The 576,716-nt window shown below is 43.4% G+C and overlaps 3 protein-coding genes and 4 long non-coding RNA genes across 17 annotated transcripts in view; 2 read left to right on the top strand and 5 right to left on the bottom strand.

Annotated features, from left to right (window-relative positions):
* LOC127608270 (uncharacterized) overlaps nucleotides 1-60,512 on the bottom strand; it is a 147,591-nt gene extending 87,079 nt beyond the window's left edge. The window contains exons 1-2 of the long non-coding RNA XR_007964228.1: nucleotides 60,149-60,512; nucleotides 55,596-55,711 (exon numbers count right to left, since the gene is read on the bottom strand). This is a non-coding gene — a long non-coding RNA (uncharacterized LOC127608270). The remainder of the gene's footprint in view (nucleotides 1-55,595; nucleotides 55,712-60,148) is intronic.
* Nucleotides 1-128,214, top strand: part of diaph2 (diaphanous-related formin 2) — a 471,059-nt gene extending 342,845 nt beyond the window's left edge. For 6 of the 7 annotated variants that reach the window (XM_052073363.1, XM_052073392.1, XM_052073354.1 and 3 more), the window contains 5 exons: nucleotides 15,889-16,053; nucleotides 28,232-28,367; nucleotides 49,398-49,490; nucleotides 50,921-50,986; nucleotides 120,304-128,214. In XM_052073363.1, coding sequence (XP_051929323.1) covers nucleotides 15,889-16,053; nucleotides 28,232-28,367; nucleotides 49,398-49,490; nucleotides 50,921-50,986; nucleotides 120,304-120,368 — 525 coding nt within the window. In that variant the 3' untranslated portion in view covers nucleotides 120,369-128,214. The remainder of the gene's footprint in view (nucleotides 1-15,888; nucleotides 16,054-28,231; nucleotides 28,368-49,397; nucleotides 49,491-50,920; nucleotides 50,987-120,303) is intronic. The other variant, XM_052073383.1, reaches the window with a different exon arrangement.
* Nucleotides 128,215-186,538: 58,324 nt separating this feature from the next.
* LOC127607715 (uncharacterized) lies at nucleotides 186,539-443,064 on the bottom strand. The gene is made up of 2 exons (XM_052076317.1): nucleotides 442,716-443,064; nucleotides 186,539-187,068 (listed from the first exon to the last, which is right to left on the bottom strand). Exons 1-2 carry the CDS (start codon nucleotides 442,980-442,982, stop codon nucleotides 186,589-186,591), a joined length of 747 nt encoding a protein of 248 aa, XP_051932277.1. The 5' UTR covers nucleotides 442,983-443,064; the 3' UTR covers nucleotides 186,539-186,588.
* Nucleotides 355,731-428,871, bottom strand: pcdh19 (protocadherin 19). 4 transcript variants are annotated; one of them, XM_052073422.1, is made up of 5 exons: nucleotides 425,809-428,871; nucleotides 423,127-423,259; nucleotides 393,201-393,259; nucleotides 388,283-388,455; nucleotides 355,731-358,285 (listed from the first exon to the last, which is right to left on the bottom strand). In XM_052073422.1, the coding sequence occupies exons 1-5, from the start codon at nucleotides 427,938-427,940 to the stop codon at nucleotides 357,720-357,722; spliced, it is 3,063 nt and encodes a 1,020-aa protein (XP_051929382.1). In that variant the 5' UTR covers nucleotides 427,941-428,871; the 3' UTR covers nucleotides 355,731-357,719. The 4 variants fall into 4 exon arrangements, with proteins under 4 accessions (XP_051929382.1, XP_051929391.1, XP_051929366.1 ...); XM_052073431.1 differs by having other exon boundaries at nucleotides 423,127-423,241; nucleotides 425,809-428,870; XM_052073406.1 differs by having other exon boundaries at nucleotides 422,914-423,259; nucleotides 425,809-428,869.
* LOC127608363 (uncharacterized) lies at nucleotides 404,007-411,444 on the bottom strand. The gene is made up of 2 exons (XR_007964255.1): nucleotides 409,694-411,444; nucleotides 404,007-408,477 (listed from the first exon to the last, which is right to left on the bottom strand). It is a non-coding gene; the product is annotated as an uncharacterized LOC127608363 (long non-coding RNA).
* A 91,454-nt stretch (nucleotides 443,065-534,518) lies between the features above and the next one.
* Nucleotides 534,519-537,723, bottom strand: LOC127608336 (uncharacterized). Of its 2 annotated transcripts, XR_007964252.1 has the most exons (3): nucleotides 537,446-537,723; nucleotides 535,760-537,131; nucleotides 534,519-535,658 (listed from the first exon to the last, which is right to left on the bottom strand). It is a non-coding gene; the product is annotated as an uncharacterized LOC127608336 (long non-coding RNA). The 2 variants fall into 2 exon arrangements; XR_007964253.1 differs by having other exon boundaries at nucleotides 534,519-537,131.
* A 25,610-nt stretch (nucleotides 537,724-563,333) lies between these two features.
* On the top strand, nucleotides 563,334-564,305 carry LOC127608225 (uncharacterized). Its single transcript, XR_007964212.1, has 3 exons — nucleotides 563,334-563,584; nucleotides 564,019-564,075; nucleotides 564,153-564,305. It is a non-coding gene; the product is annotated as an uncharacterized LOC127608225 (long non-coding RNA).
* Nucleotides 564,306-576,716: the final 12,411 nt, after the last annotated feature.

The raw sequence follows: 576,716 nt of genomic DNA, 5'->3' as shown, positions 1-576,716 counted from the left end.
CGTAATGTTATTTTGCAGACACCAAGTGACCTGACTGAACCCTCTGGAGACCATGAATGGAATGATAGATACACTTCATCCTTACAACAGGTTACTACTTCTTGTCATGATATACTAGGTTTGAGTTTTCAGCTTTCTTTGACAAACACAGCAGAAGTTATAAATCAGAAACATGGACTCTCCATGATTTCAGTCGTCATGTCCTCATATTTCTTTAGACCTGAAAAACCTGAGTGTGTTTCAGGTGTCATGACTTTTGTCTTAACCTAACTCTGGAGAGCCTGTGTTCGAATGTCCCCATATTGCTGTTACTCAGAGCTGAACAGTGTTAACTTACTATAGTGTTGTACATTATTCCCAAACTCTCCTGTGAGCAATGTTCAATGAGAAATAATGTTTATTCATTTCTTAACTGGTCAGAATGATGAATGCTGAAACTTTTGACACCGTAATGTTGTTATGTTGCAGACATCAAGTGACAGGTACCTGACTGAACCCTCTGGAAACCAAGAATGGAGTGAGAGATCCACTTCATCCTTACAACAGGTTACTACTTCTTATCATGATATACTAGGTTTGAGTTTTCAGCTTTCTTTGACAAACAGAGGAGAAGTTATAAGTCAGAAACATAGACTCTCCATGATTTCAGTCGTCATGTCCTCATATTTCTTCAGACCTGAAAAACCTGAGTGTGTTTCAGGTGACATGACTTTTGTCTTAAGCTAACTCTGGAGAGCCTGTGTTCGAATGTCCCCATATTGCTGTTCCACAGAACTGAACAGTGTTAACTTTCTATAGTGTGGTATATTCATCCCAAACTCTCCCGTGAGCAATGTTCAATGATAATTAATATTTATTCATTTCTTAACTGGTCAGAATGAAGAATGCTGAATATGTTGACACCGTAATGTTATGTTGCAAACACCAAGTGACCTGACTGAACCCTCTGGAGACCATGAATGGAGTGAGAGATCCACTTCATTCTTACAACAGGTTACTACTTCTTATCATGATATACTAGGTTTGAGTTTTCAGCTTTCTTTGACAAACACAGGAGAAGTTATACGTCAGAAACATAGACTCTCCATAATTTCAGTCGTCATGTCCTCATATTTCTTCAGACCTGAAAAACCTGAGTGTGTTTCAGGTGACATGACTTTTGTCTTAACCTAACTCTGGAGAGCCTGTGTTCGAATGTCCCCATATTGCTGTTCCACAGAACTGAACAGTGTTAACTTTCTATAGTGTGGTATATTCATCCCAAACTCTCCCGTGAGCAATGTTCAATGATAATTAATATTTATTCATTTCTTAACTGGTCAGAATGAAGAATGCTGAATATTTTGACACCGTGATGTTATGTTGCAGACACCAAGTGACCTGACTGAACCCTCTGGAGACCATGAATGGAGTGAGAGATCCACTTCATTCTTACAACAGGTTACTACTTCTTATCATGATATACTAGGTTTGAGTTTTCAGCTTTCTTTGACAAACACAGGAGAAGTTATAAGTCAGAAACATAGACTCTCCATGATTTCAGTCGTCATGTCCTCATATTTCTTCAGACCTGAAAAACCTGAGTGTGTTTCAGGTGACATGACTTTTGTCTTAAGCTAACTCTGGAGAGCCTGTGTTCGAATGTCCCCATATTGCTGTTCCACAGAACTGAACAGTGTTAACTTTCTATAGTGTGGTATATTCATCCCAAACTCTCCCGTGAGCAATGTTCAATGATAATTAATATTTATTCATTTCTTAACTGGTCAGAATGAAGAATGCTGAATATTTTGACACCGTGATGTTATGTTGCAGACACCAAGTGACCTGACTGAACCCTCTGGAGACCATGAATGGAGTGAGAGATCCACTTCATTCTTACAACAGGTTACTACTTCTTATCATGATATACTAGGTTTGAGTTTTCAGCTTTCTTTGACAAACACAGAAGAAGTTATAAATCAGAAACATGGACTCTCCATGATTTCAGTCGTCATGTCCTCATATTTCTTTAGACCTGAAAAACCGGAGTGTGTTTCAGGTGATATGATTTTTGTCTGGACTTAATTCTGGAGAGCCTGTGTTCGAATGTCCCCATATTGCTGTTACACAGAGCTGAACAGTGTTAACTTTCTATAGTGTCTTATATTAATCCCAAATCCTCCTGTGAGCGATGTTCAATGAATAACAATGTTTATTCATTTATTAACTAATCAGGATGAATAAATTTGAATATTTCTGACACTGCACTGTTGCTATGTTGCAGACACCAAGTGTTCCGATCCTGATGAAACCTTTTGAAGATCAAGAAAGGAGTGGAAGATCCACTTCTTCCTTACAACAGGTTACTACATCTTATCATTATATACTAGGTTTGAGTTTTCAGCTTTCTTTGACAAACACAGGAGAAGTTATAAATCAGAAACATGGACTCTCCATGATTTCAGTCGTCATGTCCTCATATTTCTTCAGACCTGAAAAACCTGAGTGTGTTTCAGGTGACATGACTTTTGTCTTAACCTAACTCTGGAGAGCCTGTGTTCGAATGTCCCCATATTGCTGTTCCACAGAACTGAACAGTGTTAACTTTCTATAGTGTGGTATATTCATCCCAAACTCTCCCGTGAGCAATGTTCAATGATAATTAATGTTTATTCATTTCTTAACTGGTCAGAATGAAGAATGCTGAATATTTTGACACCGTAATGTTATGTTCCAGACACCAAGTGACCTGACTGAACCCTCTGGAGACCATGAATGGAATGAGAGATAAATTCTCAAAATTCTCAAATTTTCAAAATTCTCATTATTTCCTGGAATATCTTATTTTGATTATTTTATTTTTCCATTTTTAATAAATAATGCCTTCTTTTACAGGTGGGAATAAGAGACGCACGTGGACAGTTTATGAAGTGAAGGCTGTTGAGCGACATGTTTGATTTCATAACAAGCCATAAAGTTTCAGGTAAAACGAGCTGTGAGTCCTGTCTCCACGCAGAGCCAGCAGCTCTGAACGACAGAGGCTGGGTGTCCATCAAAAACTACATCCACAACAGGATATAACTGCATTAAAAAGGGAAATGAATGGCTAGTCCATTGAAATGCGAGCACGTCTGGGTACATTTCAGTTCAAGTTAACTAAAGCAATAGCAATGGTGCATTTAGGGTGGGATGGTCAATTATGGATTTCATATTTGTTGTTGGATACTGTGTTTCACGTTTGTTGTTTCATGATCTTCAAGAGCAATTTGGAAAATCCTTGAAGATGTATGAACATGTAAATTATACTGTATATCAGGCATGTCCCGATCTGGGCCTGGAGGGCCACTGTCGTGCCTGTTTTCCAGCTCTCCCGGCTGCATCACACCTGTTTCAGATGATCAGTTCATCAGTCAGCTCTGATGCAGCATTAGAACATCCTGGGAGAGCTGGAAAACAAAAAGACAGCGGCCCTTGAGGACCGACCTTGGACACTCCTGCTGTATATAAACGTACGTACGATATACAAACTTCTCACAAAAGATAGGCTTATTAGGTTTGAGGTGATATTTCGGAAAAACCCTAAAACATTTGAATTCATCCTATTTCAAGAATGTCAATACTTTTTGAAAAGTTGCTTTTGTCTAACGGTAGCTAAAGAAGTTGCTACACACATGGCACAATATATGGCCAGATTCATTAAAAATTCTTCATCGCAGTATTCACATTTTGACATAATCTTCTTCAGTTCAAACAACCCTCATCTATTGCAGTGCTTTGTGTCATGGAGAGGAGGTGGCATGTTTTCTGTGTTCATAATTTCATATTGTCAGCAATTAAAAAATAAGAAAGTGGACTGACCACATATTTAACCGTCTCTTCTTCTTCACAGCTTATTTTACTATCTTGTATTATTAATGTGAATATTTGAGGGATGACGGGTATAACGACTGTTTGGCACATTCGCCTCACAGTTCAGCAATTGATATTTGAATGTTTGAATCTGGGCATCCTTCCTTTGTAGAGTTCTCCCCATGCCCGAGCAGGACAATTGGACACATGTGCCTAACATATACTGTTGGTATGTAACATGAGTCAATTTAAAAATGCACACTTTACTCTTAGCTGGTCTTCATAAGTCATATATACTTGAAAATGATGTGTATCCAGGGGGCTCAAAATTCACAAAAACATGAAATGGTAGTGTGTTTGAGGTGACTGTCTCCATAATACACAAAAACCTGTCAATGTCCTCATATGTAGTAGTTTTGTCATAAATCAAAAAAAAATTACGTCCTAGCCAAAATCTGAGTAGATGGCTGTCTTCCTGATTTTTTTTCATGGTTACCATATTTTTTTGGAGCCTGTAGGACCACGGGAAAGGCATGTACCCATATGTCGGGTGAACAAACGGACGTCCTGAAAATGCACCAAAACACGTATGTGTGTGTGTGTGTGTGTGTGTGTGTGTGAGACAATGATATCTTTGGTGTGGAAATGCAAGAAGCTCAGTCCACTTGGACCCCCACGGGACGAATAATGTACCACCGTGTACGGATGTGTGTGGATGGTGTGAGGCTGGAATATGGAGTCAACATTCTGAGAACTAGAAGAAACACAAAGAGTTAGAGGCCATAAACAGCAAAATATGAAGCACTGCTTCTATTGAAGTCAAGATGGCGCCCGAGTAGGCAGCTGTCAACAAGTGCTCTCATGAGCCTTCCTTTTTTTATTGTTTTTTGGTTTGTTTTGTCACGTTGTGTTTGTTGTTATGTCGTGTGGACCTGATGTGTACTTTTTCAGCATTTTCTGGCCACCACATTCATCAAGGAGGAAACTGTGTGCTTGGTGGGCGCGCCTTCTCTGCAGCATGTGTATACCGGCACTGTTTTTGCCTGGGAGGAATGTCGGCACCATTTGACTGGCGTTGCTGGACAGTCCGGGGCGCTTGTGTCTTGCGCCTGTTATGGGCAGTATTTTTCACAGCCCCACTTTTTCAGCGGAGAGATTGGTGCTGTTGAACGGTCTGCGGCTGGATGGATGTAAGGCTTGAGGAGCGTAAGGCTTGAGAAGAAAGGAGCGTTAGCGCGGAGCGCCGATGAGGATGTGGAATTGGGAGTCGCGGCTTGGAATTGAAGTGGATGTACATGGGACAGGAGATGTGAGCCAATCTCTTTTTCGTCAATGGATGCTACAGCTTCGTGTTTGCTTTCAAAGCTTGTAGCAGACGTATTCACATTTTCAGCATGATGTCTCTGATCCACGGGTGAAAGGACACTTTGATCCTCTCCTCTTTCATCTATAACTGCTTCAGACAACAAAGTGTATGCAGAAAAGTGATGAAGATTGCACGACTGTCTGTGTCCTATATGTTGTGTTGTGTTAATTTTGTTATTTTGACTTCAAAATGGGGCCGCGTGAGTGGCTGCCTTTCCAGCAGCTCCTATATTTTGTTGCTCTACTTCTTCCTTTCATAACTTTGCTGCTGTGAATCGGGAATTTCCCCATTGCGAGACTAATAAATGTGTTCTTATCTTATTTTATTGATGATGTGTTTGTGACCTGAACACGTAGCCTTAGTCAGGGATTCGCAACTGGCGGCTCACACTCTTAGTGGCCCTTGCTGAAAGTAAATGAATAAATATACAAACATTGATTTATTTATTTTTTTACAAATCCCCCATAATTCTTCCAATAACACTGCTAAGGTTTTATTACAGAAAATATTCTCTAGTACGGACTCGTGTTTGCGCTGTCCAATTTGTCCTGATAAAAGAAATTCCTCATCTGGGAAATGAGCATGGTACATGTCCTTTATGAACCTGCAAATGTCACGTTCTGCCCGAAGCGATTACGATCGCTCCGAGCAGAACAAGGAACTAAAGGGTTGGATCCCCGGAAAAACAGACAACGAAAGAATCTTGTCAAAAAAAAGAGTGTCTTTAATGACAAAAACAGAAAGAGCCCGACAGGGAAAAAACGGTAACACAAAACGCTGGTCAAATAAGGACCAGGAATAACAAAGAAGGAAACTACAACTGAAAACGCTCGCGGAAAACAAGACGACGCGAGGGGGGCCTGAATTGGCGGAAATACAATGAATACAAAATCTAGAAGCGAAACGCGAATAACAAGAGTAATCGGCCGTAAGGCAAAAAGGCAACAGGTCGAACGACAAATAGCGAAATCGAGCGCGAGAGCAATATGGCACGGCGTGGAATTCTCCGGCAGTGAGATGACTGCCGGAGTCTCTAAATAAAGGGGGGTAATCAGCCCGAAATTACGGGCAGGTGTGCCGATGGCGGAGGAGAAAACCCGCCACCTGCTGGCGGACACGCGACGTGACAGTACCCCCCCCTCAATGGACGCCTCCCGGCGGACTACCCGGTTTGGATGGATGTGCAGTGTGGAAGTCGCGCAAAAGGGACGGATCAAGGATCCAGGAGCGAGGCACCCACTGCCGCTCCTCAGGCCCGTAGCCCTCCCAGTCGACCAGATACTGGAACCCCTTTCCCCTGCGCCGAGAGTCCAGGATGGCACGAACCGTGTACACCGGGTCACCGTCGACGACCCGCGGAGGGGGCGGCGGCGTGGGAGGAGGAGCCAAGTCACTGGAAGACACGGGTTTGAGTAGGGAGACGTGGAAGACGGGGTGAACCTTCATGGTGGGTGGCAGCCGGAGCCTGACTGCAGCTGGACTGATGACGGCCTCGACCTCGAATGGTCCAGTAAATCGGGGTCCCAGTTTCGCAGACGTGCCGGCCAGGCGAAGATCCCTCGTTGCCAGCCACACCTTCTGTCCCACCACGTATGAAGGAGCCGGTCGCCGGCGACGATCCGCGATCCGCTGGTTCCTGGTCGCCGTGCGGGACAACGCAGCCCGGGCCTCCTTCCACACGCGATGGGCCCGCTTGAGGTGGTGCTGCACAGAGGGGACCTCCACCTGCCCCTCCTGGGACGGGAACAGCGGCGGCTGGTACCCGTAGGCGGCCATGAAGGGGGACCTACCAGTGGCAGAAGAGACGAGGGTGTTGTGCGCGTACTCCACCCAGGGTAAGTGGTCGACCCAGGATGAGGGACGGTGAAGGCACACACAGCGGAGGGCCGCCCCCAGATCCTGGTTGGCACGCTCGGCTTGTCCATTGGACTGGGGGTGGTACCCCGAGGTCAGACTGGCCGTGGCCCCGAGGGACCGGCAGAACCGCTTCCAGACGCGGGATACGAACTGGGGCCCCCGGTCCGAGACAATGTCCAGTGGAATGCCGTGGAGACGGAAGACGTGTTCGACGAGGAGGTCGGCGGTCTCCAGCGCCGACGGCAACCTGGACAAAGGCACAAAATGAGCCGCCTTGGAGAAGCGGTCCACGATCGTGAGCACGACAGTTCGACCCCGGGAAGGCGGGAGACCCGTGACGAAGTCCAGGGCGATGTGGGACCACGGGCGAGGAGGAATGGGCAACGGCTGGAGCAGTCCCGCCGGAGGTTGATGGGACGACTTGCCGCAGGCGCAGGAGGTGCAGGCCTTGATGAACTCCGTCACGTCGCTGCGGAGCTACGGCCACCAGAAACGCTGGGCGACGAGTTGCACAGTCCGGTTCACCCCGGGATGACACGCCACCTTGGACCCATGTCCCCACTGCAGAACTTCAGATCGTAGGGAAGGAGGTACGAATAGCCTCCCTGCTGGGCACTCCGTCGGCACCTGAACCCCCTCCAGGGCTGCCTGGATCCGCTGCTCAACCTCCCACTGGACGGCCCCCACGATGCACCGGGTCGGGAGGATGGTCTCCGGGGATCGATCCCTCCCCGCAGGCTCGTGGAGACGGGAAAGGGCGTCGGGCTTAGTGTTCTTAGACCCGGGAGAGTAGGTGAGGATAAAGTCGAACCTGGTGAGGAAGAGGGCCCACCGGGCCTGACGGGCGTTTAGTCTTTTGGCGGAGCGGAGGTAGGCGAGGTTCTTATGATCTGTGTAGACCGTAAAAGGTTCCTTTGCCCCCTCGAGCCAGTGCCGCCACTCCTGCAAGGCGGTCACAACTGCCAACAGTTCACGGTTGCCCACGTCGTAATTGGACTCGGCGGCACTGAGTCGACGGGAGAAGAAGGCGCAGGGGTGCAGCTTCTGGTCGACCGGAGAGCGCTGGGACAGCACAGCCCCCACCCCCGAATCCGAGGCGTCCACCTCCACGATAAAGGGGAGATCAGGATCAGGGTGCTGTAGTACGGGGGGACTGGTGAACGCCGCCTTCAGGTTTGCGAACGCCGCATCCGCGGTCGGATCCCACTTAAATGGGGTTTTAATGGACGTAAGGCGGGTTAAGGGGAGCGCCTTCTGACTGTAACCGCGGATGAAGCGTCGGTAGAAGTTGGCGAACCCCAGAAAGCGCTGCAGTTCCTTGCGATTGGTAGGAACCGGCCAGTTAGTGACTGCACGCGTCTTAATGGGGTCCGCCCTTAACCTGCCCTGTTCAATAATGAACCCTAGGAAGGAGATGACGGGGACATGGAATTCACACTTTTCTGCCTTGACGAAGAGCCGGTTCTCCAGTAGACGTTGTAGCACCAGCCTAACGTGTTGCTGGTGCTCGTGTAATGACCGGGAAAAAATTAAAATATCGTCAAGATAAACGAAACAAAAGATGTTAATCATGTCCCTTAACACGTCATTGATTAGGTTTTGGAGAACGGCAGGAGCGTTGGTCAGCCCAAAAGGCATAACCAAGTATTCAAAATGACCCAGAGGGGTCTTAAAAGCCGTCTTCCACTCGTCACCCTCCCGGATGCGAACCAAGTGGTAAGCGCTGCGTAAGTCTAATTTTGAGAAAATGGTGGCTGACTGTAATGGGGCGAAGGCGGAGTCCAGCAAGGGTAGCGGGTATCTATTCTTAATAGTAATCTCGTTTAATCCCCGATAGTCTACGCAGGGTCGCAGGGTCTTGTCTTTTTTCCCTACGAAGAAAAAACCCGCCCCTAACGGTGAACGCGATGGTCTAATAAGACCTGCAGCGAGCGAGCTGTTGATGTACTCCGTCAATGCCTCGCGCTCGGGTTGGGACACCTGATACAGCCGCGAGGTCGGCAATGGAGCCCCCGCCTGCAGGTCTATAGCGCAATCGTAGGGGCGGTGTGGAGGCAAAGAGCGGGCACGATCCTCGCTGAACACCTCCTTAAGATCCCGATAGCAATCCGGCACTCCGTCAAGGCAGATCTCCTCGGGGGGTGTGACACGTTCATGCTTCCCGACGGCCGATTGTAGACAGTGCTGGTAACAATACTGGATCCAGCTGTCTATCGCTGGGCGCGCCCAGGAAATCACGGGATTGTGTGTCTTAAGCCAGGGTAATCCGAGAACGATCGGGGCGTTGCGAGACCGCATCAAGTAAAAACGGCGATGTTCGACATGGTTGCCGGACAGTAGAAGTTTCAACGGCTCCGTCCTATGCGTAACTACCGCCAGGAGGCGCCCATCAAGATCACAAACCCGCTTCCTATCTATCAACTTCTCCACGGGACAACCCAGCTCGGATGCGAGATCGGTGTCCATTATACTGTCATCTGCCCCCGAGTCTACCAGAGCCCGAACCCGTCACGACCGGGACCCCCCAAATATCTCCCCCTCGAGCTCAAGTCTGTTGGGGTGTCCAGGCCGCGAGTCGACTCGCCTAGACTCGAAGGGGGGCGCGCGAGGTCGTGACTCACAGTACTCATGGTGGGCAGGGGGTGACGACCCCGGATGGCTGGTTGCGGCGTGAGGAGATGGTGGAACGCCGTCAGTCGTCGCTCGATCGCTGAAACGACGCTTTCTTTCCTCCGCACCAACGTCCTTGCCTCCCAGCTGCATCTGTTCCTCCGTGGGTGTTCGTCGGAACTGGGACCGATCACCTCCACGCTCCCGGCTTCGCTCCCTCAGGCGGTTGTCCAAGAGGAGGGAGAGGTCGATTAACTCCTCCAGGTCGGTGCTGTGGTCGCGGGTCGCCAGCTCGTCTTTGAGTTGAGGGTTTAGTCCGCGGCGAAACAGACCACACAACGCCCGATCACCATATCCACTCTGGGCGGCCAGGATCCGGAACTCGATGGAGTAGTCTGCTACCGATCGCTCTCCCTGGTGGAGGGCGAGTAACCGGCCCTCTGCCTCTCTGCCCCGCACGGGATGGTGGAACACCCGGCGGAACGCTGCCACGAAATCGGGGAACGAAGTACGGAGATTCGGCTTAGCGTCACTGGTCGCAATCGCCCACGACGCCGCCGGACCTGTCAACAGACTCATGACAAATGCCACCTTGGCGGCGTCATTAGCATAGGCAGACGGCTGTTGGTCAAATATGAGAGAGCACTGGTGGAGGAAGTGTCCACACTGCCCGTGCTCGCCCCCGTAGCGAGGGGGGTGTGGAAGCGATGGCTCCCTCGTCATAATGGGATATGAGGAGGGCGCTTCAGGAATGATAGAACGAACCCCGGGGGGAGATGGTCCCCGCTCCTCCACCCGGACCAACCGAGGTTCTAAATCATAGTACCGATGAGCCAGCATGGAGACCGTGCCGCGGAGTTCCTTAATGGCTTGGCCCTGCTGACTCATCTGTTGCTCTTGTCGGGAAAGAGCGGACAAAATTTTTTCGAAGTCTGCGGGATCCATGGTGGCCGGAGAATTCTGTCACGTTCTGCCCGAAGCGATTACGATCGCTCCGAGCAGAACAAGGAACTAAAGGGTTGGATCCCCGGAAAAACAGACAACGAAAGAATCTTGTCAAAAAAAAGAGTGTCTTTAATGACAAAAACAGAAAGAGCCCGACAGGGAAAAAACGGTAACACAAAACGCTGGTCAAATAAGGACCAGGAATAACAAAGAAGGAAACTACAACTGAAAACGCTCGCGGAAAACAAGATGACGCGAGGGGGGCCTGAATTGGCGGAAATACAATGAATACAAAATCTAGAAGCGAAACGCGAATAACAAGAGTAATCGGCCGTAAGGCAAAAAGGCAACAGGTCGAACGACAAATAGCGAAATCGAGCGCGAGAGCAATATGGCACGGCGTGGAATTCTCCGGCAGTGAGATGACTGCCGGAGTCTCTAAATAAAGGGGGGTAATCAGCCCGAAATTACGGGCAGGTGTGCCGATGGCGGAGGAGAAAACCCGCCACCTGCTGGCGGACACGCGACGTGACAGCAAGTATGTTGACAAAATGCATGTGTAACAATACAATCAATAAAATACAAAAATATACTGTCCAAAACCGTTTATATAACAAAAACTGCAATTCAGGTGTATGTTTATGTCTTGTGACCCGTTGTAACTGTCATATGCTTGTGCAGGAGTTTTTTGCCTCACTCAAATTATCCTCAAAATGAGGGTAATTCGAGCGTGGGTTTTTTTTCTCCCCCTCTCCCTCCCTTGTGGTTTCTTTCTGACATTCGGATTGAGTGAACGCTGCCGCGTTTTGGCTGCCCACTGCTAAACCTGTATTGTTTAGTGTTTTTTGTTATTGTAAAGTGTCCGTGGGCGTCTTGACAGGCTCTTATAAATCAAATGTATTATTATTATTATTATTATTCCAAAAAAAATCACAACATTAAATACATACAGTATTTTTCTGTCTTGGGTAAAAATGTGTATTTTGGATTGTTTTGTCGGATGCATTCTTTGGTTTATGACAATGTTTGCCTGCGTGTCAAAGAGTTTTCTTGCTAGTTGCAAGTAACTGTCCCGTTGATCACAGATGTCTGGTAATTCTTGTGCATACTGAAGGATTTTTGTTGCCATTTGCATTGCTTCCTTGTTGGATGGTGGCTTTTTATCAGGAGTTCAATCGATGCCTTGTTTTTTAAAGTTTCGTAGATTTGCGTCTTTCCGACCGTCATGTTGCATGGTGGTGGTGGACCCCAAAAAGCGGGCAGGAGGGAGGAACAGGGTGGATTTGAAGAATTGTATTTAAAACAAAGAACACTAAATTCAAAACACACAAAGTCCAAAGTATCAAACAAAAACCATGGCTAAAGCTAAAACATAACGAACTAAACATGACAGAAAACAAGAGCAAACAGCAACACACATGACAGTAACAAGACGCAACAAAGACCCGACACTGAGTGTTCGGGCTGGGAGTCCTTTTAAAGGGCTGATTACCTATGACCAACAGGTGTGCAGCTGCCAGGGGAGACCTACAGTGCCACCTGTTGGTCCCTAAACCGAATCATGACACCGACTCCAAGTGTCTGCTGGATCTTTTTAACTTTGTGTCCAGCCTCGCTCAAACGGATGCATTTCACTGGCGCTCCGCTCCAGTCGTTAGAGTTCTTCTACGTTTCGATGCGATGATCTACACGACGTAAGTGAATAAAGTTCAAATCTTTTGCAATTACAGTAAAACGCACGCAAATAAAAAGTCGCTTACACGTCTTCGTTGAACGGTGAAGCGAACACGTTTCTTCGGTCATGTCGAGTGGGTGCTGCTTTTAAGCTAGTGCTCCAGGACGTAAGTGAATAAAGTTTAAATCTTTCACAATTACAGTAAAACGCATGGCAATAAAAACTCACTTACACGTCGTTTAGAATCTGAGGATCGAAAAACACGAAGTGAAAACTTGTTTCAGCGTTGTGTCTTTTCTGTCGCATCGGGTGGGCGTTGCGTGTATTTAAGCTCCTGCGGCATTACACCTCCATCCGGGTTACGGGTATGGAATTTCCGCTTACGCAAGTTCCGGTAACACGTAATATCGTAGTCAAAATGTTAATGCATAGGTTTTTATTCCAGGTGAAGGATATTCCTTTCCATAGAATTCCGGGAATGGGAATATTTACTGTATATGTTTCCACAAAAATGGGGAAATTGGGGAAGACAATTGGAATGGAAAAAAAAGTTAATACCCAAAATATTTTAAAATGCTGAAAGAAAATATGTGAATCTGCGGGTGATGTGCAATTGTGCAGGGGTAGTCAAGTTGTAATGTCACCATTAACCACTAGATGGCAGACATAGCTCAGTTGTACCTACACCAGGTCTATTACTGCTCTATCTACAGTATGAACAGGCCTAATAACTTTGGGTGGATTTAGAATGATGCAATAATGTAAATTATTGCGTGAGATGATGTTTGTAGAAAAAAAAATGTACAATGCATGTTGGTTTGCTGTTTTGCAGTTTTGTGCCACCATCCTTGATTGGTCTTTTTTTTCTTTTTTTTTTTTTGCAAGAGAGCAAATTGCACTGGGAAAAAAAGTCCTTTTTGTGGTTATTTTGTTGTTTTCTTCAAAACCTTAATTTTTGGGTTAGGATAGCAGATCTTTTATATCTGCATTGAGAGGAGTATTTTCAAAAATTAAATATATCAAGAGCACATATTTCCCACATATGCACATACTTTTGGACATATTTAAAAAAGCATTTCTCTCTGGTTAGGAATTGTGTGGTCCTATATTGCCACGAGTAGCACCGAGCACCAGCTTGTAAGTTGCCCATTCATTCCTGGTCTAAGTCAGTGGCACTCAATAATACATATATTAATAATAAAATACATAAAAATGATACCCATATAGAACTAAATAATTCCTGTTATATACTGGATTAAAATGTGTTTAGTTCTCACAAATTCACAAATTACTGTTTTTTCTTTTTTTTTTTCTCAAGGGAAGTGTACCTAGAAAGAAATAAAAGTGCCTGATAGAAGCAAGGATGATAAATCATGTCCGAAGAAGCAGCTGTGCTTTTCACTCACCTGGAATTTACCATCCTGTGCTTGGGTGGTTCGCAAGATCTAACCCAGCCAGCCCGCACTCCCCTTTTATGCATGAAAACAAAGGTAACATACAGTACAAGTCTCGTTTAAGTCCACAGATATAACACAGGCACATTCGTGAATAATTGACGTCAGTTATTTAAAAATACATGGGACTCAATTCCTGAGCATTTACTTCATCAAATGATAAATGATCAAAATCACTTCAGCTCCACCTTTCTGGCCAAAAGTCAACAAACCACATGCTGATAATTAACATAATTCATATTGCGTAGACCCATGTTTCTATGCATATGACGCAAGGTCAGCTACTATGTGATGATGTAACATTCTGCCTGAACACAGACGGACACAAAGGATCGGAGTGGAAAGCGTTCTCCAAGTGTCCACTTAACATCTGTGACCTGAGGAGCTCAGCTTGCAGTTGCTTGTAATGAATGAATTTCTGCTTCTGCAATGCCACAGACTGTGTATGCCGTGACTGCACTGAATTTCAAGGTAATGCGGGAGGCTCCTTCCACTTGCTGCGAATCAAGCTGGCTGTATTCACTCCCACAATGTCGCAAATACCCCTTTGTACCATCCCCTATCAATTAAAATACCAAAAGTGAAAAAGCTCCTCCGGTGCACGCAGTTGGCACTTGCCGCACTTGCACTGTGCACAACAAATAGTGTTTTCAGACTCACACCATCACCAGGTGCAAATCGAACAACATGCTGCTTGAAAGTCAGGCAAGTACACCACTACACCATCAGTGACATACAGTGCTCAAGATAATAGCAGTCAAGTGTAGCGCAATGGTCCCGGGCTGCAGTAGCACTTGTCAAGTTGCCATGCAATACAGATGCGAAGCACATCTCAGAAAGAGTGGATTGGATACACGGATGATCAGAATCTTCCATTTTGTGTAATGGAATAATGAATGCGCAGCAGGGTGGCATTGTTGTTAGCAATTGTGCTTCACACTTCTGAGGTTTTGGCTCAGCTCTGGCCCTTCCAGTGCTCACGGAGACCAGATGTGTTTTAACACATTGCTGTTACTTTGAACACCAAGTATCGCAAGTACATTTCTTTTGCATCCGTAGGTTGCATGAAGTGAATAATTACATTTGCCCTGATCCTTTCATCAGATCTCCAGCAGTTGCTGATCATACCGATGATCTTTGAGCCTTCCCTGTACTGTTCGCGGCCGTTCCCTTTGAGGCTTCCAAGTGTCCAAGCGCGAGTCTCGCCGAGGTCAGGTGGCTGCTGGGATAATGCTTAACTGATGTTGGCTGTCAATAGCCATTCACCGGGAGAAAAGTGGTGCGCCTGTTCAGTAAATTACACAGTGCGGCATGAGCAGCCAGGTTCAAAACAACCTGACCCCGCTGTTGTTGGGAGAAACAATAGAACAATGACTCCAATCAGCTCCTGCTGCAGCCGTGTGTTTCGTGCCGCTGACTGCAACACACCCTTTCCAATGGTGCACTGCTGCGGCTATTCGCTCGCTCTGCCATTGACTCCAAAGTATGATGGAGGGGTGATTGTTATGACGTTCGAGTGTCTCTGTTTTTGATATGCCCCAGTCTCTTGACCTTGACACAGGTGCCACTTCACATTGATGGGAACGATGTCATACAATGGTACCGTAATGCTGGAATATCTTGCAATTTAGAATTCAAGAAACATTTTGGTGAGAAACATGCCACGATGGTTTCACACAGTACTCTCAGTGGCATTCATCTTAGTCAGCCATTTTGAGGCTTTGAGCAGCTGAATTTACCCTGAAGCAGATGCATTCAGAGTAGAAGCGACTCCAGTTTTGTCTCAGGGCTTTTGTCTCGCAAATGTCTTGATTGTTGCAGATGAGTGCCAACAGCTCTGTAAATGACTGAGAAGTGTTACTTTTTTGCTAATGCCGTCTAATGACATTTGCTTCTCATGCTAGTTGCTTAGCCGCTGACTGGTTAGCTGATAAGTGCTGTGTTGTGATGGTAAGTGTTTCATGTGTGATTTGAGGATGTATGTAAAAAAATAATGGTTTATTTATTTAATTATGTATTTATTTGTCTTCTACAGCATTTAATATTCAACTATCGTCATACTCACTTTGTTTACTTACCAGTGCATTTATTTTAGTGAGTGTGGGAGTGTCCACATTGTTCCCCTTTTTCCTTAACCGTGTCCCTCTCACGGCTTCTGCAAGCATGCACGGGAGCAGTACGAGAAGCTGTCCATCATGCACAAGAACATGCAGAAGCTCTACGAGAACACGGGTAGTTATTTTGCCTTCGACCCGCAAGTCCTCAGCGTGGAAGATTTCTTCGGGGACCTGTCCAACTTCCGCATCCTCTTTTTGGTGAGTTAACAATGTATCAAAAAGTTTGACACCTTCCCCTCCTGAGTACATTGCAAAGGTGTATCACGATGCAGTTTGATGAAAACACTATTTGAAAGAAGGCATTACTTAGTCAATCAATTGTACTTATTGTAAGCTGCTTGCATATGGACTTGATGTCTTCTTTTGGGACTTTAGTTGCTAAATAATCTTCCAATTGTACTTGGCAATACCTGCTCAAGCTTTGTGTGCATGTGCAAACTCACAAATTCCAAACAACACTCCAAAACTTTACCAAATGTTGCCATAAAATCAAAGCAGTAGAGCGAGTACGGAGTGGGAAAAAAAGGTACCGGTAATTCTCATAATAGATCTACCGTAGCACATAAGAGTGTGAGCACTATGTTCTTTGAAAATGGCACATTTTAGAACAATTATTCCACATCACACCTTTGTCTTTTTGTTGTTCTTGCCTTTCACTTGACATTAAGCATAATGCATGGCATCTAATATTCTTCCATAAGTGTCCCATTCTATCTGTATGAGTCACCAAACACCGATTGGCCACTCTTTGTAGGGAAATAGTAAGCTTTTTTTCTCCCCACAATGGAGGAAATTCAGGTTATTGCAGCAGTGACACCAGAGAGTAATAATAATAAATATGAAAACAAATACCTGTGTTCTCAATGCACAACACGGGACACTGGGATTCACATAAATAATAGGCAGTGAAGAAGGAAAATATTTTGTTGTCGTAAGGTAAATAGTACTTCATTGCAGAACAACAACAACAGCAAAAAACACAATAATTACTCCCTTGGTTGATGAGTAGATTAAACATATATTTGATCTCCATTGGCAGCCTCCCAAAATTGTCAGGAAGGAAGCAACGGTGTCCACAAGGCATTCTCCCATGCTGTATTTACTCCCCATTAGAAACACCAAGGTCGTCTTGTCTGAATCCTTCTCCTCTCTTCACTCTGATCCCCATCTGAGACCAACTTTTCATCTTCCCGCCCTCCTCCAATCCCCCTCCCCACAATCAAAGTGTAACTGCACACAACACTCCGCTCCCTCAAGGCTCCCCGTGTTGCAGGTCTCTAAAAGAGGCATCCACCCAAGAAAATAAATTATTCTCTCAAGCAAATAGCTGCATATGAATATTTTATTACCTATTTCAACTTCCCTGCTATGAATAAGGGGAGGATATTGTGAGCGGGCCACGGGGATACTGTGTGACTAAAATGTCTGAAAATAGGGGCAACGTGTTGCTTATAAGGTAATGTAAATTTATGTTAAAAGAAGTTACTAGCTGTGATCAGCTTCCCCTCTCTCAGAGTCATATAAACATTACTGATTGTGTAAATTTTAAAACAAGAAAATAAATTAGTGTTAAAAAAATGTTTCTGTGAAAATGTTGTAGGTCAAAGACAAAAATGGGCATCATTTATTATGGGAAAGGAAAACTAAAAAATGTGTTTTCTTCTGATAATTAGTTATGGCACGCGACATGCTGCAGCCATTTAGCATAAACAATATCAGGGGGTGCCACATAATGGTGACTGCCCTGGAGCAGTCGCTGTTTGCCCAATTTTACTCAGGCTTTGCTATGGAAATGACTAAAAGCCCCAGCAATTGATCTCTGCTTTCATCCTTCTGGGTTCCGAAAAGACATTTTATGTTTTTTGGTGCATAGCTGTTTTTCAAATCATCTCGTACCATCGTCGAGCCAAATCCTGATTGACAGACGGCCGACCAAGTGGCTCACCCTACCAGAATGTTTTTCAAATCTGAATATGTTTTTCTTCAGCAAAGGGGAATATCAAAACTGTGAATGCTAAAAATGGACTCCTAGGATAAAACGTGGCCAATGCAGTCTGAGAGTCCTTCAAAATTGCTCTTTATGGACATTAGTCTTTACAGCATTGACACTGTAGTCCTCACTTCATTTTCCTTCTGTTTCATGTTCCTGTCATCCTTCACTGTGCGGCCAGAGAAATATTTATTTCGGCGTGCGCACACACACAAGTATGAATTTGTTAATTTAATGTGGCTGCCATATTCAGGAGGCGAGCGAATTGCTGTGGCTGGGTCTGCATGCGTAATCCTGACCAGGAGCATTGGGGATGAGGATTTTTCCCGTTAATGAGTTATCAAAGCACAGCAGATGGGCTGGGATGAGCGAACAGTCTTTCTTGTTAATTGAGTGACTTTCAAATAAGTCCAAAAGAACCAGAGTGGGTTTGCAAAGTAGCACATTAGAGCATCTCGCACAGATTAGAATGATGATTTCTATGTTTCGTGTATTGAATTCATACCCCATTCCGTGCTGAGCCGCTCATTTAAAAGCTGGCATATTCTTTCCCAATATAACACATTATCATGATAAAACTCATTGAAGATGATTCTGTCTCACACACTGTCAGGTTTGTCCAATTTGACACTCAGGAATAAACAAAAGGAAGAGACAGGAGACTAGATTCTGGTACCAGGAGGGAACGAGGAGAAGCGTTCGGTTTCAGTTCTCGGCACCTAACCCGTCGATCTCCCCGTTCACCTCCTCATTTATTGGGAAAGCTACTACATAGGTGCGTCCAACCTAAAGGGTGAGGGCTGTTGAACACACACTGAACTTGTTTTACTATGTGTGTTTATGTGAGTGCAAATTACGTATGTGTGCAATTGTCACAAAAACATCACGCCGCAGCTGGTGTTGATGGCTCCATTCACTGTCCAACCTTGCTCACTGTTTAGTCTCAACATTTATCTCTTCCCAACCACGTCCTCGGAGAGGTGGCTGCGTCCCTAAACTTCCACACAGTGCACCAAACACTCTTGATTATAAAAGTGAGTATATAATGGATAAAATGTGAGTACATAATAAAGAATGTATCTTTATGAAAAGCAGAAGCGTTCTTCATTGCAGGCATAGTCAATTCATGATTGCAAGCATAAGCGTTCTTCTTTGCAAGCATAATCAATTTATCATGTCTGTATGTATGATGACTAAAAATAATAAATCCAACACGCACACACACACACACACACACACACACACAGCGCACGCACGCACGCACGCACACACGCACGCACACACACACATACATACAACACATACAACATATTTCAACCCGAAGAAGTCATTTATTGAGCTGGAATCAAACTTTGCAGCGCTACACTGTGAAGCCGACGCGCGAACCAGTCAACCACCGGGCTAAGTGAATACATTCCCCAAAAAACGTTTTCAAAGGTTAAAACAATTACTGTCACAGTTTGTATATTTCAACATATATTTGGATATACCTTATCAACTTAACAATCTGTGAACCAGTATATCACTTATTTTCCACACACACACATCAACAGAAACACAACATATATTGGCTCACAGTGTAAAAAACAGATGGCTAATAAACACATTTTCTGCTGAAAGACCAGGCGGCTTCTAGTTTGTAATATCAGTAATATCAGTCCAGCAGTTGGAATATATATATACCTACACGGTATGTACCACCGGACCATAACTGAAGTGGCCGATCACAAGAAGTCCTATCAGTGGCTAGAGAGGGCTGGCCTGAAGGACAGCACAGAGGCACTCATCCTGGCTGCTCAGGAGCAGGCCCTGAGCACCAGAGCCATTGAGGCCCAGATATACCACACCAGACAAGACCCAAGGTGTTGGTTGTGCAAAGAGGCACCTGAGACGATCCAACACATAACTGCAGGGTGTAAGATGCTGGCAGGGAAAGCCTACATGGAACGCCATAACCAGGTGGCTGGCATAGTCTACCGAAACATCTGTGCAGAGTATGGACTGGAAACACCAAGGTCAAAATGGGAAACACCTCCGAAGGTGGTGGAGAATGACCAAGCAAAGATCCTGTGGGACTTCCAGATCCAGACTGACAAGATAGTAAAGGCGAACCAACCAGATATCGTGATCATAGATAAAGGGCAAAGGAAAGCTGTTGTAGTGGATGTAGCAGTCCCAAATGATGGAAACATCAGAAAGAAGGAACACGAGAAACTCGAGAAATACCAAGGGCTCAGAGATATATAGCTCAGTTGGTAAGGCATCGGTTTGGCATAAGGGAGACTGGTTCGAATCCCGCTTGGGGCATAAAAATTAGCACATAACAACATCCAGTGTGGGTCCTTGGGCAAGATCCTTCACGCCAATGCCTACCTCATACAATGATGAGAGACAATAAAATGAATGACGGCTCAGACGTCGCCCGGCCAAACAAGGTCTGCGTCAGGTGCTGGGGAACCAGAGCGCCTGGAATGGGCTACTGGAACAAAGCGGAGATGGGCGAGATTCAATAACATGGCTCTGTTGGAATGCTACTACTCAAGCAATCCTAGTCAGAGGGGTTACATGCAGAGAATGTGGGCTAAATGGTTACTTCGAAACCCACAGTCACGGTTGACAACGGAACAACTAGTAGCTCAGTGTTCCAACATCCACAAACGGCAACTGCTGTCACAACTTGAGATTGATGAGGTACAACGCAGGTTCCATGGTGAAGGGCCCCAGGCTTTCAGATCAGAGGAGGAGGTCAGACCATAGATGGGAGGCAAGCCCCAATGACTGCAAATGATGAGATTGGGAGGACAGTCCCAATGAAGGAAATGCTTAGCGAGGCAGCAACTGACCTGAAAGCTAAGATCATGGCGAGAATGAAAGCTGGGCAACCTAGAAACCGATTACAACGACTATGTGAAGTACCACCTGAAAGTCTCATGGAAAGTGTGAATGCAGCACTGAGGGCGATACCTACAGTAACGATCACGGAAACCAATGAGTTGATATACGCTTCAGCATCAGTGATCCTAGAGACTCTTGGCTATAAGAGCAACCATGAGATACATTACCCACCATGGAAAAGACGGCTGAAGGCTCAGATCAAGGCGGCCGGGAAAGATGTGAGTCAATTGACGGAGGCCCAGAGAGGTGTGATGAAAAGGCCGATACCCGAGAGGTACATCCAGATGACCATACCTGAAGCACTCAAAACTGCCAAACAAAGGCTCCAAGCCTTGTCCAGCCGCCTAAAGCGGTACACGAAAAAGAATGAGGCCAGACGAATAAACAGGCTGTTCGCAACACAACCTGCGAACGTGTACACTCAGTGGCAGGGTCCTAAAAACAGAGCTGACCCACCAAGACTGGAAACTGAAAGGTACTGGAAAGGCATATGGGAGAAGGAGGTTTCACATAACAGCAGTTCACAATGGCTGGAGACCCTGAGAGAGGAGCACAGCAACCTCCCTGAACAGAACCCAGTTACCATAACAGTTGCAGACATACAGGAAAGAGTCTCAGATATGAAGAACTGGACAGCACCAGCCCTGGACATGGTCCACACCTACTGGCTAAAGAAACTCACAGCACTCCATGTGAGCGCCTAGCAGCACAAATGAACCAGCTGCTGAGGGATGGGACTCACCCAGGATGGCTAACCGAAGGGCGAACGATCCTGATCATGAAGGATCCCTCAAAGGGTGCAGTCCCATCCAACTATGGGCCAATAACCTGTCTCTCCACAACATGGAAGCTCATGTCAGGCATCATTGCGGCTAAGATAAGTGGACACATGGATCAATACATGAGCGAAGCACAGAAGGGCATTGGTAGAGATACCAGAGGAGCCAAACATCAGCTCCTGGTTGACAGAACAGTCGCACAAGACTGCAGGTCCCGACATATCAACCTGTGTACACCCTGGATTGATTACAAGAAAGCCTATGACTCGATGCCACATACATGGATCACTGAATGCTTGGAGTAGTATAAGGTGAACATGACCCTCAGAGCCTTTGTTGCGAACTTGATGAGGATGTGGAAAACCACACTTGAAGCCAATGGCAAGCCACTTACCCAAGTGTCCATCAAACAAGTAGCGCTTAGAATCTCCGTCAGAGGCCACAAGTGCATGTGTTGTTGACCAGTCGAAGTTGCATGTAGGTGCTCCTTTACGGACTTCTCAGTTTGCATGTGCAAGCTGTGTGTGCAATTGGGACTGCAGCCGACATAGCACCTTTTCCCGCTTCTTTCCACAGGAGGTGAACCGGGGCACAGAACTTGTCATAAAACACTGCCTGCCTATTGGAAATTTGTGGCCACAAATCACTTTGGCAGCTTTAGGAGGTTACATTTTAACCACACATCTGACCTTTCTTCAATCCCTCATATTTACCTCGATTTTTTTTTCTCAACCGTAAGTGTGTTTGTTTGAGCAGGATTATACAAGCGCTACAGAGCTCATTTTTCCATTATGTTCCGGAGAAGCTATATTTAACTTTGTTCCAGTCCCCGCAACCCCCCGTCCCCAAAATGCTTTCGTTGTACTTTTACATTAGCAAATGTATAATTGAGGTCCTGGCTGTCAGCAGATTCACCAGAAACATTCGGTGGAACACCAATTGATGATTTACTGTGGATGTTGAGCCCTTTCCAGGTCTTCCAAATGTTCCCCAAAAATGCGGATAGTTTACTGGAGTTTACAGTTCCGTGACTGATGCACCTATCTGCCTCTTACTAAATTTACCATGCAGTCCTGCGTACTAATTCAGCAGTATGCGCTGATTCTCTTTAAAATCCCAAGGAATATATCATGTGAAAGTTGACCAATATCAAAGATAGAATGACAACAGTTAAAGCTATGGACATGTTACATTTAGTAGGCCTTCTTAGTATCGGATTTATAGTGCCGTGAAAAAGTATTTGCCCCCTTAGTGATTTCTCTATTCTGTGCATATTTACGCACACATTTTCAGTCAAACCGATTTTAATATGACACAGAGACAACCCTGGGAAATACAAAATGCAGTTTCTAAATGCCAATTTGAATCATTTCCACACACACACACACACACACACACACACACACACACACACACACACACAAATCCAAACCTACCTGTCCCTAATTGAAAAAGTAATTGTCCCCTGAACCAACTAATGGGTTGTGCCACCATTGGCATCAACTCAAGCATTTGTGATAATTGGTGATGAGTCTTACAAATCGCTGTGGAAGGAATTTTGCCCCACTCTTCATCGCAGAATTGCTTCAAATCCTCCATTTGGGGGGGTTTTCAAGTATGAACTGCCAAGGTCACACCATATAATCACAATAGGATTCAAATCTGGACTTTGACTTTGGTGTAATGTTTTTTTTGTTTGTTTGTTTATTTTTTTCTGTTTTATGTGCACGCAAAGTTGATATACATGATGCACAAATCATGTACGAAATAAGTCTTTTTTGAATTGGTTCACAGTTAATGAGATGAAACGGGCCACCTTCATCTTCAGTTTACAACAGTGCCCACCCAAGTTTACAGGATGAATACAGCTATTATTAGTTTTGGGGAATTTGCCAAACTCTTTTCTGGGTTTAAAAATTACTCTGTCAGTCCACACAGTCTACCAAAACAAGACTGTAAACATTTGTGTGAGCTTTTAAAAACCTCTAATCGTTAAAATAAATTTGTTAAAGGTATACAAAAACGGTCACTGTTGCACCCTATCAATAAATCAATTTTGGATCATTAAATGTAAACGTGTCATGCTCAGGAGTGAAGCCACTTTATCAGAAGTCAGTCCTATCAACACACCGTGTGTTTGGCACTTTAACTAATCCAATTTATTGATGTCATATTCATGACATTGAACGTCTTCTCACTGCAGATGACTGCAACTATCGTGATCATCCCCATTTAGGGACCAACAGCATTGAGTTATTTTCCAAGGTCAACTGATGTCATTCTGTAAATATGTTACTTTCATAATCTCAACATACAGTACATCTCAAGAGATAAAAACAATCCATGTACTGTACATGTTTTTGATTTTGAAATCAAATCAGTGCACCCCAACTCAAGCATGTGTGACATTACTACATTTCAGTGAGGTATGAAATATAGCCACTGGTCTAATTATTGAGGTACATGCAGTATCTTACCCCATACAACATACTGTATAGTGTTGCCAAGATCCCTAACATAAAATAAATACCATCAAAGGGACCATTACAGGGGAAAATATCATTCCAAATGGTAAGTGCTGCTATGGTAATTACGGGTTCCACTTGATTAGAGTAGTGTCGCTCTGTTGCATAATCGTGTTTACAGTCACAATTAGTTGTTTGCTTTAGATCACTTTTGCTGGCAGTATTTTTTTCCCGTTTCTAATCTGCATAATTTATGAATTGGTTTCTGTTGTAGATTTTCTTTCAAGCAATGTGGTGTTGCAGACACATCACAATGGTTTCTAGATGACGTAAATCTAGGAGACCCAAAATTAGCGATACACTAAATCAGTGTATACATCATGACTACCATATTTTCTCAAACAGTGGTGTCAGTCGAACAGAATCCATGCTCACATCAATCACCAGATGATGATGTGAATGACTTACCCAAATAGAAACCTTCTCTTTCCCATCAGGGGAAAAAAACTGGGTAGTAAACTGCAGTTACCTTATTTCACAGACACTTTAATTCACTCATTATTTAAAAAGAAAACAAAAAAAGTTTACTGCTGAGCCAATTTGAACTCTGCACACACATTTATTCACTGATATACCACAGTGTCACCATAAACCACACTCAGTTGATTGTATGTGTGTGCGTGTGTGCGCGTGTGCGCGTGCGTGGATGCCTGCCTGCCTGTGTGTGTCTATGTGCATGCGTGCCTGCATGTGTGTTTGTGCTGTTGACTAGCATGATGAACCACTTATTTCACACTTTTTTTTCCATTGCAATCCCTGTAATCCTCACCTTTTAGATACTAACACACACACACACACATTCATCAGGACCATGCTGGGTGTGAGAAGCAGAAGCAGTTGGGCAAAGGTTTTCACACATAATGTCAGTGTAAAGATTGGGCTAAGTGTGTTCTCATTGAAATCTACAGGAAATTGTACCCAAAAAAGTTGGATTGGATTGGATTGGATAAAACTTTATTGTCAAATTTACTGTATGTGTAACATAAACGTCTGAAGAAATATAAAAAGAAACACACTTTCCAACTTTACTTTCAGTTGCATTCAGACTAGATAGTGCCATTTTTGTAATGAAATATTACCGAGCCCTTTCTGAGAGATTGGCAGACCGCAGTAATATTCCTTTAAAATGAATGGAAATTGGCGGCCCGGTAGTCCAGTGGTTAGCACGTCGGCTTCACAGTGCAGAGGTTCCGGGTTCGATTCCAGCTCCGGCCTCCCTGTGTGGAGTTTGCATGTTCTCCCCGGGCCTGCGTGGGTTTTCTCCGGGTGCTCCGGTTTCCTCCCACATTCCAAAAACATGCGTGGCAGACTGATTGAACACTAAATTGTCCCTAGGTGTGAGTGTGAGCGTGGATGGTTGTTCGTCTCTGTGTGCCCTGCGATTGTCTGGCAACCGATTCAGTGTGTCCCCCGCCTACTGCCCGAAGACAGCTGGGATAGGCTCCAGCACCCCCCGCGACCCTAGTGAGGATCAAGCGGTTAGGAAGATGAATGAATGAATGAATGAAATTAAATTAATCAATTCCAGCAACAGCAGTAAACAATGTTTGACCTATATTTTTTTACAGGTGTGTGGTTCAAAAATAAATATAGCACAATATAAAGAAGGGCTGGCTGGAAACACACTGTGTGATAAAATAATAGCATGGTGTGTTGAGACGTGGTGGCAATTTTGGGTGCCCACGGTGAACTTAACTTCAACAATGCTGTTTAGTCATGCAAGCCAAAGACAGCATGTTAAAATGCAAGAGAGGAAAGGGGACTTTTTGGGAAACATTAGCCTACAAAACCTCACAAACGCTTTCACTGCGGCTGCCATTGTTAGCTAGTAAGCTACATAGAGCTCTCTATTCATTGCAAACGACAACCACAATACTAAGAGTACTGTAATATAAAAGTCATTTTGACCGTGTCCATCAAGTTTGAGCATTGCTATCTTTGTGAAGGCAGATTTATGCATCTGATCTCATGAGATTGCATCCAATGAAAAAGCTGTCACAACTAAATCCACATAGGCCTCTGGTATCTGCGATGGGTGCGGTCTCAGTCTGCGCCAGCTCAGCTCCGTGATGAGAAGCAAACACATCTTGTTTGTCTCCAAAGGTCACATAGTTGCATCTTGCTCGGTGTTGGCACAAGAACAAACTGACACATTTGTAAAGGCTGAATTGCTCCTGTTGATTATCTAGCTGCCTCTGACTCCTTCCTGACATTTGGGCCGGTCACGAAGGAGCAGCGGGAAGATATCTCCTCCTCACTCCACGAGACGGCTTGACGCTCTGCAACGGCTGCTCCACTTTCTTTTCTTTTCACACATCGTGGCATGATGTGCTGCATTATGACACATGTAGCTATCATTTTTAAAATAGTTTAGTTAATACCTCACAGCCTCATGCCATCTCCTGCTTGAAGTAATTTTTTTACATTGTCATAAGTATTAAGACGTGAAAGCACTAACGCTAGGTCTTAACTTTAAATTAATTACTAATTAAACATGATACCAGCAGCATGCAGGGACAATTTTTGTTGCAGGTTATTCATTTTTTTTAAAGAAAATTATCTTTTACAAAGCCCTCGATTGTCAGACTCCTACATGGATGGTGGATTTCGTCACTTTGTTTTCCTGTGACATCCATTTACTGACTGCCTTTTAATGCTCTCAAATGTAAATAAAATCAAAAAGTGATTGTGAAATTGAGATTTATTATGATTACTTTTTTTTACTACCTTTAAAATTTCAACATTGTTTTGTAAATGTATGACTATACTTCAATAATGTCTGGGACCTGACGATTTTCTTCCAACCAAAGCATTTTTTCCTGTGTATGCAGGCAAGGTTTTTTTTTTATTTTTTTTTTATGTTTCAATAAAATCCAGAACCTTTTTGGCTATAGAAGGTTTGTTTGGTGCAAGCAAAACATCGCTCATTACCAAAAGAACACCATACCTGAAGTGAAGCATGCTTTTGGCATCATCATGTTTTAGGGTTGTTTTTCTTCAGTTGCACTCGGGGCCTTATACGAGGTGGAGAGGATCATAAACAGTTGGAAGTAGCAGTCAATGTTATCCAGAACGCGTTGAGACTTCTGCTAGAAAGAAAACTAAACCATGAAAAGCCTACAAGAGCAAATTGAAGTGGGGCCAATGAGAGGCACTTTAAATGGTGGCAGGTGTGCGGTGACTCCAATTTCAAATGAGTGCAAAAGTGCTTGGTTGATTCTGAAAACAGCCACATGCCTGTTGGAGTGTACACACGTATGCAACGTGTTTTCATTTGTCCCTCTTGGAAATGATTCCAAATACAATGCAATTATGTTGGACAGGGTGGCATTACTATTGTATAACATCTTGAAACAATTCATGTTGGTCTTAGGTTTTAGTGATGTAATAAACTGACATTGAACAGGGTTGTGAAGAATTTATTTTATTTTCATTGACATACCTTTCTGTGCAAAAATCTTTTCAAGCCAAATAAAGTGGAGCATATTCATATTAAAATCTGAATTTAACAACATCCACTAAAATTTGTAGAAATTAAAAAAGATATGTGGCTTGCCTGAACGTTTGTGGGTTTATTAATCGATATGATGACAAAAATATGCCATCAAAACTGCCATATTTTTCATTCATTGTTGCCACTGTATGAGCTCTCCTCCAGCTATGTCAGTCATGTCAAAGTCATTTTTGTCACGGGCCACTTCCCTCCGAGGGTCGTTATGATAACCACAAAAATGTTTAATCACATCATTACTTTTATGGGTAAAAAAAATATTGCAAAATCGTTACATTTTTTTAGCAAGGATTATGCGAGTTGACACGTGATTTTTTTTTGGGGGGGGGCACACAAAATGATGTGGTGGGCCACATCTGGCCCCGGGCCTTGAGTTTGACACCAGTGATCTATTTAAATATTTAAAGTAAAGAAGATGCCACATCGATTATATAACCTTATATCCCCCCCCCTCACCCTTCCCAAAAAAGTGCTCATACACTTGAAATGATTTGTTGTTGATTCCGGCATCAATCCATCTCGGAATACACATTTTCCGCTGATGGCAAGTTGCAGTTTTCTGAAAACGACACTCAAAGAGTGGTGGCAGAAGTCACAATTCATCTGTGCGTGTGTGTGTGTGTGTGTGTGTGTGTTTGTGTGTGCGTGCGCGCGTGCGCGTGCGTTTCCTCATCAGGAAGCCGTGAAAGAGAACCACAAAAAGAGAGAGATGGAGGAGAAGATCAAGAGAGCCAGGCTTGCGAAGGAAAAAGCAGAGCGTGAGAAGCAGGAGCGCCAGCAAAAGAAGAAGAAGCTGATTGACATGAACAAAGGTGCGTCACTTCTCTACAAAGATGCCGGCAAGGCGCGCTGGGAGTTTGGGAGCAGAGCGAAAGAGTTGCGGATGAGGGCTTGTGTGGAGTCTTGCTTTATAAGTGATGTAGGTCATGAGATGAGATTACGCCTATGATTTCATAATTGACAGATGGACACTTATTCTTATTCTGAGATAGTTGGTAAATTCTATTTCTGTTCAACCAATGAATGCAGGAAGGCAAAAAAAATTTTTAAAAAACCTTATGTAGTGTCCTATTACTTGATGTCTCAAACTGTCCAAGCCTGCTCACCAATACATTTGACCAGCTTGAAAGTTCTTACAAAAGTCCCACTCGGTATGTTGTACAAGAAAGTCTGCCATGAGTCAGCAATTTTCGGGTTTACACTCAGCGTTGTTCGGGCTTATGTTCTGTCGATTTTATTATTATTATTATTTTTTTTTTTTTACTGGATAAAAAAATACATTGTTTTCAGCGTACAACAACAGTTCATTAAAAAAAGCAGATGTTTCTTTTTACAGCGATATCAACAAAGATATCAATCTAAATGAGAAGCATAATAATAAAATGTCTGGCATTTTCAGTTATAAAATAAAAACCGCAGAAAATGACTTTTCAAAGTGCACACTTTCAAGTTTCGGATAGCTGTAGCTTCGTAGTGCAGCCAGAGCAGAAGATCATCAATACCAAACAGCATTGTGCAAAAGTGGCAGTGCTCTGAAAACAAACGCAAACGTTCTGTTCTACGTTTGTGAAATCTGGATGCTTGTAGTGTAGCCAGAGCAGTAGTTGAAGGGTACACAATCTTACAGTGCAAACATTGCAATGATATCAAAATAAAAACAAACATCGACATTCTGTTTCAAGTTCCAGAAATCTACATCCTCCTCGTGTAAACAAAACTTGCAATCTGAATGAGTCAAATTAAGTATCAATCATACAGAGTGACTCTCCCAAAATATTTATATATTCCTAGATGACTTTGATTTTTCTTTTCACATTTTACCCCAACTGGTTCATTGATATCTTTGTTGACTCTCATTTTTACAATTTTGAGTACAGTACATACATACTCTTGTCATTTTTTTATGATGGGATGAGCAAGTGAGCTAATGAACTATACAATGGGAGAGATTGGTTGTGTTTGCATCAGGGCAGGGGACCTTTGTGTGACATACAGTAGTATTTTACGTACGCCCATTTGGTGCTCCGCATTGGACTTCCTGAACCCAAAATGTAAGCAAGCCAAAGATGGACCAGTGCCTCTCGGCTTGCATGGGACTGACTGATAAAGATGCAACCTCTATTTCAGGCACCACAATTTTGCCTCCCTTGTTCTCCATATTCGAACCTGCGTGTGTTAAATAAAAGAAAAGTAAAAGCAGCGCCATATCACAAATTCCGGCTAGCTGCCGTGAAGCAAACTAGAACTAGAAGACACAAATGTTGTGGCATTACTTCTTATGCAAAAACAGTTTCTCATTGTTTTATTGTCCTTTATGTTAGTGCGAAGGACAGACATTGGCCGAATCCGTTCTATGTTGTCCGAATATCATTCCTGATTTGTGTCCAGATGCTCTTTGTAAAGCTAAAGCACAATTACCCGAGGAACAAAACATCACTTAAATGTGATGCCTAGATATGCTGAGATATTCTTTGACGCCACAACTATTTGACTTAAGTGTCCATTCAGTCCATTAGCAATGGGGGGCATCAGATGCTTATTTTTATTACTTAGTGGTTCAGTTGTGTCATGCAATGCGATCACGCCACCTCTGTCGCCCAGTGGTGATGCAAAATAATACTGAAAGAGCATTCCTGTCCAAATTTGGATGAGTGGGCTATGTAAGGTGACTTATTGCAATTACAGTACCACTATTTCCACACACACCCGCATCCAGCCATATACCCCACCCCGAAGCAATACCAGTAAACTGTGTGTTGATCAGCATGAGTTGCACTGGCATGAAAAATAAGAGCAGCAGAGCGGGATGCTTGTGTTGAGCTCTGCCAATGACATTGAGAAGGAATTTCAAGCCTGAAGGCCCTTTGCAAGCAGTCAGTCTGCTCTTTTGTCCTTTTTTTGGGATTTCCACATTTCACTTGCTACTAAATGTCAGCTTCCAGCCAATGACCTCACAGCCGTATGGGGAAGTGTGACAAGTGTCTTCAGTATGCCACAAATCCTCCAAGATAATTGATGCATGCAACACTGGATCTTTTTTTTTTTTTTTTTTTTTACTGAGCAGTGACCCTTTTGAAAGCTTCACTTTTAATAATCCAACACGGATGTGAGTGAAGGAGTCTGTCGAGCACACCAGATGGAGAAGGATAAAGAAGCAGCTATAATATTAAATATTTCTGCCATAGCAGATTTTGATCTTACTTTGTGAATGCCATAATATGGCTCACATGAATTAAACATAAGGATGACATGGGCAACGTCGCCTGCAGGAGATAGCGATGCGAGGGTTGTCCTCCACTTTGCGAAGAGAAAAAAAGCTACCTTGTTGCAGTGTCCTGATCATTCTAACCTTGACACAGTACACACAGTTTTAAATTAGAGATGGCAGGCTGTCATTCTTTGTGGAACCTTGAATGGCCTGCATAACAAAGGGAATTAGAGAAAGGAAAATGTTTTTGTTCAATAGCAATGCAAAATTTGGAGGTTTAATAACAAAGACACGTTTTTTTCACCACAAAACTTTGGAAGTTGTATATGACAGATAGTGTTCTGCTCGCTTCATGTTTTTATGTCATTGTTTCGTCACTCCCCATGCTCCTTTTGAAATCGCTGTCATTACATTGTCCGCAGAATCCCCATGAGGTTAAGACTGTATGTTAACTTGTCCATGACAGTGCCATTTGTGAAGGCCGACAACTGCAAGAGACTAAATGTAAAACACCCTAATTTGGGAGTTATTCAATGATTAAAATTTTGGGGAAATCTGGTTGAGATCTTCTAAGTGCTTGAAACAAAGAATGTCGTCGTCACCGGGTTGAAATTCATCCACTTTGTGAGAATGAAACTATTTGGTGCCAATTTTCTGGTCCGTATGTGTGCCCTATTCTTTTCTTTTGGCCACTCAAATGACTGTTTGCCTGAAAGTCAACAGTGCATTGCCAGACAGCGCCGAGGCATTTCGTCGAATAACTCGACAATAGCAAAGAGCAGTTAACGGGACAGTCAACAGTGTAAATGACGTCACTCGCCGGATATTGCCAAACAAAAGCTTTTTTCATAGTTAATTAAGAGTGTTGCTATGGGTCTAACTATGAAACTGGGTGGGTTGTGTTAATAAACACAAAAATAAATAAATGAATAACGTATGCAGGAAATAGACTGAGCCCCTAAGCATTACTCCAAAAAAAATGGTTGGCCAAGTTTACGTCACGCTTGACTTTTAAAGTTCTCCTGATTTTATTAAAATGTGGAAACGATTTCATATTTTCATACTAAATGAAAAAAAAAAACTTTAAAGTAATTATGATATTTTTTCCAAATAGTATTGCATCTTAGCAATTGTATGAATCCGTCCACTGACAGTAATTAAATGGCCTCACAGTCATTTCCAAGTGATGAAAAAATCTTGTAAACATAAAAATTTATGTTGAATTTGGCGCCAAATAACTGCCTTCCAATAGATAGATAGATAGACAGATTTACTAACAGTAAATAACTGTGAACATATCCATTCACATGAACAGATGGCATAAACATATGGCCACTATATAATATTTAATACACTTTCCATTGGGTTGCTTGAAAACCATTTTACTCGATCATCCATTAGTGTTCAAAGCCAATTCAAGAAGGTGTTTTGTTTTTTTTGTTGTTTTTTTGTGAAGGGATAGATTTTGTCATTTTGCAAATTGCAAGCAAATCCTCTTCACTTGCGACTGATTAATACACTGGATAATTCATGAGGGCTTGTTTCATTTTTAATGAGGAGAAGCGTTTGTTGTGGAGAAAGGTGATGCTTTTCATAAAACTGTGTGTGTGTGTGTGTGTGTGTGTGTGTGTGTGTGTGTGTGTGTGTGTGTGTGTGTGTGTGTGTGTGTGTGTGTGTGTGTGTGTGTTATTTTAAACCAAAACCGATAAGTGAAGCAAGAGTGGTGCTAAACGGGTTTCCTCTGTAAATGTTGGAGATTGGTTATGAAGCCACTACCCAGTCATCCCATTTGTTGTAATGCTCACAAAGTGGATTTCCACATTCTCTTGAACTGACCAGATGTTCAACATTTACTTGATCACATATCTCTCCTGCAAACCCAGTAGTCACATAAGACTTATGAGGGTCCAAAGAGATGGTTGTGTTTTGTTTGTATTTTATTTTGTGCAGCGACATATGATAGAGTGTCACAAGGAGCATGTGTCAAAAGCCTGAGCGGGGTCAAGCCACTGGGCCATCTTTTCTTAAGGCCTCTTGTGAGAAGCAGCAGGCGCTTGAGGCTGCACGCTCGGCGAACATCAGCGAGGTCAGAGCCCTCGTCTGGGGCAAGTGTCTGCACACCCGCATGTCAACTTTGTACCTCAGTCGAAACCACTAAGCTTTGAACAGCGCCGCGGAGCCAGAAACACTTTTGACTGCAATGTAGCTTGGCATGAAGCACAGAGGAATAAACAAACAACTAAAGAGGGGAAAGGCAAGTTTGGGGGACTATTTTAGAAGGAATAAGCCCTCTCTCCACAGGTAGAAATAAGAATCTCATACCCAATATAAAATGAGGATTCTACATTCATGGGCAATGCTCAATTATGATGCTTTTGGGTTAAATTAAAGCTATTTCAAAATTTAATTGTGCCACATGTTGTGGACACAATTACAGGTTTAATTTTGTAACTTACAGAATGCTTTTCATATTGTCTTTCTCCATTGAACAAAATGTAAATGCCATTAATGTGATCCAGCCCCACATGGTGCCCCTTTTGGTGTGCCCATCTTGGTCGCCAGGCGTTCATACAGTACAACTATGACTGAGTCAGTAAGATACAAAATAGTAACGTTTGTTGTTTTTCACATTATTAGAATGGATGCCTGTGACCGTTGTTACATTCCGTCTACACATATTGCTACACTTTATGTCTTCAATGTACGGGTCACTTGTAACTGAAAGGACCACAGTACGCGCTTCCCAATTGTATGATCACGACAATTTCACTTTTTTTTCCCTCCAAAACAATCATTGTTTGACTATTTTAATATGAGCTCACCCCCAAAAATGGTAAGCAACAGCTTGCAGGCACCATCCGCGATTCTTTGGTGGGGATTTTATCATGCTGAAAACTTTGGGATAGAATAATATTCAACATTTTTATCTTTGATCACATGACAACTGGAGGTTGTTTTGTGTGTCACCACATAATCTATTACTGCATCCAAATGCAGATAATTCTCAAATTTCTTCAAAGAGCTTCTATATCTCATCATCAGCAACTTTTCAGTCTAAATGTATTTTTCAATATACTTCCATTCCCCAAACACAACTATACTGTTGTGTGTCCTCTTTATGCATCCAAAAGCATGTTTTTTTTGTTTTTCTCCTGGCTTTGATCGCCATATTCTAATTCAGCAAAGTCCATCGACTGAGCTCTGACTATTTCTGTGAGTCTCTGGAGAGAGCAGTTGGCATGTATACAACGATGCTCCTATTTATGCATCCTGCTTGTCAACCTTTTGCACTTTTAGGATCAACTTGTATGCATAAGTGCAATGTTCCTCGCACAAACAAAAAGCATTTTTTGAACTAGACTTGGTCTGCCTTTCTCTTAACCGCAGGTCACATGTGGCCCACATGTGGCCCACACTCTGAGTGGCCCTCTTACTAACTTTTTTATCTATATACATGTATGGATCCATCCATTTTCTGGTCCACTTATCGTCACAAGGGTCACAGGGTATGTTGCAAACTATCCCAGCTGTCTTGGGCAGAAGGCAGGGCAGCACCCTGAACTGGTCACCAGCCAATTCCAGGGCACACGTAGACGAACAACCATCTGCGATCACACTAACACCAAGCGACAATTTAGAGTGTTGATTCCACACGCTATTATCGGAGCTGTTGAGTTGAAACATGAATAACGAATTGACATGAACATATGACACTCCAAATTAATTCATTGTGGGCATGCACAGTGTGTTTCAGTGACCTTTTTAGTTTTAGAGTGTCTGTTTATCTCATGCTATTCACATGTACAGTAGATATGAAACAGTATGGCTCATTTCTGTCCTCAATGTTCTTTTCATTTTGTTGCTAACATGCCCGGAAGCATGTTTGAGAGTCAGATCTGAAACCCAGGACCAAGAATAACCTGATTTAAAGAGCTTCCAGCCCATTATAAAGAGATGCATTCACAGTGCGCGCAAGTAACACATTAATGAAAACACCCAAAATTCCTCATAGCCTTTTAGTATTTTTTATTTTGATTTTTTTTTAACACTTAAGCAAGAAAGGAGATCGTCTGGACAAGACCATTGTCGTGTGTTGCCTTTGCAAATCGTGAGTGAAATGTAAGGGGAACATTTTTGAATTTGTCAACACATCTCAAGCGGAGTCACAAACAGCAGCAAACCTCGATGCATCTACAGCGGTGGCTGCCATGCAATTTAAAAGGTGCACCAAAATTTGGGGTGTATGCATGGTTAGTTAATGAGGTCCATTGAGAGCACACAGGAAAGTGCTAGACTATTTTTTGAAAAAAAAAAAAGAAAAAAAAACAATAATGACAAAATAAGCCTTTCGCAGAATAGTTATTTGTACAATTCATTCATTACGGGTTACCGTAATTCAATGTGAATTTATTCAAATGTAATACTTGTATGTACAGTATTTGTTTTTTTTGTTCCACAAAATATCATATTTTCCAGATATATGAAGCACTTGATCAAAAGGGTTTGGTTACGTTGATGTTTAAATGCTTAAAAGGAAGCAGTTTATTCTGATAAAATAAGCTTGTGTATAAAAAGACAATTACGTGTCACATTGTGTCAAGTCGTTCCAGCCTTTTATCGATCCATACCAGTATCATATCAGTAAAAAAAAAAAAACAACAACACAAAACACTCGTTAGAGACTCCCTCGCACATCCGCTTCAGATTAAAGAGGTCAACGATTCCAATCCGGGCTATTGCCTTTCTGTGTGGAGTGTACATGTTCTCTTCATGCCTGCGTGGGTTTTTTTCAGGTCCTTCGGTTTCCTCCCACATTCCAAAAACCGGGGTGTACTCCAATTAACTGCCCGAAGTTGGATGTGATAGGCAACCCGTGTGAGGACATAAGCGGATTAGAAAATGGATGAATGGATTGATGCATGCATATAAATGTGTGTGTGTGTGTGTGTGTGTGTGTGTGGCGAAGGTAGGGGTGGTGGGGGGGATGAGATCACTTCGTTATATTTTTCCCCGACAATAATATTTTTTTAGACTCAAGATTGTGACAGGTGTCTCTCTTTTTCTATGTAGTGTTCCGGAGCACAATATTTTTTCCCCCACATTTTATTGTATATTCCATGTGCCATGCGAAGCCAAAATGCACATGCAGCTGACGGCTTCTTGTCAGTGGTGACGGCGGCGGAGGGTCTGAGATTGATGGCTTTTTGCCACACTGACAGCTGCGGGTAGGCAGGAAGAATTGTGCGCGCACCTGTGTCACAGCCCCAGCTATACTAGGTGATCATAGGCGAGCGTTGACAGGCAGTTCGTATTGTGTCTCCACGGCAACACAGACGCACCAAACGACGGTTAAGTCGCAGATATCTCGTCGAGACACGAGGTCACAGCTTGCTTTTTTTATTGTCGCTTTAGCTATGTAATGATTGACTACATCTGAGTCAAATAGATACTCTTAAACCAAATGTTTTTTTTCCCCTTATATGTCCAAGGCGTCGCCCATCTCTGCCCCAAAGTCAGCTGGGTTCGGCTCCGGCTCACCTTTAACTCATTCACTCTCAAAGACGTTTACGTCTTTTCAGACTTGGTCTGGAATTGGCTGGTACTGAATGAGTTATGACAGGGGTTCCCAAAGTTTGTGGACCCCTGAGTTAAGAGAACAAACACAATATATATTCTCTCAAAGGCTACCGTCACAATTAATTTTCAGTAATGCAGTGACCGAGCCCTGCCACAATGAAAACCATAATTGAGACCACAGATTTAGATTTTTTTCCCCCAATAATTTCCTATGTACTTGGCATAATCTATACAAAATATCCCACACACTATGATCCTAAAGCAGTAACAGTAATTGAAACTCATTTTACTTTAAAAATAAATGGCTGACGAGATTTGACTTTGCCCATGCAGCAAAGACTCACGTTTACGTCCCTAAATTACTTCAAGGCACTTCTTTGCCGCAAATTACTGTATTACCCTCCGGGGGCCTCGGTGACATCGCATGGCATCTTAGGGCCATTCGAAAAGAGCACAAAAGAGGTCCGGTGTATGATGGTTTTTTTTGGTTTTGTGCTTTGTTTTTGTGTGTTTGTTTGTTTTGGGTTTTTTTAGCATCACAGTAGTGTAGTGAAAGGGCATGCTCATGATGTTCATACTTCATCAGTTGAAGTGTCGCTGTGTAAAGGTGAATTATAAAGGGTGGCCCACTTAAAAGTAGCCCGGATTTTTTTTTAAATTACTCAAAAATGTATAGATGTCAATGGGGGACACTTCCAGCATCTCTTGTAACCTGTAAGTAATAAAAACAGGTTTTGGAAAGACTTGGGTCACTTGTAACATTCACGTAATTAAATACATGTTTTGAAAAAAATTAAAAAAATATTTTAATTTAAAAAAAAATCCGGGCTACTTTTAAGTGGGCCACCCTGTATTATAAGTTGAAAAAAAAAGAAGTTACTGCCAAACCGTAGAGCCCCCAAAATCCAAAGCCACAAAATGTATCTTTTGATGTAGCGTAGGGCGGCCCGGTGGGCCAGTGGTTGGTGCGTCGACCTCACAGTGCAGAGGTACCGGGTTCAATTCCAGCTCCGGCCTCTCTGTGTGGAGTTTGCATGTTCTCTCCGGGCCTGCGTGGGTTTTATCCGGGTACTTTGGTTTCCTCCCACATTCCAAAACCATGCATGGCAGGCTGATTGAACACTCTAAATTGTTCCGAGGTGTGAGCGTGAGCGTGGATGGTTGTTCGTCTCTGTGTGCCCTGCGACTGGCCGGCAACGGGTTCAGGGTGTCTGCCGCCTACTGCCCGATGATGGCTGGGATAGACTCCAGCTCACCCCGCAACCTTTGTGAGGATAAAGCGGATCAGAAAATGGATGGATGGCTGGATTGATGTATGATATATTGTACTTTACTATTACTATTCTAGTTGCAAAATTGCTTTCATGTGTGTGCCCAACCCGCTTACTGAAATGCGCCTCTAAATATCAGTAATTTATGGGTGGATCAAGTGTCTAATCATTTCTCCACCCACACGTGGATCCCACCAATCACTTTCCACCGTCACTTCATTACCTTCAGCAGAACTCATTGTCAAATCAGTTTAGCTTATAGGGACATCGCCGCCTTTCGCAGATCCAAACAACCCGTGTGCACTTTAGTTCAGATGTTATCTCGATCCGTATTCCAGAAGTCTGTCTTCACTATCCAAACGTGCCACTCATTCTGTATGCTGCCCCGGAGATAAGAATCAGACTTAAAAGACGTCTCATGATCTTCGATGTCTCTTTCATCTAAATAACCTGAGTGGCTCGAGTAATTCCCTCCCTGGCCTGTCCATAGCAACAACAGCATCATAAAAGGTCAGGCAAGTTTCATAAAAAACTGTGCTGCGTGTTTTCAACAGGCTTGATCAATGATGTACTGTGACACTTTTTAAGGGAATACTTTTTGCCTGTCATGTTTTCAGGAATTTTCTGAAGAGTGGGTACATTTTATCATCAGGGTGATACAGCTTGCCCCAAAGACAATAAATAAATACATAAATAAAAAGTCCTTTTAGCAACTGTGTAGAGTACAAAAACTAGAATGACACTCAAACGATAAGACAGAATGATGCAAATGTAGAATCGGCACCCAAGTGAAAAGAATCATTGAAACCTTGGACATGCTGTGTGAAAAATTGTCACATTGTCATGAGCCATCCAAACATGAATGAGTCCTTCCTCGGTCATGGCCCCACAACTTCAAGAAATGAAGTCTCTCATTTTTGTGTAATCCCCAAACAAGCAGCAAAACAAACAAGTTATTTGAATACCATATTCTCCAGATTATAAATGATTCCGGATTATAGGTCGCACCAGCCATAAAATGCAAAATAAAGAAGAAAAAAACCCATACATAAATCACACTGGAGTATCAGTCACATTTTGGGGGGAAATTGACTTTATAAAATTCAACACTAAGAACATATGTGGCATCAAGAGAGGCAATTTAAAATAAGAATAAAATAGAGAAAAACATGCTGAATAAGTGTTTGATATGCTAACGTTCCATGACACATAAATAACGATCTGAGAATGTACCTGGTATCTTCACGTAACATATTAACAGTTATTCGGATAACTATAGCACACACAGCATGCTAACAAGTTTACCAAACCATCAGTGTCACTCCAAATCACTAAATCCAGTGAAATCTTCATCCTCGGTGTCAGTTTTAAACAACTCTGCAGGCAGAAAATGCGGCACTTGTTCTTCGATGTCGCTTACGTCACTCATCGTTGATTTGTGCAAAATAGGCATAGACCTCCTTCTTGCGGTTTAACGTGAAATTAACATGTGAAATGAAATAATAATGTGTTAATAATTTCAAACATTAGCCGATCCAGAGTATAAATCGCACCCTCGGACAAACGATGAAAAAAACTACGATTTATAGTCTGGGAAATACGGTACATTCAATTTGTATGAAAGCCACTCCATTTTTTTTTCATCAAAATGAACAGAATGAACAATTACTGAGATGATTTTTTTTTTTTACTTTCAGTTAAAACCGAATAAGCAGTGCTAAAAGCCATCATCCCCAAATCCACAACAAAGAAGAAAAGCTGATAGACAAAAGTACTACTTTTATGACTAAACATGAGAAAAATGATGAGTGACTTTTGCAATCTCAGAATGAGAATCAACTCAATTTCACCTTTTGGCAAATGTGCACTTGTGGATTCGACGCAGCTGGGCGTCCTGACACGGCGACCCCAGAAAGTATGTCAAACGAACATCTGCCAGAGCCGACCCGAATGTGGCTAGTGTGTTACTGGGCAGAACTATCACGAAAGCACAGGGAAATAGGGATGAAAATAGCAGTATGGACACTCGGGCGTGAAAGTAAATAATCGTGCAGGCTGGAGAACGTGTTGGTTGCGACATTGCATCATGTCTGGTCCCACCACTTTACCGCCTTCCACCCTCCCCTACTGTTCCCCACTAGGGACCTGGCAGCATCCATCCAGATGGAGGGTTTATTTTGGTTTTTGTTTGTTTACTTATTAATGCATCCAGCTATTCGGGGCATCGCATGGGCTTTCGTTCCACCATGGAATGCAAATCGCCGCGGCGGCTAATCCACTTTCATCCCTCCCTTGTCGACATCCAACTTCTCTCTGTATTTCTCCCCAGCTTTTTTTTTTTTTTTGCCAGGGGATGGGAGTGGCATGAAGACTTTTATTTCTCTCCTCTTGGCACAAACTGACAAGTCATTCTCTCTCTTCGCCTGGTTCACGCCAAACAACATATTTCACCTTGCACCCACCTCCCACATCTCCCGGACGTTCCCGGTTTTCGGCCTCTGATCGTGGTGCTACGCCTAAGCTCATAGGGAGGACCAGAGTAGATGTGACAATACACGAACGACCCTCATATGGACAATTTAGAGTCATTAACTTAACATGGAAGGAAGCGCACGTACCTGAAAAAAACTCACGTAAGCAAGGAAGAACATAGAAACTCCACCCAGAGAGGTTGAATCCATCCTCTTGCCTGAAGTAGACACTTGTAGCACATGCGCCACTGTGCTCTCCGGATAACAAAAAATCATTATTATAATAATAATTATAATACATTTTTGGACCACACTTTTTGTTCTTTAGAGCCTCAAATAACTCTTTTGTCTAAAAACTCATGAAGCAATTTTCCTTCCTGAGTTTTACTGTATTGCTACTATATGCTTAGAAACTGAAAAGTCAGTCACCGTCCCTTCTGAAACATCAGATCTGTTCAGATTTCCAATCCCCTTGTGTCATAGGAAAAGGAGCTCTAATGATCAGGTGTTGTCATCATCAGAATCAGAATCATCAGAATCAGAATCATCTTCATTGGCCAAGTGTGTAGAATATACTGTACAAGGAATTTGTCTCCAGTATAACAGACTGCATTAGTATCATCATAAACAAGGACATGACAAATAAGTATGGAAGGACATTTTGTAATGTAAGTGAGCTGTTGTGCGCTGGTACCACCCAGTGACAACTGTGAGACAATGTGTAAACTATCAAGCTGAGCTAAAGTGATCGGTGGAACACAAAACTATGACAGTTGTACAGGTGGTGCAGAAAAATCATTGAACCATTTTAAAGTGACCAGTAGCCGTATTTGTAGGATAAGAAGTGTGCAATTGTGCAGATGACCTTGAGCGTCATCTTACTCTTTTTACACTCAGTGATTGACAGTACAGGTTCGGAGATCAGCATCACCTTAGACCTTGCACTTTGGTTTCTTTAAAACAAAAGCACCCACTTAGAACCTGCTAAATTTGTGCCACACTCGCAACTACTCTGGAGAGAAGTCCCCTATTACATCAGCGGCTGGGACAGGGGCCACTGGTCCCCGGTTCAAACATTCAACCAGCACTTTACAGAACAAAGCCAGGCAACTGGAGTCCTGTGCTGCTTTGTAAACAGAGACACATGTGATGATGTTGGGACCTTATATGGGTGACGTAATGATATTGGTTCTCCATCTGAAGCCAAACTGGTATAACCCTCCAGTCGTCCTGACTGAGCTACAATGCTCCTCTACATTATTTTGCCGCTGCTGAACTGAAACCAGGTGTACATGTATGTCAATATATACCATGTCAAAGGTAGTGGAATACTGTAGCCTAACTAAAATGGATGTTGTACTTGAAATTGGCCTCAGCCTCAGAAAGAGTGGATGAACCTGGACTGGAAATGAAGGTGCACATAAAAGACTTGTTTGAAAAAGTTTCTCAAGTCAGTTGGTCAAAGCTTTTTGTAAAGGTTTCACTGCTTTGGCTGCAGGGGAAATGATTTAGAGAGAGAGGTAAAAAAGAAGACACATCAAACAAGTGCATGACTGCTTTCCTTTGGGCACTTGTGTTGCCTGTAATGATGCGTGTGTGCATGTGTGTGTGTGTGTCTGTCACAGCCCAGGAGGCTGTTGAGAAGGACTGGGCTAAGAGGGAGACAATAAAAGAACTGGACAGCAATGCGGTAGTGGGAGGGGGAAGGCCGAGTTTAGCAGTTTCGCATTTGGGCAACCAAGCTTGAATGTTGGTGCTTTAAAGTGAGCGAGAGACGAGATTAAAAGAACGCATCATGACAGCCTCTCCACCTTGCCATAAGGAAGCACCCCTCCTTCTCCCAGAGAGTCCTTTGTTTCACGGCTAATGGTCCAGGTTAATTGCACAGGTGACTTTCTGTGGGCGAGCAGATGGCCACAAATGTGCTTAAAAACATGACACAGAAACTAACCCCCCCAAAAACTGAAGAAAAGCACAAGCCGGGTTTTCCTCTGCCCTCTTCTACTCCTATTTATTTCATCCTTCCCCTCCCTGCTCCAGGAGGTTGACTGAGGTGAAGTTAAACTCTCAGCCAGTGGTTTCAATTCATCAAGCACGCGGCCCGTAACCCCTCATTAGATCTCATTACAGAGCAAATTAAATGCGGTATGAGGCTATTTAGATGATAGTGGATCGTCGACATGTCTCCTATGCACAATGGTCCTCATGTCTGACACTCCAAATTCATTAGTCAGCGGAATGCAGTGAGTGCTTCTTTGTTCTGATGACTTAAGAATGATAGAAGAAGAATGCAGTCTGTGACAATAAAGAAACAAGGCTTCGCAGAGTCTGTGCATGGTTTTCTGTCTTTTGTGCAGCACAGAGCTTTTCCAGAGTTTGAGACACTCTGTCAAAGTGAATCGGGTATTTTAGTTTGATTCTTTGCTTCATGTTTGTGTCACCTGCAATTGAGGGACAATCGCAAAAGCCTCTAATGACGCATTGAGTTGCCCTATTTTGTGATTGTTAACTATTAGACTTCCACACTTTGTTAATGCAGACCGAAAGGAAGGAGCCTTTCAAATGCAGTGTACATCTGTTGATGTTAGTACCTATTTTGTCATTTCTGGCCATATTTTACTGAACAGCCTGGACAGAGAATCGTGTACATCTTTTGCAACAGGTTCCCAACAAGACATTCCATATACATTTGGTACATTATGGTCAGACGTGAATATCCATGTTTATGCTGCATTTATCCTCAAATGGATGCACAGCACCACTGCTCTCTGTGTTTTCATACACACAGCCTGATATCATGATGTGCTGTAAACGAACACCTACCTAACAGGAGCTTTAAAAAAATTCTGGTAATTAGTCACCTCGCTCTTCCCCAAAGAATTATTATTCTGATAGACCTATCAGAAATAGAACTCTCCGTCGAAACAACTTGTCACCCCCCGCCTCTCCCTCAAAGAACAGCATGCAGGAGGTGACAAGCAGCAAATTGAAATTATGAACAGGCTTTATTGATGCTGCTGCATAATTACAGGAAAGTCACACTTTTAGTGTTGACTCTAAGGGGACATGATCAAATACTTTGAATGAAAGTCAGTGTTATTGTTTTTTTTTTTCCCCTTTACATTTTGGCAGTTGGCAAAGTTAGAAGATTCATCATGTTACGCCTACATGCTCGAATTAGATCCTTCCAAGAGCAACCAGAACAATTATTGCCATAAACTAACAAGTAACAAAAAATGTGCAGAATACAGTGGAACTACAAGGACTCGGTCTACGCAGGGTTCAGTTAATACATTTCCAATGGTGTCAATCAAAATAATGGTTTAATTATTTATTTCCTCACTTGTGTGTGGTTTTTTTTTTAATAAATTCAACAGAATTGACTTTCGGCCTATTTTAAACATGTGTCTAGTATGTACAGTGTAATTGTAATTGCTTGGAAAAATACTGAAAATAAATTAAAATGGGGGGGGTTGTTTGATTTTTTTTGATTGAGTAAACATTTTTGAATTAGGATTGTCATGAGTGGTATAATTTGTCTCCTCTAAGTGAACTTGACATTTGTATTCATTCAGTGTTCTCACAACTTCCTTTACCTTGGTGCATATGCTGCTGTTCTTCTGTTTTGAAGTGGACTAAAACTTGCTTGTTTGTGCAAATGTGTCATTGATACAGTCAGTGCTTAGTCTTGTTTTCAAGCTAAGAAGAGGCTTGGTGTTGCCGCTCCCGCAGCATATGTATTGGAAATAATTAAATGTCAAAGAAGCTCTGGCTGTCGACGATCAAAGAAGGTGTTTTACGACCTTGTTTCTTTGCTAGCTACGCCAGTTGCTCCTCATTAAACACTCAGCCACCACCAGGGTTTCTTTGAATATGAAACGTGTGACAAACCAATTCCTTTCAGAAGGGGACAGTCTTCATTGCATCCACTGCATTTATTAAATAAAAAAAAAAATTGATATATTAGTCAAGCGGCACGGTGGTCGACTGGTTAGCATGCCGGCCTCCCGGTGCATGGTTCAATTCCGGCTCCGGCCTTCCTGTGGGGAAGGTGTCATGTTCTTCTGTTAGAATAGAAAAAGACAATGTTGTCATCTCAAGTTTCATCTTGCTACATACTTGATTGACCTCGAAATGCTTGTGTTCAGAGCATCTTGCACACAATGGAAGCATAGAGAGATTAAGGGACCCGAGCAGATGGTACCTCAGAGAGAAAGATTTAACCTTGACCGGAAGGGAGTACTTGAACACTCCATCATGAGAAAGGGTCACGAGCCAGATTACAGACACCGCTCGTTAAAATGGACACGTGTCTGTTATTTTTTGTTGCTGCTGGTACCAAGAGAATGCTTTGTCTGAGGGGCGACACAATGGGGCCGTCCAGAGGGGTGTCATGCTAATGAAGATGGGAGTGTTTTTTCTGATATATTCTTTGTAATTTACATTTACAGTCAATAAAAGGGCCGGCAGAGGTTGCAGGGTTTGGGTGACAGTGCGAAGCGCACACTGAGTGGCTTCATAAGATAAGATAAGATAAGATAAGATAAGATAAGATAAGATGAGAAAATATTTATAGTCTCGCAATGGAGAAATTCACGATTCACAGCAGCAAAGTTATGAAAGGAAGAAGTAGAACAACAAAATATAGTAGCTGCTCGAAAGGCAGCCACTCACGCGGCGCCATTTTGAAGTCAAAATAACACAACACATACGACACAGACAGTCGTGCAATCTTCACCACTTGCATGCACTTTGTTGTCTTAAGCAGTTATAGATGAAAGAGGAGAGGATCAAAGTGTCCTTTCACCATTGGATCAGAGACGTCATGCTGAAAATGTGCACACGTCTGCTACAAGCTAAGTTTTGAAAGCAAACACGAAGCTGTAGCGTCCATTGGCGAAAAAGAGATTGGCTCACATCTCCTGTCCCATGTAAATCCACTTCAATTCCAAGCCGCGACTCCCAGTTCCACATCCACGCTAACGCTCCTTTCTTCTCATCGTCGGCTCCTCAAGACTTACATCCATCCAGCCGCAGACCGTTCAGCAGCACTGATCTCTCCGCTGAACAAAGCGGGGCTGTGAAAAATGCTGCCCATAACAGGCGCAAGACACAAGCGTCCCGGGACTGTCCAGCAATGACAGTCAAATGGCGCCGGCATTCCTCCCAGGCAAAAACAGTGCTGGTATACCCATGGTGCAGAGAAGGCACAACCACCAATCACAGAGTTTCCTCCTTGATGAATGTCATAGCCAAAAAATGCTGAAAAAAGTCCACACCAGGTCCACATGACGTAAAGACAATCACAAAGTGACAAAACAAAACAAAATACAACAAAAAAAAAAGCAAGGCTCATGAGAGCACTTGCTGACGGCTGCCTACTCGGGCGCCATCTTAACTTCATGGAGAACTGCACCTCCTGCCGGCAGTGAAAGTCGATCTGTTCCTGCGTCGAGCCTTTGTCAACTGTCCGAGTGAAAATCTCTGACACCTCCCCGGTTTCCTCCTACATTCCATAAACATGCATGACAGGATAATGGAACGCTTTACATTCTCCCTGGGAGTGATTGTGAGCGCCAATGGTTGTTCGTCTACGTGTGCTCGGTGATTGGCTGGCAACCGGTTCAGGGTGTCCGCCGCCTACTGCCCAAAGACAATTGGTATAGGCTCAAGATGTAGACATTTTGTGCAAATATTGTGATCCAAAACATTATAATTTGTCCGAGGTTGACTGTCTTGAACCTCTCATTCTTCTCTAAAAGATTTAACTCTCAATTCTACTCAAAAAAAGTACCTCCTAGTCCAAGAGCAAAAATGCAGCAACTTTAATAGGCTCATTACTGCGCATTAAGGATGTCTTTTGAGGTGACCGCAAGGTGTTCCATCACTCCAAGGCTTTGTCAATGTCTTAGGTCTCAGCCCATCGCAACCCATTACGAAGACAATTTCCTGTAAGTAGGGGAAAGGTCTGTTCTCTCTTTGACGTAAAAGGCTAGTCCTTCTTTAATTCCTTTTGCAGGCAAACCATCAACATGGACAATGAGTAGTGGATAAAGATCTATCTGTTCAAAGACAACAATAGATTACTGAACAGCGATCTGATTGATTTGAAGAAAGCAATAATGACAAATTAGTTGGCACTGTGATAGTCTGTAGAGACTTGGTCTTTGGAGGCAGAGGGCACCGATTTGAGTCGCACTGCACAACAAAATGTAAAAATGACAACTAGCCGTTGGAAAGAGGCTCGTCGGCTTTCTGGATCGTGCTTATCTGTCTTATGTGTCCAGCTCAAGTGGTGTAGTGGAGTTTGCATACCTCCATGAATCTCTCCTTGCCAGCATGCATGCAACACAAAGTATACCGTGCATCAGGGTGTCGGTTGAATTCCCCATTGCCAGAATATGAGGAGTATAGTCCATTAAAAGAAAAGAAAAAACAAACAAACAAACACAAACCGAGCATGGTCCCAGTGCAACAAGACTTTTAATGGGTTCTTTTTTTTTTTGTGTGGGGGGGGTGCATTCCTTCCTTTTGTACTCTATGTTTTGTGGATGCAAGTTGAAACAATATCATCCAAATAAAGTTTGCATTTATTTGCGTTTCACATGCAAATCACAGTGTTGTCAAACTGGTCCCAGTTTACGTGCAAAAACAAAACAAAACAAAACAAAACACTGTGATACACAACCCAAGCCTGTGACAGTCTTCCTGGGCGAAACCAATGTTTATTTATTTATTTAAATGTGACATGTAACTGAGACTCATAGTAATGTAACAGTAACTTGTCCATTTCCAATTTAGCATGTTGAAGCTCCAGAAACACACTTGTCTTACACATGAAGTGCCAACATGACATGTTTTATCCAGTTCATAGTTTTGATGTCATCCTGCCAAGTCACTAATCAACAGCGATGAAAAGACAACCTCTTATTATTGTTTGGCTAAGTACCTTAGAAAGTTTGGGTTATGTCTGTTGAGTTTACATAGTTTAGTTTGACTCTGTGTGGAGTTTTTTATTAAGTTCATCATGTGAAGGTCCAATTTTCTGCTGCCTGCTTGCTTTTAATCAGCAGTCCAACAGGACCACGTTAATTGAGCACCGTTAGGTGACATGAGGGTCTGTTTCCCGTTTTAGTCATGTAGTTTGTGCGTGTCTGCAGTGCTCCTCCTGAAGCCCAGCCTACCAGGGCTCTGAAGTCCCGGCCATTACGAATGATGAATTGTGCTACAGTTAGGCCAGAAGTAGGACAAATTGATCAAAGTGTCAGGTGCCCCTGTGTGGTGTTGTGGTTTGGTCAACAACAAAAAAAGCACCAAAGAAGGAGCTGTCAAAAAGTTTCCTGTGCCAGGTGGTTATAGGTAAATGTTTACCTGCCACTGCCGGATGTGCGAATTGCTATCGCTAGCCTACATTTATGAGTATGAGCTGCAAAAGATTCTGTTGTTTGTTCTCCATATTGTTGTATAGTTGTTGTACACGCTTGCTCAGTTTGAACCAGCCGTGCTGCAATTTGAGAAAAGCACTGACTCGCCTGATAAACTTGGTGTAATTAAACTGGATTTAATCGGGATTGCCGTTAAGTACAGTGCACCGATAAACAGATACATCGGTTTCAAAGCATCCCTTGGGAAAAAGGCTTTGAGGTAGACGGAGAGAGCAAAATTAGTGCAACGAAGATTTGCAATTTAAAGAATTGCTAAAGACATGCTGTGCTTCTATTTTAGTTTTTGTCTCTCCTGCTTTGCATGAATGGTTGCAAGGCGGACAGGTCCTCCCAAGACTTTCTCTCCTAATGTAAACATATATGACATTTGCCTGAATTAAGAGTGGCTCTCAGTCTGTTTGCATTTTTTTACAATTTGTCAGACTACCGTGTCTCCCTTAAGCTGCAAAGAATTGATCGTGAAGCACCGAGCTACTTATTTTGGAAGGTGCACAAAACAAGACATAACTATTGAGCAGGAGCACTCATGTATGCTAAGGAATTAAAGTCCCCGGCACCACTATATGTCACCCTAATGATCCTATCTTAAAATAATGCCTGTTCCGGACCGGAATGATGAAAAGGTTGGCCCTGTGACTCATTAGTATCGGGGCATAAAGATAGATGACCTAGATATAGAACCAATGCAGTTTTTTTTTTTTTTTTAACTCTGTTGAGCGCCGTACTGCAAGTGGCCTAGTGCTCCAAGCCTGGCCAACCTGTCCTTTTAGCGCTCTCAAATTTCTACTCAAATCCACGCCGTGGATTTGGCTGTACTGTGGGGTGATACTTTTTGAAGGCTGGTTTTGGTGTCATTAACCTAACAGTGACAGAGGGGCAGTGCATTGAGCGGTGCCCTACTAAGTCTTTGTAAAGAGCACTTAGCTCCCCTGTGTTAGCCACGAAAAAGGAATATCTGTCAGTGACAATCTGTGGATGCTTCCGTCTCAAAGCTCCCCTGTCTGTATTAGTCGTGAAGCTTTAAATGTACTTCATCCTCCCGGTAGTTTATTGAGAAAGGACCGGCATCTCTCAGAGACACTTTTATTGTCAGGAACAGTTGCGACTCATTCTTTTCCTTAGTTTATAATTAATGAATTAGCTGAATCAGCTTCTTAAGACTGGTTATGACACGACTCTCTTCTCATTCATTCCCGCAGCTTCACTGTGCTTTAAACTGTGTGGACACTGAGTGTCTACAGCGCGGACGCTGGGCGTCTAGAGAGTAGTCCCAATGCATTGAAACGAGATGAGTCATTGGATAAATGCTGGTTTTGTGCCGCCCACCGGACGCTCAGCGTCTCTGGGAGTCTATGGACAGTGGGTGTGTATCGGCTGGCCCGGGACGCTGAGCTTTTCTGCATGATGATTGGATGCTCTGTCTGTGGCTGAATCTCTTTTTGATTGACAGCGAAATGAACCAATCACCGATCTTTTGGTGTAGGCGTCCATGGGAGCATCTTTCAATTCTCATTCTGTTCTAAGTTGAACTGGAGGCTTCTTCTAATCATCTTAGCTATACTCTCTTTGTTGAAAACGACTAGCGACAAATTAATCTTTTATTTCTGGTGGGTTTTATTGTAGTTGCTGTAGTTGTAGGACACTAGTTAAGTCCCTGGAAAAGACATCTTGTTGGTATGACAGGGTCACAGATAGTTTTCCTGAAAAGGAATGGAGTGTAGAATTCACATACAAATAAATGGACACATTTTATGATGTCGGCCAAAATTGAGCTTCCCCTCCTTGACAGATCAGCATCCGCCACTGGTACACACTCATCCTAAATACACAGTAGTATTTACACTCTTGCTTATTGTGTGTTCTCCAACAGAGGGAGATGAAACTGGAGTGATGGACAGCCTGATGGAAGCTCTGCAGTCGGGAGAAGCCTTCCGTGATCGGCGAAAACGAACGCCGCGCAACGGTAAGACAGACCAAAACTTTGGCTTTGGATTTGTAGCAACGGGAAGTTTGCTTGTTCGCACACTTTAAAATTCATCACGTAGCAAGAAAATGGCAGATAACAGAGGCTAATTTGAAAATGATCCGATTCTGAATCTGCCGATTGCTTGTACCCCCTTGGTGTTGTGAATACAGGTATTGATTCATGTATAAAGACACATCTTCAAGCAAACGTGTCGTAGAAACAAGTACACATGAGGGCTAGTGGATTTCATTAGCAATGTCTTGTCCCTTTGCAGATAATAAAACACTCATGACTGTGTTGCCAGGGTGCCTGTAGTGTTTGACAGAAGATGACTTTGTGCAGCGTGGTAACAAAATAATCCCTTCTGCCAAGATGGCCTCTTACTTTTTTAAGGGGTTTTCATCATTTGTGTTGAACTTTCTACTTATATTGACCCTCATTAATTGTGTTTGCTTTATGTTTGATGTAAATGGTGAAATTTCAGTTCCACACCTTGCAACTGGCCAGGGGAAAAAAAATCTATGATGACGCTTCAAAGATTGTTTATCTATCACCATGATATTGGCCATGGTCATTGGCCGGTGCTGATGATGACATATAGAAAACGTGTGACCATTCTGAATTATATGAACATAACCTTCCTTCAATTTGATTTTAAAGGTTTCCAATCACATGTCTATACTCACTTGATTCTTTGGACCATTCTTTTTCATAATTCGTCAATCCCTGGGTTAATATTCCTCAAGTTATTGATGTTTTGTTTATCATGCGACAGCTTTTTAGTGCAAGTGAATGTATGCATTCCCTCATTTCAATACTATGACAGTATAAAGTAAAACCAACTGTATGTTCACACATAGTGGCCTTTCAGTGTTTTTATGTACCGGTATCAAGTCATTTTTTTAGAGGGAGATCCGTATTTGTAAAATGCATTTTTAATAGAAAAATCTACTTTAATCCCTAATTGTGCTACGGTCACTGTTGAAATGGTTTGTAGTTTGCAAATAACAGTGTTGTTTTTTTTTGTTTGTTTGTTTTTTTATTTTTCATGAACCTCCAAACTTTGCAGATGTCACATCTGGATGTATTAGCCATATCTAAGAATTAACTACAGTGGTACCACCTGGGGTCAAAAAGCATGTCTATCTTGGTGGTGAATAGCCTTTCGTACTGTGGAAGCCACTATTTGAGGAAATACATTATGTTTTACTCTTACTTACACCGCTTAAATTCCATCTTTCTTTCTCTGGGTTTTGAATCAGTGTCATGACATTTGATCACTTCCGCAATTTGTTGTAGGGAGTTTCTTTCATGCTAAAACAAATCTCTAATGCCGTTTTCTCTTTTCTTACACATCCATCCCACCTTTCCTTCTTTCAATCTGATCTCTTTTCTTCCCCTCCTCTGCATCTACAACATGTTTCCAGGTGATCAAAGTCCTTCCAGTCCGGGCTCTCGGTGGCCGACTGCTAACTATGCTTACAGAACCCTAGGTGTGTGTTTTTAAGTCCCTTTTTATATGTATATATATAACCTGCTTTAATCCTGGCTGCATAACTCCAACCTTCCTTTTTGCCGAGCTGCTCTCCAACACCCAGAGGCCTCTGCTGAGCTGTTTTGTGTTACTTTGCAAAGGCTAATGTTAAAATGCTGGATTTTTGTGTTTGCCAAAGAATGACACCGAAAAGCCTCCATCACAGCATTTTTTTTCTGCTTTTTGTAGAGCAGCTCAAGTCATCGCGTCATGCTCCTAACAGCCCCAGCATCGTCACTTGTGGTGTTTTGATTTTTTTATGCCAAACTTTGAAAAACCTAATTCACAAATTAACTTTCCTTAATACCTGTGTTGGAACGGCACTTTTCTGTGTTATGTATGTAAACTTCAGCGAATGTTTGTCCCTATCGCGTATTAATGACTTTCATTTTCACTTTTATTCAGTAAACAACTTAGCCAAGTGCTGCACCTTTTTCTTTGTATCTTGAAAGGTGTCTGAAAAAGTGCATATTTGTATGAACACCTGTGCATCTAAAATTTAATGAGGTCTAAATTACATTCAGCGGCTCTGAACAAACACTTTTATAATTATTCATTCATTCATTCATTCATCTTCCGAGGCGCTTGATCCTCACTAGGGTCGCGGGGGGTGCTGGAGCCTATCCCAGCTGTCTTCGGGCAGCAGGCGGGGGACACCCCGAATTGGTTGCCAGCCAATCACAGGGCACACAGAGACGAACAACCATCCACGCTCACACTCACACCTAGGGACAATTTAGAGTGTTCAATCAGCCTGCCATGCATGTTTTTGGAGTGTGGGAGGAAACCGAAGCACCCGGAGAAAACCCACGCAGGCCCGGGGAGAGTCAAATTTATTTTTTCATGACTTGAGGGGCCTTGGGAAGTGAACGATATTGAACCTTTGCTGTGAACATACTTTATATTGCCAACTGTTGGGAGTTTGCTTCTGTGCAGAAGGCCCCAACCATGCGTTACAAGATAGAACGAAGATGTAAGTTTGTTCAATCAAACTCCACAGAACCTTGAACAGGCAATCATAACATTCATAAGAAGCCCTTATCGCCTGGGTATTCAAAACCTTCACAGGGCTGAGGCCCTTTCTCATTTACTTTATTGTATGAGTGGAATCTCATGGGACACAGAGGGTCCACTTTGATGTTTTGACTTGAATGAACGGAATCCCTAGGGCAGGCCGGCTTTCTAGTTTCTGTTTGCAAATGGCGTCGACCTCTTAGCGCCAATGGAGCGTGACAATTGGTGGTTAGAAAACAATTGTAAATTGGGTGTGATGAGCCTACATGTGGAGTGTCTTTTTGGGCTGTGAACTGTTTGCTTTTCGGTGCCGTTGTGATACTTTTCGAGTCAGTAGGATCACCCAAGATCACAGCGGCAGCATGGATCAGTGGAAGAAGGGTCGTCTCCCAGCCTGAAGGTTGCGTGTTCGGTCCTCAACGCTTGTGAACATTTTGAAGCGTCATTGAGCAGATACACAGTTGCCCCTGATGCTATGTCATCCAAAGGTAAATGAGGAATGAAGTGTGAAAGCGCTTTGAGTACCGGCAGCTAAATTAGAAAAGTGCTATACAAGTGAAAGCCCATTAAGTTCTGCTCCTGAGCTCAATTAGTTTAAATTTGCTTGGTGTTAGCAGTTAGGATGAAAATTAAGGTTAATATTTACTGAATTAGGCATAGAAACAAACACAAATATTCAAGAAGTTGCATCCTGAGATGGGTTCACGTCAGCATATGGTTGGGCATTGCAGCGTTTGAGGCAATATGTTTCACTCTGAATGGGGAAATTCAGTAGTATACTACTGAAGGAAGCAAAGCGGTTGATTCAGTCAGTGTACCAAATGTATCCCCTCCTACTTGTCACAACTATTGTCATCTGATGCTTTTAAAGCTTGATTAACTTAGTGTCCTCTTCAGCAGCCCCCTCAAACCGAGAGTCTCTCTAACTTGCGTCAACGTAAGTTGATTTCAAACCAGCGAGTGTCTCCCTGTCGTCTTTCGGGCTGAACTCTCCTCCAGCAGACTACCTCCGGTGTCAGGCTCAGTGCAATTCTTGGTGTTGCCAGTCACAATTAGGCCCAATTCTACAAGCATTTCCCATTTCCTTGTCTCCACTTTGTATGAGATGGAAAAGCTAACCCCGAAGGCTCCGTGCATGTGTTACACAATTACACCAGACAGTCCTAATTCAGCTCCGAAAAATGGGAGGACTGATGGAGTCTTGGGGAATTTCTGCAAGATAATACATTAAATACAGAGCGATATTGAATCGAGATGGCCTAAGACGAATGAGCATATGTGTATATTTGAAAAAGAAAATCAAGCTAGAGTTAGGCTGCTCATTTTCTATTTCCTTGGTTCTCTCCGTGCGAAGACAGTTACCCAGGTATCTAGCAGAAGATTGGCAGATTTAAAACACAAGCCCCTCATACATCCTGCTCCATCGATTTTCGGTCAGGGATGAAAGCCACAGACTCAGTGGGTCGTTCATAGCGAGGGGCATCCCAAAAGACACATCTATCGGTTTTCAAAGAGAGGCCTGACAATCTTATATATTTACTGTCTTTTCAACATCATTACATTCCCAAACCAGGGCTTCAGTCTACATTGCTTTCTGGTGCTGTTATCCCGCTTCACCTTCATGGGTCATTCTATCAAAAGTTCCATTGTCACTTCTGCATAGTAAGCCTCTCAATGACTTATTTGATATTGAAGAGTAGGCGGTTATAATTCAAACTCTCCTTAAAAATATACATGTAGCCATACCATGCTTACTCAAATCATGGAGCTTCAGCCCACCTCTCTAATCTTTTGAAACCCCTCCGTTTAATTCAAAGGGTCATATCAGAGAGCCCCCCCCCCCTTCACACACACACACACACACACGCCCCTCTGTATGTTTAATGAAGATGAAATTACCTCATTTATTTCATGAAATTTTAAAGAAGTAAAGTGGATGAATCTGCAAAGAGGCAAAACGAAGAGGCCCAAGGGAGGCATCTGATGGAAAAGCTGCTGGCGATGCTAAACACCCCATTGTTGTGCTTTATCCCCCAACGTCATTTTTGCCAGAAATAATATTTCACTGCATATTATTGTCGTGTTTGTTTTCCAAATGACCCTCATATTGCAAGGCATTTTGCCGCGGTCTGACTTTTTTAAAATCCTCATTCCCTAAAATACATGAAAGTAACTTATACTTTTGGGGTTCGTTTGGACGCAGCGTGTTCCTCTCTACTCTTTTGCAACTTTTCTGGCCGTTCCACTCAAAACAGTGCTTCCCACTCACATTCTCAAACACATATGACCGTTTCCGTTTGATATTTCAAAGTTGAGAGCTAAGGCCTCCTCCGGGCGTGCACTCCTGATGTTAATAGATGCTATTCATCGAAGCGGCCCTGGAGGCAATCCAGCAGGAAGTGGAGCTAACGTGATTTCAGACGAAGAGGCCCGCAGGATTCGTGCCTCATACTTTTGCTTGGATGGCTTTAGCAGATTTGAGATATTAAAATGCAAGATGAGAGTGAAGTGGTGCTGTTTGAAATCTATCACCTGTTTCCCATAGATAAGGAAAGGTAAGGCAGATATGCACACTTCTGTGCCACTACTTTCTAGAGGTGATGCCCTCGGGCGTAGAAAAGCATGTACACCATGCTTTTGACCCCCAAAAGACACTTACCTACACCTCCATTCATCCATCCATCCATCCATCCATCCATCATCTACCGCTTATCCGGGACCGGGGCGCGGTGGCAACAGCTTTAGCAGGGAAGCCCAGACTTCCCTCTCCCTAGCTACTTCTTCCAGCTCTCCCCGGGGGATCCCGAGGCATTCCCAGGCCAGCTGGGTGACAGTCTCTCCAGCGTGCCCTGGGTCTTCCTCTGGGTCTCTTTCCGGTGGGACATGCCCGGAACACCTCACCAGAGAGGCGTTCAGGAGGCATCCGAATCAGATGCCCAAGCCACCTCATCTGGCTCCTCTCGATGTGGAGGAGAAGGGGCTCGACTTTGAGCCCCTAGCGGATGACCGAGCTTCTCACCTTATCTCTAAGGGAGAGCCCAGACACCCTGCGGAGAAAAGTCATTTCGGCCGCTTGTAACCGGGATCTCGTTCTTTCGGTCACGACCCATATCTCGTGACCAAAGATGAGGGTTGGAACGTAGATCGACCGGTAAATTGAGGGCTTCACCCTTTGGCTCAGCTCCTACTTCACTACGACAGACCGATACAACGTCCGCATCACAGCAGACGCTGCACCGATCCGCCTGTTGATCTCCCGCTCCCTCCTGCCCCCACTCGTGAACAAGACCCCAAGATACTTGAACTCCTCCACTTGGGGCAAGATCTTATCCCCGACCCGGAGGGGGCACTCCACCCTTTTCCGACTGAGGACCATGGTTTCAGATTTGGAGGTGCTGATGTTCATCCCAACCGCTTCACACTCGGCTGCGAAACGCTCCAGTGAGAGTTGGAGAGCACTGTTTGAAGGAGCCAACAGCACCACATCATCTGCAAAAAGCAGGGATGCAATACTGAGGCCCCCAAAACGGACCCCCTCAACGCTTTGGCTGCACCTAGAAATTCTGTCCATAAAGGTTATGAACAGAATCGGCGAAAAAGGGCAGCCTTGGCGGAGTCCTATCCCCACTGGAAACAATTCCGACTTACTGCCGGCAATGCGAAACAAACTCTGACATCGGTGGTATAGTGACCGAACAGCCCGTATCAGGGGGTTCGGTACTCCATACCCACGAAGCACCCCCCACAGAACTCCCCGAGGGACACGGTCAAACGCCTTCTCCAAGTCCACAAAACAGATGTAAACTGGTTGGGTGAATTGCCACATACCCTCGAGCACCCTGCTAAGGGTCTACAGCTGGTCCACTGTTCTAAGAAAACCACACTGCTCCTCCTCAATCTGAGGCTTGACTTCCTGACGGACGCTCCTCTCCAGCCCCCCTGAATAGACCTTACCAGGGAGGCTGAGGAGTGTGATCCCTCTGTAGTTGGAACACCCACTCCGGTCCCCCTTTTTAAAAAGAGGGACTACCACCCCGGTCTGCCAATCCAGAGGCACTCTCGCTGCTTACCTACACCTGATCTTGTAAATTATTTTGCTTCTTTATCTTAATAGTTCGAACAATGTGTTATCCATCGATCCCTCCATTTTCAAGACCGCTTATCGTGAACATGGTTGCGGGGAGTTGCTGGAGCCTATCCCAGCTGACTTTGAGTGGAAGGCAGACGACACCCTGAACTGGTCGGCAGTCAGTCGCAGGGCACATACATAGACAAACCATTTGCACTCACATCCACACCGTAACAGAGTGGGAACCGATCCCACGCTGCCCGCTCAGAAATAAGGCGAGTGTACCACTGCACCACCAGTGACTCATGCAGTATTATTCAACATCCAATTGTAGACTATAGCATATTTGTTGTTGATTGCTGGGCATAAGTAATAAATGACTTCTAGCGAGCAAATCTTGCATTAATAATGGATCGATGCAGATGAATTATAGTCATAATTGTGATAAAAATAAAAATACCATCATCATTACCACATCAGCGACTGCAAATATGTAATAACGACCCATCCATCCATCAATTATCTCAGCCACGTATCCCCACAATGATTGCGGGTGTGCTAGAGCCTATCCCAGCCGGCTTTGAGCGGTTGGCGAGGTACACCTTGAACTACTCGCCAGCCAAGAATGGAGCACATAAACAACCATTCTCTACCACGCGTTTTTTTTGTTTTGTTTTTTACAATACTAGATAATAGAACATGAAAACTCCACACAGGAAAGCCAGCGCCCAAAATTGAACCCGCATATTCTGTCATCATTTGTAATAATTGACATGGATGTATGACTGCATAAAAATTAATTCATACATCTTCCGATCCGTTTATCCTCACAAGTGTCGCGGAGAGTGCTGGAGCCTATCCCAGCTGTCTTCGGGCAGTAGGCGGGGGAAACCCTGAACTGGTTGCCAGCCAATCGCAGGGCACACAGAGACGAACAACCATTCACGCTCACATTCACAACTAGGGACAATTTAGAGCGTCCAATCAGCCTGCCATGCATGTTTTTGAAATGTGGGAGGAAACCGTATGACCTGGAGAAAGCCCACGCAGGACCGGGGAGAACATGCAAACTTCACACAGGGAGGCCGGAACTGGAATCGAACCTGGTACCTCTGCACTGTGAGGTCAACGCGCTAACCACTGGACGGCTGGGCCACCCGACTACATAAACAGTGATTGAAAATTCAACCAATGGCATTCCAGTCAGGCTCTGCACGAAACCAGGACAAGGACTACAATTAGAAGCAGGAATGCAGACTAGAGTCATGAAATTCCACCTGGGCACTTATTTATTTATTTATTTATTAAGATTCGTACCCCAAAGCGTGGGCATTTCCTGGGAGAAGATGATTACATATGCTCAATGTTACCTTCATACTGCATATACACCTAATGGGCACAGAATGTAAACATTTTGGTCATTTTTCATGCAGAAGTTAAGAAACATGATGGAAAATGCTCAAGCAAAGTAACAAAGTAAAAAAAAATATTCTTAACTGATTATTCTCATTTCTGCCAAGCAGTGGCTCTTGGCTCTTCCTAAACCTGTACGCCAGCCCGAAATAGTACACCAAACAATCTCCTTGGCAGAGCTGAATAAACAATAATTCTGTTCGACCACCAAGCGGATCATTGATGCAAAAACTACTGCGACCCAAGTGCTTATTGAGCCGTCAATGAACTAGCCTCTACTAGCTTATGAGATCCAATAATATCCTGGAGTCTATTCAGCGGGTCTTTTTTTCTTCTTCTTCTTGCTTAGTCTCTGAACAATATTGCCTCGCGAGTGTTGGGGGCAGTTATGAAAGGTCACCCTTAGTGTAAATTGTCAATAGTGGATCAATTTCGGAGGGCAAATATGCTTTGGAGATCCCATAATGGCGGGTTTTATCTTATTTTCACCCGGGGCACATCCACACAATAGGCTTGACGTGGTTCATTCTGAGATGAATTCCTATTAGAGCTATAAATTTGCAGTGTTTAAAGCCGAGGAAATGCCCAATAAAGGGGCCGGCAGCAAGATCATCCCACTCACTGAAAAATAGCCCTCATATAACGTAATACAGCCTGAGCTATCGTACTTAGTGTTGAAGGATGAACAAGTTACTTTGGGTGAATTATACGTCATGCATTGCATTAGAAATAGAGCAGGGCCAGCTGATGATCAGATGGAGAAAAATGCAAATGTGCATCGGGGTTGGACGCCTGTTTGTTCTTCTCACAATAGGAAACACAATCAAATATGTCTTCTTCTTGCTTCAGAAGTTTGTTTTTTTGTTGTCCTCCCTGCTTTCTTTTCACCTCTCTCCAGGCGACATGACTGTTATTAATCCATTTTCGATAAAACGTCTCTGTTGACGTTTGTATTTTGAAGACTGTGACACTATCAATACAGTCTGTCGACTGCAATGAGGAGGACTTAATTTGACTTCCTGGGCTTTAGAGTCTACTAACAGCAAATCAAGAGATGAGTGATAGTGGTAATACCATTAGATGCCAATAAAGAGATCACACGTCAAAGAGTGATCAATTCAGGTTATGCATTTGAAACAGGAATGTGGGGAACAAAGATATCAAATAAATAATATTGTATGTCATGCTTTTAGCTTGGAGGTGAAGACACTAGAACACGATGACAACATACTGGTTTTGCATGATTGTCGGGGTTTACACTAAGCCTGAATAATGGTCTTTTATATGGAAGTGAATACTGTGTAATTGATAAATGTGTCCTCTTAATTGAAGCTAACATAAATATCATGAAGACTGACAAGCTCTGCTCAAAGCTTTAGAAAACATTTCAGCCGCCCAATCTTGTAAAAACACAATGACGGGAAGGTAAATGGGAAATGGCACGGTCTCAAACCATTTTTTAATACATATTTTTATATTGTTTGATGTTTCTTCAATTAGCTTCAAGTCAATAAGAAGTAAGAGAACTGTACAGGAAAACAAACCCAACCGACAAAGCATAACCTTGAGGAAAGGGTTTCTTTGGACATTCGTGAATAATAAAATGCGTATTCAGCCAAAGGGGGGGAAATAAATATCCATCCATCCATCCATCTTCTACCGCTTATCCGGGACCGGGTCGCGGGGGCAACAGCTTTAGCAGGGAAGCCCAGACGTCCCTCTCCCTAGCTACTTCTTCCAGCTCTCCCCGGGGGATCCCGAGACGTTCCCAGGCCAGCTGGGTGACATAGTCTCTCCAGCGTGTCCTGGGTCTTCCTTGGGGTCTCCTTCCGGTGGGACATGCCCGGAACACCTCACCAGGGAGGCGCTCAGGAGGCATCCGAATCAGATACCCAAGCCACCTCATCTGGCTCCTCTCGATGTGGAGGAGAAGCGGCTCGAATCTGAGCCCCTCCCGGATGACCGAGCTTCTCACCTTATCTCTAAGGGAGAGCCCGGACACCCTGTGGAGAAAACCCATTTCGGCCGCTTGTATCCGGGATCTCGTTCTTTCGGTCACGACCCATAGCTCGTGACCATAGATGAGGGTTAGAACGTAGATCGACCGGTAAATTGAGAGCTTCGCCCTTTGGCTCAGCTCCTTCTTCACCACGACAGACCGATACAACGTCCGCATCACAGCAGACGCTGCACCGATCCGCCTGTCGATCTCTCGCTCCCTCCTGCCCTCACTCGTGAACAAGACCCCAAGATACTTAAACTCCTCCACTTGGGGCAAGATCTCCCCCCCGACCCGGAGGGGGCACTCCACCCTTTTCCGACTGAGGACCATGGTTTCAGATTTGGAGGTGCTGATTTTCATCCCAACCGCTTCACACTCGGCTGCGAAACGCTCCAGTGAGAGTTGGAGAGCCCTGTTTGAAGGAGCCAACAGCACCACATCATCTGCAAAAAGCAGGGATGCAATACTGAGGCCACCAAAACGGACCCCCTCAACGCTTCGGCTGCGCCTAGAGATTCTGTCCATGAAGGTTATGAACAGAATCGGTGACAAAGGGCAGCCTTGGCGGAGTCCTACCCTCACTGGAAACGATTCCGACTTACTGCCGGCAATGCGAACCAAACTCTGACATCGGTGGTATAGTGACCGAACAGCCCGTATCAGGGGGTTCGGTACTCCATACCCACGAAGCACCCCCCACAGAACTCCCCGAGGGACACGGTCAAACGCCTTCTCCAAGTCCACAAAACACATGTAGACTGGTTGGGCGAATTCCCACATACCCTCGAGAACCCTGCTAAGGGTGTAGAGCTGGTCCACTGTTCCACGGCCGGGACGAAAACCACACTGCTCCTCCTCAATCTGAGGCTCGACTTCCTGACGGACCCTCCTCTCCAGCACCCCTGAATAGACCTTACCAGGGAGGCTGAGGAGTGTGATCCCTCTGTAGTTGGAACACACCCTCCGGTCCCCCTTTTTAAAAAGAGGGACTAGCACCCCGGTCTGCCAATCCAGAGGCACTCTCCCCGTTGACCACGCGATGTTGCAGAGGCGTGTCAACCAGGACAGCCCCACAACATCCAGAACCTTGAGGAACTCTGGGCGGATCTCATCCACCCCTGGGGCCTTGCCACCGAGGAGCTTTTTAACCACATCGGTGACTTCAACCACAGAGAAAGGAGAGCCCACCTCAGAGTCCCCAGGCTCTGCTTCCTCCAAGGAAGGCATGTTGGTGGAGTTGAGGAGGTCTTCGAAGTACTCTGCCCACCGGTTCACAACATCCCGAGTCGAAGTCAGCAGCGCCCCATCCCCACTGTACACAGTGTTAGTGGTGCACTGCTTCCCCCTCCTGAGACGTCGGATTGTGGACCAGAATTTCCTCGAAGCCGTCCGGAAGTCGGCTTCCATGGCCTCACCGAACTCTTCCCATGCTCGGGTTTTTGCCTCGGCGACCACCGAAGCTGCGTTCCGCTTGGCCAGTCGGTACCCGTCAGCTGCCTCTGGGGTCCCACAGGCCATAAAGGCTCGATAAGACTCCTTCTTCAGCTTGACGGCATCCCTTACTGCTGGTGTCCACCAGCGAGTACGAGGGTTGCCGCCACGACAGGCACCAACCACCTTACGGCCACAACTCAGATTGGCCGCCTCAACAATAGAGGCACGGAACATGGTCCACTCGGACTCAATGTCCCCCGTCTCCCCCGGAACATGGGAAAAGCTCTGTCGGAGGTGGGAGTTGAAACTCCTTCTGATAGGGGATTCCGCCAGACGCTCCCAACAAACCCTCACAATACGTTTGGGTCTGCCAGGACGGACCGGCATCTTCCCTCACCATCGGAGCCTACTCACCACCAGGTGGTGATCAGTTGACAGCTCCGCCCCTCTCTTCACCCGAGTGTCCAGAACATGCGGCCGCAAATCCGATGACACGACCACAAGGTCGATCATCGAACTACAGCCTAGGGTGTCCTGGTGCCAAGTGCACATATGGACACCCTTATGTTTGAACAAGGTGTTCGTTATGGACAATCCGTGACGAGCACAGAAGTCCAATAACAAAACACCACTCGGGTTCAGATCGGGGGGGCCGTTCCTCCCAATCACGCCCCTCCAGGTCTCACTGTCATTGCCCACGTGAGCATTGAAGTCCCCCAACAGAACAAGGGAGTCCCCAGCAGGAGTACTCTCCAGCACACCCTCCAAGGACTCCAAAAAGGGTGGGTATGCTAAGCTGCTGTTTGGTGCATATGCACAAACAACAGTCAGGACCCGTCCCCCCACCCGCAGGCGGAGGGATGCAACCCTCTCGTCCACCGATGTGAACCCCAATGTACAGGCACTGAGCCGGGGGGCAATAAGTATGCCCACACCTGCTCTGCGCCTCTCACCGTGAGCAACTCCAGAGTGGAAGAGAGTTCAACCCCTCTCGAGAGAACTGGTACCAGAACCCAGGCTGTGTGTGGAGGCAAGTCCGACTATATCCAGTCGGAACTTCTCTGCCTCACACACCAGTTCGGGCTCCTTCCCTGCCAGAGAGGTGACATTCCATGTCCCAAGAGCTAGCTTCTGCAGCCGAGGATCGGACCGCCAGGGTCCCTGCCTTTGGCTGCCGCCCAGCTCGCATTGCACCAGACCCCTTTGACCCCTCCCACGGGTGGTGAGACCATGAGAAGGGAAATAAATATATACATTTAAAAAACCCAGACAAAGTAGATTGGACCGCTGAACTCTAACACACAACTCTCACACTCTGTTTCAATCAGCTTTGAAACTATTTTAATGCAACGAGCAAAAATCTATTGCAGGGCAACTAAAATTTGTTTCACATTTTAACATTCATATATAGGTTTTAAAATATTTAACTGCAGTTTGCAATGAAAGATAAAAACAACGAAACAGCTGTCTATGACCAAAATATGTCTCGTGAAGTTGAGTTGCATTGTAGATGCACTTCAGGCATGTGATCTGAACTCTACATTTGAGAGGCATATTTGTTTTATGCAAGACATTTGGTCAAATTATTCATTTTGTCCAAAGAGCTTGTTTTCTTTGTACATTTCGCATAGTTCTAAAAAGCTCCCCTGAGTGTCTTCATTCACAGTGTTGTTATCTTTCTAAGTAACTATGACAGTCGACTTGAACTCAATAGAGATCAGACCAAGAAGACAGCGATATGACGGTGCATATCGCTAATGAATGGAGAAATGGTTGTACATGAGAATGTGAAGATGACAAAGGCACAGGCATTAGTGAGCATAAATAGGGAGAAATAAGTTCAAAATCCAGAATTGTTGATTAAAAAAAATAAAAATTAGAATACTATGGCGCCACTACACTGGTACACCCCACCCGCCCAGTTAAGCATGACAATGCATAAGATGCTCCCATCGACTAATGCCAATTTGCTATGCCCCCCCCCCCCCTCCGTTTCATTTATTTATCAGTTTATTTGAGTCAGGTATATTTATTGATGGGCCTTAAGGATATGATGGTGATCTCCATTTGCTCAAAGCATCAAAGAAACTAAAAGGGCTGAAGTTGGTTGGACATTTTACAGCAAACAAAACAAGTCAGTTGATGGACACGGTTCACCCAGAGTTGAGGGGACCCGCTCTCATTGTAATGGAAAAGTGAAATGGGCCATTTTACCTTTGGAGTACATTGGTTTACAGTTGAATGTAATTTTATATCTTTTGGTCTCTTCCCATGATTTCTTTTCTGTTGCTCGGTTTCTTACCTTTTTGAGTCTCCTCAATGCTTCAGCAGCACTCTATTACAGACAATCCCCTTTACTGTCGTAGTTGACCCCCAAATACCTGTGAGTGGTCTCCTCATGCTATCCTCCCTTGCACCCCCTTTTTCGGGGTGTGGGGGGGGGGGGGGCTTTTTTATTTGTCGGATACACTCATGCATTAATACATTGTGCTTTTGTTTGTGCCTTTTAATCACATGTCCCCTCGCTCGTGATAGTAACATAAGATGATGTAATTAGAGGCGTAGAGAGTGTAATTGTTGTTTATTCTCCCAATGACATATTTGCTGTTGTAAGCTACTGAGGGAACAAGCAAAGCTTAACTGCACCCGTGTGTGCAATTTAAGGGCATTAGCTTTGGAAGGCAATATTTCTAGCTAGAGGTCTGCCAGAGGACCTTTGGTCCACTCCTTCAGTTGTACAAAGTATGCCAGTTTGGAAACTTGGAGGCATGGTTTATTCAAGCCGCAACTTTCCAATTAATAATAATAAAGTATTTTATTTAAAAGCGCCTTTCATGCCACCCAAGGACACTGTACAGACAATAAGAAATACAATGTAAAAATTGGTAAGTAAGATATTATATAAAAAGAGGACATAAAATCATAAAAACATGGGAAATGGAAGAGCTATGTGTTGTAGGCAATCCTGAACAGGTGTGTTTTTAGACGGGACTTGAAAGTGGAAAGAGGTGTGCAGTTTTGGAGGTCCGGAGGTAGGTTGTTCCAAAGCTTTGGAGCAGCGCGACTGAAGGCTCTGGCTCCCATGGTGCTCAGGCGGGCAGGGGGCACTGACAGGCGGAGGGAGGACGAGGATCTGGGGGAGCGAGTGGGGATATGCACCTGGAGAAGGTCGGACAGGTAAGGAAGGGGCCAGGTTGTGGATGGCCATATATGTATATAGGAGCAGTTTGTAATTGATGCGATGTTGAACAGGGAGCCAGTGGAGCTGTTGAAGAACGGGGGCGATGTGCTGCTGGGAAAATGTTTTTGTGATGATACGAGCAGAGGCGTTTTGAACCTGCTGGATTTCATGGAGGGACTCGTTATTATGGAATTTGTGGAAATGTCTCCTTTTGCTAATTATCATGATTGTTAAATTTTGAGTAACCTCTTCAGGGTATATCTCTGAATTTATACTTGAGTGAAGTGTAAAATGGCTCATCTCCATGTAATAATGACTAGTGGGCTTTGGGTAAATACAAACATTTAACTGGCTGTAACTCAGTTTGTTCCTTTCCTGGTCAAGTGCACAAGAAATGGGATAAAAAGCAAATAAATAAATAAATAGATAGATAGATAAATAATAGCAACACCAGACACTGTTAATGAGGTCAATGCATGGCTCAGTTACTCCCCTGCAACTTGACAAGTATCTCAGGTTTGGAAACATATTTTTTGCCTCAGTTTGTAGTCTCTGCCTCCGTTCAATGAGTAAGCAGCTACAATGACGTAGGCTGTTTGTGCATCTATTATTATGAACATGGTCCTATTACAATTATCATATAATGTGTGGAATTTAAGCATTCGATATACCCTTGGCTACGTGTACATCAAGACTGAAGTATACTATTTGTAGCGCATGTTAACTGTCCAAGGTTTCCTCATAATGTCCATTAGGTTTGCTTCATAACACGTCCCCCTGAAGGCATTGCCAGCTAAGTAAAGGATGAGGCGGCGCACCGCATTACCTCAACGACTTTTCCCCCTCTCCTTCCTCTCCAGATTACTTCCTTCCAGTTGCTAGGGTCACTCTTGCCAGAGGGTGGATTAAGGCAGATTGGAGCCGAGATGTTCTTTTTTAGATTTCCAACCACTTGGGAAGGTAAACTTTGTTCAGGTTGGAATCATAATGAGGTTGCTATTTTCATCGATTTGTACACTTGTTGATTTGACTTATTCGTATTTTGGGAAGGTTTTTGATTGACTTGTCAGCCCAGGAGTGGACCAAATTTGTTTCGACCCATTTAGCATTTTGAACAAAAGTTGATCAAGAATTACAGCTAAATATTCACGCATCTGTGCACAAACAGACAAACCCTGTCTATTCCATATTTAAAAATAGCATTCCATCACTGTAAATATTCAAACACTATACTTTGATTAGTGGGACAGCATGTAATAATAATAATAATAATAATACAATTTTTTTATAAGCGCCTTTCAAGACACCCAAGGACACTTTACAATAACAAAAAAAAACACAAAACAATACAATACGGGTTGAGCAGCGGCAGCCGTTTATGGCTCTACATTATTAATGTTTTCAGCATGGCAGGCATGATACCACCTTAAATATGTTTACCAAGACAAGAGTGTCTAATATCTCTCAAGAGTGTCTAAAAGTATCTGTGCTTGGTGGTTGCACCTTCTCGGCAGCACGCCTGTACCAGCACAGATTTTGATTGGGAGGAATGTCGGCGCCATTGACTGTCGGTGCTGGACAGACCTGGGGCGCTTGTGTTTTTTGCGCCAGTAATGGGCAGCATTTTTCACAACCCCGATTTGTTCAGTGGCTATGTCAGCGCTGTTGGACAGTTGCCGTTGGTGCGGCTGGATGGATGGCCGCTGAAGTTGAGGATGAGGAGAGAGGAGCGTTGCGTATTTGAAACCGTGAGACGCCGCTTGGAATTGAAATGGATTTCTATGTGACAGGAGAAGTGAACCAATCTCTTTTTTCGTCAATGGATGCTACAGCTTCTTGTTGACTTTGAAACTTAGCTTGTAGCCGACGTGTGCACATTTTGAGCATGACGTCTCTGATCCACTGGTTAAAGGACACTTTGATTCTCTCCTCTTTCATCTCAAACTGCTTCAAACAACAAAGCGTGTGACGGAAAAGTGGTTAGGACTGCACGACTGTCCGTCTTTTATGTTATGTGTTGTGTTTACTATTTTACTTTATGGTAACTGTTTTGTAAAGCGCTTTGTTACAGCTGCCGCTGTTGTGAAAGCGCTATATAAATCAGCATGTATTGTGTATTGTATTGTATAATATATAGATTTGCAGTTAATGTTTAATGATCGTAAACATACCTGAAGAAGCAATCCTTTTTTTCTTATTTTACTGGAGTCTCTGTAAGCTAAATAGACGGTACTGCTTATAAAGTGAGAATAATTGAAAGAGGGTATCAGTCAGTGAGGGAGGGAGCAGCGAAAGGTCTTGATGGCTTGATGACCCAGATGACAGCTTGTGAAAGCTAGAAAGACTGATTTGACAATATGTCATATTGCTGCATTACTGTCTGAACACGTGCTCTCTCGTATCATCTTTATTCCTACTCTCACCCGTGGACTTGCTCAATACATTAATCTACTAATGTTCCCACATGTTATACTTCACAAAATAACAATTGGGAATGGTAATTCCTCAAACGGCATGTGTTTTTACCAATATTTTCAAAAGAACCCACGTTAAAATATGCGGGAATACATCCACAATTACTTGTTTTGTGCCTTAGCTGTCCATTGAGAGAAAAAAAAAAACTTTTCTTTTTCAACCAATCAATATTACATACACCAGGGGTGGCCAACCCATGGCTCGCGAGCCACATGCGGCTCTTCGGCTGGTCCAATGCGACTCTCTTTCGCTTTCACACGACACACGTCGAAAACGCCTCGGCAGCGGTGATGCCATTCAAACAAGACGCCAACTTCACAGAACGTACTCCGTCAGCCTATCATCAATCCCGTTACTTGATTGACATAGAGGGCAACCAGAGGGCAACCATAGAGGTCACCGCTCATGCGCAAACAACGGCGCTAAGTGCTAAGCTAGTCAGCGAATTACCTCTGATTTTAAGGCAGTGGTGCCCAATACATCGATCAGAATTGACCGGGAGCCAGCGAACTGGTCCCAGGTCGACCGCCTGGGGTGGTAGGAGGAAATGCATGGGGGAAAAAAGATTTCTTTGTTCATATCTTGAGCTTTCATTCATTTTCGGGCCGTTCCGACTGTTGCTCATCGTAGTGTGCGTGCATATATGCGCCAGTGCACTGGTGGGCACCCGTGTGAGTGCGTAGCTCTGCGTGTGTGTGTGCGTATGCTTGCACCTGCGCGCCATGCCCAAAGTTCTCTCGAAGATGTGCACGTGAGTGATTCTTTCATTTCCACCCCAGTTTAAAACTACAAATAGAACACCACACCATTACCATTTCCACAATCTTATGTTTTACTTCTTAGCAAGTCCGAGTGTCACTGGCGAGCTATTTTTCGAACAGACCCACAGGCTGTTTATGCTGTGCTTGGGGCTAGCTAGTACACACTGATACCATGTTTTTGTGTTGTTTTGTTTTTTTCTGAAGACAATGCACATTTGTCAAAAGGCATTTGCATAATTAACTAACTGCACCTCTTCCGTCTAGCCGCCCACTGTACCCTTGCTCGTGCATAACTCCTCACACTTCCCCTCTCTGCTCATGTGAGGGAGAAAAAAGTTAATTGAAGTCAATTAACTTCAAAGAGGCTCATGCGCCCTGTTTAGAATTCCAAGAAGAAAAGAATAGCTCCTGACCAGTATTTGTGGCTTTTGAAACCATGACTTTTTAAAACCACGGTAAACCACTAAACCGATGATCGGCCCATGCCTAGCCTGGACACTGTAGCATGATAGTACTGAGTCTGCACTTTGCAGCAACAGTCAATTTTCTTGCGGTCCTCAGTCTCCTCAACAGCCACATGCCTAGAAATATATACTGTACGTAAGACCCTCCTCCTGCTCAATTGTTGCCATTTTTACGGATGTGTCTTTCTGACAAAACAATGTGGTTCATTTTTTCAGTGGCTTTTTTTTTTTTTTTTTCAATTTACAGCTGCATTTTAACATGGAAGGGCTGAGCAATCCAAGCCGGTGCCTGTGCAGTGCAAAAGTGGTTGTTCTTTAGCGTAGGCTTCCCAACTCTTCACGATATGGATTTCGGAGAATTGTACCAAACTGGTTCTGATTACACAGGGTATTAAAAAAGGAGTTAATCTCCCATTTACCAGTTTGTTCTTTCAGAATCTTCCCAACATCCTTATTCCTTTTTGTCTTGAATGCCATTTTCCTAAAATGATGTACTTTTCCCACTCTATCTCCATCAATTTCAATGACCCTGTGTCACTCATGGCAGAATTATTACATCCGGACGGAACATTGGCTCAGTGGCGCCATGTTTGGCTCTCTCCACCCGCATTATCCAGTTACGGCGTATCCCCTTTTGTAGCGAGCTATCTTCCTACAGCCTTGTAATGATCGGAGCTGTGTTGACTTTGTGCATTTGAGCTGTAATACAAGACATTGTCATTAGCGTGAAGATGGTGTTCTTTCTTGTCCATTACATTAATTGCTACACATCACTGACTGCCATGTCCACAGTATTGCGTTACATTGCCGACATTCTACCATCACATGTGCTTTTTAGTCGTTTTGCCTTGGACGGTGAGAAAGGGTATTGGGATCTGCCATATGATGCAATGTTTATACTCCAAACATCTCAAGGAGATGCAAATGATCAGGCCAGTTTATTCATAATTATTTTAGCGGATGCTGATGTCTGAATGTTTTCATGCCAAATAAATTGAAACCGAACGCTCTCGCAGCAATGTACAATGGTTGGCTTGTCAGTCATCTCTCTTTATATTAGGCAAGCAGGCCGACAGTGTAATTGCTTTGATGGTCCAGCCTAAAAAAAAAATCACTTCTGGGCATAAAAGGAGGCCTTGGAGATGGCAGCCAGAGAGAAAAGGTGCAAATGAATTAAAGCACTTAGCATTCCTCTGGGGCATGTGGCCCAGATTTTCCCTTCAAAGAAATAATATAAGGAAAGGAGGAAGGCACATGAGGGTGGGCTGTGCCTCTTCCCTGGGAGAATAAATGGCAGCAGAGGCAATAATACACATGCAGCCTCCATTATGCCAAAAATCGAGAGTTCTTCTCTTATGACACAATGGCATTGACATAGTTGACTGGCAGGTGAAGAAATGGGGACTTCAGTGGAAGTAATCTGATTTTAAATGGGGCTCCCATCTATGGGAAAACCTCTGGTCAGGCCTTTTGTGAGGGAACAAAAGTTTGGCCCCGTGGAAGTAACGCTTTGAATGTATCAGTGGGACTTAGAGAAAGGATTCCGTGGATGTCCCAGGGCCTATGCTGCTTTTAGAACTGCAATAGACATACTGTACGTCAGTGGGGTCGGCTTTTTTCCCCTCTCCTCTTTATTGTTCCCTCACCTTCAACCAGATAAGCATTTATATTGATAGTCACACGATTAAATCTGTCTTCAAACTTAGGCTTGCGGTCATGCATTGTTTACACCAGGAGTGTAAAAACAACCTTTTACACTCACAGAGCCATTTCAAACTGGTTTCCACGGATAAGACAAGACTAGGATCCGACATCGGAAATGACAAGGTTAGAGAGAGAGAGAGAGAGAGAGAGAGAGAGAGAGAGAGAGAGAGAGAGGGAGAGAGAGCGAGTTGCTTATCAAATCCATGCAGTCCATCCATGTTTCAGAAATGTTTATTTTATTTATTAAATTATCACATTTTGAAGTCTTATAAAAAATGAATAAAATTTGCTGAGTTGAAGGTATATATATGACCTGAATTTAAAAATGCTATGAAAAAAGAGCACAATTCCACTGAACAATTAAATAAATACTTGAAAATAACTGCCTGAATATTTATTTTACCTGGTTAATGGGGCTTTTGCTCCTGAAACTCTGCGCGCAGCATCTGGAAATTAGGGCTGGACATGCAGGACCTTTAAGCTGATATGTGTGAGGCATTACCGGCGCTTGTTTTTAACATTGTTCATGGTGAGGAATAGCTGCTCATGTGAATCTGTGGACCCGACGATCGATAGGACTCCAAATACAAACTTTGTACGGCAATTTGGTGGGCTGTCAAACAGTGTATCGCATACTTTGAGTGAAGAAAAATCTTACAAAAATAAACAATTTTATCTTAATATTTGGAGATCACAATAATATTGAAATCCACAATTTCAATTCAAGAAACGATCGAACGCAACTAAAATACTTTGTTCAGTTTTAGTCTTGCTGGGCTTTCTGCACATGCAGCCTGTCATATCTGCCTACTGACGTGTCAAGTACTGTACTAACAAACTCTCTGAAGAAGTTAAATGCCAAGGTTGGCCACTGAAACTGCATAAGATCTGAACAAAGAACTTGGGGTGTCAGGAGGCAAAATCACAAGGCCAGAGTGTAGCCAAACACTGTCTTTCCTTATCAGGCTGTTAACAACACAACTTTCGGTCGTACAACTCACTATAGTCACCATTACCTCTCCTTGTTTCATTTTAACCAATAGTGTACAGTCAGAGAATGGAAAAGAAGTGATTTACATTTGTACACTTGCATCGGACATTCATAATTTATTTTTTCACGACTGTTTTAAGAATCGTAAGATAAGGAGCAGCTCCGAAAGGCGACCCCTGGTCAATACATTAAAACTGCACTTAAAGGGCCCAATGTCCATGCCCAGAGCAAGCCTAGTACAAAGCGCAGTCTAACTCGGCCCATGGGCGGAGTTTTCTTTCTTATGGTAAATTCCTCGACTTGCGCAGGTGGAACAGGGCGCTTGCACCATTGCACATCATTGTGGGATGGAACTCAGCCGACTCGAGAGTCGTTCGCTTCATTCCGTTTCAAATGAGTCTGGTCGTGGTGCACACAGTGCTTGACTTTGTAGAAGCAAAAATGGACTGTCTGTGTTTTGCTCATGAGTATGGCATGCACAAAGTGACTTTACACAGGTAAACAGCAAGATCTGCCCTTGCGGATGATGTAATGCATGTGTGGCACCTCCAACTTGCACAGCCAGATCTGTGCCGTGTGGTCATGGTATTTTTTAGATGACAATGATAATAATTTGTTCATTTAACAAATTTCGACAATTATTCTGAGGGATTGTCACAAAACTAAATATGTGGTCCTCTGTGACTAACTCCTGTATGACAGATGTGAATGAATGACTCTTTCGTGTGAAAAGGGGTATTGAATAGTTTCTGGCTTTAGCTAGCAGATGACTGCTTTCAGTAAATAAATAAATAAATAAATAAAAAACCAAGAAAAAATAGCTTAATTATGATGGCATGCTGCACAGGGTAACTTATCATTGGAACACAAAAGCAGTGGAGCTGTTTGATTGACTAATCCCCTCCTACCATTCCACAAAAACTTTAGGTGTCACAAGACACCCACCCACTAAAAAATAATCTCCAATGGTGTCTGGAACCGAATCTTTTCCCAGCCAGCCTGAGACACACCCTCTTGTTAGTTCCACTCTTATCCTTCTGCCTCTTTTTAATTAATTCCCGATGCATCTGCACCCCCTCGCCCCCACCAACATCTTGCTATTGCACCACATCTTTGACTTTCTGTTGGGGAGGGTATCGCTTTTGTTTGTGGTAAATGGACCATTACAATTTCTTGACACTCCAGGTGTGGTTCCCTCTAAACTCGAAGGACTCATTGGTCTGTGAACATGGAATAGATTGATTATAGTGCTTATAACTTAAGATGGACACCCAGTGAACATCTTAAAACAGCTTTTAGGTCATCTATTTTTTAAAGGAGTGTAAATGAAAATACTTTTTTTTGTTCATAGATGATATAGTTAGTTTTTTTAACCCCCAAATTATTCATACCCTTGCAAAAATGTGAATTAAAGAAAGAAAAGGCATGCAAGAGAGGTTATTGTCTACATTGGGTACAATGAAAAATGGTTTGACTGGTCCTCCTTCCTTTCATGGGCTTGTCAGGCTTGGGTATTTGTCCACTCTCTTGAGATGTTCAAGGAACTGTGTATCTTTTAAGAAAATCTGTTGTGCGGTTTAAAATCAATATTGCTTTATGCTGGGCTGGAGGTATGCTGCTAAGCAAAGAGTTGCACCAAACCTGTTGGGCTTTTCAACAAAGTGCATGCCTCAAAACACTGGAGATCCGCTACTCTGCTTGTATTTTGTTTGAAGAGGTTGTGGTGCAGGGGATGTGGTTCTAACAATTCTGTGGTTTGTGAAAGTCAGTGTGTGGCCTTAAAACATTTGGGAGAGGTTTTTCCTTAATATAGAGTAAGCATATGAATATGCTCATTAGGCTTTTGTTTTGGAGGACTTTGCAGGAATGGGATGAGGTCGCGGTGTGTTGAGATAGGGGTGTACGAGTCTGTTTGGGTTCTGAATGTGTGTACGGTTTAACAAAGGTTAAGGGAAAGAAAGAACAAAATAAAAGAATAAAGAAACAAACAGAAAGCTGCTTTACAACATAAAAATCAATGCAGTAAAACACTACACTGGCTTTGTTTTTGTTTGGGGGTTTTGGCGGCGAATAGGGAGGGTTGCGCTAGATGTGGTACTTGGTATAAAGGGTGTGTCAACTCTGCTGTTTGCTGAAGGGGATGTTTGTCTTAAATATTTGGGAATAGCTGCTCTATGTTGAAAGATCAGCATGGCTTTTTATGGGATCAGGTCGGTGTGAGGGGTTGTATTCCAAATATATTTGAACACTATTGGAGTGTTGAAGGAGGGTGCCGGGCTTGAACTTGGCTGCTCGCAAACATTCTAAATAACTCTATATTGTGAACATCGTCTATTTATGTATTGAGAAAGAGCATCTCGTAGACCAGTTTTTTTCAAATCCGGTGTGCCGCGAGATATTGACAGGGGTGCCGTGGGAAATTATCCAATATGTATGCCTGTGCGGTCAATTGCCTGACAATGTTATCGTGTAGCAATCTTCCATACCTGTAGGTAGCAGCAGCAGCTAGCCTATTGTCTTATGCTTCTAGACAAGCGAAGTTTCCCTTGCGAGGCAATACAACGAAAGGTATCTTTCATTTAAATTTACTTTTACTGGAGATGCAACGGCTTCAATGTTCCCTCTAAGCAGAGCAGTTGCGCACTGGTCGCACCCTCTCACTATACTTCTTTTTCTGTATCAATTTGCTGTGTATTTCAGTGAGTGACAAGTGTCCAAACAATCACACGATACAATGCAATGACGCTATTCAGCCAATCACGGCATTGACTGTACTTGTGCATGTTTCTGCTCCATAACAATAACTGTGCGGCGACGTTAAGTTACGCTAATGTTAATCTTTTATCATGGCGAAACGGCCGGGCAGTGAATGTGATACGTCGACTCCCCGAACCAAAATAAGAATGGACTGCGGTTCTTTTAAGTTGGATTGGCTGTCGCGGTGTGTGCGAATAGAAGAACAAGCAGTAAAACTGGGTGAGATCGTTTCTTTTTTGAGTGAGAAAGGTCTGCTCTGAAAATCATGAAGCAAAGCTAAAGTTGTAAGTGTATGTTCCAATGGAAAAAATGGACTACTGTATTTTCCACACTAAAAGACGCACTGGATTATGAGGTGCACCTTCAATGACTGACCTATTTTGTATTTTTTTTTTCATATATTGGAAGCACGGCATTATTAGACGCTGTCTACAATGCATACACTAGATGGAGCTACGCTCAAGGAAATGCCAACAGGACACGACACTACACTACACTACACCCTGATTTATATAGCGACGATTAGATGCCAGTAAAACATATTTTGAATAAAGCAGTGACACCGTTCACTTAACCAACAGAAAGTTATAACATTGACTCGTTAATATTGAACTCTCCTGCCGCTGCTCTAGAGAGTTTCCGTGTTCAACTGCAAAACTGGTCACCTTAAGTTTGAACTCTGCGTTGGAAGCATGTCTCTAGCAAGTAGCCATTTTGGGGTTCACATAGTACCCTAATGATGCACCAGATATTGGATTGATGTTGATTTGATTCCTATTCAATATGTTATAATATTGCGTTTTTTTCAATGTTAAAAAAATGCTAATAGTATCAATAACACTTACCGTATTTTCACGACTATTCGGCGCACCGTATTGTTGGGCGCAGTCTCAGTAACGGGTGCTATTTCTGTGTTTGACACATACACAAAACGCACTGTATTATTGGCCGCAGCCAGGCATGGTAAAACACACATACGCCAGCTTAAACATACGGCATGCATGCAGGCACGCTAAAAACACATTTTTAAAAAGGGAAACAAAGTTGTACTAAGTCGGTTGTACTTTATTTAGCCATTTTCAGTGTACTCATGTTTTTTTCTCTTCACCTCCTACATGCTCACCCTTCACTCATTGGCGACTGGTACCTGCTAGGGACGTGCCTTTCGCGTCCTCTTACACGCCCACCCTTCACTCATTGGCGGACTTCCGCATGCCTGTTGTCACTTACTTCGCCTGTTTTCTATATAAACAGCGTGTCAGCCAGAAGCGCTCTCAGTCATGCTTTTGAACTTGGCTCATACACTAGACATTCCGCATTATAAGGCGTCCTGTCCATTTTGGAGAAAATTTAAGACTTTTAATGGCGCCTTATAGTCATGAAAATACGGTAATTGTTAAAATCAGCTGTTTTCACATTTTCAGGTAGTGGTGTGCCGCGGGATTTTTTCAATGGAAGAAATGTGCCTTGGCTCGAAAAAGGTTGAAAAGCACTATAGACCATAGAATTGCACCATAAGAATCTGTATAATCGCGCTAACAAACAGCAAAGAAAACATTCCATCCTCAAGCTTCAGTGAAAATGTTGATATTTCTGTGCTTTTTTTTAACCTCAATGCATTTTTAACCTTGCTCCATGCATTATTTAGAGTTGTACCTAACACATTGTGTGATGATATGACATTATTTTTTGCTGGCTGAACAGACATTGTGTCGCCCCAAGTGCACAACGTGTTTGTTCGCCTGACACACTTTTGCGATGCAATTCCCCAGCCACAAGTGACACAAAGTAGCTGGAAACATATTTCATTTCTAAATCAAAACAAGCTTTTTTTAGAGATGTGCATTTGGACAGAAATTGCTCATTAAAGAGGAAATAAATGCATGATGCCAATGTAGAAAGGTCATGAGAGAGGAGAGGGAGGGAAAGAGAGTCGGCCTCTCAATCACCAAAGCAGCATGCACAATATTATGTCCAGTCCGGAAGGATGTGACATAGTTCCCCAAGTCTTTGTTGGATGTTGTAATCAGCTTAAGAAAATTAAATTGGTCTGCAGGAGGGGACAGATACAACACGACTACTTGACTGTGTCTATTTTATATCCACTTCAGTAGGACCTGTGGTGGTGTGTGTCTATTTCACTGGTAATGTGTGCCAATTCATAATCGCAAAAGACTGTGTTGGCAGCTCACCAGCCGATCTGGAGACAGCTATTGCAAATATTTATATGGCATTGTTGGATTAAGTGGACTAGAAGCAGATGTTTAAATACAATTGAGACGCACAGAGGAAGTAGGAGTACGTAAGGCATTCTGAGCCAAGTAAGGTCATGATTATTCACTGTTTCCCTTCTTGCGCACTTGTCCTGTCTTTTGTCCGTGGAAGTAGAGCCTGCCAAGGGAAAAGGGGCAGCTCCGAGTACAGAAAGGCTGCTGGCATTCTGCAGAAACAAATTGCGTTTTCCAAGAGTTTAGAACACGAGACCATATCATGTATTTAGCGTGCAGTCTTCTTTCTCTTTGTCAATACAATTTGGCCCCCAAAAAACAAGTGCGATGAAATTGTAAACATTTGCCTTTTTATGGTGTCCAACATAGGTGATATAAAAATAAAAATAAATCATCTTAACAATAATAAGTATAATAATGATCCATCCATCTATCCATTTTCCGAACCGCTTGATCCTCACTAGGGCAGGGGCGGTTCTAGATCAGTTCCACTGAGGGGGCCAGGCCGGGGCCAGGGGTTTTGATAGGTGGGCACATTCAACCCAGGGAAAAAAAGACTTATTCAACTTTTTATTCAATCAAACTTTGAAAACATTGCAGTCATAACATTACAGTGATGAGAAATGGAAAAACAGTATAATAATCACATTCTTAAGCTGCCCTACCCTTACAGTAACCGTATTCTACGATTTTTATGATTTTTGGCAAAACGATCAACAAATGAGTCAAGATTTAGTGCTTTTGCCCTTCTAGACTCAATGCTCAGTATCCCAAGATTAGTTAGTCTATCCACATTCATGGTGGACCTGAGGTATGTTTTCACCAGCTTTAATGTTGAAAAACTGCGTTTGCAAGCAGCAGTGCTCACTGGGATCGCAACAGCGATTTTACAGAGTCTGTAGAGCTCCAAAAAAATGTCTTTGTATGGTTCAATGAACTGTATGAGCTGCACTGTACTTGAGGGTCTCTGCATCCCAGCCTGGATTTTTCTTTCCAAAATTCTTTTGAACTGATGAAGTTCATGCCCCATGTCCTCAATATTTGAATCATACAGTTCTGCAAATGAAAACAGATCCTTCTCTTTGAGGAATGTATCTTTTTGGGGATTTAGAGCTGGAATGCTGTTCATGATTTCGCAGTTTTTACTTGAAAATCGTCTTTCAAGCTCACTAAGCATAAGATCAATGACTGGGTAGAAAAGGTTTGTACGAAACCAGTCCTTATCTCTTTCTGGCTCTCTCTGCCCAAGAGTGGTAAGTACACAGTGCTGGCTGAGTTTTGAGCTGAGTGTTTTTGGTCGTTTTTCAGCTGGTGGTGTTGGATCACACTGCCCAAAAACATTCAACACTTCATCCCACACATCATCAAAAAACGACTCTTGCCTGAAATCACTCAATGTCTTAACTAATGCTTCAACTAAATCTATACCTTCTGAAATGTCAAGTGTTGAAGACCGCATCATATCAGAGAGAAGTTTTGTTTCTCCAAACACTTTACGAAGCACAACAAGATGCACTGTGAATTCAAAATTTATCTGTTTTAGGAGACCTCGAGCCTCAACAGATCTTTCACCATGACGTTCTGCGGCAATCTCTTGCAGGAGTCGCTTCAGGGCAGGCAGTCGATCCATGATGTTACGTAGAGCTATAAATCGACATGCCCAACGAGTGTCACTTAAACGCTGGAGCTCTCTTGGTGCACCTTCATACGTATCTCTTTGTATGGCAAGCCATTTAGGATGGACAGTTGATCCAGATGTGAACACATACAGTTTTTCTAGTAAATAGAAGAACTGCTCTACCTCTGGGATAGCTTTATGTATCTACAAGAACCACATTTAGACAGTGGCTGGTGCAATGGATGTAGAAGGCATATTTTGCTCTCTCTCTGATTCTCGCCTGTACCCCGGAATGCTTCCCACTCATGACAGAAGCCCCGTCATAAGCTTGGCCTACAAGGTTCTTTTTGTACTCTAGACCAGGCATGTCCAAAGTCCGGCCCGGGGGCCAAATCCGGCCCGCGGTCGAATTTCATCCGGCCCTCGGCCGCTGTCATAAAATCAGTGCCGTCTGGCCCGCAGGTTGGGCGCAATGGAACACGTGTTGCATTGACTGAGTTCTCGTAGACTGGTGAGTGATGTTTCATAGAGTACTGCTTCCCTCTAGTGGCTAAATGAGTAATAGCATTCACTAAATGAGTAATAGCATTTAGACACTAGAGGGCAGTAGCACTCTATGAGACATCACTCACGAGTTAACAAGACATCACTCCGTGTTTATATTGACTGATATGTCATATTTCAAATGATCCTTGCAGTTGTGGATATGTGTATTGCTTGTTCATTTCCCTGTTGTTCGAGTCAAAGGTTTTGTGACTATTGAAAAGTCATGGTGATACATTTTATGTTTCAAATCAATCAATTTGCACTTAGGAGACTTCTGTTTAAGAAAAAGTCAAGTGAATAAGCAGTTGCATGTGATATACCTGTTTCAAATGAACCAAAAGAAATTCTTAAGATTGTTGAAATTAAAATAAAAATGGAAATGTGAAACAGACTGGCTTACTAATATTTTGTTGAACAATATTGTTGTTCAACGTAAAGAATGTCAGCCAAGGTCGGCCCCCGACATTTTACCACATAAAATCTGGCCCCCTTACCAGAAAGTTTGGACACCCCTGCTCTAGACCATAACTTTCCAATATGTGGATTATTTTCTCACTAAGGGCTGCTGCATCGAGCTTCTCTGTGGATTCAAAATGGAGGAAACTTTCCTGGATAGCTCCATTGTAGTAGTACCTAAGTACAATTGACATCTGTTCTTTTTTCTTTACATCTTTTGTTTCGTCTGCTATGATGCTGAAAACTTCACTGTTTTTTCCTTCTTCTGCAATTTCAGTTCGAACCATGTCTGCTAAACAATCCAGAACCTCATTCTGAATAATTTTGCTTGTGTATTTTGTATTATGAATGGATGTCAACCTTTTCTTAGCAGCTTTGTCATGGTTTGCAATTGTGTCAAGAATTGCTTTAAAATTCCCTTTGTTAACAGAGTCTGCAGACTCATCATGACCTCTTTGAGCTATGTTTTGAGTGGCAGTCAGTAATAGCACTTCCCCTTTTGTTTTTATGTATTCTCGATTTTCTTTGATGTGTCTGTTGTGCTCCTTATTTAAGGCAACGGCTAGTGTTCCATCAGCTGCTACAGCTCTCTGATAGTCCCTCCATGCAACCATGGCTTGCTTGTGGCGGTCAGATCTTGCATGCAATGCAAACCCTCCTGTTTTGTAAGATGCTTTCTTCCAGTTTTTGAAACCAACTGGTGAGTCAAAGACTGTGTCTTGGCTATTAGGTGGGCTAAAATGTCTGCAAGCGTAACAATACGCAGAGTCCATCGTTTGAGAATATTCAAGCCAGGGGTGGATATGGTACCAGCCTGCCTTGAAGCTCCTTCTCCTGTCCCCCATCAGGGTCCTGGGAAACAGTTTTAAGTCTGGCTGCTTTGGCGGGTCCTCTTTACATCTACTGATGTCTGTGGACAAAGACAAACCAAATAGATGTAAACACAAATTCTGCATGGACACAACATATACACTAACCTGCTGCACTTATATAGCTGAGGCACTCAGACATGCACAATTGTCTAAAATGAATTGAATGATGCTATTTATTAATTATATTAATTATTTTTTTAAATTGTATTCAATAAATATAAATTAATACATTCTCAAGCCTGACCGGGGACAAAAATTGCAAATACACTGAAGCTAGATGTTTTACATGCATATAATTATCAAAATTTTAAATGTCAATGTCTTATATATTGTTCCTGTTAAATAAAAATAAAAACGTAGACTAAAAATGTTACACACACACACACACACACACACACACACACACACACACACAGAACAGGATCGTGTTCTTTTTAGCATCACATACCTGATGGTCCAGTGCTTGTTGAAGCGCAAATATCTTCTGTCTGTGTCTCACACTCCACTTCTATTGTAGTGGCGTCTTCCTCATTCTCAGGATCTTCATTTGGATATCTTTCCTGCTCTGTGTCCTCGCTCTGAAAATAAATGAATCTAGTGTCCTCTGACTCTCCCTCTCTGGTGCTTTCAAGTTGCTCCTCTTCAGACCTTTCACCACCATCATCATGTGACTCTCTCTCTGTGTCGTGATCAATTTGTTTGTTTTTCATATAGAAATATGATGTAATGTCTATTTTTCTTTTCATTTTTAAAGTAAAATGTTTAAATGAAGAGGAATTAGAATAACTAATGCTACTGTTGGGAGCTTTCGTTTTGTGAGTTTATGTCGAAAATATAAATGGTGTGCCGAAAACAGCACTCGTGTCGTGGTAATTTGCTTCTCTGCAGACTGCATCTCATTTTCCCGCTTATTTTTAAGGGTGCAGCGCACTAAAGGGTCCGACGAGAATGTTAAACCACGCACTTTGGTTCCGATGGTTGGTTGGTTTGGTTTCGATTCGGCGACTCGGCGCGACTGCGTAATCTATGCTCGGAGGCCACAGGGGTGGGCCAGAATCAGTGCTGCAGGGGCACTGGCCCCCGTTGCCCCCCCCCCCCCCCCCCCCCCCCGAGCCGCCACTTCACTAGGGTCGCGGGGGGTGCTGGAGCCTATCCCAGCCATCTTCGGGCAGTAGGCGGAGGACACCCTGAACTGGTTGCCAGCCAATCGCAGGGCACACAGAGACGAACAACCATCCACGCCCACACTCACACCTAGGCACAATTTAGAGCGTCCAATCAGCCTGCCATGCATGTTTTTGGAAAGTGGGAAGAAACCGGAGCACCCGGAGAAAACCCACGCAGGCCCGGGGAGAACATGCAAACTCCACACAGGGAGGCCGGAGCTGGAATCGAACCTGGCACCTCCGCACTGTGAAGCCGACGTGCTAACCACTGGACTACCGGGCCGCCGTATAATATAAAGATAATCATGATAATAATAATAAGTATTATTATTATTATTGACATTCTGCAGAGGTATTTCTGGTGTATGAGTCACTAGACTGACGATCAGAAGGTCTCAACTCTCAGTCCAAAACCATGGATGTCATGCAGACACTACATTGTCCTTAGGCGTGGCCATAGGCATGAATTGTCTAGCGCAGTGGTCACCAACATGGTGCCCGCGGGCACCAGGTAGCCCGTGAAGACCACTTGAGTAGCCCGCCAGTGCCTGGACATTGTGATTTGCTAGTAGAAATTATGATTTAAAAATGCAAACATTGGCAGTACTGTGAGACATTTCGAAACACGGTCAAAGTCTGACAATTTAAATCATCAAGTATTAAAAATAACACATCCTCATATTATTGAAGGTATTTTGGACAAATATGTTATTTCAGACGTGTATCAATTTGGTAGCCCTTCACACAATCGGTACACATGAAGTTGCTCTCACCCTCAAAAATGTTGGTGACACCTGGTCTAGCGTATACCCCACCTTTTACCCAACGTCAGCAGTGCTTGGCTCAAGCTCAGCCACAACTTGTAATGAGGACTAGCACTTTTGAAAATGAATGGATGCATGTTTCATCATGCTGCCAAATTCCCCGCTACAAGTAAGTCACCGTAGGTAGTAGAACAAAGTAACTCCTGGTACGCAACTACAGTATTTTTAGGTCACTTCGTTTCAGGCATTCGTGATTCAGATGCAAATGGCAAATTTGTCAGCAGTGAGAACCATGTGAATAATGGGACTTGCATGAGGAAATGAAAGAGCCTCTCTTTTCTGCTCCACTGATTTCGTTATAGACGCTGCTATTGGCTTAAAATAGCAACATCTATTCTCCCCCTTCATATATATATTTTTTTCAGTTTTTTGATGCGGACCCTTGGACAGTCTTTTATGACTGTCAAACCTCATCATATGTCACTGCCCTAAATGAGCCAAAGTGAGAGTCTTCAGGCAGTGGTCACATATATTATTACGACATCTCTTGTGTATATCATTCGACATTACATTAATCCAACCATTTCGAGCAGTTGCTGCAATTGCTCTACTAATATTTTGTTGTTGCTACTCTACATTAACCCACTTCCTGCACAAGAAGCGTGTCCAGTCATTTAGATGGCACGCAGAAAATAAGAAATGTAGATTCAGTTAGATTAAAGTCAAATCATTATATATGGTTGCATCCTGCCTACTGATCTTGGATATTGAAGTGCAATATTGATGAACTTGATGATGATGAGCATAAGAACTCAGAACAATGGGCCCTACGTCACAGGATAAAAGTCCATCCATCCATCCATCCATCCATCCATCCATCCATCCATTTTCTGATCCGTTTTATCCTCACAAGTATCGCGGGGCGCAGTGGAGCCTATCCCAGCCGTCTTCAGGCAGTAGGCGGGGGACACCCTGAACCAGTTGCCAGCCAATAGCATGGCCCGCAGAGACTAACAACCATCCGCGCTCACACTCACACCTAAGGACAATTTGACATGTTCAATCAGCCTGCCATGCATGTTTTTCGATTGTGGGAGGAAACCGGGGTACCCGGAGAAAACCCACGCAGGCCCGGGGACAACATGTCAACCCCACACAGGAAGGTCGGAGCTGTTATCGAACCCGGTACCTCTGGGGATAAAAGTTATCTGACAATTTATTGGTTCGATTAAATATTGGCATTGATCGCAATCTGTTTTACATGGAAACTAGTGAAGCTTTCGTCTTTTGAAGTACACTGCTGCCGTCATTTTATTGATTCAAACACTGATGAGGCTACCAAAGCATACAATGTTCCTGTTCATATATCTGCAAAATGAAACGTTTATTGTGGTCTGCAGCAGTGCTTTGTTGTGTACATATGTCTTGAACTCTTGAGGTTCACACCTCGAAAGTCAGTTCAGTGTGGAGAACGTCCCTATGTCCTAGCAGTGTGAATCAAAGAAAGAAACCAGTTCACCACATTGACATTGCGGTGAGCCGAACTGAACCAATCGGTGGCCAAATATGTCTTTTGAAATAACATATGGTGCTTTTCCAATTGTCACAAAAGTTCAGACACTAGTTTCAGCAGTTCTCATTGGAATGGCCGCTGGTGGTGCATCAGCCACTAATGTCATCTGAAGCACTGCGTTACACGAGGTGTTCAAGGCCAGTTTGTGGTTGCCCTCAGGTAAAATGGTCAAAAATGGACATGATGAAAGAGCATGCCAGTTCTGTGGAAATGACAAAAGGGGAACATTAGTGAATTGAAAAGGAGCGCAGAATGTTAACTCCAGCGTTATCACATTGTCAGTGAGTCCTATTCATTCTTACCGTTGTTGTGTTTCTGCTGCCAGATACCACGGGCTCTTTGCTATTCTTAGATCCTCCTCTCCTAGCAGTTTACTTTTTTGTTTGTTTGTTTTTGTTTTACGCGTTATTTCTTTGATTACAAACAATCCAGATTCCATTCAGTTTGGCAGTTATGTGGCGCTTCAGGTGGATGCTTGACCGAATAGCGTGGTATTATTACATTGTTGATATTCAGCTGTCGTGAACATCCAATAAAAGATCCACTTAGTGTTCACGCTCAAACATGATGGCTTTCATTGATATACAGTATTTGGAAATATGAATTTGAAAATAATTATATCAGGATTTTTTTCAGGAAAGGCATTATAGTGGCACAAATTGTGTTGTAATTTGTAATTTCGACAAATGAAAACCACATGCACCTCAACACAACAGTATGACACTCGAGGTGTCATACTGTTGTGAGGCGAGGTTATAATTTCCGGTCTGTGGTAACACTGCAGTTGGTAACCGAAATCAATGTTCATAGAGCTTTTCTGTGGAGGTGGCATTAGACTTGTTCCAGCCTGTTTTGTCCTTTTCACTATCATCCTGCTACTTACTGGTGACCGAGTCAAAGATGTGGACTGACTCTTGCCCTAAAGTGCCTGCGATTGGATCTCGTTATTCCAGCTCCAATTAGGTTTGCGCTCCTGAACATTATAATAAAACAGACGGATGCAACTGCGACTAGCTCTGTTGTTATCTGACTCACTGCTTCTTCGAGACAGTACTTGTTTTCCACTGTTTACTATTCACGTGCAGGTATTCCAAATAACTCCCATTATGTCCTTTTGCATGTGAATGCTTCTTGCTTCCAATTCTAAAATGGATTTTCTTGGAATCTTTCAGGAACAATCTTGTCCACTTATTTTTTACATTCCAACATTCCACCCCTAAAAAAAACAAAACATATGCCTACAATACACCTGCAGCATTAGCTGACAATCGGTCAGAATCTGTCGGTAAGTTGGCGAGCTTGCCGAAGAACCAAGTGGATCACAATATCTTTGCAAAACCGTAGCACAGAGCGACATTTTTATCAGCGGGGCTCCACGTGTTGGGAAGCTAAGCAAATTGGTTCTGCTTTTCGGGAAGTGCTGTGTAGTTTAGGCATGCTATGACAGGGTTGATGTTGCACAGTAGCAATTGGGGATAAAAGAGTCTTGTCCGTATAAAAATATCTTCCTTTGGTTAGATTAGGCCAACTGTTCTTTTCCTGGGCTTGCTGGGCTTTTTCAGGAGCATCGCCATCTCAAAAAGCTTAGCCTCTATCTGAATTTGATAGAGACTAGAAAAAGCTGGTCAACATTATCACCGCCAAACATGTGGATAGCTTGTTGCAGCACAGTGAAAGGTTCTGGGTTTGAATCTAAGCTTCAATCTTTCCATGGGGACACAACACGCATATTACGTTAACGGTCTGCATTGCAGGGTGTGTCATTCTTTTCTGTAAACCTTATCTCGGAAACAATATTAGCTGCCGATTAACAGGCTTTTATTCAGAGCTTTACATGGCAAATTTTCCATTGAATTGCACATTAGCCCGAATTAGACAGGGTGATGTAAATGATCAATGGTTGTAATTCCTCACAAACAATCCATTTGTGTGTGTGCAAGGGCACTTGTCTGTTCCAGATGAATTTTAATTTGTGACACACTGTTGTGTTTGTCGCAGACATTCAATATATAAGGTTTTTCTCACTTCCTCTTCCATTTGCTGTCATCTTGGTGTAGCGTGCAGCCGCCGTGTACATTGTACATGTAGCGACGCACGCACTCAGTGACACACACGCACGGGCAAAGCAATCACCTCTCCTCGTCAGGTCCTGTTTGCAGTCCAAATGATTGGATGAATAAGTTGTGCCATCCCATATGGTGGGCTGTCCTCCTGGATCTGATCTCACTAGTGAATGGAGGCGCCCATGAGTCATTGCCGGTTTGTTCTGCTGCACTTGTCATGCTCCGCTGTCACATGCCTACCCTCTCCCCTCCAACTCTTCCACCCCCTTGTCTTCCTCCTCTTCCCCCGCCCATCATCCTACCGAGCAAGCAGATGCTACTTTTTCTGCCCACCGCCATATTCCTTCCTTTTGTCGTCCTTTCCTCGGATGAGGTCACAGTCTGCGGTCCAGCTCGCCAAGCATCTGTATGGTCCCCGGGCTCTTCGCTTCCTCGCAAACATCAATGTCATTTATAAATGTTTAATGCTAGCTCTTTGGGATAATGCTTAATTTGTCCCACCACTGGATTCTTCATTAAATCTTGATTTTCTGTCTCAGCGTAGCCCAATCCAATTAGCTTCAGCTACCTGGACAACTTTGGTTCCCTCCCGCATCTTAGTTGCTCTCTCTGATGCACGTTGTATTTTCATTAACAGTCAGTCGTTTCAACTTTTTTCGAAACGATTCATCAGAATATTAAAAAAACCTTGAAGGGAGATGATAAATAAATGAACCCCGCTTAGTGGGATGCAGTATCGACTGTTGTGCAGTAGTCAGCATACCCTTGTGAAAGTATTGTAATAATAGTCCATGATTCGGACCAAATAGTTTAATGGTCTGCAGTCACCAGCAACCGATTCTGCAATATTAGCTTTTAGCTGTTTGTCTGTGTTCTCTACCTGCGTAGTCTGGCGAGCACAGCTTAATCCGACTGTCTTGCTGAACCTCAGCACATCTCTGTCAGACCGTTGGAACCGCAGAATCAAGATGCATCCAAACTTTGGCAAAAATATGTTTATATATTTTTACAGAAAAAAAAGGCCCAAAGCCAACAAAGTACAAATCAGGACACGGGTAGGCACACCAGGAGAAGGCGAGAGAAACCAAAAGTGCTTGCAGAAGGCAAAAGGGGAAAAATACAAACGAAAATAGCTTGTCAAGAAAGGACAAGATGATCCAATGGCCAAAATACCAAAATCGAGAGTAATAAAAAACACAGGCAAACTACTTAATGGAAAACAAACAATGGAAAATGAGAATATGCAACAATATCAAGAACCTCTAGAAAACTGCACAAGAACAGAATATCCAACAGCCAGTTGTCATCCGGGACGTCCGTAAAAAGTCCGTGTTCAAATGAGAAACAGGTGCGCGGCAGAAAAGACCAGAACACCTCTGCCACCCACTGGGGACTTAACAGAACGGAATCATGACAATATCATATATAGTGGAAATTCCTTGACGATATACATTTTTGCTGGTTCCTCAGGTGTTTCATTTGCTCGCTCACAAAATTACACAGCACACCTTGATCCCTCTTCCGTGTAACATTTTCTGTATTTATTGTGTTTATTTGTGTTCCTCTCTTTTTGGATGGTTTTTTTTCCCCTCGAATAGCAAAATCAATACACGCTGCATCTTAGCCATGAGAAACAGCTCAGGAAAAAAAATGAACACCAGTCAATAAGTCTAGAGTGGTGTTTTTTTCACATTCCCACTATTTTGTCAAGTGTTTTCTTTTATATATTGTTTGACCAATTACTTGGGTTTGTGTTTCTATTCCTACAGCACCAGTAGTTGATGCATCTCAATTGGCACTAAGATGCCATCAGATTTTAACATTGACAATGAAAATGGTCTTTGTACTAATTAAGTTAGAATTTCATGCTGCTCGGTGCATGCCACAGCAACAGTTGGCATTTTAACTTCTACCTATTAGGTAGCCACAGAGAAATATGAAGAAAGACAAGGTAAATTGAGGAAAAAAAGTGTCATAAAAGTGATGGGAAGTAGCTGAGGCTGTAGGCTTACTATTGAAGATCACACTTAAATATGACAAACAAAACAGCAATACAAAAAAAAAGACACAAATTGTGTGAATTCATGTAAAGCAGTCAAGCACAAAAAAAGGAATTGGATTATTTTTTTCATACATATTTTGATTTTAAGAATGCTACCTTTTCAAAACTTTTAAATATCTGTGTTCATATGTACTGTATGTAGACATAGAGGCCCAAGTAATCAATTTATTCAGGTTGTGTTTACCCATCGATGATTGCCCGTGTATTAACTGGGTCAACTGGTGAAGGGGGCCGTGAAGGCCCAGCTGAGGGCTCGTCAAGCTGCCAGGGTCATTGAGTGTTTTGTTTCCAAGATCAGCATGACTTCAGGCTGCAGCCGTGTGGGAGATGAGGTGTGTGTCCATGCGTTTTATTTGTCACTTTATATTTGGTGACGCAGTTAGATTTACAGCCATGTCTTGATTGATGATGAGCTTCGGTTCACTTTTATTTATTTATTTATTCATTCATTTCTTCTCAGGCCAGTGGATATGACCTCAGAATTCATTTGCGATGCAAGTAGGTGTGTTCTCTGCGAATGGCAGTTAATAGTCCCAAACGTTGCCTAGAGCAACAAATACCAGCCCTCAGGGCGCTGATCAAGCACTCCAGAGAGACTGTTAGCCACTTCCTCCCCCTAACCTTCCTTTCGATGTGGTCTTTTGTTACACAACCAAACCTTGAGTTGTAATGTCGGCCTCGAACATTACTTAGTTTACAAAGTTGAAAGAGCTGCTAACTGACACAAATCCAATGCAACACCGTTTCCCTGAATCTCTTCACTGAATTTAAAGATTTTATTAGTTTGCTACCCAATGACAAGCATAAGCGTTAGATTAAATTTAAAACCTAAATGACAGCCATGAGATGCTTTTTTGCACCAAAAAAAAAACATAAGCCCAATTTGGGTTAACTATTAGAAGTTGAATTTTGTTTTGCTTGTGTAAGTTTTCACTCATTCAAGTCATTCATCGTAACTGGACTGCTCTGTTTGTCTTAGAAGACATTTCACCTCTCATTCGAGCAGGCTTCATCTATGTGTTTATGCAACAAGGCTTTTATTAGGACTCCATTAGCCTAAGCTGGTGTGGAGGGCCGGGGTTCCTGTGAGGAGTTTGCGTTTTCTCCCCATGCCGCCATGCGTATTCTCCCAGTGCTCCATTCCAAAAACATGCACGGCAGGCTAATGGAACACTCTAAATTTTCCTTACGTGTGATTGGGAGTGCAAGTGGTTGTTTGTCTGTGCGCGCCCTGCACTTGGCTGGCAACCAGTTCAGGGTGTACCCCGCATATTGCCCGAAGCAAACTGGGATAGGCTCCAGCACGCCCACGAATCACTTGAGGATAAATCGGTTCGGATAATGGATTGATGGATGGATGTTTGTCGACAAGGTGGCACTATGAGTCAAAACCATGAACACCTTTATTTGTCTCTGTACAGTATATTATTTTTCTCTGTACAGTATTTATTTCATTATTTCCATTACTTCTGTTCTAAAAATCTAGCTTTATATACATGATATCCACAAGTATTGCATTGTATTTACTGTACATTTACCTGTTCATGTATGTGCACCTGGGGTCCTGCCCCCCCCCCAAAAAAAAGTGTGTCGTTTGGAGGCCACTGAGGAGGTGCATGTTAACAAGAGGCACAGCTGGTCCACCAGATGTTCCAATTCCCACTAGGCATGTCACAAGAGTACCTTTACTTCGCTCCCTGCGGTCCACACAAACTCACACACGTACCAAAATAGTTCATGCGCAACAACACATGACTTTGATAGTTTGGTTCTCTAAATTTGTTCCGTGTTTGTGACAAACAATTCTATCAAGTTTGTAGTTGTGTAGCACCAAATACCGGTACCAAAACAGTATTGTGTATTTTACCTATCCATACACAAGAAGAAGAAAGAAAAAAAAGCAATGGATTTTACGTTAATAGCTGCAAATGTCTAAACAACATGGTCTTTCTATGAATCGATAAAAGCTGGCATGTCAAGAAGACTGATGGGGGTGGAATCATCCTGCCATTTTATTTTATTACAACCAGTGGTCATATGTTACAATTCATAATCAAATGACTAGGCTTCCATTCTCCCTTCTGCAAGTTGTGCCACGATTAGAGGTTGCGATGACAAATGTTAGATATTTAAACTTATTTTATCCCGCCAGAAGACTTCAATAATGAAGAACAAACCTTTTGGTGTCCTGATACTTTTTACAGTACTGGATATCTTAAAAATATCAGTTTAAAAAAATAAATAAATAAAATAAAAAAAGAAGCAACAAAGACAAATGTTTTGTAAAGTGTTTAAAATGTTCAAAATGGATGTTTTTTTTTTTATTGAAGTGTTCGAATTAGTATTGTTACAGTGCATTTTTGAATTAATACACATACAACAAATGCGCAGTTGTTTCACAGTCATCAATTATTTCACAGCGTTTTACTGACATTTTAAGTTTCTGCTGTTGTATTGTTTCAGCTCCAGTATCTGTATACTGTTTTACATAGGTATAGTATCAAAATCAACATTTTGGTAGTGTGACAACAATGAAGCGTACCACAAATTAGTCAACTGAAGACCAACCAAAATTTGGAGTGCCAGCTCCCGTGTCAGAGAAAATTATTTATTTACGTGGGCTATACCCCTTGAGATGCAACATATCGTTTGCAAGCGGTGTCTGGCACTTTATTAGCTCCGTGAGTTTTGGTGTAGTGGACTCATTCTTGTCATCATGTAGCATGGTTGGGTGCCCTTCATGGTGCCATGATCCTCGGTGGTGGATGTGGCTGTTTGGAAATGTCATGAGAAAGGTCGAGACCATCATTATGAACCAATTCAACAAGCAGATTTATGGGGTTCTTTGAGATGAAATATGTTAAGGGGATGGCAGAACACACGGGTCGCTTCGGGTACCCCAAAGGTCACCTAGCTTAATTTCAATTAGGCCTTAGGGATAGCCAAGTAAATATCTCATGGAAAAGACTGGAGAGGAAGGAGAGTAGCCTGTTACGCCGGTGTGTGTTGGGGATTCAGATAAGGCTAACTGGTGGCTATTTAACGATAGTATTGATTGAAGAGTTTGGGAAAGAGGTGTCAAATTATATAGTCATCGAACCCAATTTTGGCTCATGCAACAAAAACTGCTGTGCATTGCTTGTTATTTACAGCAGGAGAAAAATGCAAGGCTTCAGTACTTGCAGCACTCCCCATCAATCACAGTGAATTGCGCTGCACTCAATCCCATCAATTACTGTTTCCCGTTGACATATGCAGCAATAATTCCTGATCAGCCAACAATTCCCCAGAATAACAGCTTTGCCAGGAACAAACAGCCCGGCATTGTAAATGTGTACGTCAAAGTTCTCCACTAAATCCCACTCGCTTCATCTCAATTCCCCATGTTTCAACACAGTATGTGTCAAAAGAACTTCCCACTCAAAACGCCTGAAAATGAGTCAGAAACAGCCCGATAATGATTTTTTCCTCTCTGGGAGAATAACAGGGTCTCGATTCTGGCTGTTGCACCGCTGGAAGCCCCATTGATAGCTTTGCAGCAAGTAAAGGCTGCACTGTGTGGGTGTACAATAAAAGTTTGAGTGCTTGCATGTCAAAACTCAAAAGTCTAACAGAAGAGAGTTTTAGTTGTACACACTTCAAATTAACGTTCCCCCTATATCTTTCGATCCACTGGTGAAAAGGACACTTTGATACGCTCCTTCATCTATAACTGCTTCAAACAACAAAGTGCATGTAGAAAAATGGTTCAGATTGCACGACTGTCTGTGTCTTATGTGTTGTGTTGTATTATTTTGTCATTTTACGTTAACTGTTATTTTAATGGCGGCACGGGCACCCGCAGCGGCGCCTCTTGTTGTCTGGTTGAGAGGGAGGAAGTTTCATCAGTGTTTTCATCAGTAGTTTTCATCGGTATGTTGTACATACAGAGCATTTGATAAGAAAGTTGTACTTGACTTTACTTACTTGAAATCTTGAAAGTAGACCAATGAGGCATGTTTACATCATAGTCAGCATACAGGTGGGGTGTATTTCTGTCAGTTTTCAGCAAAACCGAGGGGTCGGTCGAGGCATGACCTGGTTCGTGACGATCACACCGATGGACGAAAATCCACTTCGTCAGTGCTTAGTCTGTCATGATTCCTGTCTTTCATTTGTCTGCAAAACGGGTGTCATTGACGGAAGTTCCACTTCTACTTAAGACTATTGAAGCCATGATTTAGCTATGTGCATTCTTATCTTAACGACGCATTACGGACTGCTGCACTTGGGCTATAATGTGACCTCGACCTGAACTTCGAGGAGTTACCTCGACTTGAACCTCGTGGTATGACCTCGACTTGAACTGCCTTTGCGGTGGTAAATAATGTTCGCAACTTTGCAGACAAAGACCCAACAACGCTGTGCATGCACCTTTTAGCGGACTTGCGGTTTCACACCCAAGTGCTGTCCAAACCTGCTAGAAACAAAATTACTACCACAGCGATTCTTGAACAGAAATGCTGAAACAGTTCTTAGGAAAACGAGAATGCTGCAAATGATCCAGAAAAAATGAAAGCGATAGACCCGTATCAGTTGGAAACAACGCCTTGGTTAGAATATATAAGACATGTCTTGAGATGTTGCTTGCACGCATTTGTGTCTTGACCACAATGATTACTTGTGTCTCACTTGTGTCCTGAACGTTCAGATAAAATCTTGAAAAAAACTTCTCCATTTCCAGCCTATAATTTTACACCTCACCTCAGCTCGAATTCAAACGAAAACGCGGAGGACCTGGAGGATGCAGAGGATGGCGAAAGGATCCCGCCGTGACCACAATATTCTCTCCCTCCCCGCCTCCAACACTAAATACTGTCAACAGGTGTGAATGTTTGCCATATGTGCCCTGAGTGATTAGCGACTTGTAGACGCGATGTCAGTTGGGATCGGTTTCAGTTACCTAAACTTTGTAGATGATGGCCAAATATTTTACAGCTAATGTTTTAGCATACTTTATTGTAATCAAAGTTAAAACACAACCCTAATTGTTCTGAATAGTAAAGCTAAAAAAAACAAATGTGTAGCATACATCACCTTTGAGTACCTCTCTTCAGCATTAGGTTTGTTTGTACTATTTTACTACACAACGTGGAATTCCACAAAAAACCCAAAGGAAAAAAAATTGGAGCCTGTCAAAGCTGAATGGGCAAGAGGCACGGTAGGCTTTGCACTGGTAGGCTGTCAGAGTGTTTTTGTAAATTGCTGAGGCTTTCGAATTTTGGGTGCCCTTATGTAGCATCCCGTACCTTTGAGGAGTACCATTGTTGGCATATTTTGGCGCTTTTTTTTCTCATCATGATCAGTGATCTGCTATCTGTTTTATTATTATTATTATTATTACTGATAGACTGCAAAATTTCATATGTATTAATCTGATTTGAATTCATTTTACTTAAGGTGATGGTTCTGCTTCTGGCTATTTCGTTCCAATTCTAGAACGACATTTGCTTGACATTTCTTATGCTTAATCCGACAATCAAACTTTTGTTTCTGTAGCCCGCATGTAGCAGACCTTACCACAATGTACCTTTTATGAAATAGTTTAAACCCCCCCCCCACAAAAAAAAAAAACAACAACAACAGACAAACGTGTCACTATATGGAGTATGTTGCTATTTTCATTCTTAGTACAGTATTTTCTTCTTTGGCCTTTTGTCATGGACACCCTGAGAACTAGCAGCTAATCAACAGTACATAATTTGCGTTATTCATCTGGGAGTTGACTGGATATATTCTGTGACCCTTTTGTTGTGAGTCCTTTTACATGCCATGGAGTTAGTTACCAGGTGTGCGTACGTGACTTTCGCCAGTGTGTCTTACTGTATTGTGTGTGGTGAGAGTGATGTGGTGTTGAGGTCACTTGCGTCAGATCCAATGTCCCGGTCTATGCTGTGATGTGAAGGGCACTGTCAAGAGACAACCGCAAGGCAGTGCGGGTACATCTACCCTCAGTGCTCTTTTTTTTTCCTCTGTGGCACCTGGACACACACATGCTTGCACACATATACACATATCACAGACACACGATCACACAAATACTTTTTTGCAACCATACTAACAATGACACACACACACACACACACACACACACACACACATGTGCAGACTTCTGGAAAGTGACACACACTGGCGGGAAATTGCCCACAGGAAGAAAGCCCCAGGATTGGGAAGTCCTTTCAAAACAAATAACCCGGCCTACTTGTTGACTATGTGTGCTGAGTACATGGAGTGGGCAGATACACATTCAGCTCACTCTACCTGTATATGGAAGATATGTGCTCACACGATAGTTGATAATGCAGCTACATTGGGAATCATTGAAAGGAAAATACCTACGTAAGATTAACAAACTAGACTTTTTGGGGTTCAGGGGTCACTCCTTAAGACGTTCTATAACTCGGTGGTGGCCTCGGCCATCCATTATGGCATTGTCTGCTGGTCAGGCAGCATCTCAGCCCGGGACAGAAAGAGACTGGAGCGACTGGTCAGGAAAGCCAGTTCTGTCCTGGGTTGCTCCCTTGACACTCTGGAGGAGGTGGGCAACAGAAGGATGCTAAATAAGCTAAAAGCTATGATGGCCAGTCCCTACCACCCCCTCCAGCCCTCCCTGACAGCACTTCAGCCAGAGACTGTTACACCCGCGCTGCAAGAAGGAGAGATACCGACAGCTGTCAGGCTGATGAATAAAAAATAACAATCATAATAATAATAATAATTAAATGATGTGAAGGAAAATTGTAAATAGTACTGCGATTTATCCATTTGTGTTCATATTGTATTTAATTGAAAGATGTTTTTTTTTTTGTCTTTCTCCTTTCTTCTTTCTACATACATTCTTGCTGCTGGAGGCTGTAAATTTCCCCAGTATGGGTCGAATAAAGGATATCTTATCTTATCTTTATAGAGCTTGCCTCTTAACATTCATAACTGCCATACAAGTTAAAAAAAAAAGTTAACTCTATGCTCTCTCTTTATGCAGACGGCACACCTGTGCCACGGTGCAAATACCAGCACATCCTGATTTTTCGTATCAACGCAAGACTTTTTGCGCATTTCCCAATTTAGTAGACCAGTCTGCCAAGCACAGCGTTACGGCGCAGCGAGGACGTGTCCTTGAAAATACTTCCTGTGACACTGTGACAGTGTGGAGGCAAAAATTCATTTCAAACCTGACGGCTACTCGGACCATGTCGAAATACTGGTGCAGCTGGTCTCACCCGATTTTGAGTAGATCCTGAGCTGCCGGACATGTGTGGTAGATGTCAGACTTCATTCATAAATATTGTATGGGAACAGCCAGCATGAAACCCTCTGAATCATTGTTTTGTTTTTTTCTTGTTTTTTTTTTTTTTTCATCTGTGCACAGCTATGGGCGGGTGCACAAACATTTGGTGATCGGGCGTCTCCAAGTACCTACTTCACAGTACAGCTATGCTTCTGCCATGTCGAGAGTCTACTGCGTCACGAGCATATCACATTTATCGGGAATGAAAGGAGACGTTTTCATTGGTCATAATTGAAGTTGACTGTGACCACTCCCGCCTATATATTACATTTAAGAAAGTAGACACAATAAGATAAATCAACTGAATGTTCATGCTTCTAAAGGTCCTTCACTGTCAAAGTCTAAAACTAATTAATCTTCCAATGAATGTAAATCACACTGATAATCTTGACATTTACTGAGGTCTGCCAGTGACATCATGCACAATTATTGTTCTTTGGTGAGGGCTCAGGATTTGACATCTGATGCAGCATTTTTGTGTAATTCTGAATTCAATGACTTCAGGATTTTCTTTTTTTAAAGGTTGCAATGTAAAACCATATTACACAGTTGTTAAAGACTTGGAAACTCTAAATGTGTGTATCATTTCAGCATGTTCTCATGAGAATGTATTGAATACACGGTATTACGTTCATAAATGGACTGCATCAGCACACAAAATGAAGCTACCATGCTTCAATAATGGTTCATTTTTTGGAATTATTTTCAAGCAGCAAAGGAATCACCACAAAAAATATGACATTAGACTAATATTTACACATAAAATCCTATTGAATCGCCTTAATTGCATGTGAACCTTGCTTTGACGGTTCTTTACTTATCCATTCCTTCATTTTGACATATTTTATGGTCCTTTTTTTGTTTTATAGTGTGACTTTTCGCTGTCGACTGAAAATGTAGTTATTCTTGGATTAATAGCACATGAGTGTTTGTGTCAGTGTGTGACTCTCCGACTTCCATGGCAACGGCATATAAACCTATTTCTCTTTCACGCCTTGCCGCTCTCTTTCCCGTAGTTCAGTCCCCATGCTATCTGCCCACCCCCCAGTGTACGCTATGTCCACACTTGAGGAGTGACAGCGTGAAACTTTAATGCTAATTGATCCCAGTGCAGTATTGTGGGCACAGGTGCGTTGCCCCAGGGTCTGGCTCTGCCATGGTCACCAAGGGATTGTGTGTAACAGAGGGGCTGATGCCATGCTACAAAGTGCCACCGGGCACGACACTAGTGACCCACTTCTTCCCAATCAGCACATGTTTGCAGTGCACAGTTGCTGGCTTGTCTTTGCATCAGTTAGAGAGCAAAGTGTCTCATGGGAATTTGCAGCCAAACAGTATCCCAGGATCTGAAACTTTTAATCTGTTCAATTTCGTACCGATGCTTTATTTCAAGTCAAGTCAAGTCAACAGTATTTATAGAGCACTTTCAAACAGCCATCGCTGCATACAAAGTGCTGTACATGGAGCGATTTAACATATACAATAAACAGTAAGACGAATCAGTAATAAGTAATAAGTAATAAGGCGGTAGAAAGCACCAAGCAGTAAAAACAATAGCAAATCTAAGTCATGCTGAGTCAAACGCCAAAGAATACAAGTGAGTTTTGAGGAGGGATTTAAAGATGGGCAGCGAGGAGGCTTGCCGAATGTTCAGTGGGAGGTCATTCCAGAGAGATGGACCAGCAACAGAAAAGGCTCGATCCCCTCTGAGCCTCAGTTTAGTTCTTGGTACGTCTAGCAAAGACTGGTCCACAGACCTGAGGCGCCGGGCAGGGGTGTAGGGGCGTATGAGCTCAGAGAGGTAAGGTGGCGCGAGATTATTCAGAGATTTGAAAACAAAGAGGAGGATCTTAAAAATAATTCTAAAATGAATGGGGAGCCAGTGAAGGGATGCCAAAGTAGGAGTTATATGCTCCCTCTTACGAGTACCAGTCAAGAGGCGAGCAGCGGCATTCTGTACCAGCTGAAGGCGCTTGATGGAGGACTGGCTGACTCCAAAGTACAGGGCGTTGCAGTAATCGAGCCGGGATGTGACAAAGGCATGAATTACTGTCTCAAAGTGTTCATGTGAGAGGAAAGGTTTTATTTTGGCCAGCTGTCTAAGGTGAAAGAAGCTGGATTTAACAACGGCACCAATTTGCCGATCGAGTTTGAAATCACTGTCCAGTTTAAGTCCCAAGTTTGAGACCGTTGATTTCAGATAAGGAGATAGGGGGCCCAAGTCTACAGGATGGAATGTACAAGGTCCACTGGGGCCAAACAATATCACCTCTGTCTTCTTTTCGTTGAACTTCAAGAAATTTTGTGCCATCCAGGTTTTGATTTCTTCCAGACAGGATAGGAGTGGCCTTAATGAGAAGGTGTCTTTCTTGCTCAGTGGGACATAGATCTGGCAGTCATCTGCATAGCAGTGGAAAGGAATACCATGTTTCCTTAAGATGGAACCCAATGGGAGCAGATACAGCGAGAACAGCAGAGGCCCCAGAATTGAGTCCTGTGGAACACCACATGACAGGGGAGCAGTGCGTGATTCAGAGCAGCCAAGGCTGACACAAAAGGTCCTGTCAGCTAGATAGGACCTAAACCAATCAAGAACACTCCCGCCAATGCCCACCAAGTGCTGCAAACGAGTCAGCAGAATACTGTGATCCACTGTATCAAATGCTGCAGTTAAGTCCAATAAAACCAGACACACGTGGTCTCCAGAGTCATTTGCCAGGAGGATGTCATTAGTAACGCGTAACAGGGCTGACTCCGTGCTATGCATCGTCTTGAAACCTGACTGGAAGACCTCCAAGATGTTATGTTCATCCAAGAAAAGTTTCAACTGCATGTGCACCACTTTTTCCAGAATTTTGGAAATGAAAGGCAGTTTGGAAATGGGTCTGTAACTTGACAGCTCATCTGGATCAAGACCAGGTTTCTTGATCAAGGGTTGGACCACAGCATGTTTAAACTGTTGGGGAACTACACCAGAAGAAAGGCTGCTGTTGATGATATCCAAGACCGATGCACCAACACTCGGGAGAACCTCCTGAAAGAAGCGTGGGGGAAGAGAGTCGCAAGGGGAGCCAGATGGCTTCGTCTGGCAAACTACATCCTCCAAAAGCGCCAAGGACACAGTATCAAAAGAATTTAGGACAGCTGAACATGGAACATGGACAGAGGGGTCAGATGCGGTATTTGGGACCGGAATCCTAGCTGTAGAGACCTTATCAATAAAGAACTGAAGGAATCTGTTGCACATCTCGGCTGAAGAATCCGCGCAAGTAGGCAGAGGGGGTTTGAGTACAGAATCTATCGTTTTAAATAGTGCACGAGGGTTGTGACGGTTGGCTAGAATAAGGTCCGACAGATATTTTCTTTTGGCCTCTTTTACTGTGAGCTGGTAGATACGCCAGCTGTCTTTCCAAATTTGATAAGAGACATGCAATTTGTCTCTTTTCCACTTGCGTTCAGCTTTGCGACACTCCTGCCTAGCTGCGCGGGTAATGTCGTTAAACCATGGCTCGGGTTTAGGCTTTGGCAGCACAATTCTTGAAGGAGCCACCAAATCCAGGATGGCCCGGCATGACGAGTCGAACCAAGAGGTGAGTTCCTCTGTGTTAGACGAGGGTACGCAAAGGTTATTAAAGGCATCAGAGAAACGACTAGCAGTGCGAGGGTTAAAAATTCGGCGTTTACAACTAGGAGCGCCAGATTTCACAGCAGCATGCGATAATACTACGTCAAATAAAACTGCCATGTGATCAGAAATTCCATTTTCAAGGACTTCCAGATTTGACACCGTTATACCATGAGCAAGGACAAGGTCTAAAATATGTCCTTGTTCGTGTGTCGGGCTGGTCACATACTGCACAAAATTAAAAGAGTCGATAAGTCTTAAGAAGTCTTTTGCTAGCGTTTTTTCCGGACAACATACATGGATATTAAAATCCCCCATTAGGAGAATACGATCATATCTCAGCCTGATTTCCGCAAGAAAGCTTGAAAAGTCGCTTAAAAAGTCTTTGTTGTATTTAGGAGGACGGTAAATGACAGCACAAAGCACCGGGAAAACACGACCAACTTCAAAGAAGGTTGCTTCAAAGCTGTTGGCAGATGTGGTGAATGTGCACCGTTTACATTTGAAATTGTTCTTAAAAATGCTTACCGTACCTCCACCACGTCCTGATGTCCTCGGGGTATCGAGGAAATCACAGTCAGGTGGTAACAATTCAATCAAAGCTTTGTACTCACCGGTACCTGCCCAAGTCTCCGTCAGACACAAAAAATCCAAGTCATTGGAAAGAAAATACTCCCTCAGAATATGGGTCTTGTTCGTCAGCGACCGGGCGTTTAACAACGCGATCCTTGTGGAAGTAGCAATGAGAGGGCTTCCCTCTGTCAAACGCCGAGCCCGGGGGAATTCCCTCAAAAGGTTTCGCTGAATTCCTCCCCGAGAAAGGCGCGCAGGCTAGAAATGCCGTGGCACGATGGGAGAGCCAACGACTGTTAGCAAGCACGAGGCGACGGGGTCGAGGGCACACCACGCCGGAGCGATCGAAGTGTGTCTCAGATCCCGTTTCAATTTCACGAGCTGACCACTGCGTTTGCCGCGGCGGCGGCGGCGCTTTCGGCGCTTTCGTGAAGGGAGCGAGCGAACGCGGAAGAGATCAGCCGGCAGGTTAGCCAAGAACGGAGGTAGCGTCTTTCCACCACCGTCTTGCCAAAACGCGGCCGAATCTCCGACGTGTTGTTGAATCAATAACAACGATCGGCGATCATAAACCAACCGAGACGCTGTTAGGGAGGTAACAAGCATTGCGAAAAGTAAAAAAACCCGAAATGGCAGGAGCGTCGCCGAACACACTGGCGCACAAGCGGCCATCTTGGATCATTTCATCTTGGATTATTTGTAACAATTCTGAACCTAAAACAAACATGGTAACTTAAATTTAATTGGTATTGTTCATTCGGTTCTCTGGTACCAAAGGCAAAAGCCCTCCCCATTTATCTTAGACCAGGACGTGTTCAGTTTTTTTCATACAAATGCTTACTGTAAAAATGACTCAACTACTTTTTTAGCGTAGGCCAATGATTGCATGTCCCGACTTTCGTACAAATTGTTCTTCTGTAACTACTGTAGGAATCAGGAACGGAATTGTCCCTTACCAGGTTCCCGACGCTGATCTTCTACTTGCAGTTTCAATCTTTCAAGTAAAAGTAAATTCTTAATTTTCATCTATCTTTCCATTAATTTTCTGATCCGCATTATCCTCACTTGGGTAGCGGGGGGTGCTGGAGCCTATCCCAGCCGTCTTCGGGCAGTAGGCGGTGGACACCCTGAACCGGTTGCCAGCCAATCGCAGGGCACACAGAGATGAACAACCATCCACGCTCATACTTACACTCACACCTAGGGAGAATTGAGAGTGCTAAATCAGCCTCCCATGCATGTTTTTGGAATGCGGGAGGAAACCGGAGTACCTGGGAAAAAAAACACACAGGCACAAGGAGAACATGCAAACTCCACACAGGGAGGCCAGAGCCGGGATTTTATCCATGACCTATGTTCTTAATTTTCAAACTAACTTAATTTATTCACAATCTTTGCTCGAACATATTTTTTTTTTGGTTCTCTTCTCTCAGTGGGAAACTGTCAAATATGTGCCATTCCGGAGTCAATACAAACCAACACATCATGTGTGAAAGCCTCCTATGATTTACGAAAGGAGTCATGGCAGTAGAAAATCAAACATTCATCAAACCGACTTTTGCTGTTCTCACTCATGTTGTCTGTGTTTTTGAAGTGTGCTAGTTCTGATCCTGTGAGCTGTGGGAAAATGTAAATCTATAAATTGATCCCCAGCTGCTGTGTCCCAGTCTGCCCAGTCTTTCTTTCATTAGTTTGGTCGTGTGTGTGTGTGTGAAAGAGTGTTGACAATTGCATCTTTTTGTCAAGGCGCAGGTGTGCGTTTTAGGTGGGATCACTTTGACAATCCTGTTGTATATCTTATTTTATTGTGATTGGGCCATGGAAATCTCATCAAAAAGGAGCTAACAATGGCATCACGTGCACAGATGTCCGAGCAACTGGCGTCTCCAAGTACAAACTGCTGGGAACATCCTGGGCCCCTGCTTGAGAGGTTTGCGTGTGTGGAAATGTTGCCCAAGTGTGAGGTAGAGAAAAAGGCCAGATTAGCATTGTAAAACATATTATAGACTAGTATAGCATCGTTCTACAAGGAAAAATGTGTAGCTTCACAATGTTATGATTTTTGTTTGAGTACGGTATTTTTGTTCTGCCTCACTGTGAGCGACTGGTGAACACGTCGGCCTCACAGTGCAGCGATGCAAGGGTTTGATTCCAGCTCTGGCCTTCCTGTATGTAGTTTGCATGTTCTCTTCGTGCCTGTGTGGGTTTTCTCTGGGTACTCCGGTTTCCCCCCACATTCCAAAAACATACATGGCAGATTTATCGAACTCTGTAAATTGTGCCTAGGTATGATTGTGAGAGTGAATGGTTGTTCGTCCAAGTGTGCCCTGCGATTGGTTGGCAACCAGTTCAGGGCCTCCCCCACCTACTGTACAAATGGGCTAGGATAGGCTCCAACATGCCTGCGACCCTCGTAAGGATGAGGTGATCATATGATGGGTGGATGTAGATTTTTTTTGTTTTGGTGAACTGAAAAATCAAATGTTAAATCCCGAAAAAACAAAGACACCTTTTTTTTTCCTCTGAAAGCCTCTATCTACATTTTTGAGCTTTTTATTTTTAGCTGAAATACAAAGAATGTTATGTTTGTTTTCGTCAATGCAAATAACTAATCACAATATTCATTGAGCAGCTATCGTTTGGGGTGCTCAGTAATGGAAAAGTGTTCAATATGCAAGATGGGTGTTGAATGTAGTAGTATCGATATTATCGCGATATTCAACATGTACCTACAGAAATGACATTCACCTCTTGGATGGCGATGCCTCTTTATGGTTGCTTCTGACTGGTCAGTTAAAAGCCTTCCAATTCCATATGAAACTTATTGCACGTCTTTGTGATATGAATATTGCACAGGCCAAGATCACAATGATTAAATTTTTGCTAAATGTTTTGCAGCTTTGGCTTTGCTGTTAATGAAAAAAATCCAATCATTTTATTTATTTATTTATTTATTTATTGGGGGGGGCAATATTTATTTATTTATTAAAAGTATCCCACAACAATAAAATTAATCACAGTATTTTGACATTTCCGGCTATGGATTTCTTTGTGTAGATTAAAAAAGATAAATACATGTTTTCCTCTGTTTAAAAAACACATTTTTGCTGTGTTGACCATTGGAACAGCAAAGTTTTTTTTTTTAATTATAATTATTTTTATGAATGATTTGATTTGATGTCCGTACGTTCAAGGAACTGCTTGGATGACTCGTCGGTGTCAAAGCAGATAAAGATTGATCCCTTGAACTGCCTCTCCATATCTCTCCTCATTTGAATGTTTTCTATGTTGCCTTTTCCATTCAACCATTCCTGGATCTCATCAAGGGAGGTTCCCAAGGGAAAACCTTTCATGTAGACAGATTTGTGTTTGACAGCATCTTTGTACTCGTCGTTCAATTCAGGTAAAGGCTTTTCTGGACACCTCCTGATTTTTGTCTTGTCTTCGCTGATTTCCAAAAGGCCGCTAGTTGATTTCTGGAGTGCGGAAACGATGACATCGCTGTCAGAGGTTAGAGATTTCAATCTGTGGAGAGGGAAAAATTCAACATGACTGGTCAAAAGCTTGTCATCCCCCATGAATGCATGCAATGGAGGTGGGGCTCGTTGGCAAGCGCCTGGTGGCCGGGCCTACACCCATGGGGCCCGGCCGGGCACAGCCCGAAGAGGCAACGTGGGTCCCCCTTCCCATGGGCTCACCACCCATGAGAGGGGCCAAAGGGGTCGGGTGCAATGTGAGCTGGGCGGCAGCCAAAGGCGGGGACCCTGGCGGTCCGAACCTCGGCTGCAGAAGCTAGCTCTTGGGACATGGAATGTCACCTCTCTGGCAGGGAAGGAGCCCGAGCTGGTGTGTGAGGCAGAGAATTTCCGACTGGATATAGTCGGACTTGCCTCCACACACAGCCTGGGTTCTGGTACCAGTTCTCTCGAGAGGGGTTGGACTCTCTTCCACTCTGGAGTTGCTCACGGTGAGAGGCGCAGAGCAGGTGTGGGCATACTCATTGCCCCCCGGCTCAGTGCCTGTACATTGGGGTTCACACCGGTAGACGAGAGGGTTGCCTCCCTCCGCCTGCGGGTGGGGGGACGGGTCCTGACTGTTGTTTGTGCATATGCACCAAACAGCAGCTCAGCATACCCACCCTTTTTGGAGTCCTTGGAGGGTGTGCTGGAGAGTACTCCTGCTGGGGACTCCCTTGTTCTGTTGGGGGACTTCAATGCTTACGTGGGCAATGACAGTGAGACCTGGAGGGGCGTGATTGGGAGGAACGGCCCCCCCGATCTGAACCCGAGTGGTGTTTTGTTATTGGACTTCTGTGCTCGTCACGGATTGTCCATAACGAACACCTTGTTCAAACATAAGGGTGTCCATATGTGCACTTGGCACCAGGACACCCTAGGTCGCAGTTCGATGATCGACTTTGTTGTTGTATCATCGGATTTGCGGCCGCATGTTCTGGACACTCGGGTGAAGAGAGGGGCGGAGCTGTCAACTGATCAACACCTGGTGGTGAGTAGGCTCCGATGGTGGGGGAAGATGCCGGTCCGTCCTGGCAGACCCAAACGTATTGTGAGGGTTTGTTGGGAGCGTCTGGCGGAATCCCCTGTCAGAAGGAGTTTCAACTCCCACCTCCGACAGAGCTTTTCCTATGTTCCGGGGGAGGCGGGGGACATTGAGCCCGAGTGGACCGTGTTCCGTGCCTCTATTGTTTAGGCGGCCAATCTGAGTTGTGGCCGTAAGGTGGTTGGTGCCTGTCGTGGCGGCAACCCCCGTACTCGCTGGTGGACACCAGCAGTAAGGGATGCCGTCAAGCTGAAGAAGGAGTCCTATCAAGCCTTTATGGCCTGTGGGACCCCAGAGGCAGCTGACGGGTATCGACTTCGGTGGTCGCCGAGGCAAAAACCCGAGCATGGGAAGAGTTCGGTGAGGCCATGGAAGCCGACTTCCGGACGGCTTCGAGGAAATTCTGGTCCACCATCCGACGTCTCAGGAGGGGGAAGCAGTGCACCACTAACACTGTGTACAGTGGGGATGGGGCGCTGCTGACTTCGACTCGGGACGTTGTGAACCGGTGGGCAGAGTACTTCGAAGACCTCCTCAACTCCACCAACACGCCTTCCTTGGAGGAAGCAGAGCCCGGGGACTCTGAGGTGGGCTCTCCTATCTCTGTGGTTGAAGTCACCGATGTGGTTAAAAAGCTCCTCGGTGGCAAGGCCCCAGGGGTGGATGAGATCCGCCCGGAGTTCCTCAAGGCTCTGGATGTTGTGGGGCTGTCCTGGTTGACACGCCTCTGCAACATCGCGTGGACAACAGGGAGAGTGCCTCTGGATTGGCAGACCGGGGTGGTAGTCCCTCTTTTTAAAAAGGGGGACCGGAGGGTGTGTTCCAACTACAGAGGGATCACACTCCTCAGCCTCCCTGGTAAGGTCTATTCAGGGGTGCTGGAGAGGAGGGTCCGTCAGGAAGTCGAGCCTCAGATTGAGGAGGAGCAGTGTGGTTTTCGTCCCGGCCGTGGAACAGTGGACCAGCTCTACACCCTTAGCAGGGTCCTCGAGGGTATGTGGGAATTCACCCAACCAGTCTACATGTGTTTTGTGGACTTGGAGAAGGCGTTTGACCGTGTCCCTCGGGGAGTTCTGTGGGGGGTGCTTCGTGGGTATGGGGTACCGAACCCCCTGATACGGGCTGTTCGGTCACTATACCACCGATGTCAGAGTTTGGTTCGCATTGCCGGCAGTAAGTCAGAATCGTTTCCGGTGGAGGTAGGACTCCGCCAAGGCTGCCCTTTGTCGCCGATTCTGTTCATAACCTTTATGGACATAATTTCTAGGCGCAGCCGAAGCGTTGAGGGGGTCCGTTTTGGGGGCCTCAGTATTTCATCCCTGCTTTTTGCAGATGATGTGGTGCTGTTGGCTCCTTCAAACGGGGCTCTCCAACTCTCACTGGAGCGTTTCGCAGCCGAGTGTGAAGCGGTTGGGATGAAAATCAGCACCTCCAAATCTGAAACCATGGTCCTCAGTCGGAAAAGGGTGGAGTGCCCCCTCCGGGTCGGGGAGGAGATCTTACCCCAAGTGGAGGAGTTCAAGTATCTTGGGGTCTTGTTCACGAGTGAGGGCAGGAGGGAGCGAGAGATCGACAGGCGGATCGGTGCAGCATCTGCTGTGATGCGGACGTTGTATCGGTCTGTCGTGGTGAAGAAGGAGCTGAGCCAAAAGGCGAAGCTCTCAATTTACCGGTCGATCTACGTCCCAACCCTCACCTATGGTCACGAGCTATGGGTCGTGACCGAAAGAACGAGATCCCGGACACAAGCGGCTGAAATGAGTTTTCTCCGCAGGGTGTCCGGGCTCTCCCTTAGAGATAAGGTGAGAAGCTCAGTCATCCGGGAGGGGCTCAGAGTCGAGCCGCTTCTCCTCCACATCGAGAGGAGCCAGATGAGGTGGCTTGGGCATCTGATTCGGATGCCTCCTGAGCGCCTCCCCGGTGAGGTGTTCCGTTCATGTCCCACCGGGAGGAGACCCAGAGGAAGACCCAGGACACGCTGGAGAGACTATGTCACCCAGCTGGCCTGGGAACGACTCGGGATCCCCCGGGGAGAGCTGGAAGAAGTAGCTAGGGAGAGGGAAGTCTGGGCTTCCCTGCTAAAGCTGTTGCCCCCGCGACCCGGCCCCGGATAAGCGGTAGATGATGGATGGATGGATGGATGGATATTTTTATGAACTAAGTCAAGTCCTGACCAACCAAAATCACAACATTTGAAGCTGCATGTATTCAGTGAGTCGTCACCTTACCGTGGTGGAGGGGTTTCTGTGTCCCAATGATCCAGTGTTGATTTGCTCCCAGAAAGAGGATCCTATTGGAAAGGCCTCATAAATCACAAAAGAAATGAAGTGTGTTAAGCAGTGTGGAGCCATGCGTATGTATGGCTCCTCCATTGACTTTGCCCATTCATGCTGCACAAAGACAGTGGAGGGCAGCGGGGGGAAATGAACACTTTGGATAGATGAGATCTAACTTTGGCCAGCATCCTTTTCTCCTCAAGCCCCTATTCCTCCATTAAAGTGTGATGAGTGACCTCACTTAGGGAGTTGGCGTACAGCACTTAATTCACCACTTATTTATTTATAACTGGTGGAGTTGTGTTGTTTGCTTGTTTTGTTGAAAGGCTTCTGGGCAGAGTAGCGGTGGCATGTGAGTGCCGTGTCCCACCCTGCAGGGCATCCCTTCTTTAAAAAAAAATAAAATAAAATCTTCCTTCTTGATGAATAAGTGAAGGCCATGGATTAATTTTTCATTCTAACAGAATCCATTGTCGCCTGAGATGTCTGGTTGTGGCGTGGTGTTGTCAAGCTGCAGGCAATTAAAAGAAACCTAAGACCCCAGCATGACCATGAGAAGCTTGCACATGCGCAGACACGCACACACACACACACACACACACACACACACACACACACACACACACACACACACACACACACACACACACACACACACAAACACACACACACAGCTATACACACGCACACATATGGACACTCTGTATTTCTGTATAATATAATGAGATCAAATCCAAGAGCCACATCATTAATTAGTATCAATCCATCCGTTTTCTTTTGTTCTATTTGATTCATATCCACATGCTCATACTGCCCTCCATCCCACCATCCATTCTCTTCCACTTAACCGAGTTTAATTTCACTTGAATAACCAATGTATTTATTTTTATTGGAGATCCCACTAGTTGCTTTGGATTAATTCTGTTCACCATCCATTGCTTTTATTTTGCTTGTCCTGTTTTTCTCCCATTATATTTATGTTCCTTTCATTCAATGTCGACCACATTTTAATTGGATCTGACTTTCCTTCCTCCTTTCCTACATTTCCTTTCATTTATCCTCTTTTCATTTCAACCAGCCATTAATATTCTTTATTTTAGCCAGGTTTTGTTTCATTTTGCTTAATCCCTTTTTTAATCATATTTTATGCACTGCTGCCTGTCACTATGACACCATGCCAACTTTCTTCAATTATCATCGGGTTATTGATACTCATCAATCAAAAGGAAGCCTTTTTAAGTCTTTGTCAAGGCAGATTTGTGTTCAAAGTGTATGCTCTGTTGAAATAGCAGACACTTATGTGGTTGGTTCAACTTTATGATCTGATGATTGCTTTCCATCCACTTTGAACATTTTATCTTTGTTTCAAAGTGGAGGTGTCTCGTTGCTCTTGCTGGGGACATAAAATCTCGTGACAGGCCACTTTTGTTTCAAAGTATTATCATCTATCCATTATCCTGACGACTTTACCCTCACTAAGGTCGCGGGTGTACTGCACCCTATCCCAGCTGACTTCACGCAGAAGGCCAATTCCACCCTGAACTGGTTGCCAGCCAATTGCAGGGTACAGATAATAACCATTGGTGCTCGGACTCACACCTAAGGACAATTTATTTCCCATTAACCTGCCATGCATATTTTTGAATGTGGGTGGAAACTGGAGTACCTGGAGAAAAACCACGCAGGCACGGGAAGAACATGCAAACTCCGCACAGGGAGGCCAGAGCCGGAATCGGCCCCTGGACCTCAGCACTGACGTGCTGACCAGTCGACCACAGAAGCTCATGTTTTAAAGTATTCAAAATTGTTTCTGTGTGTCTCAATAGTGTTGTTGTTTTCTTTCATCATATTAAAGTAAAATGTACGAGTACTCAAGAGCTAACCGACTTACTTTTAAGTGAATATTCAGACTCTCAATTCTTGAATTTGAACATCACAAGTGTTTCTTTAGCCAGAAGTCTTGCACGATTGCTTTAACTGTCATACTCCACAACAAGTGTTGACAGCCGCATAGGCGATGCACAAGCAAAAACATGAAAGTAGCAAAGTGTAGCTCATCATAGGACGCGTGCTGGTGTTTTTGTACATGTGGGAGCATCTCTGGCCATGAATGATTCAGGCAGAAAGAAGAGAAAGTGAAGAAGTCTTTCTGGAGAATGCCCCAACCCCCTCTCCGCCACTCTGAACAGAAGGGAGCGTCCTCGCACGGCCAAATGGACCTGATGGTGAGGAGCACATCTGCTCACTCGCTATGATCCCCACCACCACTCACGCTGCACACTGGGAGACATCAGAAAGCAGAATAAAAAATAAATAACACACAACATCATGTTTTATTAAGCCAAGTTGAACTTCACTCACGAGTGGTCCATCAGAATCCTGAGATGGAGTGACAAAGGAATCTTCAGTGATTGAAATGCATTGACATAACTGTTCAAGAGAACACAATGCAAATCTAATGCAATGGTCATCATTCAATGAAATCGTATTTGATTGAGACATCATTATGGTGTCTTAAAAAATGAAATCATTCATATTATTATCAAAGGTAATTTGTGCAAAGTTGTTATTTTGGAAGTGGGTATTGACCTTCACACGAATCAGTGTGCAGGAAGTAGCTCCCACTCTGAAACGGGTTGACCCCTGAACGACACCATATGGTGTCCAAAGCGCTTGAAAATCCTCACAGTATCTTATTTGTTACACTCTGTAAGAGTGTACTTTATAAAAACACAGTAAGAAGATAATTAAATGTAAATGTAAATAAATAGTTTGTGCATCATGATGTAATGCTGCAATCTAATTCCTTGTGCTACTCCTTTTGGTGTCCCTACTTGAGCAACCAGCAGGCAGTTTAATGCCAACACAAACAAAGAATAATAGACTTTTTTTCTGCTATTACTGTAAAATCGCTCTGTAAGATGTCGTAATATTAGTGATTTTGCATAAAGGATAAAGAATATATGCCTGTGAGTATCATTACCTGCCGAAATGTTTTGCTCCCTCGTTTGTGTTTATATACCACTAGCTTCTAAAACAGCGACTTGTGATTCTAAGTGTTAGCGTGTCAATCATGTTTTGTGTTGTTTGTTAGCATTAAGGTAAAGGTTTGTTGTTTTAACGACACCATTTTTAATTATCTTGTTTTAATCATTAGGATGAGAGTAAACTACAGCTGCAAGGGGCATTAAGCACCTCAAAGCCTCTTTGTTGATGACTTGTTCAATATTTGTCATTGGCTGCTTATTTTGAGTTGAGTTGAATAGAGTTCACTGCTACCATTTAGCGATAATAAAAATGGGATTAGGTGAAATGTGGTACAAATGAATGTAGACCAGGCCAGGGAATAATCTGCCTTTCGCCTGCATGAACAGGATAAGCAGTTTGGAAAATGGATAGATGGATGAACTGGATAAATGTTGGAATAAAGCCTCACATTTTTGGCATGTGAAGTATTTTCCTCAATATTTGACTTTATTTAGAAATTATTTCTGCTTGTGAAAAATGTCAAGTTGTGTGGAACACGTGCAGAGCTCCTTCCATAGGATTGACATATACGGCAAAATCTTCAAAAGCAGCACTCGTACTTCCCGATCTTATTTAAGTGGTGTGCACTTTTTGACAGCAATCCAACACTATTCGTAGAGATGCAGCCTGCGCCATATTTTTCTTCACCGTGAGCAGCTACTACGTGGCATGAACACACATTCTTGGAGGGAATGCAGCGTCTTTTTATAGCCGGCCTTATTTTATTGGTATTAACACTGTCAACACGGTGCTAAGATTCCACCTGTCGGATAACGTCTTCCGACCCCAAACGGATTAGTGTGTGTATTTATATATGTAAACACATGTATGTGTGTGTGGAGAGCGAGGCGGGTTTAACATGTTCTGGCAAACATAGTTGTTTGGGACGATCAAGTGGGTGTCGTGCGTTTGTTTGTCATCCTGGTGAAGGTGCCATTGTGCAGCCGAAGCCCTGTAAGCTGTCATATGTTGAGAGATGCCTCTCTTCCAAAAGGGTGCGCTTTCTGAGCTTTTCCTGTCTATTATCAGCACCGTTACACTCATGGGGGGGGGGGGGCTCGAACCACGTGCCCGACGCCCCCGCGTGTCCCTCAAGCAGCCGCCAAGCGAGACGCCACCTTTCCGACGACAGGAAAGGCCCCACACTTAAAACACACACTCACCCTTTTGGCTGTAAACTTCAAATACCCTTGTCCTCTTTTTCATCATGATAAACACCAAGCAGTAGTCCTGAGGCACCAGATTGTCAGGGCTTCTAGCTGGATTCCAGGGACCACTGGAAGTCCGTGATCTATAGCTTGGCAGTCAGCGAAGTGATTTTCTATTACCGGTGACTATTATTTTTAAAAATGCATACCTACATATTAGATTAGATTAGAAAGCCTTTATTAGTGCCACAGTGGGGAAATTTGCAATTCAAATTTAGCAATTTGCAATATGAGGACCTGCACACTAATGAAAGCAATATACTAAACCAATTACACCCCTCTCCCTTCGATTTGAGCCAATTGAAAGCTCTGATGTGATTATGATGTGTCAAGTGAATCGCTCATCCTGACATCGCTCACATACCTTGTAAATGTGTTGGCTTGTAGCATTTCCAGCAGACACGGACACAGGGAACAGCGTTCAACAAATGCGTACATGTTTTTAATCAGAGATGCAAGTTAACTGTTCAAGATTTTTTTTTTTTAATTGCTGAGTCTTCATCCGAAGAATAATTTCATTTCATCATAATAGTAATCTATATAGCGCAAGCTTTTACTGGTAAAACATAAAAATGTTTTGTTGATTTATTTTTTGGGGCGGGGGGACTTACTGGAAATTGCACACAAATAATTGCTCAAATGTTTATGTTACTAGTGAAGGTGACAGGGTGACATCAAAACACTCCATAGATTGAGATGTGTGAATATCTTGTCATCTGTATCACAAACAGAAACAAAGCAGCACCATCAGATTGTTGTTCCATTACATTGTCAAGCCCAAATAGGGGGAAAAAAACATAAAAAAAGAAAAACAAGGAGCAATCAATGGATCTCACCCCACCTCCAGCTGTATCATCACAATCTATCAGTGTTTAGCAGCCCATCATTTGTTGACTGAGGGCTTTTTGCTTTTCTTCTCTTTTTTATTTTCTTTCTTCCTCCTCCTGCATTTGCTTGGTGATCCATCAGCCGATTTACCTTATCACTGTGGCCAACCAGCCATTTCGGCACCCATTTGTCTGTCAAACTATATCTTGGCTTTCATTCGTCTAACTAGCACTCTGTCTCCGCCCTCACCTGTCAGTCATGCGGCTTGTCAAATTTCACTTTGCACTTCAGTAGCACTCTTACACTGTTTCAATGACTGGAACACGTCATTTGGTACCCTCGCTGAATAACTATCAGTTGAATTAGATTTAATACACTAGGTAATAAGATGTGTACTTACATTACTCATGTTTGGTGGTCGTGGTTTGCATTGCATCCTAATGACAGGTGAAGGTGATGTTTCATCTGATTTAGCTTGCCATTGTCAAAATAGTATATATAGTACAGCGGATTCATAGTAATTCATAAAACAGTGCAGTGCAGATCCAAAGCTCTGAAAAAATGCAACCACAGCAACAAGGACTATTTAGTAACCATCAGATATATATTTTTGAAAACATTCTTTCAAGATAGCTGCAAAAAAAAAAAAAATCATGGAATTGAAACTTTGGGGGAGGCCCGGTGGTTGACTGGTTAGCACGTCGGCTACACAGTGTAGATGTGCAAGGTCTCGATTCTGGCTCTGGCCTTCCTATGTGGAGTTTGTGTGTTTTCCTCATGCCTGCGTGGGTTTTCTCCGGGTACTCCGTTTTCCTCCCACATTCCAAAACATGCATGGCAGGTAAATGGAACACTCTAAATTGTGCCTCAGTGTAAGTGAGAGCGCGGATGGTTGTTCGTCTCTGTGGGCCCTGCGGCTTCAGCATGCCCGGAATTCTCGTGAGGATAGGTGGCTCAGATAATTTATGGCTGGATGGATGAAAACGTGGGGTTACATGCTTTTACTGTCAATCAAATCGAAAATATTATCACCTCGAAGAGATTGTACGCCTCTAGTATGATTGGCAAACAAAATATATGAGACATCGGAATAGATATAAAAATTTGTATTTTCCTTCTCCCTGTAATGTTTTGTGTGTGTTTTCCCTTAAGATCTTTTCACATACAGCGTGCTATCTTATCTGTGATCTAAATAGCTCCGTCACAGAATCCAAACGGAAGCAGGGCACTGCTTTGGCTCAGTGCGGCACAGTTCAAGCCCCAGTGGAGCAAGCCAGACACTGATGTCAATGTAGTCAGGGGGTCTGGCCTCCCACAGAGGCCCAATCAGTCTTAGAGGATCAGTGACGGGGCCCCCCTCAGGTTTTCCTTGGCCTGATGGATGACTCTCTCTTCCTGACTCAGAGGTCAGAGAAAAGCAGGCTTTGGCGCCTCCATCTGTGATTCCATCCTCGCTTCGTGCATGCCTTGTGGTTCGTCGGGTGGTTCGGGAAGCCGCCGAGTCTTCGAAACAAAGCAGAATGCGTACGATAGGCTCACTTATAGACAAAGACGGCTCCGTGTTATAAAATCCCGTTGCACCCGTAAGTCTATGGCCAATATTTGAGAATTCTTCAAAGCATGGAAGAAAAAAAAGTGAAGTCAAATGGCAGTTGAACGGGGATTTCCTCTTGAGGATATTTGTTTCTTTCATGTCTCTACTTAGTTTGAGGCCGGCCTTCTGAAACAGCACCGCTGAGCAGGATAGTCAGGGCTGGGAGTTTTGCCTGGGGCGCTGATGGAAGTGTTTTTGTAAAACTCTTCATTTAGGCCACGTGTGTCTCGGCTTCCTCCCAGAATGGCAAGCGAAATTGTTCAGATGATTCTACCCAGTTAAGTGGAGCAAGTTCAGGATTTTTTTTTCTCTAAAACCCAAATGGTAACATGAGGAGCGTTAAGGCTTCATAGAGAATGATTTGCCTCTCACACACTGCCTGTAAAACATTTTCCTCACTGTTTTTGTCGACCAACATTTAGAATTCCCTGCCATCAAACATAACAGCCACAAAGAGACGGGATTTTAGGCAACCCGCAATACCTTGACCAGTGTATTTTCTCAGGCTGGATATACATTGCAGGTCAAAGTGCCCCGTTCCAATGTTATTCCTATTTCCAATGAATGAATTAGGATGCCCAAATTGCATATAAATAACCATCAACACAAAGCTGCGGAAGTAAACAGTAATCCAAATATTTACCTTGAGTACGTACTCTTAGTTGGCTTTGGGCCACCAGTGCCACCCATGGATTTAAACGAGGTAACTTGCTTAATAATTGACACCCCTTCACTGTAAGATTTTGGGGCCATATTTCATTGCCTCTGCTTTTACTGTAGTTTAGATTTACGTGTGCGCCGTTGCCTTGTTTTTCTAGTCTTATATGATTCAACAAATGCTCTGGCACAATAAAATAATTGCTTCCGCCTTTCGAAAAGAAAATAATTTTAAAACATGAATAGAGGAACAAATCAAGTTTTGAGGGCTTTCAGCAGGCGAGCAAATTTTTGGAAGCACGTTGGCTTTCAGAAAATGTGTATTTTAAGCAAACGATCGACACAAAATTGGGTGGGGATGAGGCACGAACAAAAAGCTATCCATTTAGGTTTGAAGAGGAGACGTTTTGGGTGAGGGCTTGTACTTTGATGAACTCTTCGAAAATGTACCAACTGGAAGCAGAAGGGCCATGTTGAATTTCCAAGCCACTTTGCCAACACATTCTAATGCAGCATTGCTTCAAAGTTTTGATGATCATTTCAAGTATTTGACATGAAAACGGGCATGCGACAGTCTGTTTGTCACTTCTTCCAGATTTCATTTTCTACTTGCATTTACATTTCTACAAGTCACATTTCTCAGCTTTTCTCAAGCGTCTTATGACTTTTCCCTAAGATCTTTTAAAAAACTGAAATTAGACAGCATAAATAAAAGGCGGCTCCGACAAATGTTTTTGTTTTTATCCGAAACCCAAAGACAATTACCAGTAGTTCTTCTGAGTTGGGAAAAGCAACATTTGGAGTGGCTGCAACATATGAGAGTGTGCAGACGACATGTAACTTGGCTGGGTTTTACATTGGTGAACACGGTGACTTAATGCCTGCTCGATATCCTCACTCTTGTGGTTCTGCTCATGTTTAGCAGTGCTTCCACCGACTGCAACGCATGCGTTTGGATTGTACTTGTTTCTACCAGAGTTTATGTTGCTGAACTCTGAAGTGAGTGCGCAAACGGCAGAGGACGTGCGAGTGTGGGGGCTGCAATTGTTGGCGCGATGTGTTCTGGTGGCATGGCTAAGACAGGCCTACATAAACATGCTGAGGCAAGATACTGAAATTCACCCACGATGTACACACTCTGTGCTCTGTGTTTTGAGAGCCCCCCCCCCCCACCCTTGTTGCTGGCATTACCTCTCGTGTTTACTCTGAAAAGCTGGCCTTCCCTGATTTGAAAACCCTACCCGGTGGGCACAGAAAGCAATAAACATCCTAAAACAGGAATTTAACCTGGACATCGGCACGAAATATCCCGGTATTGAGACTCGGCATGCGCATTCCCACTTTAACGCTTTGTGTACACAAATGCGAGGGGCAAGCGGGGTTTAGCTGACAGTGTGTTGAGATAAACGGAGATAAGCAGAGAGCACGGTGACCATAACACATGCAATCACTTTTGACAGCGCGGGATGTGGTTAATCTCTTCATGTCTCGATCACTGCTCTATCTCAGCGGGTACCGTGATGTGCTTGCCTGGCGAAGTTGCCGACTGACCCAGTTAGTGAATGCGGCCATTATAAACCCCATCCTCCGTAGCTACGACCCCCCCACTCTCCCTCTTCCTCGACAACTGCATCTCACGACTTCCCTCCCCTGGATTCCATTCACGTTCCCGGCTGTTTTTGACAAAAAATAAAAATCAAGACTCTCGAAAATTACCACATCAGAACAAATGTTCCTTTCCTTTCCTTTTTTTTTTTTTTTTTTTTTGCGAACGGACAGATCTAATGTGCATAAATCCAGCCTATTCCTTCAACACTCAGTACACTCAGTTCAAACTCTGAAGGGAACGTCACCCGACTTTGACGTGAATGGAATCACAGCACTTGCTGGGATGCAAATGTTTATTTTATGAGTTGAGTAGGAAAAGAAACATTCAACCATCGAGAAAATTTGATAAGTTACAATTTCTCATGAAAAAAAGGAAGGTGGTATCTCTTTAAATGTCACAAAAATATACATTTATAGAAATGTAAAAACAAACAAACAAACAAATATTAAAAAATGCAAATAGTTAATAGACTGCTATAATTTTCCCCCTGAGTAATTTTAATAGATTATCAGCATGTTGAATTCCCACACTTACTACTGTGCTTGTCATCATCGTATGCCACCAAGGTACAACCTGGATAACATCTCTCTTGCCTTTTGCGTATTTATATGTATGACAAAGCGCTTTGATTAAATTAGAATTTACGAACATCCTAAAAAAGATCAAGATGTCTGGTGGGACACACAGCGGTCATCGATCGCCGTGAATTTCTTTCGAGTCTTATCTTCATTTCACATGCTTCTTAAATCACGGTGGGTCAAACAATACGCAAGAAATTAGGGCAACTTTTTCCCTTTTTCCTCCACCGTCCAGTGGCTTTTTTTCTCCATCATCGTATCATCATCGTATGCCACCAAGGTACAACCTGGATAACATCTCTCTTGCCTTTTGCGTATTTATATGTATGACAAAGCGCTTTGATTAAATTAGAATTTACGAACATCCTAAAAAAGATCAAGATGTCTGGTGGGACACACAGCGGTCATCGATTGCCGTGAATTTCTTTCGAGTCTTATCTTCATTTCACATGCTTCTTAAATCACGGTGGGACAAACAATACGCAAGGAATCAGGGCAACTTTTTTCCCTTTTTCCTCCAACGTCCAGTGGCTTTTTTTTCTCCAGTTGAGCTATTTCCTATCCCGCGGTACTTGTTGGGAGTGATTACTCTTCCTGCCGAATCAGGAGCTGTGTTTGCCGCAACTGTAGTTTTGCGATACCCGGGCCATAACTTTTGCCTCGAAGAAATAGCTCCTCTCCTCCAGCATTCCATTTATACGCCATATCTTGTCCCCGCGTAGGAAGTTCCATTACTCTGGAGCGCAGGGAGGTGGGGAGGGGCTGAGGAAAGGTGTGAGGGAGATGAAAAGAGGTGATAGAAGGTTATGGCTCTGGCTAGAGATGCTCTCCCTTTTGACAGCACGCCAAAACACAACGTGTCGGGCCTTAGATTTCATCAAATTTATGATGTTTCACCTCATCAAAGCAGGAAGTGCACAGTGAGGAAGCGAGTGTGTCAGAAATAGGAAGGAAGAGAAATCCATTTGTTCATTAGAAAAGGGGCACATTCTTTCTGCGACATTTACATACCCGTCTCAGGGTCCACTTTCAATGTCTTCTCATCGAGATTTATTCAGAAAATGGACAAAAAAATAAAATCATTTGGCTTTGACTAGAATATGTAACCAGACAAAATGGCTTGCATAATGCTATCCTGCTGTCAACACATTAAACAAAAAAGTATACCTGAATGCTCGTCTGTCACACAATCGCCACATTTTGCCATCGTTTAATTTAAGGAGTTAATGGCCAATATTTAGTTTTCATTTGTCCCATTTTCTCAGAAATCTCTACCATTGCTTAATCCACACATGTGGATGTCATTTTTACAAATTATTGACCAATCTACAGTGTTGAAAATGGCTTGCATTCATTGATAACATGAGAAAACCTTTATTTGTCTCGCATTGGAGAAATTCCCAATTTACAGCAGCAAAATTATATAAGGGAGAAAGTAGAAGACAAAAGTATATAAATAAATTCAAATATAAAATATAGGGTGGCCCAGTGGTTCACAGTGCAGAGGTACCGGGTTCAATTCCAGCTCCGGCCCCCTCCGGGTACTCTGGTTTCCTCCCACATTCCAAAAACATGCATAGAAGGCTTATTGAACACTCCAAATTGTCCCTAGGCGTGAGTGTGAGCTTGGATGGTTGTTAATCTGTGTGCTGAGATTGGCTGGCAACCGGTTCAGAGTGTCCCCTGCCTACTGCCCGAAGACGACTGGGGTAGGCTCCAGCACCCCACACGACCCTAGTGAGGATAAGCGAATCGGAAAATGGATGGATGGAGATAAAATATAAATGTAAGCATATTAAATATTTAAATTTTAGTTCAAAGTCCAGAGGCAGATGTTATCCAGATAATATTTAACGCAATGCGGCATAAACCTTTCCCCAAAGTTTTCGTGTGCATGCCGACCACTCAGGGTTAATCCCACTCGGTTTTCCATGCTCCAAGCATTTATTGGATACGTGCCAGCTCCTCTCGTGCACATGGAAGCATTTTATCATGATGTAACTCTGCGCAATTAGCTGTGGATGACAGGAACAAAAAAGTTAGCGTAATGGAAGGGCAGAATCCGACAAGGGTTCTCTGTCGTCCACCGTAACATGAAATGGCGTCTCACTGGAGGCCCTCCGAAAGAGGGCCTGAGAGGGTTGTGAGTTAACTGTGCCGGCTTAAGGCCTTTGCCTTGCCTGTTTAGTAATCTTGGCATCATCCCCTCCTACGATTACCCTTGTCTTATTCAGAGCCTCTCCCTCGTGGCAGGGATCATCATAATATACACGCAAGGATACCCTCGTGTGCTTGCAACACAATGTTTGCCGTTTCCTCAAAGCCATGCAGGGAGAGTGTGCTTCTGCTGTGTTTGCCAGAGGCGCTGTGGCTTGATTTTACACTGCCCGTTGAAGTACCCAATTCAGTTTTTGAATGCATTTACATGTACATTCCAAGGGTTCACATCACCGACATACATCTGCGTTTATACTTATTAAATAACCTGAGCTCCAAATTGCATGAGAACATATCTATCGCAAACATAGGACTGATACAAACACTGCAATTAATGACGAAAAACGAACGTCAAATACCCGATAAGACTTACAGAATGTTTTAATGGGCCCCTTGCTTACTTAGAATCTGGCATTTGTGACACATACAGTATGGCGGGAGTTGGGCTTGCCTCGTTGAACAATCCTACAATGCTATCAGCAAGGGTGACTACACTTTTCTTGCTACCAACCCGAGTGGATCCATAATGTTCATTCCACACGTCTTCAATGAAGAGCTACAATTGCGCTAAAGCATACAGAGAAGGTAGAACGCTAACATCAAAATAAGTGAGTGAGAGAAAGTGCAACTGCAGTTTGACAGGGATTTTACATAATGCACGGTAGCATTTGCTACAATAACGCAAAGCACAACAGCAAGCTGCGTACAGAAAATGCTTGCGCTTCTTTTATAATGCCGGCGAGAGAACTGGTAAAGGAGGCATCAAAAGGCATCGGAGAAGATTCAAAAACCGTGACTCTGAGATTTTGTGGTATGCAAAATGTTGATTTTTGAATAGAGCTCGCATTTTTTGTGCAACAGTGTGGTGTATGTGCTCAAGGTATCCAATTGAGTTGAAGCGAGTCGTTGCAATACAATCTGAGGAGTTCAAAAGAAAAAGAAAGTGCTTTGAGGGGCTTTCATGGAAGTTTGCATGAGTGTTTATACGCGCGTGTGTGTGTGTGTGTGTGTGTGTGTGTGTGTGTGTGTGTGTGTGTGTGTGTGTGTGTGTGTGTGTGTGTGTGTGTCGCGTGTGTGCACGCGCGTGTGCATGTTTTGTTGAAATTTTGCTTTGAGACAATTCTGTTTTCTATGTTTTCATTTGGCGAGTTCTCGACAGCAAATAAACATGACATACAGTAACTTCCTTTCTTCGCACTACATTGTCAATTTTCAGCTTCCTTTTTTTTGGGTGCATTTTGGCCTTGCTTCTTTGGAAAGCGAGTCATTCTCCACCTGTGCATATCACGGTGACTGTTGATAAGCAGCAAAGTATTTTGTCCATGCACGCCAAAATCACTGATCTGTCATCCCTCTCTCCTCCTGTGCACCATCTGCATGTTGGGAGACGGGGCACATACAGGAAGTGCTTCTGCTGTGTGTACTAGTGTGTACGTGTGTGCAGACATCACTCTCTGTTCATTACCTGACATGCTAGAAGGAATGAGTGCCATTAAACAGCACCCAGTCTGGGAGGGCTGGCGACCCTCCTTTGGGGCTCTCACCGTGGCGGTGGCTCATTTGGTAATCACAGCAAGTCATCTCCAGGAACTTCCCGCGTGTGTCCAGCCACTCCCATCTGCGGAACGGATGGGGAGCGGCTGGCATTGTTCACAGGCGGACATGCTTGGAGAGCACAGCGCCTGATGATTTTGTCAGAAGCTAGCCATTAATTGTTAAATAAATAAATACGTGTGAATTGGTGAAATCTGAGCATGAATTATAATTACTGGGGTGGATTGGAACTGCAATGGAACCTTGGAACGCCAACACAAATACAAATCTAAATTAATAACCTCACACCTTATATCTCTCCTGAAATCGGAGCACATTATCTTGATGAAACTGTTTCAACTAATCGACCCCACCGTTTTTTCTTTTCATTTTCTCACCAAATGTTTTTTTTCTAATTAGAAAAAAAAATCTTTAAATTCACATCAGGCAAAGAACAGTTGTTCTGTGTGTCCTTTTCCAACACGCTCCACTGTCACGGCAAACATACAATATGAGCACACGTTTTACCTAAAGTTAAAAGCCGTTATGCAAAATCTTATCAAATTACTTTGGACAAGGAACTGTTTGCGCTAATCAATTTTTTCCCCGTTTTTTTCTTCTTTTTTTCTTGTGAAACCTTGTTTAGTTATTTGCTGATAAAACTCACCAATTATGTTTCTGTAATGCCATAATGTGCGACAGGAAGTCTCCAAAGCTCTGACCAATAGGAAAGTAGTATTTATTGTCAAGAAAGTACGTTGAAGGGAAACCTCACAAGTAAGAATAGAACTTGGTATGTCAGGCAGAAGCTAAGTGTAGCTCAGTTGGTTTAATAAAAAAGTTAAAGGTAGTCTTTGCCACATGTGGATGTTTTGTTACCCTGCTGAATATATACATACATACACACACACACACACATACACACACACACGCACACATACACACATAGACACACACACGCGCACACACACGCGCACACACACACACACACACACACACACACACACACACACACACATTTTCCAGGGTCAAGTGGTTAGCGCGTCAACCTGACAGTGCATAGGTTCAATTCCGGCACCGGCCTCCTTGTGTGGAGTTTGCATATTCTCCCCAGGCCTGCGCGCGTTTTCTCCGGGTACTCCGGTTTCCTCCCACTTTCCAAAAACATGCAATGCCGTCCTGATTGAACACTAAATATTCCTTAACTGTGAGTGTGAGCGCAGATGATTGTTTGTCTGTGTGTGACCTGCGATAGCGGCTGGCAACCGGTTCAGAGTGTACCCCGCCTACTGCCTGGAGACAGCTGGGATAGGCTCCAGCATGCCCCACGACCCTTGTGAGGATAGAGCGGATCATAAAATGGATGGATGGAAGTGGAAATGATGGGATCATAATTTGGGGTATGGGTTCAGCTATTGAGAAGAAAGGAGAAAAAACTTTATTTGTCTCAAAATGGAGAAATTCACATTTTACAGCAGCAAAAATATGAAAAGGAGAAAGTAGAAAAAAACAAAACAAGTATTTGCACGCACAAAAGGAAAATTAGATAGTTGTAAACATTTTGGGAAGCCGGTAATTACTTGCAGTTCTACTGTGCCCCCAAACTATCCACTCATTTCTCTTCCGGTTTCAAAACAAACTTCTCAGCATTCATACATTGTCACTGTGAAGAACAGTCATCGTCATATTGTTCAAGTTCAAATTTCAAAGTTCAAGTCAGTCTTCAGCCTCCTTGATCGCCGCATCTAATTGCTTTAACAGCACGTCCTCATGTCTCCCTGACAACATCAGTGTTTAAGTTTTATTGTGCCTTGTACGAAAGATGTGGCTGGAAGGCTGACCAACGATGATTCACAGCCTTTTGTCGTAATCAAGTGAACATTCAATCATCAGTGTTTATTTGCATCAGCAACTTTGCTGTGAATGGCTTTGATTTGCTTCTGTGCCATCATTTTGCATCTGCATCTGAGCACTGGTGTTCTGTTTGTATGAAGAGGAAGCACACGTTCCACTCGTTCTGTGGTTCTGATTTTTCTTTTTGTTCTGATCAGACAACCGACGTGCAGTCCTCGAAAGATCCCGCTCACGTCACAACGCCAACCACCCTGCCCGATGATGCTCTCCGCAAGGCTGATGATGAGCGCCAAAGGCCACCCGGACGACTTCCCACCACCCTGTCGCACACTCAAGTAAAAAGTAAAATAAAACAACAAAAAATAAATAAAACAACAACAAAAAAACACAAAAAAACAAAAAAGTCATTCATGCCTTACTAATATCAATTACTCTTAAATGTTGTCCTCTTTTAAATCATTGGAAAAAAAAATGTTTCGTCTGGCTCCGCTACTTACGAAAACACCAAGGACTTTGAATTCATCATGTCAAAGAAAACATTGAGTGCTTTTACCAAAACACACTTGCTTTTTGAAAAGAAATTCAACTGCCAAGTTGGAAGAAGCCAGAGACAAACACAGACAACTGACTTTTACCTGTGAGAGTTGGCGTGAGTTATCCCACAGCGCTACCAGAGCTGGCCGCTGCCCATGCCGATACTACATAGTATGTGATTCCACGGTTTCATTTTGACTCCATACATTTTATTTTTATTTTTTACAGTGCTGTGTTTGCTTTGGCTTAACATATTGCTCACAATTCCATTTTTTCAGGTGAGTTTTATGGCAGAGTATTTATGTGAGACTATCTGGTAAGTGAGTGTGATTGCTTTGAAAAGCCCTTTTTTGTACCTGCTCGGTCGGCTCCTTCTGGTGCAAGGAAAGTGCTAGTGTGAATATAGTGAACCCTCGTTTATCACAGTAATACATTCAAACCTTGTTGCAATCCATGCAGTCCATCCATGTTTCAGAAATGTTTATTTTATTTATTAAATGATCACATTTTGCGAGAGAGCGGCTGGATAGCTCAGTTGGTAAGGCATCGGTTTGGCATACGGGAGACGGTGGTTCGAATCCCGCTTGGGGCAAAAATGAGCACATAACACCATCCTTGTGCAAGATCCTTCACGCTAATGCCTACCTCATACAATGATGAGAGATAAAACGAATGACAGGCTCAGACGTCGCCCGGCCAAACAAGGTCTGCATCAGGTGCTGGGGAACCAGAGCACCTTGATGAAAAATGGGCTACTGGAACAAAGCGGAGATGGGCGAGATGCGATAACATGGCTCTGTTGGAATGCTACTACTCAAGCAACCCTAGTCAGAGGAGTTACATGCAGAGAATGTGGGCTAAATGGTTATTTTGAAACCCACAGTCACGGTTGACAACGGAACAACTAGTAGCTCAGTGTTCCAACATGCACAAACGGCAACTGCTGTCACAACTTGAGATTGATGAGGTACAACGCAGGTTCCATGGTAAAGGGCCCCAGGCTGCCAGATCAGAGGAGGAGGTCATACAAGAGATTGGGAGGCAAGCCCCAATGAATGAAATGCTGAGCGAGGCAGAAACTGACCTGAAAGCTAAGATCATGGCGAGAATGAAAGATGGGCAACCTAGAAACCGATTACAACGGCTATGTGAAGTACCATCTGAAAGTCTCATAGAAAGTGTGAATGCAGCACTGAGGGCAATCCCTATCGTAACGATCACACAAACCAATGAGCTGATATACGCTTCAGCATCAGTGATCCTGGAGACTATAAGAGCAACCATGGAAGCCATGAGATACGTTACCCACCATGGAAAAGACGGTTGGAGGCGAAGATCAAGGCGGCTCGGAAAGATGTGAGTCAATTGACGGAGGCCCAGAGAGGTATGATGAAAAGGCCGATACCCGAGAGGTACATCCAGATGACCATACCTGAAGCACTCGAAACTGCCAAACAAAGGCTCCAAGCCTTGTCCAGTCGCCTAAAGCGGTACACGAAAGAGAATGAGGCCAGACGAATAAACAGGCTGTTCACAACAAAACCTGCGAAAGTGTATGCTCAGTGGCAGGGTCCTAACAACAGAGCTGACCCACCAAGACTGGAAACTGAAAGGTACTGGAAAGGCATATGGGAGAAGGAGGTTGCACATAACAGCAGTGCACAATGGCTGGTGACCCTGAGAGAGGAGCACAGCAACCTCCCTGAACAGAACCCAGTTACCATAACAGTGGCAGACATACACGAAAGAGTCTCAGATATGAAAAACTGGACAGCACCAGGCCCGGACATGGTCCACACCTACTGGCTAAAGAAACTCACAGCACTCCATGAGCGCCTAGCAGTACAAATGAACCAGCTGCTGAGGGAGGGGACTCACCCAGAATGGCTAACCGAAGGGTGAACGATCGTGATCATGAAGGATCCCTCGCAGGGTGCATCCCCATCCAACTATGGGCCAATAACCTGTCTCTCCACAACATGGAAGCTCATGTCAGGCATCATTGCGGCTAAGATAAGTGGACACATGGATCAATACATGAACGAAGCACAGAAGGGCATTGGTAGAGATACCAGAGGAGCCAAACATCAGCTCCTGGTTGACAGAACAGTCGCACAAGACTGCAGGTCCCGACGTACCAACCTGTGCACAGCCTGGATTGATTACAAGAAAGCCTTTGACTCGATGCCACATACATGGATCACTGAATGCTTGGAGTAAGGTGAACAGGACCCTAAGAGCCTTCGTTGCGAACTCGATGAGGATGTGGAAAACCACACTTGAAGCCAATGGCAAGCCACTAACCCAAGTGTCCATCAAATGTGGCATATACCAAGGTGATGCACTCTCCCCACTGCTGTTCTGCATAGGACTGAACCCCCTAAGCCAAGTAATCACCAAGACAGGCTATGAATACCGCCTCAGAAATGGAGCTACAATCAGTCACCTCCTCTACATGGATGACGTAAAGCTGTATGCTAAGAGCGAAAGGGACATAGATTCCCTGATCCACACAACCAGGATCTACAGCAGCGACATCGGGATGTCATTCGGGCTTGAGAAATGTAGTCGGATGATGACTAAGAGAGGAAAGGTAGTCCGCACTGAAGGGGTCTCACTCCCTGGAGGAACAATAGCAGACATTGAGGACGGCTATAGGTACCTTGGTATACCACAAGCCAATGACAACCTCGAACTGGCAACAAGGAAAGTGGCTATGGCCAAATACCTCCAGCGAGTGAGGCAAGTCCTAAGAAGCCAGCTCAATGGCAAGAATAAGACCCGGGCAATAAACAGCTATGCCCTGCCAGTGATCAGATACCCTGCAGGAATAATAAGGTGGCCAAAGGAAGAGATCCAGACCACGGACGTTAAGACCCGAAAGCTCCTAACCATGCATGGAGGGTTCCATCCCAAATCCAGCACCCTGAGACTGTACGCAAGCCGAAAGGAAGGAGGCCGGGGACGAGTGAGTGTGAGAGCTACTGTCCAGGATGAAACATCCAAGCTCCATGAATACATCAAGGAGAAGGCTCCAACGGATGACGTACTCAGAGAATGTCTCAGACAATGGGGAACAGAAGATGAGGCACTGGAAGAGGGACCATCATGGGAGGACAAGCCCCTACATGGGATGTACCACTGGACCATAACTGAAGTGGCCTATCAGTGGCTAGAGAGGGCTGGCCTGAAGGACAGCACAGAGGCACTCATCCTGGCTGCTCAGGAGCAGGCCTTGAGCACCAGAGCCATCGAGGCCCAGATATACCACAACAGACAAGACCCAAGGTGTAGGTTGTGCAAAGAGGCACCTGAGACGATCCAACACATAACTGCAGGGTGTAAAATGCTGGCAGGGAAAGCCCACAAGGAACGCCACAACCAGGTGGCTTGCATAGTCTACCGAAACATCTGTGCGGAGTATGGACTGGAAACCCCAAGGTCAAAATGGGAAACACCTCCGAATGTGGTGGAGAATAACAGAGCGAAGATCCTGTGGGACTACCAGGTCCAGACTGACAAGATGGTAATGGGGAACCAACCAGATATCGTGATCATAGATAAAGGGCAGAGAAAAGCCATTGTAGTGGATGTAGCGGTCCCAAGTGATGGAAACATCAGGAAGAAGGAACATGAGAAACTCGAGAAATACCAAGGGCTCAGAGAGGAGCTGGAGAGAGCCTGGAAGGTAAAGGTGACAGTCGTGCCTGTGGAGGTCGGAGCACTCGGGGCAGTGACCCCCAAACTAGATGAGTGGTTGCAACAGATCCCGGGAACAACATCGGACATCTCAGTCCAGAAATGTGCAGTGCTGGGAACAGCAAGGATACTGCGCAGAACCCTCAAGCTTCCTGGCCTCTGGTACAGGACCCGAGCTGAATGAGGGACGGACACCACCCGAGGGGTGAGATGAGGATTTTTTATATATATATATATATATATATATATATATATATATATATATATATATATATATATAGTAATCGAATAAATGGTCATTTCAATGACCATGTATTGAACTTGACTGGAACTTCACCCCTGTCAACATGGCCGTCAAATTATTTAGTCTGGCAGCTAGTGCACTTTGTCGAAAACTTAGCTCATTTTTATAGTTCAGTGCAAAATTTTAAACTTATACCGATTCACTGCACGCAAAATGAAATATTTAAATATTGTAATTTGATAACTTTTTAACAGTGAATGAAACCCCAATTTTCACCATATTAAGACATGAGAATACTACATAAGAAACAATTGAAATGAACTGCTGAAATAAGTTTAATTTTTCCCGTCTGAATGGGTGTAAGAAGAAATTTGTGCCACCTGGCTTTAAAAGAGGAATGGCATCATTAGTGAGCAGTGCCCTGACAACCATTCTTACTCTTGTGTTGTTGAGCACTCACTTAAACCTCTGTGTACACTAAACAAGCAGAGTTGCCCACTTGACAGGCACTTCTCCGAATCATTTTGTGGGGTTTCAAAATATCCCCTCCTTGGTTTGACATAACATGGAAGAAACAACACCCTTTTCTTTTATGGCTTTTGTGATTGTCTAGAAAATGTTATGCTCTGGTAGCAACATACATGCTAAACCATCCTAATGCTAAAGATGATTTCTTCTCTCCCGTTTGGACCGGTTTGTGGTCAAATCACTTCCTCTTTGCAAACAAACCATGCCACCGTTCGTTTGGAAGGTCTCCGAGGTTGTCTTTGGACAGTTCATTTGGGCTGCACTCATTGCAGTGATTGAGTAAAACCAAACACACCAAGGGAGAAAAACCAACAAGACTTTGTTTGTAATCGTCTAAAAGGTGTTCTTATGAAAACATCCAAAGCGACACCGTATATGATCCATGGTTGTTGTTTTGTCTAAATGCTCATTCGATATTCTATACATTTAAGGGTTTTTAGCATTTTGATAGATTTCCATCATAGGTTGTTCCCTGAAGTCCATGTTTTAGTTACTCCGGTCCTCAGTGCTCCACCGTTACATGTTTTAAACATTTTATTCTTCTATATCAAAGCAAGGACCTTATTCACTTTTGATTCGGTCCTTTCAGAGATGATTAGGATAGCGGGGTTGTTACGGTGTAACCATAATCGTTCTGTAATATTTTCATTTAAAACAGCCATTCATTCCCCCCCTTGAAACAGTACCGGTGCATTAAAACAATGCTTGGTTAATTAATCTTCTAAACAGCTTGCATCTTATAACACAGAACAAAATGAATTATGTTTTTGGGCTACAGTAAGCCACATGGCATATTTTATGCATACATTTAAAAAACAAGGCGAGGGGAAAAAATTATATAAAGTATGCAAAATCTACCGAGGAAATATGCGTCGTTGACAGCAAATTAGTGCTAGCTCTCCCTGGTGGGCTCTCCCGACGCAGTTGCTTCTCAAGAGCATCTCCCAGTTAATGAAGTTTTAAACATTCAAACAAACATGCGTCTGATGCTTGTTGGTGTTCAAAATAGTGGAGAAGTCGCCTGGAGCTTTGTGGCCACAGTTCAGGAACAGAGCCTCCATCGCATATTCATGTATTCATGCCTGGGGTGGCACGGTCCACTCGCTCGCTGCCCCCAACTGTAAGCAGATGCTGCCAAAAACAAGCAATGAGTTAAGAATCAAGATGCTGCTTGTCTTAGTCAGTAAGTAGGCCTCCAACCACCATCGCACTTCCAGTATGGCCCATAAGAAAAAAAAGGGCAAAAATAGAAATACATTTATGTGCATTTGGATATTTGGAGATTTTACATTTAAATTCAGTGGTACCTCAAAATATGCCCCCTCTTTCCAAAAAAGTGCCATTGAGTTCAATTATATTTGCCGTCTTAAAACATGTATTAATTATTCTGGCAGTTCCACATTTATTGGCATACGCTATAAGGTAGAAAATCTCAGTGATGTGCAGTTGGAATCATATTTGGAATAATTTCAAAAATATGAATGAATTTGTGCTGATTCCACACACAGCGGTAAGTTAAAGTATGACCCAAAAAAAACAGCAGTTTCTCATTGAAATGGATAATACGACCAGTGAAAACTGGATTTTTTTATTTTTTTAAATTTAATTGCATTACAAAGTGTTGGAAATTTGGACCGGTCGTAAATATCTGGACGGACTCCTCCCAAAGGCTTTACTGTGACCACCAGAAAACCTCTTGACTATGCAGGCAATGTTTTAACTAACATTTGACATCAGTGGGCCTTTACCATTTGTAACGTCTAATAGTTAACAGTGAAACATGAACCAGCTGTTACATGACATGTTACATGTTACACCCCACCCCACACCCCTCTTGTTTGAACCATCCAATAAACTAAAACAGCTCATGCCAAAGTATTAGGGCCACACTGAAAAAAAAGTACAAATTGTGAGAATGAAAGGCATAACATTTCAACAGTAAATTTGGAACGTTTGGGGAATAAAGCCTGTAAGCATAATTGTGTTCAGCAGCTCGAGCTGATGATGGTGTTGGTCTATCAGAGCATTTTTAGTGTGCTGAAAGTACCGTGTGTGTCTGTTGTTGGCTTATTTTTTTTGTTTTGTTTTGTTTCCCCCCTACCCACACTTCACTTTTGTCTTGTAAAATTTTGATTTTTTTCTCTTTTTTCAAATTGTACTTTTTTAGTGAGGCTCTCATACATGTTTGTAAAAAGAAATTGTGTGGAAATGTCTTTTTTTTTTGTTGTTGTTAAATTGATTTCATTTTAGCAATGTCATTGTGATTGGGACAAATTGTTCATATTTTAAAGGAGCAGCATGGCTTTCTTTAGAATCCAGTTTGGTGGAAAATGTACAGACATGAAAGCCTGTTTGCTATTGTCTCCATTGTGCGACAGACATGATTACATTTGTTTATCATTAATTGTAGACTTTGGGAAGTTCATGTGGTGAAAAAGTGGTATTTCTTTGTGTATGAATCTTGAAGGTATTGTGTTTAAAGAAAAATAAAAGTGATGTTGGGCCTTTGAAGAAGTTGCAAATGCTGCTGCTTCTGCTTTTGAGGGCTTCATATTAAATATTCCTTTCACCAGACAATGCCATGACGACATACTCGTTGTCCCTGTAAGTGTTTGTATTTCCTCCCTAATTGTAATAAACGACAGGTGGCAAGCACTTTAATGATACATAAAATGTTTGCCGTGTGGTCTGCAGTCATTTTGCCTCACGAGGGAAAAGATTTGCTCAATCTGAGTTCCACTTGCCATGACTAACGTATTTGCCGAAATTTTTCTTACTGGCAAATAGTCCCCAGCTGGCTCGCTTTCTTTGGTTTGCCGCACCGAGACCAAACACGTCTTTTTGCTGTTGTTTCTTTGTTGGCGACTTTGTCAGAAAGCTGCTGCACATCCTTCGGCCTACCTTTCACGTTGTCGTGACTGTTAATTGTTTTTACACCCTTTCCATTTACATCCTGCTCCATGTGTATTCTTTGACTATGTGGATGGGACATGGTAGAGAAAAATAGAAGGATGATGTGACCCTCTCTTTCCACAGACTATGTAATGGAATATGATTCGAAATAACAACCACTTTTGTTTTATAAACGGATTTCTGAAATTCACGCTTTGTCTCTGTGTTGTTGTGTTCAGTGCAGTCTACACACATTCTAAGCACAGTTTATTCCGAACACCATCTATCCCTTTTTCTACAGTATGGCGCTTGTCGTTCACAAAAAAAAAAAAACACGTCAACAACTTACAGATAAACCTAACATGCATGCAAGCACAATCCAACTTCACACATGAATCAGAATTATCTTTAATGTTTGTTTAAAAACACCCAAGAAAGTCTGTTAGTTTTAGAGCCCAAGTGAACAAGCAACTGTGACAAAAATATATGCAATTATATATACATATATACGTCGGTGCAGTGAGTCATTGAGCAGTGTAAGTATACCAGTAGTGCAATAATGCTGATAAAGATGACTGTAAAATGTTTTTAAGATGTGGGCAATTCACGAAATCATGCCGGTCTATCGCCTGTCATTGTCAATCCATTTTTTTTTCCAAGCAGAACCAAACTTCAATTGTCCAATGGTCAGTCTGTCCTGTTATTTTAACCGCGCTTGCGTCAGCAAAACGGGCGTTTTTCAGTGATGTATCGGCAGGGCTGTCGGCAGTTGAACCGGTTTGTGATGAACGAAAAACCCACTTCCGCCAGTGCTTACTCCGTCTTTTTTTTTAAGTTTCCCGTCATTCGTGTGCAAATTGGGCAACTGTCGGCGACCGACCGACATATGTCACATCAGAAATGTGAACAATTTGGCTGTTTAGGAAGTTCATGGCAAGAAGGAATAAGCTTTAGGAATGTCTGCTGGTTTGCATGTGCAGAGTTGGATAGCGCCAACCTGAGCAAAGAGCTGGAAGAGGTGGTGAAAAGGATGTGGAGGGTCCAATAGAATTTTGTCTGCCTTTTGTCATATTTCTAACGGAAGGGCAGCAGAGTACCTATAATCTTTTCGGCAGTCCTAAATGTCCCTTGCTGTCGGGATAGTCTTCCTATGCGGCATCACCAAATCAGCCTGATGGATGAAACACAGGACTGATTCAATTACTGCTGTATAGAACCACCTCAGCAAGCTTCTGTGGCAGACCATGCTTGCTTGTGAATGTTCTCATTCATCCAGGTCATCCATTCTCAGAGCATTGAATTCATTGCAAATGGACTGCTCTGGTTGTCTTGTAAGATGGTTCGCTTGACATCTGAGAAGGCTTCATCAGTTCATAAGTTTTGATTGGGATGCACCAACCTCACCTGGTATGAAAAACAAAACTACACCCCAAGTGGGCGAAACCACCCAAACCATTGGCCATCCAGGTCATGTTTCTTTAGCAGCAGAAGAAAGTCATTTGTACATCATCTGCTGGGCCTTTTTCATGATGGAGTTAATGTTGGTCTCCCACTTGCAGGACCTTGAAGTTCTTGCTAGTTAGCAATGGAACGTTGGAAAACGTGAGGGCCAGCTCTGATGAACTATGTTTCCTGGAGTAAACGATTATCTCTGCAGAGTTGAGCGTGCTCAGCTCCTGGTTGTGTTGCCCACAACGGAGCACCAGCAGCTTCCAAACAACGGCTGGGGAGGATTGGATCAATTAAATCAGTAAAAAATACATATCTATCATTGAAAACGCGTGTGTGTGTGTGTGTGTATATTGTCACGTTGCGAGGGGGTGGTGGACCCCAAAAAGCAGGCAGGAGAGAGGAGCAGGGTGTATTTGAAGAAGTGTATTGTTCAAAAGCTTGCCTCGCCAGGGAACAGGAACTAAAAGCGACAGCAATCCTTGCCTCGCTGCAAAACGGGAACAAACGCGACGGCGACCTTCGCCTCGCCGAAATGCAGGAACGATAAGCGACGGTGGCCTTCACCTCGCCAGGGAAGAGGAACAAAAGCCACGGCAATCCTTTTGGCTGGGCGTGGCCTGAGCTCGACGTAACGGGGGACAAGGAACAGCTGGACGTGAACAGGGGCTTGGCCTGACGTGGGCGTGGACGTGGCACGACTCGTCGTCGACATTAATGGGACTCAACTCCAACAAACACGTGACGAGCCTCGGCCCACCGAAGACGCGGCTTGACGAGACGAAACAGGACAGCCGCATCACCAGCGCTGCCTGAAAGGGGAAAGGGGTGTCGGCCGCAGACGCGCTCCGCCAGGCACATGGTGGAACAGGGACCAATCCGTAGTACCTGCGGGGTCCAGGTGGTCGGGTCATTCCGTCACGTTGCGAGGTGGTGGTGGACCCCAAAAAGCAAGCAGGAGAGAGGAGCAGGGTGTATTTGAAGAAGTGTTTTGATAAAACACAGAAAACTAAATCCTAAGCAAACAAAGTCCAAAGTAACAAACAAAAAATCATGACTGAAGATAAAACATAATAGCAACCAAAACATGACTGAAACAAACCTGATTGCAGCAAACAAACATAAAACAAACAAACATGACAGTAGCAAGAAGCAACAATGACCTGACACCGAGTGTTCGGGCAGGAGTCCTTTTATACAACTAATTACAAAATGACCAACAGGTGTGCAGCTACCAGGGGAGCCCTACAGTGCCACCTGTTGGTCCCTAAACCGAATCATGACATATATATGTACTGTATGTATATATTCATTCATCTTCCGAACCGCTTGATCCTCACTAGGGTCGCGGGGGGTGCTGGAGCCTATCCCAACTGTCTTCGGGCAGTAGGCGGGGGACACCCTGAATCGGTTGCCAGCCAATCGCAGGGCACACAGAAACAAACAACCATTCGCACTCACACTCACACCTAGGGACAATTTAGAGTGTTCAATCAGCCTGCCACGCATGTTTTTGGAATGTGGGAGGAAACCGGAGCACCCGGAGAAAACCCACGCAGGCCCGGGGAGAACATGCAAACTCCACACAGGGAGGCCGGAGCTGGAATCGAACCCGGCACCTCTGCACTGTGAAGCCGACGTGCTAACCACTGGGTTACCGGGCCGCCTATTGATAAGCTTGTGTTTCGAATTGTGATTGGAGCCCAAGCCTGCCCCGTCCAAGCTTTGGCCTTTCTTTCACTTTAGTAAAGGTAATTTGTCACATCAGTCCATAAATGCTCAGCTCTGTATTTTCTTTAAATTTGTAGCCCAGCCTTCCTTTCTTCTTGTTAATAGTTCACATATTCTGGCGTTGGCTCTGTATTTTTGTAGATTGTGATCTATTCACTCTTACCATCTGGAGGTTGTTGCTGATGTCACAATTATTTTAGAGTCTTATTTTCTGTTATTGTTTTTCTTATTCTGCCAGTTTGATTCACTAGTGATTTATTTTGTCTCCCGGGCATTCCAAATGGCTGGCTCCAGCCAATGTTTGTGCAATGGCTCGGATTGATTTTCCGTCTTCTCTCACATTAACAATGACTCATTTTACATTCATAAAAGGATCTCTGGTTTTCATATTGGTTATTGGCTCTTCACAGACAAAAACCAAGTCTTAGCATGGGGATTTAGCACTATTTATTGTTTGAATCATCAAAACAGTAGACACACCTGTCTGTCACATCTTCCAATCCGTTTATGTGCATGAAAAAAGTAATAGTAGTTTCAAGCCAATGGTGCGATTTTCAACGTTGTGTAAAAGATCGAGTTATAAAGAAAAGCCACTACGACAGCCTACCCATGGTCTGTCTTTTATTTATTTATTTATTGCGTTGCAGAGTGCAGAAGGGTCTGATGCATAACAGGGTCTCAGGATCGTCTCATCTGCGTTGGAAATCATTTAAAAGCGTGTCCAACGGGTGGCAGCCCGTGTTCGGAATAAGCCTCGATCATGCTGCAGAAAAAGTAGAAATAGAAATGTAAGGATGCATGGGCGGAGTTGTGGAGTAGCATAAAGTTAGTGGGGAGTGCCTTCGAACCAGTAGTGACGGAGAAATCAAAACAATTAAGGCGTGAGGATTGCTTTTGGGGAAGGAAATCCTCCTCCATGACAAGGGAGATGGAATTGCCAAAAGAAGCAGGACGCATTCGTCTGCACAGTGGCGTGCGGTAAAGTTCATGGTTGGTGAGGCACCGACTCCTTTAGTGTCAGATTTACAAATGTATCAACCAAAAACAGTAGCTTATTCAATTGGCTACTGGTTATTTCATATCCAAAATTTGACCCCATGGGTAAAAATACAATATTCTATTGTATTTTTCTTAGACTAATTTATTTTGTTATAAGATTTTGACAGTCTCTGCAGTTTGGTGTCATCAAAATGTTGTGACATCTCATTAAATTTTGTACAGTCGACCAAACCGAGGAAAGCTAGCTCACAAAATGATCAAACCTAGCTTTCATCTGAACACTGATGTTGACCATAATCTTGTCGAACATTTGTTTTCTCTCATCTCTGACCGACTGATTTCTTCCACTGTTGTTTCGGCCAAGTGTGCTGCATTTCTGCTCAAATCGCTCATACAGTGTGTTAAAGTCTCGTCTCATGCGTTCAACAACTCGGATGGTGTCGTGGGTTTGCGCACAACAATATCCAATGTCCATGACTTTGTTTTGCAGCACTCTAAAAAGTGCATCAGTTTCACTGAAAATGCCCTCATATATGCCATCATTAAAAAGCATGTCGATGCTTCTGACAGCCATCGATCATATCCAGTGACCATCATTTGAGTATCATTGTCCCAGCGATCGGGATCATAGGTTTGCGCTACTAGTTTTTTAACACAGCGGTTTTCTCCAACACTTCCAAGACATACGCAGCTACAGCAGGGGCTCGCCTATCATCACTTACATCATCAAATCCTAAAAATGCTTCCATCACCACAGTCCACTTCACTTTTGGCAACATAGCGCAAAATGACAGATCTGTGCTTTGTGATATCCGTAGTCTCGTCCAACTCTATGGAAACATATGGGGCAGCATTGATGTCCCTTTTTAGATCATTTATTATCACATCACCGAAAGCTTCAATTATATCGTTCTGTATTCTATTGGACAAGCCAGAAAGCACACTGGATGAGTCCAAATGTCTAGCTAACCTCTCATCTTTCTCATCAAAAGCATGTGATAGTTCTACATAATCGCCACGATTAGAAGAGCTTGCCCTCTCGTCGTGACCACGAAATGCCAACTCCCGTTTAGCGAAAAAGCAGGTTGCATGAATGAGGTCTTTCACAATCTCTCGGTTTTCCCTTACCTTGGCATTGCGGATGCTAACGTTGAACCTCCGCTGTTCGTTCAATGCCAAATCGATCCTTGCGCTTTTCATATCACAATATCCAGACAAATTGAGAACAAAAGGCAGGGAAAACAGTAAAGACGGGTTTTCGAAGGACAGCCACATTACCGTTCTTTTCGGCTGTACCACTCCGTTTGAAAAGTTGTCCGGGCTGTCCCGTAGTTTGAAGCAAACCTTTTCGCTCCGGCGTTGGTCTACCTGTGTTAATCACGTCCACTTTTGACTGAAAGTCCAGTTTTGAGAAGTTTTTAAGCTTCGATATATAATCCTTTTCTTCCATTTTGGCTGTCCGACGTAGCAAATTTAAAAAAGGATCGCACTTGACTCGCCTGGCGCCTCTGCACAGAAGAAGAGCGCAACGTACCTGTTTGCTCACGTACGCCCTCTTAATTGCGGCAGAGAACGATCTGCCGCAACCTATGCCTTTTCACTGCGGTTTTATTTCCCATCAGCAAATCTAAATATGTCACCAAAAAAACATTAAACTTTAATGGTTTAAAAACATTAGCAAGACTTAGGAAAAGCAGATCAAATAAATGTATCTGCAAATTTATATTGCTGATGTGCAGATGTACGGCAAGCAGGACGTGCCAGTTGCATGTATCAACCCAGTTTGTGATGATTGCGCAATGCAATGCGCGTTCAGAAGTGCGGCACTGCCTCACCTGCCTCCCCTGACCGCACGTCCCTGCGTCTGCACAAAAGTACTCGACGGCAATCAAAAGAAGGTCTGTGTGCACGAACAACGTCTACCTCACGCAAAAGCCACGCCACCAGCGAAGGTGCCTTAGTAAGGTAAAACCAGAATGCAGTGACATGATGTGGGTCCTTATATCAGGGCAATTGCTTTATTTTGTATCACACACACACACACAGACACACACATGCATTAATTGCATTAATTGCATTGTAAAGGGGAACACATGCACTCGCAAAAAATGGGAGGTTGGAGAAGATTCATATGCACATGAATGCACGCACGAGCACACATGAATGTACGGTGCACTTAGACATACAAACATAACATGGGCACACACTCACTGAACTCATTGTTTCACTTCTATTCAAAGCTCATTTAATCAGTTCAATCACATGCAGATAAATAATTTATTGAAAGCCCTTTCAAGGTGTTATGTTTTGTAAAAGGAAAGTCTTCTTTAGCTGTCTAAATTGTTACAAAAAAATAGAGCCGTACTTGAAATGATGCTTGAAATGCATGCTTTTATAAAACTTTTTCTTTTTCTCAGTTTTTTTTCCCCTCAGAAACTGGAAACCTCAATAAATTTAGCTATTTTCTAATGCTGATGGCCAAGGAACGAAAACACATTTTTTTCTTTCAGCTGAAAGAAGAGAGAAGAGAACACAATAATCTGTGGGCCTTGCAAATCAATTAAAATCCAGTAAAACGGCTGGGATTCAGGGGGTTGCTCCAGTGAAAAATGGCTGGGATTCAGTGAGCTCAATGTTCTCAGTCCCCACCACAAAAATAAAACAATTGGCCTCACCATTCCAATGCTGTTGGAAGGATCTTGAGATAGATATTCTCAAAGGAAGCAGCTATCTTGGGATATGGGAGGCTTGTCTCATCCCATAAATGTTGCTCCCGGCTAAGAGAAGGGCCTGTCCAAAGGAGACTTCAACCTGTCAAACCCAAGTGAAAATAATAATTGAAAATAAATAAATAAATAAATGAAACTTCTTGCCCTTCAAGCCTGTGTTTACTACTGTGCTCCTTTCTTGGCACCCATCACTCTTCCTCCTCTTTCTTCTCCTCGTCATTTGATTCAGATCACTGAGTTAGCCTATGTTTACGACATCTCAGGCCCCATTTTGGACAGGTCGGACAAAACGCAGACTCAGAGAGAATGATTGAGCGATGGCAGAGTTTAGAGGACAGAATAAATTGATGTTAGTTTTTTCCTTATTTTATCATTGTTTTTGAACCTGTAGGTAAAATGTCAAGCGAGTGGTGTAAGGAGACTTCGATCCATCAAACCTGCGTGAGGCAGAGTAGTTCAGGTGGCTGAAGCCCGCTATTTTGTTGTTGTTGTGAGATTCAAAATATTTGCATTTGTGCCCATTTTATGCAAAAATCTCCTCCTCAAAAAAAACAACAAAAAACAAAAACTTAATGTTATCAATATTAAAAATAGAAGCATGAGGAAGATTTAGAACCATTGCCTTTTTTTATGCTCTGTTGAGAACATGGGCCAAAATTGGACACTTGAGTCATGGCTCTACTACAACTAACATGTCTCATACACGTTGCCCACAGTACGCAAGAATAGACCACAGAAAAAATAAATGATAAGCATTGCTGGGTGCTGAAAAGGAGAAAAAAATGGGTAATTGAGTAGGTGGCCTCCTGGATTCAGATGTCTGAATTCAATTAGCTTTGTGCTCAAGAGAAGCCTTTTTGAGGATAGTTTTAACGGAAAAGTAGTTAAAAGCTCCTTGAAAGTTTCTTTGCTCTCAAGCAAGATGGTCCCTGCGGAAAAGCACAAGGAGAAAGCACTCAAACGCTCTTTCCTGACAGAGGCGGATAAAAAGGTTTTGCCCATACAAAGCCGTGTACACACCCCTGCATATACAAATACACAAACACACACAATACTCATGAAAATTTGAAGCATTCAACTCGACCAAGTTAGGCTTTTCAGCTGCTTCTTAATGTGTATGTTTGACATGGTAGGGGCAAAAAATACAACACAGGCTAGCAAGAAGAAAAGTAATGGCCATCAAAGTTAATGGCGAGAGTGAGAAGTCCGATTTCTCACTTGAGAGACCTTTATCACTCAGCCGTGCAGGAACTTCCTTTTTTTTTTTAAACTGCATTAGTCAACTGACTGGAGGCTGAAGTAAATTGGAGATGAAACTGACGTGAGACGGCAAACCGCAACAAATGTTCAATAAGATGAGAAGTTGGGATTGCCCGCAAGACTATAAATTGTCCATGGGTTGTGGAGGGGTGATTGCTTTTTTTTGTCCATGTTTGACAATATAAATGCTGTGAAATAATGCTCACTTATAACAAAAAAATGTGTTATGTTTTGCACTGGTTTCATGTTCACCTGTCCATTCGAGTGAGTCTCAACATGTCATTTTCTTAACTTTGACTCATAGGCCGAGTGACAGCTGTACGTGAGTCATGTGTCTTTTTGCACCAGCCTCGCTCATCGCCACACTTAAATATGTTCACAATCGTGACTGCGTCCTTCTGGGCCGTCACAAGGTGAATGTTGGTATTAGGATGTAGCATTTGCCACGCTAGGATGCCTCTCTCATTGGCGTTTCATGTAGAGCTCCATCGCATTCGTCACATTTCATGAACTTACTTATTATTCACTGGTGGCGAGTTATTTTGCTCTGCTGCTCGTGTTTCATGAGCTCGAGAGAGAGACAGAGAGAGAGAGAGGCAAATACATAACACACTGATTTCTCTCAAAATCTCATCTTGCTGTGTTCTTAGAACCTGAACTTGTTTTATTGAAAAGCAGGTGGTTGAGTGTCACTCCCTCTCCCTTCCCCCTACAGCCTTGAGTGCGATCTCCCTTCTGTGATTCCTTTGGGTGATCATCTGTGAATCCCCACCCAGTCACTGTGGCTCCATGGAGTGTGGCTGGATACTCAGCGGGCCATCTGGAGCTTCTCAAAAAGAGTTGTCAAAGAGGCGACACATACAATACACAGGGGTAGGGGGAGATTGGAGTAAAGAAATCCATTGGCAGAATCACATACGAAGCCTGGATGCTATTGAGATTTCAACCAACATCACAAGCATGGTTAGTTATACTCGTTGCAGTCAGATGAAACCACATCTTCCACTAAAACAAAGCAAGATTGAAAAAAACAAAGCCTTTCAGCCAGACACAGAACTACAGTCCCCACAGCCCAGCCACCCATCTCTGCCCATCCTGACATCTAGTGAAGATCATGATACCTTTGACTTGCTTACTACTGTCATATAAATGCAGTTTCTTAGATCCGCTGATACTCCACGATAGTTGATTAGTATTGAAGGAATATTTGAACAATATATTTACAATTGATCTGAACTCTAAAATTATCTGTCCTTAGTAAAAGGTGTTATTTTTTTTCTTACAATCAATTTGAATCAAAACTTTTAGACAATAGCAAGCAGCCAACATGGCCAGCAACAGTTATGGTTTCTTGAAATCAACGGCACCCGTATACCAATTTTGCCAGAGAGACTAATAGTGCACGCAGGAACAAATTAATGAGCAACATTTAGAATTGTTAAAAAAAATAGAAGAGATTAGTTTTGTCACTGTGCTTTTTGGATTTGAATGAATGAGCCTTCAATCGCAGCCATCAAAATACCGTATTTTCACGACTATAAGGCGCCATTAAAATCCTTAAATTTTCTCCAAAATGGACAGGACGCCTTATGGTGCATCCTTTGTATGCGCCGAGTTCCAAAATCTGACTGACAGCCGACACGCTGTTTATATAGAGCAAAGGCGGAAGTGACTGTGGCCAGGGATGCGGGAAAGAAGTCGGCCAATCAGGGAAGGGTGGGCGTGTATATATACATATATATATATATATATATAGAGAGAGAGAGAGAGAGAGAGAGAGAGAGAGAGAGAGAGAGAGAGAGAGAGAGAGAGAGAGAGAGAGAGAGAGAGAGAGAGAGAGGACAGGCAAGCTGGGGAGCAGTCCGCCAATGGTGAAGGGTGGGCGTGTAAGTGGACGCTAAAGGGACCCCGCAAGCAGGTACCAACACCTGTATAGAGTGTGGCAATGTGCATTGTTGCAAAGCAACTCCGGTTTTGGTTTCTAAGAACCCCTGAAAATAAATTCGACAGAGATGCGCCTACGAAGCTCAATTCAAATTTAAAACCACCGATTATGCTTTTGGCATGCGTGCCCATCTCAAAGCAGCGGTGAAAAACCAAGTCAAGCAAATGAACTCTGAGCTTGCCGTTATTCCCGGAGGCTTGACTAAAGAACTCCAACCGCTGGACATTGGCATCAACCGGGCGTTCAAAGTAAAGTTGCGAACGGCATGGGAACAATGGATGATCGATGGCAAACACAACTTTACAAAGAGTGAGAGGCAGCGCTGGGCGAGTTACGCCACAATACGCAACAACGAGAGGGAACGCGGCGTTTTTGATGGATTACGGTACTTGCACAATTGTTCAATTCTTTCTACACACACGCGCGCTGCCACCATGTTTCGCTCTGTTCTTTACTTTCAAATGTGGGAAAGCTTCACACGAGAGAAATGTTGACTTTGCTGTTGCTGCTCCTTCTTTCCGCTCGGCAATGCGTAGCAACTCACACTAGCGTGTGATGCGTTCAATGACAACTGGGATGTGCAGTCCTCTGCTTCTGATACAGAGGATGAGGACTTTGATGGATTTCTGGGTGATGATTCATCGAAAAACGTGAGAACATTGTACGATGGCTAAATAAAATACACCCAAACTCAGTTCTGCTTTCGTTGCCTTTTTAAAAATGTGTTTTTAGCTTGTATCTGTATGTCTTGGCATGCCACCGTATGCTTAAGGCTAACGTGTTAGCGTGCACCGCATGCATGCCGTATGTTTAAGCTGGCGTATGTTTTACCACTGTAAAACTGCATCCATTGGTACAGTGCGGTCTGTCTATTTGTAAAATACAGTAATGTCACCCATTAATGAGACTGCGCCCAACCGTACGGTGCGTCGAATAGTCGTGAAAATACGGTAGTGTCAGCAATCAGTGACAGTTGATCACTGTGATTGGCTGCTAGCGAACAAATTAGTGGATGAGAGAAGTAAACTATGACATCGCACACAAAAGCAAAACAATGACAAAGGACATCCCAAAAACGGACACCATTAGCAACATTAGGGAGCCCCAAAACCTCTGGGTCTGGCAGTGTAAACGAGTACCAGAAACTAAATTCTCAGGCAGTTTTGAATGTACAATCCAAATATCTCATGAACCTTTAACTATCACGGATCACTTTTTTACGGAGCCCATAAGGTGACATGGAACAAAAATAAAACCTTTGTATTCCCTCACAAAAAAAAAAAAAAAAAAGCTCTGTGATCCCCCGCAGGTTTTTTTTCAAACCCTGGACCTCTGCACTATGAGATGGACATGCTAACCGGTCGCCCACCATGCCACCATCTGATGTCTGTAAATGTGTTTCAGTGCCACTAAATTCTTTGAGTGCTGCCCCGTGTTCGAGTGGTTCGCGCGTCAAACCCACATTGCAGAGGGTTGTGGGTGTGATTCCGGCTACGGCCTCCCTCTGTGGAGTTTGCATGTTCTTTCCAGCTGTTTTGTTTTAAATACATTTTCAAGGTCAAGGTCATCTTTATTGTCAAATATGCTTAATGTACAACATGCAGAACAGATGACATTTCTTCCTCTCAATCCTCAGTGCAAACACACTGTTCATTAAACATGCACGGCTAAGATAAGATAGCAACTACCCTGTATAAAAGACACAATATGTAATCTGAACAAAATAACAACAACGACACTTGTGACTATTGTGGGTAAAGTGAGGTAGTGCATTGTGCAATACGCAGATGTCGGATGCTGAGGGGAGGGTCATAGTCTATGACAGGAGGCAGGGTAGGGCATAGGCAGAGGGCAGGTGTTGCTCACCCTTTCCACTGTGGCACCATTAATGGTCAGTGGAGCATGCTGGAAGTGTGTCTATAGAAACAAAGTTTCCTTGCCTTGCCTTACCTGTTGAGAAACAGACTTGACAAACATATTCACTGTGGCAGTAAGTGGTTGGAATCCACGTGACGGATGTAAACCTCCAAGGCAGTGAATTCATTATAGATACTTCTAGTTGAACTTCAGCAGTTCGGGTTTGATTGCCATCGTGTGCATCAGATAGTCCTCAATTGTGTTATTTGGTTCGAGGGCGTGCATTGAAAGCCTTGCGTGGCAGCGAGGGTATTCTGCGAAGCAGGTGGCCATGCTGCACCGGTCCATAAAGCACATAAAAGAGTGTGCGCCTGGCAGCTGCCCGGCCATAAAACACATTAACACCATGATGTTTGTGCCTGTCCCTTTGTGCTTGAGGCAAACGAGCAGAATCCCGACCATGAACTTGTGCCGGAAAAAAAAAGAAAAACGGATTTGTTTTGTCTGATAAGAAAACTCTGAGTGACTTTTCTCTCACCCCGCCTCTATTGACAAAAACGTTCTTTGTTCCTGGACTTGGGGGGAGGGGCCTCCATTTCTTACTGGGCTCTGTCCTAAAGTTGTCCCTGCGGTGGCGCCTGCACCGGAGCGTAAAGTGGCACAAGGTGGAGTGGCGCCATTAATGGAGTCTGGTTGGAGTGGATGACCTGTGGAGCAGCACAGCCAGCTGCAAGGTGAACATGCCACTGCTCTAAATCCAAAACAGGCATCCCCCCCCCGACACATCTCATTCTGCTACACTCCTCATGTCGCCTCCTCCTCTCTGTCACGCTTTTCAGCCACCACTTCCTGTCTGAGCTGCACTGGCCGTGCTGTTGCTAACAGAGTGTCAAGTCAAGCTTTGTCCCCGGGGGCTGACGGAGTGGTCAAAGGCTGTGGATGTTGCAGGTTAAGGTTGTTAGTGCCAATGTTCCAGACCTCCTTGGAGCTCAAACTGACAAATAAGAAATATGTTCTGGTTAGATTTATGATCTTACAAGAGGCAGGTGATTAATGTTTAAGTCCATTGGGACACTTCCATTCTTGTGGCACTGAGAGATTTTAACCTTTTGAGCTTTCTGAGTTTCCCCGCACCTTAATTTATCCAAGTTGACACTCTTTTATATATATTTTTTGGGGTCGGGGGTGATCAAAACAAAGAAGCAGATAATTTGTGAATGTAATGACCACACAAACCCCGCTTCTAAATATGCCATTCTAATTCAGTGACGACTTCTTTTTGGACGGACAGTCTCAGGTCACTTCGATACATAGCAAAGATCAGTCCCTGCGCTTGTGTTTCCACCAACCTCTCAGAATAGGCTTTCAATAATGTATAAAAGTGGGTGCACACTTTGCATGTATTGTCAGGGCAAGGACATGATCTCTGACATCTGGAGCCCACACGGGGCCCATGCTGAATGCTAATGGCCTCATCCTACTTTTGCTGAATTATTCAATTGAAATAGTTTTGTAAACAAAACACTTTGTTAACACAATTTAATCTCCTGCCAATGTCGAAGCTTTGTCAATATTTAATTTTCAACATTAACAAAAAAATTACAGCCTTTGGCTACATTCTTCTCAATTGTTTTAAAAGTGACTCATGCAAATTGGACAAGGTTTTCTCCTAAATTGGCAAAATTCCGGAAGAAAACACATTAATGCTTCATGAATGTTTGTCATGACTCTTAACATTACTATTGTTCTTTTGTTGATCTCATGCTAATCCATTTACTTTTGCTGTCTTCTGGAGTGATTGGATAACATTAAATTTGCATACTGATGGTAATAAATTACTTATGCACCCAATTCAGTGGAATTGCATGCAAGCAATGATGACAAACGTGACAATGTTGAGCATAATTCCATAACCCAAAATCTGTGGAGATCGAGAGTCGCGGGTATGATAGATCCTATCCTAGCTGTCTTTGGGAAGTAGTCGCGGTACACCCTGAACTGGTTGCCAGCCAATCACAGGGCACACATGAACAAACAGCCATTCGCACTCATAATCACACTTACGGACAATTTAAAGTGTTCACTTAACCTACCATGCATGTTTTGCAAAATTGGGAGGAAACTGGAGAACCCGAAGAAAACCCACACGTGCAGTCCAGAGCCCGGATTCGAACCTGACAGCTCTCCTATGACTCGTCATCCACTATGACATTTGGTCAGGCCACTGAACCTCTCTGTTGTCTTAAGTGGTTCAGAATAAATAAATACATGCTGAAAATGAATGGATGGATAGTTTAAGTTACACGCTGCATGTCATTGATTGTGTTATTGTCACGTTCCATAGTTGACAGCAGGGGGCAGGCGTTCTTGCTTGCCGCATGCACACCTGCCACCCATTTGTTGGTAATTGCACCTGCTATATTTAGGCGCTCCGGCAGTCGACTCACTGTCGGAGTATTCCACGCCGTGCCATTGCTATTGCCTATTTCCTTCTCGGTTAAAACATTGCCTTAAAGACTATTGACAATTGTTGCGTTCCTAGATATCCTCTCGTGAGTGATCATAGTATTTTGCCTAAACTTTCTCCTTGCCGTTTTTTTTTCTCGCAAGCGTTTTCTGTTATTTCCTGGTTCTCTTTTTGACCAGCGTTTTCTGTTGTCCGTTTTAGACTGGGATTTTGTGTTGTAATAAATATTTTTGTGTATTCTTTCTGTGTCCGCTATTTCGGTGATCCACTTATCTCCAGTTTGTTGCGCACGAAGCGATTACTCTGTCGCTTCGGGCACAACGTGACAGTTATTATAGGATTTTAAAACCCTTTATAGTACAGCTGTCATTTCATCCTAAATTTCCAGAATGTTGTACATGCAAACAGGATTATACAATGCACACTCCATAAGCAACTCATGTAAAAAACCATGATGGAAGTACGGTCTTATTTGCAGTAGGGTCGGCGGATTATCTCAACATCAGCAATGTCTGGCTGCATCTAGAGTATGGAGCTGCGATGTTCCAGATTGGACTACCCCATATTCAATGTGCTGTACCCTCATGCACATCTTGCCCCTGGTGTGTGTGGCTGGTGAGTTGGCTCTCTGAATATCAACTGGCTGATTGCTTTTGTCACCCGGTGAACTAGTCCCGCCAGATGTGCATGTCCCCTGGATCTGTCCCCAGGCCTGGCTGTGTTTGTAAGGTTGGCGAGGCAGGCCAGACCGAGTGGAGGAGGATGCAGAGCCCAGCACCGTCCCCCATTTGAAACCTGCCACTCATGTCTTTTTCCCTTCTTGTCACTGTCAAGAGAGAGTTGATGCTGGTGTCTGATGACACCCATGGCTCCTGTATGACGTTATCTCTCTTGCCATGTGTACTGCACCAAATAAAACTCCTGACCCCTCTAAAGTTGAGTTCTTAAATGTCGTTTTAACACATGATCTCTCCTGAATGTATTCAGTGCTACAATAACCAGTGCTGTATTTGGGATTTGAAGTGTGCTGCAGCACTAAATGTACCTGGTAGTGCAAAGTGATAGACTAGCAAAATGAGCTACATGGCTGTATTGATACTGGGTTTGAATCTCTGCTCAGTCCTTCCAGTTTTAAGTTAGGTTCATTAAAGACTAAGTTGTTGTGAATGTGAGTTTATATGGTTGTTTGCAATTGGTTGGCAACCACTCCAAGATGTGTCCGGCCACCTGCCAAAAGTCAGCTGATAGGCTCAAACTCATCATTAGGTCTGCAGCTGTAGAAAATGGTTGGATGCACTATTTGATCCATCGACGACAGTCTCTGTAATAACCACAAGGGTGCATTGCTGGTTAGCTCCTCAGAAGAATTAATAGTGTTCGAATTGGTCACCTGATTTGCCTGCAGGCTGCATTTATTCAATTTCCATTAAGTGACAGTGTGAATGTGAAAAGCATGTGGAAATTGCTGATGTACTTGTGTGAATAATTTTGATACGATCTCTGCCTATATCATTATAATTTAAAATTGTTTTGTGCTACATTTGGTTAAAGACCTTGGAGAGCTCATTTGAGCCTCAGTTTATAGTTTGCACCACTCAAGAGTGCCAAAGTGGTGCCTGTTGCTATGGAGAAGAACGTGAATTTGGGAACTGTGCCTCTCGTAAGAATGTGTGTCATGTCGTGGTGTGCACTCTTAGTGCATTATGTGTGTCGGCGTGTTTTGGAAGCCGTCAGCAGAGCGACATCTGCACACGGTGGCGCAGGCCTTCTGCCTTTACGCAGGGCTCCTGCCGAGCGACGCTTCACGGCCTAGCAGGCTGTGACCTCCCGCAGGCTCTCGGGGATCGCTTCCTCTTAAAAGCCAGCTGTGCCTCGTAGTCCCTACCCGCCAAATATTCCACAGTCCAGCTGTTCACCTGAAAAGCTTGGAGCACACACCACCCTTCAACACCCTCAAGCATCTACTCCTCCCCTTTCATATTTTTGGAGAGCTATTGTTGCTGGTTAAAGAAAGCATGTCACAACACCTGTTGCTGTGTTCACTTTTAAGTGATTTTTTTTTTCTTCATGAGGTCCTCATGCTTTGTAGAAGCGCATGTCCTGGTTTGATGATTATCTCCCTCAAGGTTTTCATTGCAGTTTGTTACATTTACAATACTTAACAGACCATGAAACTTTGTGTCGAGGTGGTACAAGGGCCAAGGAAGAACTCATTCAATGCTGCTGCAGACATGATGGTCATGATATGTTATATTTGTGTGTGTGTGTGTGTGTGTGTGTGTGTGTCTACTTTGGCATCCCTTCACTGGCTCCCCATTCATTTTAGAATTATTTTTAAGATCCTCCTCTTTGTTTTCAAATCTCTGAATAATCTCGCGCCACCTTACCTCTCTGAGCTCATACGCCCCTACACCCCTGCCCGGCGCCTCAGGTCTGTGGACCAGTCTTTGCTAGACGTACCAAGAACTAAACTGAGGCTCAGAGGGGATCGAGCCTTTTCTGTTGCTGGTCCATCTCTCTGGAATGACCTCCCACTGAACATTCGGCAAGCCTCCTCGCTGCCCATCTTTAAATCCCTCCTCAAAACTCACTTGTATTCTTTGGCGTTTGACTCAGCATGACTTAGATTTGCTATTGTTTTTACTGCTTGGTGCTTTCTACCGCCTTATTACTTATTACTTATTACTGATTCGTCTTACTGTTTATTGTATATGTTAAATCGCTCCATGTACAGCACTTTGTATGCAGCGATGGCTGTTTGAAAGTGCTCTATAAATACTGTTGACTTGACTTGACTTGACTTGTGTGTGTTTGTGTGATGATAACTTACGATGCTAACAAACCTTGTAATTCTTGTCTGCTTTAAAAGATCTCTCTCGAAAAGTTCTGGTTTAAAGCTGGTCAAAACAGGCTTATTTTTCAAAATCTTGAGCGAAATAGATGTGTTAGTTGACGAGGTTAATGACAAACACAACAACAATGTCAGAGTAAAATGAAAGGCCCCAAGTCATAAGTAATCGTGTCAGGAAAGTGAAAATCTGTTTCATTTAGCTGTTTAAAAAAAAAGGTGGCAACAGTAACTAAAGTTGATGGTAACTTGCGAACATGAATTTAAAACTAAGATGGATGATCACGAGAGATTTGGTGGCAACACGAGGTAAAAGTGGTTAGCATGTCGACGTCACACTTGATTAGTCCAGGTTCAAATCTTTGACCTTGTAAGATATGCTAACATGTGGATGGAAATTGAAAAAATAGGATACTGTAAGTCTGGTGGAGACCATTTTGCCTTGAAAAAACAGACTAGTCGTGATAATAACAATAATGATGATAATAATAATAATAATAATAATAATAATAATAATTAAGGGCGGCCCGTTAGTCCAGTGGTTAGCACGTCGGCTTCACAGTGCAGAGGTACCGGGTTCGATTCCAGCTCTGGCCTCCCTGTGTGAAGTTTGCATGTTCTCCCCAGGCCTGCGTGGGTTTTCTGCGGGTGTTCCGGTTTCCTCCCACATTCCAAAAACATGCGTGGCAGGCTGATTGAACACTCTAAATTGTCCCTAGGTGTGAGTGCGAATGGATATTTTAACAAGTAAGCGTTCCATTTTTTTTTCTTTCAACGTATTTTCATACCAAGTGAAGGGTGTGGCATAGCTCGGCAGTAGAGTGGTTATTTCTCCACCCAGAGGTTGCTGGTTTGATTCGAGTCCGATAACCATGTTGAAGTGACTGAGCAAGATAGTGAATTCCCAGTTTTTCCTTATTCTGTCATCAGTAGGTGAATGAGGTAAGACAGTACTGTAGTGAGAAGCACTTTGAGCTCACAAGCTCGAAAAGCTTGTGACATCCCATTAACCAAAGCTGCAGCTATTTCAAAAACACGTTATTCTGAAACTGCACCACAAGCAGTGGATCTGAGTTTTCTCACATGATGAACAAAATGCGCCTATCATTACAAGACCCACTTTACCTTCATCCCGACAACAACTCTAAACCAAATCTTTGAAGAGTTTTTTCTCAACATCATTTCACATTTCAAATTGTGTTTTTCCTTGCAGAAATTCTTCACTGCACATGGATGATTGAATATTGTGCTTCATGGTGAACTGACATTGTTTTCTATTCTGAATATTAAACATGCTTTCTCAAGGACAATTGACTGATTTTCACTCTAATGTGCTTTATTTTAAAATTTAAATGGGTCATGTTTCTGCACGCTTCATCAGGCGGATCCACGTTTCAGAGAGTGACTAAACTACTTAATGGTCTTTAAAGTGGGCTGGATGACATTTTAATAAGATTTGGAGTCACAATAACAGATTGCAGCAATATCTAGCGCTGATAATAATTGTCCATAGTAAAAGCAGAATACAAAAAAAGCTGAGATGTGATTTGTAGACAGTCCCCTTACTCACATGTTTGTGTTGGTGCCTGGTTCCAGCTAACGGAGCCAATTTGTGTCATTGATGTCATTGTTGTTATTGTTGGTGTTTTGAGCCGCAGGAGGATGGTACGGTTCAAGTCTTGAGTAGACATCTGCCGGCAACTTGTAAATAAAATAATCCATCAATGACTCCGTGTTGCCGATCTTTTTGATGATCAGATGAGGGTGGAACGTATGAGGCATATTTATTAATTACACTTATGAATGACAGCTATTGCTTGATGATTTTAAGATAAGATAAGATAAGATAAGATAAGATATCATTTATTCGTCCCACACTGGGGAAATTTACAGCCTCCAGCAGTCGCCGTCATCAGGCGCCGACAGGTATGGCAGCCTCGGTCACACGCTCCCTAGTATTATCCCTGTTTTTGTCATTTTCGTTTGTTTTTGGCGACCCTGAGCGGCTTACTTACACGAGGGAAAAGTTGCTGCGCATTGGGGAGTCTACGCTCGGTCTTTTTTCACCAGCACACGAAAATCCACAAGGTTTTTCGGAGCTAATCGCGAGCGGAGCGGCTGCGCTGTACGGAGCATGGAGACGCCGCTGGAGGAGGGGGAAGCGAGCCGGCGTGCTCGTCAAGCTCAGGCAGCGCGGATTTCGAACCCCGCTCCCATCGATCCATCTTGCTAATCTACGATATCTGCCAAACAAGATGGATGAACTTCTTCTCCTCACAAAGACCAACAAAACATTTGCACGTTCTGCTGCGCTCTGCTTCACTGAAACCTGACTCAGTGACCGCCATCCAGATCCGGCGCTACATCTACCCGGCGTCCGCCTTCTCCGAGCCGACCGCGACACGGAGCTATCGGGGAAATCGAAAGGTGGTGGGATTTGCTTCTATATCAACGAAGAATGGTGCACTGATGTCACGAAGCTCGACGCACACTGCAGCCCGGACCTGGAGTCGCTGTCTTTAAACTGCAAGCCATTCTACTCGCCACGTGAGTTCACCTCCTTTTTACTAGTCGGTGTTTACATTGCGCCACAAGCTAACGCTAACACGGCGATACAAACGCTAGCCGAACAAGTAAACAAACTCGAACTAAAATACCCAGAGTCACCCCTAATCATTTTGGCCGATTTTAATAGAGCACATCTTAACCGTGAACTTCCCAGATATATGCAGCACATAGACTGTTTCACCAGAGAAGGCAACATTCTAGATCACTGCTATACAACAATCAAAAATGCATACCGATCGGTCGCCCGCGCAGCATTGGGTCTTTCTGACCACAATTTAATCCACTTAATACCTACATACAGACAGAAACTCAAATGTGTTAAACCGGTTGTTAAGACTGTGAAAAAATGGACAGATGAAGCAGAGCTAGCTCTACAAGAATGCTTAGACTGCACTGATTGGGGCGTCTTTGAAACTTCAACGGGCACACTGGATGAATACACAGACACTGTAACATCATACATCAGTTTCTGTGAGGACATGTGTGTACCAACGAAATTGTTCTGCTCCTTCAACAATAACAAGCCATGGTTTACTCCCAAACTCAGGCAACTCAGGAAAGAGAAAGAGGCCGCATTTAGAAGTGGAGATCGGGCACTGTACAAACATGCCCGAAACCAATTGACAAAGGAAATTAACATCGCAAAGAGAAGCTATGCAGAGAGGCTGAAAAACCAGTTCTCTGCTAACGACTCTGCATCTGTGTGGAATGGCCTGAAAGCAATCACTAACTATAGAATGCCATCCCCCCAAACAGTGAACAATAAGGGTCTTGCTAATGAACTAAACATGTTTTTCTGCCGATTTGAAAAGGACACCCCCATTTCCCACACACACCCACCTCTACCAGAAACCACTCTACCTAGCCCCCCACCCTCTCTTTGTCCACTACAGATCCACGAACAGGACGTGAGACGGCTCTTCAAGCAGCAAAAGATCAAGAAAGCTCCGGGGCCCGACAAAGTGTCCCCCTCCTGCCTGAAAGTCTGCGCTGACCAGCTGGCTCCGGTCTTCACACAAATCTTCAACAGATCCCTGGAGCTGTGTGAGGTCCCATCCTGCTTCAAACAGTCTACCATCATCCCAGTTCCCAAGAAATCGGCAACATCGGAACTGAACGACTATAGGCCTGTCGCCCTGACGTCTGTGGTCATGAAGTCCTTTGAACGCCTTGTGCTGAACCACCTAAAGAACGTCACTGGACCCTCTCCAGTTTGCCTACCGGGCAAACAGGTCTGTGGAAGACGCAGTCAACATAGGTCTGCACTACATCCTCGAGGACCTCGACAGCACAGAGACCTACGCAAGGATTCTGTTTGTGGATTTCAGCTCTGCGTTCAACACCATCATCCCGGAACTCCTCACCCCCAAACTACTCCACCTCGGTGTGTCCCCTACGATCTGCCAGTGGATCCTCAGCTTCCTGACGGTACGGACACAACAGGTGAGACTGGGAGCAACGACATCATCAATACGCACTACCAGCACTGGTGCCCCACAGGGATGTGTCCTCTCGCCACTGCTCTTCTCTCTCTACACAAACGATTGCACCTCAACAGATCCAGCTGTCAAACTCATAAAGTTCGCAGACGACACCACGGTCATCGGTCTCATCAAAGACGGCGACGAGTCTGCGTACCGCCAACAAGTGGAGCAGCTGGAGCTTTGGTGCGGCCGACACAACCTCGGGCTGAACACGCTCAAAACTGTAGAGATGATCGTGCACTTCAGGAAACATTCTTCTCCTCAGTTGCCCCTCACACTATCCAACTGCCCTGTGTCAACCGTCGAGACCTTCAAGTTCCTGGGAATCACAGTCTCCCAGGACATGAAGTGGGAAGTCAACACCATCTCCATCCTGAAAAGGGCCCGGCAGCGGATGTACTTCCTGAGGCTGCTGAGGAAGCATCCTCCTGGATCCCCCGCACCCTGCCCACCACCTTTTTCAGCCACTCCCCTCAGGCAGACGCTACAGATCCATGCGCACCAAATCCAGTAGACACTTAAACAGCTTCTTCCCTCTAGCCATTAACTCCTTAAACAGTCACTGACAGTCACTCTTCTTGCACCACAAAATGGTACTTCAAAACTAGTGGTTACTCTAAAATGGTTCAATGATTTTGTTGTTTACGATGATACTAGTGCAGCGTGTTATACCGGAGACAAATTCCTTGTGTGTTCTACATACTTGGCCAATAAAGATGATTCTGATTCTGAAGAATGTATGTAGAAAGAAGAAAGGAGAAAGAGAAAAAACAACAACAAACATCTTTCAATTAAATACAATATGAACACAATGGATAAATCTCAGTACTATTTACAATTTTCCTTCACATAATTTAATTATTATTATTATTATGATTGTTATTTTTTATTCATCAGCCTGACAGCAGTCGGTAGGAACGAGCGTCGGTATCTCTCCTTCTTGCAGCGCGGGTGTAACAGTCTCTGGCTGAAGGAGCTACCAAGTGCTGTCAGGGCGGGCTGGAGGGGGTGGGAGGGACTGGCCATCATAGCTTTTAGCTTTTTTTCGGCCCCGGGATGATTATTTTCAGGTCAGGTTATTGAAATCTGGAACTTTAGGAAGCTGCACTCGAATGAATGCCTAAAATTGCAGAGAGTCAGAGAGGAATGATTGAAGAAAGCAATATCCAAGCATTACCTTGTTCAAGACGTTGTGCAAAAACATAACTTTCACAGGTTACAGGAACAAAGGGCAATCACAATCTGTTTTGACAGATGTGTTTACTTATACAACGTGGATGGTCTTTTTCCTCGTTGGCATGGAGAACACAACTTCCATGATTTCCAGAAATACATTCCAATGTGCAGGGATGGCGCTACATCCACACTGTGGATGGGGAGGGATAGGTGATAATGTTGGTGTAGGGGTGGTTATATAGCCTGTTCAGAAATTTGTATCGCCCGAGCTAAGCCCCTCCAGAACTTCTTTCCATCCATCCATCCATCCATCCATCCATCCAACCATTGTCTAATCCGCTTATCCTCACAAGGGTCGCGGGTATGTGGCAGGCTCCCGCTGTCTTCGGGCAGTTGGGCGAGGTTCGCCCTGAACTGGTTGCCAGCCAATCACAGGGCACACAGGTTTTCTCCCACATTCCAAAAACATGCATGGCAGGTAAATGGAACACTCTAAATTGTCCCTAGGTATGAGTCTGAGCATGCATGGTTGTTCGTCTTTGTGTGCACTGTGATTGACTGGCAACCACTTTAGGGTGTAGCCACTTTTGAGGATAAGTGTATTAGAAAATGGATGGATGGATGGATGGATGGCACCATCCAATGTACTTTTAAAGGTTGCTCGATGAACATCGGGATTTAGTTTACAGTTGCTGAGGGATGTTTATGATCTCAAGTGCTGTGGCAGAACTGCTCAATGCCCCTAAGCGTAAGGTTGGTCATAAGTGGCCTGCATGTGAACTTTACTTCAACATCTGTCACGCATTTCTGGGAAGATTTTTTTTTTATTTTTCGTCTGTCTCAGAACGGGGTCAAAATAGACTCGATGTGATGGAACATATGGTCCACAGTATTGACACAAATGTCACAACTGCAACAAATTGGCCACAGATGCTGAAATTGCATTAGGCTTAATGAAACGAATGGATGTAATAATTACATGACACAACTACACGCCACAGTAGCATGCATGATTGGAAATGATAGCAATGTAGCTGGCAGTTAAATTGTGCAAAAATGCTGCTTCATCAACAGAGACTCTGCTGGTGCGGATGTGGTGTTAACACAGCATGAAGTGTCTCCTCATAACGCTGGACGATTCAGAGATGTGTCAGAACCTCACGCGCAGCTTCGCCCGTGATGAACGATCACGTTAATATTCATTTAAGTGTAATTAATCAGAGTGCCGCTTTATAATGTCAGGATGTCTTCAAAGTTTTTGCAAGTTGGGCAAAGTCGATGGAACGTGTTTAGTCAATCACAGCGAAGAGGCAGTCAGCACTGTGACATCTAATCAGCCCACCATCTTGTCTGAGCTAATGGCAGAGGACCCAAACGGAAGTATAAGCTGTCAGCAGTGACGTGCGGTGAGGTTCATGGTTGGTGAGGCACCGACCCCTTTAGTGTCAGATTTACAAATATAGCAACTAAAAACAGTAGCTTATTCAATTGGCTACTGGTTATTTCATATCCAAAATTTGACGCCGTGGGTTCTCCAGGGTTCAATATTCTATTGTATTTTTCTTAGACTAATCTATTTTGTTGTAAGATTTTGACAGTTTGGTGTCATCAAAATGTTGTGACATCTCATTAAATTTTGTACAGTCGACCAAACCGAGGAAATTTAGCTCACAAAATGATCAAACCTACCTTTCATCTGAACACTGATGTTGTCCATAATCTTGTCGAGGATTTGTTTTCTCTCATCTCTGACCGACTGATTTCTTCCACTGTCGTTTCGGCCAAGTGTGCTGCATTTCTGATCAAATCGCTCATACAGTGTGTTAAAGTCCCGTCTCATGCGTTCAACAACTCCGATGGTGTTGTGTGTTTGCGCACAACAATATCCAATGTCCATGACTTTATTTTGCAGCACTCTAAAAAGTGTATCAGTTTCACTGAAAATGCCCTCATATGCCATCATTAAAAAGCATGTCGATGCTTTTGACAGCCATCGATCATATCCAGTGACCATCATTTGAGTATCATTGTCCCAGCGATCGGGATCATATGTTTGCGCTACTAGTTTTTTTAACACAGCTGTTTTCGCCAACACTTCCAAGACATATGCAGCTTCAGCAGGGGCTCGCCTATCATCACTTACGTCATCAAAACATAAAAATACTTCCATCGCCACAGTCCACTTCACTTTTGGCTACATAGCACAAAATATCAGAGATCTGTGCTTTGTTTGTGATATCTGTAGTCTCGTCCACCTCTACGGCAACAAATGGGGCAGCATCGATCTCCCTTTTTAGATCATTTACTATCGCGTCACAGAAAGCTTCAATTAAATTGTTCTGTATTCTATTTGACAAGCCAGAAAACACAGTGGATGAGTCCAAATGTCCAACTAACCTCTCGTCTTTCTCAGCAAAAGCATGTCATAGTTCTACATAATCGCCACGATTAGAAGAGCTTGCCCTCTCGTCGTGACCACGAAATGCCAACTCCCGTTTAGCGAAAAAGCAGGTTGCATGAATGAGGTCTTTCACAATCTCTCGCTTTTCATGTCACAATATCCCGTATTAGTCCAGACATGGTCACAAGTTGAGAACAAAAGGCAGGGAAATCAGTAAAGACGGGTTTTCGAAGAGAGAGAACGATCTGCCGCAACCTGTGCCTTTTCACTGAGGTTTTAATTCCCATCAGCAAATCTAAATATGACACTAAAAAACATTAAACTTTAATGCTTTAAAAACATTAGACAGACTTTGGAAAAGCAGGTCAAATAAACGTATCTGCAAACGTTATATTGGCGACGTGCAGATGTACGGCAAGCAGCACGTGCCAGTTGCATGTATCAACCCAGTTTGTGATCATTGCGCAATGCAATGCGCATTTCGAGGTGCGGCTCTGCCTCACCTGCCTCCCCTGACCTGCGCGTCCCTGGCTGTCAGAGTACAAGTGACATCAAATATAAATGCATAAAGCTTCTCTGGCAATCGCGTTTATATACTTAATTCCGTATCTGCAATGATTGGTTGTGCTGATCACAATACCTTTTTCAGAGAGCTGATGAATATACTTATTACCGCTAGCACATAAAAAAAGAATGTCATTCAAACCTTTGGGGGATATTTAGCATGGACTAATATATAGATGGGCGGCCGTCCGGTCGTCCAGTGGTTAGCGCGTCGGCTTCACAGTGCAGAGGTACCGGGTTCGATTCCAGCTCCGGCCTCCCTGTGTGGAGTTTGCATGTTCTCCCGGGCTTGCGTGGGTTTTCTCTGGGTGCTCCGGTTTCCTTCCACATTCTAAAAACATGCATGGCAGGCTGATTGGACGCTCTAAATTGTCCCTAGGTGTGAGTGTGGGCGTGGATGGTTGTTCGTCTCTGTGTGCCCTGCGATTGGCTGGCAACTGATTCAGGGTGTCCCCCACCTACTGCCCGAAGACGGCTGGGATAGGCTCCAACAACCCCCGCAACCCTAGTGAGGATCAAGCGGTTCGGAAAATGGATGAATGGATAATATATAGATCCGGAAAGGTTGAGGAAAAAATAACCACTTTTGCAAATTATAGTGGTTACAAAAAACCCATGTTGTCCAAAATGACAGTTGAAGCTCAACAACTTCAAAAAATGGGATTTAATATCATAAGTGATCATACGTAGTTGCTATGTACTCAAAAGCTTATCGCATTGACACAGTGTGCCTCAGATAATGAAATTGTGATGGGCACTTTAGTCATTAAGAATTCGCTCCATTGTGTAGAATTGTTGGGTGATTAGGCAGCTCTTGAACACTCTCTGTTACCTGATTCTCTACAGGTAGATTCTCTACCTGGTAGACTGTTATAATTGATGATTGCCACAATTTTAACAAAACATCACAAACGATTCTTCTCACCGATGTAAGTATACCTGCAGTTTTTCCTTTACAGTCTTTACAACACAGAACCTTGCCCCAAATGAAAACAAACTTGCCAAGAAAATATGGCATGTATCCATTTCGGTGTGTGTGTTATTCTGTTCTGGCTGCCAAGTGTAGTGTGCTTTAAGTTTTGACACCCCTGTTTAAAAAAACTTTTTTTATTTTATTTTTTTACCCGAGCAAAACTATATTAATTGCATCAAGTGGAGTCATTGCTTTCTGTTACTAGTAGAGCTTGTATTCGCACCAAAATCTCTATTTGCCAATTTTGTTGAACATCAGCAGAATGGAGAGTACTGTACTTACATAGCGCTTTATCTACACCATACAGTGACTTACAAAGCCTCATATTCACTGATTTGGAAGCTTATCGATTGAACCACACAATACACTGGCGCGCCAACCACTGGAAAACATTTCCTTTTAGTTTAAAATAACAATAAAAGAAGTTTAATCAGGATCAGGATCCCTCGCTGGACCGTGGCCAATGGTACACACCAGCGTGTTGTTTGCTTTAGCACTCATTTGAAATCTGTGAGTGTTCAGTCATACCAGCTTCCTCCAAGCTTGCAAGAAGCTAGATAAGACAGTTTTCCTCTCCGATTCTGCAATTAAGTTTGCAAATTCCCATTTGTTGGTATGACGGCACAAGAGACGGACAGCCAAGTAACAACAGCGATGTTGCCTTGATGGATTTTATTGACTGCCTGCTTAGCAGTTTAATGAATGCTCATTAGCTGGCTAACAGGCAGTATGTTGGTCAACTGATGAGCGCGCCGGCCTCACAGTGCAGAGGCGCATGTGACGTTTGCATGTTCTCCCCGTGCCTGTGTGGGTTTTCTCGGGGTACTTTGGTTTCCTGGAATGTTCCAAAAATAAAAACGGCAGGTTTATTGGGCACTCCACATTGTCCCTCAGTGTGAGTGTGAGCACAAATGGTTGTTTGCCTGTGTGTGCTCTTGGATTGGCTGGCAACCAGTTCAGGGTGTCACCCGTCAACTACTCAGAGACAGCTGGGATAGGCTCCAGCACGCCCACGACCAGGTTTAGAAAATGGATGGATGGATAGCTGGCTAAAGACTCGCACACACTTCCGGGATCTCAAATCAGGCAGGTTGCCTGCCTTCACATTAAACACACGCAATTCCCAAATATGCCACACAGACTGAGTTGCCATTCAGTCTGTGCAACAATGCAATATTAAATCATTTTTTGATGGAGGAACATTTAGAAACAGTTGTTTACAATATGATTTATTATGTTTAGCTCTGCATTTATATGCACGAAACATGCTCAACTCTACTTGGCTCCAAGAAGCCTATAGTTGACAGTTGACGATCAGATAAGAGGAAACCAACGGAAACGGCCCTTCTGCATTTCTCAAGATATGCTGAATTCACGTATCAAAAGTGCTTTGACGAATTGAAAATTATTATGAGGCTTATGCACTTGCAAAGGATGTGATGAAATATTAAAACATCATGTACATTGGAGTGAAAGCTCGGGTGTGGCCAGTTTGCTGATACCCCAAACTTCATCTTAGTGGCCTCACCTTCATGTAACCTAGGGACCTCAAGAGCAGATAAAAAGAGAAGTTTCGGGAGGGGCTGCTTTAGGACAGCTGAGAGAATTGTGAGCCGCCTACATTCTATTTCCTCACAAACAAAAACAACAAAGAGACTAGAAATGAACATTTGTCAATTTATATTGTAAACCTGACATTTTTCATTCAAATCAGAACATTCTGAATCAGCATACATTTTTTATTTCATGTTTGTGGTGCGTTGTATTGTTTTGTTGTGGCAAAGTCACCCAAGCCAAAATGATGGTTGTGAGATGTGACAGACAATGTGGTTTCCTGGATCACCCTAATCAAGCCACACCAAAGCTGGGTGGTGTCGCCACACTTGGAAGTTGACAAGCTCTCTCATGATAAGGCTCCTGAATAGACCCCAGTGGGGCATCATTTCTCTCCTACTCTTGATGAAGACATCCTCTCTTCCTCTGTACTGCCTCTCCTTCCCCTTTTTTCCCCTTCTGTGTTTCTTCCAGTTTTCTTCCCTTTCTCCATCTCTTCCCGACTTGATATTTTTTCTCCTGACACTCCTCAGCTCAGCCCGCAGGCATCTGAAAGGTCTATCTGACGAGATGGTCCCCTCATCCCTGTGGAAGCCATTACAGGGCCTTTTTTGAAAATGTGCTGAAAACGGTTATTTTTCAGTGTGGTGAAGTACTGTCCGTCTTTGTGATCGTCTTTCCGCATAATCATTTTACTTAGATGGAACCTACCACATTCCACCCATGAATGTAACCTTCATCTCTTTTCATCACATCCACGTGTTGCAGCGCTCCAAAACATTTGTGTTTTGCGAAATAATTGGTGCTTGAAGTGCTCTGTTTAGTGTATGATGTTTGAACATTTTGGGCCTTGGCATTCAAGAATGTGTCAATTTTTCTAGCTATTTCAACTCTGAATATCTAATTACCATATGCATTGGAATGATATATTTTCCCAGAACTTATCATAATAAACAATGTCAAGAAACAATTTAAGATATGAAGTATATTGAAGTAAATGCATTTTGAGTTAAGAGTATGTTTATAGAAAACGTTTGACTCCTATCTTAAGGCACCACACTATTTTTCATATTTCAATAGTTGTGACATTTTTGCCTTGTTAAAGTTTTGATTAAAAAAAGATGCATCTAATTAAATATATCTAAAATTACTGTAAAATTATGCCTTTCATTATTAAAGTATTTTCCTTTTTTCAATGTGGCCCTAACGTTGCTTTGTCCTATTGTAAAAAGTATTTCCATATTTGTCTGAAATCCCTTCCTCCGAAACATCCACTTGTTTGTTTGTTTGTTTGTTTTGTTTATTGAACATAAAACATATACAGTAATAATTTGACAGAAAATAAGGTAGATAAAAAAAGTAAAAGGAAAGAAATCGGTCTTCATTCAACAAAGTTATTATGTTCAAGGGAGTAGGATAAAGTAAAAAAACTTATCTAGTCCTACCCCGTTATGTGTTTGTCTACTAAATCATTTTTATATCAATCAGAAAAGAAAAAGTAAGAAGAAGTCTCCATTAAGGCTCATACTTTACCCTTAACCGTGATATTTTTGCAGCTTTTGGTTTGTATCGGGATTATATACATCCTCACCCTGGCACTCTTGTGTCAATTTTCTCTTGTAATCATAATGGATATTTCAATACCTTTCTCTATTTATCAACTTAGTTCTGATTTATCATTATATTTAATGTTTAGAATTTATCATTTTAACTCTGATTGATGTAGGCTGTTTGTACTATTTTTTTGAATTTGTTTTTGAACTCAGCAAGCGATTTACTCATTTTTAGGTCCGTTTCGAGATTATTCCACAGATTAACACCTTTGCTAGATACACTTCTTTGCTTGATGTTTGTTCTTGTTTTGAGTTTTTTGAATAAGTTGGTACCTCTTAATTCATAATTGCTTACTCGAATTTCGAAAAACTTCTGAATGTTTTGGCAGAGCAGGTTATTGTGTGCTTTGTACATTAATTGGGCGATTTTAAAGTCAACCAGGTCATAAAATTTCATCGTATTATATTTGATAAATAGAGGATTTGTGGGTTCCGTATATTTTGATCTATTAATAATTCGAATTGCTTTTTTTTGTAGTTTGAGAATAGGGAGTGTGTTTGTTTTGCAGGCATTTCCCCATATTTCCACACAGTATATATGGTATATATGGTAATAATAATGAAGTGTATAATGTGTACAAAGATCTCTTATTTAGCACTTCCTTGGTTTTGTAGAGGATCCCTACGGTCTTGGCTATTTTTCTTTTTACGCTATCGATATGTGGTTTCCAACATAGTTTTGAGTCTATTACTAATCCGAGAAACTTGGTTTCATACGCTCTTTCTATTTCAATTGAGTTTACCATAATTTTAGCTTGGTGTTTGATTGGTCTTGATCCAAAAACAATTAACTTCGATTTTTTCAGGTTAAGTGACAATTTATTTCTGTCGAACCAGTTTTTTAATTTGTTTAATTCGTTTTCTACGGTAATCAGGAGCTTTTTCAGATTTATTCCAGAACAGTAGAAAGTTGTATCATCAGCAAATAGGACACATTTAAATAGTTTCGAGACCTTGCAGATATCATTTATATATAAGATGAATAGTTTTGGACCAAGCACTGACCCCTGAGGAACTCCGTGAGTGATTTTCAGTTGATTCGTTTTTTTATTGTTGAGTTGCACGTACTGATATCTGTTTTCTAAATAACTTTTTATCCATTTATAAGATACTCCTCTAATGCCATATCTTTCTAGTTTTTTCAATAATATGCTGTGATCTATTGTATCAAAAGCTTTTTTTAGATCTAGGAAAACCCCAACAGTAAATTCTTTGTTGTCTATTAGTGGCTATTGCTTCCACAAACTCCATAACTGCCATTGAGGTAGTCCGTTTTTCCCTGAAGCGATATTGATTCTCACTTAACAGCGCATGCTTTTGTATAAAGCTATCGAGTCTGCGAGAAAATTGTTTTTCTAATATTTTTGAAAATTGTGGTTGTAGTGATATTTGTCTATAATTTGTGAACAGATGTTTTTCTCCACTTTTATAGATTGGAATAACTTAAGCAATTTTCATTTTTGATGGAAAGATACCAGCTTTGAATGACAGGTTGCATATGTGCGTGAAAGGTCGCACTACATATTCTATAATCTGCTTGATTATTGTCATATCAATATTAAAGCAATCAGTTGACTTTTTATTTTTAAAAGTTTTTATAATATTTGATACTTCTTGTTTTACAGCAGTAAGGAACATCGTGGAGGAGGTTTTTCTACGTATCTATCTATTTCAAGCAGGTTTGTTGGATCAGTAATTTGTTTTGCTAGGTTACTGCCGATGTTGACAAAATACTCATTAAATTCAGTTGCTATTTCTGCAGTTTTTTCCAAAATAGTATTTTTGCCTTTGATAAAATACTCTGGATAATCAATTTTTTTAGGACTATTTCTGATTACTTGGTTAAGTATTTTCCATATTTCTTGTGTGTTACCTTTATTCTGCTCCAATAGTGCATGATAATGATGTCTTTTACTGGTTCTTATAATATTTACTAGTTTATTTTTATAGGTCTTGTATTTTTTTCTGCTTCTTCAGTTCTGAATTTTAAAAACAATTTATATAAATTGTTTTTCTTTTTACATGCGTTTTCTATGCCTTTCGTTATCCATGGCTTACTTGGGTCTTTATACTTTTTGGAAACTTTAGTTAATGGAAAATGTTTAAAATATAAGGAGATTATGGTAGACTGAAATACTTCAAACGCTGTATTTGGGTCTTCGTTTGAGTAGACCTCTGTCCAGTTTTGTTTTTCTAGGTCTTGCTTAAAGGCATCGATGGAACGTTGGGTTCTTAGTCTTATTTCTGTTATACGAGTTGTTGATTTAGCTTTTCTATCGAAATAATTATGAAAAACTGCAAAAACAGGTAGGTGGTCACTTATGTCATTAATGAGAAGTCCACTTTCCATTTTATGATCAATCTTATTTATAAATATGTTATCTATTAATGTGGGCGTGTCAACTGTTATTCTGCTAGGTTTCAGGATTACTGGGAAAAAGCTGTTGTTGTACATAGTATTTATGAAGTCAGCTGTTTTTTGTGTCTATTTGGGTTTAATAAGTCAATGTTAAAGTCACCACATATTATTCGTGTTTTCTTATCGTTGTAGTAACTGAGCATATCTGTTAGTTTTTTATTGAATGTGTCAATACATGTTCCTGGTGTCCTATAGATGCAGCTTATGATAATATTTGATGCCTTTTTATTGTGTATTTCAATGGTTAGACATTCCATTAGGTTTTCTATTGTGTTTGTCAATCTCTCGATTTTACTGCATTTAAGTGCTTTGTCTACATATATTGCAACCCCCCCTCCTTTTTTGTTTTCTCTATTAGTTGCAAACATTTCATAACCTTCTATTTCCATTTCAGTTGTTTTATCTTCATCAAGCCAAGTTTCTGATATGGCAATTATTTTAAATTTATTGAATTTAGTCAGGTATTCTTTAATTTTTGTGAAGTTTTTATAGAGACTTCTACTGTTTAAGTGTATTACCGAAAGTGCATTTTCCAATTTTATATTAGTGTTGAATTGTTCATCCAGGTAATAGTCAGAGTTTGTTACCCTTTGTTTGTTGTTGAAGAAGTTATTGTCTGGGTCCAAATTGTTCTCGGGATCGAATGGCTTATAGTCAATATATTCAAATGGTTGGAAGTTCATGTTTTTGGGATGTGAATTTCCCGCTCCCTCGCTGTCGTCTCTCGCTCTCTCGTCGTCATCACTGGGTCCCACTTATCTTCAATTCCTGCTTTTACTGTTGACATTTTTGGGCAGAGGATCATCAACGGTGATTTGGGGGCAAGAACAAAAATGCATTCTGTCGCTAAGTGCTGCTCAACATGAATGCGCTTCCGAAGAGGCGGGTTGCTACGGGACAAACTTCTCACAGCTATTCATGCATTCTGTCCCCATAAAATAAATATAGCATCCTTTTTAAAAGCATGTATGTAAAATTGAGCCTCAATCAAATATTCAGAATGCTCTCAGCAGAGGTGGTGGTCAAATATGTACTAAGTGCACCACTTTACTTGTGGCATTCAACCCAAAATCAAATTGCCCTCAACATGTACCCTGCTGGTAAGCCTGTGGCAGTTTGTGTCTGTACATGAAGATCCCGGGAAGATCACACTCCTGGCCCTTGTTGATCTGTGGTGAGAAGAGAGAAGATTCCACACGGAGCAGCTGCGAAGCGGCGGCTGCGGCGGTTGCCCTCTGCCTTTTCAGCTCATGAATTGTGGCGAGGGGCAACCGATTGGAGTCATACCTGATGCTTGGAGCCACGGGCTCGTCCGGGTCAGAGGAGCTCTCTGGTGCTTGTGAATCACACTGCGGGGAGTGCAGCTGAGGTCCAACGGCAAGAAGCACGAAGCGCTGCCACAAAAACCTCATTCACGGAGAAGAGGCGCTTTAGAGGTGTCGCAGGCTCCTGCGATCAATCAATGCCCATTCTATCATAATTACATCTAGGGAATTGTGGCCATGTGCTGTCCCACTTAACCTGATGCGTTTTCCTGCACGCTGCAGCCCCTCCATCATTACGCACCGTCACTTTTACCTTCCCCCGCTCTAACCTCGCAATCCATCGAAATGTAATTGCGATTTTGATTTGGGGTTCTCACGATCATGAAAAGTGTGGCATGGTGGTCTATTGGTTGGTGCGTCCGCCTCACAGTGCAGAGGTGCAGGGTTCGATTCCCGAGTTTGCCTGTGTGGATTTTCTCCGGGTACTCAGGTTTCCTCCCACATTCCAAAAACATACATGGCAGGTCAACTGAACACTCTAAAGGTGTGATTGTGAGCTTGAATGGTTGTTCGTCTCTGTGTGCCATGTTATTGGTTGGCAACCACTTCAGGGTTTACAATGTCTACTGTCCGGAGACAGTTGGGATAAACTCGCACGCCCACAACCCTCACGAGGGTAAGCGGAATAGAAAATGAATGGATGGATAGATGGATGGACGATCAAGAAAGCATAAGCAAAGAAAAACGATTCATGCGCCGAATGGAGCGTTGTATTTGCCAGTTGTGAAAGCACCGTGAATGCATCGTATTGTTTGGACAGCAAAGCCTTGTGACAAATGTTATTTTGCCCTCTCTGAGCAACAAATGGTATTTTGCCCTCCCTGAGCATGATTTAAGATGTTTAATGATACCCAAGTTGGAATTTTTTGCACACACGACAATAAAATTACATATTTAAATATGTACTTTGTTTTCGCTAGTGCTAACACGAAAGCTATTGTAAAATTTAATTGACAGGTCAATAGAAAATTTTGCATTCGGGATTTATGTTCCCTGACAAGTGTCATTATCACAAATGCGGCAGTAATGTATACAGACAGGTAATATCTTAACAGTCAGAGTCAACAGCATCTTCCCGATATGGGAAAAATATATTATATTTTTATAATATAATATAATATAATATAATATAATATATTTATTTTAGTAAAATTCAAATGTGACTTTCTTCTTTTTATCTTTGTGGAAGATCAAGAAGTCCAAGAAGATGCAAAGTTGTTTTCCTTTTTATTGCTATCATTTTAATATAATATCATTATACTTTGAGGCAAATTTATTTTTTAAGTTGGTCAAATTATATTTAAAGTTCACTTTTGGCAGTTGAATGAATATTCAGTTTTGAACTCGGTGAATACTCATTTTTATTAGTCTTGATTTCAATCATAAAATAATCCTGATTAATGTTTTTTTTTCCAAAATCACCAAGCCTTAATTGACTGCATACTCTTTTGTCTGGTGCAGACTTTTCACAGGAATGCATGGGCACGCTCATTAATAATACTCACTCATCTTCTTGCAGATTCTAGACAGATAGATAGATGGGAATGTTGATCTTGTGCAGAGAAATGGCGGTACGGTATATAGGGCAGAGCGTGTGAATGAAACCTCTCCCTTACTAATTAGTACAGCCGGCCCGCTGGCTCCAGATGGACTGTGCCCAGAGAGCCTGTTTATTTGTATTGAAGGATTATCGACAAGGAATCGCTCTTCCCTCCGAGAGACTTAGGAGGGAGTGCAGCGGTTACCTGGCTGTGTAACCTTGCCATTTCATTTAATGATTGTGATTGTAATTACAGAATGGATGTCCATAACCTGCAGCCCACATCAACCCCAACTCCCAGGACAGTTTCAATGGAGAATGTTTGTTTGTGTGCCCAGGTGTCGCACACGCACACCTACACGCACATGCAAACACACGCACGCACGCACGCACACGCACACACACACACACAAGTTGTATGTTTTTTTTCCACTTTCCGAATTAGGCACCTCAACTGTTTACCCTGCACCCTTTACATTCTCAGAGCTGTCAGCACTGGAGCAACGTTATTGGCCTCGTGTCATTCAGCCAAGACTGCCAGCATTAGCACTGAAACAGGCCATATGTCCTAGAAAATGGGCACTTGAGTGCTTAACCAAAGCCTTATGCCGCAGGCCAAGCTTCAATTTTGGTGTTATCATTTTTATTTGTTAAGTAAAAACACTGGATTAGATTTTTTTTTACAAACTACAATGGAGGCGAACCGGTAGTCCAGTGGTTAGCACATCGGCTTCACAGTGCAGAGGATTCAGGGTGTCCCCCGCCTTCTGCCCGGAGACAGCTGGGATAGGCTCCAGCACCTCCCGCGACCCTAGTGAGGATCAAGCGGTTAGGAAGATGAATGAATGAATGAAACCACAATGGAATATTTTTGGTTTGAAAAGAAAGCATGCTTTTTTTTTGGTGTGGAGGAGATTGCGTAATATAATAGCTTTGTGCCCTAAGACAGCTGGGATAGGTTCCAGCCCGCTCGCAACCCTTGTTGGGGTAAGCGGCTCAGAGAGATGGATGTTTTTGGTATGTCACTGGGGTGAGTTTGACTGATTGTATCGTTGATGTCAAAGGTTTACATCCACTCAACATGCACAAATGTTACATTCATTTTGGACTTTTACTCGTTTATCTGAAAATAAGGTCAGTGATCTGAACATAGAGCTTTTGTCCGTAAGGCACGTGGACAGATGCAATTTTCAATCAACCCAAAAGACTGACACTATTTCACAGCAAGGGCTTGTTTCTCGGTGGGGACACTATCAGTTCATAGCAGGTTTGACCCGGCTTGTTCCTCCACATCCGAACCAAGTTCCTTTTGTCTGAAGGTGACAGTTTGAGTGTTCTTCCAGACAGTGATGCAAGCAAATTACATTTTAATGCTCTCTGAAATGATATTTTTTGTGCGTTTAGCAATGGCTCCAAAAAATTTATTATCTACCAATTTTTTTTTAAGTCATTGCTGAGTTCCTGACAGTTTCCCATTATTCAGTGTATTGCTAGTTTGAATATACGCGTGTGTGTGTGTGTGTGTGTGTGTGTGTGTGTGTGTGTGTGTGTGTGTGTGTGTGTGTGTGTGTGTGTGTGTGTGTGTGTGTGTGTGTGTGTGCGTGCGTGCGTGCGTGCGTGCGTGCGTGCGTGCGTGCGTGCGTGCGTGCGTGCGTGCGTGCGTGCGTGCGTGCGTGCGTGCGTGCGTGCGTGCGTGCGTGCGTGCGTGCGTGCGTGCGTGCGTGCGTGCGTGCGTGCGTGCGTGTGTGTGTGTGTGTGTGTGTGTGTGTGTGTGTGTGTGTGCGTGCGTGCGTATATTGACCCTGGAGAAAAATATTGAAAACAAAAAGAAAAACAATCTGCCAATCCGCAAATCCACAGGTATCACTCTGGGAGTATGCAGGGGTCGACAGTTGTAAGTTGTAATATCAACAATCACCACTACAGGGCAGATATGTTTATGTTGCACTTACATTGGGTCTTATACTGCCTTACTACAACATGAGTCGGCCTAACACTTTTTTGTGACGTTGAAATGATATGCAGGACAAACACAGTGCCTCAAGAATATAGGCATAATATAATATAGACAATACAGAGTTGCTGGCTCCTTCTGTTGCTTTTTTATGCTGCCCTAGAATGGTGTTTTTTCTTGTTTTAATGCAAGAGAGCCTTTTGCAGTGGAAAGAAAATATTTGGATGTGGTTATTTTGTTGTTTGCCTCAAACTCTGTTGTTGGGTTACAATCGTGGATCTTTAACCATGTGTTGAAAAATGAACTACATTTTTTAAGCACAAATTTTGTAAGTGTATTTTGTCTATATTTAAAATTGCATTTTTTTGGTCATACATCATGCATTGCTTTGCCTTTGCACTGCGAGGAATGTTTCTTCTCACACAGAAAATGCACGAAAAGGTAGAGAGGATTTTCACAGGGATGGCGCGCTACTGAGCATGTACCTAACCCTTTGTAATGCAGGAGCCAAGCTGCAGTGTAGAACCGCCCTTGTGCCACAGGAAATGGATGACACAGGCTTGCTGTAAGAGGCTTTGCCAAAGCTCCGGTTTACCAGTCTCCCAGGCGTTAATGTGTGCTCGGTCTGCCACCATGGCTGAGAAGATTGGGGTCCTCAGTCGTCTGCAGCAGCAGCATCTGGCGCTGCACCGGCGCTATCGACCCTCTAGACTAGGTTCCATGGCCTTTAAGTAATGTAAAAAAGGTAGCGATCACATGACCACCATAGCAGGAGGTGCTGGTGACAATCACGGTGACTTGATGTGTCCTTTGTTTGTTTGTTTGTTTGAGATTTGTTCATGTCCATAGTAACAGTACAATGAATGTTTCCTTAGAGATTGTCTTTGAGAGAGCAGAAATCTGCTGGACACACGATGGTCAGCCTGTAATATCTGTTCATTTAAAGCCATCCAAAATATCTCAACCATTTGAGATACGAGCCATCACTGAACAGATTTTGCTGCCTGGAATTGAGAACAAAACTTTGATTTTGGAGCACGAGTTATGACGGCAGCTCCACAACATTTCTTCCAAGATAGAGGCTGAAAGTCCTGAACATAGAACCAAGAGAATTACACTTGCATTTACACTCAGCACCTTCACTTTTCACATTTCATATTTCTAAAGTCTGCAAGCCCAGTGCAAAACGGCATCAATGTGCGAGCAGGGATGGCAAGGATGTTTCTGTATTTATAAATCATTTCACAAAAGATGTTGGACACAAGCCATAGCAACACATGCACACTGATACTCACAGGCGTCTTTATTCTCGGCAAAAGACAGCTAATATTAGTGCATCTTATTTGAGATGGTCTTCTGTGTTTTCATCAAATGTAGCATATCTTTATGTGTTAATTGCCTCCCAGCGGCCAACGCGCAAACACCAGAATGAGTGCAATGCATGTTGGATGGGTCATGCACAAGCTCTTTCATTCTTTACATTTTGTTAAATAATCTCATTACTGTTTTTTTTATAATGAATAACAATTTGGTAAAGAAGCTCTGGAATACATGGTTCGCTTCATTTACTATTGCATTCTTTCAACGGGGAAAGATGAAGCGCGATACACATGTTTTGATTGACCAGCATGGATGCAACTTTTACGTCAAGGCACCAGTACATTGATTTAACCAGCGATGTGTGGACGGAAAAAAACAAAACCAAAAAAAACCAAAAAGTGTTAATTTACTTAATTCCATATTGAACCATTTCTGCAGGTAGTGTCACTACCGTATAATGGTCATCTTCGGCTCTTCTTGAGTTGAGAGTCTTGTGAGTGGATGTCAGTAAATGACCAAGAAATCCAAATCGCGGCTTGTCTCCTCCGTGTTTTGGGTGATTAGGAGGGAAAGTTAAAGATCGCACGTGTTTAATACGGCTCATATAAAATATGTCATATTTCACAGCTAAATCTCCCTAAAACAGCTTTGCTTTTTCTAAAGCAGATGGAGAATTGTATCCCATTTGCATTTGAGGTGTGCGGAGAAGTCATCACCAGTAACTGAGGAGAAAAAAAAAACACTTGGTTGAGGGTATGCATATTTTTTTCCACATACACCATACCTTACTGTGTTTGGCAAGATGGGAAAATGGCAATTACGGGGAAAGTGTCATTCATGTAATGATTCCCGCTGAAGTGGGCAAAGTTTCTACAGTCAACATATTAAATGTTTCTTAACCATAGCAAAAAAAAAAAACACACAGGTATGTGTCATGTCTTTGAAAACATGTACATACAAGTGATGCCTCAAATTTGAAATGCTATTTGTAAGACAAGTGCAAGACATAAGAGTCAACTGTTAACAGGATTGGTATCCATGCCCTGTGAGATACCGCTCTTACGGAGCCGGATATAAAAATATGAACCCAAAATAGAAAACAAGTCTGTATCTAAAGCTTCCTTGAAATATATGGTTCAAATCAGGTCAAGATTGAATTGTTTGTGTGTGTGTGTGTGTGTGTGTGTGTGTCTGTCTGTTTCAGTTTCAAAGCTCTTAATTATGTTTCAATGAAGTCCAGATTGTTCAACAATGTGTTAGCAAGAAAAAGAAAAACATATTTTACATACAATCAAGTTCATTGTTGATGAGCTGTTGTTTAGATTTTTTTAATTATTATTATTAAAACAAGTATTTGATCTTCTCTTCAGTCATGATTATAGAATTACTTTGATGTCTGGTATCATAAATTGCATGTCTTAGGTTTCAAACAAACCAATCCAAAAGGAACTGGATGAGTGATGATGATTTTATTGAAGTCAAACAAGTGAATGGAAGAGATCACCAGGGACTCCTAGTTCAAGATGGTGGCGAAGTTTGCATGTCAGCAAATTGAAGCTTCCTCTCGTGATTATGCATGCCTATGGGTTTCTTTGACGCGTTGTGCCAATGTCGCACGGGACTGCCATATGCTGGCATATGACTCCTGCTTGTACTTGAAGACGCTTTTTGTTGGCTGTGAGAGTGACTAAATATGTAACACATCATTTAATGTACTCGACAGACCATTGAACGGTGTTTCGCACGTGAAATGCGCACAACTCTCGTCACCTGTATGCTAAAATGAAATTAACAAACTAGGGCTGATTTTATTCGTGTGACAAATTTCTATTCATGGATTTCTTCTGTTTCGGTGTATCGGTGGTTTGAATTGTATTGTTACTTATCGACATCAAGTAACTTTTTTTTTAATCTCAGGTTTTGGACAGGGGTGAGACTTCTTTGGCAGCTGTGTAAATGTCTGATGTTGCTCACTGCGGTCTAACGGATGCTGAGGGAGTTTGTACGAACGCTCACACGCATGGAAAATTAGAGGGAACGTTGCTGTTGAACGTGAGCTTGTGCAGTACGCTGTGATAAGAGCCAAACAGCAACGCCTCTTGTGGGAGTCCTCGCGCCAATTGCCTGAGTCGCCATTTAATGAATGTATGTTAACTAGAGGCATGGATTGATCGATAATTTTTGGTGTGAAAAAGAAAACCAATGTAAAGCAAGGAACTCCCTAGTTCTAACTAACAAGATACAGTACTGCCTCATTTGCTTAACCTGACCGCACATCCCTGCCAGTCGCCGCAATGCTCATCTTCACTTCAAACGTTTCCCTTTGAAATGTTTTACATTGGTTTCTTTTTTTATGTAGACTTGTGACTGTGTATATAAATAAATAAAGTTTGTATGTTATATTTTTATACCTCATGGCTTTCAAATTTTACTTAAACCCTTGTCTATTAACAAAGACGCTGTGATAGCTGCAGTGTGGACCCGTAATAGATCCATTAAATAGTTAACCAGCATTCCGGAGGGCACTGTTTCCACTCTTTAAGTTACCACTGGATTCATTACATAGTCCCATATAAATGAGATGTGCATCCACTGGGTCTAAATTAACGTGGAGTTCGTCCTCCTCCAACTCATACAGTTATTTTCATAATTTAAGATTAATCGTGTATACATGTATACAGTAGCTCTATCTATATCAGTGGTGGGCCGTGCCTTGCAGACGTAGGCCTTTTTCACCCCCCTCCCACCCAACGAAAGTACCGGTACTTAAATTGCATCTGAAATTCTCACTGGTCAAAATGCTGAGCGGTTAGTAACTCTGGGAAACCAGTGGCAACAGCGCCTGGTGACGAATACAGTTAAACTGTTCAACTTCCATTCCAACATCCATGCATCCATTCTCTACACCACTTCTCTTGTTCAAGATCACAGGTGCTGGAGTTTATCGAGACTGACTTCAGGTGAAAGGCAGACTACACCCGCGGCTTGTTGCCAGTCAGTGCACATTTTGAGACAGGCAAACATTCTCTCACTTCCATTCTGTCACTGAGTGAGAACCGAACGCACACGACCCGCAATGAACGAACTCAGGCAAAAGCACTACGCTATCAGTGACTCCAACGTTCAACTCCAAATATCTTCCCGACAGTACCACAGTGCATGACTACTATCTACTAACGTTTCATTAAAATATTAGCCTTTAAATATACTACATCGTACTCACCAGAGATGTTGAATATTTGTCAACAAACTCCATTCTCTTTTGTTAGCAATGTTGATCTGTAAGAGCTACGAACTTATGTGGCCACTGTGAAAGTGACAAATAAAGATTTTCCCGCCAAGCCAGCCAGGAACAAGTGCTGTCCGACTTTTCCTCATAATGTCAGGGTGCTGCTCTTCTGACATTAACTCTGAAATCCGATTGGTTCAGATGAAATAATAATCATAATAATGGCGTATCCTGTTGTATCAATCGTGTAGCACCTGCAGTCCTGTGTCTGAAGGCCTCTGGAAGGTTACGTCAATGTCGCAACACACAGAAGCTGCAATCTGATTGGACAAAAAAAAAGACTAATAACGAACCCAAAAACGACTTTAAATTGCGCTGCCAACCCATATGATATTAAATGAAGACAAAACACTGTTGGAAAGAAAGTTATACAAAGTTTTCATTGCAGTTCAGTGCTTTTGATATTGTTTAGGCCAGTAGAGAAGGCTTCGAAGGCTAGAAGGCACGCCTCTTATCTATGTGCATTCTACACATACATCTGAAAGATCAATGGGATGCTTATTTAAAAGCTGTTAAGACTTTCAATGCAGCCTATGGGTAGTGCTTTCTAAGTATGTGGGAGAAAAGTCTCTCCAATGCCTTTCCTGAGTGGAATTGTGGGCCCGGGCATACTGAATCGCAGCTCAAGAGAAGCTGTAATTAGTTGTAATTTATGAGGCAACGCCTCCCCAGTGATTCCCGCTGTGCAGAATTCCCCGGTCACTCGGAAAGAAAAGAAAGTTTTCCTACATGGCGCGTGGCACTCAAATGAACCACGGCACGGCTATTATAGATTGTTCCCCACTGTTTTGCCCACCTTGTGGAAGGTGGCTGAAAGTCACATTGTGCAATGCTCACCGAAGCGCGGGTGTCACTATTTCCATCCATGAAGATTAGAGTAAGTATGCCCCAAGCCGCCATAAACACAATGAAAGGTGCATGCAAAGCATCCACAGTGTTGATGGTAATGCGAAGATGTTAGTGCTTACTGCAAATGACAATGGACTTTCGGATCCCCGGGATGCATTTGCATGCCATTTTCTCAGCCAGTCGTTCGGAATTGAGTCCAGTGCAATTTGAGCACATCAATTTGGAGTCTAATGTTTCTTAAGCAACTAATGGACTCTTCAGCACAATGAGAATTGCTTCCTAATGATCAGAGGAAGTTTGATGGCTGAATCTAAGTTGATTAGCTCGCTAACATGAATATAATAAGGAATTAGCCTTTAAGTGTGATCACATTTTTTTCCCCCAATTATCTTGTATCTAAGCAACTGACTGGAAGCTATTGGTTTGTGGCATATAATATCCTTGTTTCCTTCTTGCCCTTGACTTTTTACAAAAAAAGATACTGGCAATTACAGTTTGGAAAGAATATGGTACAAATGCACCCTGTGGAAGTTAATCATGTAATTCCACATAGTTGTGTGTGAGATTGTATTTTCTCATTGTCTTGTAGATTTGGTGGAACCATTTTAATTTTGATATGATTGATTTTCATCTTGGCCAGGTTCAAAATGAGGTTCAAATCTCAATGAGTGTTTTAAATTTTTTTTTTACATGGTTAAATAAAGGGCATTGATTGATGGATTTATGAGGCCGACTTGTCAGTATTGCGCTTAGGTTTTTCGTTGTATAAAGAGAACTGATTCATGGCTCACACATAAACCGCTAAAGCAATTTCAAATCATCATACTTGGCAGGGAGGGAAATGATGTTGTGAAATTGTCATGTCAGACAGTTTTGAAAGCCTTTTGCTAAAGTTAGCCATACCACCAGAAACATGTAGGCTGATTTTAGCCCCCTTTACAAAGCTATTTGTCTGTCTTCTGACCCTCTCTCAGAGCTGTTGATGCAATGGTCCAAATATTTGATCTCTTGCCACTCCCCTACATTAAACAACCGAGGCAAGCAGTGAGTGATAAACCACAACGATGGTTAGACCTTAATGTTAAGCGAGGGTCTTGGGCTTGGCATGGATGACTGTGGCTATACACCTGCTGGGATACTATGGTGAGCTGGCAGCTGGACCGGAGAAAGACAGACACTCGCTGCCCCACCTTGTCCCACCCCACTTTTTTTTTCTCCCAACCCTCTCCAGCTACTCACCTCAGTAGAGATGAATAATTAATATGAGCAGACACTCGGGTCAGAGGTGTCTGTGAGGGAGCAAATTCCTACCTGATTAGTACATAAAAATCCAGGCCCATCTGCCTCTTCTCTGGGATTTGACAGCAGTTTGGGCAGGAATGTGAAGAGCACGGGGATGGTGGAAGGGCAGGGGGTTTTCACTCTTTCCCAAGCGGGGAAAGACCCACAGCAGGAGGACTCACTTGTATCATGGCCTCACATCATGCGGGCACTGCAGTAGTGCAAATTGCAAAGCTTGAACTTTTTGGGCGTGTTGATTTTAGTGCTTCGTAGACAAAATAGACCAAGTATGAAAGAGCAAGAACAGCACAAAGCTCTTTTTGGATGAATTTATCAAACGAGCACGTAACATCAAATGTGTTGGGTCTTGGTTGACACAGGGAGGCTCATAGAAATTGTCCCTCTGGATCCGAATGTATCTTTTGGGATAGAGTCCACCTTTTATTAAAATATTTGTTTTTTTGTGATTTGAAATGTTCGTTTTATTTCTAGTTATTCCTTTACAACTCTTACTTACGAATACAAAGCACTTCATTAGTCCCCCCCGACGCTCGCAGTGAAAAGTACTATTCAATGAGTTATCGTTGTTTGCCATACCTTCTTCCTTTCTGCATTTTTAATGAATTACGTAAGAATGGCTTGACAATTTTCAGGTCAATATGTCCGGTTTTGGTTTCAACTCTGGTATTATAATATCAGTGTATGTAAAAGTAATATCATGAAATAAAGACAATACATACAAGCATCAGAGCTTCTTAGCTTAGAAACACAATGAGAGAAAATATTTCCACAACCAAAATGACACACATTTCCTTAGATCAGGGGTGCCCAATACGTCAATCACGGTCTACCGGGAGCCAGCGCACTGGTCCCAAGTCGATCAGCAGGGGTGGGAGGAGGAAATTGGGAGTGGGGTCTGTGTGTTTTGGTTTCGTTCATGTTAGGGTCCGTTGTGGCTGTTGCTCATCATAGCGTGCGTGAGGCAGTCTGTAACAAATATACATTTATGCAAATATGCTTTTGAGGGCTAAATTGCTCAAACTGACTAGATTGCAAACATGTTGGTTTCTGCCTCACTCAGGGACTTGCAATGCCATGTCGATAAACACCAACCACAAAGAATCACTCCTGAAGCCCTTCCTAATGTAAGGTGGTATTAATCCTAATTGAGTAGCACCGAGTAACTTACTCTGAGGGAGTTGCCCACTACCGACCAATGATGATGTTCAGCACGTGGAAGTAAATTAGCACACTGTAAAACACACAATGAGGCCAGAGACAAGCAAACATATTGGAAAACATGGCTCAACTTGAGTTGAGAGGAAGAACATACCCTTCAGCAATGGCTATAATTAATACACTAAATTGAATTGCAATAATCAACTGGGGGACTGGCCTTGTGCTCTGGAAGTATGATGATTAAACCGTTCCAGGCTCCAGTGAAGGGAAGATTGGGACCCTGGTGAATTAAGCAATAGATCCGATGGCAGACAATGGCTCTCTATTTTTCATTAATTAGTCTCCGATCCATAAAACGTGTGAACGACTTCAATGGTGAATAATAGCAGGTCAGTCATTTGCAGCCATTCATTCTCTTTGAATGGCTTCCATGATCCATCAATGCGGTGCTGTGCACAAACGATGGTGGATAAAAAAAAAAAAAAAAAGACTTGAGTGTTTCATACATTTTGCGGGTTGGCAGGGTTATAAAAAAGGTTAGGATACTTTGTCAGCTGTCAAAAAGAATCAATGTTACATGGCTAGCATTTGACAAAAAAAAGCATGAAATGCCAAGTTGAAAAAAAAAATAGGGCACCATCTGCACAACACAACTTTTGACCCAACTCAACCTAAATGATGACCCACTACAAAAGGAGGCACTCTACAAGGTGTGTCAGAAAAGTTACAGGGCTGATATCAGGATAGATTTTGAATCCAAACCATGAGTTTTACCTTCTAAGTAATCCCCCTGGATTCTGATGCACTTTCACAGCCTTATCTGCCACACCTTCATTCACTCGTGAAAGGATTCTTCTGTGATTCTGCGCAGTTCCTTTGTCATAGCTATCTTGAAGTCGTCCATGTCTTGAAAATAACTCTACTCGATGACTACCTTGGGCATGGGCTTGAAAAAAATTCTCAGGGCAATCTTAGGTCGGGCAAGTACCGGTAGGAGGTTTGCTCCAGTATATCTCAAGGCGTTGTGAACAGATGCAAAGTCATGGTTAAGCACCCACTAGTGATACGATCTGTGTTTTTGTTGTGTCTGCACCATGCCAACAAGACGTCAAGTCAAGTCAAGTCAAGTCAACAGTATTTATGGAGCACTTTCAAACAGCCATCGCTGCATATAAAGTGCTGTACATGGAGCTATTTAACATACACAATAAACAGTAAGACGAATCGGTAATAAAAGCGGTAAAGGACACATGACACATAAATCTAGACAGTCAGCAAGAAACGAGGGTACCACACTGAGGAAAAAAACAAAAAAACTTTGCTGCTCAAACAGACTTCAATAGCATTTTAAGTTGGGCAATTCAACTAAATGTTTTAAGTTACGCAGTTGTGAAAATTGGCTTTCCTGCATTTCACCACAAAGAAATGAAAGAAACAGAATGATTGTTACTTTTATTGATCCCCAATTTAAAGTTTGAGTAAAAACAGCGTGCTTGCTTGGTTTGCCACCTAACATTGTTGGCATAAATGTCAGTAATTTGTATTTTAAGTACCGTTTTAAGCAACAGAGAAGGCTACACTCTTTTCTTTTCTTTCCTTTTTTTTTTTTTTAGCATATGGCTATTTTGTTTGCTTGATGGGCATCTTGCGGGTACTCCTGCTAACTTGCCTCTTTTCTCCTGAGTTTACACATTCCACAAATCCACCACAAAAACCCTCATCAGTGAAAACAAACATTACTTTTTACAGACAAACAGGTTACATTTTCTGTCTCTGTGGCAGGAACTCATGGTGGGCGATGCCCCTTACGTCGAAAAAGGTCATCAACATGACTTGGACTTTGGACTTACAGTGCCTTGCTTTCTTTGTCCTTGGCGACAGAGGAGTCTTCAACTGAAGGCGCTGGCGTTTACTCTTCGAATCATACTTAACGATCATAATCATTCTGCTCATAGTTTGATGACTTGACACAGAGGATATGTATGTATGTATGTAAAAGCTTGTGGAAAAATTGCTTCAGAGAGCTGAGGTCGAGGTAAATATTCCAAAGTGATTTGCATAGAAAAGTCTTGCAGTCTTGAAACATTTCTGATACACCGTGAATGTCTCTTTTAACCCCCCAAAGTAGTTATGAGACAGCAGAGGGCTCTATCTGTGATTAAACATGAAGCACATGCAAAAAAAAAAAAAACATATGTAAGGAGCTTTTCAATTATTAATGTGTCTAGTGCTGTTGTTGCTGTCTCCTCATAATCTGTGATTAAAACTCCATGGAAATCTTTCTTGTAGTGTCTTAAGTTCATCCTAACTCTATTGTCTTTCGGTGCCAGAAGTCACATTTACATATATTCAAGTCAAGTCAACTGTATTTATAGAGCACTTTCAAACAGCCATCGCTTCATACAGAGTGCTGTACATGGAGCAATTTAACATGCACAATAAACAGTAAAAGAAATCAGTACCCCTCCGTGAGTCGTCACCTTACCGTGGTGGAGGGGTTTGTGTGTCCCAATTATCCTAGAAGCTAAGTTGTCTGGGGCTTTATGCCCCTGGCAGGGTCACCCATGGCAAACAGGTTCTAGGTGAGGGGCCAGACAAAGCACGGCTCAAAGACCCCAATGATGATTACGATAAATGGATCTCGGTTTCCCTTGCCCGGACGCGGGTCACCGGGGCCCCCCTCTGGAGCCAGGCCTGGAGGTGAGGCTCGTTGGCAAGCGCCTGGTGGCCGGGCCTACACCCATGGGTCCCGGCCGGGCTCACCACCCATGAGAGGGGCCAAAGGGGTTGGGTGCAATGTGAGCTGGGCGGCAGCCAAAGGCGGGGACCCTGGCGGTCCGATCCTCGGCTGCAGAAGCTAGCTCTTGGGACATGGAATGTCACCTCTCTGGCAGGGAAGGAGCCCGAGCTGGTGTGTGAGGCAGAGAATTTCCGACTGGATATAGTCGGACTTGCCTCCACACACAGCCTGGGTTCTGGTACCAGTTCTCTCGAGAGGGGTTGGACTCTCTTCCACTCTGGAGTTGCTCACGGTGAGAGGCGCAGAGCAGGTGTGGGCATACTCATTGGCCCCCGGCTCAGTGCCTGTACATTGGGGTTCACACCGGTAGACGAGAGGGTTGCCTCCCTCCGCCTTCGGGTGGTTGGACGGGCCCTGACTGTTGTTTGTGCATATGCACCAAACAGCAGCTCAGCATACCCACCCTTTTTGGAGTCCCTGGAGGGTGTGCTGGAGAGTACTCCTGCTGGGGACTCCCTTGTTCTGCTGGGGGACTTCAATGCTCACGTGGGCAATGACAGTGATACCTGGAGGGGCGTGATTGGGAGGAACGGCTCCCCCGATCAGAACCCGAGTGGTGTTTTGTTATTGGACTTCTCTGCTCGTCACGGATTGTCCATAACGAACACCTTGTTCAAACATAAGAGTGTCCATATGTGCACTTGGCACCAGGACACCCTAGGCCGCAGTTCGATGATCGACTTTGTAGTTGTATCATCGGATTTGCGGCCGCATGTTCTGGACACTCGGGTGAAGAGAGGGGCGGAGCTGTCAACTGATCACCACCTGGTGGTGAGTAGGCTCCGATGGTGGGGGAAGATGCCGGTCCGTCCTGGCAGACCCAAACGTATTGTGAGGGTTTGTTGGGAGCGTCTGGCGGAATCCCCTGTCAGAAGGAGTTTCAACTCCCACCTCCGACAGAGCTTTTCCCATGTTCCGGGGGAGGCGGGGGACATTGAGCCCGAGTGGACCATGTTCCGTGCCTCTATTGTTGAGGCGGCCAATCTGAGTTGTGGCCGTAAGGTAGTTGGTGCCTGTCGTGGCGGCAACCCCCGTACTCGCTGGTGGACACCAGCAGTAAGGGATGCCGTCAAGCTGAAGAAGGAGTCCTATCGAGCCTTTATGGCCTGTGGGACCCCAGAGGCAGCTGACGGGTATCGATTGGCCAAGCGGGCCCCGGCTTCGGTGGTCGCCGAGGCAAAAACCCGAGCGTGGGAAGAGTTCGGTGAGGCCATGGAAGCCGACTTCCGGACGGCTTCGAGGAAATCCTGGTCCACCATCCGACGTCTCAGGAGGGGGAAGCAGGGCACCACTAACACTGTGTACAGTGGGGAAGGGGCGCTGCTGACTTCGACTCGGGACGTTGTGAACCGGTGGGCAGAGTACTTCGAAGACCTCCTCAACTCCACCAACACGCCTTCCTTGGAGGAAGCAGAGCCTTGGGACTCTGAGGTGGGCTCTCCTATCTCTGTGGTTGAAGTCACCGATGTGGTTAAAAAGCTCCTCGGTGGTAAGGCCCAGGGGTGGATGAGATCCGCCCGGAGTTCCTCAAGGCTCTGGATGTTGTGGGGCTGTCCTGGTTGACACGCCTCTGCAACATCGCGTGGACAACAGGGAGAGTGCCTCTGGATTGGCAGACCGGGGTGGTAGTCCCTCTTTTTAAAAAGGGGGACCGGAAGGTGTGTTCCAACTACAGAGGGATCACACTCCTCAGCCTCCCCGGTAAGGTCTATTCAGGGGTGCTGGAGAGGAGGGTCCGTCAGGAAGTCGAGCCTCAGATTGAGGAGGAGCAGTGTGGTTTTCGTCCCGGCCGTGGAACAGTGGACCAGCTCTACACCCTTAGCAGGGTCCTTGAGGGTATGTGGGAATTCGCCCAACCAGTCTACATGTGTTTTGTGGACTTGGAGAAGGCGTTTGACCGTGTCCCTCGGGGAGTTCTGTGGGGGGTGCTTCGTGGGTATGGGGTACCGAACCCCCTGATATGGGCTGTTCGGTCACTATACCACCGATGTCAGAGTTTGGTTCGCATTGCCGGCAGTAAGTCGGAATCGTTTCCAGTGGAGGTAGGACTCCGCCAAGGCTGCCCTTTGTCGCCGATTCTGTTCATAACCTTTATGGACAATTATGGACAATTATGGAGAATTATGGACAGAATAGGCGCAACCGAAGCGTTGAGGGGGTCCGTTTTGGGGGCCTCAGTATTGCATCCCTGCTTTTTGCAGATGATGTGGTGCTGTTGGCTCCTTCAAACGGGGCTCTCCAACTCTCACTGGAGCGTTTCGCAGCCGAGTGTGAAGCGGTTGGGATGAAAATCAGCACCTCCAAATCTGAAACCATGGTCCTCAGTCGGAAAAGGGTGGAGTGCCCCCTCCGGGTCGGGGAGGAGATCTTACCCCAAGTGGAGGAGTTCAAGTATCTTGGGGTCTTGTTCACAAGTGGGGGTAGGAGGGAGCTGGAGATCGACAGGCGGATCGGTGCAGCGTCTGCTGTGATGCGGACGTTGTATCGGTCTGTCGTGGTGAAGAAGGAGCTGAGCCAAAAGGCGAAGCTCTCAATTTACCGGTCGATCTACGTCCCAACCCTCACCTATGGTCACGAGCTATGGGTCGTGACCGAAAGAACGAGATCCCGGATACAAGCGGCTGAAATGAGTTTTCTCCGCAGGGTGTCCGGGCTCTCCCTTAGAGATAAGGTGAGAAGCTCAGTCATCCGGGAGGGGCTCACAGTCGAGCCGCTTCTCCTCCACATCGAGAGGAGCCAGATGAGGTGGCTTGGGCATCTGATTCGGATGCCTCCTGAGCGCCTCCCCGGTGAGGTGTTCCGGTCATGTCCCACCGGGAGGAGACCCCGAGGAAGACCCAGGACACGCTGGAGAGACTATGTCACCCAGCTTGCCTGGGAACGACTCGGGATCCCCCGGGGAGAGCTGGAAGAAGTAGCTAGGGAGAGGGAAGTCTGGGCTTCCCTGCTAAAGCTGTTGCCCCCGCGACCCGGCCCCGGATAAGCGGTAGATGATGGATGGATGGATGGATGGATGAAGAAATCAGTAACAAAGACGGTAGAAAGTACCAAACGGTAAAACCAAGAACAAATCTAAGTCATGCTGACTCGAATGCCAAAGAATACAAGTGAGTTTTGAGGAGGGTTTTGAAGATGGGCAGCGAGGAGGCTTGCCGAATGTTCAGTAGGAGGTCATTCCAGAGAGAGAGACCAGCAACAGAAAAGGCCCCTCTGAGCCTCAGTTTAGTTCTTGGTACTTCTAATAATGTCTGGTCCGCAGACCTTGTGGCGTGTAGGGGCGGTGTGTAGGGGCGGATGAGCTCAGAGAGTTAAGGTGGCGCGAGATTATTCAGAGATTTGAAAACAAATAAGAGGATCTTGAAAATAATTCTAAAATGTATTCGAACAAGAAGCTTACAAAACACGGCGTTGTACTTGAAATCCTGTTTGTAGTTACTTTTCTCTCACTTTGTGTGTGTGTGTGTACGCGTAATGCCGTGTGCATGCACAGAACTGTAGGTGACAGCGTATGTAATGAAACCCATAATTACAGGGTGAAAGATTGTTCATGTGACTGACAAGTCCCTTTCACTCACGAGTGCGGCTTTCTCTCAGGGGTCACTTGTGTTGTTTTGGGGTGACACCGCACATTGTACTGCTGTGTGAGGGCACAAACAACACAAACGCAGCTCTGTAGGAAAAGGTGTGTGTGCTGCAAGAAAGCCCGATTTGTATAACACTGATATGATGGGCTGCTTTTGTGCGAATGAATCCCTCTGGCGTGATTTACATGATGTCAGATCAGGTGCTATAAATGCTTTGTTGAGGAGCGATGGACAAGAATATGCATCAGAACATGCACAAGCACATAATTTGCAAGTTCGAGACCACCTCCAGCTTCGATCTTTGAATTACATTTTCTCCAACAGTCAATTGAAATTGTTAAGCACTGTACTTCAAAAATAGCTACACATGACAGGTTCTGGAACAAAACAAATGTTTTGGATCCTAGAGGTGCAGACACAAACAAAACACAACAACAAAAATGTTTATTATCCATCCATGTGGGAGGATACCGGAGTACCCGGAGAAAACCCACGCAGGCACAGGGAGAACATGCAAAATCCACATGGGAAGGCTGGAGCCGGAATAAAATCCTGCACCTCTGCACTGTGAGGCAGGCCGTAAAAAGGGAGTGGCCTGATGATCGCCTTATTTTTATGACTCAATAACGGTGAAAGCGCTTAGCAGGACTGACTTCTTCAAACTGGTAGTGAGGACTTAGATGAGCCTTCCTCCAGGCAACTTTGGAAAATTCCCTCCGTTGATAGCGTTAGAGCAGGTGAGGGAAAATTAAGTTATAACTCTTTGAACAAAGAGTTGGCCACATTTCCGATAACTCTATCGGTAAGTGGGACCTGACACAATAAGCAATTGCACCTCCATTACATTAGGGGGCAGTGGCGCTCTCATTGGCAGAGTGTGCAGAGGGAGCATTTGCTCAGTGTTTTGTTTGCACTGAGCATGTGCACGTGAGTAGACACGAAGTCGACAGGCGGAGACAGAATGAGATAAGAGACAAACAAAAGTCTCACAAAAGCTAAGACAAGGAAATATGACGAAGCATATGTAGCGCTTGGCTTCACTGTGACGACGGTGGGAGACGAGGAAAGACCGGTGTCTAATTACTGTGTCTAAAACTGTTGGCAGCGAACAGCATAAAGCCAAATAAATGCCATCAATCATCTTGCTTTGTGACTGTTACTCTAAGCCCTTCATCCAGACGGGGGGAGGGGGGCATGAAAATAATTGAAAACCCGTGATCTACGACAAGCTACCACTGCTAATTGGTGGCAGTAGTGGGATCGGTACGCCTTGCTGAAGAGAAAAGAGGAAGCCCAGATGAGGAATGTAGCAAGAGGAAGAAGCCGTGCAGCTGCAGCACAGCCAAACAAGACTCAACAGGAGAGTGCTGAAGAGGCTGGGGGAAGCCAGGAGCTTGAGTTACGCCGAAAAGAAGCTGTTGCCTTTTTCCCTGATGCATCAGACAGTTTCCAAGCCCAGGGTGGAGCTGAGCCACGTGACATGGAACCAGTGGTTCGGCCTAAGACTGTGACAGTGAGTACGACCAGAGATCCACCCGATGAGGGAATTGTTAAAGAAATATGAGACTTTATGCAATATTCTAAAGTATAGCTCAAGGTCGGACGGACACGTTTTTCTGATAATCTGTGTGTTTCCCTTTTTGTCCAAATTTTGCTTCACGAGCATAGCCATGTTGAGGCACTAAAACAAGTAACAGTAACACCCCTCCCTTTGCATTCGCATGGCCTCACCATATCTTGGAGATTTCTAAATTTTGGCGATTATTGGCGATTATTGGCGACACAAAAGGCAGATTAATCATTGATTGTCGAGTATTTGAATAGCGTTTTGTGTAAACTAATTCATGTGTGTTCGGCCAGGTCCGTACGACACCAGTGCAATGTTCAAACAGGTAGACAGGCAAGCTGACATACATGCTATTGACGCGAGTGTTAGGAACACATTCAAGTGGTCATGGCTTGAAGTAAAGGACTTGAATGGAGATTTATTTTTGTCCGACTATGTTAGAAAGGTAGGCAAACCTGGTAAGTCAGTTAAAATCATATATATATATATTTAATCTTGGTTTGGTTTGGTTTGTTTATTGAACATAAAACATATACAGTAATAATTTTACAGAAAATAAGGTAAATAAGAAAGAAATCAGTCTTCATTCAACACAGTTATTATGCATCTCTGAGTAAAAATCATGCCGATCAGGTGTAATACATTCATTCATTCATTCATCTTCCGAACCGCTTGATCCTCACTAGGGTCGCGGGGGGTGCTGGAGCCTATCCCAGCTGTCTCCGGGCAGTAGGCGGGGGACACCCTGAACCGGTTGCCAGCCAATCGCAGGGCACACAGAGACGAACAACCATTCGCACTCACACTCACACCTAGGGACAATTTAGAGTGTTCAATCAGCCTGCCATGCATATTTTTGGAATGTGGGAGGAAACCGGAGCACCCGGAGAAAACCCACGTAGGCCCGGGGAGAACATGCAAACTCCACACAGGGAGGCCGGAGCTGGAATCGAACTCGGTACCTCTGCACTGTGAAGCCGACGTGCTAACCACTGGACTACCGGGCCGCAGGTGTAATACATTTTTTTGTAATGTTACTGCACTCAATTTTAGTGGAATTGGCATGTCTTTGGACGAGTCATCCAGAACGCAGCCTCCAGATGTGTGAATCCAGAGCAGATCCAGGTCAGTGCACCCTGGTATGCAATTCCTTTGATATTACACATTTTTAATTCATCCCTACACGTCACTGGAGAGTAGCGGGTGTATTGACTTGCCTGTAATTGAGTGACATTACTGCTGAGGCAAGGAATCTCTAGAGCAACAGAGAAAATATGTGGAGAACACTCGTGTGAGGCAGAATCCTCTGTTATTACCTCAAGCTTTACACTGCCCGTTCTTGCATATCGGTGTATTACTGCATGTACTTTCCATTGCCCCTCTCTGCCATACTTCAGCATGCATACAGGGCATAGTAAAATGAGCCCGCTCCAGGGTCTTATCATTTCCCCAATGAGTGATCAAACGCGAGGAGCATATCAGCATTCCCAATGAGACCCCCCCAGCCAGGCAAGGGATATGCACTGATTCTGAATTGTCTCATTTGCCATCTCATCGGATGTTAGGTTTTCCAATAAATAATTGTCACATTCCTGAGATCAGAACTGAGCTTTTGACTGAATGGATTTTCACAGAACAGTATTGAATTGAATCCCACACAAAAAAATCACTTAATAATGATTTTGACTTTTTGACACAACCACAATGCTCTTCCGCCACTCCAATCTGCCACCTTCAGAAGTTCTCAGATGACTGTGCGATTGTTGGCCTCATTACAGAGGGGCACGATCGGGAGTACAAGGGACTGACGAAGGACTTTGTGGACTGGTGCCAGCAGAATCTCCTCCAGATCAACCCAAGGAAAACTAAGGAGTTGGTTGTGGATTTCTGCAGGAAACAGTCCTCACCAGCACCAATGAACATCCAGGGTATGGACATAGAGAGGGTGACCTCCTACAAATACCTAGGTGTTGTTCTGAACAACAAACTGGACTGGTCTACAAACATGGACACCCTGATTAGGAAAGGACAGAGCCAATTCTTCAGGGGTTCAGGGGTCGCTCCTTAAGAGACTCGGTGGTGGCCTCGGCCATCCATTATGGCATTCTCTGCTGGTCTGGCAGCATCTTGTCCCGGGACAGAAAGAGACTGGAGCCACTGGTCAGGAAGGCCAGTTCTGTCCTGGGCTGCTCCCTTGACACTCTGGAGGAAGTGGGCAACAGAAGGATGCTAACTAAGCTAAAAACTATGATGGCCAGTCCCTCCCACACCCTCCAGCCCACCCTGAAAGCACTCGGTAGCTCCTTCAGCCAGAGACTGTTACACCCGCGCTGCATGAAGGAGAGATACTGACGCTCGTTCGTACCGACTGCTCAGGCTGCTGAATAAAAATATTAACAATAATAATAATAATAATACTTAAATGATGTGAAACAAATGTAAAATGTGAAAAAACAATTGTAAATAGCACTGTGATTAATCAATTTTGTATTTGCACTTAATTGAACAGTGTTTGTTTGTTTTTTCTTCTTTCTTCTTTCTACCCACATTCTTGCTGCTGGAGGCTGTAAATTTCTCTAGTGTGGGACAAATAAAGGATATCCTATCTTATCTTATCTTAGCTAGGGGAGTTAGAATGAAAACAACCAATGAAAACACATTTTCACAATACCTTCATTGGTCGTCAAAATGTCTGCTTCCGCTTGAAGAACACATTGTCCCCACTCACATGCCATGAAGACAACACCAGATAGCCAGTACTTTGTTTTAATAAACAAAAGTGCCTACAACCTTCGATGATGTTTGTAAAAAGATTTTATAATAAAGTAATATTTTTGCTGAACCGAGTCGATTGCATGCACTCCCCTCCCCCGGGGAATGCACAAAATGTAGGATTGTACTGTATGTGGAAGGGCATAAAGACAAACCCTCATATTTAACTACAAATCAACTCCCATCGGTTCTCTTGGTCATTAAAAAAAACACTAGAAGACTTTAGGATAATCGACTATGGGTGGGTAATGTATTGGCAAGTCATATATTCCCAAAGGAATCACAGTTTGCCAGAGCCCTGCACAGATAAATAACCCAATAGATTACCTTGAGCACCAAGTGGATTAAATACAGTTGCCCCCAGGATCAATGGGAACAGGCTTTTTGGAAATAAAACACCTCTCAACATTCACCCACCTCATTTCCCATGGAGACCATCGAGGCGCCGACATTTAATTAGAATTCATGTTAGGCTTCTAATTCAATTTCTTTTACTCACCAACTAGCTGTCAAAAATGTTCGTGTGGTCGACAAAAGTAAAGCAATTTGTGGCTATTTACTGAATAAAATTGGTTTAAAAAATCATCAAATTCAATTAAAACAGTAAAAAAAGTTGAAGTATGGAGTTATTCATTAACTGCAGGTTACAACTGAATAGCATCTAACCTAATGAAGGAGCACCAGTGGTTGATGCATCTCGCAAGTCATTATTATCTGTAAAGTACACACAGCAAGCGGATCTTTGGAAGGGCTTTTCAAGTGTGCCACTCACTTGCTATAAACTGTTTACCTGTTATCACAGCCTTTTTAAATTTATTGCATGGTTCCACACAATGAATTATCCAATGTCTTATGGATGGTAAATTTCACTAATACAGCTCTGTGCCCTTCCTCGACACCAGCCTACCTACAGCTACAGATATGTGCACGCAAGCTTGCACTATAACCAACCACCCACATAAACAGCGTAACACCTTTAAAGTCACCCTGTGTCCCCGCGGCTCTGTTTAGTATTGCAAAAAATTGAATGCACACGTTTTTCTGCAAGGTGTAAGCGATGAACTAGTCTTCCAGAAGAAGCACTGGTGTCCTTTTGAGGCTCTTGCGAAAGCCGTAAAGCTGTCGCCAATCAATTGGCGAGAGTGCCTGGATATTGTTTACTAGCGCAGCTCATTACACAATGTAGCAGTACATGCTAACTTAATTTACTGGAAGATTTATTGCAATCCAGGTGGGAAAGAAGCATTGGCTTAACTCACCTGTATGCCAGTGTAGTTGTAGGCTGTTAAATCACAAGTAAAAAGTCCTGTTTGATGTCATTTGAAACGATGTAATTGTTCGCAGGCCGTAACTAAGTTCAAATACCTCATTACTGTGGATTAATATATTTTTCAGGTAACTGCGCTTCAGTATTCATTTTTCTGACAACTTTCTCCTCTTACTCCCTACAATTGAAAACAAATATCAGTACTTTCTACCTCTTACTTTGTTTGGGTGATGACACAAAGTAAAAAGATGTCGACAAAGAAGGGTAAAGTCAGCTGCAGTTAAGATCTTGATGACCAGTAATTGAGATCTTGGGTTGAAGCAGGGACAGCAATGTCCAGAAAAGTGAAACAGGGAGCATTCATGACAATAGCAACAGAGGTGGAGGACTGCTTTCACAGAATAGTTGGATGTTTTTTTTTTCTCAGCTCACAATATTAGCCAAGTACAAAACACATCTTTTTGGTAGCATAAAAGTACAGCCAATGCCACCTTGCTGTTTCACAACAATGTGTGACTGCTGACCAGTAATGTGTTATTTTTGCCTTCTCAGTACAAGCACTATTACAGGTAATAAAAGAAAGACATACCTTTGTGTGCATATGTTGTTTTTTGTTGTTGGATGTATATGCGTGTGTGTGTGTGTGTGTGTGTGTGTGTGTGCGCGTGTGTGTGTGTGTGTGTGTGCGTGTGCGTGTGCGTGTGTGTGTGGGTACAAAAAGGTTGGGAAACAGTTTTAGGGAAGCTTCTGCTTTTGACTTAAACCCTCTGAATCCTCCCCCCAATTTGGGGGGGGGGGTTAGTTTTTAATCCACAACTATAAAATCTTTTTGAAAAAACAGACAAAGGAAACTCTGAAAGCATTTCTTTAAGGAAATGAATCCATCTGGTCGATGGCTCACCTCCCCCCTCACACAATTTGTATAGCTGACATTGACACATTGACATGCCGCCTGCAGTGGATGCGGACACGGTGACACCCAGCGATCAGGCTTCTCACGAGAGTGCTTTGGGGTTGTGTCAGAGCTCGCAGGCCCAGTGGCATATCTCTTTCTAAGAGTGCCTCTGGAGACAAGTGACACTTTTTAAAGGACTGAAATTAAGTGGGAAACGGTCTGCTCAATCACTGATGTAATTATCTGTCCTGGATTAACATCTGTTCACAAGCCTCGCCGCCAAGTCTACTCCAGCATGTGCCAGTACCTCGCAGCAGTGTTGTGTGTGTGTGTGTGTGTGTGTGTGTATGTACGCGTGCATGCGTGTGTACCTGTGTCTTTTTATTTTTTCTGCCCAAATGCTGTGTAACTTGGCACCAGCTATGGCAAGTTTTCACTTTGACATCCTCCAGCCACTCAACAGCTGCATATTTATGTGAACATCTTGGTTGCAGTTATTGTGAACATCAATGGTGTGGTGCCACCTACTCAGTTTTTTCCAGTATTACTGGGACTCCGTTGGTCTTAGCCATGTACATAAGTGTGGAAAGTAGTTGAAAGGTGGGAAATTGTTATTATTACGGCATCATTAAAGCCAGCTTGATCATTGTTTTTATGTTGCCATATGGATGGTCTTTTGATACACATCCTCGTGAAAATGTACATTTACAATTTCTGAAAATGGCTCAATAGCCGATAATTATTTGGGGAAAAAAATCCATGCCATGCTGTCACTTGGCAATATGAAATTGAGTAGGTATGCCTCATGAGTAGACTGACAAAAAAGTTGTAAAAAAATATATATAAAATATATATATACTGTATATACAAAAAAATCCTCATCTCACCCCTCGGGTGGTGTCCGTCCCTCATTCAGCTCGGGTCCTCTACCAGAGGCCAGGAAGCTTGAGGGTTCTGCGCAGTATCCTTGCTGTTCCCAGCACTGCACATTTCTGGACTGAGATGTCCGATGTTGTTCCCGGGATCTGTTGCAACCACTCATCTAGTTTGAGGGTCACTGCCCCGAGTGCTCCAACCACCACAGGCACGACTGTCACCTTTACCTTCCAGGCTCTCTCCAGCTCCTCTCTGAGCCCTTGGTATTTCTCGAGTTTCTCATGTTCCTTCTTCCTGATGTTTCCATCACTTGGGACCGCTACATCCACTACAACGGCTTTCCTCTGCCCTTTATCTATGATCACGATATCTGGTTGATTCGCCATTACCATCTTGTCAGTCTGGATCTGGAAGTCCCACAGGGTCTTCGCTCTGTCATTCTCCACCACCTTCGGAGGTGTTTCCCATTTTGACCTTGGGGTTTCCAGTCCATACTCCGCACAGATGTTTCGGTAGACTATGCCAGCCACCTGGTTGGGGCGTTCCATATAGGCTTTCCCTGCCAGCATCTTACACCCTGCAGTTATGTGTTGGATCGTCTCAGGTGCCTCTTTGCACAACCTACACCTTGGGTCTTGTCTGGTGTGGTATACCTGGGCCTCGATGGCTCTGGTGTTCAAGGCCTGCTCCTGAGCAGCCGGGATGAGTGCCTCTGTGCTGTCCTTCAGGCCAGCCCTCTCTAGCCACTGATAGGACTTCTTGAGATCAGCCACTTCAGTTATGGTCCGGTGGTACATCCCGTGTAGGGGCTTGTCCTCCCATGATGGTCCCTCTTCCAGCGCCTCATCTTCTGTTCCCCATTGTCTGAGACATTCTCTGAGTACGTCATCCGTTGGAGCCTTCTCCTTGATGTATTCATGGAGCGTGGATGTTTCATCCTGGACAGTGGCTCTCACACTCACTAGTCCCCGGCCTCCATCCTTTCGGCTTGCGTACAGTCTCAGGGTGCTGGATTTGGGATGGAACCCTCCTTGCATGGTTAGGAGCTTTCCGGTCTTAACGTCCGTGGTCTGAATCTCTTCCTTTGGCCACATTATCATTCCTGCAGGGTATCTGATCACTGGCAGGGCATAGCTGTTTATTGCCCGGGTCTTATTCTTGCCATTGACTGGCTTCTTAGGACTTTCCTCACTCGCTGGACGTATTTGGCCGTAGCCGCTTTCCTTGTTGCCAGTTCAAGGTTGCCATTGGCTTGTGGTATACCGAGGTACTTGTAACTGTCCTCAATGTCTGCTATTGTTCCTTCAGTGCGGAGTACCTTTCCTCTCTTAGTCACCATCCGACTACATTTCTCAAGCCTGAATGACATCCCGATGTCGCTGCTGTAGATCCTGGCCGTGTGGATAAGGGAGTCTATGTCCCTTTCGCTCTTAGCATACAGCTTTATGTCATCCATGTAGAGGAGGTGACTGATCGTAGCTCCATTTCTGAGGCGGTATCCATAGCCTGTCTTGGTGATTACTTGGCTTAGTGGGTTCAGTCGTATGCAGAACAGCAGTGGGGAGAGTGCATCACCTTGGTATATGCCACATTTGATGGACACTTGGGTAAGTGGCTTGCCTTTGGCTTCAAGTGTGGTTTTCCACATCCTCATCGAGTTCGCAACAAAGGCTGTTAGGGTCCTGTTCACCTCATACAACTCCAAGCATTCAATGATCCATGTATGTGCATCGAGTCATAGGCTTTCTTGTAATCAATCCAGGCTGTGCACAGGTTGGTATTTCGGGACCTGCAGTCTTGTGCGACTGTTCTGTCAACCAGGAGCTGATGTTTGGCTCCTCTGGTATCTCTACCAATGCCCTTCTGTGCTTCGCTCATGTATTGATCCATGTGTCCACTTATCTTAGCCGCAATGATGCCTGACATGAGCTTCCATGTAGTGAAGAGACAGGTTATTGGCCGATAGTTGGATGGGACCGCACCCTTTGAGGGATCCTTCATGATCCGGATCGGTAGCCCTTCGGTTAGCCGTCCTGGGTGAGTCCCATCCTCACTCGCCTCACTCGCTGGAGGTATTTGGCCGTAGCCGCTTTCCTTGTTGCCAGTTCGAGGTTGCCATTGGCTTGTGGTATACCAAAGTACTTGTAGCTGTTCTCAATGTCTGCTATTGTTCCTTCAGGGAGTGAGACCCCTTCAGTGCGGACTACCTTTCCTCTCTTAGTCACCATCCGACTACATTTCTCAAGCCCGAATGACATCCTGTTGTCGCTGCTGTAGATCCTTGTTGTGTGGATCAGGGAATCTCTGTCCCTTTCGCTCTTAGCATACAGCTTTATGTCATCCATGTAGAGGAGGTGACTGATCGTAGCTCCATTTCTGAGGCGGTATCCATAGCCTCTGGTATCTCTACCAATGCCCCTCTGTGCTTCGTTCATGTATTGATCCATGTGTCCACTTATCTTAGCCGCAATGATGCCTGACATGAGCTTCCATGTTGTGGAGAGACAGGTTATTGGCCGATAGTTGGATGGGGCTGCACCCTTCGAGAGATCCTTCATGATCAGGATCGTCCGCCCTTTGGTTAGCCATTCTGGGTGAGTCCCATACCTCAGCAGCTGGTTCATTTGTACTGCTAGGCGCTCATGGAGTGCTGTGAGTTTCTTTAGCCAGTAGGTGTGGACCATGTCCGGGCCTGGTGCTGTCCAGTTCTTCATATCTGAGACTCTTTCCTGTATGTCTGCCATTGTTATGATAACTGGGTTCTGTTCAGGGAGGTTGCTGTGCTTTTCTCTCAGGGTCACCAGCCATTGTGCACTGCTGTTATGTGCAACCTCCTTCTCCCATATGCCTTTCCAGTACCTTTCAGTTTCCAGTCTTGGTGGGTCAGTTCTGTTGTTAGGACCCTGCCACTGAGCGTACACTTTCGCAGGTTGTGTTGCGAACAGCCTGTTTATTCGTCAGGCCTCATTCTCTTTCGTGTACCGCTTTATGCGGCTGGACAAGGCTTGGAGCCTTTGTTTGGCAGTTTCGAGTGCTTCAGGTATGGTCATCTGGATGTACTTCTCGGGTATCGGCCTTTTCATCACACCTCTCTGGGCCTCCGTCAATTGACTCACATCTTTCCGGGCCGCCTTGATCTTAGCCTCCAACCGTCTTTTCCATGGTGGTTAACGTATCTCATGGCTTCCATGGTTGCTCTTATAGCCCAGAGTCTCCAGGATCACTGATCCTGAAGCGTATATCAGCTCATTGGTTTCTGTGATCGTTACGGTAGGGATCGCCCTCAGTGCTGCATTCACACTTTCTATGAGACTTTCAGATGGTACTTCACATAGCCGTTGTAATTGGTTTCTAGGTTGCCCAGCTTTCATTCTCGCCATGATCTTAGCTTTCAGGTCAGTTGCTGCCTCGTTCAGCATTTCATTCATTGGGGCTGGCCACCCAATCTCATCATCTGCATTCATTGGGGCTTGCCTCCCAATCTCTTGTATGACCTCCTCCTCTGATCTGGCAGCCTGGGGCCCTTCACCATGGAACCTGCGTTGTACCTCATCAATCTCAAGTTGTGACAGCAGTTGCCATTTGTGGATGTTGGAACACTGAGCTACTAGTTGTTTCGTGGTCAACCGTGACTGTGGGTTTCAAAGTAACCATTTAGCCCACATTCTCTGCATGTAACCCCTCTGACTAGGGTTGCTTGAGTAGTAGCATTCCAACAGAGCCATGTTATCGCATCTCGCCCATCTCCGCTTTGTTCCAGTAGCCCATTTTTCATCAAGGTGCTCTGGTTCCCCAGCACCTGATGCAGACCTTGTTTGATCCGGCGACGTCATTCGTTTTATTGTCTCTCATCATTGTATGAGGTAGGTATTAGCGTGAAGGATCTTGCCCAAGGACCCAGACTGGATGGTGTTATGTGCTCATTTTTGCCCCAAGCGGGATTCGAACCACCGTCTCCCGTATGCCACACCGATGCCTTACCAACTGAGCTATCCAGCCAGCTCTCTCTCTCTCTCTCTCGCTATATATATATATATATATATATTTTTTTTCAGTTTGAGGTGGCTATGTTTGGGCTATTTTCTCCTTTTCGTAAAATGCTTTTGATGCTAATGGCTCATCAATTGCTACCATATTTCATCCACATATGTAAGAAGATTTTACAAAAATTTATTTTTTGTCACTTCTTTATAGTGTGTGTGTGTGTGTGTGTGTGTGTGTGTGTGTGTGTGTGTGTGTGGCGGCAGACTTAATTGCTCAGAGTATAATTGTTTGCTCTGAGTAATTGTTCATGTGTACTGTTGTGTTCTGAATTTCTCTTCCAGTGTATTTCAATACTAATTTCTTCCAGGTCTTTAAAAATTAGGTTTTTCAGTTGATGCAAGGCCTCTCGCAAGCTCATTAGTATGCTCCATTTGTACTGTGTACTGTATGCTCTGTGTCAAAATGAGCAGCTGGGTGGGCGTTACCCTGCAACTTACTCCCAACGTAACACCTCTGTTGCACAAAAGCTCAAGTAGACTGAAGTACCTGCTTGAAATTCACTGCCAGAACCCATTTTTATAACCAGTGTACACATTATAAGGACTAACTTTCCTTGGTGTCCCTCCAACTGTCAGTTAAATGAAAGATTCCATTGGAGTTGCACATATTCATTTCCAATAACCAAAGGATTACACCTGGCCTTACTGTGGAAATGTCAACCAATATGAGCAGAAGGACATCTGAATGGGCCTGGTTTATCATGGAGATGATTCCCGAGAGTGTTAACCCCGCAGGGACCAAATTATTTTTGAGGTACACAAAGGATGAAAATTTGAATTGACTCTTGTTAACCAGGGTCTAATGATCTTTACTTTTTAGTTATTGTAGCAGAGAGGGTAGACTACAATGTTATCCTTATTAGGAGGGATCTCTGGATACGTTTGAGCTATAGGTTAATGAACTGCAGAATATTAGAATGCAGCTCAGACGGTATTATAAGGTGAGATGACATTTCTCAGCTTGAGAAAGTTGGTTCTCGGGGGAAGATTGAGAGTGGCATCAACAACAATGCCGTGTTCCTTTTCTCCCCTCAAATCATCATCACCCATCACCACTGCCCGTGGCTCAGCTGGCCTTCTCTTATTACGACACATGACATGTTACATAGCGATCAGTTAGCAAAGGAATCACATCACCCTTGGCTTGCAAAAAGATTTGTTAATTGATTAGATTGGTAATGATCACTGATAACACGGGTCAGAGGGTGAACCCGTGCAATTGGACAGAGTGTGCTAATGTGAACATGTTATCAGTGATTAAATGTTTTGACCAGATTCTTCAAGTAAGAGTCACTGTCATTTTCCGAAAGAAAATTACAGCATTTACTTCATAGCCTGATATATGAATGTATGTTACAGAAACAGAATGATACATGAGACAAAAACAACCAGAAAGTCTTGTTTGTTTGTCTGTTTATGGGTGCTTCGTCACCTTATTCTCATTCGGGTCAGGGTTTGTGCTGAAGCCTATCCCAACCACCTGGCATCAGAGAGAGACTGTGTACATCCTGGACTCAACATATAAACAAACAACGTTCAAACTGACATTTACACCTATGAACGATATAGTCTTCAATAGAGCTAACATGCACATTTTGACAATGTTGGAGGAAGCCAGAGTACCTCCATCAACAATAACAGATAGAACATCATTTAAAAAAAATAGTAAAAGAGAATCTTGATCATTGACATCTTGACATTAAAATATGGTTTGGTGTATTACTTCAAAAGATTTTCCATGGTATAAAACGACATTTTGCCTGAGGTTCCATGTTATCTTAACATGCAGTGTGCTTAATTAGTCCATACTTGGCTGCTAGGTATTCGTAAAATAAAAAGAAAATTAAATAATTAAAGGGCGGCCCGGTAGTCCAGTGGTTAGCACGTCGGCTTCACAGTGCAGAGGTACCGGGTTCGATTCCAGCTCCGGCCTCCCTGTGTGGAGTTTGCATGTTCTCCCCGGGCCTGCGTGGGTTTTCTCCGGGTTCTCCGGTTTCCTCCCAAATTCCAAAAACATGCGTGGCAGGCTGATTGAACACTCTAAATTGTCCCTAGGTGTGAGTGTGAGCATGGATGGTTGTTCGTCTCTGTGTGCCCTGTGATTGGCTGGCAACCGATTCAGGGTGTCCCCCGCCTACTGCCCGGAGACAGCTGGGATAGGCTCCAGCACCCCCCGCGACCCTAGTGAGGATCAAGCGGTTCGGAAGATGAATGAATGAATGAATGAATAAATAATTAAATAACTAAACACATCAACCTCAGTATTTGTAGTCATAAGGTGAAATAAATTAAGACAGATACTGAAGTACAGTGAATGGAGCTCTTTCTACCCCATAGATGTGAATTTATTTGTTGCCTAGAATAAATAAACAAATAACAAATTAAAAAATCATTCATACAACGAAGATAGTCACAGCTGCATTAGTATTCTGATCAAGATGCTGTGGATATTCTGTGTGGCGTTCGGTCAATGACTGCTGCCTCTTTTCTTCTTATCCGAATCTCAAAGGTCTCATCCTTTGGCCGTCTAGTTGGGCCACAGGTGGCTAAGTACACTTTTCTTCTGTGTGTCTGGTCTGCCTGTCCAATAGTAGCCCTGTCCCCCATCTGCACGATGGCCTCTGGTATTGTTTTGTAATGGACCCACACAATCCAAAAGAGCAAAAAGCTTTTGGCTGGCATTTGCCACCTCTGCCCAATCCAACTTCTGATACAAGGCCAGAGCTTCCCTTTGATTTGAGCATTGATGACACTGTTGCAAATCTCCACTTGTGTTCTCCTCTTCTGATGTGTGCTTCTGCAATACCGGGAAGATAAACAGCGGGCCAACATCGTCTTCCCTGAGTCTTTCTGCACCAATACACATGGAGATTATCGGGATTGCTTATGGATTGTTACAATAACTACTTTCATGCTTGACCTGAGATCGATGTACATGTCTTTTTCTCTGTGGTACTTAAGTATTTGCCATACGTATTCATATGGTGGCCAATCCATTTCCTTTAGAAATTCCTCACTACAGTGTTGGAGCAACACCTGTAGAATTAGGCAGAGATCAATACGGATTATGTTTACGTAGCCTTGACGGATACTAACTAATGCAGTATCATCAGGACAATGGCTTGAACTCTGGCTGTCATGTCTTTGCACATGCTTGAACAAACATTTATTTGCCTTGTCCTATTTATTAAAAGTTTAAGTTCAAGTTTTGTTTTATTGTCACTGCATAAAAATATAAAACACACACAACAATGAAATAGCACATGCCCCCCTCCACATAAAAAACAAACTAACATTCAATTCAGTACAAAACAATAGACAAATAGGAGGTCGGTTTCATTTAATTTTCACACTAGACAGCCTCAAACTGACTATTTGTCTTGCCACATTTTTGGCAGTTTATATCTGTCAGCAGCTCATATCAACTCATTTTCATAATATAAATACAGTACAGTGTATGATGATGATATTATGAAATAGAAAACAGAGGGTAAAAAAAAAAGCTCTGAAATATATCTGGACTGTGAATGGCGTCTGTATAGAAAGCGTCTAACTTTACTGTCATTGGCTTTTTAGTCATCCTTGTGTTAAATATGCACAGTAAACAGTGCGGTTGATGAACTTGAGATGAGGCAACATATTGGTGGAGTCCTGCCTAACATGGTCTTGGATGGTGAGGGGTCCTCAGCAGTGCTTTGTCCAAATGGTGGCAATGGCCAACTGGGGATTTTGGCAGCTCCCAAGCTAATCTGGTGGCGGGTGATTATGTGGTGCTGCTCTATTACTTCTTCAACACCGATCTGGAAGCTCTTTATAGCTATAAAATATGGGAAGACGGTTGAAACTTAACGTCAGAAGCTATGGTTTTACAAATGCTAAAGTTCCAGTTCATACTTCCTGAATAAATTCCCTGCAATGGAAAGGGAAGGCACATAATTTGTAGCGCTGACTATGCCCAGAGCCACAACTTGACAGATGACATGTTTGATTTCCGATGGGTGCTGTTCTATTTAAATCCTTTAGGTGTCGATCATGTGTGTTTCAAAGTGCTGCTAACAATCAATCAGCTGAGGTAGACACTATCTGGACTGTGAATTTGAGTACTAAAAACAGAGTGGAAAAAATTGTACGTGCTTGATCTGTGTCGAATATTCCAATGATGAGCCACATGTGGAAATAAGCAAAGCCCTTCGGAATATCCATGTATCCTGTCCTGGCTGGAAATGTTTCAGAGTTTGGAAAATGTCCCTCTACTCTGCTTCAACCAAATTTATGACATACCACAAAATCATCTGTTAGTCGTAGAACCTGCTAACAATACGTCATCCTCCTGAGACACCACATCTGACATCCCACCCAACCCACATTGTATTTGGAGAGTTAACAAGTCATTTGATTGATGTATTCACAGGTGATGTCAACAAGCTTTTGCAACAATCACTCATAAAAGCGCCCTAAAACCTCTCAAATGACCAATGTCATATAAAGTGTCATTTAAAAGAACTATTCCCTATGTTTTATTGAAGACACTCATATATTCCTTTTGGGTCTTTTTTTTTTACCTTCACTACCAGCATATATTGGGACTCTTGCCAAAGAAAGCAGATTTGACACGTGTTTTCAAACCTGCTCTTTTTAAAGCATCCACACACCAAACTCGCCACCCGCTGTGTCAATCCATGTCTGCTCACATTAGGCAGTCGAAAGAGCTTTGGGAAACAGCAACAACTGGCCTACTTTGGGTCAAAATGACTGAAATTATTCTCTGGTGACTTCCAAGCTATATAATGGGTGCAGGTGGGTGAAAAAAGATTCATTTACATTCAATGATGCCAACATAAACATGGGGAAGATACACCCATCGTTATGGTTTCAGTCAAACTCTGAAGTGTTTAAATGGGCTGCTATTGAAGTCCCAGCGGGTCAGGGAAATTGCTTCTTCTTAGGTTACCTAAATATAGTCAAAATGCAAACAACCACATGTTCTTTTCTTTCCCCCTTTTCACAATCTTTCTCTCTTTGGCTCGGTCTGCTTGAGTGACAGGTACGGCCTGTGACAAATAGGTAAGATGCTCTCAATCTGTCAGGGCTGATTGCGTTGGCCTCATTTAGTGACATAAAAAAGAGGTTGGCGATGACATTTTAAAACACAATCCAGTATGTCTTTAAATCACTGCTATGTGGCTTTTCAGTGGACTGCTTTGGGACCAAATTCAGATCAAGACCTAAAATACAAAGTTGGTTCCCCCTGCAACCCATTGCCATAACATTGACATATTTAGCACGTGCATTAATCTGTTACAAACAATAAATACAAACAAACAAACAAACAAACCAAAAAAGCATAAATAAAACACCAATTACAGCTTTTGTCATTTGGTGAGCCAGTAAAAAATAAAAATAAAAAATACCCACAACCCATTTTAGGTCCCAAGTTTGGGACACCCTTGTTTGAAGTTGCAGCTGAAAAGATCTCCTCCAAGTTGTGTGCTTGCAGTTGTCAACCCTATCTAATCGATTGCACAGACAGCAGAGCAACTCTTTGTTCGTTAGTCAATCCACATGTTAGTGTTTAGCAAATGTAAGATGTAAGGTTGGAAAGTAATTCCATTGTGTTATCTATTTATATATTAATCTATAGCATATATGAACTGCTCAAAAAGACAAGGAAGATTACTTAAACAGCTCAATGTAACTCCAAGTGTTCCCTTTATTTCTTTGAACAGTTTACATCATCTGGGCGGCATGGTGGTTAGCACATACAGCGGTCAGGGTTCGCTAACGGACAAAGTACAGACGGAAGTGGAAATTTATCCGTCCCCGGAATTGTCACTTACCAGGTCAAGTACCGACAGACACCCATTTCACAAACGACTGACAGAAACATGCCTGACTGACAGCCTATCTTGCATGTGTAATCCGCCAATACACTACTTCTAATAGAGTGGATCTGAAACATCACATTGCGCTGCTTGTCTTGTGTATGTTCACGTGTTTGTATGCAGGAGAGAGTGACTTCACTTTGCTTCAAGTGGACAAGAGGAGGGTCACTCTTCTTCCATCCAAAAAATTTCCATATCGCCAGTCAAGGTTGGTGACAGGCGGTGGTTGTGTTGGGAGCTAAATGCCATCTTGCAAATTCCCAAACGGAACTCCAGCATTCCCATGGCAAGAAAATGCTGACTGTTTTCACACCGAGAACAGACTACTTTCTGTTACCCAATTCTCGGATGAGTCGGGGCGAGGCAACTCAGCATGCCAGATCTGGACCGCGAAAGCAAATCAATCAAGTCAACTTCATGATGCTTGCTAAAATCTGCACCAAAATTTCAAATTATAGTGTGTACTAAATTATAATGTTGAGAGCATTTTATTGTTACATTATTCCAGTAATTTGAATGACAGATTAAAAAAAAATATGATCCTTGATTTTTGATTAACTGTACTGTATACGTAATAATACGACGAGGTGACCAACATTTATATGGTTTCACAGTCACAGTGGCCCTCCAAAGGAAAATGGAACTACATGGAAATGGAAAACAATGTGGCCCTTGACCAAAAAATGAATTTGTCACCCCTGCTCTACTCTAATCCTAGTACACAATCAGACAGTGATGCCCCCCCCCCCCCCCCCCCGATCTCCCCATGCTACTTCAACCGCTGTAATGTCACATTTTGTTACCCAGATTTACAGTTTTGGTATGAAATAATTTTTGTCCCATGCTCAAACTGATCATGATGAATGAGATAGTGTCTTTCTCCATCTAACCTATTCCAAGTGTCTTAAGGGAAAATGAACAAAGCGTGATCAGGGCGACACACATGGCCCCTCCGAACAAGCTAATGTAGGGAAAAGTAGGGGCATGCATTAAAATGATTAGTCATGGTTAGTAATATATTTGGGCCCTTCTGGTCCGTGCAGACTTCTAAAAATAACGGTCCAAATGACATCTCGCGGTTTGAAGATTTATCTTGAACGATTTATTTCAGTCTGTTCTCTCCTCGCTACTCCTTCCTCGTTCTTCATCCAAACTAAAGGGTCAGTGATTATTATGTGTTACTGTCTAGAATGCATCACCATGCTACGGTAAAAAAAACACCTGCTCGTAGCCTCTCAGGCATGGCTGCATTGATGGAGAGCTCAGGTGCACGCATGCCCTCAGATGCTATTGCTATTTTTCTTATTGTCATTTATTGGATTCAAGCAATTTAAGTGTCACCGGGAAAAAAATAATAATCTTGTATGGCTTCTTAAGTTGCTGTACAGTGGTACCTCTACCTACGAAATGAATTGGTTCTGGAAGAAATTTCTTAACAGAAAAATTTTGTAAGTAGAGACACGTTCCATTTAAATGCCCTAACCCATTCCAAGGCCCCCAAAATTCAGACATAAATGTTTTATAAAGGAGGAGCATGCATCAAAACCGTAAGAAACACAGGTTACAATTAGATTATTGCACAATAAATGAGAATTGTGCATAATGTAAAAAAACAAAAGAGTAAAGAATACAAATGATGGTCATTTAACTTTTAATTGCAGTCTCATTGTTTTTTTTGGCCCTATTTAGCTCATGTTCTCTCTCAGAAGTGGTGTTTGCCTGGCGTTTTTTAAAGAACTGATCGAAGGACGTTTGCTTTTTTCGGCTTTGAAAGAAAATGTCAAAGGCAAACATCAGCACAGTGAGCGATCGCCCGACTGGTGAACACTTTTTGTGGGTGATTCATATTTACTTAAGACTGGAATCGGAAAACCTCATAGCCCGAGGGGCGAATGATGAGGAAACTGCAAAGACACATTCGGTAGAGGGCCCTCTTAGCCAATGGCATGCCAGGATAATGCTTGGTAATAGACAATGGCGGAGCAACTATAAGTATGTTGTGTTCAGGAAACTGAGCTGCGATTAGCAGCCCATACTGTATTTTTACCTTTCACATCTTTAAATTTCTTTCATAACAAGAGGCAATGTTTCCCGTTGGGGCGTTTTGTAACATGAACATTTCGTTTGAAGAAACATTCGTAAGTACAGGTACCAGTGTGTGTCATTTTTCACTTTCTTTCGCAAAAGATAGAACAAGGGAAACATTTAATTGAACTAAAATGTCTCAAACACCAGAGTGAATTATGCATCACTCTCTTTGGAAAAATGCCATCCATCCATTTTCTAATCCGCTTATGCACACGAGGGTCACGGGCGTGCTGGAGCCGACCCCAGCAGTCTTTGGGCACCAGTTCAGTACACCCTGAACTGGTGGCCAGCCAGTCTCAATGGAAAAAATTCTCTACTGTTAATCATCAGTGAGTTGTGGTTTTGTGGAGGGATAGTTACTAAATATATAAAATGTGTTTACATTCATTGTTTGGCCACATGGTTTAAACAGCACATGGGGAAAACACTGCCAATCTAATATTATGTCATAAAGTGGCCTTTTCAGATTTTCAACAGACAGTGATGATTACATGGCATGCATTACTTCCATAACAATGACAGCCTATCAATTGCAAATATGCCTCGTTCAAATTGTTTTTTATTGATTCAACATACAGCAAAATGCTCTCCAGTAGTACAATTTAATCTGCGTGGCTAGCGAGTCACTTTTCCCTTTCAAAAAATAAAAGTGAAACATAGCATCATCCGCTGGGCATGGCTATATGGGTGATGGCCATTATGGCTTTAACACTGGTGGAAAAGTAAAACTTCCTGTTACAAGGGGGGAAAGGTCTCCTAGTTCAAATTATGTCAAATGTAGTCTCCTCACATTGTGAGAAAACAAAATTGGACAGCTTTCCCCTTCAGCAAAATCAACATTTTCCGGAAGAGTTTCTGTTGCCAGTGTTTTGCTAAGTTGCATCAGTTTGTGGTCAGAATGACCTCATAGTATTCCTGTGTGTAGATTGTCTTCTAAATCACCTACTGGCCATTCTATATCTATTGAAATCTATTGGGGATATGAAGTGATATATTCATAAAGGAAATAAAATGCTCAATGAGATCAACTGTAGCTCTTCCCACCTTACTCAACATTGCCAATCAGATTCAGAGCAGTTTTGCAAGTGGTTTTGCAGGAACCAGGAGAGGAAGCAAGTTGAGAGTTAAAACCTCACCTAAGACTAATTTCTATACTCTTGCATTTAGTTGAACTGCATGTTGGTGTGTTTGACTGGCGCTTTCTCTGTTTGCCCTTCCCCCTCCTCCCTGATCTGCAGAGGGGGCTAGGTGATGATGACCCAATTGGATGTCACTGCAATTCTGCTCCAGTCGATGTGGACATGACTTGGACCATCTACTCAGAGGCGCTGCTATAAATACTTTTTTTCATCGACCAACTAGGCTGGGTTCAGAGAAGGACCATTGTATTGTACAATATTGTATCAAATGTTGCACACTCGGCCACTATTGCAGCCTGGTCATCCTGGAAGGGGGATTCTCCCATTAGCCGCCCCTTCTCAAGGTTTCTCGTTTTCCCCCAGAGGTTTTTTTCCATTGTGGGCATGTGAAGCCCTTTGAGACTTTTTTGTGTGATTAAGGGCTATATACATAAATGTGACTTGACTTGATAATGACCCTCAGAGGGCAACCGTGAATGTGATATGGATTGCAACAAAAATTAGTTTGATACCAGTTTGAATGTTTTGCTGGCAGCCTGAGTCTCCGTCAAGGGGGGCGTGTTTGGCTTGGGGAACATGCTTTTTTATTTTTTTACTGTCCTAAAATAACGTGCAGTCGCACCTCCACTACGTTAGGGGGCAGTGGCGCTCTCATTGGGAGAGCTTGCGCAGGGAGCATTCTCAAGGAGGGAATATGACAAGCGTATGTAGCGCTTGGCTTCAATGTGACTGCGGTGGCAGACGAGGAAAGATCGGTGTCTAAAAATGATGGTTGCGGACAGCTTGAAGCTAAATAAATTAAAGCGCCACTTCTGGACATTACACCGCCATCACACTCATAAGCTGCGAGTTTTTTTTCCAGCGAAAATGTGCCGAATATTGCCAACAATCCTGCCATCAAGCTTTGTGACTGCTACTTCAGTAAACTGAAATACAGGTCCCAGCTACACATTGAGCAGGAGCCGAGACTTGCTGTGTCCTGCTTCAAACCTCGCTTCAAAAGCTGTGCATTGCAAAACATGCTCATTGTAGCAATTAATCCAGACATCATCTTTGATTTAAAAAAAAAAAAAAAAAAAACACCAATCCTTTTATTGTATATGTTTTTGTTTTGCTGGTTAAAGTTTTTTTTTTAAATATTGTTCTCCTGAGATAATGTTGCTGATTAGTTTGAATGCATTATTAGTTATTTATTTTATGTAATTTTATTTTTAAGTATCGTATGGTTTGACATGGACAGTCAAAAAAATATTTATAGTTAAATTAAGGATTTAATGTAATTTTTTAATTCAGATGCACTTTAAATCTTTTCTGGTCCACTTACGAAAGCTATTCTTTGTTGTAAGTTGGTCCGTATTTCTTTCTTTTTTATTCTCTTATATGTTAATAGGTATAAATGAACCATGCATGACGTACTATCACGACAGTCACACATTGACTACGGAGCGAACTAATTGGACAAGCAATGTAATGTGATCTTCTGCAGCGAGTGATGGCCAAGCGGGCGTATCATAACTAATTGATATGTTGAGTCGGATGTGTCTTAACTTCCACGGCAGAGTCTCCGTCGAACCCCTGAGACTGATTTACCGAACTTGAGGGGTTCGGTAAATCAGGTTAAGAAGTTAAGAACCACTGCATTATACTGTATGACATTTTCTATATCTATATATATATTGCGCGTCGTCCCGCACGCGGTCTGTCCTTCCGTCTGTCCCTTTTCAAAACGTACCTACTTCACCGCGCCGCCACTGCGCCGCTCAGGCAATGGCTCATCTACGATCGCGCGGGCATCTTAGCGAAAAAATGTTGTCTACCCACAAGCATTGCAATGAAATTGTTAGTTATTTAGTAGAGCTAAACATCTCTTTATTTTCGCGATAAGCAATGAAGATGAACAAAAAGTTGAACCAAGCAACAACACTTTTGTGGGCCGAAGGCCCACCTTACCAGCCTTCCGCAGGAACTAGCTGATGAGCCGCCCGGAGGGTGGCGAACCAGCTAGTACTGTATAAATGTTCATCATGTATTATGCAACGGAGTTGGCAGCCATTGGGGGGTGGGGGGTGCTGATTGATTTATCAGTCATTTGAGTAAATAGTGTATTTTTCCTTTAATTGAAGTTTGTCCTACACTTTTTACTTCAGTTTTTATGTTCTAATTACAGCAACATAGAGGCGGCCCGGTAGTCCAGTGGTTAGCACATCGGCTTCACAGTGCAGAGGTACCGGGTTCGATTCCAGCTCCGGCCTCCCTGTGTGGAGTTTGCATGTTCTCCCCGGGCCTGCGTGGGTTTTCTCCGGGTGCTCCGGTTTCCTCCCACATTCCAAAAACATGCATGGCAGGCTGATTGAACACTCTGAATTGTCCCTAGGTGTGAATGTGAGTCCGAATGGTTGTTCGTTTCTGTGTGCCCTGCAATTGGCTGGCAACCGATTCAGGGTGTCCCCCGCCTACTGCCCGAAGACAGCTGGGATGGGCTCCAGCACCCCCCGCGACCCTCGTGAGGATCAAGCGGCTCGGAAGATGAATGAATGAATGAATACAGCAACATAGACAACACAAGTGGCAGCTTGTTGACAGCCTGACATGACATCGGGGGTCCCCCTTCCCATGACCTCAACACCTGTGGGAGGGGCCAACTGGAGCAAAGTCGAGCTAACTGAGGTACGGTACATTCATGCTTAGATTCCAAAAGCATCTGACATAATACCAGGGAATTTGGTGCACACGTGAGTGTTTTTGATGCGCAGCACTAATGTGCACTACTGATTAAAACGGATTCTTTATGCTCAAGAAATAATGGGACGTTTTCCATAAATATAGCTAGGGAGCCATTTTGTGCACCCATTTTAATTCACAGGAGTGTGTCATCACTCGTCAAATTCAGTGACACACAAAATATATATATATATATATATATATATACACACAAGTACAGCTTTCTGAAAGTTAGAATTGAAATAGAGGAGCGGTTTTAAGTACTTTATTTACTTGAGTGCCAAAAAGAATTTCACTTTGCTTGTAGGTATAATGTCCTCTCGAGCCCATGCATCCCCGTGCGTTTCCCTGACTGGCAGCACAATGGAGAAGACGCTCCCCCATTTGAGTTCTGTGTATGTCTAAGCGTGCAGCTGCCGCCGCCCTGTAAGCTCTGGATAATCCTACATTTTGGCATGAGTGCTACAGTCTCAAATAATGGACAGCACCATATTTTAGCGAACAACATATTTTTAAAGGTAATCTGGCACTAGTCTTGATGTTTTTAGGATTCATAATCAAATAGCATATGCTAAACAGCGCTTCATAAACGTATAAGGGACCACCCAAAGAGTGATCTGTGATTGATTAGCACAGTGGCACTGGTACAATAACTCGTAAGGGGTGTAATCCTTTAATAGCGGCTTTGAAGGAAGAGCGACGCAAGCCAAGAATTCTGATCAGCTACTAGACAAAAAAAAAAGTGTTCTGGATGTTGTGAAGTGCTTACCAAAAAGCCATTTACTCTACGCATAAGTTGCTATTTCTGCCAACAATGTTGGCAGCTTCAGCTTGTCCTTTTAAAGTATGAATGGATTTTAATGATGCATACTGTGCCATTAATAGACAATCACATTCTTGTCACTTTAAATATAAATTGACGGTGTCTCTGAACTTCCCATCTTGAGGATTATGCTCATTTACACAATTAATCAATACAATTTAGTTCAATACTGGTCCACGGTAAAACCATTGGCATCATAATAGCTTTCTTTTCATTTTTATTTGTCACATTTTTAAAAAATCAGTTAACCCTCCTGTTGTCCTCGGGTCAAAATTACCCAATACTGTGTTAAAAACGCTCCAAAACCACCCTAAATTATTTTTTTTAAACTAGAAATGTTATGACTTTTCCTAGATTGGCCCCAACTGCAGAAAAAAAATGTAAATGTTTTGTTCACATTTCCATGGAAGCTGTACAAAAAAAAATTACCAAGGTGGTATTTGGGTCAAAATGACCCATGAGGCAAATATAGTTGAAATCAAGGTCACAAAGTTATTTACACACCATAGAATGTTTCAATGTTTTAGTTGTGTCTCAGATCAATTAGTAGAACACATGAACAAGACAGTAGCAGAGATAAACAAGACAAGATAGGTGGCGTTCTCGTAGATGGCAGAATTATTTTTTGTGGATTTCAAGGGCTTATAAAGGTGCTCCAGATGACAGGACTCCGAATTCTCTCTGTGCTGACGCCATGAGTGTGCGTTATGACATTGAAGAGGCTCTAAAGCTAATTTTTTTCTGCTGTCCAGCAAGACAACTGATTCAGAAGAGGAAGTAGAGGATGTATCAGAAGAAGATCGGGAGGAATATAACCCAGAGTATGATGAATCATCTTCAGAACAAGAAGAAATCCCTGAAGCTGAAAGAGAGACTTTCCTTTCAAAAAATGGCAAAATAACATGGTCCTCAGCAGCATTCAACCAACAAGGCAGGGATGCAGAACAAAACGTACAGGAGCTCCTGAGAAACCTAATGATCCACCTTCCAAAGCCACTTCCCCAGCAAGGGCAAGTAAGAAGAAGAAATGCCAGTTCTGTCCTCAAAAGAAGGACTGTAAAACACATACTGTGTGCTATAGGTGAAATAAATATATCTGCAAAGGCTGTGCACTTGCATATTGCGCTACATGTGCTAATTAGTTGAATGGGTTATCTTATTTTTCATATTTTTCTCTTGTATTGTATTGTCCTAAATAGTTTACTGGAGGAAAAAAAAGAAAGAAACTTTAGTCATTGGAATGAATACAAATGCATCCATAACTCATTTTCGCACATTTTTTTTTCCTTTTCTTAAGCTATAGAAATCCAAGTGAAGAGGGAGAACTATATCACGCATGTGATGAAGGACAAGTTGTTTCTTCAAGTAATATGAAATTTGGTGTTTAAAATTCAATTTAGCTGCTTATTTGGGGGGTTTAGTGAAGATGGGTCATTTTGACCCGGAGGACACAGGGTGTGTACAGGAAATGAGGACAACAGGGGGGTTAACCAATGTTCCGAGTAATTGTAAAAATATTGAACCTTGAAATGAGAGAAATAAGAAATGAATTGCCAAACCATTGCAGTGTGTACAGTATTGCTTTTCACATTATTCTGAACCGTGTCACTGACAAAAAACACTTTAATGACCATAAAATCCAAAATATCGTGGTGATGTTTGTAATAATTTCAGATGTGGATTAATACTTAAAGTGTGTGTCTCCCACACATATCAAAATCATATCTGATGCTCTTGTGACACTTGGCACCCGGTGAATCTTCCCCAGTGATTTGTCACAATGCACGCACATTAGAACAAAGTTCAATGCAAGTGTTGCGCTCCGCTCTTTGTCCGCAAAATAAAAAGGAGCACGGCTACAAAGTTGAGTTGAGATGGTCTTTTCAAATGAAGACAATCAGACATTTTTCGATGAAGGCGCTGGAAACTAATGTTTGTTACGATAACTCTCTCTCCTCCAGTTCAAACACTGCTCTTGTAGTCACACATTCAACATCTGCTTGTTAGTACGACTAGCAAGAGCTCAACAAGTTCCCAAGCCGTGCAAGACATTTTTCAATGCAATGAGGCTTATAATCATTTAGAAAAAAACATTTAAAAAGGGGGAGTGGGCGGGGCATTTAAAAATAATAATAAATACCCAAATTCTTAGCTGATGTGTTTTCCAGGAAGTTGTGCTTATTAGCATTTCTCCATTTGAGCCCTCAGGAATAAGGTGGATATGTGGGCTGAGTGAATACTGTCTCATTTGCATAAGAAATGACAGGCCCCTCCTTCCGCAAGACCAGATGCTCTCAACCAGAGGTGCCCACTACGTGGATCGTACTTGGGACCAGTCTTTGAGCTACTGGGTGTAGAGGGGGATAAAAACAACAACAACAACAATAACGAAAACCCGCATAATTTGTGTCAGTCTGCGTGTTATTAATGTGTTATTAATGTGTTTTCGTGTTAGTGAACACTCTGGACCCTTACCATCCTATCAGTCTCTCTTTCACAACAAGTATTTTCAAAAATACAATCAAAAGCAGGTCACCTTTAACCTGCGGCGGTGCATGTCCTGCATCACCGGAAGTTGTTCAGAGTCAGCAGTGTGCAATTGCAGCTTGCGATCAGAGCTGTCTTTTATTGTTATTATTATTCTCATTCAGAGTTTGTTTGACAAAGAATGGGAATTAGGATTGCCGAGAGAATTTTAACACGGCACAGGGGAGCTACGATGGTTAACACACTGTAAAAGTGCGTCCCATGCCATCGGTTCAGGTCTCGACGAAGGTAGGCAGTGATTTCCTCTTCACAAACTTTTGAGTCGACTTTATTTTTCTTTTTGGTTCATCTTTGGGGCCCTTATTGCTTTTGCTCATCAGGGCATGCGTGTGTAAGTGCAGGAGGTTGGTTGATCGAAAAGTACTGTAGATCTTTGGTCAAAAAAGGTTGGGCACCCCTGCTCGAAACAGAGCCATTTAGGGAGAGTTTAAAGTGGGTGTACTTGTATTTATGCGAAACCATATACCAGATTTTACAAAGGCCTGCTTCAACTTAATATGTCCCATTTAAACGATTGTACAGAAAATGTCTGCTGCCATTGTTCATGGTGAAAACAGGAATAATGGCACATAATAGGAAAAGGGTGAATGCTTGTGTCTAAGTTGTGTTTATTATTTTACCTTATGTTAACTGTTTTGTAAAGCGCTTTGTTACAGCTGCCGCTGTTGTGAAAGCGCTATAGAAATCAGCATGTATTGTATTATTGTATTGTAAGTATTCACACAGTTGTCAAAACAAGTGCATAATATGAAAGTAGCAAAAAGTTACTGCATTTTTCTTCCATGGCACACAATGGGTTCACTGCAATACATTTCTCAGATAAAATGCAAGCGGACTCGCATGATTTCACAGAAAACAGTTTGGACAAGTGGAAAATCGCATCTCGTCTCACGGCCGACATCCTCCCCTCCCTTCAGTCATCCACCATTAGGTTCGCACAGTAACAAAACCTGTTGGCAGTCCGAGTCCTGCTGCTACCTGCTGAAACGTAAGTCTGACAAAGCTCCTTCATCTGCCCTGCGAGTCTGCTCCTCTGAGCACACAATTTACAAGAAGAGAGGCTCAGGTCTCTAAAATACACTGAAATGTAATTCATCTATGGACGATCAGATTTTTCATGCATTCAATTCCAGCTTTGACTCAAGTGAAGGACACAAGGCGGTGGCGGTGGTCGTTGCAGAGGTCACTGGATGTTTGTAGAAGTGACTTACTTTTTCAATTTCACACTGGACTCTCTTCTTCTGTTTTCCTTTTTTGCTCATGGACTTTCTCTCTTTTTTAAAAAAAATATGTGTTCCACCTAGATGCCACATTAGAAATTGAAGGTGAGACACATAAATCCTGAAATTACTTTGGAGGATAAATTTCACCTCAGGGTATCCCAGTACCCACCAACCTCCTTCCCTGATTACCGTTGACACAGTCTTGGAAACTCCGTCCACTGTGACACCGTCGGATTGGCTTTGCTTGAGACAGAGGACAAATCAAAGGACTGGCAAATTATGTAGTCACTCCATTTTGAAAATATCCCTGATCCTCAGATTTGCTCCTTCTAGCTCCAGTTTCTAATTCTGGTTTAGGATTTATCTAAAAAAACAGGCCCACTAAATTAATCTGAGTCATGTCCAGAGCCACTGACATTCCCAGAAGGTGTCTTTAATTTAAGTGTGTTAACCACGGTTACGTTTCCAGTCTACCATTTCACTAAACACTGTGGTTTCGCCTTTAAGAGAAACTGGAGCTTTTCCTAATGGGGGCTGCATGTCGGTGATTGACTGGTGTGATGACTGTGATTTTAAACAAACCAGTGTTTTCTTTACCCTGCAATTTAAACACTAATTACACCGTAATATTACACCGTGATCATGCGTAGGCGCCCGGCCAAAATCTCAATCAGTCAAAGGCAAACATTTGCAGAGTCCATCCTCTGCATGAAGGTCAGACAAGTTGCACACATGAGGCACACGTTTAATGGTTGACTTGAATATTGTGTCTGCTGCTTCCATTGCTGCCATGCGCATTTCCATGACATGTCGGTGAGCGCCCACACATGACAAGAACGTTAGTTTGTGTGGGCGCACTGGAGAGTGTCAGAAGGAAAATATCAAACTAGTCCCGTAACCACCCGCTAAAAAAACCCTCCCCCCAAACATTGTCTGACAGTGAACCCGCTGGAACAAAGGTTTGAAAACAGTGTTGCCAGAAGAACGTTTTTGGGTGTATTTGTACTTTTCAATCACAAATGTATACGTGAGCAAAAGAGTGAAAACTAACATTAACTGGGGTGCCCGTTTATTTGTGAGGCATACGACGACTGAGGCAGCCTAGCTGTTAACGAACGTGGCTCACGCGTACCGCTTTAAAATGCTTCTCTCGGCCCTCCAGATTCCCATTTTTTGCCCATCCCCTCGGTGAATTGTACAAAACAAACTCTGAATGAGAATAATGATAACGATAATAGATATAGCGCAACAACTCTGTTCACAAGCTGGAACTGCAGACTGCTGAGAGCTAAGAACTTCCGGTGACGCAGTCACACGCCACCGTAGGTTAAAGATGACCTGCTTTATTTTATTTTTGTTTTTAAATACTTTTTGTGAAAGTGAGGCTGAAACAATGATTAGGGTGTAGTGTGCATTAACACAAAAAATATATTACCGGTACTAACATTCACAGAGACACAAATGTTTTTTGTTTTTTTTTTTCCCCCTCTACACCCATCGGATCGACTAGGGACCAGTCCTTCCTTCATCTGCTGGTCGATCACGATCGACGTAATGGGCAACCCTGACCTAGAGAATTGTTGTATGCATTTGAATTTATTTAATGCATGTTTAAAAACAGTTTACAATGTGTTTAAAACGCTGATTTTAATAGGTTTGATTATATTCAAAGTGTATGCTAAAAAGCTAACACAGGCACGGTGCAGTTTAGGACATTAAATGTCCATCATGAAAGGGATTTAAGGTCAACTAATAGTTTGGTAGTGGAGGTTGGTTGTTGTTCATGTTTTTTTTTTCATGTGTCTTTGGTGCTGGTGTGCCCACTAGGAACATTTTATTTTCACTTCTATACTGTGGAAGACCTTCTCAGAACGCAACCATGTGGCAAAATATGGAATTGTATTCTTCTCCATTTTCAGTGGCACTTTTGATACATTATGAACGGCAGACTTTTATCATAAAGACCAACAGAATTCTGATGGCTGTATGTTACTGCAAATGAATGAATGAATGAATGAATGAATATTTGCTACTAGAAATACAGACAACACACTTTTTTTTCTCGCTTGCCATCAGAACAGTTTTGATGGTTTATTTTAAGGGAATAATTTGAGCAAGTGTAAGATGCAAACACGTTCTCATTAGTTCTGGGCCAAGTTCTTCCAACCCACACACAACACAATCATCAAAACACCCCCCACACATACGACAACTCAGCCACTCCAAAGGCATGCGCATGGTGCTTATAGGCGTGTTTTGGACACACAGAGCAATGGGGGGGAGCTGTGCGGCAACCGATGCAGCGGGGGCACAACATGTCAGGGAACTCTGCTGCCAAGCTCCAAATAACATTTGAAGGTAGCCTTGACTCCAAGTGACTTTCAAAGTTTTTTTTCGGAGGGAAGCTGATGAACTGATTATGACAGCTCATGTTGAGCGTTTTTGTGTGTGTGTGCATGCGTGCGTGTGGGCGAGGTGGGGCCAGAGTGGTAGACACAAAGAACAGGGCTGAAGAGAACAGGTGGAGATGAAAACCAAACGAGCAGATAAGGCATGCACATAGAGAACCAAGAATTCAGGTTTAACAAAACGAAAAAAATCTGAAATCATAAATCCATACAAACGGATTATGACACTAATGTGTATTATGCCAGCATGCTATTGCCATAAATGAGCTTGATTCCAGTCCTGCTACTCAAATAAGGAGTTTAATAATGCTTTCATAAAACTGGTCAATTTACTCGAGAGGTGCCCAAACTTTTTTGACTGAAGATCGAAGCAACCAACCTCCCCGATCGACCCGATCGCGAGCGTGCAAGCCCACACACATACAGACACACACACATGCGAGTGCGCAACCATGCACACACGCGCATAAGCACACACACACACACACACACACACACACACACACGCCATGATGAGCAACAACCGTAATGGCCCCGAAGGTGATTGACTTGAGACCAGTCCACAGGCTACCGGTCGATCGCGACTGGTTGGCCACCTCTGGTTTAATCAGTTCAACGCGTATATTTAGAATAGAAAAGTTTTTTTTAATAAAATAATTGAGACAAGGAAATGTGATTCGGTGGAATGGCCGATGTTCTGAAGTACAACGCAGCAATATAATGAACTTGCATGAACTATTTTAGCCGAGTGGCAGAACAGTCAAATAAGCAACACTATATTCTTAACAATGTTTGCTTTTCACCAGTAATAGTCTCACCTCTACATGCACTCCTGCAGAGTGGAGGCTTCAATATATTTCTCTAAATCATCCATGCTATCATGTTTGCATGTCAACCAGCGGTGGATAATTGAGAATTCAGTGTACAATGAATTCAGCAACGACTACATTTTCTTTCTCTGTGATCGGCAGTCATAAGACAGAGAGGTGTGGAAAGAGCAAACCACACCTATATTAATAGCAACATAATTTTTTCCCCTTCATTTTTAATTTCTCCGCGTCACATCAGAGCAAAGTAGCACACATCATTCTCTTAATTAGCTGTCACATTATGGCCGATAGGAGTTCCAGAAAAGATGCTTCCCTTGGCGCAGGACAATGGGGGAGAACGGTGGTAAAGTGTTTCTAGGATATTTCACTTGTTTTCCTCGTGTAATGTGTTTTAAGGCCACAGGTCCCCTGGGTGGAGACGTATCTGGCCTAAGTGGAAATGGAAGGAGGTGAAAAGGCGAGACTTGAGCAGACACACAATACATCACGTATGACAGATGACTGCTCTTATCTTGCTGCCAATAGTAATCAATAATCTTGCCAAATCACACGGGCAGAGATGAGTCAAGCGCTCCCACAAGAAAGTTGCATTTTTAACGCACTTTATTAGTGCATGTGTATATGTGTGTGTGTGTGAATTCCATTTAGGTTTGTACAGTTTGTTGGTGCAATGTCATTTTGACTCCAAAAAATAAAACAATCTGTGAATACAAGGGATTGTAGCAATCAGGATTATGCAGGAAATCCAAAACCAGTTTACCATGCTGATGGTTTGCAGCCATGGTTGACACCTGGATGCCCTGTGTTGAGCCTCAGGTTTCTTAGGTCATTTCTGTTTTATTTTTAACCTGTTTGGTTTTGTTTGTGTGTGTGTGTGTGTGTGTGTGTGTGTGTGTGTGTGTGTGGGTGTGTGTGTGTGTGTGTGTGTGTAGGGAGGGTCGGTTTTAATGAATGTAAAGCACTTCAAGATGTTTTTTATTTTTTTATAGAAAGTGCTCTGTAAATACAATTTGATTGATAGATCACCACTTACATGTTGATAGTTCATGTAAACAATTGGCAACAGGAGAAGTGATCGACTCCCACAGATCAGAATTGAAACAATGACAAAAACTTGGGTTTAGGGTTGAGCACCCAGATATACTGCTAGCGATTATTATGATTATTTTTTTATTTAGAGGTACTATCTATCTATCCATCTATCCATCCATCCATCAAAATGCCTTTTCCGACATGATGTGCTTGGTGATGTTTGGTGGTATGTTGTGAACAAATTTTAATGTTCGGCACAGTATGTGTCTTAGTTCAAAAATGTTGGGAAACACCAGTCGTAGGAAGAGCCCGTTCCATTTTCGAGAGGATGTGAATAAAGGTGCTATATTTCCTACTTGGCCATCTTCCAAGAACCATGAAGTTTCCAATTTAGTAAGAAACAAATCGACACCTTTGTCGACATCTCAGCCGGAGATCTGCGCTCTACTGAGTGACAATGTAATCTCACCTGGTCATGATAGTAATGCGAAACTTGCAATTCTGTCTGCAGTCTGTATAGACCAGTTTCAATATTTGCAAACATTCTCCAAGATGCACTGGGCAGAAATGACATCGCGTCATCACCCCCTCTCTGTGTGTGCTCTTTCCATTCTGACAACCCACGGCAGGAGACAATAGACCAGTTTCATGTGACGTATGCACACATTAAGTCTGACTGTGCGTGCATTTTGGAGGCAGAAGATGCGCGCACAGCCAGAATTAATGTATGCATACGTTATATGAAACTGGTCTACTCGCACGACACAATTACAGACATTCAAATATGGGTCATTGCAGCGAGAGAAATAACTGCAGATATCTGCCAATGTGACTGCACTGTATGTGAATAAGTCAGATTGTCGTGTTTGTGTGATGACTGTTAAATGGTATTATTATTATAACAGTTAATATTTGTTTCCAGGATTGTTGACTTCACTGTCACAACATGATGTTGACAAGCAGTTGTGTAAACTGATTTCAGATATGGGTTACTTGAAAAGAGGCTGGATGTAGGCACTCATTCGGGCCTGCAGGGTCAAACAGATTAATGGTGGGATGATTGTTCATGTGATTCAAAAAACAAAACAAAACAAAAAAACAACTGTAATTATTCCAGACGGCCAATTAGCAATGTAATGCTTTTGTATTTAGCAGTTTTACCTTTGTTGCGGTGTTATTTTGACAGTTTCCAGATGGAATCACCATGCTGACTATATGATACAGATGCAACAATATGTTTTTTTAACTCGCTCACTCCCAGCCCATGATTTAAAAACAAAACAAAACAAGCAACAACAAAAAATAAAAAATAAAAAAATGAACTTGTGACTTCTCTAGCCTTCAATGGCAGTGAATTCTATATAGAAAATGAATTGTCTACCTTGAAAAGGTACCTGGGAAAAGGTAACAACATACAGAAGGTCAATTAATTACTCATGGGAATCATTATGGATTCATGCACACCATTGTGAAATGTTTGGGAATGTTTACACACTTTAGAACTAACGCAGTGACTTTTTTCTCGCTGCCTCATTTATAGCCTGATTGGAGGTTGGTTGGCAGCAGAGGGCAGCGTCTAATTCTCTCCCAGTAAATTAGTGAGATAATTAGGAGGGAAATAAATCCTCTAAATGGACAAAGATAAATGTGTTTTACCACTTTTGGGGCTATTTGTTTGGTTTTGTATCAGTGTGAGGACTCAGAGTTTTGGCTGAAATTTGAGAAGATGGGTAATGCATTAAACGATGTAGTCTGTAAATCCATACTGTCATCTTTTTCTGTGGTCATTTTATTCACATACACCAAACATAAACATCATATTAATAGATGCAATATACACCTGTTGCCCAATTCTTGCTCTAAAGACAAATAAATAAGACAGAAGAGCAATTTATCTGCTCTTGAATTCAATTATGTCTGGTGAATCGCACCAATTATGCTTAAATATCATAATTGATATCATAAACAAGTGAAATAAGCAGCCTACTCAATACAGAAACAAACTTGCCTTGCTTATTTACCCAATGTTCTATTGCATATTTTATGGCATGCAATTTGCAAGCAGGAAAATGCTGCTCTAATTTAGGTTCAGGATTACATTAAAAGCAACAATTCACATTTCTCCTGTATTTGACAGAAATATGTTGGCTTTTTTGAGTTTTTGTATGAAAAAATAACCCAAATGTCAATGACCTAGAAGTACATACAGCTCAGAACATTATTACAAATGCAGGTGTTGTAATTACATTTTCTTGACATATATAATTGTCCTTCCCAATCAAGAATTAAAGAACACTTAAATTTCCCTGAAACACTGGTTGAATGGGTTAAATTCTGAGGATGTGCTTCTATGTTATGTATCATTTTCGAGGGAATAGTGTTTCTCTGTAGTTTGCCAATGGGGCTTCCAACAGAGCTGGAAGCCTACTGTAGCCGTCAAGCAGTGTGGAGAAACTCTGCATGCAGGCTGTATTATTTCAATTCACCGCTTTTTAATGTCAAAGTTTGTTGAAATTTCTGACGGCATTTGCAGGCACATATTTTAGAAATAGGAAACTATCAAATCATTGTGTACTTCCACGCTTGATTGAACCTTAGCAACTACTGCACAGACCCCACCATTTGTATCCATATACTGTAATTAAAAAGTATGTTTTCCAGAACAGATTTCCTCAGAATACAAAGGAGCTGGCAGTTTCATGTGTTGGAGGTGTGCCAATGATCCTGTGTGCATGGGATCTGACTGGGCACAGCCCGAAAAAGGAAATATGGCTCCCCCCTTCACCATTGGCTCATCGCCTGTGGGAGGGACCATAGAGGTCGGGTGCCTTGTGAGCTTGGCTAGTCTTGCTAGTGAGGACCTTAGCGGTCGGATTTCTGGCTACAGAAGCTGGGGTCTCAAACTCGAGGTTCACTATCAGGCTCCTGCAGAGTTTGCTGATGAGCTGACCATTTGAATCAGGTGTGTTGCAGCAGGAAGAGATGGAAAACATGCAGGAAAGTGGTCCTTGAAGACCAGGGTTTGAGAGCCATGCTCTTATTTGTCGTTCAAGTGAAAAATGAAACACAGGCGAGCTTGGAACACGTGGATGCCTCCTTCACATATGTTATTCTCTTGACACGCCTTGTTGAGGTCCCAAGTTAGAAAAAGCCAAACAAGTAGGGTCTCGTTTACCTACTGTTTCCCATGACCCTTTGCACAAGCATGGTTGGATCATATTCAGAATTAGACAACTTCAGGGGATTTGATGGCATTGAACTGGTAGAGGACAATTGTGCGGTCCTAATCATGCATGATAGCACAGTGATAGCCAAATCATAGCAAATGCATTTCTTGTTGTGTACTTGATTTGGAGCTTTTGAAAACCTCACAGTTTAAAGAACAAAAACAATTTGGGTGTCATGGAGAATGAATTGCTCACAATCAGAATTGAAGTTTGCCCTCCTGCCCCACGTAACGCTGTTGTGTGCCCACATAGCATTTGTATTGATCAAGCTGAGCGTTAACATTCTCTGAACTCTGAACCTCTAGCTCCTGTCAAGACATTTTTGTGCGACCCTCCTAACCAGAATAAATTGACTAGAAGTGAAGGACATGATGCTCCTCCACAGGGCAGCAGGCTTCAGTCCGCATAATAAGAGGACTTCAACAAGTCAGGAGGGCCTTGTTACCGCCGAATTGTTGAGTAGCCACAGAATCGGCAGCCAGAAAGAAAAGTGGCTCGAGCACTCGGGGCATCTCCCTGCATCCTTTCCCCTTGGAGGTGCTCCAGGCTCAGTTAATTTGAAGCTCCCTCAATAAAGTAACTTGCAAACAGCATTGCCATTGTGAAATCACATGGACGGTTCTTGGGAAAATTGTAGTCCCACCCTTTAATAATGCGAGTATGGGGACTTGAAATTAGGCGAATAAAGTCTTTCAAATCTCCAACGGCTGTTGTTGTGTACCATGTAACTGAGTTACTTAATCCGGTAAGAGGAAATCAAGGAAATATGTTGGAATGCGGTGGAGCCTCCAAGGACCACAGGCGATTCTAGCATGCTGGTTGGCCACTGCCTTTTTCATCTCCTTAGTCCCAATATGAGGCTTAGATTTCAAGTATCTGCAGATAATGAGTGTTGATCCAATTTTGGCAATGCATTTGCACATTTAGAAAACAAAACTGATCTTTTTCATCCAATACCGGATCGGTTGAAAATCACGCTATCAGCCCGGATTTCCGATCACATGATCGGATCGGGACATCCCTAGTATAAAGTATTTGCAGTTTTACTGCTTTGAAAACAAGTCTTTTTTACTGCACATGGTTTCCGGTTTATATTCTTTTTCATTAAACATGTTTTTTTCCTTGTTGAGGCCAATCTTTCTGTTGGAAGTTCAGCAAAGAACCAACAAAAGCCAGAGGAAAAGCCCAACATGCATGGCCGGATATGTAGCTCCAAGGCATTGCTTGACTTTTTGTGAAAATTCAACGTGCAGTGTGATTCAGCTCTTTTTCTGGACCCAACTGGTCCAACTGAATCCCACGTCATTAATTTGCCAATGCATTGAAGGGATGGGACTGATTTCCATTTTATGGTTACAGTTTGGGGAAGGATGACTTCTGTTCCCTTGGGCCCCAAACTATTGTTGTATTTTTTTGATTTGGTAATACGTTGAACTCTCCTGACCCAATGAACCAGAGAGTCATAAATCATTTGTGTCACATTTTGAAGACAACAGCAGAGATAGCATCAACCCAAATCATCTGTTCATGCTTATTTGCCACCTTTCATAGTATAACATGTCACTTGGACATATTGGCTATGGCTACATAGTAAGGAAAGAACAACAGCCTTCAGATATGTATGTCCTTGGATATTATCTTTCAAAGCTCGAGATCATGAAAGCAGCAGTGTTAACAGATGTTTCTCTGGAATTAGTGGATCTCATCCTCCTGGTCCTTTGGTATTAACCAGACTTCTTGATCAATTTGCTTAATTGTTTCTTTATTATACATAACAATGAACTTGGGATTGGTGTCAATTGGACCCACAAGGTAGCTTTATCTTTTTAAGTACTATCTGGGCTCGGGGGCAAACCAATACCTCAGCGTTCTCTGGACATGCATTTTTCAAACAACTCCATTTTCCAAAATAGATAGTGGTTTCAAAAATATACGGTCAAATGCTAAATTTAATGAAAACCCACCACCATTAATTGCTTCTCTTACTAAGAATAACCACATTTCCTACCTTGTCTGTCTATTTCTACAAGAAGCTGTCAATGTAAATTAACACACGCTGTCCTGTCGTAATCTCAATGCAAAAAATAAAAAAATAAAAAATCCTCCTTGTGTAATTGTTTTACGACTAATCTGCATTTCTATTGAGTTGGATATACAGATCAGAGGGAATCAAAATAGCTCTGTCGAGGCTAAAAGGGTTAGACCTGTTCCTTACATCTGGCAGACAAAAACATGCATGCCGACAGGAACGTGCAGACACGAGCCAGCCGAGCAGAGGCAATTCCCAATGTGTGTTCTTTATTGAGGTTGAGCTGCGGCAGCTGAGCTTTGTTCATAAAATTACTTAAAATAACCAATTATCCATCTTTGGCAAGTGTACAGAACCATCCTCAACCCCCAGAGGATGCCTACCGTCCTGACACTGACAGAAACAACTCATGTCACACGGTCTAAATATAACTTCTTTTTTATTCCATTTCCTTTCAGTGTTTTTTCTGATTCTCTGTATGTGCCTTAATGTCTGTCTATGTCTGCAATTGTCAGCCCGTGTTTATGTCTGATGTCTGTCAAATCAAAGGCAAACAAACAAGTTCAGTCCCAGCACTCTCATTGAGTGTGCATAAAGTATACACCCGAGTAAACTGCAAACACACACACATACATATAGGACTGTAGTACCTCAATACATAGTTGATAGATTTTGTGTTAGGTTGATTGCTTTAATTATCATAGATTTGCATAATATTTATGATGACTGATTATGCTTTCAATGAAGAGCGCTTATGTTTTTAATAAAAATATCATACTTTAAATGAACATATGCTCACATTTAAAAAATGAGAATGCTTTGTGCACTGTGTGACAGTTGAGGGACGCAACCACCTTTCCGAGACAGTGGTTGGAAAGAGATAAGTATTAAGATAGAACAAGAACAAGGTCTAACGTGGATGGATCTGTCAACACCAGCTGCAACTTGGTGTTTTTGTAATGATTGCGCACATGTACATAATTTTCACTCACATACACACACAGAAGGGGTGTTCACACAGCACACATTTGCATCGGTGCTACAAATTTTGTTGCGATATATCTTACACCGGAGCAAATTTTGTAGAGCGTTCACATGTAAAAAGCTGCTGACTAAAGTGAAGCATGTTTACCCCGGTGCAGCCCCACTTGCATTCTCACGGCAGTCTCTGCGGCCGTGTAATACGATCGAAAACAAAGAGCTTTCGTGTTGGTTCTTTTTAAAACATACACTTTATTAATTTGTTTAGCTCAAGCAACTACAGGCACGTCCTTCTCCTTCTCCTTCTCCTTCTCCTTCTCCTTCTCCTTCTCGGTCTCCGTGCCTTCTGCTCGAGAGGCGTTCAATGACCGCCCCCGAAAACGTAAATCAACAATGATTTCAATGACACAGAGAAAAGCAAACACGACGTGAACACACAACAGAGGAACAAAATACACAAACAACTCCGAGACAGTCGAGTCTTCTACAAAAGGAAAGATGGCGGAAATACAACATAGCACGAAAGCAACGCATTCTAGCCATATGTAATCAACTCTTCTCATGCGTAGCATTCACATGTACCATTTTACATCGGTGCTGCGCCGCAAACGAGCGCTTGTTCCGGAGCGAATTTTTAAACCACCTCCTTGAGCAGGGTTAAATTTGCTCTGGTTTAAGCTGTTTTCAGGGGATACACCGGTGTAACTTTGCACGTGTGAACGCTCTACAGGGGCAGCCCTGGTGCTGCACCGGAGCAAACGTTGCCGTGTGAACACCCCTAGAGTCAAACAAGTTCAGTGTGTCTTCAACAGCCCTCACCCTTTAGGTTGGACACAGCCATGTATTAGATTCCCAATAAATGAGGGTCCAAGTGGTGAGATCCTTGGGTGACGAGCAGAGAACTGAAACCTAACGCTTCTCCTCGTTCCCCCCTGGTACCAGAATTGAGTCTCCTGTCTCCTCCTTGTGTTTTATTTCTGAATGTCAAATGAATGGACCTGACATTTTGTTACAGTATTTGACAAAGTATTTTGTTCCATCGTTTAAGGTGAATTAATTAACATTCTACTGGTATGCATCGTTTTCTGTGAACACACACACACACACACACACACACATCACTGAAAAGTAAAACTTAGGCCTGAATTCAGTAAAGGATTGGGTGGGTTTTGCGTGGTGCTAACGGATAAAAATGGAGCAAACAGATTGGATCTAATTCACAAAGCATGCGCAGATGGTGAAAAGTGTGACTAACTGAGATGCCAAGCAAAATGCCCGTCGACTAAATAATTTTGGGCCATGAAGACGACTGTTCGGCCTGGGCCAGTTTGATATGCTGCAAACATGTCATCCAAATTTCTTTCCGATCCTGATTTATTTGAGTATTAGTAGAGATGTAATGTGAATTTGGGTGACAATTACTAAGCGTTTTATGACAGTCCTGTTTGTACCTCTTTGGTCAGGACTCCAAGCTCGCATTCTGAGAAATTAATATTTGCCATCATATAACTGCCATTGTTCTGCCATGTTGTTCTTGGCGCATAGCCAGCATTTAGACTTGGCCATATGTGGCAATCAGGAGCAAAACAGGTGCAAACTGCACACAGCTGTCAAACTGTGGGCGTGTTAACGCTGGATATCATTAGGGCGACATCCTTTGTGAAACTGGGTTGAAATGAAGTGGATTGTACGGTGCGAGCGGCCCGGTGGGCCAGTGGTCAGCGTGTTGGACTCACAGTGCAGAGGTACCGGGTTCAATTCCAGCTTGGGCCTCCCTGTGTGGGGTTTGCATGTTCTTGCCGGGTTTTTCTTCTTCTTCTTCGGGTACTCCGGTTTCCTCCCACATTTCAAAAACATGCATGTCAGGCTGATTGAACACTCAAAATTGTCCCTAGGTGTGAGTGTGAGTGCAGATGGTTGTTCGTCTCTGTGTGCACTGTGATTGGCTGGCAACCGATTCAGGGTGTCCCCCGCCTACTGCCCAACGACAGCTGGGATAGGCTCCAGCAACCCCCTTTGAGGACAAGCAGCTCGGAAAATGAATGAATGAATGAATGATCAGTGGATGAGCCTCATTGTTTGTGGATTTGACCCTGAGCGTTTAAACATGTACTGTCTCACTGAATGGTAAATGACAAAAGAGCCTGTTGAAACCCTGGAGAACCAACGGGGTCAAATTTGGACCCTATAAATTCTGCTGCTCAAATGTTACCCTTAAATCTCAAAGGGTCAAATTTGGCCCTTATCCTAAATTAGGATTAAGGAATTGACTATTTGAAAAGAACAATACATTTTGGTGTTCAGTGAACATATAGCAGTCATTTAATGTATAATTCATCATTTTCCAAAGAAGAAAGGGTTCTTGGGTTCTCCAAGAGTTAATAAAAATAGTTTGACAGCAATGCCTTTACTACATGTCCACGATTCCTCATACACTCACAGAGACCTCCATTATGTGTAGAACAATCAAGGAGAGACCTTTTGTGTGCAAATGCATTTTATAATCATAATAATAATAATGTTGTGTTCATTATTCCACATTATATTATGGATTCTGTCACTCCTAATAATTTTCTCCCCTCATCAAAATATGTTCACAGGTCACACGCACGTTTTATATTTGAGCTTCACAGATGCCATGTCTGTTCTGCGGGCCCCTTGTGTTGCGGTTAATGATGCCTGCCGTGATGCATCAGTCAGTAGCTGTGAAACCTACTGCCACCCCCGCCTCCACCCCACTATTTTCTACACAAGGGTAAAAATAAATAAATAAAAAGGAGGTGTCTATTTGAGATAGGCTATTTCACTATTCAAGTAGACAACTCGAACAAGCATTAATTGTGGCTTTGAGGAAATGGGGTAGATAATGTTGCTTTAGTGTCAGATCCATGCTTCCTCCATCATATGCGGCACAATTTTAGGTTCTATTGTTGCTGTAATACAAATGAGTGTCTATTCTCAAGTCAGATGCCATGAAGTAAGTACTTTAAGCACTGCCTGATTTTTGTATAACTATGGTTCAATTAGCACATTTACGTGTCTGGTGCTATATCTGTTATAAATGCTAAAAAAAAAAAAGTGATAAATGTGGTTGTCAGGATAATTGCATTGATCGTGTTAAAATCTGGAAATTATTATCCGTTTAGAGATGTGCTTGTGTGTGTGGCTCAAGTGTCCAGTGCTTCTGTTCCAGGAGTCATGTGACAAGATCTGTATTGGAATTCACTCATTTCAGCAAAATGTGGAAAAATTAACTAATTACTGTCAACATCGTATAATTGATCCCTTTCTGCCGCTGCTTGTCATTCTCTTGACAAATATGCTTTGACATTGACAGCCGCTTAGGCATAAATACACGTAGCTATGCAGAACTGTTTTAACTTGCTGTATTTTTATTTTTTATTTTTTGTTTTGCGTCACATGTGGGAGTACTGTGAAGTTCATTTGCTAAAGTTTTTGAGTACCTTATTTGCTGCTCGCATGACCAAATGTGTGATATTTATGCAGCAGATGGGTAATTAATATAACAAGGCTAAATCTGCTTTGATTCTGCTCATTTAAAAAGATCATTTAACTACAGCGATTTATGGAGGCCTCCAATAAAATGTTTTCACTGCTGCTAAGCCACCTGTTGCCATATTTTGTTTCTTAATGTAAGGTTGAGGAGGGCTGCATCCTGGGATCCCCCCCCTTTTTGGTGTTGTTGTTGCTGTCCTTTTTTGTCTTTAGTGTCCTTAAATGACCTTTATGCAACTTTTTTTGTAACATATCGTTGCATAAACATCCACATACACATCACTAAATGAGCATCGCACAACCATATGCGATGCCGTAATGTAGACAATAGTTGCTTTTTTTTGTCCTGAGTGATCGAGCCATTGCTTCATACTTGCATGACAATTTGCTGTATTTCCTCAAATAGTGGACTAAGCATTAATGTGCACACCAATATAAACTTGCAAAAATGAATGACACACTTCAAATGGGGAAGTTTTATATGGCCCCTCAGGAAAACACAACAAAACATGTAATTGGTAGATACACTGCTCGTCGCAGAAAACATGAACTCATTGTGGTGCTTTGATACAGCATAGCATAGCATAGCATACATCATATGACACTTGATACTTTCTGCAGTTGAATAGCCTGCGATTCCATGTGGTGGAAATACATCATTAAAGAAACCTATTGTTGGCTTCCAGCACAATTTCCACATTTCATACGAAACTAGGACATGAATTAGAGGTATTTTCTCTCTGAGTCATGCTGCACGGACACTAAACAACTACATTTTGAAACTAACTAACAATAGGGAATTTTTAGGGATATGACAAATGCCTCATAGTGGTACCTTTGATCACATTTCACAAGCGATAGGAGACTAGAATAAATTCACAAGCTTTGTCTCATGTGCCTTGTCGAATCGCAGGGTAGAATGACATTTTTCAGTCAACATCAACTAAATGTGATTGATGGCTGTCGAGAGAGCAAGAGAGGGGTGAGTGAAGAGAAAAAACAGGCATATGGTGTGTCTAAACTTGAGTGGGAGCTAGTACCAACATGGGCAGGCTTGACTGGACGTGGTGGTATAAGAATTCCACTGGGCAATTTTCAGATTAGCTGAGCTAGCTGTAGGCAATGCATTGCCACTGGCAGTGCAGCATGCAGAGTTCCTGGCGCTCTTCTAATGACATGATTGACCGCTATGGCATTGGTGGTGAAGACAGCTAAAATGAACATGTATTCATTTTTTCCCGGGCATTCAAATATGAGGTCAGTTGCTACGGTCCTTTCTTTTGTCACATGGTGTGACCTGGTGTCTTTCGTATTCAAGCTCTAATTGCTGAGTGACTCGTCGGTGTATCTCATTTTCTTCCTTGTGCTTCGTCAAGAGCTCGACCTAGGCCTCCGTTCTTTGCTGTTAGGTGATTTTTGGTTTGTACTTTTGTGTTTGACGACTTCCCATGAGTTGACTATATTCTGATGGGTTTGGTTTCCCAGTGACACTTTGTGAAATTCGCAACCAGTTTCAATCATGATAGCATACAAGGGGTGTGATGTGGCAGGAGGAGCAAATGGTATAAATTTGGCCTTAGCTAGCGATTTCAAATGTGAGAAAAAAAAGTGTTGTGTGACAGTGGCTTCAACAAGAGCAAATTGCTCACCCAACTAAAAGGTGCTCCACTCAAATGCCCAGCCAGTCCCCAAACACACGAGGCAAAACAAAAATAAAATGTTTGCCGTACTACCGAACCGCAGACCTCAATTGCCCAAGCTATTTTAAAGAGTGCTCCCTAACATAAAAAAAAGAGTAAGTGTTGCACTGACATTACTAAATAGCCATTACGATACAATTAGGCAAAGATTTGGTCCCTTTCCAAACTGCGGAACCCAGCAGCTTTTCAGCCAAGATTAAAGGCCTTGATTCACAAGCTGCAAGTCCTTTAATGAGACACAAATGCCCAAACTGGATGCCCAGCTAGGAGAGAAAAGTTGAAAAAGACTTTAGTGAATTAAAGTACCGGTACCGTATTTTCCGATTACTACAGGCACGTATTCCAGTTGCAGCTCAAAGCCTTATATACTGCGTTTGCATTACCGAAAACATGATGAATAAATAATATCGGTAATGTTGTTTGTACTCACTTGCACTAGTTTTCACCAATGAGTGCTGAGTTTTAATATGGAGTTGTGAGATCTGCATAAAGTTCTGCAAATGATCTCACATATTTGTTGATATGTACTTACAGTACTTGTTTGTTTGTTTATTATCCATTTAACTTTGTGAAGGGCCAACATAACCCAGTCAGAGACACTTTCATTATAGTCTTTACATTTAAATTTATGTTGCAATATTACCCTTTTGGTGAAGGGATTCTTTTTATCCTGTGATATAATTTTAGGCCATATCGCCCAGCTCTGTGGCAGCACGACCGATTGCTCATGATGTCACCTGGTGTGTTTGTACCATCATCACTTTTTTGCTTCAGACATACAGGTGTACATTCATTCATTCATTCATCTTCCGAGCCGCTTGATCCTCACTAGGGTCGCGGGGAGTGCTGGAGCCTGTCCCAGCTGTCTCTGGGCAGTAGGCGGGGGACACCCTGAATCGGATGCCAGCCAATCGCAGGGCACACAGAAACGAACAACCACTCACACTCACACCTAGGGACAATTTAGAGTGTTCAATCAGCCTGCCACGCATGTTTTTGGAATGTGGGAGGAAACCTGAGCACCCGGAGAAAACCCACGCAGGCCCGGGGAGAACATGCAAACTCCACACAGGGAGGCCGGAGCTGGAATCGAACCCGGTACCTCTGCACTGTGAAGCCGACGTGCTAACCACTGGACTACCGGGCCGCCCTACAGGTGTACATTTGGATAGAAATGCATGCTTTCCATCCACTGTCCAGTCTTCTTGCATTGTCCTGTCAGTGGGTGATTTCCATTCACTGTTCATGTAATTAATGAGTAGCCACAAATGTCAATCATGAAAGAACATCTTCACCACCCACACCTGATCTGCAACTTTAGATGGAGATCGAGAGCTTGTGACCTTGCCAATCAGCATGTACAACTTGACATCTCTCTTGGCATTTTTCCGCCAGTGAAATAGATTCCCAACGTCACAGGCACGGATAGTTGTGTAGAATGCGGTCACTTGCTTGCGTGAGCTCGTGAGCGATAATGTCCTTTCACTACTGGAAAGAAAACAGGAGCACGACTTCTTCTCTTACATCGCCTTAATTGGCCGGCAAGGGAAATCAACTACTGAAATGGTGTCACACTCAATGTATTCTGCTGCAGTAAGCTATTGATGATGTGAAGTTAGGAACACTTTCAAAAAGGGAATCTTGTTTTCGGCCATAGTGATAAAAAAATATAAATAAAATAAATAAATAAATAAATAAAATAAAACATCTAATAAAAATAACGTGAAAGACCATCATGCCAGACTAATATGGCAAATATCCTATTATGACAGTCTGTGGCACGCAGGTGTCATTTTATCAATGTAAAGGTGGAGTAGGTGGTAAAAAATAGTCCTATTGTCAACAGCGGCTTTCAAGTTGATGGTATAATCACACGTTCAGAGCAGAACATTTGTGGCAGTTGCAATTAGCGTTCTACTCATAGGTGCGGTAAATGTCAACGGTATAGGCATGTTAATTGTGAGTATTTGAATTCAGCCACAGTCAGTCCGTAGCTTCCCCTCATAGAATATGGCCTCGTTAATTCAGATTACATTCACACCTCTCAGTTGTTTTCACACATTTTTTTCTTAGTGTAATAGGCTACAACAACCTCAATCACAAATACACTGGAGTGAATGGGGAAGTACTGTATGCAGGTGTTGAATGTGAGTGTTCGTGGTGGGTCGAGCTCATAGAGCAATCCACGTGTCGGTGCGTGTGCTGTTTCGTGACGATCATGTGAGCAACACACAAACTGCATCGACTCAGTCCAGGCTGTGTCGACTCAGTCCAGGCTGCGTCGACTCAGTCCAGGGGGCGTCGATGTAGCAAAAGCCCGCCACCCACTGATAAGTAAGTGCATCTAGCGAAATGATGCCGCCTGCCGAAACAAGCCAGACCTCACCCTCGCTCGAATAAAAATATATATTTGGGCAAAAAGGAAAACACACAGATTTTCAGAAAAACATGCCCGTCTGACTTCGAGCGTCATGTCGGCTAGACTAGCTTAGCTGTTGTCGTAGTTCAAAGCTTCTTTAAAATGTGACGTGAGTTGTGTCGGCGCCGTGAGTACGTGCTCGCGCTCACACGCGCACAGCAGAGAGCAGCGGACTATTGACTGCTGAGGCGCGCTTCACTCGAGTGACGTTGCTACAGTACGTGCATATTATGGAGCAGCTTCCGGACAAACGCAAATTGTCCGCCGTGTAAAGCCATTTTGATCTCCTTTTGGAGAATAAGGTATTATTCAAATCTCCTTGTCTCACCAAGTGCCTCTCGGATTTTTTACGTCTTATTCCATTGTGTGTGTATTCTCCACAGCAGGGGAAATAGCATGCAAGAAACCAACAGACTGAAATTTAAAACACTAGAGCAGGGGTGGCCAACCCGCGGCTCGCGAGCCGCATGCGGCTTTTTGGTTCAATGCGGCTCCCGGGCTTTCACCCGACAGGCGTCGAAAAATGCCTCGGCAGTGCGATGCCATTCAAACAATCCGCTAAGTACACAGAATGTACTACGTCAGCTTATAATCAATCCCGTTACTTGATTGACATAGAGGGAAACCTATCAGATGACTGCATCACCGCTCATGTGCAAACAACGGTGCTAAGAAAATCAGCGAATTACCTCTGATTTTAAGGCAGGGGTGCCTAATACGTCGATCAGAATGGACCCATCACTACTGGTTTGCAGTTAGACAGTAAAATGTATTAACTCAACATCGCCCCCCACACCCCAAAAAATGTATGTTGCAAAAGAATCTTAAAATAATGACATTTGAGAATGTGCCTTATGTAACGTTGTGTGTCTACTAATGATCAAAATATATTTGCGCTAAGAACAATTTGGCATTGCAAACAACCTCACTTTTGATGTTATGCTGAGCTTGATTAGTTTTCATATTGCTATAATCAGAAAACAAACTAACAAACATATTTCTCCCTCTCTATCTATCTATCTATCTATCTATCTATCTATCTATCTATCTATCTATCTATCTATCTATCTATCTATCTATCTATCTATCTATCTATCTATCTATCTATCTATCTATCTATCTATCTATCTATCTATCTAAACTCACAATATAAGGTGAAGTCATGTCCCTTGGATTAAGTTGGAAGCATGGAGAGTTTATTTTGTCAAAGCCATTCATCAGCTTTGGCCACCTTCTCCAACGTTACTGCCGTTAAAAGTTAGTAAGTGACATTTAACTGGCACGCCGGGGACACTGCATTGGAAACAAATGGCAACTTCGGTGTTAGAATTATAATGGCCTTATTCTACTTTTAATGACCCAGTTCACTTTTGAAAGTCATTTCCTCAGGAACAGGTCGACCTCCTCATGGCCTGGTGAGCCTTCTTATTGGCAAGAAAAGACCAAGCCTTGTCATTTTAACTGTAGAGGGATTCCCAGTAATGGTAAGGAGAACGAGAGGCTAAAAGCTCAATCACATAAACTAACTCCTCCATGTTGCCCCAACCTCCATTTGGATATTTTCATGCTTCATTTCATACAGGGGCACATCTCCCTAATCCCCAGGCCCACCTAATGAGGAGGTAATGAAAAGTTAATCCACATAGCTCAACTTCTTTAGCCCTTAGCTAATGCTGCTTTTAACTCCAGCTCTCATTAACTTTTAAAAATCGAGCCATTAACAACAGGTCGGTACTACCCATCGGCTTGCCTCAGTAACCTCTTACCGGGTCGGAATGTTAAAGCGCAATAGTGGAGATGAAATAACTTTTCAGTATGCATTGATCCCCTGAGGACACACCTGGAGTTGGAGCTGTTAAAGTATGCACTCCTTGGTCTGGATTTACAAACTGTCACTGTGTAGTAGTTAGTAGCTGAGTTTGGGGTACTGATCTGTATCATGCAAATTAGTGTCCCAAAACCCCACTCTGTGATCTCTCCCCCCACACCATCCCCACCCCCCCCCCCCCCCCCTCATCTCACACCCACACACACAAATGCATTGCATGATTTGCCAAGGTGAGCACGCTTATATTGTGCATACCACCCTGATTGGATTTTATAGTTATTCATAAAAATAGTTCTATAAAAGCATCCATTTGTATTTGTACAGTATTTTCACTTGGGGAGACAAGACTTCCTTCACAAACTGTTGAATTTACCAGGCTCAATTTCTCTGTCATAGTTGAACCAAAGTCTGAATGGCTTACTTCTAAGCATTTTCTAATCTGAGAAGCTCGCCCAAAACACACACATTTCAAATTGGATAGGTCGGAAGCTGCTCCACAGAAATGTCAAATATCCGTATACCAATTCAACAATTTTCAATAATAAGTCCTCTTAAAAAAAATCTATTCATTAAATCATTGCAATGGAGGTTGAAAACACAAAGATGGTCACGTGGACCTAGACATTTATTTTACATTGAATTCAGCATTCAGTAAAGCATTGTAAAATGCACAGACCACAACTGCTTCAGTAGACTGACCGAGCGAGGTTTTAAGACAGGTAACCTTGGCATTACGCTACTGGCTGGCTGCCATTGGCAATTGTTTCCACTTACTGTCTCTGTGCACCTAGAACATACCCTGTTCAAAGCATCTTAGATGGTCTACACTTTTGGAATGAACAGAGCTCCCGAATAATAATGGGAATGAACCATGGAGTGCAAATCCGGAGTATGGATGGCCAGGTTGGCCATGCACTCGGGTTACGTTCTGAACAGGTATAAGTGAGTGATTGAATTTGGCCCTTTATGTCAAATTGGTTGTTGATTATTCATGAAGTGATTGCATCACAGCATGTCTGCTGTCCAAATAAGCTCTGAAGAGTACATCAGTTCCAGGAATTTGTGCTCCACCCACTCTATGGCACGAGTTAACATAATTCCGTTTGGAAACTGCCATTTATTTATACATCAAATCTATCGACCATGTTTTCCGCATAATTGAAAATTAATGAAATTTAGTCAACTAATTTATTCCAAAGAGTGATAATGTGAATGGAATTTAAAATGAATATCAGATCCAGAAGGATGAAAAATATCCTCCAGGAAGGCCCTTGATACCTCAGGGATGGTCTGCTTATAAGAAATTGAACGCCAACCCCCCTCCTTAGCCCCCCACCATGCACCAGAGTCAAGTGCTGACTTCCACTGTATCCCTGCCTCTATATGACAACACGCGGCCATAAAACATGTCTGACCAACCCCGTGATAAATAATGATTTGATTACAAATGGTTAATGCAAGGGCAAACAAGTGTGTAAATTTTGCATTCCTCTGGCTCTCTTGACAGCTCTCAACTGATTACCAATTCATCATTTGTGTGGCGTGGTGACAGATAGTTCTACAGCACTGTTGCCGTGGAGAATGAGAATGAGGTTAATGAATCTGGATCAAGCTAATTCCTCCGTCCTTGCTACGCCGCTGACCTATAAAACACCTGTACATACACACACACCTGTGTGTGGGGAAGGCTTTTAACAAAATGGAAATGCTCCCGGGGGACATCGGAATGGAATAAAAGACACATTCTGCCATCTCCCTTCACAAGTATTGAGAGCAGGCTCTTCGACATTAAAATAGAGCCGATCCATTGGGCCGTGGTCAAAGTGCACTGTCACATTAATATCTAGGGCCATTTTGTTCTACCTCCGGAGATCTTTTATAATGCTAGTTAAAACTTTACGTATATGCCATTAAACGAGGGCATGCCTTTTTCTTTATGTAACATGTTATGAGATAAAGCATGTGTGCTATGCGGCTGACGTGAGCAAGCCGAACAGGCTGAAATCGTATCGCTTTATCTGGCAGGCTTTGACGAGGCCCTTTGAAATCCATCCGACTTGGCTTTTGTCACGCCGCACATTGAATCTGCACACCTCTACAACAGATCAGCAGGCCCGGACTCTTCTTCTTGCGCACTCCACATTCTGCGCGTAATCAGGTCTGCTGATGAAGTACCGGCTTCGATTAATTACAGGAGTGAAAGTCTCGAACGGTAGCGAGACAAATCACTCAGGGAAAGTCAGATATGCTACGTTCTGTCTTCACCCTCAAGGGTCTTGAGAGCTGACTACTATTATAATACAGACAACACCGTGGATGGGGAGAGATAGTGTTTGACGTGTTCCCACATGATTGAAGACAGATTCGGCAGATAATTTATAGACTTACTTTGTAATTGCTCAGGCATGCTCGTGCATACAAAAGCAACGCCGTAAAGAGAGTTCACTGTCACCCCGCCAGTAGCAGACAGTCAATTTTACACAGCTATAAATCAATCTATGGATCTTGACTCCAACTGCGCATATTGGAGGCAGGGGGTGATTTTCGTCTCAATATATCAAGCTTCTCTAATGAGAGCAAAACACTATTTTTGGCATTTATGCATTTCGGTTTTAATGTTAATTGGCAGGGCCTTTCAGTTAAACTACACGGTGAGCTGTTCATTATAATGATTAATTGGAATGGTGAAATGAGACCGTAAATTTACAGAAAACGGATGTCTGTTTGATTTTGTTGTCGCTACAGACAGGCTTGTTCTCAGTGGCAGTCAGACCTATAATTAATTTTTCATCAACTATCCATCCAACCATTTTATATAGCACTTGTCCTCATTATGGTCACAGGTGAGCCAGAATCAAACCTAACTAACTTTGGACAAGAGGCGAAGTATGCGCTGGACTCATCACCAGGCATACATAAACAAAGTTTCACACTTGAATTCATACCTCTGGGTGATTTAAAGCATTCAATGAACTGAACGTGTTCTTTAGATGAGCTGCCCTCATCAAAACGAGTTGGATATTGCAAGGTTATTTTTGATGACAAAAACTAATGAAATAACCACTACTAAAATTCCCCTCAATAAAGGAAAAACAAAAACGAACAGAAACTACATCACACGTTTGTAGAATGCAACTAAAATTAACTATAAATGTAGAGAATATTTTCTCCCTTTTCTTCTTTATCAATTAATGAGATTTTGTGGTTAATATTCAATGTATTGTTTCCGGTAATCTTGGAAGGTCAAACAGTCGTGACATTCTTACACAATACTTACTGACTGACGTTTTTTTCCCCCTTGCACCTGACAAATACTCCATATATTGAACAAATAATAAATAAAATTGATTCTAAAACTAATGAAAACTAAATTGAAATGAAACATAAAAGTAATAAATAAATAAAATCAAACAAACCCATTCATCCACTTTCAGGACCGCTTGATCGGGAGGGGAGGTAGGCAAGGGGGCTAGCCCAACTGACTTTCGGCAAAAGGCAGACGAGAACTCAGTCGCAGGACACACACCACCACTTCCACATTGTCACCTCTTAAACTCGCTTACATTCTTTATATTATTGATTTAGTCTCACAAATTGGCATTTTCAGAGTGTTTCCAAACTAAATAACTCATGCATGTATAGTTTTATTAGAGGGCATCGACCAAACCCCGCCAAAATCTAACACGCCAATTTGACACCATTTGCCAGGTATTTTTATTTAAATTCATCAAATGTTTTTTTTTTTTAATGCAAAAATGTTTCATCAAAAATTCAATTTGCACTGTTTCAAACTCCGTGGGACAGATGAGTGCAGGTTGAGAAGAGTGTTTGCACCGTTGTTTGTTATCGTGGGAAGGAACGTAGCCGCCTCCCGGCCAATTGAACCAAGCTCTCCTTATCCCCTTGAAATTCAGTTCAGAAAGAGAGCTGTGCACATGAAACTATGCACATGCACATAATGCGACATGATTAGAGTGCGCTTGTCCCACCTCACCGATGAGCCTGCATCGATGGGTCTAAATCTGAAAGCACGTGACGGTTAGGGGCGGATGGCGTCAATGGCAAATATGTTTCATTTGACAAGGAATTGCAAGAAGATGTCCACTTTGGAGACTGCCTTCCACCACGATCGTGTGTCTGCATGTGTGTTTGAGAACATATGGATTCATGGATAATTGAGCCACCTAATTGTGATCCTGGAGCAATCCATCTTCTTTAGTCAATAATTATGCAATGTTGCTCATTTACTCTGTTCACTAAAATCTTCATCAAAATACAGTGAATGTGGAATGTGCGGTCAAGAGTACATCTGAATTAAGGGCAGCCAACGTAACAACTACATGCCGTTAATATTTAGTTAATGTACAGTAGATCATTTAAAAAACATGAACATAGAGGAACTCGTTGAGTTAAAAAATCAAAAGCGTCAGTGGAGATGCAAGATTTTCATCCAACAGTGACAATATGAAATATCGATGCCGTCTGTGTCCCATGGTTTGATTACAAAAATAAACTTCATATACTTGACATAAAAAATGCAACACACATTAATTAGTGAGACTGCAGTCTTGTCTGTCTGCTCAGATTTCATTGTCGCAGCGCAGTGAATCGAAGCCCCCATTGAGCCGATGGCAAGTCTAGCAGACCAGATGATATATTTGAAAACTTTCCATTGCCAGATTGAAATGTGTGCACGCATTCGTTCATGTGCTTCCCACTGGGGGCACTTTGGCACAGAGAAGCTATTCTTCTAACAACCTAATTTGGGTCATTTTGGAAGCCATCTAAACAAGCTCTAACAGGCCTGCTGAGATCAGTTCAGGGTTGCACATGGGTTGCACACATATAAAACCTTTCGGGTAAGTGAATATTAGATGCCTCATCCATAGACAGTGCTTAATCACTGTTGCTTTTGCAGATTTTATAATTTGCTGTCCGATCTTTTTGACAACGTTGGCCTTAAAGTTCGATTTCTGTTAAAGATTGACCAGGCCCGAGGATGGAGAAGATTCAAGTGAGAACAGTTTGCTGTTGTGTACATGTTCTGCACCGTGGCCATCCTCCATGGTTTGACTTCGACAAACATGAACTTGACATAACACAAATCAACGTCAACCATTTGCTTCCAGTGCTGAAACACATAAAACAAAGACTGCTGTGCTGCAGCAGCCACAAATATCACTTAGGATGAAGGTAATTATATATATATATATATATATATATATATATATATATATATATATATATATATATATATATATATATATATATATATATATATATATATATATATATATATATATATATATATATATATATATATATATATAAATCCTCATCTCACCCCTCGGGTGGTGTCCGTCCCTCATTCAGCTCGGGTCCTCTACCAGAGGCCAGGAAGCTTGAGGGTTCTGCGCAGTATCCTTGCTGTTCCCAGCACTGCACATTTCTGGACTGAGATGTCCGATGTTGTTCCCGGGATCTGTTGCAACCACTCATCTAGTTTGGGGGTCACTGCCCCGAGTGCTCCGACCACCACAGGCACGACTGTCACCTTTACCTTCCAGGCTCTCTCCAGCTCCTCTCTGAGCCCTTGTTATTTCTCGAGTTTCTCATGTTCCTTCTTCCTGATGTTTCCATCACTTGGGACCGCTACATCCACCACAACGGCTTTCCTCTGCCCTTTATATATGATCACGAAATCTGGTTGGTTCGCCATTACCATCTTGTCAGTCTGGATCTGGAAGTCCCACAGGATCTTCGCTCTGTTATTCTCCACCACCTTCGGAGGTGTTTCCCATTTTGACCTTGGGGTTTCCAGTCCATACTCCGCACAGATGTTTCGGTAGACTATGCCAGCCACCTGGTTATCGCGTTCCATGTCGGCTTTCCCTGCCAGCATCTTACAACCTGCAGTTATGCTCTGGTATTTCCCCCTCCAACTGTACTGCTGATGAACTTCCAATAACGGACCACTTCCTTATCTCATTCAACATTACACTCCAGCTCTCAACTGCCAAATCACCCCGGACCATTGTTTACCGTAATATTAAAGATATTAACATTGAATCTCTCACTGCATGGCTGACCACTCTGACTCCGGACATTGACTCCACTCCTGATGATTTGGTTTTCCAATACAACTCTGGTCTCACCAGCATCCTCAATACGCTCGCCCCTGTCAAGTCCCGCTCTGTCCTTTTTACTCGGTCTGCCCCTTGGTTCACCCCTCATCTATGTTCCTTGAAATCCCAAACCCGGCAGCTTGAGAGACTTTATAGGAAAACCGGCCTCACTGCTCACAAGGACATCTATGCAGCTCAGCTATCCCTCTCCAAGGATTCCATCTCTCAAGCAAAATCACATTACTACTCCGGACTCATCTGCTCCAATGCTGGAAATACTAAGACTCTCTTTTCCCTTTGGAACAGAATCACTCAACCTCCTGACTCCCTACCACCTCACTTTTACTCTCGTGACACCTGCAATGCACTTCTCCTCTTTTTCAATGAAAAAATCAACAGAATCCACCAGCATCTGGGCTCCTCTGTACCTTTCCCCTCATCTGAACCTCTCACCCCTTGCAAACTGTTCTCTTCTTTTGAACTCCCCCATCTCTCATTAATTTCAGACCTCATCATTAAATCCAAGACTTCCTCCTGTCAGCTTGATCCCCTCCCCACAGTTCTGGTCAAATCCTGCCTACCCTCTCTGCTTCCCTTCATCTCAGCCATTATCCATTCCTCTCTGTCGACTGGAATTGTTCCTGTGCTCTTCAAAACTGCAGCTGTCACACCAATCCTGAAAAAAACTGGTTCAGATCCCAATGACTTCAATAACCTACGCCCCATTTCCCATCTTCCCTTCATCTCGAAAATTCTGGAGAAAACTGTCGCCTCTCAGATCCACTCCCACCTCACCGACAATAGTCTTTATGAACAATTCCAGTCCGGCTTCCGTCCCCGTCACAGTACTGAAACAGCCCTCATAAAAATCACAAACGATCTTCTCATGGCAGCAGACTCTGGCCTTATTTCCATCCTCATCCTCCTTGACCTGAGTGCAGCCTTCGACACAATCTCTCACCCCATCCTCCTCAATCGACTCTCTACCATAGGCATCACCAACACCCCTCTACATTGGTTCCACTCATATCTCACTGGCCGCTCTCAGTTCATTCAAGTTGATTCTTTTACTTCACAATCCCTCCCCGTTTCTTCTGGTGTTCCCCAGGGTTCTGTCCTCGGTCCGCTCCTCTTCATTGTCTACCTCCTTCCACTCGGAAACATTTTCCGCAAATTTGGCTTACACTTTCACTGCTTTGCGGATGACACCCAGCTCAATCTCTCCAGCAAACCCGACGCTTCTCTCCCACCCTCGTCCCTCTCTCACTGTCTCTCAGAAATCAAATCTTGGTTCACCCACAATTTCCTCAAGCTAAACAGCAATAAAACTGAACTCCTACTCGTCGGTACCAAATCCACTCTAAACAAAGCCGACAGTTTCTCCCTCACAATTGATAATGCCACTATATCTCCTTCCCCCCAGGTGAAGAGTCTGGGTGTCATCCTTGACAGTTCACTATCCTTTCACTCCCACATCAATAACATTACCCGGTCCGCTCATTTCCACCTTTGCAATATAAACCGCCTCCGTCCCTCACTCACTCCGCACACCACCGCTATCCTTGTTCACAGTCTCGTCACTTCCCGTATTGACTACTGCAACTCACTCCTCTTCGGTGTCCATCAAAAATTCCTCCATAAACTTCAACTTGTTCAGAATTCAGCAGCCCGGATCATCACGAGAACCCCCTCCTTCCATCATATCACCCCCATCCTCCGACAGCTCCACTGGCTTCCTGTCAAACTTAGAATCAACTTCAAAATACTTCTCTATACATTCAAAGCCATCCATAACCTTGCGCCCCCCTATCTGTCAGATCTTCTTCAAATCTCCATTCCCTCTCGCTCACTCAGGTCCTCATCCTCCCTCCACCTCTTTCTACCCTCTGCCCGTCTCAGTACAATGGGGTGCAGAGCCTTCAGTCGCTCTGCCCCCAAACTCTGGAACTCACTTCCTCCCAACATTCGTAATATTGACTCTCTTTCCTTATTCAAAACCCAGCTCAAAACCCACCTATTCAGACTTGCCTACCCGCCTTAAATCTTTCTTTCTTTATTTATTATTTTATCTGTGTTTTACTATTGGTCTTGGCTGTACAGTGTCCTTGAGTGTTGTGAAAGGCGCTTACAAATGTGATGTATTATTATTGTGTTGGATCGTCTCAGGTGCCTCTTTGCACAACCTACACCTTGGGTCTTGTCTGGTGTGGTATATCTGGGCCTCGATGGCTCTGGTGCTCAAGGCCTGCTCCTGAGCAGACAGGATGAGTGCCTCTGTGCTGTCCTTCAGGCCAGCCCTCTCTAGCCACTGATAGGACTTCTTGAGAGTCATCAGGCGCCGACAGCTATGGCAGCCTCGGTCACACGCTCCCTAGTATTATCCCTGTTTTTGTCATTTTCGTTTGTTTTTGGTGACCCTGAGCGGCTTACTTACACGAGGGAAAAGTTGCTGCGCATTGGGGAATCTACGCTCGGTCTTTTTCCACCAGCACACGAAAATCCACAAGGTTTTTCTGAGCTAATCGCGAGCGGAGCGGCTGCGCTGTACGGAGCATGGAAACGCCGCCGGAGGAGGGGGAAGCGAGCCGGCGTGCTTGTCAAGCTCCGGCAGCGTGGATTACGAACCCCGCTCCCATCGATCCATCTTGCTAATCTACGATCTCTGCCAAACAAGATGGATTAACTTCTTCTCCTCACAAAGACCAACAAAACATTTGCACGTTCTGCTGCGCTCTGCTTCACTGAAACCTGGCTCAGTGACCGCCATCCAGATCCCGCGCTACATCTACCCGGCTTCCGCCTTCTCCGAGCCGACCGCGACACGGAGCTATCAGGGAAATCGAAAGGTGGTGGGATTTGCTTCTATATCAACGAAGAATGGTGCACTGATGTCACGAAGCTCGACGCACACTGCAGCCCGGACCTGGAGTCGCTGTCTTTAAACTGCAAGCCATTCTACTCGCCACGTGAGTTCACCTCCTTTTTACTAGTCGGTGTTTACATTGCGCCACAAGCTAACACTAACACGACGATACAAACGCTAGCCGAACAAGTAAACAAACTCGAACTAAAATACCCAGAGTCACCCCTGATCATTTTGGGCGATTTTAATAGAGCACATCTTAACCGTGAACTTCCCAGATATAAGCAGCACATCGACTGTTTCACCAGAGAAGGCAACATTCTAGATCACTGCTATACAACAATCAAAAATGCATACCGATCGGTCGCCCGTGCGGCATTGGGTCTTTCTGACCACAATTTAATCCACTTAATACCTACATACAGACAGAAACTCAAATGTGTTAAACCGGTTGTTAAGACTGTGAAAAAATGGACAGATGAAGCAAAGCTAGCTCTACAAGAATGCTTAGACTGCACTGATTGGGGCGTCTTTGAAACTTCAACGGGCACACTGGATGAATACACAGACACTGTAACATCATACATCAGTTTCTGTGAGGACATGTGTGTACCAACGAAGTCCTTCTGTTCCTTTAACAATAACAAGCCATGGTTTACTCCCAAACTCAGGCAACTCAGGAAAGAGAAAGTGGCCGCATTTAGAAGTGGAGATCGGGCACTGTACAAACATGCCCGAAACCAATTGACAAAGGAAATTAACATCGCAAAGAGAAGCTATGCAGAGAGGCTGAAAAACCAGTTCTCTGCTAACGACTCTGCATCTGTATGGAATGGCCTGAAAGCAATCACTAACTATAGAATGCCATTCCCCCAAACAGTGAACAATAAGGGTCTTGCTAATGAACTAAACATGTTTTTCTGCCGATTTGAAAAGGACACCCCCATTTCCCACTCACACCCACCTCTACCAGAAACCACTCTACCTACCCCCCCACCCTCTTTTTCTCCACTACAGATCCACGAACAGGACGTGAGACGGCTCTTCAAGCAGAAAAAGATCAAGAAAGCTCCGGGGCCCGACAAAGTGTCCCCCTCCTGCCTGAAAGTCTGCGCTGACCAGCTGGCTCCGGTCTTCACACAGATCTTCAACAGATCCCTGGAGCTGTGTGAGGTCCCATCCTGCTTCAAACAGTCTACCATCATCCCAGTTCCCAAGAAATCGGCAACATCGGAACTGAACGACTATAGGCCTGTCGCCCTGACATCTGTGGTCATGAAGTCCTTTGAACGCCTTGTGCTGAACCACCTAAAGAACGTCACTGGACCCCTGCTGGACCCTCTCCAGTTTGCCTACCGGGCAAACAGGTCTGTGGAAGACGCAGTACACATAGGTCTGCACTACATCCTCAAGCACCTCGACAGCACAGGGACCTACGCAAGGATTCTGTTTGTGGATTTCAGCTCTGCGTTCAACACCATCATCCCGGAACTCCTCACCCCCAAACTACTCCACCTCGGTGTGTCCCCTGCGATCTGCCAGTGGATCCTCAGCTTCCTGACGGGACGGACACAACAGGTGAGACTGGGAGCAACAACATCATCAATACGCACCACCAGCACTGGAGCCCCACAGGGATGTGTCCTCTCGCCACTGCTCTTCTCTCTCTACACAAACAATTGCACCTCAACAGATCCAGCTGTCAAACTCATAAAGTTCGCAGACGACACCACGGTCATCGGTCTCATCAAAGACGGCGACGAGTCTGTGTACCGGCAACAAGTGGAGCAGCTGGAGCTCTGGTGCGGCCGACACAACCTCGGGCTGAACACGCTCAAGACTGTAGAGATGATCGTGGACTTCAGGAAACATTCTTCTCCTCAGTTGCCCCTCACACTATCCAACTGCCCTGTGTCAACCGTCGAGACCTTCAAGTTCCTTGGAATCACAGTCTCCCAGGACATGAAGTGGGAAGTCAACACCATCTCCATCCTGAAAAGGGCCCGGCAGCGGATGTACTTCCTGAGGCTGCTGAGGAAGCATGGCCTGCCTACGACAGTTCTACACGGCAGTCATCGAATCAATCCTGTGTTCCTCTATCACGGTTTGGTTTGGGGCCGCCACAAAAAAGGACAAAATCCGATTTCAACGGACAGTTAGGACGGCAGAAAAAATCGTTGGCACTGCCCTACCCACTCTTGAGGACTTGCACACTGCAAGAATCAAGACAAGGGCACGGAAAATCCTCCTGGATCCCCCGCACCCTGCCCACCACCTTTTTCAGCCACTCCCCTCAGGCAGACGCTACAGATCCATGCGCACCAAATCCAGTAGACACTTAAACAGCTTCTTCCCTCTAGCCATTAACTCCTTAAACAGTCACTGACATAGTCACTCTTCTTGCACCACAAAATGGTACTACAAAACTACTGGTATACTCTAAAATGGTTCAATGATTTTGTTGTTTACGATGATACTAGTGCAGCGTGTTATACCGGAGACAAATTACTTGTGTGTTCTACATACTTGGCCAATACAGATGATTCTGATTCTGAGATCAGCCACTTCAGTTATGGTCCGGTGGTACATCCCGTGTAGGGGTTTGTCCTCCCATGATGGTCCCTTTTCCAGCGCCTCATCTTCTGTTCCCCATTGTCTGAGACATTCTCTGAGTACTTCATCCGTTGGAGCCTTCTCCTTGAAGTATTCACGGAGCTTGGTTGTTCCGGGAACAACATTGGACATCTCAGTCCAGAAATGTGCAGTGCTGGGAACAGCAAGGATACTGCGCAGAAACCTCAAGCTTCCTGGCCTCTGGTGGAGGACCCAAGCTGAATGAGGGACGGACACCATTCAAGGGGTGAGATGAGGATTTTATAGGATATATGAGGATATATATATATATATATACTGTATATGTATACAGTATATACACACACACACACAGTGAGGAGGCGAGGGTCATCCATTCAAGACCCACTGCATATAAGTCTGTATTGTTTGCCCATGAAACAGTTAATGGACCACACTAAATTGTCATTAGGTGCGATTGTGAGCATGAACGGTTGTTCGATTGGAATGGCCACGAGGGCCATTCCAACCGTGCATCCTGCAGGCTATCCCAGCTGTCTTCGGGCAGTAGGCGAGGTACACCCTGAACCGGTTGCCCAAAAGTCACAACACGAATGAAATTTTCAACTTTAAACACCTCATTATTTAAGACCATTAATAAATACAAACATCTTCGACAACCTTCTCACATACTGTAGGCAATACCTACCGATACACTGATGTGTGAACTTGGTTACAATGCAAAAGACATAATGAGCAAAATACGGGGGTGTTTTCTTTTGAGAGCAGCAGGTAGTTCGCTAACTGACTGCTGAATGGAAGGAAACATGATAATCGCCTGCTGACATGGCAGGGACTAGGAGGGTGTAAATGTCGTTTCGCAGGATCTGAGGCATTATAAAAAGGTAGGCATTTTGCACTGCGGCTTCAGAATTGTCATAAGAGCTTGGTACCATGCAAGTTTGCCACGTTACTCATATCATGGAAAAATCATATTTATGCAGGTGTAATGAAATGATATCGAATGACGATCGTTTGGAAGCAGATAACCAGGCGATGACAAAAATAACAAATTGTGTTTTTCTGCATTGCAGCTTGCTTTTCACTAAATCCAGCTCCAATAAATCGATAAAAGATTAAAAGTCATTATTGCTTTGTATTTACTTTTTTATTATGGCCCAAGCAGTGAATGCTGCATTGTCCCTATTGTTTCTGAGGAAAAAAAACGACTACTAATGATAATAATACCGGTAATAATGATCATCATCATCATTATCTGGATGATGTTGTTTTTTATTTTTTTTGAAGGTCCATGTAATATTTCTGCAGCTAATAATACATGTGAGTTGAGCACAAATTTCGATGATATTTTCTTCTCGGAATCAAAAATCACTCTTGGGAGTAGCATTATCATCAATATTCTACATTTTTAGAAATGAAGCTTGACGTTTAAATGCTGAGGCGCGAGATGGTGATGAGTTGAAAACGTTTTTGTGCATGAAAACTATGTCTAATTTCAATGTACCACCAATATAATTCAGCTGGCCTTTTGCGTAAATGTCTGATTTGACTCAGCAGTTAATGTGGAGGCACTCTCTCCTTTCAGGGGGTGCGAGGGGGGGCTGATTACTGTGACCAATTGGACAATCATTCAAATGTGTTGCAGACGGCCACAGAGGTATGTGAAGGAATTTGGTGGGATTTTGAGATTTCCAATCACCAACACATTATGCCATACTGTGGTGACACAGTACATTGTGAGCTGTTTTGCTACAGTATATTATTGCAATACAAGGGTCTATTGCAGAGATGTCCAAAGTCGGTCCTCAGGGGCCACTGTCCTGCCTGTTTTCCAGCTCTCCCAAGAGCAACACACCTGATTCAAATAATCAGGAACATTCTAATGCTGCCTCGGAGCTGGCTGATGAGCTGATTATCCGAATCAGGTGTGTTGCAGCCGGGAGAGCTGGAATACAGGCAGGTCAGTGGCCCTGCAGGCCCATGCCTGGTCTATTGTATTGCTGTCGGGAGGACTATGACAATATTTAACCTCATAATATAATAAAAATCTTTTATTACGTATTTATTATGAACTGCATAAATCTGATTAATCCTAGCAACATCTGAGGGACATTTTATGCCATGCAGTTTCCTAGTCATTTTGGCAGAGGATTTTTTTTTTGAAAATCATCTGTTGCTTTAATTGTTCTCAATTGGCAAAACAACACATTTGATTTAATTGAAAATGATTACCATGAAAATACCATGTTTGATCCAATTTTTTGAGAGAGAGAGACTCCCACACATACTCCACTGTCATCTGGAACCTCCTATGTTACAATTTGGTAACTTAACTATTTTTTCAGTAGTCTATATGATTGGTCAAGCCAATCATATAGACTACTACTACTACTACTACTACTACTACTGAATGATTTAACAAAGTACAAACAAATGTTGTTTTTGGGGTCTCCTGAAAAGTTATGATTTTGAAGCATGAGGATTCTCTGCCCGACACCAGCATGACATGTTTCTATGTATGCAATCTGTCTGTGTCAATTCTCAGTGATCCATGTCAGGGATCGCTTCCTATTCAAAGAATGCAGCCCCTTTACTGCTTTATTCTGTTGTCTGCACGGGTACCTCGATGCTGAAATGAGAAGTATTTCACTTCTAATGTTGGACAACAATGTGTACGTGCCTCTTTCAAATCCAAATTTACAAGTCTAATTCAATTATAAATCACCCTAATATTTCTCTTGTACACTCTTTTTCAGGATGAAAAATAGTCCTTCCCCCGGCCCCTCTTCCCATATTTTGATTATCTTTGAAATATCATTGGTACTGCTGCCGATTACAGTTTAATATTACGTCAGTTGCAATTCTCACCACTCCAACTTATATGAAAGTTTAGGCATGAGCCCAAAGCCTCCGAGAGCTGAGTGTGAAATAACTTGTCGAACCACAACAACCACGATTTGCTTGCTGTAATCATGCAGAAATGGTGTTCCCTAGCTGGGATAATGTTGTTTTGGGGGCAGGTGGTAGGTGTCCCCATCAAAGGCTGCACAATGGCTTGGAACAATGATGGACGGAGTCATTGACGATCGGGGAATGCGATGAAAAAGGGAGCGTTGCCACTGCACAAAGCCACTGGCCCATTCAGGTTTTTATGACACCTGAATGGGCGATCAGCCTTTGCTCGCTAAGACAAGCTGGAATCTGGCAAACAAGCATACATTATTTAAAAAAAAAATCATATTTTTTTTCTTATATTTTGCAGGCTATTCAAGAAACGGTGTAGCACATGGTAATATTTCAAAATATTTGTTTCCAACATAAGGTCATCTTGAGGAAGTTTTTTGTCAGTGCATGCTAATTTGCCAGTCTCTGTAAAGGTCAGCATGTTGAATGAATGAATCAATTAGTGGTTCCATTATCTCCATGCACGCTGCCTTCAAGTTAACTCTACCCCCTCAAGGTTTTCTGATTATTACGCAATCTAAAAAAGTCTGAATTGTATACAAGTATGTAAAAAGCCAGTTTTTCTTCACTACACAAGGATGTTAGTGCCAAGGCTATATAAATGGTTAAATTGGCACTGTACAAATGCTGCTGCAAGTGTCTACCAAATGGGGCTTTTTTTTCATTAACCTGAAAAACATTGTTATTGTCCCGCTTGAACAAGAACTCCCAAGATATCAACTTGGATATTTCCAATAATGACCGGTGACAGCAACAAATCAGAATCAGAATCATCTTTATTGGCCAAGTATATATAACACACAAGGAATTTGTCTCCGGTATAACACGCTGCATTAGTATCATCGTAAATAAGGACATGACAAATAAGTATGGAAGGACATTTCGTAATGCAAGTGAAATAATCATTCCACCTCTCCGTGAGCCGTCACCTTACCGTGGTGGAGGGGTTTGTGTGTCCCAATGATCCTAGGAGCTAAGTTGTCTGGGGCTTTATGCCCCTGGTAGGGTCACCCATGGCAAACAGGTCCTAGGTGAGGGACCAGACAAAGCACGGCTCACAAAGCCCCTTAATGACAAATAAAATCGATGGTATCCAGTTTCCCTTGCCCGGACGCGGGTCACCGGGGCCCCCCTCTGGAGCCAGGCCTGGAGGTGGGGCTCGTTGGCGAGCGCCTGGTGGCCGGGCCTACACCCATGGGGCCCGGCCGGGCTCAGCCCGAAGAGGCAACGTGGGTCCCCCTTCTCATGGTCTCACCACCCGTGGGAGGGGTCAAAGGGGTCGGGTGCAATGCGAGCTGGGCGACAGCCAAAGGCGGGGACCCTGACGGTCCGATCCTCGGCTACAGAAGCTAGCTCTTGGGACATGGAATGTCACCTCTCTGGCAGGGAAGGAGCCCGAACTGGTGTGTGAGGCAGAAAAGTTCAGACTGGATATAGTCGGACTTGCCTCCACACACAGCCTAGGTTCTGGTACCAGTCCTCTCGAGAGGGGTTGGACTCTCTTTCACTCTGGAGTTGCTCACGGTGAGAGGCGCAGAGCAGGTGTGGGCATACTTATTGCCCCCCGGCTCAGTGCCTGTACATTGGGGTTCACACCGGTGGACGAGAGGGTTGCATCCCTCCGCCTGCGGGTCGGGGGACGGGTCCTGACTGTTGTTTGTGCATATGCACCAAACAGCAGCTCAGCATACCCACCCTTTTTGGAGTCCTTGGAGGGTGTGCTGGAGAGTACTCCTGCTGGGGACTCCCTTGTTCTACTGGGGGACTTCAATGCTCACGTGGGCAATGACAGTGAGACCTGGAGGGGCGTGATTGGGAGGAACGGCCCCCCCGATCAGAACTCGAGTGGTGTTTTGTTATTGGACTTCTGTGCTCGTCACGGACTGTCCATAACGAACACCTTGTTCAAGCATAAGGGTGTCCATATGTGCACTTGGCACCAGGACACCCTAGGCCGCAATTTGATGATCGACTTTGTAGTTGTATCATCGGATTTGCGGCCGCATGTTCTGGACACTCGGGTGAAGAGAGGGGCGGAGCTGTCAACTGATCACCACCTGGTGGTGAGTAGGCTCCGATGGTGGGGGAAGATGCCGGTCCGTCCTGGCAGACCCAAACGTATTGTGAGGGTTTGTTGGGAGCGTCTGGCGGAATCCCCTGTCAGAAGGAGTTTCAACTCCCCCATTCCGACAGAGCTTTTCCCATGTTCCGGGGGAGACGGGGGACATTAGTACGAGTGGACCATGTTCCGTGCCTCTATTGTTGAGGCGGCCAATCTGAGTTGTGGCCGTAAGGTGGTTGGTGCCTGTCGTGGCGGCAACCCTCGTACTCGCTGGTGGACACCAGCAGTAAGGGATGCCGTCAAGCTGAAGAAGGAGTCCTATCGAGCCTTTATGGCCTGTGGGACCCCAGAGGCAGCTGACGGGTACCGACTGGCCAAGCGGAACGCAGCTTCGGTGGTCGCCGAGGCAAAAACCCGAGCATGGGAAGAGTTCGGTGAGGCCATGGAAGCCGACTTCCGGATGGCTTCGAGGAAATTCTGGTCCACCATCCGACGTCTCAGGAGGGGGAAGCAGTGCACCACGAACACTGTGTACAGTGGGGATGGGGCGCTGCTGACTTCGACTCGGGACGTTGTGAACCGGTGGGCAGAGTACTTCGAAGACCTCCTCAACTCCACCAACATGCCTTCCTTGGAGGAAGCAGAGCCTGGGGACTCTGAGGTGGGCTCTCCTATCTCTGTGGTTGAAGTCACCGATGTGGTTAAAAAGCTCCTCGGTGGCAAGGCCCCAGGGGTGGATGAGATCCGCCCAGAGTTCCTCAAGGTTCTGGATGTTGTGGGGCTGTCCTGGTTGACACGCCTCTGCAACATCGCGTGGTCAACGGGGAGAGTGCCTCTGGATTGGCAGACCGGGGTGGTAGTCCCTCTTTTTAAAAAGGGGGACCTTTGGGTGTGTTCCAACTACAGAGGGATCACACTCCTCGGCCTCCCTGGTAAGGTCTATTCAGGGGTGCTGGAGAGGAGGGTCCGTCAGGAAGTCGAGCCTCAGATTGAGGAGGAGCAGTGTGGTTTTCGTCCCGGCCGTGGAACAGTGGACCAGCTCTACACCCTTAGCAGGGTTCTCGAGGGTATGTGGGAATTCGCCCAACCAGTCTACATGTGTTTTGTGGACTTGGAGAAGGCGTTTGACCGTGTCCCTCGGGGAGTTCTGTGGGGGGGTGCTTCGTGGGTATGGAGTACCGAACCCCCTGATACGGGCTGTTCGGTTACTATACCACCGATGTCAGAGTTTGGTCCGCATTGCCGGCAGTAAGTCGGAATCGTTTCCAGTGTGGGTAGGACTCCGCCAAGGCTGCCCTTTGTCACCGATTCTGTTCATAACCTTCATGGACAGAATCTCTAGGCGCAGCCGAAGCGTTGAGGGGGTCCGTTTTGGTGGCCTCAGTATTGCATCCCTGCTTTTTGCAGATGATGTGGTGCTGTTGGCTCCTTCAAACAGGGCTCTCCAACTCTCACTGGAGCGTTTCGCAGCCGAGTGTGAAGCGGTTGGGATGAAAATCAGCACCTCCAAATCTGAAACCATGGTCCTCAGTCGGAAAAGGGTGGAGTGCCCCCTCCAGGTCGGGGGGGAGATCTTGCCCCAAGTGGAGGAGTTTAAGTATCTTGGGGTCTTGTTCACGAGTGAGGGCAGGAGGGAGCGAGAGATCGACAGGCGGATCGGTGCAGCGTCTGCTGTGATGCGGACGTTGTATCGGTCTGTCGTGGTGAAGAAGGAGCTGAGCCAAAGGGCGAAGCTCTCAATTTACCGGTCGATCTACGTTCCAACCCTCATCTATGGTCACGAGCTATGGGTCGTGACCGAAAGAACGAGATCCCGGATACAAGCGGCCGAAATGAGTTTTCTCCGCAGGGTGTCCGGGCTCTCCCTTAGAGATAAGGTGAGAAGCTCGGTCATCCGGGAGGGGCTCCGAGTCGAGCCGCTTCTCCTCCACATCGAGAGGAGCCAGATGAGGTGGCTTCGGCATCTGATTCGGATGCCTCCTGAACGCCTCCCTGGTGAGGTGTTCCGGGCATGTCCCACCGGGAGGAGACCCCGAGGAAGACCCAGGACACGCTGGAGAGACTATGTCACCCAGCTGGCCTGGGAACGCCTCGGGATCCCCCGGGGAGAGCTGGAAGAAGTAGCTAGGGAAAGGGAAGTCTGGGCTTCCCTGCTAAAGCTGTTGCCCCCGCGACCCGGCCCCGGATAAGCGGTAGAAGATGGATGGATGGATGGATAATCATTCCAAATAAACTGTGCTTTGTTTAAATTTGCTGTCATGCATTCTTGAATAGAACTTTGTGAATGCAGAATATATATATACAGTACACATAAAATGTATTTATTTTATTTTAATAATTTTTTGGGGGGGGTCAAATTTAATGTAGTGCGAATTACTGAGTGTGCACACTATTTCACAATTTACATTATGGTGAAGTCAGGCCTCCCTAGAAAATGTATACTTCATAAAATTCAATGTAGTACCTAATAATAACAGACGAGACAAAAAAAGAAGCTGTTTGTCTTATTTATCGCCTGATTTTTGATTGATTGATATTCTGTGTAACATTGAGGAAGCCCGGGGACATTTTGTGGCCACTTTGCTGCATTGTGTCCAATCTGCGCAGGGTACAATGGGACTTCAAGTCCATTCAAGGCACCTTGGATTGAAATTTGCATGTCAGAAAGCTTCCGCTGTGAGGTAGATCATGTGTCCTTTCAACAGGGTAATAAACCAAAGCACCGGAGAATGGCTATGAATAAAACGCAGGAATTCACCTAGTCTCAAGAGACCTATCCTTCAAGCCTTCAACCTGGGGGAAAAAAGGATTGCCTCATTTTCATTTATTTCCAGGCTTTTCTTTAATCATTTATTTCAGTGGCCACTGTTTCTTTTTTTTTTTTTTTTGAAACAGAAGGGGAATGAGAATTTTGTCCATGTGTTTTTTCTCATTGAATTCTCTGTAGAGCGTGAAGTAGAACTACTGCATCTTCAGGGAAAACGCTGTTTTACATCAATGCATCAGTAACTAAAATTGCAAGTGAATTGGTCATATCCCTCTTGGACCTTTCTGTAGAGGTTGAATAGGTCCAAATCATGCGAGTCACACTGGCCGAAGGAGGAATTCACTGTCAGAAATCACATATCTCATGTGCCCACCCCCGGTTTTGCCCTTTGTGGCTTTAACTTTATGGTCATCTCACTGTGTTGTCATCAAACTGTTTTGTTTGCTATCATGTCCACTGTGCCCTTTGACCTTCTTACTATTCAGCGTCACATTTCACCTGGAAGACATCGTGGTAAGAGGAGACAAACAGCAAAAATTTAGACTTAAAAAACAGGAAGTATGATTGGTTGATTGATGGGGGGGGGGGGGGTTGCGGGGGAAGAAGAAGCACTGAAGCGAAAACTGCAGTCCTGTTTTAATTTACAGGGGATCTCATTCATTGACAATCTGCATGAATTGAATACAGATTGAGCGTGGACAGCAGCAACATGCCAGTTGATGATAATTTGCCAATCAATAACTTGGATCGATCGAGCAAACACTCCAGGGATGTTCTATGATAACATCATTCATAATCTAAGGTTTCTCAGCATATACATTTGCTTTTTTTTCTGGGGTGTGGGGAGGTCATTAGGAGTTCCTCCACCTTCCGTGTGTATGGAATGTTTATCAGGGTCTTGGAGATTATTTCGGTGGTTTCATTGTTATTATTTTTTCCCTAATGCATTTCAATTGGGGGAGGGGGTTCAAATATAGGCAAATTCTGGGTGATTCAAGCTGATAGCGGGGGTCAACTGTACAGTTAAAAATAAATGTTGTGTAAATAGATTGGATAGATTGGTCTATCTTTGGCTTGGATAGGTTATATAGATTTTTATTTATTTTTACTTTGTGAGTGGCTCCCAAATGCTCACCTTGTATGTGAACCAGAAAAAACATATATATAATACACATTATAAATTATTATTAGTTTCATCAACGGTGTTAAAAAACATACTGAGTGACCCATAACCCATAATCAGTAGTGCTGGAATAAAGTGTGATACCAGTTAATCACCTCACTCCACATTTGTATTAGTTGGTTATTTATCCGAAACTAATGTTAAAAAAAGAATACAGACTGAATTTTGTTTTTCATAGAGTTTTCCAGAAAAGAGAGCAGATAGTATCTTACATAATTTTGCTCGTACTTTTGACTCGGTGTAGTCTCCTTTGCAAGTGTAAGTGAACTGACTTTTTCTGCTTTGTTTGGAGTTCTCTTTCTTGCTTGAATAATTCATTTTAGCACAGACCTGACATATTGTTAGTTTCTATATTTTATGAGCTCATTTCTCATATTCCTCCTCTAGGTCCCCAGCACGACACCCACTTTAAGTGGAGCGCTATACAAATTGGGTAGTATCTTGTATCCTGTACACTGAAGATTTACAAGGGGTATGTATGCCTGCGTATTGAAATATTTTAAGAAATTCACCCCCTGTAGGCTTAAAGTGATTAAGCCCATCCCTGCAATAGAAATAATTGTTCCTGGTACCCTCTTGTGCTTCCATGAAAGGTCGTTAGTGGTTGAAATACACCGGCACCCCTGTCCTAGGTGTAATTCATTAAATCTTACGAGGGGTGAAATTAGAAGAGTCTTAATAATTACAACCATTAGAAAGCAACATTCAACTGATGACAGAATATCCACCTGTTATTCAATGAGCCTGAATTCAAACTTTTTTTGACACCAACAAATGAAAGGCAACCGCTTGACAATATTAACAAAAGAAGTTCTTCTTGTCATTCCTGCCAGGTGTTGGCATAATTGCATTCTTTCTACAGATAATAACTTGACATCCCATTTTTCTGCAGTGACGCTGTAGTAATTGCACTAACTAAGCTTTTAATTGATATCAAAATACACAGCCATCCCCTGCTCCTCCGTGAAGTCCATGCAGTCGAGCATCCTGTCTGTTTACAATGAAGTGCTATTAATACAATGCCACTTGTTCAGTCAAGCATAAGGTCTATTTGGAATTGCCCCGATGTAGTTCGATGCACGTAACGGCATCAGCCCGAGTCTTCTGCCTTAATTGTGCAATCAAAAGAGGCACGTATTGAGAGTGCTTAGATGCTCATCAATTTCATAAATATTATTTCATGTTTGATTTGGCTCATATGAATACCATGCTGTATCTGTACAAGCTAGGATGATTTCATCTTGATGGCAAATTGATAGCTGGAAAATATCCTGTGAAAATTTGAAAAAATGGCATTTCTCGATCACTCGATGCAGTCGGTATCCTGTATGCAAGGGAAAAGTTTAGTGTCGCGGCCTTTTGTGACTAAAAACGTTTGGATGAAGAAATGCTGCTGCTTGATACCTGCACGTTGTTTCTGTTCGTTTTCATTTGTTTATGTCATTAACAAAAATGTGTGTTCAATTTTAGTTTGACTGATATAGTTAAATAGTTCATATTATTTTTGTTCGTTATAATGACCTTGCCACATGGCATATGTGTCAGTTTAATTACATCTCTCTATTTGTCATCACCCACAATGTACGTACAGTAACATGATTTTTGTACAAGTATTGTCTTTCAAAACATGAAGACTGAATCAGTTGATAAATTACCTCCAAAATGTGTACCAGCCACTATTTATTACAGAATAATTAACATTAAACTCAACTTGACACGATTCACCTTTTGAATATCTCTACGGGGAGCCGTCTGCTTTCACTGAAGGGCTGGCAGCAGCAAATGTAATTAGATAGGGAGAATTCCTCCAGGTGGTTAATGGCTGCTCACAAGGTCAGCACCGCCATGTTTAGGGTGCTGTTCATGCGTGAAGATGAGGAGCCGGGCCTGGTTGACCGGTGGCGTGAGGAGCAGCGCCATCCTCTCAGGTGACTGCCATCCGCCCACACATGCCTCTCCACTGCTGCAAAGTTTGGCAGCAAATCACTGGAGAGCTCCCACTGTCCAAGAGCGTTATAAAACTACAAATCCTGGGAGAGACTGAAAATTTCTGTTGTGATACGCAGCACTTTTTCATGAAATTAAAAATGCATCGCAGGCAAGACAAACGACCAGATACTGCCTTGAAGACTAGCTCAAAGCGGAAAGGGCATGTATGGTGTCTGGACAAATGTGTAGGAGGAGCTTAAATATCAGTGAAGGAATTTAATGTATAGCTACTTAAGTAAAGGGGCAACCAGAATTTTACATATGGTTGGAAAACAGCATAAAGGCTCGGCTGACTTCATTGAATGGAATCTTGACATTTTCGCAATCCAATTGTCACCGACATTTCTGTATATGCTTGAAATGTGAGAGCATCCATCCATCCATGTTCTATTCCACTTATCCTCATGAGGGTCGCGGGCGTGCTGGAGCCTACCCCAGCTGTCTTCGGGCAGTAGGATGGGTACGCCATGACCTGCTTGCCAGCCATTCACAGGGCACAGAGAGACACAACAACCATTCGCGCTTACAATCGCACCGATGACCAATTTAGAGTGTCCAACCTACCATGCATGTTTTTGGAATGTTGGAGGAAACTGCAGTGCCTGGAGAAACCTAACACGTACTGTAAACTCCACATAGGAAGGCTGGAGCAGGAATCGAACCCTGCACGCTCTGCACTGTGAAGCGGACGTGGTAACATCGCCTATTGAGCCGTCCATCTGATAGCAATCAGACAAAATTGATGAAGAATGATGTTTTCTTTTCATACATCCTTAGAAGTGATGAAATTGACTAAAATTACTATTTTGAACCAAAATGTCATATTACCTGTGCATCCTCAAACATTAGTGCTTGAAACCTTTGTGTCGCTTTATGATAGACGTTCCAAATTTCATGTTGCTATGTGAAACAGGCTATCGGGCAGCATTTTCAATAGTTTCGAGGGTGCTACCAAACTGAATTTTACAGGTCATTCCTTTGAACCCGACAGGTGATAGACTCTCACTGTGAACATGCTGGCAAAGATTGCTAAATTTGTAGTGCGAAGAAAATCCTCCAAATGCTAGTATATTTGGCCTAACTATTATTATGTGATGTCAGTTTCCTACATCTACTCTATGTCTAGTCGAGATAGAGCGACATAAATTTTACACAAGCTTGCAAATTTGTAACATGCCATTGAATTGTTTTTTTTTTTATTTTATTTATTTTTTTTTTAGTCTGAAGCCTGAATTTGCAGACTTCCTAGCTCTCCAGGATGCGTGATGACTAATGCACCATTTCTACTGTGACAACAATTAGGTTGGCCTTCTGCCACCCTACAATGTCAGTCCATGGACTGTCATGGACTGGCATCGAATTATTTCTGAATAAAACTAGAATGGACAATTTGATGATTTGACCCACAGTCAAAGGTCAGGTTTTATTCACGGGTTCGGCTCAAAGCCCTCAATGCTTAAATCTTGGACAATTCTCTTCTTCGAACAGTATGTGCCCCTCCGTGAGTCGTCACCTTACCGTGGTGGAGGGGTTTGTGTGTCCCAATGATCCTAGAAGCTAAGTTGTCTGGGGCTTTATGCCCCTGGCAGGGTCACCCATGGCAAACAGGTGAGGGGCCAGACAAAGCACGGCTCAAAGACCCCAATGATGAATACAATAAATGGATCTAGGTTTCCCTTGCCCGGACGGGGGTCACCGGGGCCTCCCTCTGGAGCCAGGCCTGGAGGTGGGGCTCGTTGGCAAGCGCCTGGTGGCCGGGCCTACACCCATGGGGCCCGGCCGGGCACAGCCCGAAGAGGCAACGTGGGTCCCCCTTCCCATGGGCTCACCACCCATGAGAGGGGCCAAAGGGGTCGGGTGCAATGTGAGCTGGGCGGCAGCCAAAGGCGGGGACCCTGGCGGTCCGATCCTCAGCTGCAGAAGCTAGCTCTTGGGACATGGAATGTCACCTCTCTGGCAGGGAAGGAGCCCGAGCTGGTGTGTGAGGCAGAGAATTTCCGACTGGATATAGTCGGACTTGCCTCCACACACAGCCTGGGTTCTGGTACCAGTTCTCTCGAGAGGGGTTGGACTCTCTTCCACTCTGGAGTTGCTCACGGTGAGAGGCGCGGAGCAGGTGTGGGCATACTCATTGCCCCCCGGCTCAGTGCCTGTATATTGGGGTTCACACCGGTAGACGAGAGGGTTGCCTCCCTCCGCCTTCGGGTGGGTGGACGGGTGCTGACTGTTGTTTGTGCATATGCACCAAACAGCAGCTCAGCATACCCACCCTTTTTGGAGTCCTTGGAGGGTGTGCTGGAGAGTACTCCTGCTGGGGACTCCCTTGTTCTGCTGGGGGACTTCAATGGTCACGTGGGCAATGACAGTGAGACCTGGAGGGGCGTAATTGGGAGGAACGCCCCCCCCCCCGATCAGAACCCGAGTGGTGTTTTGTTATTGGACTTCTCTGCTCATCACGGATTGTCCATAACGAACACCTTGTTCAAGCATAAGGGTGTCCATATGTGCACTTGGCACCAGGACACCCTAGGCCGCAATTTGATGATCGACTTTGTAGTTGTATCATCGGATTTGCGGCCGCATGTTCTGGACACTCGGGTGAAGGGAAGGGCGGAGCTGTCATCTGATCACCACCTGGTGGTGAGTAGGCTCCGATGGTGGGGGAAGATGCCGGTCCGTCCTGGCAGACCCAAACGTATTGTGAGGGTTTGTTGGGAACGTCTGGCGGAATCCCCTGTCAGAAGGAGTTTCAACTCCCACCTCCGACAGAGCTTTTCCCATGTTCCGGGGGAGGCGGGGGACATTGAGCCCGAGTGGACCATGTTCCGTGCCTCTATTGTTGAGGCGGCCAATCTGAGTTGTGGCCGTAAGGTGGTTGGTGCCTGTCGTGGCGGCAACCCCCGTACTCGCTGGTGGACACCAGCAGTAAGGGATGCCGTCAAGCTGAAGAAGGAGTCCTATCGAGCCTTTATGGCCTGTGGGACCCCAGAGGCAGCTGACGGGTATCGACTGGCCAAGCGGACCGCGGCTTCGGTGGTTGCCGAGGCAAAAACCCGAGCGTGGGAAGAGTTCGGTGAGGCCATGGAAGCCGACTTCCGGACGGCTTCCAGGAAATTCTGGTCCACCATACGACGTCTCAGGAGGGGGACGCAGTGCACGACTAACACTGTGTACATTGGGGTTGGGGCGCTGCTGACTTCGACTCGGGACGTTGTGAACCGGTGGGCAGAGTACTTCGAAGACCTCCTCAACTCCACCAACACGCCTTCCTTGGAGGAAGCAGAGCCTGGGGACTCTGAGGTGGGCTCTCCTATCTCTGTGGTTGAAGTCACCGATGTGGTTAAAAAGCTCCTTGGTGGCAAGGCCCCAGAGGTGGATGAGATCCGCCCGGAGTTCCTCAAGACTCTGGATCCTGGTTGACACGCCTCTGCAACATCGCGTGGTCAACAGGGCGAGTGCCTCTGGATTGGCAGACCGGGGTGGTGGTCCCTCTTTTTAAAAAGGGGGGCCAGAGGGTGTGTTCCAACTGCAGAGGGATCACACTCCTCAGCCTCCCTGGTAAGGTCTATTCAGGGGTGCTGGAGAGGACGTCCGTCGGGAAGTCGAGCCTCAGATTGAGGAGGAGCAGTGTGGTTTTCATCCCGGCCGTGGAACAGTGGACCAGCTCTACACCCTTTGCAGGGTCCTCGAGGGTATGTGGGAATTCGCCCAACCAGTCTACATGTGTTTTGTGGACTTGGAGAAGGCGTTTGACCGTGTCCCTCGGGGAGTTCTGTGCGGGGTGCTTCGTGGGTATGGGGTACCGAACCCCCTGATACGGGCTGTTCGGTCACTATACCACCGATGTCAGAGTTTGGTTCGCATTGCCGGCAGTAAGTCGGAATCGTTTCCAGTGGGGGTAGGACTCCGCCAAGTCTGCCCTTTGTCGCTGATTCTGTTCATAACTTTTATGGACAGAATTTCTAAGCGCAGCCGAAGCGTTGAGGGGGTCTGTTTTGGAGGCCTCAGTATTGCATCCCTGCTTTTTGCAGATGATGTGGTGCCGTTGGCTCCTTCAAACGGGGCTCTCCAACTCTCACTGGAGCGTTTCGCAGCCGAGTGTGAAGCGGTTGGGATGAAAATCAGCACCTCCAAATCTGACACCATGGTCCTCAGTCGGAAAAGGGTGGAGTGCCTCCTCCGGGTCGGGGAGGAGATCTTGCTCCAAGTGGAGGAGTTCAAGTATCTTGGGGTCTTGTTCACGAGTGGGGGCAGGAGGGAGCGGGAGATCGACAGGCAGATCGGTGCAGCGTCTGCTGTGATGCGGACGTTGTATCGGTCTGTCGTGGTGAAGAAGGAGCTGAGCCAAAGGGCGAAGCTCTCAATTTACCGGTCAATCTACGTCCCAACCCTCATCTATGGTCACGAGCTATGGGTCGTGACCGAAAGAACGAGATCCCGGATACAAGTGGCCGAAATGAGTTTTCTCCGCAGGGTGTCCGGGCTCTCCCTTAGAGATAAGGTGAGAAGCTCGGTCATCCGGGAGGGGCTCAGAGTCGAGCCGCTTCTCCTCCAGATCGAGAGGAGCCAGATGAGGTGGCTTGGGCATCTGATTCGGATGCCTCCTGAGCGCCTCCCTGGTGAGGTGTTCCGGGCATGTCCCACCGGGAGGAGACCCCGAGGAAGACCCAGGACACGCTGGAGAGACTATGTCACCCAGCTGGCCTGGGAACGTCTCGGGATCCCCGGGGAGAGCTGGAAGAAGTAGCTAGGGAGAGGGAAGCTAAAGCTGTTGCCCCCGCGACCCGGCCCTGGATAAGCGGTAGATGATGGATGGATGGATGGATGGAAAAGTATGTGATCAGTTTAGAGAAGGCCCTTTTACCTTCAAGCTTGCACAAATGAAGGGTCCTTGGAGCGGAAGCTACTGGGTTGTGTCTGCAAAGGGCAGACTAGTTCTATATTTTAATCCACTCTCACTTTCTGTATTTGTAAACGGCAAGAATGTTATGACTTTCAAGTATTTCAACGTGATAGGAGAAACCAACTATACAAATTCAGACTTACCGGTAAGCTATCAAAAGAAAGGATTTTCTACATTGTCTCGGTGTTGGAAAGAGTTTTACCAAAAATCAATCACATCTTTAACTCCTCCACTATATGTAATAGAATCATTTTTCATTGCTAAATTTACATAAGCTATTGGAAATGTCCTCTAGAGCTGATGACCTCCTGATGGAAAACGAATCCAACGTGAATTCAAAAGCGATTGATGTGGTTCTGCTTTGTGAAAGGACACACGGGAGAGGTGTTGCATCTGCTTTCACCTTGGCTGGGGTCGGCCAGCTTGGACTACTTGTCACATTTGAGTAGTTGCTTTGGGACTAGTCCACAAGGGCTTGTCATACCACCAAGGGCCTGTCATAGACCACAGGGAGCAAGACCTGATCCTCAATCACACGAAGAGCAACATGCGTTACAGCAGCCTCTTCCTGATGATGGCCACAGATCAAAACACCGTTATAGCACTGACTATTTATTTAGGATTTTAAATCAGAATAACATCTGGAGCATGTTCTGAGGGGAAACAAATATGATGCCAATCAAAATGTTCTAAGAAAAAATTAGCTAAAGAGCATCATCACCTATATTGAAATGCTCTATTTACAGCTCAATAACAAATGCAACCAACTTTTTCTAATGGCCCAGTAGTATTAACATTAAGAGTCCACAGAAACGCCATAAGGTTTGGAGGTATATTCAACATCTTTGAGGATGAGATTTTTAATGCTTTTAATACTGGCCATTGGTGCCTTCAGTAGTCGCATTCATGTGCAAACCATCACTCCGTCATTTCTGCCTTGACAATTATACCTCTACGAGCAAAGCCTAGACTCATCCATAACTCACGAAGGTTGGTTGTCACCGAGCGTCACAATCTTGACCCTCGTTGTCAGAAAATCAAATCAGCTAAGATGTTAAATGGAATCAACGAAGAAAGGGTCATGGGTATTTGACTGACGGACAACTTACACAAGATGCATGAGTTTTTGTGAGTGAAATGCAGAACCGTGGTTCGCATGCAAGAGTTCCCTCACAATTGCGGTCAATATGCCCCAATGGATCCGCGGGTGAGTTTAATCACGCAGTTCTGCATACCCCAGCAGGTTGCTCATAAACTGGGTTTATCCTCCAACAGGTGATTGTCTTAAAAGCCCCCTTTAATCAAGCAGGGCCAGCCTCTTGCAGATAAGTTGGCTTTAATACACCGCTTACTAGACTCAGCACACCACAAACAAGTCAAGCCTCGTACATGATGATGGGGGGGGGGAGACTTTAATCAAAGGCAAACCGATACCTTTCATGAAACGGCATTACACTCTACTTTGAAAGAGAGCATGTCTGGAGAGCATGTGGTTCTTTGCGGGACTGACTTTTGATAATATAAATAATATATCAGTAAAACTTGATATTGGTCATAGGTATGAAGGTTGCCTACGTGTGCCCTGCGAATGCCTGGTGACCAAAATCTGTTCCAAGACAATGACTTTGACTTCAACCTAGCTGCACAAGATGTTTCAAGCCAGTGTCTTGAGAGACTTAAACAGTCACTGTGGATATTCTTCACTTGACTTACATTTCTCACAATTGTGATTTAATAAAGTTTGAAATCTAGATCTACAAGCTTACTCCGAATGGACAATCTCATAAAATAGCTTTTTTTTTTCTTCAAATGAACCACAAGATCATTATTGAGATGGGAGTTTAGATAAGGGGTCACCAATCTTTTCGGAGATGAAAGCTCTTTCTCGGCTACTGATTAATGCAAATGGATACCACTTTGATACTCACGTCTTAAAGAACACATGTTCTCAAATTACCTCCATTTACTGTATGTTATTATTATATTAATGATATTCATCGATGCGAAAGCACCTATCAAAATAGAAAAAGAAAATCAACCACCAATATTCAACACTTTATTTCTATAAATTCCTACAGGTATTTAAAAATGACAACTGACAACATTCCCCTCGAAAATCACATTATCACATTATGTCAAGAGCCCCGCTGGCGGCTCACATGGTACTTGGACGTAGCTCAGTAACTGCACCACGTTGGAGATCCCTGCTCCAAATAAAAATTTGCATAGTTGTCTGGCAAAGGCAGGGCACAGAGTAATTGCACTCAATTAGTTATAGAAGTGAACATTGCCACGGGCCAAGCTTACATTAAATCCAGTCAAACGCATTTACGGTACCTGTACACAAAATAATATGCAAGATGATTAATTATAAAAAGGTTTGATATGTTGAATAACGTTTCTTCAAATAATGCTGTGTAACATAATCTGGGAACAGAAGTGGATCCCACAAATGTAGCCCGAGACAGAAATAATCTTTCAAAAAAAACTATGCAAAACTGACGAAGTACTGGAGGAACAGAGCCAGGAAAAAACGCAACATACAAAAAGCGCTTGCAGAAGGCATGCAAATCAATCATGAAAATAGCTTGTGACCAAAGGACAAGAAAAATCCAATTGCGAGAAAGAATAAGCAACACAAAATTCACAAGAACACTACTTACGACAGAAGACAAACCACGGCATGAGCAAGAATCGAATGTCTAGGCTCTAGACAATAAGCATTTGATACATGGGCTGCAAGCAAGGCGAAAAACCCAACGGTAAATTGTCGGCGTAGCAGTCCTTAAGTAGTCCACTGATGGTCATATGTGACAGATGCGGAGTCTGAGGAAACTGGCCACAACTCCCTCCAGAAACTGAAACCAAATGCAAACAAGAACATGACATGATCCTGCATATGATGGACAACCGGTTTTAATGCTGTCCTGTGTTTACACAAAGCATCATGGCGGAACAACAGCAATGAGTCCTCCCATTTCATTTGAGCAATATAAAAATTCAAATCACACTGACAAATGTACCCCGTGTGTTTTCCAAGCATTACGAGCATTCCCAAACATATGATGCATGCCTTTGTTTAATTTTTGGGAAGGTAAAAAATATTTTTGTTCTGTAGATGGTGATTATTATTAAATTGAATGAGGATTCAATTCCTTAAAAACAATTCTTTTAAATGGCAAATTAAAAAAAAATATATGAACACATCCAACCAAAAGCACTATTTGCTGAAATAGATTTTATTTGTCTTTTGTCATGCTCAGATTTCACATTTCACCAAGGGTAGCTGCATGATCTCTACTGAGTATGTTTTGCATATCCACCATTGCATTACTACCTCTGTGAGTACCACTATGAGTGAATCAGAACAACACATCTGCCCACGTTGGTGCATTTGTGAGACTTTCTCCCCAGTCACTTCCAGCTGCGATCCACAACTTCCAGCTTTTTACCGCCTGGGACAGTATCTTAAATCAGCTCCATGTGAAAACCTGACATGCTTCTATTTTGAGAGAGTTTTGGCCTGTCAGCCTGTGCTCAACAGCCCACTGATGTGTATCACGCCTCTCCTCAAATTCCTCTAAATGGGTCAGAACCCTGCTGGAGATGAGCCCGGAAGGCTTGAAACGAGAGGAGGAGAGGGAAAACCTGATAGTCCCAGGGACTATAATTACAATTGAAGATATAAAGCAAGAACATAGGAGACGGGCTTTCTATGTGTCCAAAACCAAATGGAATCAACTAACTTTTTTTGTGTTTGAATGCAGAACAGCTGTAAGCCATAACTTTATCTGGACTTTCCGAAAAGACTTTCCCACCAGCGCCCGTGTTCAGTGTTTGTACATCACATGTGCTGAGCTGTAGATGTTGCAATGTTTGCGTGTATTAAATTGACCGTGAAAAAAGAAGAACTGATAACCAGAGACAGAACATCACTCACTATCTGTAGCCAGACACAATGTGTTGTTTGGAATGTGCAATACAGACCTCTGCTTCAACTTATTGGAACAAACTTCTAGGTCCATTTTCATTCAAGATGTTGCAGATTTGGCACTTTTGCCTCACAGTTGAGAGGTTCTGGGTTTGCATCTCGGGTCAGGTCTTTCCTAGGTGGGGTTTGCATGCATACCCCTTGGCTTGCTCAGGTTTTCTCCGGGTACTCCATACAGGTTAACTAAACTCTAAATGATACAAAAGTGTGATTGTGAGTGTAAATGATTGCTTGCTGACTAGTCCAGGATGTTCCAAAATATACTGTATTATGAGTACTGTACTAGACATTTAACATTTCCATATTATTTAGAGAAGATCCCTGGCAGACACTTTTATAAGGTTCCAAAAAGCACAGAGTAAAAGAAAATGTAAAAATTTTAAAATAAAAAAAAGGTCACTGCAAGGTTAAAACATTAACTCACAATGTTAAGATTTTCATTGCATAAAATTACTTGAGTAACTGCACTTGCTTTTTAATCATAATAATAATAATGCATCTGTTTTACATACAATACAATACAATACATGCTGATTTATGTAGTGCATTCACAACAGCAGCAGCTATAAAAAAAGCGCTTAACTAAACAGTTAACATAAAGTAAAATAATAAACACAACACATAACATAAAACACGAACAGTCGTGCAGTCCTAACCACTTTTCTGTCACACACTTTGTTGTTTGAAGCAGTTTGAGATGAAAGAGGAGAGAATCAAAGTGTCCTTTAACCAGTGGATCAGAGACGTCATGCTCAAAATGTGCACACGTCTGCTACAAGCTAAGTTTCAAAGTCAACAAGAGGCTGTAGCATCCATTGACGAAAAAAAGATTGGTTCACTTCACCTGTCCCATGGAAATCCATTTCAATTCCAAGCGGCGACTCACGGTTCCAAATACGCATCGACGCACTGCGCCAACGCTCCTCTCTCCTCATCCTCAACTTCAGCAGCCATCCATCCAGCCGCACCAACGCCGACTGTCCAACAGCGCCGACATAGCCACTGAACAACACGGGGTTGTGAAAAATGATGGCCATTACAGGCGCAAAAAACACAAGCGCCCCAGGTCTGTCCAGCACCAACAGTAAATGGCGCCGACATTCTTCCCAATCAAAATCTGTGCTGGTACAGGCGTGCTGCCGAGAAGGCGCAACCACCAAGCACAGATATGATGAATGTCGTGGCCAAAAACACTGAAAACAGTCCATATCAGGTCCACACGATGAAACAACAAACAACATGTGACAAAACAAAAAGACAAAAAAAAACAAAAAAGCAAGGCTCTTGAAAAGCACTTGCCGAAGGCTGCCTACTCGGGCGCCATCTTGGAAAAAAAAAATATGTATATATATTTTATATATATATATATATATATATATATATATATATATAGCACTTTTCTGAACTTTGAAAGACGTTTCACAGTGGATACATTATTCATGCACTCACACATTGATGCGCTGGTGTTGGTAAACTACGTTCTGTAACCACAGTTGCCCAGGGGCAGGCTGACAGAAGCGTGGATGCCAGCAAACCGTGCGCCGACAAACCGTCCTATCACCACCAAACACTCACAAACAGCCATACACCAGCTTGAGTGACATTGGAGGCGAGGCGGGTGAAGTGTCTTGCCCGAGGACACGACAACATGTCTTGGACAAAGAAGGATTTGAACAAGGATGTGAACGATCATTTGCACGCGTATGGTCACCCCAGTGAAACAATTCCAGCCCGTCCCACGACCGTTGTGAGGATAAGCGGATCAGAAACTGGATGGATGGCTAAATACACATCTTGATAGTTTAGTTTCTAAAACCCGATTGTCCCTCCTGGGTTTGACATTCATCTATCATTGCAAATAACAATGAGTGAGGTTAGAGCCTTGTCCTTCTACTCGGGTACACAGCTGCTTAGCACCGTTCATATTCCTAACCCAAGGATCTGGGATTATTTCTTTCTGCGGGTCTAACTACAGAAGCCTCCGATTCAGATCAGATTAGCAGGACTATCTCTTGACCAATATGGGGTCTCAGTATCTTCCGAACCTATAATGAGAAAAGTGAGATGGAATTTGAAACTCAGTATGGAAGGATTAGCACACGCCGCCTGAGACTTCCCATACCTCAAATACGTGGGTGGGATTTGGGCAATTGGATGCTGGTTATAGTTTGACCTACATTTCTACTAAACTATTTGAATTGCAGGGACTGAGGACAGTGATGCTGCCTAATAAGTTTGCTGCCTCCAGAAATGGATGTGGCATGCATTAAACACTTAACCGATGCTGCAGCCGACAAAACCTGCAGGTCGGTTCACCTGGAGAAATGGATTTAACGACACAGCGGTTGGGCTCTCTCCTCGATGTGCACGATAACAGATTGGTAGACTGAGTGGGTGTTATATAGCAATTCGCATGATTATTTACCAAATAGGCAAACTCTGACACATCCACGCTGTGCATTGTAGATGCAGAATCACATTCGCAAGCTGAGCACTCGTCAGCACAGTGTAGCCTTGAGCTCTGTCAGCCCCGCAGCTCATCATCTCAATAGGCAGAGAAGGGCTAACTATCACATAGACTCTCGCCTCCACAGAGAGAGGGAAAGTAGCAGAAATAAAAAATGTAAATATCAACGAACACACACACAGATATGCCTCGTTTCTTTCTGTCGATCAAATATTCATGTAGTTAGTGTTTCCTGGCAACCAAATCATCAGGAGCTGCAATTTACACTGAATGATAGGCTGCTGGACTCCTGCTGCAAAACGTGGAATGTGAAGGTTCATGCTGAAGTGATCCACTCTGAAGCCTGCAGCGAACTAATTTAGTGGATATTCTGTAGATTCCACATAACCCAGTACAAATAGTTTAATGTGAGTATAATGAAGATCAAGTATTGGCCACCAGTCAGATGTTGAGGTAACGGAGCTCATTTGAATGTGCCTTGCTGGCATTGAAAGTGTCCATATTTATGATGTGTAAAAAAATCCAGATTAAGATTGATTTACATAGTAGCAGGTACTACATTTACTTAGAAGACATAATTCAGCACCAGTGTTTGGCCTTTTGTACATTAATATGAAAATATTTAAATTCAATTGATTGGCAATCTGCCCAGGTGCAATCTCACCTCTCACCCCAATGTCAGCTGGGATGCACTCCAGCTCCCTTCAGCCCTTGAAAGAAGAAATGCTAAATTAAAGCAAATGTACGCATATATTGAGAGGATCCATTCTCAGGGTGTTCACTATACGATCAAACAGCCCGACATAGAAAAATTACAAATCATTCCCCTAATAGTGCGTACGGCTGTATGGAGTGTAGTTACTTTTTGGCGCTCGCTCAAATGCATCCCATGCCCTTGAAAAAGCAAGAAAGATCTGCTCACGCCACCACTTATCTCCCAAAGTGAAGATGACGTGTAATCAACACTTGCACCCCTCTCCTTTGCGGTACGTCCAACAGTGACTTCAAACACTGCGCTAAACCTGCACGCCTCCCCGCTAAACGAGGAAAAAAATGTGGTAAAGGAGACAAGAAAAGATTTGTTATCACAGTCAGCCCAGGTTTCAATGTTATTTTTGCCATTTGAATCGGATTGTAGCTGGGATGCACGGCTGAGGCCTCTTTTGAATTGTGAGGTCGCTTGTCTTGGAGCCTGTTGTTCTACATTGTGACTGGAGAGCCTTTTATCGGTAGGAACTTTAAGTCTTGTTTGTTGTTCAACTTTTTTTTTTTTTTTTTTTACAATAATGTTATGGCCATCAAAACAACAAAGCCATTAGGTCAAACACAGACCTTTTGGGACAAAGTGAAATATCATTTGAGCACGTTTAAAAAATACCACCTAATAGGTAATTCAAATATCTTATCCTTTCGGAGCAAAGCGGTATGAGCATTTATATTCTTAAGCTCATATGCTTTTCATTTTCCATGTACAGACTATATGGGTTAATATTTATAAAGGCCAATTGGTGTTCAGCTACTACAAATTCAAGAATGTGCAGCAAAACCTAGCACGATTGGCAGCACTCATCAGCATTCACATCGCTCTTTTGAATCAAATTTGATTGGTAGTTTTATGACACAAATCAGTGACGCAGAATAGGGATTTGAAATTTGTGACCGATGCCGCCTCTGACCCAAATCCGGTTAAGATATGTTCCATGTACCCAACAGCCTACTGAAGACTAGCAGTGTAGAAAAGAGATGAATGGTTACTTCGTGTAGTTGCAATCTAAATTCGAGTCAAAAAATAAATCAATAAAAGAGAATAACTCCAAGATCTGTATGTGTCTCATCCATTAAATACAGTGGTGTTTAAGGCACAAAAGGTACTTTGGCAGAGAAAAGTCAAGTAAAGTTTACAAACATAGCCCTTAGTCACAAAACAATTTCCAAAAGCTTCACAGGCCGACGTTTGACAAAGATTAACAACACCTCCTGATTTAAGATCCCCAACTCCGCAAGGAATAACTCAAAACCCCATTTAAGGTAAAAGGAAGCAACCCACAGATAGAGGGCTTACCCTTCCAGGAGTGCATTGTATATGCAGAGCTATATGTTAGCTAGTCCATTCAATGAGATAAAACGCCCCAGCTGGATACCTTTGGAAATTGATTAGCTTGATGCAGAATCCACCAGTAAAGCCTGTGCGGAAGTGGACTCCCCCAGATCTTGGGAGGTGAAGAATTCATGCAGCAACAGCTTCAAATTTGGTCAGCGCCACCTACTGCACAGTGCAAAGATCCTCCGAATTGCATCATAACTATAAATATCTGCACAATCATAGTCCAGGTAGTGTAATTTTAAACATGACGTTTTCTTACAAAAATTCAGATTAGGGGTTGAGCACCGCTCAAGTTGTTAACCTAAGTTGGCCTCTGTCATGGAACCTATTGTCCCACAAGTGTGTCAGTTAGCAGGCTACTTGCTAGTTCATGTAAATATACGCTCCTAGTTGTATATGGGTCAGCAGGCAGTGTGGCTGTTTTTCAATTTCTTGAAAGATCAGTCTATTGTTGTATCAATGAAAGTGAATGAAAAAATGAAGTAAGTCAAGATGGCGCCCGAGTAGGCAACCGTCAGCAAGTGCTCTCATGAGCCTTGCTTTTTTTGTTGTTTTTGTGTTTCTTTTGTCACTTTGTGTTTGTTGTTACGTTGTGTGGACTTGATGTGGACCTTTTTCAGCATTTTTTGGCCACGACATTCATCAAGGAGGACTCTGTGCTTGGTGGTTGCGCCTTCTCGGCAGCATGGGTATACCAGCACTGTTTTTGACTGGAGGAATGTCGGCGCCATTTGACTGTCGTTGCTGGACAGTCCCGGGGCGCTTGTGTCTTGCGCCTGTAATGGGCAGCATTTTTCACAGCCCCGCTTTGTTCAGCGGAGAGATCGGTGCTGTTGAACGGTCTGCGGCTGGATGGATGGAGGTCTTGAGGAGCCGACGATGAGAAGAAAGGAGCGGATTTGGAGCTGGGAGTCGCGGCTTGGAGTTTGAAGCGGATTACGTGGGACAGGAGAAGTGAACTAATCTCTTTTCGTCAATGGATGCTACAGCTTTGTGTTTGCTTTCAAAACTTAGCTTGTAGGAGACGTGAGCACATTTTCAGCATGACGTCTCTGATCCACTGGAGAAAGGACACTTTGATCCTCTCCTCTTTCATCTAGAACTGCTTCAGACAACAAAGTGTATGCAGAAAATTGGTGAAGATTGAACGACTGTCTGTGTCCTATATGTTGTCTTGTGTTATTTTTGTTATTTTTGACTTCAAAATGGCGCCGCGAGAGTGGCTGCCTTTCCAGCAGCTCCTTTATTTTGTTGTTCTACTTCTTACTGTCATAACTTTGCTGCTGTGAATTGGGAATTTCTCCATTGTGAGACTAATAAAGGTTTTCTTTCTTATCTTATGAAGAAAATACCAACATAACCCGTCACAGATTCGGATTCAGAAAACTTTATTTATCCCCGTGGGGCAATTAGAGTTGTGCGAGAGCGGCTTATTATAGAGACAGTCAGAAAACATAGGATGAGAGTGGGCCTGTAAGCTTAGCCCTTACGGTCTTGAGGTAGTGGTTCAAGCAGCAAAATAGTATTGCACATCGAGCAGTATTGCATACGCATTGCATTGCATATATGACATAATGGTAACAAGGACAAACGTCTTTTCGGTCGTTGCCAGTGAAAAGAACAGCTGCCATTAAAAGATGGCCAACAGAATATGTCAGTCATTTTCTCTTTTTTGTAGCAACCACTTTCAGGTGACTCACATGACCTGGACATGTCTTGATTCGACAGCATAATGAGCGGGCTGGAATTAGCTACAGTCCACCCTGCGCTTACAACAGATTAAAGGAGCGATGATGTATTTCTTTTATATCGCCAGCAACAAACCAAAATGCACGTTTTCCATTGGTCTTAGCTCTCTCTCAGTTTGATCTCTGCCTGCCATAATTGTCGATGAGAAGCTTTTAGTGTTGCTGACCCACTAGCAACAGCATGCAGAATGTGTATCCATCAATCTGTTCACTTCCTCCTCTCAAATCCGTTTAGGGCAATTCTTTCTGAGTGGGATATAACAGAGTCTTTCTGGACCCTTCCACTCTCTAACCTACTTCCCACAACTGTGTCATTTCAATGAACCTGTTTGCACTTGCTGCATACAAGCACCGCCAAGACTAGTGATGGAAGAAACTGAGAATATACTGTATGTTAACACCAATCAAAGCAATCTTGTCAGGTGAGAGGTTGTATTTTATTTCTTTATTTATTTAGGGGTGACAAACGGCTTCCATTTTTAAATTTAGATGTCAGTTCATTTATTGACTTTCCGCTTCTCAAGATAAATGTGCTGTGAAGGGCAATGCCGAGCGCTCTTTGTCGTGAGACATTGAAATAACTGCTCTCAGTTAGTGATGCATGAATATTTGCATTACAATTATCAAGGGCTTTAATTACTGTAAATCAGTCAGGTGCCTGGCAGCAAAGAGATTTAACAGCCCAGATGATAAGGTGCTACTTGAGCACATGTAGAATGACGTTAAAAGATTCCACGGGGACTGAATGCCCGATATAGTCATTGTAAGAGCAATATTTCTCTCGAAATACCAAACATTTCCTTGTTACTGGGATGGGCAAACATTGTGTTGTCAAAATATCTCTTAGACAGAATCAATCCCTTTTTCAACACTGGATCCACCTCAGTCAATCACAGAGCACACAGACCACTATTCCCGCTTGTGATCACACCAATGGGCAATTAAAGGTCAAATGGGACAGCTGAGAAAGAAAATCACATGGCTAGAAAAGGTGAAACCCTCCAAAATATAACACATCACAATATTAGTTTCATGATAATGTGAGGGCCAGCATGACTGCAAAAGGAAGAATAAATGATGGACAAACCAGAAACAAACCCAGCTTCCTCATATTCCCGTCACTTTATTCATGAGAGATCCATATTTATTTTGCAAAGGATTAAACCTCCAAATACATATGTATTCACATCAGTCAAGATTCTTTATCTAACTAGACACGTGTTACACAAATCAACACAGGATGTCCACTGGCATTTTCATAGTGTCATGCTTGTGCATAATTCTCATTCTCCCTTTGAATCGATTGCAACTGGACTGCTCTGTTTTGCCTCTCATCTGAGTAGGCTTCATCCGTTCATGGAACAAATCTTGGCTAGGATTGCATCAGGATGATCACATCAAATGTTGCCTTTGAGGGAACCAACCACCCATTTGGGACATCCGTCCATCCATCCACGAAGACAGGAAGTGAAACATTTGAAACACAAGGACAAAAAGTCCAATAAAACGGCAAACATCACCAACATGACTCAACTTCCTGTCTCTCATTTTTCTCTTTGTTGCCCACGACCACATGTTTGTAATCAAACAGCAGATGTAATCATAATGCTGTTGCCCTACGGAAGTAATACTTTTTCTTTCATTCTGTGCATTGTTGCACCCTGACAGCCTCTTGTATTGCCAAACAGAAGAACTGCTAGTGTCTTGCAGCAGCCTGCACCACTCAATTTTTCCTCCTTTCTCTCTCTCTCCATTTTTGTGTGGTGTGTGCGTACGTATCTCTCTAACTCTTTCCAAACGCCTGTTCCACTCGTGTTTCCTCTGTGAGCGGCGGGACCCATAGTGCTTGCTTTCCTCCTCACCGCCTCTCCATTAGGTGCCTAACAGAGCGCCGGGCTGCGGCGTCTCTCTCTCCCTCAATGCGTCCGTCTCCCTGTCGCCCTTCAGGTCTCATCGCACTCGCAATGGAGGATCCATCCAATGATCCCATGGCGCATATACTGTCTTCTATTATCCTTCCTCTTCGAGCTCTCTAAACTTGGACCCCTACCTTACAGGGCCTGTGTGCCTGAAAGTGTTTGTTTTCATATGTGAACATGTGGTACGTCACTGACTGGGGAGTCCAATGTTGCTAAAAAGGACGCACAAAATCTGTGTTCTCGAGTGTGATTTGAGGTGAAGCTTTACATATGACACATCATGAGGTCACACAATAGGTAACAGATGTTATCCTGTCCTAAATTTGAAACACACACATGCTGCACCTATGCTAAAAATGTTCTCAGAGCCAGATGGTGATCACAGACTACAAACTGGGCCTTTAACAATGTTGTAGTTTTCAACAATTTTACCTATACTGCACATCCAACCACTCACACCCACGTGAAGCACAGATGTTCAGCTGTTCGGCTCAAAATTTCTTGCATGTGGCATTATCTGTTTGTTCGCAAGTGTACACAAAATCTAAATGAACCATCCATCCATATATTTTCTGTATAGCTTGGCCTTGTTACGATCGTGGGTTTGTTTGAGCCAATCCCAGCTGACAAGTTAAACTGGTCGCCAACGAATCACAGGGCAAATACATTCAAAATAAACATTCATACTCACATTCACACCTACGTATTCACTTATTCAGAGTTTTACTTTAAACTAACATGCATGTTTTTGGATCGCAGGAGGAAGCATGAATACACAGGGCTAACTGTGCAAGACTTGAGGAAAATGTATCTCTTTGTATGTATTTTATTATATTTATTTCACAAATGGATACTTTTGGACAGTCCTTGAAAGTTCGCTGACTGTCTTTAACATTGCAATGTTAATGGGTCAACAAATGTGCCATTTTTGTTAGGGACGACAATGGTAAAGGCGGCAGTGGATCCAAAAGTGGATGGGAGGGAGGATAGGTGCAGGGTCAAGTGGTCTGTGGAGGAAAACACAGCGCAAGGCTGGGCAGGGAGGCACTAGAAAAAGACAAACAATAACAATTGATCATGCACAAAATAGCAAGCGTGTGCAGTATCTATATATTACTGAGCATGCGTAAATCAGTTAGCACCCGCTAGCAGATCAGCAGAGCTCTTATACACAGGAGGTGATTTCTGATCAGCTGCAGGTGTGGGAACACCCTCCTGACTCGCTTAGTAATTAAAGGAAAGTGAAACAGAAGGTCCCCGGAAGTGGACTCGCCAAAATAAAGGTACAAAAGGATGCTTTTCGGACCTATGAGGATTCCGCCCGACGCCAGCGATATCAATGACAAAGATGAAGACCCGAGCCTAGAATAAAACCCAGTTCCTCTTTACTGATAGGCAGAGATGCAAATACATTTTCCAAAATGCAGGAAAATTGTTCTTCAATACATCAGTAAATGTTCAAGAATACAGCGGGAGGACTACTTTTCCACAACACAGTCCAGAGTCTGCTCTCTAATGAACCCATTAGAAAAAACAGGGGTAGCATTTCTAGTACTTGGCTAGCTAGAGTTCCAAGCATATCAGTTGGATGCCGAAAACCATGAGCTCTAGCAAAAGTGTCATTGCTGCAAAATTAGAAGTTGCATGCTCAAAAAGACAACTAAACCCAGATGTTAACTTGAGCTTTCCTTGTTGATGTTCTGTCGCGCATCAGTTTGTAAATTGAGATTACAGCGCGTTTTCTTGAATATATCTGTTCTATACCATGAAATAGCTGCAATGTTCTTGCTATTACACTCAATGATGCTTGGTTTTGGAGAGAGTGGAATTTTGATCAACCCAAATTGGGGTTAAAAGAGCCATGCAGATACTATGCAGTGGCAAAACAGTCGTTACAGACCCTAATTGATGGTCCTCAAAATTACATCCATTATTCAGGTTTAGACCAACAAAAACTTGGAAAATGGAATTACAACATAAAGTCAACAGCCACCAATCTGGAAATTCAACAAGTGGGTGGTTGCAGACTGAGCATATTGCTCTAATTTAAGCAGATGAGTCGAAGTCCTGTTTTTCCCAAATGTGTTACTTGGTTTATAATTTATTTTATCCAATAGCTTACTTTTTCCGTAACAGATTAATCTGTCATTTTGTGTGAATGAGGCAGCATTATAAAATGACTTTGAGTGCCTTGAAAATAGACAGACGCAATTTTTAACCTATCCCATTATAATAGCTTTCCAATTAAAAATACATTACAGATGGCTTCAGGTAGGTAGTTCATATGTGATAATCTGCAAGTAGCACATTTTTTTTCTCTGTTGCTATGCTAGATGCTCACACCTTACCTCCAGGCACACCGGTGGCTCCCAGAAGGATGAGGTGTTGCCAAGTGAGCATAATGCAATACCTTCCGGTCTCTGACATTTTATTTGTCCTGGAATTTATTCTACGATCTTAGATTGTGTTTCACCTTGAATATAAGTGAAAATAACTTTTACCAAGGAAAGAGTCTAAAAACAACAATGGCACTTGTCACGACTTGTCCGAGTCGTGACAGGCACTTTAATATCCCATAGTAGTGTCGAGAGAATTTTATCATCTCTCTTTTTTATTTTATTTTTCCTAATGATGAATCAAACACACATTTGACAAGAATCTACCTATCTTTATCTCACCCCAGCAGGAGGCCACCCTTGCTTTGATACAGCTGGAGAACCTTCATGGTGAGAATATCATATCGTCCCGTGCGCATCACTCAATGAATAAAGAGTATGTACAAATGTGACTCACGGCTATTTTGACACCAGTAAATCTCTAACAACCAAATGAAGCTGTAGAAAAAGTCTGAGTGAGCGGGAGAGAGAAAGCTTGCTAGTTGTTTGTCGTGATTTTGAGAGTGGCAGGTAGGAGGGGGGGGCAGATAGGTGGCTTCCGAGAGGAGTCATGCAACCACGATGAGTTGCATAATGAGCGGGGACGGCGAGAAAAAGACCTCAGCGGGTGGGCGGGCACGCTTCCTGCGATTTAGCGGATACATTTATGAGGCATGCTAATGATGAAGAAGAGGGAGGGAAATGTGAGGAGGGGTCAAGTGCAAGTCCTCTGGTAAGGCATAATTTCTGGAAACCGAGACCCTTTTCCATTTCAAAGCAATGGCAAAAAAAACCTCAACTACGGCTTTTGCATAGCCTTCATTGGCCTCATATGGAGCTACATTTAAAAAATGTAATAAAATATGTTGAAACTATGAGAAATTGGTTGAAATGGTCTATTGTGGATCTCAAAGCTCATTCATCCCATGCTGCCTTTCCCTGGTTCATGTGTTTCAATGCATCATGGCCAATCGGGGACATAAAACATAGAGCGAGGTTAAGGGAAATCAATAGCAGTGATGGAGACCATTTTCTTTTTTATTATTCTAGATTCATAACCTCCCACTACCACATGCTGTTGTTGCCCCTGGGCTAAAGCTCATTGTCGCTCACATTTGCTCATTAAGTGCCAATCACCTGCTACTCGCAGCCATAATTTGTCAGTACTTGGTGGCACTGCAGATGTCACATAATGACTCCCCCCCACCCCCACCCCGCCTGACACCCACCCCACCTCCTCCGCATGCCTGTACGACTTGCATTATTCAATGGAGGTCCGTTTGACACGGTTTACCCTTGACAATGAACTCCCACTTTGTGGGCACGAGCCTCTTTTTACTCCCGTCTCATGGCCACGACTTAACTGCGCTGCCACTGCATTAAATTTGTTCTCACCTGCAACAAAACAAATTCTTTATGTCACATTTCATCTTTGCCAGTGAACCGCTATGTGCTTTGAAACAACTGTGAGCGTAACCTTTGATTTACTACCTCAGTTGAGGTTTCTACTTTTCACGCTGTACCAAATACACATCACAACCAAAAGGAATGAAAGTCCATTGTGCATTTATGAAGAGCTCATTTACTTCCTTCAGGAACAAAGAATTCAGCAGTAGCTTGCTTATATGTTTCCTGTGTGGGTTTTTTTCTGAATAAATGCCAAAAAGAATGAGCGATCGCAACTGCAGTTTTTGTTTGTTTGTTTGTTTTTTACTGTACTGGTTTATTGCATCCATTCATTAAAAATGTATTTGTTCAAGAGTTCTTCACCACGTTGTCTGGTGTGTCATTATCCAGGTCATGATTCAGCCCTGAATTACCCTATTCATGGACCATAGTCCAGTCATTTGCGAGAGATCATCTTAACTTGAAAGGATATACATTCACTATAATTACTGCACAGTGAAAAGGAGTCCCATGGGCAGTTCGTTCAGTGACCATGCTACTGTCCATAGATGTTAGCAAGACAGCACTACTTTTAGCAGAAAGCAAACTGAACATGTAAACAAATTGCTCAGCACAAAATGAGAATGAGAATTTTCTTTCACAGTGTTGTTGGACGACATAACGTTCAATTGCAATGAACGAAGAGTTGACTGAGTGATACATGTCATTTATTTGTAGTGAACGATTCACTCAGGTCAGAATCAGTTGGTGTGGTCGTTCACTGAGTGATACATGCTGTTCATCCACAGGACTTTCCCTGGCTGGTTGTGTTAATAACAAAAGACCGTAGTTCCAGTCCTGGCCAGCACGTTTAAAGCTGAGCTCAACTGAAAAAAGAAAAAAAAAAGAATCAAACAGTCCACTCCCTCAAAAGATTTGCTAATTTAAAGTGAGATTCAATGGCAGAAATTCCGCTGTCATGAATTATGTACAGATAAAGCTCTAGGTCCAGGCTTGGTTGTTTAAAATGGGACGAAACAAGACAAAATAGCACACTATATTAGTAATTAATAATACAGGGTGACCCAAAAAGATGCGTACCCATATTTTATTTGATAAAAAATCAATTTTTTAACGAATGTCTTTTCTGTTGCAGGACGTGAAAGGTGAACCTATGGATGATCGTTTTTAGCTATAGTTGCCCCAAAAATGTCTTGGACAAATCAGCAGAAGATATTCTCCCTGGAGATCTATTTTGCAACAAAATCATACCAGAGTGTACAGATTCAGTTTCGAAAACGTTTCCATTGTCGCAACTTTCCACCAAAATCAACGATTGTTAGTTGGGTTACGAAGTTCAGAGAGCATGTGACTGTAGTGAACTTATGTTCTAAAGCCACAGGGGGAACTTATTCAGGCAGGAAAAAGAGTGCAAGGACAGAAGAAAACATTGCTGCAGTGAGGGACTCAATAGAACGCAGCCCTAGGAAATCAGTGCGTAGACGCAGCCAAGAACTCGGAATGACAAGGGAGTCACTGCGGTGTGTTCTTACGTCTGATCTGCACCTATACCCATACAAGATCCAAATTAAGCAAAAACTAACTGATGCTGACAAGGAAAAGCGAGTCAAAATGCGTGAATGGTTCAATGGAAACGTTTTCGAAACTGAATCTGTACACTCTGGTATGATTTTGTTGCAAAATAGATCTCCAGGGAGAATATCTTCTGCTGATTTGTCCAAGACATTTTTGGGGCAACTATAGCTAAAAACGATCATCCATAGGTTCACCTTTCACGTCCTGCAACAGAAAAGACATTCGTTAAAAAATTGATTTTTTATCAAATAAAATATGGGTACGCATCTTTTTGGGTCACCCTGCATTTCGAGGTTCCTATGGATGATTGTCAGTGAATGTGAAGGGGTGCCCCAGTATAGCAGTGACCGAAATTAGAAGTGTCAGGTGTCAGCTGCAATGATCCTGACTTTAATTGACAAGTTGTCAAAGCGTGGGCATTTTTCAGGCAAATAAATCGTTCACAGCCCAAAGAAACAGACGTTTCATACTTCCGTTCTACGTTTGAACACTCAAACAGTATTGTGATGACCAAGGCTGTCGTGCTGGAAGAACATTTATGAATGTGGACTGCAAGGAGGCTTTTGTGATAAAATGCTAGACATCACAAAAGTGAAGGGCGGCCCGGTAGTCCAGTGGTTAGCACGTCGGCTTCACAGTGCAGAGGTACCGGGTTCGATTCCAGCTCCGGCCTCCCTGTGTGGAGTTTGCATGTTCTCCCCGGGCCTGCGTGGGTTTTCTCCGGGTGCTCCGGTTTCCTCCCACATTCCAAAAACATGCGTGGCAGGCTGATTGAACACTCTAAATTGTCCCTAGGTGTGAGTGTGAGTGCGAATGGTTGTTCGTTTCTGTGTGCCCTGCGATTGGCTGGCAACCGATTCAGGGTGTCCCCCCGCCTACTGCCCGAAGACAGCTGGGATAGGCTCCAGCACCCCCCGCGACCCTAGTGAGGATCATGCGGCTCGGAAGATGATGATGATGATGATGATGATGATCACAAAAGTGGCTTCTACAGGCAATAGTTTCACAATGTTCTTCACAAATAGATCCAAGTATGCCATTGAGGCAGGTATTAGAAATGGCAATGGTATTTCATAACCTGGGATACCTGCAATACAAATACCTGCAGACGTATTTATATGAACAGTCAAGCATTCAAATGGTACACTTTAGCCCCATTTAAAGACATTGTATGTTGCACGTGAAATGAATGTTTAAGGAGAATTAACGATGCAATAACCACCCTGCTCTTGAGGGCTCTCATGGAGAAATGATTTTGTATGCCACTTCCGGGAAGACACTAATTTTTGTATTTGGTACAGTGGGTTCCGTTACACGGAGTGGTTTATTTGCCCACCACGCCCCACTGAACCTTGAAAAGATTCACTGGGTGCAAAGTGTCACAATTACATCAAATCTGATTTTGATGTGTGTGGGGGACACAAAACATTAGTGTTCGTTGACGTCTGAAGTTATTACAAGCTGCGCTGCAATATTTTCGATTTTATGGACAGTCGGCAATTTTGTCAATAAGTTGGAGTGACTACGGGGAGGAAGACCTTTTATTCACAAACTTTTAAATATTGGGGCCGATCATTCTAATACAGGGGTACCCATTAGGTCGATCCTGATCTACCGGTAGAAGTAAGACAGGTCCCAAGTAGATCCGAGGAGTGTCGAGGAGAAAACAAGCAACCAACCATTTGTGTGTCGTTGTACATGTCACTAATAGATTTTTTTGTGTTAATGTATGCTGCACCCTAATCATCCTATCAGTCTCATTTTCACCCAAAAATATTTTTAAAATAAAATAAAGCAGGTAAATCTTGAATTTACGATGGCGCGTGATTACGTCACGTCATTACTTCACAACCATCTTTCCTCCAATAACCTCTACGAACAATTTCAATCTGGCTTCCGTCCCCTCCATAGTACTGAAACTGCCCTCCTCAAAATATGCAATGACCTTCTTCTGTCTGCTGACTCCGGTTCACTCGCCATCCTCCTCCTGCTTGACCTCAGTGCAGCCTTTGACACCATCTCTCACTCCATCCTCCTCGACAGACTCTCCTCCATTGGCATCACCAGCATCCCCCTCTCCTGGTTCCGCTCCTATCTTTCTGACTGCACCCAGTTTATCCAGCTCAAACGTTTTAGATCTCACCCCTTTCCCCTCACTTCAGGTGTTCCTCAGGGTTCTGTCCTTGGCCCATTGCGATTTCTAATCTATCTTCTTCCCCTTGGTAATATCTTCAGGAAACATCACATTCACTTTCATTGCTACGCGGATGACACCCAGCTCTACATCTCTACCAAACCTAATACCATACTTCCACCATGGGCGAACTATGGTTGTTGCTCCGCGATCACACTCCAAGTCCCGTCTCCGCGAGACTTACTATTGTAACATATGCAAAATACAAGAAAAACACTGCCCCCAATATTTGCATGCCGCACCCCCGGTCGGGCCCCTCAGTAGTGATTGGTTTCCTGTTTTTCAACCTCGAACCACCAGTACGTTGGCGCCTTTTCTGGCTGGTCTACATCGAAAAAGCATGCTGTAGACTTTGCGGATGGTCAATGTCGTCTGGGCGCGACGGGTGTTCTCAACTCGTTTTTTGTTGCTCAACCGCTGTTCCCGGATTATTCATTCCCCTTTTGTGACCGAGTTTCGCCCTCTCCCCCATGATCGCCCACATGTATTGACGTGCTAATTGTGGACTTCAACAGCCCTCCGGCCAGGTGGCCGGCGCCTTTGTGTGCGGACATTGGTGTTGCTGGATATGCACCCAAACTTTTAAGATGTGTCCAGATTAAATGAAACTTTAAACATGATACAATTTTGCTCATAGATTCTTCTAACACTCTCTTAGACAGTTACCACGTAAATAAAATGCCGGTTTCGGCTCATACTGGAGTTCCTAATTGATGGAAAGTCTTGAGGCATAGGAATAAGGTGAATACAAGAAGTATGGAAAAATTATATGTAGTGATTAGTACTTGGGCATTCGTAACAATATTGATACCGGATACACAAGTGTTTTGATAGTGTTTTTCAGGTGAAAGCTGTCACGTTGTGCCCGAAGCGATAGACAGATCGCTTCGTGCACAACAAAAATAAGGAAGTGGATCCCCGAGATAGCAGACACGAAACGAGATATTGTCAAAGAACAAAAAAAGAGTCTTTAATACGAAACATAAAATACCCGACAGGAAGAAAAACAAAAAGCGCTGGTCAAATAAGGACCAGGGGAAAAATAAGGGAACAACAGAAAATGCTCGCGGAAAACAAAAGCGAGGAAGATCTGAATAGACTAATTAATAGTAATATTAATATAGTAATAGTAATAGTAATTACTATTACTATATTAATAGACTATTAACCCTATATAACCCTATTAACCCTATATTAATAGAATAGTAATATTAATATAGGGTAATATAGAGAAAATTAAAATGTCATCGAGATATACAAAACAAAAAATGTTCCAACATGTCCCTTAACACATCGTTGATAAGATTTTGGAAGACGGCGGGGGCGTTTGTCAGCCCGAAAGGCATGACTAAATATTCGAAATGACCTAACGGGGTCTTAAAAGCCGTCTTCCATTCATCACCCTCCCGGATGCGGACCAAATGATATGCACTGCGTAAATCAAGTTTGGAGAAAATAGTGGCCGTTTGTAAAGGGGCGAAGGCGGAGTCCAATAATGGGAGTGGGTACTTGTTCTTAATCGTGATCACATTAAGACCACGATAATCCACGCACGGTCGCAGGGTCTTGTCCTATTTCCCCACAAAGAAAAACCCCGCACCTAATGGTGATCGCGAGGGTCTAATGAGACCTGCAGCGAGCGAGCTGTTTATATACTCCGTCAGCGCCTCGCGCTCGGGTTGGGACACCTGATACAGCCGTGAGGTCGGCAACGGAGCGCCCGGCTGCAGGTCTATGGCGCAATCGTAGGGACGGTGCGGGGGCAAAGCGCGTGCGCGATCCTCGCTAAAAACCTCACGAAGGTCCCGATAGCAATCTGGCACTCCGTCAAGGCAGATAGCTTCGGAGGGTTCGACACTGGCCCGTTCATGTTCCCCGATGGCCGATTGTAGACAGTGTTTATAACAATATTTACTCCAACTGTCTATTGCTGGGCGCTCCCAGGAAATTACGGGGTTGTGGGTCTTGAGCCAGGGCAACCCAAGAATGACCGGAGCGTTACGGGACCACATTAAATAAAAACGGCGATGCTCGACATGGTTACCGGAGAGGCGGAGTTTCAGTGGTTCCGTTCTACACGTAACTACCGCCAGGGGGCGCCCATCGAGATCACAAACCCGCTTCTTATTAACCAACTCCTCAATACAACAACCCAACTCGGACGCGAGATCTGTGTCCATTAAACACTCATCCGCCCCCGAGTCTACCAGGGCTCTAACCCGCAGCGACCGGGATTCCCCAAATATCTCCCCCTCGAGTTCTAGTCTGTTGGGATTTCCCGGCCGGGGGTCGATACGCCTAGACTCGGGAGGTACTACGCGGGGTCGTGACTCACAGTACTTGGTGTAAGGGGAGAACGGCGACTCCGGACGGCCGGGAGCAGCGTGCGGACCTTGTTGGGCGCTGTCAGACATGGCCCGATCGCTGAGTCGACGCCTTCTCTCCTCCAAACCAACGTCTTTGCCACCCAGCTGCCCAGCTGTTCCTCCGCGGTAACCACCACCTGTGGTCGAGGGTGATCCTCGGGTCCTGCTGCTTGAAGCGCCACATGGTAATCACCGCGGTGTGCGGCATGCCGGGACGGGAACCGATCACCTCCACGTTCCCGGTCTCTCTCCCTCAGGCGGTTGTCCAATCGTAGGGAGAGATCGATCAACTCCGCCAGGTCGGAACTGTGGTCGCGGGTCGCCAGTTCATCCTTGAGCTGGGGGTTTAATCCATGACGAAACAGCCCACACAGCGCTCGGTCTCCGTAGCCACTCGGGGCGGCCAATATCTGGAACTCGATCGAGTAATCCGCCACTGATCGCCTTCCCTGGTGGAGTTCGAGTAGCCGGCCCTCCGCCTCTCTGCCCCGCACGGGATGGTGGAACACCCGGCGAAACGCCGTAACGAATTCGTGGAGCGAAGACCGGAGGCTCGGCTTCGCGTCGCTCGTCACCATCGCCCATGACGCCGCCGGACCTGTCAATAAGCTCATGATATATGCCACTTTAGCGGCGTCATTAGCATAGACGGAAGGCTGTTGATCGAACACGAGCGAGCATTGGTGGAGAAAGTGTCCACACTGCCCGTGCTCACCCCCGTAACGTGGGGGGTGTGGAAGCGAGGGCTCCCTCATCATTGTGGGGAATGATGCGGGAGCCTCAGTGGTGGTAGGACGACCACGGGGGGAGGTGTTCCCCGTGCCTCCACCTGTACCAAACGGGGTTCGAGATCATCGAACCGATGAGCCAGCATGGAAACCGCGCTGCGGAGTTCCGTAAGGGCTTGGCCCTGCGGACTCATCTGTTGCTCTTGTCGGTACAGAGCGGACAAGATCTTTTCCATGTCTGCGGGATCCATGGTGGCCGGAGAATTCTGTCACGTTGTGCCCGAAGCGATAGACAGATCGCTTCGTGCACAACAAAAATAAGGAAGTGGATCCCCGAGATAGCAGACACGAAACGAGATATTGTCAAAGAACAAAAAAAGAGTCTTTAATACGAAACATAAAATACCCGACAGGAAGAATAACAAAAAGCGTTGGTCAAATAAGGACCGGGGGAAAAATAAGGGAACAACAGAAAACAACAGCTTGCGGAAAACAAAAGCGAGGAAGATCTGAATAGACTATGGGAATAATTTACATACGATCAAAAACTTGTACGACAAGACAATTGCCAAAAGGCTAGGAAGCAACGAGGAATATTAATATAGGGTTTTTTCGCGAAAGAACAATGGCGCGGCGTGGAATTCTCCGGCAGTGAGTAAACTGCCAGAGTCTCCTAATAAAGGAAGAATAATCATCCCGAATGAATAACAGGTGTGCAGTCGGCGGGGAGAAAGCCCGCCACCTGCAGGTAGACACGGGACGTGACAAAAGCAGGACATCGAAATATCAATGTGCCTTTTGACATTTTACTGAAACCAGCACCAAAATGTTTACTTCCTTGCTGATTTGGTTGCAGAGTAAGTTAGGTTGTTTGACATTCAGAAAGTGTGCCAAATAAAAACAAGCAATGTGTTCATTTCAAGGGAAAAGCTGAAGACTCACATTTGCATAAAACTATGTGTTATTTTACGTATTACTGTATGTATCATCACCATTCCTTCAAACAAATTGTTTTGTATCCACATTGACCAGATTGTGAAAATGTTATGTATATATATATATATATATATATATATATATATATATATATATATATATATATATATATATAAATATATATGGGGGCGGCCCGGTAGTCCAGTGGTTAGCACGTCGGCTTCACAGTGCAGAGGTACCGGGCTCGATTCCAGCTCCGGCCTCCCTGTGTGGAGTTTGCATGTTCTCCCCGGGCCTGCGTGGGTTTTCCCCGGGTGCTCCGGTTTCCTCCCACGTTCCAAAAACATGCGTGGCAGGTAGGCTGATTGAACACTCTGAATTGTCCCTAGGTTTGAGTGTGAGCGCGGATGGTTGTTCGTCTCTGTGTGCCCTGCGATTGGCTGGCAACCGATTCAGGGTGTCCCCCGCCTACTGCCCGGAGACAGCTGGGATAGGCTCCAGTACCCCTCGCGACCCTGGTGAGGATCAAACGGTACGGAAGATGATTGAATGAATGAATATATATATATATATATATATATATATATATATATATATAATGATATATATATACCTAGCGGCTGGATAGCTCAGTTGGTAAGGCATCGGTTTGGGAGACGGCGGTTCGAACCCAGCTTGGGGCAAAAAAATGAGCACATAACACCATTCAGTGTGGGTCCTTGGATCCTTCACACTAATGCCTACCTCATACAATGATGAGAGACAATAAAATGAATGACATGCCGACTCAGACGTCGCCCGGCCAAACAAGGTCTGCGTCAGGTGCTGGGGAACCAGAGCACCTTGATGAAAAATGGGCTACTGGAACAAAGCGGAGATGTACGAGATGCGATAACATGGCTCTGTTGGAATGCTACTACTCAAGCAACCCTAGTTAGAGGGGTTACATGCAGAGAATGTGGGCTGAATGGTTACTTCGAAACCCACAGCCATGGTTGACCACGAAACAACTAGTAACTCAGTGTTCCAACATCCACAAACAGCAACTGCTGTCACAACTTGAGATTAATGAGGTACAACGCAGGTTCCATGGTGAAGGGCCCCAGGATGCCAATTCAGAGGAGGAGGTCATACCAGAGATTGGGAGGCAAGCCCCAATGAATGCAGATGATGAGATTGGGAGGCCAGCCCCAATGAATGAAATGCTGAGCGAGGGAGCAACTGACCTGAAAGCTAAGATCATGGCGAGAATGAAAGCTGGGCAACCTAGAAACCGATTACAACGGCGATGTGAAGTACCACCTGAAAGTCTCATGGAAAGTGTGAATGCAGCACTGAGGGCGATCCCTACCGTAACGATCACGGAAACCAATGAGCTGATATACGCTTCAGCATCAGTGATCCTTGAGATGCTTGGCTATAAGAGCAACCAAGGAAGCCATGAGATACGAAAGGCATATGGGAGAAGGAGGTTGCACATAACAGCAGTGCACAATGGCCGGTGACCCTGAGAGAGGAGCACAGCAACCTCCCTGAACAGAACCCAGTTACCATAACAGTGGCAGACATACAGGAAAGAGTCTCAGATATGAAGAACTGGACAGCACCAGGCCCGGACATGGTCCACACCTACTGGCTAAAGAAACTCACAGCACTCCATGAGCGCCTAGCAGCACAAATGAACCAGCTGCTGAGGGATGGGACTCACCCAGGATGGCTAACCGAAGGGCGAACGATCCTGATCATGAAGGATCCCTCAAAGGGTGCGGTCCCATCCAATTATCGGCCAATAACCTGTCTCTCCACAACATGGAAGCTCATGTCAGGCATCTTTGCGGCTAAGATAAGTGGACACATGGATCAATACAAGAGCGAAGCACAAAAGGGCATTGGTAGAGATACCAGAGGAGCCAAACATCAGCTCCTGGTTGACAGAACAGTCGCACAAGACTGCAGGTCCTGACGTACCAACCTGTGCACAGCCTGGATTGATTACAAGAAAGCCTATGACTCGATGCCACATACATGGATCACTGAATGCTTGGAGTTGCATAAGGTGAACAGGACCCTAAGAGCCTTCGTTGCGAACTCGATGAGGATGTGGAAAACCACACTTGAAGCCAATGGCAAGCCACGTACCCAAGTGTCCATCAAATGTGGCATATAGCAAGGTGATGCAGTCTCCCCACTGCTGTTCTGCATAGGACTGAACCCCCTAAGCCAAGTAATCACCAAGACAGGCTATGGATACCGCCTCAGAAATGGAGCTAAAATCAGTCACCTCCTCTACATGGATGACATAAAGCTGTATGCTAAGAGCGAAAGGGACATAGACTCCCTGATCCACACGACCAGGATCTAGAGCAGCGACATCGGGATGTCATTCGGGCTTGAGAAATGTAGTCGGATGGTGACTAAGAGAGGAAAGGTAATCCGCACTGAAGGGCTCTCACTCCTTGAAGGAACAATAGAAGACATTGAGGACAGTTACAAGTACCTCGGTATACCACAAGCCAATGGCAACCTCGAACTGGCAACAAGAAAAGCGGCTACGGCCAAATACCTCCAGCGAGTGAGGCAAGTCCTAAGAAGCCAGCTCAATGGCAAGAATAAGACCCGGGCAATAAACAGCTATGCCCTGCCAGTGACCAGATACCCTGCAGGAATAATAAGGTGGCCAAAGGAAGAGATTCAGACCACGGACGTTAGGACCCGAAAGCTCCTAACCATGCATGGAGGGTTCCATCCCAAATCCAGCACCCTGAGACTGTATGTAAGCCGAAAGGAAGGAGGCCGGGGACTAGTGAGTGTGAGAGCCACTGTCCAGGATGAAACATCCAAGTTCCATGAATACATCAAGGAGAAGACCCCAACGGATGACGTACTCAGAGAATGTCTCAGACAATGGGGAACAGTAGATGAGGCGCTGGAAGAGGGACCATCATGGGAGGACAAGCCCCTACACGGGATGTACCACCGGACCATAACTGAAGTGGCCGATCTCAAGAAGTCCTATCAGTGGCTAGAGAAGGCTGGCCTGAAGGACAGCACAGAGGCACTCATATCGGCTGCTCAGGAGCAGGCCTTGAGTACCAGAGCCATCGAGGCCCAGATATACCACATCAGACAAGACCCAAGGTGTAGGTTGTGTATAGAAGCACCTGAGACGATCCAACACATAACTGCAGGGTGTAAGATGCTGGCAGGGAAAGCCTACAAGGAACGCCATAACCAGGTGGCTGGCATAGTCTACCGAAACATCTGTGCGGAGTATGGACTGGAAACCCCAAGGTCAAAATGGGAAACACCTCCGAAGGTGGTGGAGAATAACAGAGCGAAGATCCTGTGGGACTTCCAGATCCAGACTCACAAGATGGTAATGGCGAACCAACCAGATATCGTGATGATAGATAAAGGGCAAAGGAAAGCCGTTGTAGTGGATGTTGCGGCCCCAAATGATGGAAACATCAGAAAGAAGGAACACGAGAAACTCGAGAAATACCAAGGGCTCAGAGAAGAGCTGGAGAGAGCCTGGAAGGTAAAGGTGACAGTCGTGCCTGTGGTGGTCGGAGCACTCGGGGCAGTGACCCCCAAACTAGATGAGTGGTTGCAACAGATCCCGGGAACAACATCGGACATCTCAGTCCAGAAATGTGCAGTGCTGGGAACAGCAAGGATACTGCGCAGAACCCTCAAGCTTCCTGGCCTCTGGTAGAGGACCCGAGCTGAGGGACGGACACCACCCGAGGGGGGTGAGACGAGGATTTATATATATATGAAGTCGGCGGCCCGGTAGTCCAGTGGTTAGCACGTCGGCTTCACAGTGCAGAGGTACCGGGTTCGATTCCAGCTCCGGCCTCCCTGTGTGGAGTTTGCACGTTCTCCCCCTGCGTGGGTTTTCTCCGGGTGCTGCGGTTTCCTCCCACATTCCAAAAACATGCATGGCAGGCTGATTGAACATTCTAAATTGTCCCTAGTAGGCTTTTTTCTTAAATTTACCTAACAACCAATCACAGCTCACCTGTTTTCTGGGTTTGGTCAGGTGACATTCGCGTGACATCCGAGACCTTTGGCTGTGGTGTCATTTTCAGTCAACAGCAAGTGACAATTCTGAGATAGATAAAAAGTGCTGTTTAATTGATATTCCACAAACGTAATGTTAATCAGAATGTTGTTGTTCGACTAGTGTGGCTGCATCAAACATGTTATTGTAAAGAAATGTTTTGACGTGACTTCCACTTTGATAAAATGTTTGTTTCAGTTCCTTGGGATCATGGACCCTGCAAAAAAGTTGCTCTCAAAATTACAATGTTGCTCCTCAACTGAAGTCACTGATTAGCAACATCGCTTCTCAAAGAAAAAAAAAGTTATTTCAAGCCTTGATTCCACCAACGTATGACCCCGAAACACTGTAACCTCTTTGTTGACAGGTAAAAATTCAATACTCCACATTCGACAAAAAATTAATCTCTCAGTTGAGATGGATCATTACGTCACAATAATTCCTTCACGTCAATGACCACATTTCAAACTTATTTTTTTTCCTATAACTGATTCATACTACAGAAATGACACATCATAACTTGTTTTGTAATAAATTCATAAACAACGAAGGAGGTATCGACCACCATTTCTGGCCATGTTAGACTGCAGTGGGATGTGTCTCCTGTCTGTTTTTAGTGATAGCCTCCTTGGTGTTTTCAGCTCAAAGGCTCTTTTATCTGCCTCCCTCCTTCCTGCCTCACAGCTCAGTACGAGAAGGGGAAGAGGGTCCCCCCCCCCCTTTGCCATGCTCCATTTCCCCAGTTTCCCTCGTTCCCCTCCTCGCCACCCCTTCCGACCCCACCCCCACTGAAGGGACGACTGTGCAGCCTGTGTACAAATGACCTTATCATCAGCTCCGCAGAAAATGAATTTACTCCACTCCCAGTCTCCCTTGATGGTCAACCAACTCCTCCTTGTCCCTTCCAGTGACACACCGCTTTCAAAGTCCTCACTTGCTGTGATGCATGCCACGGGGCCGCTGATAAAAGCAGAGACATGACTGATCGTATGCACGAAGCCTCTGTTGGATCTCAGAGGCCATGATGGGCAATTACATGTTGCACACTCCAAGGGAGATTCATTTGATGTAAATATAATGCAGTTGCAACGGGGGGAAAGGATCAACGTGTGCCGTTACAGTATGACAAACGCCAGGAAATTACACAGCAAAACAGCCTTATAATTTCATACATTGGATGCAAGGACATTGGATTTGTTCGAATACAGCAAATAATATCGATTTGATTCACTGTGAACCCCCCTCCGGGTTCAATCAATCCAAAATAAGAACTGATGTTGGATTGATTTGAACAGAATTGGATATTAAAAGAAGAATAGAAAAGAATCCTGGAGACTATATATATGGTATAGTCTCAATTTAATTGGTTCCTAATTAATAGAACTGAAATAACTTTCACCCTCTCTCCACATGTGGCTCATAGTTTCTGACAGTTAATAAACAGCTGTTACAATATCTACAAGTCCAAAATAAAGGGTTAACCACAGTTTTTTTTTCAACATCGAAGTAAATCAACAGATCGGTGACTCTAGGCAAGTAGTTAACTTTATTTGGCAGCTGACACATTTTTTTTTTGTTGTTGTTCATAAAAGGTAATCCAAATGGCTATTTAAAGAAGCAGCCAATTAGTGTTGCATTTTCACCGTCGTCATTCAGTCTCGCAAACACCTTGAGGGGAGAGATAATAAAGTGTTCTCTTTTGCCCTCCTATTTGTACCTTGTTCCAAACTCCATTGTGGTTAATTAGGCAACAGTGAGTCTTGACAAGTTGTGAGGTCACGCACCTTTTTCAGGTAGCCAAAAGACACATCAAAAGTGTCGCAATGAGCGGACACAAACAATTAAGATAAGATAAGATATCCTTTATTCGTCTCACACTGGGGAAATTTGGCCATACATCAATAAAATGAAATTTGTGTTTGATTGTTTTTGAACTTATTTTTACACTTGTGATATTAAATAAAGCTACATATTTACTGGTACGGCGGTCCGGTGGTCCTGTGGTTAGCTCGTCGACCTCACAGTGCAGAGGTTCAATCCCAGCTCCGGGCTCTCTGTGTGGAGTTTGCATGTTCTCCCGGGCCTGCGTAGGCTTTCTCCAGGTACTCCCGTTTCCTACCACATTCCAAAAACATGCATGGTAGGCTGATTGAATACTCAACATGTTCCTAGGTGTGAGTGTAAGCGCAGATTGTTGTTTGTCTTTGTGTTGCCTGCGATTGGCTGGCAATCGGTCCAGGGTGTCCCCCGCCTACTGCCCGAAGACAGCTGGGATAGGCTCCAGCACCCCTCGCAACCCTTGTGAGGACAGAGCGGATCGGCAAATGAATGAATGTATGAATTTACTGGTACAGGCGGTCCGGTCGTCGAGTGGTTAGCGCGTTGACCTCACAGTGCAGAGGTTATGCATTTGATCCCAGCTCCGATCTTCCTGTGTGGCATTTGCATGTTCTCTCTGTGCCTGCGTAGGTTTTCTCTGGGTACTCCAGTTTCCTTCCACATTCCAAAAATCCCTAGGTGTTCGTGTGAGCGTGGATGGTTGTTAATCTATGTGTGCCCTGCCATTGGCTGGCAACCTGTTGAATGTGTTCCTGCCTGGTGCCTGAAGACGGCTGGGATAGGCGCCAACACAACCCGTGACCCTTGTGAGGATAAGCGAATGCAGCACATTGCATACAACATTCATTCATTCATTCATCTTCCGAGCCGCTTGATCCTCACTAGGGTCGCGGAGGGTGTTGGAGCCTATCCCAGCTGTCTTCGGGCAGTAGGCGGGGGACACCGTGAATCGGTTGCCAGCCAATCGCAGGGCACACAGAAACGAACAACCATTCACACTCACACTCACACCTAGGGACAATTTCGAGTGTTCAATCAGCCTGCCATGCATGTTTTTGGAATGTGGGAGGAAACCGGAGCACCCGGAGAAAACCCACACAGGCCCGGGGAGAACATTCAAACTCCACACAGGGAGGCCAGAGCTGGAATCGAACCTGGTACCTCTGCACTGTGAAGCCGACGTGCTAACCACTGGACTACCGGGCCGCCCTGCATACAACATCACTTTAAAAAAAAAAAAAAGAAAAGCCAACGTTAATGCCAGCTTTACAGGTACCACATTAGCTGTTTTTTGTTTTAATGACATTTTGCAAAACAAACGGATGCCTTATGCTATGATGAGTGAATGTACGTGCTAAACAAGAGTTGATTATATCCAACTGGATACTTGCAGTGTGTCAGAACTTGTGTGCATTTTTCATCTCGGAATTCTGTGGAACGTGGGCGAATGCACCTGAAGACATGATGATTTGCTAGTGCGCGTGTGTATGTTTGCTTCGCTACACTGGAGACGATTCATCAGAACAGTGCTGTGCATGTTGATGTCAACAATCCGCCATAAACAGGAGACTAATTAATAGTTGAGAAACACACAATGTTGTACGCAGTCTGACTATGTACAAGGCAGTTCCGTACTAGATAGATCATATATGGTACTCGGGGGGTATTTATGAATCTCGCCTTATTCACCTCATTATGTAGCAAATTCTCCTTCTTAATTAGGGGAAAAAAATACTGCTACATGCAGTCATATCACCTGCCGAGTCATATATTGGATACAGATAGAGGCGGCAGGTATCCTGAATTCCACTGTGGGTAACATAGGCAGTATTCTGTATGTGCACACGCCTGCGTCGTCAGAACGTAACCTTAACGCCAGTGCCATCTTCCACTTAAGACCCCGACTGAAAGTGGGACAAGGGGGTGGGGGGTGGCAAGGGATAAATTTTTACCCACCTGGCCAATTTGAGGACAGAGAAAACTACAAAATGCAGTCTGTATTCCCAGTAACAGATGCTGTAATGCCACTCAGCAGTTGCTAGGCAACACCTTATTTTATTGCGCAAACTTGTGGGTATGCTATTATATGTATAAATCACTAGTAATCTGCAGTTAAGATAAAGCGCCACAGTTGTTTCTGGGAGAGAAAAAAATAAAATTAAATCCAACCGGATGGGTTTTGTTTATTCTTGAAGCACGCCCAAAATTGATTAGCACACACAGAGACAGATCACGTTTTGGAAACACATTTCTATTTCAAAAGCAAAAGTAGTGGAGAAATGGCACGTTTTAAGCGAGTGTCAATTTATTAACTGGTTGCTAAATATCCCTCAGCTCCATGTTTAATGCCTCAATTTTGTTTGAGAAATTCAGCTTTGTGGTTAGCTTGGGGAAAGAGATGATCTGTGCACCACTTGGCCAGGAGATGCCGTGTAAAATGAAATTACAAGTTCATTGACACTTTGGCATGCATGTCGAGAAAGGAAATATATGTGCAACGGATTTCAGATTCTCTAACCACTGTATGCATAGTATTTGTAATGAAAAATGACTTGAACATACTTCAGCAAATCTCGCCTTTTTGCTTGTGTGCAGAATTTATATACTCAACTCAACTGTCTTTAGATAGCACTATCAGACAGCCATCGCTGCATACAAAGTGCTGTAGTATATCGCTCTACAAGATTTTTCCTGTGATACATGGCGGTGAGAGATAATTATGGTCAATAAGAGGAACCAGCTTCTCTACGCACTACGGGGTCAAGTGGGCGAAAATTTAGGTCATGGTGTCTATTAAATCACCTGAAGCTGTGATTTACAATCTACTGGGTCTTTTTTTAACTCCATCATGAAGGTCAGCTTCACAGATGCCATGTCTTTCCTGTAGGTGCTGTGTGGTGTGGTCAAGATGTCTGACAGCCGGTGACACACAATCCTTTCAGCTGTCATAGTGAAGGTAATTAAGGCCAGCAGGTGAAATCAACTGTTTGGCTCATTCATAAAATGCAACAACAACAGACACAAATCCAATGAGTATTTCTATATCCATGTATTAGAATTATTTATTTAGTTAGTTAGTTATTTTAAAGGACATGAGCAGCACTAACAGCAACACACTAACAGAAAACATTTTGAGAGAAAGTCACAGGAGATGATCTCAAAACAGTCAAGCGGTGTGCGATTCTCGAACCACGAATGAGCATTCCGTTCAGTTAGGGCCCTCCATCTTGGTGAAAATTACTCATAGAAAGCGGTATTCTTATACTGAACATTGGCGTAATTAAATTATTTAATTATAATTATTGAACCAGAACAAATGCGTATAAAATGTTGATATTTGTGAAATACATGTATAACTAAACTAAAACGGAGCAGGGACCTGTACAATAGATATTCAGGACATTGAAAACATATCATGGTCACTTTGCGTTTTATCAGTTTCCTCCATTAGATCCGGAAAAGTCATTTAGAGATATTAAACAACAGGAGGGTTAACATTTCTCACCATGTAGTCTGTACATGTAAATGTTTCATCTGTAGGGCTACCGGAATGCAATATTCCCTTATTGTATACGTTGCTGTATTAGGTTTAATATGTACATAGTCATTACATGTCAGCCATAACTACTTGTGATTATGATATTATTAAACCACAGAGGCCTGTTTATTTGATTCCAACCAAGTAAATAAATATGTATTCAGAGAAAAATGTGCAAAAATCTACCGATCCTGACAAATTGTATTTATCTTTGCCGTATCCTAACTATCTAATTGTTTCATGTGAATATTCACATCTATGTAGCTATAAGTGCACACACAAAACTTTACTATGCCATTCTAATGGTGCTGACATTGCTCTCATATATAACGGGCTCTTTAAAAGCTGGATTTATGTTTGGCGTTTATTATTGCAGTCAGACTGTAAGAATGCATTACGGTGAAGGCAACTTGCCAAATTGTCTATTAGTGCATTTTCTCCGATGTGCAGCACAAATGGCGCCCTCCACTTGGCGCCCATGCATATAAAATAATCACTAAATATTATATAATCTGGTATCAGTCCTGCAGCCCATAGTGGTTCAAAGGGAGTTTGGTATCATGGCCTTCAGCCTGGATTCGAACCCACTCTCTTCTCTCGCTCTCTCTGTGGCAGTTCAGTGGTGCCAGTTTGGCCTGAGGCTGACTGATTACAGGAAGGAGTAACATTTTCAAATTCATGGGAGGAGTGAGTCACACAGGCCCGAGCATCAGTCTCTGCCCAGCTTTGTGCATTTTTTTTCGCCGACACACCACTATGATTCAAATGGAATTTTAATGGTTTTCTCTGCTAAAACCACATCGCTGTCATTCCCTGTTTGTCCTTGGATTTGTCTCCAGCCTGATAATGCTCTTTGTGTTCGTTTGGGGTATTTGCTTTGCCGATGCAAGCCAGGTATGCCGGTGGTCCTCCTCTTACAGAATTTAGTTTCATGAGACCCGGGAATCTAATGCTGCTTTTTGTCAACTAAACACGACACTAAGCTGTATCCTGTGTATATATAAGCTGCACATACAAGGATGTACTCAAAAAGACTCAAACCAAGAGGATACAGTGTTTCCTTTTTCAGGCTGCTCATTTGATTATGAGTGCACGACGCCAAAGGAAAGTAACCTTTCTGCTGAATTGACATCCAAAGGACAGGGTAGACGCATCATTACATGTGAAAAAAATATTATCATCTGGAAAATATTTCATTTTGTTCTATGAAATATTTTTGGGCATAGCACTGCCCAGCAAAAACAAACCAAAAAAAAGCGTTTCATCTGTTCTCCCAAGGTAATGGGACAGCAAATGAAAATATTCTAGTCTGATTAGAAATGATGAAGCTCAGAAATGCTGGAAAATTTGAGCAATTGCACCAACATTGACCGTAAACTAAATTAAACTATTCGATTGATCGGTCACATCCAATCCCCTCCAGCAGCAATTTAAATTGGCAGCACAGCCGTAAAAACATAGCCTCTAACTTGCTCCATTATAACCTTTCGAAAGTGTAGGAAGTGCCTATTCTTGTGTATTATGCAGGTATTGACATTCTCAACTGGCTGTCAGGCCTGGATGAGAAGTAATACCTGGAGGAGCTGGCCCATTTATATTCATAGATGTTCACATAAGGGAAAGGGGGCACTGCAGTGAACCTCTCTGACATCAGCCAGTAGAGGGGATTCCAAGAGAACAGCGGATGGATAAAGTGAAATTTAAGCCTCCCAAATTTGTGCACACGATGACCATAATTCCATGTGAATCTCACCTCAAAGTGCTTCATTTAATTCTACCCCCGAGGTGACCTTGACTTTTTTGTGGGTCACACACCCCGTACACAGCAACTTATTCACAAAGTGGGTCTCAATAAACACGAATGGATAACTGACACGGTACCAGGTCCTTCCGTTCATGACACTCTAAAAAGGCTTTGTTCACCTGCATTACAATTCAAAAGAGAGTCATGCAAAATAGCTTGACACATGTTATGCAAATTGTGCAATGGATATCCATTACAAGGCAGCATATGAAAGACAATCCCGTTTTGTTTCTACAGTGTTCCGCTTTAATATCACGCGGCTGGCAAGTGTTGTGAAATATCACAATTTCACCCGAACAACAACAGATTACACTGTAGTTATTTTTGAAAACTCAGAAGCCAACAAAACTCGAAATTGAATTGAAGACAACTTTACTGTCAAATGTGCTGTACCTATGTGTAGCATAGAGCACAGATGAAATTTCTTCCCTCTCAACATAAAACAAGAGGAGCCGCTGTGGGTGTCCGCGCCACCATCAAAAAGTTGACTGGTAAACAGTTTCAATGGATGTTTGGGTTGTACGTAGGATGTGAAAATGGACCAAACATTCTTCAAGCTGACATTATTGTAACCCAGTTATTTATTTCTGTCTTTATAGGATATATGCCAAAATCATTTTTACATTTACATTCGGTGCGCATGCTGCATTTAAGGACATTGCCCAGATTGCTTTTGGTACCATTTGGGAAGAAAATGCAAAACACTGTAATTGTAATTTCATTTAACGACATTTGTGGCTAGAAATGGTATTGATGTTGTGGCTTCATAACAAGTGCATGAATATCGTTCGTAAAAAGTTTGTAATTTGTGATCAATAATCTGATATGATGAAAACACCGGCGGTCCGGTGGTCGACTAGTTAGCGCTTTGACCTCGCAGTGTAGAGGTGCAGGGTTCGATTCCAGCTCCGGTCTCCACTGTGTGGAGTTTGCATGTTCACCCTGTGCCTGTGTGGGTTTTCTCTGGGTACTCGGTTTGCTCCCACATTCCAACATGCTTGGTCGTTGAATTGAACACTAAATTGCCCTTCGGTGTGATTGTGAGCATGGATGGATGTTCGTCTCTGTGTGCCCTGCGATTGGCTGGCACCAACCGAGTCAGCTGCCCAAAGACAGCTGGGATCCGCTCCAGCTCTAAATGTTTGCTACTGTCATTCTTTCATTGTACGTTATTCACAACTGCTCACCCTCTGTTGGCTTGAACGTGGGCACGGCCGAGCTCATTAATGCAGCCAGCAATCAAATAAGGTCAGATGGACGCAGTGATGCCTGGAGGGGCCCATTTGATAGCCAGATCCAAAATGCCTTTAAAATCAGTTAATTAGACATTATCTTAATGGTCCTATGGCTATACTATCATTTGATAGTTCCTCGATAAGGTTTCACTCCTGAAAATGGAGTGTCACAGGCTGATGCCTTATCAGTCCAGTCTAAGTAATGGGAGAGTCCTCATTAGCATTCGAACCTTCCGTTCATCTCCAAACTTCTAGAGAAAACAGTAGCTGCTCAACTTCACACCCATCTTTCCTCCAATAAGCTCTACGAACAATTTCAATCTGGCTTCCGTCCCCTCCATAGTACCGAAACTGCCCTCCTCAAAATATGCAATGACCTTCTTCTCTCTGCTGACTCCGGTTCACTCGCCATCCTCCTCCTGCTTGACCTCAGTGCAGCCTTTGACACCATCTCTCACCCCATCCTCCTCGACAGACTCTCCTCCATTGGAATCACCAGCATCCCCCTCTCCTGGTTCCGCTCCTATCTTTCTGACCGCACCCAGTTTATCCAGCTCAAACGTTTTAGATCTCACCCCTTTCCCCACACTTCAGGTGTTCCTCAGGGTTCTGTCCTTGGCCCATTGCTATTTCTAATATATCTTCTTCCCCTTGGTAATATCTTCAGGAAACATCACATTCATTTTCATTGCTACGTGGATGACACCCAGCTCTACATCTCTACCAAACCTAATACCATACTTCCACCATCCTCCCTAACCAACTGCCTGCAGGAATTAAAATCTTGGTTCACCTCAAATTTCCTCAAACTGAATAGCAATAAAACTGAATTCCTCCTTATTGGCACTAAATCCAATCTAAACAAAATAAACAATTTCTCCATTCCCTTCGAAAGCTCTTCCATCTACCCCTCCCCTCAGGTCAAGAGTCTGGGTGTCATCCTTGATAGCACCCTCTCCTTCACCTCACATATCAACCACATCACTCGTTCTGCATATTATCATCTTCGAAACATCCACCGGCTCCGCTCTTCTCTCACTCCTCAGTCCACTGCTATACTTGTACACACCCTCGTCACCTCGCGACTCGATTACTGTAATTCCCTTCTGTTTGGTCTCCCCCAAAAAACCCTCCATAAGCTTCAGCTGGTCCAAAATTCAGCCGCCCGCATTATCACACTCACGCCATACATTAACCATATTACACCTGTCCTTCAACATCTCCACTGGCTCCCCATTTTACACCGCATTCAATATAAAATCCTGCTCCTCACATTCAAATCCATTCATGACCTAGCCCCTCCATACCTATCTGACCTCATCCATATTCCTACGCCTGTCCGCTCTCTTCGTTCCTCCTCCTCTGTCCTCCTCTCTGTCCCCCCTGCTCGCCTCGTCACCATGGGAAATAGAGCCTTCAGTCGCTCTGCTCCCCAGCTATGGAACTCACTCCCCGCTGACCTTCGTAATACAGCCTCATTAACACATTTCAAATCCCGCCTCAAAACACATCTGTTTCGACAAGCCTATTCACTCAGACCATAAAGCCATTATTTTATTGATTTATTTTTGTTGTATTTTTTCTTATCTTATTTGATGTAGTTTTTAACATTGTACTCGTGATTTTAACTGCTTGTTGTAAGGTGTCCTTGAGTTTCTAGAAAGGCGCCCACAAATAAAATGTATTATTATTATTATTATTATTATTATTATTAGAAACAGCCTGTTTCCTAACTGAAGCTGCCTGTCAGGGCAGGCATCAGCATGAAACTTCCAATCCCAGCTGACTTTGATCGAGAGGTGTATACAACCTGGACTGGTTTGCAGCCAAGTCTTTTAATACATAAATGCATCTGTAGTTTTTTTTTTCCATAAGTACTAACACCTATATATATACACTAGCTGGTTCGCCGCCCTCCGGGCGGCTCATCAGCTAAGATTAAGATTAAGAAAACCTTTATTAGTCTCGCAATGGAGAAATTCCAGATTCACAGCAGCAAAGTTATGAAAGGAAGAAGTAGAACAACAAAAAAATTGGAGCTGCTGGAAAGGCAGCCACTCTCGCGGCGCCATTTTGAAGTCAAAATGACAAAAATAACACAAGACAACACATAGGACAGAGACAGTCGTGCAATCTTCACCACTTTTCTGCATACACTTTGTTGTCTGAAGCAGTTATAGATGAAAGAGGAGAGGATCAAAGTGTCCTTTCACCAGTGGATCAGAGACATAATGCTGAAAATGTGCACACGTCTGCTACAAGCCTAGTTTTGAAAGCAAACACGAAGCTGTAGCGTCCATTGACGAAAAGAGATTAGTTCACTTCTCCTGTCCCACATAATCCGCTTCAAACTCCAAGCCGCGACTCCCAGCTCCAAATCCGCATCGGCACTCCGCGCCAACGCTCCTTTCTTCTCATCGTCGGCTCCTCAAGACCTCCATCCATCCAGCCGCAGACCGTTCAACAGCACCGATCTCTCCGCTGAACAAAGCGGGGCTGTGAAAAATGCTGCCCATTACAGGCGCAAGACACAAGCGCCCCGGGACTAGTTCCTGCGGAAGGCTGGTAAGGTGGTGGTTCGCCGCCCTCCGGGCGGCTCATCAGCTAGTTCCTGCGGAAGGCTGGTAAGCGAGTGAGGCAAGTCCTAAGAAGCCAGCTCAATGGCAAGAATAAGACCCGGGCAATAAACAGCTATGCCCTGCCAGTGATCAGATACCCTGCAGGAATAATAAGGTGGCCAAAGGAAGAGATTCAGACCACGGACGTTAAGACCCGAAAGCTCCTAACCATGCATGGAGGGTTACATCCCAAATCCAGCACCCTGAGACTGTACGCAAGCCGAAAGGAAGGAAGCCAGGGACTAGTGAGTGTGAGAGCCACTGTCCAGGATGAAACATCCAAGCTCCATGAATACATCAAGGAGAAGGCTCCAACGGATGACGTACTCAGAGAATGTCTCAGAAAATGGGGAACAGAAGATGAGGCGCTGGAAGAGGGACCGTCATGGGAGGACAAGCCCCTACACGGGATGTGCCACCAGACCATAACTGAAGTGGCTGATCTCAAGAAGTCCTATCAGTGGCTAGAGAAGGCTGGCCTGAAGGACAGCACAGAGCCACTCATCCTGGCTGCTCAGGAGCAGGCCTTGAGCACCAGAGCCATCGAGGCCCAGATATACCACACCAGACAAGACCCAAGGTGTAGGTTGTGCAAAGAGGCACCTGAGACGATCCAACACATAACTGCAGGGTGTAAGATGCTGGCAGGGAAAGCCTACAAGGAACGCCATAACCAGGTGGCTGGCATAGTCTACCGAAACATCTGTGCGGAGTATGGACTGGAAACCCCAAGGTCAAAATGGGAAACACCTCCGAAGGTGGTGGAGAATGACAGAGCGAAGATCCTGTGGGACTTCCAGATCCAGACTGACAAGATGGTAATGGCGAACCAGCCAGATATCGTGATCATAGATAAAGGGCAGAAGAAAGCCGTTGTAGTGGATGTAGCGGTCCCAAGTGATGGAAACATCAGGAAGAAGGAACATGAGAAACTCGAGAAATACCAAGGGCTCAGAGAGGAGCTGGAGAGAGCCTGGAAGGTAAAGGTGACAGTCGTGCCTGTGGTGGTCGGAGCACTCGGGGCAGTGACCCCCAAACTAGATGAGTGGTTGCAACAGATCCCGGGAACAACATTGGACATCTCAGTCCAGAAGTGTGCAGTGCTGGGAACAGCAAGGATACTGCGCAGAACCCTCAAGCTTCCTGGCCTCTGGTAGAGGACCCGAGCTGAATGAGGGACGGACACCACCCGAGGGGTGAGATGAGGATTTTTTAATTTTTTTTATATATACTGTATATATGAGAGTGGGAGAGAGCTCAGCAGGGTTCACAGTCCAAAACCTCCACTCAAGTTAATTGAGTTGATCCAAACATGCTAAATTATACCAAAAACAAAATTCAGTTTTAAGTCATTGTGAGCACTGAAACATAATCCAAATCACTGATTATGCTTGCATTTAATATTCTAGCAGCCTTATGGCATTTAAGGGTAAAGATGGTGGCTATGTTAGTCTGTGTGAGCTCACAAGCTGTTCACTTTGATGTGTTTAGGTCACAATCTGACATCACGCACATTTAAGATTACCACCTGTCTTTACTTGGGATTGTTTCATACAGGAAATGATCACTTTGTTTACACATTTGTCACAGTTGTGCCGTTATATGCTTTAAATGCCAATCATTGATTTTAATAGTCATAGGTTTCCTGTAATTTTTTGCCTCATCTGAAGAAAAAACCTACACCACAGACATCTTGGGCAAGGTAGCCCAGAGGTAACATATCGCACACTCTTCTCAATTTCCTCCTCAAATTTCCAGGGATTATTTCTCCTATTGATCTTGAATGATGGGTAGGCCGAGATGCATTAAACTGGTGTCAAAGGACATTTGGTACTCTGACAATTTTCAACTGATTTTCCACACTGCTAATCCATAATCCGCTGTTGACTAATGTGGTTTTCCATTTGCTCAGAACTCTTCTTAAATCTTGAGGTCAGAAGAGCCTTAGACAGAAATACTTTTAATAGGCTAGAGTCAGTGGTCCTCAACTAGAAATGCTGTCTGTCCACTTTTTTTTTTTTTTTATAAGACCAAGGTCCGGTCCCATGCACGGTGGTCATGGGGAGCAGGGCTATATGCCCATTTAGTATGGTCAAGCCAAGCTTATACAAATCAACACTCCTCACAACCAACCAATAATGGGGTGCATGAAAATAACAATTATTCACTTTGCCAGTACACAGCAAATAATGAGAGGTATTGTGTTGAGGCAGAGGAACTCTTTTTTTTACTTTAACTTTGTTAAACAGTAGTTGTCTTTTTTCCCTTAATTTAACAAAAGCAAAACAAAACACTCATTTTCGCAAAATAAATACTAAAAATGAAAACAAAAATATTATTTTCATTTGTACAATTCCCCTTTTCACATCCCCTCTGAAATCATTGAAAAATATATCAGAAGAGGAGTTAAGAACCATTTTAATACTGACACAAGGGAGCACAGGAATGTGCAGTGCTGTTCTTCCACTAAAGGTGAATGCAATGTCTGAGGCATGCAAATATTATTTGAGGACGCCATTGGGATGTTCATTTAACATGTTGCGGTGTTCTGCTGTTAAACAGCTGCAAAGATCCCCGGGTAGACGGGAGCAAAACTGCACACAATCGAAACGTCCCGCGATTTGTCTTGTCTTATGTGGCTCTCCTGTGCTGAAGCTGTGAGCACACTGTGGCGTCGCACATGCGTCTGTTTCCTGACACAATCATCCATTTTGAATGCGTGACGCTTATGTATGGGCACACCTTAAGTTCAGAGGAGCCAATCAGTGCATTGTTATCGCCGACATGCCACCGGCTCCAGTTCGTCAAACATTATACACACACAGAGTCGCGCTGCTGCGTCCTCTGCAATACATCTGTTCGTGCACGCAAATAATACAACGGATAATTTTAACAAGCGATCGCGGTAATGCGCAGATTATAGTCCAAAAATAGAAAATGTATAACGTAAAAATCACTTTATAATTTATTATTTTATACAATTTGCCGAGGGTCCGGACAGAGGAGGTCGGCGGTCTTGACAGAGGAGGTCGGCGGTCCGCCAGTTGAGGACGAGGGGGCTAGATCCTTACTTCTTAAAGCTAGCTGCTGATTTCACATCAGAGCCACATGCACATATTTTTAACCTGAGAGTAGTCAGGAAGGAAGTTCCCTAAATTCGGAAGTCTGCTTTTGTTCTCCCAATACTGAAAGGGGGTAAACAATTGTCCACCAATAACAAATATTTCAGCACTCCACGAATCTCTCATAAGTGATCAGGTAAAGGAATTTTTATAAACCAAAGAGATTTCATCGTCTTGTCAATCAGCTTTCAATAAAGGGCATGGCACTGTCACAGCTGCACTTTAGTTGTAAATGGCCTTTCTGTAGCACTTGACTTGTGATGCTCTTTTTATTGATCTGTCCAAAGCCTTTGATACAGTCGACCATGTTGTTTTAAAACATAGATTTCTGAGCGCTGGGCTCTCAGAAAAAAAATCATGCTTGGTTTGGAAATTATTTGAGCAGTCGGTCGCAGTGCATAAGATATAATAGCGTATGCTTTGACATTATAGCTGTTGGTTGATTATATATATATATATATATATATATATATATATATATATATATATATATATATATATATATATATATATATATATATAACGGTATATATACACACCGGTAATCTATTTATCCATTTATTTATTTTTAACCAGACCCGACCACATTTTTTCTGTTTTCACAACTGTTGATGGAATGGAAACAAGACTGAAGTTGGACACTGTCCAAATACCCAGGCATATCAATTGAAAAATCTTTCAATTTTAAATCACTGTGGCATACAAAAACATATGCCGTCATGGCAGCTAACTCACTTTTCATTGCTCCACTGGAAAGTTGTCCAACATTTTAATCCGTGCAGCACACAGCGGGTCCCCAAACTCAACAACCGTTTACGGTCCAGACGGCCAGGCCCCATCCCTCATGGTTGCTGTCTCAGGGGACGGGCTCAGACAAAGTGGCGCCCGTGGAAGTACAGGACATCCAGGGGTAACAAGATAACCTTGGGGAAATAGGAGCTGATAGCCAAGTCATTGCAATGGTAATGATGTAATTGATCACACTGAAGAAACTACACTTAATGTTTTAGCCTTAATATGTTTGCTGCATTGTGCCTCATCAATATGAATGTAATTTTGTTGGCCCTTTTTCCTGGGAACTCTTACAGTAGAGTTGAAATACACAACAATGTACTTGTGATACATTTAACTGTGTTACTGTAAATAAAATTAGCTCACAGATTGATAGAATTATTCATTGAGGCAAAATATGATTACTACTTAATAACATTCTAAGGTGTCATTAAATATTAAGCAAATTAAAAATTTTAAAGTCAGACATATATATTTATAAACATTTTATTTTACAACCCCCAAAAACAACAACTTTAACTGTGACATCACTACTGGGGGGGACACAGAAGGCTGAAAATTAAGCAATAGTAAAAATTAACCATTTCTAAATGCACTATCCATCCATTTTCTAATCCGCTTATTCCCACGAGGCTCACGGGCGTGCTTCAGCCTTCACCTGTCTTTGAGCAGTAGATGGGGGACACCCTGAAACTGGTTGCCAGCCTAAATGCATTATTAGTATTGTTATGATCATTATTGTTATTTAATAATAATAATGACAACAATATTTTTACAAAAGGTTGATATCTAAAGGAAAAGAGTAAATAAATCGATTAGCTTACAAGTGTTCTAAGCTAAAAAAGATTTGAAGGAAATCAGTCAAAATGAAATAAATTAATTAATCAATAATTAGCTAAATTTAAAACAAATGAAAATTTAAAAAGGAAATTAGGTCTAAAAGTATTTATATAATACAATAAATATGGAAAAGGAAAATGTTTTGATTTAAGCTTTCCTTTAAAAAAAAGAAAAAAGAAAAAAAACGTAAAAATACACATTCCTAAAATAAATACATTACCTAAAGTGTAAAGCAGAGGTATGTGTTTTCAATTGTCTAATTTACATTTGGTTGTATTTAAGTTATAGTTTCCATCATTATTAATACATGGTTTCATTGTTTTCATGCAACAGTTGGAGTTCTTGGATATTAGATTTTTTTTTTGAACTTGTGAATCTAGATTGCTAGCGCGTTCAATCTGTTCTCCTACTTGACTGACACATTTGATTGGAATCATGATTAGCTCGTGGGCGTATGCATCCAAATGCAATTTGACATTATCCATCTTCGGTAAAAAACACAGTTTTAAAGGTCCATTTTTTCATTAGTTTTTTGCGTAAGTCAGACTAAACTAGCAGTATAAATACAAAATTATATTTTCTTGTTCACTATTATCGTGTTATTTTCCAGTATTGTCACATACTACATTGCATTTCATTCAACCAAAATGTCACCTGGCTTCATTGATTATTACCTGCTACCTCCCCTTGACAAAAAATGAAAGGAGATTCAGAACCACCTTTTCTACAGTGCCATAGCACTTATGCCAAGATGTGAGTGGAGTAGGATTTCTGGTGGATCGTTTTCACAAATAATTATTTGTAAATATTTACAGTATTTCAAATTATGCGACCTCATGGGCATTTCACTGTTAAGTGGGACAGAGAATGGATAAATGGAAAACTAGCAGAAACAAAATGATAATCACAGACAGTGTTGCATAAGTCCACATACTTTTTGTAGTGTAGGTCCACATACTGTACTTTTGCCACTTGTTTTTTTGTGTACACAAAAGTGTTCTTTTTTTGCTGACTGACAATGACCATATGTTTGGCTAACTTCCTTCTAAGGCAATTCCCAGATGTAATATAATTTAAAAAAACACAATTTCACTTCTACACGTGTTTATTTTGCTCATCTGCCGTCTATTGACCACAGGATGTACAGTCTGTTTTAATTCTGCAGTCTCTTTTGATTCTGAATCAGACAATGTCCACCTTACTTTTCACATTGCATTAACAAATGTGTTGACATCGGTTAATATCGTTCAGAAATGGACAGCTTTTCTAAAAACCTTGTGTCGCATCACGTCAGTTATGCATTTAGATTCCTCTAAGGCCCCTCTATATGGTGGCCTTGACAGTACAAATGGCATTTGGCAATGCACTCTATTATCATAGTCAGAGAATGCATATTCAATTCTCACATTTACCGGTATATGACCAGGTCAACAACAAGGTGGAATATTTAACAATAACGGCCAACTGATGACATAAACCAGGTAAACACACACCACTAACCGGGTTGATTTTTGAGCCAAAGTCAGGAAAGGCTTGTTTGTGTGATGTATTAAAGGATTGATTATGTTGATTGATTATACAATGAGGTGGGTGTTTTTCCAGTATTCCCCCCCCCCCCCCCTCCAGGATCTGCTTGGAAAATGGCATGCACCAACAATTGTAATCATTGAACCTGTTCAATATATACAGTATGATGGCAAAGCAAAATGCTCAGCCAAGTCACAATCTCAATGATTGTGGCATAAAACAAAACAGTAGTCATTTCGGGACAAATTTAGTTAAACAACCCACATTGACACTTCTTGAAAATTTCGAGAGTTCCATTAAACTGCCATGCAAGTTCTTGGAATGTAGGAGGAAATCAGAGTACCCCGAGAAAACCCAAGAAGGCAAAGGGGAAACATGCAAACTCCACACAGGAAAGCCGGACCCGAAATCGAACACTGCACTTCTGCGCTGTGAGAGAGACGTGCTAACCAGTCCTCCAACGTGCCACCGAATTACCTTTAATGTTGTGTCCTTATTAATTAATAATTAATTATATTCACCTATGCCAAGAGACTATAGTCATCTTATTGATTCCTCACAATAAATACTGAGGTTTTAACGAGATAGGAAACAGACGATTATCAATACAATCACACTTAAAATCTAAAAATTTGCTGGCTCTTATGTTTTCAAGTTGTACAACAAATCACATTCTTCCATCGCGAGGGAGCTATTTTTAGAACAGGCCAGCTAACCCCATGTTGGTGACTCTGACTTTGCGCTCAAAAGTAGGAGTGGAGATAAGTGTCATCTCCCTTGAAAAGTACTATAACATACAATAAATGTTGTAGTCGCACGAACATAAATTACAAGCACCACATTAGTAATATCAGCATTTGAAGATGTGTAATTCATTCCTGCAAGGCTAGAACACGTTTTTTTTTTTCTTGGAAGAAAATTAATCATGTATTGTTGTTTTTATTTTTTATTTTTTTCAATGCCAACTGTCACAGAGAGAGCGTAGCAACCAATGCCAATTTGGGGACCCAGCTGAACACAGCCGTGTTATTGTTTGCTATTATGCACTCAGCAGTTTCTGAGCTCAGACTGTGAGCAATCACTTAGCTGGGGCTGCAGTCAGATGGGTGATGTGAGTTCAACGCTGAATAGCATTTCGGTGTCAATAGTGCTGGCACGTCCAACGAGCCACTGCAAATCTGTGACGCGATTGTCCGTTGATGCATAGTACAATACAATACAATACAATACATGCTGATTTATATAGCGCTTTCACAACAGCGGCAGCTGTAACAAAGCGCTTTACAAAACAGTTAACATAAGGTAAAATAATAAACACAACACATAACATAAAACACAGACAGTCGTGCAATCCTAACCACTTTTCCGTCACACGCTTTGTTGTTTGAAGCGGTTTGAGATGAAAGAGGAGAGAATCAAAGTGTCCTTTAACCAGTGGATCAGAGACGTCAGATGCCTATTGCAGCAAAAGAAATATTTGACTTTTTGCTATGGAAACATGTTTTTAAATTATTTTTTTTGTGTGTAAAATACATACTCCATTTGAGACCCAAATTGCCTGGACACCTAGCGCTATGGCAGTCATCTTGCATTCTTTTACAAAAGGTTTTACAGGTTTTTTTCTTTTGTCGTTCCCCCCCGACGATGGTTGGACACTGGTGGAGCAAGCTAAATTATTATTTTTTAATTGTCTGAACAAAATAAAACCGAAAGCCTTTATACAAAGGCTAAATTCTGCTTCAGACCACACCTCTGCATTTCACCATATTGAAGACAAGCAAAAACTGAAGTCCAAATCGAAACACTGTTATTTTTTCTTAATAAATTGATAATGATTACCTTCAATATTGAATGTCTTGAAGTGTTAAAGTAAACTGATGGATGCGGAAGGTCATAATCTTGGTGGCAGGTGGTCACACATGGACAAGCGGAGGAGCGACGGCAGTCTCTATTTCTTCTGAGGAAGCCATCCTTATGTCATCCACAAATGGAGATCTTGCAGTCTCTTTTAAATGTGCGCCTTTGAGCGCCCCAGTCTCTTGCTTCTATTTGCCACGGCTCTGTCTGCCCTGTGTTTAAAGGGAATAAGGGGAGCCACTTAGATGGCAGAACGGCCCACTTCTACCGTATACTAGTATACTAGTTTACTTTTTTCAGATGAGTTTCTGATGCTGCTCCACTGTAAATGTAAAACTAGAAAGCAACTTAGCTGATGCACAATAAACAGTTGATCACATAGAAGACCCATTTTAGATCGGAGATCAGCACAGTTTGTGACTAATCACTGAATCTCAATATCCTGTGGGTCTTGAAAATTTGAACATGCTTTTACACAGTTGGCAGTGAATGGTAATGAAAAACAAAAACTGATCTACATGCCTTTAAATACAATGATGGCACCCTAGAGGAAATATTTTGGTTCTGTAACCAAGTACCAAGAACTAAACTGAGGCTCAGAGGGGATCGAGCCTTTTCTGTTGCTGGTCCATCTCTCTGGAATGACCTCCCACTGAACATTCGGCAAGCCTCCTCGCTGCCCATCTTTAAAGCCCACCTCAAAACTCACTTGTATTCTTTGGCGTTTGACTCAGCATGACTTAGATTTGTTCTTGATTTTACTGCTTGGTGCTTTCTACAGCCTTTATTACCAATTCGTCTTACTGTTTATTGTGTATGTTAAATCGCTCCATGTACAGCACTTTGTATGCAGCGATGGCTGTTTGAAAGTGCTCTATAAATACTGTTGACTTGACTTGACTTGAAACACCGAATAGTGCACCCACCATGCAGGGGCAGCCTTAAATCTTAAGTGAATTTAAAACCAACCACGTTTGAAATGCATTCAAACCACATGAAAGTAAAGCATTGCGGGTTTTTCTCCCTCATTCTTCAATAATTGTCTTTACTTGTTGTTGTTTATAATGTCATTGGGGAAATTAAATCTAATGATCAATTGAGTAAAGTAAAACATTGCCTTTCTTTGGCAATCACCCAATGTAAAAACAAGACTCTCATTAAGACCTTCATTGCAATTGTTGTGCTGGTCTTGCACTTTGATTTATTCTCCTCATTGAATAAAATACAGTTACAGATATTTGATTATCCTGAATTCATTAGTCTTGAGCGATGAGTAGAAATGCATAATTTAGTAGACACCATCAAAAAAGATGACTCTTCTTATTGTGGCGTTTCATCTGGGAAATATGGATGGCTGCTGTTTTCTTAATCACTCTCCAAAAAGTTCATCTTCGTGCAACCTCTGATGGGTACGAAAGAGCTTCATTTAAAGGGCTCGAATAGTATGCTCATGTTTGGACTTCCTGAATGGAGCGGCCATCTGTGTCAGTGATGAGTATAAGTGTATGTGTGTCAATGTATGATTCAAACTATAGTACAACAATTGAGTGTGCACCTTTCCACCACTGAAACGTGGAGAAGTGGGAATGATGTTGTGGTGTAGACTCTGCTGTTGCCCTTCTCCAAAGCATACGTGTACGAAGGACCATTGCAGATGGAACTCCTAATAGAAGAAAACATGACTGTCTACTGGCTATAAATGCCACTTCAAAGATGTGATTTGTTTTTGTCATGTTGATTTTATTGAAGTGGAACTGAATCAAAGGGGAACCATTGAGCGGGTGCATCACGGTGACTGAGGGAACAAAGTGATGTGTTTATCACACAACAGCGTATGGCTATTGTTGTCATTTATCCAGCCGTTTTGCTTTAATGGAATCAAGGTTTGTTTGCTTGGTTGTAAAATTGTTCCTCTTGGAAAGTCGCTTGGAAGCAAATTTGTGATTTGTAGGATAGGCTGTAGTGTGTACATGAAATACAACGTGACCCACGAATGCGAACATGTGAAAATAAATGACGGCCGTAATGATTAAGTGCTCACCTTGAACCTTGCTCAAGAAGTATGACCGTGCGGCACAAAAGTCCCCATGTTATTTGAAAGATGGTGCTTGTCATTAGTCTCTTGTTTTTCATGAGCAGAAAGATACTTTTTTGGGGTGTGGGCAGTGTTTCCTCTTGGGGGGCCTCCACGCTGGGAGGTATGGTCGCTGTCACTCAGCGTAGATCACCTCCCCTTGGATGTTTTCTTTTGTTTTGTTTTGTTTATTTTCCCCCACATATGATTTATATGTGCCATGCCATGCCTTTTTTGAATATCGGGGTCTGTGTATATGTTTTGTGTATGTGTGTGTGTGCGTGTGTGTGTTCATCCGTGCATGTGTGTGGGTGCAAGCACAGGCATGTTTGTGGGGATATACTGTAAATCTGTGTATGTTTTTATGTTGTAATTTTGACATGTTTTAACTGTACAGAACTTTGAGTTGCATTTTTATGTATGAAAAGTGCTATATAAATAAGATTTGATTGATTACTTTCATATCTGTTCCAAAATATCTATATTTAATCATGACCATTTTTTTATATCACTTACCCTGTTCAGGGGGCGGCCCGGTAGTCCAGTGGTTAGCACGTCGGCTTCACAGTGCAGAGGTACCGGGTTCGATTGCAGCTCCGGCCTCCCTGTGTGGAGTTTGCATGTTCTGCCCGGGCCTGCTTGGGTTTTCTCCTGGTGCTCCGGTTTCCTCCCACATTCCAAAAAAAAAACATGTGTGGCAGGCTGATTGAACGCTCTAAATTGTCCCTAGGTGTGAGTGTGAGCGTGGATGGTTGTTCGTCTCTTTGTGCCCTGCGAGTGGCTGGCAACCGATTCGGGGTGTCCCCCGCCTACTGCCCGGAGACAGCTGAGATCCAGCACCCCCCGCCACCCCTAGTGAGGATTGAGCGGTTCGGAAGATGAATGAATGAATGTTCAGGGTTCCCACAAAGCTGGATTGTCCCAGCTGACTGGAACAATCTCAGACAGACTGCACCCTGGACTGGTTACCAGTCCGGCAGAGGTTGGTTGTAATGAAGAATTACTCAATTAACTTAACTTTTGGTGTATTTGTCAAAGTAGTTTTAATGCAACATTCTGTTTGCTTTTACTTTAGTAGAAGAAATGTTACTTTTACCTTATTACTTTAAGCTACATTCCGCTTCCGACTTTTATTTATTGATTCATGTGCAAACTTTTTATTTTCAGAGAGATGTGTACTATGGGACTGATGCACAAATCCAACATTACCACTGGTGACGTTTCACTCCATTTCACCAATCAAATGGAGCAAAGTCTTTGTAACCCCACACGAGCGTGGCTGGACCCAAAGATGAAAAAGAGTTCAAATCACCATACACTTGTTTAAACAAAGCAAAACAAAAAAAGAATTAAATACATTTTACAGCATCTCTGATATCAAAACCAAAACAGTTTATTTGCTTTTTTTTTACCCCGCCACAAGTGCACACACACTGAGCTACAAGTACAAAGAAAACAAGTCTTGTTAATAACATTTCATCTCAGTCTTTGAATAGCTTGGTGAGTCATTTTACCACAAAGCCATTTCCATCCAGCTGTCATCGCAAGCAGTATAAATTGTGCCATGTATTTATTGGCCTTGTGGAGAGACAACAAAGAAAACAGGTTGAAAGTAGATGTGTTTTGTTTTTATTACAATGTAGGAGGGGGACAGTGGCTTATCAATGTTTCATTTAGGCAGTGTTGAATAATAAACAGTTAAATGTCATATCCGTTTCACACTTTGACAACTCCGGGATTACCGTCATTATTTATCCAGTTGCAAACCTGTTAAACAGACACTGGTACTGGCTTTGAGGGTTGGCATCCTCCATGTGGTGGTGGTACAAGTCTGCCAAAAAGACAATGTGCCTGCCAACAGGTAGCAATTATACATTGTATTTTGCAAACATCTTTCTTTTTTTCTGCATGAAGGGGTCGCTCCTTAAGACTTTCTATAACGCGGTGGTGGCCTCGGCCATCCATTATGGCATTGTCTGCTGGTCAGGCAGCATCTCAGCCCGGGACAGAAAGAGACTGGAGCGACTGGTCAGGAAGGCCAGTTCTGTCCTGAATAAAAATAACAACAATAATAATAATAATTAAATGATGTGAAAGACAATTGTAAATAGCACTGCGATTTATCAATTTTGTGTTTATATTGCACTTAATTGAACGGTGTTTATTGTTTTGTTTTTTTTCTTCTTTCTTCTTTCTACCTAACTTGCTGCTGGAGGCTGTAAATTTCCCCAGTGTGGGACAAATAAAGGATATCTTATCTTATGATATCTTATCTTAAAAGTGTCAGGTTCCGGGTTCAAGCTTTCTTGTGTGAAGTGTGCATGTTCCCTCCTCGTACTCCTTTCCTTTCACATTCCAAAGCCAAGCTTGTTAGGTTCAGTGAAGACTGACAGCTGTCCTTTGGTGTGAATGTGCGTGTATGTGGGTGAGTGGATGGGCTCCAGTACACCCGTGATCTGAGTGAGAATTAACGGAAGAAAAGAGATGTTTGGGTGCTATCTTGAAGTGTCCCGATATTGAAAATGGATAGATGGATTTCCTGCTGACCGCAGACGCTACCGACATCTTGTTTGGCCAACACATTGGATCTACTTATGACTGCTGGACACCATAGTCAGTTATAAATTGACCCCATTGCCTTAGAACTTGAGCCAGACAGCCTGTGCCACGTTCAGGTAAAGTGGGCAGTTGTGAATTGCCGAAAAATTACCTTTGAGTTATAACTCCTATGAAAACATACAGTGGTACTTAATTATTGAGGTATTCTGCCATGTTTTTTGTCCTTTCAAATGACACGGAACCTCAGAAGTTCCAAATTATATTTTGTGGTCCTCAGCAGTCTGGAATAGAACAGTAATTGTCGGAATCGCTCTGTAAATTTCTCTCCTAAAAATAAATTCATATAGTCAAAGTGGCGCTTTGAAAGGCATGTCACCTGTAGACATAAGTCTCCGGGAAGCTGTATGACAACCCCCTTGTCCTTTTCACCCCTGTAGCCCATGAACCGTTGAGACCCCGAATATAATGAACCACCGGCACCAGTGGAAAAAGACTAGTATCTCAGTGAAACAAAGACTGACTGATCCTGGTGGAGTTGAGTCTGACCTCCTGCCTTGTGTTTCTATCCAGTGAAAGCAGCAGCACTGAGACACTGACCTTTGAGACCTTGTCTTCAATGTCACTCTCATGTCGAAGCATTGTACATTGCTGTTTGCCGCCCTACACAAGAGACTGTATCATCCCGTCATACGGTTTCAGTATTTCATTGATTTTTCTTGGACGCCACGATCGGTGCTCCCACTTGGAACAATTGATAAGAATTACAAATGCATGATTTTCTTCTTTTGTTTGTATACAAACCAGATGAATCTGGACTGTTAGTGTTCCGTCCTTAAAAATAAACCTTCTCTTTGAAGTGCAATTTTATGCTATTTGGTAACTGCCATATTCCTCAGTTTGTCAGATGATTAAGAGACAAAAAAGCCCAAAAAAAGAGTCAATTAAAAATAGATGTGTCTGAAGTAAGCAAAATGTGCTTTATTTCTTCTGAGAAACAGTATGCAGTATGCAGTATACACACATTAGAGGGATTTGATTCTTCTTAAAAAAAAAAAAAATCCTACTTTTTGTTAATACTTTGAACAAGTAATATCGATAAATAAAATGATGATATATTTATAATAACTGACTGCATTCCAACTATATATTTTGCTGGACAATTGCACAGTTACATGATCATGTGCTGAATACAATGCATCATTATCAATGTGATATTTATATTTATTATGGTATTTATTTATACTATCGTTATATATAAGATGCTGTGTCAATGGAAGAAATTATATGAAACAATATTCACTTACAATGTATAAACAAGTTTTTTGAAGTAACTCACTCCAAAAGAAAATGATGAAGCTCAGAATTCTCTTAGATCTTAACCATACTTTAGATATGCAACCACAATTATTTCTACCATTAATTTATAACACTCCCTTTTCTGATCCACAATGCCTCGCAGATTTTTCTGTCTATTCTAGCTGTACAATAACACCGCAGAGCCTATTTGGTCACCTTTTCAATCAAACTGTCCATCATGATGTACGAAAACTAAACAATATAGTACACAAACGATGCATAATTCATGTGAAGAGTGTATTTACTTCTGCGTGAGCACTGCAAAAGTTGTCGCTGATATGTGCAAAGGAAGGATTTTGATTAATGAAATACAAACAACATTGGCAGAAAAGAAAAATCTGTTTCCTCAAAGAACACTGATGTATTTGAGGAGGCTGTGTTGGCTCATCCAGCTCAAAAGCAACTTGACAAGACACCGCCGTTTGACAGTCCAATCTCCATTTCTCAGTAGCAAACTACAGAGAACGTCTTCTTCAAAGACTACAACTTGGAACGCTTTGTGACCAACAGATGTATATATCCTCCGTTATGTGAATGCCAGCTTGAGGAAAAACCAACACAATACAAATCTCTCTTTGCAATGGGTTTAAAAGAAGAAGACAAAATACGATCCCATTCACAGTCGTTCGATCCCAATAATGTTTCTCTTGCAACCCATTCTCCTCCTGCCAGACAGCCACTATTTACCCCAAAATGTCAATAATAAATTTAAACCACTATTTTCTTTACTCTCTTAACCTACATGGTGATTGACTGTCGGAGGAAGTCAAAGTGTCTGGACTAGGAAAAGAGCTAAAGATAGCCAAAGATTGAACCTGAAACATATTATTATTATTAATAATAATAATAATAATAATAATATATTTTTAAGGGTACCATGACGCAGCAGTTCTCATCACTGGACTCGACACGCTTGCAGCAAAATAAGCTAACCAAACCATGATGATCATCTCTCAGTATTACACAGCTCAGTTCTGCACACTGCAATCTCAATAATACAGTGCACTCCGCTTAATAGAACACCATTGGGCCGAAGCGCTTCTGTTCTACTAAGCGGGGTTTCTATTAACCGGAGACACTTTATTAGGTACACCTTCAGACACGTCGACGACCAAGTTATGCACGCAGAAAAACCCCTGCTGACGAGTTAGAAGAGATACTTCGACTGTGGACGTCCATATCTTTAATCAAACAACAAAACAACAACTTTAATCAACTTCAGTCAAACATCTCAAATCACGAGAAAAATTTCGTTACTTTTGTCTGGAAACAGGAGTCCATAATTTTGCGGTTGACTTCCCTCTCAATGCGCTGGATAAGAGGGAAGTCCTGGAAACCGCGGGCGTACCTTCTGAGAATCCGGCAATGCATCGTATCGTCTGAGTATGTCCTTCTTATCCGCAGGTGATAGCCCTCGTCTCTTGAATGAAGTTGAAGCCATTGTGACGTGCGTGTGTCTACGTGTGGAGTGACGCGTGCTACCTGTTACTGTAGACGGCTAGAACTACCGCGTTTTCTCGCGATAGTGGTACAGTATCGCGATAGCTACACTTCGTCTCTCTCTCGTCTCTTGAATGAAGTTGAAGCCATTGTGACGTGCGTGTGTCTATGTGTGGAGTGACGCGTGCTACCTGTTACTGTATACGGCTAGAACTGCCGCGTTTTCTCGCGATAGTGGTACAGTATCGCGATAGCTACACTTCGAAAACCACTAGTTTACAATGTTCATTGCTTACGGCCTGTTCTATTAAGCGGAGATCTGTTCTACTAAGCGGAGTATCTTTATAGGAAATTGCATTAGGCAAATCTGTTCCAGAGCCTTTTGCTCTATTAAGCGGATTACTCTATTAACCGGTGTTCTATTAAACGGAGTGCACTGTAATTGCTTTGCTGTATACCATACGCATGAATAGTGACATGATGCTTAAAATCTCAAATAAATAAATAAATAAATAAAGTCTCACATCAATAAGATGTATACAAGACAACTACAGTATTGTAATGCTCCTCACCATCTCTCAATGAGAATCCCAATCTTCCATGGGCTCACCACCTGGAAGAGGGGCCAAAGCTGTGGGGTGCCCTGTGAGCTGGGCGGCGAGGACCTTGGTGGTCCGATCCCAGCCTACAGAAACTACCTCTAGGGACATGTAATGTCCCCTCTCTAACAGGGAAGGAGCCTAAGTTGGTGTGGGAGGCAGAGAAATTCTGACTAGATATAGTCGGGCTCGCATCCATGTAGATCTTAGTCTCTGGTTGCAGTCCCCTTGAGAGGGGTTGGACACTCTTCCATTCTGGAATTGCCCAAGGTGAGAGATGCCGAGCAGCTGCCCAGCTTGGTGCCTGTACATGGGGTTCACCTTGGCGGATGAGAGGGTAGCCTTCCTCTGCCTTTGAGTGGTGAAACGGGTCCTTTATGTTGTTTGTGCCTATACACCAAACAACAGTTCAAAGGGTGTGCTGCAGAGCGCTCCGCCTGGGGACTTCATCATTCTACTGGGGGACATCAATGCTCAATGACAGTGTGACGTGGAAGGGCGAGATTGGGAGGAACCCATTATAAGTAAAGTCTGCTTCATAAAATGAATGATGGCTTGCATCTCTGTGGCATTTGCCCAGTTTTGCAAACAGATATCGTATTTGAGTTTTCCGTATTTATTTTTTTCCATGCACAGGACTTTGCCCTGCATTCACCATTTTTTTTTCTGCCCGTACCCACAAAACCCTTCCATTACATGACAAGTTCTTACTTTTAAAATGTGCACCTAGCACTGGAGAGAGAGAGAGAGAGAGAGAGAGAGAGAGAGAGAGAGAGAGAGAGAGAGAGAGAGAGCGCTTTCCCCCGAGAGAGCGTCTTTCTCTGTATTTTTCAAAGGAATGGGTGAAAAAGCTATCATTAGCGCCTCCTTGGTATGAGCTGTGACCAAGGATACTGTGCCTGTAAAAATGCTACTTCCTGTGATATTGAGTGTTTGATTCTCTTCAGTAACCTTGACAATTTGTCTCTTTCTACTTGGCTCTCGACGAAGGCGGACGCTTTTTGCACAACTCCTGCCCCCACCCCGCACCCTCTCCGTGCTCGCCACTTAGTATTTGTGCTGTCTTTGTCTAACTTTTTCCTAGCCTCCTGTAACGTCCCGTGTTTGCCAGCACGGGGCAGGCCCTGTTTGTCACCTGCACACCTGTCATCCATTGGGGACTAATTACACGGGCTTTATTTGGGCGCTCAGGCAGTTGACTTGCTGCCGGGGTATTCCACGCCGTGCCATTACTCTCGCCGAGTCCTTCTCGTGTGAATTATTATCTCAAAGTCGATCGACTGTTATTGCGTGCAGTCTATCCGCTCGTGTGAAAGTTCTATAGCTGTCTAATCATTCTCCTTGCTATTTTTTCGCAAGCGTTTTCTGTTACCTCCCTATTTCCTTCCTGGTCCTTATTTTGACCAGCGTTTTCTGTTGTTCGCCCAGAAGGGTATTTTGTGTTTATTAAATCTCATTTTTGTCTGCCAAACATCTTTTCTGTGTCTGCTATTTCGGAGATCCACTTCCTCATTTTGTTGTGCACGAAGCAATCACTTCGCTTCGGGCACAACGTGACACCTCCTACCGTATTTTCATCCGAAGAACTAACCATGGAATTAGTTGACTGGTCTCTCGATGCAATCGACAAATTTTTTTTGACGGAAAGAGCAGGCAGTGGGGAGCCTGCTTGCCCTCCGGGGAAATTTACTGCCGGATACGCCCTGGATCCATGGAGAAAGTGGAGACCGGTGTGCCTGGCAATACTGTCTGTGGAGGATGTGGAAGACATCTACATTAATGGCCTTTTGAGAACAGGTATGCTGCTGTTTGGTGTTGGCAGCTTTCTGTTCTATCGCAAAATTCAACTGACGGGAGCGGCTTTATTGGAAGTGAAAAGGCTGCCGGTCATACTCGATGGTTTGGCGCGAATGTCCAACACTCAGACTCAAGCGGGGACTGAGCTCAACCGCAATATTGTTGCGGTTTTGGAGCGACTCCGCACGATCGACAACAACATGGAGAAGTTGGAATCCGCACTGCGGAAAGAGTTTTCGGTTTCGGGCTGATAGGCGCCAGTGAAGAGATACAGACCACGGACTCAAGGCTGTCTGAAATTGTCGGCGGCCGTCCCTCCAAAACAAACAACGCTATCTGGCCTTTTCCCTGGATTGAAGTACGCATGGAATCTAGGGCCCCCATCACCACCCCCACTCCTTCTCGGCCATGGACTGATAAGCCGGGACTGTCTTCATGAGGAGCAGACCTCGACGAAGCAGCTATGACCTGTACACACATACACAATTGGACAACCACACGCGCATACACATCCTTGTTATCACCGTCTTCATCGCTCCGATTCATTTTCCCCCGTGACGTGGTTCGATCTGCAGAGCGCACGTGTGCCCGTGCAGCTGGTCAGGACGGCTGCGTCGCGGTCAGCCCCCCCTTCCCATTCATCATCCCCCTTATTACATGTTATGTCTTGTGAATTGTTGTAACTGTCATATGCTTGTTTATGTGCTAGGGTCTTTTTTTTTATCCTGGACTTAAATTATCCTCAGAAGAGGATAGTTCGAGCTTGTTTTTTTCCCCTCTACCTACCCAGCGTTTTCCTTTCTGATTATAATTTCCCCATTGCGGGACAAATAAAGGATATCTTAATTTTTCAAGTCATACAGCAGATATTCTAGCCATGCAACTCTTGCCCTTCCCTGGAATTGTATTAGGCCCACTGCGCTGTAATACTGGCCAGATTTACCCTGAATACCAGCCAAGCTCAATGATTTCTCTGGTACCCAGACCCCTTTTGTTATCTGCTGTCTTTTCTGCCCCACCTTTCAACTCAACTCAACTCAACTGTATTTATAGAGCACTTTCAAACAGCCATCGCTGCATACAAAGTGCTGTACATGGAGCAATTAACATACACAAGAAACAGTAAAGCAAATCGGTAACAAAGACGGTAGAAAGCACTGAACAGCAAAACCAAGAACACATCTAAGTCATGCTGAGTCAAATGCCACAGAAAGTAGCCTCATCTTTTTGCATGCTTTTTGCTTTTGCACTTGACCCCCTGTTGACCACAATTTCTTCCTCTTTCATCCAGCATTATAGTCAATTGATGCAATTTTTCCTGTAGGTGTAGGATTTGTGGCATTAATCCAAAAGTTTAATTTTCTCCCTTTTTTTCAGTGATATTTACATTTTTTTAAAAACTGGGAGTGGTTCAGTCTATCCATCCATTTTCTGAATCACTCATGAGGGTCGTGTATGTGTGTGTGTTGGAACCTATCTCAGCTGTCAGGAGGCAGGGTACACAAAGACAAAAAAAAACAACAGACAGTCACACCGAAGGACATTTTTGAGCGTTCTATAAATTTAATATGCATTAATGTTTTTGTAATGTGAGAGATAACCGGAGTATGCAGAGAAACCCCACGCAAGCACGGGGAGAACATGAAAACTCCATGCAGGAAGGCGAGGGCCAGAGTCAAACCCTGGACCTCTGCACTGGGAAACAGTCGACCAGTGTCAAATCTTCTCTGAATATTTTACTCTCCAATTTGACTCTGTTTAGACTGGGACTTTTTAGAATGAATGTACATGGTCACAATTGAGGTGGAACCTATGTTAGCTGACTTTTGACGAGAGGCGAGGTACACCCTGAATTGGTTGCAAATCAACCACACGGACATACAAGACCAACAACCATTCACACCGGCATTTTGACACACACTCACCGAACAGGAATTAAAAGCTTTTTTGTCAGAGGACACTCATGAACACACTCCACTCAAAGTGTTGCTCAATAGCAGTATTTGTACCGTATGAATTCCACTTGTCCTTGGGTCCTTGTGTAATCTAAGCTTCTCGACTCGATTTAAAGTTCATTGGTAAAAGAGCAGCTGCTGACTCCCATTCTAATGAGTACAGTGATGCCGCTAAGCCTGCCTATTGAAAGAGCCGCGGCGGCTGCTATGATGCCAGGCAGGTAGTGCTCGTTTCTACTTCCTCAGCTCTGTAATGCACAATTAATGAGGCATCTCATGCGGGTTGGACGAGGCCTTTGAAATGAGCCCTCGCATTCTGACTATTTTGTCATGCCACACTGGCCACCTAAAGTCTGAAGTGTAATGTGTTTATAATTAGTGTATCATGATATCTTTATTTGAAGCAGTGAGTCAAACTCTTGACTCTTGAAATGTTGTGTTTTAGTAAACCATGATGGACCGTTTAAGTTGGCTGCAAGAAGAACTGCTTCTGGGATGATATATACCGGTACTAAATTAAATCTTGCTTGAAATCATTCGAGATCGAAGCTTGAAGGAAAATTGGCAAACACTTGTGATTGCAAATTTGGAAAAGATAATGATACCAATTTTGACTCAGTAAACTTCTTATCTTTACCAGGGAGATATCGCTAGGAGTTAGTTGAATATCAGTTTGGAGTGTAGTAAAACAACATGAATGTTTTGAGGTTTTTGCTGCCTTTTTTAACTACAGCCCTAACTGCCAGACTATTTCCAATCTGGATATAAGGGAATAAATACGGTCATGGAGTGTTGTCCCTTTAAAGCAATTGTTGCATTACCTGCAAAGCCATTCCCTCTCCTTACCCAGCGTTTTTCCTTTCTGAATTCGGATTGTAATTTCCCCATTGCGGGACAAATAAAGGATATCTTAATCTTAATCTTACTGTATTAAATAATAATAAAAAATAATGATAACCTACATTTCTTCCGCCCGTAACAGATGATGTATGTGTTGCTCATGTAAAGGCAAGGTAATTGGATAGAGAATGTGGGGGACAGAGTCTATGGTGACAGGTTGTCTTGGACCCACAACATCTGTCTGGGAGTGTCCGTAATTGGCTGAAGAGTAAATTTCTTCATTAATATGGAGCCCAGAGGAAGGAGAGATCCAACTGTCCTCTGTGTTTGCTTGTTTTACTGTATCTCCACTAATGCTAAATGACGTGCTCCCGGAGCAACGCGTGCCTGTTGCCTGCTTCGTTAAAACCAAGAAAATGAATATTAATGTCATTGAGAAGAGACACTGCAGCAGAAGAACGGGGTCATCAGTCTTGAGGGTGCTGCCACTGAGGCTTGACTAAGTTTAATAGGGTCTATTCACAAGAATATATTCCAGCAGGAATACATACACTCGGATAACATAAACTGCTCTTGACACCTTATTTACTTGTCTACATAAGATTGTGGCATGTGCACAGACCGGAAAAAAATCCAAGATTCAAGTGTAGACTCCATCTACACGCTCACACTTCACGAAGGAATGCATTTCAATAGTTATTTATGAACCCTCTTGAACCGAAGTGACAAAACAGCATGGGCAAGGGCAGGTGGAGCAGCTCTACGCATCAGACCTTGATCTCTGAAACGATTGTAAATGTTGTCTGTAACCACAAGGGTCATATTTATTACAGCTGCCAGAGCCCACTTTTAATATCCTTGACACCAGTCAAGACCAGAAGCAAAAAAATAAAAATAAAAACAAATACATTTAAAAAACCCAAAACACTTGTAGATGTTCAGAAACCTTTCTGGTTGAGTTGGCCTTTACTTGCCATGTTTCAATTTAAGCCTGGAGACACTCTACCCATCTATCCATTATCTGAATCACTTAAGCTTTGCGGGTGTGCTGGAGCAATGCATTCAATTCCCATTGTTCCTCCTGAAAATCTTAAAATTCCTAAAAGCTTCTGAATCAAGTAAAATAATTTTGTTCCGAAACAAAAAGCAAAACCTAATTATTTTTTTTTGGGTGGGGGGGGCGGGGGTATGCTTTGTTTTGCAAGACAGGCTTGGTACTGTGCTCATTTATCTCTTTTTAATATAAAATCAACAGCCACAAGGTAGTTAACATAAGATAGCTTTGTCCCGTGAGCATGCCTCTAAGGCTCACTCTTGTCCCGCTCAGCCATTCAGTGCCGAGGTGCTCTGGGCAGCGACGGTAATGCACCCAGGACACTTACAAGAACTTGTTGTCATCTGATCACTTGTCATCCGATCACTTAGACTCTTATTGGCCCCTGAATATATATTCAGGTATATATAATAAATCTCTCTCTCTCTCTATAAATATATATATATATATATATATATATATATATATATATATATATATATATATATATATATATATATATATATATATATATATATATATATGAGCTGTCATACGATTAAAATATTTAATCCAATTAAAAATGCAACTGTCATAATTAACTCAAATGAACTAAAAAATTAATCGTGATTACTCACATATTTTTTATTGTTTCTGAATTTCCTTTTACATTTTTTGTCCTATTTTTCCCCCATTTTAATGCTCTCGTCAACTTGGAATCATGAATCAGTTTGTGCCAAATGCAAATATTTACTGAAATAATTTTACTGAAAAAAATTACTGAAAAAATGTTCAATTTTACATGAACATTTTTCACTTGGAGCAGTTGTTCACACAATCTCTCACACAATATTAGTGTCCATCAACAACAGTGAAAAAAATATTTTGTCACACAACAGCTGCTTTAGGGCGGCCCGGTAGTCCAGTGGTTAGCACGTCGGCTTCACAGTGCAGAGGTACCGGGTTCGATTCCAGCTCTGGCCTCCCTGTGTGGAGTTTGCATGTTCTCCCCGGGCCTGCGTGGGTTTTCTCCGGGTGCTCCGGTTTCCTCCCACATTCCAAAAACATGCGTGGCAGGCTAATTGAACACTCTAAATTGTCCCTAGGTGTGAGTGTGAGCGTGGATGGTTGTTCGTCTCTGTGTGCCCTGTGATTGGCTGGCAACCGATTCAGGGTGTCCCCCGCCTACTGCCCGGAGACAGCTGGGATAGGCTCCAGCAACCCCCGCGACCCTAGTGAGGATCAAGCGCTTCGGAAGATGAATGAATGAATGAATGAACAGCTGCTTTAACAGCTTTTTTAATGAAATCAAAACAGAGCAATATAATATTATAAAGTGCACATCTAAAGGGCCGTTCACGCGGCACACATTTGCTCCGGTGCTGCACCGAGATATTTTGCACCGCAGCAAATTGTGTGGAGCGTTCACACGTAAAAAGCCGCTGAGCTGGGCAGCCCCGGTACAGTGTCGGGGCTGCCCCACTTGCGTTCACACGGCAGTTTCTGCAGCGGAGCAAAACGACAGAAAACAAACGAGCTGTCGTGTTAGTTCTTTTTAAAACGTACTGTATATACACAACTCAAGCGACTACTGGACCGGCACATCCTTCTTCTTGTCGGTTTCCGTGCCTTCTGCTCGAGAGTGACCACCCAAGAAAACGTAAATGAACGATGAGTTCAATGACGCTCAGAAAATCAACCACTAATGCGCCAAACAGAAAATCAAGAGAGGAAATCACAAAATAAATTCTATGGGAGGCGGGGGGTTGTGAACAAACAACAAAGGAACAAACAACTCCGAGACAGTCCAGTCTCCTACAAAAGGAAAGATGTTACTAGCCAAGTCTTGTGTCGTTATGAATCACTTTACGGAAGTCCGACAGAGCAAGAAAGCAACGCATTCTCGCCATACGTACTCTTCACAAGCATTTGCTCTGGAGCTAATTTAACCCAGTTGCGTTCACACGTGCAAATTTACACCGGTGCTGCTTCGCAAACGAGCATTTGCTGCGGAGCAAATATTTGACCCACCTCCCTGAGGTAGGTCAAATTTGGTCCCGTATAAGCTGTTTTCCGGGGCTACACCGGAGCTAATTTGCACGTGTGAACGCTCTACTTGGGCAGCCCCGGTGCAGCACCGGACCAAATCTTGCCGTGTGTACAGCCCTTATGGTAAACTAGTACTCAGCCTATAGTGTATTTAAACCATGGTTGCATACTTCGTTTTTCTCAAGTTCGCTTTCAACACACCAGTCTGTTTCTGTATGTTTGTTAGAGAATAACGAGACCCCGGACACCAGTGTTCGTTATGTGCCGCTGTATTCAAAACTGCCGGCCGTATAAACAAGCGCAAGCACTTCCCCCGTGCTGCTGGGGCAAATCATTCTGAAAGAGGGGGGTTTCACTCCCCCTAACAAAGTCAGGCTATGTTGATTATGTTGGTCCGTCTTGCGCGGAAGTCTCTCTACGGTTTTTGTGTCTACCTCATTTCGGATGACTACACTTGGTTCGATAACAACACTGGAGACGTTTTATTTTCGCTAGGTCGGTACCACTGCACCGCTGAACTTTCGTTGTCATGTCACCGCCTCTGCGCACCGTCACTGTCAGAGACGAACACAGAGAAGCTCCACCCACTCTATTTATATGGACATGGAACGCTGTAACCTCCCACACAAAATAGTTCCAAACAAGTAACAATTGCGTCAGCGGCATATGCCACGTGTATCATATATACCTGTATGATACACAGAGAGAGAACAGTTAACTTTGGTCTCGTCAGTGGAGCAATCTGGCAACTTTTTAAAAGTAAACTTTCCATTCATAAACTCTTTAAGTATCCGTTTTCGGTGTCTCGCGCTGCCATGTCTGCCAAAAACAGACATGGGCGTGGATTTCTGCAGTGCGCTTGTTGTTTTGTTTCTGGTGTATTTATAGAGCACCGTAACATCCGCTAGTGACGTGTGCCGCGTTAATCTCGCGAGAAAAAAATTAATCCCGTTAAAATTCATTTAAATTAATGCCAATAAAAACGCGCTAAACTGACATCTCTAATATATATATATATATATATATATATATATTTGACAATAAAATTGACCTGACCCGACTTGAGATTGTAGTCATGATGGTATTTACCCGACACCATACATACTCATGGTTTCATTAGAATGTTACATACTAAAAAATTGGATATGTACTGTTACAGAAGAGTAGGTATGATGAAATGACTGACACATGTTATCCAGGGATTTTTAACAGAATAGATTTTTTTGGCTCTCTTTTTTGTCTCCCCCCGCACCCCCCCCCCAAAAAGTAACATATACAGTATATACTGCATACACACACACACACACACACACACACACACACACACACATATATATATATATATATATATGATAGATATAGATATAAAAAGCTACTCATCTCATTCAGCCATATCCTCATTACGTAGTCTGCACCTGGGTAAGCAACGTGCATGCATTATCCGTAAATCACGATATATCTATTGATGACAAAAATGCTCAACATTATGCTCCTATTGCAATTCCTTGTTCGTATATACTGTATAATCAGTGGTCCTGGTACTTGCAAATTAAGCCAGGAAAACTAACAAAGGCTGCTGCTCCAGGTGGCAATGTTTGTCAAGAGAGATCAAGCCATCTTTACAGGAACGGTGTTGTTCCTGAATACCAGCATGTGATGTGTAGGTGTTGGCTTCCGCATCTTCACTGCAGCAAAAGCAAAGAGTAGAAATACAATGTGAAGTATCATGTTGATTTCGAAAGCTTGACGGACAAAGAAACAGAAACTAAGGTTCGTACGTCTTTGCAAAAGGCCAATACATCATTATTCTTTTGTCAACTTTTCCACTAATGACTTTTTTTGTGATTTCCGATTGGCTCTTGGGTGCGCTTAACATATATATACATACATACATATATATACCGTATTTTCACGACTATTCGACGCACCGTACTAATGGCCGCAGTCTCATTAATGGGTGACATTTCTGTATTTTACACATACACAGGACGCACCGTACCAATGGCCGCAGTTTTACAGTGGTAAAACATACGCCAGCTTAAACATACGGCATGCATGCGCGCACTCTAACACGTTAGCTTGAAGCATACGGTAGCATGCCAAGACATACAGATAAGCTAAAAACACGTTTTTAAAAAGGCAACGAAAGCAGAACTGAGTTCGGGTGTATTTTATTTAGCCATCGTACAATGTTCTCATGTTTTTCAATCAATCATCACCCAGAAATCCATCAAAGTCCTCATGCAGTCCTCTGTATCAGAAGCAGAGGACTGCACATCTCAGTTGTCATTGAATGCATCACATGCTAGTGTGAGTTGCTATGCATTGCCGAGCGGAAAGAAGGAGTAGCAACAGCAAAGTCAACATTTCTCTCGTGTGAAGCTTTCCCACATTTGAAAGTAAAGAACAGAGCGAAACATGGTGGCAGCGCGCGTGTGTGTAGAAAGAATTGAACAATTGTGCAAGTACCGTAATCCATCAAAAACGCCGCGTTCCCTCTCGTTGTTGCGTATTGTGGCGTAACTCGCCAAGCGCTGCCTCTCACTCTTTGTAAAGTTGTGTTTGCCACCATCATCCATTGTTCCCATGCCGTTCGCAACTTTATTTTGAACGCCCGGTTGATGCCAATGTCCAGCGGTTGGAGTTCTTTAGTCAAGGCTCCGGGAATAACGGCAAGCTCAGAGTTCATTTGCTTGACTTGTTTTTTCACCGCTGCTGTGAGATGGGCACGCATGCCAAAAGCATAACCGGTTTCCCTGAGCTTCGTAGGCGTGTCTTTTTGTCGAATTTATTTTCAGGGGTTCTTAGAAACCAAAACCGGAGTTGTTTTGCAACAATGCACATTGCCACACTCTATACAAGTGTTGGTACTGGCGAGAGGTGTCCCTTTAGCGTCCACTACACGCCCACCCTTCACCATTGGCGGACTAGCTTGCCTGTCCTCTCTCTCCCTCTCTCTCTCTCTCTCTCCTTCTCCATATATGTATATATACATGCCCACCCTTCCCTGATTGGCCGACTTCTTTCCCGCATGCCTGGCCACAGTCACTTCCGCCTTTTCTCTATATAAACAGCGTGTCGGCTGTCAGTCAGATTTTGGAACTCAGCGCATATAAAGGACGCTCCGCACCATAAGGCGTCCTGTCCATTTTGGAGAAAATTTAAGACTTTTAATGGCGCCTTATAGTCGTTAAAATACGGTACATATATATATATATACATACATACATACATATATATATATAAAAAAATCCTCATCTCACCAGGAGGCCAGGAAGCTTGAGGGTTCTGCACAGTATCCTTGCTGTTCCTAGCACTGCACATTTCTGGACTGAGATGTCCGATGTTGTTCCCGGGATCTGTTGCAACCACTCATCTAGTTTGGGGGTCACTGCCCCGAGTGCTCCGACCACCACAGGCACGACTGTCACCTTTACCTTCCAGGTTCTCTCCAGCTCCTCTCTGAGCCCTTGGTATTTCTCGAGTTTCTCATGTTCCTTCTTCCTGATGTTTCCATCACTTGGGACCGCTACATCCACTTCAACGGCTTTCCTCTGCCCTTTATCTATGATCACGATATCTGGTTGGTTCGCCATTACCATCTTGTCAGTCTGGATCTGGAAGTCCCACAGGATCTTCGCTCTGTTATTCTCCACCACCTTCGGAGGTGTTTCCCATTTTGACCTTGGGGTTTCCAGTCCATACTCCGCACAGATGTTTCGGTAGACTATGCCAGCCACCTGGTTATGGCGTTCCATGTAGGCTTTCCCTGCCAGCATCTGTTCCCCATTGTCTGAGACATTCTCTGAGTACGTCATCCGTTGGAGCCTTCTCCTTGATGTATTCATGGAGCTTGGATGTTTCATCCTGGACAGTGGCTCTCACACTCACTAGTGCTTGCGTACAGTTTCAGGGTGCTGGATTTGGGATGGAACCCTCCATGCATGGTTAGGAGATTTCGGGTCTTAACGTCCGTGGTCTGAATCTCTTCCTTTGGCCACCTTATTATTCCTGCAGGGTATCTGATCACTGGCAGTGCATAGCTGTTTATTGCCCGGGTCTTATTCTTGCCATTGACTGGCTTCTTAGCACTTGCCTCACTCGCTGGAGGTATTTGGCCATAGCCGCTTTCCTTGTTGCCAGTTCGAGGTTGCCATTGGCTTGTGGTATACCAAGGTACTTGTAGCTGTCCTCAATGTCTGCAATTGTTCCTTCAGGGAGTGAGACCCCTTCAGTGCGGACTACCTTTCCTCTCTTAGTCACCATCCGACTACATTTCTCAAGCCCGAATGACATCCCGTTGTCGCTGCTGTAGATCCTGGTTGTGTGGATTAGGGAATCTATGTCCCTTTCGCTCTTAGCATACAGCTTTATGTCATCCATGCAGAGGAGGTGACTGATCGTAGCTCCATTTCTGAGGCGGTATCCATAGCCTGTCTTGGTGATTACTTGGCTTAGGGGGTTCAGTCCTATGCAGAACAGCAGTGCGGGAGAGTGCATCACCTTGGTATATGCCACATTTATTGGACACTTGGGTAAGTGGCTTGCCATTGGCTTCAAGTGTGGTTTTCCACATCCTCATCGAGTTCGCAACAAAGGCTCTTAGGGTCATGTTCACCTTATACCACTCCAAATATTCAGTGATCCATGTATGTGGCATCAAGTCATAGGCTCTGGTATCTCTACCAATGCCACAACATCGGACATCTCAGTCCAGAAATGTGCAGTGATGGGAACAGCAAGGATACTGCGCAGAACCCTCAAGCTTCCTGGCCTCTGGTAGAGGACCCGAGCTGAATGAGGGACGGACACCACCCGTGGGGTGAGATGAGGATTTTTTTTTATACATATATATACTGTATATAGAGTGTATATTTTTTATGTGCATATGAAAAAAAGAAGCAAGCCTGTGTCCATGTGTGTGCAGTGTGGCCAGTAAAAATGAGCACATATGGCCTTTGAAAGGAGAGACGAGCATCATTTGCATTGAGTATAACAAAATGAGATATATTGACAAACACTCACTGATGACACATGAGATACTGTACATCAGGGGTGTCAAACATGCGGCCCGCAGGCCGGAACTAGCCCTAAGGAGGTTTGATCAGGCCCGCGGGATGATTTAAAAATGGAAAAAATGCATAATGCTTGGCTCTCGACGAAGGCGGACGCTTTTGCTTTCTGCACCTGTCCCCCCACCCCCACCCCACACTTCCCTGCTCGCCACTCAGTCCATGTGCTGTCTTTGTCTGACTTTTCCTAGCCTCCTGTCGTATTTTCATCCTAAAAAAAAACATGGAATTGGTTGGCTGGTCTCTCGATGCCATCGACAAAATTTTCTCGATGTGAAGAGCAGGCTGTGGGGAGCCTACTTGCCCCTCGGGGACTTTTGCTGCTGGTTACACCCTAGATCCTTGGAGGAAGCGCAGAATGGTGTGCATGTCAACACCGTCCGTTGAGGATGTGGATGACATCTACATTATCGGCCTTCCGATAACAGGTATGCTGCTGTTTGGTGTTAGCAGTTTCCTGATCGATCGCAAAATTCAACCGACGGGAGCGGCTCTATAGGAAGGGAAGAGGCTGCCGGTCTAAGGATGGCATAGCGCGGCTGTCCAACACTCAGACTCAGACTGTGCTCCACCACAAACTGTTGTGGTTTTGGAGCGTCTCTACAAGATGGTCAAGAACTTGGAGAAACTGGAATCCGTGCTCAAATATTGACTGAAATCACGGATTTGGCTGATCAACGCCACTAAAGAGACATAAGCCACGGACTCAAGGCTGTCTTAAATTCTTGGGCAGCCTGCTACCAAAACAGCATCATCTATTTCGACCTTCCCCTGATGAAAGAATGCACGGAAGCTCGTCCCCCACCACCAACCCCTCCTTCATACATGTCTTGTGACCTGTTGTAACTGTCATATGCTTGTGCAGGAGTTTTTTGCCTAACTCAAATTATCCTCAAAATGAGGGTAGTTCGAGCGTGTTATTTTTTTCTTGCTCCCTTGTGGTTTCTTTCTGACTTCCAGGTTGAGTGAACGCTGGCACGTTTTGGCTGCTGCTGCTCAACCCGTGTTGTTTTGTGTTTTTGTTATTACAAAGTGTCATTGGGTGTCTTGAAAGGCGCTTATAAACAAAATGTATTATTATTATTATCCATCCATCCATCCATTTCCGAACCGCTTGATCCTCACTAGAGTCGCGAAGGGTGCTGGAGTCTACCCCAACCGTCTTCGGGCAGTGGGCGGCGGACACCCTGAATCAGTTGCCAGCCAATCGCAGGGCACACAGAGACGAACAACCATCCACGCTCACACTCACACTTAGGGACGATTTAGAGCGTCCAATCAGCCTGCCATGCATGTCTTTTTGGAATGTGGTAGGAAACCGGAGCACCCGGAGAAAACCCATACAGGCCCGAGGACAACATGCAAACTCCACACAGGGAGGCCGGAGCTGGAATCGAACCCAGTACCTCTGCACTGTGAAGCCGACGTGCTAACCACTGAACTACCGGGCCGCCCATTATTATTATTATTGCTATTATTATAATTATAAAAGACAGAATTAATAGTTTTAATAAGGTGCAATTAATGAAGTGCCCGCTAGTGGACACAGTTTTGATCAGAGTAGAAGACAACATTGTTTTGATCATAGAAGACAACAGCAGTCTCAGTCTGTCACTTAGACAGTCCCAACATAGCAGACGCTACCAAGGACATGTGAATACTTTATTCTTTGCACATTTAATAGCACTCTTCTTACTTTGTAGGGAGGCATTACATTTACATTTTATATGCACATGTTAAATGCTTTAAAAATTCCTTTCTTTATAAATCTCATTTCACCTTAAAGTGCATTACTATATTTTTCAATACCAATTACCTGTTAAAGTTTTGTACCTTTGTACAATCAATGGGGTCAGTTGCAATGCATATATGTGAATGATAAAAGTAAATTGCAAATTTGATTCAGGCAATCTAAGGTGCTTCATGAAATGTTTTGTAAAATATATGGTCATTAAATTTGAACATTTTCCTCATTTTATTTTGCTTGTTTTGACCAAAACAAAGGAAATACATATTATTTTGGTTATTTATAGCAGAGTATAGTATAATTTTAATGGTCGGCCCACTTGACATCTACTGAGGCCGTATGTGGCCCACAATGTGAAATGAGTTTGAAACCCCTACATGCTAATGTAAGATGTCTGCCCACTACAGTACTTTCAACGAGTAAATCCTGTGTGTGATCAGATTGATTCGGATGTCTTTTTAAAAGCCTGCTGATTAACAGGACCTGCTTTGTTTGTTTCATTGTTCTTCACCATCCAACACACTTAGCAGCGTCCAGTGATAAAGTAAACAATGTACTGTATATGTGTGTTAACTGATGCCGTTGGGGAGGGCAACATGCAGGGCAGTCTGGGATCGAGCATTTAACGCCACGCCAAGCAAATCACTCACCAACAGCAAAGCAATCCATGATGAATTTGGATTATTATAGCAATTAGTATGTCAGTAGTTTTGATCGATGCAGATGCAAAATACTTTGTGAAAATGTCTTTAGGATTCTGGCGCAGTGGTCAGCAATGATCTTGATGATTGCATTGTTATCATTTAAGTAGCGATGAGTATTTAATCAATGTTGAGGAAGGAGAATGGGCCCTTACTACGTGTCAGTGCTTCTACCCGCCTACTGTCTGTTTGGCACCGGGTTGATTAATTATTAATCATAGAATACATAGACTTCTCACCAGGGAGCTACATACCCTCAATGCGAATAACTGCAAAGGGACGTTCAAGGTCAAATAAAATGGGTTGCGAGGAGAAAGACAAAGGGAAATTACCTATAATTGGTTTAAAAAGACTGCCTTTCTGAAGGTGCCGCACACTCGCCCTGCAGCCATTTTCGCTTCTTTTTCCGGTTGAATTTCAACACCAATAATCAAACTTCACTAAACCATTGGGGATCCATCTTACGCTCAATCAAAGGCTTACCTTTCTAATCTATTTTGAAGCAGCTGAAAATCAGCAGAGCCAATTTATTCCACTCCCTTCTCAGCAGTCCATGAATACCACATGGCCATCGTTCCAGCCAATGCCCTTTCATCGTCTGAAACTGAACATTTTTAAAAAGGGGATGCATGCAAGCTCGCAGTAAACACATCGTGCTGTGCTGCTCTATTTTTTTCTTTTCCATTTGTAGCATCACAAACACACATGGTAGACCCGAGGTTCTGCTGGTTAATGGGATCTGACCCCTGATGGTTAAATTATTTGAAGAAAGAAAGCTCCCCTAATTAGTGTGGCCATGCACAAACATACTGACCGCTGTGTAAAGGGTGCGCGGACCCTCACGACTGCAGCAGCAGCCTTGTAGCTTCATTGTCATACATCTCCAGGCACAGCAGAGCTTTTTAATGAGCGACCACCCTGGCTGTGGGATATTATGTGCTGCACAAGTTGTCACAGCTTGACTAACATCAGAAAACCCTTTTCAATAGAATTTACCAGTCAATTAGACAAGCTGCACTGTGATAAGTTATCTTTTTTTTCCCAAATCAGCTAAAACTAGTGTCAATGCTATAAAATGATGCTTGCTCAAGGTGACAAGTTGTATTATATCTTATATTGGTATAGCATTGCACACTCACATCAACATAACACCAAACAAAAACAATACTTTGAATCGAGAATTTATAACGTGAAAGAAAAGTGCTATTTATGATGCTGGCACTGATTAAAATAACACAAACAGAATCAGTGGCAGCCGTGCACTTCAAAATCCGCGGTCATGCTGAGCCACCACCGTGCAAAAAGCTTTTTAATACTTCACAAAAGCAAACACCTATCCTATGTCATCTTTATAAACTCCTTATGAGAGGTCTTAAGCCCTGCACAATGCAATAAATAAATCGATGAGCCAACTAACCTGTATTAAGCACATATTACTATGCAACAGAGATATACCTTCCCGGCTCATGAGCTTCCTTCTGTACGAGTCATTATAGCCATTGATTTGAATAAAATAAGCAAACTCAAAATATTTCCAACCTAACAATTTTCATTTGTCTCGTCTAAAAAAATTTCCAGACCTAAAATACAGGTAAGAATTACATCACACAGCTTTTGCAGAAAAAGGAAATCGAAGTGGTGTTTTGCATTAATTGCGTTGAAGGTGGCAGTTCATATACACTTTCAAGCTATTTTCACCACTTCAAATTGGTGAGGGGTGTGCCGTTGCTGGTCATGCTGTCAAATACCACACACTAGAAAATCCATGAAAACCTACCGCTACTTCAAGACAGGCTGTGACTAAATTGACCATGACATCCATTAAAAACAATGAGATGTGACTTTAAGACACTGTGTGACTAAATTGACAATGACATCCATTAATATATCATACATGTCATAGAAATCATCAGATTACACGCAAATATCCTCTGTAGGAGTATTATCAGGAATGACATTACAGCAAAATGATAGGACACTTAGAAAAACTTTGATGTCATGGCAATACCTATCTTTGACTTGGCCTCTGATATTCTTCCTAAAAATCCATCAGTTTGGAATGGTCGCATTTGATTTGAATTCCTGTTGAGAAATAATACAATAATAATCAAGCAAGCTCATGTGTGGAAAACAAAATGCTGCTTCATTCTGTTTTTTTAAGCAAACAGAGAAATGGATAAATTATTAATCACAGAATTCCCAACCAATCCAGTGCTCTAATCTAGAGTTTTGCTGGAGTAAATAAATGTCTAATGACCTCAGTGCATCCCACTGCCGTTTTATAAAATAGCTTGGTCTTGGAAAAGTGAAGTGCTAAAGGTGGCGATTGTTCCCACTTGAAAGCCGCATTATGTCATCAACAATAAATCAAATTAGTCTGACACAACACTGTTATTCTGTCTGATCGTTTGTCCAGATGAAACACTCAAAAACGAGCAGCGAGCTATTGTGAGCCGAATGCTCTTTGTGAACTCCTTGGTGCAGAGGTAATGACATAATAGCATAATAGCTACAATTTGGAGGTGAAGGAGTGTGTGTGTGGGGGGGGGGGGGTGAAAACACAATGTTCACATTGTCATGTTTGACTTTTGAGTGAATGCTCTAGGCATTTGAGGCCAATTTGGAGGTTTGACCTCTAAAACATAATTTAGTACTTGCATAAATCTGGGTGTATAATCTGTAAAAAGATCTGTATAACCTTGGATCAGTGTGCTGTCTCAGCTGTGCTCATTTTAATCATTTAACGTGTCAATATGAACCTCTTAATCATTTGACTTGATTGTATACTTGCAAAAGACATATAATGTGTTATGAAGCATCGTCACATTGAAGTACGTGCTACTTCCTCAGGCACCTTAATTGACTTAAAAAAAAACGAAACAAAGCAAACATCACATAATTTCTTGAAATCACTAATTACTAAGGGGCATATTCTCCCATTGGCGGGTATGTCAATTCCTTATGCGTATTTTTTGCACATCTGTCCCATATATGCTCGCCGACTGCCCAACAGCTGGACCTGTGTCGCTACATTACAATGACAGGTGAGAGTCGACATTATATCACATTATGGTGAAACTAAAGGATCATTGCATTGGCTTTTTGGCATCAGGAACTGCTCCTCACAGGTGAGGAAAACAAGTCTACTGGTGCTAATGTATGGCCATCACTGTATTGTCATGGCCAAGTAGGCTATTGACAGTCATTAGGTCGCTGTGAGATGACTTAATGACTTGCAAAATAATGTTTTGCATTCGACTGATGTTTGACCAGGGGTAACCACCGTGGTGCCTGGGAGCACCCGGTAGCCCATAAGGATAAGTACCCTGCTGGACTGTTCTAAAAATAGCTCACTAGTGAGTGGACATTGTGATTTTCAGGTAATATTTTCAAAGTTATCATTTAAAAATGTGAACACTAACAGAGATGATTATTGCGAGAAATCGTTAACATGGATAAAAAAATGGAGCAGCAATTTGGCCCTATGGCTTTCACATACAGCAATTTTGTTTTTCATAGACTCCATTTTGACTCCAACTGTCAGGAGTTCTAAAAAAAAAAAAATTGGACAAAATGTTTATTTACAATATTGCAAGACTGAAAATCTATTACACAACGCACCGGCAACAAAGAACCAGGATGAAACAAGACAAAACAAAAATGCTTGCAAAAACTACCAAAAGTTATACATTGCTTGTCAATAATGGGCAAGTGCATCCAATAAGATAATAAAACCTTTATTTTTCTCACAATGGTGAAATTCCAAATTTGTAACAGCAAAATTATGAAAGGGAGAAGTAGACAAACAAAAAGTATATGAATAACTATAAATTATAAATATAAGCAATACTTCTATAATACAAACTGAGAATCATATAACTGCTGACAAAATACTACAAAAAACGAGACGAGATAACACAGGCACATGGAAACAAGACTCGTGAGCAAGGCTGATTAATCCGCCATCAAATTGTTTCCGTCGCTAAGCTTTAAAAGGCAAATGGATAACGAAGAGATTCATGACTGTTGCGGCTCTGGAGGGAACACCCTCCAATCTTGCCAGAGACTAAAACACAAACAAGAAAGGATCATGACACCGACAATGCTCGTTGCACACACGTTTTTCTTCTTTCTTAAATAAAAGCATTTCAATGTGAAGATGTACTTTCAAGGACCAAAATAAAATCAGAGAAATAAAAATGTCACTCATCATCAGCTACCCTTCACAGAGCAGTCGCCATTTGGCATAGCTATTCCAAATTCGTATGCTGACACTGACAGTATAACAATACAGTGCAGCGTGATAGTATTTTTGTATTCTATGATGGGTAAAGTTGTTGTTAGTACACAATTGTTGTCTGAGCATTAATGGACATAGTAATTTGTCATTTGCTTAAGAGTTTTTTTCAATGCACATGCATCATTTTAAAATTCAATACGGAGACCAGCGCCAACATCATTGTTTGTATCGTCGATAGTATGTGACATCTTAATGTGGTTTTGTAGTCCAAAAACTTGACTACTTGGTTTTCAAGTCAAGTGAAGACCAAGGTGGTGGAGAATACAATCTATCATAGCTTTCGTTTGTGTGGGTTAAAAACATAAAAGCATCATGAAATCCCTGAAATGACTCCCAGGCACTTTTTTTGTTTTGTTTTTGTTTCTTTACGAAAAAGTTTTGGTCCGTCATGAGGTTAGCTGTTCAAATTCAAATGTTTCAGCTCCCTACTCTCTGTGGTTCTCTTTCCGCTGCCAACTTTTTTCCTGCAGCGTGGACACTTCCACAGTGCACTGACTCCCCACTATCAAAACAACTGTCACAAGGCAAATTTGCTTTGGTGTAGGATGATATTCATTATTCGCGAATTATTACTTCATTAAATCAGACTGAGCTATTTTATCCCTGATGAAACGAATGCAAAATAAGTATGTAAGGACTACGACCCCCCACCTCCCCAAAAAGAGGAATAAGTAAAGTGAAGCATTGCACGAAATGAAATCAGCGAGTTCAATAGAGTTAACCACTCAGAGACATTATAGCACCACATATGACAGGGCAAGTTTGGCACTCTAGCAAGGGAGACCACCTATCTCTTTTTGCAACTCAGTCCAATTATACTCCCCAAACCCCACCAGAGGTTGTACATTTTCTCTCCAAATTGCAACAATCATTAATCATGCCAAATAACCGTTTTAATGAATGTCTGCATCTTCGCATTAATGCCACCCTTTCCCCAGGCTGCCGTGTGTGGGTTCTCAAATGATAATGATTAAAACACGCTGAATCCTGTTTCATGGTGCCATGCATTGTTGCTTGGAAAGCACATTTGTACTTGGGAGAGAAATAAAGTCAGATCAGTCGCTCGTGACAACAGATCTGCACAAATAACACACTCTCTCTTCTCTGCCTCGATATAACTGCAGAAACCAGGCCTCCCGTTGCCCCTAAGCCACCTTTATGAGCAAATTGGGAATGATTCTGTCTTTGGGGTGTTCAAGCAAGCTTACTCACTATTGCACATAAAGTAGTTGCTCACTCCATTTAGTTGTTAGTTTGATTAAAACAACTGGTTTGTATTACTGAGCGTTGTCTGCTACAGCAGTCAATGCTTTTAGGAGTCCGAGCTGTTTGGAATTGATTGAAGCCTCTTGCTTCAAGTTCAACAATCTGTCAGAACCTTTTAATCAATGGCTGACTTTTGATAGACACGTGAAACACATTTCTTTTGGGCGACATCTTTAAAAAGGCACCATGAAAATTGTTCCCAGGTATGATCATAACATGTTTATCACATGATTTCATCAAAATACCCCAAGGATCAAGATATTTTTTTCCTCCAACGGGATATCCACCCGGTTGGGACAACAACAACCTCCACCCTTTGTTCCCCATCACCCCCTACCCCCGATTGACAGAAAAAAATCACTGAGCTGCAAAGTGTTTTTTTGCCAGGCAATTAACAAGACAATCATTTATTGGGGGGCATCAAGCCATATGAAAGGGCATCCATATTGGAGAGAGGAGCATTAATAAGTCCGTTATTCGAGGTATCGAACAACGAAGTGCAATACTTAATAAGTGAAATAAGATCTGCAATAGTGTGTGAATAATGCATATCAGAGATGAAAAAAATGGATATACCACAGAAACGACATTATGAATCATTCTTTTATTTTTATTGATTGCTTTTATTTTAAATGATTGTCTTCACCAGGCGGCCCGGCAGTCCAGTGGTTAGCACGTCGGCTTCACAGTGCCGCGGTACCGGGTTCGATTCCAGCTCCGGCCTTCCTATGTGGAGTTTGCATGTTCTCCCCGGGCCTGCATGGTTTTTCTCCGGGTGCTCCGGTTTCCTCCCACATTCCAAAAACATGTGTGGCAGGCTGATTGAACACTCTAAATTGTCCCTAGGTGTGAGTGTGAGTGCGAATGGTTGTTCGTTTCTGTGTGCCCTGCGATTGGCTGGCAACCGATTCAGGGTGTCCCCCGCCTACTGCCCGGAGACGGCTGAGATGGGCTCCAGCACCCCCCGCGACCCTAGTGAGGATCAAGCGGTACGGAAGATGAATGAATGAATGTCTTCACCAGTGGAGAAGGGCTCATAATTTCATTGTATGCATGGCATAGAATTATGACAAAAGACTTTAGATTGGATTTGATTTGAGTAGATGTAGTGTACATGGAATGGCAAAATGTGACTCCAAAAGTTGATGAAATAGAGTATGAAAGGATAATAATAGTGATTTGTCCAGCGACACCGATGCGTTGATGCCTGCGCCGGGCTCACAGAGCAAACCACGTGTCGGTGCATGTGCCGGTTCATTACGTCACGTGATTGACACATGAACTGCACCGGCGCAGTTTAGACTGCATCGGCTGCGTTGACACAGTCCAGGCTGCTAATTGACAAATCGGCTGCGTTGACACAGTCCAGGCTGCTAATTGACACGTGAACTGTACCGGTGCAATTTAGACTGCGTCGGCTGCTAGGCACAGTCCAAGATGCGGCACTTAGTCCAGGGGGCGTCGACTCAGTGCAGGGGGCGTTGACGCAGCAAAAGCCCGCACAGTGTATCCTAAGGACGTGCGTCTGGCGACACGATGCCGATTGCCGAAACAAGCTAGACCCCACCCTCGCTCGAATAAAAATATATGTTTGGGCAATGCGGAAAACACACTGATTATCAGAAAAAAAATGTGTCCGTCTGACTTCTAGCGTCATGCCGGCTGTCATATAATAGGCTATTATTATATGAGAAGTGTTTTATGAACGTTTGTACTGTACGTTCTACTCCAGTTGATTGAGAGGTCCCGCCTCTAAGGGGGAGCTCCAGAAAGTGACTGCGAGTGAGCACACCGCATGTTTGATGACTCTGCCGCGTTGCTATTAAAAGTCACATAAAACGTAAACCTTGTCTGCTGACCATCATTACATCGGCTAGGCTAGCTTAGCTGTTGTCGTAGTTCAAAGCTTAATATGTGGCGTGGGTTGGGTCGGCGCCGCAAGTACGTGCTTGCGCGCACAGCTGAGAGCAGCAGACTATCGACTGCTGAGTGCTGAGACGCGCTTCACTCAAGTGACGTTGCTCCAGTACGTGCATATTATGGAGCAGCTTCCGGACAAATACAAATTGTCCGCTGCGTAGAGCCATTTGATCTCCTTTTGGAGAATAAGGTATTCATTAAAATCTCCTTGTCTCACCAAGTGCCTCTCGGATTTTTGACATGTCTTATTCGGCTGCGTTGACACAGTCCAGGCTGCTCCTGGTTGTCTTCTCCACAACAGGGGAAATGGCATGCATTAAACGCAACAGACAATTTAAAACACTGCAGCATCTTATTTTTCTAAATCAAAATTTGTGAAGACAAAGCCCACAGGCATCCTCATTCACATGAATTTCACATTATTGAAACACATTGAATGATACAATATGAATGCATGGATGTGAATGATATTGTCAAGGGTCAATGTCATCTTTGTCAAATATGCTTTATGTATGACATGCAGCATAGATGAAATTTCTTCCTCTCAATCCTCAGTGCATACATGCATGTAAACATGCTGTGCATTAAACACACGCAGCTAAGAAAGGATAGCAGCTACACTGTATAAAAAAACACATGTAATCTGAACAGTATAGAAATATAAACAATATAAACAGCATAAACAACAACAAACAATGGCGCTTGTGGCTACACTGAGCTTTTAACTCATTCAGTCCCAGTCATTGGGTAGAGTGAGGTAGTGCATTGTATACACGTCATCATCAAATCAGTTTGTTCAGTCTGTCAAGTGGGTTGGCTGCAGGGATTTTGAAGGTCCCGCAGGTGGCAGTGGTCAGCGACACAGTATCAGTACAGTATCAACACAGTGCGTCATTGTGTCGACACGCCTCATGAGGCCTCATGGACCCATCACTACAGGATTGATTCGATTACAGGATTGATTCGATTATTGTTATTATAATAATAATAAGCAAGGAGGCAGGGTCGACTGAGCAAAATATATTAACAAATAATACAATACAAATACTTACAATACACTGGAAAAAAGTAACACAAGTACACAAACAAAGTCTTGAAAACCACAGGAAACCAAAGTAGCAAAAACCTATGACAGAAACAAAACACGACAGGAGCCCACAGACAAACATTGAGCCAACAAAGACTGACAGAACCCAGGGAACTAAATACAAGCAAAGTGACGGGACAACGAGAAACACCTGGACAAGACACAAAGGGTTGAGGGACCTGATTGGTTGTGTTTAACCAATCAGGTCCTTTGTATTGAGATACCTGCGTCAAGTCAATTCAGCTTTTAGTGTCAAATATGCTCTATGTGTAACATACAACACAGATGAAATTACTTTCATCTCTCAACCATAGTGCAAACATGTAGTGCATTGAACACACACAGCTAAAATGTAAGTGAAATTACATCAGACATAAATATATTCATTTCCGAACCGCTTTTATCCTCACTAGGGTCGCGTGGGTGCTGGAGCCTATCCCAGCTGTCTTCGGGCAGTAGGCGGGGGACACCCTGAACTGGTTGCCAGCCAATCGCAGGGCACACAGAGACGAACAACCATTCACGCTCACACTCACACCTCGGGACAATTTTGAGTGTTCAAACAGCCCGCCATGCATGTCTTTGGAATGTGGGAGGAAACCGGAGTGCCCGGAGAAAACCCACGCAGGCCCGGGGAGAACATGCAAACTCCACACAGGGAGGCCGGAGCCGGAATCGAACCCACGACCTCTGCACTGTGAGGTCAACGCGCTAACCACTGGAACACCGGGCCGCCCACATAAATATATAAATAGGTTAAATAAAAATACATAAATAAATAGCAACAACAGAAAAACCAAGGGCACTTGTGATTATTGCATATCATAGTGACTTATTTTAAGTGCAATAACCGGATGTCAGATGTTGGGGGAGTGAACCCGATTGTGGCAGGAGGCAAGGGTAGACGGGGGGGTTGGGGGGGGGGGGGGGGGCAAGGGCCCCGGATGACATTAACAGGTGAAGACAAAAAGGGCACAAGGGAACAAAACCACATTTTATCTAAAAAAACATTACATTAAAGAATGGGCCAGCATACAGCCAGCAGCTATACATGTTTAAAAATATTTCGGCTGCACCATGCTCATGCTTTCGCTGAGGGCATTCACTCTGCTTTTCACAACACTGATCTCATGCAAATGTGACGTGGGACACGAAAAAAACAGTGCAAACTCCAAATCACACACAGCCTTCCATAGTGGAGTAAAAGATTTTCACTTAAGTGGTCAAGTTGACTTCAAGTGGTTGAGTTTGGATGTAGATCTGTGAATGTGGTGCAAGCAGCAGACACATCATCCAACAGTGCTGACAAAGAGCAAAAGATGAAGCTCAATGAGTGCGATAGGAAAGCTCGAGACTTGTTCTAAATTTCAACAAATTGGTGTTAAAACAGCCTTGTGTTTCATCCACACGTCAGATTTTCCTGCAAGTTAAATGTGCCATGCGACCCTTGATTTTCGCGATTTAGCATTCGAAATGTGCATTTCATTATGCCTCACCCTCTTAGGACTGTTTTAGGCACATACAATAGAAAACCCTGACGGCTAACAGATATACGATAAATTTCTATTTTTATTTTTCTCCCCTGGATAATGATGTAACCGCCTTTAGCGCTGGTCCCCTTAATTTTTAATCATTGAATAAATATATTTTGATGGCAACATTATGCAGTCGTGAGGGGGGTCTTGCTCTCCATTGTTCAGCGTAATCCACAGATGTGCAGTCGGAAATAAAGTGCCCCTATTAATACTGCTTGGAAGAGAGCATTGTGGGGGGATTTTGATTTGCATCTTTTTATGTAGCAAATTGTGCCTGAGCTTTTATCTCCTGAATAATTTATTCCTTGCCCACATTCTGTGTTGTGTGACAAAAACTATGAGCTTTTTCCCCACCACCCATTTATGTTTGGAGCGTTTGTAGATTTGTTGCTTAGATTTTTTTTTCTTTAGGACAGTCAGCGATGTCATGCTGATTGATTTAATGAGGTCTGACATTTTTTAAGTGGTAATATTTGCCTGTCAGACTAACATCCTGTCTCTTAGTGCTCTGAAACAATTGTTAGATACATCATATTGTCACACAAAAACAGAAAATCTGGCTTTTTAAATGGATTGTTAGTTTGTATCGCGTGGTCTGTTTGCAGTGTTTGTGAAGTAAAGCTTCCAAGTACTTTATAATCATAGTGTTGTTGTATCTTTTTCTGGTCTATGATCAGAATATCACCCAAAAAAGAAAAACACCCAAAAAAAGATGTGTTAAGTCAAAACTGCTTTGTTTTTGTTGTTTATTTTGTGTGTGCATGTAATCCACAAGGGCTAAATTTGAAGATGACATTTGTACGCATGTAGACATGGATACATGGAACAGTTAATATATGTGATTCAGCAGCAATACTTTGCATTTTTTATGACTCAAAAGGAAGCTCCAATGCTCGCCATCCTGTTAATGAATGACGTTGGCCCAGCAATAAAGGGGGCAGAGTGAGCAGTGGTTCATTTGCATGAGTCAGGAATACCCTTGCAAAAAAATGGTATTTTCAAAGAGGCCTGAAAAATAATGTGCGAAAATTCCTGACCTCGGGTTATTTCGACAAAAAATATGCCATAGGTCATCTCATAAGTCTTAAAAGATGAGTTCATAATGCAAAGGAGATTCTGAGTGTACAAAACTAAATTTTAAAAGACTATTTTAACGTCAATTGTCAAAACGTGATTGTGTAATTGTGTAAAATGTTAACAACTGCAAAGTGTAAACAGAAAAATTGACTTCCCTAACAAGAGAAATGTATGCAGCATGTTCATTAACTCATCGGCCCCTATTTCATCGACACAGGCACATCTTCAAGTTCGTGCCTGGCCAAGTCAAGTTTAGCATGTTTTGGAATTTGGCAGACCGCATTTTGCCTCGCTGGATGTTCTGGCAGATGGATCTGGCAGCTTCAGGCACACCTGACAATTTGGTGACAGACTGCGCTCGGTGTAAAAATGGGAACGTCATTTTTGGGGCAAGTCTAGTTTAGCATTTTTATGAATTTGCTCGACCACTTGCACGTCCCTGGCGCATCTGGAAATTTGGTGACCTAAGGTAGACTCCATTTAGACTACCTAAAGGCAGGTCTAAGTTGTGGCATGGGTGATGTAACGCAATTTTGGTTGATTTGATCAGGGTTAGGCAGACCAGCTCTGAACTCTGCAGACGTGTGTGGTGGATGCCATAAAATTTCATTCATAAATGTGACAACAGCGTTGATCAATCCATCTGAATCATAGTAGAAATCAATTAATTGTCACTTGTTATCATTATCATTTTAAACATGCTCGTAATAGTAACATCATGTCTGTGCAGCACACCTACGGGTGGTGGCGGGGTGGGGTGGAGCACACATTGATACACGATCAGGGGTGGAAGACGTTTACCAAGTGCTAATTCACAGCGGCAAAGTTTTCATCATCCGCAAGTGAAGATATTATTGATGCTTCTTTTAAATGTAATTTGCCATCGCCAATTTCCTGCATCTACATCCCATGGAGACCCCTTGGCTCTCTCTGAGCTGAATTTTATGACTATGTTCCACTTTTTCACTGTGCAGTCTTGACACAGTATGCTTACCTTGTAGTTGAAACGTAATTCCTCAGAGAAAGAAGCTCTGTTGGAAATTGTGAATGATTTCATCTGAACCCTTCCTCAGCTATCCTAGACAGGAACGCTTTAAGATATGTACTTGTACTGCATTGTCGAGGAAAATATTCCTCCAAAGTTCCTTTGTAACTTGTGCCCAACAGTTCGTTGACTAAGGTCAGGGTAAAAAATAAAATAAAAACTATTCATAGCATTGCACTGCAAAAACTACAAGACCATAACCTCCTCCTCTGCCTCATGTTGGATTGCAACATGCTGCTGGTCCTCTGCTTGTGTGCCAGTTGAGGGTTGTTATGAAGTGCACCATTGAAGCTTGTGCAGCACTAAATCCCATGAGGACCTACTCGTAATGGTGGCATAAAGCTCCATAAACATGCTCCTTGGCTTTGGAAATGTTGCAAGCTGTAGCTTTATTACAAGCCATCCTGTTGAATTTGAGAGGCTCCCCAGTGTGTCGGCAAGAGCGAGGTTCACAGTGACTTACATCCTCCCCACTGTCCCCTATTGTTGGCACCATTACTAATGCCTTCTATTGTTCGAGTTTTCAGGGGCACAACGTCACACCGGGCTACTTATTCTTCATGAGGTCACGACATGTATTGGACTCCTCAAAAAATTGTATGGTGGGGCCGCAGTGAGAAAGGAAGTGAGAATGCAACTTTTCAAAAACATTGGAAAAGAGGGGGATGGGAAGGTGGTTTAACTTAATGTATTTTTTTTAACTACCCGTATTTTCCGCCCTATCGGGCGCACCAAAAAGTCTTCAATTTTGTTAAAATGTCACAGAGCCCCTTAAAATCCGGTGCTTCTTTTGTATGGTCATTACGGTAATACATTGATTCCAAGATGGCTCCTTCCTGGAGACATTCTTCCAATGTTATAACTTGCTGTTGGTTCAGTGAACTAACTGTGTTGCTGCTTGATTAATTACGTTTTTGTTCGGGTCCGAAAAAAGGAGAGCTGTGGTGTTCATTTCTTAAAACAGTCACAACAAATACAGGTACGTCTTTGTCTGTCTACGATCCTTCTTCCGTTCGACTCGAGAGGCGTTCAAGACCGCCTCCGAAAAACGTAAACTAATGGTTACTTCAATGAAAATACGAAAATTGAAAATAATACAATATGACTAAAAAGTAAACGAGGATATCACAAAATACATTTTACAGCCACCCCTACAGAATTTATATTGTGATTTCATCTTTTGTGAATACACAACAAAGGAACAAATAACTACTACTGACAACTGATTGTAGTAGTCGTGGCAGAATGATCAAAGAAATGCCAATGCGTTTTTCGGAGGCCGTCATGAACGCCTCTCGAGTTGAACGGAGTAAGAGAAGGCACGGAGATGGACAAAGACTCAACTTTATTTGTTGAAGAAAGGAGAGCTGTGGTTTTTATTATTATTTTTTAAACGCAGCCTTTATTAATGGTTTTCACAGTCTCAACAAATACAGGCACTGTACATCTTTTTCCGTCTCCGTGACTTCTTCCCTTCCACTCGAGAGGTGTTCATGGCTGCCTCAGAAAAACGTAAATTAATTATTACTTCAATGAATCCACAAAGAAAATCAAGCGAGGAAATCACAAAATAAATTCTGTAGGGGGGGATATAGAATTTATTTTGTGATTTCCTCGTTTGATTTTCTGTTTCAATGCATTATTTTACATTTTCATATTTCATTTAAGTACAGTAATAGTTAATTTACGTTTTTCAGAGGCGGTCATAAACGCCTCTCAAGTTGAGCGTAGCGCCATCTAGTGGAGGCATTGTAGATTGCGCCTTATAATGTAAAACATCCAATGTATCAAACAAATTTACAAAATACACATTCATTGAAGGTGCGCCTCATGATCCAGTGCGTCTTTTTGTGCGGAAAATACGTTAATCAATCAATGAGAAACTAGCTTTAGAATCAAGCGGGAAAAAAAGGATGGCCAACAAACATTTGGTATATTTTTGGGAGACCCGTTCCTTATGCATGGACTACGATTTTGCCGAAGATAATGGAAGGAAGGGTGGATCGATGGATAAGCATTACATGTATACCACTGCAGCATTCACAGTATTTATCACTTTAGAAAATAGAGATTTTATCTTTGGAAAAGAGGAATTCTGAGAACCATTCCTAACTTGACTTACATGCACATAACATCATAAACTGAGATATGTTCTTCCTTTGTTTTGGAAGTTTCAAGATATAAATGACATCTTCAAAACATGTTCCCATCTTGTCAGACCTATGAAAATCACACTGAAATATGCACGCTAAGCCAAAAGATGTTGATATTACTCAACAACTTGTCTTCTGAAATCTTTTCCTCTGGCCTTGTACCATAACAAACTTCCCAAACACAAGGTGAAAGGAATTCTCAACAGTTCGACATGGCTACAATGATAGCAAGAAACCTTCATGCTCCTGCTAGAAAGCCAGAAGAATGCCAGGAAAAGTTTTTACATACAATGGTATCGTGATTATATTGTACTTTCTTCGCTTGGCTTATTTCTACTAGTATTCATGCTCAATATTTGTCATGGTCAGACAAATCACATGCGCATGACTGGCAGTGCAAGTCAGAGTGAGCAATGGAGCATTGGCAGGAGCCAAGACAGCCCCAAATATTTGCTGCTCTGAACAGGGCTGTTTAGAAAGTGCGATGAGCATGCTGCAATTATTGATTATTTTGACCAAAGCATTTCGCAGACACTATATATAGACACATGTTTAAAATTGTAAAAAAAAAAAAAAGGCATAATACTGTGCGTCAGCTTTCATGCTTACCAAATGCGTTCTACATTTTGCCAGATTTGATTCAATCTTAAATAGAGTTATGTCGCATTGTAATCGGAGTGATTCGAATCCTGTCAGAATAGTTTAGTCAGAATTCAACGTTCAGCCCTACCTCACGAGCAACTTCATCGAAAATAAGTATTTTATGTCAGTCTAAAATATTTAAACAACACAATACTCAGCATGAGTTTACACTCCAGTACTGTAGCATGCCTTGTACAAAACGACATAATCTGCCTCCAAGTGAGCAAGTGAAATGTATTTGTGATGAAAAACCCATAAGCTAACGTGGAGTAGAGTTGTTCCCTTACAACACAATTCTATGATTTCCCTTTTGTGTTGTGGGAAAAAAAATCTGTCTCGTACGATTTGGACAATTTAGGCGAAACAACTTTTTTTCCCACCAGCTGCACTGAAAGCGCATGCGCACACACACGCGCACACACACACGCACGCACACACACACACACACACACACACACACACACACACACGCACGCACGCACGCACGCACACACATACACACACACACACACACTTATAGTTGAAGCAAAGCTCTGGGCAATCTATTCATTTTTGTTCAGTGATTTAAATAACATAGAGAACAATAAGTTCACACTTTCAACACACCGACTGCTCCAGTTTCTGCATAGCATAATCTCTTATTCTTCTCTGCAGGGTGAAAACCATTCAACACTCTTCTTTTTCACAGCCTCTTATAAAGACAACAATAGCAGTTATTTACAGAACTGTTGTATGGTGTGATTTTACATGTAACTGTGTTACTGTTTGAATTTAGTGTTTTTGGTTTGACTTTTAGAAATGAAGATTAAATGAGTGACAATTTGTACATTTTTCATTGTAAAATGTGTCCTGAATACGGTCTTCTCTGTCAAAATCCAACAATGATAAAATACCACTGAGCAATGCTTCGAACAACAAATATATATCGAGTATACTAGCTCCATTCATCCATTTTCTAATTTTTTATGATTTTATATGTACCGGTATATATAAATATTTTTAATATACTGGCTGAGCACTGCCGTTCGCCATGTTTTTTTGTTTACATTTGACTGACATTTGAAAGCTTTGTGTAAGATATTGCCCATTTCTCAGCAGTCAACAATGCAGCATCAGTATCACAACAGCAATTATTTTTAATGTTTTTTAAACCATTCCCTATATCCACATATGAGGTCTGTGGTGGTTGAAATCATCTTCTTCTCCTTCTACTGCTCAAATAAAGATGAATATAAATTAAGTATGTGAAGTAGATATTGGTTTCTCTGTGTAGCTTTTGTCAGGATAAGTCGTGAAGCCTACCAAATACGCAACGGATGTTTTGCTCCCAAAAAGCGCTCATGTTGTGTAACAATGGAACATCACAGGCAAAGTAATAAGCTGAAATTCATAGCAGTGACATTGGTCTTTCTTTTTTTTGTCTTCCTTTCATCTTCCAACTGTCTATATTACTTTGTTTCCTCTGTCAGACGGAAAATACAATTTGTTATTTATTAACCACCCCTATGTGTTTTTCTCTCCACTATTAGGCAAGCAAATCAGTGCCACAAAAACAAGATAGATGTGCGAAACAGAAGAACACTGTGATTTTTAATTGCACGGAACAAATGATATGGCAAGAAAACGAAAGCCTCATCTGGTAACCATGGACAGACATAACTTCATTTTTTGATCCACATCATAAATGAATCCACCACTTAACCTCTAATTTGGCATGAAATAAAAAACTTGTCTTCAATGATATGAATAAAGGATATCTTATCTTATCTCATGCCTCACCTGTTTTCTGAGTTTGTGGAATTTGCCGTGGCTGGTTATTTCAGCAGCACTGACCACAATATTAAGCAGAATGCCGTGTTAAGACTAATGTGCTGCATATTTTGGATCGACAAATATAATTAGCCAAAATATTCCATTGAATTTTCAGTGGGATGGTGTCTCAAATACTGAAATATTCAATAGCCGCAGCCTTACATTCAAAAAACCTTTGCTTCAGGTCCCTGGAATTAATCTGCAAAACGTTGCTCCGCAAAATTAGTAATTTGATCCTCAAATGAAGTTACCGATTAGCAAAATTGTTCCTCTAAGAGAAAACGTTATTTTGATCACTGGGCTTCAATTACACATGGAATTTTTCTATTCACTTATCAAGGTTAGATTTCCTAAACGTGACATATGCACGGTTTAATAGTTAAGATTATTCTTTTGGTCATCCGCCATTTTTAGCATTTGTGCAAGTGTACACTTTTAGTTAGAATCCTGTGCACGATTTGCTAAGCAAGGTTCCGAAACTTCGAAGATAATCTTCAGAGACTGTGCAGCTGAAGGGAATGTTCTGTTTGAGTACATATCTACTAGTGCTGCTTTTCTCTTCAACAAGAAGCAAAATAAGGGCGAAGTGGCCCTGAATGTGTATTCACTGATTTGCTTGGCTGAACAGCAGACTGCACAGCTCTCTCATTGACTCCCTGCGAGGAATTCAATTGAACACCTTGAATAGGCAGGACGACTGCTGATGAGGGCCAGCGACAGCCGAAGCTGTCATACAAAAAACAAAATAAAACAAAAAAAAACCTTGCCTTGTGATAACCTTGAGCTCATTATCATTCGCTGTTTTAGCGTCTGTATGTGTCATTGTACAGAGCTTTACTAGCTTTGTGGAGAAGCTTTTTTTTTTCTTTTATTACTCTGGCACAATATTTAATGGAATAATTTGAATTGCAATGAAATATATGAGTCATTTGAAATGTATTGTGCAAAAAGTCCAATTTCTATGTTTTTTTTTTAAAGTTTGGGACCATTTTACATTTAAATATTTGGCTATATACTGGCTTTGAGCTTGATTGTTTTGAGCTTTTATAGACAGTCTTTCTTTCAAATTGAAGTGCAATGTAACATTTGCTGTATGTGGGTTCACAATTGAAAGCTATAATTACTTTGTACGATGTGGCCCTGGACAAAAATGATCTTTGACACACCTGATCAAAACTTTAAGTGTTTTCTCAGCTAAAGATTTAATGTTTAAATGCCGCTGGAATTTGCTTTTGCACTGCACAACATGGTTTTCTTTACGTTGGACTCATGTTTGCAATTGTGTGATGCTGCGTCAACTGTTCACATTCACACAGTAGAGGCCAAGGCTGTTTCTTACAGGTACCGCCGCTTTATTTATTTATTTATTTGTTTATATTTATCACCCACTCCCACCCCACACAACCCTCGGCAAAAATTCCACTAGCCGCCGCTGATGAAGACTGTGCCTTAACAGACAACAATCTGATTCTTGGTAACATCAACATTTTCCAAGTGCATTGCTTCCCTGTCTTTTCTAGAGCAAAAGAAGCAAAGAGCATATACCTGCATCAGGGTGAATAAAATCAATGGTGGGTCCAATCATCACCAGTTCCATAATATACGCCCATGGTGAGATCCAGGGCTCCTGTTGACAACAAAACAGAGGATTTAAAAGGCGGCCACACTCCCTTATTTCTTCTTGCCATCAGCCCATTTATCCCCATGTGATTAGTGTGTGTGTGTGGTTGGGGGTGGGGTGGAGTGAGGGGTGGGGGTCATACGCCCCCATATCGGGCCTCCGAGGCTGAGGTCAGGCTAGTAGCCCTAGGGGGTCCCTGTGGGCTCTTCAGTCCCATCTCAGACAAAGCTGCTTTATGGTGCTGCGTTCTATCAGGGCATCACTAATGGTTATGATATGATCTGTCCAACATCACATCTAATTAAACACTGCTGAGGGAATGCTGAGGCAAAGGCTGCTGCTGCTCCACCATTCCAGTGAGGCCTTGGTGGCCCAGTGTGAATGAAGACTATTGTCTGAGTTACTCATTTCACTAGTGATCAAAGATCCTTTGTGGTCGCCACAAAAGGAAGTGGTCAGTAACCGGGACGGGCAGATATGTAGCTGTGGTTAGAAGATGGAGAGCGTAATCAGTCTTCTTGCTCATAGCTATGAGCAAGCCACTTCGCATTGTGACAAAGACTAACCTTTTCAATACAAAACAAAGGTCTGACAAAAGGCAATTCTTCTTGTGTGGAAAGTCTTTCCTCTCGCACAGCAAGAATCCATCCCCAAGAGTCTTCATAATTTCTACCAACTTTCTCCTAATAAGTCATCCTTAGTCATCCTTTCCAACACAGAGTGTAGCTACGCTGTGGGAGTACCAAAGTGTTGTAATCACTTACTGGTCCAAACTTGACTGGGACTCCGTATTGGAGATGTGCAGTTGAAGTGTGAGGAGTCACGCGTTTCTCTGGAGACAATTTGATTCCCATCCAGAAGGCATGATAATCGCTTTGCTTTCAAGGTGTGGAAATATGAAGAAAACTAAACCACGGTGTCTTTTGGGCTGTGGCGGATATTATTATCCCTGCTACAGCTTATGGAGGTTGCCGGTGAACTGGCTAGAGTAGATAGATCCAAAGTAGCTTGTTTTTGTGTTTTGTTTTGTTTTTTTACCACAAGAAAATCTGTTTTAGTGAGGTGGCTGGATAGCTTGTGTAGATAATGCAGGTTGCTGGGTAACAAGATTGATAACTAGTTTTGTATTCAATTTTCTTTGCTAGCAATACAATTGGCCGAGTTCTTTATTATTCCATTGGTCATTAGCTTCGATAGTTTGATGGATAGCTGTGTTTATGATTTTGTTCAATTTTTAGGAACTGTGTTTGGATTCCCAGAAGGATAGCTGACATTTTTGTATCTTATCACACCGGAAAATGACTTGTTTGTTTTTAAATGTGTTTATCAATCCATCCATTTATCAATTTTCTTATCTGTTTTATCCTCACAAGGGTTGCGGGGCAAACTGGAGCCTATCCCAGCTATCTCCAGGCAGTAGGCGCGGTGCACCCTGAACTGGTGTCAAGCCAATCGCAGAGCATGCAGAGACGAACAACCATTTACGCTCAAAATCACACTCAGGGACAATTTAGAATGTTTCATTATTACGTTCCATTGGATTAAAAAGGTTTCTGGCTTGCAAGCTATTTTTGATGCGCCAGTTCTTTTAAGTGTACTGTATCATCAGAATAAGTTCATTTGAAAGACATGTTCCAAAGATGCGTTCAACAAATCATTTATTTTTCTCTGAATTGTGTACTGTTCCAGTGGTAATTGAACAAATGTAAAGGACCAAATCTCAGATTTGCCTTTATTGTATTTTTAATTGGAAATCTTTTTGTGGATTTATGAGGGCTCTTAAATGATGAGCCTTTTCATATCGCAGCAAGATTGCAGTGGTATCTCCTTTCAAGTGCCGGGTGGGCTGTTATTCTGAGGTGAATCGGGTTGCTGGCTAATCGTTTAATGTGCAGTCCTGAAAGAGTCTTCAAAGAGATGGTTGATGTGCTTAAAAGTGGAAGAATCTCACATCCGCTGAAGATTTAGAGCTTGCCAGTAAATCTCCACTAATTAATACTCTTAAGTATTTTTGAGTGGTGTGTGTGTGATCGAGATATCGTATGGGCTGAAAGAACGATGAATTGGATGGATTTTGGGAAGAAAAACTTTTTACTATTCAAAACTGAGTATGGCCCCTCCATAAGCCGTCATCTTACCGTGGTGGAGGGGTTTGTGTGTCCCAGTGATTCTAGGAGCTAAGTTGTCTGGGGCTTTCTACACCCATGGAACCAGGGCAGGCTCAGCCCGAAGACGCAACGTTGGCCTACCCTCTCATGGGCTCACCACCTATGAGAGGGGCCAAAGGTCGACCGGGTGCAATGTGAGCTGGGCGGCAGTTAAAAGCAGGGACCTTGGCCGTCCGATCCTCGACTACAGAAGCTAGCTCTAGGGGCGTGGATTGTCACCTCACTTGCAGGGAAGGAGCTGGTGTGCGAGGCAGAGAAGTTCCGACTGGATACAGTCGGACTTGCCTCCACACACAGCCTGGGCTCTGGCACCAGTTCTCTTGAGTGGGGTTGGACTCCCACGGTGAGAGGCGTAGAGCAGGTGTGGGCAGACTTGTTGCCCCCTCCCCCCCCCCCCCCTCACCCGGGGCCTGTACATTGGAGTTCACACCGGTAGACAAGAGGGTTGCCTCCTTCCGCCTTCAGGTGTTGGGGCGGGCCCTGACTGTTGTTTATGCCTATGCACCCAAAAGCAACTCAGCGTACCCGCTCTTTTGTTGGATAGGAGTGTTGGAGAGTACTACTGTTGGGGTCTCCTTTGTTCTGCTGGGGGACTTCAATGCTCACATGGGCAATGAAGGGCGTGATTGGGAGGAACTGCTCCCCCGATCAGAACTCGAGTGGTGTTTTGTTTTTGGAATTCTGTGCTCAACGCGGATTGTCCATAATGAACACCTTGTTCAAACATAAGGGTGTCCATATGTGCACTTGGCACCAGGACACTCCTGGCCGCAGTTCAATGATTGACTTTGTGGATGTATCACCGGAATTGCGGCCACATGTTTTGGACACTCGGGTAAGAGTGGGGCAGAGCTGTCAACTGATCAACACCTGGTGGTGAGTTGGCTCCGATGGTGGGGGAAGTTGCCGGTCCGACCTGGCAGACCAAAACGCATTGTGAGTGTTTGTTGTGAGTATCTGGCAGAATCCCCTGTCAGAAGGAGCTTGAACTACCACCTCCGGCAGAGCTTTTCCCATGATCCCGGGGGACATGGGGAGATTGAGTCCAAGTGGACCATATTCCGCGCCTCTATTGTTGAGGTGTCCAACCTGAATTGTGACCGTAAGGTGGTTGGTGCCTATTGTGGCGGCAACCCCCGTACTCGCTGGCGGACACCAACAGTAAAGGATGCCGTCAAGCTGAAGAAGGAATCCTATCGGGCCTTTATGGCCCGTGGGACCCCAGAGGCAGCTAACGGCTACCGACTGGCTCAGCGAATGTAGCTTCAGCGGTCTCTGAGGCAAAAAGCTGGGTGTGGGAACAGTTCGGTGAGGCCTTTGAAGCCGACTTCTGGAGGAAATTCTGGTCCACCAGCCAATGTCTCAGGAGGGGGAAGCAGTGCACCATTACCACTGTGTACAGTGGGGATGGGGTGCTACGTACCTCAACTCGGGACGTTGTGAGTCGATGGGCAGAATACTTCGAAGACCTCCTCAACTCCACCAACACACCTTCCTTAAAGGAAGCAGAGTCTGGAGACTCTGAGGTTGGCTCACCTATGTCTGGGGTTACAGTCACGGATGTGGTTAAAAAGCATCTTGGTGGCAAGGCCCTTGGGGGTGGATGAGATCCGCCCGGAGTTCGACAAGGCCCTGGATGGTGTGGGGCTGTCTTGGTTGACACGCCTCTGCAACATCGCGTGGTCATCGGGGAGAGTGCCTCTGGATTCACAGGCTGGGGTGGTGGTCCATCTTTTTAAAAAGGGGAACCGGAGGTTGTGTTCCGAAGACAGAGGTATCACACTCCTCAGCCTCCCTGGTAATATTCAGGGGTGCTGGAGAGGAGAGTCCGTTGGGAAGTCGAGCCTCAGATTGAGGAGGAGCAGTGTGGGTTTCGTCCCGACCGTGGAACAGTGGACCACCCTTAGCAGGGTCCTCGAGAGTATAAGGGGAACTCGCCCAACCAGTCTTCATGTGCTTTGTGGACTTGGAGAAGGTGTTCTATCGTGTCCCTCGGGGAGTTCTGTGAAGGGTGCTTCAGGGGTATGGGGTACCAAACCCCCTGATACGGGCTGTTTGGTCCCTATACCATCGATGTCAGAGTTTGGTACGTATTGCCGGCAGTAAGTTGGAATCGTTTCCAGTGAGGGTTGGACTCCGCCAAGGCTGCTCTTTGTCGCCGATTCTGTTCATAACCTTATATTTACACATACATAATTTCTAGGCGCAGCCGAGGCGTTGAGGGGGTCCAGTTTGATGACCTCAGTATTGCATCTCTTCTTTTCGCAGATGATATGGTACTGTTGGCTCCTTCAAGCAGGACTCTCCAACTCTCACTGGAGCGTTTCACAGCCGAGTGTGAAGCGGTTGGGATAAAAATCAGCATGATTCTCAGTCGGAAAATGGTGGAGTGACCTCTGCGGGTCGGGAGGAGATCTTGCGTCAAGTGGAAGAGTTTAAGTACCGTATTTTCACGACTATAAGGCGCCATTAAAAGTCTTAAATTTTCTCCAAAATGGACAGGACGCCTTATGGTGTGGAGCGTCCTTTATATGCGCTGAGTTCCAAAATCTGACTGACAGCCGACACGCTGTTTATATAGAGAAAAGGCGGAAGTGACTGTGGCCAGGCATGCGGGAGAGAATTCGGCCAATCAGGGAAGGGTGGGCGTGTATATATACATATATGGAGAGGGAGAGAGAGAGAGAGAGGGAGAGGGAGAGAGAGAGGACAGGCAAGCTAGTCCGCCAATAGTGAAGGGTGGGCGTGTAAGTGGACGCCTCAAGCCAGTACCAACACTTGTATAGAGTGTGGCAATGTGCATTGTTGCAAAACAACTCCGGTTTTGGTTTCTAAGAACCCCTGAAAATAAATTCGACAAAAAGACACGCCTACGAAGCTCAGTTCAAACTTAAAGCCACCGGTTATGCTTTTGGCATGCGTGCCCATCTCACAGCAGCGGTGAAAAAAAACAAGTCAAGCAAATGAACTCTGAGCTTGCCGTTATTCCCGGAGGCTTGACTAAAGAACTCCAACCGCTGGACATTGGCATCAACCGGGCGTTCAAAGTAAAGATGCAAACGGCATGGGAACAATGGATGATCGGTGGCAAACACAAAGAGTGAGAGGCAGCGCTTGGCAAGTTACGCCACAATACGCAACAACGAGAGGGAACGCGGCGTTTTTGATGGATTACGGTACTTGCACAATTGTTCTATTCTTTTTACACACACACGCGCTGCCACCATGTTTCGCTCTGTTCTTTACTTTCAAATGTGGGAAAGCTTCACACGAGAGAAATGTTGACTTTGCTGTTGCTACTCCTTCTTTCCGCTCGGCAATGCGTAGCAACTCACACTAGCATGTGATGCATTCAATGACAACTGAGATGTGCAGTCCTCTGCTTCTGATACAGAGGATGAGGACTTTGATGGATTTCTGGGTGATGATTGATCGAAAAACGTGAGAACATTGTACGATGGCTAAATAAAATACACCCAAACTCAGTTCTGCTTTCGTTGCCTTTTTAAAAACGTGTTTTTATCTTATCTGTATGTCTTGGCATGCTACCGTATGCTTCAAGCTAACGTGTTAGAGTGCGCGCATGCATGCCATATGTTTAAGCTGGCGTATGTTTTACCACTGTAAAACTGCGGCCATTCGTACGATGCGTCCTGTGTATGTGTAAAATACAGAAATGTCACGCATTACTGAGACTGCGGCCATTAGTACGATGCGTCGAATAGTCATGAAAATACGGTATCTTGGGGTCTTGTTCAAGAGTAAGGGCAGGAGGGAGAAAGAGATCGACAAGGCGGATCAGTGCAGCATCTGCATTGATGCGGACTTTGTATCGGTCTGTCGTGGAGCATAGCCAAAAGGCGAAGCTCTCAATTTACCACGATAGTCGATCCACGTTCTAACCCTCACGTATGGTTACGAGCTATGGGTCGTGACTGAAAGAATGAGATCCCGGATACAAGCGGCCAAATTGAGTTTTCCCCTTCAGGTTGTCCGGTCTCTCCCTTAAGTGTCCTTTAGAAGTGGCTAGGGAGAGGAAAGTCTGGGCTTCCCTGCTAAACTGCTCCCCCCGTGACACAACAAGCGGTATAAAATGGATAGATGGAAAACAGAGTATCGCATGAATTAGAGTTTTCTTTGACTAATGGTACCAATGGTAGATAAGCAGTGCAACCTCTGTCAAGCATGCTGTTATTTAAATCTTCAGTAACCGGCCATCAGCACCAAAAACGTGTTTTCTGTCAGAAAGGAGCAGCTGTGAGGTATTTTGAAAGAATGAGGTCACCAATGAGGCAGAGATCAGTGGTTTGAGAAAGGGGAGGGTTTGGTTGAGTTTTTATTATGTGGGGTCTAATTCATAAGAACCTTCAATCTATTCTGTGTTGAAGGAATGGCTGGCTGCAGTAGGCTCCGCTTGTGCTTGTCCCGGTCATAAATAAATCACCCTAATTGTTCTCTGATTCCCCCTCTTAACACGTGATAATTGAAACATTCATAGGACGTTAATAGGATGTGTGTCCCGGTAACCTTTGATATAAATCTCACTGTAATGGGGGGAATATTCTCCATGACCATTGTGAAATAGGAGCGATTAAATGTGCAAGCACCGTTTTGCTGGGGCTCTGTAACATGAACGCTGTTACGTTCTGTCCGAAGCGATAACTATCGCTTCGTGCAGAACAATGAAATAAAGGTTGGATCCCCGGAGAACAGACAACGAAAAAATCTTGTCAACAAAAAAGTGTCTTTAATGACAAAAAAAAAACAGAAAGAGCCCGACAGGGAAAAACGGTAACACAAAACGCTGGTCAAATAAGGACCAGGAAATAACAAGAAGGGTACTATAACAGAAAACGCTCGCGGAAAACAACACGACGCGAGGAGGACCTGAATTTGGCGGAAATAAGAGCAATACAAACTCTAGGAGAAAAACGCGAATAACAAAGGTAACGGCCGCAAGGCAAAAAGGCAACTGGTCAATTGACAAAAGCGAGATCGAGCGCGGGAGCAATATGGCACGGCATGGAATTCTCCGGCAGTGAGTAAACTGCCGGAGTCTCCTAATAAAGGAAGCATCATCATCCCGAGATTAACAACAGGTGTGCAGTCGGGGAAAAGAAAGCCCGCCCCCTGCAGGCAGGCACGGAACGTGACAAACGCAGAGCTCCACCAAGGTGGAAAGACTGCAATGTGATTCAATAAATATAAAAAATACAGTACAATACATATTTTTTATATAGGGCTTTCACAACAGCTGCAGCCGTAGCAAAGTGCTTTGTAGAACATTTAACATAAAATAATAAAAATAATACAACAGAAAGCATAACTGAAAAATGCTAGAATTGCAACAACTCTTCTGTCATGCAAACACATTTTAAAGAATGTGAAATACTTTTACCAGTTTCTAAACAAATTCATAAATAGTGGAGAGCAGGTACAGAAAAAAAAGTGTCTTGATAAACGTGTCTCGGCAACAAAACAAAACAACTAAAATATTATTTAAGACACCGTGTTTAATTGTGTAAACCTTAGCCTTTTGGCCGACAGCATTTGCTTTCATAAAAGTATTTCGCATTTCATCATAATTTGTATTGGAAACAACTGAGAAGAAAAGCCCTGAGCAGTTTTCTGTTTCGATATATCAAGTGCCAACATTGGATTAGTTACGTTATGCTTTATAATTCTATTTGTTTTGGAGTGTGTCAAAGGTGTTTTTGTATTTTAACATTGTAATTTTTTTTAAAATTTCATTTTAGACCCTCCCCCCTACCTATTTTTTAATACTTAAAGGCCATGACACATGTTGACCCTAATGATTCCTAGGAACACATCCGTATTCTCCGTGTCACATGTATAAAATTGAAGAGGAGTCTCAAGGGAAGTTATGAAATTAAAAAAAGAAAAATAAATGCACAAAAGTTACCACACATGTAAGTAATTTTTTACCCGGAAGAGATGCGTGTCGAGCCAAATATCAAGTGTAATTGCTCAGTCAGACTGAACCATTTGCATATGATGCCAGGTGCAGTTTCCATTGAGAGCAAAATGGTTGAGTAATAATACACACATATTTTTGGTTTATTTCCCACCCCCTACTATAATTTCAAATCATCTTTTGCTTGACCACTCATTTGAAGTGGCCAATTGCAGATCGGCACAGATTTTCTTTTCAGTCATGTTTTACATTTAAAATGGGGTTTCAATATGTTTGCTCTGTTAAAGTTAAGTAGGTTTAAAAGGAAAAAAAAAATAATCCCAAATAAAATTTAAAAAAGCTGGCTCAAGCTATGCGATGTGAAACCGTCAAAAAAAAACAATACGGGTAGTTAGGGACCAATGGTACAACTTTATCGGCTCAAAGAAGACAAACAAACAAACAAACAAACAAACAAATAAATAAATAGATGTGGGCGGCCCGGTCCAGTAGTTAGTGCTTCAACCTCAAAGTGCAGAGGTACAATTCCAGCTCCGGCCTCCCTGTGTGGAGTTTGCATGTTCTCCCCGGGCCTGTGTGGGTTTTCTCCGTGTACTCCGGTTTCCTCCCACTTTCCATAAACATGCATGGCAGGCTGATTGAACTCTCGAGATTGTCACTAGGTGCGAGTGTGAGCGTGGATGGTTGTTTATCTCTGTGTGCCCTGCGATTGGCTGGCAACTGGTTCAGGGTGTCCCCCACCTACTGCCCGAAGACAGCTGGGATAGGCTCCAGCACCCCCTGCAACCCTTGTGAGGATAAGCAGATCGGAAAATGGATGGATGGATGGATAAATAGATGCTTTCAAAGTATTTTCAAAAATGCTTGCTTATGCTGTTGTTAGCTCATTAACAAAAATGGTCAGGTTATGCTGCTGATTTGAAGCCTTGTGACCATTTGTAGCACTAGCAACCTTCACCAGCTAAGCTAACAAGGTGAGCTACATGCTTCTGTTGCAATATTTCTTTCAGCCTACTGCCTTTGGATAACTGTAACACTACTTGAAAGATAGCGATCTTCAACAATGTTGGGCCTTCCAGGTTGTCAATCATCTGTTAGTTTACTATGTGTCAAGTTTAATCCCTTTTTTTCTGTCCATCCCTCCAATTTCTATAGCGTTAGTCCTTCTCACTTGGGAGGAAAGTGGAGTCCACATCTCCTGACTGTGAGACGAACATGCCAACTAATACCATTGGGCTACCCTCTGAAATGCCCACCCCCCCCAAAAAAACAAATAAAATTGATAACATTTCCTCCACTGGAAGCATCTTGTGTAGCTGACACACGAACAGTAACTAAAGGGGGGATAAATTCTGTGTGGCTAAGTTATTTTTCCAGCCAATGATAATGAGATTTTTTTATGCACATTTTGCCCTTTAGCAGGAGGAGCAGGCTATATATTAGTTTGTTCTCTCTACTTGGGAGTCTCAGCCCTCCACTGGTAATTCATTTGTGTGGTCAAATGTAGCCTACAACTTAGCTGGGAGAAACAAGATCCTCCTTATGGATTTAATGGCCGCGTTATGGCAAGAGGGCTTTCAGACCAGCTTTCATGTTGGCTCCACCAGAGGCTATATAGAGGCAATGGCAAATTAATTATAGAAATGAAGAGAGCCTCTTATCAGACAGGGCAGCTGCACGTTTCCTGTTGCTCATTCTCCTCCTGCGTCCACTCACTAGCACTGGAATCTGCTTCTTCGCATACACAGTACTAGCTGGTTCGCCGCCCTCTGGGCGGCTCATCAGCTAGTTCCTGCGGAAGGCTGGTAAGGTGGGCCTTCGGCCCACAAAAATGTTGTTGCTTGGTTCAACTTTTTGTTCATCTTCATTGCTTATCGCGAAAATAAAGAGATGTTTAGCTCTACTAAATAACTAACAATTTTATTGCAATGCTTGTGGGTAGACAACATTTTTTCGCTAAGATGCCCGCGCGATCGTAGTGAGCCACTGCCTGAGCGGCGCAGTGGCGGCGCAGTGGCGGCGCGCAGCGGCGCGGTGAAGTAGGTACGTTTTGAAAAGGGACAGACGGAAGGACAGACCGCGTGCGGGACGACGCGCAATATATATACATATATAGATATATACTTCATAGTTGCGCTGTGTGTGGGAGAGAGGTGAAACTTGGAGCGTTTATTGAGTGGGAGCATTATAGAAATGGTAGTAGACTCCTCCACCCTTCCACTCAAAGTCAACAAATAAATCAATAGTGTACAAGAGTCATTAATGACATCATACTGCTGGCTGAGTAGGAACATCAGACTCAACACAACACAGGCCTCATCAATTAGTTTGTTGTTTAGTCTCAGAAATGGCACCTTGTGACCTACTTTGGGAAATAAAAAGAACAATTCCCACCAGAAATAAACACACGCAAGCACTCGCCTCACTTGTTGGAACTTTCCCCCAAAGGTCCGCTAAGGAAATAATGGCAAATGGCAACAGCGAGTGCTGTGAATATTAATGGTGAATTGTGGAGTCAAGTGCCAACTCCAACTGTTAATTTCCATTTTATTATAGCAAAGAGAATGGCCTATTTTACCGCTGATTTCAAGGTGGCATAGGCGTTACACATTGTTAATAAATTGTACCAGGATGATGTTCATTTGGAAAGTAGATGCTAGAGCTTTCTTAAAATTAGTTTGATTTCAGCACTTGTTTAGAACCTGGAACCTGAATGAACAATATATGAAAACATTGATAAATAATTATTGCCTTACATTTAAGCTTTGAAAGATGAGACATTTGTTGTTCAAACTAGTTTGAACTGCTATGATGCAGGTCGTGCATACACACAACAACAAACACGCACCCACACACCCACCCACCCACACACACACACACACACACCCAGACACGAGCGTGCGGAGAGAGAGATACATACATACACCCCCCCCACACACACACACACATGCAGAGAGAGAGAGAGCGAGAGTGAGACACTGACTGGCGACCAGTTCAGTGTAGTGCGCCGTAGCTCTGACTTCAGAAAAGGGTTGCTGATGTGCTAAGCCTGTGCTGCATGTGTAAAAATACAAACAAATGGATTAGTAAAAGTATTGTGTTCGCCCTTATATTTGACCCTGTTTACCCACTTTGTCTTGGACCCAAGCTTTTAAAAAAAATAAAAAAATCAACAATGTTCTAAATTTTTGAAACTTACTCTAATTCCCCAAAAGAAGAACAGAAAGCAGACACGAACAAATGAGAGCTTTTTTTTTTTTTTTGCTTTGAGGGGCTACAAATCTGAAGAAAAGTAACATGAAAAGCGAGTTGAATATTTGTGTACATTTAGCTGTGAGTAAAGTGTAGGCCTACAGCAGAAGTGATTGCTCTAAGACTGCAAGGGAAGCTCAGCTTCCCCTAAAATGTCCAAAAATACTGTACATGTGTGTACGGACAATTATGTGGACATGTCATTGACTAAATATGCGCTACAACGCGCTCAACTTTTTTCCGAATAAGCTTGTTATTACTGGTTACGACGCGTCTGCTATCTCATTCATTCCCGCAGCTTCACTGTCCTTTAAACTGTGTGGACGCTGAGCGTCTACAGCGTGGACGCTGGGCATCTAGAGAGTAGTCCCAATGCATTGAAACGAGACGAGTCATTGGATAAATGCTGGTTTTGTCCTGCCCATCGGACGCTCAGCGTCTCTGGGAGTCTATGGAGAGTGGGCGTGTATCGGCGGGCCCGGATGCTCAGCTTTTCTGCATGATGATTGGATGATCTGTCTGAGCCTGAATCTCTTTTTGATTGACAGCGAAATGAGCCAATCACCGATCTCTTGCTTTAGGCATCATGGGAGCATTTTTCAATTCTCATTCTGTTCTGAGTTGGACTGGAGACTTCTTCTAATCACCTGAGCGACACTCGATTTGTTGAAAATGACTAGCGACAAATTAATCTTTTATTTCTGTTGGGTTTTATTGTAGTTGTTGTAGTTGTAAGACACTAGTTAAGTCTGGAAAAGACGCCTTGTTGGTATAACAGGGTCACAGAAAATTTTCTTGAAAAGGAACGGAGAATAGAATCCACTAATAAATAAACGGACACGTTTTATGATGTAGGCCAAATTTGAGCTTCCCCTCCTTGACAGACCAGCATTCACCACTGGCCTACAGTAGGTCCAGTGTTATTAAGATGCTTGAACCACAACACAAAGACACCAACATATTTCCGACTTGTCAACATAGCTTCTTGATCATCCTCACGATTTTATCACAGTTTGCTGGTGAAGCAGAATTCATGCACTGCTCTCGTAACACCACCAAATTTGACTGAAAGATTCTTCCATGATCAGCTCCCTTGATGTACACTAAATCAAAAGTGTTGCCAAGCCAAAATCCTCACTTGGTGACTTGACGCTCAGACATTGTTTCCTAATGATCAAGTGCGGTTTGGGACTTATTTGTGCAAGAAAGATCAGGCAAAGAAGCAGAGCACATTTAATAGTTTAATTATAAGCTGCTGTATACATTCAGTGATTATTCTGATGTTCATTTTGCCAGAAGCCAAGGGTGAGACCAGCAAAACATTCAGTTACAAGATCTAGATTTTTTTTTTTGTATGCAGTCTGTCCACTTTCATTCACATGATCCACATTGTACATAGTTTACTGCAAAGCAACATAAAACAACATTGCTGATGTGCCTCAGATCTTTGTCTGCTTGCTGCTTGTAGGGGCTCGGGGTCCTGTCTTATACGATTGTGATCAAAACCTAGTGTCAGATCAATAGATGTGTGACAAAGGTGCTGGGTGAGCCCAAACTCTCAGTGAAAGATTTGTGTAGCTGAAACATTTTTGGGCCAGTATAATGCCAGGTGGAACCCCGATTATCAGCTTGCCTTTGAAATTACACATCTTTAGTTCGCATTGTGATTTTTTATTTTCTTGGTTTCTTTTTCTATCTCACTCTAATGCTCATTGGACGGACACACAAATGTTGGTGTTGAAATCTTTTAGGTAATTATTTTCTTTTTCTTTTTTTTCTTTTATTTATTTTTTTTTGTTTACATTTTTTTTAGTTGTCCACACTGAAACTTGATGGCACAAGAACTGACCAATAAGAAACTCTTTACAACAAGGTAGACCGCAAGTTAACAGTTGCCAGGAGAAACACAGTCAAAGAAAAATAATAATCCAAGTTCATTTTGAAAATTAAAAACAAACAAAAAACTGTTTCGATATAAAAAGCAAAAGACAAAAAAACAAAAGCAAGTTAAGTTCAAGTATAACTTACTCATAGAATTACTACACAGCATTAAATATTCTCATTATACATTTTTAAATTATCTATAAAATATATTTTGGCATGTGATTTTTTTTTCATTTTTATGTTTGTGTTACAAACGCTACTGTAACTTCAGTTGAACACCAATGTTTATGTGTATTTGTATTTTTTTTTAATCTTTTGAAACAAAACATTAAAGGGATTGTCACATAACAACAGGTTAAGAAAAATGATAATAGTAAACTCTATACAGAGTTCCACAGAGCAAGACAAGAGTGACGATCCCTTCTATCCTAGCCCCATAGTCAAAAGTCAGAAAAAAAGGTACAAGACTCCACGGAGCACAGGATCCTAACTTGTGCTCCGCTGGCTACAATCAAGGTTGGGTGTCGCATATGCGACGTCATACAACCGTGTGTGAACGAATGGCTGTCTGCTCCAATTCCAGTTTTTTTTTTTTTTTTTTCCCCGGAGATGCTCAGGCAGACAGCCACAGTTCACTTAACTCCATCTGTGACAGACTATAAAGAGTGTAAAGAGCTCACAGTCTGGTGCCGCTCGTAGATCCAGCGAAAGATCCTCGCAGTAGTCGGGGATTGGTGCAAACGAGTCGGATAGATCAGCATTTTACATCTCACCCGAATACATTTTGAGATATATCCTGTGTATCTTGTTTATTACACGAATAGAGCTCACTGTACAAAGGAACAAAGAGCAGATTTTGGCAGCTTGAAACAAACTGCGAAAACCAGAGAAGGCAAATATCGAATGGTGATACAAAAAGTCATCGAAAAGGCAGAACTGTACTCTGGTGTCAGCACCTCGGGTGTCGGGTGTCCAATGTGTCTCGCTTTGGCATGAGAGCTGGAGTGCTCCGCTTAGCCATGTCTGTGCAGTCAACAGTAACCCGCCTGTCCTCTTGCTGCTTATAGGAAAAACAAAACAGAAAAATAAAAAAGCGAACAAGGAGAAAAGACCGCGACTACAACAAAGCCACATCCACTACCTTGGCATGAGCACACGATTAGCTGCAGCACACTCTTGAATATTGCTTACTGCAAATGGGTGTGCTTGTTCAAGTCCCACGGCTGGACTCTGTTTGTGTGTACGCGCAGCTATTGCAGGATAGACTGTATATGTATATCTGGTATGTGAGTTTCACGCTGCATGAGCTGTTTGCGTGTGGCGGAGAAGCTCGTTAAAGCACAATGTCCTTCAAGCGCTTGCTGCTGGGGGACTCTTTGTCACGGCCGTCGTGCAGAAGCGTATTGAACTCCCGCACGGAGGGCTCACTGTCTTTGCCCTCCGGTTGCCGGAGCAGACTGTGGTTGGCAATGCGCTCTGCGTCGCGGCATTTCAGTGTGTTGTAGGCGGACGAGGGCTTGGACATAGGGCTTTTCAGGTGAGCAGGGGACGTGATGGGACTGGCCGCCTCTCGCCCGTTGCCAGCTTCGCGTACAGCACCGCCGTTGGCCTTGGGGCTGCACACCTGAGACTCGTGAGTCCGCTTCCCCTTTACGTCGGACCGCTCCACGTCCTCTGGCCCATCCTTGCCGAAGGTGGCAAAAGTCCTCTTAGTGGTGCCGTCCTCATAGTGGGGTACATCCACTGTGGTGGCCTCGATTGACAAAGCGATGACGTTGCGGGAATGCTCGGGCGATTTGACGCGTGCAGGCAGGGGGACGCGAGGCATCCAACAGCGGTCGGAGTGTCCAAGGATGCGACACTCGTCTTGGCAGTGGAAGCCTTCAGCAGGCTCTCCAGCTGGAGACACACAGGAGAATTGATTGTTATAGAATGTTAACGGCTTAGGTAAATAACCAAAGGAAACAAGACTGTAATTTAGAAATGATTGTGTGTGTGTGTGTGTGTGTGTGTGTGTGTGTGTGTGTGTGTGTGTGTGTGTGTGTGTGTGTGTGTGTGTGTGTGTGTGTGTGTGTGTGCGTGTGTGTGTTTTTAATCTTGCTGTTATGTTGTACTTCCTCTAGAATGCCATTACATTTCATGAATATAACAAAAACGCGATGCAGTTTCAAAACTGATGAAGGTGTATCATTTTCATATTAAGTGATAAAACTATACTCCGCTATAATTTTTTTGGAACAAATTATGCAAAATATCTTGTTCAGTCACGCCCCCCATTTTCCCCCCTAACAACAATACCGTAGTTTAGCGCAAGGAAAATCCAAAATGCACTTTAGGAATGGGATATTCCAAGTGCTGCAATTTTCCATGCCACAGCTGTCAAATCATACAATCTTTTAATTATCAACTATGTACTTGTTCATCCAAATCATTTTCAAGTAACTGAAACCATGAGTCGTTCAATCAGGATGGTGTCGTAGTTGGCCACTGTCTGGAAGAGCTCTTCAAGAGCTCTGCTTTTTTGGGTTTTGTTTTGTCATATTAAGGTGAGAGTCGGCGCTTGGAATTGGATTTACTGTACATGGGACAGGAGAAGTGAACCAATCTCCTTTTTGTCTCAAATGGACACTATACTGTAGCTTTCTTGTTTACTTTCAAACTTAACATGTAGAAGACGTGTGCACAAAGCATGATGCTTCTGATCCACTGGAGACAGTACACTTTGATTTTCACCTTTCATCGATAACTGCTTCAAACAACAAGGTGTATGCTGGTATTTGGTTATCATTGCATGGCCGTCAATGTCTTATGTGTTTTGTTATATTACCGTTTGTTACCCACCTGATACCGGTTCTGGATCAGTACTTGCTGCTTAACCATTTCGTAGGAAATTTTTTGCCTTAAATATGCTAACACACACATAAACATAGCAGAAAGGCCCATCATTTGAAAATGCATCTTAATTTCTTGCAAATTCAAAGCTTTTTCAAATCATAAGCTACATTTCTTCTAAAGACTATCCATCCATCCATCCATTTTCTAATCTGCTATCTTCACAAGGGTCACGGGCGTGCTAGAGCCTATCAAAGCTGTTTCTGGGCGGTAGGCGGGAGGCATGCTGAAGTGGTTGCCAGCCCATTGCAGAAGACCGTGCATTATTTGTGCAAAGTTTACTACACAATGTGACAAAGAACCCATGCAAAATTGTTTCTAGTCCAGTATAATCTTTGACGACGTGATCCAAAATCTCTAACACACATCATAAAACCGGAACAAAAATACAATATTTTGCTACAAGGCACTATATTTTTTTTTTTTTTAAACGGGCACAAAGAAATAGTTGTTCATGATCCAAAACAGTGAGTTCAATAGTATGGTCACCACAAGACTATTTTCAAGAACATGGGCATTAATCTTAAAACCACGGAAGAAAAAAGATGGAGTGTAATAAATCTAAATTCTTGTCATAAAGAACTTCTTCCCACTTTAGGGCTCAATGTCAAAATCTGTTGAGGACTGCGACAACTGCTGATTAATGTCATATTTGCTTGTTTGAAGTTTAAAGGATGGGATACATCATTTTATTTTCAAGGGGTCCTCCTGTATGCTGTTAATCAACAGTCTTTCAACACTTTCGTGTAACTCTTTCTTCTTTTGCGGTGGCAACACGAGACCATCAGAGGCCGCTTGAAGCAGTGCGATCAGATATATCACAGAGACACCAGAGAGGTTCCGGTGTTGTCGCCCTGGTTCCTCCCTTTCTGTGCGCCTGTCATCTGGCACCAATTCATAAATATGTAATGATGTTTTACTCTGTAGTGAACATGAGATTTGTCTGCAGTCTGTATGGACGGACTTTCTCATCCTTTTCATCTTAAAAAAAGGGGAGGAATTTCAGAGTAGCTTTTCAGCGCAAAGGTGTCATGCTATCCCGCCGTCTACAGATTAAATGACCTCTTAGGAGTGATGACAGAATGTTGGCCGCAGCATGCCTTTTCAAAATAATTGAGCCCTATAATAGATGACAATAATCTCCAGTGGGCTGCATTTCGCCCTCGTGCCACACAGGTATGCGCTGACACATTTCCGCGCTCCAATCTGCTCATTGAGCATGAGACAACCTCCATTTCAGGAGGCCCAAGGTGACAAGGCAGGATCTTAGAGTGTGTGTGTGTGTGTGTGTGTGTGTGTGTGTGTGTGTGTGTGTGTGTGGTGGTGGTGGTGGGGGGGGGGGGTTGTTTGCAATTAACCCAAATGCATTCACTTTCATCTGACAATCACCGCCTGACAGATCATCAAATTAAATTCATTAATGATCAGTTTTTCTTCCTTTGTTCCTTGCACCTCAGCAGAGGCTCTGGGATTGATAACTGAAGATTGGAGATGTCACTGTGACAGTTTGCAGTTTCACACTTACATTACTGTCCAATCAAACTGACAACACGGGAATGTGCAAGCAAATCCTATATAAGTAGAAATGTCACTTCTGGAGTGACTGAGTTACCGATAAAACCAGACTAGCACTTAGAAAGACCATGAGTGACCATTGTCCAAAAGATGATGTATTGAGATTGTGTCACCTCCATATCCGCAATGCACCAGGAATAATGTAATACTCACCACAAGCGGGAAAAAAAGTACAGAATGAGAAAATTAAATACATTTTTCACAACTTGCACTCTTAACATTTGCATGGATGCTGATTGGGGCTGCTGCATTGGTGGCAATCAGGGTGACGAAGATGGGGTTGTTGTTTCGCGACGAGGGATCCAATCAGAACATAAAAATGTAATCACAGCCAAAAGTCTCTCCAGTGTTGCTTGAGCTACAATAGCGGTTGATTCCTAAAGCCTTGATCAGACAGTTCCTTTAATTGGCTATCTGTCTCAAAAAAGCGATCCTACTCCTTGGAGGGAGGTTTTGTTGGATGATTAGCACTTTGTCTATTGGCAAGACCAGTCAGTCAACCACGAGGCTGTTGTTAAGGTCTTAAACAAATAGTGGTGCGAGCTAAAGTAGAATTAACCCTGGTTATCTAAACTGGTTGTTGTCAGGTTGTTTGGGCAGGGGCTGGTATGCCATGTTTAGATACACTTAATGAACTGGAGAGTTGTCTTTCTTAATGCAAGGTTCTTGATCTTGTCTTAGGTTCAGGGTGACCTGAAATGCAGAGTAAACTGAAAGAAATTCTTCTCCAATGTTGCCGCTGCAGGGAAAAGGCATCTGTATGACCGTCCTGTGTCTACTGTTTTTGACCGCATTCAAATAGTAGGGGGTGGGTGGCATGAATGTGAAATGACATGCTGATATAGCCAAATTAGAGTGTCATTTGAAAAAGTCAAAAATGTTAGAAACACGTGCGGGAATATTCATTGATTCCCCCAAAACCTGTGACATTACACCCAGTTCCACTGTTTTATCCAATTCAAGGTCTACCTTTAATTATGAGAAATGTCTTTAGAAAACTAGTCTCCTGTGACATGGTTGACAAAGTAAATCTCTCAGCTGCTAAAAGATTTGCAAGCTTCTTGGTAATTAATGCTGCCTCCGCCGGCAACTTTGGCTTTTTTCAACAGCCTGAAGCATTTTCAAAAGCATGAAAAGCCTTTGGGGCACAAAGAGAAACATACAAGTTGGATGCTCCTTACTGAGCAGTGCATGCATTTACAATGAATGTTTTTTTTTTTAACCCTCACTCCCATGGTTCCTTTGGGGTCTATGGGAGAGCAACTGGGCTATAAATGGCATTGTGAAAGCCAAGTGCTATTAACGCTCACACATCCTGTCTCTGCATGGAGCTTCATAAAACACAGATGTTGTCCTAAAGAGCCGTGACAAATTTGAAGAGGCAGAATTTAAATTAAAAAAAGTGACCTCTGACAAAGCACAATCTTCACCTTCTCTCACCAATCAATGTGCTTATCAGCGATGAATTTCAAGAGTCAAAGAGCGGTGCTCAACTTTGAAAGCCAACCGGTGTAAAAGCAGAGATGGTGAAGGCAGCTCCTGCTTTTGAGAAATCAGATGCCCAATCAGCTACAAGTTCAAATTTGTTTGGAGACCACAAATCACAGCATTGGAAACTACAATAATTTCACAGAGACCTCTGATGGGAGCAAAGGGACTGTTGTCGAATGGCCACTTAATACTAAAGCACTCTTAATGCAAGTGCATATAGTAGGTCGCAGCACTCTATTTAAAGTATGGCATCAAACTTTGAAAGAACTATCACTCATTGAACCTATCACAATTCATTCTGGATGAAAGGCAAACTTCACACTGCAATGGTCATTAGCCAGTCAGGGGGCACATTAGGACAGAAGGCTTTTCACAGGCACAGTCACACCATCACTGAGAGGGAACTGAACATGTGGTGTTTTAACCAAAACCAGGTGAATGGACAACTTGCACCATCAGCAACACCAGAAGAACCAACTCAATGCAAATTGTAATTCTAGTTCTGGCCAAGCAGAAATGTTTACGTTGGCTTAGAAGAGTATCACATGAACATTCCCGAATTATTTCTTCCTCGTAGTTTGCCCCCATGCTCATTAAATTCTTAGCTTCCCTCTGTCTGATGAAGACGTCTTAACTTCCTGGCACAGAGATTTGAGGAATCCCTCAGCCCCAACAAGCTCATCGCTAAATTTGCAGTCGCCTTGTGCGGGCACATAATGATCCCCCCTTGTCATACAGCTGGAGGTGATGTTTGTGTGTGGCTAATGGAGAGAAGAGAGGGGGAAGACAAAAAAAAAAAACAAAATCAGCGAAAGACTAGAAATCCCCCCTGACGGGAACAGCATGGGGATGCGTTCACTGTCAGGAGGATCTCGTCAAACAAACTCCCAGAGCTTTTGCAAGTTATTTTACATCAACTTTGGCAAACACACTCGAAGATCTAGATCCGTGATGGCATCCTATAAAATACACCAAAGAGACGGGTGGTCATTCTGAGGGTCGAATTGAGATACTAACATTTTATTTTAAAAGAATCCACAAGGCAATTGGGTGATGCAGGAGGACACACTTTAGTCAGTCTGCTACCACAGCTTGATGAACCCAAAGGGAACCTGAAACAGCACTGCGGTGAGATAAATCATTTGATGGGGACGATGGCTGCCACATTGGGCTCCTTTTTGTCTTCCCCACTTTGCACTGACACTTTTGTTGTTGGCGCGGCGAGTGCCCGCATTGTGCTTGTCATATGAAAATACATGCTTCGCAACTGACAGGCAGACATGTTGATGCCACTGTGATGTCGGCGCTATGAAAGGGAATAATTAAGAGCAATTTACACCTCGATATCTTATACGTGGGGTGAGAACGAAGCGGCACTTTCCTTTGATACGCCACTTTTCTCTTCTGCCGTCGGGGCTTTTGAAATTAAACTCTGTCAAATCAAACTGCTTCGACAAATCTATCAGACCATTAGAAAATACAATTATTCGACAGAGGGAACAAAAAGCTCCCCTGTCAACATGTAATATCGGCTGCATTTAAATGGCACTTTTTCACAAACAACCTCTTCATCGACTGACAGCGGTCCAGGCGGCCGGTCAGGCTTTCCTGAAAGAGAAACCGAGTATCACGTAGCATTTAGCCACATTGAGAGCGAATGCATTTCTCAGCTTGCCTTCTTTAAATGTTTGAACTTTTTTGATTATGCTACGGAAAGCTTGATTTTGATTGTAAAAACAGAATCACTGAGATGAAAAATAATTTTGGTACATGTTCCTGAGCGGTCTACTGCATTGAGCTTTCAAACCACCACCCTTAAATTCCCAAGGATGATGGTGTCCATTAGTATTGAATTATAGCTGACACAAGTTGGTCAACACTTTGAAGTTAATGCTCAACTAGATATGGGATAATTACATTTACAGTTCTCAGTTTTCAAGTCAGCCTTTCAGGAATGAGCTAATACTTCAACTCAAATTGCACCCAACACAAGAAGGCCACGGTGGTGGAGTCAAGGGACAAATCTGTCCATGCCGCCCCTCTTTAATATTCTTACACATCCAAACGGTGGTGCACCTCATTTGAAGTGCACTAGGGGGCTAATACCATCATTACGTAATATAAATAGTATCAAACACATACTGAAAACTTGCCATATATTGCTAGATTGTTCACATGATTGTTAATGAGGTCTCGGAAGCCAGGTGTGTTATTGTTTTGCTGGGCGGGATGTGCAATGTATCTGGGCAGTTGTGAGAGTGAACCAGCTCTGCTTGGATTGGAAGGTTTCAGGTGGTTTAAGGTGGCTTCAAAGGTTTCAGTAAGACATATTTCATGGCACGAGTGAAGTACTTCCTAAGGTGCTTTTATTCAGTATACGTCATCAGGCGCCGACAGGTATGGCAGCCGTGGTCACACGCCCCCTCGTATTATCCCTGTTTTTGTCATTTTCGTTAGTTTTTGGCGACCCCGAGCGGCTTACTTACACGAGGGAAAAGTTGCTGCGCTGTACGGAGCATGGAAACGCCGCCGGAGGAGGGGGAAGCGAGCCGGTGTGCTCGTCAAGCTCCGGCAGCGCGGATTTCAAACCCCGCTCCCATCCATCCATCTTGCTAATCTACGATCTCTGCCAAACAAGAAGGATGAACTTCTTCTCCTCACAAAGTCCAACAAAACCTTTGGACGTTCTGCTGCGCTCTGCTTCATTGAAACCTGGCTCAGTGAACGCCACCCGAATTCCGCGCTACATCTACCCGGCTTCCGCCTTCTCCGTGCCGACCGCGACACGCAGCTATCAGGTAAATCGAAAGGTGGCGGGATTTGCTTCGATATCAACGAGGAATGGTGCACTGGTGGATGTCACGATGCTCGACGCACACTGCAGCCCTTACCTGGAGTCGCTGTCTTTAAACTGCAAGCCATTCTACTCGCCACGTGAGTTCACCTCCTTTTTACTAGTCGGTGTTTACATTGCGCCACAAGCTAACGCTAACACGGTGATACAAACGCTAGCCGAACAAGTAAACAAACTCGAACTAAAATACCCAGAGTCACCCCTGATCATTTTGGGCGATTTTAATAGAGCACATCTTAACCGTGAACTTCCCAGATATAAGCAGCACATCGACTGTTTTACCAGAGATGGCAACGTTCTAGACCACTGCTATACAACAATCAAAAATTCATACCGATCGGTCGCCTGTGCAGCATTGGGTCTTTCTGACCACAATTTAATCCACTTAATACCTATATACAGACAGAAACTCAAATGTGCTCAACTGCACAAACTAAAGCTAAACCGCTGTTGTTAAGACTGTGAAAAGATGGACAGATGAAGCAAAGCTAGCTCTACAAGAATGCTTAGACTGCACTGATTGGGGCGTCTTTGAAACTTCATTGGGCACACTGGATGAATACACAGGCAAACTCAGGCAACTCAGGACAGAGAAAGAGGACGCATTTAGAAGTGGAGATTGGACACTGTACAAACACGCCCGAAACCAATTGACAAAGGAAATTTACATCGCTCAGAGAGGCTGAAAAACCAGTTCTCTGCTAACGACTCTGCATCTGTGTGGAATGTCCTGAAAGCAATCACTAACTATAGAATGCCACCCCCCCCCCAAACAGTGAACAATAAGGGTCTTGCTAATGAACTAAACATGTTTTCTGCCGATTTGAAAAGGACACCCCCATTTCCCACAAACACCCACCTCTACCAGAAACTGCTCTATCTACCCCCACCCCCACCCTCTTTCTCCACTACAGATCCACGAACAGGACGTGAGACGGCTCTTCAAGCAGCAGAAGATCAAGAAAGCTGCGGGGCCGGACAAAGTCTCCCCCTCCTGCCTGAAAGTCTGCGCTGACCAACTGGCTCCGGTCTTCACACAAATCAGGGATCAACAGATCCCTGGAGCTGTGTGAGGTCCCATCCTGCTTCAAACAGTCTACCATCATCCCAGTTCCCAAGAAATCGTCAACATCGGAACTGAACGACTATAAGCCTGTCGCCCTGACGTCTGTGGTCATGAAGTCCTTTGAACGCCTTGTGCTGAACCACCTAAAGAACGTCACCGGACCCCTGCTGGACCCTCTTCAGTTTGCCTACCGGGCAAACAGATCTGTGGAAGACGCAGTGAACATAGGTCTGCACTACATCCTCGAGCACCTCGACAGCACAGGGACCTACGCAATAATTCTGTTTGTGGATTTCAGCTCTGCATTCAACACCATCATCGCGGAACTCCTCACTCCCAAACTTCTCCACCTCGGTGTGTCCCCTACAATCTGCCAATGGATCCTCAGCTTCCTGACGGGATGGACACAACAGGTGAGACTGGGGGCAACAACATCATCAACACGCACCACCAGCACTGAATCCCCACAGGGATGTGTGGAATCACAGTCTCCCAGGACATGAAGTGGGAAGTCAACACCATCTCCACCCGGAAAAGAGCCCAGCAGAGGATGTACTTCCTGAGGCTGCTGAGGAAGCATGGCCTGCCACAGGAGCTGCTACGCCAATTCTACACGACAGTAATCGAATCAACCCTGTGTTCTTCCATCACGGTTTGGTTTGGGGCAGCCACAAAAAAGGACAAAATCCGACTTCAACGGACAGTTAGGACGGCGGGAAAAAATCATTGGCACTGCCCTACCCACTCTTGAGGACTTGCACACTGCAAGAATCAAGACAAGGGCACGGAAAATCCTTCTGGATCCCCCGCACCCTGCCCACCACCTTTTCCAGCTACTCCCCTCAGGCAGGCGCTACAGATCCATGCGCACCAAATCCAGCAGACACTTAAACAGCTTCTTCCCTCTAGCCATTAACTCCCTAAACAGTCACTGACATAGTCACTCTTCTTGTACTACAAATATTGCTACTGGTCACTCTAAAATGGTTCAATGATTTTCTGCACCAACTTTACAAACTGCCATCGTATTGTATTCTACCACTGATCACTTTAGCTCTGCTTGATAGTTTGCACATTGTCTCACTTACATTATGAAATGTCCTTGCATACCTATTTGTCATGTCCTTGTTTACGATGATACTAATGCAGCGTTTTATACCGAAGACAAATTCCTTGTGTGTTCTGTAGAACACACAAGGAATTTACTTGGCCAATAAAGATGAGTCTGATTCTGATCCCTTGTCATTTTTCCTCCCAAATCAGTCGAAGAACTGGGACCGACTTCACTTTGTTGTATCGTTATGTGAAGCTGTGTAGAATCCCTAAATCTTTTCAAAGAGTGTGTCTTGCGGTGCTCGTGGTTCTTATGAGAACATGGCAGCCGACACTCGCTGCCATGTCTCCATGAAAGGGCTCAAATTTGCTGCTTGGCAGCATCCACTCGCTGGTTTCATCACGTCGCGGCATTGTATCTTTGACAGTGAAATGGATGTTTTGTAATTGCACTCTGTATTAATTTTCCATTCTGGCAGCCGCACGGCAAAGATTGATTAAATCCAAATTGTTACTACAGGGCCTTGATGAAGCTGTTACTGTACCACAAAAGCGGAAAGAAGAATCATATGGGAGAACAATTCAATTGGGGGGGGGGGGGGGGGGTAAAAAAATGTCAGCAGCAGCGCAGTCACCAGTTTTGGGAGTCGAGTACACGCTCGAGTCAGTCCTCACCACAGCGGTGGAACCGGTGCCAGCTTTGTCTCGGACAAACAGCCTCATCCACCACTCACCCGAGAGAGAGTCCGAGCCTTGCTGTCATCCCAGTGAGCCAATTCAGTGTGCGCGCCATAAATCAGCCCGCGGGCGCGGCTCCAGCGGGAGCGGCAAGATGGAGTGTGATGGTCTTGTTTTTACAAACAGTAGAGGGGCACCCTTACTGCACCGGGTAAGCCATCACTCTCCGCACAGCATCAAGTCCTCTTCTTCTTCCCATAGCATCTGCTTCTTTCATACGAGGCTTAACCCACCAGCACCACCAAAACACCCCCCAAGATTCATCGCTGGCAGCTCCCCCGCCAAAGCCCATCCTTTATACATCTCCTCCTCCTGTCCTCCCCTTTCATCTCATCAGCGCTTCCGTCTGACATACATTGCTGTAATTAAATCTATCCCTCATCCAAAATTCTTTTCATTTTTGCCTTGTATGACTTCAAGCCTGGCAGTCAAATATTAATTGTGAAAGAAATTGGAATCTCTGGGTGGTCTTGTTAGCACCTCGATATGAGCGGCGAAGCCAGGGGTTCATGCGCTTCTCGATTTTCACGTAAGCAACAGTCACTTGATGAAGAACAGATTCAACATCGAATCCATCGCATGGCAGAATGTCTGACAGCTTGTCACTTGCCACACGCATGGCGGTGACCTCCCCATGGCTATGAAAATATGTCACTTCAGCTTAATTCCACGACATGCATGCCATTCTATGGCACTTGCAGGATTGCTTGAAAAGAAATGGGACAAGCCGTACTTCAGGTTTTGAATTTGGCCGCCGGTGATCCCGAACCAGCGGGTTGTGGTTTGAGGAATGAATGACCCTGTGAACAAACGATGCACTCGTGTCTAAATCGGTACAAACAGCAGCTGTTTAACAGCTGTGTAACAGCGCCGGGCGGGTGAAACAAACACCCAACAATGGACGCGCTGTTAATAAATCATTATGTCATTGTTAGGTTGAAAGGCAGGACCATTGGCTATTGAACTGCTATGTGGAGTATAAATGACATGTTTTTTGCAATGATACGTAGGCGGGTGCTTTCTAATGTTCAGGCAATGATGGGATTCATTATTATACCGTGTGAAGAGCATCTTTAGTGCGGGCCCGGAGTAGCTTTTGTTCAGTAAAGAAGGTATTGCTAATAAATGGCTAATAGACAACCAGAGAATAGTGCAGGCAATGTAGCTATTTGAATTTCCAAAATTGAGATGTTAATTATCTTTTAAAAAAAAGGTAACAATTACTCTACATAGTTCAAAGGTCTAAAAAATGCAATACTGCTGCACAGTTGTGTCAAGCCAGGTAAAAAAGAGAAAAATAATTTCAATCAGCAAAAGGGTTTAGCCCCAACATATGGTATTTAGTAATTACGAATGGCGCGTAATGCACTGGTTTTGCAGAGCACCTCTACAATATCTCATTATGCGGCACACACAAGAAGTCATGCTCAGTTATGATAGTACTTTCTGTTTTTCATCTTCATTAGGGTCAGAAGGTGAGATGATGGAGCATATTCCACCTGACTTTGAGCTAGAGATGTAGTCCACTCTAGACTGGTCACCGGCCGATGGAAGAGCACATCGTCAAACAATTTAGTCTTCAAGTAAATGAGAGTGCAAGGCGAAAACAGACACAAGCGCAAGGAGAACATGCAAAATCTAAACAGGATGACCGTTCAGATTTGAACCTAGAATCTAAAAAACTGTGAGGCAGACCTGCTAACCACTAGTTCAAGGTGCTGAAAAGAATTCCCAAAAAAATCAGATTCCAAGTCCATATAAAACTAACATTTTGGGTATTTTTGACCCTGCAGTGAAATGTCATTTCACTGGGAACATTTCCCCAGTAGGATTTTTTTGTTCTCTTTATCACAATCTTGGCAACTTGTGCACGACAACCAAACTTTTGTATTGACCAATCAAGGCAACGGATGAAAATGTCCACGAGTGGAGCAAGCTGGTGTATCAAACTCTTGCCAAATCTAAGAGGTAAAAAAAAAACAACGACAAAAAACCACACAAACATTTTACCAGCTACAAATGCACCAAGTGCCTCTCGGTTTTTGGTTTGTTTGGTTCCTCTGGGTTTTGTGAACCCACAAATAGCGCAAGAATTCAGCTTTCAGGCAAAGTTACCATTTAACTTCTGCAAACAAATTCTGTTATTGGACAAGATCTGCGGTGATCAGCTGCATATGGACCTTAATGATACATTCAAACAATAACATTGAAAGTTGGACAAAAAGATCATTGTGAACATAAACGTTTTCTGTGTTTTTTAAGGGTGAGTGCACAAAATAGAGAAATCCATCAAAGTTAATGTTAGAAGCTTTCTGTATACTGTAATTCATTTCCAGCTTTTGCAATGCAATATTCAATGTGGTCTTTGTTTGCTAGTCTAACTAAACAAATGTTAGTTACCCTGGCCAAATGACAGCTTTTCCAAATTGCCCCCCGAAAGGTAAGCTTCGCAATTAACCCATGTTCTGGCTCTCCTGGTTCATGTCGAGAATACAGTACAACACCCTCCCTCAAAGCTCCCCACAGCGGGCAACTGGCATCTCAGCCGCGCACCTGCCAACCCCACCATGACAGCAGAGCAGACCGCCCGCCCCCGCAGATGTGATTGACTCATTTTAACTCCGCACAGCTTTTGGCGGAGGAAATTTTTTAAATAAAAACAAAAAGAAAGTGTTGAAGCCATCCTCGCAAGCTCCTTTGCTCCAAAACCCCTGAGTTTGAGGGAAAACATAAAGGAAGGTCAGAAGCAGAATTTAAAATCACATCAGTGGCCAGCATTGAGATGGAGATGAAAGCCAAAGGATGTGTGTAAGTGGGCTAAATCACCTGTGGAAATGTTTGACATTCAGACAACTTTGTCAAAATGGCTTGAAAATGCTGTCATATGTATGCTGGACCAGAGGTCGGCGATGTCACTTTGAAAAGAAATGGTTCCTATCCTAGACGGTGTTTTGAATCCCCTTTCCGTGTGTATGTGGGTGGCTTTAGGAATGTGCGCCGCTCCCAAACTTATGTTCATGTAGTTCCTGTGAGAGGTCAAATTGCGTGACGGTTTTGGCCAGCGTCATACAAAGGGAGGGCCGTGGTGGTGGTGCGGGGGAACTACCCTAGGGGAGGGGCAATCCCCATGCCCCCCCCCCCCCCACCTCAACCGTCAATGTCACGGAGCATCAAAAAAAAAAAGGAACATTGTGCTGTGTTCCCCTGACATCAAGGTAGGAAAAGTTGCATCCGCAGCCACCTGTCGACAATAAATTTCCAGGTCATGGTCTGCGACAACCGTATATTCACGGGCATGCTGAAGTGCCTCACCAATGTGACAGAGGGGCAATCAACCTCGGAAAATTTATTTTTCAGTACACAAAACCGAACCAAACACATGTTTATGCTTTCAAGGAGTGGTGCAAATTTAAATCTGTTAAGCCATGATCCATCACGCATATGACAGCCAGCAAGAGCAACATATCCATTTTCTTTCCTTTGTTATTAGTTCATTGCTTTGTGGAATGTGGAATAAATGCGCACAAAACCTCAGTGCCACGATAAGTGTCTGGACTTCACGCGAAGCAAAAATCTGAACCTTTCTCTTTCTCTCACTGTCTTTCTTTCTGTCTCTCTTCTTCCGACTTGCCTAAAAAAAAGCGGCCTTACATAATTAATACAATGTGCCTTCTCATTCAGTCACATTCACTTTGTGTCAGGCAGGGCTATGCGTTTAATATTCCATTTTATCTTGTCACTGAGCCCCGGTGAGGTACCCGCTCTCTCATTTCCCACTCTACCTTCCGCCTTTTCTTTCCTCCGCCTTCCCTTGAAAAGTCTCTTCGAGGTAATTTTAACAACCTCTGCAAGTAGGACATTGTAATACGGTGAGTGCCAGTATGAAGTATGAAGGGCAGCTTGAGTTCTGTGCGCAGAAAGGGACACAATGAGGTGGAGCGGTCCACTCTGGGTTAGCCATCAGGGCTCAGGAAGATACTTGGACTGTTTCCTCAAGAAATCTGAGGCAGACAAAGCACGTTTGGACGGCACTAATTGCACTGCTCCAACCTTCTGGATTTTTACATGCCGCAAAAATTGCATCCATAACTTAGACTTAATTCAGGCTAACATGTCTACAATGGATCCTCGAACATCAGAATGAATGACAGAGATGAGACAGCAAAAGATGTCCACCGGTGTCACGAGCGTGGTGGTGGAGGACCCCAAAGAGCAGGCAGGAGGGAGGAGCAGGATGAACTTGGCAAACTGTATTAACAAAACATTGATTTGTTGTCATTTTTTTGTTCGTTACTTGGCCGTGAATAGTTTTGGCCACGAGAGACCGTGGTTCGCCAAAAAAAAAAAAAAACAGAAGTGGCCTCATCACAACACGTACTATACTAAACTCTCGCAATGACAATTCAAAGAACTCCTTCATGTCTCTATGATGCAGCCGTCATTGTTCTTCTTTATCTCGCTGCTTCTCTCTCATCAAGTGCCACGCACGATTCTTAAGGATGTACTGCTGCTGTGGTGAATGGCCCAATTTTAACCCGTCAAAACGAATGCCTTAAATTTTTCATAAAACTCTTAAAAATAAAATCTGTCAATGATGGAAAATTGTCGGTTAATGTACCGTCTGCTGAAACAGAAATACATGTTTAAAGGATGTAAATAATTATACAGACTTGTTTAACTTAGATTTTGCGGAAACGACAAAGACTTTAATTTGTTATCACAAATCACCCCTCCTCCTCCCGAGTCATCACAAATGAAATAGGAAATGTCGGGTTTGCTTCGGGCTCAGGCCTGCAAATCAAGTTAACTGGTCGGGCTCGGGCCGGGCTGGATTTTTTTTGGCCCGATCTTACCTCTACATCAAATCCATGGTCTCATTTTAATCACTGTCATGACATTTATTTTCCACATGATAACGCAGTAGTACAAATAAAGCCTCATGATGCTTCGGCCCAGGAACGAACCAGTTGGATGGAAAGCCTCATTGCTTCATGAGGCTTCATTTTCCCATCACTACTGAAAACAACAAGAATCCAAAGGAACGAACAAAAACCCATGGCAGACACAAAAACAAGGTGAAAGCACGACAAACAAAAATCCATGGCAGTAAGGCACAAGCAAGCAGTGACAGCAACGTTGACCCTGACACTGAGTGGTCGGGCCAGGAGTCCTTTTAACAGAAAACCAACAAATGACATGATGACCAACAGGTGTGCCGCTGTAAGAGGAGCCCCACAGAGCCGCCTGTTGGTCCCAAACAGATCAACAATGACAATCGGAAATACCGGGCCGAGATTTAATCGGGTCAAGGCTCAAACTGTGCCAGCCTTTTTCCAAGAAATGAAAACTCTTATTTGTCATATGTGCTTATGTTGACACTTGTTTTGATTTGAATTGATTTCACATTTTTGCCATGTCCTTTTTTCATTTCCTGTCAACTCATTTTCACTCCACCTGTTTTCCTCAGCCCTCTTTTTTGTGTTAACCATCCGCTCCCTCCAGCCACTTGTGTGTTTTCCAGGTGTACTGTATGTCCGGTTCTAATGACTCGGCTGTACAGTATAATCCACTTTTCTCTAATGCCATGTACACACACCGTCTTAGCTCTGAATGAAAAAAAAAAGACGTACAGTTCACAACGTGCAATCATTTCTCATCAGAAAGGCTGTCCTTCCCCATTATGTCTGTCAAACAGCAAGAACCATGCTGAACTCGCTCTGCCTCCACATTATTCACCTCAGCGAGAGCGGCTCCACGATACCACTTAATATGAGTCAGAATGAGTAGCCATGGCATTACCACCTGCCATCTCCTGCTGCACTCTACAGTGTCCGAGTCCACAAAAAGATGGGAGCAAAAGGGGGTGGCGGCCGGAAGGAGACGGGGAACTAATCGGCACATTTTTTTTTAAATTTCAGTTACATACATAAGCATGATTGGAGGGGTCTGACATAGTGGAAGTAATTGGATTTCCCTGCATGCGCCCACTCACGACAACATGCTGAGCTGTGACACGCAAACGTCCTCATGCATGGCGATGGGTGATGGGTGGGCAAGAAGGAGGGGGTGGGGTGATGGGGAGGGATGGGTGAAGCAAGGTGCAGCAGAGTGGAAGTGGCAGGTGTCAAAGATCCAATTCCCGCCATCCGCTTCTTTCTCTCGGAAGACGAGAGAGACGAGCGGCGACCTTCCCTCACACCCCCTCCACCAACCCCCAGCGCTAAAGCCGAGCAATTTCCAAATGCAAGGTGGCTGAACCTATGTTGAGGAATGAAGAGGTCATGCCTGATTTATTTATTTCCTGATGTAAATGTAAGCCGAGTTGGTGCACACAACACACAAAAGCCCGCAGATCCTAGAGGGAGGGGTGCGGGGGGTGCATGGAGGGGGTAGCAGAGCTGTGGGCCTGTCCTCTTCATGCATTTTGGCCTTGTCTTTAACAAGCGCGGCATGAGAAGAGGCACATCATTAAAAAGCCCCCTCTGAGACTTGCCTGTCTGCCATTAAACTTAACAGCCGACCTCTCCCATTACCTTTTATCCTTCCATTTAAGAGGCAGGGGACAGAGGGCCTTTGAAAAGTCAAATTTGGCCACCATCGATTGAGTCCCCGTCTTAGTTATATGAAAGAAAGGACAATAAAGCCACTCCAGTGCACTTTTTTCCCATCACTAAGTCTAAACCCAAGACTGTAAATAACCAGCAACTGATCTGTCTGATTTTACATTAATGCGATAATTCTGCTAATGACCAGAAAGATTTGCCTAGAGGAAATATCCCTGTTTTTTTTGTACAAATGGCTCTTTGTGAATAATATTGTTAATGTTGATTAATTCACTTAATTTGCTTATGCACCACCGCTGGGCACGATGCAGAAAACATCCATGCGTCGCATTCAGCCGCTGACCTTTTTTCACGCTTAAGTGGGCGAAAAACAAGCTCAAACTAGTGTATAGCACAACACACTTCAGAGCGACTACCGCTAGTACTCATCCAGGCGGGGTTACGAGCATTCACGCTGCACTTCAGATATGTATCATTTGCATGCGGCAACGCCAACCACAACAAAGACACTTACGTTAGGATATAGCAACCCCAGTTTTCACTGGACTGAAACCAAATCAAGCAAAATGTCAATTTTTTTCAAAACAGATGTGTGATTTTTGCAAGCCCGAACACATTGCTTTCAAGACAACTGAGTTTTTCTGCTGGACGACGACAGAAAATTCTGTCATGGCTTTGCAAAAAATATCAAAGCAAAGACTGAGCATCCAATCTGATTGCACTGATATTGTCGCCGATACGACGCACAAGTGGAAGGGAGGGTTGTTTTTTTTACGTGAAGTCCAAAAAGACAAGCTTGAATAAGTATAGTGTCACACTCTACTTATTGTGTGGGACGAAGGGAATATGTTCATTCAACATTAATGTTAAAGAGAACGTGACTAACGCGGTAGTCACAAAAATCCAAAGTGAAACAAAACCCCTGCCCATTTTCATTAATTATGATGATGATTCCACGTTTGTCAAGCTCCCTAACTTAACGGCAAAGCTTGGAATTCTACATTTTCAAGACGCTTAATTTTCAATGATTGAAGTATGTGATAAAAATATGACATTTTAAATACATATTCCCATGTACAACGCAAGGCTTTTTCCGATACAAATTTCTGCGTCAACTGCAATTTGTAGTTCACCTATGACAAGATGTGAAGCGGTCCACTTCTACGTCCATCTGTGACTTGAGTAAACATTCAAGGTTTCTTGAATAATCTCGACCAAGAAAAAAAGGTCCAGGCCCATCAATAGCTGATATTGCTTGGTGCTGAGACCGAATGTTGAATTCAGGAATGGCTCGCCAAGGTCACTTGGGGGACAGCGGGAGAGTACAGACGCTGATCAATGAATGAAAGACCGTCAAGATAGACGTGCATTGTATGGCTTGCTTTTCACCTCCCATTATTGTCTTCACGGCTCTGCTGAATAGTTAAATGTGTTAGGTAATTGATGAAATCAGGTTTCTCAAATTGTAATAATTACTGAATGAACATGAAAGGAACGAATTACAGGGGACTTTGGTGACTTTTTGAGGTTTGAAACAGCGCGCGAGGAACTAGCGTAGGAATACTTTGTTACGACTGTACTTCTATATATATATATATTTTTTATTGTTTAATATGCATGTATTCTGCAAGTGTTTTTCATCCAAATATTGACTGTATTTATGACTTTCATTACGCGTTAGCTCGTTTTCAAGTTACGTTAATACTTAATTGGAAGTACATTTTCAACAGTAACATTGAAGAATTTTTAATGAAAAATTTAAGCTCGATAACACTGTCGATAGCACAAAGTATGGAACGTTTTCTTCAGCTTTTGCAAACTCAAACTGGTGACTGGATTTCCAGCTTTAAAACACAAATCTCTTTGGTTCTTGTTCATTTTATACGTGGTCAAAACTTGGACGTGACGCTTGTGTGACATCACTCTACCCGATTGTGAAGTCCCAGATGATTGACTTCAAGCTTTAAACTCCGTAGTTCCCCTTGCTTATCATTATATAGGAATGGGCTCTACTTCTGTATTTTATTTTCCATTACTTTTGTCCACATGCCTGCATGAGGGAAAGATGTGATTGAAAAATACGTGATTCCTATTTAAGTGTTGTCAGACATCTCAACTGCTGAACCCAAGAGGCTGTTAACAAGACTACAACCGTATTGTGAATAATAATACTAATTAATATAATCACTGAACAGGACTTAAAAGGAACTGTTTCAATTTACTGGTCGGATGGTGTACAAGTATGCAGTTGATACAATCGGAGTGACGCAAACTGTTGGTTGTCCAATGGTCAGGCAGATTTGTTGTTATCTTGCCCTTTTGCTGTGCCACAGCTCCACAGTTTTATACTCTATAATGTCCACTTTGCTGCAGTGCTTTCCTGTGTCTCCTCTCGGGTAACATTTTCCTCCCCATGAAGAGCAAAAGAAAAAAGAAACCCTTGTTCTCTGTTGTTTGGTTCGCTCCTCTCTGCTGAGGCATTCTTGTTCATTTTCCGTCCCGAATCGCGGCATGAATTGCGCAGGAGAAAACACGGCACTTGCTACTCCATCCGGACAGATGAAATAGTAAAAAAGTCAAATGGTTTAATAAGGATAGAGGTGTAGCTTTTTTCCCCCCACAGAAAAGGAAAGAAAGTGTGAGGGGTTAAAAATGCCTGAAGGATACCCCTGACAACCTTTCACTCAACTCCTCCTCCCTCCTTCCAGCTGCAGTGATAAGTGTCTCTTTGTATTCTGGCCAGAAATCTGCGAGCTACAATGTACTTATCTGCGGCTGATGATTCCTTTTGATTTCAAGAGAGCATTTAATTTATATTCTTAGGAGATAAAATACATGCCTTTTCTGTGCCTCTAAAGAGTGCAACTATGGGCGCGCACAGCTTCTGGCGTGTTAATTCTACATCCTTGATCATCCTTGTCTCATGACTTCACCATGAGAGCTCCTAAATGTGAGTCAGTGCTACAGGTAATGGAGCTGATTATAGCCGGCTGGGCCGCCGGCCAGCTGCCTTGAGGGAGCGCAGACCGACCGGTCAGTGTCTCATATCCTGGGATCCCTGTAATAGAAGCCTGGCTTGGCAGTCTCTCGGCGGTTATCCTGCCCACTCAAGGGTCTCCTCTGGACCATGTGTGCCTTCGTATCAGTTTGTTTTTTCCTCCAGTAACAATGATGCCACGAGTCCATTGTGACTCTGTTTACAACTCAGCTTTGACTTCAGAGTCGGACAAACTGCTATTTTCTGTCTTCACGGGAGGTGGAGGCAGCGAAGGCGCTCTCCAACCTTTTTTTTTTTTTTTTTGGCGCCATGGACCAGTCAGCCTATTTTGTTGCTGATTGACGAATGATGGGATCCAGTTAGTGACGATTACATTGACGGATAAAAATTCACTTCTGTCAGTCTTTGATCTGTTTTCAAAGATAGTCATCATTCGTCAAAAAAATCAGTGACGGACTGACATGCCTCCCATCAGTACTGCAGCCCACTGTAAAAAAAAACTAACTACAATGTGACCTGTGACAATCATTTGACACCCCTGCTCTGTTGTTGTTTGTCCTTTTTCTAATTCGGAAGAATCTCTCGGAAGTTGTGGTCTTACCTCTTGTTGACCATATCGTGTGTCGTTATCCACGTAAAACTTTTTTAAAAAAAATACTTTTGTGTTATTCTAAGAGAAAAGAAAATGGCTTAACAACACTGTTTTGTTGCTGGAACCACTACCTCAAGACCTCAAGTGCTAAGCCTATAGCCCTACTCTTATCCTTTGTATTGCCTTTGCTCTGACTGTCTCTATTATAAGCCGCTCTCGCACAACTCTAATTTCCCCACGGGGATAAAAAAAGTTTTCTGTTGAATGTAATCGTACTGTATGTGCACAAGACACGGCACATGAGGCTGGGATGGTAACTGTGAGCATCTCTAGGTTGAGGAAACATGAAACAGCAAGGTTATAGCTTCGTAGAGTCCACTTATTTGCAATACATGGCAATTTGATCTGAAAATAACTTTAAAATCATGTTGCCGCTCACGTTAGAAATTATGAAATAAATCAGTGAGAATAAGCATCTAAGTAATCAATTGGAATAGACTTGTCTCTTATTTATTGATTTATTTGTATTATTATCCCACTTTCTATCCAAAATCGACATCCTCTACAGTTCACTCACTGTCCCCACTCCCTTCCTACCAGCATCCATCACTCCTACTACTTCACCTATCTCTGAATTCACACCTGTCTCCATAGCCGAACTCACCAATATCATTTCAACAATGAATTCCTCCACCTGCACACTGGATCCCATCCCAACTTCCTTCGCCAAGCACTGCTTTCCCACCATCTCCCACCTCTTCATGAACATTGTCAACTCCTCCCTCAACTTTGCCTATGTCCCCTCCTCACTCAAACTGGCTGCCGTAACCCCATCATCAAAAAACCCGGACTCAACCCTGACATCATGAACAACTTTCGAGCCATCTCCAACCTCCCCTTTCTGTCCAAAGTCATAGAACGTGCCGTCACATCTCAAATTAAAACCTACCTAAACAACAACCAACAATTTCAATCTGTATTCCGCACACAACACAGCACTGAAACAGCCCTCCTTAAAATCACCAATGACCTCCTCCTCGCCTCTTGACCTTACAGCTGCCTTTGACACCATCAACCATTCCATCCTACTCTCTCGCCTACAATCCCTAAACATCACCGACAAAGTCCTTACCTGGCTACACTCATATCTCACAGACAGGAAACAATTCATACACATAAACAACTGCTCTTCCTATACTGCCCCACTGTCCCAAGGTGTCCCCCAGGGTTCTGTGCTTGGTCCTCTTCTCTTCATTCTCTATCTTTTACCCCTCGGCCAAATCATACGTCATCATGGTCTCCAGTTCCACTGCTACGCTGATGATGTCCAATTGTACATATCCACCAAATCATTTACCCCAACAACCCACTCCACCCTGTCAAAGTGTCTTTCAGATGTCAAATCCTGGTTGCAAACAAACTTTCTCACTCTTAACTGTACTAAATCTCAACTGCTTATAATCGGTCCTCGGTCCCTCACCCAAACAACCACCAACTTTACCCTCACTATAGATAACTTCACCCTGTCCCCCTCCTCTCACTGTCGCAACCTCGGTGTCCTTTTTGATAATCTCTCTTTCGATCAACACATCACCCAAATCACCAAAACTGCTTTCTTCCACCTCAAAAACATTTCTCGTCTCCGCCCATCACTTTTTTTCAATGCTGCTCAAACCCTCATCCACGCCTTCATCACCTCCCGCCTTGACTACTGCAATAGCATTCTCTATGGTACAACCTCCAAACTCCTCAATAAACTACAGTACATCCAGAATGCCACCGCCCGCCTACTCACCCACACCCGCACTCGTGATCACATCACCCCCGTCCTTAAAAACCTCCACTAGCTCCCCGTTCCTCAGCGTATTCAATTTAAACTGCTCCTACTCACGTATAAAGCCCTTCACAATCAGGCCCCCACAGAAGGCCTTTTTTCTGTGTTCACAAATCAAGATCCATAAAGGCATGCTTAGATGAGTGTGGTGTGGAAGAACAATGCCAAAGTTTTTACAGAGCTGTGGAAACTATCCACTGAAACGTTACATGGGATTTATGGGAATAAATAAAAGGGAGAGGTATGTGTTCAATTCACCATTTGTGTTTTTGGCCATAAACTTGATTTATGTTCAGCTTTGTAATTTTGTATCTCCTGTTGTTTCTTGGGCGAGTCCTAAACTTTGCCCGCTAACTGTAATTGTGGACTTCCTTTTCAATTTTGGGCATGGGTCGTTGAGACATTTTTTTTTTTTGTTTGATTATAGATTCACACACAAGTTAGTGTTTTCAATCTACTTTTCAACATGGTGCTACTTAAAAAATAAAACGCACTTACGAGGACACACAAAAATTGGTGAGTTTTCGGGCATCTTCAGGCCCACAAAAGGCGATTCATTTGCCGTATTTGAACTGCTACAAATCCCACTTCTCAATCATTCCTCTATCTCCTCATCTTTCTGTGATTAACCTTTAAAAACAGACTCTCCAACACTCCAGGCAGTGTTTGCGCACTGGCCGTTTTAACATTCCGCTCCCGGCTCCCGGCTTCTAATCCAATCAACTCCTTCCCATCAAACTCCAGACCCTTACCTGTTTTAATCCGCCCCCCAGTCCCCGATCAAGACTCGTTTCCATACATGCCATCCACCGAGGCCCAGCTTGACGAGGTGTTCGACAAACAAGTGTGATTCACTTTCTTTCTGTGTGGATTATTAACACACCTAGCATGCCACAGCATCATGAATAAGCAATGGAGATCCGGTAGCCTATTTTCCCTCTCTCTCGCTCCCTCCTCACACTCACACAGCGAGCTGAATACCAGGATTGTGTGGAAAATGAGCTGTCAGCACAGGGCCCTCTACAAGATACATCAGACTCATTGTGAAAATAATGAACTATTCGCATTTCTCACTCTGATATGTTTGATAGGCTATCCATGACAAGTGCATGGAGATAAGCAGTTTCTTCTTGAGCTGAGTAAAACACATGGGCTTTATTCAGGGGAGCTTTGCGTGGATCAGGTAGTTCTCTCACCGAGTTACGACATTTTGTGGCCGAGAGATAACCGACAGTCTTTGTTTGTCCCCATGTGCAAAACCCAGCAGCAAAAGACGCTTGTAAAACTTAATGCGGCATCAAAACACATCAAGTTTGTTTAAATCCATCCTCACATCCCTTGACTTATTCCCGCTTGGAATTAAGTCAAGAAATAACAGGAACAGGAGGGGGGAGATTTTAAAAACTGTTTTTTTTAAAGAATGTGTTGATTTACTTATGCAAATACAGCAAACAAACACTACTACCAAGAGACTGTGGCTATTTTTAAACATGAAAGCAGTGTACACGCTTGCTTAACATATTCAGATGCGTAAAAACAAAGAAAGTGATGGCAGCCTCTTTTCCACAGGGTAAAATAAACGCCAGTCAGCTTTTTGTTTAATAATGAGTTATACAGTTCACGATTTACATCAAGAGATGGGTAGCTCAGACACCTCCTCATGCTGTTAGCATCAGCATGACACTAGTGTTACTGTTTAGAGTTTCTTGCAATGCTGTACAAAAACATTGCTACATATGCGGGAATGGGGGTAGAAGTTGGTGAATTTGCAGAGTAGCAATGCTGCCAAACGAGAGTTTAACAAAGCAGAGTGCCTGCCAACAAACGTTTGCATTGAATGCACTTGTCACCACGAGTGCAGTTATTTGACAGCACAAGCTGCAACGGTTGTGTGAAAGCACAGCAGCGGTGTGAAAATGCACTTCGGCTATTTATTAATAAACAAAAATGCATATGCCTGAATTTGTTATAAAGCTTGTGCATTGTTTGATGGCCTATTCGAAAAGAAAAAAAAACTCACAATGCCTCAAAATGTATGTCCATTACATGATCCAAAACAAAATTCACTGGGTTTGATGCCCTCCAAGTAGATTTTGCCTAATCCTCACTCAGACGCAAACATTACCCGCTTATCTGAAGTAAGAATGGTCACATGCTGTACAAAATGTGCATTTTCAAGCCCGGTTTCCAGTCGTCTTACTCACTTTGGAATTGGGTCTGATTTCAGTTACATTTAGTGTGTTGTTAGTCATTAAAATCAGGAGTGAGTGAGCAACTCCGGAGTAATTAGTAACTGCTAGTTATCACAGATAATTTGAAATTCATTGGATGAGTCCCACATTTGGTGCCTGAATGATCAAAGGAGCATGTCACTTTGTTGTTCACGTTGTTTTGGGCGTGAAGGTTTCTACTCAATGGGTGAGAATAGACTGAAATGTTCATTACTGCCCTCCACAGGATTTAAGGGGAACAGCAACAACATGGATTTACAGCGTGAGCTCTTTGTCATTTCGGCGATTAAAGCATGCAGTGTGGAATTAAAAAAAAAAAAAACAGTTATCGCAAAATTGTGTATGCTCATCTTAATTCCACTAATGATTCTTCATCAGTTCCTCCTATGATGGAGAAAACCGGAGCCCAGATGGACACAGCTTGAAATTCCAATTTATTCCGCTTCATATTTCCTCAAGTCGGACTCGTGCTCTGTGGAGCTCTTCGTCTTCCTTAACTCGTATTGCACCTCCCCACAGTTCTTTGTCACTGTCGGCCATTTTAGCTCCATGGCTCCCACATTTGATTGAACAAATCAAAATGGATGGTACCGTTATGGAGTTTAGATTGTGGATGTGAACATAAAAATATCATCATGCATGATTTGTTGGTGTTGGCACGCTAGATCCGATGTTGTCAAAGTTTTATTTATGGGGGGAAAAAACCCCAAACCCTTACCTGTCAGATCGATTGTTTCTTCTTTTTTTTCATTTTCCCTGGCTAAGACCGCTTACTATATACCCTCTGCTCATCTCTCCATCTCTGTCTGCCTCACGTTGCCTGCTCCTCCTCCTTTTGCTCTTCCTCCCACTGCTGTCAGCACAGCCCCACCGCCTCGCACACTCTGACACCTGTCAGCATTTTTCTTCGGAGATCACAGAACTGCAAACTAGAAATGTTGAATTTAGGGCAGGTTTTGCAGCAGAAACATTTGAGCTGCTTTTACTCCCCCCCCCCCCACCCTCCATCCTGTTCAAATTCAACAGGGAAAGGGAAGTGCTTGAGTGGCACAAAGTTTAAAGGAAGGTAGAAAAAAACCGCTTGCACTGAGAGAGCAAGGGGGAGACGCTAGATTCAATTAGGAGCAGCGAGACCCAGTGGATCCCGCTGATGGAAGATGGGAATACGGATGAATCTGTGGCCAATCGAAGGGACTTCCATTCCTGGCCTCCGGGCTTCAGGCACACCCCCACAGGGAACTGGCACATAGATGAGAGATATTTTCCCGGGGGGAGGGGAGAGCGAGGAATATGTCAAAAATAAAAGAGGTCTCTGTTCTTTGCTCGAGCTAATTGAACAGTTTCACTTTTCTCGGTGTGTAAAAAAAGCCACAAGGGCTGATGTTTTTTTATTTTTTTATTCCCCCACTCTAATGAACTTGAAATAACGTCAAACTCCCCACTTTACTCCTTCATGGAGAAATTTGACAAAACATGCATGTTAATCCCTAAAAACACAGCGGCTCATCCACATTCGCCAGGAATTACGTGAGAGCGCTGACAATCAAAGGAAAAAGTCCACACACACAGAAAAAAAAAGATTTCGTTGACTGTTAGCTGGCTTCTATCACGACAGTAATGGCCCGGCACTGCTTAAGCTTCATTTAAGCAAATCCCTCCAATTCCCAGTAGAAAAATAAAGAACTTATTTCGTACGTCCCTCGAGCATAGGTTACGGTCTTAGCCATATCATCCTTTCATATTGCAGTGTTTCAGATAGTCCTTCCTTTATAGATTTTGAATAGATTTAACATAATTTGTTCTGAAAATACTTCAATTATCTAATCGGGCAGAGTGAGGGTTTCAAAAAAAGAGCTCCTCTTAACATTCTTGGCCGGGATTTGGAGCAAATGATTAAGACACATTAGAACGTTGATCCTCAGATGGTGGGGCACTGACGGCATGTCAAAAAGGAATTAAAATATATATTTTTATAAACCCCAAAAAACTGATTTAACCTGCAATTGATGTTGGACTTTTGGTTTGAAAATAATTCTACTTTGAAAGAGTGAGTGAGACAAGGAAAGGTCAAAATATTTTGAGTTTGTGGTGGCAAAGCGAAAATAATAAACACAAATGATAGAGCAGTGTGTGTTAAGAGGTGAATTGTTTTTAATTCGTGCAGTTTTTATATTGAAAGATTTGAAGACTTTTGTGGGGTTTCTCCAGGTAGTCTGACTTCCTCCCACATTCCAAAAACATGCATGGCAGGTTAATGGCGTACTATAAATTGCGTGTGTATGTATATATATATATATTTTTTTTTATTTTTCCCCCAGCCACATAAAATCATCTGGTGAGTCGGATCTGGCCCCCGGGCCTTGAGTTTGACACCAGTGGCCTAGATCAAATCAGTTTACCCTCCGAAAAGGGAAAAAGGGTGCAAACAAAAGTGATTGAGAGAGAAGGATTGTCCATTGTGATGGAGAGCAATGCGGGGAGTGGGGGGGTGGGGGGGTGACTGAGCACAAAGGGATTGCCTTGTGAAAGAAAGTTTTTATGGTGCTGCGGAGGGTCTTTGTGAGAAGGTAACTCTTGTCTCCTGGGCAAACAGCACCTTTGCATAATTTCTGAGAATGGTAAACATTTGTTCCTTTCACGGCTGGGAGTTTAACCTGCGCTCCTTCCTGCTTGCTTTGTTCACGGCCCTCATCAACCCAAGGAAACATGACAATGAAAGCATATATGAAGAGAATGAATCCTCAGCGTTGTCTGGCATTGTGTGTTGTGCTGAGGTTGCGTTTTGCAACAGACCTGGAAGATTGTTTTGGTGAATCGTCTCGCAAATATCCCCTTCCTTCACCAAATACAAACTGCTTCACACTGTCCGATTTTTTGTCAATTAAATGGATCTCAAACCTGCCCCGACTGTTGTATTTCTATATTTTCCACGACTACCTTTGTCGTTTTGATGACTTGAAATAGACTGGATCACAGATGTTCAAAGAGATTTAGACCGGGGTTCTTCAGAATTGTCCGGTGTTTTATTTTTAGCACTTTTCAAATGTTTTTTATCTGTTTCTTGAGGGTCTTTATCCTGCTGAACGACCCACCGATATTTTTGACACAGAGCAGGCCCCAGAAAGCCTATAGTCTTGAGATGTTAATTGTACGCTGCGCCTTGTGCTGGATGTCGAAAAGCAGCCTTGCAGCACAAAAACACGTTTCAAAGAGTGTTTATTGCCTTGTTTGCATTATTATGGTTTCGCATACTGTAAGATTGATGCGACTTGTCAAAAAATGCCAAGGAAAGTCTCCCTGAGGCATTGTGGCCTGTCAATAGGCATTTTAGAAAATTCCAGGTGGTCACTTGGGCTATATTAGTGACCCTTGGGTCATTTTCTTTCTTTCTTCACAGGAAGGCAACAAAGACGATAATGTAAACCTGGAGTTCCCCACTGTGGTCTATGTTTGTAGAGCCATGTTTGTTCCCTTTAATAATCCTATTCCTCACAATTCACTTGTGACTTCAACCGTGTATTGACAGAGGGAAAAAAAATTACATATTTTTGGGGGCAGTAACGTGAAACAAACAAACAAAAAAAGATGACCTGATTATGATGACAAACAGCTCCGTTGTTACTAGTATTCTATTATGCTTAAAAGGATGAACAACACTATGAAATGACACAGTTTAAGCGGGCCACGCATTCCAAATACTCTAACATGCATTTGACGTCAGGCGCGTGACTCGGCCAAGTTGTTACAAATGACGGGCGAGTGGCCAGGGAGGCGCCGGCAGAGTCCATTTACATGGCTGTCATTAAGTGTGTCTCCTAATGTTATTATTCCCCACTTACAGACCATCTTCAGCCAAAATTGCTCCGAGCTACATCAACTTTAAGGAAGCCTTATTATTCCTTGACATAAAAGCATCTTTTTGTTCAGTCGCGCTCATTAAAAATTGATTTTGTACGTGAGCAAGGGGGAGAAGAAAAGTGAGGTGCTTATTACGGTTGGAGTTAAAATAACACCACTGAGGGAAGACATAGCCATTTATAAACCCATTTTGTCAAGCTAAAAGAGAGAAACGCGGGTCACCCTAAGAGTTTTCCCCAAAGCGGACTCGTGTGCACCTGTGGTGCTTTCCTGCAAGCCCGCAAGTCTAAAATAGCTCGCAGGTGAACGGCAGCATCTGGGCTGGCTGTAGATGTCTTCATCCTCTTTTACCAGTGTGAGTGGCAGCAGTTAAGCACCGACACGACCCCTTAAACTGACTCCTGCCAGACGACGGGATGTCTTTTTAAACGCTGCAGTCAGATATGAAACATCCACATTAACTCACCGGCTAAATGATCCCTCTGAATAATGGATCAGCGCTTGTGGAGATATGTAAAAGTCCACCTTTGTGAGCGTAATTGCTGGCACGCTGGCTCATGGGGTTTCAACAAACCTTCAAACGCAAACAGAGCTGCCATCAATCAATGTGTGTTGCCTGAGGTTGCGTCAGCAGGGTACAAAGCAGTTTTTGTTTTTTTCCAGTTGTCAAAAGTTGGGAGGGTACATTGAGGGTACCAAAATAAAGTAGATGAATAAATTATGGAAATTCCTTTAACCATATCCAACAGACATATTTGCATCCACAAATGACTATTCCTCATCCAATTATTTGAGGCAACAATTATACTTTCAAGCAACCTCAAGAAATCATTTTGAAAGGACAATGACAGCACTGAAAGCAACAACAAGCAACAATTTGAACAGCTTCTGAATGACACCAAACCAATTTGTAAGATGTGAGTAGAACAGTAGCTTTCATTATCACGTCCCCGCAGCATCACTTCAAGCAGAGGAGGCCTGCCCGACGAGCATAAAAAAGACAACCCTTTCCGATCCAGTTCTGCAAACTGCCACCCAACAACTGGATGACCACACTTGCAATGTCTGCCCACAGTATTAGAGGCACCTCTAAGCTCAGGCATCGAGTTTCACACAACAGGCAAATTACAGCTCAACTGGACATTATATAGAGAGCACTTTAAAAACAAGTGCAACTGTATTCAAAGTGCTGCAATAAATTAAAAATCAGACATATAAAAACAGTTAAAACGATAAATTAATAACATAAAAACAGTCAACACAATACAACATTAAAACAATGCTGAATCTCATCCTGAGTCGAAAGCTTCGAAAGCCAAAGAATAAAAATGTGTTTTAAGACGAGTTGTAAAGCCGCACAAGGAGCGAAATTGCCTAACTTTTAGTGGAAGGTCATTCCACAGGGAGAGCACACAGCTAACAGGCTAACAATAGCAGCAAGCTGTGTCTTTAGTTGGGCAAGCCACCATTTTGCTGCAACACTTACACGGTTTGTGTTTGGTTTAAAAATTGGCAACAGCATGGCAGTATTGACACACTCTCATATACAGGAAGATTGTTTCCGGTATGCAAATGTGTTTCAGTATTTCCATTAAGAAAGGGAAATTCATAAATTAGACATGAACAGAATACATGTTTTTGTTTAAATCATCAAATATTTCATTTTTTGTCTTCATCTTTATACTATTCATGTTTGTTTTTGAATTGACCTATTGATAAATTTCTTTTTTCACCCATGACACTTCTGTCGTTGTACATCGACTGGAGGTATTTTTTTTCCAACTTCCTCATGATTGTATAAACACACATTTCCTCGACAAAAGCAACTCGATGAGCCACAGAAGAATTTCTGTTTATTCACAGTTGTGAATGCTACCAAAATAACTGTTCAGTAGACTTGAAGGTACCCCTTCTGTCATGGTACCAATCACATTGATAAAGAATGAGTTCTGTTGTCATTGTTGTTTACTGCCTTATTTCACTCCTAATTTAAACTGATCCAACTGGTGTGATTCCTCACTATTTTTCATCACACCCAACGCTAGAAACACAAGCCAGATCAGAAGTTACCATTACAAGTTAAACTGAACTAAACCATCAGGGATGCTTTGGCCGTTATGTTGTAGTACAGCAAAACGGAGGTGGTTTTACCTTGCTCAGGAAGCTGGCAAACATTGGGAGGCACGGTCATGTTGAGCATGTCATTGACAGCCGTGTCAACATAGTGTCCTCGTTGGACGTCGTGTTCACTGTCAGTCTGGTCGCTCTCCTCATGGCCGCTGTCCTTCAGACTGTTCCCCTCCAGATCTTTGAACGTCGATGTACTGCACAAGGGAGGACCGAGAGCTATGTTGATTAACTGTCACATCACCTTTACTCACATGTTCGCCTTGAAGGTGTCCATCGTTTTTTTTTAAATCATTTTTGTGCCCTTAATGTGTCTTTTTTTTAGGTAATTTCTCTGTCTATTGTGGACATATGAAAAAAAGTGCTTCAGAATAAATCTAAGCTGAATGCGCAACTTTAAATAATCCTGATATAAAGAGCTTGTATGAATCTCCCCAGGGAGAAAGACGAAGACATTTTGGATGGACTTGTTGCCTTCAAGGGCATCTTGAACAAATAGGGAGGCGCTCACTCACTTCAATCAGACAAATACTGCAGTAATCAGGAATTCCGGGAAGGAAGATGGATGTCGGAAACGCCGGAGGCATACAAACAGAGCATCTGCCTTGCACTGGAGGCTCGCAGTCAATAACGCGTGATGGGGAGGGGAATGGGGGGAACAATCAACAGCTGCACAGTAACAGTGTGATTTCCCCTCATTTGAGTATCATCCCACTGGAACAAATTCACATTTATAAACAATGCTCAAGAGCAGGGGAATAAATCAACAAGTGTTCTTGGAAGAAGTAGCAGGAAGAGGGTGGGAGGTAGGAATAAAGGACATTCCAAGGTAGCTGTATCCTTAAACAATGGCCGAATGTTCCCCATTGCAGGGCTCCGGCAGCAGCTAATGCTGACCTTCTGATGTTATCACTGTAATTACACCTGTACCAGATCAGATGGGGGATCACTGTGCTCCTGGGGGTCTTGTTTTGTGGGAATCTGCACTTCAATGCCCTTTGTTTACATAAATGCAGGAAGTCTTTGGAGGGGAAATTGTCATAATGGGACTTGAGGGAGGGAGCACAACTGGGGGCAAACAAAAGAGAGTCTCCGTTGTTGCAAGGCTGTAGGTAACAAAAGGACAATTGTGGAATCAAAAAAAGCCCCTTTGCAAAACTTTTCCACAGCCGGAGGGAATTATTTTGACCTTAGTGGCAATTTCCTAACCCTGTTTCCCATGTTTCTATCCAATTTTGGGGCAGCACTTTGGACTTGTGAATAGCACATGTGCCTCACAACTGAAAGAGGTTCGGCGTCCGAAACTCTGCTCTGTCCTTCCTGTGTGGAGGCTGCACATTGTGCCTGTGCGTGCGTGGGCTCTCTACAAATACTCCGGCTTCCTCCCACATCTATGCATAAAGACTATAGATTAGGGATGAACAAATGAAATGCTGGAGAGGGCCACAATTTTTCATCGGGGCTACTGAGGGGCAATTAGGCCACACACTTCCTAACCCGGGGGTCGGCAACACGCGGCTCCAGAGCGGCATGCGGCTCTTTAGCGCTGTTTAGTGGTTCCCTGGAGCTTTATAAAAAAAATTGAAAATGTAAAAAGAAGGTCGAGGGAAATTATTTTTTTTTGTTTTCAATATGGTTTCTGTAGGAGTAACTTAACATTCCCCAATGCTGTAAAAATGTGTAGAATAAATATTACATTTCAACGTTTCTGTCAACGAAGATTGCGTCATAGCCTCTGACACCCATTTCTGTTTTGCAGGGCGGGATGCAAGGCATGTGGCTGTTGAAAAGAAAAAAAAAATTCATGTACAATTCACCGAGGGTACTGGCAAAGAGAATCTGGAGGGCCGTGAAACACATCTTTAAAACGGTGCACGTGAGCTACGATAGTCAAAAACGCTGCAAAAGTGAGTCCGATGCCTCAGCGTCAGATCTTGACAAAGGCATGCGTCTGTAAGTGTGTTGTGCATGCGCGGGTCGATCGCAGTAGGCTGGTTGAACGAAAAGTAGATCTTCGGTCAAAAAAGGTTGGGCACCCCTGCTCTACAGAATACACTGCAAGAAAAAAAACCCCAAAACCATTTAATCATGAAGGCTCATTGTGTAATTGTAGCAAACTTAGTCATTTTGATAGTAGACTAATAGAGCTCATATAAACATAGGTACATGTTGTAGCTCCGAAAAAAGGAGTGCTGTGGTTTTGTTTTTTTTCAAACATGCACTTTATCTATGCTTTTAACAGTCTCGACAAACACAGAAACATCTGTGTCCGACTCTGTGCCTTCTCTCCTCTCTTCAACTCAAGGCGTTCAAAGACAACCTCAGAAAAACGGAAATTAATGATCACTCCAATGACACTAAGAAAAGCGAAAATAATGCACCAAAAAAGAAAATCAAGCGAGGAAATCACAAAATAAATTCTATGGGGGTGTTTGTGAACACACAAAAAGAAATGAATAACATAAACAATTCTCAGACAGTCCAGTCTCCTCCTAACATACATTTTCCTTCATTGTTAAGTTTTATAGAAGGCTTTTATTTTTTGCGGCTCCAGATATATTTGTTTTTTGTTTTTTTGTCCGATATGGCTCTTTCAACATTTTGGGTTGCCGACCCCTGTCCTAACCGGATTTGTGAAAAATGCTATTTTAAATATGGAATGCAAAATATGTGCTATTAATACATTTCATTTTTGAAAATACATTTAATGGAAAAGGCCCACTATCTCAACTCAACAACAACTCATCAAAGAGTTTGAAGCAAACGGCACACTAACTACATACTGTAAAAAAATAAAATAAAAATCACTGCAACAGGCTGTTAAAAAAATACCATTCAACGATGGCACAAAACTGCTGAATACGAAACCAATTCTAGGTCCTCATTTTGTGCAGTTTTGTTCACAAAAAACAACTCACTCAAAACTTTCAATATGACTGATGTACTATGTTCGGCATATGTAACATTCCAAATCCACCAAAAAAAAAGATTAGGCCTACTCACGTTGTAATGTTGGGAAGCATAAGACCCTGTGTAAGTGCAGTTAAGTCTGAATGGTTGCATATAAGTGCCTTGCGATTGATTAACAACAGGGCGTACCCCTCCACTTCCCCAAAGTGACCTCAATGAGGATAAGTGCTGGAGAACATAAATGGGGTATTGAGTCCACACCTGCATGACAGTTTTAAAATATCTACTCGATAGCCACATAAAAAAATAGATGGGCCTGCTGTTATTTAGCCAAGCAGAAGCCTTCCAAAAGCATTAGCAAGTGCCCGCCTGATGTATTCTGACACCTCCAATCTGTAGTATAGTGAGAGATAATATTCATATTTGCACACAAAGATGCTAAAATACTTGTGAATCAAGTCAGCACTCATGTGTCATATCAGAAATGATATGACTCAGGTACAACAAGGTCATTGAACATTCTGTTGTTAAATGTAGTAATAAACTAGTAAAAAACAGAAAACCTGAAAAAAATAACATTGACATTTTGATTTGAATATCAAATAAGAGGCCATTTTTTGCAACATTTAAAACACTCGTTTTAATCGAATGTATTTATAATAGCTATCTTTTCAAAAGCAACTATATATCTTTTTTTTTCCTTCTTTCAAGTTTAATTTCTATGATGATGGGCCATTGAAATCCAAAAAGTTGAATCGAATCTTTCTCCTTCTCTGAGGATCTTTTAATATGTTGGACTTCGATCGACACTTTTCATATTCGGTGCTGAAGCAGAATTTTAAAAAGATAATGATCAAGCAAATTATTCTATGACTTGTACTCTTCACAGCTATGGGGAGCACAAACATGCTACTTGCTAAATACCGTCATCTGAAAATAGTCCTGATTTCAAAACCCTTATGGTATGGCTTGTATTAACCCAAGAAACATTGACTTCATAACTACAGGGATAAGCCCGTGAATGAAAATATGACTTACTTCTGCTTTAAAGACTCAGGTTTAAATGAAAAGTTACTCATGTATTATGTGACATTGGATTCACATCAAATAAAAATAGATTATAATAGAGATAACAGAATCTCTTTCATTGCCATAGCAACCTCGCATGCCCTATGATCGCGGCTCTCTCGTTTGGTGGAGCTACCTGGTCGGACACCTACTATGTTTTTTTAGTACTAACATTAAATATGGGATTGCTAAAAATATTGTGATGTTTTTCAGCAGTTTATGTTAGGCTCCTGATGTTATGTCTTGTACTGTATGAGCCAAAGCGAAGAAAACTTCACAACTATAATGAAGGACATATTACTGTACTTAACCTTGTTTTAAAGTATGACAATACAGATGATTAATATGACATGTCAAGTAGATTTTAAAAAGAAAAGAAGATAAAATTTTGCAGTGTCGTGCCATCCCTGCATCTCCTAATCGGGGGGGTGGGGTCTATGATATGGCGTGATGGCCTGGATACCTGGCATGCTTTGTTAGCAGTTGCGACGCTGCTATCTTGCTGAAAAGATTACAATCATTCATTGTAGCCTATGACTTGCATTCTACTTCCGGACAAAGGGGAGAGCAAAAACATTCCTTTCAGTTACTTTTTGTTACAGCGGCAGCTGTTGTAAAAGTGCCATATAAATAATGATGCATTTTATTGTATTGTGTTAAAACTCTGCTTTACATCATGTGTTGCTTCAAATGATTCCTACCAAATAGATGTATTGTAGATTCTTATGCTTAATGTTGAATTCAAAAATCTCTATGTATATTTCTTCACCACCTTAATGAATTATCTGGAAGTTTTCCTTTTTTTTTACACATTCTATTTCAATCCCTATTATTCCCAGTCCAAAATGAGCTCCTACAAACCACCGCAAGGATTCCTGTGCTCTCATTAGATGAAACAATTACGAACAACAATGGAAACAAGGTGCTCGAAACAAACCAAAAAAAAATAAAATAATAAAAGTACCTTTTAATGAGGTGGGCTCTGCTGTTCACGTAACTGGAGTCAATTGAATAATTCTCCGTCTGTAAGACAAATCGGGTTTGGGGTGAAGTGGGGTGGGTGGGGTGAGTAGACGGTACGGGTGGGGAGGGTTGGGAGAAACAGAGAGAAAGGTGCTTTCAATAGGAGAAGAAACTATAACAATGTTTGCAGTAATTGCTTTTCGGAAGGAATGTTATGTTACACAAAGAAGAGCATCCTGTGCCTCTTTTAAAGCACGTACACACATTGAGGCTGACTGGGAGTGGAGTGGTGCGGTGAACACAAGCTTTGTCAACCCTGGGTCCCCCTTCACACACTGGTTGGTCAGCCCACCACCGTTAAAATGAAATCATTAAGGACGGACATAGAGGTGGCAGAAGGAAAACGGCTCCCTCCCATCCAAAAATGTTTCCCTCCCCTCCCCTGGTGCGAAAGGCTCACTTCTAACACATTTGAGAAGATTACGCATTAATGTGTAGAAAATGAAATAAATAACAGCGAGAGAAGGAGATGAAATTAAGAGTGTACCGGGGGGGGGGGGGGGGAATCTTAACGCCGCAATTGGAGATGAAAAGACTTTTTCAGAATATGCATGCGATAGATCTCTGACCCACATTGCAACGTAAAGTTCAAAGGCATCCCACATTCACATTTCACGCAGCATTTTTATTTGGTGAGGATCTATGAACCTCTCCCTTGCGTCTTATCAACTCCCACTAAAAAAGTTGAGGCTTCTAAAAAAAAAAAAAAAAGCATGGCAGTCCATTGAAAAGCCAGGATGTGACCCTTCCCTGCAAAGTGTGATCAGATGCAGGTGTTTTCTGGGGAGAGAAAGCAAAGGCTTTACTTCAAATTCCAAAGTGAAGATAGCAGGCGGTGATAAGACGTTGCGTGTCGACCCCTTGACTTCCGCGTGAAGGCAGCTGTGCAGAGACTGAAGCTATGTTGAAATAATAACAAAATCCAAACAATCAAGTCAATACAGGCATTCACACAATCTCAATACCTCAACCTTTAATCTAAGGAAAGGGTTGACAAATCAAGGACACGTACTACATTATGAATCAGTGCATTTGCTGTGAAGGTTATCATGATTCAAACTCTCTTTATGCTATTTAGTACTAATTAAACTCTAACAAGCCACCATGAAGAACAGATCATTCCTTGAAGAAAAAAAAGAAAGAAAAAAAAGAAATGGTGATTAAGGTTCATCTTTGCCCCTAATTTCTTTTCCTGAAGGCAAACAATTCATGATATGGACACATAATGAAATAAGCAATCAAAATGCCATTTCACAAAGTCGTACATTTGGGCAAACAACTCAAATTTGAGAGTAAAATATTAAATCCATTTCAAAAAGTCTCACAAAAACTTGGAGGTATATAATGCTCGACGTAACGCGAGACTCCAACAAATCCAGCAAGACTTCAGCGTTCCTCCCTCAAGCTAAATGTCAGATCACATCAAATAATGAATTCAGATTGTGTTAAAGGATATGAGGAACTGGATGCTGAAACTCCAAAAGGTCTAATAATTTGGCAACCACTTCACATTTTTTTCCAGGAAAGTACACCTGAAAAATTACACAAAAACTTTGCCGGCAATGCGTGAAACAGCGAGAGCAGCATTACTCTCGAGAAAGCAGTTTTGCTAGCATCAAAGATTGTGATTGGCATCTGCTTTTACGTTGGAAGCCAAAAAGACTTTGCACCCAAATATGTGCAAAACCCTGGCGATCAAGAATGTGTGACATTGCGTGAGACTTGAGCAAATCTCACTCCAGACTTTCTTTACTCGGGCTTGGTTCAGCGAGCGTCAAGGATTTACCTTGAATTTATTTGGAAATTATGAGGAAAATGTACAGTGGAACACACACACACACACACACACACACGCACACAAAACTCTTCAGCACATCTGGCAAGAGTTCACCATTCCTCACTCAAGTTTAAAAAAAATCTATTTTACTTCAATTATTTCCTATCGGATAAAATCACCTGGACAAATATTTCTCGTGGAATAGCATCACATGGCAATAAAATGTATTATATTCTCCTTAGTGTTGCAATTTACAAGCAAACACGCAAGTTAGAGACGAATATAAATGCAAATTTGCAAGCAAGCATGCCAGTGAGAGACTAATACAAAGACAAAGTGTGACTAACAAAACAAAACAATTTTAAAGACCAGACTGAACACATCTTGGCCGCAGTAGGATGGCATTTTCACTTTACACAACTTGAACAAATAAGTTATTTCTTCATCCGATTCAGTCACTCGCGAATTTCAAAACTGAAAAAAAAAAAGATTCTGTTACACAGCTCACACGTGGATTTGGCAAGCAGAAACAATCCTTCTTGCTGCAAAGTTGCAACATTGCTTGTTGAATCAAAGAATACAACAGAAAATGAGCACAGTCACCTTCGTCTCGAAACAAAAAAGGAGCAACCTTGTTGAGGCACTCATTCCGACGAAGGCGAAACACAGAAACACACCGCCTCCTCCCACGTTCGTGACCGACCTCAAATTGGAGGGCGTATCGATACGTCTTGCTGAGGGGGGTCAAGTTGCAGCCGAGTAGGAGGAAGATGAGAAGGAGGCCGCAAATGGCTCCTTAATCAGGTTGGACAATGTGTTGTTGTGATACGAGCGGCCCCGGTTTAGCGGCCAGAGCCACTCTATTCCCATAATTATTGTTCCGTTTCATCTGGAGGACTGCGGGGAGAAATGTGACTGGTCACTGTCACAAGGAGTAGGGAGGGAACTTGAGGGGGAGAGGAAATGGGAGACAGTTGACCTGCGGGACACAGGAGCATCACCCTCCACACGCTACCTCCTCCCTGTTTATTTATTAATTTATTTTTTTAGCCTTTGCATCTATTTCTAATAAAAGTGGGGTCACAGGGACAATGGACTGGCCTTTTGCCATCGAAAGAAAAAGCAATCTCCTTCGAAGATTTGATTTGCCTTCCTTGCAGCGCTGGAAGCACGGTCAGAAAAGAGTAAAGGTGGGCTGGGCGGTGCCGGATCTTCTACCAGTAATCACTCAACAAGCTCAGCAGATTTCACAAAAAGATAGCAAGGAGAAGAAAAGATAAAGACAAGATGTCATAGCTGCCTCACTCGATGATTTACCAAGGCGGCGGTGGCAAAACTGCAACGCTTAAGTTGAGGCAAACATGAGCAGATGGTGGAATAGGCACTAATAAGATGCTTAGAAAAAAATAAGGATGCATAAAAGGTGTCACCGCCAATCTGTTCAATTTATAGGTAGAGACATTTCTGCAGTGTTCTCTTTTGTCCGACCGTGACAATTTACAGTTTAAAAATAGAGCGGTGATAAAAGGGGACGTTGTGATGCTGATAAACAATCATTTGGCAGACGGCATCTCCGCATGGATGGGATGCTCGCATATAATTAACGTTATCACCATTAACCTATGTGTTGATAACACTGCAATGAAGGGTAGCTATTGGAAATGCAGATACCACTTTAGTATGAGTAAGGGTCTCTCGGTTGTTTACAAATAGACTATTAATACTTTATTAAAACCCGAAACCCTATAAAACAATAATAAACACCAATGACATGCTCACTATTAGGCACGTGTAAGTCCTTTGAAACATCAATATTATGGCTGACAAGAGTGAGTAATGACTCTACAGTTTACAAGTGTATTAATTGCAACAACAAACAACACTGAATCAGCGTATATAATGCATTTTCCAAGATTGTTCCTATTGCAGGGTAAACACAGATACCTTTGAACTGTAAGCATTAGGACACTATTTGGTAACAGTGTTGTGTATTTGAAAAAAGTAGAAAATCGCTTTCATGACTGGAAGAGCTACAAGAATTTAGTCAGCAAAAAAATATCCAAGCTCAAAGGTGCATTTAAAAAAAATCAAACAAGACCGATTCAATCAAAACACTTGAAATGTAGCTGTGGGTTTGTATGTCAGCACAAAGAGCCTGATTATTTTCTTAACAATTGGCAGGCAATATCATGGGATCTTATGGCATTTCCCAATATAGGGACTTTTAATTATTGACCTAGGATCTGTTTTTGATGCAAACGCCTCCCTGACTGCAACTAAGCTTAACTTTGAGTCTTAATGCACATTTTTGCAGAGACAGACACTCCCCCTCGTTGAGCTTTTCTTGTACAAAAATCCCCCGATTTGGCGGGAATGTGTTTCTAAAGAGGCGACCGGCTCACCCATAGGTCTGCCCCCGCCGCTGAGCCGCTGAGGCACATTGTGGTGACTCAAAGACAAAGATCCCCCCAAGTCAGTGAAGAGGGTTTAGATTCGGTTTACCCCAGACCGCTGAGCGACCATAACCCCCGGCATCCTTTGGCCACTCTTTCCCGGACACGGCAACTACCTTATTCCCGATAACAGAACTTCCCATAGATCCTTCGCCATTTGCTGGATTATAGATTCCTCTCTTCCTTGAGACAGGCCAGGACCCCAGAGGGAGGATCAGTGGCGAAAAAGTGTGGAAGAGCGCTTTAGGCCATAGCCATAGTTGCGGAAGAGATTACATTTTCTAGTTATGCTTGCAGCGGGGGGTCGGCCCTGATGAATACGCAACGTTATTACCTTTTAATATCAACAGGGCTCCCCACACGCTCAAATTATTTTCGATCAATTGTGACAGAGGGGTACACATGTGACAAACAACCTGCCACATTCGCAACATCATTTCACTCCATCACCCGCCAATTTAGTCCAAACCCAGCGGCCCCGTCGGGGAATCAATCATGCTACCAAAGTGAATTATTGTGGTAGAGAGATCGTGTTAAAAGTCAGCTCTTTTCTTTGGCTTGAAGAAGAATTGGGATCCAAAAAAACCCAAAAACAAACTAATGGTCATCACTTTGATAGAGGCGGTACATGTCGACTACTGTATTGTCTCAGCAAAGCAAATAATGGCCCCTCTCACACACAATGACACGGGTGCGAAAGCACAGCACCACTTCCCGCTCACATTTCCGTCTCTGACGTACCTGTCTGAAGGTGGACAAATCCTCACCACTACTGCCAGAGAGCCAATTGTGAAACTCGTAAAATGGACAAGAAAGGTGAAAGAAGTCAACCTTATTTTAACCTCCTATCATTGGTGATGTTTATTTGCCAGTGTTTCTCAGACAGAGGGATATTGAGGTGTCCATAGTGCGTCTTCACACATTCAGGTAATGTGTAACGATGTCAGGGGAAAGTGACAAGTGCTTTCATCACAAATGGTCACCATATTTTCCACACTAAAAGGCACACTGGATTATGAGGCGCACCTTCAATGAAAGGCCTAATTTGTCATTTTCTTCATATATTGGACACACTGGATTATAAAGCGCAATCTACAATGCATCAACTAGATGGAGTAACGCTACTTTACGTTCGACTCGAGAGGCGTTTATGACCGCCTCCGAAAAACGTAAATTAATGAAGTCGAATAGCAAGTCGAACGGAAGTTAGAGAAGGCATGGAGACGGACAAAGATGTACCTGTATTTGTTGAGACTGTGAAAACCATTAATAAAGTGTGCGTTTTAAAAATCAACACCACAGCTCTCCTTTTTTAGGAGCTGCAACAAAAACATATTTAATAAAGCAGCGACACGGTTCACTAAACCAACAGCGAGTTTTCACATTGTAAGCATGTCTCCAGCAAGGAGCCACCTTGGGGTCGACATATTACCATAATGACCATACACAAGGCACACCGGATTTTAAGGCGTGCTGTGAGCTTTTACGAAAATGGAAGACTTTTTGGTGCGGGAAATACGGTACATTGGTCATTCACCATTTAAGCCCACGGTACTGTAGGATTCCACACCACATTGGTAACTTATACTTACTTATACTCTTAGCTGGCTAGCGTGAAAGGGGTTTTTGGGACGGGCATTTAACCGAACCTCCTCAGTGAACTTTTCATGTAGCACAACTTCCCAAATTTGACATTTGTTCTTCTTTTTCAGACCAAACATTGCACCTGCATATTTTCGAGTCAAGTCGTGCACTCAGTTTTGCTGTTTCACCACTGATCAAAATTCAATTCCACATAATGGACAACATTTTTTACGATCACTTACGGTAATCGATTAATCAGTTACGACACCCATCTGTACCATCTATGGAAGGAAAAAGCCTGTGATGCCTACTTGTCCTTTTTACTGTCAGACTCAGACAATAATCCAGACTTGTCTCCATGTCACTCAGGCCTAGAGGCTCCATAGACGTCCAGTTGGAAGACATGTGATTAATTATACATACATTGATAGAAAGGGCATTCATTATTCATGTCTTTTAGAGCCATTTCCCTCCCTTTCAGAGTGATGAAAAGATCTTAAATAATAGGCCCCCCTCTGCAGACATCTGCATTCCAGTGTAGTCGAGCGACGCTTAAGCAGCTTATGTTTGTTGTCTTTCTGGGTGAGGAGGGGGTCGCCGCTCACCTCTGACATTTTTCCCCCAAAACTTTGGTGGCCATGTGACTTCCTGCGGTGGTTGTTTTGTGTTGCCTTTGTCCCGAGTGACAAGGCTGGTCGGCGTTAGTTGAATAGCGATCTTGGTACTGCGTCATCCAACTCCTGAAGCGGCGAAAGGGTTTCATTGAACACCTGTTCAGCATTCATGGATGCACGTGCCCATGGACTCAATCCATCTCAGAGTAAAAAGAAAGCATATCCTCCTGACTAGCAGTAGTTCAAATTTGTCCTCTGTAGAGGACATTTGTGAACCGAAATATCTCCCACCCAGTGCCTCCAATCACATTAACTCCCTTTGTTACTCTAAAGAGGACATTCAGTGCTTTCCAATGATACCAAATTTGTAGGGGTTAGAAAAAGTAAGAAAATGGCTTCCTTAAGTGCAAGCACTTTTTATGGGAAGAGGAAAAGTAATACTTTTTAATATTATTATTAATAAGTAATCAGTGCTGTTTCCTATGAGAAATCAGCTGAAGAATCCCCCCCCCCCCCCCCCTTCAGGACAGGTCTTTGGTGATTTCATTACATTTGGATCTCGGGCCAAAAAGTTTCAGTCATCTCATCCCTACCAGAAAAGGTGTAATTTGGCAAAGAGGAGGGAGGTTTGGAAGAAGGAAATGATGAGCTTTTCTTGAAAGGATTTGTGCTTCTGGCCCCTTGAGAATAAGCATTACTGCACACATAAAACAGTGAGCAGTCACTTTTTTTTTTTTTTGGGGTGGTGTGAGAATTATTGGATAGCGTTGAGTCCTCTCAGTTGTGCCCTACATTAGCCAGTGTTGTGGGGAGAGGAGTGCCACACTAATTTAGAGCATGACATATTCCCAAAGGTTTACACCCCTTGAGCCGGGACTTACAAACACACATTCAGAAAGAGTGTACCGGTATATTACGTAAACACTAGGAACAGAACAACAGCGTAACCTTTGCTGAGAGAAACGGTACAGAAATTATTAGTGTGTAATTAACCCAGGAAACCAGAAGGAGTTAAATTAGCCAAAAGAGAACTGATGAACCTTCCTCCTCACAACATGATGGAGAATAATTTTGTTTTCCTTTCGGCTGGATTGACTAGTTCTGCGGTCTATTTCTGTGCATTCACCCAAAAAAAAAAAAACAGAATGTGCTAACTATTCAGGTGTCAACAAGCAATATGGAATTGGAATGGCTTATGTGGATATTTAGCATGTATTTATGTGGTCGTAGTAACTACCAGAACAACACTCACGTATACGGCTGCTCCCAGTAACCTAAACTCAATAAATCTAAGCAATGAATAGCTCCTCGCACCATCATGTCCGTCCAGGAAACGACAACATTTTAGATTGCGCAAGACAGAGGATTCAATGTGATTACTGTAAACATTATTTCTTCAGAACCGGACATGAGGTCACACTTGAAAGTTGAACAGTTGAAGGAATGAGTTTTATGAGGAGTTATCATGCTCCACCCACGCGCAGTGACAATAACTTCCTTTTATTTAGCGATTTCCTCATCACCCATTTGTTTGGACATCTCATTCAGAACTGATTTTGTCCACATTTGGAAGAAGCCTGATTCTATGCCACAACCCAATTTTGCTACTTGGAGGCAAAAAAAAATGGTCAAAGGGTGCAGCGTAAATCTGGTATTAAAGGTGGGCAGCAGTCCCATCTTTCCCTGCATTGCCTTTCCCCCGTACTGTGACAAGGCATCTTTCCAGACATTGCAGTCCGATGGAGATTTTCAGCAGCTCATTACAGACAGCCAAGACTCAGCCAGCGGATGCAGTCGCTCACAGATGGATTGAGTTGGTCTGTTTATTGACATGCCTTAATCTGACACTGGGTAAAGGGAATTAGTCACCGCCTCTAGACATACTCCAGCCTCACGAACCACTACGGCAAATTGGGAGGCAGCGCCTAGGATACAAGCAGAACTTCATCAGCATTCATTAATCCCACCACCCCAGGCCATTCTCGCAAAAAAATCATGTTTACATGATGGGGCTCAGGTGAAAGGGTGACATAGCTTTTAAAGGGTCCGTGCTATAATGTCTGTATGTGCTAGCTGTTTAACCCAGTGTTTTTTTAAATGTATTTTTTTGTTTGATCCATGACCCAAAAGGGTCTCCAACCCTTTTGGGTCATGGGACGCGTTACAGGGGAGAAATGCACTGGTATTTATCATTGCTGGCCGACGAGTGCTGCTTTCATCACTCTTTTGAGTAATTTTTATGACCACTCTCATTATTGTTTTTTTTTATTAATAACCAGTGTTTAATTTCTGCGAAGAAGCAGACAACATGAATTGAAACGTTTTATTTTTATTTATTTATTACATGAAAGGGGATATGAGCCGGGTCCTTTTCTTTGAATGATGCCGAATGAAGCATGATAAAGCTAGACGTGTCATTCGATCATATCAGAGCTTCTAAATAGCCGTTAGGGTAGAAATTAGTTGCTTCAATGTGTTTATTTAAGTGATTTACTCCATTTGTATGAACCTTTCTGATTTAACATAATCATTGTGTACAAATTATTTTGCAGAGCCCCAAATAACAACCCGCAGACCCACAGTGTCCGCGGCCCCCAAGTTTGAGAACCTTGTTTTATATAACAGCAAAACAGGGCCACGGCTATCAGTGATCCGGATAAGCAGCTACCAAGCTATGATTCTGATCTTGTTTGTAAGTAAATCAATGAGGTGCACATCTGTTTAGTCATCTCCAGCGATGGTTTTACTAGGCAGCTGTCAGAGTATTAGCTGCTTTCTCACCATCGCCGCATCTGTAAATCCAGCTTCTTAACAGGATCGGGCACTTTCCTAAGGAAATAACATCCTTTGCTATGCTTTACCGAAATACAGTGGGTGAAAGAACAAATAAAGAGGGAGGGAATAAACAATGTGTATTCCCCGTGAGTCAGGAGGGGAATATCGCAACAGGAATCTGCAGTGAAACATGTGTTGACCCAAACACACACACACACACACACACACACACACACAGTCACAGAGGGAATGAAAACTGGAGCAGTTGTCTCCATCAGGGAAAGGCAACCTAGCAGCATGCAAGCAGGGGGCCGCTGAAAGAGAAAGAGAGGGGCCAGATGCAGTTGGCTTGACCCCTAGTGGGGGAAGTGATTGTCTGTTTGTTTGTGTGTGTGTGTGTGTGTGTGTGTGTGTGTGTGTGTGTGTGTGTGTGTGTGTGTGTGTGTGTGTGTGTGTGTGTGTGTGTGTGTGTGCATGGTGAGGCGGGGGGATTAACTGAATTGACTTCATTTAATTGAATTTGTATTTTGCCCGACTTTGGGGGGCTAACTGACAAGGGTTGTGCAAAACAGCAACAGACGGTGAATCTGCGCCTCTTTCCCCCTGCGGTGCATCGACGGGGGGAAGCCGAGGTGCTGCTGTCTTACCGCACACACATACACAAACACGTATCTTGTTTCCCTGTAATTATGTCTCCATTATGAAGTCTAATCTATCCCATTGAAATTCATCTTTCCACCTTTCCACAGCTTTGATTTCTTAAAATAATGTCCTTTTTAATCCTTTTGCTCCACCACCCTAAACAACATGTAGTAATTTTGGGTGCTTATCAAAAGCACCGATCCGTGTGTGCTCGTGTTTGTATGTCAGTGCGTGTACTAAGCCGTTATCTTGCAAGAACATATCTCCGTGCTGGATGTTTATCTGGGCTGATTGGAAGAGTTTGCCTTGTCCCAGCGTCAGCATAGACAATATTATCTGTTGTTTTTCATCATTTCATTTCTCTCAGGCCCCCATAGTTTGTTCATCGATGGAAGAGAAATCCCTTTAGTCACCCCCAGGTGTCTAATGTACTTTTACTTGTAATCTGTGAGTTTAATAAATCAAATGGGGGAGGAAACAATCCGTACACAATCGAATGCTTCAACTCCCTTTTGTACTGCAGCAAGGGCGAGGCATGGCTGTCACTATTAGGCAGAGGAGAAACAGCTGCAGCGAGCAAGAACACAACAAACACAACACGCCTTCCTCTTGACGGCTTTAAAAAAATAGCGCAGGGCTCGGCTATCAAGCCGCCATCCTTTGTAATGCGGGCAGTCTAAGCAGTACTGTACTTTTTATCACAAACAAATTATTCCAGTTGTTTTTGATTACATAGTACACGATCTAAGATGGTCATGAAAGTCAAGATGTAGCCACAGCCTTAGGAAAATGAAGCCGAATGGCCTAGACAAGGTGTCAGAAACCCACAGCAGCTTGAAACAAATCATTCGAAGTTTTTTGTCCACCCCCCCCCCACCCGCCCCCCCCCACCCTCCCGCACACAAGCGGGCTACTAGAGAAACAAAATGTAAAAAGAAATTAATATATTTTTGTTTGGGGCCATTTCGGACTAAAATATGGCAAAACCTTAATATGGAAAAGGAATGGAGTGCGCTTTCATATTTGAGAAAAGTTAGCATCTGAATATATCTGGATGAAACTGTGAAACTTCAGAGTCTTTTATTTTTTTTTTTTTATTTTTTTTTTTTTTTACTTTTGCAAAAGTAACAGGTTGTGCACATGAATAAATGACAATGATTACAACTCTATAGTTTTTTGGGGGGAGGGTTGGTGGGGGGTTTCACGTTTACTTGTAAATCATGCCAAACCATATTTGTTTAAAGTTGGTCAAAGTTACCCTAGATGACAAAATTAATCCATCGACATGTCGACATCAACTTCTTAATCTTTTTTGGAAAAAAATGTTTTGCTCATCCTGTATTTCTCAAAAGTAAGAAGGAGCATGATTTACTTGAATTACGTACGGGGGTTTAGCTTTAACTCTCCTGATGTTCCGTTTGGTTATTTTGTTCTTCTGTTTAAAAAGCCAGTTTGTGTGAAATGCACACTTTCATCACACAGTATAAATTAGGCTCAGTGTAAACTGAGCAAGGCCCCCCCCCCCCTGGCTTGCAAAATTAGCACATTGGTATATCCACAGTAAGCATTTTTTTATGCTCACACTTCACAAAAAGTAACAGCGAGTGTAGATTATTTAGTAAAAAACAGTTCTTAGCTCTGAGCTTTAACTGCACTGTCATTGCATGTTGTTATTATGTGCAAATATCTATATATATATTGCGCGTCGTCCCGCACGCGGTCTGTCCTTCCGTCTGTCCCTTTTCAAAACGTACCGACTTCACCGCGCCGCTGCGCGCCGCCACTGCGCCGCTCAGGCAGTGGCTCACTACGATCGCGCGGGCATCTTAGCGAAAAAATATTGTCTACCCACAAGCATTGCAATGAAATTGTTAGTTATTTAGTAGAGCTAAACATCTCTTTATTTTCGCGATAAGCAATGAAGATGAACAAAAAGTTCAACCAACCAACAACACTTTTGTGGGCCGAAGGCCCACCTTACCAGCCTTCCGCCGGAACTAGCTGATGAGCCGCCCGGAGGGCGACGAACCACCACCTTACCAGCCTTCCGCAGGAACCAGCTAGTACTGTATATATCGGGTTCTCTTGCTAATTCACTTGAAAAAACACTAAAGAATTCAGTGACAAAGTTAAACAAGTTTTTGGTGTTTGTGCATATTTCTTATTTGCTCTTCATAAAAATGTAACACGCTTCCTGAGTTCCTAAATTGGCGAGTTGACTTGACCCCAAAGAGGTTTAGCACTAAGCTCCAACTTGAGAAACTTTCTGTTTCACCAGGTGTCCTTTTAAACAAGGCAATTATCGTACCATAAATCAGTAATCACACACCACTGGGAATTGATCTTAAAATTGAACACCGCATGCCTTTTTGGGGTGAGGCGTTAATGGCCCATTCCTACAGGAGAATGCAGAAATGAAAATGTGAGTCACAACATCTTATTTTGTCTTAATGCAGAGGACAGAACTGCCTGTTCAAGACTATCTGATGCTCTCTAGAAATCATCTTTTTTTCCCTTCCCTCCCCCCAGCCCCTATCAAAAGATGTTACCGTGCCAAATGTCAGGGAGAGAGAGCGAGAAGGGAGAGGGGGGGGGGGGGGGGTCTGCAAGAGAAGTAATCTCCATCTCCTTTCTGATCACAAGTGGAATAATTGGAAACCTCTTAGGCTCATTACACAAGTTGCCCGCCAGCCAAAAGATAGCTCCAGCTGCCCCTCTCCATTCATGTCGAAGCTTTGATAAATACTGCTTTCTCCAGTAACAACTCTTCATAAGATGCAATGACAAGAGGTCCTATATTAAAGGGTGATGCCTTTTTTTTGAAAGGGGAGATATAGCTTTCAACATGCACAGTCAAACATCAGTCAAAGGAGTGAGTGAAAAGAGGCTTAAAAACAAGAGAGGTGATAAGGATGGCTTGTTAACAATGAACCCTGTGACTGATCTGCTCAGTGCTGCTATCAAAACTATGTTTGTCATGAATATGATTCTAATTACTATTACTGTGTTACCCAAATTAACCTTAGCGGCGGCTTTAAATCACCTGCTCTGAAGGCAGGCCAGTCATGCCTATGAAGAACGGCGCCAATGTCCCATCAGATAAATCCAGTCTAATTAGCCGTGTGCATTACAGGGCCTATCTGCTGCAAATAATTAGAGCTACTGTAGCAAAGGTCATGCAAAACTATTTAGAGAGGATGCGGACTGCATGGATAATATAATACAAAGGGGAGGGGGCGATAGGATGGCATTCTTCTTCTTTGCCACCTTTGAGAGCTACTTTTCAAATCGATTTAATTGCACGGTGCATCGCTGAACTCCTATTGACACAAAAACTATAGGGTGTGTGTATCTTTGGAGGTGAGATCGCTGCCCCCACTCTCACCTCGTGGTTGCGTCTGATAATTAGCGGCCGTCTAATGTGTTTGAGGTAACCCTTTAAGTCCCATTGTTAATTGTGAAGGAGCGAGGAGGTTTGTTGCGCCAACCGCAAGCACGGCTTAATGAGCTGAGACAGAAACGATGAGGCCGAGGTAACAAGTCCCTCCGCCGAGGTGCCTCCATTTCGCCGCCACCCTCACCTCCCCGTGTGGTTTTGGCAGTACCGTATTTTCACGACTATAAGGCGCCATTAAAAGTCTTAAATTTTCTCCAAAATGGACAGGACGCCTTATGGTGCGGAGCGTCCTTTATATGCGCTGAGTTCCAAAATCTGACTGACAGCCGACACGCTGTTTATATAGAGAAAAGGCGGAAGTGACTGTGGCCAGGCATGCGGGAAAGAAGTCGGCCAATCAGGGATGGGTGGGCGTTTATATATACATATATGGAGAGGGAGAGAGAGGACAGGCAAGTTAGTCCGCCAATGGTGAAGGGTGGGCGTGTAAGTGGACGCCTCAAGCCAGTACCAACACTTGTATACAGTGTGGCAATGTGCATTGTTGCAAAACAACTCCGGTTTTGGTTTCTAAGAACCCCTGAAAATAAATTCGACAAAAAGACACGCCTACGAAGCTCAGTTCAAACTTAAAGCCACCGGTTATGCTTTTGGCATGCGTGCCCATCTCACAGCAGCGGTGAAAAAAAACAAGTCAAGCAAATGAACTCTGAGCTTGCCGTTATTCCCGGAGGCTTGACTAAAGAACTCCAACCGCTGGACATCGGCATCAACCGGGCGTTCAAAGTAAAGTTGCAAACGGCATGGGAACAATGGATGATCTGTGGCAAACACAACTTTACAGAGAGTGAGAGGCAGCGCTTGGCGAGTTACGCCACAATACGCAACAACGAGAGGGAACGCGGCGTTTTTGATGGATTACGGTACTTGCACAATTGTTCAATTCTTTCTACACACACACGCGCTGCCACCATGTTTCGCTCTGTTCTTTACTTTCAAATGTGGGAAAGCTTCACACGAGAGAAATGTTGACTTTGCTGTTGCTACTCCTTCTTTCCGCTCGGCAATGCGTAGCAACTCACACTAGCATGTGATGCATTCAATGACAACTGAGATGTGCAGTCCTCTGCTTCTGATACAGAGGATGAGGACTTTGATGGATTTCTGGGTGATGATTGATCGAAAAACGTGAGAACATTGTACGATGGCTAAATAAAATACACCCGAACTCAGTTCTGCTTTCGTTGCCTTTTTAAAAACGTGTTTTTATCTTATCTGTATGTCTTGGCATGCTACCGTATGCTTCAAGCTAACGTGTTAGACTGCGCGCATGCATGCCGTATGTTTAAGCTGGCGTATGTTTTACCACTGTAAAACTGCGGCCATTGGTACGGTGCGTCCTGTGTATGTGTAAAATACAGAAATGTCACCCATTAATGAGACTGCGGCCATTAGTACGATGCGTCGAATAGTCGTGAAAATACGGTATTTTAACTCCTAGGTGCCTCCCGAGGGCTCAGGGTTTTACGGGCGGAATGCGCAAGGAATTCAGTCACCTTGTCACCATTGCACCTCCGACAAAATAGGCAACAGCCTCACACTTACACAAGTATCTCAAGCAACACATCACCTTATGTGTGCTAGATCGGTGTCTACTCACTGTTGTAAGCATAAAAATCTGAAAATCTGTACCAAACTTGCCATTTTTATTCACTTATTAAAATGATGGAAAGCATTATTTCTCACCGATACATAAAAACAGAGCACGGAGTTAATTGGGGGCATTTTAATTTTACACATTGTACAATTACGACAGTTAGGGTGTAACTGCCAACAGCACCTGTACAGTTAATAAACACATCCACTTTGAACATTTAACAAATTTCCATCCTGCAAGTTCTTGCCTGTGCAAGTCATTCACTGACAGGGACAGGGACAGTACAACAGAAACCATGTAACACAGCTCCAGAAACTCACTTCTATAGGGCTGTTCACACGGCAAGATTTGGTCCGGTGCTGCACCGGGGCTGCCCCAGTAGAGCGTTCACACGTGCAAATTAGCTCCGGGGTAGCCCCGGAAAAGAGCTTATACCGGACTAAATTTGACCTACCTCAGGGAGGTGGGTCAAATATTTGCTCCGGGGCAAATGCTCGTTTGCGAGGCAGCACCGGTGTAAATGTGCACGTGTGAACGCAACTGGGTTAAATTAGCTCCAGAGCAAATGCTTGTGAAGAGTACGTATGGCGAGAATGCGTTGCTTTCGTGCTCTGTCGGACTTCCGTAATGTGTTGATTCATAACGACACAAGACTTGGCTAGTAACATATTTCCTTTTGTAGGAGACTGGACTGTCTCGGAGTTGTTTGTTCCTTTGTTGTTTGTTCACAACCCCCCCCCCCCCATAGAATTTATTTTGTGATTTCCTCTCTTGATTTTCTGTTTGGCGCAATAGTGTTTGCTTTTCTGAGTGTCATTGAAGTCATCATTCATTTACGTTTTCTTGGGCGGTCACTCTCGAGCAGAAGGCACGGAAACCGAGAAGGAGAAGGACGTGCCGGTCCAGTCGTCGCTTGAGTTGTGTATATACATTCATTCATTCATTCATCTTCCGAGCCGCTTGATCCTCACTAGGGTCGCAGGGGGTGACGGAGCCTATCCCAGCTGTCTTTGGGCAGTAGGCGGGGGACACCCTGAATCGGTTGCCAGCCAATCGCAGGGCACACAGAAACGAACAACCATTCGCACTCACACTCACACCTAGGGACAAATTAGAGTGTTCAATCAGCCTGCCACGCATGTTTTTGGAATGTGGGAGGAAACCGGAGCACCCGGAGAAAACCCACGCAGGCCCGGGGAGAACATGCAAACTCCACACAGGGAGGCCGGAGCTGGAATCGAACCCGGTACCTCCGCACTGTGAAGCCGACATGCTAACCACTGGGCTACCGGGCCGCCTGTGTATATACAGTACATTTTAAAAAGAACCAACACGACAGCTAGTTTGTTTTCTGTTGTTTTGCTCCGATGCAGAAACTGCCGTGTGAACGTAAGTGGGGCAGCCCTGAGACTGTACCGGGGCTGCCCCGCTCATCGGCTTTGTACGTGTGAACGCTCCACACAATTTGCTGTGGTGCAAAATATCCCGCAACGAACTCTCGGTGCAGCACCGGAGCAAATGTGTTCCGTGTGAACGGCCCTTATATGTGTGTCAATCAATGTGTGCTCATAAAGCCTATACGAGCTCAAGCTGTGCTCACTGCTGGGGTCACTGCACTCAAGTTCAACTAAGATGAACTTTGAAATTAGTCTTTGGAGCACTGTAATTGCTTCAGCTGCTTTGGTGGGATGTACAATGAATCAACGCTCTTTTGGGAGGTGGAGCATTGGCCTCACTAACCTAACTAAGAAAACAACTAAGTACTGTATATCTTATTGGGAGCATTTGTAGATATTCATCCATCGGTTTTCTAAAGCGCTGGGCCCCATCCTACCTGACTTTGGGTAAGGATTAGTTGCCAGTCACTCACAGGCCACACCTATGAACAACTTCATGACTTCAATTGTCTAAAGAAACGTGTTTTGGGGATGTAGGAGGAATCCAGAGTCACAGTGAAAATGTATGAAAATAACCATAGACGTGCTGACCACTATTCTAACGAGCTGCCAATGCCCAGAAACTACCCATAAAAAGTTGATCCCCCACACCCCACCTCCCCGACAATTTCAGTGCATGTACAGAAGTAATATCATACATTCAAGAATATAGTCAATTTCTCTCAAGACAACAAAAAGTTATTTGACAGCAAAGCTAAACGTGAGCAAATTGGTTAATTTCTTTTCAATGCAGCTCTGATCAGTTTGTCGCATGCTTTGATCAATCCTGTAGTTTTTCCAGCAGACTCCACTGTGGTGTTACTAAACCAGTTAAAGGCACACACCAAGCTCAACAGGACATCACATTTTATCCTCTTCCAGTCTGTTGAAAAACAATAAATGAAATTCACTTGGATGGGTGGGAGTGGAAGCATATGCGTTTGTGTCTGTTGGTGTGTGAGGAGTGGGTGGGGTGGTTTAAAAACGGCAAATTGTGATTACCATTGATCTCGTTTGTCAGATGCCTAATCTCTGACTCATCTCCACCCCGGCCACATTGGGTGACGCCGAAGAGCCTTCCCCCGCTTCATTAAATCCCAAACAAGCGTTGAGGGAAGCAGCAATAAACAGGCCCTTATCCTTTTAAAGACACTCCCGTAATCCGACTGTAGTGGGAGGAGGGAAGGGGCTTCATCCTTGAGAGATTTTGTCTGGATTAGAGCTAGTCCCCCAAATTAAACCAAAAGTGTCTCTTTCCCCCATTCTCTAATGCAAACTGGGTGACTGGCTTCCTACCAGGATACAAGATGGATGCTTAGAATTGGAAAAATGTTCTCGTTCAGCCAACATACTTTAATTCTGACCGTTTAGCAATGCCCAGAGTGTCTTGCATACTTCATATACCTGATTCTATTTGCCAACCAGCTGAGCCTCACACAAGGTCCTCGAGCCAAGCTACCCTCTCCCCGTTAACACGACTTCCCATGGCAAAAACAAGGCCAAATCTGCAGCTTAGAGGCTCAAATAATCATCAGTGAGTAGCGTACAAATCAAAAGTCCAAACACCACAACCATGTTGTTTGTCCCCGATCGCTCTAGTTCTCCATTTTGTGTGCTTTCAAAGTAGGCGACCACGCATGAATATGGATAAGGCATGTTTTTATAATAACACATTCAGATATTGGCGACTAGACAATATGAGGATTTCTACAGTAAATTGGACACAAATGCGCGCTTGTCGTGGGGATTTCTGGCCAATACTGGTGCCAACAGTTAGAAAGCAGGCTGTGAGCAGCACAGCAGCCAGCGAGAACACATTAAATATATACTGTATGTTAAATGTTTTCGTATTTCATGTTTTTTTCCTTTTAAGGTTATCAACCCAATATATATATATATATATATATATATATATATATATATATATATATATATATATATATATATATATATATATATATATACATACACACACACAGGTATATTTTTTAAACAACACAAGGACGTGTAAGGGTGGCCCAGTGGTTAACGTGTCGATCTTGTGGGTTCAATCCGAGCTGCGGCCTCCATGTGTGGAGTTTGCATGTTCTCCCCGGGCCTTCTTGGGTTTTCTCCAGGTACTCCGGTTCCTCCCACATTCCAAAAACATGCTGGCTGATTGAACACTGTAAATTGTCCCTAGGTGAGAGTGAGAGAGTGAGAGTGTGAGCGTGGATGATTGTTCGTCTCTGTGTGCCCTGCGATTGGCTGGCAACCGGTTCAGGGTGACCCCCGCCTACTGCCCGACGATGGCTGAGACAGGCTCCAGCACGCCCCTTGTCCCTTGTGAGGATAAAGCGGTTCAGAAAATGGATGAATGGATGAACAAGGACGTGTAAATTGACTACCAGTAAACACATTCCTTATCCATACACATACCCCCGAATGGGATCAACTATATAAAAAAACCTGAATAAAATTAAAACTATGATGGTACAATATGTGTGAGAAAATGCTCTCCCAAAAAGAAAATAATTAATAATACAAGTTATGTATTTTTTCAAAAGTATTTTTCAGACAATCAGCCATTTACTGATGATAATATTAGCTTGCAGCAAACCTGTCTAATACATTTTGGTTCGCCCTGATGCGTTTTTGTTAATTAGGCAAAACAAGGATTTGTAACTTGGTCATACTCCTGATCGTGAACAGGAATATGCGGTATAGAAAAGAGATGGATCGACATGGTCGGAAAGTATGGTAGCACAACTGCTGGTTGAACATAATTGTCTGAAAATGCTTTATTTTGACGTAAATATTCAACTTTAATGTGCATTTTTGACAATGAGGGACAACTGGCATGTCAAATATTTCACAACAGTTTCTTTTTCAGCATATTAACTTCAAATGGTTACCTTGTTGTCTGTTGTGTGTTTAAGAGGGAGGAATTTGACAATAAAGTTGTGCTTGATACTTGAGCAATTTTGGGACCCTTAACAGTATCTGACAGCTAAGCCTTGCCTTTCATGAAGCATTGTTCACTTGTAAAGCCCTGATTCCGACACGTGGTACTGTTTAGTTCACAGTTGGGTAAAACCTAATTAAGCTTGCATTTCCGTCTGCCACGTGAATAGCATTCATAGCATTGCTATTGTTCATGAGTCAAGGTTCATGAATGCAGTCAAATAAATTACCATACGAAATGAATTTGTATAGCAGCTGGTACCAAAATTAAAGCATATCCAAAAGTGACACTTTTTGCCGGATATCTTGGAACCACTTCCAATGCCGAAAACATGATTCAAAATGTTACAATGCCCACACCCAACGAGAGTTAACAGAGCTCGATGATGACCTTCCTGCTTTGGTCACGAAAGGAACCTACATTGCTAAAGCCCAGGGATTATAAAAGGAGGCTTTTTTTAAAAAGGGGCACCGCCGCTCTACCTTTCTAACGGGAGCAAGGAGCAGATCTCAGGTGGAACTAAAGAAGTTAGCGTGGAAAATAGACGACACTTAAAGCCACCTTGGTGAGGCCAAGTGCTTTTCGTTCATTAAGTTGTCTGTCTGGGCTGTGCTATGTCAAACGTTGGATGTGAGGAGAGAGTCAAAATGCGGCAGCCCATTGTGCGCCACGACCTGAATATTACTTCCTAATGCCGAAAGCGAGCCGCGTGAGGAGGCGCAGTCATTATCAATTTCAAAGCAAAGCAGTCATAACTATTATCATTAGTGGTGTTTTCATCCTCTGTATCTTCCTGAGCCCAGAACGAGATGATCTCATCTATTCCTGGCACACATTCCTGTCTTCGCAACTTGACCTGGTATTACTCAAACAAAGAAATGGATTCTCATACCTCTTCAAGCTGCCATTGGGTGTAAATAATACGCCTAGGCCCTTTTCTGGAAACCTTTAATCCCAGGAACACTAGCCTGGGCCGAAAGCTGCATATCTGCGTGTGAATGCAAAAATGCAAAGCACTCTTTAATGGAAAGGTGAGACTTTCAAACAACAAATCCCTGACACCAGACATCAGCAAAATTCTCTCCCAGAGCCTTCATTGTGCTACTTAATTCTTAATGTCATCTCAGAGCTCCTCCGCTTTATGTCAGGCTCAATCACACCGACTGCTCTGAGATTTGCACACATCATGAATAAGAATAGCAGCTAAACACACAGAGGGGTGGGGCAACAACAGCTGAGGGAGAAGTGATAAAGGAAGGGGATAACAGGGGTGATGGCGTCAGGTGGGGGGGTGAAAAAAAATGGCAACCACACAGAGCAGACGGAACGTGAGGCTTCCACACTCAGTCATAGCCCATTAGGCTGGCTGGCTGCAAGTGCTGCAGCTCATTACATGCTCCACCTCTGTTGTGTGGATTCACAATGCACAATTACGCCACCCCGCTGCTCCAATGGACACGTCACCCTGCGCCTCTGAGGCAGCTGATTTCTGCCACCGCTACAGTCAAAACCTCCATATATTAGTCCCTGATGCAAATGCAGGCTCATGTCTTGAAACAAAAACACCATTTGAATGTTCTCAAATGAAATGAAGGGTCTCTGCACCAGTGGAGCGAACAAAACAACTGTTCTGTTTGCTACTTCAGTGCCACTTTTTTAATACTTTCTTCTTACTCTTAAAAAGCATGAATAACCAGCCACAATAGCAGTGCCGTGGCAAAGCGCGACAGCATATCTTCAGTTGGATTTCTTCCACTCGTTTCGGCAAATTGTTTGACAAGTCTCCGTGCTTACTATTCTACAATAATGCATGCAGAAATTGACATTTAATCTGATGGAGGGAAATGCTAACTAACATCTTCCCGTTACCTCCTTGTTTCAAGCTTCAGCAAAAAGGTCACTCTTCCCTGGTGTCAGAGCTGGTTGCTCGAGGAACTTTCCGTTCACAGCAAGTATTATATATGTGCCTGCGCCCGTACGTTGTGGAAAACAAGTCATTAGACCTTCCATCCATCCATTTTCTAATGCGTTTATCCTCATGAGGGTCGCGGGCGTGCTGTAGCCTATCCCCGCTTTTTTCGGGCAATAGGCGGGATACACCCTGAACCAGTTGCCAGCCAATCGCAGGGCACTCAGAGACGAACAGCCATCCGCGCTCACATTTACACCTTGGGACAATTTAGAGTGTGCCATGCATGTTTTTGGAATGTGGGAGGAAACCGAAGAACCCGGAGAAAACCCAGGCAGGCATAAGAGCTAACAAAGTGCTTTACTCCAGTTAACATAAAACAACAAACACAACAAACAAACACACAATGACACAACACATAACATATGACACGGACAAACATTTATAAATTCAATTCATGGATGTCATTTGTTTCTTGTTTGTCTTGACTTTTTTAAAATCTGAAATAAAGAGACCTGCTGCTTATTTGGCAATATTAGAAGAGATTAATTGGTGCAGAAATTGGAAAATAATAATTATGAAAAAACAAAAACACTGTACGGATTGCAAACACATTCCTCCCAGATCAAATCTTTGGGTTCGTGTTTTTAAATATGCAAGCTGACCTTTTCTCCCTGACACAAATGTAGGACATTCTCAGAGGCTACACCAAGGCCCATTGCTGGAATATGAGCTATTTCTTTGTCCGTAATATCCTACTTGAGTCAGAAGTTTTCTTGAAAGCTTAATAAACCTTTGTGAGAAACAATGCTGATAATTATGCGCTTGATGGTAAACATTTGCATATTCATGTGCTCTGGTGGGACTTGAGACAGTCCGGTGATTTCCTTGAAAGGAAACACAATGTGGCATATTTATGTCTGAGAGTTTAATTTGAGAAATTAAAAGCGGGAGTGGGGCGGGTGGAAAAAAACGCCACTGGATACTCATTTAAATGGATAATTACGTCCATGCAGCATCGCTTGCGGGGCTTAACAAGGTGCGTAATGATGTCCTGTTCCCCAGTGATAAACATCAACACGATGTCCATTTCCTTCACTCCATTTAGCCTTCTCCAAATTACATGTGGACCCATCAACCTCGGTCCAAAGTTCTTGTTGCCTTACTTGCGTTCGCATCCACTAAAAATCTTGAGAGGGATTCATGCTGCTGTGTCATGACTCTGCAATGAATCCCTTTTTTTATGATGTATAATACAAAATATGTCCTAATTTTCCTCCTTTTCAGTGCTTTTGAACAAAGCTGGATAAAAAGTAGATGATTATGGCAACTACCTTGTGTCTGCTGAATAAGATATATTGTCACACACAGTGTAAAATCCACTTAAGCCACTATCCGCACTTCATCTGTGAGGCACTGAAGTAATATTTATCTAAGACAAATGTACATTTGTCATGCATTTTCCCAAAAGCTAGTCATAAAAAATTACCAAAGTTGTCACCAATATAGACAACATTTTACCCGTAGTTAGTTAACAAAGGTGACAAAGCAAAGGCTATTCAACAAAACAAAATACCAAATGATTTCCAAAGTTGGTTTATATCATACACAAAACTGTTACTGACGTTTAGTTGCCAAATGCTACCAATAGTGTTACCGAAACTTATATGCCAAACTTGACCAAAGGTTACAATAACCAATAATGCTACCAAAAGGTTTCCGTAGCTTCCAAAAATATTTACAAAGAATCCATAATGTCACCTTAAGTCACTTACCAACGTCACCCAAAATGTTACCAAAATATCGCCAAAGTTTAGTTGTCTAAAGTTAGCAAAAATATTTCAAAATTTATTTACCATTGTAACCAAAAATGGTACCAAAAGTGACAAAAATGAACTTGGAGTGAACCCGGGCACTAAACAAATAAACACGAAACAGTAATCTTCTGAGCTGCGCTAAAAACATGTTTCACGTGCAAAATCATTGACTTTGTATCACACAAATTAATCTCCACTGTTCTTTGAGCCCTGAGAGCTGCATGTCAGTTGCACACCTTTTTTTCTACGCTGCACCTGACTTTCCAACCACAAGTCCTCAACATCCACATGAAGGGCTGCACCGCTGTCGGGCTCTGACTGTGGAAGCAGTGCAACAGAAGAATTAGCAGTCTGTGTGTGTGTGTGTGTGTTTCCGTTTGTGTGTATGGAACCACGGCCAAACTCATTTAGAGAGGGCACTAAGTGCATCTCTGTCACCCACTGTTCATTCATTTCTGATGGTCGGAGCTTTGTTCTGCCTTCTAAACCCTGACACTTGAAAAATAGTGTTGCCTTTCTCAAATATCAGCCTTGAAATCAACTAATATAATGAACAGGATCATTCAGCAATCAATGAAGAGGACTCACTGAAGCTTTTGTTTTCTTTTCGCGATGGGATGTTTGAGGGTGGTCGATGAAACTCTTCTTTAAGTGGGAGGAGACAGAAAAGGCTGCCTCACAAACATTTGATAACAGCGTACACGCCAGTCGGAAAAAAAGCAGTATCCCTTTGCTTGGTCAATGATTTGAGTGAACATTGGGTTTTAAAAAGATAAGATATCCTTTATTTGTTTATTTGGCTTTTTTAGGCTTGTTGAGGTAATAAGCAAAATGTACATATTTTTTTCTCAGCCCATGAATGGGACAATAAGGTTGTTTTAAAATGTCAAAGTCAGAAATATTGAGCGAATACATGTGTAGGTATTATTGCAATTTACAGTAATATAATACCTAAAGCAGTATGAAGCACACCTGAAGTAAACCACATATTCTGAATGACACTGCTCTAAAGTGCTGTGCAACACAGCATAACAGCCAACATTTATCACTAAGCGTATATTAAACCCAAAATTACAAGTACAGTAATATTAAAAGGCCACTCTAAATGTAGGATCATTATGATGCCCGATTATTGACAATGCCTCTCCTTCCCAAATCAGCCTCTACGATGTAAATGATAATGTCACAGCTCATGTTTCAAATAAAGGAGACAATCCATAGGAGATGTTTTGTGTGAGGGATTTGTGTGTGTGTGTGTGTGTGCGCGTGCGCACATGTGTTTTCATCACAAATATAGGCCACCTGCAATAATGCGAATGATGGCAACACATCTGCCTCTCGCTCATTATGACATGTTTGGCTGTAGCCATGCATCTTGGTGTAATGTTGAGAATCTGTTATAATGTAGGCACCAGATTTGTTCACATAATGAATGCCATGACATACAGTAGGAGCCAGGTAAACAGTTTTTATTTTATCACAATCAATCGGTGAGAAAACCATTGATAACAATAAAAATGTACCTAATAAATGTGCTTATAGTATACACTACTGGATTTTCATTGACAAATGTGCTATCACATTTATAAAATCTATACCTATATACTTGTGCTTATACATTAATTTGAGGTTTTGATGTTCAGTGTACATTATATTGAGTATATTAGGACTCAAAGTGTGCGCTACCTAATAACTGCATAATTCAGGGGTGCCCAAACCTTTTGGATCGAAGATCTACTTTTCGATCAACTAACCTCCCGGGATCTACCCTTACCAATACGCGCGCACACACACACACGCACACGCACACGCACGCCATGATGAGAAACAGCCTGAAACGGAGGCATGCGATGCACTTTTGCAGCCTGTTAACTATCGTAGCTCACACATACCGTTTTAAAGAGCTTCCCTGGGCCCTCCAAGATTCCTATTCTTTGCCCGTGCCCTCGGTGAATTGTACACGAAGCAAACTCTGAATGAGAATAATGACGATAAAAGATAGAGCGCAACAGTTCTGATCACAAGCTGCACTTGCAGACTGCTTAGAGCTCACAACTTCCGGTGACGTAATCACGCGCCACCGTAAATTCAATATTTACCTGCTTTATTTTATTTTTTTAATGTTTTTTTTGGTGAAAATGAGACTGATAAGATGATTAGGGTGCAGTGTACATTAACACAAATATATATATATTACTAACATGTACAAAGACACACAAATGGTTGTTTGTTTTTTTCTCCTCGACACTCCTAGGATCTATATGGGACCTGTCTTAGAGCTACCGGTAGATCGGGATCGGCCTAATTGGTACCCTTGGCATAATTCAATCCAATGTGTATCTGGAATGAAATTGTGAGGATTGCAACTATGAAATGGTGCATATTGCCCGAGACCTGCATTGATTATCAGTCAGCTAGAGACGTCCTAGTTTCTGGCTCATTTGTCACTCTCTCTCATTAATTACCAGTATGAAATGGGAGTGGAGGGGTGGGGGGGGGGGGGGGGGCTGGCTGAGATGAATCAATACAGTTAGAATAACTTATCTTCCCACTATGTGCTCATTAACTGGAATCACAGGTGTAAGAATCCTTCTAACATATTCATAAACACATTGCAGCCAAAGGCCATTCTTTTACTGTATAATTGTTTTTCTGAGAAAGTGATAAACTATAATTAAACTATGGGAAAGACAGCCCTATGTTTGTGTTGAGCATTCACATCCAACACATGCAGTTCCAGCAGCCATGTCACAGCTGACATGCTTAAAAACAATGGACGAGAGGGGATGTAGAAGTATATACTGTTTCATCTTCTCACCAGAGAGAATAAAATATACACAACTGCAGGTATTAGGCCTTGAGGGAGACCTGTCACTGTCACCCGGTGCTATCTTGATCTGGTCTGTTGTTTGAGTCCAGGATGTGTATTTGTGTGATGTGGCAATCCTTTGTCTGAAGCAGGAAAAGCTTTGTAAACAGCTGCAATGGCATGAGCAGGATGCTCACTGGCTCACATCAGCAAACAATTGAGTATTTAGTATGTGCATTCATCACAAGCAAAGACTGCGATGAATGCTTATCGCTTCCACTGGCAAAACCAGATCAGACCATATCGCCACATGGTGACTGATCAAAAGGACATGAGTGGAAAATAGCTGAACCATGAAGTGGGAACTTTGGAAATCGCAATTTGTGACCATATTTTCCCACTGGCTTAACATTCTTTTTAAAATGAGAACATATTGACTGTTGACTTTGTTCATATAATTATTTTTTGTCATTATTGACAATTTTTCAAGATTATGTTTTCTGATTGGCCAAACACCCTTCCAAGTTCATTCACCAAAAGTTGACAAATTATTACCCAAAGTAGGTACGTAAAAAAATACCAAAATGTTCTTTACTACAGTTTCCAAACTTGGTGCCAAATGTCAGCATGTTGGTAAACAAAAGAGTGACTTTTCCCCCCAAATTTCAGTTAGCAGTTTTGAAAAACTGAATAATACAGTGACAAAAGTTTGTCACGAGAAGGTATCAAAAATGTATTAAAAACTAGTTTCCAAAAATGTTCCTCAATATTAACAAGCTTTTGTAATGTTACTGAGCGAACGGTTGCCAAAACAAAAGCTCCTTTTGCACAGGGTCAGTGAATCATTATTGCAGAAAGCAGCTATCCTAATCATGGAGGAGTGTCCAAAGGGAGAGGGCTGACTCAAGCGGTTTTCAGTTTAAGATGTCTCCTTATCATTTCTGATACATTCCAACGCTCTTTGCCAGCATTACAAATGGTGCTGCAATGATACAACAGCATTTCTTATTTAAGCGCAACATTTGCTTGTGCTGCGGGATTTCTGTCGACGGCAGATGTCGCGGCGGGAAGTAGAGAAAATAACAGCAACTGTGCCATCGAGGTAAACGCAGTCGAAGGTTAAAGCGCGGTCTTGTTGGCATTTCCAGACACAGGGGCTGGCTGGCTCAAAGAGATGCTTGTCAACTTCAGGAGAAGTGGCCGGCTATGAAGCCTGCGTGCTAAGCAGGCCGGCCTCCATCAAGCCAATCAAGTGTCCAAGACAACATTGGCCCAGGCACCTGGCACTGGCACTCATTCACCAGTCTTCACTCCTTTCGCTCGTCTCTGTTTGCCCTCACACGGCTCCATCAAGGCGGCTCAGAGCTTTGCATATAAGATTATCGGAATCAATCGAACCTAATTTGTCTAACTCTTTACTTTTTCATTAGGCTGGGCAAATCAAGGCTAATCCGGTAGCAAATGTGCTTTTATGGAATGATTAAGACATAGAGGAAGGATGCTTCAGGAGCTTGTGTGAATGCCAAGCCAGGTTTATGTGTTTTTTGAGTGGGGATAAAGATTACAGTTGCAGTCAGCTGACAAACATTTATAACAGCATTTCCCAACCTTATCGAGCCAAGGCCTGTTTTCCATTTGAAAACTCTCACAGCACACCACCCAACAAAAATGTCACTTATAAGTATGTCTAATATTATATAATAATCGATTTTTCTCTGAGGCTGTTTAGTTGAAAAAAAAAACCCAGAACTATTCATCTGTTCTATGAATGGCAAAATGTAGCCACAAAGTTAATTGTACCTTCTGTCATCTAGTGTCACTGTACTTCCTGTCACTATATGTCAAAAAAATTAACATTTTCGGACTAAATTGGGTGGGTTCCTAAGGCATCTCTGTGATGTGCCATAGCACCAGAGTTAAGAATCACTGATATGACGCGCTCTGTGTTTTCCTGCAATGTATAAACAAACTGCTGAAAACATGACACTATGATTTTTAACAGTATTTCTGCTGATTGCGGATAGTATATGTATATAGTATAGTATATGTCTTTTCTATGCATGCCTTGCGATTGGCTGGCAACCTGTTCAGGGTGTCCCCCGCCTACAGCGTAAAGACAGCTGCGATAAGCTCCAGCATGCCCGCGACCCTTGTGAGAATAATCGAATTATAAAATGGGTGGATGAATGATTTCACCATGAGGTAACATTTGATAAGCATTTTTAGAATTAATGTTGCCTAAAGATGGCATTATTCATCTGTATCACATTGTGTTTAGGCACCCTTAAATGGGAAAGTGACTCGTGTTGTGCTCGTGTACAGTAGTGGTAGGATGGAGCGAGACACAATCTGTTGATTGGTTGGCCAGAGATAAAATGTTTCAAAAGACTCAAGGATTCAAAGCCATTTGTTTCTTGGCTATGAAAAACAAACTATCTTTAAATCTTTTGCAAGCTGTGTCCCACTACTCTGATGTCGCACCAGTGATGTGCGAAATGTAGGTATCTCTCAAACATACCGGTAATCTGTTTACAGAGCCGACATGGATATCTTTATAGAAATGGGGTGAACCAAACGCTTCTGTACTATTTACTGGAAATGTGGTTGTAGTGGGTGACACTGTCGCATCGCCAGGCATCATTACGTCTTCCCTATCTTATTCATGCACTGCGTAAGAACCAGCTCAGACAGGCCAAGTAAATCAGCATGCCTGTAAGTAGGTCTTGTTGACCTCTGCGGATCCATTGTTGCCGGAATATCTCTGGATCTGCTCAATATGCCAATATCCATCTGGTGTTTCTTGTTGTAAGACCCCAACACCCCATCTTCCTCTCCATGAATGTCAAAGAGCGATTGGAGCCATCAATTTCGCCGCCCGGTAGCGCATGTGGACGCAGAACCTTTCCTGGTGCTGCCTTTAGGAGTACGTGTTTCGCAACGTCCTCCGCAGACGAAGCAAAGACTTACATATGCAGTCACTCACGGCACTGTTGCCTGCTCTCGCAGGATTCAGGAGAAGTGGGTCATGACAACGGAGAGGTGTGTTGCACAAGAAATTCAATGAAGCAGTTCATACATTGGAAAGTGTATGAAATAAAGATCAGCTGGTCTGCATACGCTGTCAGTTCAAATAGTTTTTGCCGTCAGACCTTCTCTGCCCTGCTGGAGCCGTGCATAGTATGTCAGGATAATTCAATGGCTGGCTGCACAGAGCAACCATGCACTCACACTGCATGCCCGCTCCGCCAAATGGACAGTGTGCAGGCAATTTAGGCAATGATTATTCTTTCCGCTAGCACCCGAAATTATACGTGATGGAGCTGATTAGCTGGATCGATAGATCATCACTCAAAGAGGGTTCTCTTTTTGCAGCAGCGAAAGCACAAAAACAAGAACATGTAAGAAGGGCAATTCATTCCTTTCATCCAGCCTCCAGGTTGTGCTGGTAAAATACGTTCAGTGTCAGGTCAACTTCAATATCTCTTGAAATGCCTTGAACATTTCACTCAGACGGGCTGACAAAATGGTCACACATGCCATTTCAAATAGCTTGACCTTCCATCAATGACGGGCAGACATTTCACTGACAGCACCAGCTTTGCTGTGATGGCGTGCTAAATATCACCCCAACTTGAGATGTGTTGAAATGTGTCAAATAGTGCCTTGCCGTCCCAATCAGACTATCGGAACGGATATCAGATGGGTCTTTCAGACACTTTGAGTGAAGACGGAAGTCTAACGCCACTTGGGTTTTGGTGATCGTTCACCCAAAATCACTCAGCTTTGCTCCGCGACCTTGTCGCCCAACATAGTCCAGAGCTACCATACGCGGTTTCTCACCTCAGGCAGTGGCATGCCGTTGATGATGAGGTCTGGCTGCTGGTGGGCCTGCCCGGTGAACGGGTGCTGATAGCCGTGGTTGGGTGCGGCATTGCGCGAGTTCTGGTTCTCCACGTTGAGGAAGGTGCTCTCGGAGCGCCTGCAGCCCAGTGGCAGGCTCTGCTGGTGGTAGTCGAAGTAGTTGAGCGAGGAGGTGAGTGACGAGCAACTCACCACGTTCATCTTGTCCGTCTCCTCGACATTGCGAGGCACCAGGCGGATGTCGTTCTTGTTCAGCTTCTTCTTCTTGCTCGACTTCTTCTGGTTGCCATAGGAGTACTCAGCCACCCTACGCAAGTAGAAGAAACTGAACAGACTCAATAAAGCAGTGCTCTGTTTTGGCTTTCCCTTTGCACACAGTCAAATACGTGCTGCCACCATCATGCCGACTACGATGACGTTTGGCTCCATGGGTGCCAAACAAATGCTAATTGCCTGTGTGCAGCGGTGGAAAGACCCAGTTAAGGGACTCGGCACCCTGAGACAGCAAAGGAACTGACCTGTTTTTGTATGTCTGGATTTGCATGCTCAACATTGGACATGTCACAAACAGGCAAACGATATGCAAACATGCCAAAAACCACAGATACAAACGACACTGGTTCAACGCAGCACCACCGGTATGTGCAACCATATCCAAAGCTCATAAACCGCACTTTTTTTACTATCAAGCAAGCACACAAGCAATATGGAGTTGGTGGTGGGGCATGATTGGTCAACAGGATGGGGAGGAGGCGGCTGCATATTGAAATTTGTTTTGCCTCTTTCTGTGTTTTCCACAGGCTCTAAGCGACAGTTTAGACTGAAATAAGAGCAAATGAGCCACAGACTTGTGCTATGTTTCATCAAAGGCTTCTCTGGGAGTGGGAAATAGAAAATTCTTCACACAGACTTGCGGATTTCCACAGGAGAACAAATGCTATGTCCACATGTCACTCGATACAATTACTGCAAATAATTTGTTCTATTTTCATTTCTTTGCAATCATTTTAAACAAATTTTATAATCACTCTGTGGAGCAGGATTTATATTGTTCAAATGCGAGTTGGTCCTCTCCAGTCGTGTGTGGAATATCTGAGTGATACTCGCCTCCGATGTGACAATGGCCTCTGCAACTTCACTAAAACTAATCCTCCCAACACTTCTACAATAGCGCAAGCTAAGAAGAAGCATTGTTTTTCCCTCACTTTTGTTTTTCTGCATGACTGCATCTTGAAAAGAGCTACCACCACTCCCCTCCACCCCTCATCCCTTGATTTAGAGGAAATAAAATGGGCAGCCGCAAACAAAGAGCAGAATGTTCTCCACCTTGTTTTCATTTATCATTTAGCATGCTGCCTTCCGCTTTGCGTTGCTTCCAAATGCAAATCGTGGTTTTCAAGTCAGAGGGGCTGGCTGAAAACAAGCAATCAATTGGAGATAACGGCTCCTCATCGTCTGGGTGGGTGACTGAGTAAGAAGGGCACACATCCCATCACTGCTGATTATAGCACCTAGTGGGGGGGGGGGGGGGTGTCTTGTGTTTTAGAATCTATAGCTGGTAATTGTTTCTATGAACAGGCACGATTTCGACCTCCAAAACCCTTTAATCAAGCTTCTGCCACAGTTGCATCCATCTGCAGTAAATCAGGCTTGATTTTAAAACACTTTGTCTAATGTTAACCTCTTCAAAGCTGCTAGAAATAGGATTATATGCACTCAGCAGCTCCAACATTAGGTCCACCCATACCAACGAGTGATCTCCAATGCATAAGCATAGATAATAATAAACATACAGGTATATCGCACAGTGTGAATCAAAACTGAGCGTTATCAGCTTTGTCAGACAAGTGAATATGCCTCTTGTATACTAAACTCCTTTTATATTGTGTAGATGTACCTAATGTTATGTCCAGTGAAGATATTAAACTGGCCGATGCACAGCAACAAGTAAAATTAGTGAGGTACGATTTTAGAATGATGACAGGCCGAGTGCTTGAAAGAGAACGTCCAAACTTGACTTTCAATAATATTTGAAGCAAAATATGATTATGGCAGTAGGTGAAGTCTCAAATCCAATCTATATGTAAATGAATAATGTTAATGTGGCACTGGGGCTGATTGGAGATTGATGAACAAAAACACAGCATTCGATGTGGAAAAAAAAAAAAAAAAAAAACTCATGATGTGCCGCTTCCGAGTAAATTCATTAATTTTGTGACTTGTGTGCTATTTATTTGAGGTCCTCCAGACCACATTTGATATTATTGGTGATTTGTTTAGCTTGTCCAAAATGATACCAATATTAAAGGTGGACTACACCTGACCAACACTATAATATTTAATATATATATATTATATATATATATATATATATATATATATATATATATATATATATATATATTTAATTGAAAGATGTTTGTTGTTTCTTTTTCTCTTTCTCCTTTCTTCTTTCTACATAGATTCTTGCTGCTGGAGGCTGTAAATTTCCCCAGTGTGGGACGAATAAAGGATATCTTATCTTATCTTTATCTTAATCATAGAAGAACACGGCAATGAGTTTCGACCAATCAGCCATGGTTATATAAGAAATGTCTGTGACTGTCACCAAATCAGCAGGGTGTGTTACTTGTCTGGCAACAAGCCCGCAAATTGAACATGACACTCGCACTTATAAGCCAATTGGTCACAAAGGAAAGATTAAATCACTCAATCAGAAGCAACAATGCTCTTCAGATGAACTAATTTGATTTTAAAAGCAGCCTAAAACTACAACAAAGAAGAGAAATTTGCAGGCACAAGGGATTGCAACACACACACACACACACACACACACTCACTCACTCAGGCGCACACACACAAGTGGGTCAGTACCTGCAGTTGTAGGTCCGGATTTCCTTGTTGTCCCTCTTGCACTTAACCGCCACAAAGATCATGGTGACAAAGAGGATGGCAGCGATGGAGCCCAGGGCGATGATGAAGATGAGGGACAGGTTGACGGGTCCGATGGATTCCTGCGTGTTCAAGTCCGGCGACAGATAAATCACGATGTAGGCCGAGGCAGACAGCGAGGGCTTGCCGTGATCCCGGGCCACCACTGTGATCTCATAGGTGGATTTGGCGTTCTCACTGAACATGCGGGTGGAGTGCACCTCTCCGTTCACTTGGTCGATCTCGAAGAAGGCCCGGTCGCCCTCTGAGATGGTGTAGGTGAGCCGGCCGTTCTCGCCTTCATCGTAGTCATCCGCCTTGACCTGGGTCACCATGTACCCAGCGCCGGCGTTCCTGGGGATTGACACCTCGGCGGTACCGTTCACCAAAGGTGGGTTGGTCATGACGGGCGTGTTGTCGTTGACGTCCAGCACCACGATTCGCACGGTGGCGTTGCTCGACAAAGACGGATTGCCATTGTCTCGGGCGAGAACTTTAAAGTCAAATGTCCTTGTGTACTCATGGTCAAAGGACCTCATGGAGTAAATGCGGCCCGAGGGGTTTATGCTCACGTACGTGTTAACGTCCATGTGCTTAATCTCACCAGGGACTATCGAGTAGGACACGGTTCCGTTCATGCCCAGGTCAGGGTCTTCTGCGGAAACCGCCAGCAGGCAGGAGCCGGGCAGGTTATTCTCCATCACCATCTCTTGGTAGTGCGGCTTGAGGAAATGCGGCGGGTTGTCGTTCTCATCCGCCACTTTGACCACCAGCGACTTGGTGGCACGCAGGGGAGGGACGCCACTGTCCTCGGCCTGGATGGTCAGGTTATACGTGTCCTTCTGCTCGCGGTCCAGCCGACCGTCCACCAGGATGGTGGAGAAGCTCTCGTACTCCTGCAGCCGGAAGGGGACGTTGCCCTGGAGCCGGCACTGAACCTTGCCGTTGGCCCCTGCGTCCTTGTCGGAGACACGCACCAGGGCGATAACGTACCCGCGCTGCGCATTCTCACTCACCTCCACCATCTCTGTGTTGAGGGAGAGCAGGCTGATGACAGGCGGGTTGTCGTTGGTGTCCAGCAAATTGACGGTGACTTTGCAGTGTGCCGGTATGGAGTTGGGACCCAAATCTTTGGCCTGCACGTCAATCTCGTATATCTGAGCGGTCTCATAATCCAGAATGCCACTGACGGTGATGATGCCGGTCCGGGGATCAATTTTGAACGCATCCCTCGTTTTCTCGGTGACGTAGCTGTTGAAGGAGTACACTACCTCTCCGTTGGTGCCCTCATCGGGATCTGTTGCGTTTAAATCTATGACTAGTGCGTTGGTCGGCGAGTTCTCCATGACATTAACAGTGTACACAGGCTCGTCAAAAACAGGGTTGTTGTCATTGGAATCAATGACTTTGATGTTTAACTGAACCGCGCCTATTTTTGGCGGGTCTCCTCCGTCCTCCGCGCTGATCTCATAACCGTAGTGGGACTGGGTCTCTCGGTCTAATGATTTTTGCACGACGAGCTCCGCAATTTTGGAGCCGTCCCCTCGCGTTTTAATCTCCAGTCCGAAAAGCTCGTTAGGGGTGATTGAGTAGGACTGCACTCCGAAGACGCCCGAGTCTGGATCGCTTGCCCCCTCCAGGGGAAACCTGGTCCCGGGGGACGCGTTTTCCGAGATCTCAATGTCAATGTGGCTCGTTGGGAACTTGGGCGCGTTGTCGTTCAAATCCTCAATTTCGACTTTGATGACGCAAATCTCCATCGAGTTGGACATCACTTCGAGAGAAATAATGCACTTGGGGTTCTGGCGGCACACTACATCTCGGTCGATCTTCATTTGCGTGGTAAGAATCCCGGCCGGGCTGAGTTCCACCCAGCGCGGCTCCGAATTGGAGATGACGCGCAAGTAGGGCGGCTGCGGCGCGATTTGGAATCCTTGTTTGAGTGCGTCCTTTGTCACGTTCCCGATCACAGAGCCGGGCTTCATCTCCTCATTTATTCCATATTTGAGGTTAATGACAGCCTCGGCGCCGACCCAAAACAAGAGCAGCAGCGCAATTACATGGATTAATTCCATTTCTTTCCGGACCTGTTGACTTCACCTTAATGAAAATGCTTGATTACTCACTCACCTCCAAAATCATGTCAGGTATAAAATAATGTGTAGAGACAAATGTTTTTGGGTGCGTGCACATTTGACATCTATCGGAGTAGTCCTCCCTGCAGCGTAAAGCTGCGAAGGGTGACGGCGGAGCTATGGTGTCCGGGCAGGCTGCAGTGATTTAACCGTGCACGTCTTCATCCAAGTGCTGTTGTACATGTCCTTTCCGAGGAGAATTGTCTCACAGGAGCAAAGTGAATCATTGATCCAAAATGAAGGAAAAATCCAGTGAGAGGCAAGTCCCTCAAAATAAAAATAAATACATCTATCTATCTATCTATCTCTCTATATATAGAGAGAGATATGTGCGTGTTTAAAAAAATCGCCCAAGCGATGGTGCTCAAAAGTCCGTTCTTGATTCCCGCATACAGTATATTCTACTTAAATTCGAATGAAGTCCTCAAATATCTGCAAATTAAGCAACAGCTCAAGTCCTATTTTGGTCTCCTGCTGCAGGAATGTCTCGCCACATCAGCAAAGTCCAAGATCTGTTTTAATTCCAGCACTTCTTTTCCCTCTTACATTCCCTCCTCAAGTCTTGCGGATGCCACTTTCTCTTGCAAAGCACTTGGGAGAGGCGGGGGTGAACGCGCCAAATATCCACGTCATTAAAGAAATCCGTGACAAATTAAAAAGGAAAAAAACCACACATACACAAACAAACAAACGTAGCGTCTAAAATGCTCAACTGTGAAGCGAGTGCTCACTGGAAGACCCAGCATCTCCTGTCATCCGAAGTAAAAGAACTCGGAGTCGGACATGCGCTCCTCTCGCTCCACTGACGCACACTGGCAGGCGCGCAGTAGCTCTACAGTCGGGCGTTCAGAGCGTGCGGACCCGCAGTCCCCCCACAGCTCTCTCTTCCACTCCCCTCAGCCAATCAGGGGTTACACAGCCAGGGCTGGAGTCACTTGTGGGTGGGGCAAAAAAAAAAAAAAAAAAACATGCACGACGGCCAGCAGATATATACCTGCTCCACTCCGCTTTGCTATAACAACACGCAAGCTCCAACATTGCTTTCATACTACAGCTAGCTTTCCCCACTTTCTTTCAATATTTAGGTACACCTGTACGGTCCAATGACAGCCAATACAAGAGAAGAATATAAACATAACAACAATAACGTTCCTTTACTCTCATAATAACGCCATTAATTTGCAACAATATTTAATAATGCATTTCCTGTTTGAGGTTTAATGGTCCGCCGCACAAAATAATACATGTGTTGTTCAAGTTCAATACTTATTTGACAGCGTTATGTCTTGAACACAGATACTGTATTGTACACGCACTCCACTTCACATCTAAAACAGAATTGCTACTTGTTTATCTCTTCTATATTCCATTTTAAATGTGTTTATTTGTTGCACGGGAGAGAGAAGACACATTTCAATTGTTGCTGTAACTATATCCTGCATGTTGAGAAAAAGTCCAAGAATAATTGATTTTCTAAGAAGTAATGAATATAGCCGACTTCCTGTGTCAGCACATCATGACCAACAATGCTTGAAACTAAGGCCCCCAAAAGAAGTAAACGTTGGGTTTCTATTCAATAGGCTGTTACAGGAAAATACAAAGCAGTGCTGGATGATTAGGTCTCTGGTCATGCCATTGATTTTGGCGCTTTTGAGGCATGTAAAAAATGGCAAATCCAAATTCAGTGCAGGGCTCATATGCGTGAGATACCAACCCTGTGTCGTCTTAAGTCTGACTTTGAGGAGGTTAATGTCGAGTTCCCCTTCAGGCCACGCGCACACGATCGAGGCAGACCATCTTCAAAGTCACAAGGGTGACACCTAGTGTACGCAGCTGCATGCATTGCAATTTCACCCTCTGCAGAGAGAAAAGAGAGGAAGGAGAAGACGGTCTTCCAAGCCAAAGGAATAACAATAGCACAATCAATTTGCCCTTGATATTGAAATGGCATAGGACAGTTGGAGCCCAATTAATGTGCTGTTCAAGATGTGATTGAGGACTGAGCCGCAGCCAATCATTGTTCATCAATGGCGGTGGAAAAAAAATCAAACAAGGCTTTGAAATACTGTATTGTATTGTAAAAATACAAACAAGGGTGCTATCATGAATACGTCAGTGTGGTGAATTTACACGCAAAGGACATGTAATATTGGAGGGTGTGGAACCATTGATTAACAACAAATGGATTTATTAATTGATTCAATAATTACTTTGTTAATCGATGAGTTGTTTCCTTTTTTAAATGTTGTCTAAATGCTGTAAAAAGTGACCAAACCAGTGACTGATCTTAATTTATATTTCTACACGATCTCAACTGTCAATTTGAAATAATTTCATATTTTGGAATAACGAGATAGAAATTGAAACATGTATTTTTTTCATCTGCTTCATTATTCGAAGAAAAACTGATTATTTCAATAATCAGTACTACAGCCCTATTTACAATATGTCACGTTCTGCTCGAGGGGAAAAAATCGCTCCGAGCAGAACAAATGAATTAAATAAGTTGGATCCCAGGTAAAGCAGACAAGAGAGAGTATTGTCACAAAATAAGGTGTCTTTAATGACAGAACGAAAAAACAACAGAAAGAGCCCGACAGGGAAAAACGGTAACAGAAAACGCTGATCAAATAAGGATCAGGAAACAAACAGAAAACGCTCGCGGCTAGAGCAAACGCGAGGAGATAATCGCGCTGGTGGAAATAGTATAAAAATACGAAATATCGAAAGTCGAAATAAGTGGGCAATAAGTATAGGTCGTAAGGCAAGTATGCAACGAGGCAAATAGCAATAGCGCAAATAGATAGCGAGAGCGAATAATGGCTCGGCGAGGAATTCTCCGGCAGTGAGATGACTGCCGGAGTCGCCTAATAAAGGCACGTAATCAGCCCGAAATAACGGGCAGGTGTGCCGAACAGGTGGCGGGAGAACCCGCCACCTGCTGGCGAGCACGCGGCGTGACAGTACCCCCCCCTCAACGGACGCCTCCCGGCGGACTACCCGGTTTGGAAGGGTGTGCAGCGTGGAAGTCGCGCAAAAGGGACGGATCAAGGATCCAGGAGCGAGGCACCCACTGCCGCTCCTCAGGCCCGTAGCCCTCCCAGTCGACCAGATACTGGAACCCCTTTCCCCTGCGCCGAGAGTCCAGGATGGCACGGACCGTGTACACCGGGTCACCGTCGACGACCCGCGGAGGGGGCGGCGGCGTGGGAGGAGGAGCCAAGTCACTGGAAGAAACGGGTTTGAGAAGGGAGACGTGGAAGACGGGGTGCACCTTCATGGTAGGAGGTAGACGGAGCCTGACAGCAGCCGGGTTGATGACGGCCTCGACCTCGAAGGGACCAGTGAATCGAGGACCCAGTTTCGCCGAGGAGCCGGCCAGGCGAAGGTCTCGAGTAGCCAGCCACACCTTCTGCCCCACCACATAGGGGGGGGCCGGGCGCCGACGACGATCCGCGATTTGACGATTTCGGGACGCCGTGCGGGACAATGCCGCCCGGGCCTCCCTCCACACGCGATGGGCCCGCTTGAGGTGGTGTTGAACGGAAGGGACCTCCACCTGCCCCTCCTGCGACGGGAACAGCGGCGGCTGGTAACCGTACGCCGTCATGAACGGGGATCGGCCGGTTGCGGAGGAGACGAGGGTGTTGTGTGCGTACTCCACCCAAGGCAAGTGGTCGACCCATGTCGCGGGTTGGTGGAGGCACACACAGCGGAGGGCCGACCCCAGATCTTGGTTGGCGCGCTCGGCCTGTCCGTTGGACTGGGGGTGGTAGCCGGACGTCAGGCTGGCCGTGGCTCCGAGGGACCGGCAGAACCGCTTCCAGACGCGTGACACAAACTGGGGGCCCCGGTCCGACACAATATCTGTAGGGAGGCCGTGGAGACGAAAAACGTGTTTAACCAGGAGGTCGGCGGTCTCCAATGCCGACGGCAACCCGGACAATGGCACGAAGTGGGCCGCTTTGGAGAAGCGGTCCACGATAGTGAGCACGACTGTGTGACCTCGGGAGGAGGGAAGACCCGTCACGAAGTCCAGCGCGATGTGTGACCAGGGGCGAGGTGGAATGGGCAACGGCTGGAGCAATCCGGCCGGGGGTCGATGGGAGGACTTGCCGCAGGCGCAGGAGGTGCAGGCCCTGACGAACTCCGTCACGTCGTTCCGGAGTTCCGGCCACCAGAATCGCTGGGCGACAAGTTGTACCGTCCGGTTCACCCCTGGATGGCATGCCACCTTGGACCCGTGTCCCCACTGAAGAACCTCCGACCGCAGGGATGGAGGCACGAACAGTCTCCCCGCCGGACACCCCGCCGGTACCTGCACCCCCTCCAGGGCGGTCTGGATCCGCTGCTCCACCTCCCATTGAACGGCCCCCACGATGCACTGAGCCGGGAGGATGGTCTCTGGGGATAGGTCCACTTCCGGGGGGTCGTGGAGACGGGAAAGAGCGTCGGGCTTGGTGTTCTTGGAGGCTGGGGAGTATGTGAGTAAGAAGTTGAATCGGGTCAGGAACAAGGCCCACCGGGCTTGACGGGAGTTGAGCCTCTTGGCGGTACGGAGGTAAGCGAGGTTCTTGTGGTCCGTGTAAACCGTGAATTGTTCTTTTGCCCCTTCGAGCCAGTGTCTCCATTCCTGCAGAGCCGAGACAACCGCCAACAGTTCACGGTTGCCAACGTCATAATTGGCTTCGGCAGCAGAGAGTCGACGGGAGAAGAAGGCACAGGGGTGCAGCTTCTGGTCGACTGGAGAGCGTTGGGACAATACCGCCCCCACCCCTGAATCCGAGGCGTCCACTTCTACAACGAAGGGAAGATCAGGGTCAGGATGTTGAAGGACGGGGGGACTGGTAAACGCCGCCTTTAGGCTAACGAATGCGGCCTCCGCGGTAGAGTCCCACTTAAAGGGAGTCTTAGTTGACGTAAGGCGGGTCAGGGGGAGCGCCTTCTGACTATAGCCGCGGATGAATCGTCTATAGAAGTTTGCGAACCCCAAAAAGCGCTGCAGTTCCTTGCGGTTAGACGGGACTGGCCAATCCCTGACTGCCAGCGTCTTGATGGGGTCCGCTCGTATTCTACCCCGCTCGATTATAAACCCCAGAAAGGAAATGACGGGAACATGAAACTCACACTTCTCCGCCTTGACGAAGAGCCGGTTTTCTAATAAGCGCTGCAACACCCGCCTGACATGTTGCTGGTGTTCCTCTTCTGACCGGGAGAAAATCAAAATATCATCCAAGTAGACGAAACAAAAAATGTTGATCATATCCCTTAAAACGTCATTAATGAGGTTTTGAAAGACAGCGGGGGCGTTAGTGAGTCCGAAGGGCATGACCAGATACTCAAAATGGCCCAGAGGGGTCTTAAAAGCGGTCTTCCACTCATCTCCCTCTCTGATACGGACCAGGTGGTAAGCGCTGCGTAAATCCAATTTAGAGAATATAGTGGCGGATTGCAATGGGGCAAAGGCGGAGTCTAGCAATGGTAGTGGGTAGCGATTCTTTATGGTGATGTCGTTTAATCCACGGTAGTCGACGCAGGGGCGCAGAGTCTTATCTTTTTTGCTCACAAAGAAAAAACCCGCCCCTAACGGTGAACGCGACGGTCTGATGAGACCTGCGGCGAGCGAGCTGTTTATGTATTCCGTCAACGCCTCGCGCTCAGGTTGAGACACCTGGTACAGCCGCGAGGACGGTAACGGAGCGCCCGCCTGCAGGTCAATAGCGCAATCGTAGGGGCGGTGTGGAGGTAAAGAACGCGCTCGATCCTCACTAAATACCTCCCCGAGGTCCCGATAGCAATCCGGCACTCCGTCAAGGCAGACTTCCACGGAGGGGGTGACATGTTCGTACCCCCCGACGGCCGACTGTAGACAGTGTCTATAGCAGTAAGGGCTCCAGCTGTTGATTGCTGGGCGCGCCCAGGAGATTACGGGGTTGTGTACTCGTAACCATGGTAACCCGAGGACGAGGGGAGCGTTGCGAGACCGCATGACCAAAAAGCGCCGCAGCTCGATGTGATTACCCGAGAGTTGGAGCTTCAGTGGCTCCGTTCTGTGGGTTACGACCGCCAGGAGACGCCCATCGAGATCACGAATCCGCTTCCTATCGATCAGTCTCTCTAACGCACAACCTAGCTCGGAAGCGAGCTCGGTGTCAATCAGGCATACGTCCGCTCCTGAGTCCACCAGGGCCCGAACCCGCTTAGACCGGGATTCCCCAGATATCGTTCCCTCAAGTACTAGTCTGTTCGGTCGCGTGTCGACTCGATCAGACTTGGGGTTTAACGCGCGTGACGGTGACTCACAGTACTCATGTTCGAAGGAAACAGATGATCCCGGGTGATTGGTGATGGTTGAAAAGGAATCTCTCTCCTCGCCACCAATGTTCTCGCTTCCCAGCTGCATAGGCTCCTCTGCTGGTGCTGTCTCCCGGAATACTCCCCCACGTTCCCGGCTTCGCTCCCTCAGGCGATTGTCCATGAGTAGGGCGAGATCGATCAGTTCTTCCAGGTCGGTGCTGTGATCACGGGTCGCCAGCTCGTCCTTGAGTTGGGAGTTTAATCCTCGGCGAAACAGCCCACACAACGCTCGATCATCGTAGCCGCTTTGCGCCGCCAGGATCCGGAACTCGATGGAGTAATCGGCGACCGATCGTCTCCCCTGGTGGAGGGCGAGTAGCCGACCCTCTGCCTCTCGACCCCGCACGGGATGGTGAAACACCCGGCGGAATGCTGTCACAAACTCCGGGTACGATGATCGGAGATTTGGCTTGGCCTCGCTGGTCGCAATCGCCCATGACGCCGCCGGACCTGTCAACAAACTCATAACGTAGGCCACCTTGGCGGCATCATTAGCGTAGGCAGACGGCTGCTGGCAAAAAATGAGCGAGCATTGGTGGAGGAAGTGACCACACTGCCCATGCTCACCCCCGTAACGAGGTGGGTGTGGGAGCGAGGGTTCCCTCGACATAGTGGTCTGAGAGAGGGGTGCCTCCGGAGAGGTTGGATAGCTCCCTGAGGGGGGGAGTCTCCGTTCCTCCACCCGCACCAAACGAGGTTCGAGTTCATCGAACCGATGAGCCAGCATGGAGACCGTGCCTCGGAGTTCCGAAATGGCTTGGCCCTGCTGACTCATTTGCTGCTCTTTTCGGGTAAGAGCGGACAATATTCTCTCTACATCCGCGGGATCCATGGTGGCCGGAGAATTCTGTCACGTTCTGCTCGAGGGGAAAAAATCGCTCCGAGCAGAACAAATGAATTAAATAAGTTGGATCCCAGGTAAAGCAGACAAGAGAGAGTATTGTCACAAAATAAGGTGTCTTTAATGACAGAACGAAAAAACAACAGAAAGAGCCCGACAGGGAAAAACGGTAACAGAAAACGCTGATCAAATAAGGATCAGGAAACAAACAGAAAACGCTCGCGGCTAGAGCAAACGCGAGGAGATAATCGCGCTGGTGGAAATAGTATAAAAATACGAAATATCGAAAGTCGAAATAAGTGGGCAATAAGTATAGGTCGTAAGGCAAGTATGCAACGAGGCAAATAGCAATAGCGCAAATAGATAGCGAGAGCGAATAATGGCTCGGCGAGGAATTCTCCGGCAGTGAGATGACTGCCGGAGTCGCCTAATAAAGGCACGTAATCAGCCCGAAATAACGGGCAGGTGTGCCGAACAGGTGGCGGGAGAACCCGCCACCTGCTGGCGAGCACGCGGCGTGACACAATACAGTACAACACATGTGAAGAAAATATGAAGACTGGCCCAGCTCTGTGCTGCAGACACAATGTGACATGAAATCCTCTCGTTGCCAAAAACACACATGTATATAAACGGTATTTGTCTTATTTCTTCCACCACCTCAATAAACAAGCAGGTATCAAAAACAATTTGTTTGTTTCTCCATAACACTTTTCGAGATGTGTTGCTTTCGCACAAGAGAGAAAGGAGCACGCCGCAGGAATCTTGAAGCTCATAAATTCTTAACGTAAGCAAGTTAAACAACCGTAGGCGGCAGTTGGGGACGTTCTTATTTCTTGATGGGGGTGGGGGGTTGTGTGGAGAACACGGTGGCATGGTTAAGATGTTTAGATGGCCATTTTTTGGCACTGACCCAGTGGTTTTGAGCTAATGAATGTAAGAACATGCACTAGTGGTAATATTGTGGCTATCTGATGACAACCGTTTACAGGTTTTTCGATGGCCTTATATATATATTTCACGGGTGAAATCGAGATTCATCACAATGCATTGGTGAAATCCGATTCAAGCGCCGTTTTACTCATGATAAACGTCACCTGTCTGCCCTTTCCTAGGCGCAATGAATACACCATCATTGTTTTGCGTTGTGTGTTGAATACAGACGGTAGCCGCGCGTCACATACAGTCCAGTACACAACTAGCGAAACACTATGGAAGTTCGCGCAAGCAGCAGCGAGGAAACTACTATATTTAATGCTTCCGCAACATTCAGATCTTATGTTTGGAAATAATACGGCTTCGAAAAGAAAGATGGAAAGATTGATTAAAGCTCCGTAATTTGCAAAGAATGTCGCACGACGAAGCCATACAACGGCAGCACCACAAATATGCAGACCACTTAAAACGATGGCACCAGATCACCGACAAGTTTCCCTCCCGCTCCACCGCTTCCCCGCCCAGTTCCTCGTTGGACACCGGAGAAACTCTTGGCAAACCAGGTCAGGATCAGAAAAAATCGCCTCTTATTTTGGGGTTCCCCTTGAAGCTCATTGTGACCACGCAAGGAAAAACTATATATGGATGACTCTTTTGGACACATCATTTTGACACTCAGTGAGAGTGGTCTGTGTACGCTACAATACACACAGCAGCTTTGAGGCTGTGACTGCCACATTGTTTCAATTGTATTTTTTTTTCTGTCCTATGGAGATGGATATTTCATATAAGACACTCAGTGAGTAGTCTGTTTGTGTTTACACTACAGCAATAGCTGTGAGTCTCAGGTGCCAAATTGTTTACATTTTCTTTGCACAAAACCCAATTGTGAAAGGGTTAAATAAGTTGTTTTACACGTTCTACTGTTTATAAGGAATAAAGTGGTCTACATTTTGCAATACCATACTGAATTCCATCCTTTTTTAACTTTTTTTCTTTGCGTATTTGCATCATGTTTAATTGCACAATATCACAACAAATTGCACTGTATCGTATCGGATCGCATTGATTTGAACTAAATGTGTATCTCGTCGTATCACATCGTGAAGACGGTGAAACGTATCGCATCGTGTCGCCAGAAAATTCCATGTATCGTTTAAGTATCGCATCGCTGGTAGTCCATCGAGATGTGTATCGAATCGTCCTCAGTGCTGAGATTCACATCCCTAATATATATATATATATATATATATATATATATATATATATATATATATATATATATATATATATATATATATATATATATATATACATATTATAGACAGCTGGGATAGGCTCCAGCACCCCCCGCGAGCCTAGTGAGGATCAAGCGGTTCGGAAGATGAATGAATTAATTTGAATCAGGTGTGTTGCAACAGGGACACGTGGAAAACATGCAGGACAGCGGCCCTCCAGGACCTGAGTTTGACACCTATGTCTGAGCTGTTTGACATCCAAAGGTCCGTTTTGTTTTAGCAATTCCATTTAGCATTTTCCATTTTAGCAATGCAATGTCCATGCTCATCTGAATCTAACAATAACAAATACTTCCTGGCCCGAGTGGCTTTTCTTTCCACCATCTCACTGTCTCTAACTCGACCTCCCCTTGATCGCCACCCAAGACAGCGTTGCTCAGTTGATGTCATGCAATGAACTTTTAAGCCAGCCACGGGACGCTTCTTACCGTTCCAGTTAGCGTAAGGTTTTTAGCATGATAACAAGTAAAGCATTCGAGGAAACGTTCGTTTATTTGAATGTCCGTCTGTCATGTTCTGTATTGGGCAGCAGGTGGCAGACGTTCCATTTCGGCCGCCTGCACACCTGCTGCCTATTTGTCAGTGATTGCACCTGCTATATCAAGGCGCTCCGGCGGTCGACTCATTGTCGGAGTATTGCATGCCGTGCCACTGCTGTTGCCCATGTATTTTAGAAAGCGCTACTGATGTACCATTACTGACCTTTACATTCTTCGACGTCCCATTGTGAATATAAATATGCCTAATCAATTCCCTTGCCGTTTTTTGCAAGCGCTTTTTGTTGTCTCGTTATATTGTTTCCTGGTTTTCGTTAGTAACCAGCGCTTTCTGTTAGACTGTATCATTTTGGTTTGTAATAAATATTACTTTTTTCGGTGCCTGCTATTTCGGGGATCCGCTTATTCTCGCTTTTGATGTTACGCACGAAGCGATTTCCTTTTTTTCGTTTAGAGTGAAACGAGACAGAATACTGCGGCCTTCATGGATCCCGCAGGCACTGAACATTTTTTTTCCGCTCTATCCCGTCAAGAGCAACATATGAGTCAGCAGGGCCAAGCCCTGACGGAGCTACGCGGTGCGGTTTCCATGCTGGCTCACAGGTTTGATGATCTCGAACCACGTATGGTGCGTTTAGAGGGATGGAGGGCACCTCCCCCGGTGGTTCAAATTACCACCACTGAGGTACCCGTCTCTCCCCCTACGGTAAAGAGGGAACCGATGCTCACCCCCCCCCCCCCCCCCGTTATGGTGGTGAGCATGGTCATTGCGGGCACTTCCTCCACCAGTGCTCGCTCATTTTCGATCAGCAACCTTTTACGCCAACGATGACGCGAAGGTTGCATACATAATGAGCCTTTTGACAGGTCATGCGGCGTCATGGGCAATTGTGGTGAGCGAAGCACAACCGAGCCTCCGGTCTTCCTTCCCCGGCTTCGTGGCTGCGTTTCATAGGGTGTTCAGTCATCCTGTGCGGGGAAGAGAGGCTGAAAGCCGGCTACTGGAGCTTCGCCAAGGAAGCCAATCCGTGGCGGACTATTCCATAGAGTTTCGTATTTTGGCTGCTCAGAGCGGCTACGCCGACCGGGCACTATGTGGTTTGTTTCGTCGCGGATTGAACACCATACTCAAGGATCAACTTGCTACCCACGACAACTGTACGGATCTGGAGGAGTTGATCGATCTCTCCCTGCTCTTGGACAACCGCCCGAGAGAGAGGAGTCGGGAGCGCGGAGGTGATTTGTTTCCGTTGCAGCATACGGTGTACCCGGGAACATCCTGCGAGACAACTCGGAACAGCTGCGTCCGGAGACCATCGCAGAGCCCGGAGTGCGGCCTCCGGGGAGGAGCCGATGCAGCTAGCTGGCGGAAGTTCCGGACCGGAGGCGAGACGGCGCCGGATTGAGGACCAGGCTGGTTCCAACTGCGGCCTACAGGGACATCAACCATCTACGCCCGCCGAGTACTGTGAGTCACGACCCCGCGGTGAATCTCAAGAGCCTCGGAGAGTCGACTCTCGGCCGGGACACCCCAGGAGACTTGAACTAGAGGGTGAGATCTACGGGGCGTCTCGGTCGCGGCGGATCAGAGTTCTGATTGACTCGGGAGCCGATGATTGTTTCCACGATACAGACAGTGCCTCAGAGTTAGGGTGTTTAATCGAGGAACTAACCGAAAAGAAGCGCATTCACGATCTTGATGGGCGCCTTCTGGCGATGGTGACACAAATCACAGAACCTCTCAAGCTCAGGTTATCTGGAAATCACGTTGAATACAGACGGTTTTATTTGATGCAGTCCCGAGCCGTTCCGGTTGTTCTCGGCTTACCCTGGCTCAAGACACACAACTCCATTATCTCATGGGACCGTCCGGCCAGAGATCTGGAGCCCCTTTTGTTATGAGCATTGTTTGCGATCCGCCGTAGGTGGGCGCGTGCGTGTCTGCAACGATACCCCCGAAATCATCTGATTTCTTGACGGAGTGCCTAGTTGCTATCACGACTTGCAACAGGTGTTCAGCAAGGACCGCGCCCGATCTTTGCCTCCACACCGTCCGTACGACTTCGCCATTGACTTGCAGGCGGGCGCCCCGCTGCCGAGCTCTCGGCTTTATCAGGCGTCTCATCCAGAACAGGAGGCATTGAGGGACTATATTAATAGCTCGCTCGCTGCAGGTCTTATCAGACCGTCACGATCACCGTTAGGGGCAGGGTTTTTCTTCTTTGAAAAGAAGGACAAGTCGTTGCGGCCGTATGTGGACTATCATGGGCTCAACGACATTACCATTAAGAACAAGTACCCACTTCCAAAGTCTTGTCAACGACGTGTTGAGAGACCTGTTGAATGTATTTTGTTTTGTTTATCTCGATGACATTTAGATTTTTTCCCGGTCAGTACAGGAACACAACAGCACGTCAGGCTCATTTTACAACGGTTATTAGAAAACAGGCTCTTTGTCAAGGCAGAGAAGTGTGAATTCCACGTGCAAACCATCTCTTTTCTGGGTTTTATAATCGAGCCGGGTAAACTAAGAGCTGACACCGTCAAAACTAGGGCGGTGGTGGAATGGCCAACCCCTACTAGCCGTAAAGAACTACAACGGTTCTTGGGGTTTGCCAATTTTTATAGAAGATTCGTCCGTAACTATAGCCAAAAGGCTCTTCCGCTAACCCGATTAACTTCCATTAAGATCTGTTTCAAATGGGACTCAGTTGCAGACTCGGCATTCGCGAATTTGAAGAAAGCCTTCACAAATCCACCCGTACTGCGACATACCAATCCTGACTATGCTTTTATTGTTGAGGTGGACGCCTCAGATTCAGGAGTGGGGGCGGTTTTGTCTCAACGTTCTCCGGTTGACCAGAAGCTGCACTCCTTGCCTTTTTTTGCAAGCGCTTTTTGTTGTCTCGTTATATTGTTTCCTGGTTTTCGTTAGTAACCAGCGCTTTCTGTTAAACGGTATCATTTTGGTTTGTAATAAATATTACTTTGTGAAAAGACCCTTTTTTCGGTGTCTGCTATTTCGGGGATCCACTTATTCTCGCTTTTGATGTTACGCACGAAGTGATTTCCTTTTTTTCGTTTCGAGCGAAACGTGACACAGTCGAGCCATAAGCAATTTACTCGCGCTGCCGTGGCTGGTAAAACAGACATGGGCGTGGACCTGTGCGGTGCACTTGTTGTTTTGTTTCCAGTTTATTTATAGAGCAACGTAACTTCTGCTGTGAAGTGTGCTGCGTTAACCTCGCAAGAGGTTATATATATATTAGAGCTGTCAGTTTAGCGCGTTTTTATTGGCATTAATTTAAATGAATTTTAATGGGATTAATTTTTTTCTCGAGTGATTAACACGGCACACGTCACAAGCGGATGTTACTTGTTTGGAAGTATTTTGTGTGGACGGTTACAGTGTTCTGCGTCCATATAAATACACCGGGTGGAGCTTCTCTGTGTTTGTCTGACAGTGGTAGCGACCTAGCGAAAATAAAACGTCTCCAGTGTTGTCATTCGAAATGAGGTCTACACAAAAACTGTAGAGAGACTTCCGCACAAGAAGGACCAACACAATCAACATAGCCTGACTGTGTTAGGGGGAGTGACCCCCCTACCCTCTTTCAGAATGGTTTGCCCCAGCAGCACGGGAGAAGTGCGAGCGCTTTTTTGTACGGCGGGCAGTTTTGAATACAGTGGCACATAATGAACACTGGTGTCCGGTGTCTCGTTATTCTTCAATAAACATACAGAAACAGACTGCTGTGTTCATAGTAAACTTGAGAAAAACGAAGTATGTAATCATGGTTTAAATCTACTATAGGCTGAGTACTAGTTTACCTTAGATGTGCACTTTATAATGTTATATTGCTCTGTTTTGATTTTATAAAAAAACTGTTATGGCAGCTGTTGTGTGACAACATATTGTTTTCACTGTTGTTGATGGACAGTAATATTGTGTGAGAGATTATGTGTGAATAACTGCTCCAAGTGAAAAATGTTCATGTAAAATTGAAAATCAAAATTGTTATTTCAGTAAATATTTGCATTTGGCACATAGAAAACATATTCAGGATTCCATGTTGATGAGAGCATTAAAATGGGTGAAAAATAGGACAAAAAATATAAAAGGAAAGTCAGAAACGATAAAAAAATGTGTGAGTAATCACGATTAATGTTTTTAGTCCATTTGAGTTAATTATGACAGTTGCACTTTTAATTAGATTAAATATTTTAATCGTTTGACAGCTCTAAAAAAAAAAAATCCTCATCTCACCCCTCGGGTGGTGTCCGTCCCTCATTCAGCTCGGGTCCTCTACCAGAGGCCAGGAAGCTTGAGGGTTCTGCGCAGTATCCTTGCTGTTCCCAGCACTGCACATTTCTGGCCTGAGATGTCCGATGTTGTTCCCGGGATCTGTTGCAACCACTCATCTAGTTTGAGGGTCACTGCCCCGAGTGCTCCGACCACCACAGGCACGACTGTCACCTTTACCTTCCAGGCTCTCTCCAGCTCCTCTCTGAGCCCTTGGTATTTCTCGAGTTTCTCATGTTCCTTCTTCCTGATGTCTCCATCACTTGGGACCGCTACATCCACTACAACGGCTTTCCTCTGCCCTTTATCTATGATCACGATATCTGGTTGGTTCGCCATTACCATCTTGTCAGTCTGGATCTGGAAGTCCCACAGGATCTTCGCTGTGTCATTTTCCACCACCTTCGGAGGTGTTTCCCATTTTGACCTTGGGGTTTCCAGTCCATACTCCGCACAGATGTTTCGGTAGACTATGCCAGCCACCTGGTTATGGCGTTCCATGTAGGCTTTCCCTGCCAGCATCTTACACCCTGCAGTTATGTGTTGGATCGTCTCAGGTGCCTCTTTGCACAACCTACACCTTGGGTCTTGTCTGGTGTGGTATATCTGGGCCTCGATGGCTCTGGTGCTCAAAGCCTGCTCCTGAGCAGCCAGGATGAGTGCCTCTGTGCTGTCCTTCAGGCCAGCCCTCTCTAGCCACTGATAGGACTTCTTGAGATCAGCCACTTCAGTTATGGTCCGGTGGTACATCCCGTGTAGGGGCTTGTCCTCCCATGATGGTCCCTCTTCCAGCGCCTCATCTTCTGTTCCCCATTGTCTGAGACATTCTCTGAGTACGTCATCCGTTGGAGCCTTGATGTATTCATGGAGCTTGGATGTTTCATCCTGGACAGTGGCTCTCACACTCACTAGTCCCCGGCCTCCTTCCTTTCGGCTTGCGTACAGTCTCAGGGTGCTGGATTTGGAATGGAACCCCCCATGCATGGTTAGGAGCTTTCGGGTCTTAACGTCCGTGGTCTGAATCTCTTCCTTTGGCCACCTTATTATTCCTGCAGGGTATCTGATCACTGGCAGGGCATAGCTGTTTATTGCCCGGGTCTCATTCTTGCCATTGAGCTGGCTTCTTAGGACTTGCCTCACTCGCTGGAGGTATTTGGCCGTAGCCGCTTTCCTTGTTGCCAGTTCGAGGTTGCCATTGGCTTGTGGTATACCGAGGTACTTGTAACTGTCCTCAATGTCTGCTATTGTTCCTTCAGGGAGTGAGACCCCTTCAGTGCGGACTACCCTTCCTCTCTTAGTCACCATCCGACTACATTTCTCAAGCCCGAATGACATCCCGATGTCGCTGCTGTAGATCCTGGTTGTGTGGATCAGGGAATCTATGTCCCTTTCGCTCTTAGCATACAGCTTTATGTCATCCATGTAGAGGAGGTGACTGATTGTAGCTCCATTTCTGAGGCGGTATCCATAGCCTGTCTTGGTGATTACTTGGCTTAGGGGGTTCAGTCCTATGCAGAACAACAGTGGGGAGAGTGCATCACCTTGGTATATGCCACATTTGATGGACACTTGGGTAAGTGGTTTGCCATTGGCTTCAAGTGTGGTTTTCCACATCTTCATTGAGTTCGTAATGAAGGCTCTTAGGGTCCTGTTCACCTTATACAACATTCAAGCATTCAGTGATCCATGTATGTGGCATCGAGTCATAGGCTTTCTTTTAATCAATCCAAGCTGTGCTCAGGTTGGTACGTCGGGACCTGCAGTCTTTCTGACTGTTCTGTCAACCAGGAGCTGATGTTTGGCTCCTCTGGTATCTCTACCAATGCCCTTCTGTGCTTCGTTCATGTATTGATCCATGTGTCCACTTATCTTAGCCGCAATGATGCCTGACATGAGCTTCCATGTTGTGGAGAGACAGGTTATTGGCCGATGGTTGGATGGGGCTGCACCCTTCGAGGGATCCTTCATGATCAGGATCGTTCGCCCTTCGGTTAGCCATTCTGGCTGAGTCTCATCCCTCAGCAGCTGGTTCATTTGTACTGCTAGGCGCTCATGGAGTGCTGTGAGTTTCTTTAGCCAGTAAGTGTGGACCATGTCCGGGCCTGGTGCTGTCCAGTTCTTCATGTCTGAGACTCTTTCCTGTATGTCTGCCACTGTTATGGTAACCGGGTTCTGTTCAGGGAGGTTGCTGTGTTCCTCTCTCAGGGTCACCAGCCATTGTGCACTGCTGTTATGTGCAACCTCCTTCTCCCATATGCCTTTGCAGTACCTTTCAGTTTCCAGTCTTGGTGGGTCAGCTCTGTTGTTAGGACCCTGCCACTGAGCGTACACTTTCGCAGGTTGTGTTGCGAACAGCCTGTTTATTCGTCTGGCCACATTCTCTTTCGTGTACCGCTTTAGGCGACTGGACAAGGCTTGGAGCCTTTGTTTGGCAGTTTCGAGTGCTTCAGGTATGGTCATCTGGATGTACCTCTCGGGTATCGGCCTTTTCATCACACCTCTCTGGGCCTCCGTCAATTGACTCACATCTTTCCGGGCCGCCTTGATCTTAGCCTCCAACCGCCTTTTCCATGGTGGGTAACGTATCTCATGGCCTCCATGGTTGCTCTTATAGCCCAGAGTCTCCTGGATCACTGATGCTGAAGCGTATATCAGCTCATTGGTTTCTGTGATCGTTACGGTAGGGATCGCCCTCAGTGCTGCATTCACACTTTCTATGAGACTTTCAGATGGTACTTCACATAGCCGTTGTAATCGGTTTCTAGGTTGCCCAGCTTTCATTCTCGTCATGATCTTAGCTTTCAGGTCAGCTCAGCATTTCATTCATTGGGGCTGGCCACCCAATCTCATCATCTGCATTCATTGGGGCTTGCCTCCCAATCTCTTGCATGACCTCCTCCTCTGATCTGGCAGCCTGGGGCCCTTCACCATGGAACCTGCGTTGTACCTCATCAATCTCAAGTTGTGACAGCAGTTGCCGTTTGTGGATGTTGGAACACTGAGCTACTAGTTGTTTCGCGGTCAACCGTGACTGTGGGTTTCGAAGTAACCATTTAGCCCACATTCTCTGCATGTAACCCCTCTGACTAGGGTTGCTTGAGTAGTAGCATTCCAACAGAGCCATGTTATCGCATCTCGCCCATCTCCGCTTTGTTCCAGTAGCCCATTTTTCATCAAGGTTCCCCAGCACCTGACGCAGACCATGTCTGGCCGGGCGACGTCTGAGCCGGCATGTCATTCGTTTTATTGTCTCTCATCATTGTATGAGGTAGGCATTAGCGTGAAGGATCTTGCCCAAGGACCCACACTGGATGGTGTTATGTGCTCATTTTTGCCCCAAGCGGGATTCGAACCACCGTCTCCCGTATGCCAAACCGATGCCTTACCAAATGAGCTATCCAGCCGCTCACAGCTCTAAGGCGCCATTAAATATATACAGCTCTAATATATATTATATATATATATATAATATATATATATATATACATACACGTGTACATATTCTGTATATATTTTTTTAAAGAAAAATTGAGGGGTAACATGTCCTGCAATTCTACAACCCATGTACATTGCAAATTGGTGACCAGTGCTGAATGTTGAAAATGGCTTGCTCTGGTGAATGGTTCAACAAAATTGCAGGTTTTTTTCAGTTTCCTGAGAAGTGATGATTTTGGATATGCAAGTTTTCCACCCAATGTCCCAAGTTCTTTAGTCAAGCCTCCGGGAATAATGGCAAGCTCAGAGTTCATTTGCTTGACTTGGTTTTTCACCGCTGCTGTGAGATGGGCACGCATGCCAAAAGCATAACCGATGGCTTGAAGTTTGAACTGAGCTTCGTAGGCGTGTCTCTTTGTCGAATTTATTTTCGGGGGTTCTTAGAAACCAAAACCGGAGTTGTTTTGCAACAATGCACATTGCCACACTCTATACAGGTGTTGGTACCTGCTTGCGGCGTCCCTTTAGTGTCCACTTACACGCCCACCCTTCATCCATTGGCGGACTGCTCCTCAGAATGCCTGTCCTCTCTCACGTCTCTCTCTCTCTCTCTCTCTCTCTCTCTCTCTCTCTCGACTTATTTCCCGCATGCCTGGCAACAGTCACTTCCGCCTTTTCTCTATATAAAGAGCGTGTCGGCTGTCAGTCAGATTTTGGAACTCAGCGCATACAAAAGATGCTCCGCACCATAAGGCGTCCTGTCCATTTTGGAGAAAATTTAAGACTTTTAATGGCGCCTTATAGTCGTGAAAATACTGTATTTGAGAATGCTGAGATTTTCATTCAGTTAAAAAGTAAAAATCATCGACTTATGAGATTTTTTGTACTGGTACTCCACTTCATTGTCTCATGGGAAGCCCCCCCGTGGTCCGAATATTTAATTCTAAGGTGTTTTTCCCAAACTTCATCCCTGGCTGGGTGTTGCGAACCAATGTATATTGTCCTTGGGGGCCAAGTTGTGGTCTGTAGGTTTCTACCCATTTTGAGCTGCTCCAATGCATGAGGTGGATCAAAATGTTGATTATATTTATATATTTACCCCCACAGTGGAGTGCAGCCTGAAAGAACAAAAGAAAAAAAGGCAGCAGTCTTGCCTGCAGCGGCAGACTCAAACATAAACTAGTGCAATAATTTAGCCACAATGTGTGTTTCCCCTCGCAGAGAGAGTGGTCACATATTTCATTCATGAGCTACAATCTAGCTCGGTATACTTCCTCCTTTTGACGTGCCTTTTGTGGCCTTTATTGATTGGAGCACAGTCGAGGTCCTGAAATGTCATGCAGAGAAGGAGTGGTGTCACACTGACTTCAGCACTGCCGTTTGATTTCCAGCCACCATCCCTGAAAGCACTTGCTCATCTTGTAATTTATTTCTATACTCTATTATTCATATTTATCACTTCTATTCCAAGCAGAGTGGATGAGCAGTTTGCACATCTGGCTCACATGGTCTCACGGTGCGTCGGTGGATTTTCTGCTGGTCCTCAGACTTCCTCCAACATTCCAAAATCATAATTATGTTACCATACCACAAGAGTGTGCCAGTGAATGTTAGGATGAAAAAATGTGACAACATCCTTAGGAGGAGTACTGAAATATAGAATAGCATAGCCTGTTTTTATATGTCTCGGCTGCTTGATACAATATGACAATGTTAACTATACAATAAAAGATGGAGAGCAGAATGTCCATCAGAAAGTAAGACAAGGTTGAGGGATGTCACACAAGCTGAAGAAGAAGCGATACATTTTGGTGCAAATTTGGTTCAAGATGCAGAGATGGGGTTTTATGTTTTTTGTGCAATGGGGCCAAGCGGGCAACTGACCAGATCCAGGAGCAACTGAGCTTGCTTGTTGAGTGTGGCAGTTGGTATCTATTCATGACCCTTTTCCATTGCAAGGTCCCACCTCCAAATTTGATTTCCCCATTGACAGTTACCAGAATATAGAAGGTGTGTCACTGTTTGAGTTGCTCAGTTCAGTATGGCTAAATCAACCGCAGTACTAACAGAAAGATCAAAGTAAAGTATGATGCATTTTGTGATGAAGATGTTCGTTACCGTACTTGTGCTAAATTCAGTTTATAATGAATGTCCTTGTTGTATTGTTGTTGTTTTAAAAAATGTATTATATGGAGAGTTAAAGGTTTTACTGTGACTACAGTGACAATTGTTCATTTTATTCCTACGGGGTACATGTTTTAATATTTTCTGACTTTAGACGATCAAAACAACATATGGAGTACATTAATGAAAAGTAAAGAATAAAGATACCACAGCAACTTGTGAAACATCAAAACTGACATTATTGTCCAACAGTGGACTGGGAATAAGTAAAACACACGCTGACATAACAAGAAATGAATAATTAAGTGCATTCCCTGACATATTCCACATGGTGATGTGCGCACTCCAAGGTTTGTTCTTTAACTTGAAGGCAACAGGCAGCGCGAGGCTATTGAAGTCCATGGGAATTTCACAAGTTTGCATGGTGTTTGAAGCTATTTGGAGCACTCGTGGCAGAAAGCTTGAACCGTTGCAGCTGAAAGTACACAGAGAATTTGATCTCGTAGCGCATATTTTTTTTCTGTTCTCCTGCCTCGGAATGGCACACACTGACACGTCTTGTCCCTGAAGCTTTCTGGGGATGGAATAGCTGAGCCTGCGTGACAGATGCTGGCGTGATCACCCCTGTGGCCCACCTGGCAATGGAAATTGGCAGCCGGACAAGGGACATCAAACACGCACGGGGGTGTACCCCACCTCTCACGCAAAGTCAGCTGTGAGAGGTTTCAGCACACCTGCTACTTTTAAGGGGAAGTCCATTCATCCATCCGTCCATTTTCAACACCACTTGTCCTGTACAGAGTACGGGAGGTCTTCAGGCGGAAGTTTGACTACATCGTGAACTGGTCGTCAGTCAGTCGCAGGACACATATTGAGATGACCCATTCACACCCACATCTATACTGTCACAGAAATGGAACCGATCCCACACTGCACACACACAAGCCAGGCAAGTGTACTACTATACCATCAGTGACTTATAAGGGAAGTCCAAAGTGTAATTCACAGTAGCATGTTCAATGCACCCCCAGTAGTATGAACACAGCAATATTGCGTTTGTGGAATATGAATTAAGCTCAACTGTATTTATAGAGCACTTTAAAACAACCATCGCTGTATACAACGTGCCGTACATGGAGCAAATATCATATATGCAACAATAAAACAATAATTTTAACGAAGACAGCAGAAAGCACAGAAGAGTAAGTCTAAGATCAAGTCTGAGTCATGCCGAGTTAAATGCCAAAGAATACAATTGAGTTTTACAAATAAATCAACTCATTTATATCCATCACCAAGGGTCGGCCATTTTGCTGTCGAGTGAAAATAACATCACAGTGTCGAAGGGATCAGCTAACCACCAATCACGACGCTCCTATTTTCCGGGTTTCGTCATGTGACCTTTGCAAGCAGAGATGTATTAAAAAGGGTGGATTTTGCTGCTGAATTCTCTCCTACAAATACAATATCAATTACAATACCATGTTTAGACTAGTGCAGCCACATAGAACGTATTAATGTGAAGAAAAATTGTGATTTCACTTCCGTTTTAATGAGGACAAGTTGGCTCATCTGTCTGTTTTAAAAATTAGATTTCGGCCATTGACTGAGCTCCAGACGCCTCATGTTATGTTTATCAGTCTCCACTGTGATGCGGCACGATTTTTGTTTGCTGCCTGCCCTAGTCTGCTATCGAATAAAATGTCCGCATGCAAAGAAAATACAGGCGGTCTTCGTTCTGCTCAATTTTGGTTTGTTAGCATGTCTCATTCAGAATGATTCATTCATTGTAGTACTGAATGGTTTGATTTGGAAAAGCAACAAGCTCAAACTCACACGAGGAAAAAGAATAGTCTGTACTGTATTGAGCATTTCTAATGTGGGTTACCGCCTTCTTCATAGCTGCTGTGGGAACGTAATGACAAGATCATTACAGTATTTGATTTGATTGAACAAGTTGGACAGACATGATTGAGAATATGTGGTGTTGTCTGGGGTCTTCACTCCACCAAGTACCATTCTTGCTCGCGCAATGTAATCGCAGAGCCTGTGTGGCAGATGTCGAAGTCGTCACCCCTGTGGCCTGCCTGACACTGAAACTTGGCACCCACACGAGGTGTCAGACACGCCTCTTTTAACCTGAGCTGGAGATGACATTGGTGTTATTATGATCCTTATCAGTACAAATTCTCAAAAATTGATCATTTCTACCCATTCTTTGCCCAAGGCGTATGAAAGAACGAGGAAGTGGCATCCTTAAGTGTCAAGGATGATACGTCCTTCACTCCATACCATGTCTTCCATGATGCATCAGTTTCGTATCAATGCTGAACATTCACTTCGATTTCCAATGTCAACCACCTCATGGCGTAGTTACAAAATGGGTATCTTTTTTTTTTGCAACTTTTCTTTCTCTCTTTCCTTTTTTAATTAATGGGCTGGTGCCTGGTGATGTGCCACTTTTAATCTGGTCCTGTTTTTAATCCAAATCTCCCCAAAGCACAAGTCTGATGGGACTGGCTGCACTGGAAAAGAAATTGGGTACATTTGCTCGGCTTTGTGTTGTTCAGTCGATATCACTAAGACTCCATTCAGTTTCTTTTACTTTGTGATACTTTTGCTGTGCTTGGGTGACTACAAGATGGATGCACATGTCTTGTTGGCGGACGCTGTTGCGTATACTCCTTGGATATATATACACACAGTATACACACACACACACACACACACACACACTTTAATGGCCAGTTCAGGGTGTAAAGGCTTAAGCTTGTCACGTATGTTCCGCAGAGAGGGGCGTGCTGGCTGAAATGACATAATATGCACACGTGGAACCATGTGCACCTTGTGTAAGCATCAAGCATAAACCCATTTTAACTCTCAACTTTTGCCCAATGTCTGCTGGAATAGATACACACCCATGAGGAGAGGCACAATAAATAGTTGGGTGGATGCTACCCGTTTACCCTTTTCCTGCACTCTGGAAGACAAAGAGTCTGTATACTCCGTAATCTCCACTTTGCTGTCGCCAGCAGTCCGGTTTCTTGCTGCCTCCTTAAAAAAAAATTAATAAAATAAAATAAAAGTCACATGCTTTGAGGTAAATACAGAAGATCATCATTATCCTACGCGCAATTATTTGTTTGTGTGCCTCAAATAATCCATTAAATGGGTTTTAGTACTGCTGAAACCCGTTTTGAAGTAGAAAAACCAACCATCCAAAACTGATGCAAGTGATACTCAGGTCAGGGGAAGAGTAAAAACATTTTTACTAATATGAATTATCACCATCTACAGTCCTAGAGTGGGCGGCCCGGTAGTCCAGTGGTTAGCACGTCGACTTCACAGTGAAGAGATACCGGGTTCAATTCTAGCTCCGGCCTCCCTGTGTGGAGTTTGCATGTTCTCCCCGGGCCTGCGTGGGTTTCCTCCGGGTACTCCGGTTTCCTCCCACATTCCAAAAACATGCATGGTAGGCTGATTGGTCACTCTAAATTGTCCTTAGGTGTGGGTGTGGGTGTGCTTGGTTGTTCGTCTCTGTGTGCCCTGAGATTGGCTGGCAACCAATTCAGGGTGTCCCCCACCTACTGCCCGAAGCCAGCTGGGATAGGCACCAGCTCCCCCCGTGACCCTCGTGAGGATAATGCGGTTCGAAAGATGAGCAGTCCTAGAGTTGTATCATATTGGTTAACAACATAAATAATTTGAATCAAAGGAGTTGGCTGTACATTTTAGAGAAGTTTTGCCTTGAAGGAGGTTTGCCCTCTTGTGAAATTCCTGTCCATTTTCATGAGAGGTGAAGGCTTTGCACAATTGTAACATTGAAGCAGTTTGCTCATTGTGCAACAAATCGATGCAGATGTACTTGCATTGATTGGCTGTGCCATAAAATGTTCAGAGAGCAAGAGGAATGTGTGAATGGGCTCATTTGAAGCTGAACTGTTGGTGGGGCCAATACACATCAAAGGCATCTCTCGTTCAATATGCAGTTTGTTGACATTCAAGCAATTAATAATTAGTAACCCAATGACCCATTTGCCTCCCCAATGAAAACATGTTTTGAGACAGCTTAGTCCAGGGGTGGCTGGTTCAATGCGACGCCCGGGCTTTCACAACACGAGTCTCAAAAACGCCTCGTCACTGGCGCTGCCATTCATACAATGGCGCTAAATACATAGAACGTGCTATGTTAGCCTATCATCAATCCCGTTACTTGATTGACATAGGGAGCAACCAATCAGATGACAGAATCACCACTCAACGCATAACAACGGTGCTAAGTGCGAAGCTAGTGAGCTAATTACCTCCGATTTTAAGGCAGAGGTGCCCAATACGTCGATCGCAATCGACGGGGAGCCAGCGGACTGGTCCCAAGTAGACCGCAAGGGGTGGGAGGAGTAAATGGGTGGGGGAAAAAATATTTCTTTGTTTATATCTTGAGCTTTCATTCAATTTCGGTCCGCTCCGACTGTTGCTCATCGTGGCGTGCGTGCATATGTGTGGGCTGTTTTGACTGTTAGTCATCATGGCGTGCGTGCATATTTGCACGAGTGCTCGTTTGGGCACCAGCATGCGCGCACCCGTGTGTGTGTGTGTGTGTGTGTGTATGCGTGTGTATGCTTGCAAGCGCGGGAGTGCATGGTTTAGCACCAGCATCCGTGTGTGTGTGTGTGTGTGTGTGTGTATGCTTGCACGTGCGCGATCGGGTCATGTCGCTTCAAAAGTCGATCTTTGGGCAAAAAAGTGCGCGCAAGGACGGGATACCCATGTCAAGTGAAGTCAACTGTATTTATAGAGCACTTTCAAACAGCCATCGCTGCATACAAAGTGCTGTAAATGTAACATGCAGTATGTGTATGATGTGGCTCTTTGCAGGAACACAGTAAAAAAAATGGCTCTTAGTTTCTGACTAGTTGGCCACCCCTGGCTTAGCATATTTGTGATTGTTGGCGGTTTTCAGGTTTTTAAATGACAATTAAAAGACATTGAATGTCAGTCACTCCTCTTTCACTCTGGTTCTCTTTGTCAGTTTCAGACCGTACCGAATGTTTTTGGATTCCATCTATGCAGGCTCAGAGAATGTGCGATAAAAATATTTACTAAAGAACATTACACCGACAAAGTATAGACTGAAATGGAGCCAGGAAAAACAATACATGAAACAAAAGCCCTTGTATAGGCAAGGTTCAATACAACACAGAGAATACACAAGCAAAATATCAAAAGTCCAATCACATGAAAACAATGATCACGAGCAAGAATTGAAAACAAAAATACTTACAAAGATTTCTGAACAAAACGAGAGAGACTATAAATCGTATCGAGAGGTCTGGAAAATCACACTTGAAGCACAACAGTGAGCACGGTCAATAATCTGACAATGACCAGGCAGCTCGACAGTCCTTAAATCCACAGCAAGGCTTGATGGGGACCGTGCCACAGGTGTGCCTGTTGGAGGGAAACACCCTTCACTCCAGCTGAATCTGAAACACAATCAAGACAGAATATGACACTATTTCAGCGATGACTCTTGCATCATACTGATGATACTGTGCACATTGTTTCACAGTTGTCACTGGCTGGTACCACGCACTACGGTTCACTTACATTACGAAATGTTTTTGCATACCTATTTGTCATGTCCTTGTTTACGATGATACTAAAGCAGCGTGTTATACCGGAGACAAATTCCTTGTGTGTTCTACATACTTGGCCAATAAAGATGATTCTGATTCTGATCAATTTACATTTTTTTTCTCTTTCATTTAATTCATGAATGCTTTTGGCTTTGTATTACCATAGACTGATTTCCTCATCAATGTGTGCTTAAAAAAACTATCCGCCACACTTATTTGTTGCATAGGGGAAAATAAAATCAAACATATCAGCACATTTTTTGCTTTTGCATGTACTAAATATTAGATATTGAAAACCCTCTGTCATATTACTGCTGCATATTGTTACTAACCAATGCATCTTAGCCAAATCATGAGCATAGGTTTTATGTGTACGAGTCTCAAAAGATGTACATTTAGATGACTAAAACCTGTGTGTGACCATGTTGGTCCAAAACACGTTTAATATTACATGATGCTAATGTGGGGCAATACATCTCAAAAGATGTATTTGCCTCACTTTCTTGTCTATATGTATCATGAATATATTGAATCATTGAGATACATATCATCTGGCCCTTAGTGATGGAGATATGCAACCCTAATATACACAAACTGAATAACAATCACTGAAACACCCATCCATCAATTTTATATCCCCTTTGTCCTTATTAGGGTCATGAGTGTGCTGGATCGGCAGTGTACAAGCTAGAGTGATCACTAGTTAATGTCATTCATTCATCTTCCGAGCTGCTTGATCCTCACTTGGGTCGCGGGGGGTGCTGGAGCCTATCCCAGCTGTCTTCGGGCAGTAGGCGGGGGACACCCTGAATCGGTTGCCAGCCAATCGCAGGGCACACAGAAACGAACAACCATTCGCACTCACACTCACACCTAGGGACAATTTAAAGTGTTCAATCAGCCTGCCACGCATGTTTTTGGAATGTGGGAGGAAACCGGAGCACCCGGAGAAAAACCACGCAGGCCCGGGGAGAACATGCAAACTCCACATAGGAAGGCCGGAGCTGGAATCGAACCCGGTACCGCTGCACTGTGAAGCCGACGTGCTAACCACTGGACTACCAGGCCGCCTCACTAGTTAATCACTCGGCATATATAAACAAACAACCATTCACACACACACAGTACTTTACATTGAACAATTTCAAGTTCGCAATGAGTCTAACATAGATAGTCCATTGAAAGATGTTGGCAATAATGCCACCATTACCTTGCTAAATTGGCCATGACTGACAAATGATAAAACTACTTCTCGTTCATTTTGTTTTGTTTTTTTTGTTTTTTTTTTGCCTTTCACCGGCTCGATTTTAGTGGGAGTGCAGTTCTCACGTGCTCCATCGCTCATAAAATGTATGCAAAACTTCCTTCATTTTTCCCTTTTCTTCCAAAGAAAAACTGACCCCAGGACAGCATTCTATCAAATGTTCTTGAATTGTGAAAATTGAATATTTTACCAAGGCGATGATCGCTTAAGGCAAGCCTGTGGAAATATGCATATTATTTTGCATCACAGAGTGAACATTAGTTGAGCTGCACGGTTTCTCGGAAACTTGAATATCATATTGAACTTCACCCCACCCCATCCCTCAAAAGGTGGTGCGAAGCACAATTGGTCAAATCACTGACATAATGCCACGCTGGAGGTTTAATACAGAGATGAATACCTTTTTGTCTCCAATCAGTTGTCTTTGTTATAAGGCCAGCCATTCAATCTGATGACATACAACCCCCCCGCCCCCCCCTAAAAAAACTGCAAAAAAAAGAAGCCAACCTTAAGAAGACAACAAATTGAGGTTTACCTTCGAATTAAAAAAGCCAGTACGATAGAAGTGGCCTGGTTAGTGTGCACTTAATTTTATTTCAGATTCGGTGAAATATATTGTCACTTTTACAATCTGTTGGAATTGAATGGAGCCCCGAAGGGGACATGGAAGGAAAAAAAAAACTTTGCGAGATCTCGCAAAGTAATGTGAGATCTGGCAAAGAAAGATTGCGAGATCTCGCAATCTTTCTTTGCGAGATCTCGCAATCTTTCTCTTTTCATGCGCGTTGATCTACTTCCGGGTCAGCTTGGCGAATGTTGACTGTCGTGCGCGGCTAATTTGAGAGACGACACAACTTCTTAGGAGGAGAGAATCACTTGCGCGGCTCATTTGAGAGACAACACTACCTCGGGGGAGGAGAGAATCATGGAGGAGGACTTGGAACACTTCTTGCGATCAAGAAATGTCGCTCAGGTGGACGTTACGCGCATGAAAAGGGACAAGGTGGGCATACAGCCACACACTAACGTAATAAGCGTAACAAGAGCAAAATTGTTTTCCATTTGTGTATTGTGCATTATTACAATGCAATCGATTCCATGTTAATTCTCCATTCCTTCCATTTTCTGCACCACTTATTCTCATGATGGTTTCAAGCAAAATGGGAGTTTTCAGTTTTACCCAAAGGTCTGAAGTTTTATATTCCATTTATAAAGTGTATGCATAAATTGGTGAAGATTGCACGGCTGTCTGTCCTGTGTTGTGTTATTTTGACTTCAAAATGGCGCCGCGAGAGTGGCTGCCTTTCCAGCAGCTCCTATATTTTGTATATTTTATATTCTTCCTTTCATAAATTTGCTGCTGTGAATTGGGAATTTCTCCATTGCGAGACTAATAAAGGTTTTCTTATCTTATCTTAAAGAGTAGCGGTGAGGGCCTCTCTGAGGTGTAAATACTTGTTCACAGCCTGAAATGGATCTTTTGGTGGCATTAGATCGGACTGGGCCATTAAAAAAGCACACAATGCAAATGCATCTGGATCACAAGGCATGGTCAAACGAAAGACACACTGGCTTTTGCACAGTTGAACTTGTTCATTGTCAACTGGGGAGAGGAAGTCCCTTGTACCATAAAGTTCAGGTAACATATACATCACGTTGGGCCGACCACTGGGGACATTCATGTTCTTTGAGGGCCTGATGAGATGGCTGTTCTAAACTAGGGCCGTGTCATCCAACTCATCCTGTTGAAAATAATATACAGACAGGTTAAATAAGAGTTGCACAGTCATATCAGTTTTTATGAGCCAGAAATTTTAGCATGAAGCTGCTTTTTTTGTCTCACTCCTCCCCTCTCGTTTGTACCACATCTCACCACTCCCCACTTTTCCTTCACCTTCAACCCGTGATAACACACCATTATCTTCTTTCCTTCTTTCGTGTTTCTGTCCACTTTCCCATCAACTCACTCTCACATACAAAAATACCCATTTAATTAATGAGTCTATCAGAATGTATGAACTCACCTGAATATTTCCCATGCAACAAAATTGTAGGATGTTTTTGTCCAGAAATCCACCATCAAAGAAGCCATTGTCTCTGAGGTCTGTGAAGAGGGATAACCAGAACTCCATGCACTGGCTGCGAAGAAACCGCCACCAATACATGTATTCAATTCTTTGATTGGCGGTGCTGGCTCCATCCAAGTAACTGTCAAGAGTGCTGCCTGGCGGTATTGGCAACAGGAAACGCTGGAAGCCTTTAACGTGACCATTTTCAGCCCCAAGATCAACTCGAACGATTCGAGGACAACCCCCCCAAACGGTGCACAACGTCGATGTAGTAACCTCCAATCAACTTCGGGTCACTACTTGTTATGTAGGCATTGAGCCACATTATTTTCCTTGAAAAACCGTCAATAGCCCCATTGATACAAATTCCAAATGGTTTCAGTTTGTCATAGCAATCAATGTCTCGCTTCAAATGTCTTTCGCTTTTATGGAAACCGTACTTAACACCAAGAACAGATTTATACACATCTATACACATTTATATTTATATACAGTCTTTGTATTTAAAGCCAATTTCAAAGTAAAATTCTATTAAACTCACAAACGGTTGAACACGCTCCATAACTGTTGTCTGCGCTTACATGTACGATGACCCGGAAGCACGTCAACGACCATTAAAAATAAATAAATAAAGTATTGCGAGATCTCGCAATTTTTCTTTGCGAGATCTCGCAATCTTTCTTTGCGAGATCTCGCATTACTTTGCGAGATCTCACAATCTTTCTTTGCAAGATCTCGCATTACTTTGCGAGATCTCGCAGAGTAATGCGAGATCTCGCAAAGTTGTTTTTTTTTTCCTTCCATGTCCCCTTAGGGGCTCCGTAGAATTGAGCTGGACAAAGCTGCATCATTTTTATGACTGGTACTGTATTGGCAAACAGACGTGCTAGTAAGCTAAGAGAAACATTCTTGTGTGCAGTGTTCAGAGTGTTTACTGATTTCACATTTTGCAACTAGAAATGTTTGTAGATTGCCATGACAAAGTGTGACAAGTGTCTCTGGTTATTCCATTGTTTTAACATCGTAACACATTTCTACAGTGGTGGACTTTTTTTTCAGATTTGTGCGGGGAATGTTTTCATCCCTCCATTTTCTTTGCACAACTTTCTATTTTCTTCAGTAGGTTCGTGGTGGGAGGTGTGGTACATCTTGGACTGTTACATATCAAGATCCGTTCACATTTATGACAATTTAGAGTCTTCAGTGAATCAGTCAATGTTTTTATCATGCAGGAGGAAGCCGGAGAAAGCAATTGTATATTACCAAATCAGTGCGTGTGCATTTAATCATGGTTCTTTGATGGTGACAGCGTGGTTAAGTCAATTTTAATTCTTGCCGATGGGAAAATGACAACTTTGTTGCCATCTTACAGCATCTCTGCCACGTGGTACATATCTCAACAGCGACCCCTTTGGGAGGCTTTTTACAGCTGTTGCCTCATCAAGACAAATGAGAGTGACTGCATATCTACAGTATTTACTTCACTGAAGCGAACTCTGCAACTCACTTCCACCCAACAACCGCAATATTCCCACATTCAAATCGCATCTCAAAACCCACCTATTCAAACGTGCATATTCAATTTAAATCAACATCTTCTTGCATTTATTATTTTATCTGTTGTTTTATTGTTTTGCTCATTATTGTAAAGTGTCCTTCGGTGTTGTGAAAGGTGCTTCTAAATAAAATGGATTCTTATTTTTATTATTGTATTCTTGCTTTGTCCAGTCTATTCATCTGTCTGTCCATCTGAGTGGGCCCAGGCACCTCTGCAGATATATACTGTATGCTGGCTGCGTGATAAATTCAGCAGCATAGGGACGGCGTTATGTGAATTGCTATTCATGAGGTCCTCCTTGCACACGAGTACGTTGCGTCACAATTGAGCCATTTAAAATGTCACACTTCATCACCACATAACACTTAGGAAGATCTCATTCAAAGGGCTTGAATTAGCGGATGTCAACACCTCGTCATGATTTTACTTTTCCGCCTGCAGCAGATTATTTTGGCATATTGTGTTCAAGGGGAGAAAACGGGGGAGAGGTTTCGTCTGCGTATTTGTGACTACAGTGCAACGCTGTTTGAGTGTGCGTGCATGTCAGCATCATGTGTCGAAAAAGCCATTCTCCTCAGAAAGATGCAAATTCAAAATAACAGGCACACGGGCAGAAATACAGAGAGAGAACGAGAGAGTGAAAAAAAATAATCTCGTGCTATGTTATCCCTGCAAAAACCTGACAAACCACCCCCGAGACTGATCTGGCTTAGCATTCAATGCGGTTAGGGGCTTGTTTGTGTTTCCATGATTGCAGCAGGCTGGCTAAGTTGGCCTCATAATAGTCCAAGCACAGTGAATCCCCAGAGGAGTCGGGCTGCCTGGGGATGACACTTCTGTCTCTGTCTGGACGCTGCAAAGACAGCATTGCATCTCTTGGCTGGACACTCCAACACTGCCCGACCACACCAACCCCAAGAACGAGGTTTATTAATTGCACCGATGCTGCCTGCACACACAACATTGTGAATTCCAGCCGTATATCCCAGAATGCAATTAGACCTCAGCCATTAGATCGAGCGACACATGTCTCCCCGCCTCGTGCCTGGTCTGGAGTTACAGACATGGGAGGGAGAAAAGAAAGAAATTAGCATGGAAATTAGCTCTATTCTAAGCCGTTGGCGTTGCACGTAGCGTGAGGGGATCGGTTTGCTGATGTTCAAAGTGAAAAAGTAGAAGGACTACTTAGTTTCATTACGAAATTGTGCCTCCTTCACAGTGTGTGATATGATGTTGACAATGCTAGAGCACCATTTACCGTAAGGCAGTGTTGGATATAATCTTGGATTGATTATTGGATTTTAGTAATCATACATTCGCATATTATTCGATTGATTGATTATGCTCGCAAAGAAGAATGCTTCTGCCTGTCATGATAAATTGATTTTGCTTGCAAAGAAGAACGCAATCATTAATTGACTTTGCCTGCAATGAAGAACGCTTATGCTTTTTAATAAAGATATATCCTTTATTATTTACTCACAACTATAATCATTATATATTCTTTATTATGTACTCTCTTTTATAATCAAGAATGCTTGGTGGAAGGTTAGGGGCGCAACCACCTTTTCCGAGGACGTGGTTGTGAAGAGATAACTGTTAAGACTAAACAGTGAGCAAGGGTGAACAGTGAATGGAGCCATCAACACCAGCTGCAACGTGATGTTTTTGTGACATTTGCACACATGTACGTAATTTGCACTCACTTACACACACATAGTCAAACAAGTCGAGTGTGTGTTCAACAGCCCCCACCCTTTAGGTTGGACACACCTATGTAGTAGCTTTCTCAATAAATGAGGGGGAAGTGGGAGATCGTGAGGGATGACGTGCCGAGAACTGAAACCAAACGCTTCTCCTCGTTCCCTCCTGGTACCAGAATCGAGTCTCCTGTCTCCTCCTTTTGTTTATTCCTGAGTGTATATGAAAATATGATCCAGACTTTTTATAATCAGTCCTGTTCATAGTGTATGAGATTCTCAACTTTCCTGGTGCATAGCAAACTCGAAACCTGAAGACGAGGTATAGAGTGACCACATACCAACCTATTCCAGCAGTATAAAAAGTACGGGGACAGACAAAGTGGGATAGCGGTGTGCTACACAGGGGCTTGGAAAGAAGCACAGTGAGAGAAAGGCATATGGTGCACAACATGCAAAACATGGCTAGAAGTATTTAAAAATTCAGAATAAGAGAAACAATCCGGGGTCTCACTGATGAAAGAGTGTGTTAAGATTCAATCTAAAAGTGTATGTATGCACAAAATGTGTAAATAGCCCATGAAAAAAAATCTGACCTATCAAACTGTGCGTGCGTGCACTCACCTGTATGTCATTTTCCCTACAGAACTTGAGAATATGCACGTATTGCCCTTTATATGGCCAAATCTATCCATATATGGTCCATGCAATCGCAGTACATGAAAATGATTGAGTCATGCTGGCCAACGTTTTGCCAAAGGTGTGTCATGACGACAGGGATTGGTGATCTAAATTGACATCGTAGAAAAAAAGACACAACAAACAGGACAAGCAGGACAGAAGGAGAATAAGAAAGTGATCGGGCTTAATTTGGACATATAAATCGGCTGCACCTCACAAAAACGAACATAGAAATAAACAAGTATAATTTAAATATTTTCAAAGAAAAGAAAAGAAAATTATGTCACTTAACCACTTTTTTAAGCACACAGTTTCCCTCCTCCGCTGCGTGCTGCTGGCCTGTGTTGATCAGGTGAGTTTTTGGTCAACTCGGTGCAGGCTTGGAGATAGCTTTGCAGCCCAATCAGTGCAGCGCAGACCTTTCCCTTGCCTGGATTCAAGAAAGCCCTGAGCCACTGATGACTGAAGTGCAGCATACGCCTTCCTTCCGTCTTTTCCTCTTCACTATCTATCAACTTCAAACTTCAGGCTGCCGCCTCTGAATGCTACCTTTCCTGATGCATGTTTGAAGCACGCATGCACCATTCCATCATCCGGGCTTTGATGCTAAATTCTAACATATTTAGTATGCTTCATTATCTCTCGTTGCTTATCATGTAGTCAGTTCGATGGCGCTGCGTATTTTGGCCATAGGCGATCTGGCCCCGAGGCAGTTGGGATTCCTTTCCCCCGTGTGTCAGCTCATGTTTACCCAGGCCTGAAGACCGAGGGTGGATCACAGCATTTCATGATCCACTGGCCGTACAGCAAAGCGAGGGCGGGAAAATAATTCTCTTTGTGTCAACAGCTATTTCATTCATGGCCGCTGCAGTAGAGAGAAGGAGGCGGATAGAGAGTTGACAGCACGGGGTTAATACCGTTTCTTGATTGGTTTACTATATTTCTCACTCATGCTGTATACTGCCGTTGCATACAATGCAAGCCACACAATGAGTGTGATGTCTGCTTTCCTGCACGAAAGGCAGCCTTGCACTTTCTATCTTATGCTGTAGAAATTCGCCTGGGTGCACACTGGCTGTTTTTCAAGGAGGTGTTCAAATCAAGAATGAGCATATGAGTTTATGATTTGATGTGCTTCAAAGAAACTCACAAAAAAGATGAAATTAGAATAGAATGAGAATAGAGTGTTTTTGAAAACAATGTGAGGTACATTATTTGTCCAACCGCGCGTCAAACTGCCTTTTCTACACTGAGCAGCACGCACCCTGACAAGAATGAGGGCACATATAAAATGCACTACAGACAAACATCTATGTTGTGTTAACACCTTTGACTTCTGGCATCAAAACACAACAAAAATTAACATAAACCGCAAACTGAGCTCAATAAGACTGTTCAAAACTTTACAGATGATAGATAATAGGACCGTAACATTTTTCATTTTGCGGTAGGCTTCATCACCAAAAAACCAAAATGTATTTTGTTTTTTAGAAGTCTTCATTCTGGAACACGTTTACATTTAAGTGCAAGGGTATTGTAAATAAGTAACTAACCAACAAATGAATAAAAATAAAAGTGATCCTTTGATTCATTTTTAAATTATTCCTTTCCTCAAGAATTTTGTAGTATTTGTTGCAAACACCTTTCTTCTTTTCATAAAGCAAAAACAGACATTTTTGGAATTTAGAATTTGGATGTGACAGTTTGGTGAATGCTCAAAATCTTGAGTCATTTGTTAATTTATCCGTAGACATAATTTCCAAACACTGGCATATATTTTTCAAAAGTATCTAATTTCAGCCTCACATGCCACAAGAGTGTATGGGTCTTATTATTATTATTTTTTTTTTAGAGAGAATGTAATGATCCTGTGCATCATTGAAAATTGTTATTTTAGGTGAAAAAATTCAGTTCAAAAGTAATAATTTTACAAAGTGGATTTTAATCATGACGAAACTCTTTGCTTCCCCACCTAGCCTCCAGCATAAACAATCAATCGAGGCCATCAATATGATTTTACACTGTTGTGAATGCCGCACACTGAGTCCACCTGTTCCACGTCCCTCAATAATCATCAATGTGGAACACCGTTGACGGGAGCCTCAACACGGCTCATTGCCTACATCAGGGCCCATGTTCGACGCTCACTTTTGCACACTCCGACTGATATCTGCAGGACGCAGAGCTGCAAAGGAGGGATCATCTTTAGGTGGATAAAGTGAGACTTTTCCAGTCGTAACCCTTTTGGATTAACCGCTGCCTTTTCTGCACTGATAAGGAGGTGAACTGCACATCCTGCGAGGTTCATTGTTGGCCCATGAGGATCAATGGGTGACATTGTGCAGCATTGTGTCAATGCTTGGTTCGTCAGTTGACTGATATGACGTGGATTCAAGATGTTTCTTTGTTGAAGAAACAACAAAAGGAAGTGACCATATGATTTCTATCGGCCAATAACCTGATTTCTGGAGTCAAATTGGGTTAAATTGTGCAATAAAGCCACACATCACAAACTAATTGGTTTTCAAGTGGTGTGACAAAAAAAAAAAAATTGTAGCTTTTGATTGAAAAATGCGAGTGCATCGACTCGAACTGAATTCAAACGTTCCCCTTTAAGATGACCAGTCCTTGAAATTACAGATGCATTATCATCATTTGCTTTTTTAAATATAAAAGTGTAATGTGATGAGCGTTTTTTTTAAATCATCCAAATATAACAAAAACACCAAACCTGGTATGGTCTGTGCACTTATACATCGGAAAATTGCAATTGTATTCATCACATCGTCACCCTCTTAAAATGATGGCCTAAGTCAGGGGTGTCAAACCAAGGTCCTGGAGGGCCACTGCCCTGCATGTTTTCCAAGTCTTCCTGTTGCAACACACCTGATTAAAATGATCAGATCATCAGCAAGCTCTGCGGAAGCCTGACATTGAACCTGTTCAACCATCCAGGACAGCGGCCCTCCAGATCCTGAGTTTCACACCTATGGCCTAAGTCATGTTTTGAGAAAAACTATATTTTCGCCATTATCTGCCATCTTCTCAGAATGCTAGCCACCTCTGCTAAATTCAGCTACATCCCGTGTTAAACAGATCATTCAACTGAAAAAACCCTGAAATGGATTCATGAATTAAAATAATAGAATCAGTATTTGGTTCAGGGCGGCCCGGTAGTCCAGTGGTTAGCAAGTCGGCTTCACAGTGCAGAGGTGCCGGGTTCGATTCCAGCTCCGGCCTCCCTGTGTGGAGTTTGCATGTTCTCCCCGGGCCTGTGTGGGTTTTCTCCGGGTGCTCCGGTTTCCTCCCACATTCCAAAGATATGCTTGGCAGGCTGATTGAACACTCTAAATTGTCCCTAGGTGTGAGTGTGAGTGCGAATGGTTGTTCGTCTCTCTGTGCCCTGCGATTGGCTGGCAACCGATTCAGGGTGTCCCCCGCCTACTGCCCGGAGACAGCTGGGATAGGCTCCAGCACCCCCGCGACCCTAGTGAGGATCAAGCGGTTAGGAAGATGAATGAATGAATGAGTATTTGGTTCATGTTTTTTTTTTCTGAAATGAATTTAAAAAATGATTTGGGCCATTACGTTAGGAAGGGGTTGACGAAGCACGAGAAAGGCTCCGGTTAGGACTGGCAGTGGTACTGCAGAACAAAAAGAAAAATGACTCAGCATGCGGGTCTTATTTTGCCGCGACGATGACCAAATTAAATTATTTTCATTGGGACTTCTGCCAGCTGGGCCTGCTTCTTTTCGAGAACACCAAATAATCCTCTGGGTGAATAAAACTTTGCTAGCACTCGTGACAAAAACTCTCGACATTGCAGCCTGTACTTTATTTCCCCTTGAATGTCGTATTTTCCATCAACCTCACCGCAACTTGTAATGCTCACTGCTCTTGCTGTTGAACCGAGGTGGGTTGTGAAATATAGACAATTTGTGTTGTATGCTGAATCGGAGAGTTGCACGGGTAAAACACGCTCATTTATTGAGCGCTTGTATACTACGTTTCATTAATGTTTGCAACAAAAGGATTGATTGTAGCACAATCTGGTTCAACTCATGGTGGGAAATAAATTTAATATAGGTCGCTGCTTGATAGCCAATTTTTTTGCAGTATTAAGTGGGTTTCGTTACTGTATATGTGTGCTTGTCAAAGTCGATAGCCACCATGTCTCCATGTCATGAATCCAATGAGCAGTTACATACAGTATGCAGAAAGGCCAAAGAGACAGACTCCCACATAATGTTTATTCTCTTTGTGCGTGTGTGCGTGTGTGAGCGTTATGGAGGGGTTGGGGGTGGAGGGTAGGTGCCTGCCACGTTGATACACTCAAAGGAAAAATGACTAAAACGATAATTCTGAGCTGCTGTGCATTTCCACGGACAAAGCGGCCGCCATCCGCTGCCGCCATCGGTCAAACAAGCCCTCGGTGTTAGATGAGGTTGTAATGAGATCGAGACGAGCCTGAGCAACTAATCTGATATTTCACCTCGGCGAGCGATGGGAAAGATATAAAAAACGTATTAGGAGTGAGCACTAAGAGGATTAAAGTATGCAAACGGATGTGTGCCGGCATTTTTAATCCACTGGTGCTTAACCCTATCCAGCTGCCCCCGAAAAATGCCACGCAGTCAACAATGAATATGTTTGAGAAATAATGCTTTTGATGTAGCATTTGCACGCAAATACTGTTGGATTTTCCCAACGAGCAACGGTGAGGAGGTGGTGGGAGAACGTCAAATGATGATAGTCGACGTGATACTGGAGTCGATACAAGAGTCAATTTGTGCTATTATTTCTTTATTTATTGAATGAAATGAAAGCAATGCACACTGCATTAGCACGAACGGGAGATTTGAGTGTGTATCATAGTGGTTCACATTTTTTTTCTTCCAATGAAAACTATTTATGAATAATTTGGGGTGATGTGTTTCTTTATATGACCAACAAAAAGGTTTGGCATGGGACACATGTTTAACAAATAACATATTTGAATAATTTGTTGTTATGTTGTATGAAGACAGTGACAGATTGGAATGGAATGAGTCCTTGTTTCAATTTTTTTCCGCATGCAGTATCCATTTTCTGTGATGAGATCAGTAAATTGGTAAAAGTAATTGAGATTCAGATTTGATTTGAAACCGTTCCTTTTCCCCCTTTTTATTGTTTTTCAATTATGTCTACAAAAATGTTACTCACAAACTAGAAAATGTGTCACATGAAAGTGGTGTTTAACACAAAATAAAAATAAATTGAGGCATAAGAAACTTGGACGCACACAACATTGGAATGACCACGTCACTGTCAATCAACATTGTGGACGTGTATACTGTATAGTAGAGGTTGAATAACTCAAAATGTTTTGTAGTCGATGCAAAGATGGTCATAGTGGAGTCGACCAGTGACATTTTTGTCAGTTGTCAGTTTGCTCTGTATGCACGTTCAGCAACATTCTCCACCGTCCTCGGTTGCACTTCCCCAACCCACTGACTCATTCATCCAATTACATTCAGATACCCTCATGAACTCCCAGACAGTCGGAACTCCTAATTTCTACCTGCAGTAAATAAGAATTGTAATCAATTTACAAAAACAAAAAAAATATTGTTTAGAATGTTTTGCAAAAATACATTGTAGGAAAACTTCAGTTGTGATACTTGGAATGTTGCAAGAGTTTCATAAGATTTGACTGCCTGTGAGACCTCGAAAGTGTCTGTGTTTTGTGAGTGGGTGAGTGAGACAGGCAATGGGACCCGTGGAAGGAGGATGACAGCTGAGAGGATTGCGAGTAATTTTATTTTATTTTTTTGTGTTGTTTCTTTGGGAATTTTAGCGTTGACAATAAAGAGGTTATTGAGTGTCTTTCTTTCATCTTCCAAGCAGACGCAACAGTATTAAGATAAGATAAGATAAGATATCCTTTTTCGTCCCACATGGGGAAATTTACAGCCTCCAGCAGCAAGAATGTATTGTCTGTCTTTACACCGTTACAGCTTGGCGTTTGGTGAATTTGCTGATGGCTACCCTGAGGGTTTAAGGGTTCGATTCTGGCTCTCACCTTGCTCTGTGGAGATTGCATGTTCTCCCCATGCCTGCGTGGGTTTTCTCTGGGTGCTCCGTTTTCTTCGCCCACATTCGAAAAACATGCATGGCAGGTTGATTGGGAACTCCAAATTGTCCCTATGTGTGGCTGTGAGCGCGGAGGGTTGTTCGTCTCTGTGTGCCCTGCGATTGGCTGGCACCCAGTTCAGTTTGTATCTCGCCTACTGCCCGAAGACAGCTGGCATGGGCTCCAGCATGTCCACAACCCTTGTGAAATAAAGCCGAGAAGAAAATGGATGGGTGGATGGATAATTAGAGAGCACAAAATATTGCAGCTAATTCCAAATATGTTCTTCAATACGAGCAGCTCCATAAAAAAACAAAACATGAACTTGGCTTCAAACTAAATGCTTGGCACAGAATCCCTCTGACAATATATATATATTTTTCTGAAAGTGCTTTCAACAGGCTCTTTGCGACGAAAACTCAAAAAGCATGTCACGGGTCAATTCAAATCTGCAGAGCCTGTGAGTTTGTGAAAATTAGCAAATCATTGTGTAAAACAAGCCTTGAGCAACATGCTCAGATAATAGTGGTTTGAGATAGCATTGGGACGATATGGTGTACCTGGGCTCCAACGCATGAATTATGCAGCAGTGCTTGGAATCCCTCATTTTCCATGACAGAATAATGAGAAAAATCTTGGCAATAAATGCTGCGATGGTTTGTAATTCGTTGTGCCTTTTCCCAATAGGCTGGCAGCTTTCCAATTGCTTCCTTGATTGTTCTCTGGCCAGTCGTGTCACTAGTAGCCACAGCAACAACAGCCAGTTATCTCCTTAGCATGACGCAGCTCACATATAATGCGGCTCATGTCCACTTCACTTAAAATGTCAACTTTGTAGAAGCTGAAGTGTTTCTACACGTCTGCATTTAAATTAGAAAGAACTTTTAGGATCTCACAGAGGTGGGTGGTGGTCATCAATTTGTGTTTTCCTCTGCATGTGTGTCCTGGAGATGATGGGCACCACACTCCTTTGTTCCGCATTACTTATAAAATGTCTGTATTACATTAATTAACTTGCTTAAATAACACATATTTGGATATCTGTGGATCGATTCATGCATCGGCCGTGCATCTAAGAGTCAGAAATTTTCCCCATCCTAGTGATAAAAGTTACACATAAAAAAAACAAACAATGAGCATGGCCATTTTCCATCCATCCATCCATCCATCCATCCATCCATCTTCTACCGCTTATCCGGGGCCGGGTCGCGGGGGCAACAGCTTTAGCAGGGAAGCCCAGACTTCCCTCTCCCTAGCTACTTCTTCCAGCTCTCCCCGGGGGATCCCGAGGCGTTCCCAGGCCAGCTGGGTGACATAGTCTCTCCAGCGTGTCCTGGGTCTTCCTCGGGGTCTCCTCCCGGTGGGACATGCCCGGAACACCTCACCAGGGAGGCGTTCAGGAGGCATCCGAATCAGATGCCCAAGCCACCTCATCTGGCTCCTCTCGATGTGGAGGAGAAGCGGCTCGACTCGGAGCCCCTCCCGGATGACCGAGCTTCTCACCTTATCTCTAAGGGAGAGCCCGGACACCCTGCGGAGAAAACTCATTTCGGCCGCTTGTATCCGGGATCTCGTTCTTTCGGTCACGACCCATAGCTCGTGACCATAGATGAGGGTTGGAACGTAGATCGACCGGTAAATTGAAAGCTTCGCCCTTTGGCTCAGCTCCTTCTTCACCACGACAGACCGATACAACGTCCGCATCACAGCAGACGCTGCACCGATCCGCCTGTCGATCTCTCGCTCCCTCCTGAACAAGACCCCAAGATACTTAAACTCCTCCACTTGGGGCAAGATCTCCCCCCCGACCTGGAGGGGGCACTCCACCCTTTTCCGACTGAGGACCATGGTTTCAGATTTGGAGGTGCTGATTTTCATCCCAACCGCTTCACACTCGGCTGCGAAACGCTCCAGTGAGAGTTGGAGAGCCCTGTTTGAAGGAGCCAACAGCACCACATCATCTGCAAAAAGCAGGGATGCAATACTGAGGCCACCAAAACGGACCCCCTCAACGCTTCGGCTGCGCCTAGAGATTCTGTCCATGAAGGTTATGAACAGAATCGGTGACAAAGGGCAGCCTTGGCGGAGTCCTACCCTCACTGCAAACGATTCCGACTTACTGCCGGCAATGCGGACCAAACTCTGACATCGGTGGTATAGTGACCGAACAGCCCGTATCAGGGGGTTCGGTACTCCATACCCACGAAGCACCCCCCACAGAACTCCCCAAGGGACACGGTCAAACGCCTTCTCCAAGTCCACAAAACACATGTAGACTGGTTGGGCGAATTCCCACATACCCTCGAGAACACTGCTAAGGGTGTAGAGCTGGTCCACTGTTCCACGGCCGGGACGAAAACCACACTGCTCCTCCTCAATCTGAGGTTCGATTTCCTGACGGACCCTCCTCTCCAGCACCCCTGAATAGACCTTACCAGGGAGGCTGAGGAGTGTGATCCCTCTGTAGTTGGAACACACCCTCCGGTCCCCCTTTTTAAAAAGAGGGACTACCACCCCGGTCTGCCAATCCAGAGGCACTCTCCCCGTTGACCACGCGATGTTGCAGAGGCGTGTCAACCAGGACAGCCCCACAACATCCAGAACCTTGAGGAACTCTGGGCGGATCTCATCCACCCCTGGGGCCTTGCCACCGAGGAGCTTTTTAACCACATCGGTGACTTCAACCACAGAGATAGGAGAGCCCACCTCAGAGTCCCCAGGCTCTGCTTCCTCCAAGGAAGGCATGTTGGTGGAGTTGAGGAGGTCTTCGAAGTACTCTGCCCACCGGTTCACAACGTCCCGAGTCGAAGTCAGCAGCGCCCCATCCCCACTGTACACAGTGTTCGTGGTGCACTGCTTCCCCCTCCTGAGAGTCGGATGGTGGACCAGAATTTCCTCGAAGCCGTCCGGAAGTCGGCTTCCATGGCCTCACCGAACTCTTCCCATGCTTTGGTTTTTGCCTCGGCGACCACCGAAGCTGCGTTCCGCTTGGCCAGTCGGTACCCGTCAGCTGCCTCTGGGGTCCCACAGGCCCTAAAGGCTCGATAGGACTCCTTCTTCAGCTTGACGGCATCCCTTACTGCTGGTGTCCACCAGCGAGTACGAGGGTTGCCGCCACGACAGGCACCAACCACCTTACGGCCACAACTCAGATTGGCCGCCTCAACAATAGAGGCACGGAACATGGTCCACTCGGACTCAATGTCCCCCGTCTCCCCCGGAACATGGGAAAAGCTCTGTCTGAGGTGGGAGTTGAAACTCCTTCTGACAGGGGATTCCGCCAGACGCTCCCAACAAACCCTCACAATACGTTTGGGTCTGCCAGGACGGACCGGCATCTTCCCCCACCATCGGAGCCTACTCACCACCAGGTGGTGATCAGTTGACAGCTCCGCCCCTCTCTTCACCCGAGTGTCCAGAACATGCGGCCGCAAATCCGATGACACGACCACAAGGTCGATCATCGAACTACGGCCTAGGGTGTCCTGGTGCCAAGTGCACACGTGGACACCCTTATGTTTGAACAAGGTGTTCGTTATGGACAGTCCGTGACGAGCACAGAAGTCCAATAACAAAACACCACTCGAGTTCTGATTGGGGGGGCCGTTCCTCCCAATCACGCCCCTCCAGGTCTCACTGTCATTGCCCACGTGAGCATTGAAGTCCCCCAGTAGAACAAGGGAGTCCCCAGCAGGAGTACTCTCCAGCACACCCTCCAAGGACTCCAAAAAGGGTGGGTATGCTGAGCTGCTGTTTGGTGCATATGCACAAACAACAGTCAGGACCCGTCCCCCCACCCGCAGGCAAAGGGATGCAACCCTCTCGTCCACCGGTGTGAACCCCAATTTACAGGCACTGAGCTGGGGGGCAATGAGCATGCCCACACCTGCTCTGCGCCTCTCACCGTGAGCACCTCCAGAGTGAAAGAGAGTCCAACCCCTCTCGAGAGAACTGGTACCAGAACCCAAGCTGTGTGTGGAGGCAAGTCCGACTATATCCAGTCGGAAATTCTCTGCCTCACACACCAGCTCGGGCTCCTTCCCTGCCAGAGAGGTGACATTCCATGTCCCAAGAGCTAGCTTCTGCAGCCGAGGATCGGACCGCCAGGGTCCCCGCCTTTGGCTGCCGCCCAGCTCGCATTACACCCGACCCCTTTGACCCCTCCCACGGGTGGTGAGACCATGAGAAGGGGGACCCACGTTGCCTCTTCGGGCTGAGCCCGGCCGGGCCCCATGGGTGTAGGCCCGGCCACCAGGCGCTCGCCAACGAGCCCCACCTCCAGGCCTGGCTCCAGAGGGGGGCCCCGGTGACCCGCGTCCGGGCAAGGGAAACTGGATACCATCGATTTTATTTGTCATTAAGGGGCTTTGTGAGCCGTGCTTTGTCTGGTCCCTCACCTAGGACCTGTTTGCCATGGGTGACCCTGCCAGGGGCATAAAGCCCCAGACAACTTAGCTCCTAGGATCATTGGGACACACAAACCCCTCCACCACGGTAAGGTGACGGCTCACGGAGAGGGGCCATTTTCCACCCCTCCATTTTCTATAGTGCTTGTCCTCATTAGTACTCTATCCCAATTGACTTTGAGCAAGAGGACGATTACACCCAGCAGTGGTTGCTGTGACCGTTGCACGTCCCATCCAAACAAACGTCCATTCACATTCACAATTGTGCACTAATTTAAAATCTTCAGTCAACCAAACAAGAGTAAAGTGGGCAGAAGACGCAAACTTGACACACAAAGACTAAGGCTGCGATTCCAGTCCCGAAACTCGGAATTGTCAGTCCAATGTGCTAACCACTTATTCAGACAAACTAACTGCCGTGCTGCTTAAAGGGATTATGCTGAGATGGTGCATTTTTCTCCAACGGCCTCAATTTATACTTTTTTAAATTAGTAAAATTATCTTAGTTTGCATTTTTAAATGAATCAATTTGTTTTGAAGAAATCAGGAAATAACTAATGCCAGTAAAAACGGCCATTAGAAATAAGCCATATGGCCACGCCCCCCTGCCCTCCATCCATGTCTTGGTGAGAATCACGGTAGAGACCGGAGACAATGTGTCAATTCAAAATAATTGCAAGGAGATTACTTATACTAAAAAAACAACGGGGATCAATGTGCCCCAAAATGTACCGGATGTGTACATCTCTACCTTGGCCCACTTGAACTTCTGAAAATATCACAAAATGATTAACCTTTCCATGGTTGACTTAAAATGGAAAGAAATGACCAGTTTAGAATTTATGTCTGTCTGTTTTCTTTGAGTCGGCCCGGTAGTCCAGTGGTTAGCACGTCGGCTTCACAGTGCAGAGGTACCGGGTTCGATTCCAGCTCCGGCCTCCCTGTGTGGAGTTTGCATGTTCTCCCCGGGCCTGCGTGGGTTTTCTCCGGGTGCTCCGGTTTCCTCCCACGTTCCAAAAACATGCATGGTAGGCTGATTGGACGCTCTAAATTGTCCCTAGGTGTGAATGTGAGCGTGGATGGTTGTTCGTCTCTGTGTGCCCTGCGATTGGCTGGCAACTGATCCAGGTTGTCCCCCGCCTACTGCCCGAAGACGGCTGGGATAGGCTCCAGCACCCCCCGCGACCCTTGTGAGGATTAAGCGGTTCAGAAAATGGATGGATGGATGGATGTTTTCTTTGACCACAAACACAATGTTTTCCGAGAAGCTTTTATAAACTGAATTGCTCCTTCCTCATTATAAATTAAATTTCAATCTGCAAGGCTGAGCATGAAGTCTTCCTCCATGGGGTAAGCCCTCAATTGCCGATCCAATAAGGAGGTACCATAAATGGCCACCCTCAGCTGAAGAGTCGGCCTCATCGCCTGAAGTCCGATGCTCAGAATTTTTTTAAGTCTCAACATCCATTTTCTCAAACTGGCCACTTATGTAGCAATGCGAAAATTTCACCCAGTCAATCTCCGTGGCTTAATGTCGAGATCCTGCTTATGCGTAATGGACACCCACTCGCACCACGACTCCGAGCTGAGTCTCTGGCTGGACCGAAATAGCGTTCGCCCCGCTACTGCTGGGGATCCATGCTGCATGTGCGTTTGTTCTTGCTGAGTGTTTTCCGGCTGGCTGGCTGGCTGGCTGAATAGTGGCACCGTTGAACTACTCTTACTCGACTGCATGAGTGGTGGCAGGCCTCCGAGACACAGAGCCCCATGTCTGGACAGTAAGAAGCCGAGTTTGTCCTGCTTGGGAAGCGCAGATGAATTTTGGTGGTGATTAATCACAAATTTCATACACTCAATGACAACAGAACGCATCAAACCAAGTAAGGAAGCAAAACGTATTCCAATGCTTGCCTCGCCCCTATGATGTGGCAAAAGCAAACGTGTGCCAACCATTGGCTTTAGTCATGAGAAAAAAAGCCCTTATATCACTACAGATTGTTTTAAAGGGGTGAATTTTAGTGCTGATATAATTTATACATACATACGTGGAAAGTATAATAAAAGTGACAATAATCGGCCTATTCAAGTGTCCCTTTAATAACATCATACACCAGTTACAAAAATATTACCAAAACTTCTCACCTGCAAGGAAATGCTCCGACTTTATTCTCTTAGCTAATGTAGCGAAGCGCAAAGGAAGACTCCAAGGTGACACAAAGCAGGAATCAACCCTTCACAAAGTAGAACGTAATTAATATGGATGTCAATCAAATACCAAGCGCATCTGTGAGTTCATTTTTCTTCTTAAGTGGGAGATTATTTGGAATTTGGATTGGAAGCAGATCACATGTAATGATGATTGACACCTGTGATTCTTGCACCTGTCTCCACTATCCATTGTTATTAATTTTCTGCCCTTCTCTGAGGTTACTAGTGCCTTTTTCACATCAGCTCTTTCACAAGGTAGAAGAACAAAGATCACACTCCGACATAAATATAAATGTACATACATAAATACATTATATATATACATATAGGGCGGCCCGGTAGTTCAGTGGTTAGCACGTCGGCTTCACAGTGCGGAGGTGCCGGGTTCGATTCCAGCTCCGGCCTCCCTGTGTGGAGTTTGCATGTTCTCCCCGGGCCTGCGTGGGTTTTCTCCGGGTGCTCCGGTTTCCTCCCACGTTCCAAAAACATGCATGGCAGGCTGATTGAACACTCTAAATTGTCCCTAGGTGTGAGTGTGAGTGCGAATGGTTGTTCGTTTCTGTGTGCCCTGCGATTGGCTGGCAACCGATTCAGGGTGTCCCCCGCCTACTGCCCGAAGACAGCTGGGATAGGCTCCAGCACCCCCGCGACCCTAGTGAGGATCAAGCGGCTCGGAAGATGAATGAATGAATGAATGAATGAATGTTTAGACATTCAACAAAACCCCTGGATGTTCATTTATTCATTCAATTTCCAAACCACTTTTTCCTCACTTGGGTGCTACAGCCTATCCCGGCTGTCTTTGGGCAATAGGCAGGGGACACCCTAAACCGGTTGCCAGCCAATCACAGGACACACAGAAACAAACAACCATTCTCGCTCACACTCACACCTAGGGACATTTGAGAGTAAGTAAGATATCCTTTATTTGTCCCACAGTGGGGAAATTTACAGCCTCCAGCAGCAAGAATGTAGGTAGAAAGAAGAAAAAAAAACAACAAACACCATTCAATTAAGTGCAATATAAACACAAAATGGATAAAACACAGTGCTATTTACAATTGTCTTTCACATCATTTAATTATTATTATTATTATTATTATTATTACTATTGTTGTTATTTTTATTCAGCAGCCTGACAGCAGTCGGTAGCGTCGGTATCTCTCCTTCTTGCAGCAGGGGTGTAACAGTCTCTGGCTGAAGGAGCTACCAAGTGCTGTCAGGGCGGGCTGGAGGGTGTGGGAGGGACTGGCCATTATAGCTTTTAGCTTAGTTAGCATCCTTCTGTTGCCCACCTCCTCCAAAGTGTCAAGGGAGCAACCCAGGACAGAACTGGCCTTCCTGACCAGTCGCTTCAGTCTCTTTCTGTCCCGGGCTGAGATGTTGACTGACCAGCAGACAATGCCATAATGGATGGCCGAGTGCCACCACCGAGTTATAGAAAGTCTTAAGGAGCGACCCCTGAACTCCAAAAGACCTCAGTTTCCTGAGTAGGAAGAGTCAGCTCTGTCCTTTCCTAATCAGGGCGTCCGTGTTTGTAGACCAGTCCAGTTTGTTGTTCAGAAGAACACCAAGGTAGTTGTAGGAGGTCACCCTCTCTATATCCATACCCTGGATGTTCATCGGTGCTGATGAGAACTGTTTCCTGCAGAAAACCACAACCAACTCCTTAGTTTTCCTAGGGTTGATCTGGAGGAGATTCTGCTGACACCAGTCCACAAAGTCCTTTGTCAGTCCCCTGTACTCCCGATCGTCCCCCACTGTAATGAGGCCAACAATCGCAGAGTCATCGGAGAACTTCTGAAGGTGGCAGTTTGGAGTGGCGTGTCTGAAGTCTGTGCCGCCTAAACAATACTTCTATTTATTTTGAATGATATTTCTGAGGTACCAGGGCAGGCCCAAGGTGGTGGCAAGACAAGCAACTTGGTACTGTGACATAATAGCCACCTCTCAAAGTAAAAACATCCCCAGACCTTATTTGCCAACAACTGGGAAAAAGACTGCTAAACAAAAGCAGAGCAAAGGGACCTCGGGCAGAGGGCAGGAATCAGAAGTAATACCGAATTAGCAGCATTTCTACTCAACAGGTTTGTTTTTCACCTGTTTTTGATTTTTCCTTTTGTTGTACATTCCCCAAAAATACAACTTCAAACCGATAACATTTAGTGTTATCTCATTCCACTGCAAAACAAATAAGTCATGCTGTCGAGATAGCAGGTGTGGCTAATGCCGGCTTGTTTACAATGCTAATACCAGCATTTGCTAGATAGAGATTGCTAGCACTGCTATTTTGTTGAGGCTGAATTCTCGTTCTCTGAGACTATCATGATCGCATGCCATCATGTGTGAAGTGAGGCTACAATCCAAACTTCCTTGTAGTTTCAACACTGCAGACTCCCCCTTCATTTCCTGTACATATCCATTAAAATAAACGTATGTTCAAACACAGAAATGTCGAGGGAAAACATCACAGACATTGTGCAGTGGGAAGCTGCAACAGCTGCAGCAGCAGCAGCAACCGAGCCGGGTGACGACATACTGTAATTGGCTGCTCTGTGAAATGGAAATTGACTTTTATTATCAAATTAGTCGTGGTGAATTGAAGTACTGTTGTTCATCCTGTCCTCTCATCTGTTATTCACTTGCCTTGCACCAACCATCTTGCAGATTTTATCAGGCAAATTGAGTCTCACAATCAATGAGGGATACATGATGGTGTCTGAAAATAGCAAAACTGTAAGGAATAGTCTACAATTTATTGTACAAATCCCAAATATGCTGTGCTTCGCACTGTCCTCGTCCTCACATTCAAATCACAGACACAATCCTCTTTTCAGGCACAGCACAACAGATTTTGGCATAAATTGTTTCATGTCGGTGGCACCCGTGCCCTTGTGTGCATCGTAGTCATAGTTTGCACTTTTGCAGATGGCCATTTCCCCCCCAGCAAGACTGCATCCTTCACAATTATGTCATCAACTTGGCTGCTATTCGAACTTGACGTGCAGTTGGAGCATCTCTTATCCGGGCGGAATCTTGTCACTCATGCTCGGCACCAGCTTCTACCTTCTTTCCTTTCCGTGCAACTTGTGATGACACATCTAAATAAGGGTGACTAGATGGAGTGACTCTCAACGTTTTTCTTTTGCCTCGACTCATAACAGTGGCATTTCTCTTAGATGATTACAATTGATGGTCTCAGATGGATGCTTCATACAGCTTGTATGAATAGTGTGGTACATTGGAGCCACTCTGTTTTTTTTAATGGCCCCAGGAAGCGTTTACATTTTCTATTTGTCTGCAATATGATACACAGATTGTCGTTTCACCCTAAACTTATTATTAAATGGATGGAATCATCTTTTATTTTACATTATCAGCATAAACTATTTTACAAACTAATTTGTCTTGCGGTTTGCTGGTGACCAGTCCAGGGAATACCTACCTCTGCCTCAAATTCAGCTGCGATAAACTCCAGCTAATGTGCGGCTCTAATTAGGTCAAAAAAATTATATTATATATATATAGATGCATCCATAATTTCACTAAGAATGTAAATACCATGTCATTGTTAAATATTAATACATGATTATTCATATGAGTGCAAATCAGTGATATAAATAGAGACAGGTGTCTTAGCATATAATATGCATATAAAGTTATATATGGAATGACAATGTTATTGCACATGAAATAATGCAGTGAACCACCACATGTTACTACAAAGCACACGTGCTTTGTACATAGCCTCTCTTCTGTTATTGCTCGCTGTATGAAAACAGGAAGAACGTTTGTTGTAGGGACAAGTGAGTCAAAGTTGTTAAACACAAGTTAGAGAAGTATTTTAATTTCATCAAACCATTGGTTCATATGGCAGACTACCATACAACAGCTACTAACAGAATGCAATTTCAATGAGACTCTAAAGAAGATAAATGAACCGCATACATTGTCAGACAACCTGCAACGAGAATTATGAGCTCCAAAGGGGTCTGTCTTGATGATTGTGCACCACCGGCGGTTTCAAAGTGGGAGGGCGGGAAGCCGCAGGGCCGAGACAATGCTTCAATTAAGTGTGATAAGAGACCAGCGGGGAAATACCCAAGGCCCTTTCCCATAGACTTCACAAAACATTTCACTAAAACCTCCTTTTCTTCCTTGCTGAAGCTGTCGCTGCAGGCCAAAGAGTCAAGTACTGTATCTTTAGCTTTAGGTTTGCCATCACAAGAAGCGTCTGACATTTATGTTTGTTCTATTAGCAAGGGAAATCATGAATGTTCCAGTCTACAGATCCATTATCTTAAGCAGTCAGGTATTGTATGGCAAAATGATCACAAACTAATAATATGGGGACTACATAGACCAATAGTTTTATGCACACAAATCATCTATTTTTTAATTGAGTTCAAAGCTTTCAATAAGCCATCAAAAAAGATTTGACAATGAAACACTCTCAATATCTGGAACGGGAGCGCAGCCCTTCCCTACGGTCAAGATGGGCCGACCAGGTCTCCTTTGTTGTTGCTGTGGAATCCAGTGGACTTGTTTGGATATCAGAGTCTTCTTGTTCCTTGTAGAGTAGCCAGCAAATATATTTCTCTATTTGATTTTATTTGAGCTTCTGGGAAGATCACCATAAAGATCTTGACAGTGACAGTGACAGGGAAAATGCATAGCTTGAAAGCTCCGATTGTATATCTTGTCTCAGGCTCTGCAAACAACCTTTCAGATGTTAACCTCTTTTCAGTGTTGTCTACTCAGTCCCTGTTGAACTCATCTTCTTGTTGGTTAGTACCACTGACCCAACTATCCTACCTGCTCACCCTATCCTACCTGCTCACCCCATTTTTGTGCCCAGTGCAAGTCTAGCGCACGTTGTGCCTGAAGCGACAGAGTAATCGCTTCGTGCGCAACAAACACAGAAAGGATCCCCGTCTAAACGGACAACAGAAAACGCTGGTCAAAAAGAGAACCAGGAAATGTAACGAGGCAACAGAAAACGCTTGCGGAAAAAAACGGCAAGGAGAAAATTTAGGCAAAACACTATGATCACTCACGAGAGGATATCTAGGAACGCAACAATTGTCAATAGTCTTTAAGGCAATGTTTTAACCAAGAAGGAATAGGCAATAGCAATGCCATGGCGTGGAATACTCCGGCAGTGAGTTGACTGCCGGAGCGCCTAAATATAACAGGTGCAATCGCGTACAAATGGGTGGCAGGTGTGCAGGCGGCAAGCAAGAACGCCTGCCCCCTGCTGTCAAATATGGAACGTGACAATGTCGGCGTTTACTTTTGTTGGTATTTTGGTATATGGATGCAGGTAAAAGAGGGCCGAATGTTCCATTGTAGGAGTGAACTTCTCAGCCAATGAACGCGGCTCTCCTCATTCCATTTAAATTCGGCAAAGGAAAGATGTGCACACAGTCTTTGACATTACTAAAGCAGAAATAGACTCGCTGGAGTCCATGTAGAAGCTCAAAGTATGTTGATGACTAACTGCAAGCAGACCTCCAATTGTAAAGTTTGCTGCTCTGAAGTGAGCACTTGGAAACGGCCTTCCACCTCCGATCCAAACGTGTGTTCACCATGCACCCACCGCTCCCCTTCTATGAACAACTTGACTGTTTTCATATTTTTTTCCCCTGACAGCGTTAACTACATCTGCAGGGATTCAAAAAGCTCATTGGAATGTTATCAATTTTTCCCTATGGGTACGTTCACCTGACACAGTCCATATTCAGTGATTTTTTTTTTTTTTTTAATGAAAGAATAAAAATATAAGTTTGCTGAATGCATGTGATTGATATTGGAAGTCTATTAAACTTTTATTTGACCGCTAACCCCTCATGCTTCTGTATTTATATTCATTCATTTTCCGAACCGCTTTATCCTCACTAGGGTTGCGGGGGGTGCTGGAGCCTATCCCAGCCTTCTACGGGCAGTAGGCGGGGGACACCCTGAACCGGTTACCAGCCAATCACAGGGGATACAAAGACTAACAACCATGCGCACTCACACTCACACACTCACACACCTAGGGACCATTTAGCGTGTTCAATCAGCCTGCCATGCATGTTTTTGGAACGTGGGAGGAAACCGGAATACCCAACTGGGGTAACCGGAGAAAACCCACGCAGGCCCGGGGAGAACATGAAAACTCCACACAGGGAGGCCGGAGCTGGAATTGAACCCGGTACCTCTACACTGTGAAGTCGACGTGCTAACCACTGGACTACCGGGCCACCCTCTGTATTTATAATGTATGGCATATTTTAGGACTCAGTGTATAAGATATAATGTGAATATATTTGGGAATTCCTAATATTTGATTCATTGGTTTATTGTTTTGAGTGGCGAAAAAATATCCCTAGACACTAGATTTTAGCTCTTGACACAATTCTTGCTTTTAATGTTCTCTGTGAAAATTTGCACAGAATGTCTGAAGAACCCATGCGAGAAGGCAACTATTTTGGTTTGAAGCTAGATATTTTAATATTTCGCAACATAACATTGATGAACTTTTCTGTAAGAAAAACTGCCATTCTAAATGGTATCTTCATCTTCGGACAACCGGTGTATTACCACCAGCGCCCCCTACTCTGCGACACAATGAGCCAGATGATTTGTTACGTGACATGAGCGAGTGAATTTACTTTCCATTTCAGGAACTATTCATTGTTTTATGGATAAAATTGGCTTGGAAGAGCAATAATCATCATACACCTGGCACCATTGATAGCGATTTTGTTCTTGCACGGAAAATCCTTTTTCAACCGAAAACGGTCACGGCAGGTGGGCATGATGTGTGTACGTTTTGTCTGCAGCGAGGGATCTTGAAAAGAGAAGATATACCTCTAAATGCAAGTGCAGCACATTCATGGCTATTCGCTTTGATGCACTTATTAATACTCTCCAAATTCCTGCAGGGAAGAAGACAAAACATCTCAAAGAAGCTGGAGTGGAAGTTAATTTTTCTTTCACATGCCCGGTGATAGTTTGATATTGTACCCGCCTCTGTGTATTTTCAATCCAACGTTGCATGTTAGGGATGAAGAGTGTTGCACACATGCATCTACAACTTGTGCTTCCTCCATGTCATGTCTGTCACATTTGAAAATGCATTTCAATTCTCCGACTTGAAGCTGCGACGTGTTTCATGCCGCACGGTTTATCATTAAACACAGCTAAGAAGCTGTGGGCCAGGTGCTTTATCTATAGCTGCACTGAAGTACGCTTGGTGCCAGAGATGGAGAACATTGAAGAAGCAATGTGGCAGATAAACACTTGAACGAGGCCGGCCGTAGTCGTCGTGGAGCCTCTCGTTGCGTGACCCGTCCGTTGCGATGAATAATAAATGAGCGGGACAGAGGAAAATACCATTTGGAGACGGTTTCCTAATGAATGATTACCAGCTCCATTTGGTCTGTATTTGCATAGGAGGTGTAAATGTCGGAAGGAAGACACATGGCTGTTGCTGTCGAGCCACCTCTAATATTTTTGTCTGCTGAGCAGGCAATTCTTCTAATGTTATAATCAACGAGCTTGGCTGCTCATAAGAGACCGTGCATAAAACTGAATAATCAAAGATGGGTGTTGGCTGTGGCGCCGTGAGAATACACTTCAAATAGAATGTTTTCGGTTGTTATGCTAATAGATGACTTGTCTGTCGTAGCAGAAACTGTAATTTATGTTTGTAGCATTCTGCACTACTGTTTATTTTTAATAGCATTCATTATGAGGCATCGCTTATTAACGGGAGTTGGTGGACATAAATCATACACATTATATTTTAATGGAATTTTGCCCAAGCAACCCGCTACGTGCTATTTATATGTAACTTTAGACCCGGTGAAGCAGCATGTGGCGCACGACCCAGGGTTATTTTTCATGCCTTTATCCAAGTACCGGTAATTATATTTAGGCCTTTTTATTAAAACTGTAACAGCAGTATTAGAATAAAATAACATTTTTTCTACGTTAATATAGAGTTCACTCCCCTCTAGAATGTATTGCAACTGTGAGGTGAATGTCTTTATTTTAGGGTTTATCGTCAAAAGATTTCATTTCATCTTTCATTTCCTGTTATTTACTGTGAAATCGACTATGATGATAGCACCCTTTGTTTGAACCTACCCATATCTCATATGAACAAAAGTACCGGAAAGTGATTGATGTGTGTTTTGTTGCCCAGGTGTATCCTTGTATAAATGATTTAAACAATAAATAGCACACTATTTCAATGAACTTCCAGACTTGGGTTTGGCTTATAAAAACAAAATCGAGGTATATCAAATAAGTTCCAAGACTAGTCTAACAAAAGCTAAATTTCAAATCCAAATTCCAAGTTTTCCCCTTCAAAGTTATCACCTTGCAGTCTAATGCACTTGTGCAGACTTTGAATTGTTCATACAGTAAGTGTTAACGGTTGTTTTTCTGCATGGGCCCTGCGAGGTCCGTTCTTCCCATTCAGTTGTCTAGTCATTGGACTGTGGCATGTTTACCCCCCACTAAATTATTGATAGGTACAACACTGGTTCATGCCCAACGAAAATGTGCCAAAAAGAGGACTTGGTGTATTTTACTCGCAAAAGTAGCGATATTGAAGTCAATGTGTGTCGGCAGTGGGGCTGGAGCATTTAGCCTTCATCTGGAGATGAGGGGTCCCTGTCAATGTCACAACATTGTTTATAACCTTTGCACCCACCCCCTTTTTTTTCTGGCCTCGTCATGCAAGATGTGTTCCAGTCTAATGAGCTTTTTTATTTATTTTTTTATTTTTTTGAAGCAGCCTAATCTTGTCAGGCCTTACAATGACGTCTGATCTCCTCTGTTCTCCTTTGCAGTGGGATCATCCCACAGCTTGGCCTATTCAAACAGCACGATTCTCGCGAATCCCTTTTTTTTTTTTGCTTAATTTTCTTTTTCAGTGAATAAGTGGTTCGCATTCATCTCTCACGATCATAAGCCATACTAACTGAATGCAAAACAGACCTGCCAAATTCTGAAGGCCCTCGCTTATAAAAGTCTTGAATAATCTTTTCTACGGCGTTGAAAAGTGACAAGGAGACAAGTGTATCTTAGTGCTCTTAGTTACTCAACGTTTGGATGTGAATAGATGAGAGAGGAGACACTGCGAGCACAGAGAAGGCTACTGAAAATCCTCCACACAGAGCACTTGATGAAATATTCTTCATGTGTCCTTTTATTATTCATACACATTTTGGCAAAGAAATTAGAGAGTGATGTCATTAATTGGCAACTCTCCAAATCATTTAAGATGAGTTGATTATACAGCAAGGTTATGAAAGTGTTATCCTCTCTGCCTGACAGTATTTAGGATTGGGGCTTGAATGCGGTCGGCTCTGGCCTTCCTGGGTGGAGTTTGCCTGTTTTCCCAGCGCTTGCATGACTTTGCTCTGCACACTCCAATTATCTTCCGCGTTCCCAAAACATCCATGATATGTTTGTTGAAGAAATATGAGTGTGAATAGTTTTTTTTTCTCAAAATATAATATCATAGATATAAGACCTGCGTGTGATGGACAACCACTGCCTCTTGCACTGCCTCTAGCTCAAAGACAGCTAGAATAGAATTGATAGGTGCTATGGTACAGATAAGATCTAACACTTACCCACTAATGATTTGAATCAGAGTTGATCCATCATCCATCCAAAAGGGCCTTATGAAAAACTGGAACGCTTGCCAAGCACCAGGCCACCATGCTAACCTCAGCTTTGTTCTGCAGTTTTTTGTTTTTTTAAATGTATACTATGGTCATCTGTATGCGGGTGCTAGTTGTGTGTGTTGTCATGGTATTAGTTATCTACTGCTGACAATGTACCTGACACCGCTATAGCCAGGACATACACTTGAGATCAAAATGTGAAATAAAATCAAGTCAGTTACAACATCAAAATCAAATATTGAACAAATGTAATGTGTAAACTCAAAAAAAAAACCTCATAAAGAGCTATTTTTTTGGCTTCGCAGACAAAAAAATGTGTTTAAGCCACAGGATGGCTGTTTATCGACATGAAGGAGCGCATCATCCATCCATCTTCAACATCTTTATCCTGAAGTCAGTCACGAGGAGTTGCTGCAGCTTATCTGAGCCGACTTCAGGCAGAAGGCAGACTATAACCTCAACTGGTCGTCAGTCAGTTTCAGGGCAGAGATAAAGACAAATGACTGGTCACACCCACATGCACACGTCACTGAGTGGGAACCGATCCCACGCTGCCCACGCACGAATCCGTACCACTACACCGTCTGAGCAGCACATCAATTACACTCTATTATCTTTGCTCTGAAGTTTATGTACAAACGAGTGACTGAGACTGGGTGGACTGATGGAGCGGAGTGGGGTTGGATGTCACAAGTGCTGCGCAGTCTACATGTAATGGGAATTTGATATCTAACAGTGCTAAAATGTATCACTAACTGTTTGTACCATTGAACACTGACCAGTTATTTGCAGATAAGCAAAGTTGCTTACTCATGCGCTACACTTCAGTATGTTATCTGAAGGAGTAGCTGTCCAAGGTGCTGAATCAGCGCCTCCCAACAAATCGCTCGCGTCGCTGAAGGCCCTCGTTATCGCGGAATGCGGCCCCCAGGACAGGGCGACGACTCCTGGTGCTTGTGTCTCCGATGACTGTGGAGGCCCAGTCTTCCCCGAAAACCCTGCCCGCAGGATTAACAGAAGTGGGTTGGGGGGCCGGGCGGTTGCAGGGCCCTCTCCTTCCTCCGCGCTCGTCGGTCCTCCTCTGCAGCGACGCGTCGAGTCTCGAAGACCTGGACCCCGCCCCGCACAGCCCCACGCCAGGCCACCCGATCCGCGGCCAGGTCAGCCCACTGTGCCGGGGGAATCCGGCACCGCTGAAGATGACCCTTTAGCTGGTCTATGAATCGTCTTTTCGGGGCTCCGCGGTGACGGGTGCCCTACAGCAACTCCGCGTAGAGGAGCTGCTTCGGGAGACGATTGTCGCTCATCCGCTGCACGTGGCCGGCCCACCGCAGTTGGGCCAAGGTGATCATGGCCTCGATACTCGTGAGGCCAGCCCGGGTGAGGATCTCATTATTAGTCAATCTCTCCTCCCAGGAAACGTTGAGGAGAGATCGGAGTCGTCCTTGGTGGAACCTCTCGAGCCTCTTGATGCTGCTCCGATAGAGGGTCCAACATTCGGCGCCATAGAGAAGGGTCGAGGGGACGACAGACTTATACACCATGATCTTCGTGTTGGTGGAAATGGCGTGATTCCTGAAGACCCGACGACCAAGGCGTCCAAAGGCTGTGTGGGCTGCTTGGATACGGTGAGTGAGGTCCTCCGTGAGGCCGGCATCCTGCTGGATAATGCTACCCAGGTAAGGGAACGCCGAGACCTGCTCGATGGGTTCGTCGTCTATGGTGATTTGGGGTGGATGATGGTTCAGATGGAGGGTCTTTGTCTTTTTGGTGTTGACGGAGAGGCCAAATGAATGAATTTTAAATTTTTTCTCGCAAGATTAACGCGGCACACGTCACAAGCGGATGTTACGTTGCTCTATAAATACACCAGAACAAAACAACAAGCGCGCTGCAGAAGTCCACGCCCATGTCTGTTTTGCCAGTCATGGCAGCGCGAGACACCGAAAACGGATACTTAAAGAGTTTATGAATGGAAAGTTTACTTTTAAAAAGTTGCCAGATTGCTCCACTGACAAGATCAAAGTTACCTGTTCTTGTCTCTCTGTGTATCATACAGGTATACGATGTATGCCACTGACGCGATTGTTACTTGTTTGGAACTATTTTGTGTGGAAGGTTACAGTGGTCTGTGTCCATATAAATAGAGCGGGTGGAGCTTCTCTGTGTTCGTCTGACAGCGACAGTGCGCTACGGTGGTAGCGACCTAGCGAAAATAAAACGTCTCCAGTGTTGTCATCGAACCAAGTGTCGTCATTCGAAATGAGGTCTACACAAAACCGTAGAGAGACTTCCGCGCAAGAAGGACCAACACAATCAACATAGCCTGACTTTGTTAGGGGGAGTGAAACCCCCCTCTTTCAGAATGGTTTGCCCCAGCAGCACGGGGGAAGTGCTTTCGCTTGTTTGTACGGCCGGCAGTTTTGAATACAGCGGCACATAACGAACACTGGTGTCCGGGGTCTCGTTATTCTCCAACAAACATACAGAAACAGACTGCTGTGTTGAAAGCAAACTTGAGAAAAACGAAGTATGCAACCATGGTTTAAATCCACTATAGGCTGAGTACTAGTTTACCTTAGATGTGCACTTTATAATGTTATATTGCTCTGTTTTGATTTCATTAAAAAAGCTGTTAAAGCAGCTTTTGTGTGACAAAATATTTTTTTTCTCTGTTGTTGGACATAATATTGTGTGAGAGATTATTTGTGAACAACTGCTCCAAGTGAAAAATGTTCATGTAAAATTGAAAATTGAAATTGTTATTTCAGTAAATATTTGCATTTGGCACATAGAAAACTGATTCATGATTCCAAGTTGATGAGAGCATTAAAATGGGGAAAAACAGGACAAAAAATGTAAAAGGAAATTCAGAAATGATAAAAAAATATGTGAGTAATCACGATTAATTTTTTAGTTCATTTGAGTTAATTATGACAATTGCATTTTTAATTAGATTAAATATTTTAATCGTTTGAAAGCTCTAATTATATATATATATTATATATATATATATATAACTTTAACTTTCGTTGTCTTGGTTTTGCGGGACAAGAAATGCACTCTTTAAGCTTTCAGGTACGGGTCAGTCGAATCATTTCCAAATTGTGAGTTCAAAGAAAATAAGAGAGGGGAGATGAACTCGTATTTATCTCGGCGCTCATACCACACACACTCTTGGAAGCCTTTTATTTGTTTTTTTTTTTTCAAGTGATACTATCTGTTGCTCACCCAAGCACCACCCTTGAGACATCGCAGCATGGAGGTATTGACACGTGATGTACACTTTCCGTTGGAATATGAGTCCTATTTTAGCTATTTAGCCTTGATTATACACAAGTGGAATTATTTAATGCTGTCCTGGATTCCCAAATTTCTGCCCGCACCATTCTTCATCTCTGATTCATCAAACATGTTTTTCTTGCTCATTGGAAGCTCTCACGTGGATGCAGACACAAATGCAAGACATCTGGAGAATAGCTGATGGCGTAAGTCATAGGTGTCAAACTCAGGTCCTGGATGGCCGCTGCCCTGCATGTTTTCCAAGTCCCCCTGTTGCAACACACCTGATTCAAATGATCAGATCATCAGCAAGCTCTGTGGAAGCCTGACATTGAACATTTGAATCAGGTGTGTTGCAACAGGGAGGCTTGGAAAACATGCAGGACAGCGGCCCTCTGGGACCTGAGTTTGACGCCTATGGGCTAAGTCATCATCCTGTTGACATGTAAGAAGATGTTGGCCACAGGGCAAATAATTCTTTTTAATTTTTTTTCTGGGGTTGGGGGTGGGGGGGGGGTAAGATAGGTCGAAGAATCTACAACGTAAACAAGTGAAACAACAAGAACAAGTGATCTTGAAAGCAAGTCTTTTTGTTTGTTCATCTTTTTTTCAAAATTTCATCGGCCCTGCACGTTGATGAAAAGCAACGTGGTCTGTCAAGTTTATTTACATTTGCACTCACACTTTCAACAAAGTGTAAGATGGTTTTACATATTAAAAGTATATGGATATGTGGTTATGTTGCATAAACAGACTGGCTCACCATCTGTCTGGGAAAATAAACTTCCATTCGTATGAAAGTTTAACATCATTAATATTGCATCACAAATGCTACTGCATTCAACTGTGAGAGTTGTGACAATCTTGTATTTTAAGGGAGTAAGACGAAACTATGAATCCTGTCCACGTACATTTACTTTGGTATGTACCTGTTCGAAGGGCGGTAGTCAGATACTTTATTGATCAGGAATAATTATGAATTGTATTTTTGGTACCTTTCTGGAGACTCAAGGACACCATAAAAATAGCAAAGAAAACAAGCAGTCCACTCACAATAAGAAGCAGATCCACTAACACGGCAATGTCAAAATCTCAGTAAATATACTGTATGTATGAAACATGCTTCCAGGTCATAAACATGAAGCAATCAAATGAACGCTGGTAAGTGTGATGGTAACTGACTGTGCCTGCTCGAGTCTGTGTGTAACCTAAAATGCTGCATGCTGGGACCGTGATAAACTGAGGATCCCCTCTATTCTGCCTTTCCCCAGTAAAAACATTTGCAACCTCGCCAGTAAAAATCTTGTTAGTTACTTAATTATTTCTCAATGTGATTAGCACAGTATTCCTTCAACCATAAAGTTGAATAAAATCAACAAAAAACAGGATTTATGATTTGGGGAAAAGCAAGCACATTTTCCAACTGTTCGGGGGTCTACCTCCAGTCTCGTAAATGTTGTATTAGAATTATGAACATCGCTTAATTGGCTGACACTCACCTTGCTCATAATTCAATGATGGGTGCAGCGGGAACATAAAAAAAGAAAGAAAAAAACATTGGACTTATTGGTTTTGAAAGACGCAAGAATGTTTTTTTTTTTGGGGGGGGGGTCCTTGCATGTCTCTTCACGAAGGACTAATAAAGCCCATTACTAACTTTCGTTGCAAAACGCTTGTGGGTCTGAATTTAAATGAAAGCCAATTAAAATGCGGCTTGAAACAGCTTGAAAACGAATACTAGTAGGGGCTGGCTGGCTTGGCTGTCATGAGTTGCTTGTGAGGAAAATGCTTTATTTGTATTCGTCATTTTTCTTTCCACACATGTACTGGTAAATGTTACATTCTTCTGGAATGACTTTGCTGCACCATTCCCCCCCCCCCCCCCCCATGTTGCACTTGTTTCAGGGCTCTCCATTGACCAGTGAGCTATCACCTTTGAAAAGACTGTTGCTGAGTGACTTTTCCTCCTCACCTGCCCACTCAGATCCGCCTGTGAGAGTGAAATGTGAAGCGCAAGCAATCCCTCATTCACCTAGCAAATGTAGGACGGTAAATAATACATGAAGAAACATTCACATCTAATCAACTGCATTCTCCTTTTCGATCGATTTTTTTTTTTCTTTCTGTGCAGTGCTGCCATCCATGAATGAAACATTACATATTTCAAGTTGGAATGTTGTCACTGGTTTACAGTGGAATTGTGCTTTTCTTTTGGCATTTTTTTTCAATTGATGGTTGTACTGTATATTCATGGCCTAAAAATGTTTTTCAAATAAGTACTGACAATTCTGACTGAACTACTGTGTTAGCAAAGGTTAGAGATAGACTACAGTAAGTTGTTTAAAAAGTTGATGTCATAGGTACGAAACTCCACTCTTGGGACCGACTGTGAAAGGTCTAAAGTTAAAAGCCACTCATGTTTGGTGATTGACAATTTGATGCGAAGAAAGGCGAAACATATGGAGCACGTTGAGAAGAACATTAAAGGAGAAAAAATGTATAAGAAGTCAGAGGCTATAGCTTTAAAAAAGTCATCAACATGCATATTTTATTGTAAAACATTTTATGGGTAATTGTTTTTTTCAATTGCATGATAAGAATTTAAATAAAGTGATCCATTTGCTGCACCACCAATGTAGATGTAAATCTTTTTTTGGGTTTTTGCATTGCACCTTATTATTAAAGTGTGCTATCTGTTTCATTTTTAAACTTGTATCTCAACTCAACAGTATTTATAGAGCACTCTCAAACAGCCATTGCTGCACACAAAGTGCTGTAGATGGAGGAAGTAACATATACAATCTGCGTTAAGTATGCTAAAGCGTCACATACTGTAAAACATTCCCCTGTCCAGTTTGTAAATATTTTGTCCTAACCTTTATAACCAACAGAAAGGACTGGATCTCCACTTAAAAATATTGCTCAGCAAAGTACAGAACTCAAAATGGAACTTACCGGTAATCAACGCAGGAAAACAAGGCATGCGTATTTGTTCTGGCTACTAAGTAATATATGGTACAATGAAACAATTAATAAGCAATAATAAAAAGAAGAATGGAACGTAGAGCAAAAAGGGAGCTGTGATTAATTTTCATTGGAAGAGCCTCACCTCCTAATCGAATGTGTTAACTCCTTCTGTTTTCATATTGTAATGTTAACGCCTTTTAACTTAGCTTTATCCTTTCCGAAGGTTAAAAGAAAAATAGAATATATTCAGTCTGTTCAGTTATATCGGCTTTATAAAGGTGACTGTTTGACCCCCGAGAAGATTTTCATTAGCCTGCATATGGATTTTTAAAACAAATAATACATAAATATGTTTAACCGTAAACAACAGAACTGACAAGTTTGAATCGAAAACCATATGCAGTGAGTATTTTTGCAGTTGCGCAAACCCTGCAGGCAATAAAGCTGGAGTGTGTTTACAACACACAAACAGTGTGTGTGTGTGTGTGTGTGAGTGTGTGTGTGTGTATGTGTGTGATGAAGCCAACCGGCGACTTATCTCACTTGAACAAGCGCCTCAGGAAACTGACTGTATTTCAAAGTCCACTAAAAGATGCTTCCAGTGGCATAGCGAGCGAGGAATGCTTTATGAACCCCAGCTCGTTGCTTACCGCGCTGACCACTTCAGTCTACAGCGTATCACCGCCCACATCATAGCGTTTTCACTCGTGTAGCTCACATTCGTAACTGTTGCTTCGCAGTCAGCTTCAGCAATTACCACGTGAGGGCACCACTCCCAAGGTCAGAAAACAGTAGAGTATCGTAACAAGGTGACATGGTGGGTGTCGCACCTTCTTTGGAAATGGAGATGGCTGCCATCCAAATATGTTTTTTGTTTGTTTGTTTGTTTTGCATGGAAATGAAGCTTGGTGCTGAAGAGGCGAAAGCGGGCATGGAGCTTTGAAGCTACTGGCAATCCAATCCACTGACGCGACTCCCATCCACTGCTCATCCATGCAGCTGTCAGTCTAATGTGGACTAATGATAAGTGCTAGGTGCTCTAAGTTCAGTTCATTACATGCAGCAGCCCATTCTTAATGTGATTCTAGTGAGGCTGCAGGCAAACTGGAGGCGATTGGGGCTAGTCCACTTTCTTTTCTTCAAGTAACAGCAACACAGAGTAAAGGGCTGACGTCTTATTTTTAGTAGCCCAAAACACAAGAGGCATCACCAGACCAGGGGCTAAAGTAAATGCAGTGCGGTATTCTCTATGCCAGTGGTCCTCAACTAGACATGCTGTCGGTCCACTTTTTTTTTTTTTTTTTTATAAGACCAAGGTCCGGTCCCATGCACGGCGGTCATGGGGAGCAGGGCTATATGCCCATTTAGTATGGTCAAGCCAAGCTTATACAAATCAACACTCCTCACAACCAACCAATAATGGGGTGCATGAAAATAACAATTATTCACTTTGCCAGTACACAGCAAATAATGAGAGGTATTGTGTTGAGGCAGAGGAACTATTTAATTTTGTTAAGTTGTGCCTGCTTAATAATAGAAATAGCCCTTTTAGGGAAATAAGACATTTTTTACTTTAACTTTGTTAAACAGTAGTTGTCTTTTTTCCCTCAGTTTAACAAAAGCAAAACAAAATACTCATTTTACCAAAATAAATACTAAAAATGAAACCAAAAATATTATTTTCATTTGTACAATTCCCCTTTTCACATCCCCTCTGAAATCATTGAAAAATATATCAGAAGAGGAGTTAAGAACCATTTTAATACTGACACAAGGGAGCACAGGAATGTGCAGTGCTGTTCTTCCACTAAAGGTGAATGCAATGTCTGAAGCATGCAAATATTATTTGAGGACGCCACTGGGATGTTCATTTAACATGTTGCGGTGTTCTGCTGTTAAACAGCTGCAAAGATCCCCGGGTAGACGGGAGCAAAACTGCACACAATCGAAACGTACCGCGATTTGTCTTGTCTAATTGTCTGTGTGCGGCTCTCCTGTGCTGAAGCTGTGAGCACACTGTGGCGTCGCGCATGCGTCTGTTTCCTGACACAATCATCCATTTTGAATGTGTGACGCTGATGTATGGGCACACCTGAAGTTCAGAGGAGCCAATCAGTGCATCGTTATCGCCGACATGCCCCAGTCTCCAGTTCGTCAAACATTATACACACACAGAGTCGCGCTGCTGCGTCCTCTGCAATACATCTGTTCGTGCACGCAAATAATACAACGGATAATTTTAACAAGCGATCGCGGTATTGCGCAGATTATAGTCAAAAAATAGAAAATGTATAACTTAAAAATCACTTTATAATTTATTATTTTATACAATTTGCCGAGGGCCCGGACAGAGGAGGCCCGGACAGAGGAGGTCGGCGGTCCGGTAGTGGATCGCGGTCTGCCAGTTGAAGAAGGGGCTCAATGCTCTTTCCATGTAGGAGTATGGTAAACTACTTATCCAGGGACAGAAACAATGATATGAACATCACTTATTGACTGAAAGTTATCTTGTTTTATTTGTTACGCACTACTATGTACTGTAGAGTGTTACCTGAAAGCTTGATCACAATATTGCACATAATCTCCTACGTTGCTGAAATACGGCTCAGCCATTTTCTGTTTTGAAAAACTGCATTGTTCCACACAGAAAGCCCTATTTTTGTGAACAGCGTAATGCGCAGTCCTACCTGTCGGCATCGGTGGTCTTTTCTCTGTTTTGGTATTTTTGTTTATGCCGTCATGGGAGTGAACATTGCCAGCTTGTTTCCCGACCAATGGTTTTCTTCATTCCCTTTAAATTCAGCGCAGAGAGGCATATGGTTTACATGAAAAGTGATCATGTGTCCATGCTTGATAACCCCCCCCTCCCACAGCTAGCCATATTCATGCCACAATCAGGCGGGGCTTTTAAAAATATATGAAAGAGAATAATAATCATTATCTCAATGTATTGATTTGAGTCAAACATTTTATTTATTCATATGGCCCTGAATCACAGAACAGTCACATGCCCACAGCTGACAAATATCAACATCATCCCATGATCTAAACCCGACAGGAGGACAGACAAATACTAAAAAAAAACATTGGGGGGGGCTCTTGAGGGGGCCTTGAGAAGGGGCCATAGATGAGAAAATCCCCCTTCCAGGACGACCAGGCTGCAATGGATGTCAAGTCAAGTCAAGTCAACAGTATTTATAGAGCACTTTCAAACAGCCATCGCTGCATACAAAGTGCTGTACATGGAGCAATTTAACATTCACAATAAACAGTAAAATAAATCGTAACAAAGACGGTAGGAAGCACCAAACGGTAAAACCAAGAACAAATCTAAGTCATGCTGACTCGAATGCCAAAGAATACAAGTGAGTTTTGAGGAGGGTTTTGAAGATGGGCAGCGAGGAGGCTTGCCGAATGTTCAGTGGGAGTTCATTCCAGAGAGAGGGACCAGCAACAGAAAAGGCTCGATCCCCTCTGAGCCTCAGTTTAGTTCTTGGTACTTCTAACAAAGACTGGTCCACAGACCTGAGGCGCCCGGCAGGGGTGTAGGGGCGTATGAGCTCAGAGAGGTAAGGTGGCGCGAGATTATTCAGAGATTTGAAAACAAAGAGGAGGATCTTAAAAATAATTCTAAAATGAATGGGGAGCCAGTGAAGGGATGCCAAAGTAGGAGTTATATGCTCCCTCTTACGAGTACCAGTCAAGAGGCGAGCAGCGGCATTCTGTACCAGCTGAAGGCGCTTGATGGAGGACTGGCTGACTCCAAAGTACAGGGCGTTGCAGTAATCGAGCCGGGATGTGACAAAGGCATGAATTACTGTCTCAAAGTGTTCATGTGAGAGGAAAGGTTTTATTTTGGCCAGCTGTCTAAGGTGAAAGAAGCTTGATTTAACAACGGCACCAATTTGCCGATCGAGTTTGAAATCACTGTCCAGTTTAAGACCCAAGTTTGAGACCGTTGATTTCAGATAAGGAGATAGGGGGCCCAAGTCTACAGGATAGAATGTACAAGGTCCACCTGTGTTGTGTCAAACAATATCAATGTGGGCAACATTGAGCATGATATGATACTATATAATATTAGCTTGAATGAATGATATCAGAGTCCATTTACTCAGGACAAGTGCTGAAGGAAGACGCCTTCAGAGAAGTTGTTTCTCCTCAAATCCCGGGTGTTTGGTCAATACGGAACTCTCCATACTAACGCGTCTGTGGAAGTGGTCCACCTTAGATCTCGTCCGGATAATTCGCTGCAGAATCGATACAGCGACATCCAATTCTACAATGATTCAGAGAGATTAATGCATGCTTTTGTCATATGTATGAATGAAATTCAACGAAATCCACCACACACATCCGTGGAGCTCAGAATCTGCTTGCCTGCTCTTTGATGACGAAAATCACAACTTAGATTGGGTTGCCTCGTCTACATTCTGTCACCAAACTCTCAAGCGTACCGCGTGCATTTAGTCGAAATCAGCCTCAATCCGGTATGGGCAGCATGATCTGCCAAATTCCCAAATACAGTAAACTAGAATTTCCCCGACAAGAAAATCCAAATGTGCCAGTTTTCAACCGAAGCAATTCAACGGTCTATAAACGCTAGTTGGTGTTAGTGCTCATTGTATACGCCCGGTGAGTTCTATCAGCACAAAAAAAGAGGAAGTTGAAACCTAACAACATTAAACCAGTAATAACTAACTAAATATAGCTTAACAGAAGAAACCTGATTGATTTTTCATTCACAGCAATCATGATACTGGAACCGTTGTTAGTAATTAACAAAAGTACTTTGTAGTTGGAACGAGTGTTTTCTAAACTGTGACTCATTTTACTTTTTGACTTTGATTGATTGAAAACAAAAGCTCTCTGCAAGTGAAATATTTCACCTTGACATTCTTTGGAGTGATGTGCTGTGTATTGAAGCTAGTGACCTTCTGTCCCCAGAGCCGAATCATTCCAAAGTGATGTAGTGCCTGCCTTGATTGGACCTCTGACCGCAGCTACCACCTTGAGTGATATATCATTCAAAATAACAGCACCGAGAAAGCACAGACATATTCCAAGGCTTAAATGTTCGATAACTACAAAGCGAGAATGTGAATACAATCTTGCCTCTTTCTTTATGACTAAACATCCGTGCATTGCAAATTTCAAGACGATATTCCACTTCACTGCGGCGTGATTGGAGAGCTGAGAATGTCACCTGTGTCGTCATGTGGAGCAAGCTCGTCATTCTTAATAATTCAACTCCCGACGTGGAAGCTTTTCATGGAGGCTTCTTATTAAACATTCATGCGCTCAACTGTGCCTTCGCCACCCTGGAGGACATTTGACCACCAATGCTATCACTCAGAAGGAAAAGGTTTCTCCCAGACATTAATATCAATTTGATATCTCTGCCTTTCGGCCCATGACAGATCATGTTGTCTCCCAGTTTCATAATGTCTGTGTTTGTAATTGCTTTTCATATATGTTGCCTGCGTGTAGGCACATTTCCTGTTGTTCTTTGACTCTCGAGAAGCGGGATCCATACAGCGAATAAGGAATTTGACATGAAATCCACATACTGTCAATACTGTGAGGAGTTCATGTTATAGTCTTTACATTGTGTTGATAAATGAATCAATAACAATGTATGAATCATTCAAAACCCCTTAAAGGGGTATCTTGTGTCTGTCTACTTTTTCCTCAACTATAAAAAAGCTGTATGGACTTTGCATATTCTCCCTCTCTCGGATTTCTCAAGGTGCTCCGATTTCCTACCACATTCCAAAAGCATGCATGGCAGGCTGATGGAACACTCCAAATTGTCCCAAGGTGTGAGTGTGAGCGCGGATGGTTGTTCCTCTCTGTGTGCCCTGTGACTGTCTGGCAACCAGTTCAGGTGTACCTCGCCTACTGCCCGAAGACAGCTGGAATAGGCTCCAGTATGTCCCGTGACCCTTCTGAGGATAAGCAGATTAGAAAATGGATGGATGAATGGACTATGTATACAATGTATACTTTCATCACAAAAAATGTTTGTATCTACCTTTTTCCATTTTTTAGACAATAGCAGTAAAACTTGGGTTGGCACAGTATTTAATCATAGTTGTAGCAGTATTTAGTAGTGTGTGTGTGTGTGTGTACATCAATTCGATTGTTGCTTCTACTTGTACATTGATATAATCTCTGACATCATTTCTCTCTTTTGTGACATTCTTTTTTAGTTGATTTAAGTTGCCTGTAACGGTCACATTTCCAAGGGTCTGCGAGGTTTTAGGAGCTTACATTTTGTTGCGACCCATAATGAAGAGATTCAATGCTGCCCTCTGCCGTCCATCGTTCATGTTTTTATTTAAATTGTCCGAGCCTTATAATCAAACCACAGATCGCGAAGCCTTTACTCCTCCCATTCTTAAAGGAAAAAAAGTTGACAGTAATTAACCTTCCTTGTGAGCCTCTTTAGGATTCCTGTTTGACGGCATTCCATGTCAACATTACTCAGAGATAATCAGGTCAGTTTTTTCTGTAATGATCAGGTTTGTGTCATTTAAAGAATTATTTATCAGTTCTGCATAAATTATTTAACATTTTTAGAATAGCTACAGTATGTGTTTCAAGCCACAGTTTAATTCACTCAAGGCCCATAAGTGTCATTGACATGTCCAGCAAGCCCAAATAGTTGCACATTATTTCCTTTATCTTTTCATGATGTATTTTTTGTACAAAATTGTTAATAAACTGAATACTATCTACAGCTCATGTCCACATTTCCTGTTTCTTCCATAGCTGCAGAGGTTGTTTAAGAAGCACGATCCATATGCCAATGTAAGATCTGACAGAGGAGGACAGGATAACAAGGTGTGACAGTGCTTGCTACGCTAATGCAATCCATGCTCAGCATTTTAATAGCTTTAGCTGCAGGCCTGTTTTTTTTTGGGGAGGGGGGGGGGCAGGCAATGCTTAAAAATTAAAATCTGCACTGTGCGATGGAACCGTAACGAAAACTAGACAATTTATAGTCAACAACAACAGCAGCAAAGCAGATGTTGCTCGCCTGGAAAAAATTCTATTGATTTTGATGTGGTGAGTCGATGGCTTGTGTTGTGCTGAAGAGAAAATAGAAACAAATAAAAGTCATAATTCTTTCAACTTGTGCTTTTTTGACGGTTAAATAGTTATTAAAAGGTATTGTTGAACTTTTTCTCCTTTACTGGAGCACAGAACGCCCTCATCGATCACGCTCGCTGTGCGAACAACACAAATTAGTCCTTTTGATTTATAAGAATGACAGCTGGAAAATGCAAGATTACATTTATTTCCCTCCTCTTTCATATTTCATTTAAGACAACATCATTCTAGAAGGTCAGCGTGGTGCCAAGAGATTGTTGTTTCAAAGTAGAACATTCTAAAGCAAATAAAGAAGATGGATTGTTCTCTGTGTTCTTCACATTTTGTCCAAGATATTCAAATGCAAATTATTTCAAGGAAAAATGTTAAAATAATTATTTTCCAAATACAGTTCCTGATATTTCACTATAACGTACTTTTGAGGTCCTCACCAGAATCATTCAGTTATCCTGAGAATGTAAACATCAATACAAAGAGAAGTGTCCTAAAATGTGTTTCATTTATTTGTATACATCTACTTTTTTTCCATTGCATGTACAATATGTCATGATAATTAAATCATTCAACAATTTAATCATTAAATGGGTTATTTGATGTATATTTGCTCGTTTTGATCATGTACTGTATACTGTATATTCTATTCTAATGATCCTCTTACACAATGATCACAAGGATTCCATTTCATTTCCATCCACGTGTGATCAAAAACGCTCCCAAGACATTTCACACTGGTTAAGTAGTGGGTTATAAAGGGTTTATAATTGTAGTGTTTGACAATTTCTGAACAATTTATAAAGCCTTTATTCTACATATCCTCTGAAATGCCAACTAACAAATTGGGCTCACGATTTGGCAGGCGGGGGTCGGGGGGGGGGGCTCACTCTCACTCTTATGTAATGGCTAACACTGTATGTTAAGTTTATTTTGTATTTTTAATGTATTCCAATTCTTCAAAATATTTAATGAGGCTATCCTTCTTCTGGATGGAGTCAGTCAATAAATTTAAATTCAAGACATTTGCTTATGAGAAACGTTGGGAAATGTTCAATAATCGAGTCATATTATATATCAAATCATCATTAGACTGTATAATGACCCACAGTGCGATGCACACTTTGATCTCCATCCTTTTGAGGAATTGCTGTTGGCGAAATAGGACTCTCAGCCAGTGTCGTGTAGCTTTTTATGAACAAAACACTTGATCTAGATTTTCTCTGGCTGGTGTGCATTTAAATCTGTTTGTGCTATTTGACGAGAAAGTGCGCTGAAGAAACTGTTGACTGCGACGGTAGTTTCGTGAAACCCACAGATGTTTGCCATGGTAACAGTCAGATGGTTTTCTTGTTTGTATGGTACTTCAAAATGCTGGTGGGTGGAGGTCAGCGAAAAGACACGCAAACATCACGCAAGGAGCACACAGGGTGACCAATTCATCACATGGATGACAAGCAGGATTGTCTTTTAAGCTTTCCCGTTGTAGCACACATAAATTAGCCTCGGCCAAAGTGGCATCAGTCAATGATCGCTGGAGGTGGTGATTAGCGGAGGAGCACAAGCATTTTCGAGCAGCGGAAGAGATAATCCCCATCAACCGAGACAAGACACCCACTTTCACCTCCTCAAGGTGACAATCTTGACTTTTTGCGTGAAGGGGAACTTTTAAATGTTTTGAGTTGTGATCTATCACATTTTAAGACTAAAGACTTAGTAAATGTAGTTTGCTCATGATCAGTGAAAAATGGTCATCGTATCTTCACTAAATGAGCCCAGGGAACAAAAACAATCAGACAATGAAAAATGAAGACGCTCACCTTTCAAGACTGAAAATTATCAAATGATTTCATGCCCAAAAGCTTCATGGAGCAAGGGCACATATTGACTTTTTAGTTGTTGTCGGAAGATTTTTGTAGATTAATGATATTGTTCACGTCAAAGGTAGAACACAATCGGCTTGATTTACTCAAGGTTTGATTGTGCAAAAACTGGCGCAAACTTGATTGTGCATGCAAATAGATGCAGGGGTTGATCCAGTCACCGGGCACAGGACCGTGTCTGCCGAATTGTGGTAAATTGACAGCTTCATTTTGTGTGTCGTGGGAATGTGAATAGATGAATTTAGCACATACAATATAATTGATCAATAAGACAAATTGCACTTGCTGATTTAAAATTTTTAAATAATGTGTCTGAAGACCAGACACTGCAATGCCAGCGTATTACAGGCAAACCGAAAGGAAAAGGGCAGAACATTTCTGCTCATATGGTAAATATTTTTAAGTCATAAATTATACAGTATTAACATATGGACGATTTAGCACCACGTTTTTTTGAGCTTCTGTATGATAGAGGCTGACTACGAAATACCCACAAGAAGGAATTATATCAGTTGTGACGAAATTCCTTTCAACTCTGCATTCCTTGTGTCTGGTTCATTTCAGGGCAACGTGAATTTGCTTTTTGCCTCTTTCAAAGGAGTTTTGGGGTGTTACAGAATAACTATATACTTAATTGAGACACAGGCTTGAAAATTCCAAGTCTTCGCTGTGCCTGGAGCATCAGAGGGAAAAGATGAGCAAAGATGGTCACAAACAAATATCACACACAAGCACGTGCACACAAGCACGTGCACACGCACACGCATATACGTTTCTCCCAAAGTCTAAACCCTTAGGAAATGCAACTTCACATCACTTTTTTTGCTTAATTGTGTTCTGTCAAGTAGTTCTTATGAAATAAAATCATATGGATCCAGATGCACTTTTTAATGTCGACGATACATTTCCTGAAAAATGTAACTTGATTTAGATTATTTTATTTTGTGCAAGCACTTGAAAAAATATAACTAAATTCAACATACCATTTTTTCAGGTCAGGGTTGGCGCATACCTCACATCCAATTGCACATAATGGCTCTTATGTGGTTTCTGGCTTGCCCAAATAATTAGTGCGATAGATGTTTTTTTTTTCTTTTTTTCTCTAACTCGGGGTTACGGGTTTGTCACATCACTTGAAATTATATGTGTTGCTTATGGTGCTTTTAAATGTTTTCCACAGTAAAAACAATCAAAGTGAAACACCCTCGTTGAAACATGGCGTTTTACACCACTTTTACACCTGTTGACAAGAGCACATGCAATTTGTTGGAGTGGGTGAACAGGCAATTTAGGGCCTGCTATTTGGGATTTTCATTAACAAAAACTCCAAAACAAAACAAAACAATCTTAATACAAAGGCTTTTAGGAAATGCAACTTCACATCACTTCTTTTTAAGAAATGCAAGCTTCATAACAAGTGTGACAGTAACAGCATGCTATAAAAATGCCAATTTTAAAATTAACAATCCCATTTAAGCAGAAGTTGTCCTTCTCTGACAAATAAATTAACCTATATGACAGATTACGATCAGATTTGTTCTTGGATCATGCCAAAGCAACATATTCATTCATTCATCATTCAATTCAAATATAAAATAAAATGTCCTATTTCTAGACCAGGCATTGGCGACTCAAATGATGGAGGTGGCTGCAACTTTATCAGCACTTACTGGGGGGACGTGCACATAGAACAATGCACTTCCTGACAAAAGAAACCCGAGTTAAATACATGCAAAAAATGTGTAGATGTCGGAGTTTTGGCAAAGTAAGTTTATTCATAACAGCATTTTCAAAGAATAATTAAAAAGTACTTCAGTTGACATTCCAAGTTTAAGACTAACATCACGTCTTAGTGTCACTGCAAAAGATTGTGCAGCGTGTGAAATGGTGTCACAAAACAGGTGGCACTGTAGGGCTCCCCCGGAAGCTGCACACCTGTTGGTCATTTGGTAATTAGTGGTATAAAAGGACTCCTGCCCGAACACTCCGTGTCGGGTCATTGTTGCTTATTGCTACTATCATGTGTGTTGCTGTTTGCGCTTGTTTTCTCTCATGTTTAGTTCATTGTTATGTTTTAGATTTAGTCATGGCTTTTGTTTGATACTTTGGACTTTGTGTGTTTTGGATTTAGTTTTCTTTGTTTTAAATAGTTCTAGTGATGGGTCCATGAGGCCTCATGAGGCGTGTCGACACACTGACACACTGTGTTGATACTGTGCTGATACTGTGTCACTGACCACTGCCACCTGCTGGACCTTCAAGATCCCTGCAGCCAACCCACTTAACAGACTGAACTGACTGATAAATTGTTTTGTATATTGAACATATAAAATATACAATTCGGTAATAAATTGGCAAAATGTGAAGGTAAGATATAAAAAAAGGAAAAGAAAATAGTCATCATCACAAATATGTGTTCAAAGGAGTAGAAAGAAGCAAAAAACCTACCCCGAGTCCTACCCCTTCTTATATATGAATTGATCATTTTTCTAAATAGGAAAGAAAGCCTAAATATCAACAAATGCTTTTACCCTTATGTATGCTGTACTTATACATTTTTACATTAGGTTTGTATATACAGTACATACTCTTTAGAGCACATGTATATGTCGATTTTCTCATATTCATAATGGATGCTACATTTCATTAATATATTAAATAATCTCATCAATGTATTTCTGATGTATTGCTATATTTCACGAGTGTATCGAATTTATCAGCTTAATTCTGATTTGTGTAGTTGTCTTGTACTACTCTCGAATTCATTTTTAATCTCAGCAAGAGAGTTCCTCATTTTACTGGTCCGTTTCAGAATCATTCCACAGATTTACACCTATTACAGATACACTCCTTTGTGTGATGTTCGTTCGTGTTTTGGATTTTTTTGTATAGATTAGTACCCCCTAAATTATGACAACTTTCTCAAATTTTAAAAAGCTTCTGGATCTTTTGGCAAAGGTTATTATTGTGTGCTTTGTACATTAATTGGGCGATTTTGAAGTCAATCAGGTCATGAGATTTCATTGTTTAATTTGATAAACAGTGGATTTGTGGGTTCCGTCCATTTGGAACCAGTGATTGTTCCGATTGCTTTGTATTGTTTTAAAACAGTGTTTTACTGGCATTTCCCCATATTCCCACACAATAGGTCAAATATGGAAGTAATAAAAGTATGTGTACAAGGATCTCTTATTCAGCACATCCTTAGTTTTTGGGAGGATCCCTATGGTTTGGGATATTTTTCTTTTATTATCTATTATGTAGCTGCCAGCACGGTTTTGCATCTACAACTGTTCCAAAACATTTTCATAAGGTCATTCATCGATTTGATGATGAAGTGTACAATATCATTCACATCCATGCATTCATTTTGCAACATTCAATGTGTTCAAATAATGTGAAGATCATTTGAATGAGGATGCTTGTGGGCTTTTATTTCACAAATTTTTATTGAGAAAAATAAGATGCTCCAATGTTTTAAACTTCAGCCTGTTGCGTCTTTTACAAGCGATTTCTCCTGCTGTGGAGAACACACGCTCACAAGGGACGGATGAGGCTGGCGTACAAAGGAACTCCTTTGCGAGGTGGGAGAGGTTTGGGAAAGAAGTGTGTTGGTCCTTCCAGTACAGCTGCTTCGTGGAACCTTGATTGTCAAACATGGAGTGGAGAGTCAACCAATAATAATTACTGATTGTCAATTAAATCATCAACATAGCAACCGTGAAAAGATGAGTGAACGTTTGTATACCTGGCGTAGTACTGGGTGTATCGCGAACTTCATTCTCATGCTTGGCCCGATAATGCCTCAGCATGGTGGAGGTGCTTCTGTTGGTGCATGACAATTCGACCCGGCAAATTCGACATTTCACCTGTAATGAAATGTGAATAAGAAGTAACTAAGAGTTACCGTGAAATGTATTCGGATTAGAATGGTACAACACATGTCAATAATCTGAGAGGCACTCGGCGAGTGCCTCTCGCCGAGAGGCTCTCGGCGACAGAAGGCGATTTGAATAAATAAATAATACCTTATTCTCCGGGACATCAAAATGGTCCCACACGGCGGATGATTTGCGTCTCTGCTCCATAATCGGCAAGGAAGGCAAGGCACGAACACGAAGTCTGCACTGACACGAACTTCGACAAGCGAGCGTGAGTGAGGTCTGGCTTGTTTCGGCAAGTGGCATTGTGTCGCCAAACCCACTTCCTTATAAACACTGTGCGGCGGGCTTTTGCTGCGTCAACGCCCTCTGCACTGAGTCGACGCCCCCTGGACTAAGTGGCGCAGCCTGTACTGTGCCAAGCAGCCGATGCGGTCTAAACTGCACCGGTGCAGTTCACGTGTCAATTAGCAGCCTGGACTGTGTCAACGCAGCCGATGTGTCAATTAGCAGCCTGGACTGTGTCAACACAGTCGATGTGTCAATTAGCAGCCTGGACTGTGTCAACGCAGCCGGTGTGTCAATTAGAAGCCTGGACTGTGTCAATGCAGTTCACGTGTCAATCACGTGACGTAATGAAGCAGCACATGCATCGACACGTGGTTTGCTCTGTGAGCCCGGCGCATGTGTCAATGCATCGGTGTCGCTGGACCCATCACTATTAAATACAATTCTTCAAATACACCCCGCTCCGCCCTCCTGCCTGCTCTTTGGGGACCACCACCACCATCACCTTGCTACGTGACAAAGCAGGTAGATCCAAGTATTTGCTCCCATGATTTCCAAGTAGGGATGCAAAGACAGTGGCGCTCACCACCATGTAAATCGTCTAATATCTCCTTTTGAAACTAATTCATTGGTGATAGTTGCCTTTGATCACTACTGAACTTATTGCGCAATGTTCTTTTTCTATTGTTTTTGTGTCTAGCCCGTAAACGGTTACAATGGAACTAAATGGGAAACGATTGAAAGCAAGAATACATTGTATGTGCCAGCACTGGTAAAAACCAGGTATTCAAATTAAAATTGCATTGGCTGAATAAGAACGAAACGGAAAAATGAAACGTAATTCAACATCAAGGTGGATTTTCATCTGCAGACCAGAAGCGATGTCAAAGCATCAGCAGCGCGTTGCCTGCTAATATAGTTCATCTATTGAATTGTGTCAGCTGAGAGATTGTTGAGAGCGATGGATTTCATTATTCAATCCTGTGCCATCAGAGGAAGTGTCGCAAAGAGTAAAAGTGTTGTACATCAGCTTCTAGTTGTTAAAGTCGTCTATCGATCTATCTATATAGCGATCAATGAATCGAGTCACTGTCCACATGTCCTGGTTGGTATTTTTTATCGTCAGGATGTTTATTGTGATAACGTTTTCAACCAGGTCTGTCTTGTGTTTGCTGTGGTGCTTTCATGCTGTGGTCACTCACTACACAAAATTTTAAAAACACGTAAGGTCAAACATGTATTACCTTCAGGTCATCCTGTGGGTTTTATTTTCAAACTTGCATTTTTTTCAGCTTGTTGTTGAAGAAAGCGAGGGAGAAGTGGCTTTACACGTTTGCTCAGCGTCATGTTTGACATTTGGTGAATGTGGGCAGTGTAAATTTCACGACTCCGCGTGTTTCTTAATTTTGTTTTATAGTGTTCAGTGTTTACCGGAGGCTTTCCAAATACCATATGCTGATTGTTTTCTTTGTTTCTTTCAAGCTCTGAGATATGAGAACGGTTAGGCTCCACAGCACATTGCAATAACATCTTCAATGGCTCACTTTCATTTCCGTGCATGTTCTTCACTTGGAAGCCGCAACACAACTCATCCAGTGCTGTTTATCTCTCCGTCTTCCATATCTGTCTTTCGATGGTGACTGACGCAAGGTAACCTAAATGGGGAATTATTGGGTAAGTTGTACCTGACTGTGTGCTGCATGTCATTCTTCCCTGCAAACCGTCTTTTACTTTTTGGGGGCACCCGACATAATCCTGAAGAAGAGACACTCAATGACATCCCTCCAAACTTCAGGGGATTAGTGGAATGATACAGAAGTGCTGGGAATAGTCTGGTGGTCTGCAAGGAGTCCTGTCCCTATCATGTACAGCAGGGGTGCCCATTACGTCGATCCTGATCTACTGGTAGATCTAAGACGGGTCCCAAGTAGATCCGAGGAGAAAAATAAACAAACAACCATTTGTGTGTCTTTGTGCATGTTAGTAATATGTTTTTTTTGTGTTAATGTACGCTGCACCCTAATCATCATATCAGTCTCATTTTCACAAAAAAAAATATTTTAAAAAATGAAATTAAGCAGGTAAATCTTGAATTTACGATGGCGTGTGATTACGTCACCGGAAGTTGTTAGCGCTCAGCAGTCTGCAATTGCAGCTTGTGATCAGAGCTGTTGCGCTTTCTTTTATCGTCATTATTCTCATTCAGAGTTTGCTTCGTGTACAATTCACCGAGGGCACGGGCAAAGAATAGGAATCTATGAGGGCCCAGGGAAGCACTTTAAAACTGCATGTGTGAGCTACGATAGTTAATAGGCTGCAAAAGTGCAGCTCATGCCTCAGTTTCAGGCTGTTTCGTGTGTGTGTGTGTGTGTGTGTGTGTGTGTGTGTGTGTGTGTGTGTGTGTGTGTGTGTGTGTCTGTGTGTGTGTGTGTGTGTGCGCGTGCGCGTGTGCGCGCCGGAAAGGGTAGATCCCGGGAGACTAGTTGATCGAAAAGTAGATCTTCGGTCCAAAACGTTTGGGTATCCCTGATGTACAGTATACCCTGATGAAAAGGAATATTTTCATGCTTTTGCCGATATATGCATGTCCTGCGCGTCGAATCAAGCAACCAACGCACCTTTTCTTGGATTTAAAACGGACATATATGTATTTTTTACTTCAGCAACATTCAAACATAGAACATAGATAGAGAGGGCCACAATTGTTATTTATCATCAGTACTGAGTGGGTCACACACTTCCTAACCAGACATATGACGAAAAAAAATGCCATTTAAATTTTCAACAAAATATTTGTTGGCCCCTTTAAAAGGGGCATGTAAGGAGATATGAAAAAATTAGCAAAAAACAAATGTACAAATATAGACTACAGGAAATAATTAACTAACACTTAATTTAAGTTGTAAATATCATCTGTGCTTCCAATAGAGTTTAGATACTCTCTCTCTCTCTCTCTCTCTCTCTCTCTCTCTCTCTCTCTCTCTCTCTCTCTCTCTCTCTCTCTCTCTCTCTCTCTTTTATATATATATATATATATATATATATACACAAAAAAAAATAGTGTTCCAGTATTTAACACAGAAGTACTTTTGTATCACAAGAGATGGTCAACTATTAAAATGCTCTTTTCGGATCACCATCATTTGTCCCTCGGCATATATATATATATTCATTCATTCATTCCTCTTCCGAGCCGCTTGATCCTCACTAGGGTTGCGGGGGGTTCTGGAGCCTATCCCAGCTGACTTCGGGCATTAGGCGGGGGACACCCTGAATCGGTTGCCAGCCAATCGCAGGGCACACAGAAACGAACAACCATTCGCGCTCACACTCACACCTAGGGACAACTTCAGAGAGTTCAATCAGCCTGCCACGCATGTTTTTGGAATGTGGGAGGAAACCCACGCAGGCCCGGGGAGAACATGCAAACTCCACACAGGGAGGCCGGAGCTGGAATCGAACTCGGTACCTCTGCACTGTGAAGCCGACGTGCTAACCACTGGGCTACCGGGCCGCCTTATATATATATATATATATACTCGCTGGTTCCTGCGGAAGGCTGGTAAGGTGGTGGTTCGCCGCCCTCTGGGCGGCTCATCAGCTAGTTCCTGCGGAAGGCTGGTAAGGTGGGCCTACGGCCCACAAAAGTGTTGTTGCTTGGTTCAACTTTTTGTTCATCTTCATTGCTTATCGCGAAAATAAAGAGATGTTTAGCACTACTAAATAACTAACAATTTCATTGCAATGCTTGTGGGTAGACAACATTTTTTCGCTAAGATGCTCGTAGTGAGCCACTGCCTGAGCGGCGCAGTGGCGGCGCGCAGCAGCGCGGTGAAGTAGGTACGTTTTGAAAAGGGACAGACGGAAGGACAGACCGCGTGCGGGACGACGCGCAATATATATATATAGATATATATATATATCTATATATATATATATGAGAGCTGTCAAACGATTAAAACAATTAATCTAATTAAAAATAATTAACTCAAATGAACTAAAAAATTAATCGTGATCACATTTTTATTGTTTATGAATTTCCTTTTACATTTTTGTCCTATTTTGTCCCATTTTGTCTATGTGCCAAATGCAAATATTTACTGAAATAACAATTTCGATTTTCAACTTTACGTGAACAATTTTTCACTTGGTGCAGTTATTCACACATAATCTCTCACACAATATTACTGTCCATTAATAACGGTGAAAAAAATATTTTGTCACACAACAGCTGCTCTAACAGCTTTTTTTATGAAATCAAAAGGGAGCAATATAACATAAAGTGCACATCTAAGGTACACTAGTACTCAGCCTATAGTGGATTTAAACCATGGTTGCATACTTCGTTTTTCTCAAGTTTGCTTTCAACACAGCAGTCTGTTTCTGTATGTTTGTTGAAGAATAACGAGACACCAGACACCAGTGTTCATTATGTGCCACTGTATTCGAAACTGCCGGCCGTACAAACAAGCACACGCACACCCCCGTGCTGCAGGGGCAAACCATTCTGGAAGGAGGGGGGGGGGGGGGTTCACTCCCCATAACACAGTCAGGCTATGTGGCTTGTGTTGGTCCTTCTTGCGCGGAAGTCTCTCTACGGTTTTGTGTAGACCTCATTTCGAATGACGACCCTTGGTTCGATGACAACACTTGAGACGTTTTACTTTCGCTAGGTCGCTACCACCGTAGCGCACTGTCGCTGTCAGACTAACACAGAGAAGCTCCACCCGCTCTATTTATATGGACACAGACATATATATATATATATATATATATATATATATATATATATATATGTGTGTGTGTGTGTAACGGAGTGATATATTGCGTTTATTAAATTATGACGGAAGTGACGCAACAGCGCACGGTATGGCACCAGCTTCCCGCCATAGTTCAGGCAGAGCTACCAGGGAAGTCACAGGGTAAGTCAGGTTTCATTGACGGTCCGGATTCATTTCTAGTTTAATTGCAATATTCACTTTGTTTTCCCTTTTTCTACGGCGCTGTGTATTTAATTAGTTCCCGGATTTGTTCCGAGTCCACATTGCTTTTTGTGTCGACATTTCATTTAAGTTTTGTTGAATGAAAGTTTTTATCCATTGAGTTAACAGGTGGGTTTTTTTTGTTGCGCAGTTATTTTCTAGACTGAAAAGCCCCGTGACTTCACATATCTTGCCATATTGTGTTGCAGACAATAAAAAAAGGGAAAAGCCACATCCTAGTGTGTGGTATTCTTGAAGCGGCAGCGACGTGGAGCTCGAGCCCATCATAGTATATATAGCTGCAGGCGGAGCCGTACAGTGCTACCTGTTGTTCACAAACAGATCCATGACAGGTACATGCCACTGGTGTTTCCCTTGCAACAAACAAAGAATGGGTGCAAGTGTGACACACTCCAGCCTCCACTCCATTTACAAGCAATAACCATTTTCATTCAGTTTTCAGTAAGTCACATAGGGCTCAGTAAGTCTTCTCTTGTCTACAGTGAATTCAAGGCCACACCAGTTGAGCAGGCGAGCATTGGTAGCACTCTAAAGCCTTCACACGGTTGCTGCATTATTCTGGATTGGAGGAGCCGTTCGGTGTTTGTGCTCATTCAGGGAGAAAGCTGTTGGCACCTTTAGCCCGTGTTTTCTTCTTCATTTCCAAAACGGCGCCATTCATCCTTCTCCAATAGCATTGCTCTAATTGGACTGTGTCCTTTTCTGCTGTCACTACAACTACCGTCACGTTGAGATATACAGACGTAGCTAGTGCTGGGACAACCCTATCAGACCATTTGTGGGGTTCACTGATCTCAAGTACCCTGATGCCCCGTTCACTTTTTTGGAATATACTCATTAATGAAGCTGACTGGCAGTTTAAATGGAGATGGTGCTAAAACTCTCCAGAGCTCAGGGCACCATCAACGCACACCTCTCACCACTTATGCCACGGACACATTAGACATTCTTCTTCTTTTTGTATTTCTTCAAAGTTACGTCAGACCTACTTTCAGAACAGAGCTTGTCTTATTTTCTGAGAGCTCGCCACTTTCCCGACAAGAAATGCAGATATTCTTTAGTCAGCGAACAGAGCCAGAAGACATATAATGAGCCTTTGAGATTCCCCTGCTAAACTTACCATAAAATACCCTGCATAAGAACACGGAGACTCGACTTTAATTTGTCCGGATCGAAGCTTTCGAATGTTGGTGTCATAGAAACAGCAGCTAGCGCGTCTCATTTGTTCAATTTGCTTTTATTAATAAATAAAGGATTAACTTGTTTGCTCAATGGAAGATTGGATTTGAAAAGGGCTTGGCGTTGTCCCTCAAGCCGTCCATATTTTCTCATCTTGCTCTGCTCTGTCAAATTTTGCCAAAATCCCTGCCCTTGCTCATTAGTGAAGCTGGTGAAGTTGAACAGAGACCATAAAGTACAACACTTACTGTATGTATAAAAGTACGCAAATAGATATATGCAAGGGGTTTGGGATGAGTTCTGTTCCAATGGCATGGATGCAACCTGAAAATCTGGAGCAAACTCTTTGTAATAAGAATGTCAAAAGAAACTGTCAAAGTCTGAACAAAAAACGGTTGGAATGTGGATCCCAAAAGGGTAGACTCGGATAAATTTAGATGCAAAAAGATTAATTTAAGCGTAAAGCGTAAGACCGGCAAAGTAAAAGGAACTTCACTTGTTTTGTACTTGGACAGACAGGACGCAAAAAGCCAGGATTGGTGTTGGGGCTTGATTACAAACACCCATGGCTCTGCCAGCCATCAGCCAAAAATGTAACACGGGTCCTCCTACCCACTTGTGGGAAGGACCAAGTAGTGTATATTGAGCTGGGTTGCAGCCAAATGCAAAGAGCTTGGTGGTCCCATCCCCGGCAACAGAAGCTGGGTGGTCCCATCCCCGGCAACAGAAGCTGGCTTAAGGAATGTGGAATGTCACCTGTTTGGTTTGGAAGGAGGCTGAGCTGGAGTATGGGTCAATAAGTGCCGACTAATTATAGTCACGCTCGCTTGATGCACAGCATGGCTTCTGGTACGTCTTGAGATGTCTTGGTTCTTTTGAGGGTGATTGGGCAATATTCTACTCTGATGCGTGGAGAAGCACCGAGAAGGCGTGGGTATACTATTGGTCATTCTTTATGGACAGAATTTCTATGTGTATCTAAGGCGTTGGAGAATTCTGGTTCGGTCACCTCAGTCTTATGTCTCTGCTTTTTGCAGACAATCTGGTTCTACTGGCTTCATCAAACCACAGTCCTAAATTCTTGCTTGGGTCTGCACCTGAGTATGAAGTGATTGGAATACGAATACGCCCTTCCAACACTAAGGCTATGGACCTCAGTCAGAAAAATGGTGTAGCGCCCACTCCAGGTTGGTGATGAGATCCTGCCCCAAGTGGAGGACTTCATGTACCGTACTTTGTGGTGTTGTTCACAAATGAAAGAGAAAAATGGAGCATGACATTGACCGTTTATGGTGGAGAGGTGCAGCGCCTGCATTGAAATAAACACGGTATCGGGTGGTCGGTAAAGAAGGCGCTAAGTCAAAAGAGGAGGCTCTCAATTTAACCACCCTCACCTATGGTCACCAACTGTGGGTTGTGATAGGAAGAACAAGATCACAAATACAAGCAACTGAAATGAATTTCCTTAGTAGGATGCCTCGTGGAGGCTGAGAGTACAGGGGCCAGATGAAATGACTCGTGCACTACTGCGCTTCCTTAATACCTCCCTGGTGAGGTATTCCAGTAATGTTCTACAAGAAGGATGCCCCAGGGATGACCCAGTGCAGGCTGATGAGACTGTCTACACGCTGGCTTGGATATCCCCCAGGAAGAGCTGTACGGCCTGGTCGGAGAGATGGAAGTCTGGTCTTCCCTACTTAAACTGATTCACTTGCGACCCAGCCTTGGATAATTGATGAATAGATGAATGAATAGATTGAACCAAATACATTTGGTCTCTTAGTTGCATTAAATATTTGCCCATCTACAGATTTGTCATAAATACACACAGAAACAACATTCTGTATTGATGTTTTAGGGACCCTTTTTGTTAAAGCAGCAGCAGTTCAAGGCAGAGGAAAACGGGAAATAGAATTGCATCAATAGACTCTGACGGATGGAGGCGGGGGGAGGAGGGTCACTCATCAGCGCAGAACTGCTCTTTCATCACGTTGGATGTTTTCAGCATGGAAAATAAATTGTCTTTAATTTTCAGTTGTGCTTGAAATCCACATTTTAATAGTTGCTGAGCACTTGCTACACACTGACTTGGAGTCTAACTGTGATGATTCCTTTATTGTGTGACTGAACAAATTAGGACAAAAACAGGGTGAGACAAAGTAGCTTTGCTCCATGTGGTCATCGTTCCAGTTTTGTTGTTTTATCTGTGTTTATACCCCTTATCTTAAAATGGTATTAGCGGTGATAAGGCTGAGGGGAAAATATCAAAAGGCACGAGAGCCATCATCCAAAAGGAACTTTGCACGAACTTTACTGGGAGTGAATACATTCTATTTCCCTTATTATTCATAAAAAAACTTGAAATCTCAAGTTCAGTTCAGTGGCATCAGTGACTTCAAGTGCGTCTTTGACACGTGGGTTCCGGTGGCTGACGTGACATCAGCGTGCTCGAGTCGGGTTGGCAATATTGGCTAAGTTACCCCCAATTTTGCTACTGGAGACTGTAAATTTCCCCAGTGTGTGACAAATAAAGGATATCTTACCTTATCTTATGAGCCGTCTGTGTGTGAGTGACTTGGTGTGAGTTGTGGCTGTCAACAGCTCCTGCATGAATAAGCTCACTCCGTGGTGTGTTGGCACATGTTCACAAAAGCAACCAAAAGTGCATCGTCGATTGTCTCTGTCGTTGAGCACGTTTGTGGGTATTATAATACAGTTTGCCGAAGGTTCGGCAGGGTCATGGAACGTAAGGCCTACTATCCTTCTGTGTTTTTATTATGGTACAAGGTAATCAATTATCATGATTCGGTTTGGGATCAACAGGTGGCACTGTAGGGCTCCCCCTGCAGCTGCACAGCTGTTGGTCGTTAGGTAATTGGTTCTATAAAAGGACTCCCGCCCAAACACTCATTGTCGGGTCATTGCTACTGTCATCTTTGTTAGTCTGTTCATGTTTCTGTTATTGATAGTTTTGAGTTTCAGTCATGGTTTTTGTTTGCTACTTTGGATTATTTTCGTTATTAGGACTATGTTTTTGGGTTTAGTTTTCTCTGTTTTAATACAATTCGTCGAGTACACCCTGCTCCTCCCTCTTGCCTGCTTTTTGGGGTCAACCGCCACCTTGCTATGTGACAATCAACTCTTCCTGCAATAAGTCAAGTCAAGTCAACAGTATTTATAGAGCACTTTCAAATAGCCATCGCTGCATACAAAGTGCTGTACATGGAACGATTTAACATACACAATAACAGTAAGACGAAATGGTAATATAGGCAGTAGAAAGCACCAAGCAGTAAAATCATGCTGAGTCGAACGCCAAAGAATACAAGTGGGTTTTGAGGAGGGCTTTAAAGATGGGCAGCGAGGAGGCTTGCCGAATGTTCAGTGGGAGGTCATTCCAGAGAGAGGGACCAGCAACAGAAAAGGCTCGATCCCCTCTGAGCCTCAGTTTAGTTCTTGGTACTTCTAACAAAGACTGGTCCACAGACCTGAGGCGACGGGCAGGTGTGTAGGGGCGGATGAGCTCAGAGAGGTAAGGTGTCGCGAGATTATTTAGAGATTTGAAAACAAAGAGGAGGATCTTGAAAATAACTCTAAAATGAATGGGGAGCCATTGAAGGGATGCCAGAGTAGGAGTTATATGCTCCCTCTTACGAGTACCAGTCAAGAGGCGAGCAGCGGCATTCTGGACCAGCTGATGGCGCTTAATGGAGGACTGGCTGACTCCAAAGTACAGGGCATTGCAGTAATCCAGCCGGGATGTGACAAAGGCATGGATTACTGTCTCAAAGTGTTCGTGTGAGAGGAAAGGTTTTATTTTGGCCAGCTGTCTAAGGTGAAAGAAGCTTGATTTAACAACGGCACCAATTTGCCGATCGAGTTTGAAATCACTGTCCAGTTTAAGGCCCAAGTTTGAGACCGTTGATTTCAGATAAGGAGACAGGGGGCCCAAGTCTACAGGATGGAATGTACAAGGGCCACTGGGACCTCTGTCTTCTTTTCGTTGAATTTCAAGAAATTTTGTGCCATCCAGGTTTTGATTTCTTCCAGACAGGATAGGAGTGGCCTTAATGAGAAGGTGTCTTTCTTGCTCAGTGGGACATAGATGTGGCAGTCATCTGCATAGCAGTGGAAGGGAATACCATGTTTCCTTAAGATGGAACCCAATGGGATAAGATACAGCGAGAATAGCAGAGGCCCCAGAATTGAGCCCTGTGGAACACCACATGACAGGGGAGCAGTGCGTGACTCATAATAAAAAGGAAATCTCTCATTGGAAAGTCAGTCATAAAACAATGCATACAGCAGAACTATTTGATGCAAGACACTCGTATAGCGGACAGGATTCTGTGGCGTCTCACTACATTGTATATTCAGCATTTCCAGTAAATAACAAGCAAAGTGACTTGGCTTTGAGAAGAACATCATTTAAGTGCAAACGCACACGCCGCTGCCATATCCTGTCTGCTACCTTTGGAGCTCCCAAAGTTTGAAATGTCAATTTTTATGTTTTCAAGCCCCATAAACAAGAGGCTGCCTCCTCTTGCGCAGACAACAGTCTTGCTGCAAGTGATCTAACCATAATGAGGCGTCAGCCGCACAGACACGACAGAGGATGTTCACTTTGATAGTAAAAAATGCACAGCCGTTTCAAGTTACTCCTGTATTGATGTGCGGGGCCTCCGCAGGCACTGAGGCCTCAGTCAATGGTACAGTGAAGTGTGCGTGTGCACTCACTCACAACACAAGTCAAGTGTCTGCTTGCATGCCATGGATGGCAGCAAATGATCTCAAAGTCAAAAGTTAAAAGGCTCAGAACAAGTGTGGCATTGAAAATGAGTCCGTTTGGGCCCTGAGGTTTTACACGATGGGGTGAACAGTGTGAGAGCATCAAAATATGGAGTTTGGCGGGCTTTAACTTACTCACTAAACACATCCTAACATTTATTTCTGTCATTCCCTAGCATGTCTTTATGAATATTACTGTTTTTTGTCAAGTTGGCATGATAGAATAAAATCTTTTCGAGGGCGTGCAGCGACTTTCAGCTGACCATCAGTCTCAAGACGACCAACATCTTGAGTCAGGACACGGAGAGCCAACGCACCATCTCCATTAACAATGTGGTCAAGGAGTTTACTTAACTTGGCTCCACGGTGACGGACTCGCTTGACTTGGACCCTGAACTGAACAGAAGGATCGGCCGAGACACCACAACTCTTGCCCGGCTCACCAAACGTGTGTGGGAGAACAGCAAGTTGACGACCAACACCAGGATGGCAGTCTACAGGGCCTGTGTTCTCAGCACCCTACTGTATGGCAGCGAGTCCTGGACCCTGTATGCACACCAAGAAAAGAGGCTGAACACTTTCCACATGCGAAACCTGTGGCGAAACCTTGGTATCAAGTGGTCCGACTTCACCACCAACAAAGACATCTTGGAACGTGCCAACATCCCCAGCATGTACACCCTCCTCCGTCAGCGTTACCTTTGGTGCCTCGGCCACGTCCGCAAGATGGAGGATGGTAGGATCCTCATAGATCTCCTCCATGGAGAACTCGCAGTTGGAAAGAGAACACAGGGCCGCCCACAGCTTCGTTTCAAAGACGCTTGCAAGAGGGACTTGAAGGCTGTTGAGTTAGATATGAAGGGATGGGAGTCACTGGCCCAGAACCGCCCAAACTGGAAACAAGAACTGGCACGTGGTCTGTGCCGAGGGGAGGAGAAGATGAGAGCATCGGCAGAAGACAAGAGAGCCAGGAGAAAGAACAGCCAGAACAAACAAGCGCCCCCCTCCAACTGTGTGTTCAGGTGCATCCACTGCAACAGGGACTGTCACTCCCGGATCGCCCTCTTTAGCCATACCAGACGGTGCTCCCAGTCAGGCACAAACAGATAATCACACTGTGATTGAAATGCCAATGAATGAATGTCAAGTTGGCATGATAGAATAAAATCTTTGAGTTTGGGACTCAGCCTGAGCACAAATCCTGATTGAAATGTGGAACTGTACTACTACAATTATTACTCCTACTCCTACTAATAAGACAATGATAACAGATTTTTTTTCCATGTGGTGCTAAACCAAATTTAAATGTTTTTCACATCCACATGTCTGACTTGTGAGATCGCCCACCAAACATCAAACTCTTCAAATATTTTCCCGAGTACAATATAGTACTGTCCAGTCTTCATTTTGTGAAATATGAGCACAATAAAAGTTTTACTTTAATGTGATTATTGCCCTCATTTACTTCTTGTTCAAGAGAAGAATATGTTTCAGTGTGAGTTTAAAGTGGCAAAAGGGTGTCAGTAATTAAAAAAAAAAAGTTCCTCTACTTGAAGTCCTTTTTGGTGTTCCGTATGGAGATATGCTAATGAGCACACACTTTGATTAGTGCCACCGAGTCAGTGACTGGGGTTGACAAAGGTGCGCAAGGCTGCATCCGCCGGCCTCATTAAAGCCCTGTCCAATTAAACAAAAGTAATTGATCATCTGCTTGTGTGTGTTCAAGTGCGGGTGCATGCATGAATACGGAAACACACACACACACACAGACACGCACATGCAAACATGCACCTTCCTTGCATGAGATCCAGTTAATGCAACGCAAATGGCAGGGGATCTTCACCAAAATTGAATGGATTCATGTTCAGCATACATGCTGTATTCAACAAACAAATACTATATTGTAAAACACCCGCCATTGCAGGTTGTGGGCTCGGTGTCTTCACGTTTGTTTTCATAATTGTTATTAATTTAGTATTTTCATTTAGGCCATTTGCCACCATTTTGCAGCATTGTTTTTAATTTTTAAAAACGAGTGGACATGTACAAAAAAAGCTACAGAGTGCCATCATGATGCTGAAACAACACATATCACTTCTCCAGAATTCGATTGTTTTCATCAGGGTGTGACTCTTTGATGAGCTCACTTATTGACAAGCTCAGTCAATCAGCAGCCGAGGGCTCATTCATTTCTCTATTAGAGCTCTGCCTTCGCATTGCTTGGGTCAGCCGCCATTTGAATGGCAACCGACATGGCTCCTCCGGTGGCCCATTATGAATAGAACCTCTGCCTTTGTGTGGGCTCATTATTAAATAAGTACGGGGATGGAGGAGGCAGACAAACCTTTTTAAGTCTTGTCAGGGTAGACGCCACGGCCATTAGAGGCTGAGCATTAACAATGGCAAGAAATGGAACGCATGAGAAAGAGACAGAGAGGGAAAGGATGGATGCATGGGCAGCTGGAGAATAAGGAGCAGTGATTATGGTACGATTGCCACGTTGTTATTATAGGTTGTAGCGCATTAAATATGGTCGCAAAAGTTAATTGTGTCTTATTGTTTCTTGTGTAGCATCAAACACAGAAAAAAAAAATGAAAGCTAAAAATATCGACACCCAAAACAACCATGGACTTCGTGAAAGCATCATCAATATTGAGCGTGAAACCTCCCTTCATTAATGCCATTCACGACAATAATTAAAGCTTGGGGTAATTATTAATTTAGTTTTAAGCATGTGCGGGGACCCGCCACTAATGGATGCTATCGATGAAGTTGGTCGCTCGCGTTTTGCGTCGGGGAGTCATTAAGTCGCCTTGGAGGAGGGAAGTCGCCAATCTGATCCATCATTGCAGTAATGAGACAACAATGAATTCATCAATTTCATGCCGCCGAGCGCCATGCGGCTTTTACGGATAACAGCCGCTGTCTGCACCTCTGCGCTATCATAGCTCACACGTACAGTTTTAAAGTGCTTCCCTGGGCCCTCCTAGATTCCTAGTCTTTGCCCATGCCCTCGGTGAATTGTACACGAAGCAAACTCTGAATGAGAATAATGACGATAAAAGATAGAGCGCAACAGCTCTGATTACAAGCTGGAATTGCAGACTGTTGAGCGCAAACAACTTCCGGTGACGTAATCACATGCCACCGTAAATTCAAGATTTACCTGCTTTATTTTATTTTTTATTTTTATTTTTTTGTGAAAATGAGACTGATAGGATGATTAGGGTGCAACGTACATTAACACAAATAATATATATTACTATCATGTACAAAGAGACACAAATGGTTGTTTTGTTTTGTTTTGCTTTGTTTTTTTTCTCCTCGAAACTCCTTGGATCTACTTGGGACCTGTCTTAGATCTACCGGTAGATCAGGATCTACCTAATTGGCACCCCTGCTCTACTGTATCATCCCATTTTCTTGTTTGGCTTACCTCCATCCATCATTTACCGCTTATCCGGGGCCGGGTCGCGGGCGCAACAGCTTTAGCAGGGAAGCCCAGACTTCCCTCTCCCTACCTACTTCTTCCAGCTCTCCCCGGGGGATCCTGAGAGGTTCCCAGGTCAGCTGGGTGACATAGTCTCACCAGCGTGTCCTGGGTCTTCCTCAGGGTCTCCTCCCGGTGGGAGATGCCCGGAACACCTCACCAGGGAGGCGCTCAGGAGGCATCCGAATCAGATGACCATGCCACCTCATCTGGCTCCTCTCGATGTGGAGGAGAAGCGGCTCGACTCTCCTCCCGGATGACCGAGCTTCTCACCTTATCTGTAAGGGAGAGCCCGGACACCCTGCGGAGAAAACTCATTTCAGCCGCTTGTAACCGGGATCTCGTTCTTTCTGTTATGACCCATAACTCGTGAACATAGATGAGGGTTGGAACGTAGATCGACCGGTAAATTGAGAGCTTCGCCCTTTGGCTTAGCTCCTTCTTCACCACGACAGACCGATACAACGTCCGCATCACAGCAGACGCTGCACCGATCTGCCTGTCGATCACCCGCTCCCTCCTGCCCCCACTCGTGAACAAGACCCCAAGATACTTGAACTCCTCCAGTTGGGGCAAGATCACCTCCCCGACCCGCAGGGTCACTCCACCCTTTTCCGACTGAGGACCATGGTTTCAGATTTGGAGGTGCTGATCTTCATCCCAACCGCTTCACACTCGGCTGCGAAACGCTCCAATGAGAGTTGGAGAGTCCTGCTTGAAGGAGCCAACAGTACCACATCATCTGCAAAAAGCTGGGATGCAATACTGAGGCCCCCAAAACGGACCCCCTCAACGCATCGGCTGCACCTAGAAATTCTGTCCATAAAGGTTATGAACAAAATCGGCGACAAAGGGCAACCTTAGCGAAGTCTTACCCCCACTGGAAACGATTCTGACTTACTGCCGGCGATGCGAACCAAACTCTGACACCGGTGGTATAGTGACCGAACAGCCCGTATCAGGGGGTTCGGTACCCCATACCCACGAAGCACCCCCAACAGAACTCCCCGAGGGACATGGTCAAACACCTTCTCCAAGTCCACAAAACACATGCAGACTGGTTGGGCGAATTCCCACATACCCTCGAGGACCCTGCTAAGGGTGTAGAGCTGGTCCACTGTTCCACGGCCGGGACGAAAACCACACTGCTCCTCCTCAATCTGAGGCTCGACTTCCTGACGGACCCTCCTCTCCAGCACCCCTGAATTGAACTTATCAGGGAGGCTGAGGAGTGTGATCACTCTGTAGTTGCAACACACCCTCCGGTCCCCCTTTTTAGAATGAGGGACTACTACCCTGATCTGCCAATCCAGAGGCACTCTCCCTGTTGACCACGCGATGTTGCAGAGGCGTGTCAACCAGGACAGCCCCACAACATCCAGAGCCTTGAGGAACTCCGGGCGGATCTCATCCACCCCTGGGGCCTTGCCACCGAGGAGCTTTTTAACCACATCGGTGACCGAGTCCAACCCCTCTCGATAGAACTGGTATCAGAACCCAGGCTATGTGTGGAGGCAAGTCCGACTATATCCTGTCGGAAATTCTCTGCCTCACACACCAGCTCGGGCTCCTTCCCTGCCAGAGAGGTGACATTCCATGTCCCAAGAGCTAGCTTCTGCAGCCGAGGATCGGAACGCCAGGGTCCCTGTCTTTGGCTGCCGCCCAGCTCACATTACACCCAACCCCTTTGGCCCCTCTCATGGGTGGTGAGCCCATGGGAAAGGGGACCCAATTGCCTCTTATATATATATATATATATATATATATATATATATATATATATATATATATATATATATATATATATAAAATATTAAAAACATTTTTTTTTTGATGACATGTACGATTTTGTCATTATTAAAATGTGTACATTAATTTTGATGAACACAGCTTTTAACAAAGACAAGTGGCTTTTCAGCAGAATAAGATTCAAATTAGCACCATCATTTTTAGAACAGTTCAACAAGATATTGTGACAAAAATCTCACCGGTTTCATGCAGTATATATATATGTGCGGCAGTATGGTTTGCACATAAAAACGATGCACTGACACGGACTGCTCACCACATGTGAAATGTCACATGATCATACTCTCTTAACCCATGTTCCTCTCTTAATCAAAGGCAGAGCGAGCAGCTTGTTTCGCTATAATGGCCTCACTCGATTATAACGTGTAAAGTACTCCATTAGTTTCTGTGTTCATGAATCATTAAGTGCCACCAATGATCGGCTAGCTTGATGATGAACTACGGAAGTAGGAAATGGAAAGCCGATGAAGTGGGTGAGGTCACTATGGTTTCAAAACTGAAAGACCGAATGAGTTGAGCACAAAGGTGGTCTTAATACTGTTTTGCCTGGTCAAGACCGAAATAGAAGCCATACATTGTTGAGTGGCTGCAGTAATGTACTATGTTATGCACATAAAGTGCAGGTGCACAAAACATAGTGTCTGCTGTTTTTGTCAAGTGTGTATTTTATCTCCTCTTCATTATTGAGTGAGGAAACATTGATTTTTTTTGTTTTGTTTTTAAGCTCCTATGGTGCATCATTCTCCTGTATTGACATATTTCCTTCCTTCTTTCATTCATTCTTTTTCACTTAAAATATATTTTAGAATGTTTTCTGTTCTTGCTCAAATAGTGGTAACACACATGCACAACTGCCCTGTGATTGGCTGGCAACCGATTCAGGGTGTCCCCCGCCTACTGCCCGGAGACAGCTGGGATGGGCTCCAGCACCCCCCGCGACCCTCGTGAGGATCAAGCGGTACGGAAAATGAATGAATGAACACATGCACAACACAAAAGTAAACAGGAGGTACTGCCATTTCTTCCGTTGGATGTGTGGAAGTGTTCTGTGAATAAAGTTGAGATTAGTCGAGTTGAGTAAGTATATTTTCGAGGAAAAGAACAAAAACATTTCTGGTTGATAAATATGAACAATCCAATGAAAAAACGTCAATGCCCCACGTTGCAGTAGTTTTTAATCCACTAAACAAACTTCTTTATTGTGTGCTGGTCATAAACTTGAAATGTCATAATTACAGTAAATGTTTGTCTATAAAACAATTCTGGTCAAAAAAACAAACAAAACAGAACAACGTTCCCCAAATACTCAGACTAAGTGACTCACGTATGAACTTTGCCAATTTTTGGTTGGTGAACCAATCCTACATTATCCGTTGATCTGTTTGCAGTTTTTGTGCTCAGACAGAAGCCATGTTGCTATCTTGTGGCATCTTGGTACCACTGAACTATGGTGAAGTGAGTTGAAGGGCTTGATTCAAGTCAAGTCAAGTCAACAGTATTTATAGAGCACTTTCGATTCAGACAAATGCTTTGGATTGGATATTGGATTTGGATTGGATACAACTTTATTGTCAAATATTTATAATGTTTTCTGTTCTTGCTCAAATAGTGGTAACACACATGCACAACACAATTATAAACCTTTTTTTAGGGATGCTGCTGATGGATTTTGTCTCTTTGCAGTTTATACCCTACTAGCTGGTTCGCCGCCCTCCGGGCGGCTCATCAGCTAGTTCCTGCGGAAGGCTGGTAAGGTGGTGGTTCGCCGCCCTCCGGGCGGCTCATCAGCTAGTTCCTGCGGAAGCCTGGTAAGGTGGGCCTTTGGCCCACAAAAGTGTTGTTGCTTGGTTGAACTTTTTGTTCATCTTCATTGCTTATCGTGAAAATAAAGAGATGTTTAGCTCTACTAAATAACTAACAATTTTATTGCAATGTTTGTGGGTAGACAACATTTTTTCGCTAAGATGCCCGCGCGATCGTAGTGAGCCACTGCCTGAGCGGCGCAGTGGCGGCGCGCAGTGGCGGCGCGCAGTGGCGGCGCGCAGTGGCGGCGCGCAGTGGCGGCGCGCAGCGGCGAAGTTGGTACGTTTTGAAAAGGGACAGACGGAAGGACAGACCGCGTCTGGGATGACGCACAATATATATATAGATAAATAGTATGTATTATTACGGCACTGCTAAAAACGGGTTATTCTATGACATTCGTAACCTCGAAATGAAAGTAAAGACCCCCTGTAATATAAAAACATATTTTGTACATTTGAAAAAAACCCTGCTGTGTATATGTACACTTGTTTGCCTTTGGAACACAGCATAAGAACAATTTGTTGGCTTTTGTATCTTTCTGTGTATGTGTGTTTGTGTGTGTTTGGGCGTTGATGAGGTAAACCAAAAAAACGCCCAAACACACACAAACACAGAAAAATGTGTTTGTTTGTGTGTGTTTGGGCATTTATGAGGTAAGCCAACCGCTCCGTGAGTCGTCACCTTACCGTGGTGAAGGGGTTTGTGTGTCCCAATGATCCTTGGAGCCAAGTTGTCTGGAGCTTTATGCCCCTGGCAGGGTCACCCATGGCAAACAGGTTCTAGGTGAGGGGCCAGACAAAGCACGGCTCAAAGGACCCTTATGATGAGAAAAATATATGGACCAAGGTTTCCCTTGCCCGGACGAGGGTCACCGGGGCCCCCCTCTGGAGCCAGGCCTGGAGGTGTGGCTCGTTGGCAAGCGCCTGGTGGCCGGGCCTAAACCCATGGGGCCCGGCCGGGCACAGCCCGAAGAGGCAACGTGGGTTCCCCTTCCCATGGGCTCACCACCCATGAGCGGGTTTTTTCCCCGCTGCTGTGAGATGGGCACACATGCCAAAAGCATAACCGATGGCTTGAAGTTTGAACTGAGCTTCGCAGGCGTGTCTCTTTGTAGAATTTGTTTTCGGGGGTTCTTAGAAACCAAAACCGAAGTTGTTTTGCAACAATGCACATAGCCACACTCCATACAGGTGTTGGTACCTGCTTGGGGCGAGCCTTTAGCGTCCACTTACACGCCCACCCTTCACTCATTGGCGGACTTCTTCGCCGCATGCCTGTCCTCACTCAAGTCTGCCTCTTCTCTCTCTGTCTCTCCATATATGTATACTAGCTGGTTCGCCGCCCTCCGGGCGGCTCATCAGCTAGTTCCTGCGGAAGGCTGGTAAGGTGGGCCTTCGACCCACAAAAGTGTTGTTGCTTGGTTCAACTTTTTGTTCATCTTCATTGCTTATCGCGAAAATAAAGAGATGTTTAGCTCTACTAAATAACTAACAATTTCATTGCAATGCTTGTGGGTAGACAACATTTTTTCGCTAAGATGCCTGCGCGATCGTAGTGAGCCACTGCCTGAGCGGCGTAGTGGCGGCGCAGTGGCGGCGCAGTGGCGGCGCGCAGCGGCGCGGTGAAGTAGGTACGTTTTGAAAAGTGACAGATGGAAGGACAGACCGCGTGCGGGACGACCCGCAATATATATATAGAAGATATACACGCCCACCCTTCACTGATTAGCCGACTTCTTTGCCGCAAGCCTGTCAACAGTCACTTCCGCCTTTTCTCTATATAAACAGTGTGTCAGCTGTCAGTCAGGTTTTGGAACTCAGCGCATACACAAGACGCTCCGCATCATAAGGCGCCCTGTCCATTTTGTAGAAAATTTAAGACTTTTAATGGCGCCTTATAGTCGTGAAAATACGGTATTTCTCTCCCGAAACAGCGTCTGCTCCCGCTTGGTGTACCTCAGCCTTCTCCGCTACGTACAGTCTCTGTACACAGCTCGTAATGGACGCTCTCGCTGGCAATGCGTAGTGGAGTCGTTAGATGCAATGCGAATGATTTCAGCTTGAGTCGAGCTGTGGACAATGTTAACAGGCTTGCATGCAGTAGCCATACATTTAGCTATGGCTTCAGCAAATTTGTTATTCGTCGTGTCATCCATTTTCTTTGCTTTTAAATGATCCATAGCTGTCTGTCTGTGACGAGGGGGCGAAGTACTCATGTCAGCTCTGTGCTTGGCCATTAAGTGGTATTTCAGACTCCACGTGTTGTGATGATAGCTCAGTTTACGACTGCAAAACATCCAGGTAGCTTTGATCTTGTCAGTGGAACAATCTGGCAACTTTTTAAAATTAAACTTACCATTCATAAACTCTTTAAGTGTCCGTTTTCGGTGTCTCGCGCTGCCATGGCTGGCAAAACAAACGTGCGTGGACCTGTGCAGCGCGCTTGTTGTTTTGTTTCTGGTTTATTTATAGAGCAACGTAGCATCTGCTGTGATGTGTTAAAATTCATTTAAATTAATGCCAATAAAAACGCGCTAAACTGACAGCTCTAATACATTTACAGTGGGGGTTCTGGATCAATTTCACTGAGGGGGCCGGGCTGGGGCCAGGGGTTTTGATGGAGGGGCACATTCAACCCAGGGCTAAAAAGACAAATTCAAAATCTTATTTGACTTTTTATTTCTTCAAACTTTGAAATGGTAGTCATAACATTACAGTGATGGGGAAAAAAACAGCATTAGAAGGGCTCAAATGTCTGCAAGCATAACAATACGCCATGTCCATCGTTTGAGAATATTCAAGCCAGGGGATGATATGGTACCAGCCTGCCGGGGACAAAAATTGCAAATACACTGAAGCTAGATGTTTTACTTACATATAATTATCGAAATTTTAAAAGGCAATGTCTTATATATTGATCCTGTTAAATAAAAATTAAAATAAAAAGGGAGAGGGGCGGCCCGGTAGTCCAGTGGTTAGCACGTCGGCTTCACAGTGCAGAGGTGCCGGGTTCGATTCCAGCTCCGGCCTCCCTGTGTGGAGTTTGCATGTTCTCCCCGGGCCTGCGTGGGTTTTCTCCGGGTGCTCCGGTTTCCTCCCACATTCCAAAAACATGCGTGGCAGGCTGATTGAACACTCTAAATTGTCCCTAGGTGTGAGTGTGAGTGCGAATGGTTGTTCGTTTCTGTGTGCCCTGCGATTGGCTGGCAACCGATTCAGGGTGTCCCCCGCCTACTGCCCGAAGACGGCTGGGATAGGCTCCAGCACCCCCTGCGACCCTAGTGAGGATCAAGCGGCTCGGAAGATGAATGAATGAATGAATAAAAAGGGAGACTAAAAAAGTTACACAAACACACACACACAAGCACGCGCACACACACGCGCACACACACAGAACAGGAACGTGTTCTTTTCAGTATCACATACCTGATGGTCCAGTGCTTGTTGAAGCGCAAATATCCTCTGTCTGTGTCTCACACTCCACTTCTATTGCAGTCTCGTCTTCCTCATTCTCAGGATCTTCATTTGTATCACTTTCCTGCTCTGTGTCCTCGCTCTCAAAATAAATGAATCCCATGTCCTCTGACTCTCCCTCTCTGGTGCTTTCAACTTGCTCCTCTTCAGAACTCTCACCACCATCATCATCTGACTCTCTCTCTGTGTCTGGATCAATTTATTTCTTTTTCATATTGAAATATGATGTAATGTCCATTTTTCTTTTCATTTTTAACGTTAAATGTTTAAGTGAAGAGGAATTAGAATTAATTTCTTAATGAAGAAAGAAAAAATAAGGTTGGCAAGATTCTGACTTTAATCTCAGAATTCTGAGATTAAAGTCAGAATCTCAGAATTCTGAGATTAAAGTCAGAATCTTGCCAACCTTATTTTTTCTTTCTTCATTGGCCCTAATCCTCTTCCGTAGGAAATAGTATCAATTTTTCTTTAAAAAAAAAAACTTTTTCTCACATGTGATGTATTATGGTGACGGTGTCAAACACAGTGTCACCTACAGTACACTTGAACAGAACACACATCTACATACTGCAATTGTTTTCCCTTATCTCTGCTTTACGTTTTGTATTGAGTGAAACACTTGGTGTTCGTTTGCTTTCTTTTACTTATTTCCTTAATACTAATACAGCGTCCATTTCTGAGGCCATATTTTATCATTGTATTTATCATTTATCATCATATTTTATCATTGTATTTGTTTATTAATTTATTATTTTTGTAGTGGGGGCTTGGGGGTGGTGCGGGATGGCGGGGGAGAGCAAGGCTAGAACAATACAGGCTAATCCACTGTTCTTTATTCTGCAATTTTGAATGAGTTTTTAGCCTTAGCAGTGTGGTAAGCCACAAGTATGATGCTCTCAAGGTCATGATGAGTCAGTTTTAAAGGCTTCATTGAGTCACTTGGAGAGCCGCTTGCCCCATATTGCGCAGAGTGGGGTTCGTTTGTGGTGCAATCCATCTTTCAATGTCTTCTGATATTGTTTGTGAAATGCACCTTTCATGTTCTTCTTGTGCATAGGCTTTGATGCTGAATCCTCACCCGGCGGCCTTTTCTCCTTTGGAAAGGAACTTTCCAAGTATGCTTGCTTATTTTACGAGCTTGTGGGTTTAGTATTTGCATTACGTGACCAAGACAACTGGACACATGACACAAGAGTCATTCATAGAGAATCCGGTCACTTTTCAAAATAAGTAGTTTGGATTATTATTATTTTTTTCATCTGGACCGGCTTTTCACGGCCTGGTCCAAATTGACCCGTTGCTCGGTATTGTTCTGTAGCCTGGTGGTTGGTGACCACCGCTTTAAACAATGAGGGAAACTTGTTCCGGACCCGAGTTAATGTCTTGGGTTGGTGCAATGAATTCTCTCTCCCAGTGACAAACATCGCCATGGTTACATGCTCACTTTGTCAGCCTCACTCTCCTTCGTACCCTGCCAAATGCACAAAAAAAAAGCAACAACGCAAAGTTGAGTACGTACCTTGGAAAAAGAAATGGGGGAAAAAAAAGGAATTCTCTCCGTAGTTCCGGATACATGCTAGACACAAGAATAGGCCCAAAGTACTCACACTTCTTAGACTAATGGTGAAGGTAAAACCCCCCCCTTTTTTTTTTTTTTTTTAATAGCAACACTCGGCCCTCCTCCTTCATTTCTGCCTTAGCCCAGTAAATTAAAATGCTGCTCCACTTCTTAGTTTTTCAAAGATTAGAGAGAGCACATGTCCTCGTCTGCTGTTTCATCCTTGCCGTTACATGTCGGATGAGAGCTTAACTTCCTGAGATTTTCCATCTTTGCTGGGATCAATAGCCGAGTGGTCGCCGGCCAAACCGTCATCACCGTTGGGCCCGCGCAAGCCGTGAAGTCGACTTTACAAGCCCCCCGCTGGCCACCTTAACTCCATTTCCTCACTGAGAATTTTGCTCTGCTGTTCTGACAGGTCCATTTCATGGTTTAAGTAGGTGACCTGAGGGAGCTGTTCCAAATGGCCCAAACAGCCCCCGGTTCATTATCAAGAGGCCTAGAATTTAAGATTATAGGTGATTATGCACTGCAAAAAAAAAAAAAAAAAAAGATAAATCTGTTTAATCCTCCTCTCTGGTGAGGCTTCAGAGGGCGCCCAGGGACGGCTGGCATCCACTCTGGGCCTCGAGAAGTATTAAGCATACGAAACGAGGAGGAGCGCTGTCCCCAGCTCGGAAGGGGAAGGAGGCCAGTTGGCCGGGGAACAAGAAGAACCAGTCTGACCGGGGTGGTGGATACGCCACTTGGCCAAAGATCACAGCTGTCATCCAAAACCTCTACGGCCCGCCCGCCAGCTTGCGTGTGGAGTACTCGCGGGGAAAAAAAATGAGGGGCGGTAGGTGTTCAAGACTTTGACTCTGTGCCACGTCACCACCCGCCGAACCACCATAGATGATAGATTGACCCGTATCGCGCCTGTCAGGTGACAACTATTTTTGTTCTTGTGACTTATTACTTTATTTTCTAAATTTGGGGACTTTGTATCACTTTATTCCCGCAAAGCACTCACACAAACACACATATTACTTTACCTTAAAATGTTTCGACCCGTTTGTGTTTTAGTGAAAGAAAAAATTTAAGATTGAAAAATGTTTTTCTGATATTATTATAAATGTACAGTTTACTCTCGATACTCAACTTGCCTGTAATACATTGTCTGACCTTTTCTCAGATAAATACAACAATTACAAAACTGGCAAATTTTCCATTAATTTTTAATTCTTATTTCTTCAAAGCATTAACATTTCTTGACAGACTATTCTTTTTTTCCCTTTAATTTGTGGCCCTAAATGTTCATTTCAAACATGGTTGGTTGGGTTCTTTATTATGACTTCTGTTGCCATGGCTCCCAAATGTATCTATGTTGGAAACATTGGGTACTTGTGAGAAATGAAAAAAAAAATGGTACCAGCCAATCAAGATTAATATAATTTATGCTTCTTTTGAGCGTGTATATGAACGTCCACCATATGCACTCTGATGGTGAGCGTGACATCATGCGGAACCATGGCGGACTCAAAAGCGATTCACTGACATTCGCCTGTCGGCATTAAAGCCGATTAACATGACGTTTATACCGGCATGACAATGCGCGATCAAGGCGCCCCGACAGCAAACAAAAATCCCTCTCCCTTCACCCCTGGCTGGAAAACAATGTCCGTCCATCCATGGGCCCACCTGTCACTGCAGAGGACGACAAACGCGTCCCACCGCACCGCCGGGAGGAGGAAGAGCCCCCTGACCAAAAATAAATGCTCATGATTCATTCATGACATGGTGACCACTTTGCAGAGTGTCAACAGCTTGTCTTTGAAGTGATAATCATAACATTGAGGGAGTCCTTGAATTTTCGTCTCCCCATTAAAATGCTTAATGGGAGATGATTTCTGTAATTCAGCAAGGAGGAGCTCTCCCAGCCTCCTGTTAGCCAAAGCATGTCTAATAAATCTGTGTGTGTGCATGCGTGTCCGTTTGTGTGTATGTGTGTTGGGGATCGGAACTCAAAAATAATGCACGGAGCCGGAGGGAAGCGATGATAGCAAATAACTGGCAGTTAATGAGAATCGGGAGTTTTATTTTTACGATGGTGAAACAGAGACATTTGTGTTTTTCCTTTTCGAATGGAGTGGGGTATTCGATAAAACGTGCCACATTCACTTGACGTCACCTTGAAGAATTGATGCGTCAAACCACAGTAAGAAACGATGGACAATCTCGCGTTATGTAGTTGCAGTATTTTCATACAGCGAAACTTCAACAACTCAATTTAAAAAAGGAAATCTTTCAAAGTGAAAAATAAAATATGAAAAATCAACAATAATGTGCAAACATATGCAAACCTTTGGCTAACATTAAACAAGTTAGTCTTTATGAGTTAGTGTCTATCAGTGTGGCAGATCCTGCTCGAGCAGTATTTGCCTGCTACTCTTTGCTCTGTTACCCCTGGCCTGGCGTAAATTATGGAATCACAAGTCAGTTGTTTAGTTTTGGAGTGGAAAAGAATTCCAGTCATTTGGCAATTTCCTAGCTTCACGAAACACGCCAAGTATTCAAGGAAAAGACTTGATTCGACCAGTCGGAAGGGAATTATTCCCCAAAAGTTGTGCAATGTTGAGAAAACAACAACTAAAGAACACTTCAGCACAACACAAGTACTTTGTTGCACCACCTCTGGCTTTTATACCAGCTGGTAGTGTCAGAGGCATGGACTTAATGAGTGATGAACAGTACTCTTCTTCAATCTGGCTCTACCTTGCTCTGATTGCTTTTGTCACATCAGCTTTGCAGTTTGGAGCCATGTCATGGACCATTTTCTTCAACTTCCACCAAAGAATTTCAATAGGGATGTTGAACGAGTGTGTCTTTCTTCAAGGGATCTTTTCACTGTTTTTGCTCTATAGCGAAATGCATTCCCAACTAGAAAAATGATTTCATCATTCCTTTCAATTGATGGGATAAGAAAAGTGTCCAAAACATTTACAATTAGTGAAGATGTTACGCACGCCACACCCACTCCACCCCCCAGTATCTTTACCTGACATAATCATCATTGACAGTTGAAATGTGCGCATTTTCTTCAGTCATCTTCATAAATCTCACTGGAACGGCACCAACCAAAAGTTCCAAAATCATCTCCTTGCCCAATGCAGATTTGCCATTCATCCCTGATTATTTCGTACAGCCATCCACATTCCACGGTTACTTTTCCTAAACCCTTTGTAACCTTGTTTTATTTATTTATTTTTGAGTTCCACTGTTCAGGTTTGCTTCGGTTCAGCGTTCGCGAATGTAAATCCCATTGCCTTTAAGCGTTGTCTTACAGTTGAGTCATGGCTGTTGCATCCAGTGTCCTCCCATTTGTTCTTCATTTGTTTTGCTGTGCATTTTCTGTTTTCAAGGCATTTTGCTGGCTTGACGCTTTCCTGTCTTCTTTGGTCTCCTAGTATGCTTGCCTTGAACAACCTTCCCAGGTTGTTTGTACTTGGTCCAGAATTTAGACACAGCCAACAACCAACTGCTTCATTAAGCTTGCGTGATGATTGGCCTTCTTTAAGAAGTTTGGCAATCCTCTCCTATGTTTCAGTTGACATGACTCGTGTTGGAGCCATGATCCACGTGGTGCAACAGCAGTGCAAGCTGTGTCGAACACACTGACAAACAGATCTAATCTTAAGCAGGTGTGAGATTTCTCCAAAAAACTTTGATTTTATGACTAGATTGTGATTTATGTAACCTCATAATTTTGCATTGGGTGCATGATTAACACACAGATAGATTCCTTCACCTGAGTGATCTGACATTTTTTTTTGGGGGGGGGGGGGGGTATTGCCCAAATCCATCTACAATGCCTTGTACAGTTAAAATGGAATAAAGGGCCTTTGAATCCTTTGTGCTGTTCAGGTGTTTCCAGCAAGTTGAAGTGTGTGGGTGGATGCTGGCTCAAAGTCGATTGTCGCGTTTCATGTTCACTTTTCTTTGGGCTGCACAGTTTAGCGGAGGCTGATACCTTAACGGTTGTGTTCTATTTATTAGGCGGAACACGTGGCTAAGGCCATAAGAGAGCGCTCCAAAGAGGGGAGGGCTAAGCACCGCTAATGTTCACTGTGATGATCATCACACAAAGACTAAATGAAAAGAGAGTCATGTAACCAAATATTGTTTGGTGCAGATTAAAAAAAAAAAAAAAAGCTTTTCAGCTACAGATCTGAATCGTGTGCATCGTAATAATAATAACGGGATGATAAACTGCATCTTAAAGCCCATCGAGGAAATCTGTTAATAGCCGCTTTGCTTGATTTCAAGTCTGATGTAATACACGTGTTCTTCATTTCATGATAAAAAGCACCCTGGTGCAGTCCAGAGCTGTGATAACATTCCCCACTGTCAATATAATCCAAGCTCATGTTGTACGGCGACTTTAAACACAGGCATATGGTGGTGGCATACTTAGCAGTCCCACGATGGGGCAATCGATGCAGGAAATGGTCTGAATGTATGCTTTCCCCCACGCCCCTTCTTTTGTAGCCTCAGAAACATGCATTCGTGCATCTTAGCAGACGACACATCTGCTATTGTGGTTTTCTAGGACATGTCTGTTTCCCAAAAGGCATGTTTGCCTGTGCTCAGCTTGATTCATAGTGCTATGTTTAGAGATAAGCTCTTCTTCGTAAGTCAACCATTTCAGCTCAGGTGAGCCAGCCGCTCTGCCATTAGCCAACACTTTGCATATATACAGGTGAATTGCAGCAAATTTGAATATTGTGAAAATGTGAGGCAAAACCGATTAACCCCCTCACCCCTTATCAGCAAAATCCTTCAGGACCCCTTATGCCCCAAATTGCAAATACAAATACTAATGATTAAGATGTCATCGTGCCAAGAGAACATTTCAAGTCGCAATTTTAGGGGATTTTTTTGTTATTGTTTTCATGCAATCGCTGGTGCTAGCAGATGGCATCCCTTGATGTCTTGTCTCAGGGATTTTCTTTTGTATGGACGTGGCTGGAAGTTATCTCTACAGCAAATAAGCAACATATGTTATGTTCCATTTTAATCAATTTCTCAATGCAATTAAATGCATTGCCTGAGTCCCCTTGTTTCAGGAGGCACAATCTCACTTTGTTCATTTATCGCCAAGGTGAAAATGATGACCGGAATTGGCCAGAAAATGCAGAGAAAGCGCCACTCTGTGGTGTCCAAGTCAATATCAGATAGTGACACCCTCCGACTTGACATGAAACTGCAACACACTTTCAGAACGTGTGTGAGTTCCACGTGAGTATAAAGGCAAATGGCACGCAGCACAACTACTGTGACATCTGCGCGGTTGCCGTCTGTGCGAGGATGAAGAAGCTTTTACAAACCACCTGGACCAAGTAGGTCCAGTGGGCTACATACAGCCAGTCCGCAGTCTCTGACCAGCCTTTACACTCTTTATGATGCCAAAATAAAATATTATGCACTGCTTTTATTTTGACACACCTCTCAACAGTGCAAGCGAACAAGAGCAATGGCTATTCAGGATTGCCAATTTAGGGATTTTTGTTGCTGTTTGTTGTTGGTTTGAACATCATTTTCAACTTACAGCACACACGTACGAATGCACTCCTCATATGCACATAACGGCCAATTTGTGTTATGTATTTATTATTGCAACTTGACAATTCATGTATTTATATGTAAGAAGATAAGACTTAATACCAAACGATAAACTGTAAATTGTCAATAAAAGAACCTCAATGAGGGCAACCATGACCCATGATAAAACGAGTAAATTGTGTTACATCGCTCAATCCTTTGGGCATTTCGACAAACTCATGTCACAGATGCGTTATCAAGACACTTGGGAACTTTTAAACTGGCGGAGGGGGGGGGGGGGGGGAGGCAATGCCTTACATGTCTCCTTTAAGTCGTCACGCATTAAAAGGTAGGGCGGCTCACATGAGACATAGCGCATGGCAAATTGCAAATTCTCAACTCGCAAATATGGGCGCTCCCAACAGCTGTTTGCAAGAGCCCGGGGAAGGGAGCATGTCAAGTACGATGCCTTCTGCTGTCACCAGCTCTGCAAGGTGTTTATTAAAAAATGTTAATGGTGTCAACAAGACACACACACGCACACACTTACACGAGCTTGGCCCCTGTGACGAGCGTTTGGCAGCAGCCAACTGTTTCCACTTGCTGGGGAGAGCGCAAGTGAGCGCTGTGTTTCCGTGCCCAGCAGGAGTTGTTAGTGGGGAGGACACTGTAACAGTCATTTGGGTAATATCTTCTTTTTGTGTGTCACAGAAAAGCGACGTCATCGGGGAGCGTCATTGTACGGGCTGCCGCCAGCTGATGAGCATGCCTGCATAGATAGATGCCTTTGAGAAACTGTAAGATATTCTTTTGTCAATCAATTCACTCCATAAGGCTAGGAAATGTGTGGTGTCCACTCTTTGCTTCATAGATGAACAAAAAAGTGCTGTACGACAGGCTTGATTAAGTCACAGCATGACTAAAATACACAGATTTCAAAGATCTCAGCACTTGTGTGAAGGCGATTTTCTGCCTCTTGTCTTTTTTACTCCATCACCTGAGCCCAAAACAATGCTGGAGCTCACGGGCCACAACAAATTTATCACACAGCATAATCAGCTTTGAGAAATATTGAATCACAATGTAAATTAATGGAAGGGGAAAATCATGGTAAATATCATCTTTGGAGACGTTGGCCAGACCACCAGAATCTGCTTCCTTCCCCTTTAAATTTCAGAATGTAATGTTTTCGTTATGCCATCGTTTCTTGCAAAATCTTCTCGACCGAGCAGAAGGCCTTGTTGAAGTCAGGTATGAGTATTATTGACCTTTATTGCCATCCAAGGGATGACATCAGCATGCCCAGCACTCTTCCTGGGCCATGATTTTTTTGTTTTGTTTTTAATGTTTCACATCCAATGTGTGCAACCAGTGTTCTCCAAAACGCGTAAAACATGGCTCCAAAATAACAGCTTTAATATGCATCACCAAATAATGAGGATTAGCTTGGGCGTTGCCACGGCAACCACGGACCACTTGCACTTGTGTGCTTTCTAATATCAGTAGACTACCTCTGGACCGAACAAAACAAACAGTTCTAATGCACAAATCAACTTCCAATGGAGGACCATCGATCCTAATGCAAAGGTACACATTAGGAAAGACAGAAAGACAGTTAACCTTATTGAAGCCGCCTTTGTGGCTTGCACATACGTTACCATTATTAATACTGTATGTTATTCCAGAGATGAGCGCAGACACAAAAAAGCCGTAGCATCTTTGCCACTCTATTCATACATGCCATGGCAGGATCGTAAAAAAGGAGCAGGCACTGTGTGGCAGGTAAAAAGGAGGCTTTATTCATCGCTGTCTATCAGCTTGAGAGCTCCATTCATCAGGCTGCCATAATGAATGCCGACTGAGAGTGTTAGGAGGGACACAGAGGAGTGTGGTAGCGTGCAGGTACGACACCTGTTCCACTCAGGGATGATGCATTAATGAATTATTTTCATCCGCTGTCGAAATTCAAATCAAGCCTGAAGGAAAAACTCTTTTTGAGGGTAATTATAAGGATGTTTGCAAGCACAATGCAACCATTATTGTCCTCCAGTGAGTTGAGATGGATAAACGTTGTCCTGTGACGTGAGGCTTTTATAGCGGCAATTGGCAAGCAGGCCACCTATTTGGACCAAGCTCACTGGAACATAGGCTTTGAGGTTTCGGGTTAAATGGGATTTCTCCCTTTGAATCATTTTTGATGACCCGCCACAGCTGAGTCCGCAGGTTGTGCTGCCTGCTTTAAAGCGCATTATGGGCCCGAGATTGAGCACAAGACGCAGCTTAGTGTGCAGGCACGCATACACGCCCACACACACACACACACACACACTGTAAGTGTACCTGAGAGGAGTTCAATTTCTGCAAGCGTCTGTGGGAGGCAGGGAAGTTACTCAACAAGGTGGTTTAAGGTAAAGTTAGCAGTGGGGTAGATTTAGCTTAAAGAGACCTGCATCACCTTTATTTTCACTCACTTTCATCTCCCCATGGATCGTCCATCAGCCTATTTTTGCCCTGGCCTCCTCCTAACTGCGGGACCTCAGAAAGGTAGTAATGGAGGGCTGACGGAGGCCTGTCACTTTATGCTCTTTCACCCCCGGAGACACTGAGTGGGAAAGTAATGGCCGAGCCTGCCGAATGTAGCAGTCACTTTTAATCAAGTGTACGGCTGTCACTCGGCCTATATTGATCCTGGCAAAATCCCCAGGCATTGAGCAATCAGACCAGTTTCTACCTTACAACAACTTTCCTCTTGCCTTTCACACACTCCCTGTGCGGTGGAATTTTGGCCAAGGTAATCATAATCCAGTCATTACCGCCACAGACAACAAAACCAGATAGGGACACAGCAATGACCAACGATTACTCGCATTGCTTACATTCATTCTTCTTGGGATTTTTATGGATGTCGGATATTTGCATAATGCATAATGAGTCTGTCCATCTTTACGTGGCCTCATCAATGCATGACTTGATGCCTGTTAGTCGTAAAACTCGATACACCCGGCTGCTTATTCAATCTTTGTACTATTTGGATAAGCCATCATTGCGAGGAAAACAACAAGGTAGTCGATAAAAGGCAAGCGCCCGAAACATTCAGTATTAGTGTGAACTTCACGGTCACCGCTTCGTAACAGAATGTGTTTCATCGGATACATTAAGAAAAACAGAGAGGTGTGAGGGGATGACGAATAAAGTTCCCATGTCACTTCCATTTCATGAAAGCAATATCGTTTGGAAGTTCTTTCAGAAAGGCAAGAAAATTGTGTGGATGTAATTGTTGCAGGCTAAAATAAAGATAAAGATGTTACTTTCATGCATAGCGATTTTCTGACTTGGTTCAGAAAAAAAAACATCCGCTCACATTAAAGCACATTCACAAGCTGTCAAGGGCATGTAAAAGTAAAACAGATGGTGCTTTCCCCTATAACGTTCTGTATATATAGCAGGGTGAAAATGGAGATAATTAAAATTGTTATTTTATTCAATGTCATGCTGTTGAGTTAAGGCTGAGCACAGAGTGGATGGAAGAAGAAGTAGAAGCGCCATCACGGACGCTCGTCAGCAACAGAAGCTGCAAGCAGCCTGAAGCCTGAGAGATGATGCCAAACAAGGATTGCCCTGCCCCATGCCGACGGAGGTGTCACGACCACAGGCAGAAGACTGAAGCCAAGCCTCCTCCACCCGACAGATGCATGGCAGCACCCTCCGTGGCTACAGCCCACAGCTCACGTCACAGAGGAAAACTGAGGAAACACTGAAAAATAATAACGAAAAAAATAAATAACCTCCCTTTAAAAATGTCAATGCTCTCTCCAGCCGTGATGCTGTACAGCAGGTCATTCCACTGGTGAGGGCCGTTGACCAGGAACGACACCTCACCGTAGCTTTTAGACAGTTAACTGTGGGTATTGCAAAGGCCAGTACCGGAGGACCGTGAGACCACCTCCTGTGTTTGACATGACTGACCTGGGCAACTGCTCTTACGCCAACAATACTCTTTTTCTTTGCCTCAAACAGCTGGCGTCATTTCGAACCAATTGTCTTTCACCCACTCGGCTCCATAACATGATATCCCACAAACGACCCCTTCAAAAACTCCATCGGTAAACCGACTTAACTGTAAATCTCCAAGGCTGCAAACGTTACCTTCACCAGTACAAATATGCTCTCAATACCACTCGGTCCACCGACAACACACACCCGATTTAGTCTGACTCCTAACTTGTTCATCACCTTATTTAAACAGAAGATTCGATGAAGAGTGTCACATGTCTGGTTTTTCTGGACCTGTAGCTTGTCTCAGCGTTGCCTGTTGATTTGCTGAGGCCACAGGGGTTGACTATTCCTGGGTCTCGGCAGGATGATAAGTGTTGAATTCTAATATCCAGCTTGAATCGAAGCGATAGCTATGAGATGGAGCGCTCATTTGGGATAAAGCCAGCAGACACCTATATTAAGCAAACACGGAGACAGAAACACATGAAGGGAGACATAAACCTGTCACTTGTGCAATAAAAGATGCTCATCTTGCTATATTTGTATCGTTTACGTGTGTTGCTGTTTCCATGACCCTGACTGGTTCGGATTGTATCATGCTTCCTTCTTCAATGTCATTCTAAGTGAAAGCACTCGCTCTTGAGGAAGATACTACAATATGTTGGTCATTTTTGATTCCCAGGCTGTTCTTCAATCATCGCCCAAACTCATTTTGTGCGTGTCAGGGTCCCATCTGGCTGCAGGTGAGAAAGGTGTGTGAAGAATACTCTCTACCATTCAGAGAAATGGCAGAAACCATGATATAAACGACACTGACCGATGCATTAAGAGCATTAAGAAAGATGTCAGGGCATAGCATGTGAAATTGAAGGCGGACCAATCCCTTTCACCCCATTCCTCAGAGAATTTCAGATGTACTCCACACTTCCACGGTGCAGTTTATCTTTTTCAGGAAAAACAACTTGTCACATCAGGAATGGAATTTGGGCCTAGAAGCAGACAGGACACGGAAGTGGGAAAACAGAGCGTCTTTATATACAAAAATACAAAGTGACAACAGAGAGCAGGGACGGATCCAGGACACAAAAATACAAAGTACCAAAAGAAAGTATGGGGGGGGGGGGGACGCAGAAGGCATGGAAGAAAGCTTGAGATTCTCACAACTCGAGCTTAAATTCTGAGAGACATCAGGCCATGATCACTCCCACTAGGACAAAATAAAGGATCTGCAAAAATACTGTACAGTCACAACACAACTTGCAGAAAACATGCTTTCTAAATATCCAAGAGCAAACAAACGTCCCAGTGCACATTAAACAGCACATTAAACAAAGTCGGAATGTGAATTGTTCGCCAATGAAATGGTTCAGACACTCCCAGGAAGAACTCATGTTCAAACTTTTTCAGTGTCATGTTCATGAATGGATTTGGTGTTTTGTGTTCTCAGTTTTACTTCCCCATCGGTTCTTGGCTAAGCAAGGCCGACTAAAATCTCTCCTGCATCACTTCCTCCATCACCGCTTGAACTGCATCACTGCTGATTGCCACTCACCTCTGCTTCAGATGACATTCCAGGTCAATTTTTTTTACTCATTGCCAGTTGGCTGATTAACCGCAGCCGAGTGCTTTTTGCTGGGTTGTAAGACATTATAGTTGTGAATCTTTCTGCCCATCTGATTTTCTCTTTCTAAGTTTCTTTGTCGGCGGTTCCCTTTTCACCACGCTCTGCCAGCCACGATTTCCTCTTTGGAAGCTTCCTCAATTCGCACCCCCAGCACCTCACTCTTGGATTTCTTGTTTGTGCCAGTTTGTTTCTGCATGGCCGAACCAGTTTTGTTTGCAAAGGTTCAGCTTCACTGTTCTTGGGTGTCGTAAAACTACAGGCCAAAAGCAACTGTTCTCCTGCCTGCCAGAAGGAGTCTCTTCTGTGAACGACACATACAAAAAAAATAAATAAAATAAAGCAAATCTTGTCAACATCAACAATTTTGAAAACAACCCACCTGGTTTTTCATTAGCCATCCATGAATGTAATTACAACTTACAGTGCCCATTTCCCGCCAACATTTAGCATTTGATTTTTTTTTTTTGTTCATTAAATGTAACCCATTCATTCATTCATTACCCAAAAACACAATAAGAAAGAAAAATGGTGCCGACATATTTGTGTTTAACACATACAAATCAATACAGTGACTTCAGCCACTTGCGACTGGCTGGCAACCAGTTCAGGACGTACCCCGCCTCCTGCCTGAAGACGGGCTCTTGCACGCCCGTGACACTGGTGAGGATTAAGCGGCTGTGATAATGGATGGATGAATTGACTTCAGCCAAAGCTCTCATGCATACCCTCAACGAATAGAAGAAAACAATTGATGGCATGAGACATTACCGCTGCCGTGAGTGGCTTAATAACAGACTGTAACTGAACAATACACACAGCCACACACACGCACGCACACGCACAAGCACACACACACACACACACACACGAGTGTAGGATGTTCCACTAACACATTTTGACCTTTGTAAAACTGACAATTGAGCATATCTGTCACATCTTAGTATGCTAAAAACGGGAGCTGTCAGATTTACATCTCCACAGTAGTCTAACTGAGGAAATGAAGAAGGCAAAAGTCACACGACCAAAAAAAATAAAAATTAACAAAATGGAGACACCCTATACAATACCAAATGCATCCTTAAAACCAACCACAAAATACAACAAAGTGAAACAATGCAAAGGCTACTGTTAAAACTCTAAACTGAACAACCAATGAAAACATACTGGCGAGTGTCTTCATAACACCTTTTTCGTCTTGAAACCGCAATTGCCCAATTCACGTTGTTCTGATGAGCAAAAAATGGCTGAAAAAACCTGCTGACATATGAATGACCATTATTTTCTTTTCATAAACATGCATGTAAATTCACTACTTCCACAAAATATGACACCCTAATAGGAAAGCATACAACTTAAGATGGATCCATCTGTCACAGAAAGTCTTACATTTACACTTTCAGTATTGTATTTACACAATTATACACATGTCTATCATTACTTAGCATTACAACTGTATTCTAATTACACAGTGACTGAGTGTCCATTGGTTCCAGAAATGAGCCAGACAGACGTGACAGGCAAACATTAACTTCTTCATGTATAATTTAGATTTTAGTTTGTCAAACTACTAAAGATTGACTACTTGAGATTTTTGGTCTCAAAAGTCGAATAGTATATTTCAACTGAATCCTTTGAATTGAGACTTGGTCGTGACTCAACATTGTCACAGTGTCGCACACAAAGGCAAATTCATGAAAAATGCCCAACTGTGCTAAATAATTCTGAATTCAACTTTGGCTTATTCTGGATACACGTTGAAGATAAAAGTACAAAGAGCAAGTGGAATAAGTCATCTTTGTTGAGAAGCGATGAGGAAGCAAGCGGCAAAAAAGAACCCGCCACCCGTCGGTGGTCTTTCCTGCCAAGCAGGTGTGTGCATCACCCAGTCAGAGCAAATACAGTGTGCTCCAGCACTCCTTATTTGGGACTGTCTGAATAACCGCACATTTGAACAACATTCTCAGTTTCCAAACGGTCGGAGTGAAGCAGTGCACGCTCTGAGCATATTTCTGAAAGCACTCCTAATCGTGTGAACGCGAGTTCCAGTTTGATTCGAAACTTGCGCCTCTCATGGATGGAAACGTTTTTCTTTCTGATTAAAATGGCATACCTTAACGAGAATCCGCTGTCATATTGTGGCCAAAGGAAGAAGCCTGGTCAGTTGCTGGTCAGTTTTGATATGCCAGGACCTTGACGTACCAGCTGCGGGCTGACACGCACACACAACCAGACGATCACACGCACGTACACTCTCTTATATCACCGCCTTCATTGTTTATGTCTTGTGACCAGTTGTAACTGTCATGTGCGTGTGCAGGAGCTTTTTGCCTCACTCAAATTATCCTCAAAATGAGGGTAGTTCGAGCGTGGTTTTTTTTCTCCACCTCTCCCTCCCCTGTGGTTTCTTTCTTACTTCCGGGTTGAGTGAACGCTGGTGCGTTGGTCTGCCGCTGCTCAACCAGTATTGAATTGTTTTGTGGTTTTTTGTTATTTTAAGTGTCTTTGGGTGTCTTGAAAGGCGCTTATAAATAAAATGTATTATTATTATTATGATTATTATTGCACTCCCTGCTGCTCTTCATAGTAAGTCGTCGTCGAGGCACAAGCCGCATGCTAAACTTACCTAATGTGAGATGTATACACATTAGTTGCCATGGCTACTCCTTCTTCTTCCATTATGTCTTCTTTGCTTTGGCAGGTGGCAAATATGTTTGGTGTCTTAATGCCACTTTCTTTAGCATACGGCATTCGCAAATTCAGCCTCCGGATGCTAAAGAAGGCAGTGGTGGGTCTACAACTATCGGACCGCAGCACTCAATCTCACTAAAGATATATTGCCTTACTATCCACTCACTATTAATGGTTCTGATCATGCTAGGGCAAAGTGGTATGCAAAAGTTCAGATCAGATTTACAGTTTCATGGGTTGTAATTATACCATGGAATGTTATCGTTTTCATTTCACTGGTAATTACATTTGCAGCTTGAAACCTCCATCATATTGATTTGTTTACATTGCACACGAGTGCGCGCACACGCACGTGCACACACAATGACACACGCACACACACACAAACACACACACACACACACACACACACTCACACATACCATTGCAATGCAGCCATCGTCTCCAATGAAAATCGCATTGTTACATCATTAAATTTGGCCCCGCCCCAGTCCCACTCCCCCAAGGGTGCCATTATTGTACAGATGCCCAATAAAGTGCAACACATGGACGAGGCTGCCTTAATTGGCCTCACAAGGAGAATGAATCTCTACAACACAACGTGTCTGTATTGACTCCTGAGCTGACACTTTTGTGACGTAGTTCTCAATATATCACAACAGCTTTTATTCCTGCAGGAAATATCCAATTAGCCACAGGACTCCGAATGAATACAACTGTAGTCGTTGACGACTTGTAATGACGTTAAAGAAATTCAGTCAATGCTTTCAGCATTCACACAATTACTTATTCATTCCATGTTGTGATGACGCTCTGTGATTTCTTCACACAACAATTCACCCCCACTTAGATCTGATCTAAATGCAACTGTTATTCCTTGAATTTCAATATTTGTTTTCATTATGTCCACACAATAAGGGGATTTGTTTTTTTTTTCAAAATGTGTGACACAGATACGACTGATGACACCAAATGTATAACGACAATATAAAAGGTTCTGTCATTGTAATCTAATGTTGTCTAAGACATTAACAAAATATGAGAAAAATACTAATAATCAATGTTTAAGTCTTAGGCATGATTGTAAATATGAGTCATATTCAAACATAATACTTGAAATATGTATACAGATATTCTCCATCCTCTTCCACAGGAAATCTCAGACTTCCCTCTCCCCAGCTACGTCGTCCAGCTCCTCCATGGAGTTTTTTTTAAACATTTAAAAAAAAACCCTCTCGTAACAGATGATTTGTGTCACTTATGAATCATGTTTGCTGGTTGAATTCAACATGTGCTTCCACCTTGGGAGTCGTTGAATCCGGAAATGAAAATTCCGGGCATATGCTTTTATACATAAACATCTGCCCACTGTCTCAGTGGCACTCTTGTCGGTCGACCTCTCAGGAGACCTGCCTCTCACCCCAACTGTGACAAGAACCCTGCACATAAATACACATGCAATATGGCTTATGAATAATGTATTAAGTCTCAGCTGACAGTGAGCTAATGAGTCAATTGCTTGGCGTGCCTGGAGAGACAGACACTGTGGCTGGTGTGACGCTAACCCTGAGATGTCCTCCTTCACTCCTCTTGTTCTCTGTGCCAGATGTCCGAGGTACAAGGTGATGAATGACAGGTCAACCCTCTTGCCTCGCCCACTGCAGAAAGATCACATTAGCAGGCGAGAGTGTTGCGGTTTGGCCTCTGCGGTTGTGTTTATGAATGTGACTTTGTACAAGGATCTAGCGCATTTAGTGTGGAGGTGGAGAAACTTTGATTCTCGAAATGTCCGCCACTTGTGTTCTTTCAGCTTTGGTCACATCACACACGAGGGGTGGAATAAATCTATTCAAAATGAACAGTTTAGCTGGTCGTCTTTGCACAAGAGCAGGATTGTTTATGAATGCTTGTGCCAACAAATGCAAGACTGTGAATATGTAATCACCTTTATGCATCTGAATCTTTTGTTATGGTGCAGTGTTTTGTCTTGTCCTTCTAGCCCCTGCATGTCCTTGTGATGAATGTTTCATTTAATGTTGCATGAACCAACACTGCTTTAAAACACTTAGTTGTGTGGGATTGCATATATCTGATTGCGCGATGCTTTTGATTCTGATCTGCTTACTGAGGCACATTCGGTTGTAATGCATTCTATTATCTATCATCTTGTGCTGTGCACGCCCGGGTAGTAACGTTACATTTACTCTGTTCCATTTAAATTTAAAGTGGAGTAGTTTTCCGTTTTAAAACAAACAAACACTTTTTTGTCATATGTGTTAAAACTGTCAGTAGAACCTCCATCCATCCATCCATCATCTACTGCTTATCCGGGGCCGGGTCGCAGGGGCAACAGCTTTAGCAGGGAAGCCCAGACTTCCCTCTCCCTAGCTACTTCTTCCAGCTCTCCCCGAAGGATCCTGAGACGTTCCCAGGCCAGCTGGGTGACATAGTCTCTCCAGCGTGTCCTGGGTCTTCCTCGGGGTCTCCTCCCGGTGGGAGATGCCTGGAACACCTCACCAGGGAGGTGCTCAGGAGGCATTCGAATCAGATGCCCAAGCCACCTCATCAGGCTCCTCTCGATGTGGAGGAGAAGCGGCTCGACTCTGAGCCCCTCCCGGATGACCGAGCTTCTCACCTTATCTCTAAGGGAGAGCCCGGACACCCTGCGGAGAAAACTCATTTCGGCCGCTTGTATCCGGGATCTCGTTCTTTCGGTCACGACCCATAGCTCGTGACCATAGGTGAGGGTTGGGACGTAGATCGACCGGTAAATTGAGAGCTTCGCCCTTTGGCTTAGCTCCTTCTTCACCACGACAGACCGATACAACGTCCGCATCACAGCAGACGCTGCACCGATCCGCCTGTCGATCTCCCGCTCCCTCCTGCCCCCACTCGTGAACAAGACCCCAAGATACTTGAACTCCTCCACTTGGGGCAAGATCTCCTCCCCGACCCGGAGGGGGAACTCCACCCTTTTCCGACTGAGGACCATGGTTTCAGATTTGGAGGTGCTGATTTTCATCCCAACCGCTTCACACTCGGCTGCGAAATGTTCCAGTGAGAGTTGGAGAGCCCCGTTTGAAGGAGCCAACAGCACCACATCATCTGCAAAAAGCAGGGATGCAATACTGAGGCCCCCAAAACGGACCCCCTCAATGCTTCGGCTGCGCCTAGAAATTCTGTCCATAAAAGTTATGAACAGAATCGTCGACAAAAGGCAGCCTTGGCGGAGTACTACCCCCACTGGAAACGATTCCGACTTACTGCCGGCAATGCGAACCAAACTCTGACATCGGTGGTATAGTGACCGAACAGCCCGTATCAGGGGGTTCGGTACCCCATACCCACGAAGCACCCCCCACAGAACTCCCCGAGGGACACGGTCAAACGCCTTCTCCAAGTCCACAAAACACATGTAGACTGGTTGGGCGAATTCCCACATACCCTCAAGGACCCTGCTAAGGGTGTAGAGCTGGTCCACTGTTCCACGGCCGGGACGAAAACCACACTGCTCCTCCTCAATCTGAGGCTCGACTTCCTGACGGAACCTCCTCTCCAGCACTCCTGAATAGACCTTACCAGGGAGGCTGAGGAGTGTGATCCCTCTGTAGTTGGAACACACCCTCCGGTCCCCCTTTTTAAAAAGAGGGACTACCACCCCGGTCTGCCAATCCAGAGGCACTCTCCCTGTTGATCACGCGATGTTGCAGAGGCGTGTCAACCAGGACAGCCCCACAACATCCAGAGCCTTGAGGAACTCCGGGTGGATCTCATCCACCCCTGGGGCCTTGCCACCGAGGAGCTTTTTAACCACATTGGTGACTTCAACCACAGAGATAGGAGAGCCCACCTCAGAGTCCCCAGGCTCTGCTTCCTCCAAGGAAGGCATGTTGGTGGAGTTGAGGAGGTCTTCGAAGTACTCTGCCCACCGGTTCACAACGTCCCGAGTCGAAGTCAGCAGCGCCCCATCCCCACTGTACACAGTGTTAGTGGTGCACAGCTTCCCCCTCCTGAGACGTCGGATGGTGGACCAGAATTTCCTCGAAGCCGTCCGGAAGTCGGCTTCCATGGCCTAACCGAACTCTTCCCACGCTCGGGTTTTTGCCTCGGCGACCACCGAAACCGCGGTCCGCTTGGCCAGTCGATACCCGTCAGCTGCCTCTGGGGTCCCACAGGCCATGAAGGCTCGATAGGACTCCTTCTTCAGCTTGACGGCATCCCTTACTGCTGGTGTTCACCAGCGAGTACGGGGGTTGCCGCCATGACAGGCACCAACCACCTTACGGCCACAACTCAGATTGGCCGCCTCAACAATAGAGGCACGGAACATGGTCCACTCTGGCTCAATGTCCCCCGCCTCCCCCGGAACATGGGAAAAGCTCTGTCGGAGGTGGGAGTTGAAACTCCTTCTGACAGGGGATTCCGCCAGACGTTCCCAACAAACCCTCACTATACGTTTGGGTCTGCCAGGACGGACCGGCATCTTCCCCCACCATCGGAGCCTACTCACCATGAGGTGGTGATCAGTTGACAGCTCCGCCCTTCTCTTCACCCGAGTGTCCAGAACATGCGGCCGCAAATCCGATGATACAACTACAAAGTCGATCATCGAATTGCGGCCTATTGTGTCCTGGTGCCAAGTGCACATATGGACACCCTTATGCTTGAACAAGGTGTTCGTTATGGACAATCCGTGACGCGCACAGAAGTCCAATAACAAAACACCACTCGGGTTCTGATCGGGGGGGCCGTTCCTCCAAATCACGCCCCTCCAGGTCTCACTGTCATTGCCCACGTGAGCATTGAAGTCCCCCAGCAGAACAAGGGAGTCCCCAGCAGGAGTACTCTCCAGCACACCCTCCAAGGACTCCAAAAAGGGTGGGTATGCTGAGCTGCTGTTTGGTGCATATGCACAAACAACAGTCAGGACCCGTCCACCCACCCGAAGGCGGAGGGAGGCAACCCTCTCGTCTACCGGTGTAAACCCCAATGTACAGGCACTGAGGGCAATGAGTATGGCCACACCTGCTCTGCGCCTCTCACCGTGAGCAACTCCAGAGTGGAAGAGAGTCCAACCCCTCTCGAGAGAACTGGTACCAGAACCCAGGCTGTGTGTGGAGGCAAGTCCGACTATATCCAGTCGGAAATTCTCTGCCTCACACACCAGCTCGGGCTCCTTCCCTGCCAGAGAGGTGACCTTCCATGTCCCAAGAGCTAGCTTCTGCAGCCTAGGATCGGACCGCCAGGGTCCCCGCCTTTGGCTGCCGTCCAGCTCACATTGCACCCGACCACTTTGGCCCCTCTCATGGGTGGTGAGCCCATGGGAAGGGGGACCCACGTTGCCTCTTCGGGCTGTGCCAGGCCGGGCCCCGTGGGTGTAGCCCCGGCCACCAGGCGCTTGCCAAAGAGCCCCACCTCCAGGCCTGGCTCCAGAGGTGGCCCCGGTGACCCGCGTCCGGGCAAGGGAAACCTAGATCCATTTATTGTATTCATCATTGGGGTCTTTGAGCCGTGCTTTATCTGGCCCCTCACCTAGAACCTGTTTGCCATGGGTGACCCTGCCAGGGGCATAAAGCCCCAGACAACTTAGCTTCTAGGATCATTGGGACACACAAACCCCTCCACCACGGTAAGTCAGTAGAACCTGACAGTGGAATATGATTGAAACGATCTTTTGAAAAAACATTCTTCTCTGGGTCCATCTCATGCCTCTAAATGTATTTATTTTAGAACGGATTCGATGCGAGGGGAACTAGCCGATCAAACACTGTAGAGATAGAACACCTGATCGAGGGGTGTGTCAACCATTAACATTGCACGTTGGCACACGCTGACTACGTTTACATGCAGTCAATTACCCTTTCAAAAGCTGAGATACACACAGCACAGAGCCATACTTAGGGAGGGGGGATGAAACAGACTCCTTTATCAGTGTGGCGAGTGACATGAATGTAACATGTTTTGCTGACGGTATAAAGTAAGAAGAGGAAATTACATTTGCATAACAATATCCATGCATCACCGTTTAAATCGCGATAGTGTAATTGCCATGTCTACGGGAATGACTGTCTGCTCACGCTTGGAAACAGGTTTTCCGGAATGTTTCAGAAACTGGAATTAGCCTAGTGGGAGGACAATCGGCAGCCTCGGATTCCGTTGCACATTCACAAAATCAACATCGAACCATTAGAATTTTGCCCTGCAATTGACTGGCAACCAGTACAGGGTGTCCCCCGTCTACTGCCGGGAGACAGATGGGATAGGCCGCAGCACCCTCAGTGATCCTCGTCAAGATAAGCGGATCAGAAAATGGCTAGATGGTTGGATTATCATGACGAGTGCAAATCCAGCCTTTTGCTTGGCATGAATCTGTGAGGACGGGGGTTAGACCGGGTGGATGTAAAGTTGCAGTTCCGCACAAGCAAAACTATTGGGTCAGGAGAACTCGGCTTCTCCCCACATAAAGGAATATTTTTGCTCAAAAATATTGAACGAAATCATGATTGGCCCCGACTGGTTTTCGGCCCTGTTATTGGGATAAATCCACTTTTAACACACCCCACACATGAGGATCATCTTATAATACAACCTTATAAAACATACGATTGTCTGGCGTTTGACGTCCTGGTTCTGGAGGGGTCAAAAACAACCCGATTGTCTTTCAGTGTAAAACTGGCCTAATCAGATCATATGTAAATTGTGGCATTCTGCCCCAGTAAACACCTACTCTTGCAAGAACCATTATTTATTCTTTAAGTTATGAATTCTTTAAGGTATGTACCAATAAATAATACAATTCGATCAGATAATTAGATCAGACAATTAAGATGAGAGTACATTGAGCTTGTATCAAACTTTGCAGCTTGTTAGCAGCATTCCTGACACACATATGTGTCATGTGCTGTAAAATGAAATTGAAGCCATATATATATATATTTTTTTTTTTTACTCGTTAATGGTTAGTGCCTTTTAAAAATGCAACCAAAAACTACACATGATGCAGAGTTGCAATAATACTCTGAAACTATAAATACAAAAATACTTGGAAACATATTCCTCTCTTCATGGTCACCAAGTCCTTTTTTAAAATGTAAAATGTTGTGAAAATTGGTGTATATAGGGAAGCCGCACAGGATTGTAGCATTGTTGGCTGCAATTTAAGGGAAACTGGCAATCCAGAATGCAATAAATGCAGGGCTTTACACTAACCTTTGAGCAGGTAGCACTGGACGAATTATTTTTGTTCCATGTACAGCACTTTGTATACAGCGGTAGTTGTATGTTAAAAATGTGACTCAGCTCTATAAACACTGGTCTGGAAAGCTACATTTCAGCTCACCGTCACCATGACAACAACCAGAGGTTGTCACGTTTAAAACATGATAGCAAGCCCCTCCTAACCACAATTCAACCTGCTGTACGTTTCCCCTGCATATTCCATAAATAAACGGACCACACCTTTAATTGCAGTGCAGTGTGGCTTGCTTTCGGCTCTAATGACAGCAAACCTTTTACAGCCCAGAACAGGCGTTAGTCATGTCAAATCACGTCAACTTTATTGTCAAATAAGCTCTATGTGCAACATACAGCATTAAACAACACCAACAAAGTAAGAGGAGTCACGAGTGAAGATATCCAATGTAGGGCAGGACTTCAATATCAAAGCGTGAAATCATCCAGAGAGACTTCAGGCAGACTGTGATGAAAAACCCTCGGTCATATTTTGCGAGATGGTAGGTGGAGGACAACAAAAAGCAGGGAGGCGCAGAGTGGATTGACCAAGATGTATTTCACAAATATAAAAAGAGTACACTGGAAAAAGCTAACTGTAGTACTGAAAACCATAAGGAACCAAAGAAACAAAAACCTATGACAGATACAAACCATGACAGGAGCACACAGACAGAAACAGTGATGCAACAAAGACTGACAGAACCCAAGGAATTAAATACAAACAAAGTGACGAGACAAGAAGAAAGACCTGGACACAACACAAGTCACACGGATGACGAGAACAGGAGACAAAAACCATGAGGGAATAAAACCAAATGTAACCGAAACAAAAACATAACAAAAATTCTCCAAATCACCTCCGCTCGTCTGCTTGAAAATTCAAAGTGCCACACTTTGTGAGATTTTGCCAAACAAAGAGTAAACATTTGACAATAGCCACCAAAATAATAAAGCAGCGGTCTTGGATATTCATGAGGACAAATGACTATCTTAAGTTGTAGCATGGACCTTTAATAGTCCCCAAGATGCACAAATTACAACAGAAAACGGACAGATTTTTTTTAATCACTAAAATACTCCATATCTGAAGAGAGTTCGGCAATTGAGCTGAACAGACACCCCTGATTTCATTATGCATGCAACAGCCACTCGCATAATCAACAGCGCTTTTTATCTTTCTATTTACTCTAATTTTGTCTTTTTTTTCTTTTGTAAATGGCGTTCTGCCACCCTTCCACTCAGAGCCCAATCAGTGCTATGGTGTCCTCTGATTCAAAGCACAACTGTCGAACTTTATCACAGAGGTGCCTAATTACTGAGTATAATATTCATCTCTGGGATTCATTCATTCATCTTCCGAGCCGCTTGATCCTCACTAGGGTCGCGGGGGGTGCTGGAGCCTATACCAGCCGTCTTCGGGCAGTAGGCGGGGGACACCCTGAATCGGTTGCCAGCCAATCGCAGGGCACACAGAAACGAACAACCATTCGCACTCACAGTCACACCTAGGGACAATTTAGAGTGTTCAATCAGCCTTCCACGCATGTTTTTGGAATGTGGGAGGAAACCGGAGCACCCGGAGAAAACCCACGCAGGCCCGGGGAGAACATGCAAACTCCACACATGGAGGCCGCAGCTAGTCGAACCCGGTACCTCTGCACTGTGAAGCCGACGTGCTAACCACTGGACTACCGGGCCGCCATCTCTGGGATTTATTTTCTGATTAACTACCAATTTCCGTGCACTGCAATTCACATGGAAGCAGCATCTAAGTGGAAGAGTTTCTCTTAATGAATATGCATCAAGTTGTATCAGACTAGTCGGGTCTTTAAAATGTTCAACTTCCCCAAAACTGCAAGAAAAATAAGAGATATATTTTCCCCCACTTTAATTCATACATACTTTGTATATAATACAATACAACATATATTGTAAATAATACAATACACATTTTTTGTATTGTATTATATTTGTATTGTACAACTTAAATGTTCTTTCTCGTGGAAGCAGCGCTTCATCCCTGTGCGTCACCCTTCATTAATCCTTAGATGAATTTAGACTTGTCAGAAAAAATATATGCAGTGGTGCAAATGGCCAAAGTATTGATATGTGGTGGTCAAAATAGTTCAAATATTTAAAAAAAAAACGGTCTTTCTTTGCTGCCTTAATTTGCTATTTATCCTATAATCTAATATTATTGCAGAGTGTAGCGGCAACTTACTATCCTTTTGTCGCTACGTCAGCAGGGCATGTAGGTTTTGACTCGTGCTTTTCTTCGACGTGCTTTTCCTTTCCACGGCGACGACAAGGAATATACTAGGCCGCCACCGTTGATCCAAAAAAACCCCCCGAATCTCTTTATTTTCTTGAACACAAATTAAGGCTTTATCAAATGGATTAATAAAACTTATACAATACACTTAAACGAAATACGAAATCAGTTCCCAATATGTACGAATTAAGCAAACACGAACTACGGTCAAAAAAAGGTGTTGCTCCATGCCCTACCGTCTTCCTAATGATGTTTACATAAATCTAGCCTCTTAACAGACTAAAAACAGGACAACCAATGGAGCCCAGATACTTCGATGTTCTTAAATTTGTTCTAATAAAATATGAAATATAAACCAAACGCCTTGTATCTATTAAATTCTAATTATTCAAAAGGCTGCATTTATAATTTAACCAAATTTTCCTTATGGCTCTAACATTCCGGCCCCTAATTGTCTTTGTGAACATAAACAATTACCAAATTACTGAATCAGAGCCATGAGCTACAAAGGCAAATAACAACAATAAATTGTTCAAGAATGTCCATTGTACAAGTGACTCTTCCCGTCACGTCAGGAACTCTTTTCTTAAAGTCCAAAAACAAAAAGAGGTTGGAGTCAGAGGTTACCAGCACATGACTCACCGATGGAGACCAGCCTTTACCACTGTCTCATGAAAGTGACAAACAAAATTTCACATGTCCCCTTCAACCAACAAACAAAGTTTGGTTACAGGACGCAAGAACACGCCACTGCTGGTTTTCACTCTGGCTTGGCGTACTTGTCCTTTGAGGTCCTGAATAGTCTCGACTACACGTCCCATCATCCATGAATTTCGTGGTGCCGAGTCATTCATAATGAGGACGATGTCGTCTTCATTGATATTCCTCTGTGGACGAGACCACTTTTGTCTCTTTTGTAAGTCCGGTAAGTACTCTTTAGTCCAGCGACGGCAGAACAAATCCGCAAGATACTGGACCTGGCGCCATCTGCGTCGAGAGTAGACATCTTTCCTGTCAAATAATCCTGGAGGCAATGATGTTTTGGCCTTCATCAGCAATAGATGATTGGGGGTCAACGCTTCCAAGTCATTTGGGTCTGTAGAGACTCTTGAGATGGGGCGACTATTTATAATAGCCTCGACTTCACACAGTAGGGTATGCAGTCCTTCCTCATCCACTGCTTGCTGGTGTAGTATTGAACTGAGAATTTTCCTCAGTGTCCTTATCTGCCTTTCCCATATTCCTCCAAAATGGGAAGCGTAAGGAGGGTTGAATATCCATGTGATTCCTTTTTGCAACGATGCTTTGTTCAATCTGCCACCCACTCTAAGAACGCCATCTTGGAAAACTGGTGACAGCCGGTAGAGAGAGCTATCCTTTGAAACAAGCTTTCCCTCTCCAAGCATAGCAATTTCTTTGGGGAACCTGGCTGCTTGACTGAAGCGTAGAACTGCCCTCTCAGCTTCTTCCATGTCACCTACAGAGAGGGGTTTTGTGTGAAACTTTACCTTGAAGTCTCTCATTTGTTTTTCAAGCCTTTGACTGTCTACATTTTCTTCTTCAGAAGATTTCAATTCCTTTCTTTTTGAAGAGAAGAGTTTCAGTATTTGTTTCAATCTAAGGATCCATGCAACTGCTCGCTTTAGTTGATACCAGCTTGAGTAATGCTGAATGAGTTGCTGTGTCACGTTAATGCTTTCCTCTGCAGCAAATGCATACACTGATACTTCTTTCACCTCAGGATCGTTAGTGATAGCTTGGTGAACATTGTCTGGCACTGCTGGCCACTCAGACTCCGGCTTTGATATGAAGTCTGGACCCATGATCCATGTCTCTGCCTTGAGAAAGGCATCAATCGTCAGCCCTCTCGAAGCGTAGTCTGCTGGGTTGGCAGATGTGTTCACATATCTCCACTGTGATGTTTCTGTTCTGTCTCTAATTGTAGCTACTCGATTGGCGACAAATGTACGATATCTCGTAGTTTCATTATTAAGGTACTGGAGGACTGATGTGCTGTCCGTCCAAAAGATAGTCTGTCAAGTTAATGTCCAACTCAGCTCTTATCATCTTATCCATTCTTGCTGCTACAACTGCAGCAGTCAGTTCAAGTCGGGGAATAGTCACTGGCTTCAAAGGTGCAACTCTAGCCTTTCCCATGATGAAGGCGCAGTGAGTCTGGTTCTGACAGTTTATTGAGACCAGGTAAGTGGCTACACCATACCCTTTCTCGCTGGCGTCTGCAAATTGGTGAAGCCGTGCTGAAGTAATTTCTCCAAAGTTGGCTGGTTTAATGCATCTTTTTACTTCAAAGGTGGTTAAGTGGTCTAAGGTCATCACCCACTGTTGCCACTGCATAGCCAGTGCCTCTGGCATGTCATCGTCCCATGCATGCTTTGTCCTACATAGTTCCTGCAGAATGTGCTTCACTGGGAGGATAAGTGGAGCCAAGATACCAAGCGGATCATAAATAGTGCTGACCATTGAAAGCACTCCTCTTCTTGTGAGTGGCTTGCTTTGTATGCAGACCCTGAACTGCAATGTATCTGCCTCCACACACCACTGGACTCCTAAAGCTCTTTCGATTGGCAAACAATCATTCTCCAGATCCAGCATCTTGACTTTATCGGCTCTTTCCTCCTCGTGTACTGATGCGAGCACGCTTCTGCTATTGGAAACCCACTTTGTGAGTTTGAAGCCACCAGCAGCGCACATAGCCTCTAGGTCTTGTATGAGAGCAATTGCCTGTTTCTCAGTGCCCACAGATTTTAGACAATCATCTACATAAAATTTTCTCAAAATGGTGTTGGCAGCTGTTGAGCTGAAATGTGCTTGATTGTCTTCTGCACACTTTCTTAATGCATAACTCGCACAACTTGGCGACGAGGTTGCGCCAAAAATGTGGACGACCATTCTGTATTTTTTCAACTGCTGATCGAGTTCTCCCTGCGGCCACCACAGAAACCTCAACACATCAGCATCTTCCTGGGGAACTTTGACCTGATTAAACATACCTTCAATGTCAGCCATGAAGGCTATTGGTTCCTGCCTGAATCTTGTTAGTAGTCCTATGAGAGAGCTTGTCAAGTCAGGCCCTTGCAATAAAGATGAATTTAGGGAGGTGCCTCGATATGTGGCAGCACAATCAAAAACCACCCGGAACTTATGCTTTGTTGGGTGGTAAACCCCATGATGTGGGATGTACCACGTCCTCTTGTCACTTTTACAATCTTCTTCTGTGGGAACCTCCTGAGCATAGCCATTTGTCAGCGTTTGTGCCATGAATTTAGAGTAATCCTGATGAAGCTGCGGGTTCTTCATCAGTTTCCGTTTCAAACATTCTGCTCTCTGTACTGCAAAGACACGATTATATGGGAAAATTATGTCTTTGTTCTTAAAAGGCAGGCCAATGCTGTAATGGCCGTCAACCATCTTCACTGAATTTGATACAGAGTCCATGAACCGTTTGTCTTCAAATGACATTTCCAAATTTTCAGCCATATCATGTTCTGGGAAGTCCAACTTTACTTGACGCTCAGTGAGCTCCTCTAATGTTGTCACTGAGATTCTGTTTACCGATACTCGTGGCCACTCAAAACTCCCCCCACTGGCATTTTCTTCCTTCAGAGGACCATTGATAGTCCACCCTAGGAGAGTCTTGACTGCATATGGCCCATTCCCATCACTGTTTATGACTTTCCACGGCTCAAGTGCCTTTGGTACATTTGTTCCGATTAACAAACCTATTTCTCCATCAATTCTTTTCAGTTGAACATCTCTTAAGTATGGCCATCGATCCACATCACTTTGTTGTGGGATGTTCTCTTTTCTAACTGGGATTTTAGACTGTGTAAAAACCTTTGGAAGCTTGATAAAGTTATCTTCATCCACAGCACTGATTTCAAGTCCCATGATGACATTGGTGCTGACAATCCCTTCTTTTCCCATGGTTCGAAGCAAGATATTTGTCTTTTTTCCTGTTGTCATAAGGTTCCTCATTAGCTCCTCTGTACAAAAGGTTCCAGTGCTTCCTGGGTCGAGAAATGCATATGCTTCAACTGTTTTGTTGCTCCTCAAACACCTGACTTTCACTGGAACGATTGACAGGGCACAGGCTGCTTCTCCGGCCCCAGTACAACCACAAGTTTCATTGTCGGTGGTAGCTGAACTTTGTACATTTTGTTGGGTTATCTGGCTCTCCTCCGCAGAGAAGGCAGACTCCTCTCGATCAAAATGCAGGATGGTGGGATGTTTTTGAGAACATGTTTGACAGATATGTTTTTGCTTACAGCCTTTACTTAAATGTCCCTGTTTTAAGCATCCAAAACACAGGCCTTTAGACTTCAGAAAATCAAGCCTTTCTTTGTTTGGATTTTGCTTGATTATTCTACAACAATCCAAGGTGTGTCCTTTCTTTTGGCAAAATACACATTGCTTTTCAATTCTATCGGCGGATGTGTTCCCTTTTGCCTGCTCGGGTGGGCTTGTGACAGATGTGACATCAGTAGCAAAAACACCTTTCTTTTCCTTGTATCTTTTATCATTCTCCTTTTTTTCCTTTTCATGCTTTTGTTTTGTTGAGGCAGGTTCTTGTATGTTGCCAAACAACGGATGGGAAGCAATTTTTGCCCGTTTGTCCACAAAATTTACCACATCTATGAACCTGACTTTCTTTCCTGACTTTTCCTGAATGTCACATGCGACTCCTCTCCATTTTTCCTTTATCTTAAATGGGAGTTTAGATATAATTATGCGCATGTTGGTCGTGCTGTCCATCTCATTCATGTAATCCACACTATCTACTGTGTTGCAGCAGCTCTTGAGGAAAACAGCGAATTCTGTCAGTGCATCTCCATCTTCTGACCTAATGACAGGCCATTGCAAAGCCTTCTGAATGTAGGCGGAGGCAATTGTATATTCATTTCCAAAATTCTTGCACAAAAGCCTTTTAGCCTATACATAGCCTTTATCGGGGTTCATGTATGCACAACTGCGTACCAGAACTTTAGGCCTCCCTTGTGCGAATTGCTCAAGGAAATGTAGCCTATCTTTGTTACTCTCTGTCCTTTCTTCAATCCCGTGCTCAAAAGCTTTCAAAAAGAAACTAAATTCCACCGGATTGCCACTAAATACTGGAATATTTATTGGTGGTAATGTAGACACCTTTTGTTGCTTCACCAAAAGTTTTGTGATCTCATTCTGTCGCTGCATAACAGTCAACAAATCTTGAACACCAGCACCGCTACCGTGATCTGTGCTAAACTGATTGCCAAACATGTCCCTCGACAGGTGAGGTCTATCACTCATTCCTGTGTCACTATGACGCAAGGTACTCTGTGCCCGATTACCATGACCCCTTTGGCCAAAATCGTCATGTTCTGACAGCACAGTACTGAAGCTACACTCACTACCTTGGTCTGGACCTCTCTGCTTTACAGTCACATCTTCTCTGGATGCAACGTTAGCGGGACAATCTGATTCTTTGACAGTTAGCACCTCAAGCTTTGCATTAACGGCGGCAATAGCGGTTTGCAACTCCAACTCTTCTTTTCTTGCCTTGAGCAGGGCCTCTTGTCTCTCAATTTCCACTCTTTTTTGTAATGTTCCTACACGTGCCAACAGAGCCGCCTTTTGAGCTTCTGCCCTCATCCTTGTTGCGGACACAGTAGAAGATACGGCAGAAGATACGGCAGAAGATACAACCGAAGACGGTCGGCTAGCATTTTGCCTTTTACTGTTCTGATAATGTATTAATGAAGCACTATCTGCAGGCTCGATCTCTGCGTCAAGTGTTTTTGCCTCATTTTCTTGCTTATTAACTTCTTGTAGCCAGCTTTCACTCTTTTCCACAAAGGCTTTCAAATACTTGGCTTTGGGCTCAAACCACTGAGTTTGGTCATCAAAAACTTGCGCATCACTCATCAGAGTTTTAACTGCGTCATTGGCGGCACAAAACTCAATGTACGTGGCTGCAAAGTCACCAGATATTATGGCATTCACATCTCCAGCATTGTTAGCATCATCCATAAGAGCCTCAATTTCCTTCATCTTCCTTGTAAGGTACCGTAACTTAGCTTTTCTTGCTCCTTTAAGCTGTTGAAGCTTGTCCTCTTGAGCTTTCGCTGTTAGTTTAGGTACTCTCTTCGTGGATGATTCGATTTCCATTAGCTCCATATTAATTAAGTTGCTTCGATACTTTCAACACGATGAATCCACTTACCGGTACTTTTGCTTTGCAGGTCTCTGGATGACGTCATGCGATGTGCTTGTTCACATGAAGCCCGCCACAAAGTTGTGTTCCAAAGTCCACGAAATGAAGTATTTCCAAAATATCGCGCCGTTGTCGATCCAAAGGTGCCGAGGAAAACCAAGCGGTCCTTTGACGGCGTTCGAAAACAACAAGCCAATGTCCGTTCTTCCTCTTGCTCCTCCAACAGCGGCACACCAGCGAGCACGAATTGCCACCGCGTGTCGCGGGCCGTCTTTCGATCCTCTTACGGAGCAACTTTTTTTGACTTATGTAGCGGCAACTTACTATCCTTTTGTCGCTACATCAGCAGGGCATGTAGGTTTTGACTCGTGCTTTTCTTCGACGTGCTTTTCCTTTCCACGGCGACGACAAGGAATATACTAGGCCGCTACCGTTGATCCAAAAAAAACCCCCCGAATCTCTTTATTTTCTTGAACACAAATTAAGGCTTTATCAAATGGATTAATAAAACTTATACAATACACTTAAACGAAATACGAAATCAGTTCCCAATATGTACGAATTAAGCAAACACGAACTACGGTCAAAAAAAAGGTGTTGCTCCATGCCCTACTGTCTTCCTAATGATGTTTACATAAATCTAGCCTCTTAACAGACTAAAAACAGGACAACCAATGGAGCCCAGATACTTCGATGTTCTTAAATTTGTTCAAATAAAATATCAAATATAAACCAAACGCCTTGTATCTATTAAATTCTAATTATTCAAAAGGCTGCATTTATAATTTAACCAAATTTTCCTTATGGCTCCTGTTAAGGAATTATTCCGCTAGAAGTAGTAGTAGAACATTGTTGAATTTCATCTTGGTATGAGAACTATTGACACTAGTCTCTCTCCTGAGAATCTGCTGAAGTAGTTAAAACAAAGAATGTACTGTGAAGTTTAGAGCCCATTTCCCTTTGGGTAATTAACAGCCCCCCGAGGGTTTCTATTGCCTCCACTTCCTCATAAAAGTCCCTGAAGGCTCTCAAGTGCCCTCAAAGAGGAACCCTAATCTCAAGATCTGTGACCAGCAGCAGTGGTCCTGGCTTCCTGCGGCCACACCGGGTCAGATGACATGTTACTTTCTTTGTTTCGGGATTTGCATGAGAGGCGTACCTCCCCGCCTCTCATTATCATATTGTCTCTATATAATCTCATGTATGTGTTTCTTCGGGGCTTCCTGATGAAATCTGAGACTCACAGGAGCCCGAATCGATTCGTGTTGCGTTGTGATAAACTGAAGAAAAGACTATATGGTGTTGGGTCTTCTTCCACCTTATAGAGAGATAAAAGAATCTGTAAGCAAGGAAGGGCCAAGAGCAAATTGACAGCTCCCATTCCTCAACACTCCAACACAGAGTTTAAACACGACCATCACCACATTTAACAACACCATGTAGTGATGCTACACGGACAATATCTATGAAACAGAGTGGAACCGGCGTAGGCGTCGTAGTACCAGTTCTCGTACCGTGAGGGCCTAAACAACGGCAGCAGTTTGATGCTGCCCACTGCCCACGGCCAGCAAAACATATTCTTTGGGTGGGACCCGCTGGATTGTTGACCAAATAATACAACTGTGCCCGGGTAAAAACGCGGTAACGTACGAATGGACGCCCAAAGAAGAAAAATAGCTGAGCACGCACATGATGCAGCAATTTGATCCCATGCACATGCCGGGCAGACGGAACAACGCCACGGTATACTCCCAGGAAATACACTGGAAGGAACAAAGACGCCATTATCAGACGGGGGAATCATGGAAAAACAGTGGCTGTCGCCTATTCCCAACTGGTTCATAAAAAAAACGATACCCTTGTTTGACTCTTCCAACAACCTCATCAAAACCACCACACAAGTACTGATCACTATGGAACTATATGTAAAAAACATTCCAGAACAATTGGCCATCAACACGCCTATGACCAGCAACATCAAAAATATGACACACACTCTCAACCAGCCGCTCCAAATTAGTAGAAATTTTAACTAATAGTAAAGCACCTTAATTAAGTCATCATAAGGCATGATTAAGCAACATCACAATACTGTACTTCTACTGCATGCCAGATCACAACACATCGTATCATGTGAATATGATGCAATCATCACTACAATACCCATATAACTTTTGTGTAATCTAAAGCATAACAAATCATCTGATATTGTTTATCTAACATTACCAAGTCACCAGTCAGTGACTTGATGGCATATCAATCTACATACATAATATGCATTGCACTTGCGTGGACTGTGGCACTCAAATTGGAAATTACAGTTCAATTGGATTCCAACTTCAAATTGGAGGAACCACCTATTCCTGGAAGTTGACCCATTATTTATTTTTTCATTCATTCATTCATCTTCCGAGCCGCTTGATCCTCACTAGGGTCGCGGGGGGTGCTGGAGCCTATCCCAGCTGTCTCCGGGCAGTAGGCGGGGGACACCCTGAATCGGTTGCCAGCCAATCGCAGGGCACACAGAAACAACCACCATTCGCGCCATCACATCATGATTACCGCATCTGACATGGCGCTCCTGTTACATCATTTGAACATATTTTATCATTCTCACTTCACTCATGGGCCCTAAGACCTCACCACAACTCTTCAGGCTCTAAATTCATATACTCATTCCCCCACATCTGCTCATTACTCACATGTCCCTCTGGACAATTAAAACACTATCTCATGTATGTGTTGTGTGAAGACTAATTTCATCTGGCGCAACTCAGCTGGACTGTGCTGAATAATTTGAAACAAAAGGAACTCTGCATCTCAACGCGGTGACATTGCATTCTTCACATTGTATTATTGTCATACTGAACCATCGGTATACTTTGTGATTGGGAACTCTTATTTAGTTTGAATGGCCATTCTTTTTTTTCTTCTGTTGTCTGTATGTTATGTTAATTTTTCCACTTATTTTCTTCAATATAAGATACCATCAACAAACAAATTCATAGTCTCTGCTTCCAATTTGATGTCTAGACAACTGACTATTATTGTTGTTATTAAGATATAAAGCAGATATTGGCTACATGTCCATGCTAAGACTGTAGCACCAGCAATTACCTTAAAAAGGTGAATGCTGAAGGGTGCTGTTGTCGCTCTGAAATGTCAAAGAAATAAATACAGCTTGCACTATATTGCTGTGTAATAAATCAGAAGATAATGAAGCATTCCCCAGATATGCAATGAAAGTAAAAGCAGTTTCATTTATACAGTGCCATCCATTGCTTTACATATTTAAAAATGCAACATTTAAAAGTATTTACCAAAAAAAAGGCATTTAAAAACAAAGTACGGGGGTTGGTAACTAAAGAATGTACAGTACAAGGTGTTACAGCCATAAGCAAATTTTGGTTAAATTATAGATGTAGCTTTTTGAATAATTAGAATTTAATAGACGCAAGCAGTTTGGTTTATATTTTATATTTTATTTAGAACAAATTTATTAAAAACATCGAAATATCTGGGCTCCATTGGTTATCCTGTATTTAGTCTTTAAGAGGCTAGATTTATGTAAGCTTCATTAGGAAGACAGTAGGGCATGGAGCAACACCTTTTTTTGACCGTACTTCGTGTTTGCTTATTTCATACTTCGTGTGAACTGATTTCATATTTCGTTTAACTGTATTGTAGAAGTTTTATTTTTTCATTTTGATCAAGCCTTAATTTGTGTTCAAGAAAATAAAGTGAATCTTTTTTTTGGGATCAATGACAGCGGCCTTGTGTTTTCCTTGTCGTCGTGGTGGAAAGGAAAGGCCCGTCGAAGAAAAGCACGAGTCGGAAACCTACATGCCCTGCTTACGTAGCGACAAAAGGATGCTAAGTTGCCACTACACAAGGAAAAGACTCACTCATAGACTTGAGGTGGGAGAACATAACTTTTAACCTGGACTTAACATCTGTTGGTCGGCTAATTAAAACAGCTCAACAGTTTCACCGTGTTTGCTTTTAACCGTGGGCTCCCTTAACTGGTTATATATACCATTAGCATCTATTTAATGTGCTCAGCACCTAAACATACTGCAGTGATAAGAAAGCAAAGCTTTTGATTTGCTTCATGAACCAGTTCTTCTATTTTTTGGATTCCTCTGGATGGGTCTGTTGTTTTAACTAAAGGGGTTTAAGAATTGACAAGTCAGTGTGCTTTCAGCCCAATTTAAAAAAATTAATTTTTTGACCATTTGCAGAACGTTTAAGTCAATCGTACATATTACTGGGAACCAGTGTAAAGCCTTTAGGACTGGAGTAATACTGTATGTTCTCGTCACTTTGTTCTGATCTGAAGCTGAGCTGCAGCTGTTTGATGCTCTTTTGCAGGAGTCCATTATAATGGTCAAGTCCGCAAGCATGGATACATTTCTCCAGGGTCTGTTTCGAAGCATGCAATCCTTCACTCTTGATAGGTTTGTCAGATGGTAAAATGTTGTTGTAAGGTATGATTTGAGATGACTGCTGAAATTCAAAGAACACACAAAAATGATCCACTACTGCCAGGTCCTGAATGTCAACAGATAAAATGCCAACATCTCGAGAATATAGCGACTCTGTGAATATGTGCTAAATGGTGTTACGACAAAACGCAAGGTCCCATAAAACACAGTAAAAGCACGGATTGGATAAACAGTTGCGGATTCTGCACTTGTGACTTGTTTTTACCAATTATTCAGACTGGCTTAATTAATTATGTGTAAAATAACCTGTGTGCTGAAATAAAAGTAACACACTTGGGCCAATTATATTCATGTAAAAAATCTCAATTCAATGATATGTTTGATTTTGATATCATGTCCTGTCATTGGATTTTTTTCATAGTACAGTATACTACATACCTTGGTAACAAGTGTATAGATATTCTTATCAATAAATTAAGGCTGAAGAGCTGAATATAATAATTTCAGTGCAGTTTCACATGATTAGGCTATACCTTATTTGGATATTTTTGTTGTATTATTTTAAACCACTTTCTAAACACAGAAAACGATTAACCTCTTTTAATTCCATTTCGGAATTTTTCCATAATTTCACACTTTTTACAGAGACACACAGTTGCTCTATGTATTTTCTTGTCTTCACATTTTTTAAATCAATTACACTCCTTAAAATGTAACAATAATTCTCTATGATTTTGAACAGCTTCTGGAAAGTATGGCAAAGTTATTTATTGGTTGGCCTTTACATTATTTGTGAAATACTAGTAAATTATATCGATTGTCATTCATGACTCCACAATTCCCACCCTTCTAAATAGCCCACTCACAGTGCACCTGCAATTGACCAGAGACCAGTCCGGAATTTTGTACAGCCCACTTTTCACCCAAATCAGCAGAGAAAAGCTTGATCTCCCGGCAACACTGAACAGGAAAAGCAGTATCGAAAAATGGATCCTCAACAGACTGTCCACCCTTGAGCTGCACAGTAACTTGTGTCGTAATTTGCAGGGGCTATGTTTGGAACCGTCCAAACAAAGACTCTTCTTAGATTGACAAAGCCAGACCTTCCCTTGATACCCAGCTCACAATGTTGGCGAGGAGGGTCATATGCTGCCAGCTCAGTGGCCTGGTTGCCAAGGCACAGGCGACATTATTTTGGATGGTGATGGATGGCGGAGTTGCTGCACATGCATACTTGGCCTGCTTACCCACATTCTTTGCTGGGTTTGAAGAAAAGCCCCTGACATACAGTCACTCTGAGTGACTCTCCTCGGGTTCATAAGGGAACAGAGAAAAATGCTCCGAGCCCTCCCAACTTGGCGTCAGTTCAAATGCTAGAGAGGCCGCTCTCACAGCATCCCCTTTAGAAGACAGGCGAGACATATGTGAGACTCTACAACTCTGGCGCTCGACCCCACGATCTATGACGGCGGTCGTCGAGTCATAAGGTAGAGCCCGATGGCCACCCTGCATCAAGGGTAAGAAACTGCAATGTGATTGGCACACTCCCAGGGGCAAATCTTTCAATTTGGGGGCCAGAGACTGAGATGTAAATTTTCTACAGCTGAAAGGAAGGCATCTGCCTTGCTGCGGGGGCCGTGCTTCTACCTCATGCAGAACTGCAGCGGAAGTAAATGACACATCTCACAATAAAAACTCAGTGTTTAAAACACCTCATGCACTTTCACAACTACCGTAATAGACAATGGATTTAGTTGGCTATCTCTGGTAATGTTTTGAAGAATAGGCTCTCACCAGGTCATTACATCTTATTTTTACGGAATCACACTTTTGACATTGAAGCACTAACAAAGTGTCTGTGTCTTATATTTTGTGTTGGATTATTTTGTTTTTATTTTATTTTATATATTTTTTATAGGGCGTATTTGGATAGTGGATTGGAACATTAGCAACTAGCAATGATGGAGAAAAGGAAATAACTAACTAAAACTGTTTTTTTGTCGGTATAAAAGCGTCCTCGAAACAAAACAACAAAGGAGATGGTGTTTGTGTGGAAGAGAAAGTGACACTTCGGTCACTAATCGAAAGCGGCACCGTCAAACGAACGCCGGCCTGCACAAACATGGCATGCTACACGCAGCCTGCATAGCTCACGCCGAGTTTCGAGTTCATCTGATGAAGATGAACTTGCTCCACGTCAGCGATCATCGCTTGGCAGTGCATTTTGTGCCTCCCGATGCCCCACACCCTTTGACTTGGATGAACATAACATCTTGGAGGTCTTCCAGTCAGGTTTCAAGACGATGCATAGCACGGAGTCAGCCCTGTTACGCGTTTCTAATGACATCCTCCTGGCAAATGACTCTGAAGACCACGTGTGTCTGGTTTTATTGGACTTAACTGCAGCATATGATACAGTGGATCACAGTATTCTGCTGACTCGTTTGCAGCACTTGGTGGGCATTGGCGGCAGTGCTCTTGAGTGGTTTAGGTCCTATCTAGCTGACAGGACCTTTTGTGTCAGCCTTGGCTGCTCTGAGTCACGCACTGCTCCCCTGTCATGTGGTGTTCCACAGTGCTCAATTCTGGGGCCTCTGCTGTTCTCGCTGTATCTGCTCCCATTGGCTTCCATCTTAAGGAAACATGGTATTCCCTTCCACTGCTATGCAGATGACTGCCAGATCTATGTCCCACTGAGCAAGAAAGACGCCTTCTCGTTAAGGCCACTCCTATCCTGTCTGGAAGAAATCAAAACCTGGATGGCACAAAATTTCTTGAAATTCAACGAAAAGAAGACAGAGGTGATATTGTTTGGTCCCAGTGGCCCTTATTCATTCCATCCTGTAGACTTGGGCCCCCTGTCTCCTTATCTGAAATCAACGGTCTCAAACTTGGGCCTTAAACTAGACAGTGATTTCAAACTCGATCGGCAAATTGGTGCCGTTGTTAAATCAAGCTTCTTTCACCTTAGACAGCTGGCCAAAATAAAACCTTTCCTCTCACATGAACACTTTGAGACAGTAATTCATGCCTTTGTCACATCCCTGCTGGATTACTGCAATGCCCTGTACTTTGGAGTCAGCCAGTCCTCCATTAAGCGCCTTCAGCTGGTCCAGAATGCCGCTGCTCGCCTCTTGACTGGTACTCGTAAGAGGGAGCATATAACTCCTACTCTGGCATCCCTTCAATGGCTCCCCATTCATTTTAGAGTTATTTTCAAGATCCTCCTCTTTGTTTTCAAATCTCTGAATAATCTCGCGCCACCTTACCTCTCTGAGCTCATCCGCCCCTACACACCTGCCCGGCGCCTCAGGTCTGTGGACCAGTCTTTGTTAGAAGTACCAAGAACTAAACTGAGGCTCAGAGGGGATCGAGCCTTTTCTATTGCTGTTCCCTCTCTCTGGAATGACCTCCCACTGAACATTCGGCAAGCCTCCTCGCTGCCCATCTTCAAAACCCTCCTCAAAACTCAATTGTATTCTTTGGCATTCAACTAATCATGACTTAGTTTTGTTCTTGATTTTACTGCTTGGTGCTTTCTACCGCCTTTATTACCGATTCGTCTTACTGTTTATTGTGTATGTTAAATCGCTCCATGTACAGCACTTTGTATGCAGTGATGGCTGTTTGAAAGTGCCCTATGAATACTGTTGACTTGACTTGACTTGACAGATCGCCCACAAATCGTTTCCCCGGCGACTTCCAGCGATGACGGCAAAGAGGCTGTATTGCTTCGCATGGGCGACGCCGGGCACACGTCAGCGATTCGTTGGAATCGTCTCGTAATGACGACGGCGAAAACGATGAATTGGAGAGCGATTTGGATCCCGATATGTCGGACGAATACGTGCCTTCGGACATAACGGAAAGCAGCTGAGAGTCCTCGCCAGAGCCGCTGAAACGAGGAGGTAACTGCTGACTAGCTTGCAAGTTCCCATTCAAAACTGCTTCACTTCTTATGCCTCATCACTCACTTTTATGTACCGCTACATTCCCCGCTATACTATAAAGTTGCCAGTAAAACTAATCATTTATGTACGGTTGATGCGTCTCGTAGATGTGGATGAAATTATGCGCCGTAAATGTGCCGACTTGCATGTCGCTATAGGTTTTAAAAAAACAGGACACATTTGGTCCGCTCAGCTCTGCTAAAACCACTAGTGTTAAATCCATATTCCATTTCATGTCAAATTGGATGCTGAGCAACATGGAATGAATGGTGTAAATAGCAGTGAGCGAGCATGTATGTGCGTGTGTGTGAGAGATGTTGAAATGTAAGTGGAAAGCAACAATAAAAAAATAGAAAAAGTGTGGTAATAGTACATAATACTATAAATTACAGATTGTCCAACCAGAAGCCAAAAGATGACGACTCCTCGCTTTGGTGGTGGAAAGAAAGGTAAATAAAATTATTGTACCACACTCTGCAGCAAGATACTGTATATTTGCAACTTTTTATGTTTCTATAATTTATAGGTCGTGCATCTGGACGTGGTGGGAAGAATCGATGTGGTGATAAACTGGATGGAAGCCAAAAACCATCTTCTCCACAGCTGCACTTTAGTTCATAGTTCAATAGTTTTGTTGTGTGCAAATAAATTATTTTGCTACAAAAAACATTATTTGTAATGTTCATTTGTAGGAGGAACACATTATTGGGGTATTTGAACTGTCACAAATGCAAAAAATAGTGTAAAACTAGAAATGATGCTTGAAATGCATGCTTTTCCAAAAACTCATTTTCTCTGGATTTCTGCAAAAAATCGGCCTTTTCCGTAAAACTTAGCAGTTTTTTAAATGCTGATTGCCAACGAACGGAGCAAGATAGATACAAACTCTTTTTTTCCTGCTGAAAGAAGAGAGTCTCACCTTTCTTTTGACAGGTTGTATGTATATATAGCCATAGAACAGAAAATTCTGTGGGCCTTGCAAATCAGTCGAACTTCAGTAAAATGTGAGGGATTGAGGGGGTTGCTCCAGTGAAAGATTAAGATTAAGAAAACCTTTATTAGTCTCGCAATGGAGAAATTCCATATTCACAGCAGCAAAGTTATGAAAGGAAGAAGGAAGAAAAGGGGTGGTATTCAATGAGTTAACTGTTAACTTTTGATGGTTGTGTGGGCACCCGCAGGGGCTCCTCTCTCTCCTGTGGTTGAGAGGTAATAAATCTCATCTGTGCTATATGTTGCACATAGAGCACATTTGACAATAAAGTTGACTTGAACTTGAATAATGTATTTAACACTAAACACTAAAGAAACAAATGAATATAACACACACACACACACACACAAATTTTGTCTTCACTAAACTAGCTGTATTTTTAACCTCTTTTTAAAATGTCCATTGACGTGCCTTCCTCAATTTGGCGGCAATAGACGGCCTTCTTTACTGTTACATTTCATGTGAAAATAAGAGAATTAGGATATCGGTAATTATAGATACCACAAAATGGTGTCTGTCTAAATGGGCAAAAGCGCAGTTTTAAATGAAACTGCTGCACCTGCAACACCCATTAGGTTTCATTGTTGAGAAGCCAACAGTTCAAATTTCCCATCGCATATCATGGTTATGGCAATGTCTTTGTTAATAGGTCAGACAAATGGTGGAAAAAGGTTTTGAAATGATTTATCTCTGTATCACGTTTTTATATCACACACACACACACACCCCAATGCCTTTTCAATAGGGGAGTGTAGGCTTTGTTTTATATGCACTGTACGTCCATTTTGTCCTTATGGACCTTGACTTGCATTCAAAGGTATGACTCGCTGGTGTGTGCAAGAGGATGTTCAAGGGAATTCAGTACACAAATAAAAGCTGGAGTACACATGCTGCATGTGGTTGCCGGCAGCCTAGGTGGAAGAGAGGAGTCGTCATTGAGTGTTCCTTATAGGAAACACCGCCTATTAAACATAAGATTATACTGCAGTCTTTGCGGGACTTCGATCCCATATCACTGTGTGGACTTTCTTGACATAGACTGCCTTTAATGTGAACGCTAAAGAGATAAATTATTGACTTAATAAATTACAATGTCCTCATACAAGAATATTTACATGAGAATGCAATTACTGTCACTGATGAAAGCCCTTGGAGTTATTTGACTGGCTTTTTTGCAAAGGGTACAATACAATACATGCTGATTTATATAGCGCTTTCACAACAGCGGCAGCTGTAACAAAGCGCTTAACAAGACAGTTAACGTAAAGTAAAATAATAAACACAACACATAACATAAAACACGGACAGTCATGCAGTCCTAACCACTTTTCCATCACACGCTTTGTTGTTTGAAGCAGTTTGAGATGAAAGAGGAGAGAATCAAAGTGTCCTTTAACCAGTGGATCAGAGACGTCCTGCTCAAAATGTGCACACGTCGACTACAAGCAAAGTTTCAAAGTCAACAAGAAGCTGTAGCATCCATTGACGAAAAAAGAGCTTGGTTCACTTCTGTCCAATGGAAATCCATTTCAATTCCAAGCGGCGACTCACGGTTCCAAATACGCATCGACGCACTGCGCCAACGCTCCTCTCTCCTCATCCTCAACTTCAGCAGCCATCCATCCAGCCGCACCAACGCCGACTGTCCAACAGCGCCGACATAGCCACTGAACAAAACGGGGTTGTGAAAAATGATGCCCATTACAGGCGCAAAAAACACAAGCGCCCCAGGTCTGTCCAGCACCAACAGTAAATGGCGCCGACATTCTTCCCAATCAAAATCTGTGCTGGACGAATGTCGTGGCCAAAAAGCGCTGAAAACAGTCCATATCAGGTCCACACGATGAAACAACAAACAACATGTAACAAAACAAAAGACAAAAAGGGCAAAAAAGAACAAAAAAACAAGGCTCTTGAAGAGCACTTGCCGAAGGCTGCCTCGTCGGCCGCCAAAATTAGACCATGATTAGACACTGTGTTAACGTAAACATTATTCATTCGTGCATTCAGCCATGTATAGCATACATTGTGCGTTGGATATAATGATACTGTCAAAATGTTTTACAGCTCAAGGTTTCAAGAAAACCCTAATTGGAACAAAAAAGAAAATGTTTTCCTTCATAAAGGGTTCGTCTAGATCTTTCATGTGGCAGTTTTCCCAACCCGACATCATTTTAGCATAGACAGTGAACCCTCGTTTATTGCGGTGGTTACATTCCAAGAAGAACCCGCGAGAGGTGAAATCCTTGAAGTAGTCAGTGCAACTGCTCCTAAAGGTTTTCTTCCTAGTTTAGAAAGACTTAATGAGTCGACCAATGTTCAACCGCCTTTATTGTCCACACGTCCATCGCTGATCAACACGATGACCAAAATTTGGTTGGTTTACACAAGAAATCGAAGCTCTTGCAGGATGCACCTCACGCTTTCGTCCCATTCCTCAAAGCGGCATAACTCCAAGTCAACATTAACTCAAATATAACAATGAGGGAGCACAATAACCTCAATAAATGTGAAATCTTTACCAAATAACATACATTGTCATTTTACCATTATGTGATGTGGAAAGGTACATTCTTTTCACGATATATTTTTTACAACTAATATACAATAAAATACCGTACTATAGAATGAAACCAAAGATCAAGTTTTTTGTTGCAAACGTACATTTGGCAGTTTGTACAGAGACGAGGCACGGAGAATGTTGACGTTGTTCTACAGTCCCTTAGTTAGTTTGTTTGTTTGTTTGTTTATTGAACATAAAACATATACAGTAATAATTTGACAGAAAATAAGGTAGAAAAAGTAAAAAGAAAGAAATCAGTCTTCGTTCAACACAGTTATTATGTTCAAGGGAGTAGGATGAAGTAAAAAACGTATCTAGTCCTACCCCGTTATGTGTTTATATCTACTAAATCATTTTTATATCAATCAAAAAAGAAAAAAGTAAGAAGAAGTCTCCATTAAGGCTCATACTTTACCCTTAACCGTGATATTTTTACATTGTTTGGTTTGTATCGGGATTATATACATCCACACCCTTGCACTCTTGTGTCAATTTTCTCTTGTATTCATAATGGACATTTCAATACCTTTATCAACTTAGTTCTGATTTATCATTATATTTAATGTTTGGAATTTATCATTTTAACTCTGATTGATGTAGGTTGTTTGTACTATTTTTTGAATTCGTTTTTGAACTCAGCAAGTGATTTACTCATTTTCAGGTCCGTTTCGAGATTATTCCACAGATTAACACCTTTGCTAGATACACTTCTTTGCTTGATGTTTGTTCTTGTTTTGAGTTTTTTGAATAAGTTGGTACCTCTTAATTCATAGTTGCTTTCTCGAATTTCGAAAAACTTCTGAATGTTTTGGCAGAGCAGGTTATTGTGTGCTTTGTACATTATTTGAGCGATTTTAAAGTCAACCATTAAAGTAATAAAATTTCATCGTATTTAATTTGATAAATAGTTGATTTGTGGGTTCCGTATATTTTGATCTATTAATAATTCGAATTGCTTTTTTTTGTAGTTTGAGAATAGGGAGTGTGTTTGTTTTGCAGGCATTTCCCCATATTTCCACACAGTATATATGGTATATATGGTAATAATATTGAAGTGTATAATGTGTACAAAGATCTCTTATTTAGCACTTCCTTGGTTTTGTAGAGGATCCCTACGTTCTTGGCTATTTTTCTTTTTTACGTTATCGATATGTGTTTTCCAACATAGTTTTGAGTCTATTACTAATCCGAGAAACTTGGTTTCATAGGCTCTTTCTATTTCAATTGAGTTTACAATAATTTTAGCTTGGTGTTTGATTGGACAAAAACAATTAACTTCGATTTTTTTTAGGTTAAGTGACAATTTATTCCTGTCGAACCAGTTTTTTAATTTGTTTAATTCGTTTTCTACGGTTGTCAGGAGCTGTTTCAGATTTATTCCAGAACAGTAGAAAGTTGTATAATCAGCAAATAGGACACATTTAAATTGTTTTGAGACCTTGCAGATATCATTTATATATAAGATTAATAGTTTTGGACCAAGCACTGACCCCTGAGGAACTCCTTGAGTGATTTTTAGTTGATTCGTTTTTTTTATTTTTGAGTTGCACGTACTGATATCCGTTTTCTAAATAACTTTTTCCATTTATAAGCTACACGTCTAATGCCATATCTTTCTACTTTTTTCAATAATATACTGTGATCTATTGTGTCAAAAGCTTTTTTTAGATAACCCCAACAGTAAATTCTTTGTTGTCTATATTAGTGGCTATTGCTTCCACAAACTCCATTAACAGGATGCAGAACACAATGCACTGTAAGAAAAAAAAATAGTGAAACAGTGAAGTCGTGAAAGGTGAACTGTTGATGTTCTCCACACACATGCCTCGAGCAAATAAAGGTAGAACGCTATTTAAACAAAACTTCCCACGAGCAAACCAAAGACTGATTTAACATTGCTACTGGCACCGGTTTGAACAATTAGAGGGTGCCAACTGTGTACAGCTATGTATATGAAAATAAATAAATTTAAAAAAATAAACTGCCGAAAATAAGCAAAAAAAGTCAGAAGTGTGAGAATAAACTGAATTTTTAAGTATAAAGACTTGTTGACTGTTTTTAGGGGTTTTGAGCGTCATGACTTTGAGCACATGCAGAGAGTGTTTTCTTCTCATCCCTGCACAACTGTCAGACAAAGCCAATGGTTATTTGAAGGATACAGAAAATAACCATTGACTCAGACAGAGTCAGCAAATTGACAATTTTTTAATTTGCAGATTGTCTCGCAACAATGTAGAAACTTTTACGTGACCAAACTTGGGCAAAAGTGGCCGCATCAAGGACACAGTTTCATTCAGTGACAAGAAGCATTAAAAAGACCGCAGAATAGTCAGAAAAAAAGGTAATTACCTATATTTGAAAACATAAAAGAAGTTCGTTTTTGAAATAAGGACCGAAAATTTCAAGAATTCACCATTACAAATCATTATCTTCATGTTCTCCACTAGGGCAGCCCGGTAGTCCCGTGGTTAGCACGTCGGCTTCACAGTGCAGAGGTACCGGGTTCGATTCCAGCTCCGGCCTCCCGCTGCATGTTCTCCCCGGGCCTGCGTGGGTTTTCTCCGGGTGCGTGGCAGGCTGATTGAACACTCTAAATTGTCCCTAGGTGTGAGTGTGAGTGCGAATGGTTGTTCGTTTCTGTGTGCCCTGCGATTGGCTGGCAACTGATTCAGGGTGTCCCCCGCCTAATGCCCGAAGACAGCAGGGATAGGCTCCAGCACCCCCGCGACCCTAGTGACGACCAAGCGGCTCGGAAGATGAATGAATGAATGAATGTTCTCCTCTATACTGGGAAGAAGAAGGTACTTCCTATGAGATTACTCGTAACACTGCCAGTTTGAGTAATAATGTGATATTTTTATTGTTGAATCTGTAGTTCATGATAACAATGATAACAATTAATAGTAAATTAATAATCTCTAATGGCTAGAGAGGGCTGGCCTGAAGGACAGCACAGAGGCACTCATCCTGGCTGCTCAGGAGCAGGCCTTGAGCACCAGAGCCATTGAGGCCCAGATATACCACACCAAACAAGACCCAAGGTGTAGGTTGTGCAAAGAGGCAACTGAGACGATCCAACACATAACTGCAGGTTGTAAGATGCTGGCAGGGAAAGCCTACATGGAACGCCATAACCAGGTGGCTGGCATAGTCTACCGAAACATCTGTGCGGAGTATGGACTGGAAACCCCAAGGTCAAAATGGGAAACACCTCCGAAGGTGGTGGAGAATAACAGAGCGAAGATCCTGTGGGACTTCCAGATCCAGACTGACAAGATGGTAATGGCGAACCAACCAGATATCGTGATCATAGATAAAGGGCAGAGGAAAGCCGTTGTAGTGGATGTAGCGGTCCCAAGTTATGGAAACATCAGAAAGAAGGAACACGAGAAACTCGAGAAATACCAAGGGCTCAGAGAGGAGCTGGAGAGAGCCTGGAAGGTAAAGGTGACAGTCGTGCCTGTGGTGGTCGGAGCACTCGGGGCAGTGACCCCCAAACTAGATGAGTGGTTGCAACAGATCCCGGGAACAACATCGGACATCTCAGTCCAGAAATGTGCAGTGCTGGGAACAGCAAGGATACTGCGCAGAACCCTCAAGCTTCCTGGCCTCTGGTAGAGGACCCGAGCTGAATGAGGGACGGACACCGCCCGAGGGGTGAGACGAGGATTTTTTTTTTTTTTTTAATGGAGAGAGAGAGAGAGATCCATTTTTTTCAGTGTTGCATATATTATGTGGTCTTTTGAAAAAGATGGTATCCTGAACAAATTTGCCTTTTTTTAGTATGTTTGTTGGGGAAGTTTTGGCAAATTATCTAATTTATGGATCTGCATGTTATGAATGTGTGATTTTTGCACAGGAAATGTACTGGCTGCATTTGCTTCTGTGCTGCTGGACAGAGTCACAATGCATGGAGCTGCATGAGTTTCAAACTACAGCATAAAAATAAATAAATAAATAAATATAAAACACTGGGCCAGGAGGGAGGTCATCACACAAGCTTCGTTCTCGCAGCTAACTCCCGGATTTCTCTTAACATTTTTCACCAAAGACTACTTTTGCTTGGCTCTGTCTTATTTCTTACTCAGGGAGTTGTTTTTTTTTTCCCTATGCACAAATATTCGCTGGGATTGAGGAGGACAGAACAGTGATATGGGATGGCAGCGCATTTGATGAAGCCAGCAGAGGTGACATGTTCTCGCTGCAGATTTGCCCAAGTTGGCTGGAAGCGAACGCCACATTAGAACTCTTTAATGTATGCTAAGCTCTTGCTTTATGAGGGCACTGTTAATGGGTGGGGTCGCTGTAACTGCCTTAAACAAGGGATTAGCCTGCAACTGATGAGTTGCTGCTGTGTGATGGGATTATTTACATTGCTCTGGTGGCAGGGTGCAGGTGTCAGTGCATATACAAATCCCCTAATAAATTTATGAAATGGGTTGTGGTGGGGGTGGATTGTCAAGTGCAAATAGTATCGCCCGGAACAGTGCTTGTGTCATTTGAAGCCCTCTGAAAAACGGCAATCTGGTTAAATTGCAAAGTGGAGAAAGTTTGGTTTTAACTTTGTCACCACTGTGATTGGTTGAGCACAAACAATGCACTAACAGAAGCCGGGCTGATGTAGATGCATTTCAAACTCGTAGGGTAAATATTACATTAATCCAATCCCCACTCCGCGAATTCTGTTTTTAGCCAAGCGCTCAATGGTTTAGCATTACCTCCCTTGGTGGATGCATACATTATCATTACATTTCATATTATCTATTGCATAAGAGGAGCACGGTTGAAAAGCACACAACATGAAGGACTCGATTGTTTGAGTTGATTATCATACCTGCTCAAAAAAAGTGGTGGGTTGTTTTTCTGACCCACTCGCTGTAGATTGTGAGCAGAATGTTTTACTCAAGGGTTGCCTTAATTATTTTGACGAAGTTGATTGGATGTGGGTGGGCTGAAGAGCTGAAACTGGTGACAGTTTTTGACAACTTCGATGTGTACTGTACTGACGTTGAAGTAAATTTAATGTAACGTTATTAGAAAATGTTGACAGTAAAATATGCATTATTTTTAAACAAAGCTGGACTGACAACCAGATACAAACTGGTTGACAACACCCTTTTTGAGAATGCAACAATAATTCAAACTCTTGTCCAAAGTAATACAATCCCATAATAGTACCAAAACAATGTAGATGCTTATACCACCAAAAGTGCTGAATGGTTAAAAACAATGACACATTCCTAAAAGGGCTGGATCAAACGTAACCCAAATTGGGTAAAATAGGTATATGTTCCACACCTCCATTATTGAGTCAGCCAATCGGAGCCGTCAGGTAGCCTGCTATGTGCTGTCTTTGGAAAACGTTATATACATTAAAATATCAACATCTTCTGGCGGACATTGAGGCTTATTACGGAGCACGTGAGTGAATGTTTCTGACATTGAAAGAATATTGGCAACAAAAAAAAAAGGAGAAGAAAAACTCATCATCTCATTCTCTTCGCTCGAGGTTATGTTTCATCTCTCCTATGTTCTCTGCCGTGAAAGTGCAATGCATTCTCACACGCAGCCATGCAGAGGTGAAAAGGACACTATGTATAACAAAACTGAAAAAAATAGCATCAACACTGGGCGGCTGAACTGTTTATTGACAAAGTAGGAACGGTTCATGTCGAAGAAAGATAAATTGCTAATTGATTTTTTTTTTAGTTTGATACCTGCAAAGACATATTATTACATATCAAAATATCAGCTATTTTCCCCATGTGCTCTGAAATGAATAGTTATGGTTAGCATAAATTAGAAGCGGGCTAATCAACATTTAAATTGAAATGGTATCATCATCCACCAGATGGTCTAATTTTGGGATGTTTACTTCTTATTTTGCCCCCAATGCAGACAAATAAATAGGTTTTAATCTCCTCTCATGGCCAAGGGGCGCTCATTTGGGAATCTTTGTTCTTTCATAAGAATTGGGAGATGTGGTCACGGTCACGGCAACCAACGGAAATGTTGATGGGTGAAAAATATGTAGGTGACCATCAGAAAAAGGCTTCCAAAAACCATGGAAGACTATATGCCTGAAATCTCTGAAATGTCACGTGAGCAAAAGTGTCTTGCTTTGGGCGAGAGGTGGGGTACAGGCTGGACTGGTCATGAGTCAATCCCATTGCACATAGAGATTAAAAAAAAAATAATTAAAAAAAGCATTCACAGTCACAGTGATACCACTGGTGAGTTTGGAGCACGGGTGTCAAACTATTTATATGTCAGGGGCCGCATACTGCCTAATTATTGTAATTTCCAAACTACAAAAGACACCTTTATTAAAAGCAGTAACAGCTAAATTTAGCCATAAAAACATTTCTGTATACATGGGCCCCTACATAGTAATTGCCGCAAGTTTTGATGTGGGATATTTGCAAGGAACGAGGTCACACATGGCTGTTTGAAAAACTTGAATTCACTTAAAAACACCGGTCGACGCTTTTATCCCCCAAAATGCTGAATGCAGTTTGTTACACTGAGGTGTCGCAGAAACTTTTTCCGTCTCGCTTGCTGTCATACGAGGCAAATTCGATGACAAGCCACATTTGGAAACCGGTTTGTTACATGTTGGAAAGACGCAGTGGATTAAGAGACTTATGTATAAGGGGATTTCCCTCCATGGCCGAACTTGCTATCCTGTCGTCAGTTACCAGCAGTCGGTCACCAAGCAAATAGAGAAGGTGGTCACACAGCACAGATGGCACTCGTTCCCTGTGCTCAAGATTCTTCTTTTTGCTCTTAATTTGTCACTCCAGCCACATGCCACTACACATTCAGACTTCAGCTATCTTCAGGCAGTCCGCCCTGCCCTCGAGCATGCGCACTCCAGCCGCAAATGGCTGATGGATATTCAGTATGAGGGTGGACTCGGAGAGTTTCACTGGTCCACTGTGACGTATTCAGTAAGGTCATTGGGCAGATATGGCGAAACGATGGGCAGATTTTCTTGGAACCTTGAAGCTCATCAGTAAAAAATAAATAAATAATGATAATAATCATAATGAAACCACTCACTTTAAAAGCCACAGGGTTCAAGTCGTGGGGAAAAAGTTCCGGAAGTTGGCATATGCAACTTGCTTCTGATAATCATTTATATCTGATCACAGTGGTTGTTTAAATACAAAATGAATACAATAAAAATGAAATAAGGTAATAACCCTCCTGTTTTCGGTCACATTGACCCAATCTGATTTGACTGGCCCGTGCTCCCTCACTCCCTCTCCAATCGATCTTTTCATCCGTCCATTCTTCCATCCTCTTTCCTTTCTTCCTTCCTCATTAATGGCAACTTTCCCCGCTCCATCCCTCTTTCCTCTTACTTCTTCCTTTATTTTTCCTCTCTTTATTTATTACTTTTCTTTTTTCTTTCCTTGCACCCTTCTTTCCTTCCTCCCTCCTCCCGTCCTTTCTCAACACAAGGAAATCCTCAGTGATGATCAATGTCTCATTAACGCCGCAAATTGAGCAATGTCTGGAGTGTCAGTGCTCTCAATTGCAACAGAAAATAACAGAAAGGACTTAACTCTGTTTCGACTGACTTATCAAATCTGCCAATAGTTCCTCTCTGCTACAGTTTTTCTTGTTAGACTAATGTTGGTAAAAGTTGATCGCCTCGTGGCACACACAAGTTCTCTGCAGTTTTTAGCATGCATGTTTTAGCGCACGGAATACGGCTTTGATGATGACTCTTTCTTAGAAGTTTTCTTAGCAATCAGGTGTTTTTTAGCGCTGTGTTACCAACCTCTCGGTTCTCCTTAGAAACTGTCATATTTTTTGCTATGATGAGTCTCATAGTCACGATGCATATTCAGGCTTGGGGAGTAACAAAGTAAATGTGTAGCTCTGCACTCATAATGCACTTTTCTCTTATAAGAGAATTACAATGCCGACTCTATGACCACTTGTGTTTTAAATCGTTTTGTTGTGATTGCATGTCATCCAGAGACTGAGTTTCCATAAAGGGTTTAGTTTTTGTTGGTGTTTATTGTCACCCATTTACACAACATTCAAAATGAACAATAACACATTGTTAAAGTGGGTCAGTTCAAGTACCAGATCGATCATCCCCATCCACGGGCAGCTATGTGTACGTATCTCCGGTCTCCAAGGATGCATCACAGTTTTGCTAAAACACAAAAGCAGAATTGTGCAGGCAAGAGCAGAAGTATGGAGGAGGGAGAGTGATGGACCTACGGTGACCTCGCAACAGCTTCAAGAATATTTTTGCATCAAGACTGCAACAGTGAAAAGGCTCCAAGACAGGACTGCCAGCGAGATGCACGTCCCGAGAGGGCAGCAGAAGACAACACTTCCAGGAAGTTTTCGAAGCAGTCCATCAAGTATCTTTGCTCTCTTTCAACGCTCAACTTTGTGTAGCCTCCTCCAATATAGATAAAACGCACTAAATTGAAAAAAAAAAAGACCCTGCGCTTAAAAAAACAACAAGAAACATGTCGGAAAATAAACATGCAAGTCAGAAAAGAAAATAATTGGGAGTCCTGAACTGACTCCATTGGAATAATAAATGAACACCCCTCCCACCTGTTATATGTGTACGGGGGAAGGGGGGGGGGGACCTCACCGTGTGTGGGAGAAGAAAAAACTCTCACTGTGTACATGTGTTGTGATTTTTTTGGGCTGTCATCATGAGGAAGGGTATCACATTGTAAGGTTTGACTTCCATTTATGTGTCTCTCCATGCACGCACGCACAGATGGTAACGTGCGGCGACTTGAGCCCTGACAAATAAAAACACATCTGTCCAAAGCTGTCAGGCGGTCAAATATTGAGAAGATGAATGTATGTTTCGAACCAAAACGCCAGTTCAAGAAATGTTTAATGCTGAGTGACACATCAGAAGAAGGTATTGTCTTACCTTTTCTACCCAATTGGCGTATTATGTTACTAACTGGAGATCAGGTCCACTTTAATTTTATACATGTGTGTTTTATTAATTGAAAAATTGAGTGAGTGATTTAAGAAGTGCAGTCCATGTTAAAATAAATTTCCTGAAATGAAGTGATGTGTAGGAAGTATTAGAGCTACTGGATTGCTTTTTTAATTTTAATTTAATTTGTAAAATCAGTCTAGATAAGAAGTTGAGTGATTGAGAAGTGCAGTCCAAGTTTACATATGTCTGTCTGGTGAGAAGGAACATCTTGGCAGATGAACAACAAGCACACCGGTATTTCATTTTAATGAGTTATTTCATTTTTTATTCTATGTTTTTGCCATGTGCTATTCATTTATACACACTGAAAATATGCGCACGGGGTCTACTACTGCAGGTTTGTGCAGTCCGAATGGGTTCATTAGAAATTGCCTAGCAAGAATATTTTTGTTGTTCTTTTTAGATCAAAGTGCAGCAACCATCGTCTCAACATATGGTGGATGAATACCGTATTTTCCGCACTATAGGGCGCACCAAAAAGTCTTCCATTTTCTTAAAAGCTCACCGAGCGCCTAAATCTGGTGCGTCTTCGACT

Source organism: Hippocampus zosterae, chromosome 1 (assembly GCF_025434085.1).
Source record: "Hippocampus zosterae strain Florida chromosome 1, ASM2543408v3, whole genome shotgun sequence".
Taxonomy (NCBI): Eukaryota; Metazoa; Chordata; class Actinopteri; order Syngnathiformes; family Syngnathidae; genus Hippocampus; species Hippocampus zosterae.
Note: the sequence above shows the minus strand (reverse complement) of the source record. Positions and strands in the feature narration are given on the sequence as shown.

Coding starts and splice junctions, on each gene's coding strand:
- pcdh19 (XM_052073406.1), bottom strand. CDS start 427,940: ATGGAATTAATCCATGTAATTGCGCTGCTGCTCTTGTTTTGGGTCGGC. Junction 423,260..425,808: donor ATCCGGACCTACAACTGCAG/GTACTGACCCAC, acceptor GAGTCTGTTCAG/TTTCTTCTACTTGCGTAGGG. Junction 393,260..422,913: donor ACGGCATGCCACTGCCTGAG/GTGAGAAACCGC, acceptor TTTGTCTTACAG/ACGGAGAATTATTCAATTGA.
- LOC127607715 (XM_052076317.1), bottom strand. CDS start 442,982: ATGTACCACCGGACCATAACTGAAGTGGCTGATCTCAAGAAGTCCTAT. Junction 187,069..442,715: donor ACATGGAACGCCATAACCAG/GTGGCTGGCATA, acceptor CGCCCCAACCAG/GTGGCTGGCATAGTCTACCG.